Source organism: Balaenoptera ricei, chromosome 4 (assembly GCF_028023285.1).
Source record: "Balaenoptera ricei isolate mBalRic1 chromosome 4, mBalRic1.hap2, whole genome shotgun sequence".
Lineage (NCBI taxonomy): Eukaryota > Metazoa > Chordata > Mammalia > Artiodactyla > Balaenopteridae > Balaenoptera > Balaenoptera ricei.
In genome coordinates this window covers 150,113,467-150,550,045 of record NC_082642.1, presented here as the reverse complement: position 1 = coordinate 150,550,045, position 436,579 = coordinate 150,113,467, and the positions used below count along the sequence as shown (strand labels likewise).

Genomic DNA, 436,579 nt, shown 5'->3' with positions numbered 1-436,579 from the left:
AGCATATGTTAAGTGAGGATCTGTTGAATGAGGGTATGTTAATAAAACATTGAAATTGGTATTTCATGCATCACAACATCACCTGTACTTGAAATTTGCATTTGAGGAAGTGGGAAACTCATCAGCACAGCCTGGGTCAACCCCTTACAACGTCCTCAGCTCCCTAGGGTCTGACACCCAGCAACTGGGACCTGGTGTCTGGCCAGGGTGATGGCCCAAAATCTGAGCTGACTGCTGCCACAAGGAGGCTTCAGAGAGAGGAACAGCACTTCTTCGCAGCCTGCCTGTCCGGTCATCCCGTGTGTCCCCAGCTCCTCACTGATCTCTTGGGGTCTCTGGGCTGAGACCCCATGCTCTCAGCCCGAGGCCATCTTGAGGTCATCAGCTGCTTGGAGCCAGACTCCGTCTTGCTCCCCTGTAGATGTCACACAGCAGACACACTCACCTGTCAGCAGGCTGGGCCCTCAGCCACCTGAAGTGTTTTACCTGCCACCTGAGCCTGCTCTTAAATGGGAAGAAGTGATTAGCAAAAGGGCTTTGCTTTAAACTTAGGCAAAACAGTGCATGTGTTCCAGAAGAGACTGAGGGGAGAGCTGGTAAGTGTCCTTAACTGAATCAGTTATCCATTTCCACAAGCCTTACCTTTCTTCTTAGTTTTAAATGCAATCCACAGAGCCTCTCCTCCAAGCTTGGTAGACACTATCTTTTCCCCCAGAAAAATGACTCATGGGAGAATTGCAGACCCTCCTGGGAACTCTGAGGCTCTTAACAACACCCACCCCACCCCACCCCCATCCTTTTGCAAATCAAGCAGCCTCTATGGAGGGTTCTTCTGCAGGGACATCAGATGTGTCCTCTCTCAAGAAGTTGCCTCCACCCAGAGGCCATGTCATGTTGGGAAAGGAGACTTGAGCTTGAATCAGAAGAGATGAGTTTAGTCTCACTCGAGGCTTGCTGACTGTGGGACTTTGGGCAAGTCATGGAGGGCTCTTTTCCCCAGCTCTAAAAAATGGCAAGAACAGGATTGGCCCAGTCTGCCAAGGAAGCTCTTCAAGGAGGCAGACAAGATAATGCACCAGAAAGCACCTGGGAATAACACTGAGCTCTTCAACCATTTGCAGCCTCCCCTCTCCCCCACATTCCTGCCCTCCAAGGTCCTGCCCATCCTCCAAGGCCCATCCTAGCTTGTGGGGTGGGGGGAGTGGGGAGGGCTGGGGGCCTGGGCAGTGTGCAGAGAAGAGCATGGCTCTGCTGCGGGAAGGATCCTAGAGGCCAGAGCCAGCATGACACAGCTGAGGTCACTTTCCTCCCAGGGTCGGAGGGATTGTAGGTGGGAATCCTGTCTTGGAAGTGCTGTGATCCAGAGGGGGTTTGAGCAATGGGGGAGCAGAGGGTGCCCTAACAGAGCCCCAAATCCAGCTTGGTGTCATCCTCTGGGTTTATTTGCATTAATTGACACTCACCAAGGCTGCTGGGAGAATCTTGTTGAAGGAGGAAAATTTAGAGGAGTATTTAAAGGAAAATCGGTTCTGTTGGTCTCAAGGACTGGATGAGCCCCATGGAGAGAAGGTTGTAAGAGTTTCTATTTTTGAATAGATGGGGTAAATGGGGAGGCATGGGTGACAGTGGGTATCTTAGTCTGTTTGGACTGCTGTAACAAAATACCACAGACAGGGTAGCTTATAAACAACAGAACATTTTTTCTCAGTTATGGAAGTGGAAGTCCAAGCTCAGGGTGCTAGCATGGTCGGGCGAGGACTCTCTTCTGGTTTGTAGACTTCGCACTATGTCCTCACACGGTAGAAGGGGCAGCGAGCTCTCTGGGGCACTCTATTAGTGCTCTCTATTATAAGGGCACTAATCCAGTTCATGAGAGCTCCACCCTCATGACCTAATCACCTTACAAAGACTCCACCTCCTAACACCATCACACTGGATATTAAGAGTTCAACATATGAATGTGGGGGCGGCACAAACATTCAGACTAGAGTGATGGATGATGCCTATCCAGTGAGAAAACCATGTCGCCCAAGGACTGTGCAGCTCAGGGACACCTCCAGTTGACAGCCCTTTGCACGTAACTGTAATTAGAAAGCTCCCTTCTTCCTCAGATTTTTCTTAAGGACTTCCTCAGATGTCCCCTCCTTCATGAAGCCTTTCTGGATCCCCGAAAAGTGAACCTCCGCAAGCACCCTCACCCCTGTGTACCTGGCTCTACCTCCTGAGAGGGCCAAGCAGAATCTGAGGACCCAAGTCCTGATTCCAACCAACAGCATGATTTCTGCACAAGTTACTTCTTCTCTCTGGATATGAAGATAAGAGTTCTTGCCAGACCTGCCTCTCAAGGTTGTTAGATGTGAGGCTCAAATGGATAATAAGCATGGAAATACCTTCCCAGCTATGATGCCTTAGGCAATTGTCAAGTTTTATTATGACCAGACTGTACGTTTCTTGAGGACCCAGGGACACACAGGTCTTTGCTTACCTTTGTATTTCTCATAATACCAAGCACCTAACCTGCTCAAAATCCTGGGCCTCTTGTTTGGTCCCCGGGCATATAGTCAAGAAGCCCTAAGTCTTGCCTCTAGAGTCCAAAGTCCCAGAGGGCTATGAGCCCCAGTAGCTGGGCACTCATATACCTGGTGTGACGGACTGAACGGTGTCCCCCAAAATTCATGTGTTGACCTCCTAACCCCCAGGACCTCAGAATGTGACCTTGTTTGGAAATAAGATCATCGGAGATATAATTAATTAGGATAAGGTCATACCGGAGTAGGGTAAACCCTAATCCAGAATGACTAGTATCCTTATAAAAAGGAGAAATTTGGACACAGACAGGCACACGGGGAGAACACCATGTGACAATGAAGGCAGAGACGGAGTGTTACATTTCCAAGCCAAGGAACTCCAAAAATGGCCAGCAAACCACCAGAAGCTAGAGAAAAAGTCAGGGACAGATTCTCCCTCACAGCCTCAGAAGGAACCAACCCTGCTCACACCTTGATCTCAGACTTCTGGCCTCCAGGACTGTGAGACAATCAGATTCTGTTGTTTCTGTTGTTTCAGCCACTCAGTCCGTGGTACTTCGTTTTGCAGCCCTAGCAAACCAATACACCTGGCAATCCTGTCAAGTAATGATTTGCCATATTTCCCAGACAAGCAACTGCTGGCTGGGTGAGGGGAACCCTCGGAGACACTTATCCAGCTTGTTTCTCCAGGAATATGAGCTCTCCTGAGGAGCTCCCTACACAGCCCCACAGGATATGTGGGGGGTGTGTGTGTGTGTGTGTGTGTGTGGTGTGTATGGGTATGTGTGTGCTGTGCATGTGGTGTGGTGGTATGTGTGTGGTATTGGGTATATGTGTGGTGTGGAGGCGGTGGGTGGTATAAGGGAATGTGTGGTGTGCGTGGGTGTGTGTGGTGTGGTGTGTGGTGTGTGTGTGTGTATGGTGTGTGTGTGGTGTGTGTGCATGTGGGGTGTGTGTGTGGTGTGTGTGGGTGTGTGTGTATGGTGTGTGTGTGTGTAGTGTTTGTGTGTGGTGTGTGTAGTGTGTGTGTGTGGTGTGTGTGTCTGTGTGTGTGGTGTGTGTGTGTGGTGTGTGTGTGTGGTATGGTGTGTGTGTGTGTGGTGTGTGTGTGGTTTGTGTGTGTGTGTGTGTGGTGTGTGTGTGTGTGTGGTGAGTGTGTGTGGTATGGTGTGGTGAGTGTGTGTGTGTGTGGTGTTGGGGGTGGTATTGGGTGTGTGTGTGTGTGTGTGTGTGGTGTGTCGCTACCCCACCTGCCTTCCACCCAGGGCCCATCAAGCCAAACTACTTTTATTTACCTTCCCATCAGCTTAGAAGCAGAGAACGGAAGAGACAGAAGGAAAGAAATACTAATCCTTCCAAGATGCCTCTCCATTTCCTTTTCCTCTCCTTCCTGCCCCTAAAACCCTGTGCCAAGTGTCAACCTTGAGAATTGAGGTGAGCTGACATTTTCTTAGCAAGCGGTTCAGTGCTGGGCCCTGCAGCAAAAAGCAGACATCTGTCTTCTTTGGCTGAAAAAAAAAAAAGTTGGCAAGACAAAAGCACACACACACACAAAATAAAAGCAGAAGATGACACGGACCCTCCCACTATTAATGTCCCTTCCGTTCCCCAGATTAGTATCTCCAATATAAAACATTGTGCGGAATCTACGCCAGGCCTACAGCACAGCTTCGGAGATGGGAACAGATTTCACGTGAAGTGAAGTGCACACGTTTGGGGGCTGTGACCGGCACTAGCAACGTGTCCTTTGCCTTTGGAATCCTGAGCCCCGCACAGACCCCACAGGTGAGGCAAAGGCCAAAAGCCAGACCTGGAGGCTGATTCCTGAACAGACAGCCAGCTCTCACCAGAACTCCGAGGCAGGGGCCCGCGAAAATTATGCGGCCTCATGTGCTCAGCGGTATCGCTCATGTGCCTGCATATTTTGGACCTTCCCTCGTCCGGTGGGGATTGTTTGCGTGGAGTGACCCGGTGCTACCAGGCCAGGGACAACCTTGTTTTTGAAAACATCGTTTCCCGTAATAGCTTGTGAAGAACTAAAAACCGAAATGGAATGCATCCAGGCGCCAGAAACCGTCTCCTGCCGCATTCTCCAGACCGAGATGATTCTCATCAGACTCTCCTCAGATGTTACCACCTCCTCTATGTCCTCCTGAGGCAGGCGCCCAGCCCCAAAGCTGCTTTGGGCCAGACCTCCACTTCCAGAATGTTCTTCAAAAGACATCCCAGCAGGAAGATGTGGCAGGCCGTTTGGTCATCCAAGGCAAGCATGGTAAGAAATGGCTCCATTCTGTCAGGGGATAAAAATGCTACCACATGAAAGAGGTGTTCTCATCTACTTCCTCACAGTGACCCGGAGGCATCGTTCCGTGGGGTTTTTATCCCCACCTAAGAGGAGAAGAAGGGGAGATGAATGCCCAAGGTCATACCACCAGACCGAGGGATCCTTTGACCCCATATTCTTTCCATCACTCTAGAACACTGAGCATAAACAATACATGTACTTACATAACTCAGCCCGGTTGGTTGTGTATAAATGGTTACTGAGGGTTCTGTGTGAGTTCATGGCGTGTGTCTGAATGTAAACTGGGATGCTTCTTCTTCTCCCCTAAGAGACTGTGGAATGTTCTTTGAGGATCAAAGAGCTGGAGAGCGGTAGAAGAAAGTGTCCAGGACAAGAGAAAACCCAAAGGGAACAGCAGACCAATACAGCAGAGTAAGGAGTTGCCGGAAGATGTGGGCTGTGGGTGAACAGATCCCCTCAACTTGACTCCTCAGACAGCAAGGCCAGGCAGGAGGCAGCCAGGAAGAGGAACTTGATTCAGATCAAGTCCAAGACCACAGGGACTACCCCCACACTGGCCAGAGCTGTCCTCTGCCCTCATGACTGCCGCAGAGGTTCTGGTCAGCTGCACCCACATCCTCACTCCAGGGTCAGCTCTGTGGTTCTGGAAGACCTGCCCAAATGAGTGGCCATGAGTGACCCACCAGGAGAGGCCAATGAGGGGACCAGAGTGGGTGACCTGCCAGCTGCTCCCAGGGCCTCCGGCTACAGCAGGAAAGACAGACAGCAAGCAGCTGGCTGGCCCAGGAGGGGTTATTGCATTTAATAAACGAAGTGTTCAGACATTATCCAGGAGAAACTGAACCCTCATGCGTGCTGATGGGAATACAAATGGTGCAGCCACCATGGAAAACAGTCGGGCAATTCCTCAACAATTTAAACATAGAGTTACCGTATGACCCAACAATCCCACTCCTAGGTATGTACCCGAAAGAACTTGAAAGTAGGTGTTCCAACAAGAACGTATACAGGAATGTTTATCGTAGCACTATTCACAATAGCCAAAAGGTGGAAACAACACAAAGGTCCATCCAATGCATGAATAGATAAACAAAGTGTAGCATATCTACGCAACGGAATATTATTCAGCCATAAAAAAAAAGAAATACTGACACGTGCTACAACATGGATGAGCCTTGGAAACATTATGCTACGTGAAAGAAGCCATACACAAAAGGCCACATATTTCATGCATCCGTTTAACGGAAATGTCCAGAATAGGTAAATCCATAGATACAGAAAGTAGATTTGCAGTTGCCAGGGGCAGGGGAGCGGGTGAGCAGAAATGGTGAGTTACTGCTTAACGGGAACAGGGCTTCTGTTTGGGATGATAAAATATTCTGGAAGTAGAATGCACTTAATGCCACTGAATTGTACACTTTGAAATGGTTAAAATGATAAAATTTCAGTTGTGTGTATTTTACTACAACTGGAGGGGAAAAAAAAAAAAGAAGACTGAAAAAAGAGTTATCCAGAAATTTTTCCAGTTCGAAACATTTGATTCATTGAAAAGAAACTTGATCCATGACAGATGAAATGCTAAGTGTCAAGCTTTTAGTCATCCTACGATGTCAGGTTTGCTTCATCTGGAAACAACATCACGTTTGCAGAGTGCTTGCTGGGTCCAAGTACTCCGATTTCCTCTCATCCTCATGGCGGCACCGAGAGGGAGATGGAGCCGTGGTGGTTTCCTTCCTGCAGGCGAAGCAGCTGGGGTTCGTGGGGACAAGGAGCAGGGACTTGCTGAAGGTCACACAGCCTCAGGGGTGGCAGCCCCTAGACTCTGGTTCAGTGCTCCTTCCCCCACAATCTCCTCGCTGCCTCTTTACGTGGCATCTCAGGCCCGAGCCTCAGAATCCCTGGCCGAAAACCTCTGCCCGAAACTCAGGAAAACGCCGTAGCGGGTTGCCTGAGTTCAGTGATGACATCAGAGAAGCTTGTGTTATTCTTCTGTCCAGATTCTGCCCATGGGGAGGCAGCCAGTCCGCCCAAAGGCAGTGGGGGAGTGGTGAGGATCTTAAAACCAATAAAGGGATTGTTTTTTTTCTTTTTTCCTCCCCAAGATCAGTCGCCTGGCTGTGTCCTTTTAAAAAAACATCTCAAGAACTCAAGCACTCTTAGATTAAACCATGTGACATCTGTGTCTGCAAGTATAGTGGGTAGAATTGTGTCCCCCAAAAGATACGTTAAAGGCCTAACCCCGGTACCTGTGAATGTGATCTTATTTGGAAATAAGGTCTTTGAAGATGTGATCAAGTTAAGATGAGGTCACACTGAATGAGAGTGGGCCCTAACCCAGTGACTGGTGTCCTTATAAGAAGAGGGAAATTTGGACACAGAGACACAGGGAAGAAGGCATGTGAGGACAGAGGCAGAGATTGGAGTGATCCAACCATAAGCCGAGGGATGCCAAAGACTGGACATCAGAAGGTGAGGAGAAGTAGGGAAGGATACCTCCACAGAGCCTTTGTCAGGAGCATGGCCCTGCCGACGCTTTGATTTCAGACTTATGCCTTCTAAAACCATGAGAGAACAAATATTAAAGTTACCCAGTTTGTGGTGACTTGTTATGGCAGCGTTAGGAAATTAATACAGTGAGGCAAACAAGGTTGGACATCAGCCATTTCACATGGTTCCAACTAATGGATGTGCCTGACATGAGCCGCTATGACCTCAGCTGTCCAGAAGATGCTAAGCTGGCCCGGCTTGCTGGGCCCCTGGACGCAGTTGCTCATAGAGGTGGTGCCATCTTGGTGCCCTGGCCTCACAGGGACAGTGGCTGACCCTTGACAAGCCCTGCCCAGGCCTCAGCCCCTGTATCTCTTCTCTTTCTTCCCTCCCTCACTCATTCCCTAGGCCAAGAAAGCAGCCACAGACGATGATGAACTGAGTTCCTATTTTAAAATTTATACAGAAAGCAAAGTCTCCTTGAAAATTTCAAAAAAATAAAAAGACTATACATCAACAAATGAGCATAGTTGGGGTCCTATAAAACTTTATTTGTGAACACCAAAATTTGAATTTCATATAATTTTCATGTGTCACAAAATATTATTCTTTTAAACATTTTTTTCCAACATTCAAAAATGTAAAAACCATTGGTACAAAAAGAGGCAGCAGGCTAGATTTGGCCCATGGGGAATAGTTTGCCAACCCTCAACAATCTCACTGGGTCCCCGGGGCTAAAAATGCTAAATCTGTATGATAACCCCACAAATCAAATTCCTATCTTTTACCCAGCCTTCTCTCTGAGCTTGAAAGACCTCAGTCATGTCCACTTGGATGTCTAATGTGTATTTGACTTTCCAAATGTAACATTCTAAGCACAACTTTTGATTTCCCTCCCCACTTGAAACCTATCCCATCCCTCTGGTCCCCGTCTCAGTTAATGGTGTTACCATTCCCTATCAGGCCAAAAATCTGTCATCATCCTTGACTCCTTTCTTTTTCTCAAACTCCGTATTAAATCCATCTGCAAAATCTGTCAACTCTACCTTCACAGTACACCCAGATCTGACAACTTCCCACCTCCTCTGCTCTCATCCTCATCCAAGCTACCAGCACCTCCCAATTTATCTCCAGGGTCTCCTACCATCTATTCTCCACACAGCGACCAGTGAGGTCCTTTTGAATCTGAGCATCCTGTTCTCCTACCCTCAAGCCTGCCTCTCATCCTCTGAATGCTCCCTACCGCCCTTAGAATAAAATCCAACACCTGCAAATCAAAACCTCAATGAGATACCACCTCACACCACTTAGGATGGCTACTATCAAAAAAAAAAAAATTAGGAAATAACTGTTGGAGAGCACGTTGGAGAGAAATTGGAACATTTGAGTACTGTTGGTGGGAACATAAAATGGTCAAGCAACTACAGAAAACAGTATGGTGGTTCCACTAAAAAAAAAACAACACACACACACACAGAATTACCATATGATCTGGTAATTCTGGGTACATACCCAAAAGATTTGAAAGCAGGGTCTGGAAGAGATATTTGTACACCCATGTTCATACATAACAGCTTTATTCACAGTCATCAAGAGAAAGAACCCAGGTGTCCAACAACAGATGAATGAAAAAGCAAAATATGATATATATATATACAATGGATTATTATTCAGCCTCAAAGAGGAAGGAAATTCTAACACATGCTACAACATGGATGAAGCTTGAGGACATTATGCTAAGTGAAAGAAGCCAGAAACAAAGGACAAATTCTGCATGATTCCATTTGTATGAGGTCCCTAGTGTAGTCAAATTCATAGAGACAGAAAGTAGAATGGTGATGACCAAGGGCTGGGGGCAGGGGGAATGGGAATTTTTGTTTAATGAGTACAGAGTTTTAGTTTTATAAGAGAAAAGAGTTCTGGAGATTGGTTGCACAATGTGACTGCACTTAACACCACTGAATGTACACTTTAAAACGGTTAAGATGGTAAATGCTATGTTATTTGTGTTTTACCACAATTTTTTTAAAAATGCAACTCCTTCCATGCTCTTTGCACCCTTATGTGATCTGGCGCAGCCTCTGTCTCTGACTTCATTTCCCACCCCACCCCCTTCCTCCTCATCTCTAGCCGTCCTGGCCTTCCAGTTGACATTGTTCCTTCCACCTGGAATGTTCTTCCTCCAGACATTCTCAGGACTTACCCTCCCAGCACTGCAGGCCTGCGCTCGGGGAGACCTCCCCTAACTACTCTTTCCAAAATGGCATCCTCCCTCGTTTTATTTCTCTTTGTGGTATTTCCCACACTTGGTGTTACGTTACAAGTGCAATTGTTTGCTTCTTTATTGTTTCTCTCTTCTTTGTGTGGGCAGGGGCTTTTTCTGCTTTGCTCACCACTCTCTCTCCAGCTCCTGGCACACAGTAGGTGCTCACTCAATACAATGGCTTAGTGAGAGAATGAATGTGGCCCTACAATGCAGTCTTATATCAAAAGACAAGGGTAGGTGTCTCCAGGCACCCAAACCACCCACCTACTAATCAATAAATCCAATTTCCTCCCTGGACAATGGGGTCCCTTCAAATGCCTCAAAGGCTGAGATAGTAAGTAATGGAATCCTATACGTAAAATACTGTGAGCTCTTCGAGATAATAATTATGAAACACGTAACAAGTGGCACACAGCAAAGCTTGATGTTTTTAGAATACAAATATTTGTGTTGGCATGATTTAAAATTTTAAACATAAGCTGTTTTTCCATTTTCTCCAACCACAAGGAGGCTGCTGGTCGGGGGTCAGGACATCTGAACTCTAGCACTGGTGACACCAGATACCTGCTTTGTGAGCTTGGGTAAGCCAGTTTCCTCTCTGGACCTTAGTTTTCTTTCTGGTCCTGTAAAAGGACTAAGCTGGTATCCCATGAGTCCTTTTCTCCTTGAAGATTCTAGCATCTTTGATTAGTTGTAGTTCATTCTCCCTTCAAGATTGTTGAGATTTTAAGTTCATCTCAAATTACTAATTAATCAGATTCCTTTTTCATGTTTCCATCAGTTGGCAATGCAATAACAGTAGAAAAAACAATTCTACCCAGGAGTAAAACCACGATGATTCATGACTTGTTAAACCTATATGTAATGGGGGAGTGGAGGAAATACAGGAGAAAAGGGAAATTTACTGACTCTTGGAATAAGAAGGAGCTTCAGCTCAAAACTGCATTATTCACAGTAACATCGTTCATCGTGACAAGCTGCTGTGTTTTTCATGAGGGTGTAAGATGTGACTCCTCAGGCATTCAGATGATATTAGGATGGTGGAGTCCCCTCTTGTCAATGAAAATGGAATAAACTGCACTTTTAGGGAGTCCAGGAGTGAGTCTCAAGGGACAAGCACAGAGGGTGACACTGTTCTGGGAGCAGTCCCTGGCACCGGACATAGAGTGTCCAGGACTAGGAGGGCGGGAGACTGTGGGTGTTTGAGCCCCTCTCCACAAGCTCACGGCTGACTCAGTCCACTGAGGTGAAACAGGAAGCAGGCGGGTGAGGCATGCCCGGGCACCCAGCTCCGAGGCTGGGAGGAGGGTGGCAGGGACTTTCAGGGTGTGGCTGTAGGAAATTTACCAAGTGGAACCTGGGGACTCGAAAGAGTGCATGTGCTTTCCCGAAGAAGAGCTCAAGGCACTTAGGCCAAAAATAGATGAGTAGCATGTGTGAGTGAATGAGTGTGTGTGTGTGTGTGTGTGTGTGTGTGTGTGTGTGTGTGTTTGTGTGTGTGTGTTTGGCAGGTTCTGGTAATTTATAAAGCAGGTTCTGTGGCTCTCCCCACTCAAATCCTCCCACCCCCATCCTCACCTCCACCTCCCCCTCCCAGGTTCCATGTATCTGAGAATGTCTGGCAGCATGTGAGGTGCCCCCCACCCCCGCCCCAGAAGCTAATCTGCGTGCACCAAGCAGCTCAAGTGAGTACCTGAAAGGAAGGGAAAGTTAGCCTTGAAAAGCTTGACTGCCCTCTGAAAAAAAAATAACCACTATCAGCAAATGGGAGGGGCTGTTATATTTACAGTCTACTCTGATCCCTGTGACCAGAATTGTCCCCATGGGATATAGCCAGAGGAACTACAAGTGAATATGGAAGGAGTTGTTTTACTCAAAAATATGAAAAACTGGCCCAAGCAGCTTAGGGACCCACCACCGCCACTGCCACATGCACGTGTCACTGTTGCACGGATAGCTGTGTGGCTGCAGTTTTCTGAGAACCTCAGAGGATACAGACTCACTCGGACCCTCTGAACGTCACTTAGTGTTTTGGCACAATAAGCAAGAGTGACATTGGTTGTCTGAGGAAGAGGCAATGACCAGCAGGAGGCAACTTTCACTGAAGGCAAAAATGAGGTGACTTCACACAGCTCTGCAGATGGCAGAGGCTTCTCCTTGAACGTGACTGAGGGCTACCAGGGCAGGAGAGGAAGACCAAGCAGAACGCTGGGGAATCGTGGACAGGTTATGTCCATGATGTGTGCCCTCTGGGCATGCCCAGAAAAAACTGGAGCTGGTCATATTCAAAGACAACCAGACATACAAGAAAACATGACACCATGAGTGAGAGCCAACAGACAAGAGAAACACCAAGATTTCAGATATTTGAATTACTAGACACAGACTCAAACAATTCTGTCAAATAAATAATCAGCAAGTTTGAAAATTTTAGCAAAGAACTGGAAACTATAAAAAGGGGTCATAATTGATGTTAAAAAGAACTTCTAGGTATGAAAAATACATTAGCTAAAATTAAGGACCTAGTGGATGATTTTAACCACACTTTTATACACAGCTGAAGAGAGAATTTGTATACCAAAACTAAAGCAGAAGAAACTAGCAAGATTATAGTATGGGAAGATAAAAAGATTATAAAGACAGAAGAGAGGGTAATAGAGTATACAATGAGTAAACCTAATAAACATTTAATGTATGTATCAGATGGAGTAAAAAGAGGAAAAGGCACAGAAAAAAAATATTTGAATATCTGATGATGGATGATTATCCAGAACTAATGACACATCCCCAGAATCAAGACCAATGAATCCCAAGCAAGACAATGAAAAAGACACTCTTATATTCAGAAAAGAGAAAAAGAGACAGAGACAGAGAGAGAGGGAGAGGAAAAGAAAATCTTAAAGCAGCCTGAGAGAAAAAAGAGATTGCCTTTAAGGAAGCCATGGAAAAACAGTCAGCTGACTTCTCAAAAGCCACAATGAAAGCCAGAACACTATGCAATGATGTCTTCAATTTGCCAAAAGAAAAACCTAGATCCTCTAGGCATGGGAAATATCCTTCAAGAATAAAGGTTAAATACAGACATTTTGGGACAAGAAAAAATGCAAAATCCCAAGAGCATTCACCACCAGCAGATCAGCATCTAAAACGAAAAGGAAAATAACCCCAAATGGAAGGTTAGAAGTAAAAGAAGGAGTGAGAATTAAAGAACGATGAATATCTTCATGTGGAAAAAGTGACCAGATTTTCATCAAATCAGAAGCGTATTTGGAACGACCTAAGCTTGGGCTCCATAACATGTGAGTCATTGACTTTGGGGAGCCTTGGGCAGACCTCACAGAAATCAGGCCAGCAGCCGTCCTCCAGGGCAGCTGAAGTTGAGCCAGCGGGACCCACCTGGCAACTGATCAGGAGAGACATGCCATGTCTAGTAAGATTCAGAGAAAGCAAACCAGGTTTCCCACTAGGAGGGAGAAATGGAAAGTGACAAGGACATGTGCTATGGTAGGTATTGGTTGACAACAACACTGATTCTCTCATGACACACTTCAGTGTGCCCCAGGGTGAGAAACCTCAAGGGTCTGTTTATTCAACATCGATTAATGATCACCCTGTCTCTCTAGTAATCAATGAAGAAAACTACACCTAGAGTAGGGGTAAAAATCTGTACGGTCATGCAAGTTGGAGATGACATTAGCTTGGAGCAGAGTGGCGGCCGTGCAGGTGGAATGGAGTGGACACATGTATTTTGGAGGGAAATGCAGCTCACCTACAAACAGACTGGATAGGAAATCTGCGGTGGGGATCAAGGATTACTCAAAAAAACTTAACTTGAGACACTGGGGGTGCTTTTGACTGAGATGAGAAAGACACAGAAAAGAGCACTTTTTAAAATTTTGGGACCGGAGTCAGGAGAAAGCAGATTCAAATTTTCCATTGTAGACTTTTAAATTGATAACACCTGTGAGACCTCCAAGTGGAGCCATCACTTCTGCAATTGGAGCCCAGAGGAGGGGTTTGAGCTATAGATATAAATCTTGGAGTTATTAGCACATGGTATTTAAAGCCTGGCATATGGATGAAAGTCATCTAACAAAAATGTGTACAATTTTAAAATACACATAAGTTTTAGAAAGAAAATAAAAATCATCTGTAGTCTATGAACAGATACCATCTATAAATGATCTAACCACTTAATTATAAATTTATAGAATTTTATATTATCCACATATAAGTACATGTATCACCGGGAGGATAATATTATTGAAATAATAAATAATGGTCTTAGCCACAATTTCCTTGTACCCTTAGCCCTCTCTTCTTTCCTCCAACCTTTAGAAGGAGCAGCTGAGTCATTTGATGCCCACTGCCTCAGCGAAGGGATGTGATAATAGAATATCTTCTAGTTTTTGAGTTTCCAAGGGACATGGAAAGGACCAAGATCACCCCTAGGTGACAGGTTGGGAAGAGCATCCAGTGAACACGTGTTCCAGTCTAAGTAAAGCTCTCCTGGATGGGAGGAGAAAGAGGACCACATGGAAGCAATGGGCCTCAGGTGCTGATGGGTCCCAATGAGAAGAGCCCTCCATCCCCACCCCAGGCCAAGTGCTGGACCAACCTCCATGTGGACTCTGATAGCAGGGGAATTCTGGGCCTCTTTGCTCAGGTAGCACCCAACAAGCAGGGCCTAGACCCCAGAGGAGGAAAAACTGCTAGGTAAAAGGACCTTGGCCCCCACTGTAGGGCGGAAGCAGTGGCAGGTTGCTGTGCACCCAAGTGTGGATGGGAAACACAGAGCTGATGGACTGCACAGAGCTTGCAGCAGGGGAGGGATCCTTGGCAACCTGTGTGGACCAATGACTATGGACAACTCCACGGACATCAGCAAGGACCGGAGGGACCCCCAGACATACCTTGGCACATCAAAGCCCCCTGGAACATATATATCCCCAGGGGAAACATGGGAACCCTAACATGACATGGCAAAATGGGGGTTCAAGATAGAAGTTAAATTCAGCTAGGGAAAGGACTTCCCTGGTGGCACAGTCGTTAAGAATCCACCTGCCGATGCAGGGGTCAGCGGTTTGAGCCCTGGTGCAGGAAGCTCCCACATGCGCCACAACTAAGCCCATGCGCCACAACTGCTGAGCCTGCACTTTAGAGCCCGTGAGCCACAACTACTGAGCCCACGTGCCACAACTACTGAAGCCCACACGCTCTAGGGCCTGCGTGCCGCAACTACTGAGCCCGTGTGCTGCAGCTACTGAAGCCCGCATGCTGCAACTACTGAAGCCCACGCGCCTAGACCCCGCGCTCCTCAACAAGAGAAGCCACAGCAATGAGAAGTCCGCGGACCACAACGATGAATAGCCACCGCTCGCCTCAACTAGAGAAAGCCCTCGCACAGCAACGAAAACTCAAACGCGGCAAAAAAAATTAAATAAATAAATAAATAAAATAGTAGTAATTTAAAAAAAAATTCAGCTAGGGAAGACTTTTTTAAAGTTATACTTCCTGTGATATATCAATAAACTCTTGGAGGTGGGCTTTGCAGAGTGGTTGGAGATTCTGTAAGAGCAGGCACAGGCAAACGTGGAAGAAACACCATTGGTTACTATTCACGGCATAGCATCGTATCCCCCAGGGTGGTGGGGCTTGGGAAAGAAAGAAAGGACGGAAGGGAGAAGACAAAGACAGAGGGAGAGCCCTCGCCAGTACCTGAGACACAGATGGTGAGCTTGGAGAGAACGCCAATCATGCCCGCTTCGCTCATCACTGGCACAATGCCTCACTCAATATTAAGCATCTAGTGAAAGTTTGTGGAATGACTGAATGGTAGGAACACAATAAATATTTGTTGAATAAACACACATATCGTATATGTGAGATGTAGAGTTTATTGAAGCAACATAATATTGTTGGAGAACAAAATAGAAGAAAAAAATTTTTTATCTCATCTAAATCCCATCATCCCCTGAAATCAAAGCATTAAATTTTTCGGTACTCCCTCCTATTGTGTTCTGGATAAAGGTGGAGTCAGAACATCTAGCTACGACTTATTTTCCTTAAAAAGTTTTCATTCTCTTGCAATAAGCATTTGCAATTACAGCCGTTAGCCTCCTAGAGGCAGGAGTCTCAGGCCGATGTCCCCACTGTCACCGTGAAGGGCTGGAGCCGCCGCACTCCATCAGCGCCTGCGCGGTGGGACCACAGCCTCCTGCCCCCGTGGTCCTGAGGGCCAAGGCAGCTGGTGGCGGAAGTTGCCGCAGCCTGAGCAGCGGATGGACCCCGTTCTGGTCCTGACACTGGCACCACCATCCCTCCATCAGCAGCCCGGGCTTCTGTTCCCCATCTGAGCTGATGATCTTGGAGATGCCTTTCAGCTTAAATGTTTGATGATTCTGAGTTTCTTTGATTAAAGTAGCCGATTGTCACGGGGGATTGATTCCAAACGCGTGTGTCAGCACTGAAGCTGACATGTGAAGAAGCCTGCATCTCCCCCCGAAGGGAAACCCAGGCATGAGGAAAGTTCTCCTGCATGGCCAATGAGCCAGGCTTAACTTACATCCCCACCCCTGGCCTTTCCACAAAAGAGGAGAAACTCTTGCTGGGAGACCGAGGGTTAGGGTGAGAGGTGGGGAGCAGCCAGCGTGTACCCCCCTCTGGCCCGGCAGCAGCGTCTGCACTGGTGGCTGTGTCTCTGGTGACTCCAGCTTCCAGGGGTCAGGCCCACCCTGGCTCCAGCGCCCCAGGGTGACCCCAGCCCCCAGGTCCAGTAGCCCTTCCTCCTTCCTGCAGCCTAGGGGTGGTCGTGGCATCTGTTGTTGCTAGTCTCTGAGTTGTTTGACTCTTTCCTATTTGGTTTCTCAGTTTTCCCACCAATTTCCTGGATTATGTATATTCCCTTGTTTAAATACTTAGAAGGCCTATTTTCCCAATCGGACCTTGGCAGACGCAAGGGCTCTGCAGCTCCTGGAGAATGCAGGCCAGACGCAGGCACTCTCCCCACCAGTCCCCTCTGGACAGGGCACTGGGTGTTTATGGGAGGCCGTACAAAGGGTGACGAAGTCGTCTCAATTCGCTCAGTTTTAGAACTGAAAACCCCAGAGACCAGAAAACCCCTTAGTGCTGAGCAAACGGGGATGGCCGGTCACCCTATACCTCAACAAGATGGTTCTGAGGAACATAAAATACAGTTTTCAAACTGAATAAATCCATAAGAGGGGTCAGAAACAGGCAAGTTCCCGGTTCTTGGTGTCATGAACAGAGCCCTGGACTCAGGCTTGACCACGTGTGTTGCGTGACTCTGAGAAGCCGCTCAAGCTCTCTGAGCCCGGTTCCTGTGGAGTGGAGACTAAGACCTCTGATGTTCCATCTCAGCCATCCCCTGAGTTACCAGGAGAGTCAAAGGAGGGACTCTCGGGAAGCTCCTGGAAAGGCAAGAAGAGCCACGGGGGCAGGGGGTGATGGTTGCCTCATCTCTCTCCCTTACAGGCACCTAAAGAGTATCATTCAGGCTCAGGCACATAAGCAAATGACAAATGCATCAAGCTCCTGTGATAGGAATTCACAGGTGTATCGAGCAGAAGCCCAACTGTAATTCCTCATCCCGTGACTGGACTTGGGGGACCCACGTGTTCCCTAGGAGAGCCCCTCTCCAGGCCTTGCCCCCTCTCCTGAACATGGGCCTGTGAGCCCATCCCTGCTGGCTGCTCCCACGGAATTCCCAACACACTTCCATCTCTGAGCACTGGCAGCTCTCCCCCAGAGGCCAGAAGGATGGTGACAATTCCAGGGAAGGGGCTGCACACACTGGCCCCAGCGCCCCTGCCCTAAGGATGCTGAGGAGTAATCTCATTCCCCAGGATAATAAAGCTTCACGGGGAAGAGGGATTATGTGAAGATTAACAGCCCACAGGGTTCCATAGGCAGCGACCACACTGCCTTCCTGGACACAAAAGATGTTTGTGTGTCTTCTCTTCCTATACAATAACATCATAACTGCCTGGTGAATATCCAGCTCAAGAAAAAGGAAGAAGATATCTGCTGCTGTGGCCAGAGCTGGGGCCCCAAATGCATTAAGACTCTTGATGGCGGTGTTCAACCTGACACCTCCTGGCATTATAAGGTAACTAGGTACTATCAGATCTCTAAGCAGTAAAAAATAATAATCTTCCCACTTGGGAGAAATGAATCCTCATCATGCTCGAGCAAGGTCAGAAAGCCTGGACTTCTCTGGTCATGAGCACCTGGGTCTCTTTCTTGAAGCATCTTCTGCCTTCTTCTGAACTTTGCTCCTGGGGTCATTCTATGGCCAAGGTCACTGGCACCTACAGCCAACTCAGACCCTGAACATTCCCCAGCCCACATCAGTCCTGGCTCTGTCATTCTTTACTGTGTCCATCTGGGGTAGAGACTGGCCAATGGGAGGGCAACTCCTCCTTCCAAACTCAGTGACATTTATTGAATTCCACTATGTACATTTTCACAAATGTGGCCTCTTTTAATTTTTGTGTCCTTTAGGATAGGAATTACTATCTTTACTTAATAAATGAGTGTGGTAGGCTGAATAATGGCCCCCAAAGATGTCCATGCCCTAATCCCTGGAATCTGTGACTATTACCTTATATGGAAAAAGAGCTGTTACAGATGTAATTAAGCTAAAGGTCTTGAAGCTATTATTCTGGATTATCCAGATGGGCACTAAATGCAATCACAAATGTTCTTATAAAAGGGAAGTAGGGGCTTCCATGGTGGTGCAGTGGTTAAGAATCTGCCTGCCAATGCAGGGGACACGGGTTCGAGCCCTGGTCCGGGAGGATCCCACATGCCGCGGAGCAACTAAGCCCATGCGCCACAACTATTGAGCCTGCGCTCTGGAGCCCACGAGCCACAACTACTGAGCCCATGCACCACAGCTACTGAAGCCCATGCACCTAGAGCCCGAGCTCCACAGCAAGAGAAGCCACCACAATGAGAAGCCCGCGCACCACAACGAAGAGTAGCCCCCGCTCGCCGCAACTAGAGAAAGCCCATGTGCAGCAACGAAGACCCAACACAGCCAAAAATAAATAAATAAATAAATAAATAAATAATTTTTTTTTAAAGGGGATGTAGAGGGAGATTCGACAGGAAAGAAGGCAGTGTGACCACTGAAGCAAGATGTTTTGTTGTTTGAAGATGGAGGAGGGAGACAAGAACCACACAATGCAGGGAATATGGCATTAGAAGCTGGAAAAGGCAAAGAAACAGACTCCCTGCTGGAGCCCCAGAAGGATCGTGGCCTTGCCAACACATGACTTTAGCCCACTGAAGTTGATTTCAGACTTCTGACCTCCAGAATTCTAAGAGAATAAATGAGTATTATTTTAAGCCAACAAGTTTGCGGTAATATATTACAGTGGCAATAAGGAACTAATAAAATGAGTAAACAGCGAGGTTTACTCTGACTCGCTTCAAGCCACGCAGCAAGTAAGTGGAGCTAGAATTCACGCTCCAGCCTTTGACTCTAAGCCTCACATTCTTTCTGTTACACCACGTTGCTTCTGAGGCTGCAGCAGTTTGGGATACAATAATTGGGAAACAGATAAATTAAGTAAGCACGCGGATGTGTGCACACACACACCTGCGCACACACACACACACACGCTATTAGCAGGAGGAGAGAGAAGCATGAGAAAGAGAACATATCATTGAACTGCATTCATTCCTCAAACCATAGCCAATGGAAAATTGAGAAGCACCAAATAAAAACTTGACTAGGACGAGTCATTTCTAAAAGCCGTCATTAAGCTCAATGTTGTGCTTTGTTTTCTCTGATCACATTGCAGTCTTCGTATTGCAATACAAAGTGATGATCTTGTCTACCCCACGTGCCCACCTCCAGCAGTGGACTTAAAGAAAGGTTTGCAGGAAAGCAAAGGTCCTGCCCCTTGAGAGTCCTGCTAAATAACAGAATGTGAGTAGGATGGATACCACTGAGGGCTCTCATTTGGAAGGTCTTGAACTCCAACATTTGCCTTTCCTGAAGTTGATCAGAAGGCAGGCACATCATAAATAGACGTTGGTCACCTTTGTGCCGGAGCCCATCCTTGAGGCCTGTTCACCTGACACGTGTTGAATTTTCTCTTTCATTTTTAGCTCCTCCAAAAACCCAGGAATTGTAGATTGAGAAAGTACCTCATTTAACTTAATAAGGACTCTGAGGCCCAGAGAGGTGAAAGAATGGCTCGAGTGCTCACTAGAAGGAGTGGGGGAAGCTTCTCTTACTTTCTGAAAGCTCTCAATGGAAGAACTGCAAGTATCTGTCCTTGTCTCATCTTCTGAGAAAACAATTTATCAGGAAAGCCTATCTGTTGCTGAGCTAGTCAGTATTTTTTACATATGAAAGCTTCTACACAACCTACTCCCTTTGATACAGAAATTTTGACCTCACCTAGCTTTAATAATCTATATGTTTATGTATAAATAAAGTCTGGTTAGATACATACTACTTGGACATGATACCACAGTATTATCTGAGAGATCACAGCACATTTCATGCCCTGGGTTAAAGAGAAAAAAATAAAAGTCAAAGACCCCTAGCCAGAAGATGACAGCGTGTCAAACCTTAATGTGATGGGGCTTTCATTTCTATTTTTGACACCTTTAACTTGGGCAAACATACCATGTAACAAACACTGAGAAATGTAAGTTGGGAAGGTCCCTCTAGTTGATTAAACTCTCTCATTCTTTACCAGGGCCCCCCCCCCCGCAAAACTCTGAAATGCCCTTTTCAGCTCTCATAAGGACAACAGAAGGAAACAAGCACTTTCTAAACACTTAATCCTATTCCTACCTAACCTCCCTCGCTGACTGTGCCAGGCTTCCTGTTTCTTTAACTCAATCTCCACTGCTGGTTTAAAAGCCACCAACACCATCTCTGTTGCCAGGAATTTTCTGTAGCTGGGACCCACTTGGCTTGTTTTAATTAGGGAGGTTGAAGTGGGAAGCTGTCTGAAGCCCACCTTGGGGGACCAGTGTGGAATCAAGGTAGATTACTGATGGCCGGGGTAGCCATCCTCGACTGAGACGAGGTCGGCTCAATGAGCGACAATGACAAGATCTGCTGAGGAGATCTTTGCTCAGGGCCTGCACCTTTCGCTTGGCAATTCCTCACGGATGCTGACCGCATACCATACAAGAAGGCAGGAGTTTAAATAGCATGGCGGAGGAAATCTAGAGCCATCCCTAAATTCTAATTCCCTGAACCAGAGGACTTTGCCGAGGGAAACATGCTTATTTTGTCAATGACATCTACTGGCAGAGAATCTGAGGCCAGGGAAGCAATGGGCATCCCTACAGGCAGAAAGAGTCACCAGTTACTTTAGCACATCCCTGGTTTCTCTCCACAGTTGACAGTTTGATGGCATTAGACAACATCTTCTACAACTACTTCTACAACCTTGCCTTTCTGTTTCAAGTTTCCCTCTTGGGAAACTCTGATCAAATTCTTATGGGCTAAAAGTGTGCTATCTTAAATCCAGCTAAATGCAAAGATTCCCAGGTTTGCTTTGAGGAGTCCACTGGACTGATGGCAACTTGTTCAAAATTCAGCAGCTACTCTATTTGGTTAAATCCAACAAATCGTTACTGAGCGGTGCTGTGGCCAGGCTCTGCCAAGCCCAGGGTCTCCTGGTTGTCTCTGACCTCATAGAGCTCCCAATCTAGCTGGGAAGGCACGTTTAAATAGGGAATCACAAGTGTGATGAGCTTTGCAGAGTGCGCTATAAATAGCAAGGGAGTTAAAGCTAATCTAGAGGGCCAGCTGCTGCTGCTGTTGCTGCCACCGCAACAAATGGAAGCCAGAAAGAGAAGGAAAGAAAATGCAGGAAATGTGCCTGAAAAAAAAAAATAATAGCCTGGTGGCCACACACAATGGTGATCAAGTTTTTTTTTTTTTTTTCCCCAAGTTCCAATGAAGCATCCATTCATTTTTATTTTGTGAGATTGAAGCAGTAATAGCTGGGTGTACAAAGAATTTCCTGTAGATTAAATGAAGCTGGAAGGAGTTGATAGACTTCAGGCAGCGATTCGGGCTATTAATCCAAGCCAGTCATTCATTAACCCTCAGGAAGTTTTCTGTGCCAAAGTCATTATTATTATTATAAACTAAACCCCAAGCCTCAAATGGGTGTACAGCTACTTTTCTCTCCAGGATGTTCAATGTATGAGTCAGCCAGGGAGCCTGAATCATTTCCTAAATTCCCACCTGGTGTGTGGGGAGTTTGGCATTGTATAGTATACTGCTGCTGCTGGAATCCAGCAAAGAGCCCTCTCGAAAGGTAACTGTCACTCTTGCCTTTATAATGAGGTCCTGAGAGGCTCTGGCAGGCTGCCGATTGTCCCCCAATTTCAGTTCTTCTTTCCTTTCACCATGTAACATTTTAGCTGGCAACGTGGACATCTGGCTAAAGACCACATTTCCCGGCCTCCCCTACAGTGGGCGTGATCACGTGACTAGGTAAGGTTGGCAGAAGCGATGAGGGTCATTTCTTGACCTTGCCCTCAAGGATTGGAAGGATAATCCCCTCCCCACTCCCAGTCCCTTTCCCCCTTTCCTTTGCTGGAAAGAGATGACAGGAACTAGAGAAGACTCCTCAGAGCGCAGAGACGGTCCAGGTAGCCATTCTCCACGTAGAGGATGAAGAGCTGACCCAACACCCCTGAACTGCTGACTGTTACATGGAAAAAAGATCAACTTCTATCTTGGTAAGTCACCACACTTTGGAATGTCTTTGTTACAGCAGCCAAGCCAGTACTCCTATAAATACAGTAACTACTGAGCAAGTGCTGTGGCCCCAGATCAAGCCCCTTCCCACAGCCTAAATCTGATATATCGGGGCAGTATTTTTTACCCTGAGCATATGTAATATGGGGCACATACTACGTAATGAGTTTTTTTTACATTATCTCATTTAATTCTCCCAATAGCCCTATGTGGTTGGTACCACTGCTGTCCCATTTTAAAGATGAGGAAACTGATGTACAAATATATCAAGAAACTTGCCCAAGATCCCACAAGCAAGTAGGTGGTGGAATAAGGATTCAAACCCAGGCAGTGTAACTCCACCTTCCTATGCTGCCTCTAACCAGTAAGATGATATGTTCACATAAACATTCCCTTTGGAGTCCCAATAAACACATACCCAAAGTTAAACAAGTCCAGAAAATAGTCGAATATTTGCTCTGTGCATCTAACCCTCATCTCTCACTTTTCTAAAGGCACCATTGATCAGCCACCCTCAGAATCTCTGCCTGGAGGTTCAATAGTTCAGCAGCTCCGCATCGATTGAATTCCTATTGTTTTCCAGGCACTGAGTTTGGGGACATAAAAATGGGTAACACATGGCCCTGGGTCTCAAGGGACCTGCCTTCCAGTGGGAAAGAAAAAGACTCGAATGGATTCTTTTAGTATAATGAATGCGACAAGTGATAAGAGTATGCGTAGAGCATCACTGCAAGCTGTGAGATTTTGGTTTTTTAAGGCTTCCCAAGAGGTAAAGAACTACCCATTTGGTACTTGAAGGGGAAGGTAAATAAAAGAACATCTGCTGAGACCCCGTGCTATTTTGTAATACATGTTATGTTATCTAATCTTTACCATAAAACTAAGAGGGGTATAATTTTATCCCCATTTTACAGAGGAGGAAAGTGAGGCCAACAGAACCTAAGTAATGTTCCCAAGTTCCTACACTCTGCAGCAGAAGCAATATTTAAATCTAGGTTTGTCTGACTTCAGAGCCCATGTCTTGTTGTTGTTGTTTGTTTTCTGTTTTGTTTTTTAAATTGAGGTCTATTTAACACGTGTACAACATTATATTTGTTTCAATATTTTTTATATATTGTGAAATGATGACCACAATAAGTCTAGTTAACATCCATCACCATCCATAGTTACAGGCTTTTTTCTTGTGATGAGAACTTTTAAGACCTACTCTCTGAACAACATCCAAATGTGCGATATGGAATTATTAACTATAGTCATCGTGCTGTACATTACATCCCCAAGACTTACTTATTTTATAACTGGAAATTTGTACTTTTTGAACCCCTTCAGCCATTTTGCCCAGCTGCTCCCCTCCCCTGCCTCTGGCCACCACCAATCAGCTCTCTGTATCTATGAGTTCTATTTTTTGTTTGTTTTTTTAGATTCCACATAAAAGTGAGATCATATGATATTTGTCTTTCTCTGTCTGACTTGTTTCACTCAGCATAATGCCCTCAAGGTCCATTCATGCTTTCACAAATGGCAATATTTCATTCTCTTTTTTTTTTTTTTGGCTGAATAATACTCCATTATGTATCTATAAAGAAAACATGAGGAGTCCTGGGGACCGCGGGCCGGAGGAGCTTCAAGATGGCGGAAGAGTAAGACTCGGAGATCACCTTCCTCCCCACAAATACATCAGAAATACATCTACATGTGGAACAACTCCTACAGAACACCTACTGAACGCTGGTAGAAGACCTCAGACCTCCCAAAAGGCAAGAAACTCTCCATGTACCTGGGAAGGGCAAAAGAAAAAAGAAAAAACAGAGACAAAAGAATAGGGACAGGACCCGCGCCAGTGGGAGGGAGCTGTGAAGGAGGAAAGGTTTCCACACACTAGGAGCCCCTTCGTGGGCGGAGACTGCAGGTGGCAGAGGGGGGAAGCTTCGGAGCTGTAGAGGAGAGCGCAGCCACAGGGGTGCGGAGGGCAAAGCAGAGAGACTCCCGCACAGAGGATGGGCGCCGACCGGCACTCACCAGCCCGAGAGGCTTTGCTCACCCGCCGGGGCGGGCGGGGCTGGGAGCTGAGGCTCGGGCTTCGGTCGGATCGCAGGGAGACGACTGGGGTTGGCGGTGTGAACACAGCCTGAAGGGGCTAGTGCGCCATGGCTAGCCGGGAGGGAGTCCGGGAAAAGTCTGCAGCTGCCAAAGAGGCAAGAGACTTTTTCTTGCCTCTTTGTTTCCTGGTGCGCGAGGAGAGCGGATTAAGAGCGCCGCTTAAACGAGCTCCAGAGACAGGCGCGAGCCATGGCGATCAGCGCGGACCCCAGAGACGGGCATGAGATGCTAAGGCTGCTGCTGCTGCCACCAAGAAGCCTGTGTGCAAGCACAGGTCACTCTCCACACCGCCCCTCCCGGGATCCTGTGCAGCCCGCCACTGCCAAGGTCCCGTGAACCAGGGACAGCTTACCCAGGAGAATGCATGGCGTGCCTCAGGCTGGTGCAACGTCACGCCAGCCTCTGCAGCCGCAGGCTCGCCCCGCACTCCGTACCCCTCCCTCCCCCCGGCCTGAGTGAGCCAGAGCCCCAGAAGCAGCTGCTCCTTTAACCCCGTCCTGTGTGAGCGAAGAACAGACGCCCTCAGGCGACCTACGTGCAGAGGCGGGGCCAGATCCAAAGCTGAACCCCAGGAGCTGTGAGAACAAAGAAGAGAAAGGGAAATCTCTCCCAGCAGCCTCAGGAGCAGCGGATTAAATCTCCACAATCAACTTGATGTACCTGCATCTCTGGAATACCTGAATAGACAATGAATCATCCTAAATTGAGGAGGTGGACTTTGGGAGCAATGATATATATATATTTTTCCCTTTTTCTCTTTTTGTGAGTGTGTATGTGTACGCTTCTGTGTGTAATTTTGTCTGTACAGCTTTGCTTTTACCATTTGTCCTAGGGTTCTGTCTGTCCGTGTTTTTGTTTTTTTCGTATAGTTCTAAGTGCTTGTTATCATTGGTGGATTTGCTTTTTGGTTTGGTTGCTCTCTTCTTTCTTTTTTTTTTTCTTTCTTTTTTTCTTCTTTTATTACTTTTTAAACAAAATTTTTAACAATTATTTTTTATTTTAATAACTTTACTTTATTTTATTTTATTTTATCTTCTTCCTTTCTTTCCTTCTTTTCTCCCTTTTATTCTGAGCCATGTGGATGACAGGCTCCTGGTACTCCAGCCAGGCATCAGGGCTGTGCCTCTGAGGTGGGAGAGCCAAGTTCACGACATTGGTCCACAAGAGACCTCCCAGCTCCACATAATATCAAATGGCGAAAATCTACCAGAGATCTCCGTCTCAACGCCAACACCCAGCTCCACTCAACGACCAGCAAGCTACAGTGCTGGACGCCCTATGCCAGATAACTAGCAAGACGGGACACAACCCCACCAATTAGCAGAGAGGCTGCCTAAAATCATAATAAGACCAGAGCCACCCCAAAACACACCACCAGACGTGGACCTGCCCACCAGAAAGACAAGATCCAGCCTCATCCACCAGAACACAGGCACCAGTCCCCTCCACCAGGAAGCTTACACAACTCACTGAACCAACCTTAGCCACTGGGGGCAGACACCAAAAACAATGGGAACTACGAACCTGCAGCCTGTGAAAAGGAGACCCCAAACACAGCAAGTTAAGCAAAATGAGAAGACAGAGAAACACACAGCAGATGAAGGAGCAAGATAAAAACCCACCAGACCTAACAAATGAAGAGGAAATAGGCAGTGTACCAGAAAAAGAATTCAGAATAATGATAGTAAAGATGATCCAAAATCTTGGAAATACAATGGAGAAAATACAAGAAACGTTTAACAAGGATCTAGAAGAACTACAGAGCAAACAAACAGCGATGAACAACACAATAAATGAAATTAAAAATTCTCTAGAAGGAATCAATAGCAGAACAACTGAGGCAGAAGAACGGATAAGTGACCTGGAAGATAAAATAGTGGAAATAACTACTGCAGAGCACAATAAAGAAAAAAAGAAAAGAAAAGAATGGAGGACAGTCTCAGAGACTTCAGGGACAACATTAAACGTACCAACATTCAAATTATAGGGATCCCAGAAGAAGAAGAGAAAAAGAAAGGGACTGAGAAAATATTTGAAGAGATTATAGTTGAAAACTTCCCTAATATGGGAAAGGAAATAGTTAATCAAGTCCAGGAAGCACAGAGAGTCCCATACAGGATAAATCCAAGGAGAAACGCTCCAAGATACATATTAATCAAACTATCAAAAATTAAATACAAAGAAAAAATATTAAAAGCAGCAAGGGAAAAACAACAAAAAACACATAAGGGATTCCCCATAAGGTTAACAGCTGATCTTTCAGCAGAAACTCTGCAAGCCAGAAGGGTGTGGCAGGACATATTTAAAGTGGTGAAGGAGAAAAACTTACAACCAAGATTACTCTACCCAGCAAGGTTCTCATTCAGATTTGACAGAGAAATTAAAACCTTTACAGACAAGCAAAAGCTGAGAGAATTCAGCACCACCAAACCAGCTTTACAACAAATGCTAAAGGAACTTCTCTAGGCAGGAAACACAAGAGAAGGAAAAGACCAACAATAACAAACCCAAAACAATTAAGAAAATGGTAATAGGAACATTCATATCAATAATTACCTTAAATGTAAATGGATTAAATGCTCCAACCAAAAGACATAGACTGGGTGAGTGGATACAAAAGCAAGACCCGTATATATGTTGTCTACAAGAGACCCACTTCAGACCTAGGGACACATACAGACTGAAAGTAAGGGGATGGAATAAGATACTCCATGCAAATGGAAATCAAAAGATCTGGAGTAGCAATACTCATATCAGACAAAATAGACTTTAAAACAAAGACTGTAACAAGAGACAAAGAAGGACATTACATAATGATCAAGGGATCAATCCAAGAAGAAGATATAAACAATTGTAAATATTTATGCAACCAACATAGGAGCACCTCAATATATAAGGCAAATGCTAACAGCCATAAAAGAGGGAATCAACAGTAACACAATCATAGTAGGGGACTTTAACACCCCACTTTCACCAATGGACAGATCATCCAAAATGAAAATAAATAGGGAAACACAAGCTTTAAATGATACATTAAACAAGATGGACTTAATTGATATTTATAGGACATTCCATCCAAAAACAACAGAATACAGTTTCTTCTCAAGTGCTCATGGAACATTCTCCAGGATAGATCATATCTTGGGTCACAAATCAAGCCTTGGGAAATTTAAGAAAATTGAAATCATATCAAGTATCTTTTCCGACCACAACGCTATGAGACTAGATATCAATTACAGGGAAAAATCTGTAAAAAATACAAACACATGGAGGCTAAACAAATCACTACTTAATAACCAAGAGATCCCTGAAGAAATCAAAGAGGAAATTTAAAAATACCTAGAAACAAATGACAATGAAAACACGATGGCCCAAAACCTATGGGATGCAGCAAACTCAGTTCTAAGAGGGAAGTTTATACCTATACAAGCCTACCTCAAGAAACAAGAAAAATCTCAAATAAACAATCTAATCTTTCACCTAAAGCAATTATAGAAAGAAAAACAACCAAAGTTAGCAGAAGGAAAGAAATCATAAAGATCAGATCAGAAATAAATGAAAAAGAAATGAAGGAAACTATAGCAAAGATCAATAAAACTAAAAGGTGGGGCTTTGAGAAGATAAACAAATTGATAAACCATTAGCCAGACTCATCAAGAAAAAAAGGGAGAAGGCTCAAATCAATAGAATTAGAAGTGAAAAAGGAGAAGTAACAACTAACACTGCAGAAATAAAAAGGATCATGAGAGATTACTACAAGCAACTCTATGCCAATAAAATGGACAACCTGGAAGAAATGGACAAATTCTTAGAAAAGCACAACCTTCCGAGATTGAACCAGGAAGAAATAGAAAATATGAACAAACCAATCACAAGCACTGAAATTGAAACTGTGATTAAAAATCTTCCAACAAACAAAAGCCCAGGACCAGATGGCTCCACAGGCGAATTCTATCAAATATTTAGAGAAGAGCTAACACTTATCCTTCTAAAACTCTTCGAAAATATAGCAGAGGGAGGAACACTCCCAAACTCATTCTACGAGGCCACCATCGCCCTGATACCAAAACCAGAAAAAGATGTCACAAAGAAAGAAAACTACAGGCCAATATCACTGATGAACATAGATGCAAAAATCCTCAACAAAATACTAGCAAACAGAATCCAACAGCACATTAAAAGGATCATACACCATGATCAAGTGGGGTTTATCCCAGGAATGCAAGGATTCTTCAATATATACAAAACAATCAATGTGATAAACCATATTAACAAATTGAAGGAGAAAAACCATATGATCATCTCAATAGATGCAGAGAAAGCTTTCAACAATATTCAGCACGCATTTATGATAAAACCCTCCAGAAAGTAGGCATAGAGGGAACTTACCTCAACATAATAAAGGCCATTTATGACAAACCCACAGGCAACATCATTATCAATGGTGAAAAACTGAAACCATTTCCTCTAAGATCAGGATCAAGACAAGGTTGTCCACTCTCACCACTATTATTCAACATAGTTTTGGAAGTTTTAGCCACAGCAATCAGAGAAGAAAAAGAAATAAAATGAATCCAAGTCAGAAAAGAAGAAGTAAAGCTGTCACTGTTTGCAAATGACATGATACTATACATAGAGAGTCCTAAAGATGCTACCAGAAAACTACTAGAGCTAATCAATGAATTTGGTAAAGTAGCAGGATACAAAATTAATGCACAGAAATCTCTTGCATTCCTATATACTAATGATGAAAAATCTGAAAGTGAAATTAAGAAAACACTCCCATTTACCACTGCAACAAAAAGAATAAAATATCTAGGAATAAACCTACCTAAGGAAACAAAAGACCTGTATGCAGAAAATTATAAGACACTGATGAAAGAAATTAAAGACGATACAAATAGATGGAGAGATATACCATGTTCTTGGATTGGAAGAATCAACATTGTGAAAATGACTATACTACCCAAAGCAATCTACAGATTCACTGCAATCCCTATTAAACTATCACTGGCTTTTTTCACAGAACTAGGACAAAAAATTTCACAATTTGTATGGAAACACGAAAGACCCCGAATAGCCAAAGCAATCTTGAGAAAGAAAAATGGACCTGGAGGAATCAGGCTCCCTGACTTCAGACTATACTACAAAGCTACAGTAATCAAGACAGTATGCTACTGGCACAAAAACAGAAATATAGATCAATGGAACAGGATAGAAAGCCCAGAGATAAACCCACGCAGATATGGTCACCTTATCTTTGATAAAGGAGGCAAGAATATACAGTGGAGAAAAGACAACCTCTTCAACAAGTGGTGCTGGGAAAACTGGACAGCTACATGTAAAAGAATGAAATTAGAACACTCCCTGACACCATACACAAAAATAATCTCAAAATGGTTTAAAGACGTAAATGTAATGCCAGACACTATTAAACTCTTAGAGGAAAACATAGGCAGAACACTCCATGACATAAATCACAGCAAGATCCTTTTTGACCCACCTCCTAGAGAAATGGAAATAAAAACAAAAATAAACAAATGGGACCTAATGAAACTTAAAAGCTTTTGCACAACAAAGGAAACCATAAACAAGACGAAAAGACAACCCTCAGAATGGGAGAAAATATTTGCAAATGAAGTAACTGACAAAGGATTAATCTCCAAAACATACAAGCAACTCATGCAGCTCAATATCAAGAAAACAAACAACCCAATCCAGAAATGGGCAGAAGACCTAAATAGACATTTCTCCAGAGAAGATATACAGATTGCCAACAAACACATGAAAGAATGCTCAACATCATTAATCATTAGAGAAATGCAAATCAAAACTACAATGAGATATCGTCTCACACCGGTCAGAATGCCCATCATCAAAAAACCTACAAACAATAAGTGCTGGAGAGGGTGTGGAGAAAAGGGAACCCTCTTGCACTGTTGGTGGGAATGTAAATTGATACAGCCACTATGGAGAACAGTATGGAGGTTCCTTAAAAAAACTAAAAATAGAACTACCTTACAACCCAGCAATCCCACTACTGGGCATATACCCTGAGAAAACCATAATTCAAAAAGAGTCATGTACCAAAATGTTCATTGCAGCTCTATTTACAATAGCCAGGACATGGAAGCAACCTAAGTGTCCATCAACAAATGAATGGATAAAGAAGATGTGGCACATATATACAATGGAATATTACTCAGCCATAAAAAGGAACAAAACTGAGTTATTTGTACTGAGGTGGATGGACCTAGAGACTGTCATACAGAGTGAAGTAAGTCAGAAAGAGAAAAACAAATACCGTATGCTAACACATATATATGGAATCTAAAAAAAAAAAAAAAAGAAAGAAAATGGTCAGAAGAACCTAGGGGCAAGACAGGAATAAAGATGCAGACCTACTAAAGAATGGACTTGAGGATACGGGGAGGGGGAAGGGTAAGCTGGGACAAAGTGAGAGAGTGGCATGGACATATATACACTACCAAATGTAAAATATATAGCTAGTGGGAAGCAGCTGCATAGCACAGAGAGATCAGCTCAGTGCTTTGTGACCATCTAGAGTGGTGGGATAGGGAGGGTGGGAGGGAGGGAGACGCAAGAAGGAAGAGATATGGGGACATATGTATATGTATTACTGATTCACTTTGTTATAAAGCAGAAACTTTGACACACCATTGTAAAGCAATTATACTCCAATAAAGATGTTTAAAAAAAAAACAAAAACTACCATACGACCCAGCAATCCCACTACTGGGCATATACCCTGAGAAAATCATAATTCAAAAAGAGTCATGTACCACAATGTTCATCGCAGCTCTATTTACAATAGCCAGGACATGGAAGCAACCTAAGTGTCCATTAACAGATGAATAGATAAAGAAGATGTGGCACATATATACAATGGAATATTACTCAGCCATAAAAAGGAACGAAATTGAGTTATTTGTAGTGAGGTAGATGAACCTAGAGTCTGTCATACAGAGTGAAGTAAGTCAGAAAGAGAAAAACAAATACCGTATGCTAACACATATATATGGAATCTAAAAAAAAAAAAAGGTCATGAAGAACCTAGGGGCGAGACAGGAATAAAGACGCAGACCTACTGGAGAATGGACTTGAGGATACGGGGAGGGGGAAGGGTAAGCTGGGACAAAGTGAGAGAGTGGCATGGACATATATACACTACCAAATGTAAAGCCAATAGCTAGTAGGAAGCAGCCGCATAGCACAGGGAGATCAGCTCGGTGCTTTGTGACCACCTAGAGGGTTGAGATAGGGAGGGTGGGAGGGAGGGAGACACAACAGGGAAGAGATACGGGCATATATGTATATGTATAACTGATTCACTTTGTTATAAAGCAGAAACTAACACACCATTGTAAAGCAATTATACTCCAATAAAGATGTTTAAAATTTTTTTTAAATAATTAATTAATTAATTAATTAAAATAACTTAAAAAGAAAAGAAAACATGAGATCATGTATATATATATATATATATATATATATATATATATATATAATCACTTTCTTTATCCATTCATCTGTTGATAGACACTTTGTTTCCATGTCTTGGCAATTGTAAATAATGTTGCAGTGAACATAGGAGCGCATATATCTTTTCAAATTAGTGTTTTCATTTTCTTCAGGTAAATACCCAGGAGTGGAATTGCTGGACCATATAGTAGTTTTATTTTTAGTTTTTTGAGGAGCCGCCCTACTGTTTTCCATAGTGTCTGCACCAATCTACATTCCCACCAACAAGTGCAAGAGTGTCCCTTTTCTCCATATCCTGGCCAACATTTGTTATTTCTTTTCTTTTTGATAATAACCGTTCTAACAGGTATGAGGTGATATCTCACTGTGGTTTTGATTTGCATTTCCCTGATGATTAGTGTTGTTGAGCATTTTTTCATGTGTATCTCAGCCATCTGTATGTCTTCTTTGAAAAAATGTCTCTTCAGATCCTCTGCCCATTTTTTAATCTGATTGTTTCTTTGCTATTGAGTTGTATGAGTTCTTTATATTTTTTGGATATTAGCGCCTTATCAGATATATGATTTGCAAATATTTTCTCCCATTCAGTAGGTTGCCTTCTCATTTTGTTGATGGTTTCCTTTGCTGTGCAGAAGGTTTTTAGTTTAATGTCAGAGCCCACATCTTATCAACCGCTCCCCAAATAAAAAGTAAGTTGATCTTTAGATTGGGGAATTTTTCATCCAAGTCTTTGACTGGAATGCAAAATACCTGGATTGTGGAAACATCCAGGAGAAAGGGCTGTATAAACATTCTTTAGAGGGGTGGGATAGGGAGGGTGGGAGGGAGGGAGATGCAAGAGGGAAGAGATATGGGAACATATGTATATGTATAATTGATTCACTTTGTTATAAAGCAGAAACTAACACACCATTGTAAAGCAATTATACTCCAATAAAGATGTTAAAAATAATAATAATAATAATAATAATGGGAGAACTCAAAAAAAAAAAAAAAAAAGCAGTGCTTTGTATCAGCCTCAGAGAGAAAATGTCTTTTGTTAGCATGGGGAAAAAGGCTCAGATTATGATTGTTGTTTCCTTTCCCTGTTCCTTTGAGGAGCTGCTTCTCCCCAAGTTGATGTGGTTCTGCAGGGCTGAGCCTCAGTGCCCCCTGAGAAGGTAGTGACAATGGCGCAGGTCTGGCCAATCACAGGTGCCCTCGGCTCCTGCCAACCTGGAAGGCCAAGGGAGGGGCATGTGACCAAGGAGGGCCGTCCAGCTCGTTCACAATTTCACATGTCCCTGCTGTGAGAAAGAGATGCTTCCTTTGCTCCTCTGGGCATCAAGCCATAGAGACCTGGGAGTGAGGCATCACGTTTCTCTGGCCAGAGGATCCGGGTCTGCAGCCAGAGCCGGAAGGTATGATGCCTGGGAGAGCCAAGCTGCAGGGACCAAGGGTAGGTGGACAGATTCCCAACCCTGCTTATTCCCAAGCAGAAGCAATAAATAAATAAGTAAAATCCCCCTTTGTCCTAAGCTAGGCTGGGTTCACTTTCTCTTACTTGCCAATTAAAGCATCCTAACACCATAGGGAAGTGGGTCTGAGTGCAAAAAGCAAGCTCACAATTTCAATACTTCTATTTCTTATACCTATTTCTTACTTTATATATTATATCCTTACATAATATTATATATTATATTATTACTTATTGTATTTATACTTATGTAGAGAATATTTTGTATATTTATTTTTATTGATTATTATCATATTTATATTCGATATCATATTCTTATGTATTTCATAAATTTTGTAAATTCTGAGAATTTCAATCATACTCCATTTTCAAATGAAATCACAAAGACAAATGCCAAGGTCAAAGCTTTGGAATTGCCATGTTTCCTCTGGCTCCTGTAGCATTGGTCTTCTGTGTATTTCATAAGTTAAGTCTGGTCCCCATTTTTAGCTTGTAAGTTACCAAGGATGCAGACGGTAACTTCTGACTTACCCCCACCCCCATGAGATGTCAGCTGTGCATACTCAGGAGTCTTTAAATGTGTGTTTCTACCTGAATTGCCATTTTTGTCTAACAAAACTCATCCTATGATTAACTACTTTCATTTTCTCTTCTTTCTTAAAGGTGTGACTCAAAATGGATTTCCCTAGCTTTTCATGGCTTTCTAGACTTTGTGGCCAAAAGTAGGACTATTTTTCCATTGCTATTCTCTGGGGCCTGGCCTGATGTGTGGACAGATTTGGGGGTGACTTCAGGGCTTTGGGGTCCCTGCCTATCCCAGGGCCTCACCACTTGCTTCCTGAGGTTTAAAAGTCCTTCTTGGTGGAGCACTGCCTCTCATTCCTCAGAGATAACTTAAAAATGGACTCCACCTGACAGAGGGGTGAATTATTTATTGAGTGCCGCCTGTGTGCCTGGCAGTCATAATTTCCATGTGGAATGAAAATAGGTGAGAGGGTTTATTCAAAACGTATTAAGGATTTCAAGATATGGACGGCAGAGCATTAAACCAAGCGCAGGGCCCTGTGAGCACATGCCTGCACATGGTGGCCGTGAAGCTGGCTGCTGGCAGCGTCTTAGGAGCCAGGGACACAACGGTGACAAAATAAGCAAACATTTCTACCCTCGTGGAGTTGACACTCCAGCAAGAAGAGGTAGACAATAAATAAAATAAATAATAAAATAGAGAATAGTAGAAGATCATCAGTGCTATGGGGGAAATAGATCAGGAAGGTGGGGTAGGGGGTCAGGAAAGGGGGGTTATTTGCTATTTTCATTAGGATGATCAGGGAAGAGCTCACCAAGAAGGGGGATTTGCATAAGGACTCAAAGAGACAAGGGATGCGCCGCGCAGGTATGTGGGGGAAAGACTTCCAGACAGAGGGAACAGCAGATACAGAGGCTCTGAGTGGGCGCCAGCCCACCGTGCCAAAGAGCATGGGGAGGGGGGAGGGGAGTTAGGGAGGGCAGAGCAACATCAGGTGACATCAGAGAAGAGAAGGCTCTGAAGGACTCCATCTGAGGCCATCCTCATTATCCAAGTGGCAGATGGTGGTAGCTTAAAGCAGGGTGGGGACTTCCCTGGTGGTGCAGTGGTTAAGAATCTGCCTGCCAATGCAGGGGACACGGGTTCAAGCCCTGGTCCGGGAAGATCCCACATGCCACGGAGCAACTAAGCCCATGTACCACAGCTACTGAGCCTGTGCTCTAGAGCCCGTGAGCCACAACTACTGAGCCCGCGTGCCACAACTACCGAAGCCTGCATGCCTAGAGCCCGTGCTCTGCAACAAAGAGAAGCCACCGCAATGAGAAGCCCGTGCACCACAACAAAGAGTCGCCGCCGCTCTCCTCAACTAGAGAAAGCCCGTGTGCAGCAACGAAGACCCAGAGCAGCCAAAAAAAAAAAAAAAAAAAGCAGGGTGGGACGGGCAGATGGTGAGAAGTGGTCAGACTACAGATGCATTTGGAGGGTAGAGCCCAAAGGAAAGGGCATCAGAGAGGAACAAGGATGATTCCAAGCTTCTTGGCCTGAATAATGAGAATAAAGTTGCCATCAACCGAGAAGAGAAGTGTGTGGGGAGGAGCAGTTTGGAAGCATCTTAGGAGCTCAGTCTTGGACAGGTTACGTCTGAGATGCCTCTTAGTTGTTCCAACAGAGGCACCAAGTGGGCAGCTGGAGATATGAATTTTGGAGTTGGGGGAGGGAGATACCTATGTGGGCGTCATCAGAGGTGATGTGGGACACAAGAGGAAAGGACTCTCCGAGAGCTTTGGTCCACCTGGAGATAAGATACACACAGAAGCTTCAAGCAGAACTGGACGTTGTGTGACGAGAATGGAAAAGAGACAAAGACAGTAAATATGAAAGGAGTTCAAAGTCAGGTGTCAGAATGTGGGGAGTGGCCAGGACCAAGCCTGGAGGATTGAGGATGAGGAAACAAGACAGACTGGCCAAGAACAGGACGAGCTGAGCCCAAGAGGCCAAGTGCGGAGGACCCCAGGGCTGCTCCCTGACCACTCACCCGCCACCTCACAGCCACCAGCATGTCCCGTCCATTCTACCTCTGAAATACCTTCCAAATCCACCTGTCCCTTTCCTTCTTCATTACCAGCACCCGAGGGACAACCACAGAACTCACCTCTGCTGTTACTTGCCCCTGATGCTTCCTCTTCTTAAGAGTACCTGGTCTTAGCATATAAATCACATCTCATCACTCATTTGTTTAAAACCTACATCTATATGGCTTCTCACTGCATTTCAGGTTCAGCAAAACTCTTTTCCAGGGCTTCCCGAGTCCTGCATGATCTGGCCCCTGCCAACGTCTCAGGCCACTTCCCCTTCCCTCTGTGCTGCGGCCACACTGTTCTCCTTTGATTCTTGTGGGCAGGGTGGCCCAGGGAAGTGGTGAAAAGTGAACCATTCTGGATATAGTAGGAAAGTAGAACCAGAAGGATTCGCTGACAGATTGAATTGAAGCTTGAGACTCTAAGCTTTTTCCCATCTCGGGGCCTTTGCATGTACAGTTCCCACAGCCTAGAACATTCTCTGTACCATCTTCCTCTAACCCATCTGGTTTCAGAGGGGTCTGGACCCTTCCATATCCCTTATGGCACTTTGCACAATTTGAAAGGATAGATGTACTAGTTTGTTGTTGGCTTGTGTTTATTCTCCCACAGCGGTCCACAGGCCCCATGAGGGAAGGGCCATGTTTGTATATACTGCTGTCTGATCAGCTCCCCTACCCTGGGTGCTAGGCAAACAGACTCTGGATCTAAAGTCGATCCTCATTATTCATGGATCCCTTATTTGAAATTCTCCTACTTGCTAAAATGTATTTGTAACCCCCAAATCAATACTCGTGGTGGTTTCATGACCGGTCACGCACAGAGGATGGGTGCATGCTCGAATCAGTGAAGAGTTTGTGTCACCTCTGCATATGTTCCCGGTGAGGCTGAGCAAGGCAGGGCTCTTGGCTCTTATTTCAGCTCTCAGGCTGTAAACAAGTGTCCATTTCCCGGTCTCTTCACTGTCACACTTTTCACATTTGGCACTTTCTGTTGGTGACCTCACTGTTAAAGTGTCCCCCAAGTACACAGCTGAGATGCTGTCTACTGTCTCTACACACAAGAAGACTGGGATGGGCCTTATGGAGAAAATACGTATGTTAGAGAAGCTTCTTCAGGCTTGTGGTCTTCTGTTGGGCATGAGTTCAATGTCAGTGAGTCAACAACGTGCATTATATATGGTGTCTTTAAACAGAAACACACATAAAATAAGGTTAGGTGTTGTGTCCATGAAAATGTTGTGACCAGAGGCTTGCAGGAACCTAACCCTGATTTTCCGCTGGGGCAATGATGCATTATTCGCTAATTCTCTTCTAGAGGAGCAAGGCAAGGACCACCCTTCATAGGGCCACCTCAGGAGTGAGCAGGAAAGAGCTGCCTAAGCATTCGCTCTTTGGTAGCCACACTAGTACCCTGAGAGCCTCCCATCCACCCATGCTCAATGCTGGGGGTCTATAAATCCTGTTAACTGGAGTCAAAGCAGAGATGAGGGCGGAGTTACAGAAACCTAGCTAAGAAGTCTGGAACGTAAGGCCAGAGGTTTACTCTATATCCTCAGAACTGCTTCACAGAGCTTCCGAAACTACCGTCAACAAAAGCGGGTTTGACCCTAATCAGAACTGAGGCTGTACTGAAGGTAGATGTCAAATGGCTTCCTCCGTAGGGGCGGGGGGCAGGGGGGTGGTCCAGAGCTGAGAACTCATTCCAGAACTGGCAGCCCACAGCAATGAGGATCATATGAAGACTTCTCAGAGGAGGTGGGTCTTAAGTAGGTCTTGAAAGTAGCCACTGGAGAGGGGCAAGGAGCTCATCATTCCAGGCCAAAGGAATCATGGAAACCAGTGTTTCTCAAACTCCTTTTGGCCAAAACCCACAGTAAGAAAGAGATTTTACACCCATACCCAGAAACAATAATTACCCTAACTACACACAGTTCAACCTTTTAAAAATTCTATTCTATTCTAGCCTATTCAGTTCTATTCCATTCCATTCTATCTCATTCTATTCTATTCTATATCATTTTTATTCCAATTTTTTTCAAATGCTGGTCATAAGCCACTCAATGGATTTCACTATCGATTAATAGGCTGCAATCTGAAATTTGTTAGTAAGAAAAGGCAGGGAGGTAAGATGATATACAGTAAGTTTTTAAAACAGCAGGTGAATCAATCTGGCTAATAATGGCTGATATGTATTGAGCAACGTGCCAAGCATTATGCCAGGTACTTTGGTACAATATTATATTTATTCCTCAAAATAAAACACTTATGGTTAGGTAATGTATACCTATTATACAGTTGAAGCCTTCTGAGGTTTAAAGAGGTTGAGTTCTTTGTCCATGCTCAGCCAGCAAGAAGTGGAATTTGAGGTCTGTTTTCCTGACTCTAAATCCTAGGCACTTAGCCCCTATGCTGGTCTAGTTATATAGGGGACTACAGGGAAATGAGATGGGATGGTCAGATTTGGGCCAGACATCTTGAGATCATATATGATTTTATCTCAGAGGCAAGGGGAATCATGGAAGGTTTTGGAGAAAATTTATTTTTCCAAACTCCTTTTGTTATTATTATAAATATTTCACACATTATAGTATAATAACAAGTAATAGAATTAAATCAAAGATACCTACCACCTGCTTTTATTATTTTATCCTATTTGCTTTATCTCATTTCCTTTTTTTTATGTCATTACATTTAAATTGGAGTTTTTTTGTTTACAGCTTATTTTGGGGTCTTCTTTGTTATCCAATCTGACACTCTCTGTTTTTTAATTGGTGTGTTTAGATCATTTACATTTAATGTAATTATCAGTATGGTTGGATTTAAGTCTATCACTGTAGTATTTGTTTTCTGTTTGTACCTTCTGCTTTTTTGTTCCATTTCCTCTTACCCATTTTATTTCAGACTATTTGAATTTTTTGTATTTTGTTTTAATATATCTATTGACTGTTTGGCTATATCTTTTCATCTATTTTTTTAGTAGCTGTTCTAGAGATTACAATATACATTTCTAACCTTTCATAATCTACTTCAAGTTAGTATTTTACCTCTTCCTAGTAAAATGTAGACACCTTACAACCATATACATACTTTTTCTCTCCCCTCTTCCTGCAATTGTTGCCATATGTAATATTTCTAAATACATTGAGAACCCCACTAATGTTATAATTTTTGCTTTCTAACATACTTAAAGAGCTTAAGAGGAGAAAAACAGTTTATTATATTTACCCAGATGTTTACATTTCTTTTGCTTTTCCTTCACACCTGAAGTTCCAAGTTTCCCTCTGATATGATTTACCTTTGGCCTATAGAACTCTCTTTAGCATTTATTTTAAAGCAAGTCTGATGGAAAAGAATTCTCTTACTTTTCCTTAATCTGAGAATGTCTTTATTTTACCATCATTCCTGAAGGATATTTCCTCTTCATATAGAATTCTGGGTTAACAATTCTTTTCTTTAAGCACTTTACTATTCTACTATCTTCTGGCCTCCACAGTTTCTGGTAACAAATCCTCAGTCATATGAGTCATTGTTCCCCTATGTACAATATGTTACCTATCTCTGGCTGCTTTCAAGAATTTTCCATTGTATTTGGTTTTCAACAGTTTGATTATGATATATCTAGGCATGATTCCCTTTTGTTTATCCTATTTGAGGTTTGTTGAGCTTCCTGCATCTACAAATATATGTTTTTCACCAAATTTGGGATGTTTCAGCAATTAAATCTTCACATATTTTGTTTCCGCTCCAATCTCTTTCTTCTCTCCTCCTGGTGCTCCAACAAGAATATTAGAACTTTTGATCTTATTCCACAGGCTCCCTGAGATTGTTAAATTTGTTTTTAATCATTTTTCTCTCTATCCTTCAGATTTGATCATTTTTTTAAATCTATCTTCAAGTTCATTGACTTTGCCACCTCCACGCTGCTACTGAATTCATTCAATGAATATTTTAATTTCAGATATCATTTTCATTTCTAAAACTTCTCTTGCACTCTTTTTCAGTGGTTTCTGTTATCTGCTGACCACTTATGTCTTTCCATTTGAGAGTGTTTACCTTTACGTTATGGGCATGATTCTAATAACTACTTAAAGTATTTGTCTGATGATTCCAACATCTGGGCCATCTCAGGATTAACATCATTAATTGCCTTTTCCTTGGAGAAATGGTCATTTTCCTGGTTCTTTGTATGTCAAGTAAGTTTGCACCATATCCTGTACATTTTGAATATTATGCTGTAAAACTCTAGATCCTGTTTAAAACAAAAGCAAACCAAAAAACCTCTACAGAATGTTGGCTTTTGTTTTGTTTTGTTTATGCAGGCAGTCAATCCAGTTGGGTTCAGATCATAAGTGCTGTTTTGTCTTCTGTTTGTGGGGTTCCATTGTCAGGTCAGTTGTCAAAGCCTTTGCAGCACTGCTTTTAGGTTTGCCCTGGGCATATGCAGCTCTGGGCCAAGCCCAGGATTTGTGTTGGTTCACACATAGAATTAGGGGACCCCCTTCTCCAGCTCTCTCCTCTTCAGAATTTCTCCTACTCTCTAGCTCCGCCTCCCTTTTCTCAGTCTTCTGGCCAGAAGACAGGGTTTCTCTCAGAATTTTTACCCACAACTAAGTTGCCTTCTGATCAAAGTTGGGACATGAAAGGGGGAAAAAATGAGACTCTCACCCCTGAATGAGTCATTCTTCAAGTTTTTACTTCCCTCCCCAATCTGATTGCGATTACCTGAGAGTCCTCTCGTAGCTACTCCTTTTGTCCTGCATTTTGGGTATAATTAGTGGGAGAGATAGACTTAGAGGGTACACTCCATCTGTACCAGGACAGGGAGCTGATCTTTTCTTTTATTTAAGTTATTTTTAAAAGCACTTCAGATACTGTTGGCTATACCCTAATATGTCCTTCTCTCATCCCCCTTTTCTCCTTTCATGTCCAGAAAAACAACAGCCTGAACTTGGGGCTTACTGCTTCCATGTGTTTTACACTTTTAATATGTGTAATATTCACAAATATTGTATAGTATAGTTTTACAAGTTTTTAAACATTACATAAAATGGCCTCATAATGTAAATGCCTAGTATATAGTCAACTTCTATAAATCTTCCATACTTGCTTAGAAAGCACATATATGCTCTACTGCTGAGTATACAATTACAGGTACGATTATTGTTCAAGCTTATTCATTGTGTTGTCCAAATCTCCTATAATCTTACTAACTGTCTGTCTTCCTGGCTTATCAATTACTATGGAAGATATGTTAAAATCTCCCACCATGATCGTGAATTTGCCAATATTTCCCTGTAATTACATAAGTTTTTTCTAGATATATTTTAAGGTGATCTTGTTAGGTGCAATCCAGGTGGACATATCTTAATGAACTATTCCTTTCATCATATGTAGTGACTATTTTTCTCCCCAATAGTGCTTTCATACTTAAAGACTATTTTGTCTCATATTATTATAGCTATACTAATTTTCTTTTGATTAGTATTCTGTTGGTGTATATTTTCTCATTATTTTATTTTCAACCTTACTGTTTTACTCTTGAATAATGTATTCTACATATATACTTATTATGATTACTCATACATTTAGGTTTATTACTATTGCCTTATTTTGTACTTTTCTCCTTACTCTACCTTTTCTTTTTTTCTTTTCTCTTTTTTTCCTTCTATTGGATTGTTTGAGTTTTCTTGATTTTTCTTTCCCTCTACACTACAGATATATATTTTTTAATTCTGCTCAGGACTTAAATGGGCTTCTTGGTTTTTAGGATTCAAGTCTTTAATCAGTTCTAAAAATTGTTGAGCCATTATCACATTGAGTACTGCTTCTTCCCCATTATCTATCTTCTTACTTTCTGAAAATCCCATTATACCTGTATTGAAAATCTCATCCTGTCCTCCTGTCTCTTAACCTCTCATTCATATTTCCCATCTTTTAATCTCTCTGAGCTACTTTCTGTGAAATACCCTCTGCTCTATCTTCTGATTTCCTAATTCTCCTTCAGCTTTGCCTAACTTGCCCATTGACTTTTTAATTTAATGCCTATATACTTTTCATTTTTATTAGTATTATTAGATTCTCTTTCAGATCTGCCTCATTCTTTTTAATAATGCCTAATTCTCTTTATATGTTTAATACCTTCTTTTAAGCCCTTACTCATTTTTTTTTTTTTTTTTTTTTTTTTTTTTTTATGGCTGTGTTGGGTCTTCGTTTCTGCGTGAGGGCTTTCTCTAGTTGCGGCAAGTGGGGGCCACTCTTCATCGCGGTGCGTGGGCCTCTCATTATCACGGCCTCTCTTGTTGCGGAGCACAGGCTCCAGACGCTCAGGCTCAGTAATTGTGGCTCACGGGCCTAGTTGCTCCGCGGCATGTGGGATCTTCCCAGACCAGGGCTCGAACTCGTGTCCCCTGCATTAGCAGGCAGATTCTCAACCACTGCGCCACCAGGGAAGCCCCCAAAGCACTTACTCATTTTAAATACATTTATTTTATAGTTTATTCGATAGTTCTATTATCTTAAGCTGTTGGGATCTAATCTCGCACTTGCTTATCTGCTGACTCCAGCTCATGCTGGACTTTGGTTCATTACATGTTTTGGAATGTTGGTTTGTGAACTCATATTTAGTATGCTTCTATTTTAGCAATCTTGAGCTCCCTGGATTGAAGGCATATCCCTCCAAGGAGGTTCTTTATTTGCTTCTGACAGGCATTGCAGGGATATTATCACTGCTTGGGAACAGTTTTATATTAACTTCTCAGCTTAAGAATTCCCAGACCAAATGGGTAGTGTACATTTGAACCTTAAACCTACATGAGGAATTTACAGTAGCATCAATAAAACATCAAATACCTAGGTATTCATGTAATGGAAGTTGTACAAGAGCTTTACCATGCTCATATATTGGAAGATTCAAATTGTAAAGATATAAAAACTCTACCATTTGATATATATAGAGTTTTCAAAGTAATCTCTTTTTTTTTAACATCTTTATTGGAGTATAATTGCTTTACGATGGTGTGTTAGTTTCTGCTGTATAACAAAGCGAATCAGTTATACATATACATATATCCCCATATCCCCTCCCTCTTGCGTCTCCCTCCTACCCTCCCTATCCCACCCCTCTAGGTGGTCACAAAGCACCGAGCTGATCTCCCTGTGCTATGCAGCTGCTTCCCACTAGCTATCTATTTTACATTTGGTAGTGTATATACGTCCATGACACTCTCTCACTTCGTCCCAGCTTACACTTTCCCCTCCCCATGTCCTCAAGTCCATTCGCGACATCTGTGTCTTCATTCCTGTCCTGCTCCTAGGTTCTTCAGAACCATTTTTTTTCTTTTCTTTTCTTTTTAGATTCCATATATATGCATTAGCATATGGTATTTGTTTTTCTCTTTCTGAGTTACTTCACTCTGTATGACAGACTCCAAGTCTATCCACCTCAATACAAATAACTCAATTTCGTTTCTTTTTATGGCTGAGTAGTATTCCATTGTACATATGTACCACATCTTCTTTATCCATTCATCTGTTGATGGACACTTAGGTTGCTTCCATGTCCTGGCTATTGTAAATAGTGCTGCAATGAACATTGTGGTACATGTACTGCCTTGATTACTGTAGCTTTGTAGTATAGTCTGAAGTCAGGGAGCCTGATTCCTCCAGCTCCATTTTTCTTTCTCAAGATTGCTTTGGCTATTCGGGGGTCTTTTGTGTTTCCATAAAAACTGTGAAATTTTTTGTTCTAGTTTTGTGAAAAAAGCCAATTGTAGTTTGATAGTGATTGCATTGAATCTGTAGATTGCCTTGGGTAGTATAGTCATTTTCACAATGTTGATTCTTCTAATCCAAGAACATGGTATATCTCTCCATCTATTTGTATCATCTTTAATTTCTTTCATCAATGTCTTATAATTTTCTGCATACAGGTCTTTTGTTTCCTTAGGTAGGTTTATTCCTAGATATTTTATTCTTTTTGATGCAATGGTAAATGGGAGTGTTTTCTTAATTTCTCTTTCAGATTTTTCATCATTAGTGTATAGGAATGCAAGAGATTTCTGTGCATTAATTTTGTATCCTGCTACTTTATCAAATTCATTGATTAGCTCTAGTAATTTTCTGGTAGCATCTTTAAGATTCTCTAGGTATAGTATCATGTCATCTGCAAACAGTGACAGTTTTACTTCTTTTTTTCCAATTTGGATTCCTTTCATTTCTTTTTCATCTCTGATTGCTGTGCCTAAAACTTCGAAAACTATGTTGAATAATAGTGGTAAGAGTGGGCAACCATGTCCTGTTCTTGATCATAGTGGAAATGTTTTCAGTTTTTCACCATTGAGAACTATGTTAGCTTGGGTTCGTCATTTATAGCCTTTATTATGTTGAGGTCAGTTCCCTCTATGCCTACTTTCTGGAGGGTTTTTATCATAAATGGGTTTTGAATTTTGTCAGAAGCTTTTTCTGCATCTATTGCGATGATCATATGGTTTTTCTCCTTCAATTTGTTAATATGGTTTATCACACTGATTGATTTGCGTATATTGAAGAACCCTTGCACTGCTTGGATAAACCCCACTTGATTATGGTGTATGATCCTTTTAATGTGCTGTTGGATTCAGTTTGCTAGTATTTTGTTGAGGATTTTTGCATCTATGTTCATAGTGATATTGGCCTGTAGTTTTCTTTCTTTGTGACATCTTTTTCTGGTCTTGGTATCTGGGTGATGGTGGCCTCGTAGAATGAGTTTGGGAGTGTTCCTCCCTCTGCTATATTTTGGAAGAGTTTTAGAAGGATAGGGGTTAGCTCATCTCTAAATGTTTGATAGGATTCACCTGTGAAGCCATCTGGTCTGGGCTTTTGTTTGTTGGAAGTTTGTTAATCACAGTCTCAATTTCAGTGCTTGTGATTGGTCTGTTTATATTTTCTGTTTCTTCCTGGTTCAGTCTCGGAAGGTTGTGCTTTTCTAAGAATTTGTCCATTTCTTCCAGGTTGTCCATTTTATTGGCATAGAGTTGCTTGTAGTAATCTCTCATGATCCTTTTTATTTCTGCAGTGTTAGTTGTTGCTTCTCCTTTTTCACTTCTAATTCTATTGGTTTGAGTCTTCTCCCTTTTTTTTCTGATGAGTCTGGCTAATGGTTTATCAATCTGTTTATCTTCTCAAAGACCCACCTTTTAGTTTTATTGATCTTTGCTATTGTTTCCTTCATTTCTTTTTCATTTATTTCTCATCTGATCTTTATGATTTCTTTCCTTCTGCTAATTTGGGATTTTTTTGTTCTTCTTTCTCTAGTTGCTTTAGAGATGTAAGGTTAGGCTGTTTATTTGAGATTTTCTTGTTTCTTGAGGTAGGATTGTATTGCTATAAACTTCCCTCTTAGAACTGCTTTTGCTGCATCCCATAGGGTGTGGGTCACTGTGTTTTCATTGTCATTTGTTTCTAGGTATTTTTTGATTTCCTCTTTGATTTCTTCAGTGATATCTTGGTTATTTAGTTCAAAGTAATCTAAATTAAAAATCCCAGCAGGTTTAGTGAGTATGCATGGAAATTGACAAGTGGATTCTAAACTGTATACATGAATGCAAAGGATCAAGAAGAACCAAGACAGGGACTTCCCTGGTGGTCCAGTGGTTATGACTCTGTGCTTCCAATGCAGGGGGTGCAGGTTTGATCCCTGGTCGGGGAACTAAGGTCCCACATGCCATGTGGTGCAGCCGAAAAGAAAAATAAATAATTAAATAATAGAAGAACCAAGACAAGCTTGAAGAAGTTGAAGGACTCTCTCCACCTGATATCAAGACTCATTATAAAGCTAGGTAATGATATAAAGCATGATATTGTCACAAGGGTAAACAAACAAACTAGCGGAACAGAATAGAGAATCCAGAAACTGACCAATACATATATGGTCACTTGACTTATTACAAAGGTGACAATGCAGTACAAGGGAGGAAAGAATACTCTTTTTTTAATTAAATGGTTGGGATCAATTGGATAACTCGATGTGGAAAAGTAATATCAACCTCTATATATACAAAAAAATCTATATATACAAAAAATGAATTCTAGATGGATTGTAGATATAAATGTGAAAGATAAAACAATAAAGCTTCCAAAAGAAAACATAAGAAATATCTTTATTATTTTGGAGAAAACAATCATTTCTTAAATAGGTCACATAAAGCAAGTACTATGAAGAAAATCTGATAATTGGATTTTATTAATATCTAGGACATCTATTCATCAAAAAACATCACTAGGTGAGTGAAAAGGCAACTTACAGAATGGGAAAAAAATATTTGCAATACAGATACCTGACAAAGATCTATATTTTAAGTATATAAAGAACTATAAATCAGGTAAGAAAAAACAGGAAAATGAACAAAATACTTGAACAGACATTTCACAAAAGCATATGCCAAATTGCCAAAATACTTATGAAAAAGTGTTCACTCTCATTAGTCATCATGGAATCACAAATCCAACCAGAGTGGTTCAAGTGAGGCAGAGAAGAAAAGACAATATCAATTGTTGGGGAGAATATGGAGCAACTAGAATGCTCATTCACTGGGAATTTTAAATGGTCAACCACTTTGAAAAACTGTATAGCCTTGTCCTTCAAATCTGAGTTTATGAATATCTAAGAATCAATAATTTTTATTTTAGATGTTTGTCCAACAGTAATGTCTTATGTGCAACCAAAATTAAGGTACTAGAATGTTCAAAGCAGCACTATTCATAGTATCCCCAAACTGGAAACCACACAAATGTTGTGGATGAACCTTCAAACCCAAGTGCCTATATTAACAAAAGCAGCCGGTACATCCTACCCCCACCCCCAGGGATATCACTGCTTTAGTCATATGCTTGATGCTCTAGCTTGCAATTCCCTCTTTATTTGTCCCCTTTACTTTCTTATGACCTTAGATCTACACCTAAAAGGCTGTACCTGACAGTTCATCCAGAACATCAGGAGGTTTTGCAACAGAAGTGTCGCAAGGTTACATAGTTCATAACGTGCCCCATCATCTTTCCATGTCCCCACCAAGGTGTGAAAAGTCTTCCTGACACTGTTTTTACAGTCTAAAGATGACGTTTGGTTGGAAAGGAAGAGGAGAGAGTAGAGAAGGAGAGAGAAAATACTTTCACTTAACACCAAAGGGGCAGGGGAGCATAGTGGAGGAAGTACCTCTCCCTGCATTTCCTTTGCTAAGAGGCCCAGGTGTAATACATTCCACATCCTTGCTGCCCACCTGGCTAGAGACCAACTGCCTGGCTGCTCTAAGGACCCACCTCTGGTCCCATGAGGTTGGCAGCTATCTGTGGAGCCTCCATTCACCCCCGTCAGGCCCCAGGTTTCTGCTAGCCGGTCTGGGATTTAGGCTGCCAAGCCCTGCTGACAGGTGTGCAAAGAAGGTGGATGTGAGGGCAGCCACTCCCACCTGTTGCCCTGCCTCCACAGTCCTTGTGAAATCCCCTTCAAGGTCACACCTCTGTGAAGGAAGAACAGGTTTAATCCCTGGGTACAGCTTGTTCTTCTTGTGTCCTAATATTCAACAGCCCATGAGGCCCCAGTGCTATGCCCCAGGCCACCCAAAAGAAGGAAATTGTTGGCAGGCTGGGAAAACAGTAGTTCTTCCCAGGGAGCTGGACTCGACCCCAGAGCATGGTAGTGAGTTTCCTGAAGACCACTTCCCTGTGGTTGAGTGAACAGGCTTTCACATTTTGAGGTAGAACTGGGGCTTCTTATAATCCACTGTCATCTCTAACCCATAGCAAAAGAACAAGTGTGAGTAAACAGCTTCTTTTCCAGAGAGATGTTTAGGCCATAACAACACAACAAAAAAAGAGTTAACAGTTCTAGAGTATTCTGTGTGCCAGGCACTGTACAAAGTGCTTTAAATGGATTATCTCATTTGTCCCAAAATAACCCCAAAGGTATGTATTATTATCCCCATTTTCCCTGATGAGGCTCCAAGAGGTTATATGACTTGCTGGAAGTGACACAGCCAAGTGACAAAGCCAGGACTGAAAGCTAGTAAGTCTGGCTCGTGTTCCTTGACCAGCGTTCTAGATGTGAATATTTTGTCACTGATCCTGGACTCTAAGTCACCTCTACTGCACACAGTGTCCTGCCTTTGGAGGAATCCTTCTTACCTTTTCATGGTTTGGGGCTCCAAAGCACGCTTGGGTGGGGATGGGAGTAGGGGAGACCCTCCCTGGTAGGACTCCCAAGAGCCCCTCCTAACCCCTTTCCCTCTTCCTGGCCACTGGTGCAGCCCTCCGCATCCCCCACAGCCAGTGTCTCCCGTATGCACTGACCTACCTGTCTCCTTCGAATTTACTTTGCCATCAGTCTTCTCACTCAACTCTGACCTGGATTAAACCTAGACTGATCCCTTGTTCCTCTTCCCAGTCTCCTAAAAAGGAGCGGCACACCCCTCGGACCATGGGATGTGGCTGCCTCAGGCTGGAGTTGAGGGCTGTCTCCTTGGCTCTTCCTTGGCTGGTAACACCAGACCAGGAAGGCCCCCCGGGTTTCCTTCAGGGGGAGTGGTTTCTCTAAGAGCGAATGGTTCAGATTCTTGGGAGTGAGAGGCGGAGTCTTTAAATGTACAAAATAGTATTTTGGGTACTAACTGAGGAGGACTTGCTGGCACCAACCATCTTCAGTGGTTGTGGTTTAAAAGCTAGAATCAGAAAGTCACCTTCAGATAAGGCATCCCACATATTTCCTGTTTGAGAGCTCGACCTCTATGGGGCATTAGACACAGCTCTAACAGCTTCAGAGCAGAGGTCGCATAACATGTGCTAGAGTTGTCGGACCCAGCAGAGTCATCCTGCCAGGTTCCCGGAGCACATCCTTCAGCTTCGTCAGACCTCCATCAAATTCCAGGTCTTGACCACCACCAAAATCTCACAGTCAGACAAGGGTTCCTGCCAACCAACCTTGTTCAGTCCTATAAGGCGGAACATCGGTCCAGGGTAAGGCCCCCAAAGCCAAGAGATAACTTTAAGGAAGGCAAATAGATATCATAATGGGCCCAGAAAAAAGATCACTGAGCCAGGAGTCTGAGAACTTATAACCCAACCCAATCACCAAGCATCAACTTTGACAATCCAGCTGGATCCTGCCCCAATTATCCACTGGAAGAAGTAGGGGAATTAGAATTCCTTGTTGGGCTGAACCAGATGACATCTTAAACTCCCTTCCAACTGGGAATCATCTATGGTTCACTCAATCCTTGTAATACCTGCCACTTAATAAACACTGGGAACCAGGCATATTGATTCATTGACACACTCGGCCCTCCCAAAAACCCAGTGAGGTGGTTTTTATTAACACCTTTTTCAGAAATGGGGAGAGAAACTTGCCAGGATGCCAGAGCTGGTTGCAGAAGAGAAAGGATTTGAATGTAGGTCTGTCTAGCCCCAAAGCTGATACCCTTTCCTGCCCATCCCTCTGCCTCTGGCACTTGATCAGCTTACTCAGCCTGCTGCCCCTCGAAAGGAAATAAAAGGCACAGACAGATGGGGCCCAGGTAGAGACCCTACCCAGAAAATGGGCACTTCCGGAGCAAAGCAGCCACAGCAACAGGCCTTGTAAACGGCAGCCTCCAACGGTTAACCACAGGGCTGTCTCCCATGTAGAAACAGGCTCCCTTTTGTCCACACAGCCCCACACACGAACAATAGCTCTATCACACAGGAGACCACAGAACAAAGGGAGGGGGAAAGATATGGACAGAACAGGGTATAAATAAGATGCTGTATGGGCGGAGAGAAAAGAAAATGATTTAAAGGCAGAACACACCAGCATATTTGACATGCAGGCTTTTAAATTATGCCTACACTCTTTATGTGAAGAGTGTACACAATTGAGTATGTATTTTCAACTACGTCACATGCCCTGCTTTGCAACCAAAAACAATATTTGTGCTTCATGTGCTGCACTGTGGTGTTTTATACACAGAATCACCTGGCACAGGTCCTGTACCCTAGATGCAAATTCATGCTTTCATGGGGGAGGGCTTCGAGGGGAGGCGAGGGGGAGGCGTGTTCTGCCGGCCACACTCCGGCGCTGACATTGCTGGGCATGATGGATGCTGCCAGCGCTGTTGCTTAGCAACCCAATACCCTTCAAGAAAATCCAGCCGTCTCGCTGGCTTGAAGAAGCAAGCAGGGCTGGTTCAGCATGGCATTGGGCATGGAAAGATAATAATGGTTTTGTTCCAGTTATTAATAATCATTCTTTCTGATTTCCTGTATAGATCAACATACTTGAGGGTACCCAAAGCCCTGCACTAGACTGGGGCTGAAAAAAGCTCAGGGTTTTTAAATTACCTCCAAAGCGGCTTCAGAGAGTAGTGGAATTTTACTGGCTGGTCCCATGATGCTTCTTCAATCCCGGGCCCTTTCCACAACATAAAGGCAAATCTCCACGCCGTGACTCACCAGCATACCTTCAGATAGTTGTTTGTTAGCCCTGTCATGAGTCATCCTTTCTTCAGCTTTCTTTTTTCTCAAAACTGAAACACTTGACATTTTAGAATGGGGTTGGGGGAAGGTTTTTGATTTTTTTTTTTCTTTAAGTCGCTCTGTGGTTTTGTGTGCAAGTGTCGGGGTGTGTGGGACGAGGTGAGTAATGGCTGCAAGAACAGGTAAACAGGAGGGAGGTTCTCCACGCCGTCAGTCGCCTGGAAAGCCACCAAGTGTGAGAATGCTGTCATTTGTATCACACAGGAACGGAACGCCCCTGGGCTATATTCTAGAAGGGACAGTACCTCGGTCAGCATTCTGCCCTCCACCCGTTCCTTTTCAGCAGCGAACTGCTCCCTGTATCCCTAACAAAGAGATCTGCTTCACTTTGTGCAGCACAGATGACAGCATCATTGTAAGGCTTTAAGAAAAATCCTGCAGGAGTTATAAGGAACAAAGGAAATTGGGATTTTCAAAAAAAAAAAAAAAAAGAGAAGCGTAATTGCCACACAGAAATTGTGCTGGACCAAACAGACGGCAGGATCCCTGGGTTCTGGTTCTGATTCTGACGTTCACTGGGAGTGGGATAAACTTCTGCTTATTTTGCATGGCCCAGCTCAGGTCTCTTCTTCTCAGTGAAGCCCTCAACCCTGTAAACTTATTCACTTAGCACTGTTTTCCCTCCCCAAGTATAAGCACCTCAAAGTCAGGCACTATTTTACGCGTCCCTGTATCATGTCAGTCCAGCATCTTTTTATTTATTTATTTATTTTAATTAATTTATTTATTTATTTTTGTTTGCGTTGGGTCTTCGTTTCTGTGTGAGGGCTTTCTCTAGTTGCGGCAAGTGGGGGCCACTCTTCATCGCGGTGCGCGGGCCTCTCACTATCGCGGCCTCTCTTGTTGCGGAGCACAGGCTCCAGACGCGCAGGCTCAGTAGTTGTGACTCACGGGCTTAGTTGCTCCGCGGCATGTGGGATCTTCCCAGACCAGGGCTCGAACCCGTGTCCCCTGCATTGGCAGGCAGATTCTCAACCACTGCGCCACCAGGGAAGCCCCAGTCCAGCATCTTAACAGATGTATAGTAGATGCTCAATGCATGCTTCTTGTTTGAAGGAGAGATAAACAAAAGAATTAATTAACCAGTCCAAAAACTGGATAGTTAACCTCTTGGACCTTTATTTGTTCCCATGCTTAACGATATGCATTGTCTACTCACAGAAAAGGAATGAGGGTCTAGGAGTAGCAAATGAAAGCATTTTGAACACTACGTAACACCATGTTATTACAAAGCATTATTAGAAAAGAAAAAATAATGATGATCAAAAGTGTCCCCAAAGGCAGGGATCAGGACCAATTCTGCACATAGACAAAGTAGGGAAGGAGAAAGTGTGAGCTAATACAAAATATTTCTCCTATCAGGTTGGGGTAATGCCTGAAATTTCCAAAGTATTTCTTACTTTGTCTTAACAAAGTATTTCTTTGTTAAGACATTACAGATCCTTGTTTAAAATGTAAATGCTCTCTTACAGCAATCAGATATTAACCCATTATTAACCTCGAGTGTTTAGTTACACGTATGAAATCCACTTGCAGAGAGTAAGGGACACGAGACAGGAAATTACTTTTTACTCTTCATTATGAAAATATTCAAACATACAAAACTCGAGGCAATAGTATAATAAGCCCCTATGTGTCCATCAGCCAGCTTCAACAACTGTCATCCTAAAACTGATCCTGTTTCATTCATCTACCACCCCAAACTGGATTTTTAGAAGAAAATCCAAAACCTCCTAATATTTAATTTCTGTGTATTTCAGTATAGAGCTATAAAATACAGGCACTCTTTTTTTATTAATTTTTATTGGAGTATAGTTGCTTTACAATGTTGTGTTAGTTTCAGGTGTACAGCAAAGTGAATCAGTTGTACATATACATATATCCACCCTTTTTTAGATTTCCTTCCCATTTAGGTCACCACAGAGCATTGAGTGGAGTTCCCTGTGCTATACTTTAGGTTCTCATTAGTTACTTATTTTATACATAGTAGTGTATATATGTCAATCCCAATCTCCTTATTCATCCCCCCCCTTCCCCTCCTTGGTATCCACAAGTTTGTTCTCTACATCTGTGACTCTATTTCTGATAAGCACTCTTTTTTAACATAACCACAATATCAGTATCATACCTAAGATGATAGTAATGATAATTCCTTAGTATCAGCAAATAGCCGGTCAGTAATCAGTGTTCAAGTTTCCCTGATAGAACTTTACCTCAGTTCTGAGGTAAAAGTAACATTAGATTCAGAACATGGCAGGGGCTGGTCCTAGGGCTGGTCTTACCCAGGGGAAGAAGAAATGAATTTCACTCGTTTCACTGTGTTGTTTTGTTTTGTTTTCCAGTTTCACAATTGCCAAGAGCCATCCGCACATGAGGAAAGACATGAATATGTAAGCCAAAATATGAATTACTCTCCCTATTAGCCGATGGCATTCACCAGTTTCTCCCAGCTATTATAAAAATAATAAAGAGTTAGGTTTCCTTAACCTGGCAATAGTAGGACTTGATTACTTAATCCTGTTGTCAACTTCACCCGATCATAGATAAGCCAGACGTACTTGTCTGAGCCTCAGTTTCCTTGTACAACGGAGGCAATAATAGGACCTACGACAGAGGGCTTTTAGGAACATTAAAGAACATAATGTATGTAAAGCACTTAGAAAAGCTCTTGGCACAGTAAATGTATAATGAACATGAAACATTGTGTTGTTATTTGCAAGTGTCCTTGGAAACCAAAGCTTGGGCAAGCTGATGCTTGATGAGGAAGAGCCTGATGGCCTTCTCTTGGCAGTCTCCTCTGCTTGACAAAATACTACACCTGAAATATTTTAAGCTAGTATTTCTGAAAGTGTGCTTTTCAGACCACCTGCATCAAAATCACCCCGAACAATTATTTAAAATGTGGATCACTATGCCCTGGGCAATTCTTAAGAACACTAAAGTTTGAGAACTTCTGCTTTCAACTTGCTTGAGTGGTTGTAGAGTGACTTTCCCAACCAGAGAGGAAATGGGATGTCTGAAAGGCAATGAGGAGTAGCAGAAGGGACCTGGGACCTGGAATCAAGAGGCCAGCAGAGGAAACTGGCCATCCATTTACCTGTGGAACGGAACTAGTCACATCTCCCTCATGGAGACACAGAGAGAGCCAAATGGGATCTGGAGAATGGAACAATATTTTCCATTAACCAACTGATATACGTTATTACTCACTTGTATTTTTATCCGAATTCCAAGAACCTAAATATAGAATTCCTATTTGGTGCTTCCAAAAGAGGACCATGTGGTCCAATGATGTTTGTGACAAAGGACATCATTCATGAGCATCTCATCCTTTCATTCATTAACAAATATTTGTTGAGTGTCAATTCTTTGCCAGGGACTGTGCTGGCGTAAATCAGGGAAAAAGCAGTCACATTCCCTGCCTTCCTGAGCACATAGAGGGCTCTGAAATATCCAAGGACAAAGAAGGGACAAGGAGAAACTTAAAGCTCACAAGAGTCTAGAGCTAGGAAAGGACCTTAATGGACACAATTCCTTCATAGAACTGGTGAGAAGACAAAGACCCAAAGAGATGAAGCACCTCCTCGCCCCGCAGTGAGTTGGTAGCTAGAAAGGCACTCATTCCTTAGTTCATGGAACTCTTCCTACCCTGTCTGTTTCACCCTTTCCTGCACCAAGAAAAGCAAAGAAGCAAAACAAATATTGAGTTGCCATTTCTCCATGTCATCAGCATGAGTCATTTGAGTTGACGGCAACAAAATTCTTCCCACTTAATGCAGTGCTTTTAAATTTTCATTTTTCATTTAATTTAAAAGCGGGTTACAAAACAGCATGCAGAGCGGGATCTCGTTTTTGTAAACAATCTACCTGTGATGTATACGTGTGCATAGAAAAATGGCTGCACAGATCAAAGGCTATCGATAGATATTCCCTAGGGGCTAGGATTAGGGGCACTTTTTATTTTCTCCTTTATATTCCTGGAACTTTCTCAGAATTTTCCAGATCTTCTACAATGAGCACAAATTACTTCTGTAATGAATAAAAAGGTTATTTCAAAAATAATGTTGGGTTATTTTTTTTTAAGTCACTGAGTTTTGCCTTTTTGTGACTAAATCTATTCTCATGAGAGGGTTCTAGAATCTTTTTGTCCGGATTACCGCCAAAGATTAAACTCAGTGTTGGTCTTCCAACAGAAGAGATGAAGTACAAAATAGCCACCTACTGACAGAACTCCTGGGATATTCCTTGCATGTATCTGGGCAAAGACTAGCTGTAGTCTTGAATGGAATCAACTCTTCTTAAAGTATTTCCTGAGCCCTACCAAGTTCAAGGAACTGCACTGTGCCCTGTGTCCCAAGGTCAAAGATGCGTAAGACACGAAAAACCCAATCCCAGTCTTCAAGAAACTCAGGATTTAGCTGAGGACTTTGAATATATACAAAGTTTAGTAACAAAACATGAACAAGAAAGTGATATTGGAAAGTACACTGTGCGTTGGGCCCACAAGGACAGTTTATTTCAGGAGCCAAGTGGCAGAGAGGAGATGGAGGACAGTGGGGAGCCATGAAGGTTTTTTAGGGGGAGGTGGCATACGATCTGTGTTTCAGGAAGACTAAGGTCTGTGCAATGCACAACCATATTTGCACAGGGAGAGACAGAGAAGAGGGAAAAAAACAAATGCAAAAGAGGTCAAGTGAAAAGAACACTGGGTTTCAGGTCCAGCTCAGCCACTAACAAGGCGACCTTGAACATGTCACTTCTACTGCCTGCAAGTAGCTTTCTCACCTGCCAAGTGAGAGAGTCAGACTAGACTCTCCAAGGTCCTTTTCAGCTGTCAAAATTCTTTAGCTCCACCAGCCAGGCAAGAATGATAAAGGCCTGAAAGAGGGTGTTGCTGTGGCGAGCGCGTGCTTTTTTTCCAGCAAATGCCTCGCAAGGAGAGCGACTAAATCATCTTCAGCACAGGCACCAGCAGATCAGATCAGATTGTCCCCCCTTACTCTTCTTATTTTTAACCCCTTGGGAGGCTTGGGGCAAATTTTTTCTTTTTACTTTTTTTTTTAACTGAGGTGTAATTTATATACTGTGAAATTCACCATTTTAAAGCACACAATTTAGTGGTTTTTAGTATATTCACAAAGTTGTGCAACTATCACCACTATCTAATTTCCAAAATATTTTCATCACCTGCAAAAAAGAAATTCCATAGCTGTCAGCAGTCACTCCCCAGTTCCCCTTCCCCAGCCCCTGGCAACCAGCAATCTGCTTTCTGTCTCTATAGATTTGCCTCTTTGTGGACATTTCACATTAATGGAATCATACAACCTGTGACCTTTTGTGTCTGGCTTTTTTTACTCAGCATGCTGTTTTCAAGGTCTGTCCATGTGGTAGCACGTGTCAGGATTTCATTCCTTTTTTATGGCTGAATACTATTTTGTTGTAGAGATATGACTCCTTTTTTTTAATCTGTTCTTGCACTGATGGACATTTGGGTTGTTTCCACTTTTCAGCAGGGCACTGAATCTTATTCTCTTTGCTATCAGAGGTAAAGCTGTCACATAAGCTTCCACTATTTGAATTTAAAAAGAAGTGGAGATTTTGGGTGGAGAGAGCATGGTCAATTCCGGATGGTGACAAAACCCACTTCGTCTGCAGTAACCATTATAGACAACATTCTGACAAGTTTTTCCATAGATACTGCAGGGGTAAACAAAATATTTGTATCTCCAAAGAGTGTGTGACTTCAAGTGAAAATTTTTGAGCAGCAAATGCCACAGGATTAGGGGATAATCTTTAGCTTTCATGTTCTGCCAATGAGATGGCATTGAGTTTGTAGATTCCCAGGCATGACGGAAGCTGCGTCTCAGCCTTTGTGTGTGACCTGCTTTTCACTCCATAAACAACCAATTCAGACCCATGCCTATCAGAGTTTCAGCATAACTTCTCTTTTTCCCACAGTCCAAGCTGTTCATTTCCTCACTGTATTTTTATGAGCCAGAAAAACATGAACTATCACTGAACTGTCAATGTTCGTGTTACATTATAAGACCCAAGATGTCTTTGTCTTTTCCTAAATCAAACTGAATTTTTTAAAGTCCAATAAAACATTTATCTGGTTGACATGAGACCTCTGAGTTCAGGCCTTCCTAAATGGGAGGGGGAAGGGGGAAAAAACTCAGCTGCATGTTTTCTTCTTCCAGTCATTTACTATAATTTTTAAATTACCACACGGACCAAAACAGAAAGGAGAGTCTTAAGGTTGAGAGCTTTATCACCAAGAAAAAAACATTTACTGAGCACCTACTTTGTGCCAGGAAGAGTGATGAGTTCCATGGTCTGTTGTAATCTAGTTGAAAAGATATAACGATTAAAAATCTTCATAATTTGCCAGAGGCTGTTGGGGGCAAAGAATGGGGGGTGATTGTAACGGGTATGGAGTTTCTTTTTTGGCCAGGTGGAAATGTTCTTGGATTAGATAGTGGTGATAGTTGCACAACCTTGTGAATATACTAAAAACCACTGATATGTACATTTTAAAAGGGTACATGAATTTTATGGTATGTAAACCATATCTCAGTAAAATTAAAAATTGAGATAATAATAATGCCCCATCATTGTATTATAAATAAGAGTGGGAAAAAAAACATGCCTGGGGGTAGAGTAGAAGATAGGTTTTCTTTCAAATGTGAGTTTCACTCCTAGGCAAAAACTGTAGTATATTTCCCTACATCTTTGTCACTGCCCAAATTTCCCAAAGCCCTCCCTTAGCTGTTCCCACTGCAGGGGGCTGGCCTCCCCAAATCCCCAGCTTTCCCTGGTTCAGTGGACACCCCAGTCCACAGACTTCGGTGGAAGTTCTCTTAACTGCTTTGCCCCCGAGAATGTTTCAGGAGAACGCTGCCTGGCTTACAACGTGATTTGGAAATATGCTGCTGGCTGTGTTTTATGCATTTTATCAAGTGTTTTTAACTTTGTACTGGCTGGGACCATGAAGGGCACAGTTTTCGAAGGTTGAAGTTAATAATTTCACACCAGAAAACGTTCAACCGGGGTCGCCGAGGAGCAAGCTGCCTGAGTCTCAATATTCTTGAGCCCTGGAGGCAGCCTCACAACGAGAGGTTGCACAGTGGCCATGGGTCGAGTTTGAGGCTGGATAATATAGTAGTTGAGCCCAGGTTTTCTTGGAGACAAGCCAACTGACTGGCCACGTAATCTCAGGCATGGTAATTAATCTCTCTAAAACCTCAGTTTCCTCATCTGTAAAATGGGGTAGGCAACCTCTGGGTTTTTGAGAGAATTCAATAAAATGCTTAGACAGGGCTTCCCTGGTGGCACAGCGGTTAAGAATCCGCCTGCCAATGCAGGGGATACGGGTTCGAGCCCTGGTCTGGGAAGATCCCACATGCCGCGGAGCAACTAGGCCTGTGTGCCACAACTACTGAGCACGTGCTCTAGAGCCTGCGAGCCACAACTACTGAGCCTGCATGCCGCAACTACTGAAGCCCGTACATCTAGAGCCCGTGCTCCGCAACAAGAGAAGCCACCACAATGGGAAGCCCACGCACCACAACGAAGAGTAGCCCCCGCTCGCCGCAACTAGAGAAAGCCCGCGTGCAGCAACGAAGACCCAACACAGCCAAAAATTAAAAAATAAAAAAAATATAAAAAATGCTTAGACAAGTGGCTGGCAGGCACTAACCACTCCCTAAGTAGTGGCTGCTGTCAGAGTTGCTATGACTCCTCGTGCTGTTGCTCTCTGACTATCCTTAAGGAAGGAAGGTGTTTGCCTCATCTAATGACCCTCACGGAGGCTGGCAATCTGGCTGGGTATATTTTGATTGTCATCCCACTTAGACATGTCACATTCTAAAATAAGACAGCTAAGGAGCATGTGTCCAAGGACATCCTGGGGGAACTTAGTCGACATTCCATGATGAAACCAACAAATCAGGTTTTCACATTTGCCATTTTCACCATCTTTAGACTTTAAGCTATTTAAGGTCAAGGGCCCACTCCTCACAGGTTCTCAGAGGGTGGTACCAGACAGTCTGTCAGAACCACACAGGGTGTTTGTTTAACATAGGCAATTCCCAGCCCCGCCCCCCTCCAGATGTACTTCACTGGCACCTCCAGGCAGGGAACGTGCCTGTCAACGAGATCCTCACAGCCTCTTTTTTTTTTTTTTTTAATACTCATTTCCCCCCTGACTTTTTTTTTTTTAATTTATTTATTTATTTATTTTTGGCTGTGTTGGGTTTTCGTTTCTGCGCGAGGGCTTTCTCTAGCTGCGGCGAGCGGGGGCCACTCTTCATCGCAGCGTGTGGGCCTCTCACTGTCGCGGCCTCTCTTGTTGCGGAGCACAGGCTCCAGACGCACAGGCTCAGTAGTTGTGGCGCACGGGCTTAGTTGCTCTGCGGCATGTGGGATCTTCCCGGACGAGGGCTCGAACCCGTGTCCCCTGCATTGGCAGGAGGATTCTCAACCACTGCGCCACCAGGGAAGCCGCCCCTCACAGCCCCTTTTGCATGCTGGATTTGAGGAAACTGAGCCTCTGCAGCCCAAGTGCTTAAAACTGTCAATGTGTAGCTCACAGCACGTGCTTAAGACATTTTTTTCTTAATAAATAGAAAATAACATTAAATAATATTAATAGAAAAATTTTTAAGGCTAAATAGAAATCATGAATGAATGAATGAATGAGACAGTCATGTGTATCTAGCTTCCTTGCTCCTTCTCACCACATTGTCCCTGATGGGGAAACCACTAACATTTATTGAAGGAATTTTTCTCCAGTACAAAAACAATATATGATTGATGCTTAAAACTTAGAAAATACAGAAAAGCACCAAGGAAAAGACTAACAGTTGTTACCACCTTAGGCGTATTTGTGCGGTTCCTTCTGGCTTTTTGTATGATGCATACAAATACGTGATTATTTAACAAAATATCATCAGATTATACACTAAATGCTCTTTTCAGCCTGCTTTTTTCTAACTTAGCAATGCATTATGAATAGGTTCTCAGCTCAGCAAATATTCCTCACTATAATTTTAAATGGCAGCAAGGTATTCTATCTAGACATACTACAATTTATTTAATCCCTGTCCAATCACTGAACATTCAAGCTCAATAATTAATTTAAAATAAAATGTACACGTAGATTCTAATTCACATGTCTTCGGTGGCTATCTGTAGTTTTTTAAGTTCCACAACTGATTCCAATCAGTAGCCAGGACTGATGGCTACCACCATGAAAGGCTACTTCTAGGATGTTCTCTCAGGAAACCTGTGGAGTTGGAATACAAATGAGGAACATTTCCATGCCTCAAGAATGTCAACAAATCTGGATTACAAAAACTCTGCTGATTCCAGGGTGCACAGCACTGTCACAGATCACAAGAAGAAAGAACATTGGTCCTCTTGTCATCGTCAAAGGTGGACCAATTTGGGGCTTCCCTGGTGGCACAGTGGTTAACAATCCGCCTGCCAATGCAAGGGACACGGGTTCGAGCCCTGGTCCGGGAAGATCCCACATGCCGTGGAGCAACTAAGCCCGTGCGCCACAACTACTGAACCTGAGCTCTAGAGCCCACAAGCCACAACTACTGAGCCCACGTGCCACAACTACTGAAGCCTGCAAGCCTAGAGCCTGTGCTCTGCAGCAAGAGAAGCCACGACAATGAGAAGCCCGTGCACCACAGTGAAGAATAGCCCCCACTCACCGCAACTACAGAAAGCCCACACTCAGCAACGAAGACCTGACACAGCCAAAAATTAATTAATTAATTAATTAATTTTTTTTTAAAAATGTGGACCAATTTGATCCAGTGCCACCAAGAGGGTATCAACCTTATTTCTGATAAACAGCCACTTTGAGAACTATACAGTGATGTTTTGCCAGCTGGAATGATTTATTTTTATCATTTCTTCCCCTTTCGTTGCTTCAATTTGTTGCCAAGATATGATAGGAGGAGCTTGCTGTCCCTTAGGAGCCCAGATGTAGAAAGGATTCCTACAAAATGTAAAGATTTAAAGATTAAAGACAGCCCAGAGTTTATAAAATTAGGTTGCAATTTAGTTAGTTTGATTTTTAGCCAAACACCATACCAATTTCTTTTCCAATATGTAGAACAAAGGGAAGGTCATTTTAAAAAGTGAAAAACTGGGAGTTCCTTGGTGGCCTAGTGGTTAGGATTCAGTGCTTTCACTGCTGTGGCCCAGGTTCAGTCCCTGGTCAGGGAACTGAGATCCCACAAGCCACGCAGTGCAGCCAAAATCTTTTAAAAAATAAAAATAAAAAATGAAAAACTGATTCAAAGGGAGCTGGCAACAGCTCCTTGAAGGCAAAGTCTGTCTTGGTTGCCTTCATTCTCTACAGCATCTATCATGATCTCTAACATGCAGCTAATGTTTGGTAAATGAATTAATGCCTGAAAGAATGAGTTAATGAATTAGGGGATGGTCCTCTATCCCACTTCAAGCCATACAGTATAAATGATCTGAACTACTCAGTTTTCCTGCAGATTGGCCTTAATCTCCAAAGACCACCCCACCAATAACTCCCCCGTTACTGAAAAACTCAAAATAGGTAGTGTTCTTATTCAGCCTTGCAATTCAAAGCACAGAATCAAAAACCCACAGAAATATGTCACCAGTCTCCCCCTAGGAGGTACTGTCAACTGAAGTAACAATAATAATAATGATGATGATGATGATGCAGGATGTTGCAAATAAGAAAAAGAGTTTATTTGGGGGTCTTAAGAATTGCAATTCGGGAGACACAGATTCAGGTTACTTGGAAAGAGTGTTCTGGGAAGGAAAAAAGTCAGGGGCTTATAAAGCCAAAAATCACAAGGTTGTTAAAAAGTTGCCTGGAGAGAATTATGATTGACTCTGATGCAAATCAGAAAATATTTGTCCTTAAGGAATCATAATCTGTTTTAGGGTAGGGGTCTGATAACTAGATAGACTGTCATGAGTTTCTGGTAGATGTTCTGGATGATTTGATCAAGTCAAAGGTCAGATTCCATCCAGGCTGAGACGTGCACAAGTCACCCTCTCAATGGCCTCCCAGCTCCATTTCAGAGAGCTCTCTTAGCAATACTGACTCCATCTTGATCTTCCTTTCCCAGTACTCAGTTAGCAAAATGAAAAGTCTCATTATTCCTTGTCACTTCCGGGTCACAAGGGCCATCTGCAAGGTCACACTAATTCATTTGCTACAGAGACAGTGGCTGTCTTTAAACTCGGAGGTGGAAAAAAGCCTCCTTTATTCTCAAGTCACCTCATCTACACTGTTCCCAGGCGCTCAGCTCCAGGAGACTGGACTGACCGTTGTTCTTCTCCATCTTCCTTGTACTAAAGTGCACCACCCCAAACAGCTCCAGGCTGATTTACCAGGAACCTCAAAGTAAGCGTTCCTCCCTGTATGCTTTTTTATTGATAAAAACGACACAGTGGTTGGTCTGCCACCAGGGTTCATCAACACTTTGTTGGGTGCTGCATCCCACTGTGGGATCCAGAATGATCCCATCTCTCTACTGGGCATTTCGAAATCTGACTGCACCACACACTGTCCCGTGTTCTGAGAGCGCTACCCCTCCTGTCTGTATACATTTCATTCCCTGACTTTTATTTTCCCTTTTACTACAGCTAAATAACTGTGCAAAGAAAAAAAATGTATAATTTTTTTCTTTATCAAATAATTTCCTTTTCCACACCAAACTCCTACAAAGCCTTCACTATTCTCACATTTTTACTTGCACCAAATATACATACTGTTTTTTTTTTTTAAGTAATCAGTGTTCAATGCTTTCTTGTTCACCTGTATATCCTGAGAGCCGATTGTTCTAAAACCACCAGTCCGTCTTCTCTTGTAACCTCCCAGATGAGGAGACCCAGTTGGGACTCACCAGCTATGGGCCTTCCCCCTGTAGGCAAGCTCTTTCAGAAAGGGGCTGCTTTTGACAATAACAATTTCCCAGCTTTCAGAAGCCACAGTGAAGCTCCACTCTACGTTCTGGGCCACAGCACAAGAAGGAGATGAAAATAAGAATTAAAATTCCATAATGAAGAATGACCCAGGTTTGTGTTCCTCCTGCCTCTATATAGAAAGATGCTGTTTAGAGAGATGGTCTCGAGGAGGAGAGTAACAGTTCAAGTCCATGGCGCACTGGGTAACTCGCATGACCTGTATGGTTCCTATCTCCATTCTCCAGGTGGGGAAACCGAGGCACAGCCGTTAGGGGACCCACCCAAGCCACACAGCTGGTGAGTGGCAGGGCTGGGATTCCAACCCCGGCCGGGCCGCGGGGCTGCAGAGCCTGGCACTACCTCTGCAGGAACAGCAGACAATGACCAAACCGCAGGGAACGAGGGCGTCCCCACACCCCCAAAGCCCCGGCAGGACCACCAAATAGAAGCAAGCTTGGGAGCTGCAGAGCGCTTCATTACATCAGAAAGGCCCCCAAACATCCACTGTTTACTGTCAACATTTTTATCAAATCAACAAACAGAAGAATGTTCTGCATTTATCATTTGCTCCTTCCTTCCGTCATTACCACCTCCCGGAGCAGGGCACCCACTGAATGGTATAACTTTTCCCTGAACTGCCCCAAACCCAGAGAGAAAAAGGACTTTGATAAGAAAGACTTCGGTCCGCTCTAACCCAGGAGCGATGGTCTCTAAAGCCTGTGGAAGCAAACGCCGAACCAGCCCGGGGAAGTGTGAGGGCTGAGGAGGAGGAGGCGGGGCCAGCGCCGACTGGAAAGAACATGGGGGAGGGGGAGGGGGGAGTGTCCCTGGGGGTCCTAAGACCGGCTTCCCCACTGAGGCTGGGTGACAGTAACAAGAAACTGAACCCGTCTGAGCCCCGAAACACAAGGACCCCGGATTAGAGCATCTCTCAGGAACCAGTTTGTTAGTCAATCTCACAATACTCTGATTCATACTTGCTTGTGTGAGCTGTGACACGGGGGTTTGAATGGCGAAAGCTCTAGAAAGAAATTGATTCCAAGGCCAGAGGCTGAGTTGACAACGTGAGGAGATGGCGCCCCCCAGTGTCAGGATGATGCTTCGGAAACCTGGACCAGGCTGAGCGCGAGCAGTGACCCTGATGCTTCAAGGTAGGCACGACCGCTGCAGAAGGGGCGGGAAGGTGCCCGTGGCCGGGGAGGAGGACCGGTTCCCGCAGTACCTGGTTCTCCCTCTGTCGCCGTCCAGGTCCCGGCTCTGTGCTGCAGACCCATCTAATGCAGCTTTCTCCAAAGACTCAAAAATATCACCAAGCCATTTTCATGTGTTTTATTCACTCTTAGATGCATCAAATCCCGAGGATAAACAGTTTAAAATCATATGGTCTCAGCACCTGGAGTCCCACTGTCAACAATTTTTCTTGTTCAAAGCCAGATCAGTTCCAGCCCAGGGGCCTCTGCTGATTGGCAGGACTGGCCTCAAACCCCCTTTAACGCCATAGACATGTGTAGCAAGCTGCCAAAGTCACTTTCCCATTCTTAAGGTTTAAATGGAAAGACAAGCTACATATGATGAAGTTCTAAATCGGGGCTGCCAGCCTGGGTCCCCAGGACAGCAAGTGGCTCTGGTCTGCTGTAAAGGATCCATGCACGGTTCTCAAAATAAACTTGGAGGGGGAAAGAACTAAAAGAAAGAGAAAACTGATACAAATTCACTCCAAGATAAACAAATATATGAATAATGCAAACACTTCCCAGGTCCTTTCAGTGTAACAAAATGTGTAGGGAAAATCTTAACACCCTTTGCCCTGAAGATAACATCCTTAGTCTGTATTCTGCAAAGCTCAAGAAAATGTTCCCTGGGCTGGTGGAGTCTAGTTGAAGCTAATCTTGGAAAGAAAACTTAGAAGTCCTTTGGTCCAACTTTGGAGCCTGGTCCCTCATGGAACTCGTCAACTTGAAGCATTGCCCTGCAGGTCAGAAGCTGGGCATTATCAGAAACTAGAGTGGACGGATCTCTTCTTTACTGGGAACATAGTTAAGGGACAGGATCACGGCATCCCCCCTTTTTTTTTCTTCTGATTATGGTAGCGACACGTGCTCATTATAGAAAAATACAGAATGTAGTTTGGAATTTTTTCCTCGGTGTCATTAAATATTTTTCTATGCCACTAAATACTTTTTGAAAATCTCATGGTATCAGCTGCACAATGTTCCATTTTTAAAACCATTCTCTTATGCTCAGACATTTGTTTCCAATTTTTTGCCATTTTAAAGTGAATGCAGTGAACATTTTGCATATTAACTTTCATCCAGATTTCTGAGTTTTAGAAAGTTCTTTCTGGGTCAAGGGGAAAATCACTTCATTTTTTAAAACATGTGCAGTTGAGGGTCTCATGACACCATGCTGCTGGTTTTCATGACAGCATATGGTGCCTTTACAGAGAAAATAAAATGGTGAGAAATATATTTGTTTTGAATTGAAAATCAGCTTAAAACAAAAAAGCTGAGATTTGATGTCTGGGTTTCACTACCACTGTAGCCCTGGACTGTGGCCTTGGGCAAGTCCCTTCAACTCTGTCAGCCTCAGCTGTTAAAATAACTATTGTTTAAACAATTTAAGTTTGTACAGGAGGAAAGCACCATAAAAGTAAAGTGCTAAGTCCTTTCCTTTCTTCTATGGGACAAAATTCTTTTTTTCTTTCAAATTCTCTATTCTTGCATATAAGAAGGTTTGATAGTCCCCCATCTAGGAGACTGCTGCCAGCTGGTCCCTCGTGAGAGTTTGTCTCTGAGGCCCTGGCTGGTCATTGCTGGGCTTTGCTTGCTGTGAGATTTCAGCAGACACCCAGGAATCCATGAGCAGGTGAAGGGAGGCTTGACTGAGGAGGCGTCAGGCATCAGGGCTGCTTCTGTGTTTCCCCAATTGTCCAGATCACCAAGATGTAAGCAGCGTACACTGGCATCAAAATCTGACGCCCAGAAATGCATCCTGAGACCCAGAACTGCCATTTCCTAGATGAGCTGCCCAAACAGGATCCAAGAAGTTTCAGCACCTATAAGGTAGGAGAGTACCAGACTACTTACATCTTAGAGCTATCCTCAGACTCAAAATAAAAATGAAACCATACATGTGCAACCATTTGATAAACCCTAAAATTCAAACGACCACAAACTACTATTTTGGCAAAATGCAAAGGGCTGAAGTGAGATGGGGGTAAATACAAAGGAAATAGAAGGAATCTCCCTGTTGCTATGCAACCTTACAGCTTCCTTATAATTAATTATCAGTGCTATAGTCTAGAGTTTTCCAAGTATATTTGGCCCCAGAACTTTTGATTTGAATTACATTTAATAACACCCACACATTAGGAAACATGGGGTTTGTGGTTTGGTTCCACATAGAATATAAGGTCTATGAAGGCAAGCACCTTGTCTTGTACCCTGCTGTACCTCCAGGGTATAGAAGAGCTGCCTGCACATAATAGGTGCTCAATAAAATGTGTTGCATAATGCATATACTTTCCATTAGACATGTTTGAAGACAGCCTCCCAAAAGAGTTTGCAGAGAAAAGTAAAGCAAGGGTTTTCATGCACTGCTAGTGAAAGCATAAATTGGTTTAAAGTTTTGAAAAGAGCATGGCCTCATTCATCAAAGACTTTTAAAGTGCTCATACCCTCTCGCCAAGTTGTGCCAGCTCCGGAAATCTATTTGGAAGTTATCCTAAGTAAGAAGAAAAAAAAATTTGTGTCTAAAGATGCTCAGGAGATGAAGTATTGTTTAAAATGGAAAAAAAGAAAAAGGCAACCATCTGAATTATGTTCAAAATTACTGAATGATTAAGTTACAGAATATAAAAACAAAAACAAAATAGAGAACATTATTGAGTGCCAGTCTGTCAGACAATTGTTCTAAATCTATAGATAGATAGATAGATAGGTATACAACTTGTTCATTTTTCCTAACAGCCCTAAGGTAGGTGCTATTCTAATACTCATAGATAAGAACCCTGAAGCACAGAGAAGTTATATAATTGGGCCAAGGTCAATGAAAGGACTGGGATTCAAGCCTGGGCAGTCCAGGCTATTATCTGAAAAAATAATGGGAGACAGAACACTAAAGTATTGACCACAGATGCCTCTGCGTGTTCGAAAAGAGGGCAATTACATCCCTTCTACTTTTCTGCATTTTAACAAGTTTTTTTTTAAATTTATTTATTTATTTATGGCTGTGTTGGGTCTTCGTTTCTGTGTGAGGGCTTTCTCTAGTTGCGGCAAGCGGGGGCATTCCTCATCGCGGTGCGCGGGCCTCTCACTAACGCGGCCTCTCTTGTTGCGGAGCACAGGCTCCAGACGCGCAGGCTCAGTAGTTGTGGCTCACGGGCCCAGCTGCTCCGCGGCATGTGGGATCTTCCCAGACCAGGGCTCGAACCGGTGTCCCCTGCATTGGCAGGCAGATTCTCAACTACTGCGCCACCAGGGAAGCCCCTTAACAAGTTTTTGTAATGATGAGAAACCTGCGCTCGAACAGGGTAAATTAAAGACTTAATCTGTGTTCCTATAATAGAGCTGAGCAGAAAGACATCTTAATTGACCATAGGACCCCATTACTGCAACCAGGAAACTCCAACCAAGCTCCGACAGCCAACTCTCTTCTGTACACAAGAGAAAATTATAGTAAATTCCATTTAGGGGGAAGTGGGTTGAAAATAGGTTGTTTTTATGAATGCAGAGAAACTAGCCAAAGCTAGTGTTGGGTTCTCAGTTTCAATGTCACACTTGCTCAAACACCAGTTCTATTTTTAGGTATGGTTCTCAGATAATCACTCTGCCTTACCCAGAAGGAAGTGTTTAAACACCAGAACCTCACGCGTCCGCACAAACCAAGAGGTCAGTGCTGTACTCCGGTGAGATGGGGCGGAGGTGGGATAGAGGTATGCAGGAGCAGTCACGGCCCAGGTACTGGGCACGCAGTGTCCGCTGCTGCAGCTGTAAGGCTCGGGTTTTATATATACATACAGCACGAGGAACTGCACTTGATCACCCTTTAGCGTGGTAGGAAGAAAAGGTAAACACGCTAATGATGCTAGTGATGAATGTGAAATGGAACAAATGCCACCGTACTTATCTAAATGGAAATTTTAAACTAGGGGCAATATATCTATTCTACAATAAGGGTCACTTAGTAACTCTAGAATTTCATTTCCAGGTTGTGTCCGAGCCCACTAGTCCCACCCCCCAGCCCTGTGGGTCCAGCCCTGACCACTCGCTTCTAAGGACTACAACTCCCAGCCTGAGGGAGATGCCTACGCATGCGGCCTGACGACCTACGCCTACATTTCCCAGCAGGCCGAGCGGCTACGCTGACGCACGCGTGCGCTCTTGGTCCCTTCTGCCAGCTCGGGTTTGACCTACAGCCACCAGGAGAAGATGGCCGCGCCGTCAGTGTCCCGGCTCTCCCTGCAGGTGAGAGAACGGAGGTCCTGAAAGCCAGCGGGAGGAGCCCTTCTGGGGTGACTCGTACCAGACCCCTAAGTTCCACGGTTCCAGGCCACAGCTGGGGAGCGTGGCCGCCATTCAAGGTCGCGGGGCCAGGCGAGTGGGGGGCGACGGCAGGCGGCCTGGGCAGCCCCGCTTTCCCCCCCGGGATGCGCGCGGGCCGGTAGGCTTGGGGCTGCGCGTGTCCGACCTTGGCGTCCTCTGAGCACAGCCCCGAGAAGCAGCTGGTTTGAAGGGCACAGGTGAAGGGGGATCTCTCTTTGTCGTGGTGGTGACACCTGGCAGGGGTCACCAGTAATGCTAAGGAGTATTTGTAAAAGCACATTTCGCGTTTTAATAAAAAAGTGAGACCGAAAAGTTAAAGTGACTCGTCCTTGGCTGCTCAGCCAATACGGGGTAGAGCTGAGATTCGAATCCACAGAGTTGGAAAGAAAAATCATGCTCTTTATATTACATGATGCTTTACATATCATGACAGCGTACAGCTTCCGTAAGTTTTCCATAAGCGTTATAAAGTCTTTTAACCCTCACAACCGGTATGGTACACTTAGAGCTGGAATTATCTGAAGGTGACCTGTGCTTTTGCAGGTGCCTTTTAAACTCTGGATTCCAACTCTTGATAGACAAGATACCATCTCAACAATATCAAGATAGTATTTTGATAGACAAGGTACTAGGGCCTGTTCTCACATCAGACGGCTGGAGTACCCAAAGAATTCGTCTGTATTTTCAGATAGCATTTGGATTCTAAGAAGGTCCATCTCTTGCAGATCATGCCTGGAATCCTCCCACTTTTCATTAAAATGATGCTCGAGGGTGGTAATATAAATGTCGAAAATCTTGTTAAATTTTTTTGGAAGACATATTTCACCAAACTTAGTGTTTTCTCTCTCATAGTGGTGTGCTTGCCTCAGCCTATTCCTAGTAAACTAGGAAGTTAGAAGTAGAAAAGCAATTTCCCAAGCAACCTGGAATGAGTCTCAGTGGGGAAATTTACTCCTAGGTAATAAAGAGCGGCTCACGCTCATGTAATCTATGTGATGATACAAGGAAACATGAGAAGCGACTCATCTAGAAGTCACGTTTACTGTTCATTATTGCAGGTTTAAATGCAGAAATCCTTTAAGTAGTCTCATTTGATCTACTTTCTCTTTTTGTTTTGAAGGCGCGATGCTTCAGTACATCTGCAGTCAGGCCGTTTGCCAAGCTTGTGAGGGTATGTCTTTTGTAATTGTAAAGCAGATGAATGTGTGTGCATCAGACAGCAGTACACTTAGGGCATGGATTTTGTATAGTTACCCCTAAACCTTTCTGCATGACTTGTGGTTCCCCACATATGATGGGGGTGGAGGGGCTAGGGGACGGAATAATGTTGAATGCCTGCCGTGGGACAGGCCCATGCATAACCTTTAAGTAGGAGAATTTCTTAAAACCCGATAACAGTGATGGGAGGTAGCTGATCTTCCCATTTTACAAAAAAAGGAAACAGACTTTGGGAAAACTTACCCAAGGTTATTCAGCTTAGTCTTAAAGCTGGACTGAAGCTAAATCTTGCTCATCCAAAGCCTAAGTTTTTCCACTACAATCACACAGCACCACTAAGCATATGTAGTCATACATTGATGGTAGTGTGGTTTTAAAAGCCAGTGGTTCATTGTAAAAAATAATTCAAGCCTCAGGCACTTAGTAAATTGCTAAAGGGCTCCATTAAACTGAACATTTATGGAGGTCTGTAAGGGATATTTGCAGTATTACTCTGAAATGTATAAAAGTATGCTTGTGTGTGTTTCATAAACACCTGTTTTCCTGGTTCTAACATGTTCAAAACTGCCTTCTATCAGTGTTTAAAACCTCCCAAACTTGGAACTAAGTAGTTACTGAATTCAAAGGAATCCTAAGGTCATCTCATAATTAACATTGTTGAATTATAGATAGTTAGAGCGGAAGGGGACTTCAGACACCATGTTTCCTAAACCCCTCGTTTTAAGATGAGAAATTGGAAGCTCACAGATAGAGTGACCTGGCCAAGGAAACATCCCTAATTTCAGAATTGTCATTCAGGGTAGCTCTTTGATGACATATTTAAACTGTTTTGTGCTATAAAAGGTGTATTTTTTTAATTATAAATATTTCTCTCTGCTATTGATACCGTAGTATTGTCTTAACTGATTTTCCTTTTCTCTCCCTGCCCTCCTCCACCCTTTTTTTTAAAGCCACCTGTTCAGGTGTACGGTATCGAAGGTCGCTATGCCACTGCTCTTTATTCTGCTGCATCTAAACAGAATAAACTGGAGCAAGTAGAAAAGGAATTGTTGAGAGTAGCAGTAAGTAGCCTTTCCTGTTCATTACTTATTAAGTTCTCATTGTATATATTTTGCTTAGATATTTGACTGTGCATCCCTAATGAGGTATATCCTAAGAGAAAGAGTTGCAAGGAAAAGGAAAAACATATTTTCTGTAATGATGTTGATAGTAATAATACTGGGTATTATCATTCTGAACCTGTTGTATAATAGGTACAATCTGACGCAGGTAAGGATATTAATATTAGGAACCAAGATTTTGGGCTCAGAGAAGAAATAGAAAATCTAAATTTAAGATGGTAATTTAAGAAACATTGTCATTTCAAAAGAGAATTAAAAAGTCACCTTGAGAATCTTTGCTTGTGTTTCCAGGTATTTCCAAAACAGTCTTTAGAATATATTATGATTTTGTTTAACTGGGAATTTATTTTCCTTATGAAGCCTTTTGTGAGGAGAAAATGAGGAGAGCACGCTGGGCAGCAAAATTAGTGAAGGTGCAAGAGCTTCATGACGATAATAGAGAACTGACAAAGGCCACAAGGCTACAGGGGAAAGTTTATTTTTACGTGTTTTTTAAACATGAAGAGTAAATGAACTGAATTAACAAAAGCCTACAGTGTAACTTAAATAGAAGAATCCTCACTGCAGTTTCCCCTGAGTTTTCTAGTTAACAGGTTACTACACATTTTGTTTCTTCCCCTGCTCCTTTTACAGTAAGTCCCCTACATACGAACGAGTTCCGTTCCAAGAGCACGTTCGTAGGTCCAACAAAATTAGCCTAGGTACCCAGCTAACACAATTGGCTGTATAGCACTGTACTGTAATAGGTTTATAATACTTTTCACACAAATACATAAAAACTAACAAACAAAAAATAGAACATTTTTAACCTTACAGTACAGTACCTTGAAAAGTACAGTAGTGCAGTACAACAGCTGGCATCCAGGGGCTGGCATCGAGTGAACGGGCAAGAAGAGTTACTGACTGGAGGAGGGAGAGGAGGTGGGAGGTGGTAGAGCTGAAGGGTGGTCACCAATAGGAGACGGAGGGCTGCAATGTCACTCACATCCCGGGCTTGAAATAAAGATACTGTACTACTGTACTTTGTACAGTACAGTACTTTCTAGTTCCCACCTCTAGCAGTAAGTTCTGCATTAAAGGAGGGGGATATACAGCTAGTATATAATCTCTCCAGAGAAAGTTGTGCTGTTTTTTTTGATTTTATGTTTTAAGAATCTCTTGTAATTTTTAATCAACTTATTTCTAAAGATTTTTTTTTTTTAATCTTACTGTTTGTTAGAGGGGATAAAACCTTCACAGACTAGTTGTATAGAACAATAAGTCTTGTTCGTTTTTTCAGTTTGAGCTTTTGTGGGAACTTTCGTCCTAACAGACAATAATTTTAGCTCTGTTTTCCTCCCTTCGTCCATCTATCTCTGCAGATAACGCTTTTGGTCTCAGTTGGTACCGTCAACTGTTGTGACGCTCACAGAGTCATACTTACTGTTGGAGACACTCAGGGGACGAGTAGCAGGGGCAGACGGGGTCACACGCAGGCTCTCTGGGCGGCGACGATGACTGCCCGCTGCTCGTCCCACACGCCCGCTTTAGACCTGAGCCCCGGTGTTTGCAAAGGGGCCAGTGGCCTGGCTTGTGGACGCCAGAATTGGGGTTTAATTAAAACTTGAAGTCGGTTAAGACGTGGAGACATACAGAGGAGGCCATTACCTTAAGACTCGTTATAAGAGAAAATCAGCCATTTCTTGGCACTGAGAGGAAAACGTGATGCTGCCCAGTGTCACTAACTGTCCGTGGGTGATGCAGCAAAAACAGATGAGAAACATGAAGAACTGTGTGGTTCCAACTCCGGAATGCTTGTCGTTTGTATAAGCTAGCAGTTTTTATGGAAAAATATTGTTTCTTTGGGGTCGCTCAAGTTGAACTTTTAGCATTAGATGGCAGTGTAGGCAGGCAGCTAGGATCAGAGACAGAAATTGTCCAGGAGCCCAGGAGAGGGTGCTGACAGAGGGGTAGAGGGGCTGATGGAGGCGCATGACTGAAAGACGCCCAAGTGGAAGCGGCCGTTGGTTCGCTGGCGCTCTGGCCGGACGCTCAGGGCAGCAGAGTGCTGGACGCTGCACGCGATCACCGACCAGGCGGTGGTGACGGAACACAGCGGAGACAAAGCTGTGTCTCTCATGGCAGTTGCACTCCCGTCTTTTGGCCGTGTTTCCTCCCAGACTGACTGAGGCTGCTCTGGAGGCCCCAGAGCTCCCGCACGGCGCAGGGTTGGTTCTCCTGAGCTCTCTGAGAGGCAGGACAGAATCCGGGTCAGCCTGAGAGGGAGAGGCCCCTCCGAGGGCAAGGCCAGGAGGCCGCCCGCAGTCAGCACCTCTTGTTAGGTCTACACCTGAGTGTGGGCACCACTAGCGTCCTCTTCGCATGGGAAGAACTAGAGTATTACCCGTAGTAGATGCATTCGAATAGGTGGTGAATTGAATCTTTTGGCTGCTTAGTTTTTCTATAATCTCTCTTGAAAGGCAAAAATAAATTGAAGAAACTTCATTAAAGTGGTTTTAAGTATTTTCAAGAAATACTGTATCCTGTGTAAAATCATCTTAAAAGCAAAGAAAATTTTGTGATTGTAAACTTCTCTTCGTGTGCTTTGCGAGTGCTAATTTTATTCATGAAATATATGATTCATCAGAACGTATGTGTATGGCAGCTAGGATCATTTATGCTCTAAAAAGTTTAAGAAATTATTTTTTGGTACTTTTAGCAAATCGTGAAGGAACCCAAAATGGCTGCTTCTATTATGAATCCTTATGTAAAGCGTTCCATTAAAATGAAAAGCCTAAATGACATTACAGCAAAAGAGAAGTTCTCTCCCCTCACGTCCAACCTGATCAGTAAGTATTAGATCTTTTTTATTGAAGTCACTGAAAATTCTGCTTCTGAAACTGTGATCCATGGGCCAGGAACACCAGCATGACCTGCCTTTCGGCAGTGCAGAATCTTGGTCTCACCCCAACCTGCCAAATCAGAATCTACATCTTAATTGGTTCCCCAAGTGAACTGTTTGGGCATTAAAGTTTGAGGAGCACTGTCTAAAGGATATTAAGATGCAAGAATGTCTGATTGCATAGTTTCAACCCATGGACGAGACCAGTGGGACTCATGCCAAGAAAATGGTTTGTAACCAGTGGCTGTGCCCCTGTCCTTGAAGACATCTGCATTCTTTGGTACATTTGAGTTGCTTTTCAAATCCCATGATCACTCAGAATTCAAAGAAAGCGTGTAGTGAATATAGACAGTGTGTTAATTTCGGGATTTGTGGCCAACACTGGTATCTGTGGCATAAACCTGAAAATCAGATTGCAGGCTGTATCAAGAAATCTATTGCAAATCCATGTAAGACACACACACCCTTACAAATTTAAATCCTTGTTTGTTCAGTCTTTTTTTTTTTGAACATTGAATATTCTTTTTAAATAACAAGTTGCATCTTCTCCATTCACATTCTTAAATGACATTGAATTTTAAGGCCACAAATCTAAGTTTGCGTTCGAGGTGAATATAATGCTTCATGAATGACCTGATTTAAGTGAAATACCTTTACTTTCCCAGATTTGCTTGCTGAAAATGGTCGCTTGAACAATACCGCTGGGGTCATTTCTGCCTTTTCCACCATGATGAGTGCCCACCGGGGAGAAGTGCCTTGCACAGTTGCCACCGCGTCTGTAGGTGACGGGCTGTTGCTGCTGCATTTGCCTTGACGTCCCCTGTGTCACATTTTGCAGAACAAAAAGAAAAAGGCTAAAATCAGGAAATCGGGACAGGCGACTTGGCACTTGGGCGGTTTGCTTCATTTATACCAGCTTCTGTGAACCGCTGCTTTGCAAGGGCCAGCGTGTCTTCTTGGTGCTTCCCTAACCAGTGATTCTTCATAAAGAGTGTAGATTGGGTTAAAAATGTGTCGGGAAATACTGGTTTGTGTTCCATTACAGGTTTAAATTATTTTGTAAATATCACACTAAGTAGTTTACTGAAATGAGTGTCTAATCTTTGGCGGTGGTGAGTGGGAAGGGGTAAGGCAGAAGGGCCCTTTGATCTTACTGACTCGCTGAAGTGGACTGCATTTTGAAACCTACACTATTCTGGGCGCTTTATTTTAATATCAAAGGTCTGTGTGAAGCAGAAGTGTTATTATCTTTATTTTACCCATGAGGAAACTGAAGCCCAGGGGAGTAAGTTGCTTGCTCGAGGTCACAGAATGTGGGCTAGGATTTGAACACAAGCCTCTCTCTCAGAAGCCCGTGTTCCTTAACCTGCACCACCTCCCCAGAATTAATTTTGTTGTTGTTGTCTTAAGTACATATTCTCTTCCCACTGTAGTTCAGTCAAGGTAGGGAAACAGTCTGTGGGGCTTAATTATCAATAGAGCATGGTAGATTTACTTGGGGTACGCAGCCTGACCTCACCTAGATTAATATTTCTAGTGTTTAAAAGATATTCCAACTCTCCAAAAGAGCATAATATCAAGGAGACGTTTTAGCACATAGTACCTATTCGTACATTTGTAGTTCAGTAGTTGGTGTCCCCAAAGCACATACCTGGCTGAGAATCAACACAGCTCATGTTCTCCGGAGCCCACCGTGACTGCACTGGTTCTCCTTGACCACAGAGCTCAGACCAGGCTTCCCTGGCCAGATGGTCACGCCATCCCCATGGCCAAGCACTGGTGCAGGTCATTCTTCAGTGACTCTAAGGACATGATTTTGTAAGTTTCTTAGAACCAACTGATGCTAATGTTTTTGATGTTGAGTCTCCTGGGTAAATAATTTCCACCCTTAAAAAATACATATATACACCTTGATTAATGACTAGGGGCACAGACTTTAGAAATAGACTGATTTCAAATATTGGCACTAGTCCTCACTTGCTGGTGGGACCTTAGGTGAGTTCTTTTTTTTTTTTTAATTAATTTTTATTGGAGTATAGTTGATTTACAGTGTTGTGTTAGTTTCAGGTATACAGCAAGGTGAATCAGTTATACATATATCCACTCTTTTTTAGATTCTATTCCCATATAGGGCATGACAGAGTATTGAGTAGAGTTCCCTGTGCTATACACTAGTTTCTTATTAGTTATCTATTTTTTATACGTATATATATGTATATATGTTTATCCCAGTCTCCCAATTTATCCTTCCTGCCCAGGTGAGTTCTTCTTAACCACCGTGAGCCTCAGTTCTCCCACACGTAAAATGGGAACAATAACTCCTGACCTCCCGGAGTTGTCCAGGTTAAAGGAGGTGGTGGTATAAAATGTCTGGCACACACGGGTGCTTAGCACGCAGCATGTGTCTGAATGGAAGGCGGGCGTATACTTCTTTCTCTAACCTCAGAGCCTCAGCGAATGATTGATGGAGCACTGATAGACTTCCCCACCACCACCCCCCAAAAGATACTGTTGGATCTTTGCAGAGCTTAAAGGCTTCTTTGCTAGCTTTTGGACTCTTGGGTGTGTGGGTTGGGAGGTAGGATTTGTGACAGGTGAAACGCCACTCCTTCAGCAACATTTGCCGTTCTCACCCAATCGGGGGTAAAAGTTGGGGCAAAAAGGAGAGAGCACAGTGTGGATGGTCAGGGCACTTGCTCTGTAGGAACAAGATTACAGAGCTGTACTGACTTCAGGAGCCAGCCGCCTGCCTGGGCTCTCTCTGAGCTGCAGAGAGTGGAGTGGCATGCCAGAGCTCCTGGTACCCGCAGATCCCAGGTCAAACTGCAGCTTTTCATCCAAGGGAATAATAGACTCAGGCTGCACCCGGGGGAGCTGCGCGGAGGAGAGGCCTGCATCCTCAGGCATTATAAACGTCAGGTTTTTCCCCTAATCATTACTTCTAAGTTGTACTGCTAGTACCATGAAGCAGAGATGGGCAGTAAGTGAACCTAACCTCTCAGTGTGAGCTGCCCAGGTGTTCTTGTGAGGCAGGGCCTTTGCACACCCCGACACCAGCATTGATGAGTGACCATTGCGGCACAACTCCAGGATGGGTCCTCAAATATTTAACAGAGGAATTCACAAGGCCTGTCTTGGTGATATGTTGCCAGAGGGATGTTTTTTCTCTCCTTCAACTATAGTACCTTTCTGTTTTGCTTTATCTAAATTTAAAGAATGGTTTTGTCCTTTTTTAGCCTTTAGATGAAGCCACTCTTACCGAATTAAAAACAGTCCTGAAGAGTTTCCTAAGTAAAGGCCAAGTATTGAAATTGGAAGTTAAGGTAGGTTTTTAATTACGTACGGTACGTTTCCTCAGGTTGTTTGACACCTAAAATGGCTATAGAAAGTGGAAAATTAGATTTGATTGTGTAAAAACTTGCCTATAGTGGAACCTTCATATTTATTTTCAATATAAATGATTATTGAGCCCATTCACAATTTGACTTCTGTCATTTTCTAGATACAATTGTTACCGCTTACAGTTATGTAGCGCGTAGACCTTTCAGAGCACTTGTTCATCTTTCTTTTTGATTAATGAAATGTCAATGTGTTTTCACATTTCCAATCTATTTTCTTTCCTAGATTGATCCATCAATCATGGGTGGAATGATTGTCCGTATTGGAGAGAAATATGTTGATATGTCTGCAAAAACCAAGATTCAGAAGCTGAGCAAAGCGATGCGGGCGATTTCCTAAAAGTGTTGATTTCCTAAAAGTGAAAGTTCTTAAACTTGGAGCAACAATAAAATGCTTCCTGAACAGAATATACTATGTTTACTGTCTTTTAAAATGGAAATATAGGGAGCCTTATTTTTATATCTTTCAGGATCCTCTTAGTTTAAAGGTTAAAAGGCCCTTTGGAATTTAGTTTGTGTCGATTATTCTTAGGAATTCATGGAAGCTTGTATCCCTTAGGAAAAAGTTAACCTTTATACCAGGGACTGTTAAGTACTTCATGTATCTTACCTCATTTCCTTTGTCTCCGAGCCCTGAGCCTGCACGTGGAGTTAAGGTAAAGCAAACCGGTTGTCATCTCCAAGTTTCACGTGCTGGGGCCCATCTCTAGCCAGACGCTGAAAGTGGTGCCTGAGCCCACGCTGGCCAGACACCGGCAGCTGCTCCTGCCCCGCTTCTTACAGCTTCTGCAGCACGTGGGCCAGCGCCCGCTGCTGTGCCCCCGGGTCCCGTGTCCGCCGGGTGACCGGGCTGCTCAGAAGGTCTCGAAAGAGGGCCGGGTTGTGCTCACCTGCTTAACTCGAACGAGTACTTCCAGCGTGTGCATTCTGACTTGTCACTTGAGCCCAAAGTGATCTATCCTACAGTCCCACCCTCCACATTATCCTACTTTTAAAGGCAGTAGTGTTTTCTGTAAAAGCTTTCAGACAGATTCTGGCCAAAAAGATGCCTCTAGTCTAGAATCTAGAAAATCTAAAAGCAGTTACTCTGCTAACAAGCATTCATTCCTTCAGCCCCATGAGCACAGAGGTCCCCATCGGAGCTGGGCACTTCGCAAGAGAAGGCAGCAGAATGGCAGCTTTCTCAGCCAGCTGGCTGTCAGAGCTGCTGAGAATGTCCCCTGCACCAAGGAATGGCCAGGAGTGTCTGCACAGAATAGAATCACAGGGGATTTTCTCCCTTCTTGGGAGCAGGTATTCCAGTGGAAGGTACACTGATTGTTAGAAGTCACTGCTCTTTGGGGCTTCCCTGGTGGCGCAGTAGTTAAGGATCCACCTGCCATTGCAGGGGACACGGGTTTGAGCCCCGGTCCAGGAAGATCCCACATGCCGTGGAGCAACTAAGCCCGTGTGCCACAACTACTGAGCCCGCATGCCACAACTACTGAAGCCCACACGCCTAGAGCCCGTGCTCTGCAACAAGAGAAGCCACTGCTCACCACGACTAGAGAAAGCCCGCGTGCAGCAATGAAGACAACGCAGCCAAAAATATAAATAAATACATACATACATACATGCATGCACGCAAGTCCCTGCTGTGTGGCAGAACTTCTGCCCATTGGTCCTGCCAATTAAGGCCTTTCCAGCCAGGCTGAGGGAGCCAAACTCGAAATAAATCTTTTCGCTTCTCTGATAATTACAATTACCCTGAAACTGCCGGAAGAGATACCTCAGACACGTAACCTGGTGTGCATGCAGCCCCCATACTTCAGGTCATAAAATACATCCTGACAGGACTAGAACCTTTGCAGCCACAGTGAATGTGTTACTTCACTGGGATGGTAACCCTTTCCCAGACTGTAGAGTGACCCAGTCGGGAGTAATAACCACTCTACAAAACTCATTCAACAGGAAGTTTCATCAGAGGGGCTAGGACATGCCGTCCGCGGTGAGTCCTGTGATGGTCGCTGCTTTGCTCTCTGCAACAGTAGGCGCGGTGACTCAGAACGCATCTTGGAGCATTTGGGTGGTGTACGTGCAAGCCTCTGCTGTTCCAACCCATGAAGCGTCCCACCTTCGAGGCTTGGTTTCCACCCCTGTAAATGGAAGAAGCAGTAATGCCCACTCCCAGAGTAGCTGCGAGAGTGAAGCAAGATTATGATGAGCTTAGTACCAGGTCTCACAGGTGTAAAGGTGTCAGCAAATGGTGTCGGTTACTGGTCCAAAGGCCTCTGACATCTCTGGGCCATCTGACCTCAGGGGTTAAACACTGCACCTGACAGGTAGTAGTCACTCAAGCAAGGTCATCTGGCAAGTCATTCTGCCTGCCAGAATCTCCTGTCTTCAAGAGTCATTCAGAACTCCTGGTTCCTACTAGATCATTAGGATGACTCGCTCCATCAGTCCTCCAGGGAAGTCTCTCCCCAGTAAAATGCCCTTAATTCTGACATAACACCCCTAATTGAAGGATGCTCTGCAGTTTTCAAAGCCATTTCATGTATATCTTACTTAAGCTTTGTAACAGCCTTGTGGTCCAGGTGGGACAGACATCACCCCACTCTACAAATGAGGAAAGAGATGGAGGGGCCTTAGAGATTTGCTCAGGACCACGGGCTTGGACGGCTAGTGGGACAGGTCCCAGAGCCCAGGTCCTTCACTACTCCTGCCCCCACCCCTGCCCCATTTTGTGCTTGTTCCAGCTTGTCACTGGCCGCACCCTGGCACATGGTCCCTCATCACTAGAGCCAACAAGCCAAGCTAACCTTAGGTTAGTCCCTGTGTCCCTTCCCACTTTGTCCCTAAGATGCTCCCGATTCACCCCTTAACCCAGGTCAGCTCTCCCCTACACTTTCCCTCCTGTGGGCCTTCTTAGAGAAAATAGAGTGGTCCAGACAACAGCCATCTCAGGCGCCCATTCCTTGGTCACCCTCCAAGTGTTTGGACAGCAAACTGATTCCCTTCCCAGAACTACCCCTGGGTTGGCAGGGGCGGGACGACGGCAGCAAGGAAGTCCTGCAGGGCAATGAGGGACCCAGGGCCACATCCTAGGGCTCAGATCAATGTGCCCTCCATCTGCCATGACATTTCCCTCCTGGCTGTCACGTTGCTGAAAATCTGGCCTCCTCCTGGCAAACCAGCTCCATAATCACCTAACATGTCAACTGACAGAGACACCACTTTGGGTCTCTCGGTTCTTTCCCAGGAGCCGGGAGTGCTCAGACTGGTGTGTGGCCCCAGTATCCAGTCACCTAACTTTCAGCTGGACATCTGGCCACCCAGCCGGGGACTACATTTACCAGCTCCCTTGAGGTACGTGATCATGGAGCTAAGTTCCAGCAGATGAGAGGAGAGGAAATGATGTGTGTGCCTTCCCGACTGGCCTCACGAGAACCAGGCACACAATTCCCTTTCCCTCTGGCTAGATGTGGACGAGGCAGCGGGAGCTGGGGCAGCTACACTTCAAGGTAAAAGCTAAGTGATTTCAAGGCCCTGCCAGGCCTGACCTCGGACCTCTGGGCTGTTAACATGAGGGAGAATAAACCTGTCATTGAAGCCACAGGATGATGGGCCTCTAAGTCTCAGTAGCTGCGTCTGTAACCCAGCCAACACTCTGGTTCGCCAAGACTCACCTGCCTTCCTCCTGGCTTGCTTCCTGATGGCAGCGGGGCTCACACTGCACCAGACAGGGCATCTCACACTGCATACCCCTGTCAAACCACAAGTTTCCAAGATACGTGACGGCTGACAGACAAAATATCTTTGGGGGTAATACTGCCCGAATCCTTCAGAATCAAACTCAACAACCTCCCTGTAAATTAAGCACATATAAATGGGGGGAGACGGTGAAATGCTTCAAACACTGCCTTACGTGGTCATCAGAGATTAACCCAGAGATCTGTGGACAATGATATTCTTCACAGCACTTTTTTACCACGGTGAAAATTTTAAAGCAGTCTCAACATGTAACCATTCAGGATTCTTTTAAAAATTAGGGTAAACTGGAATACATTCAGGCAATGGGATACTATGAAATTCTTAAAAATCAAGTTGTTGAAGAATGGAGATAGATGATAGATAGATAGATAGATGATAGATAGATAGATGATAGATATAGATAGATATAGATAGATGACAGATGATAGATATAGCTATACAGATATAGATCTGATTGAAAAGAAAGCAATCAAAATATAAGTGAGATGATTTATGTAAATTGTGTAATTGAACAGGGCCTTGCATAAGGGAAGTGTTCAAGTTTATTAGTTATAAATAGTACAAGAGCATCTAAAATGCATATGCAGTGCGCACACACACACACACACACACACACATGCATGGAAAAATAACAGGAATAATGTGCATCAAAATGCTAACATTTACTTTTGTGTGGAAGAATATCCCATTAAGTGATTTTATTTCCTTTGTATTTTTCTGTGTTTGCTGAATTATCTGCATTAACAAATATTACTTCTGTAATTAGAAGGAAAGCAATAGATATTCTAGAACAAAATGTTGCCTTGATTATGCTGGCTGCTAAATGTGGTGAAATAGGCATTATTCAACATGTTTTATACCAGTGATTCCCTCCACCCACCAAGCTGTTCAGGGGGACCTTGTCAATCTCGGAGAAAACTAGGTGTAGTTTGGAAAAAGTACTTTATTTTCTTTGTTTTTCAATGACGTTTAATTTATTTTTAGAACTTCAAATAACAACCAAGAAAATGGCCTAAGATTTTTTATGTTTATCAAAAATGGGGCCTACTGGTTTAAAAAAGGCAAAGATTTGCTGCTTCAGGATCAGTCTTTTTAATGTGCTATAATAATTCAACTAGTGTCCAAGCCAACCAGCGAATTTAAGGGATTTGATCATATTTAGATAAATCAGTGATGAAATAAGGAGGAATTACCTTAAAACCAGAACTGAAGAAAATTCTAGAGCTTTCCCATGGAAACTTAGGTTACAATAAAATTCTGTGTTGGTTTGCTAATTTGACTCAGAGTTAAGTCAAAGTTCTGAACATGTGGAGTTTTTTGTGTTGGAAACTTCTTTGGGGAAAGCCCGAGGAATCCTTCTGAATGTCTCTGTAAGACAATATTCACTTTTGCTTTCCCCTCACCTCCCCTGGCATGTCTCATGATACATAACATAGAACTTCTGAAATTCTCAGAAGTACTTGGTACAGGAAATCCATTTCTACTTTGTGCTAACATTTGTCTGAAGAAGGCGTGGGGGAGGTGAAAGGGTGGTTGGTTTGGTTTGGTTTTTTATGTTTATTTTTGCATAAATTTCCTTCCATAACTAGAGCCTTGTCTGTGGGAAAAGGAAACACACAGGAAGAGATGCCATTTGCACAGCTGTCAGTCTGCTCAGAAAGGAGGTGGGGCAGAAAGAATCCAAAACAATCCACTGTAACAGGGTTGGTTTTTCTCCTTTTATTCATGAACTATGTGAATTTAAACCATACAGGTCAAAATGACCAAAGAGTTGTTTGGAAGAGATTCTTCTTTTTAGATTCAAGATACACAGGAATAGCCATCTGTATTGATGTTGCTACTGGTTTAAAGAAGAAAAAAAAAAAACAAAAACTCCGTTATCATAATCTTGATCAGTAAAATTTAACATTTCTTACATAATAAGGTGCCAAAGGAATGCTCAGACAGCAAAACTAACCTCAGCCTCTTTCAAACAAAAAAGAAACCTAATGTTTTGGCCCTGCTTCATCAAACCTTAGACAAATACATAATTCTACAATTTATAATAGTGTCTAGTAATTTTTGGAACTCCATTGACATTACACATCAAACAATATAGTCTCCCTTTGATGGGAAATTGAACAGTACCATTATTTGGCAACAGAAGTATATTACAGTCAACAGGACGTCCATCGGGGTGGCTTAGTCCCACCCCTGGGCAGGGCTGTAAGGGGAGCAATATGCCACCAGCACTGTGACCCATTTGTCACTGGAAACACAAAGGACTCATGTCAGGATTGATACATTCTTTTCTAAACGGACGAAGGCTAAGTGGAATGGCTTGAAGCAGTCACTACTGGGCAGGACCCCACATTCTCTGGCTTTTCTTGACCCCAGACTTTTGGAACAACCAGGGCCCAAAGGGCGGTTGACTGGCTGACTCATTCCCAGTCACAGCCCTCTTGCCACACCAGCCACGAGGGCTTGGTGCCCAGGAAGAAGGTCAGGACTTATTCTGGGTGAGTGGACCGGAGCTTGTCCACTTCTGCTGGCTGGCTTTAGATGGCCTTCCCTGGCCACCTTGAACAAAGAGATCTCTAAACAGCTCCATGTTTGGAAATAAAGTCAGTTACATCCACAGGGACAGTTCCTCAAGGTGATTTGCAGATTACTCATATGACAAGAGATTCCAGGAAGCTTCCAGAAATCACAGCTCCCCACACCCCTGAAGTCCAGGAGGTCACTTGGACTCCAGCATTTGCCAATTTCAGGCATGTCGAAAAAGGACTTTGACTGTTGGTTGACAGCATTAGGAAGCACACAGCTTGTTGAAAACCGAAGGCACGCACTCCCCATTTGTCCTTTCAAGCCATGGCCCTCAACTTTCCACAAATGGTGATCCATATGCAACACCCCCCGATCACCAGGAACTGGCTATTTTCGCCACCGGATCATTCCCAGCTTGTTAAGGGAGGGGTTGAACTCACGGGGTTGCCACCTCCTGAAATGACCTCCGAATGCACCTCTCAGGGGTTTAGACCTTGAGTTTCACAGGATTTTGCATTCCATCCCTCCCTAGGTGGCCTGCAGGGACATTTCTGGTAGCAAAGTATAAAAAGTCTGTGCCCCAGAAGTAGCCTGGACCTCTGACCCTTTTCTGGGACAGGGAAAAAGAGGAAGGCCTCTTGCCCAGGGGTCTCCATCATGGACACAGGCACCTAGGAGGCTGCTCTGTGCTGCCTGTTCTGTGTGCCAGAAACAGCTTAACCCAGAAAGCCCCAAACTTCATCCTTCAACCCACCCAGCAGTGCCATAGGTGAAGACGGTGAGGATGCCCCAGGAAATTTCATGGAAAATGCAAACACCAAAGGGATGTGCTGAATCTCTCCAGAAACAGAACTGCAAAGGGTGAGCCAGGGTGGGTCAGGGGGTGGCCTCCCTCCCACGTCAGGAACTCTCTAGAAGGATGGTTAGGTCCACCCAAGATTCCTGACCAATCTGCCAGAACCCATGGAGGCTTCTGGAGCACATCACACGGATCTGATGGGAAACAGGCTCTCAATCCTCCCGTCCTACCTGTTTAATGAAATACCTGGGTCTCATCCAAGGTCATGGCTAGAAGGTACTTATCAGTTTATCACAATACCACCCACTTTATTTAAATTCATCACATTCTATGCCCCTCAGAAATGACTTCTTTGAATTTCTAACGTATGCAACTCGGATTTTCTTTTTAATATAAGAAATTTAGTTGGGTTGAACCCAAGTAATCTGATTAAGTATTTTCTACTCCTGGGATAGGTTTTTAATTTTTTTTTCTATAGTTTTATGCACTTAAATTAGATTCCTAAAATACTCTCATATACATACAGAAAAATAATCTCTCAATGACAAATCACATTTTACAATAACAAGTTAAATATTTATAACTACAGAATCTGTGTTAGTTTATGCAACATTTAACCATAGCCTCTTACACACTATATGTACATTTAGTCATGGACATTCCCATAAACATACAGCAGAGATTTCTGGACAAAGCATTTAAAGAGCATAACTTTTTCACTTTATTTAGTGGAATTCTGCATTTTTCTTAGCTGGAAACTGTATAAAACGCAGAAAATCAGAAGCTAAGAACTGATGATCACACACAGGACATTTTTGTTGCAGATTCTCATCTGTTTACATGTATTTACACATATATTGACCACCTATAGATGTGAAGGTACAAAGCTGATGTAGCTAAGGCAATAGGACATGAATTGTATGACTGCCAAGTTGTCTATCTACCCCTTTTATGAAGGGGTAAAAGAAGTGGGCCAGGAGGGTACAGACCTCAGCCTGCTGGGCTTCAGCAGACAAGATCTGAAGTTGGTTTTACAGTTCAAAGACACTTGGGCTATTGGCAATGTATGTTTTAAATGCATGTGTTAAAATAAATATCATTACCAAAGATCTTGCTAGAATATCTACTTTCCAATAGTGAATATTTAGCAGATGACATTATAAGGGTGTTGATTTGTAAAATGTACACCAAAATGTTCATTCATGAAAACTAACGTTGACACAATATTAATTAAATGCCTCTAGAAAACACTTCTGAACTTTCAGTAGTCTGGACGATGGCAATACACGTAGAAACAAAGCTATAATTTGCTATTTTGTTCAAAGTGACGCCATCAAATCCATGCAAGATGAATTTGATATTTCTGTTCAACTTTCTGTCAACATTTTTACTTAGCAACCTTTATAATCCCAGACAGAATCGGGAAACATAGACGGGATTATTGCTCTGTGTGTGTAGACGTGAAATCGATTTGCAAAGACAAAGCAGAAGTGCAAAGGTTTTGGAGCATCCAGCCGAGTGCTAGAAAACGCTAGCGAAAGAAAGTAACAATAACCACACAGCAGGAGGGGCAACCCTATGGTCAGCTGCCTCCGCGGCACGTGGTCTTCTAGAACTCGAGGCTACTCACGCAGTGGGGTCTTTCCTCTCCTCTCACATCACCCTGCTCATGGATGGGATCCCATGGGGGAGAGCCCAGCTGGGACGCCGCTGCCCCTCTGAAGCGGGAGCCCTCCGGACACCTGTGGAGCAAGGGACCAGCCTGGGCAGGGCGGCAGCTGGCTTCCCTCTCGCCAGGGAGTGGAGATGGAGGAGCAGCGTCCAGACCCAGGGGAAGGGGCACTGGGCACTACCCTACCCCCGCCAGCTCTGCCTTCTTGTTACCATCACCTGGATGGTCACTTGAAAGGCAGAGGCTGGAAAAGCCTCCCTGTCCTGCCAGCAAAGAGGACACAAGCCCCTAGTGGATGACTAACGACTAAAAGGAAGGGTTTTATTTCAAATCAGTGGGTTAAATGGTAAAGGCTTGGAGGCCTCTTGGCACACGGCAGCCTGCCCTGGACTGGCAGCCCGGAGACCAGGCGCATCTGTCAGCTAGGGGCTCGGGTCCTGAACCCTGTGATTGGTTCAGACCATTTGTGCCTTTACAAAGTAAGAAGCCAAAGATGAAGCCCCACTTGCTTCAAAAATCAACTGAAAATACAGTGTGACCAGGTCCAGCTTCACGGGTGTCCGACCTGTGCAGTCACATGGGACCCTGTGCTTAAGGGGGTCTGCTCTTGGTTTAATTCTCTGCTGTCATCACCTCAAAATTCTTCATAATTTTGAACAAGGGGCCTCACACTTTCATTTTGCACTCAGCCCACAAATTAGGTAGCGGGTCCTGAGTGTGACTCTGGGAGGCTCAGACCAACCTGTTTTCCTGTTCAATCCACATATCCACTCATTCCTCCCAGTGCACATGCACACACACACACACACACACACACACCATGCAATGATCTGCATGGCCCCAACAGTTCCTTTACATCTGAAATCCCAGAAGTCATAGTCTCCAAGTAGAGACTCTGCTATCCAATCCAAGCAGAGGGGATCTTACTTCCAGAACCCTTCTTGGGGAGAGGGCACCTCACCCAGTGCACCTGTCCCGCGTCAGCCCAGCAGTGGGGGGACACCTCCGACTTGCACCTAAGGCCCCTGCAGGGATGAATCTCAGGGACCTTCATCAAAGCAGATGCAGAAAAAGGCAGGAAGGCTAAGAACCCCTTATAGCCCCAACCCCAGCAGGAGAGAAAGGCAAGGTGTCACCAGGTACCCCGGGGGTGCTGGGTTCGAGTCTCACGCCCGCTTCTAACTCCCCCCCGCCCCACTTCCGTCTCAGACCCAGCAAGTTCGTTCCGTGATTTACACGAGCGCACTGCCCGGGAGCTTCAGTAGGTGGAGCCAGCGCCCAGGGATCCGCCAGTGGGACCTTCAAGTTTCCAACAGGGAGATCGCCCCCTAGCGGTGACAGTGGGTAGAACGGCAGCTGCTGGTTCCTCAACCAGGCACTGCAAAGCCTCCACCAGCCCCCAGCCCTTCTCTGGCTCCTGCATCACCCTCTTTGCTCCAGGCCCCATTCTGTTTAGACAGAGAAACGGGAGGAAATAAGGGGTTTGAGTATGAGAGGAAAAATGCAAAGGAACATAGTTTTAGGAACACCACCGCATAGGAATGTTATTCTTTTCAATGAAAAAAGTACAAAACCAGAGTTCCTAGAAGAAAACTATGCATTCTTTCCACTGCATAAAAAGAAACCCTGGTTACTGGATAATTCTCAGTAAATATCAGAGAAACGTTCAACTTTTTTCAAGGCTGACCACATAAGCCCACTTCTGAACAGTTTATTTGGTGGGCTTTGAATCCTAAAATACTCACTCTCTTAAATGATTTTAACAATGTAGGCTGGTATAGAAAGTAGAACAAAATCTTATTTAAAAATGACTCACAAAACACCCTGACAAACAGTAGGGGCAAATTTACCCTGAAATATGACAACCACACATAGTGTTGAACAAGTTATTATGTGGGTGTTTTCTGGTTCCCCGAGACCAGATTAAAGAGGATTCCTTTCAGTGGAGGAATTGACTGAAACTGCATGGCACTGAAATAATTATTTGGAGGTGGAGATGAATTTTTACAAGCACTGGCTGTTATTCAAATGACTTAAAGTTAGAGCTACAATTAGTCTGTGAAAGCCACAAAGGCAGGCCCCTCCTTACCACCTCCCAGCCCCTCGGATGGTGTTTGGGTCCAGAATGGGGACTCCCTGAATGACCAATGCGCTATTAACAGTGCTGATTGTGTTACTGAGAGACCGCAACCCAAAGATGGGACTTTCCAACTGTTGGCATCTGGGTTTTAATGCTCCCAAGATAGGGAGCTATTAGAAGTTTTCTTTCATGTGGCATGAGTTTTCCATGCTTATCAGGAATAGAGTTTGGTTCCTAAAGATAGCAGGCTATGTACCTTAGTTGAGCCTGGTGACCTACAAACATATCCTGGAACTGACACAATGCAGGGTGAAGAAATGGGAGTTCTAGAAGGTTCCTTTCCTCTAGCTCAAATAAACAGCTGCTTTCCAAGTGCAATAAACATCCCAACCATATTGACACAATACTAAGTGGCCCCCATAAAACATGGCTCAGGGCACTGCCAGCTGAGTCTTGGCATCGGATCTGAGCCATTCCCTGCAGTCAGGAGGAGCCCCGAGTGCAAAGAGAAGGCGGTATTAGTTTTACCAGATACCCCTTAGGGCGGCTCAGACCACAGCATCTGAGAGCTTCACCGTATCACTGCTTCACTGATTATGCTTCCACCTGGTAGGAATTAAAGTCCTAATCCTAAAAACCAAACAAGAATATCCAGCCTCGTCTGTTGTCATCACCTCACTTTCTGCACAGGAAGCTCTGAACTTTCAAAGCAAGTACATCTGGAGTAGGCAGACCCATCGCTAACCTCACACCAACTTCAAGTCTGAAATTACCCTGCCACCTCTAAAGTATGCAGGCGTCCATTTCAAAGTGCTAGTGTCCGCTGTAAAGCTCATCTCCAGCCCCAAAGAGAAGGGAGAATGCAGTGAATTGAAATAAAATGAAAAAAGACTTGCTGTTCCCAATGGAAATTCTTAAAATCTTTACATACACAAAACGAATATTCTTCTTGCGAATCAAAAAGGCCCAACCAACTAGGAAAAAATTATTTGGAGTAGAGATAGAGAAGTCTTTTTCTGCTCATACAAAGTACTGGCAAACTCTAAAACAGACTCCAAGGATCTCCTTTCAAATAGAACCAGAAGCACTTCATTCACTCCCCTTTGTTCTCCAGTCCCATCAGATTCTAGAACGCCCCTGTTCTGTTGTGGTCAGTGGCTTTACGCTTGCACCAGGCAACTCTTGGAGAGACAGGAGTTTGGGGTACCAGGTCACCGAGACAATGCAAGTGGTCAATTTATCCATTTTCTGATGGAATTTTTTTTCCAGCTAAATTCAATGCTACTCAACCAGCTGAAATCAGTTACTTTCATAGACTCAGGTCATGCTTAAATTGTTCAAAAACCAAAGAAGAAAAGAATGATCCTTTTAACATGAACGTTCTTTGGGAGCATAGCTCTCTCCTCTGCCATTAGAGGTCAGGGGCATGTAGGAAGCCTGGTCCCAGTTTCTCAAGCGTCCGTGGAGACCCCAGCCTAGAAAGGTCTCTCTCTGTGTGTCAGGCCAGCCCTGGGTCTGAATGAAGCTCAGAGCACAGCCCTGTGAGCAGAAAGGCCCCTGGCTGGGCTTAGAGGAGCTCAGCGTAGCTCAGAGAAAAGGGAAGCTTGCGGGGGTGTCTAGAGGGCTGGGGTCAGAATGCCAGGAGGCAGTGGCCTGGAGAAACCCTGTGTTTCAAAAGCAAAGAGCTAGGAGATAGAAAGTTATTGGCAAGGGACATTTCATCTCTATGAAACACAGCCCAGGCAGCCCAAAAGGTAGAAGGGAAGGACTAGAGGTCAAAGAATTTGAGACTCCACGCATCACCCACATTCCTGTATCTCACACACGACTCACCAGTCACAGCTGGATCTGAGGGCCAGCCTAACTCACCTGTAAGGAGGATCAGTCACCTGACAAATTACCCCAGTGAGTACAAGGACAGAATTGCTACCCTGGGGGAGCATCTAAAGGATGCTCAGTATAGTCACTTGGGAAAAAAATTCACATATTGCTTCTTCATGCTACATTAATTCCGATAATGGGACTCTGTGGGTGAGTGACCTGGTGGACCTAAAAAGGCGACAAGATGTTTGTCATTGAGCACATCGCAACCTCCCTACATGAACCGAGATGCCTGGCATTCACATGCAAAGAAAGCCGATGAAGAAAAGGGAGAACAGAAAGAAAGGGATTGGAATGGTGACCCAATATGACCCCATTTACACAGGTAACCTTTCTTTTTCTACCATAGTAACATGTCCTTCTTCAGAAGTACACTGAACAAACTGTATTTGTTATAGAAATAGGAAAGCATGATTGGTAGGTCTATTCGTAGATTTAATTTAAAACAGTTTCCTAACAACATCAAAAAATATAAACTTAAAGTATTTGAACCATGTCTGCTGCTGGAAAGTGGTAAACAAATGCATGCTTGAAGTTGAACCTGGTCTCTAAGGTCTTCAGCGGAGAGTTTCTAACTGAAGGGTATATCTGCTCGCTTCAAAAAATACTTATGTCTGTTGTTCTTGATACAAAAGACTACACTATCTTTAATAAATAAATAATAGAGTGTTTCTTAAAAGTATGAAATGTAAACTTTGTTGCCTTTTCTGACACACACATTTTAAAAATCGCTTGAACACTGACAGGGCTCTTATGGGAAAGGACGACATGACATATCCAGTTCCCAGCAAAGCGGGTAGTTCACTCTGCCGCTAGGTTGATGCTATCTTCAAAACGTGTTTCTACAACCCTAATTAAATTCTAAGGACCTGCAATCAAAGAGAACACCGTCTCACACAGGAAAGCTAGATTCCAGGACCGAGAGAACGCGCAAAGAACATTACATGAAAACGACAAACTGGGATTATGAGAACATTATCATGCAAACAAAATACGGCCCACGCTTTTCATTAGCGAATCAAGTTCTTATGTGGTTAAGCAGCCTATCTCGTGGCATTTAAGGAGAGAAACTCAAAGAGCACAAGCCAGACTTGGCACGTGTTCATACACTCCTGACTCTGTCAACGCGCCATGTATTTTTCCATTACTGAGAGGTTGCTTGTGTACGGTGGGGTTTGGGAAAGAGTCTCAGGTCTTCTTCCCTGGAACTGAGGGGCTTGCATGCTTCTCGGGTCTCTCCCCCACCACGTAATAGATTTCCTCCACAGATTGTCAGGTTTCCTTCTCACACCTTGGGGATGCCTTTGGGGGGAACGTACCAAAGACATCTGCGGAAATTTCCCATGATAATCAGGCAAGAGTAGGCTCAGATCTGGTCACCAACAACTACTCTTGTGAAACATCACAGGACCTCCAAGCCGAGAGAGAATTTTCCAACCAGGCTGGCAACCAGGACCCCATAATGTCGGAAAGTAGCCTTTCAGGTGACCTGCAGTGATCTAATCCAGCAGAGTATAACTTGGTAGGTAACAACCTTCCTTAACCACCTTCCAAGCGTGCTGGAAATCAAAATCAGATCACCTGATAGTAGCCAGTGATAGTTTTCATTGACATCTAGCAATAAAAGACCTAGAGGAGACTGGAAAAGCTCTAACAACACAACTGCTGGAATCTTCCATGGACCAGCTCTTCAAAGAGCTAGACCAGTGTCTGATCAGGAGACCATCTCCCGAGTGATCAGATGCAGGGGAGCATTTCAAATGAGGTCCCAGTGGGAGAATGAGATTCTGAAGCAATGACAAGATCATCATGATTATTTCTAAACACACCCAGGACTCGGCATCATAGGTCAGGGGGGCCTACCTGGAGGCTGGTGGAGGTAAGAAACAGGAGGATTACATGAGCTCTCCAAAAATACAGACATGGCATTTATAAATCTATTTTACAGTAACCAGACCCAAGCCTCAGGCCCAGGGATGGGCCAGACTCCCAACTGAACGTAGCTGGGGGCGATGGGATTTCAAAGACCCTGGAAGCCATGATGAGCCCTGCAGTGAAAACAAAGGAAAACACAGTTTTGCTTCACACAATGGGAAATTGTTTAGGGGGAAGGATTGTCAAGAAGTATTCCCAGAAGCTCTGAGGGTCCTGTCTCTGCTGTCCTGTTGCCCTGTGGCTGAACACCAAACGGTGGTCCTCGAAAAGCAACACCATTTCCAGACAGCATCTGCTGCCTCAGGCTGGAGCTCTGCCAAGCACGTCCTGGGCCGGCTTCCTAAGGCTCATCAAACAACTGCAGGTCCAAGCGGACCACGATCTCTCCCGTGGGAACTTCATGCAGCAGGAGACACTTCGTAACTGGACCCTTGGAACCCTGGTCCTTCTTGATGTCAGACACGCGGATCTCCGTCCGACCCAAAAAATCTGAAAGGAGAAACACACAGACCCTCCTCAGAGAGGATTCCTTCTCTTCACGGCGGATACTTCGCATATTGGGAATGTCCCAGCAAGTTGTTATACTCTTCCTTCTTCCAAAAAGGAGTTAGGTCAGTTTCCGAGAATCCAGGGACTACAATGACAGCATAATTTTTAAATGAAGTGAAAACAAAAAGGTACCGGGATGGGGATGAAGGAGAGCCCAGAAGGAGCTCAAAACACAGACTTTCCTCCCACCCGAGGACCCCCAAAGGGCTATGAGCTTCCTGGGAGGCAATGCAAAACCAGATGTCCTATCAGCTACACAGTTTGCAACTTACATGAAATTTAAAGCAATTGCCCAGAAGAAAGTCAGCTATTTCTGGGACAGTAGTTTCTCCCAGGGGTTGTCCCAGGAACACGCTTCGTGATGTTACACTCCTTTTCGAAAAGTCAAGGATGGTGAACAAGGGCTGGTCCTTATAATGTACCACTGTAAGTGCCAGAGAGCAAACTCGAGGGGGTGGGGAGGAGGTGACAGCACGGGAGCTGCATGCTTCCAGCCGTGCTCCCAGGACAATCTCAACACCACTTTTTATCAAGTATTGAGTGTCAGTATGAGAATGGACGTGAGCGTGTTTGAAACAATTTTTGATGCTGTGCAAATGCACAATGGTGTTAAACGGGCCTTCAGACCGTTAACTCCTTCATTTTTTCATTCAACAATTAGTTTTTGGAATATGCTATGATCCAGGAACACTTGTACAGGAAACAGCTTTTCTTTCCATGGTTAAAACCTGGGAATTTTTTCTGGTGGAAGATACCGGTTTATTTTGCCCCCTGTGCATTTCATGGAAATGATCTCTGAAGTAAGAACAATACTAGGATTTGCAATTTAAACTCTAGTGGAGCTGCCATTGTGTCGTGGTATTTCACTACTAAAAAAAAAAAAAAAAAATCCAACCTCAAGCCTTTATTTATCAGAATAAAAATTGCCAATGAGGGACTTCCCTGGTAGCTAAGTGGTTGAAAATCCACCTGACAATGCAGGGGACACAGGTTCAATCCCTGCTCCGGGAAGATCCCACATGCCGCAGAGCAACTAAGCCTGTGTACAACAAGTACTGAGCCTGCGCTCTAGAGCCCGTAAGCCACAACTACTGAGCCCACTCGCTGCAACTAGAGAAAGCATGTGTGCAGCATGGAAGACCCAACGCAGCCAAAAATAAATAAATAAAATAAATAAATTTTTTAAAAAATTGCCATTGAAACACAGTGCTTAAGAGCCCAGACTTAAGAGTCAGATTGTTCTGGTCATGCCCTAACATTTAGCCAGCTATGTGAACATCTTTTGGCAATAATTAATAATAACTAACTCACAACGAGATAATTCATATAAAAGTACTAAAAGACAAAAGCCACATGGAGCAATTTAAGCCTTGCACAGATTATGCCTGCACTGGACCCTCACTCCTAGCACTTAATTTTACTCCTTTGAATATAATTAAGTTGAGACCGCAATCTTTAAACTTACTCTCTTATTTTTGTTGGGTTGAGGAAGGGAGAGAGAAGTTTCTCAGAATCATTGCCAGTCCCATTTTTTTTCCAGGCTCAAGCAGAAACAGAAAGTTGGTTGAAGGGATGATGCATCCAAAACAATCCCATCCCTTTAATTAACCAGAAATGTCACCCAAAGGGCACTGATTGATTCTGCCACATTTTTGTGGGCTAATGTTCATCTTGCTTTACTGGCTAGTTTTATGAATTTTCACCACAGCTTTTAGCCAAGGACTAAAGAATTGGGCTGAGGCTTTGTGGTATAGCTCTCCCTGCATTTACTTGCTTTGCGGAAGCATAGGACCATGGTCTTTGTCTAGGGCAGCTGGACCACTCTAGACCAAGCATGCTTTGTCCACCTTCTCTGAGACACCCTGGCATCAGTGAAGGCCTCTTTCCAGGGGATGCTGAGTCTTGTCTTATGCCAACCTCATCTCTCTGGCAGGAAGCCCAAGAAATTCTGGGCACCAAGTTCCCAGGTAGAAAATATTTATCCATGAAAGCCAAGTGACAGAGAAAGGGGAAGGGTGCCTCGGGGCCGCTTTTTACTCACCGTCTGGAGAGAACTGGTCCCTCTCAAACACGGTGATGCAGAGGACCTCCTGCTCCAGGTCTTTGATGAAGAACTGGCAGTTGGAATTCCACTTTGGATTCAGAGTGTCCTGGATTGTCTTGGTGATGTGACACTGGGAGCCCATGGTCACCTCGCAGTACGGGTTACTCTTTCCTAGAGGGAACAGAGCCTGCTTGACTCCCGCCTGCCGCCCAGCTCTTCTGGGTGAGCGTGGCGGGGTCACAGCCATGTGGCAGCTCTTCCCGCTACACCCCTCATTTTGATCTCCCTCCAATGCCACACTTAATAAGCTGCATAAAATGGAGAATCCAGGCAGAAACTCACACAATCCAGCATCATACTTAAAGTGTAATACTTAAATATTCATAATACTTACATAATTACATTAGTGGGCTTCAAAACTAAGCCTTTCCTGTCTCCTCACTTTAGCACTAGATTGTGTCAAAACCACAGTCATCCCTCAGTGTCCACGGGGACTGGTTCCAGAACCCTCCACAAATACCCAACTCCTCAGATGCTCAAGTCCCTTACATAAAATGGTATAGTCTTTGCTACCCACATCCTCCCATATACTTTAAATCATCTCTAGATTACATATAATACCTAATACAATGTAACTGCTATGTAAAACGTTGCTGGTGTGTGGCAAATTCAAGTTTTGCTTTTTGGAAATTTTTCGAATTTTCTTCGAATATTTTCGATCAGCAGTTGGTTGAATCCGCAGGTGCAGAACCTGCATGTACAGAGGGGTTGACTGTTTTGTGAAAGGGCAGCCACTCAGATCTCTCTCAAAAGCGAAACGGTGGAAAAGAATTTTTAAAAAATTCTTTTTAACAAGTGCTAGAAAAACCAAGTCTGGAAGGAAATTGAGGATTATGGAAATAGCACATTTGTTTTAAAGCCAGGTGGAGGGGATGCAGAAGAGGTTTCCACCACTAATACGTGCTAGAGGGGGCCTCTTGGGTCCTTACCGTGTGACCGACAGGGTTTCAGTTCAATGCCCTCAACCACGTTCACCATCAACCTTCCAATGCCTGTGGCCCTTTGGGAACGGACTATGACGGCAGGAGAAACAACACAAAATGCTCCCGTTTAGGATGTGCTGCCTTTCTGGTTTGCCTCATGATCCATATTATGCTCCCCTGCAAGAACAATTCCCCACCCCTCCCCCGCCTTGAATTCTTGCCTCCTTGATCCTGGAATCTGCCCTCCAGCCCTCACCCTGCACCTCGCTCTCCCTCTTCCGCCTGCCTGCCCCCTCAGGCTTTCCCCTACCCCCAGGCCCATCTTCCAGCTCTAAGGGTTCTAGGCACAACCAAATGGTTCTCCTCCGCCACTTTGCGGGATCCCGGGCCCCCCTGCTCAGCGATGCATTTACCCAGGTACGCCTTCTCCCGCTTCTTCTTCTCCGTCTCTATGTAGAGTTCAGAAGCAGCTTTGATTTTCTGCACCCAGGCGGTCCTTGGAAAGGAAGAGACAGAACGGTGCCAAACAGAACTCAGGCTTCAGGTCTGTACAAATTCAGTTTCTAGGACTCTGCCTTGTTCGTTTGATTTTTACAACAAAGGTTCAGCAAAGAAAGTCTGGTTTTATGTCACATGGTGCTAATCATGATTTCTAGCATGCACAACAAAGGCACGAGTGACATTTTTACTGATGTACTCAAGACCTGAGTTTGCGTCCCCATGGAAGAAAATCTATGATGATAAATGCTGCCCTGGAGGAGATGTTGGCAACAACTCCCCTTCCTTCCTTCTTGAAAAGCATCACATATTTGCCTAATCCAATAAGGCCAGAAGGATTTCTCTTACTAAACCATCCAAGGAAAGAAACCATTTCCCAGATAAAGAACCACTTTCCGTGAAAAAGCACACACACGTTGGGGAAAGCATATTGGCTTTCCCCTACATCTTGGCGTGATGTTTTCGCCTTCCTTTTCCCGAGAAGCATATGCATGACGACTTTAGCCAATTTCCTGCTTTTTGGCACAAATGCTTTTGGAACGCTGTAGGTCTTATGTGAAGTTCACCCTTCAGAAAATAATCTGTTTCATTTGGCTCCGGGGCAGAACCTTGAAGATGCGATTAAAGCAAAAATGCCCACAATTCTAGGATCCAGAATGTCTGTCCAGGGAAGCCAGCTGAGGAGGGGCGTCAGGATTAGGTGGTCCTATCAATCCCCAAATCACTTTCCTATTGGTTTCTGCCACCTGGGAAACCTTGGGAAACGAGATGCTCCATTTATCTCAAATTCTGAAAATGGCTTTTTAAAAAATTCTCAAGCAAAATTCATTTCAATGCATTTTATTTTGCAAAATTCATGCCATGGGTCAAACTTCTGAGAGGCTCTAGAAAAACGTATTAAGACCGCCCCACCCTCATGCCCCCCCCCCACCAACCTCCAGCCAGAGGGGATGGCATTGCAACTGAGGGAACGTTGGGAGCTGCTGACTAATTAAATGTCCCACATCTGTCCTACACCTGATGGGACCTGGGTGCCCCATGCCAGTGAGGAGGCAGCTCTTACCTTTCGTTTATGCTTTCTGCTCGGAGGGTGTAGACTCGATCAATGTGGGAAATGTGGAAGATGGGTTCATCCCCGGAAGGGTCAGTGGGTAATTTTACTAGAACCTCATTTAGGAAAATAGGCTGAAAAATAATGCACAGCCATTACAAAACCAGACTGGGGGCCGTGTATTGCAGTAAAGTATGAGTATGTGTGTGTGCTTACATGCACGTGTTCTAATAAACTAGACTGAGGGTGAGGGTGTGTGTATGTGTGTGTGTGTCTGCAGCAGGGGTGGGAGGGTGTTTCAGTAAACTATAGCAGAATAATGATTTTGTGTTCATACTAACTTTCAGATACTACAAGTTATAAATATGGATTTCCCCCCTCCATTTTGCAGGTATTTTTAAAGTCCTCCAGAAGAAGACGTGATGCGTCTGTTTTTCCCACAGTATATCCTAATCAGCAAACAGTCCCCATCTACTCTGCCTCCAAGCAATTCTCTCCAAGTTGTTCATACGAAGCTGCTAGTGACAATCTACATAAGTACATTGTGCTTTTTCCCAAAATAAAGCTAACTGCTGCTTCAGAGAAAATTCTTCTGTGAAAATACTCACACAGAGACAAGTTTAGAAAAACAATATCCCATGACACGAAGACACACAAACACAGCCATGCACGTAGAAGCAGACCAAATAAACAGCTTAGGAAAATTCTCTACACGTTGACTATTTAGATTGGCTTTTGCTGGAAAAAGGTGAGGGGCACAGATGTTCCAAACCGTCTTGAGAAGTTTGGAGGGAGATCTGGGAATGTTCGGGAGGTGGGTGTTTGAGTTCTAGTCTCGAGCTTTCCCACACCTGCCACACTAGACCAGGAACCCCACCAGGGCAAGGCATACCTTCAACACATCTGGGGGACCCACAGTAGCCACTTGACAGCTAATAGATATTTCGTCAATTGATTTGAGCGGCGTTCCTTTTCTGATACTGCTGGACCCGTGATGCTGTGGTCACCCTAAATCCTGTCTCAGCCCCTGCACTTCCCGTATGCCACAGCCCCCAAACCCTGCTGAAATGCTCCTTTTGGAAACTTCCTCCTCCCCCAAACGTCAACTCTGATGTTGCAATCCAGAATCAAACTTACGGTTTTGTACATTTTATACTGCAGGTTTGATTTGGGGCTGAAGACTTTGTCGGTGCCCGAAGAGCCCAGGGGCTTTATGATTTGGGTCAGCAGGAGGAAGTCGTTGAAGAGGAAGCCATACAGCTCCTTGTTGCTCTTGGCCTTGTAGAGTTTCCCACTGTGCAGAAACTTGCGTGGCCCCAAGCAATTGGTCACTGAATTGAACACAAGTTGCTGAGAAAGGAAAAAAACCCAAAGAAGACACGATGAAGTAAGGTCATTTTTTGGTTTGGTTTTGTTTTATTTTGTTTTTCTGCATCTGAAAGCATGGGCTCCATCAGAATCTGAGGCCTGTAACTTAGGCTCAAATCAAGGACTGCTTTGAAGACTTCAGGCAGGGACTTTTGGAGCCAAGAAGTCAAAGTCGTGGTTCTGGAGATTCCACGTGTCAAGATGAACTTTGGCTGTAATTCCTAATGCTTTTCCTTGAGGTCTGCTCAGTGTCTCAGGGTGACTGGTGCTTTTCTCCCTTGTATTTAGTGGGGAAACTGGGCAGCAGGAAGAAAACACTCAGCCCTCTCCCTCCTTGATGGGTTTGTGCTGTGTGCAGGCTAGTCCGCCGGAGGTGGCGTGAACCAGCTCCAGTGATGGCCCTGCACAGGCTCAGACAGTCCTACGCAGTTCTGGAAAGCAGCAGCGACTCTCTCTGTACAGTTCCACAGGACAAATGCTACTTTCCAAGGCGCAGTTTGAGTCCAGGCCCCTACCACGTGGGTGGACTACAGAACTCAGTGGTGCTGACAGATGCCTCAAAGCCAAGCAGAACAGACACTGTTGGTGCCCATTAAATCTCACCCAACTCACTGGTCCCGAAAATGTGAAGGGGACAGGCAGCTCTCTTCCTTCCACTTCCCAAAACTTGGAGACAGATCTAAGTGCTGAAACGCAGCTCTGTCATCCCCCTGGGCTCTATCATCTCATGCTCTATCATCCCCCCTGGGCTCTATCATCTCCTGTGAGCAGGTTCTAAAGGGGAAGAGGGAGACTGTAGAAGATTTGACCCCACTAAGGCCCCCCTTTTTGGATAGCGGGGGAGAGACTGAGGGAGGGGAAGGCCACAGCTGTGCCCAGGAAGTGATACGATCCAGGCAGGAGTCAGAACTTTGGGTCTCCACCTGCCCACACTTGGGCTCCAGGGGTATCCTCCATCCAGCAGCCTTCAAGGCTGAGGCTCTCTCCAGAGCTATGAACCCTACAGACCTCCCTGAGAAGAGTATTAATGAAGAGGTGACAGTTCACAACACGCTTTCCCCAAGAGATGCTGCTGGCCACCTGTCTGCCTCCAGTGTGGGAGAAAGAATCAGTGGGGCCTCTCGGACCAGAGACCTATAGGCAGCAAGGAAGAGTGACCAGTGCACTCTGTTCTCAGGTACAAGGAGGGATGAGGGCCTCTAACCTCCCACTGAGGTTCTGAGGGAGCCCCAAAGACTGAAGGTGACACCACAAAGGGAGCCTTCAAAGGATGTCAATCTAGCCCTTTTTACTCACCAAGAGAGAGTTCAAGCCACTTGGGGGCCATGAATCTAGCAATTCACTTGGATGACATAGAGGTGATGTGGTTTATTCATACTCAAAGGTTAGAGCCTCCAACTGGCCAGGCTAACACTGAACATATGTGAATTGGGAACAGTCTTGATAGTTCTTGATCTTAAGACAAGAATGCCAAAGACGGCATTTATTTGAAACTTAATCACCGGTGTGTGTCCAGATCTGGGCTAGGAAACAGAAGCCAACACGCCCCCTCCCCACGATCGTGAACCCTGACTGTACAGACGAAACAGACCATACAGAAAGCTGGTGTACAATACCCAGGAAAGATCGGTCACTAAAGAAGGAAAACAGTCTATTTCAAAGAGGGTATATACATCACAAAAAAGCAAATGACAGGAGTTTATTTTATTCTTAATGTTTTGAGGGTTTTTTTTTGCTGTGCCATGTGGCATGCGGGATCTTAGTCCCCTGAGCCCATGCCCCTGCAGTGGAAGTGTGGAGTCCTAACCACTGGACCACCAGGGAATTCCCTATTCTTAATGTTCTAAGATGAAGACCCAGGCCTCACTGAGTCCTGTGACTGCAGCCCTGAGACTCAGGGAAGGACCCCTTTAAAAGTGCACAGTGAGGGGAATTCCCCGGCGGTCCAGTGGTTAGGACTCTGTACTTTCACTGCTGGGGCTGGGTTCGATCCCTGGTTGGGGAACTAAGATCCTGCAAGCCACGTGGTGTGGCAAAAAAAAAAAAAAAAGAAAGAAAGAAAGAAAGAAAGAAAAAAGATAGGGAACATTGAAAAAAAAAAAGAAAAAGTGCACAGTTGCACTTAAGGCTGGCAGATTCAGTAGCTGTTCAAGTCCACTGTCTTCAGGATCAAATTAAAGCTCCTTGGAATGATACACAGCCCTTCCTTGCCCTGGCTTCAACTTGCCTTAATGCTTATCACCTATCACCCTACATTGCTCACCCAAGTCCTGCTCAGGCTGTGCCTTCCACTGAAATGCCCTCCCCCTGGATTCTTTCCTGGAGACGTATCTTCATCCTTCAACACCCAGCCGAGTGTCACCTTCTCCAACATGTCCCTGAATCCCTCCACGACGGTTCCTTCCTCCATGAGTGTCCAACAGCACTTGGCACCTAGATCTGCCTCATAATGTCTCACACTGTGTGGTAAATATTGGTTTGATCCCTCTACTTGGTCCAGGACTGTAGGCTTTTTGAGATGGTGTAGGTCACATCTTATTGATTTCCATGTCCTCAGTGTTTAGTACTGAGCAAGGCACATGGGCAGGTGCTCAGTAAATGTTTATTGAATGAATGAATGAATAAGTAAGCCAACCAGTGAGTGCCCCTGGATTGCTTATCAACACAGTTCCAAAATGGGAACCCACATCCATCACCTTGGTTTCCACGTGGCTGCTTCCATAACTTTGGTTATCCCACACCTTCACGGAAGAGGGACAGGAGGCAGGGCAGGGAGGAAGCAGTGGTGTAACTTCCTCAGGTAGTGAATGCCTTTGAAGCTTGTAAGAAGGAAGGAGCCACAGGGAGAGTGGGTGAGGGAGACAGTCTGCCTGGGCATTTTGGTAAACCCTAGTCAATGGTGTGTGTGCACAAATGTGTGTATGTATGTGTGTATCTGTGTGTGTGTACAGAGGCAAAGAGAAAGAGAGTGAGAACAGGCAGAAAGAATGAATGAGACTAAAGTAAAGATAAGGGACAAGAAGAGAATCAAATACTACAGGAGAGACTCTGTTTCTGGTAGTATGGTGGACTAGAGACTCTGACTCACCCAGTGAAAAATTTCAAAACCGAGTAAAATATAGAACTGTAGTTTTTAAATGCAAGCAAGGTGGTAAAAATTAAAATAAGAAATTTGCAGAGGCCAAAAACAGCATGAAAATGTGAACCCTGGAAGATAAACAAGCCCCTAAGCTGGCTTTAGCCCTGAGAGTCTTTCTTAAATCTGGTGACCTTAAGCTTCCATTTTAAAGGCTATGGAGGGTGCAAGAGACAGGAGATATATCCAGGGCCCACATGAGATAACAGGAGATCCCAAAAAGCTGGACTCCAAAGGAAGAATGACAAGTAAACTCAGCACAGAAGGGATGAGCAAGGAAACTTGCTTGTTTTTGAACTTGGTGTAAGTGGAGGGAAAAAAAAATGTCCCTGAGAATCTGTAACCACAATGCAGTTCTCATTTAAGTTTACAACCACAATTCACACACTAGTGTGAAAACCCCTCTATATTTAATTTAGGGTGATCCTGGTAGCTAGCAATCCTTGCAGGAGGAATACAACTTCAGACCTCAAAGATCCCACAGATAAAGTTCCAAGGAATGTTGAGCTCACAATCAAAACTCAAAGTACATACAGAGAAACAGACATGTGTGGTGAGAGCTAGCAGAAGCAACAGACCAAACAGTGAAACTCATAACCTGAGTTAGTGGAATTATAGATCTGAAATATACAAGAATATATTTTAAATGTGTTAGGAAATATATGAGAAGCCTGGTCATTTGTGAAAGGAACAAGACAAGAAAGAAACCAGCAGATTAGAGAAAATAACTAGAATGCTGGAAAGGGTAAAAGAAAATAATTGAAATAAAAGAACTCAGTAGATGGATTAAACAGCAGATTAGAAGCAGCTGGAGAGAGAACTAGCAAACTGGAGGCCAACAGGGAGGACAATTCATGATTTTGTCTCGTCCTCCTTCAGGCCGGCTGCCAAGGATCAGTGGAGGAGACGCAGGTCACACCCTAAGGCACTACCTCAGACAGGCCTTCACACTGCACATGGGCCTGGATCCACTCCAGCCGGTCCGAGTTCTCCTTCTCCCGCACCCCTTCGTTCACCTGGGAGCACAGCTCCTCTGCCTTCTCCAGGGCGTGCTTCAAGTGGCTGTGGTCTGGGTGGTTTTCAGGAGTGTTTTCCAGGATCTACATTGGAGAACAGAAGACAACATCCTTAGGCAGTGTGGGTGAGCCTGCGGTTCACTGTCCTGGAGGGCCAGACCCAACAGAGGCAGGGCATAGCACAGACTTTCCTGAACAGTGCCCACAAGAGCAACTGCAGCTCTAAGCACCCACCTTGGCAATGACATGGAGAGAGATGACCACTCTTTGTTGGCAGGGGACCCTTGGGGGGCATGGGCTGCCACATTATCTATACTTGGGATATGAGGAGGGCAGTGGCTACAGCTAGGGCAATATTGCACCCCGTGTGGATTTCTCCCTGGAGAATGGCTCTTTCCTGGGTTTATGCACAGCTGTAGGCAACTATGGACCCATGGAACTGCATGCTAATGGGTGCATCTGAGCAAAGGTGCATTTTTCTGGATAAATTATTCCAAGCCAGTGGTTAAAAGTGCCAGCTCTAGAGCAAGACCTCCTGGGTTAAAATCCCTGCCCTGCCATTGACCAGCCATGATATGGGTCAGTCACATAAATATTCTGAGCCTCATTTTCCTAATATGAAAAATGGGGATACTAATAGCACCTCCTTTATAAGGTTGTTTGGAGGACTAGATGGCTTGATACAAGTAAAGCACTTTGCAAAGTACCTGGCCCTTTGAAGGTGCTCAGTAAGTGACAGCAGTTACCATCAGATTCTCAAAGGACTTTGAGGACACTGAGAACAGTCATCATGAGGAAAGACACTAAGAATGAAGAAAGATCCTAAGCCATCTTTGCAATGTACTAGGATTATGTTGAGGGTGTACTTGCCCAGGCCTTGTCCATATACAAATAATTCAAGTGGGCTTTACCCTGAATAATATCTCATCCCTAAAGTGTACTTTGGTTTAAAGTCCTAAGGAGGCACCCAATTTGAGGAAGACACCCAATCTGGGTCCTGTGTGTCCACCAATCATCTCCAAACAACAACCCCAGCCCTGGGTGGATCCTGGGTGTACATTAGAGCCCCTCTGAAAAGTCCTGATGCCTCAACTCTGACCATATCAGAATCCCCAGGGAAGGGACTCAAGCATCGGAATTTTCTAGAGCTCCCCGGGTGATTCTAACGTACAGCCAAGACTGAGGACAACTGCTCTCGATGGGAAGCCCACATAGCTGAATTGTGTGAATTCTTTTTTTGTTTGTTTTTTGTTTTCAAAATGAAAATAGTTGTATGTTTTTTCTCATTGTAAAAGTATTATTGTACAAAATTTAGAAAATTTAGAAAGTTATAAAAAAACTAAAAACCAGCCATAATTGCACCATCTGGAATTAACCTCTGCCTACCTATTCGTTAATACACTCTGTGTAGATATAAATACATACAGTTTAAAAAAATAAACATTGGATCATGCTACCATACTACACTGTACCATTTTGTACTTGCTTCTTTCCCACTTCATGGCAGTTATAGCACAGCATTGAGTGTCCACTTTATATGGACCTAGATCATCATTTTATTATTTTTTAATTGAAGTATATAGAGCATCATTTTTAAAGATTCTATAATATGTCATTGTAAGGATGAACCACAATGCATTTAAACAGTTTCCTTCCCATAAAACTTCATGTTTCCAATTTTTCAATATTTCTCTGATTATTTCTTTAGAATAAATTCCTAGACATGGTAGTGCTGAGCCAAAGAGAGCATGGAATTTGATGTATACATTGCCCTCCAAAAGACTGAACCAGTCTACCTTCCACAAGCAAACTTGCCAACACTGAGGACTCACAATCTTTTCAGTATATGCCTAACTGGCAAGCCAAAACCAGGTATTTTCTTATTTGGTTATGCATTTCTTTTATTACCAGAGAATTTGAATTTTGTGTACACTTAGTACGTAAGTACACTAAATGATAAAGCTAACATTTATATACGGCTTAGTAGGAGCCAGACATACATATATTCACTCAGTTGATTTCTCACAACCCTATGCACTAGGTACTATTAGCATACCTATTTTACATATAAGGGAACTGAGGCCCAGAGAAGTTAAGTAACTTGCCCAAGGGCACACAGCAGTGGTACCAAGATTCAAATACAAGCAGCCTGGTCCCTGACATCATTTTTTTTTAATTATTTTTTTAACATCTTTATTGGGGTATAATTGCTTTACAATGTTGTGTTAGTTTCTGCTGTATAACAAAGTGAATCAGCTATACATATACATATATCCCCATATCTCCTCCCTCTTGCGTCTCCCTCCCACCCTCCCTATCCCACCCTCTAGGTGGACACAAAGCACCAAGCTGATCTCCCTGTGCTATGCTGCTGCTTCCCACTAGCTATCTATTTTACATTTGGTAGTGTATATATGTCCATGTCACTCTCTCACTTCGTCCCAGCTTACCCATCCCCCTCCCTGCGTCCTCAAGTCCATTCTCGATATCTGTGTCTTTATTCCTGTCCTGTCCCTAGGTTCTTCAGAACTTTTTTTTTTTTTTTTTAGATTCCATATATATGTGTTAGCATATGGTATTTGTTTTTCTCTTTCTGAGTTACTTCACTCTGTATGACAGACTCCAAGTCTATCCACCTCACTACAAATAACTCAATTTCATTTCTTTTTATGGCTGAGTAGTATTCCATTCTACATATGTGCCACATCTTCTTTATCCATTCATCTGTCGATGGACACTTAGGTTGCTTCCATGTCCTGGCTATTGTAAATAGTGCTGCAGTGAACATTGTGGTACATGACTCTTTTTGAATTATGGTTTTCTCAGGGTATATGCCCAGTAGTGGGATTGCTGGGTCATATGGTAGTTCTATTTTTGGGTTTTTAAGAAACCTCCATACTTTTCTCCATAGTGGCTGTATCAATTTACATTCCCACCAACAGTGCAAAAGGGTTCCCTTTTCTCCATGCCCCCTCCAGCATTTATTGTTTGTAGATTTTTTGATGATGGCCATTCTGACCGGTGTGAGGTGATATCACATTGTAGTTTTGACTTGCATTTCTCTAATGATTAGTGATGTTGAGCATCCTTTCATGTGTTTGTTGGCAATCTGTATGTCTTCTTTGGAGAAATGTCTATTTAGGTCTTCTGCCCATTTTTGGTTTTGGTTGTTTTGTTGGGTTTTTTTTGAATTTTATTTATTTATTTTTTTATACAGCAGGTTCTTATTAGTCATCAATTTTATACACATCAGTGTATACATGTCAATCCCAATTACCTAATTCATCACACCACCACCACCACACCCCCACCGCTTTCCCCCCTTGGTGTCCATACGTTTGTTCTCTACATCTGTGTCTCAATTTCTGCCCTGCAAACCAGTTCATCTGTACCACTTTTCTAGGTTCCACATATATGCATCAATATACGATATTTGTTCTTCTCTTTCTGACTTACTTCACTCTGTATGACAGTCTCTAGATCCACCCACGTCTCAACAAATGACCCAATTTCGTTCCTTTTTATGGCTAAGTAATAGTCCATTGTATATATGTACCACATCTTCTTTATCCATTGGTCTGTCAATGGGCATTTAGGTTGCTTCCATGACCTGACTATTGTAAATAGTGCTGCAATGAACTTTGGGGTGCATGTGTCTTTTTGAATTATAGTTTTCTCTGGGTATATGCCCAGTAGTGGGATTGCTGGGTCATATGGTAATTCTATTTTTAGTTTTTTAAGGAACCTCCATACTGTTCTCCATAGTGGCTGTATCAATTTACATTCCCACCAACAGTGCAAGAGGGTTCCCTTTTCTCCACACCCTCTCCAGCATTTGTTGTTTGTAGATTTTCTGATGATGCCCATTCTAACTGGTGTGAGGTGATACCTCATTGTAGTTTTGAATTGCATTTCTCTAATAATTAGTGATGTTGAGCAGCTTTTCATGTGCTTCTTGGCCATCTGTATGTCTTCTTTGGAGAAATGTCTATTTAGGTCTTCTGCCCATTTTTGGATTGGGTTGTTTGTTTTTTTAATATTGAGCTGCATGAGCTGTTTATATATTTTGGAGATTAATCCTTTGTCCGTTGATTCATTTGCAAATATTTTCTCCCATTCTGAGAGTTGTCTTTTCGTCTTGTTTATGGTTTCTTTTGCTGTGCAAAAGCTTTGAAGTTTCATTAGGTGCCATTTGTTTATTTTTGTTTTTATTTCCATTTCTCCAGGAGCTGGGTCAAAGAGGATATTACTGTGATTTATGTCAAAGAGTGTTCTTTCTATATTTTCCTCTAAGAGTTTTATAGTGTCTGGTCTTACATTTAGGTCTCTAATCCATTTGGAGTTTATTTTTGTGTATGGTGTTAGGAAGTGTTCTAATTTCATTCTTTTACATGTAGCTGTCCAGTTTTCCCAGCACCACTTATTGAAGAGACTGTCTTTTCTCCATTGTATATCCTTGCTTCCTTTGTCATAGATTAGCTGACCATAGGTGCGTGGGTTTATCTCTGGGCTTTCTATCTTGTTCCATTGATCTATATTTCTGTTTTTGTGCCAGTACCATGTTGTCTTGATTACTGTAGCTTTGTAGTATAGTCTGAAGTCAGGGAGTCTGATTCCTCCAGCTCCGCTTTTTTCCCTGAAGACTGCTTTGGCTATTCGGGGTCTTTTGTGTCTCCATACAAATTTTAAGATTTTTTGTTCTAGTTCTGTAAAAAATGCCAATGGTAATTTGATAGGGATTGCATTGAATCTGTAGATTGTTTTGGGTAGTATAGTCATTTTCACAATATTGATTCTTCCAATCCAAGAACATGACATATCTCTCCATCTGTTGGTATCATCTTTAATTTCTTTCATCAGTGTCTTACAGTTTTCTGCATACAGGTCTTTTGTCTCCCTAGGTAGGTTTATTCCTAGGTATTTTATTCTTTTTGTTGCAATGGTAAATGGGAGTGTTTCCTTAATTTCTCTTTCAGATTTTTCATCATTAGTATATAGGAATGCAAGAGATTTCTGTGCATTAATTTTGTATCCTGCAACTTTACCAAATTCATTGATTAGCTCTAGTAGTTTTCTGGTGGCATCTTTAGGATTCTGTATGTATAGTATCATGTCATCTGCAAACAGTGACAGTTTTACTTCTTCTTTTCCAATTTGTATTCCTTTTATTTCTTTTTCTTCTCTGATTGCCGTGGCTAGGACTCTGAAAACTATGTTGAATAATAGTGGTGTGAGTGGACAACCTTGTCTGTTCCTGATCTTAGAGGAAATGTTTTCAGTTTTTCACCATTGAGAATGATGTTTGCTGTGGGTTTGTTGTATATGGCCTTTATTATGTTGAGGTACGTTCCCTCTATGCCCACTTTCTGGAGAGTTTTTATCATGAATGGGTGTTGAATTTTGTCAAAAGCTTTTTCTACATCTATTGAGATGATCATATGGTTTTTCTTCTTCAGTTTGTTAATATGGTGTATCACATTGATTGATTTGCATATATTGAAGAATCCTTGCATCCCTGGGATAAATCACACTTGATCATGGTGTATGATACTTTTAATGTGTTGTTGGATTCTGTTTGCTAGTATTTTGTTGAGGATTTTTGCATCTATATTCATCAGTGATATTGGTCTGTAATTTTCTTTTTTTGTAGTATCTTTGTCTGGTTTTGGTATCAGGGTGATGGTGGCCTCACAGAATGAGTTAGGGAGTGTTCCTTCCTCTGCAATTTTTTGGAAGAGTTTGAGAAGGATGGGTGTTAGCTCTTCTCTAAATTTTGATAGAATTTATCTGTGAAGTCATTTGGTCCTGGGCTTCTGTTTGTTGGAAGATTTTTAATCACAGTTTCAATTTCATTACTTGTGATTGGTCTGTTCATACTTTCTATTTCTTCCTGGTTCAGTCTCGGAAGGTTATACATTTCTAAGAATTTGTCCATTTCTTCCAGGCTGTCCATTTTATTGGCATAGAGTTGCTTGTAGTAGTCTCTTAGGATGCTTTGTATTTCTGCGGTGTCTGTTGTAACTTCTCCTTTTTCATTTTTAATTTTATTGATTTGAGTCCTCTCCCTCTTTTCTTGATGAGTCTGGCTAATGGTTTATCAATTTTGTTTATCTTCTCAAAGAACCAGCTTTTAGTTTTATTGATCTTTGCTATTGTTTTCTTCGTTTCTATTTCATTTATTTCTGCTCTGATCTTTATGATTTCTTTCCTTCTGCTAACTTTGGGTTTTTTTTGTTCTTCTTTCTCTAACTTCTTTAGGTGTAAGGTTAGGTTGTTTATTTGAGATGTTTCTTGTTTCTTGAGGTAGGATTTTATTGCTGTAAACTTCCCTCTTAGAACTGCTTTTGCTGCATCCCATAGGTTTTGGGTCATCATGTTTTCATTGTCATTTGTCTCTAGGTATTTTTTGATTTTGTCTTTAATTTCTTCAGTGATCTCTTGGTTATTTAGTAGTGTATTGTTTAGCCTCCACGTGTTTGTATTTTTTACAGTTTTTTCCCTGTAATTGATATCTAGTCTCATAGAGCTGTGGTCAGAACAGATTCCTGATACAATTTCAATTTTCTTAAATTTCCCAAGGCTTGATTTGTGACCCAAGATATGATCTATCCTGGAAAATATTCCATGAGCACTTGAGAAGAGGGTGTATTCTGTTGGTTTTGGATGGAATGTCCTATAAATATCAATTAAGTCCATCTTGTTTAGTGTATCATTTAAAGCTTGTGTTTCCTTATTTATTTTCATTTTGGATGATCTGTCCACTGATGAAAGTGGGGTGTTAAAGCCCCCTACTATGATTGTGTTACTGTTGATTTCCCCTTTTATGGCTGTTATCATTTGCCTTATATATTGAGGTGCTCCTATGTTGGGTGCATAAATATTTACAATTGTTTATATCGTCTTCTTGGATTGATCCCTTGATCATTATGTAGTGTCCTTCTTTGTCTCTTGTAATAGTCTTTGTTTTAAAGTCTATTTTGTCTGATATGAGAATTGCTACTCCAGCTTTCTTTTGATTTCCATTTGCATGGAATATCTTTTTCCATCCCCTCACTTTCCATCTGTATGTGTCCCTAGGTCTGAAGTAAGTCTCTTGTAGACAGCGTATATATGGGTCTTGTTTGTGTATCCATTCACCCAGTCTATGTCTTTTGGTTGGAGCATTTAATCCATTAACATTTAAGGTAGTTATCAATATGTATGTTTCTATTACCATTTTCTTAATTGTTTTGGGTTTGTTATTGTAGGTCTTTTCCTTCTCTTGTGTCTCCTGCTTAGAGAAGTTCCTTTAGCATTTGTTGTAAAGCTGGTTTGGTGGTGCTGAATTCTCTTAGTTTTTGCTAGTCTGTAAAGGTTTTAATTTCTCCACTGAATCTGAATGAGATCCTTGCTGGGTAGAGTAATCTTGGTTGTAGATTTTTCCCTTTCATCACTTTAAATATGTCCTGCCACTCCCTTCTGGCTTGCAGAGTTTCTGCTGAAAGATCAGCTGTTAATCTTATGGGGATTCCCTTGTTATGTTATTTGTTGCTTTTCCCTTGCTGCTTTCAATATTTTTTCTTTTTATTTAATTTTTGATAGTTTGATTAATATGTGTCTTGGCATGTTTCTCCTTGGATTTATCCTGTATGGGACTCTCTGTGCTTCCTGGACTTGATTAACTATTTCCTTTCCCATATTAAGGAAGTTTTCAATTATAAGCTCTTCAAATTTTTTCTCAGTCCCTTTCTTTTTCTCTTCTTCTTCTGGGACCCCTATAATTCAAATGTTGGCGCGTTTAATGTTGTTCCAGAGGTCTCTAAGACTGTCCTCAATTCTTTTCATTCTTTCTTCTTTATTCTGCTCTGTGGTAGTTATTTCCACTATTTTATCTTCCAGATCACTTATCCGTTCTTCTGCCTCAGTTATTCTGCTATTGATTCCTTCTAGATAAATTTTAATTTCATTTATTGTGTTGTTCATCATTGTTTGTTTGCTCTTTAGTTCTTCTAGGACTTTGTTAAACGTTTCTTGTATTTTCTCCATTCTATTTCCAAGATTTTGGATCATCTTTACCATCATTACTCTGAATTCTTTTTCAGGTAGACTGCCTATTTCCTCTTCATTTGTTTGGTCTGGTGGGTTTTTACTTTGCTCCTTCATCCGCTGTGTGTTTCTCTGTCTTCTCATTTTGCTTAACTTACTGTGTCTGGGGTCTCCTTTTCCCAGGCTGCAGGTTCATAGTTCTCGTTGTTTTTGGTGTCTGCCCCCAGTGGCTAAGGTTGGCTCAGTGTGTTGTGTAGGCTTCCTGGTGGAGGGGACTTGTGCCTGTGTTCTGGTGGATGAGGCTGGATCTTGTCTTTCTGGTGGGCAGGACCACGTCCGGTGGTGTGTTTTGTGGTGTCTGTGGCCTTATTATGATTTTAGCCAGCCTCTCTGCTAATGGATGGGGTTGTGTTCCTGTCTTGCTAGTTGTTTGGCATAGGGTATCCAGCACTGTAGCTTGCTGGTTGTTGAGTGGAGCTGGGTGTTGGCGTTGAGATGGAGATCTCTGGGAGAGCTTTCACCATTTAATATTATGTGGGTCCGAGAGGTCTCTAGTGAACCAGTGTCCTGAACTCAGCTCTCCCACCTCAGAGGCTCAGGCCTGACACCCGGACAGAGAACCAAGACCCCGTCAGCCACACGACTTTTTTCTTTTCCTCTGTGCTCAGTCTAGTTCCACTTGCTCATAGGGGGCCACGTTCAGAGGCCTCCCCCCTGCACTTCAGACCAGACTTTCTCATGGGAAATGGTGACAGTGACACCTCAGCTCGAGGGCAATAGTTGTGACTCTTCTTCTCAGTCCAGTTTCACGTGCTTATAGGGGGTCGTGTGCAGAGGCTTTGTGCCTAACACGTCAGATCACAGATTCCACAGCAGACTTCTGCACGACACCTCATTCAAGATGACAACATGTTCTTTACTGCTATTCTACACTCCTCTCAGAAATGTCTAGTTGTATATTTTACCTATTTTTCTTTTTTTTTTTTTAGAAAGATATTCGCCATGTGTTTCTTCTTTAGGTCTTTTTTTTTAAATTTATTTTAATATTTATTTTTGGCTGTGTTGGGTCTTTGTTTCTGTGCGAGGGCTTTCTCTAGTTGCAGCAAGCAGGGGCCACTCTTCATCGCGGTGCGGGCCTCTCACTATCGCGGCCTCTCTTGTTGCGGAGCACAGGTTCCAGACACGCAGGCTCAGTAGTTGTGGCTCACAGGCCCAGTTGCTTCGCGGCATGTGGGATCTTCCCAGACCAGGGCTCGAACCCGTGTCCCCTGCATTGGCAGGCAGATTCTCAACCACTGTGCCACCAGGGAAGCCCCTTACCTATTTTTCTATTAGGGTATTTGTCTTTTTCTTTCTGAGTTATAAGAGTGCTTGAGATGACAGAGAGATAGATAGATAGATAGATAGATAGATAGATAGATAGATAGATAGATAGATATTATAGATAGATAATCCATGTATATTTCAGTATCTTCTTATATACAGTTAAAATCTGTTTACTCAGCTTATATCTGTCATTTGTCTTTTAATCTTGTTCATTATATTCGGTTACACAAAATTTTTTAAGAAATATGTTTATTCAAATAATATTAGCATATTCTTGATATGCAAGATTCAAACAACACAGAAGTATAGATAACAACTGTGCTCTATCCCCTTTGCTCTCCTGCCTCAGAGGTAACTGTGCCCAGGCTTAAGGGCATCCCTTTAGTTCCCTTCAGATGTTCCACATACATTTAACAGTCACACAGAGTTTTTCCTTGGTTTTGCAAAATGGACCATACTGTAGGATTGCTTGTGAAAGGTTGTTTTTGGGTTTTGTTTGTTTGTTTTAACTTAACAGCATTTTCTAGATATCATTCCAGCTAATACAAAAAAGTCTCTTTCATAGTATAGACTCACCACTTTATTTAACTACTCTCCTTAATGAACATCTAGGTTTCTCCCAGAGGAAAAAAATTTTTTTTCAAGTTGCTACAAATCTAAATTCTTTAAAGTTCTGTCTTCGGTGCCATGCTAAGAATTTGTCCACCTCAGTATTATAAAGAATATCTAATCTTAGTATTTTTACAGTTTTCCATATGTATCTTATAACTGGCCACCTTTAAAAATTCTCTTCTTAGTTTTGCTAGTTTTCTTTTTGGTTCTCTAGGGTAGCAATCATGTTTCTGCAAAGAATGATAATTTGCTTTTTCTTTTTTAATATTTATGCCTCTCAGTTATTTTCTTGTTTTTGTTTTTCTCCCCATTAGCTAGATCTAGAACACCTATTTTATTTTATTTTTTAAAAATATTTATTTTATTTATTTGGCTGCTCCAGGTCTTAGTTGCAGCCTGCAGGATCTTTGCTGCAGCCTGTGGGCTCTAGTTCCCTGACCAGGGATCGAACCTGGGCCCCTTGCACTGGGCATGTGGAGTCTTAGCCACTGGACCACCAGGGAAGCCCCTAGAACTTAAAAATCTTGTTTCCAACTTCAATTCCCAACTAAATATTGGGGGAAGTAAAGAAAAGTGTTGAGTTAGTTTAATAGTAACTGTCAAGTTGGAGAAAAGGAAACAGTAGATTGAAAGCTTCTTTCAAAACTAATTATTTACCTCAACCAATGTGGCCACAGTGTATTTTGTGGGGTCAAACTGGGGTTGGACTGAGGAACTGGCTTATATGAGAGGGAAATTTGTTACATATAAGGGGATTCAGCAAATAAGTAAATCTATTGAGGATAACGAGAGCCAGGCTTCTCATGGAGAAGGGAGTTATATATAGAGAAAGGGGAAAGGCTAGAATAAATTCCATGATACTAGATTAGAACAGGAAGTATTGGTGTGAACTCATGGGTTTTAATACATATTATAATATATATAAATTTTGAAATAAATATGTTAGCACACTTATGTTAATATGTGGGTATGAATATATACACATACGTATATTGCCTGGCTCGGCCACTGAGAGAGTCAAAACGCAAAAACACCCCAGTATCAGTGAGCACACCAGTGTCTAGATCTGGGTTTCTAAATTCTCCATCGAAAGGAACCAGATCTAAAACCTCTCTCCAGGAGCTTTCCTCCCTTTGGTTATAGAATCACAGGCTCAGAGGATGTCTAAGTCTGCTCACTCACTTTACAGATGGGCACGCTGAAACCCTAATTTTTTTTTCTTTTCTTTTGGTATTGGCTTTCTTAAAATGACAGGAGAAAAACAATCATCTAATATCAACATAGAGTATCTCACAATGGCTTTCTGAAGACAAGTGGTGGAAACTATATTTCTTTCTCTCTTTCTTACTAGGAAAACCAAGGCCTAAAGACACTCTGCCTGTGTTAGGAAAAGAACTGAGCTCTCATGTTCCGACTTATAAGGTGGAGGCCACTTGGTTGCAGAGCTGAAGGCTGTGTATTATTAGCTCTTTTCACGATAAGCTAGCTTTTCTTTCTGAGTTATCAAGCAGATGCCTCCTGCAGCCTGTTGGTATAAAATTTCTACACAATAGATACCGGGTGTGTTGGCTGGGGAACCTGCCCATGGCCCCAGATCCCTGACCTGCTGGGGAAGCATTCCTCTACTCGAAAAGGCAAGACAGCTACTTACATTTTTAATGATCAGTGGGTATCTCGTTACCCGTTGCATAGGCTTCAGTATAAAACTAGAGAGTGGCATTCCCTTACAGCGAGGGTCCATGGCCAGTCTCTGAAATAAGAGATTTTTTTAAATGTACTTAAGAAGTTTGCAAAATCTGGTCAGTGACATCAACGTCGATGTTATTCAGGACTCCCCACCCATCACATTGTCTCATCTATCTGGATAACAGCTGAGGAGCCCAGAGCTGGAAGAGCCGGGCTGGTTATCCCCAGGCCAGGAGGAGGCCCGTTCCAGATGGAGAGTGGGAATCTACCTTGGGTGTGACTCAGCTGCAGGGTTGACCCCTGCTCCCCAGATCCAGTGGACCTTCCATGGGACATGTGGTTTCTTACTTCCAAAGATGAGATTCCGGCTTTACAGAGAATATTTCCTCTGGATACCTACCAAAACTTTATAACATTCCCAGGAGCAAGGAGAGTCACAAGACTATAAGGTCAGAACAAAAATCCCCCTCAAGTCCCACAGATGCTGGAAGGGCCTGGCCGGATCTCACTGTCTGTTTTGGGCGAAACCTGCACCTGCCCGTGGGAGCCCCAGCAGGGTAGGGATGGTGAAGCCGAGACATGAGGGTCAGGCCCCCAGTCCCAGGGGCTGTGGTAGTCTCCACCCTGGACTCCCTGCCTCTTTCCTTCCACCACTTTTGTCAACTTGACTGGAGGACAAGAGTCCTTTTACCTCCAAACAGTGACCCCATCTACAAGTCACAGGGGTTATATGGTGACAGCTCTCAAAGGTTCTGGTCAGGTTTAATGTCTTAGGAACAGGTTTAATGCCATGACCTGGGCCCCAAGCCCTGGGACCTGTCAGTGCCTGAACCTGCTCCAGCCGTGGACACCATTATTCCAAGAACACTTTGCAGCTGGCAAAGGCATGTCAAAGTCCCGCAGGAATGAGGCAGGGAGAGGGGATGAGGGGAGGGGTGAGAAGGGGAGGGGCAACAAGGCCCCTCCTGGGCTGGTGTCAGCATTTCCCTCAAGTTCAAGTACATCCAGTGATGAACTCATCCTGCCTGCGCCCAGGGAGGACCCGGCCCTTGGCTGGAACCCCAGGTGGCCCGTGGCACCTGGCAGCCCAGTATCTGCTCTCCAGTCTCCAGCCCACCCTAGGCCTACTTCATAGCAGTGTTTCTCCCCTTAGATGCCCCCACTCATTGGGTAGAAAATCAGAGCATTTAATATTGAGAAACAGGGCGAGAAAGAAAGAACAAGAACATCTGATGCTAGGCCGAGAAGAGATGGCATCTTCCCCTCCCAATGATGACCCCACAGACATGGTTACTGGGGGGCGTGGGAAAGGCCTGCCCCCAAAATGCAGGAGGTGCAAAGATAAGCCTGTCATTAGTATGATTATTTTGCTGTCCGTTCATCAAAATGTGCCTGTTCAGCAGAAGTTATTTTATTCTCTTTTTTCTTCCCCTCTGGGAGAGGTTGGGGCTGATTCCATGGGCTGGCCTGGCCAGCAGGGACCCACCCCAGCGAAGGGCAGCAGACCCAAAGCCTGGGGCCTCCGGCAGCATGGGGCCCACTTCCCCACAATGTCCCTTGGTGGGCACATGGCTCTCCAGACCCTTGTTATCCTCCAAGGCAGCGGTCCTGGCATCCCACACTCACCCCCATGGGCTTCCTAGAGCTTGAGCCCATCAAAAAGAACCAATTGGGAAAAAAACAAAGGGTCCATTGGGATTGCCGGCCATTCCCTTTGCAGGTGAAGGGCAGAGAGCAGCAAAGAACTGAAGATGCTCAGATTAAACAGAATAGGAAACCTGAGACCCACCAGCCCTCTTAGGCCTAAAAATGAGATGGAGGATTTAAACCTGTATTCAAATAACACCACTCACACCTGGCCAAGGCAGAGCTTCTAGGCCAGCGCTGGTCCCTCCTCTCCAAGCCCACCCCCTTGGTCCCAGCCACCCGCCAGCGAGGGGCAGCCCCTACTGTTCAGCCGAGACCTCACCCTTGTTGGCCTTCAGTAAATGTGTGAATCAGCCCCTCACAGGCCCAGCCGCTGGAAGACGGCCACTCGGCAGGGGCAGAGACTCAGCTCAGCCTGGGCTCCTTACTTTGACAAACTCCTTGAAGTCGGGGGCCTCATCTGTCTTCTGCTGGATCAAGGCAGCCCCGTTGAGCTGGCAGCTGCAGAAGCGGATGTAGGGTTGCATGTGTGGCAGCTGGGCAGTCAGGATGTCCCCGATCATCTTCACAGGCATCTTCTCCCCAGACATCTTCTTGCGAACTCTCAGCGCTCTGCACAGAAACACGAGAAGTAAGCGCCCCCTTCACACTCTCTGATGGATACACAGCACACTACTAGGTGGTACAGAAATGGGATGTGTGTGAGGGGCACAAACCCAGGGCCACTAAAGCATCTATGTGGCAGACAAGGAACAGAAAAAGAAATGAGTCTAGTGCTACAAAGAGGTATCACTGGGGCATTTTTCTTTGACATGAAGGCTGTTTGCTGGCTCTTAGGAAGAAAAACTTAAAAAAAAAAACTTTGCTGAACAAGTCAGCATAAAAGACAATGTTTTCTTGTGGAAATATATGGAATCCCTTTTTTGAATAACTCAGACAGGATCCCTGGGTGGATGTCTGACTTTATGGATGATCTGTCCAGGCTGGGATGGCCCCAACACTGAACCTGTTTCCGGGGCCAGTGCTGCCCAAGGGAAACTGCTGTTGCCAGGGGCCATGGAGGCTCAATTTCAGACCAAACAAAACATAATCAAGATGGTAAATCAACTGCCACAGAAAAATAATCCCATTATGTTCACAAAAGCCAGGTATAAATGATTGTCTGAACAATCTGTGCCATTCTCTGGTTCACTGCTTCATCGCTGTGGCTAATTTGAAGTTGACTGGATTAAGAGGAGTTCTTAAGAGAGAAGCCTATTCATGTGATAACGGGTTGTAGACTCAAACAATTTATATCCTGGAAGCTGAGAAGGTACTAGAGGGACTGGAAAGTGTTTGCTCAGGAGTCCAGCTGCATTCTGAGTGTTCAGGACCATAACACCAGGACTGTGCATCCCACCCTCCTAACTCGCACGTCAACTCTTAACCCAGCATCTATAAGAAGGGCGTGGCACCGAGATTTTACACAGCAAGGATAGCAATGTACTATAAGGGCAGGACCTCGACATATGAGGCCATGGGTGTGTTCTGCCTACCCTAGTGATTATGGATGATGGCTGGATTGATGGATGGCTGGATGGCTGGGTGCCTGGATGGATGGATGGATGGATGGATGGATGGATGGATGGAAGGAACAGAATGGTATGATATGGAATTTTTACATAAGGCTGGGAGGATGTTACTATGAATTCCTCTGGCTGCTTTCAAGGTCATGGGTAGGGCTATATAATTCTAAGGAGGCTCTGCAATCTTAGTATTAAAAACCTCAGATCACTTTATTTTCTTTCTCCTACGTTTTTGGTTCAAGAAAAAAAGAATCTTTGGACTGGGCAACAAGCCAAGGAGAAAAGCTTTAGGGACAGTGCGCTATGTGGCCCAAACAATGAGCCATTCCCCCTCAAGCAGGTGCCCTTGTGGGGGGAGGTGCTGGTCAGCGCTGGCTGCCTGGGGTGTGAGGAGTGGCAGGTTGGTACCCTCAGGGTGGCCAGGTGGCCACTGCTCATTGGGGGGTTGGTGTGGGATACCTCCCAGTGTGTAGAAATTTGCTCAAGGGTTACGTCACTACCAATGCTGGGGGACGAGAGTGCTGAATAACCATGTTACAAACTTGCTATGGACGGAAATGGGAAGAAATTCCATCATTCCATGATTTTCCAATGAGGAGAAACACAATCTTTCTGCAAGGGAATAAGAGTGCTTTCACCTGCCCCCCTCCTTTTTTTTTTTTTTTTTTAATGATGGGGAGAGAAGAAAAAGGGAAAAGAAAAAAGATCACACACAGATCATCACTGTCTTGAGGAAGTTAAGCCAGTTCCTGGGTTCTGGAGGCCCACGCTTGGAGACCTGAGTTGTCCAACTGGGAGACAGACCTAAAATCAGGCCCCTGCTACAGACCAGGCACCTGTTAGGTTGAACTGTGAGTCACCTTCTGGGATGTTCTACCGCACAGGCAAGGCTTTTGAGGACTGGGTTTGAGTGGGTTGAAACAGGGCGCGTCACCAGGCTCAGGGCTCACATGACTCCACTGCTGCAGCCTCAGCCCCGCCCTTTGGTGAGCTGATTTGTAATCTCACATAAAGGTCTATGGATTCAAGGTCTTGAACTGCGACAGTAATCAATCAGCTAATGAACACATCAGAGAGCTTGACATTTGCTGAACGAATGAGTAGCCCTCTGCAGTTCGCAGATCAAGGGGATGGTCAAGAGAGCTGGCATTTATGAATGTGTCCTATGTGTCAAACAATTTTTTTTTAAATCTATATGACATTATCCCTATTGACAGTTGGGGAAACCGAGGCACGCAGAAATCGAGTGACTTGACCAGAGTCACACAGCTCATGGGTGGCAGGAAGCCCTGGTCTCCAGAGCCCACAGTCTGTAAGCACCGCATGTGAGGACAAGCACCGTGCCCAGCCCCGCCTCCCCTCAAGATGCTCAGGGCTCCTGGCCTGTCCTTGCTCCAGAAGCAGCTCCTGCCATCCCACCAAGGGGGGCTTCCACGGCCCCCCTGCTCTTCCCTCCCTTCTGTCCTTCCTCTTCATTTCCTCAAGCCTCTCCCTCCTTTCCTCTCACCCTGCCCACTCCCACACAAAGCCCCTTTCTTCCTTCTCCCCATCCTGTCTTTACCCCCCAAGATATCTTTTTTACTTTTTTATTTTTCTTTGTTTTTCTGCCTAAAATAAAACCATGCCTATTCTTCTTAAGTTAAAAAGAAAACTGAATACTTAATATTTAAGAAAAACTTTTTTTTTTTTTTGGAGAAGCTCTTTTATTTATTTATTTATTTATTTATTTATTTTTCAAGCAAGGAGGCAGGAAAGGATCTTGATTAAAAACACAGCTGCAGTACCTGGTTCTACATGCCCTATCTCACTTCTGCACCCCTCCTGCTATCACTTCTAACAGCCATCCCTAGCGGCCTGCACCTAGCTCTTAACTTTAAAACGTTCTAGATTCTTCTTCCCTACTCTGCTCATTGAAGGCAAACTTCTCAGCTCTCTGCTCACAGGTAAGAGAGCCAACCATCCATTTTAACCCCCAACCAGAGGTGGCATTAGTAGGAAGTCTGTGTGCCCCAGGTAGCTCCCTTTTATGTTCATTTTATTTGTTTCTTATTTATCTGTTTGATAAATCCTATGTCCCCCCTCTAAGTACAAGCAGTCGCTGGCCCTTGGATCAGGAGTGACAGATACGTGGCTGCCCACTGCGGCCTTCCAGGGAGAGCTGCCTTAAATTCTCTTCATCTTCTTCCATCCTGCCAGGAGTCCTAAACCTTCCCATCATTGGGATTAGCCCTTTGCACAAAGAAATTAAGTCTATGCAGCAAAATTGTATAATCTACAATATGGGCGCTCACCATAAAATTCGTCCAATTTTTTCTGGTATGTTTGAAAATTTTCATAATAAGATGTTGAAAAGGAAAAAAAAAGAAAAGAAAGGAAGAAAGAAATCAGGTCCCCAGAAAGCTCCTGCTAAATACAAGTATTTTATCTGGAAAACAAAAAGATTAGCCAAACTAACCAATCAGGTCATCAGAGGAAGGCGCAGAGCATACCTGTGATGGGAGAGGGGGTGTCTGTGCCTGTTGGTGCCATGATTGACAGGGTGCCAGCTGTACACCTGGTCTCTTTGCTCCTTGGGATAACCCTGCATGCTAGACAGGGCAGGAGCCCTGACTGCAATTTTACAAGCTCTAAAACAAAGGGGTGGGGAGTTATCTGCCCGAGGTAACTGCCCAAAACGAGTTAGAAGCTGCTGGAGCCCAGATGAAAACTCGAGACATCTGCCTCGTGGTCTCACCTTCTTTCCATCGAGGGCAGGACAGGGTGGAACCCCTAGTGGGACCCTGGGCGTTGTCCACAGAGCAGCCCGGGGCACCCTGATCGCCTTCTGTGTGACTTTGGACAAGTCACTCAACCTCTCTGAGCCTTGTTTCCGCGGTTGCAAGAGCGTTCCCAATTCCTACCTCCAGGGCTGTGGAGCCCATCAGCGCTAATGGGAGGAAGGAGCACGCAGGCCTGGTCCTGACAGAGCTCAAGAAAGGGGCTTCTGCTTTCCTGACATGAGCAGGACGGAGGGTTAAAAGTACAGAGACAACAGAAAGGCATGGGGAGCGCCGATGCTGGGAGGGTTGGGGAGGGGTGTCACTCGGGGACATCAGACACATCGCCCGCCTCCCCACCCCCACACAGCTGCCCAAGGAAAGAGGTGTTAACTTGTAGGTATATTTTCAACAGAAAACCTTTTCATCTATTTCAAAACAACTTGTCTCCAACACTTTAGGTTTAGTACTTGTAGGTTCAGGGGTTAACTAGCCCACCTGCCCCAAGTGACAAGGCAGCCTCTCTCCAAGGCAAGAGTGGGTGCTCAGCCCACCCTGGGGCCCAAGCCCAGCACTTACTAGGGACCACGCACTCGCTGTCTAAATGCTCCCTAAGGAGAACCATATGTGGTAGGTACTATTATCACCCCCATTTTACAGATGAGGACACTGAGGCCCAGGGAGCATAGGTGACTTGCTCAAAGCAGGTAGGCAACAGCAGGGTGTGAGCCCAAGAGTCTGACCCAGACCTACGCTAGAAACCTCTACAGTATGCTTCTCAGGGGTGGGTAATGGAAATACTTTCTCCAAGCCACCCCTATGCCGTCATCTTTGATTAACGTCTTCTAGAACATAGAAACAGAAGACGTTATAGTTTTTCTTCACATCCGCCTCTCTGCACCTCTCTGTCCATCCCTTCATCTACTCCCAAACACACTCAAGAAAGTGGGGACCTGAAATCACTTTATAAAATCCCAGGGACCACATTCAGGAAATAGCTGCTTCCCAATTAAATGAACCTAGAGATCTGGAATGGACACCAGTTCCCAGGGCCTGTGCTTCCTCCTGGCCCCCAGGATCACCATGGACTTCATCTGTTTTCTAGCAAATGATGTTATACCGAGGGCCTGGTGGACACAGATTTGGAAGTTTTTTTAAGAACTGGAAAGGACTTTTGTAATGATGTAATCCAATCCCTTCCTTTTACCGGTGGGGAAACTGAGGAAGGGCAGCAAGTTGGGCTCCAAGCCCAGGTCTCCAGACTCCTGGCCCAGTGTTTCTCCCTGGCCCTGCAGCTGCCTCCGAGAATTAAAACAGGAATAAAATAGCAACTGCTCCAGGCCGGCTTCTCAGAGGCCTATCCTGAGAACTGCCGCTGACCGTGGCCATGAGCGGTCCCACCCTTTCCCATCTTCAGGAGCCAAGAAAGTCTCAAGAGATCAACATTCCCCCAATGGAACCAGGGTCTGAGGCATGGGGGGGCTGCCCCCCACCCTGGATGGAGCTGGCCAGCGATTAGGAGCCAGAATCGGCCCAGCTCTGTTCATTCTAGAACCACGGTAAAAGCAGGAACCGGGATGCCTGAGCAATCCATTCTCCCCAGTGAAAAATTGGGGGTGTGTTTCCAGAAAGCATCAGGGCTAGAAAGAGCGATGGTTCTTGTGAGCGGAAATGAGGAAGAGAGGCAGAAAGAAACACAGGGCGGCATGCACGGAGGGGACACACGGACGAAGCCACGTAGCAGGGCCGGCGTGCGAGGGCGAAGCCAGGCTGGGGATTGGAGGAGAGGCTTACTTCAGCAGTTTGATATTACACATAATCAGGTCCTTCCAGTTAACAAAAATCATAGCACCCTCCTTTTCTGTCAGCAGCTCAGACTCCATCAGGGGTTTCTGAAAGATCTACAGATGCAGAAAACGAAGCAGTTCAGAAAGCAAACAGTTAGCTTCAAACTCAAACGCACGCACACACCGATCTGTTCGGAGCCACGGGAAGGACCGAGGCCTCTGCAGCTTTGGCTGGGAGGCCCAGAAGCTGCAGAGTTTCTGAAGCAGGTGGCCCTCCCTCTGCCGGGGGGTATGGGGGGGGGTGGGTTCCCATCAGGTCCACACTGTTGTTTTACAAGGAGGCCCACTAAACCCTGGAGGACAGGCCTTAACTCCGCCAGGACTCAGCCGGGGGTCTGGACAAAGGCACTCAAGCTCTCACCTGCCACGGTGAGGAACTGGGCACAGGGGGGAAGTGGAGGGCCGAGAGAGGCACGGTGGGGGGGGGGGACTCCCGCATTCCTGCCCCAGCATCGGCTGCACAGACAAGCCTCAGGAAGCCCAGGGGAACAGCCCCGGCAGCCAGGCCCCCAACCAGCAGCCCGGGGACGGGACGGACTCCACTGCTCTGCCCGCAGCCTGGGCTGGGCCTGGGACAGAGCCAGCGAGTGAAGGCCTGGTACCAGGTGGGCGCAGCCCCTCTCCTGGGCTCCGGGAAATTCAGGAGCCTGCCCAAGCTCCGCGTGGGTGGGCAGCTCACAGTAGACCACAGGTCTTGGCTGAGCCCCACGTGGTGAGCCCCTGCCTAGCGAGAGGTCATAGCTACCATTGCAGGCAGGCCACTCGCTGGAAGGTACCTTAGGGACCGGGACAGCCTGTCTTTGAAAGAAACTTGGCTGGGCTGAGGCTGATCCCTGGGAGCCCTACTCGTCATGAGTCTTTAAGCTGACGTTGAACCTGGCATATACCAGGCCACTGAACAAGGTACCATATCTAAGAGGGTGACACTCACAGCCTAGACATCCAAGACTGTATATTTAGTGACAGTCACGTGTCTTGAGAAAGGGGCACCTTTTCATACCAATGCTCCCTAAGCATTAATGATGGCCTTGGGGGCCATCAACTCATCCTGCAACCTGTACTCATCAACACTGGGTCACTGAGCAATGTCTTTCCGGGTCGATAAGACTATCAGAGGAGATGGTTTCACAATAGTTGGGGTACGGGGGTTCCCAAACGATCACGGTACTTTTCAAACTGTAGGGTGACCCTGAGGTCCAGCTCTGCAAACCCCTGTTCCCTAATATGGCAACCTCCCATGCGTATGGACCAAAGGCTTCCTGAAAAGCAGAACTTCCCAACTCTCCATCTCCCCATCCTTCTGGACCAGGCAGACAAGGCCCTTCAACAGCTCCCTGGGAGGAGAGCCAAAATGAGACATCGTCCAGGACGGGGGAGGGAGGGTGTGCACGGGGCCCCGGGAGGAAACATCTTCATTCTCTGCAACAGATTTTTCTGGGGGGTAATATGTAGCATGAGGAATAACCAAGATATCAGCCAGATGACTGCCACTTTCAGATGTCACCGCTGAGGGCCAGGGAGATGACGCTCTACGGCATCAATTAGTTGGCGGCTGAGCTGCAAGTTCTCTGAGCCGAGCCCAGACTCCCAGCTCACAGCCCGTGTGTCCCCTCCCAGGCACTCCTCACGGGCTCATCTATCCCTGGCTTGAAGGGCCTCTGCCCCTCTGTGGGTAGGACTCACAGATGAGAATTGTGAGTCCGTGGCCACGGATGAGAATTAAGCATCTTCTCTTGGGTAAGACTCTCCTCTGTGATGTACCGTCCAGATGCTCCCATACCTCAGAAAGCTTCTCACACTGGGAATCAGGACCCAGCCCTCGTTGACAGAGTCCCTGCCTTCCCCACCCTCTGCCAGTGCCCCCCACCCCGCCCCAGCACCCCCAGCTGCCCTTACCTCTGTGACCAGTTGCAGGTCATTCACATAGTTCTCCTCCGTGACAATGAGCTCGTGGATGTATCCCTGTCGCTTTCTCTCAGTTGGGGTCAACATATCCAAGAGGTGTAAGTCTGAACACCCTGCAAAACACAACCATGGGGACGATTTAGTCCAGGTCTGGGGAAGCCTGTACAGCTTCATGGGGAAGATCCCCAAGGTCCTCGTGGCCGCCGGGCCCTGTGGTCTCACTCCAGTTAGACAGTGTTGTCCCCTAAAAAGATATGTTCAAGTCCTAACTCTGAAGGGGACTTGTTTGGAAATAGGGTCTCTGCAGATGCAATCCAATTAAGACGAAGTCATACTCAATTAGGGCGGGCCCTAGTCCAATATGACTGGTGTGCTTATAAGAGGACGACACAGAGACAGACAGAAGGGAACGCCACGTGACGACAGAGGCAGAGACTAGAGTGACGTGTCTACAAGCCAAGGAACGCCAGGGATTTCTGGCAGCATCAGAAGCTAAGGGAAAGGCATGCAATAATTCTCCCCTGAAGCCCGCAAAGGAACATGGCCCTACCCAAACCTTGATTTTGGACGTCTCACCTCCAGAACTATGAGAAAATAAACTTCCGTTGTTTTAAGCCCACCCAGTTTGCGGTCATTTGTTACAGCAGCCTCAGGAAACTATTACAGGCCGTACACTCCTGCTTCAGCAAAACCACTAAAAGAGTGTCAAGAGAGAAGACTTAGTGGGGACTTCCCTGGCAGTCCAGTGGTTAAGACTCCATGCTCCCAATGCAGGGGGCACGGGTTCGATCCCTGGTCGGGGAACAAAGACCCCACATGCCACACGGGGCGGCCTAAAAACAAATGAAAACAAACAAACAAATAAACAAAAACCAGAGTAGACTTAGTAACAACTGGCTGACATTTCCTGAGGGCTCTCACCATGCCAGGTGCTGTACCAGGAGCTGAACACTGACAGTTGTGTTTAATGCTCATATAGACACTAAAATCATCTCCATTGTACAGACAGGGAAACTGAGGCTCAGAGAGGTTGCCTCACCCAAGCTCTCTCAGCTGGGTGGTGGAGAAGCTGAGATGGGACCCTGACACTTTGACCCCAGAGACTGGGCTCTACCCAAGATCACTACTGTTGGATCCGAGCTACAGGAGGGCACATGTTTATCCTGAGGTTGGTTTTTGGAGGATGAAATGGCTGTGCTGAGGCTCCTGATGGGCCCGGGGACAGGGCAGAGGTGGGGCACATCCAGACGCTGCTGGGCAAACTCTCCTGGACCAGGCTGCTGTCCTGCACCCACGGGAGCTGAGCAGCGAACCTACAGGACCAGGCTGCTGTCCTGCACCCACGGGAGCTGAGCAGCGAACCTACAGGCGGACAGGGAATTCCTCCAGGTGCAGACAGCCGGACACAGCTCTGGCTGCAGGTCCACAAGGAGTAGGTTCTGCTGACGTGGGGTGGGGCATGCACAGCACGTGGCGCCCGCCCTGGCCTCTGCTCACTTAGCCGGTTACTTGGGGTTGGTCTGCTTTGGATGCTCTCGGGGTTCGGGCAGAGGCTGTCCCCTGCCCCAGGCACACTGGAATGAGGGGCGGGGAAGCTCACGGCTGTAGGGAGTACCCCTCCTGCAGGTCTGGACCTACCTCCTCCAGGTCAGTGGTCCCCTCACCCCTGTCCTTTTTATCAGGGGTTCTTTGTTTAATCACCAAAACCAGATTTATAAAGAAGACTGGGAGGTAGGTGTCTTGGATGTAGGTGGGGGTGAGGGCGCTGAGTCCCATTCGCTTCCTTTCTGCATCCCTTCTTCTCCCCACAAGGGGGTGCCCTGGAGCACAGTGCGGAACCCCCTGCTGGACACCAGTAGTTCTCAAAGTCGGGTCCCTAGACCAGCAGCATCAGCAGCACCTGGGAGCTTATTAGAAATGCAGATGCTCAGGCCCCTGCTGACCAGACTGTGGAGTCAGGGCCTGGAATCTGATCTAACAAGCTATCCAGGTGACTTTTTAGGTACACTCAAATCTGAGAAGCCTGCTCTGAACTATCAGGGGTTCCTCAGAGTTTCCATCTTCCCCCGAGGGAGTTTCTAGGCTCATGACTGATCTAGTCTATATGCTGGAAGCTTCTGCAGATAGAATGATCCCTCTGGGGCGAATGATATCATAGACTTCTCGGTAAATGCTTCACTGTGCCCAAGATTAACTCTGAGCTGGGCGCTTCCAGCCTTCAGTGTTGTCCCCTCCCCTGGCCAAATGCCCTCTCTAGAATGCTGGAGCTTCTCTTCCTGGGACAGGATAATCCCAGGATGGGCAGATGGATGCCAGGAAAGCATCAAGGCTGAGCCGTCATCATGTTAACACGCTCCACGCCCTTCCATCTGAGACCTCATTCAAAGCCACGGCAGTGCGGCTAAGCTGCAATTCCACAGGGCCACGGGCTGAGTGTGAGCCTTCGCGTAGGTCTGCAGATGCTTCTGGGACTCGGGCCCTCTGCTCAGCCACCAGTTGGCCTAGCTGTCCTTCCTGCCTCGGTGCGTTGACTGTGTTTTATTAAAACAATTGCATCAACAATGAATTCTCAGGAAGGAAGCAAGTCATGATTGCTCACCTGGGGGGCTCAGCCAACCTCTGCCAAGGTGATGCGTGAGCCCCGGCTTACCGGAAGCTGAGTGATGTCACCAATTTCTTTAGCTTTCTTTAGGAAAGCCACCCAGGAAACACTCTTGAATTTGGGAGGAAAATATCTCATTCCTGCCTTATTCTTACCAAACTTTCCTGTTAGTGAGTCCAAGGGCCCAGGGGTAAGGCCATTTCTTGTTAAAGGGTAGAATACAGCCCTTGCATTACAGACTTGTATGAACTCAGGGAAGCAGGGTCTCCCCTGCAATTTTCAGGACATTCCTTTCTGCAGGGATATCAGAGTACTGGTACAGACCAGCAGCTCTAAAACTCAGTTCCCACACACTGTGCAGTGACGTTTGCAGGGATACAAACATCGGGCTAGTAGTGGACTCTGGTTGGAACAGTCTTCCAAATGTCCCTGTAGGTCACAATTCCCCTTGCAGAATCTGGTGGATGCTGTGAAATCTTACCTCAGAAAACATATGTATACAATGTACACAATATACACATTTTGCACACAATTTTAAAGGATTTGCAGGCCCTCTTGAAGCTTGCTCATGGATCTCATTCCTTCATTCATTTGGCAAATATTTACTGATATCCTACTGTGCTGGGTGCTGGGAATTCATGATGGAAGAGGAGAAATGCCTGACCACCAGAGCATACAGCTAAGAACCCTGGGGTCCTCAGCTGGGGGTGGTGCCGACCCCCAACAGGCTGAAGGTGGTACTGCCCCCCCCTACAGGCTGAAGACGGTACTGCCCACCCCTCAGGCTGAAGATGGTACTGCCCACCCACAGGCTGAAGACAGTACTGCCCCCCCTACAGGCTGAAGACGGTACTGCCCGCCCACAGGCTGAGACGATACTGCCCCCGCTACAGCCTGAAGATAGTACTGCCCCCCCTACAGGCTGAAGACGGTACTGCTCCCCCTACAGGCTGAAGATGGTACTGCCCACCCCTCAGGCTGAAGATGGTACTGCCCACCCACAGGCTGAAGACAGTACTGCCCACCCACAGGCTGAGACAATACTGCCCCCGCTAGAGCCTGAAGATAGTACTGCCCACCCCTACAGGCTGAAGACGGTACTGCTCCCCCTACAGGCTGAAGACGGTACTGCCCGCCCACAGGCTGAAGACGGTACTGGCCCCCCTATAGGCTGAAGACGGTACTGCCCCCCCTACAGGCTGAAGACGGTACTGCCCCCCCCACAGGCTGAGGGTGGTATTGCTCCCCAGCAGGTTGAGGGTTGCACCGCAACCACCTCCCAACTCCAGGCTGAGAATGAATTCTTGGTTGTCATAATGACTGGAAGTGGCTGCTGGAATTTGGGGGGGCTGAACCAGGGCTGCTAGATGACCTGCAATATACAGGACAGAGAATGGCCCACCTCCAGTGCCAATAGCACCCCACTGAGAAACGGTGACATTCCTAGAAACTGACAACTCTGCAGCAAGGATGGTGCACGTGACCAGAGACACACAGAATGACTGAGGAAAGATGACAGGAACTGGCTTGCTTTGGATTTCAGAAGTTCATTCTTCTGAGTCTTCAAGTTTCACACAGTGTGGTTTTGAAGAAGCTCAGAGCCAGAGCAATAGCAGAAGGTCCAGGGTGGATTTTGGGCCACTGGTCCAAGAATCCCAAGCGCTGAGGCCAGTTCAGGGTGAACTGACCGCCTCCTGCTCATGGGGGTGGGGGCATGAGAAGGCTGCTTGGCGTCCTACTCCCGGCAGCTCCAGCCTTCGGTCAATCCACCCAGCAGGCTGAGAAATATGGGGGGGGGGCAGTGCCGTGTGACTCTAGGCTACTCGCCCCGACAAATCCCACCCTGTGCTGGCCCCCCAACCAGCCTGCCTGGAGACAGAGGGATGGTCCAGATGGCCTCTCCAGGACCCAGAACCCAAAGAACAGCAAAGATTCTGTGGGGAGATTCGTCTCAGCATTATGTGCCAACAATGTTGGCTTGGAAGTCTTTTCAGCTACTGAACTGACCCATAGGATGCTGTTTTAAAAATTCTTGCAGGTGAATGCCAGACCAAGAGAACGATTAAAGACTTGAAATAGGTGCTTTGAACTCAAAAATATCCTTCCTTTGAAAATTTAATATTTAGCAAAACAAGAGAGTTTAAAAACTCCATTATTCAGAGCAGGGTAAGTGGAAAAGACATTTCAAATAGAGAGTTTTCTTTAGGGGTGGAGGGATGTGGTCTTTCTCTCCTTTGGGAACCAGAATAAACATGCTTTGCTGGCTTCCTTTCCCAGTGAAAAACGAGAGGGCAAAGCACAGCAAATAAATTTCGTGGACATCTCGGCGTGATAGAGGGATTCTTATAACTAACTATAATCCTCTCGCAGCTGAAATAATATTGCAAATGACTCCAGGCAGTCAGAAATGATCCCCAATTACAACCCATGTGAAATTCCTAATCTGTGTGCTGTCCCTTATAATTTCATATAGTTAGACACATTTACAGCACAGAGAGAGCCATGATGCCCCTCTGAAAGGATTTGAGTCTGGGGCACTGCAGAAAAGTATCTTACCCCAAAAGATCATCTTGTCCCCTCAGTGGGACATTGCTCATAGGAACAGCATAATCTAAATAAATTGCTTTATTACAAAAGTAATGCACAAACACATGCTTATTGTAAACAGTTCAAAAGACACGAAGTATCGAGATGTAGGGTAAAAAGTCCCCCCTCCCTACCCCAATCATTCTACTTCCTTTCCCAGCGGGGACCATAATTTTTAAAACCAAACCAGGCCCCACAGCAAGCTGGCCACAGAGCAAAGCAAATAAACAGGCTTCATTCCTCTTATGAAAGGGCCAAAATATACAATGAGATGGTCGATAAATATGCATTGCGTTCCCCCCAAAGTCCAAGAGACACAGAAATAAGCAAGGTAATGTCCTTGTCCTCAAGGAAACTCACAGCCCTGGGGGTGACTGGACATGAAAATTAAATTTAAAATAGCAAGCAACAAAGAATGGGCCTGCGGGCTGTGCTGATGGTGGAGGATGCAGCAACTCAGAAAACTAGGTGCTCTCCATCCCGATGGAGGAAGGTTGTATGAGGACCTGGTCCTCCTTGCGCCAGGCTTCTATATGGCCAGGGAGGATGGGGCCATTATGTTGGCGACGTGTGGGCCAGCATGCCAGGTGAACGCAGAGATGCTATGGAAGATAAGTGTGGAAGTAGACAGTAGATAAGGTGGGAAGTAGATTACAGAGGCCGTGATGCCAGAGGGACGGGGGAGAAGCAGTACAGAAGCTTGGGCGATGGTTTTTCATCCTTAAGGGAAAGGATCTACCAATGTCTGTGGGGACATTCAGTCCAAATCCTCTGGCTAAATGGCCCTGGGTCAGCAGGATCCATGTTAACTGGGCTCCTGGAGCTCCCGTCTGCACAGAAGGCTTCTCCAGGGTTGGCCTGAATGTAGGAAATGGGAGCCTCATGGCCCTGGTGTCTCCTGCCAGGTGGGCGCACTTCCCTCAAGGCTACACTGGATTCTCCTGGGAAAATGAATCTAATCATGTTGCCCTTATTGCCCACAATGGATGTGACAAAAAGAAGGTTCTGTGGTCAAAGCACTTTGTCCTTGCCCTGCAGCCGATGTCTAAACCCCCTCTTCTCTAAGCTGTGGCCCGCTATGGTCGCAACTGTGCTTGATGCTGGGATTCACTGATGAAGGAGCAGGACGGACGGTTGTCCTGCGGGAGCTTCAGTCTGCTGGAGGCTGGGGCATCCCATGCACACTCTGGCCCTTGCCGATTCACAGGCACCTCGTAGAGGACACCATGCACCCTGTCATCCATCCCAGAGACCTCAGAGGTGCAAATCCTTAAGACTGGATTTTGATGGGGGTCTAGAGATGCCAAGTGGGCACGGAGGCCTGTGGTGAGAGGTGGGGGAAATTCTACCTGATGGCACCAAAGACCCACTGAGCTATGTCCAGCTGAGCCCAGGCACCCCTCTGCAGCCTGTCCTGGGGACCCACCAGGACCTTTTACTCAGCTGCACTCAGTCACAACCCGGAAGTTTAAAAGCGCCAATGTCGTTTCCAGATAAGCTTAATTGTCTCCCAAGAAGGAGAATCCAGCTACATGGGCTGCTGGGCAATTTAATGACTGTTGAGAAGTGGCGAAAATCAAATTACTCTCAGGGATAAATCATCTCTTAATTTTGCATCAAAAAGAATGATAGTAATTTTTTTTTTAAATCAAAGGATATCATTCATGGCTTTATAACCGATGTTGGAATTCCTGGTGTGGCATCAAGTGCCCCATGGTCTGCATTTGTTAGCTCATTCCTGGCCCCGTTTATGTCACCATCCTTGTTTTTCTTTCTTTCTGAGTTCCCGCTGTCAATGTGCTCTATCCTGCAATATTTTAGGGGTCCTTACTAGCCGCCGTAAATAAATCTTTTGAGTATACAAGGCAGATCGGTGTGTTAGAAGTACAAACACACTTCTATCGCAGTATGAGGAAGGAGGCCATAGTTTTTTTTTTTATAAGTTTATTTATTTTTGGCTGCATTGGGTCTTCATTGCTGCGTGCGGGCTTTCTCTAGTTGAGGCGAGCGGGGGCTACTCTTCTTTGTGGTGCGCGGGCTTCTCATTGCGGTGGCTTCTCTTGTTGCAGAGCACGGGCTCTAGGCGCGCGGGCTTCAGTAGTTGTGGCTCGTGGGCTCTAGAGCGCAGGCTCAGTAGTTGTGGTGCACAGGCTTAGTTGCTCCGCAGCACGTGGGATCTTCCCGGACCAGGGCTCGAACCCATGTCCCCTGCATTGGCAGGCGGACTCTTAACCACTGCGCCACCAGGGAAGTCCCAAGGCCATAGTTTTGATGAGAGGGATCTGGGAATATTTTCCAGAGGAGGAGGAATCTGAGTTGGGCTTTCATCAGGCAAATGTCAGGGTGGGTGAGTAGGAGTTAGGGATCAGAGCAGAGGGGCAGTTGGAGAAAAGGGCAGCAAGAGTGGGGTGGTGGGGCCAGAAGGCAGGTGAGGAAGAGGGAAGCAGAGGCTGGGGTACCAGGGAGAAAGGAAAGTTAACACGGGTGCTACTCTGAGCCACGTGGTTCCAAGTGCTGTACGTTCATGGACTCACGAAACCCTCCCCAGTAATCCTACGTGGTAGCTACTGCTGTTATTCCCCATTGAACAGACAGGGAAACAGGCACAGAGAAGTTAAGTAACTTGCCAGAGCCTCAGTTAATAAAAGGCAGAGGGGATCCTACCCCAGCGTTCTTTCTCTTGATCACTATGCCTCTCGCCTGGTGGAAGGGTGATGCATCAGTCAGCCGGGCTGTTGTAACAAAGTTCCACAGACTGGGTGGCTTGGACAACAGAATGTATTGTCTCACAGTTCTGGAGGCTGGAAGTCCAAAATCAAGGTGTCAGCAAGTCTGGTGTCTTCTGAGTCCTCTCTCCTCGGCTGGCCATCTTCTCCCTGTGTCCTCACATGACCTTTCCTCTCTGTGCGCTCATCCCTGGTGACCCTTTGTGCCCAAATCTCCTCTTCTTAGTAAGGATACCAGTCAGATTGGATAAGGACCCACCCTGATGGCCTCATCTTAATGAGCTCTTTAAAAGCCCCTTCTCCAAATTCAGTCATATTCTGTGGTATGAAGAATAAGGGTAAGGGCTTCAACATATGAATTTTGGGGACACTATTCACCCCTAACAGGTGGGGAAGTACAGTCGAGGGGGCTCTGAGCGATGTAGTTAGGTGTCTGGATTTTCGTCTTTGGTTGGGGAGCCAGGGAAGGTCTGGCTGTATTTTGGGAGGGTCACTGTGGCAGCTGCGTGGAGGATGGAGGGGGCCGTGGCTCTCGAGTTTGGCTGCATGTCGGAATCACCTAAGGAGCCTTTAAAAAGCCTGGCGTCCCTGCTGTACTGCAGACCCATCGAATATGACTGGCTGGGGTGCGACCCGGGTGTCCATGACTTGTAACCCTTCCAGGTGGTTCTGATGTGCAGCCAACGGTGAGGACCACGCCATGGGAGGGAAGCTTGCCTGGAAACACGGCGCCTGGTGTGCAGAGGGAGCAAGACTCAGAAACTAGACCTGTCCAGGCACATGCAGGATGAGAGGGGCCACAACCACTGAGCCGAGTCCAGCCCGAGGCAGGTCACTCATGCCACTTGTCCAAGGAGATGTGACGGCCGTAACCACAGAATGCCATCCTCTAAGGCCATCCACACCCCGGAGCCCAGAGAACCTCTGATGCTCTGTTCCCGGAGGCCACACTGCCACCACCTGACCCCCAAGTCCAGGGCTAGAGCTTGAAAGATCACTCTGCTTGATGCCCTCATCTTACAGATGGGAGAGCAGAGCCCAGAGATGGACGGTGACCTCTGTGATCAGGAATAAAACCTTCGCTCCTGCTGTCCTGGAAAGTGGAGGCTCACAAGGAAACCACGAGCTTTTGAAAGAGTGGGGCTGAGGGTGGCCCATACCCACGGCTCTCCCAGTCCATTCCTGGATGAGCCGGTTGAGAGGACGCTCCTGTCCTTGGAGCCAGAGGCTGTCCGGGGTTGGTGGCAGCCAGGCTGGGTCAAGGCAGCCGGGTCTCCTCTGAAAATGACCTTGGCTGACCAGTCCCAGGGCAGCCCCAGCCCATGGGAAGCTCCGGACACCAAACCAGCTCTGGGTGGTCCACAGGGGCATGGGTGGACTTCTCATCCCAATGGAACTTTCTTCACAAGGGTCTAAGAACAACCTGGTCCCCTGTGGTCTCTCCTAAATTGGCAAACTGACCCCGCTGGAACACAAGAGGCCACCTGAGCCCGTGACATCTCCTGCTCTTTCTCAGCAACTGCAGAGATGCCCTCAGGTCCCTGCTTTCATGGAACTTCCATTCTAGTGGAGGGGAGACATAAAAACCAAACACAAAATCAATATATATTATTCAGGGTGGCGTAAGAATGGTGAATAGTAAGTCTCATGATTAACAAGCTCATTTCCTGTTCTAAGGTCTTCTCGCAAGGATTTTTTTTTTTTTTTTTTTTTTTTTGGCTGCACTGCGCAGCTTGCGGGATCATAGTTCCCCAACCAGGGATCGAACCAAGGACATGGCAGTGAAAGCGCCAAGTCCTGACCACTGGATCGCCAGGGAACTCCCTCCTGTGGATTTATCTTTTCAGAGCGGTGCCTTCCCAGGCACAGTTGGTGCAGGGTTCTAGGCCACACACAGCGAGGAGACTGGACACTGGGGTGCGTCCTTTCCCTCCAGCCTCACTGGGGATGAAGAAGTAAGCCTGCGGAACGACGGGGGGGGGGGGGCAGCACCAGACTGTCCACCACTGACACTTCCCGAGCAACGGCCGAGAGTGAGGTACCGTGGGGAATACACAAGTGTGAGAGGTAGGGGCTGCCCTCCAGTTTCTAAGCAGATGGGGAGACTGGGCATAATTCAGTACTAAATACAAAGGCAGGTACCATTGCTACTTAGTGTTTGTAGGTCTTCGTGGGATAGGACCTGGCTCCCAGGAAGCTCACAGTCTGAGGAAGGAGCTAAGAGTATCTCTGTCTACGCACCAGCCTCCATCCACTCAGCTCATATACGGTAAGTAACCAGCATTCAGCCAAGAGCTCAGACATGGCGGCTTAGAGGGGCTGGCCAAGGCAGCAGAGAAAGGAGGGGTGAAGGTGGGCAGACAGAGCAGGGGAAGATGGGGTGAGGGCATTCCAGCTGGGGCCCACCAGTGGCTTCAGCTTAATGCAAGAATCTTGGAGAGGTGGTGAGGAGAGTGTGGTGATAGAAGGTCTGGCTGCGTAAGACTCGACGGGCAGGGCGGGGCCGGTGATGGGGGTCCGTGGACCCGAGCGCACGTACCACCTCCCCCGGACGTGCAGGCACACAGAGTCCTGGGGGGAAGACGAAGTTCAGGGAGGTTGAGTCGTGTGATCTCCAAGGCAGGGAAAGGCTCTGCGTCCATGCTGTCTGCCCAGCCAGGATGCCACAGTGGGGACCAGTGATGAAAGTGGACCTTTCTTTTTTTTCTGGCCGCATCACACGGCATGAGGGACCTTAGTTCCCCGACCAGGGATTGAACCCGTGCCCCCTGCAGTGGAAGCGTGGAGTCTTAACCACTGGACCCCCAGAGAAGTCCCAAAAGTGGACCTTTCCATCAAGTAATTTGGAGGTCAGAGGAGACAGCTTTCAAGAGAGCTAGTTGGAAACCCACTGGGCCAACAGAAGCCCGGACTTCTGTTTAGGGTCATCATGGTGACCCAAAAGGTAGCAGAAGGAACTAGAAAGAACATTAGACCAGGATGCTGGAGACCAGCCTGGGACTTCACCTCTTTAAGCATCAGCATCTCCTCCTGGAAGCCAGAGTGGCTGCAGCCCCTGCACCCGCAACCCGTTCTGATGCCAGAAACCTGCAAGGTTTGTAGATGACAGAAGCCACTAATGGTGGTCCTGTCAGCAGCTCAGAAAGGAAGACCCTGGTTGGGGAAGGCTGAGCACAAATGGGCAAATAGGTAGGAATAAATGAGAGAGGGTGGGGCAGGGGCTGCGCATGGGCAGGAGAAGGGAGCAGATCAAGCGGGGCCTCATGGACCAAATGCAAGATTTGGGTCGTTATCCCAGGAGGAATGGGACCTCCCTGGACGATTTTAAGCAGAATTAATTGGGTTTTTAAAATAGCTCTCTGCCCATGGTGTGGAGAAGAGGCTGGAAGACGGCAAGCATGGAGCAGGTACCGGGTAGAAGACTAGTGCATCCTTACGGGAGGAGCAGGAGAAACTCATCAACCCTTGGGGCCTTTGCGCTGGCTGTTCCTGGGGCTTGGAATACGCTTCCCCTTGACGTTTGCATGCCGACTCTTTTTCTGCAGTCAGATCTCCACCCCTCCACGTTACCTCTCCAGAGAGGCCATCTGCTATAGCCCTGGCCTTCCGTCACACTTGTGCCATTTCATCCACCACTAGCTGAAACGATTCTGCTTATTTGTCTGCTGGTGGCCTCCTCCCGCTACTGAATCTATCTCCTAGATTCAGGAGAGCAGGCACCTTGTCTGCTGGGGTTCTGCTGAGCCCAGCCTCATCACCTGGATCCATATTCCTCAGCTGAGATTCTCAAGGAAGTAGCAGGAAAGGAGTTGCTTGCTGGAAATCAGCAGGCAGGCGGTGTCCTGAGCCTTTGATACAGTCACGGGGAAAAGGGAGGGAGAGGATGGGCAGATGTACTTCTGCCCCTTGAGGATGGGGTAGGGTGAAGGTTCCTGCCGGAGATCACATCAGCGGAGGATTCAGATGTGTGGGGTCCTTCCCAAGGGGGCCTCAGAACCCCAAGGCAATGCCCCAGAGAGGAGGGGGGGGCAACCTGGCTTTGCCTCCTGCGCTGGGGCAGACTGTAGGGCTTGCGGTCTGCTGGAGGCCCGGCAAAGAGGGCAGAGGTGCCCAAGGCCCAAAGCTCTGGATCCTGAGAAGCATCTCAGGGTGTGCACAGGGGGGTAGGAGAGAATTAACCTCCAGTCTTCAAGTGTGCTGGGGGCAGCTGCTCTGGAGGCAGTACCTTGGGGAGCAGCCCCTAGTGATACATTTCCCTTAGCCAAGCTACACGGTTGCTTTAAAAAACAACGAGCTTCTGGCATGTTTGGGGGCTGAACGTTCCAATCTTTGCTGGCAAGAGAACACAAGGCCACAGAATGCAGTGATGAGAAATAAAGGACCCAGTGACTCAATGCCTGTGTGACAGGTTTATTGTGGAGCGCCGCATGGGCCTGCCAACACAGTCCACAGACGTGACATTTAAAAGCCTCGTGCATTCCACTGGCTCTGTTGGTCTCCCCGCTGCCAACCAGCCGTGTGAAACCCGGGGCGGCTTCTCCCCCTCTGCCAGGACATCTGCCGAGACTGTGGCCCAAATCCCAAATGCCCCTGCACGTTTAGGGAGCACAGGAAGGTGTTTGAAAAAAGCTGCTTGCCTTGACATGGGCCAGCCTCCCGCTAACAGAGAAGGGCCCCGATTTGCGCACAAATGAATGAGACGTCTGACAGTTTTCAGGGAAGCTGTCCAGGCTTTTCTCTCTGAAATTCCCATCTGCAAAAGCGTGTTTTCTGAAAGTCTTAAATGCACACAATCCTGTGCTGTCTGGGTTTAATGCAAGAAAACAGGAAGCCAGTTAAATGGATTCTGTGATGCTCACCGACCAGGCACAGATGCCTTTTCTCCCCAGCAACAGTAACAACAAAGCTAATATCTATTGGGAGCTTACTATCTGCTAGGTGTTATTATTATCTCTCCATATGTAAATGAGGAAAATGAAGCACAAAGAGGTTAAGTAATCTGCCCGTGAACACACAGCCAGTGAGGGGCAGAGCTGGGATTTGAACCGCTGCTCTGAACTGCCATCTGGTATTGCTTCCTAGCCTCTAAAAGGGCCCAGGATACAGTTATGCGGATCCCCCATGCTCCCCTCTACTATCTACCCAAATAAAATGTTCCAGGGAATTCCCTGGTGGTCCAGTGGTTAGGACTCAGCACTTTCACTGCAGTGGGCCCAGGTTCAATCCCTGGTCAGGGAACTAAGATCCCACAAGCTGCACAGCACAGCCAAAAAAAAGAAAGAAAGAAAAGCAAGTGTTCCAAAATTTTAAGAGAAATGGAGTCAAATATTACACTAAACTTGTAGATAAGTTGTGTTATTATATACAGCGGCCAAGGAATGAAAATTGAGAAGCTACAGCAACATGTGTTCCTAGGTTGGCCCAGAGTGAGAGCAAGCCTGTGTCTTCGGAAAATCTGCCTGCAGTTGCGGTGAGAAGGACTAAGGTTGAGGAGGCCAGTGGCGTCTTGAGCCCATGTGCTGAAAGGGGCAGCAATCTGTTGGAATCCTTCCCTCCCATGGCAGCCCCAGGAGTGGGAGGACCACACAAGGGAAGGGGAACTCGCTCTCCATCTTTCCACAGATGCAGTCACTGATGATGTGGAGGTGGGTGGCTCTGAAGCCCTGGCAGAGATAGGGCTGCTCTTCTCAAACGCACAAGCCAGAGAGTCTGGGAGCTGCCTTTGAGAATGTCACTGTAGCTCCCAGACCGTCAGTGCCCTCAGCTACAAAGTGCAGGGCGTGTGCCCAGTGTTCTCCAAGATTTCAACCTCCTCAAATAATCCCGGGGGGAGGGGGGAGCACCTCTGCATGTACCTGCGGCCACCGTAGACCTTTTCCTATGTGGGACCTCGACTGCAACTAAGTGGGCTGGGACCAAAGGGGACTGTGTGTGGCAGGGACCGAGGGGAGAAGGGACAGCGTGGGGCATGTAAGGGAGTCAAGTTGTTCACTACTCTGAGTGAAGCAGCATCGCTGATGAAAAATGGCAGCTCAAAAGTGCCTTTCCCCCTCCTGTGTCAGTTAGGAGAAAATACACCCAGAGGAGACTCTGTCCAACTTTTAAAAACATGATGGGCTGAGTCAAAGGAAGGGACGCTTCCTCTTTTGAAGCTTGTGACATCATCTGACATTATGTGCCAAGCAGATGTGGGAACAGCAGCTGTCAGCCTACGCCAGAATCTTCGAGAGTGATACTTGTCTGCTTGCTGGTGGTACTACGAGCTCACCATTCACCCGCTGTTACCAAGCTACCTACTGACATGGGCATTTAAGTCACCTGTAAATCACTGTCTCTCTTTGTCTGTCTGTCTGTCTCACACACACACACACACACACACACACACACCCAGTCTGCTGACAACATAAAATAATAACATCGGAGCTTCTAAGAGGTAGCATGCTTAACAGGAAGTTGCATTGATACAATTTTATAGCTGATTCTCTTTTTCTACAAACAAAACCTTCACTTTTTTGTGACTCAAGTTATATTATTAAAAAATGCCCAGGGAGTTTTCAATGTAAAGAACAGAACCTTCCTAAGAGGCAATGGAAACCTTTGATATGGAATCACCACACACCAGAAAACATTCTGGAAGTCTGGTTTTTATGTGTGGAGTTTTCTTAAAGAAAGGCCCAAGAGAAGTTTGGCTGAAGTGAAATGTTCACATCAAGCTATCATGATCCTTGACCTTATTGTGTTTCCCTATCCTACCAGATCCAAAATATCAGACATTTTGAAGAAAGGGCTATTTTTCTGTGCAGTTTTGGGACTGTTAGCATTCCATGTAGTTTCCACAAAAATTCTCTTGGGTATTTTGGGAACTAAAAAGAATGAATAGGATTAACTTACAATTTTGCTAGAAGGAAAAATGAATATTCACTTTCTCTCATCAGTGATTTTCACTCTGCCAGGAAACAGGACTGCCTGATTTGTTGGGCCTGTTCCCCAGCTGAGAGCCGGGCTGGCACGGAGACCTGGTCCAGACGCAGGGGAAGACGCCCTGGCATCCTGGTCCTCAGCCTCCTGAACTGACCAATGAGCGAGAGGCTTCAGGAGCAGCCCCTTCTAAGGAGACTGCCGCTCTCAGGAAGCTCACACCTAAAAGCGGAAGAGAACTGCAGAGACAGCCCGGCCTCCTCTGCGAGGGTGATAGGCTGCGTCCCAAGAACCGGAAGTCGGTGCTTTCCTCTCATTCACTAATTCCCGGTCCCACCCATCGGACAGGCGTTCTTGAGCACCTCCCCTACTATGTGCCCTGAGATCATACAGTGTATTAGGTTGAACCACATGAAATTGCCGTTTTATAGGTAAGAAACAGGAGTACTGGCAAATATTTCATACAGTTAAACCCACCACTTCGAAGGTTTTCCTAAGCTAGTGTTAGCAGGTTTTTCTTCTGATGGCATCAGAGAAGGTGGAGAGGACCCAGTCACCACTTGCTAGGGGGTCTGGGCCTACTTCCAGAACAGGGTGCACATGCAATGATGTAATACACTGTAACTTGACAGGGGAATGAATCCTTGCTTGAGATCGGCTTCTCCTAGATACCATTTTATGCAGAGGCAGCCTGGAGCTTGGGCCACGCGGCTGCCTTCAGCCCTCTGGGTCCTGCTCTGCATGGGCGGGGCAGGCGGACACAGGAAAGCAAGTTGTCCTCTTCTTGTCCATGTGCCACTGGGGCAAAACTCTACCCAAAGTTCAGTCGCAAGTATATTCACCCAGAGCAACCAGGAGAGCATTACCCACAGCAGCCAGTGGGATGAGACCAGGGTTTCTCAACCTTGGTACTGGTGGCACCTGGGGCCAGATCGCTGTGGCCCCAGGGGGACTGTCGCTGTGGGGGACTGTCCTGTGCACTGTAGGATGTTTAGCCGCATCCCCAGCCTCTACCCACTGGATGCCGCAGTCTTCCCTCCCTCTGCTTGAGAAGCACTGGGTCAGATGGATACTCTACAATCAAGTGCAAACTGAATGATCTGGGAGGGGGAAAGAGCAGTTTCCTGGGGACCAACCTGTGTCGACAAACCCAGAAGACAGCCTAGAGGGATGATCTATGCAGAGGGGCCTGGAGAGAGTTATAGAGAGTACTACAGAGCATTACCCACCTTGGCAACTGCATCCCTGCTAGCCGAACTCAAGGCTGGAAAGACTGACTTATACAGGTGAAGGGGTCCCGGCCAAGAGACGGGGTTTCGCTGCACAAGGGGGTGGGCTGGGTGACAGTGACAGGGGTCTCTCCGCCCACCTCTGGGCCTCCGTGTGACATCTCTGCCTCAAACAGCCACTTCTCTTCCCGGCTTCATCCGGCCCCTACTCATCCTTCCGGTCTCAGCTTAAACATCCCTTTCTCCTGGAAGGGTTCTCTGATCCCTCCCTTCAACCGCCCTCCCCGCCCGGTCAGCTCTGGATGCCCTGCTCAGTGTCACCTGGCATCCATATTTCTCCTAGCACAGAACGTATCACCGTATCACACACACGCACACACACACGCACGCGCACACACCCACCCACCCCAGATATATTTATGTACATATATTTATGCAGTAGTTTGGTTTTCTGCTTGTTCCTCCCATTAGAACATGAACTCCATGAGGACGGGGACCCTGTCTCTACTGACAGAGCAGCACACTCTCCCCAGAACCCAGAGGGGCGTCCGCACCCGATGGATCTCTCCCCCACAATATCTGCTGAATTGATGAAGGAAATCACTTTTCCACTGAATGGCAGGGGAGGACCAATAAGTGAAGTTCCTGAACGGAATCAAGCACGTGGTCGTCGTAGCCAACAGTTCCATCAACGTGTACCCCAGTTTGTTTCTGCAAAGGCAACGAGACTGGAGTGTGCAAGGCAGAAACGGATGGAGAACAACAGTATGGAAGATGTGAACGTTTCCGTATTTACCCACATCTGTATGTTCAACAGACCCTTATCGTGATACATCTTTCTGACAAATGTTTTATACTCTGAGTCACATCACACACCTGCCAAGGTATCAATAGCATGTACCAAAAGCCCAATGAGACAGTTAAGCACGAAGCTGGGTGGTAGTTCTATTCTTCAAAACCAGTATTATGAGGGGTAACTGTTTGCATATTGATCAGGGAGGGGTGGGTAGCAGGGTAAGAGGGAGGGCCGTTCAAAGAAGACTCAGTGAGGTTCTCATGGTGTCTGTATCACCATGGACAGCAGGCCACCTGCTCATGTCCAGTCTGCTTGTTCCCCGTCACCACTGCCAGCTTCCAACATCAAGAACACAGAGACATTTCCGTCTAACTTTTATATGAAGAATTTAATTATCTATACACATAACTAATTCAAAAGTTGTATTACAGTTGTTAAAGCCGCAGGTTTATATATTTATATATTTTACATTCATATCCATGAAAATACTGACGCGCCAGTGAATGAGGGGGAGTCCTCGTTCTCGGCACCACGTGAGTGGAGAAAGACCTCTACACAATCGCCAGCACGGAATCCCCAAGGGGAGGGACGTAAAAACAGAAGTTCACTACTGTTAAAAAGTCATTAGTAGAACCGCTAGGTTGTGCTTGAGGCTCCCTGCCCCCCGCCCCATTTTCTGTGCTGTCGGCAACGGCGATTTTATTGAGAGCTTCCAACTAGTGTTTAAAAGACAAACATGGCTTCAGCTACAACACATCCAACACATCAACGGACCATGAGCTCCATTTCATATTAATCTGTAGAAATTCCACAGTCTAGTTAAAAAATGTAAACATTGGAAATTAATTGCAGGGAGACTCCTATACATTCTTTCTTGTCAAGAAAATTACTTGTTCAAAATATGTCATTCCATGAAAAGTCACTGGAATAAAACTTGGTGTAACAGAGACTAAGGCGAGATTGTAGATATTGTTGATCGTAACAACCTCAGTGGTGTTGTCTACGGATTTATGGCATGAAAACACGCAAAATTAAAAACCCAAAACAGAAAACACCAACTCAACCAGATAAATCTGAGACCGAACAAAAACACAGGTGCTTTCTCGTGTGGCTACAAGGTCACTGTGCAAAATAAAATTAATGTAATATGATTAGAGCATCATACAAGATAATAGCTTTTGCCATGGAAAGAACTAATTTCTTATGTACAGGATGTATTATTACATGCTCAACAAGGTACATCTGATACACACAAACAAGCACAAAACAGCTTCTGTTTAATTGGCCTCATTCTACATGTCTTTAAAACAGATATACTGAACTCCTCTGTACTTCTATAGTAGGGGGTCGAAAACCCAAACGACACAATTTAGTTGGTAACACTGGACAAAATGAAAAAAATACATCGAGTCTCAGATTTATGGACATTTGGAACATTTTTTAATAGCACATGCAGCATTCCTTGATAGTGGGTCTTTTTGCAAAACCAAAATAGCAAAGAAGTAATTCATTTATTTTTTTATTAAAAGGCTAAGATATTTATTTTAAAACAATTTGAAAACTATTGAAAGCACCTGTGCAAAGGTGGGGGGAAGTCAATTTGAGTCACTAGGAAAGCCACAAAAGGACCCACTACCCTGTGTATTTTTGTAATTTTTTTGCTTCTATCTCTGCAAGTAATAACTCAACATTGCCATCACATGCAACTAAGGTAAAATGAGGTAAACTGCTCTGCAGTGAGTTCTTCTACTCAGAAGGCAGTAGGTGATCATGCTGGAAGTCACATGATCAAGGCTGCATCTCCCATCATCCCTCTGGGCAGTGATATGGGATAGTGGGTCTCTTTGAGGACTTTCAAGCCTGAGGGGGGGATGGACAACATATGATTCCTAGAAAAAGGAGGAAAACAACACATAAGCAAAACAAAACAATGAGCAAAATTCAAGCTAGGAAAATGAGTCAGGCATGTAAACAGCATGGTGCCAAAATGATTAAAAAGAAAAAAAAAAAAGGAAAAAGGGGGGAGGGAAGGGAGGGGACATGCTACAGAAGGAATGATTTTTTTTAAAGAAACAAAACAAAACAAAAACCCCACGAGATAAAGTCTTGCATTACAGAAGGTCTTCAAAGAGACTGTTGCGAATGCAGCAATGGTCTAGCTTTAAGTTCTGCAAACAAAGCTCAGCAGAATCAGAGCAATGCTGCATGTTTCACCATGAGATACCAGAGAGGAGAGGCAACCGAGGCACCAGGGCACTTACATTGCTGGCTGGGGTCCATGTCTGTGGTCAGCTTCACGTAATTGGACGGGAAGAGCCCCACTTGCCCGTGGACTTCTCCTTTCCACCAGTCGGGGTCCTCCTTGTTGAGGACGTTGATGATCTGGCCCTTGTTGAAGGCCAGCTCGTCGTCATTCTGCGCGGTGTAATCGTACATCCCGATCACCTGGCACACTGCAGGAGACAGGCCAGGTGAGGGGCGGCGGCACACCTGCGCGGCTCGCGGGACGGGCTACCTGGGGGTATTAGGTACTCTCGTGTCTCATCTGTGTCCTTTCCAAAGAGGACAGAAGTAAGTGGAGGGCTCTGATGGGCTTTGTGTAGTGGGGGAAGTAGAGGAAGACGGAGGATGGAAAACCAAGACGACAGCAAAAATGTCAGACCAGGCCTTGAGTTTCTATAATATCTTCCTCTTTTACACGTTTAGTTGTCAGCAGAAAATGTACAGTGATAACTGAAAGCTTCCATGGAATCATTTCTATTTGAGTGCAGTGGCACTCCTTCAAAATGCTGACTCTGAACATTGGCCCAACTTCACACACAGCTGCATATCATGGGGACTTCACTGTTGCTCTTTATTTCTGTTCTGTTTTTTTTTTTTTTAAGGTGGAAGGTAATTATCATCTGACCTCCAAAAAGTTCGACTCTCAGTGAAAAGTAAAATCAGTGTTTTATTCTGCTGTACCTTTGTGTCTCAAAATTTTCTCTCAAAGAAAGAAACAATTTCCACATTCAAGAACAATTTTTCTTTTCTCATTTTTCCCTCAAACCTATAGGAGGTTACACTGCCTTTATTCCCCGGCATTTTTACACTTCAGATAAAGTTTGCCTAGTTAGGTTTTACCCCCAGTTAATCTTTCCTAATCAACCTCTATACAGTCTTAGGCTTTAAAGATGCTCCAGCTAATTCAATCACCTCAGCAAACTATTTCTGCGGGTTTTAACCAACCTGATGAAGGGGACGCCGCCAGGCCTCCCCAAGGGAGAGGAGACCCAGCTGGCACCACACCCCTCTGCCCACACGAGGCCACGGCTCAAGCAAAGGGGCCCAGCTGTGGTTGGGAACCGGTCACAGTGTTGGCCAGTCCTCTCATTTCTTGCAAAGGCCGCCAGGTTTTAATCTGATTTCGCTGGGGATGTACAGCATAAACATTTAACCACAAGGTACTGGAACGAAAATTCTGCATTTTCCACAAGTGCCACCCAGGCACTGATGGCTTAAAGACCTAAAGCAGAAGTCTGCTCCCCTAACCTCGCCCATCTCAACTATTACCGAAGCATCTAATTCGGTCTCTTCAATCAGAAAATAGCCAACCGTCTAAGCGGCGGAGCCCTCTGTTCCTTTTTAGCCCTTTAGGAGAGTGTGTATAACATCCTGTCCATTAAGCGCAGCCCCTCTGTTCACAGGAAATGTCGCAGGGGAGCTATTTCAGTCTCAACTGAGCGGCACATTACAACCAACAGAGCCCTGGGGCCTCCCAGCTCAATCTCCTGACCTATTTAGACCCCGGCCATTTATTTTTAGGAGGCCCTTTTTGTCCCCTCGCCCCCTAGCCCAAATTCCAATTTAAATAGCTGGAAGGAAATCAAGAGAAAAATCTGGCTTCAATGGCACAGCATTCAGGGCCCCTTTAGGAAGCCGGTTCCAACAAGGGCTCTGTTGTACCCAGCACAGCAAAGCTGCTTCGATACTTGGTCCTTTTGAAAAACACACTCCATATCACATTAGCTGGGTGTCAGCCCCAGCAAGCACAAGAAGCGCTTACAGCCGGTGTGAAAGACAATCTAAGCTAAAAAAAATTGAGTGGAAGGGCTACCACGACGCATAGACCATTTTCTGAGCAGAGAGTATGAACTGCTTACCTGCTGGGAATGCTGCGGGCTTCGGTGGCTCTGTTGGAGTGATTTTGCTCGTCCCAGGGCTTAAAAGTTTGACATAGTTAGCAGGGAACCAGCCTATCTGGCGCTTTTTCCCACGTGCCTAATAACAAAAAATTATATTAAAATGTTTCAAAGGTTCATGTTCTTTCATGTTATACTTTGCACTTATACCAAGTTTACATATAACTGAAAAACAAATGACATCAATAGTAGAATCTATGGATTACTGTATTACAAAATGAAAACATGCCAGCTAAAATTCAAATTGTGGCAGCCATCAATCAGCAAAGCCTAGAATGTTCTGGCATGGGCTGGATTGTGCGGATCACAGAGTACAATGTAGTATGTACAGGATGGAAAACTCTGCTCATTTAACAGCTCTCAGCTGTCATTTTCAGGTAATGTAGAGACTATGGTTTATGCCAATGTTATATATGGATTTTAGGAATAATAATAATGGCAGTCAACACGTGCTGGGTGCTTTTTATGAGCCAGGCCTGTGCTAAGCACCGTATATGCATTTACCTACACAACAATTCCAGAAGGATAATACTATTTCCATTTCCCACTATTACTATTCCTAGTTCCCAGATAAAAAGAGTAAGGCTCAGAAAAGTTAAGCGACAATCTCAAGGTTACAGGCTAGTCGGTGGCAAGCCAAGATTCACAGTCACATCTGCGATCTTCTTATGGAGAATAATTGTGCATATACAAGATGACATACACGCAATATATGGAGGACACAAGGAGTCTAAACTTCACCTTGTTTTCAAAAGCCATCAGGCTTATGTGATGGAACAGCCACATTTTCCACCACCATTCCTGCCTCCTTCACTTTAATCTAATTCGACACAAAATCCATTCACTGAGTGTTCACGTGCTGGGAGTTGTTGGAAAGGGATAGTATAAGACACAGAGGAACTTATAATGAAGTTGGCGAACCAAGACTTGCACTCCTGACACAATTCTATGAGATGAAGACTCTAGTTAGGGATGATGGTAAGTGTTATAACTACCCTTCTGCACACCACCAGGAGCAGAGAACTTAACTTACAGCACGTACATACACACACACACACACCCCATCTAGAAGCAAGGCTTTGATAAAGACAGCTGCCTTTGGGGACAGGGTGGGAGGGAGACATTTGAATTCCCTTTCGTAATTTTTATTTATTTATTTATTTATTTTCTGGGGGGTCACGACGCGCAGCATGCGGTATCTTAGCTCCCCGACCAGGGATCGTATCCGCGCCCCCTGCAGTGGAAGCGCGGAGTTTTAACCACTGGACCGCCAGGGAAGTCCCTTGTAATTTAAAAATTTGAAACCATGTGAGTATATTACCTGTTCCCAAAATAAGGAAATAAAATTAAGAGAAAAGGAAACTTGCCACCATCTTACCTCTGCCCTCTCATCTGATTCAGTTTATCAAGAGGGATACTTCTGGGTTACTTTTAGAACGCAGATCAAATTTCACTTTCCTTGAAGTCTGATAGATTTCATGACCTTGGCTCAAGGACTAAAGCTCTAATCCACAGTTAATCCACCAATGGTGGAAGCCACTCCTTTAAAGGCTCCCCCATGTTAATCTATTGAGTATATACTGCCATAGGTCTCGCAACGACCCCACCATTTCTCCCGTCCCTGCACCTTCACCAGGGCGGAACACAGAGCTCACTGGCAATTTCTTCATTTGTGTGTCCACAGGGGAGAAGGGCTGGTGAAAGCACCAGAAGCCGCCCTGGGCACGGCAATTGTGGATTGTAAGAACCACTCAGGACTCTCTTTTGAGCAAGGTACAAGGAGCGTGAGGCTGAAAAAATATGGTTTCTGCCTTAAAAGAGCTGATAATCTACAAGAGGAAGTAAGAAATATGCACGGAAGTAATAATATCTGCGTCAACACTAAATACCAAGAGTGGTACAGGCATCGGGGCCACCACGGTTCATGGGAAGGAGATGCCGCTTCTGGTGGGATGGTCATAGAAAGCTTCCGGAAGAAGTGGGATTTGGCCGGCTCTTGAGGAACGGGGGAGAAGTGGAGATGACCATGTGGGGAGGCGCTATGGGCAAAGGCAGTGAGGCATCGGGGTCTGAGGGTTGCTGCTATTTTTCAAGAGAGCAAATCACCGAATGAGGCTGGAGTAGAGATGTCGCTGTGAGAGGTCAGACTGGTCAGACGGATGCTGGAAGGGGAAGAGGGCATCTGAGGAGAGGCTGATGAGGAGGGCCAGTGGGGACACCCCCTTTTTTTTAAAAAAATTTTTATTGGGGTATAGTTGTTTTACAATGCTGTGTTAGTTTCTACTGTACATCGAAGTGGAGTTCCCTGTGCTATACAGCAGGTCCTTGTTAGTTATCTATTTTATACATATTAGTGTATATACGTCAAGGGGACACCCCTTAAGTCTTCAGAACAGGGGAGTCACATATGGATGGGAAAGCCAATGAGGTGACAACTCTCTACAAGAAATGAGACCCACCGGTCTGAGGAAGGCCTCCTCCTACCCAGTGAAGGAAGAGACATATTAAAAGGGGGAGTGGAGGGCACTCCCTGCCGGTCCAGTGGTTAGGACTTGGCGTTCTCACTGCTGGGGCTCGGGTTCAATCCCTGGTCGGGGAACTAAGATCCTGCGAGCCATGCAGCCAAAAAAATCAATCATTAAAAAAAAAATTAGAAAAAAAAAAAGGGGAGGGGTGTGGATTCCAGGACCCCAATGGAATCCTGAGCCAATAAACTGTATCTCGTCCTCCTTGCTGGATAGGGTTTTTATGGCTGCCCACCAGCAAGCTCCCAGGGGAACTTTTGCCTTTGGGTACTCCAGGCCAAAAGTGCCTTCTATTCCAGCCAAGATACATTTCTTCAGTCCACCAGCTCACTCTTCACTCTCCGGCACTTTAGTTTTTAATTAGCTGCACAGAAAGGTGCTGTGTTTCTTTACCTCACCACAACATAGGCCTTTGCCTTCCTGACCAAGGTTTGCCTTGACAGAATGATGAATTGAGGACACACACACACACACACACACACACAAACACACACAAGAACTAAAACTGTTGTGCCGTACAGATGTGGCTTTGAATGCAAAGGCTACTATGGTACCACACCTTACAGCACCGCTGATGGAAAGCTCCGCTCCTACAACGCTGTGACTTACGGATGACTCCATCATGAATTCTCACTATCCCACCACTCACTGTCTGAACTCAAGAATCCAACAGATTGAGATGCATCTTCAGAAGAATGCTTAGCTCTCACAATTCTGTTCCTGGCTGCCCAAAGCTTAGGAACCGAATGGATCCAGATAACGTGGCATCTCTCACTACACAAACGCAGGATGTAGGTGGTGCAGGGTTATCTGTACTTTGCAATGAAACGGTGTCCCTTTGAGATCTTGCATATTGAAATTTGGGCAGAGAATTTTAAACAAATGGAAAAGACACTGACTTGCAGCTCTCCTTCCCACCATCCACCTGGGTTCTTTTTTCGGATCAAAATCAGCTGACCAGGGGCCAGGGTGAGCTGCTCGGGACCGGTAGCAGTGTAGGAGGCAATAACCTGGGCAATTTCTGGAAAACAAGACCAAACATGGCAGCGCACCATTAGAGTCAGGAAAAGGAGAGCTTAAGAAGACACAGCCACCTCCCAGGTTCACGGGTCAACATCGTCAAAGCCGGTGTACGGGGCCGGTTTTCTACTAAATGAAGAAGGCTCAGTGGCCCTTCTTTGACCACACGGCAAATGCAGTATTCAGGAGCTGGGCTTGTCTTCCGGTTGTGCCCGGTCTGCTCGAGGACCCCCTCATCTCTCAGAACATACCAACTTGCCTCCACAACCTCCCCACTCTCCCCCAACTCCGCACCCTACCTCCACTGCCCCAATTCCCAAGAACACCCCGATGCCAGCAGCTGGGCCTCATTCATCCCCAACTGCCCTCCGCCCTCACACAGTGCTGATTATTATTAGCACATGGTCCAGTCAAGGATGGTTGAGCGAATCAAGGAACTCAAGTGAACCTTTTCCACCTGCCAAGTACAGTAGAAAGAGAAATCTGTTTTCTTCAGAAACCACCAGGAGCATGCACTAGCTAATTTCTTTCTATGTTACGACTTTCTTTAGACTCTCTCTTCTACCCACAAGACCATTTCCTTTGAGGCTCACATTTTGAGGGTGATCCCTGAATATCAGGTAGGAATCACATCAATGTAAGTTTACTTCTTTTTATTTCAAGTTAGAGGACGATCCCGCAGTCAAGAGGAGGGATTTTATGCAAAACAACAATTCAGCACAGAAAAAAAAAATGTAAACAGTTCTGTACTTTTCCTGAATGTGAACAGTCTCATGGGAAAAGTTCCAGCAGTACCACAGACCAGGCTCTGAAAAGTACATTTCTCCTGGCACAGGAGGTCGACTACGAAAGGAAAAAATCCTCCTCTGACTGAATTCTGGCGTATCCGCAGCGACGGCCTTGTGAACTTCTAGAAGCAAGACAGAACAGACTGTTCTATTCCTCTCCACTCTCTCCCCATCATAACTGTTCTTGAAAGAAAGAGATGAAGAAAGAAGGAATGAAGTAAAGACAGACAGACAGACCGAAGGAAAGAGGGGAAAGGCCCACGCTCCTGCTTCCCTGAAGGCACCTTAGCCCCCTAGGACCCTGTTCTGTAATAAGCGGCCACCATGCTAGGAGTGCCAGGCCGTCCTCGTGCGGGCTGGCCCTGACAGACGCATCCCAGAGCTCAGGGGAAGCGAGAAAGAGCCCAGCTTACACATACGTGGGCTCCACTGAGAGCTCAAGCTGGGAAATCTGTGCCGGGGATGAGAATTCTCCCCCAACATGCCAAGGACTAGCTCTAGACTCCACGAGTTTTCCATTTGGAAAAGATCCAAATTAGTGTCCTATTTGGCCCCTGATGTTCTTACTCCTCAAAGGACCTGGCCTGCGTAGCCAGTGACCTGCCCAGCCAGTGACCTGCCCTGACACTCTTTTCTGTCTTTTCCAGCTTTTTTGAGCAGCTCGCTGGTTTCAGTGCAAAGTTAAGCCCCTCTGGACCCTTTGGAATGACAATTCAAAATGTAGCATACTCCTGGTTAAAACAGAGATTTGACCGGGGTGGTCCAATATCTGAGTCAGACTAAAATCCTACAACTACCTAAAAACCCACCTTTCCTTGCCAGGTAAGCGCATTTGGAGCTGAGCACCAGACACAGATACACACATCCCTGTCAGCACTGCGGTGACTCTTTCAACCTGTAATTTCTTAAGGCTGTAATAGCAAAAAAGCTCAAATGACCTAGAGAGGAAGACAGGCCATACAACCGTATGATTTCACATCTGCTTCTTTCTTCTTTCTTTCAGGCTTCTATTTATAGAATATGTGATTTTGTTTAAATAAACTAAAACACTTTGAGTTCAGAGGGATGACTATAATTTTTGTACCTTCACCGTGTACCTGAGGAAAACCACCCAATGGCTTCTAAATTAATAGGACCTGCACTCTGATAATACGTGTTGCTCTCTCATCTCCTCCATTATTTATGTCCTGGGTCTGAATATGCTTCCAGGAAATGAACAAGGGCTTCCTGAACCTAACGAGAGGAGGACTAAGCAGCTGCTGACCCCAAATCCTACAGGTTCATGCATGACAACTTCCCACCATCTTGCCTGAATTATTTCTTCACATTCCAAGAGAACATTCTGTCTGGTAATGTCCCTACTCTCCATGTGTGAGGCAACAGCCATATTTCATAACCATCTATAAATACGTTATTAATGGATTTCAAGGAAAGGATCTGCTCCAACCACTCTTCGGACAGATTCTTTTGTCTTTTCTTCTCTTTTCATTTTTAAGGCTTCTGGCCCCAATAAACAAAGATTGGGAGCAACTATCAATTACATTTAAAATATTGAAAAATAAGCATCAGGGTTTGTCACTTACCAGGTTTTTTTCCTAAACTCCCTGTTTTCCCAGCAGTTCCAGAGCCCTTAAAACAGAGCAGAAGGTCTCATTTGCATACTGAAGAGTTTTGGTCAAGCAACTTAAAAAACGATTAATGATGACACAAGCCCGCATGAGCCCCTAAATTCCCCTTTTCATTCTGGGGAAACATAGTAGCATTGTATCTCCTGACATTACGATCTGTATCAAGGAAAACATGGGGCGAAATAAGTACTTTAAAAGCGTGTAGCTTTAACTCTCTTCTTAAGAGAAAAATTAGCAAAGTAAGTGGCATTGTAGGACCCCAGAGGGCTCAGGTATTGACTGTGTGTAACATGGACGCATCCAGTCCCTGGGTCAGGTGAAACAGGGGCTGCCCCACCAGGAAGACTGTTATAGTCTACAGCCTAAACACTAAGCTCATGCTTGATGTCCAAATGGTTAATTATTAAATACTTCACACATAAAAAAAGTACAGAGACTATAATAGACATCCATGAGTGCAATGGATGTCTATTATAGTCTCCATATACTAGAGACTAAATACGTGAAAATATTAATATTATTAATATTAATATTTTAATTAAATTAATATTAATATTAACAATGCATGGAAATATTAATATTTTGGTACATTTGCTTTAGGGCTTTCTTTTTTTTTAAAGAAGGAAACCAGTACAGTGGCAATTCAAACACCCCTTCCCCCATCCCATTACCCAAAGAGGCAGCCAGTCTCCTGTATATCCTTTCCACCCAAACCTTACACTGTTTAAACACTGAAATTTCTCTTGTAATGCTGGACACACAGCTCATAGAAGCAGACCATTTTTTTTCCCCAACTACTAAGTGTTCCAAAAGTGCTCTAGGGTTGAATTCCTTCATAGATACTCATGGAATTTTAAACCAGCTGAGCAAGCCAAGCCAGCAGAGACTCAGTTGGGACAGGGGCCAGGCCGTAATCTGTCGTTGCAAAGTGCTTTACTCCAGATTAATTTTCACTCTTGTGTCCCTATCTTCCAGTAAATTAAGTATTCCAATTAAAACAGAACAAAACAAAAGGCTTAATTAACTAAATGGGAGTAACTTTAAGAATAAAAATATGTAATTATCTACCAGGAACACAAATTATCATTGTCCCTACCTATATTTATAGTGAAATTCAATAACCATTTGGCAGGGAAAGTTTGAATTAAAATGTTTACTCTGATTATGCTTTCTGTATTAACGAAGTTATACAATACTCATCTTCCTTGCAATTTTTATAGGCTGCATATCCAAATGAAGGAACACTAATGATACAAGATTCCAAATGACCAGTTACTTTCCCAGTACAGGCTTAAATATACTCTCTCTAGTCCATAAAAAGAACAAAGCAATTAGCAACCCAGTGATAGAATTCAAGCAGCTTCAATGTGCTCCCTTTTAAACACCACAGCCAGCACTTAAGCTGAGACGGAGTCAGATGGCCAGGTTCCATCCTGGCGCTTCTTAAGAATGCAGCAGAAAAGTTCATCCAGGCTACGTGCTCCAGCCCTGCTCGTGTAGAGAAGGGAAGCAGGTTTAGGACAACCTCCCCCTTGTCCATGGGTCAATTTTGGTATCTGAAGCTGGGTCTGGTTTTTAAGTTTGGCGGGATATGGCCTTATAATATTGAAGTCTATGTCCAAGTAGGATGAAAGAGCTGCCTTTTTTGATTTTTTATTATGAAATAACGTTGCTAAATGTCTAAAATCTTTAGCACTGTTAGTTCTTCTGTGGCTGATATTTAAGACTGTGATTAAGAAAGCACTTTACAACTCAACTTACCTTTAGAAAATGTCACAGTGCATTTTTTGAAACTTACTGACTTTGGATGGTTTTTGGTAGAAAACTCTAATTTATTAAAATATAATACTAGTAATGGCTTTTGTGTTTAACTGATCCCAAAGGTAAAGCCATTTTAAGAGGTTTTGTGCATGGGAGCAGAAATCCAGTTTAGTTTTTAATGTTTTCCCTCTACTCCCCTGAAATATCTCCATGGTTCTTATTGGATATAACTGGCTGGCCTGGAGAAGAGTTGAATTTTCCCTCTCCAGGTCTGCAGAGGACAATACAATGACTGTCCTACAGAAAAGAAGTACTTTCTTTCCAGCTTCTGCCAAATTCTCCAAGGGTAAAACACTTATGCAAATCCCTCCAGGGGAATTTCAGCAAGCTGCTCTCAAGACCAAAGCAAGGGAAAACAAACAAAAAAACCCCAAAACAACAATGACATTCTTTAAAAAAAAAAAAAAACAACCAGCAAATAAAACTATTCCTAGGAACTGCAGGCAAGGTGAGAAGGCTGACCTGGTAGAACTATCATAACTACCATAGCTTATCACCAGGCCCAGCTTCGCTCCCCAAGCAGCTATGGGTCTGTTAAATGACTACATCTATAACCCGAAATTCCCACTAACTTGAAATTGGCCACTACGAGATGGGCTCCCATACTCTAGTAGGCCCACACCACCATTTCATTAATCTTGTGCTATCTCAGGGCCACTTCATGCAACTGAATTTTTAGGGACCCATTAACAACAATGGGGAGACACTTCCAATTGGTAAGGATAACAGCATTTAAAATAAATTCAGTCTCTGATCAACGGAGATACTAAGTTCTAGCCAAAGTGTACCAATTTCTTAGATCTTGTGTCTTCCTACTGTGTAGGCAAAAATACAAATTCTAAAAACTCTCTACTGCCCAATATTCTGGGGCCAGTATCACCAAAATACTTTTGTTTACATGGGCAAGATATTGCTGTGTATCTTTCTTGGGGTTTCTCAAATCAGTGACCCTGAAGACTTAATCTAGAATATTTACTCCGAATCCTAAGTCAATTACATTCAGGAATAGAGATGAATCCTGAGTATTATCCCAGCTGACGCAGACCAGCCTCATTACGATCAGCCTCCACTGAGCCCCGGGGGGTTCTTCTGCTTCTGGGAAGCCAAGGCTGACCCTGCGGCACCAATAGACAATTTCAAACAATTACAGGTCACACTGTATTTGCTGTCACGTTCCAGAACTTAGCAAAACCCAACAATGATGTTCCACCGGCAAACATCATGACTCCCTGAAAAGAGAATCGCTGCACAGAAAGGGAGAGGAAACAGTTAATGTGGGTTTACCTCTGAATCTTTAAGCCTCACATAGTTAGAAGGGAAGACTCCGGACTTGTCGCCCACTGTTCCCGTCCACCAGTCACCATCTTTCTTGGTAACCAAAATCACATCCCCTTGCTGAAAGGTTAAATCGCCTTGCTCAGAACTCTCGTAAGTGTACATGGCAATAAATTCTGGTGGGGAGAAATATTGAGATACGGAGAGAGCTTGATTGTTTACAGAAATCCCAGACAACTTTGCAAAAGCAAGTTTATGAATAAGGAAATTATTAGGATAAGGTCCATTCAAGAGAAAGGCTAGTCACTGATAAAATTCAGAGTTGCAGAACCCCCTGGGCTCCAAATTCCCCGATTGCACATAAAAATTCAATAACTGCAGCCGGGGAGACAATTCCTGTGAAGATCCAGGACCAGGAACAAACAAAAAAAAAACCCAACTGCATGTCCACCAACACCAGTACTGAGAGTGATCTCCGATTTAACGCCATGGTTTCTTTTTACATGAAAATGGTTTTCACGTTCACTTTTAGCTAACATTTACTGAGTACCTAGGTCATGCTGAGCACTGGATTAGATACACTGACATGCAGGCTCCTTGGTGAGCTCATCAAATATCTGTAATTCACTTTTGAAGGTACCAAGTCACCATTTTAGAAACCTTTTAGATGTGGTATATCCTTTTTGTCAATTAAATAAGACACGTTTTTCATTATTCAAGTGCCTCGGTGAAAATTTAAGTCCTATTGTGCCATATACACAGATGGCAGGAAGCTGTTAGAACACAAAATTTAAAATATATATTCTTTAGTTAAAAACGGACATCTACTTGTCATTCAAGTATAAACAGGTAGAGTGGACTGCTGATAAAAGTAGTGTCTACCCAATCCCAGAAAATAATCACGCCTTTCTGAACAAGTGGAAAAGACAAATCACAGTTTCTTACATTTGATTATTCATGTAATTTAGTCGTAAAGGACAAGAATTAATGTTCTTTACTGTCTTGAATGTGAAGGATGTGCATTCCAGAGGAAGTTTTTCTTTTGAATTATAAACAGCTGACTTTACTAAGGCTTAGAAACCAAGTCACACTCTCAGAAAGATCATTTGACACAAAATTCTAGACACTACACTAGGTAGAGAATAAAAGATTTCTGGAAAGATGAACATACGTTTCTTATTTCCACTTTTTGTCCATTTTATCCTAGGCCTTTGTGTATTTTTTAAAAAGCAAAAAGCAACCCCCCCCCAAAAAAAAACGACAAAACAAAACAAAAAAACACCATTTACCCGAAAAGTTCGTTTTATGATGGATGATGGATGGAGTGTTTCTTGCTAAAATTTCATATGATAATCCTTAAATGCAGAGCTTAATGTCAATTAATTTAGTATGGAGGACTCCACTGTCTAATTATAAGAGCCTCTGCAGGAGGCACTAATGAAAGCTAAAACAGACACCAAAAAACACAAATCCTCCTAATGCTTATGCTAATGTGGGCAGCTCTCCAAGGGGCCACTTCAGCCTCGCTGTGCTGACTTGCAGGCTGAGGCCAGCAGACCCCGAGATACAAGGTCATCCAAACGTACAAGGCAGAACAGAAGCCTCTCTGTCTTTAGCCCTCCAGCACTGGTGACACACACCTCCACAGTTAAAACTGGAAAAATGATTTCCCACACAAGGAAATCAAAGTTTGGCAGCTTGAATAAAGACATTGTTTTTTCATTAATATATTCCTTTTTCTGATTTCTCAATATTCTGACCCTTCCCTTTTCATTTTGTTCCGTTACTTGTTCCTTAGCTCATGTTTGGCCATTTAAGATTGGATCCTTGGCAATCAATACTTTTCCCAGTGATTCCTGCACTTAAAAGTCACTTTCTTAAAATGGATCCAAAGTTTGAAGTCACTTTCGAAATGCTTAAGAAACTTCAGAAGTGTGAACTCTAGCTGAACTTCATACTGCAGCAGAAGATACCAAGGAGACGGGAAAGACTGTGGTTTTACTTGCCCTGTGTGCACGCAGGCATCTGCGAGGACCTTCTGATTCAATGAAAACAGGGAGACATGAGGACCGCTATGCGGGGGCTCCTCACCACTTAGACCCTCTTCACCAGATGTGTAACACAGGGCACTGGCCATTCCCAAGCCCATATTTTAAGAGCTACCCAAATTGACCATCTATTTAATCTGGTTTCTGGTTTACGTGAAATCTGATTACATTCAATACAGTATTGATAAGTGGTCCATTAATATATTTAAGTACCTTTTCTCAGAATTTCAGATGTCAGTGTCCTCCCACACCCCTCCAGAAAGCCAGCAATCTCTCCTCAAATTTCTAATACCTAAATCATTTCAAAATGGATGTAATAAATGCCAACTGAGGTTAGAATTTAACTCTCTTCTGTTGCCCAACTTTAAGGATGTGTGTGGTTCATCTGTGACCTACTTATTGAGGTCTCAAGTGTAGAGGCCTCTGTACAATGTTTCAAAACAAATCAACATTCATCAACCCAGCTGTTGGAAACTAACACACCATTGTAAAGCAATTATACTCCAATAAAGATGCTAAAAACAGAAAAACAAAAACAAAAAAACCCAGCTGTTGGATGAGAAAGCTCACTGCTTTAAGTGACTATCAATAAATCCAGGAAATGAAGCAAAAAGGAAATAAAAGTAGCAGACATTTACTGACCTTTATTCCAAAAGCTTACACTATTATCTCATAAGCCTTGTAATCATTTCCTACCTCAAGTGGTGATTATTATGCCCATTTTACAGATAAGGGAGTTAAGGCATGACTAAAATTAAATGGTCACTAGGTGACAGAGCGAGGATACAAACCCTGGTGCTCCAGTGAGACTGAATGGATATAACACACTGAATTTGGGGGGACGGGAGGCACAAATAATTTGCCTGACATAATACTGACTACATGTGCTGTGTTTAAAAGACCTTTTTGCCTGTTCTCCTAACAGTGGATAAAAAAGTCATTAAGATGACAAGAATGTATGAAGAGAACTATCCTAATGATTGTTTTGGCGGTAATGGCAAAAACTGGATACAATAAAATACTGGATTTGTTCAGTGATGATGAAGTTTTACAGTTATACCTATAAACTAAAAAAATTTTTTACTTCTGAAATTCCTCTTGAACAAGTAACTTTGTTACTATCTGAAATACCATTAAATTTTAACCCTTGCTGTCTCCATTGAAACAATTGCTTTAATAATTCTATTTTTCATAAGGCAAAGTTTCTAAGGAATGTAAGTCTCATAATGGCAAACAAACTGAACGAAAGATTCCACCCTCATGGAATTAATTCAAGGAACCTATGAAAAACTACTATACAGTCGTGTAGACATCTGTTAGCTACAAACACTGTTCATACTTCAACATGGAAAGCCTGTCTAACTTGGGTAGCGCTCATGGACCAAATGAAGAAAAGACATGAGATTTTTACCATTAGAGCCTGAATTATGTAGGTTTTGTTCATTTTTAAACCTATACCATCTATTGGCATATATAATCGGAAAGATTAGGTCATGAAGAAGAGGAAATAAAGCAATTAATTATTTGTGTAATAAACACTCAAAATACAATTTTTAGGCCTAAATAATCTGGTGTGGTTACTTACATGGAACACAGAAATGAAACTTCTGTTTCATTTGGGGTACAAATGGCACTGACGTTACTGTGACAGTTTTACTGACCTGTATAGTTATGGCTTTAAACCAAAATACTTATCTGTATAAAGTCAGAAAAATAGCAACTACCACAAATTAGCTGTAGAGATGCTCAGAGAACTTGGTCCTTAGTGACTCTGACGGGCCTCTTTCAAGAGTCAAAGGGCTCATAATCAAACATAATTAGAAAATTCAGTTTTTATGATCAATGTATCTGATAGTATTTTGAAAGTCTCCATAAAGTACTATGACTTTGTAAAGAGCTAAACCTCATTTTACCTTAGAGTTTAATATAATGAACGTAAATTAATGTAAACTATTTAAACATGAGATCCAACTTCATTTCCAACATTCACTGTATTACACGATTCCCTCCACCTTCTAAAGAACATGATCTGAGTCAGGTTCTCACCTTCTCCTGACACGGCCGGCTTGGCAGCTGGGGAAGCTACTCTCTTTAGACTAGCAGGACTTTCTGAAGAACCAGAATCCATGCTGGAAGAGGGGGGGAAAGTATTTTAATTTTCACCCTCAAAGAAAACAGTACAAATGACACTGATTTTTCTTTTTAAAAACTGTTTAACATTTAAAGCATTGATCATCTACAGCTGAAATAGATGCACTCAGCTAAGTCAAAACACATCACAAGGGGCCACAGAGGCCTGATTCTAAGCTCACATCCTTGTTTGCCAGCACTTTGCCTTGCTGGATACACAGCTAATGTACTGGTCTATTTCAAAGCATGACTGACAGATGCTCATTCATTATTTTTGCTCTTCATCTCTTCTTGAAGCTCATAATTTGTTCTGACCATCTACATGGTTAGAACAATTAAACAACAACCTTTATGTCAAGGTTCCATGCTATAAGTATCCTAATGAAAAAGATAATTCATTCTTCCATAAATTTTCCCAAATGCTTTGGGTCTCTAAGTAGTACTGTACGTCTGGAACAGTACTGGATACTAAGCATGAAGAGGGGCATAATCTCCAACAAATCCACAAGAATGTTCCAGGTCTCAGAGTAGAATTCCCTCATGCATAATTCAATGAAAAACAGGATATACAGGCTTCTATGAGCAAGGGGAAAAAATGACCATTTATCTGTAAGAGGCTCTCCCCTGTTGCCATGTACCCTAATTTTTGCAGTTAAAAGATCCAGTTTAAAGACAAAATAATCCTGCAACTCCTATCTATGAATCGTAACTAGTGCAAACAATAATTTCAGGCCTGACATGGTTTTCATCCAATAGAAGCAGATAAATACAAACATACCTCGTAGATTTCCTTATGGGCCCTGAAATGAGCTTCACGTAGGACTTGGGGAACCAACCCTTCTGGCCTTGAACTTCTCCAAACCACCACATGTCTTGCTGCTCCAGGACGGTGATGACATCATTTTTGTTAAAATTTAAATGGTTGTCTTTTTTGGCTCTCCAAGGATACAGGGCTTGTGCCTGTAGCCCCTCCACCTTTTCGCCCTTGTGTGGAAGAACATAAAGGACCTCTCATCACTCTGTGACTTGTTATCCGTTCAGGTGACGTGAACACCGGCTCCTCCCCCGCGATGGGCACACGCAGGCACACGCGCAGCCACGGAGGACCCTGCCTCAGCGCAGCACTGGTGCCACGCGCGCCATTGTTCGCAGTAACTGTTTATCTCCAAAAGTGGAGGTGAAAATCTGCTAGCCTATTCACAAAGCAGTGGTCGGGCCATCTAGATTTCTCCATTTAAACAAGCCAGGAGGTCGTGTTTAGTCTGTTGCACCTGGCTGTGTGCCTTTTCTGTTTGGGTTCTATTTTAAGTCTCAAGTTGCCCAGGGCACTCCCACTCCTGCCAATTTCCAATCGGATTTGGGTGTTTAGTGGGGGATTAATACCAGAGCAGAAACCTTATGAAATCTCAAAAGGTAATTAACTGATGTCTTAGTTTAGGTGGACACAGGGAAATACACCTTGCATTGGATTGGGCTTGTTTCAGTTCCTTTTTAGAGGAACAGGGGTTTGGCAAGCATAAATCCACTGTAATCCCCATTTACTATAAATACATCTATATGCAAACCATATACAAAGATGAATAAAATGCCATCTCTGCCTCCCCAAAATAATTTAGGTTAAAACACTTTATTAACCAGAAAGCACTATAAAAATGGGCAGTATGATATTATTACCAAGGAACTCATAATTCATGAGGAAGAAAGAGATACAAACAACTATGCCTACCACCCGGCAGAATGAAATACGCTAAGAAGAGGTTCCAACTATTCACTGCGGGAACAGAGAGAAAAGAGGGATTAATGCTGCCTGAGGGCAACAGGGGGAGTTTCACAGAGGAGGCAGCGTTTGAGCTAGGCCTTGAAGGACCAGAAGGATTTTGATAGCTAGGGCTTTGGAGGAAGGGCACTCCAGGCAGAGGGCACGGCCGCGAGACGCTGTCCCGCAGTGTCCAGGAGGAGAAGCGCAATCTGGGGGTGCGTGTGGCCTAGTCTCATGGAGGGGTGGCATAGGAGATGAGGCTGGAAAGGCAGGGTGAGGCATTTATTATCTTTTTTAAGACTGTAACATAAAACAGTTACAGTATCTTAAAACAATACTATAAAATACAACAATGTCAACTTTCGATTATATACGTAAATGGACAAGAACAAGGGATAATGCCCAATGACAGTTCATTCAGAACCAACTTGGACTTGCCTGTAGAAGATATTTTCATAATGACATTTAACTGTGATTATGTCTGACAAGTGGAGAATTTATGACAGGTCGAAGAGTTTTGGCTTCCATGTTGGTCTCCATGGGTTCTCGCCTTCTTAGACCTATGACATCCCTATTTCCTTCCATCTCGACTGTACACTCCGCCCAGTCTTCAGAACTGAGGAGGGGTCTCTGGATTCCAAACGCCCCCCAGGACCACAGAGTCTCTGCCCGCCGTGTCCCCACCTCGCGCTTGCAGGGCGCCTCACACCAGAGCCGTGGATCTCAGCGCTTCTGTGTTGCCTAATCCTCTCCATCACTTCCGTTTAGTCTCTGCCATTTCACCTGGGCTCCAGTATTTCATAACCTCTCACCCCGAGAAATCTTTGCTGCACCTGCCCTGTCCATCTTTCCACGTGGAGACGCCTGAATAACCAGCGTGGAATCAGGCAGAACACGGACTCTGGGTTTGAATCCCAAGTCTGTCACTTACTAATTGTGTGACCTTGGACAACTGTTTAATCTCTCCAGGCCTCAGTTTCCACATCTCTAAAACAGAGACACTTTCTTCAAAAGGTGGTTAAGAAAGTGTAACAGGATCTATCCTTAGAGCAGCTATGAGAGTAATAATCTTAACAGGGGTGGCTTATGTTACTATTATTATTTCTAGTCCCAAACTGTGCGGTATTGCTGGAGAAAGCCAAGATAATGTGTGATGACCAGTTACACATTCAGGTTAAATTCAGCCATGTCAGGCTTCATCCTTCTTTACTCAATTCCTTTCCTGCATGCTCCGCAGGCCCTCAGAGGCCCCTCCTGAAAAAGCTGCCCAGAGCACAACCTGATCTCCTTTCCCTCTTTCTCCAACCTCTCTTCACCCTTCCTCTCCTAGAAGAAAAAGAAGCCTGTCTTCTTTTCTGTGCTTTTAATGCTGCTTCCACTTAGATTCTCTGGTGCTCAACTTTTCAGTCCCTTTCTCCACTGGCCATGTGGCTGCGTCCTGTCCTCCTTCTTCTCTGCTCCTTCTCTGTCCTTTCACCAGATCTTTCCACTTTCCCACCAAACATTTCCTCTGTATCCCTCTACAATCTGGTTTATCCTGCTCTTTCCCAGATCACAGATAGGTTCTACTTGCCTCTTTGCCCGGACCACCGCCTTTAATAATATGAGCACCATCACCCCCGCTTTCTGGAAACAGCCTTCAACTTCCCCTCATTTTCCTGGTCCTGAGCCCTCCCCTCCACCAGAGTCACCACGGCTGAGCATGACACTTGTGCCGCCTGCTGAGCTGGGACAGATGCAAAGAAAAGGGGCAGCTCCTCTCAGGAGCTGCCCTACTTCCAGGTCAGAGAAGACACACGCTCTGTGCAATTTCCATCTTCGTGCACTCTCTCTCCTTTGAAGAGCTCACTCATTTCCTGAGATCTGATCTATGTCCCAATTCCGGCCAGACAGAATGACCTGGCTGTCCCCCTCTCACCTGAAAATTAACACGTCTTAAAACCCAACTTCTTCTCGCTAAAAATCAATTTCTCTTTCTGCCTTCCTTGTTCCCCTGTAAAGTCAAATCTTTTTCTCAGTCCCAGACCTTTCCTTTCCTTTTTGCTCCCACAGGCATTGGGGCTCCACCCTCTTCAACTGTTGTCAGTGCCCCCGTGTCCCTGACTCGAATCTTCCTGCACCCACCACTCTCCACGTGAATCTGCCCAGAGCCTGTGTTCACTCTGGTTGTTCCCCAAGCAGAAACTGTCCCTGACCCCCAAATGCCTGCCAGACGGGCAATTTCGCTGTTTGGTTTGACTATTTATAAAAATTCCATTCCTTTATTTATTAAATAAATAAAGGAATAAATTCCTTTATTTATTACCCTTTCAGAAATTACTTTCTTAGCAAGGCATTTAAGAGCTTCCCATTAATCTGTAATCGGTCTATCTTTTTTGATAAATATTCAATGGTCTAGCCAAATGGATTGACCCATGACTTTCCCGAAACACTCTCTGACCTCCTACCTAAAGCCTCTCCTCACATTATTTTCTTTTTAACTTTTTATTTTATACTGGAGTATAGCTGATTAAAAATGATGTGATACCCTCACAGTATTTTCTGTCTGACATGCCAGCCCTCTCCGTTTCCTAATAAGCTCTTACCCACTGTTCAAGATGGAGTTCAAATGTCTGAACTCCATCCTCTGAACTGTCACTATTCCCTCTACTGGGAAAATGTGAACTGGATCCCGCCCTGCCAGCCGACCCAGATGCATATAATGAGGCTTACTCCTAAATGACATTGACAACAAGCACTGGCTGAATCTGTCCGCCCCACACAGGCACTCGAGGCCCTCCTGCGCCCATCGATGCTATTACCTGGCCTAAAACAGGAGATGGAGAGGAGCCCGTGGCTGTGGCTGGAGTGAAGGCTGATCTCTGTCTCAACTGCCCGGCGCTCGGAACGGTGAGGGAGGGCTGGGCTGCCCACGCATCCCAATTGTCGGTTTCTGGTTTCTCATTTGTGCTGGTGGGCCACCTGCAAGGCGAAGCACGCCACCGTGAGTGGCAAGGACTTCCCGATGCACCGGCGTTTCTCCCGCCATAAACATACACCCAGGATGTGCATGGGGCTTGTTTAAGAACAAGGAGGGGGGAAAGAGCACTGGACTTGGGTTTGGCTCTGACCGTCACACATTAGCGATGGGTCTCAGGCAAATTCTAGTAGTTTCTCTGAATCTTGATTTCCTCGTTGATAAAATGGGAACAATATTGTGCCACTCTGGTTAGTTGTGAGGGTCACATGAAATACCACATAGAGAAATACTTTGTAACGAGAAAGCCCCAGAGAAACATCCTCACGTGATCATTATCTTCATTTGTAAAGACAATGCTAAATAAGCAAAGAAGAAGTCTCGCACCACGTGTGAAAACATGCCAGCCCAGCAGCTGGTGCTTAGTAATACCATCTCTCTGTCCCATCATCACACAGCAAGCACCAGGCCATGTGCTCGGATACCATGGTAACTACCAGTGGTATCCTTAGAGCAACCTGTTGTCCTGATATCGGGGATGGTTTTAATTTTGCGATTTTATAATTTTAAATAAACACATCTGTGTCAGTGCAGATTTAAATTCAATTGACTTTTTAAAAATCTTTATAAGACATAAACAAATTTGAACATTAAAATATTTCCTTTGATAGACGGCACATCCTGATTCAGGGTTTGGAAAATAAGAAGCCTGGAATTATAGCAGGAGAGCTGCAGACCACACATTTATCGAGCAAGAGAGTAACACTGACTGGATCCACAGTAGAACAAAATCCTGGAAAACACAGCGCTTGTCTTCTATTTTAGTGCAAGCTTTAGTTTCCAAAGTCAGAACTTTTCAATCAAAATCAAGACAGGGAATACAAACTACTATACACAAAATAGATAAGCAACAAGGATTTACTGTATAGCACAGGGAACTATATTTAATGTCATGTAATAACCTATAATGGAAAAGAATCGGAAAAAATATATACAGTAAGTCCCCTACATATGAACGAGTTCTGTTCCGAGAGCTCATTCGAAAGTCCAATCTGTTCGTAAGTCCAACAAAGTTAGCCTAGGTACCCAACTAACATAATCGGCTATATAGTACTGTACTGTAATAGGTTTATAATACTTTTCACACAATAATACATAAAAAACAAACATAAAAATAAAGAAAACATTTTTAATCTTACAATATAATACCTTGAAAAGTACAGTACAGTACCAGCTACGTTACTGCTGCTTTTACGCTTGCTTCCCGACATCTTGGGCTTGAAATAAAGATACTGTACTACTGTACTCTACACAGTACCATAAAGTACACAGAAGAACAACCATGTGACAATGTACGCCAGACGTGTGAACTGACTTACGTGATTGGACATGCGAATGCACGTTCGTGTCTTTGAACGTTCGCAACTTGAAGGTTCGTATGAGGGGACTTACTGATATATAACCGAAACACTTTGCTGTACACCTGAAACTAACACAATATTATAAATCAACTATACTTCAATTAAGAAAAAAACAGTCGAGAGGAGAATTTCAACTTGGTTTCAATCATGCTAATAAAAGACTACTTTTTAGCAGAGATTAGATAGGGAGGGCCTTCTTTAGCACTTTCAACAATTTATGTGAAAATGTAAGTATGAAAAACTTGCTATTCCTTACATCCTTCCCTCCACTTCCTCCTGCCCTTGGTCATCACTCACCTCTCTCTCCTCTATTTCCTCCACCTGATCTTTCTCCAGCATTATGCCCTGACTCCTTGCCTTCAATTTGTTTCTTCTGAAAGATGATCAGACTTGAAAACAAATTTAAAACATTTCTGGGGCTTCCCTGGTGGCGCAGTGGTTGAGAATCTGCCTGCCAATGCAGGGGACACGGGTTCGAGCCCTGGTCTGGGAGGATCCCACATGCCGCGGAGCAATTAGGCCCGTGAGCCACAACTACTGAGCCTGCACGTCTGGAGCCTGTGCTCCACAACTAGAGAGGCCGCGATAGTGAGAGGCCCACGCACCGCGATGAAGAGTGGCCCCCACTTGCCGCAACTGGAGAAAGTCCTCGCACAGAAACGAAGACCCAACACAGCAATAAATAAATAAATAAATAAATAAATTTAAAAACAAAACAAAACAACAACAAAAAAACACTTATTACGTCCCTTTTACTTGAATGCCACTATAAAATATTTTTAGACTACTGCACACCTAGACCAGTCCTATAACTGGAAGCGTGGACAGCGGCTTCACCTCTCCTTTCAAACCTCTGCTTACACACTGTTTTTAATGCCATTTCCTGATGACCAAAGGCATAGCACGAACAGTGGCCAAGAGTACACATCTCTTCGCTCTGCTGTACGTTTGTACAGGACTGATGAAAGAGAAAAGCTTCCCAGGAAACAGCTTTCTATCTTATTCAAAACCACATGACTAAATTCAATTTCTGTTTCTGTCCAGCAAAAAAAAAAAAAAAAGTGCTATTTCCATGCAGGAAATGACTCTAAATATTTGCTGTCACGGGTGTCAAGCACATTATTAGGAAACTGTATTTCTCCATTTTTTCCACAAGAATGTAAGATACAGACAAATTATTGAACGAAACAAGGGTCATAGGCTTTACTTTATCCCAGGGCAAATCATTGTTGAGCAATGATATAATTAAATCCAGGTCAGAGAATGCAATCCACCATTTGCCAGAAGACCAGAGAAAGTGGCCATGAAAATTACTCAGAGGTACAACCCAAGACTATAACAACACTTAAAAGATGACTAAGCTGGGATTTCAAAAATCATCAGAAATAGCATCCTACACATACGTGGAGCTGAAGTCGGCCCAGTTGTTGGGGGTCGCGGAGGGCTCTGCAGAGGTCACCGCGGAAGGAGTCGGGGTCTCACGTACAGCCAGTTTGGGTGCAGGGGTGGAGGCAGCATCAGTCACTGGTTTGACTGGGGCAGGAACCTCGTTTTCTGGGATTTTCTCTGCGTAGTTTGCAGGGAACCATCCTGTCTTTCCTTTTAATTCTCCTCCAAGCCAACCCGGTTCTCCAGTTTGGCTTTCATCCACCTGCAGGAAAGTCATAAAGTTTAATTCAGTGGAACTAAATCAACCCCTAAAGACACCAAACACTCTACCAGAACAAAGCCCCTGCCTCTGACCTGGTCAGACTAACACACGGCACAGACATTTCTTCACTTTATTCTTAGTCTAAGAGTCTGGAAAAATGGTCTCTAAACTTTAACTCTGAAGAAACTGTAGGTGCTATAATTCAAGTTCTTAGTCTTTTGTGCCTGTTTAGCTTTTTCTTTTTCCCCTAGTAATAGCAGTTAAGACCAATAAGGAATCCTAATAAGGCCTACAGTTTAAATTTTTAGAGCTACTTTGAATTAGAAAGTGATGTGACAGACTTCATCACTCAGGAAGTCATGTAATTGTTAAAAATAATTTGACTTAGGTTTATTATTTGAAACAAAGCAAAGGGTGCAATCAATATGAATTTAGCACTCTAAAAAAAAATCTCTAAACTAAGCAGTACTTATTCAGCATAGGGACAAGATAAAAAATAGAGCCTTAGATGGTTTCTACAGCAAGTAAAACTGGCTGCTGTGTTTAGCCATTTAAAAGCTCCACAGATACATGACGAGAAAATTAAGGAAATGATTATTTACAGCAACAATTAATTTTATTAAAGTCCTAGAGTTTTCTTTTGTATAAATTTCACTTTAATATTCACAAACATGCACATGAGAATATAGGATTCTGCTGTTAAAAAATTTCAGAGATTTATTACAACTGTGTTTTTAATGTTTGCATTTTATTTTAATTCTGACCAAAAGGATTAGTCAAAATCACCAGAATGATTCTACTTATCTTTAGAAGTTACCCTCACTATTTTATGAGCAACAGGAGATCAATTTGAGGACAATTACATTCACTAGTAGAAAATTATTTTCATTACAATAAGTCAAATAAGGTTCTGTCAGAGACCTTATCCTATTTTTATTGCATAATATACTGCCTAAGGAGGTAGTACATTGGACCTTAATGTTGCTTTTTCGAAATCACAGAAATGAGTATGTAGGGTCTTAACAATGATTTTGGAAAAAGTGACAAAAATACCAGTTTTCTAACCCGTTCAAATATTCAGTTAAAAAAAACCCACAAAAACCCCAAAGCAAATAACTATGGAACCAAACATCTGTTTGTATTCAGTGTAGAGTAATATGGTATAATGTTTATTAGCTTATTTGAATTAAAAAAAAATGCCTGGGGTAGGGGTGGAGAAAGTAGAATACAGGACTTTCTACTTAATTCTGCATGTTATTTATAAAATATTCAGTCCATAGGAGAGCTTCCTTGCTGCTCTCTCTACGTTACGAACCCTATTGTCATGGGTAAAAGCAGTTTTTAAAGCTGAGAATTCTCCAAAAAGGAGTTCCCCGAGATAGCAACACTGCTTCCAAAGGTTCTATTTTTGGCTTTACAGTTCCGGTGCTAACACTTGTATCAATGTGAGCACGTGCGCCACTTCTCATTCAGCTGCCCCGCGTTGTTTTCTTCTTTCTTTCCTTTTTCTGGGCAGCCCGAACTGTTTCTCCAGATGAGGATTTAAGGTGACATTTTTTCCCCACTTGGATCTTATTTTCTGCTGAACTCAAATGGCTAGATGCCTTTTCTCTCTTGCTTGTATTTATTGGTGATATTATGACGCATTTTAACTTTATAGCTGTTTTGCACTGAAAACACAGCTGTTTCTAGGTCAGGCTGAGCCAGGGCCTCCCCAGCTTCTCAGCGGGTTAAAGAGCCCAGTTCCCGCCCCCTCCACACGTCCCAGGACCAAAGGTGAGGTCTGGCAGCAGTGAGTGAGGAGCTGGAGCCAGACACAATCGCTTCACCTCAAGGCTGCAAAGTGGGGCTTCCCTGGTGGCGCAGTGGTTAAGAATCCGCCTGCCAATGCAGGGGACACGGGTTCGAGCCCAGGTCCGGGAAGATCTCACATGCCGCGGAGCAACTAAGCCCCTGCGCCACAACTGCTGAGCCTGTGCTCTAGAGCCCGTGAGCCACAACTACTGAGCCCGCGCGCCCACAGCCTGTGCTCTGCAACAAGAGAAGCCACCGCAATCAGAAGCCCGCACACCGTAATGAAGACCCAACGCAGCCTAAATTAAAAAAAAAAAAAAAAAAAAGACTGCAAAGTGTCATGATTAAGAGTAGGGCTCTGCAATTAGACTGCCTCAGTTTTAACACCACTTCTATATTATTAGCTGGTTGACTTTGGGCAAAGTGTAATCTCTTGGTGCCTTGGTTTCTTCATCTGTACAATGAAGGATAATACCAGTACCTGTTTTATAATAGTTGTTGTAAGGAATGAAAAGTATCTAGAACACTGCCTGGCATATGAGACGTGCTTAATAACAGATTTTCTAAAGCCATCTCTCCTGTTGTCCAGCTCTGACTCTACTGCAGTTCTCTTTTGCCCTGTTCTAAAAGCCTGGCCTCTATTTGACCCTGTTTACTTTAGGTAACCAGAGATTTCTGGTTCTCTATGGGGAGTTCCCTGCTCTAGAAACCTGTCTAGTACCTTAGGCCCTCGGGGTTGGCCTTCCTATCTTCCTGTAGGGGCTGGAATGTGATCCCTGATCACGACCTCTCAAACTCCTACTGGTCTAAGCTAGTTGGACCTCCTTGAATGCCAGCTGCTTTACTTAATTATGTCCTGTGACCCACTGTCATTCCCTTGAGACCTGGGTCTTACCTGGTTAACCAGACTTTTGGTTGACATCTGGAATTGGATCTGAAGCCCTGAGGAAGTGTTCCACCCTATGGGCAGGTCTAGCTCACACCCTAGTTAATCACACCCAGCCTTGTCACCTGATATGACAGAAAGCAGGCTTCACCACTGAAAGGTGCTTGTGTGTACTCAGGAAGGGGAGAGGGTGCCACATCAGCTCCTTATCCCTGCAAATAAGAGTTTCTGCCATCCTTGAGGGCAATAGTGAAATCAGTATTTCACTTTTAACCAAGGAAATCCATCAGTCAACTTGAACAAACAATAATCTCAATTAGTTTTATCTATTCTTATATGAATCCATTAATTTTAATGAGTAATTAAATTTTAAGGTTCAGAGATTATAATAAAAATTCCCTCCTAACATTAAATTAAATTAACCACTTAGAAAAAGCATAAGGGGGACTTCCCTGGTGGCACAGTGGCTAAGAATCTGCCTGCCAATGCAGGGGACACAGGTTCAAGCCCTGGTCCGGGAAGATCCCACATGCCGCGGAGCAACTAAGCCTGTGCGCCACAACTACTGAGCCCACGCTCTAGAGCCTGTGAGCCACAACTACTGAGCCCACGTGCCACAACTACTAAAGACCGCGTGCCTAGAGCCCGTGCTCTGCAACAAGAGAAGCCACTGCAATGAGAAACCTGCCTGCCGCAACGAAGAGTAGCCCCTGTTCACCACAACTAGAGAAAGCCCGTGCGCAGCAATGAAAATAAATTTATTAAAAAAAAAAAAGAAGAAAAAGCATAAGGGGTCTCATATGAAAATGAGAAACATTCCTTCGTGGATTTGAAAAGCTTTACTCAAAATGCCAATCCCATTGTGGAAAAACGGGACATAAAATTAGGATAGAATAAGCAAAGTCAAGCACACAGACTTTTTTGTAATGTGGCTGGCTATAATGTGGCCTTATACACACAGGGTAGATTCATCTATCGGTGGCTGTAAGTCAGGGGGATTTTGATATTAACAATATTGGTCTTTTTAAAAAATTAATTAATTAATTAATATTTAGTTTTGGCTGCGTTGGGTCTTCATTGCTGCACGTGGGCTTTCTCTAGTTGCGGCGAGCGGGGGCTACTCTCCATTGCGGTGCGCAGGCTTCTCATTGCGGTGGCTTCTCTTGTTGCGGAGCATGGGCTCTAGGCGCCACCGGCTTCAGTAGTTGTGGCATGCAGGCTCGGTAGTTGTGGCTCGCGGGCTCTAGAGCGCAGGCTCAGTAGTTGTGGCGCACGGGTTTAGTTGCTCCGCAGCATGTGGGATCTTCCCGGGTCAGGGCTCGAACCCGTGTCCCCTGCATTGGCAGGCAGATTCTTCACCACTGCACCACCAGGGAAGCCCAACAATACTGGTCTTAATACAATTTCATTTAATCAGCCCCACAGCAATACCTCAAAACATTTGGGGTCATTCTAATGAAACATCAACGTGGGAAGCACAAACCCCAAATGTTGCTTAAATGTCTGGGAATATGTTACAGATCTAGTCTACGAACTGTTAATAATTATGCACTGCATACTGTAGGGCACTGATGCAATAGTCAAATGCACACAGCGTATCAGGTTCAAGTACACGTAGCTGAAACCCAATAATATCATATTTCTTTTCTCAATGTTTATATGCTTCATGACCGCCATCTTCATGGTGACACTAAGATTTTTAAAGCCTCTGACCTTGTCACAAAGAAGGGTAACAGAAATCCCCTCTCCCCTCACAAGCAGGACAAAGGGCATGGACAGCAAACAGGTTTAAACTGTGTACCAACTTAGACCCACCAGTGCAGCTGCCTGGGATGTGATGCAGAATGTGGGGAGAAGCACATGTTTCGTACATTTGCTAGTTTGGAAATAAAAGGTTTCCCCCTAAACTCCTGGATGAGGATATTAAAACTGTTTTCTAAAGCGCTAATCTAGAGGTCGGCAAAATTTTCCTTAACTCTCACAGCGACTCAACTCTGCAGCTGTAGCACAAAAGCAGCTGTAAGCAATATGTAAATGAACACGCCTCAATGTGTTCCAGTAAAACTTTATTACAAAACAGGGGCTTCCCTGGTGGCGCAGTGGTTGGGAGTCTGCCTGCCGATGCGGGGGACACGGGTTCGAGCCCTGGTCGGGGGAGATCCCGCATGCTGCGGGGCGATTGGGCCCGTGGGCCACAACTGCTGAAACCTGTGCGCCTGGAGCCCGTGCTCCGCAGCGGGAGAGGCCACCGCAATGTGAAGCCCACGCACCTCAACAAAGAGTGGCCCCTGCTCACCGCAACGAGAGAAAGCCCGCGTGCAGCAAAAATAAAATAAATAAATTCATAAAAAAAAAAAAAAAAGAATCAACTCCCCCCAGCCCTCGAAACTGCTGAGGGTTCTGAGGGCTGGTTCTGAGGGCTGCAGGGAGAGGCGAGGTGGAGAAGCAGCATGGGGTTTCTGTGAAAAACAAAACAAAACAGGCATGGGCTGGATTTGGTCCACCCCTGGAATCAGGTATGTGCTGATCCCTCAACACAGCAATGGCTCAGATGTTAAGATTATGGAAATCTAAGAAAGGTAGGAAATAAAAGGTACTGACTACATTGAAAAAAAACAAAACAAAAAAAAAATCCCCAAAACAATTCTCCATCAAGAAAAGAAAAGGAGACTTCCCTGGTGGTGCAGTGGTTAAGACTCCGTGCTCCCAATGCAGGGGGGTCGGGTTCGATCCCTGGTCAGGGAACTAGATCCCACATGCATGCCACAACTAAGGAGCCCACCTGCCACAACCAGGACCTGGTGCAACCAAATATATATAAATAAATAAATATTAAAAAAAAATACCACAGACACTTTGGGACTTCCCTGGTGGCGCAGTGGTTGAGAGTCTGCCTGCCAATGCAGGGGACGCGGGTTCGAGCCCTGGTCTGGGAAGATCCCACATGCCGCGGAGCGGCTGGGCCCGTGAGCCACAATTGCTGAGCCTGCGCGTCTGGAGCCTGTGCTCCGCAACAAGAGAGGCCGCGATAGTGAGAGGCCCGCGCACCGCGATGAAGAGTGGCCCCCGCTTGCCGCAACTAGAGAAAGCCCTCGCACAGAAACGAAGACCCAACACAGCCATGAATAGATAAATAATACATAAATAAATAACTTTTAAAAAAAAAAAAAAAAAAAAGAAAAGAAAAGGAAAAAAGAATGAGTTTAAATTGCTACAAAAGAAACACTAAATTAGAAGATAAACAACTTTCTGAATGAATTGACTGGTTGATGACTGACAGCCCCTAAAGAAGTCTCCTTTTTTGGATATCTCTAAGAAGAGGATATTTTCCAGGATGACTTGGGATTAGTCCTGACAGAAAAGAGATTAGGTTAGATCAGTGGTTCCCTAAACTGACTCCCTGATAGAACCACCTGGACAAGATTTTGAATCCTAAATATGGATGAAAAGTTCCCACAGTCTCTGGGGATGAGCCCTGGACTGGTTGTGGGGTTTTTTTGTGTTTTTTTTTAAGGTCCCTGAGCAGGATTGATGCACTCAGCCTTGCACCATTTAAAACCAGCTGAGTAGATGATCAGCCTGTTTTCTTAAGATAAACTTCAACTAAATGGCAGTGAGCAGAGGTGTTCCAATTTCTTTTTTTGTCTGGCCACGTGGCATGTGGGATCTTAGTTCCCGGACCAGGGATCGAATCTGTGCCCCCTGCATTGGAAGTGTGGAGTCTTAACCTCTGGACTGCCAGGGAAGTCCCTAATCTCTTATGCTATTCCAATACATTGTGGAGGTCAAATTGGACTTATTCACCCTCCAGGTATTGGGACCTCCAGATCAGAAGACAGGCCATAGATTTTCAAAGTATCTAAGCCTTAGCTGTCCAGGTCAAACTCAATTAAGATGTTTCCATTCAGAAGTCTTCCCTGAGCACCTTAGTTCACTCTGATTTCTTTCCTCTTTTACATTCCTAGCAGTTAGTGAGAATTCATTGGGAACTTCATCACACAATGGCCTTTTCATGTGTTTCTCCCTATTTTTCTAAAGAGATTTTAAACATATGAATGGTAGAATTATCTTATATTTTTTTGTATTATCAACAACATTTAGAACGGGACTATATATAAAATACCACTTTAATTTTTGTTAATCATGAAAATATATTTTTGGAGAAAATTGGGCTGATACTCAAGTTTTTTTAACAGCAAAATATTTTTTAAAGCCCCCTCCAAGACTGCCTACATTAAAACAGAAAACGTTACTAGACTTCTAAAATCTAACAGGTATAGTTAGCTACTTTTCAAAGAAGTTTGAGAAATCTGAGAAGCCGATGATTACTGTGCCCACAAAAGTAGGTGAACTCCTGATTATTCAACCAAGAGAGATTGCTAGGAATGTTCTATTGCGTATTTTTCACGATTCTGTTTCTCAACTGCAAACTTCATGAAATAAAAAAATTGCTACTATTACATGTCCATTTCCAATTGTTGGGTACCAATTGTTAGCCTCACAAACATAATACAGTAGAATGCCATTTGAGGTGTCTTGCTGCACCTTGTGGTACAAAATGAAGACACCACCGCTATCCCCTCAGCAAGAGAATACAGTATGCCTCACAGCACAGCCCCTTCGTTAACATATGTGGGATGTCTGAGATAAAATAAACACCATTCCAGGCCTGGGGAGACCTTCTCTGTGAACAGTTGTCGAAGTTGGATTTATCTTTAGTGTTTCATTAAAAATTACAAATGTTAATACATTTGTAAACATGAATATAGAAGTACATAGAATTAAACATGAAAGACACCTCTCTAACTGCCCAGTGGTAACCACTGTTAACAGTTTGATGCCTATACCGCGAGACTGTAAACTATATATGTAAAAACATTCATACACACACACACAGCTTTTAATTTAACCAAATGCAACTATGCTCTACATATTGTTTCTGCTTTTTTACTGGAGTTTATTTGTATATGTAGATCTGTGTAATTTTTTAAAACATCTTCATTATATTTATTGTTTAGCTGTATCACAATTTATTTAAACTATTCCCTTACTGATGGATACTGGGCTGTTCCTTGTTTGCTTTTACCAACAATGCTGCAGTGAACATCCATGGACACATTTATCTGTGCACTTGCTAAAAACAGCCTAGAGGAGGGAGAGTAACAGAATTCCTAGGTCAAGGGGAATGAGAGTTTTAAATTTGAATAGGTATTGCCAAATTGCCCTCCAAATGGCTTAGCCAATTCATACAACCACGCTGACGATGTATATTGTATCCACTTTCCTACACTCTTGACAAAGCTTAATATTATCAAACTCTTAAACTTGCTCACCGGAGAGATGGAAAATGCTATCTCATTTTTAAAATTTGCATTTTCCTGATCACCAAAGAAAGAAGCATCTTTTTTGTATTTTTTAAAAAATCATTTACTTTTCTTCATCTGTATATGTCTCTTTATATCCTCAGCCAACATTTTAAAGCTGTGGGTTTCTTTCATATTAACTTTTCAGAGTCTTTATGTAATATGGATAGTGACCCTTTGTCTCCTATGTATTTTGCAATCTACAGGATTTAAGTTTTTAATATTGTCAAATCTGTCCATTTTTGTCATTGATGGCTTCTAGTTTTAACTCAGAAAGGCATTTCTTAGAAAACTATTCCAATATTCTCCTTAAAAAAAAAAGCCTTTTAAAAAAGAATTTTTTAAGTTTAAGTTTAAGTTTTAAGTTTAACCTTAAACTTGGAATTTATTTTTGTCCATGATCTGAGACAGAGACTTGACCTAATAATTTGCCAATATGGAAACTTCAAGTTAGTCCTTACATGGAATCTAGCAAACAGAAACCTGGTAACACAAACATTTACACCTTTTTCTTCATTTTCTATTTTAAGCACAACTTACTACACAAACTCAAAACATCTTTTTACTGCCACGACAACACCCAAAGATATGTGTGCTTACACAGAATTAAAGTGATTTAAGAGAACAAAACATTTAATAAGATGCAGACTTCCTGACAGTCACAAGGCACTCACCCATTCCCCTTTAACCTCCACCAGGAAAGCAAAGGTTTGAAAACAAGGCAAAATACATGTTTAATGAAATGCTTCATTCTCATGGTATATTTACACTCTATTCTTCTAGTGGGGCTGATGCTTAACAAGTCAATTTGAGGAAAAGGACTCAGTACCATTGTAACAAGACTATGTTTCAAAAAAATAGCAATATATACACATTAAAATACAGATCATCTGTAACATTTCCTTATGGTAATATTTGGTAACACTTCCTTATCTCAGGAAGAGAACATTACTTTTCTGCACTTTGTGTTGCAACAAAATCCAGTTTCAAATATGTTAGGCTTTTTTTTTTTTTTTTTAAAGCAGTATAAAAATCAACTTTGTAATGAGGTCTTCTCTGCTATGGCTTTGTACCTTCATAATGTTTAGATTCCTGCTATTGCATGGTATTTAGATAATTTCCAATTAATCTGCTTTAAAAAAGGCACAAGATATTTCAAAGACCAGGCAGGAGGAATAAAGCAGCCTCAGGCCATTAGGAAACAGAAGACAGGGAAGAAGCTGCGAAACACTCCGCCCGGGTCACCATTCACGTGCAGTGTGGTGTGTCCACACTTGAGAGAAACCAGCAGTTCTTTCTGTAAAGAATGAATGAGGCTGGCGCCCAGGCATTCAAAACTCTGTGCTGAATGAAGGCAGAGAGATTACTGGAAGAGGGTTTTGTTATTGTTAAGGAGATGTTGACTTTGAAAAATTCTGGAGCATTGGGCACGACTCCCTTATTTCCAGCCCATAAGAACTAGAGAAAAAGCTATCAGAAAATAAGTGGAGAAGGGATTGAGTTCTTTGAGTACCAAACATACTGTTCTTTCTATATATTTTGACCCATGAAAGATCACATACTCTAAATACAGATACGATGCATAAACGGAAGATGAATGCATGAGTAATTACAGTGACTGCATGACACCCTTTTATACTTCAAAGACATGGGTCCTAGTATGGGAAGTGTGTTTGCCTCAATTCTTAACTTTCATAGTTCTTAAAAAAAATTCTGAACCATTTCCATATTAAAAAGAAAAAAAAAAAGCCAACAGTAATGCAAAGCTTAACCATTTCTAAGACTTAACGTTAATAACTGGATTGAGGAACTACTATTTTCTTTTAGGAAATAATTTAGGTCAACCACATTGCTTTATTCTTTCTTAAACTGGTTACTATAGTTTTAGTTACAATCATAAGATTTATTATTATAATAATTAAACAAGCTGTAACAAGCAAAGTTCTACACTCTTTCATCTGTTCATTTATAGAGTAGGAAAGCAGGTTAACTGTATTTAATTCATTACTCTTCACACAATTCAAAGTTTACACAAAGGGAAAAAAAGATGCTTTGACCCAAAGATACAAAAATTATCAGTGGCAACTATGAAAATGATGATCAAGCATTTTGCATTTAAAACTATTTCTGAAAGACTACTTTTAATATCTAAGTAGTAATCTAAACTCTAAAATTACCAGAGCTTTACAGATTTAAAATTATGCAAGGCTATGTTAAGAACCCATTTTCTTTACCAATTCTATTTTAAAGTGATGCTGGGATACGTTTTTAAGTGCCAACTTTCATTCTAATAGAAAAGGAAGAAGAGTGAGGCCTTACTTCAAAAACTCAAATGCTGGATTACTGGATTTCACACTCACCAACCACTTTACAATTGTCAAATAAAGTACAAAAAGAGGACAGATGGCTAACCATCAACGGAAACCACGCTTTCGCTGGAGTCTTTCTTACCATGACTATATCTCCTGGCTGGATCGTGATTTCATCGTGACTTCTGGACTCAAAGGGATACAGTGCTCGGTAATACACCACTTTTACATTCTCCTGTGCAGAAATGCTCAGTGGGCCTTTTTCTGTTTACGAGGAAAGAAGGAGAAGGGAACAAAAGTAAAACGTTACACGGAACACAAATGCATGACCCAAGCCAAATTACAGACATCTATCTCCTCTGCTGCCTATCTTAACATCTGAACAATTTCCATCTACTCAAGGAATTTCTGAAACACATAGTGAGGATGTGTTTGGTTCTGAAACCAAAGGAGAGCCAAATCTGATGTCAGCAACTAGAACCCATCAGAGAGGTCATTAGTGGACGTTAAACCAAGGTCATCCCAGTGCCGAGTGCAGTGAGGCTGCCTGAAGTCCCCGTTCTCTGCTCCCTGGCTTAGGCGTCAGCAGTGCGCATCTATAAAGCATCCAGACCTCTTTCCCCCCATGCAGGGTGTCTAGCACGATGCAGCGGTTCGAATGTGACGCAAATTTGAAACAGCCAACCCACAGGGGACAGGGCAAAGAAGCACAACTTTAACTTTCCATATTAAGAGACATGGAAAGGTTGATGTTTTAGGCCCTCAATGTGGTGATGTAAAACATAAGTGCTGATTTCACCAAGAACCGTTCTTATTGATCATTCAATCGTAATTCCTGGTGAACTACAAGTCCTAGAGAAAAAAATGAACCAAAGACAGACCCTAGATGAAAATAATGTAGCTTTTCAATGAAGTAAAATTTTTAAAAATGCACATGAGCAGAGGATATTGTGGATCCTGATTAATAACTACTCACAGCCCTCTGAACTGTTTTACCCAAGAGCTGCAAGTATTTTGATACACACCTATTTTCTCTGAAAAGCCGTGAAAGTACTATCTTTGTGTCATCTTGAACTGAATGATGTGCATAATTTCCCACTGACCAAAGGAGAAAAAAAATCCTCATTTTATACCAAGAGGACGCATAAGGAACTTAAGATCAAGTCATGGTGAAATAATTTTCAGATCAAAAAAAATATTAAAACATATATTTTGTCCTCGTATGGCACAGGCTCCTGTGTGGATCTGATGGCTTGCCAGTCTTTCTCCCTGGACTGCATGCATCTTGAGGCAGGGAGGGTGTCGGCCAACTCTGAACCCTCACTCCCATCCCTGCCCGCTGTGCAAACAGGAAACAAACATTTGTCATTTGCCAAACAAAGGAAAAGGCCATCACTTTCCTCAGCTGAGTATTATCTCCTAAGCTTTACAATATCGTACAGCTACAAGAGAATTCAAAAAAATACATTCTAGTTTGCATCTGATAAAAGGGATAACGTTTTCTAGCCATTTCAAAGTCTTTCATTTATCGTTATTTATAAAGATGTTAACTTATGTTCAAAGGGCAAAAATAAAAAGTTTCAAAAGGTAAGAACACAGCTGTATGCGGTGCAGACTAAGGACAGTGAATGTCACGTCACTATAGGCAAGGGGAAGAAGCACCACTTCCTGCTGCTGAGACAGCTCTGAAATTCCCAGAGAAAATAACAAAACAGAGAAGCAGGAAGGGTTATGACCTCCATTTGGAATACAGGTGTATGAATGGGGTTTGGCAATGAAACTTCATGCCACTGTCGTCTGCAAAAGACTTCTGGATGCCAAAGGTTGGCACGGTGCGGGGAGAACTAAACAGACATCTGATGATGCTAGAAGATGAACAGCTGCACCGTCCAAAAAAAGACACTGATGTTCTCATCGCTATGAACACAGCCAAGATAGAGCCTGATTAGACATGAATATTTCCCAAGAGGATCTGGGAGAACAGGACTTTTTTTTTTAAATTTTTATTTTATATTGGGGTATAGTTGATTTACGATGTTGTGTTAGTTTCAGGTGTAGAAAAGGACTTATTTGTTCACATAATTTTGGCTTCTCATACCTGCGGTGGACCAGGGTGCTTGGACAGCTGGCTTAGCTGGCTCTTGTTGTTGAAGGAAAAGCCGACTCAGCTTGTCTTGCATTTCCTGTTTGCCCTTTTCCTCACTGTCCTTCTTTTTGACACTCTCTTCCCTTTTGAGTTTTTCCTCCTCGTGGGGTTTTCTTGGCCGCTGATGCTCATCTTCTTGTTGCACGTGCTCCAGCCACTGCTGGCCCCTTTCCTGAGCTCGTCTGTCAACAAAATGCCTGATTACAGCAGGGAAGCAACTCCAAGTTAACACTGCTGTGTGGCCCCTTTGCACAAAGAGCCCCATCTAGTCAATGGGATGCTGAACACCAAGGGATATTGTTCTTCAGATGGAGGGATCTGAATCAATGAAACAGAGGCTCTCAGGGCTCCCTTTCTGAGTGAGATGAAATCACATGATTTAGAAAAACACAGAAAGAAAATTCCTGATGTAGCTAGCTTATAAAGTGATTAGAAAAATCACAAAAATACTTCTCGATTTTAAAACTGGCATATAATTGCAAAGAAAAATAAAAGCCATAAAACACAGGAACATAACTTCCATGAAGAGAAAGTATACCCAGCACTGCAAATGAAATATTGCTTAAAGAAGTCCATGAACAATTAGATCACTGAGGGGACACACCGTATGTACACGCACACAAGTAGCTCCCCAGAACTGAAGCGGAAACCAACAGGTGATTTTGAACCCTTGAGGTAGTAACCATCCCTTACTAAGCAACAGTTTCTATTTATTTTACTGAATTCGACTACTTTGTTTTTCAAACTAGCTGACACAAAGAGATAAAGTGCAATTAAATATAGGCCTTGAAAAATATGATGGCCTCAACCTGAAATCCATAGGAAAAGATCGGGGATGATTTTTCCCTCTTTCCATAATATTTTACAAAATCAGAAAACACTTTAAATGATCACACTTTAAATGAAACTAATGTGGGACTTCCCTGGTGGCACAGTGGGTAAGACTCTGCACTCCCAATGCAGGGGCCTGGGTTTGACCCCTGGGCAGGGAACTAGATCCCACAGGCATGCCACAACTAAGAGTTTGCATGACACAGCTAAGGAGCCCGCCTGCTGCAACTAAGGAGCCCATGTGCTGCAACTAAGACCTGGTGCAACCAAATAAAGAAAGAAACTAATGTGCAATAATAAATGATAACATGTTAATAATAACTAGTCCTCCACATTTGTTAACTACTTTAACCCTCACACTAGGTAGGTAGGTCCTATCATTATCATCCAAATTTTACAGATGAAAATGAGGCAGAGGGAGTGAATGACTTGTCCAAGGTCACACAGCCACACCAGCTTGGGGACCACTTCAGGCAGCCCGGTTCTAAAGTCTACAGCATGAATCACTAGCCTGTGACATGGCCAACGCACAAAGGTCATCTCCTGGAACGAGGAAACTGCCAAGGGAACATGATATAAACAAATAAAACTTTTATTCTCCATTTAAAAAATATTATATTTATTTCTACTCTGTAGAAACGTGAAGCTTTAGTGCAGTAGAATTCTTTTCAATTTAAATCAAGCATTTCACTTACAATTTTCAAAACATCTTTTAAGAAAGCACAAAAGACATTTTTTGGAGGGGTAGGAGTGTTAATTGTTATTCATAACAACAAATAAAATTTGCTTAACATATTCCACCAATAAAGGCCACCATTTATAAAAGCATATAACCACGTAATTTCTGAAGTTAAAGTTTGGGTGCTATTTATCATACAATTGTAAGCAGAAAATTTAAACTTTTATATTATGTCACTGTATGTGTATTTCTACTCTGTAGGAATGTGGAACTTCGATGCAGTGTATTGTGAATAATAAACTTTGAAGATAAGAAAATGATGGAGTTAATCAACATATCCAAGGAATTAATCCCTGGGACAAAATCCTAGACCTACCTCCTTCCACCAAGAGAACCATAAAATAGTCCTCTAAATTGGTTTGAAACCCTACCTACCCACTGGCATGATAAAAAAAAAAAAACACCAAATGCAAAATACAATATGTACCCATAATAAAAAGTGCTGCAAAAGTGCGCCCTGGGGACTTCCACAGTGGTCCAGTGGTAAAGAATCCATCTTCCAATGCAGGGGACTCGGATTTGATCCCTGGTTGGGGAACTAAGATCCCACATGCCGTGGGGCAACTAAGCCCACATGCCACAACTACTGAGCCCACTTGCCTCAATTAGAGAGCCCACATGCTGCAAACTACAGAGCCCATGTGCTCTGGACCCTGCGCGCCACAACTAGAGAAAAGCCCATGCACCGCAATGAAGATCCCGCATGCCACAACTAAGACCTGATGCAGCCAAAAATTAAATTTAAATAAATAAATAAATATTAAAAAAAAAAAAATGTGCACCCTGGCAGTTAAACTGAGCTCAGCCCAGTAAAATCAGTGACTTGCCTAAAGTATGAGTTTCTTCATTTTTTTAGTCTAATTTCAATAACCAATTTTTATAATTTACACTATATCATTGGGATATTTGGTCATTTTTGTTTCTTGGGAGTCTAAAATCAATTTGTAGTTTAAAAAGCAAATATCCAATAACAAAATCAGACACACCAAAAGTGAAACAATAAATTTCTACAATTTACTACGAAAGGTTACAAATAAAAATAGAAGACTACAGACACAAATATTCAAACAAAAATGTGTCTGTGTCCTAAGCAGCAGCAGCAACAGCAAATTTTGTCCTTTTGTACTCAAGTTTCATTTGCAGTTGAAAAAAAAGAAGAAAGAAGATGGCGTGGTATACTGTCTGTCTCACTGGAGAAACCCTGTGTGGCCACTGAGCTCAGGGACTTTGATTTCAAACCCAGGACTCTGATGGCCACTGTTATTAAAAGGCTGTGAACTGGAAACGTATTTTGGTCATTGGCATGCAAATGAGCATACCAAGTGTCCCAATTTCTTGTATAATTCCATTTATCTACATAGTCGTAGCCTGAGAGAGTTCTGGGCACCAACCAAAAACTTTGGGGGGTACTTATACATGCAAAGATTTATATATACATGTGCCCACACACACATTAAAGACTGAAGGCTCTTTCTGGTGCAGTAAGAACTTGGAGAAGCCCGGCAAAGAATAGTAAATACTCAAAGTTCCTTCCAGAAGGGTCCACAATCCACTGAAAAGACTCACCTTTGGGCTTCTCCTTTTTGTTTTTCTAATTCTATGATCTTTCGCTCTTGTTCTTTCTGTTTCAGTCGTTCAGCCTCTATGGACTTCTGCTTCTGTAGCTGCTGCTTATTATGTATTTCTCTTAGTTCCTATAAATGATCAAGAAACAGTTCATGTAATGACATGCGCTGATAGACATTTCCACTGTTTATCAGCATGCAACATTTCATAGTGGGGAAGCCTAGACACGTAGGAGATAATACTTCAGGTTTGAAAAACGTTACCTTGGAAAACTAAAATCACTCTGCATTTTGACATGACTCATCTCCAGAAGCTGTTTGAGATCATATTTTAGTGAGGCATAACACACTGCACCATGGTCCATGAGGTGCTTTAGAAGGAGCTTGCTAGGGACGAGCATTAGAAAAACTATACTGCTGAGGACTCAGCAACAGTAATGGAACTCAACCAATTTTGAGACATGGTGATGATCATGAATGGAATCTTAAGATTCTTTTGATAATAATCAACACCAACCTCCACTGGCTTTGAAGATGTACACACTTCTTCATACACTCGCTCCACTAAACCATTACAACCTCACCTCCTTCTTATGACATGCTGCTTTGAAACAAAACGACATCCCTCTCCTCCACAACTTTGAGTCACCCCCCAGGGTATATTTTTCTTCGAATCAGACCTCTTCCGAAGCATCTTTTCTTATTAAAACCATGTGTGAAGCTGTCAGCTGCCCCAAACTAAGCCAGCAGTCAGATGGAAAGTAAAAAGCTATAATTTGATTATCACTTTGGATCCGATTTCCTCATTTGATACTAACACAGGAATAACAGTAATTTCCTTAGCATGCTACTGAAAATAAAGTGTATTTTATGATATTTGAAGTACTCAAGTCAGAAGTTTAAACACCCAAAAATATGAAGAACAAAGAAATGCCTGTTGGTGAGGGAAAACCCTCTGATTCCATAGGAATCAAATGGTTGCTAACAGATTCAGTCACCAAATCTCTTCTTACTTGAGTCAACAATAAATCAGACAAGTCAAAGTGTCCAGTAGAACCAAGAGTAAAGTTCCAGTTGACTTCTTGGTCTGGCTAACTAGGCGGGCAGCCAAGGGGTCTATATGGTGAGATTTAAGAACTAAGGCCTGCCCTGTCTTCTCTTGATTTGCTCACTGGTAAGTCCAGATGGGTAGGTTTCTTCCTGCCTTATTTCTACTTTTAGATTTCATTCACAGATCAGACGTCAAAGGTAGAGAGATGGTCTGAAGAAGATCAGCGTTAAAATGCACTTATTCCTAGAGAAAAGCCCTAAGAGTGAGGCTAACCTTTTCCTACTAGCTAGACCGTTCTTAAGATAAAGTTAGAATGTATGTAACAAGCATTCTGTATACCATAAGTGACATTGAGAGGTCCTAAAAGGGATCAATGCGATACGAGAAAAAGTTTAACTGGAGATCAGAAGGTTAGGGGGAGCAGGTACTGGGCAAGGAGGAAGGACTGGAGAGAAGGAGGCACTTGAAGAGGGGGAAGGAAGGAAAGAAGAAAGGGGCTTCAGTAGAGAACCCAGCAGATGAGCCTGGGAATAACCAGACAGGATGCAGCAGGAAGACACAATTTTGTAAGGCACAAATTGAAGGACTATTCCCTGTGGCTGCAGCCATGGGCATGTGACTTCCAAATTATGAAGGGTACTTGAGACAGGAGTTTAGCTATAGAGGGGCCATGGAAGGCCAAGAATGGAAACTGGAACATAATGATGACGCCTTGGTCTGTTTACAGTTCTAAGAGACAAAAATCAACATCAGGAAAAAAGAATTCCATTTTTCATCATCTTTCTCACTGCTATACCATGGGATGTAAAACTTTAATGTGCTAAAAGTTCAGCAGTATTGCTTTTCATAGTAATTTGGAATCAAGCATAAATAGTAATCTCTAAAAACATGAATAAAAAATCTGGTTAATATTTGGGATTTGATATTTCAGAGACAAATGGAAAATAAGGGTCAATTTCTGTTAGAGTTATTTGCACTCTTGGTTCAAGTTAATATCTCTACGTGAAAAAGAAAACTGCAGTGGAATGCTATTAATCGAAACTCTATATGTCCTAAGAGAGGAAGCCTAAAGTTAGCCTCTGCATAGACAGGGATGGCCCACTCTGTCACTGACCCAATGGCTGAGACCCTTTAAAAAGAAGGGTAAGAAGTGATGAAGATTAACTTTTCTTCTATTTTCAAATCTCATCTTCAACTGCACAAAATTCTCAAATAGGTTCAGAAAAATAATTTATGGCAACAGACTATAATTAAAAGGTACTGAACTGGGAACAAAGATACCAGGATTTTAATCTCAGGTCCCTGATATGCACCACAAGCTAAATCAGAGTAGACAATCTTTAGTTTTTGTTTGTTTCTTTTTTAGTTTTAAGATCTGTTAAATTGTTAGACATTGTTCATCACCATAAAAATTTATTCTCTATTTACCTGTGTCTCTTTTATTTAGGATTTTATTCTTATTACATTAACTAAAAAGGTATAACCAGTAAGCAAAATAATTCTAAGCTGAAATTAAATACAAAAGAGTAAGAAATGACAGAGGAGGGGACTTGTCTGGTGGCGCAGTGGTTAAGAATCCACCTGCCAATGTAGGGGACACGGGTTCGAGCCCTGGTCCAGGAAGATCCCATATGCCGTGGAGCAACTAAGCCCGTGCACCACAATTACTGAGCCTGTGCTCCGCAACAAGAGAAGCCACTGCAATGAGAAGCCTGTGCACCACAACAAAGAGTAGCTCACCACAACTAGAGAAAGCCCACGTGCAGCAACGAAGACCCAGCGCAGCCATAAATAAATAAATAAATAAATAGTTAAAAAAAAAAGAAAGAAATGACAGAGGAGGAACCTGATTGTATATTAAAACAGAAAAATTCTTACTTCATCCAGGAAAAATGTATTTTAGGCATAGTGATATTCAAAACACTTAACAACACGTACTTACTGCACAAGCGCTGGCCAGTTAGAATGGACGCCAGCCATGATGTACCAATGCATCAGGTAGACCGGGGCACAAATGAAGATTTTTCATTTTAACAAAGAATTATATTGCATATTTCCTTTCTATATTGGGCTCTAGTAACTGGATATTAATTTATAGATCAATAATTACCAGATACAAAGTCAAGACAGATGGAAATAAAGCTAGCAACATATTATGAGGGACTATAAAATGAAAAGCAATAAGAAATAAACTTAAAGAATCTATAGGAAAAAATCACGTTAATGAGAGTTTGAAAACAATTTTTAAATGTTTCAAATACATGAAGGAAGATATTTAAAAAAATTTAAAGCACATTTTTTTTGAGTATAAGAGAATTAGAGGATACGCTGAACCTATCTTTGGAACTGTCTAAATAAGCTGCAGCTTCAAGTACCTCCAAGGAAATGGAGCTTGCAGGAGCCATAAAATAACAGATGTCAAATGAGGTAACAGAAGGCTCTGACATCTTATGATCCAGATTTGAAGACTGCAAAATTTTTCTGTCATTTCCTTCATCCAAGTCAAATACTGCTGAGATACACAATCCAGTGTAAGAAAATCAAGATGCTATGAATAGGAAGGCATTCTGGGTTTTCCTCTGTTTCCTTGGACTTGGGAGTTTAAGATGGCATGAACCAAAATAAGCAGAAAATGTATGATTCCTCAGTTGATTACTTTTTTTTTTTTTTTTTTTAAAGCTGAACTTCTGAGACGGCAACCTATAGAATGAAGGAATATAAACTAAAAACTAGCTAACAACTTGTTTTTCTGTGCATGACAAGGAGCAACGGGTCCTTTCACATGGGAGCTGAGGGTTGCCCTGTTCCTTCATTCCTTTTCAATACCATTTAAGAAATTCAAGTATAAGTATAGTTATTTACAAGTTGCCTTTTAATTCTTTCAGGGAAAACATTTTTCGGTGACAAATAAATCTGGTGTTTTATTAAATTTTTTATTTACTTAGGAAATGAGAGAACTATTGGGAGAAGTAGCTAAGAAAAACTTCCCCACACAAATCGTATCAACTCTCCTGGTGACCAGCCTGATGTAAGTGACCCTGCAAATTCTGTTAAATCTTGTCATGGTTATTTCTCTATTATAACTAAGATAAACAGAACAAATAAGAAATTACTGCCATTCAAAACTCAGTATCTCACTTGTAGCTCTTTCTCAAATTAACTTACTTTTTTCTAAAATAAGTAACTCTACAGTCACATATTTATTTATTGGCTGGATATTTATCTAGCAATATGGTATTGAGTGTACAACTTTGTTGACCTTTCTTCTGAGTTCTACTCAAGGGTATATGTTTTACACTAGATATAGTGGACAATAGCTTAATATTAACTCCTAATAAAGTATGGTGACTTTCTTAATAAATAAGAAATAAGCATGCATTCAATAAGTTTTAGCTACAAATAAATATATAGGAAAAATAAAACTCCTATAAAATGCATAGTATATATAAATTAAAATAAGATTTTTTTCACCAATAATATCTACAGAATTCTAAGATAAAGCAGAGTTTCTTATCCAGGGTCTATGAAAAAGCTTTGGCTCTGTGAACACTATGAAATTACATGCAAACTGGGGTATATTGGCATTTTTCTTGCTGAGAAGGCACATAGCTTTTATTTGACTCTCAAAGGGATGTTGGATCAAACACAGATTATAAACCACAATAAGAAAACGACTGGCAAATAAAGATTCTGTCTTATATTAGTTAAGATTAATGAAAATCAGCTTGCTTTTAAATTTCTTCCTTCAACCAAGGGGGAAAAGTCACTTACCTCCCCTAAGGAATTAAGATATTTGCACCATAAAACATCTTTGGACATCCTGTGGCATACAGCCAAAGTATTTCAAAAGCAATATGCTTCACAAATTGAATACTCAAGAAGATCCAATATTTTGCCCTGAGAAATATGGCTCACTTTCAAGTTTACTAAAGACAGTTGTTCTATTGCTATGCAAGTGGCACAGAATCACTTAATTAAAAAACTGTGACTGTTTCTCCTTCATTTGGTTTTAGAAACACTCAAAAGTAAATGTATTATGTGAAGTGATATTACATAAAATATAAAGAAGTATCCACCTGGGGTTCAAGATGGCGGAGTAGAAGGACGTGCGCTCACTCCCTCTTGCTAGAGCACGGGAATCACAACTAACTGCTGAACAATCATCAACAGGAAGACACTGGAACTCACCAAAAAAGATACCTCACATCCAAAGACAAAGGAGAAGCCGCAATGAGACGGTAGGAGGGGAGCAATCACAATAAAATCAAATCCAATGACTGCTGGGTGGGTGACTCACAAACTGGAGAACACTTATACCACAGAAGTCCACCCACTGGAGTGAAGGTTCTGAGCCCCAGGTCAGGCTTCCCAATCTGGGGGTCTGGCAACGGGAGGAGGAATTCCTAGAGAATCAGACTTTGAAAGCTAGAGGGATTTGATTGCAGGACTTCAACAGGACTGGGGGAAACAGAGACTCCACTCTTGGAGGGCACACACAAAGTAGTGTGCATATCAGGACCAAGGGGGAAGGAGCAGTGACCCCACAGGAGACTGAACAAGACCTACCTGCTAGTGTTGGAGGGTCTCCTGCAGAGGCTGGGCGTGGCTGTGGCTCACCCCAGGGACAAGGACACTGGCAGCAGAAGTTCTGGGAAGTACTCCTTGGCGTGAGCCCTCCCGGAGTCCGCCATTAGCCCCACCAAAGAGCCCGTAGGCTCCAGCTCTGGGTCGCCTCAGGCCAAACAACCAACAGGGAGGGAACTCAGCCCCAGCATCAGCAGAAAAGCAGATTAAAGTTTTACTGAGCTCTGCCTACCAGAGCAACACCCAGCTCTACCCCCCACCAGTCCCTCCCATCAGGAAGCCTGCACAAGCCTCTTAGATAGCCTCATCCACCAGAGGGCAGACAGCAGAAGCATGAAGAACTACAATCCTGCAGCCTGTGGAACGAAAACCACATTCACAGAAAGACAGACAAAATGAAAAGGCAGAGGACTATGTACCAGATGAAGGAACAAGATAAAACCCCAGAAAAACAACTAAATGAAGTGGAGATAGGCAACCTTCCAGAAAAAGAATTCAGAATAATGATAGTGAAGATGATCCAGGACCTCAGAAAAAGAATGGAGGCGAAGATTGAGAAGATGCAAGAAATCTTTAACAAAGACCTAGAAGAATTAAAGAACAAACAAACAGATATGAACAATACAATAACTGAAATGAAAAATACACTAGAAGGAATCAATAGCAGAATAACTGAGGAAGAATGGATAAGTGACCTGGAAGACAGAATGGTGGAATACACTGCCGCGCAACAGAATAAAGAAAAAAGAATGAAAAGAAATGAAGACAGCCTAGGAGACCTCTGCGACAACATTAAACGCAACAACATTCACATTACAGGGGTCCCAGAAGGAGAAGAGAGAGAGAAAGGACCCCAGAAAATATTTGAAGACATTATAGTCGAAAACGTCCCTACCTTGGAAAAGGAAATAGCCACTCAAGCCCAGGAAGCGCAGAGAGTCCCAGGCAGGATAAACCGAAGGAGAAACACGCCGAGACACATAGTAATCAAATTGACAAAAATTAAAGACAAAGAAAAATTATTAAAAGCAACAAGGGAAAAATGACAAATAACATACAAGGGAACTCCCATAAGGTTAACAGGTGATTTCTCAGCAGAAATTCTACAAGCTAGAAGGGAGTGGCACGATATATTTAAAGTGATGAAAGGGAAGAACCTACAACCAAGATTACTCTATCTGGCAAGGATCTCATTCAGATTGATGGTGAAATCAAAAGCTTTACAGATAAGCAAAAGCTAAGAGAATTCAGCCCACCAAACCAGCTCTACAACAAATGCTAAAGGAACTTCTCTAAGTGGGAAACACAAGAGAAGAAAAGGACCTACAAAAACAAACCCAAAACAATTAAGAAAATGGTCATAGGAACATACATATCGATAATTACCTTAAACATGAATGGATTAAATGCTCCAACCAAAAGACACAGGCTCGTTGAATGGATACAAAAATAAGACCCATCTATATGCTGTCTATAAGAGACCCACTTCAGGCCTAGGGACACATACGACTGAGAGTGAAGGGATGGAAAAAGATATTCCATGCAAATGGAAATCAAAAGAAAGCTGGAGTAGCAATACTCATATCAGATAAAATAGACTTTAAAATAAAGAATGTTACAAGAGACAAGAAAGGACACTACATAATGATCAAGGAATCAATCCAAGAAGAAGATGTAACAATTATAAATATATATGCACCCAACCTAGGAGCACCTCAATACATAAGGTAACTGCTAACAGCTATAAAAGAGGAAACTGAAAGTAACACAGTAATAGTGGGGGACTTCAACACCCCACTTTCACCAGTGGACAGATCATCCAAACAGAAAATTAATAAGGAAACACAAGCTTTAAATGACACAATAGACCAGATAGATTTCATTGATATTTATAGGATATTCCATCCAAAAATAGCAGATTACACTTTCTTCTCAAGTGCGCACGGAACATTCTCCAGGATAGATCACATCTTGGGTCACAAATCAAGCCTCAGTAAATTTAAGAAAACTGAAATCATATCAAGCATCTTTTCTGACCACAACGCTATGAGATTAGAAATCAATTACAGGGAAAAAAACGTAAAAAACACAAACACATGGAGGCTAAACAATACGTTACTAAATAACCAAGAAATCACTGAAGAAATCAAAGAGGAAATAAAAAAATACCTAGAGACGAATGACAATGAAAACACGATGATCCAAAACCTATGGGATGCGGCAAAAACAGTTCTAAGAGGGAAGTTTATAGCAATACAATCCTACCTCAAGAAACAAGAAAAATCTCAAATAAACAATCTAACCTTACATCTAAAGGAACTAGAGAAAGAAGAACAAACAAAACCAAAGTTAGCAGAAGGAAAGAAATCATAAAGATCAGAGTAGAAATAAATGAAATAGAAACAAAGAAAACAATAGCAAAGATCAATAAAACTAAAAGATGGTTCTTTGAGAAGATAAGCAAAATTGATCAACATTTAGCCAGACTCATCAAGAAAAAGAGGGAGAGGACTCAAATCAACAAAATTAGAAATGAAAAAGGAGAAGTTACAATGGATACCACAGAAATACAAAGCATCCTAAGAGACTACTACAAGCAACTCTATGCCAATAAAATGGAAAACCTGGAAGAAATGGACAAATTCTTAGAAAGGTATAACCTTCCAAGACTGAACCAGGAAGAAATAGAAAATATGAACAGACCAATCACAAGTAATGAAACTGTGATTAAAAAATCTTCCAACAAACAGAAGTCCAGGACCAGATGGCTTCACAGTGAATTCTATCAAACATTTAGAGAAGAGCTAACACCCATCCTTCTCAAACTCCTCCAAAAAATTGCAGGGGATGGAACACTCCCAAACTCTACCAGGCCACCATCACCCTGATACCAAAACCAGACAAAGGTACTACAAAAAAAGAAAACTACAGACCAATATCACTGATGAATACAGATGCAGAAATCCTCAACAATATACTAGCAGTCAGAATTCAACAACACATTAAAAGGATGATACACTATGATCAAGTGGGATTTATCCCACGGATGCAAGGATTCTTCAACATACACAAATCAATCAATGTAATACACCATGTTAACAAATTGAAGAATAAAACATATGATCATCTCAATAGATGCAGAAAAGCTTCTGAGAAAATTCAACACCCATTTATTATAAAAGCTCTCCAGAAAGTGGGCATAGAGGGAACCTACCTCAACGTCATAAAGGCCATATACGACAAACCCACAGCAAACATCATTCTCAATGGTGAAAAACAGAAAGCAGTTACTCTAAGATCAGGAACAAGACAAGGATGTCCACTCTCACCACTATCATTCAACATAGTTTTGGAAGTCCTAGCCATGGCAATCAGAGAAGAAAAAGAAATAAAAGGAATACAAATTGGAAAAGAAGAAGTAAAACTGTCACTGTTTGCAGATGACATGATACTATACATAGAGAGTCCTAAAGATGCCACCAGGAAACTACTAGAGCTAATCAATGAATTTGGTAAAGTTGTAGGATACAAAATTAATGCACAGAAATTTCTTGCATTCCTATACACTAACAATGAAAGGTCAGAAAGAGAAATTAAGGAAACAATCCCATTCACAATTGCAACAAAAAGAATAAAATACCTAGGAATAAACCTACCTAAGGAGGTAAAAGACCTGTACTCAGAAAACTGTAAGACACTGATGAAAGAAATCAAAGATGACACAAACAGATGGAGAGATATACCATGTTCTTGCATGGGAAGAATCAACACTGTGAGAATGACTATACCAAAGCAATCTGCAGATTCAATGTGCAATCCCTATCAAGTTACCAGTGGCATTTTCTACATAACCAGAACAAAAAAATCTTAAAATTTGTATGGAGACACAAGAGACCCCGAATAGCCAAAGCAATCTTGAGGGGAAAAAAACAGAGCTGGAGGAATCAGACTCCCTGACTTCAGACTATACTACAAAGCTACAGTAATCAAGACAATATGGTACTGGCAAAAAATCAGAAATATAGATCAATGGAACAGGATAGAAAGCCCAGAGATAAACCCATGTACCTATGGTCAACTAATCTATGACAAAGGAGGCAAGGATATACAATGGAGAAAAGACAGCCTCTTCAGTAAGTGGTGTTGAGAAAACTGGACAGCTACTTGTAAAAGAATGAAATCAGAACATTCCCTAACACCATACACAAAAATAAACTCAAAATGGATTAAAGACCTAAGTATATGGCTGGACACTATAAAACTCTTAGAGGAAAAGATAGGAAGAACACTCTTTGACATAAATCACAGCAAGATCTTTTTGACCCACCTCCTACAGTAATGGAAATTAAAACAAAAATAAACAATTGGGACCTAATGAAACTTAAATGCTTTTGCACAGTAAAGGAAACTATAAACAAAACGAAAATACAACCCTCAGCATGGGAGAAAATATTTGCAAACCAATCAATGGGCCAAGGATTAATCTCCAAAATATATAAAGAGTTCATGCAGCTCAATATTAAAAAAAACAAATACCCCAATCCAAAGGGCAGAAGACCTAAATAGACATTTCTCCAAAGAATACATACAGATAGCCAAGAGGCACATGAAAAGCTGCTCAACATCACTAATTATTAGAGAAATGCAAATCAAAACTACAATGAGGTATCACCTCACACCAGTTAGAATGGGCATCATCAGAAAATCTACAAACAATAAATGCTGGAGAGGGTGTGGAGAAAAGGGAACCCTCTTGCACTATAGGTGGGAATGTAAATTGATACAGCCACTATGGAGAATAGTATGGAGGTTCCTTAAAAACTAAAAATAGAATTACCATATGACCCAGCAATTCCGCTACTGGGCATATACCCAAAGAAAACCGTAATTCAAAAAGACACATGCACCCCAATGTTCATTGCAGCACTATTTACAATAGCCAGGTCATGGAAGCAACCTAAATGCCCATGAACAGACGAATGGATAAAGAAGATGTGGTACATATATACAATGGAATATTACTCAGCCATAAAAAGGAATGAAACTGGGTCATTTGTAGAGACGTGGACGGATCTAAAGACTGTCATACAGAGTGAAGTAAGTCAGAAACAGAAAAACAAATATCGTATATTAACACATATATGTGGAATCTAGAAAAACAGTATAGATGAACCAGTGTGCAAGGCAGAAATAGAGACACAGATGTACAGAACAAACGTATGGACACCAAGGGGGGAAAGTGAAGGGGGTGGTGGTGGGATGAATTGGGAGATTGGGATTGACATATATACACCAATATGTATAAAATAGATAACTAATAAGAACCTGCTGTATAAAAAAATAATAAAATTCAAAAAGAAGAAGTATCCACCTGAACAATATGTATGGCTTTCCTTTTCATAAACATGACATTGCATAAAGGTTTGTGAAGAGAGAAAAAAAATGAACGAGCAATGGGGGGCAGTGGGGCGGGGGCTAAAAAAGACTAGCAGTTAATGAGAATATATTGCTAATTTGGTCATCTAACTTTTCTGAAGGATTACTCTGCTTCTGGTTTTTGCCTCAGGCTATCTCTTGGAAAAGAAAGACAAAACCAAACATACCTTGATTAATTACTAGAAATTCATGAACTCAACACTATAAATCAAAATAAAACTGTGGAGGACACATCTCCTATTTACAACAGTCTTGGTACTGTTAATATTAAATGGACCTCTTAGGAAACTGATCTAGGTACCAGCAACAGAAATTTCAGGTGTTTGTTTTGTCTAGACCTAATACCTACAGAAAGTCAGAAGGAGAAGGGCTTTTATTTTTTTTCCCCACACTCCACCCAAGACACTCAGCTTGAATCTTTCCTGGCTTCCACAAAAAACTTCAATGAATGGCAGAAATCTCAAAGCCTCCAGACCCTTCTTGTCCCTGGGAGTCAGCTTGATAAAGGAAGAGTGCAATTGGCAGGTCCTTCTCTAAGCCTCTGTTTACTCATCTGCAAGACTTGGCAGGTAGTACCTGTCCTACCTACAGCAAAGGGAAGGTGCTATGAAGAGCAAACAAGTGAATCCATATGGAAGGAAATGCCTTGTAAACTGTCCCATTTCTATACAAATGTTAGGGGGAGAGGGGAAGTTACAGATTTTACAGGTAGGCGTGCTTTTGTAAATAAACATCACTTTACTTCTCACCCAGGGATATTGTGTAGCACACAATAACAGAATTTTTAAAAGGACTTTTGAGTCTTTAAATGTAGTAACTTATCCCAATTAAGTGGTTGTGAAACAAATGGAAAGTTATTAAAGAAAGCCAATCAACAAACCCAACGAAGAGAGGGGAACTCCTATCTGTGTGGAAAAATCTGAAAAATGACCATTTCAAAAGAGAAATTTTACCCATATCAAGGTAAACTGATATTCCATTATTGCAAAATTAGAAAATGTATTCATTCTTGATGTAAGAAAAGTCAGAGGAGTATAAAAAAAATATTGATTGGCTATTTAAATTCCAAAAAGGGGTATACTAACATTTTAAAACATGCTTAAATGTTACTTCTAAATCTGGAGTCAGTATTCAACCAGATAGTAAGTCCAACTCCCCATGGCACAAGGCGGCAGTGACTGTATCGTAAGTGCTATAGAAGAGCCAAAGAGGGATGAATTGGGCAGCATGTATGTGCGTGTGTCTGTGAAGGGGCGAGGCAATAGGCGAACAAAAAACGGGAGAAGAACTAGAAAACCCTGTGCTTTCTGCAATAGAAGTAGCTAACTAAGAAACTTTTCTGATGTCTCCCAAGAGCCTTTGCTAGACACCCATATATTCCCAGAAAGAGAAAATGGACTCCATTTTGTCCTGAAAAATCTGTGTTTCCCCCAAATGTCTCAACTTTATTTATAAAGCAATATCCCATTGTTTTAAATACATGTCATTCTAAAGGATAAAATTGTCAAGGGGTTTGGCTAAAGAAGAGAATTAAAAAAAAGAAAACATTTTTTTCAAAGACTGAGTTCTGCTTTTGTCCCTTTCCCAAATCACCTTTTGTTAAGTATTTTTGAAAACCCTCAAAAGAAAAACCCACACTATTACTAAAAAACTCAACCAACCAACAAGCCTACTGGTATGGCACAGAATCTGATGTACAATGTCTGTTAACTATTTTGAGTCTTGGGAGCGTTCTAATTATTTTTCTACATTGAAGGAATCTGTGTAAAGTTTCCACAATCACAAGTACATTGAATGAGAGTTAGAGCATTTTATTACTTCTGTGCAAAAGAGGTCTTTTCAAAAGGATCACAGAGGTAAAAATAAAATTTAATCTTGAACAAACCATGAAACAGCCAAACATTAATCTACTAACATAAGAAAGCAATACTGTAATTTGAATTCACACTGATTTCTCTTGCTGTCTCTGCATCTCCTCTTTCTGTATCTTTTTCTTTCCTTCCTTGTTTCCCTTCGCATGCATTTTTTTCCTGACTTCTCATTCTGTTCTGCAGTTCCTTCTCCAGATCTTTTCTTTTCTCCCCTGGTTGCTAAACATTTTGCCTTTCACTGCCTTCATAATGAATGAGGCTGCCATGAAAGCAAGTGTCTGAAACCAAGAGCATAAAAGCCTTAGTTAAGCCAAGAACCTTATTTACTATAACTGGCATTCTCATTTCAACAACAATTCTGTTCCTAGGAGCAATTTTTAGGACAGGTATCATTACAAGCAGAGTTTATATTTCTAACAGCCTCTTGTGTTCAATTTACAAAGCCTGGATTTCCCAAGTATATTAAGAAATATAATTCTTAATTCTGAATTAGTCCTAAATACATTTTTCTAAGAAATAAAATACTATCCCCTTTTGGAATAGTATACTGACTATACTATCTGATGATGAAAATTTGCACATCAACCCAAATAATGACTAAGGGTTGTCTTTCAAATTTTTGCAGCCACGTGGCAAATTCAATGATCTAAAATATGCTTTAGATATATGCTTGTTATAAAGACTACAGTACCTTATAAAGATACAGTACCTTATCCAGCTTGTAGTTCAGAGCTTTCATCACACACACACACACACACACACACACACACACACAATTTGTCAAGAGGAAAGATTCACCCATACTTCAATGATGTATAATAACTAATCATTATTAACTTTTACAAAAAAGGCTTAGCGCTTCATGGTAAATGCTGTCTTAGACACTAAGCACTCATCTGCATGGGGAAAACTGAAGCACAGAGCTGGGGATGGTTCACCATTCTTAGTGTGAGAAAGATGTGCATTGCCTGAGTAGGGCATGGAGACCTTTAGAAAGAAGTCTAAGTGGATGGCGCAGCCCAGGAGAACTGCCAGGCACTACAACACTGCCTCCTGCATTGCCACTGACTGGAAGAAAGAAATGCTCCGATGTAAACGCCATTCACGTTAGGACTTGGCCAGCACACAGTGACTAGATGGGAACCAACAAGGACTCAACTTTCCAACATGAAACACAACATCTAGCCTCTTTGCGTGGATTCTCTTTATTTGGCTGACAATGGAGCCCTGAAAACTATAAGCTGTACTTTATGTTGCTGCTCTATATCATGGTGGTCATTAAAATATGGAACATTAAGCTATCAGGGCCAAGGAAAACTGTTACAGTAACTACTAACATTGCCAAAGGCAAGTGGTCAAACGCTGCTGTCTAAAAAGTCCCTACTGGTAATGGTATTTGACACTTGTTAGAGCCACAATTTTACACCTATAGCTAAGCACTGTATATAAGAAAAATAACTATCAGAATGATTCTATGTGCCTAAAAGGCAGACAGAGTCTCCAAAAAATGTCGAGAGCTTTGATTTTCCTGTAAAACAAGGTAAAAAGAGAAAAGTCATAGATAAGTGATAATTTTATTTTTTTAATAAATTTATTTATTTTTATTTTTGGCTGGGTTGGGTCTTCGTTGCTGCACGTGGGCTTTCTCTAGCTGTGGCGAGCGGGGGCTACTCTTTGATGCGGTGCGCAGGCTTCTCTTGTTGAGGAGCATGGGCTCTAGGCACGCAGGCTTCAGTAGTTGTGGCACACACACTCAATAGTTGTGGCTCGCAGGCTCCACAGCACAGGCTCAGTAGTTGTGGCACACGGGCTTAGGTGCTCCGTGGTATGTGGGATCTTCCCGGACCAGGGCTCAAACCCGTGTCCCCTGCATTGGCAGGCGGATTCTTAACCACTGTGCCACCAGGGAAGTCCCAATAATCAATAATTTTAAATTGATGTTTCTAGGCCATGAATATGAGAAGACTTTTGATTCCTTAGCATGAGAAATATTTGCTGCATCTATAACACATTTTAAAAGCAGAAAATTTGGTAAACAAATTTGGTCCACTGAATTAAAGCTACTTCAAGAAGGGTTAATTCATCCTGGCAATAATTACTAACAAAATCAATTATTCCTAGTTAAATCATTGGTTAAATTTTTCATTTGATCATTAAAAATTTACTGTTCGCACAAAAGGCAGTAAAAATACAAAATCTAACAATTGGGAATTTGAGCACAAAAGCTTCAATATCAGAGTGCTATCATTTCCCCCCTTTTTGCTAAACCTACAAAAGCCAAGTTTATTCCCTCTGTTTCCATTTTTAAGTAATTCTTCGCTTTGGGTGATAAATTAGAAAGACACTTATGTCTTGGGATCAATTTTGGAAAACATAAATATCATATCTATAAGGAAGATATCTACTAAAATGCATGGGAAAATAGCCTTTTCTAAAAGGAAAAAAAGAGTCCTCAATTTCCATGAGATCAGATAGAAATGTAAAGGTCCAAGATTCTAGAGACCTTATGTTCCACAGCCCTGAATAACACTTCCCCAGAACTGAAGTAAGCTTTATATTTTCAGTAGGTTGCTACCAATATGAAACAAATACCTGTTAATCTAACTGCAAAAGTAATTGTTTTCCTCTTTAATTAATGCCTTGAGTATTTCCATCATTGGTTATCAGATATTGAATTAGGAGGCATAAGTGTAGTTCTTGTTTAACTGAAGAAAAAAAGGAGAGATTCTCAAAGGAATGAATCTCAACTAGACATCTGGTAGATAGAACTAATCCAGACTGCATATTAAAGAAAGAATAAAAGGAAAAAGCATACCTACTCTCTAAACTCTTTCTCATTCAAGAAACTAAATATAATTATACTTCCCAATCCCAGTCTTATGCTTAAGAATCTGGGCTAAAGCAGGGTGCTATTGTTCCCTACATGACCTTATCCCTAAGTAACTGGACATGACCTTGAGTGTGCATCAAAAGAAGTGAATGGCTTACTGTAAGTAGTTTTGTATCAAAGGAACTATGAGAGTTGGATTTTGCTAAACGGAACCCTCATTTACGGAGCCAGCCATTGAATATAGGTTTAATGTTCCGATCAACTAATTTTAAAACTTTGCACTCCATAAGGTATTTTCTCCAGTGCCACCATATTAGTTGATAATGAGTGAATTAAACTTTCTTCTCTAGATGAACACTCTATACGAATATAAAACAAAACTAAGTCTGAATTTCTTTTCTATACTCTCCCGGCTGGTTTCCTTTTAGGAGAGGAAGGTTTAGGATGGAGCAAATTCACACCATCAAATTCGATGTGTGGAATGACTGGGCAGTTGAACTGTTTCACTGTCAGCAAGGTAGAAGTAATTTTTGCATCATTAGTGAGGATGCTGTAAAGGCACTGCTGTATCAAGGGAGACATGGAAGAAATCCCAAAGGGTCAGAATGTGGCTCTCTTGGTCCATCACAAGAAACTATAGCTGCTAGTGAATATATGCTCTAAAGTCGGAAAAAAAAAAAAGCTTCATATTCTCCAAGGTGACTACAACAAAGAAAAATTGGCAGGAGATACTCAATAGTTACTTCAATCTGCCTCTGAGTTATCTCAATCAAATTATAAATCTTTTGATTCTTCAGTGTAACTGTTTCTGCTTTGGTCTCACCAGGTTTGAGAGGAATAATAGAAATAATAACCGTCAGGTAACATAATATAGTCACTAAGTCCTCCAAACGAGTTTTAAATAACAAAACAATATAGCTACATACTGGCTTGTGATTTTTTTTTTACTCTCCACATTGACTTAAATTTAAAGTAAAAATGGAAAACTAAAATAAAAATTACAACAGAAAGGAATGTTCTTATTTTAAAAATAAGTATATTTGGAAAAGGGGCTAGTGGAATAAAGGGCTAAAAAATTAGCCTTTGTATAAGCAACTCTCTGATACTGAAGGCAGCATTAGTCAACTAAACACAGTAAGAGTGACAAACACCACATTTTAAGGGTGTTCTCTATAGCAATGACAACAGTAATTCAATAGCCTAAATACAGCCAAAATAATCTGTAAGTCATCTAGGCATTATCAAAAATCACCCACCAGGGACACTTCCCGGGTGGTGCAGTGGATAAGACTCCGTGATCCCAATGCAGGGGACCTGGGTTCGATCCCTGGTCAGGGAACAAGATCCCACATGCATGCCACAACTAAGAGTTTGCATACTGCAACTAAGGAGCCCTGGAGCCGCAACTAAGGAGTCCACCTGCCAGAACTAAGACCCAGTGCAACCAAAAAAAGAAAAAAAAAGTCATCCACCAGAGTATCCCTTCCTTCCTTCCTCCCTCCCTTCCTCTCTCTCTCTCTTTCTTTCTTGCCACACTGCAGCTTGTGGGATCTTAGTTTCCCAACCAGGGATCGAACCTGGGCCCCTGGCAGTGAGAGTGCCGAGTCTTAACCACTGGACTGCCAGGGAATTCATCAGAGTATCATTTTCTAAAATGTGTGAACCTTGTTTTGGTCGAACTTCTATAGAAAGGAATCTTAAGATTAAGGCAGAAATCTAGAGTACTGCCTGGGTTCAGAAGATACCTGAATACTTAACAGTTTATAATCCAAGAGACTATTAAAAAGGACTACAAGCTTGCACTAGTGCCATATTCCTTTTGCTTGAAATAGTGACAAGTCATAAGAGAGTTAACATGTTTCTATTGTACTTATTCTAGAGAAGGAGAACTGATAGCTGTACTTCCAGTTCTTACATGTGACACAATCATACGTGTACGAATACAGAAAAAAAATATATAGTACATACACACATGCACACAAATACATATTCTGTGTAAGCATGAAAGCAAAAAAAAACCCCAAACACTAAATTTACTCAAATAATATTTCCCCTAAGATCACTTTCCTGGAATTGTATAATTGAGAAAAGCTTATTACTTATTACTCTGAGAAAACAGTACAAATACCTCAAACCCAAATGTCTAGACAATTTGGCCTAGAATCACAATTCAAAAGTCAAGTAAAAATCTCAAATATGCTTTCTAATTTGTTTTTCTATTTCTACTAATGAAGAATAGGATTTTAACTTTTTCCTAGTGTCAAAAGCTAAATTGGTCAGAATCAAGTATAAAGGATTTTAGGTCGGAAAAAGAAAATATTTGAGAAAAACAAGTGTAAAATCCAACTTTTTGTAAGAACATAACTGATTAAAAACTCCAATATCTACTTAAATCTAAAGTATATGATTGCTATTGATAGGAAATGAGCTGTTTTGCACTCCAAGATATTTTATTACAAGATAATAATCATTCTTAAGATGGTAAAGTTCTAAAGTTAAATCAAAAGCACCAAATCAGAAAAAGGCTGTGATCTAACTACTTTTACATTCCCTAAGAGCTTTGGCATTTTCCTGAGTTTTACTGTGCAAATATGACAAAACCATACACCACTTCTGCCACAAAGACAAAAGCAATTACTCCATTAAACAATAATATTTTAAAATGTGAGGTGACAAAATAAAGATTTATATTCAAGTACAATCTTGAAGGTGAGAAGTGGAAGAAAAATTCTTAGTTTTAAAAGAGACAGCAGTTCCTTTTCAGTAGTCTTCAAAGAACATAAGAAAGATGAAGCTTTTGGAGCCTAGCTTTTGGAAATTCAACTTGATGTAGTTCTCAATAGACAAAAGGATGAAGATGTGTAAAAATGTAATTCAGGTAAAAGACAGATGTCATGTTGGGGCCATTCACTCAGCCCTAATTTAGAGATGCCAAATTCATTTTTATATTTTAAAGGAGAAAAATTCAACTTAGATTGTTTAATGTTTATCCATAAATGTGAAGGCTTTCATGAAGGCTGACAAACCAGCCTAATAAATTTTTCTGCCTGGGATCAAATACCAACTAATCATCTGGCCAGTTAGAAAAATTAAAAAGTAAGACATACATGTAGGCACACACAGAATAGTTACCTTCAGCTGATTATTGAAAATATCAATCTCCTGTAGTTTTGATCTAGTTTCTTTCTCCACTTCATCCAGTTGGTCTCGTAGCTGCTGCCGAGCTAGTTCTTTTGCTTCTAAGGCTCTTTTGAGTGTAAGAAGTGAATCTCCTGTTTTAGAAAAACATCGCAAGATAAGAAAAACAAACTGGCAGTGAGGAAAAATGGTTTTTAACGTTCTCATTTCAATTAAGAAAATTCTTGCCAGTAAAAAGGAAAAAAGTCAACTTTTATAAAACACCTACTGTGCAAACTATTCTGCTGAACTTGTTTTAATTGGTCATTGAGTATCTGTTTTTCTGGAATAAGTCTTCCAAGCATTTGCTGAGACTCCTAGGAGAGAAAGAGAACACAGCAATGAATGATGGAGAAAACTACCATGTTTTCTCATCCCTCAAAGACTCTCCTGATCTCAACCTGAATCCTCTACAGTGAAATTGTCAGGGTGGTTTCACAACTCAGCAGAGAAAATGGAAAGCAATGATCTCTCAATTGCACTGGGATCAAATGCAAATGCAGTGACCCTGCTGTTTGCAAACTGACTCAGTACTTTAAACAGGAACTGTTCTGTCCTGAACTTTGAGCCTTAATAGGGTTGAACTGGATTACCATATACCTGAAGTTGGAAACAGAAATCAAAAAAGGACTTTTAACAATTAGAATCTTAGCTGCCATATATGTTTGTCCAACACTCAGGATAGAGGCACAATTTTAAACAGCTACACAAAAATCTTGAACCAACTATTTTTTAACTGACATAGATAAAAGCTAAACCACATTGTACAAGGCTATTTGGAGTTTTCATGGGTGACTTGACAAGCAATTGTTTTTGCCTAAGTTCAGCTGAAATTATTCAATATAGTTTCTACACATTTTAGAAAAAGGACAGATTTTCCTGTCTTTATTAAGGAATATTTGACTTTTATTTTTACTTTGATTTGAGAAAAAAATCTCTGTGTATTAACTTTTGGTTTGAAAAAATAAAAATGTCAATTAAAAATTTTCACTAGAGGCTAAGAACCAGTCCCTTTCTGGAACAGCCACCTTTAGATACAGACTGGCTTGTGTGTAATAAATCTTTGTGTACTATACGTCTGAACAGTAGATACAGCTCAATGGAGAGGATTTGGTAGCATCTTCTCATATGAATAATCCACACAAACACATATACCTCCCATCCCCCAAATTTGAACAAAACAGAATATAAAAATCGATCATTTTCCCAAAAAAGCATAGCCAACTAAGCTTCTCCTCTTGTTCTCCTTGCTAAATTAAGGCAAGGCCTCTTACCCAATCCCAAAGATTCTTTGCTGAACCAGGACAAACAATGAAGGATCAAGATGAAGCCTGGCTCAGATCACTCAGATTGTTTCACTTATTTAAACGTTACTTTTAAATGGACTACCTGAGTTTCGAAAATAGGTCAAACCAATATGAAGGGCTACCTGACTCATTTGCAGAGCAAGAATTTGCTAATTACGGTAAAGAAAGGAAACCGATTTCTCACTGCCTACTATGTACCTGCCTTTCTTCAAACAATGTATTATTTTTAACTTCACTACTTTTTCAGGAACCTTGATTGGTATTTTATTATCAATAACTGAATATACTAAGCATCAATCTTAAATAATAAAAATACGTTTGGACACAGAGCATTCAGTGAGATAATAAACAAACACATGGCCTTCACTCCTAAATTTTCAATGGAATATTTTATGAAACTTCTCATAAATAGTTAATGAAAGACACAGAAAAACAGTTACCACAGAAAAGAATACACTTTTAAAAGGTGTATGCATTTTAAAATATTTTCAAACAATTTCTAGCAGTGAACTTCTGATACTATTTACATTATATGTCATATCCTAATATCTCAAACTGATTAGGACTTCAGTGATAATCAGTAAGGACACAGAAGACATGAATGACATCAACTTGATCGACTGACATTTACAGGACACCCTACCCAACTTCAACAGAGCACACATTCTTTACAAGTGCACATGGAATATTCACCAAGACAGATCAAATGCTGGGCCATAAGTCTCAATAAACTTAAAAGGGTTAAAATCATACAGAGTATATTCACAGATCATACCATAAATAAATCAGAAATCAATAAGACAAATGGAAAAAAATCGAAGCATTTGGAAACTAAACAGCATAATTCTAAACAACCCATCAAAGAAATGACAAAGGAAATTTTAAAAAAGATTCAAAAATACAACATATTCATATGGCTATGACAATGCTTTGAAGGAATTATATAGCTTAAAATGTTATACATTATCAGAAATGAAGAAAGATCCAAATTCAATAATTTAAGCTTCCTCCTTAAGAGGCTAGAAAAAAGCAAATTAAACCCAAAATGAAGAGATGGAAGGAAATAATAAGAAGCCTAAGTCAATGAAATAGAAAACAGACACACCACAGAGAAAAAAAAAAAAAAAATCTATAAAACCAAAACCTTTTTAAAAAAAATCAATCAATAAACCCAATATGCTCCTAGCTAGATTGATGGAGTAAAGGAGGAGGAGGGGAAGGGAGAGGAGGTAGAGAAGGAGAAAGGGGAGGGAGAGAAGGAAGAAGGAGAGGAGGAGTTGGAGTGGGAGAGAAAAGATACAAATTCCCAATATCAGGAATGAAAGAAGTAACATCACTACAGATACTACAGACTTGAAAAGAATAATAAGAGAATATTATAAACAATTTTATACAAATAAATTTGTTAACTTAGATGAAATGTTCAAATTCATTGCAAGATACAAATTATCAAAACAGACCAAAGAGCAAATAGAAAACTGGAATAGCCTTCCGACAATATCTATTGAATAAATTTTGCAATTAAAAATTCTACCACAAACAAAACTCCAGACCCAGAAGGCTTCACTAGTGAATGCCACCAAAAATTTAAGGAAGAAACACAGTTATCCCTCGGTATCCATGGGGGATTGGTTCCAGGATCCCCTCAATAGCAAAATCTGAGATTGCGCAAGTCCTTTATATTAAAATGGCATAGTGCAATCAGCCTCCCGAATCCTTTAATCTGCACATTTGGACCAACTGATCTGATACTGGAACCTGATAACTATTCCAGGAGGTGAGAGAAAGTTTTTTTTTTTTTTTTTTTAAAGCGATCTTTCTCTGTTTCTTCCCAAGAGTTACCACTTTTTTTTTTAATTAATAGCTACTTTATTTATTTATTTATTTATTTATTTTTAGCTGTGTTGGGTCTTCGTTTCGTGCAAGGGCTTTCTCTAGTTGCGGCAAGCGGGGGCCACTCTTCATCAAGGTGCGCGGGCCTCTCACTATCGCGGCCCCTCCCGTTGCAGGGCACAGGCTCCAGACGCACAGGCTCAGCAGTTGTGGCTCATGGGCCCAGTTGCTCCGTGGCATGTGGGATCTTCCCAGACCAGGGCTCGAACCCGTGTCCCCTGCATTAGCAGGCAGATTCTCAACCACTGCGCCACCAGGGAAGCCCGAGAGAAAGTTTTACAGAAATATACAGGATTTTAAGAGACAAGCTGATGGGGTTAGCTAGGAAGGCAGTGTAGTGTCAAGGTTGGAAGTAAAGTCTTGAAGTCACATAGATCTGGATTCGAATTTGGATTCCTGTTTCCCAGCTAGAAACTGAATGCCAGAAACTGATTCTAGAATGTTCCCTTCTCGAATCTTCACTTTCTCACGTATAACATGAGAGTAATGATAGTGTCCTTACCAGATTATTGTGGGACTCTATTAAATATCCACATTAAGGTCTTAGCACTGAGCACACCTGGCACATGCCAGGCCTTCGCTAAATGGTAGCTACCACTACAGTCAGTCCACCCTATCTGGATTCAACCAGCCTAGGATCGAATTTCAATCCAAATACGCCGATATGGAAGGACTACTGTACTATCCGTTTTATATAAAGGACTTGAGCACCCACAGATTTTGGTATCCCCAGGCAACTTGGAACTAGTGCCCCCACAGATATCAAGGAAAGACTACCATCCTATATTTTTAGAAACTAAAAGAGAAAAGAATACCCTACAACTTAGTTTCTTATTTATTACCCTGATACCAAAGCTAGACAAGGACATTACGAGAAATCGATAAACTAATATCTTTCATGAATTTCAATAAAGAGACCCCTAATAACAGCAAGCTGAATCCAGCAAAATGTTTGTTAAACAATAATACACCATGACCAAGTGCAGTTTACCCCAAGAATGGAAGGTTGATTAACATTCAAATATCACCATATTAACAAAATAGAGGAGAAAAAAAAACACATAAACATCTCAATAAATGCAGGGAAAAAGAATATGACCCAATTCAACACTCATTCATGATAAAAACTGTCAGCAAACAAGGAACAAAAGGGAAGTCCCTCACCCTAATAAAGGGCATCAATCAAAAAAAACCTACAGTTAACATCATACTTCATGGTGAGAGACTGAATGCTGTGCTCCTAAGATCAAGAACAAGACTCTCACCACTTCTATTCAACATAGTACTAGAGGTTGTAATCAATGCAGTTAAGACAAAAAAAGAAATAAAAGGCGTATAGATTGGAAAAAAAATAAAGTTATGGTGGCGCAGTGGTTAAGACCCCACGCTCCCAATGCAGGGGGCCCGGGTTCAACCCCTGGTCAGGGAACTAGAACCCACATGCATGCCACAACTAAGAGTTCGCATGCCACAACTGAGGAGCCCGCCTGCCGAAACTAAGACCTGGTGCAACCAAATGAATAAATAAATAAATATTTTAAAAAAAAAGAAAAAGAAGAAATAAAGTTATCCTTATTCACAATGTTTATGCATGTAGAAATTCTAAGGAAGCTACAATAAAGCTATTAGAACTAATAAATGAGTTAGGCAATATCACACATATAATGTCAATATATAAAAATGAACTGTTTCTATATACTGGCATCAAACAACTGTAAATTGAAATTAAAATATGTAATACACAATAGCATCAAAAACCTTAAAATAATTAGGGCTAAACTTTACAAAATATGTACAAGACTTGTACACTGAAAACTACAAAACACTGCTGTAAGAAATTTATAACAACCCAAATAAAATTAAGAGATACACTATTAAGACTCAATATTGTTAAGATGTCAATTCTTCCCATACTGATCTATAAATTCAATGGAATTCCAATAAAAACTCTAAGTACTTTTGTAAAAACTGACATGATGATTTTAAAAGCTTCTGTGGAAATATAAACGACCTAAAATAGCCAAAATAATTTGAAAAAGAAAAATATTGAAGAACTCACACTACCTGATTTCAAAAATTATTATAAAACTAAAATTATCAACAGTGAAATACTGCTGAAAGGACAGACATAGATCAAAGGAACAGAAGAGAATCTAGAAAAGATTTTTTACAAATGTGGTTAATTATCAACAAGCTACCAAGGCAATTCAGTGGGGGAAAAGGACAGTGTTTTTAATAAATGTTGCTAGAACAACTGGGTGTTGGTATAGAAAAAAATGAACCTCACCCTTTACCTTACACTTAAGTAAAAATGAACCTGAAATGGATCACAGACCTAAACATGTAATATAAAAGGGTAAAACTTCTGGAAGAAAAGATAAGAGAAAATATTTGCAACCTTGGGATAGTCAAAGATTTCTTGCATTGAACACAGAAAGTGTAAACCATAAAAGAAAAAAATGAATAAATTGAACTTTACCAAAATTAAACACGTCTGCCCTTTAAAGAACACCATTACAAAAATGAAAAGGTAAGCGACAGGCTGGGTGAAAATGTTTGCAAAACATCTATCTGACAAAGGACTTCTGGGACTTCCCTGGTGGCGCAGTGGTTAAGATTCCACACCCCTAATGCAGGGGGCCCAGGTTCAATCCCTGGTCAGGGAACTAGATCCCACATGCATGCCGCAACTAAGGAGCCCTCCTGCCACAACTAAGGAGCACATGTGCCGCAACTAAGGAGCCAGCGAGCCACAACTAAGGAGCCTGTGAGCTGCAACTAAGGAGCCTGCCTGACACAACTAAGACTCGGCACAACCAAATAAATAAATAAATAAAATATTTTTTTTAAAAAAGGACTTCTTACAAGAATATATAAAGAACTTTGACAATATGCTAAACAACCTACTAAAAAATGAGCTAAAGATTTTTTCACAAAAGACACACAGAAGAAGATGCATACTAATACACATATGAAACAATGCCCAACATCATTAGCCTTCAGGAAAATGCAAATTAAAGCCACATGAGAGATCGTTACACACCCACCAGAGATGTTAAAATTAAAAATAATGGCAACCAAGTGTTGACAAGGATGAGGAAAAATTGAAGGACTCATACACTCCTGGTGAGAATGTAAAACGGTACAACCACTTTGCAAACAATTTGATAGTTCCTGATAGGGTTAAGCACATACTTACATGACATAGTAATTCCACTCCTAAAATTTAACCAAGAGAAATAAAACGCATTTCCACATAAAAATGTATAAATAAATACTCATTGCAGCTTTATTCATAAAAGTCCCAAACCAGGGACTTCCCTGGTGGCGCAGTGGTTAGGAATCTGCCTGCCGGTGCAGGGGACATGGGTTTGATCCCTGGTCCAGGAAGATCTCACGTGTCATGGAGCAACTGAGTCCTTACACCACAACTACTGAGCCTGCGCTCCAGAGCCCGTGAGCCACAACTACTGAGTCCGCAAGCCACAACTACCGAATCCTGGGCGCCTAGAGCCCGTGCTCCGCAACAAGAGAAGCCACAGCAATGAGAAGCCCGCACACTGCAACAAAGAGTAGCCCCTGCTTGCTGTAGCTAGAGAAGGCCTGCGTGCAGCAATGAAAACCCTAGGATGAAGACCCAACGCGGCCAAAAGTAAATGAAAAAAAAAAAAAAGTCCCAAGCTGGAAAAAAACCTACACGTCCCTCAACAGGTGAGGGGATAAATAAGGAAATACTACTCAGTGATGAAAAGGAACAAACAACTGATTCACTCACCAATATGGATAAATCTCAAAAACAGCATGCAGAGAAGAAGAAGCTGAAATAAAAGTCACAATGTTCAAGGGACTTCCCTGGTGGCACAGTGGTTAAGAATCCACCTGCCAATGCAGGGGACACAGGTTCGAGCCCTGGTCCGGTAAGATCCCACATGCCACGGAGCAACTAAGCCCGTGCACCACAACTACTGAGCCTGTGCTCTACAGCCCGTGAGCCACAACTACTGAGCCTGTGTACCTAGAGCCCGTGCTCCACAACAAGAGAGCGACCCAATGAGAAGCCTGAGCACCGCAATGAAGAGCAGCCCCCGCTCGCTGCAACTAGAGCAAGCCCGTGTGCAGCAACAAAGACCCAATGCAGCCTAAATAAATAAATAAATAAATAAATAAATAAATAAATAAATAAATAAGAAAGAAAGAAAGAAAATGTCTCTGAGAACACAGCGGTCTTAAAATGACTTACAAAAAAAAAAGTCACAATGCTCAAAACTGATCATCCTTCATGATGATATGCAGAACAATATCTACATGAATTTGATGCCACCCCTAGCTCAACACTTGAAACCAAACCAGGTGATATTGTAACAACTTGGTGGTCAAGGTTGGATAGGTAATAAAATGAAAGTAGAACTGCTTAGAGTACTCCACTGTGTCTCCAACTGTCGTCTATACATACATCTCTGGAACTCCCCCTAATATACTTAACTGCACTTCTTTATTGTGCTTATCACGGTAAAGCCAAAGTCCCATGAATGGACTATAGGTCCTGTGTGATCCAGCCCCCACTTGCTCCAACCATAGTGGTCTCCTTGCTGTAACTGGCATCCCAGAGACCAGCTACAGCCTCAGGTCTTCTGCACTATTGTTTCCCTACCTATAACTTGCTCTGCCAGATATTCACATGGCTCAGCCGCTCATCTCTTTCAAGTCTTTGCTCAAAAAGCATGTTCAGAGAGAGGTCTTTCCTGACCACAATATTCAAAATCACAGCCCTCCTTACTACTGGGAACTCTCTTCCCTACTCGCTCTCCAGAGCAACTTTTCATCTTCTAATAGAGTACATACTTGTCATTTTATTAGTGCTTGTCTCCCCTGCAAACAGAAGGTAAGCTCCGTGAGGGTGGGGGTCCTGTCTCTGCTGTCCACTGCTGGATCCTCAGTGCTTACCAGAGCTTGCGTTGAGCTGGCATGCAGCAGTCTCAGCAAGTGTGCTGAGTTACTAGACAACCTATTTTCAGGCAAGGACCTTGTCTACTTCATCTTGGCTTCCCAGTGCCTATTAGATGCTTGATGTTTGTTGAGTGAATAAATGCATGAGATGAATCAGAGAAAGGCATGTAAGCCAAAAAGCTTTTAAGGGACATATTTTCTCACCTGTAATTGTTGCTGTAGGTGGGTGATTTCAGCAATTCTCAGCTCTCTAGATTTGTTTGTGCTCTCAATTTCTTGCCTTTGGGTTGTCAATCGACATCTGATATCTTGAAGTTTTCCTTCTAGTTGATGCTTCTTATCATTCTTTAACAAATGAAAAATAATAAGAATTATTAGCATTTTAATGGTTCAATGTAAGTAGATTCGCAAAGCATACTCAAACTACTCACTAGAGCTTCTAATTCAAATTCCAAAGTCTTTTTCTTTGCTTTCAGCACAACTATGTCCTCTTGTTCTTTGTTTCTTTGATTTAATAGTTCTTGTCTTCGATTCCGCTCCCATTCAAGCTGTCGTTGCCTTTCAAGCTCCCGTTTTGCAGCCTGTGACATACACAAACAGACGATTTTTTAATTGTTCAGTTCTTACACTCTTCAAGGTCTCTTAGTAAGCATTACATCTAGTAAGTCTTTTCTTTTAGGGGTGAAATATTATTAAGCATTACAAGAAATTTTTATTTTAAAATAGCAGAAAAATTTTATACAAATATAGTATTCCTTCTATGGGAAAAAACAGAATATTCAGAAAGGCTATTATATTTACATGAGTTGAGAACAGACTGGATTGTTTCACCACTGACATTCAATCCTTTATGCCGCTAAGGATGCTTGGTGTGCTAAATAAGCTGCTCTTCCTTATTTACTGACTCATAAAAAACAAGGAAAATTAATCTAGTAAAATCGAACCAAAAACCCCAGAACAAAAAACAAAACAAAAAAAGCTTTCTTCCATCAAACAAGTAGTTATTATTTCTTCTGTCACATGAGAGATTATTATTTGTCTCAAGCTTTAAAAGTCTGTGACCCCCATCTCCCTAATCATTCATTTCCTTTTTAGCACAGAAGGTTCTGTAATTTCTCTGGCAATGTCAGCTCTCTTCAACGCTGACTCTGACGGCTGCTAGGCAGAGTATCTGTCGGAGCACCTGGCACTCTTTATCGTATTGTAATTGCTTCTTACATACCTGTGCTCCAACTACACTGTAAGGGCCTGGAGGACAGGTGGAGTTCCTATTCATCACCTTATCTCCAGGGACTATCAATGCCTGACACATGGTAAATGTCAATTAAATAATCCTGAATAAACACTCTAAAATACTTTTTTTTTAAAAAAACATTGAAGAAGGAAAGGTTGTCTACCTTTTGGTTGCCATTCTGGAAATGAAAATCCTGTTAGTATCTGTGTGTGTCTGCCCAAATGAAAGGCAGCTTATAGCTACAAGTGTTCTAAAGCAATCATCAGGAGATGAAACCAAAGTATTATTTTTTTATAAAGACAAATACCCCATCTTTAAAATACATTTTATCCACACAAGAGAATCATGTCATTGCTTCTGTAACAATATACTAGGACTTCCCTGGTGGCGCAGTGGTTAAGAATCCGCCTGCCAATGCAGGGGACACAGGTTTGAGCCCTGGTCCGGGAGGACTCCACATGCCGCGGAGCAACTAAGCCCACGTGCCACAACTACTGAGCCTGCGCTCTAGAGCCCGCGAGCCACAACTACTGAGCCCGTGTGCCACAACTACTGAAGCGTGTGCGCCTAGAGCCTGTGCTCCACAACAAGAGAAGCCACCGCAATGAGAAGCCCGCACACCACAACAAAGAGTAGCCCGCACGCAGCAACGAAGACCCAATGCAGCCATAAATTAATTAATTAATTAATTTAAAAAACCCAATATACTAAAATTGGAAAGACAGACAGGAGATAGGCTTGGCCCCTATCCAGGTATGGCACCAAATTTAGGAAGCCATCCATAAAATACAGTGAAGATTACTACACATATTTTCTAAAGTGGAAAAAGAAAAAGATGCAGAACCATAAAATTAGTGTGATACCATTACAGTGGTTTAAAAAAACAATTTCACTAAACCTTCAACCTCTCCACCATATAAACCTTTTTGTTTCTATACTTGTATGTTAATGCAGAAAAAAGGCTAGACAGAAATACTTAACTGCTATCAATGGTTTGTTACAAGATTGTATTATCAAAAACTTGTACATGAACGTTCATGGCAACAGTATTCAAAATAGCCAAAAAGTAGAAACAACCCAAATGTCCATTAACTGATGAATGGATAAATAAAATGTGGTCTATCCATATAATGGAATACTATTCAACCACAAAAAGGAATAAAGTATTGATTCACGCTACAACTTAGCAGGAAAACATGCTAATCAAAAGCCAGACACAAAAGGCCACATATTATGTGATTCCACTTATACAGAATGTCCAGAATAGGCAAACTTATGGAGAGAGGAAGTAAATTCGTGGTTGTTAAGGGCAGGGAGGAGGGGGAACGGGGAGTAACTGCTTAATGGGTAAGGAGTTTCTTTTTGGGGTGATGAATTAGTGGTGACGGTTGCACAACTTTGTGAACAACTAAAACTACTGAATTGTAAAAAGAAAAAAAAGACTGTGTTAATACATTACTTAACCAATTCTGGAAGAGCACACGTGTTCATGACGGGGCCGCTCCCCAGCTGCTCACCTCTCGCCTCTCGATTTCCTTCCTCCGCTCCTCCTCCCTCTGACGTTCTAGCTCCCGCTGCTTCTCCAGCTGCTTCTCCAGCTCCAGTTGTCTCTTGCGCTCCTGCTCCTGGCGCTCGCGCTCCTTCCTCTCCTGCTCCGCCCTCTCCAGCTGGGCCAGGCGCTCTTGTTCTTTGCGCTGCTGCTCCAAGAGCGCTTGCCTCCGTTTCTCCAGCTCCAGATTGCCACGTTCAAAGTTCTCACGCTTCTTATCTTCAAAGGTTACTTTAAAACAAGAAACGTTAACGATTAGGAAAAGCCATGATTTTCAACATAGTATTTTCAAAGGGAAAACTCAATGGCATATTGGAAATGTGTAGTGTACCTGCAAACCCGAACTCCCAAAGCTTCTTTCTCACCTGTGCCCTCATTGATAAGCACTATGAACGTGCCCTTCACCCAGCTTCTTGCTTATATACTCTCCCCTCCAGATGAACCACATCATAGTGTTCGAAATGCCAAATGCGGTTTCTGGAATAATCTTTTGACAGCAGTTCTGCATCATCACCCAACCTCCATACCTTCCCTGTCACTCTACCCTTTCCCTTTTCTATGACCTGGATTCAGCAATTGACCCCCTGTCACTTCTGTACCACGAATCTTTCCCTTTCTACCTCTTTTTCCTTTGCTTAAAACCGTGCTGTTGTGTCTTCAATTTTAACAAACATGACAGTTTCTGAACGCAGAGGTAAGAAGGTAAGTCTCTTCCTGGGTTTCACACTGAAGAGCAGGTTGTGCCCTAATCATCATGGAAATGATACTCGGTAAATTATTTTTTCTAACCCATTACTCAGTTTCCTTCTTTGAGAACACCAATTATGAATTTTAGAACTATCCCCAGGTCAATAATTGTTTTTCTCTGATCTTTGCTAACACTGTTTACATCCATTTTATTTTACTTTAAAAAAAAAATTCCATCCACCACATCCCTTACTATGTTTTCAGCGGCGTCAATTCAGTTTTGTGTTTGCCTCACATGCTTCTCCTTGGAGCCAGCCCCAGACAAGGGAAGCTCTCACTGCCAGCCTGTGCAGCATGTCATTCCCATTGTTCCCACTCTATTTCAAGGACCGTCACTTCACACTCTGTCTTGAGATGTGTAGCTGTGAGCATCCTTTCTTGGCTTCTTCCCACATTCCTGTCTGGCCTTCACTGAAAACAGACCTTCCTTACATACTGTAGTTAGATTAGAGATCAGAGATGGCAAGCAAGTTTTATTTTCTTGTTCTGGCTCCTTTTGTGATTTCAGAACAGGCAGCATCCATTTTACTCTGCCACCTTAAAATCGAAAGTCCCCTCTGTCAGAGAAAGGAATGAAGTAACGATACATGCTACAATGTGGATGAATCTCAAAAACACTATGCTAAGTGAAAGAAGCCGGACGTAAAAGGTCACCCACTGCATAATACCATTTATATGAAATATCCAGAAGAGGTAAATCCAAAGAGACAGAAAGCAGACTGGTGATTTCCAGGGGCTGGGGAAAAGGGAGAATGGAGAGTAACTAGGTATGGCCACTGTTCTGGACTGAATGTTTTCCACCCCACCAATTTATAGGTTGAAACCCTAACCCCCAAATGGGCTGGTATTTGGAGATGGGAACTTTGTAATTCCGGTTAAGACAAGGTCATGACGATGGGGCCCTCATTATGAATTAGCGGCCTTACAAGAAAAGGAAGAGAGAGCTATCTTTCTCTTTCCATGTGCACACACGGAGGAAAGGCCATGTGAGGACCTAGTGAGAATGCAGCCATCTGCAAGTCAGGAAGAGTGCCCTCACCAGGAATGGAAGTGGATGGCACCCTGATCTTGGACTTCCTATCCTCCAGAACTGTGAGAAATCAATTCCTGCTGTTTGAGCCACCCAGACTATGACATTTTATTATGGAAGCCCAAGCTGACTTAGACAGCCACTGACTTGTACACTTCAGAATGATCAATTTTATCTTAAGTAAATTTTACCTCAATTAAAAAAAAAAGAAAAAAACTGAAAGTCCCTATACATCTTTTTAATTCCGAAATCTGGCCCTATTTCTGGTACACAGAGGCACATAATAAATGGTTGTTGAAAGAAAGAATGCACTAACCAAAAACTCTAATACTGTCACATCCTGCTCAAAACTTTAAATGAATGTCTTCTACCAACAGAAAAAGAAAATTCCAAATTCTAAGAATTCCTGTCCTTATTTGCTTTAAGACTTTATTCCCATTATTATCAACCTGAAATGTTCCTCCCTTCCACTTGTAATGACCCAATTACTCTTCAAATCTCAACTCAACTGTGACCTCTTCCATAGAGATTTAATTGTTTGTGTATTTCCCAGTCTATGCCAACCAGCTATAAGTAAGCTCTGCTGTGCATCTATAATTCTGTCTTCAGGAACTTATCATACTTAGGCACTGCTTTGATGATTGTTTATATGGATGTCTTAAATCCTCAGTTGTATTATAACCTTCTAGAGGGCATGGACCATGTATTATTAACATTTAGATCCTTCACTGTACTCAACACACTTGAACAAAGAACATTTTCAGTAAGCAGTTTATCACTGAACAAAAAGTAATTTAGTTAAAGAGGAGACTAGGAGAGCTAGTGTCCTGAGCAGGTCAATTATCCCCTGAGCACTTTAAATGCAACAAAATGACACTGACAGAGTATTTAACATAAAGAGATTCCATAATAAATTTCATTAGGGTGTCAGTATCAATTATCATCTCATCATTAATAATTCATAGCTACCATAGAATATTTTAATAGTATGATGAATTTATCTTTGTAAATGAGGATAATTTAAATTAGGTTCATATTAAATTTAAAATAACTTCTTGTTATCACGGAGCTTCCGATTCTATAACAACATGAGAAAACAACAGTAGGCAATTTTACATTCTATTTCTGCACTGGTGGTATTAAGCAACCACCTTAAAGGCTTATCAGTTTTGAGCATTTTATAGATAACATTTATAAAATTTTTGTTAAGTGGTAAATAATCAAATTTCAATTTAAAAGCTAGAACAAGGGTGCATTAGCAGAGTACATAATGTTCTTATTTCTATACATATATTCAAATCCAAAAGCATATGAAAAGTGTCTCCTTTCTGACTAAGGTCAGTTAAAGAAACATAACAAGGGCTTCCCCGGTGGCTCAGTTGTTAAGAATCCGCCTGCCAATGCAGGGGACACGGGTTCGAGCCCTAGTCCGGGAAGATCTCACATGCTGCGGAGCAACTAAGCCCGTGCGCCACAACTACTGAGCCTGAGCTCTAGAGAGCCTGTGAGCCACAACTACTGGGCCCGTGTGCCACAACTACTGAAGCCCACGCACCTAGAGCCTATGCTCTGCAATAAGAGAAGCCACCACAATGAGAAGCCCGCGCACCGCAACGAAGAGTAGCCCCTGCTCGCCGCAACCAGAGAAAAGCCTGTGCGCAGCAACAAAGACCCAACAGAGCAAAAAACTGAAATAAATAAAATTAAAAAAAAGAAACATAGCAAGAATGTCAAAAGCTAAATTTATTTTTACCTCCATCTTTGCCTTAGAGATAGAAAATCGCTAATGCTATAATTCAAATATAAGGACTGTCTTACCAGGTAATTTCTTTTCTAGTTGTTGCTGTTCATCTTCTAAAACTGGTTCCTCTGGTAACCTCTGATCTACCGAAGTTGAGCTTATGACAGATATACCACTGCCAGATCGAACTCTTCTGCAGTGGAAAAAAAGAAAAAAAAAAAAAAAAAAAGGATTCACGTAAAGCTGTCTAGGTAGAATTGGGTAAATTATGAAAAAAAAATTTTTTTTAAGATTATGCCACATATCATGGAGCAAATTTCATTTTTAGTGAGGAAAAGATAAAGATTTGGTCTGCTCTATTTACAAAGAGTTTCTTAAAAATGAATATCTGAACGTCATCAGACTCTGAGTGCCATATTCATTCAAATGTTTAGAACCGTCACCAAAAGTAGGACAATTCCAAAGGATTAAATCAATTACCAATTGTCAAGTGGTTAGGGCAGTACCTGGGACATAGTAAGTGTTCGCTGTTACGATCATAACCCTCCTGCGGAACATTAAATTTCCAAGGGAAGATTAGCAGCTCAGCTAATTGAGAGCATCTTTTTTTTTCCCTTTACAAAGTCTCTCCATGTTATCTCTTAATAAACACATGAAATGCCTACACTTTATAGTCCTTAAATCAAATCACTTTGTTTACTGGTTAGTTTCACTTTACACCATTAATCTTGCTCTTTTAAACCCATCTACCTATCTTCTTTTTATCAGCTTCCAGTGTTGTGTTTCTTGTAGCGATTCTTGCAGCTGTGAGATTTTATGGGCAAACTGTCCAGCTACCGGTTTCTTCCTACACATTCACAGTTTTCTCAGCTCCCCCTGCACCGTGTATGTGCTGCCAGTGATGGCTTCATGTCTCATACTTTTATGGGGACTTTTCCCCCAGTCCTTCCCGTGAGGAGTTAGGACAGAAATTCTTATCTGTGCTTCTTTTGTTCTTCTTTGTACTGGTAAGATCTCAAATTTGTCTTTTGAGTTAAAGCTTTGAGACGCAGTTGCCCAAGAGGGCTGTGTATGCGTGGTTGTGTGTAGGCGGAGGATACCAGTAACTGCAGAGTCCTCCCAATTGGACGCTGAACTACCCTCTCGATGTCTCCACTGAGGTTATGTTTCAGACCATGATAATTTTCTTTAATTATCTTCCTGATTATAATTTCTACATTGCCAGCATTTCGTTACCTCTGTCTGGAATGTGTAGAATTCATAGGCAGAAATCTCCTTGCTTTATCTTCTATGTACAGGTTGATATCATTGCACTTAAACTGCTAAAGTTTTGGGTGAGCTTTGATTATATGGATTGTCTCAAAAATCACAAAATCTGTGATGTTTTACTTGACTGTTTTACTAATATCCTATAAGTACTTTAAAGAACAGAACAGGGAAAGATTAACACAAAGCTACCTAAGAAGATTTGCTTGAATTCATAGATATTTCATTTACTTGCCAAGAATAAAAAATGACTATAAGATACACAGCCAACAAAGCCAAGTTTGAAATTCACATACTCAGCGCACAATTTCTTATGAGAGTCAAATATTCCTTACCTAAAGGAAGGTGGAATGTATTCTGGGGGCAGGACCGGTGGCAGTGGTTGGCCAGACATAGCTACATCAATTAGGTGCATAGCCAGGATAAATTCTTCTGCTGTGAGTTTTCCATCTTGATCAATGTCAGAAAGATTCCTATTCAACAAAAAGTTCATTGTAATCTAGTTTCATGAAAATGCATGCTTGTTACTATTCATGAGTGATTTAAACGTTCTATTTTCTTATTCTGACTCTAGGCCAGTTGAGTTCCTCTGTGCCTCAGTTTATAAAAATAGTACCTATTTCACACCACCGTTGCAAAGACAAAATGAGACAATCCATATAGTTGGGATGGTGTTCAGCATTCAACAGATGTTAACTATGATTATAATTACACTCTTCTCAATCACTGCAACCCACTTTAAATGTATCATACATTCCATGTGTCTAATTTAGACTACGCTCTGCAGACTATCGGGTCAGATAGTAAATATTTAAGCATTGCAGAACACACAATCTCTATCACACTGAATTCTGCTGCTGCAGCAGGAAAGTAGCCATAGACAATATATAGAGAAACAAAGGGGCACGGTTGTTTTAAAAAACAAAACCAGGTGCAGGCCAGATTCAGCTCACTGGACCAACCCCTGATCTAGGCCTCCAAGGGTGGATCTTTACGGCCTCCAGCCACAGAGGCAAGGTGTTTTCTGTTCCGTAATCTCAGGATTCAATTGTCACTGTTCTTCATAATCAACTTGCCCTGGCAGCTAATTAAAGTAAACAGATTTTTCTAGCAAGTCCAAGAATGTGATTTTACTTAACAGCTTCTGGTCACCAAAAGAGGATGCAAGACCACAACACTGTTCACTAAAATACCAACAGGACAGATGCTACACTGGGCAACTAACTGACTTTGCTGATGCGATAAATCAAGAAACTCCTCTTAAATCTGAAATTTCCTCAGGTGGCATAAACTCTTTTTTTTTAAGGTACAATATCCATATGGTTAACATCCACCCCTTTTAGAGTACAATTCTTTGAGTTTTGACAAACACATTCAGTTGTGTGACTACTACAATGTATAGAAGTTTCATCATCACCGAAAATTCCTGTCTTTTTATAGTCACCCTTTCCCAGGCCCTGGCAACCACTGATCTCTTTTCTGTCCCTCTACTTTTGCCTTTTCCAGGTGCCAGACTCCTGTTTTTAAGCAGAACAGAGCCACAAATGAAAACCCTGCCTGTTTTACCTTGTTCTCTCTTCCTTTCCACTGCCCACTCCTGGGTAAATGCAATTAAAAGGCAGGTGGAATTCCTATTTGTTTTTTTCCCCATACTTGCCTGAAGAATGGCTGTACACATTTAATTAAATATCTTTTTATCGTGTAGAAGGAGAATATAATATTCTAGTAGGAGAAGACTCAAGTATTTTTTTTCAAAGAGGGCAGGTTATAAATGAGAAACTTAAACATTTCATTATATTCTAGTGTCATGAGAACAACCAACGTCCATAAATGTTAGGTCTTTAGTTTTTATTTCACAGGGCCCTAGGATACTGGTACACACCCAGACTTAAAGAGGTCTGGATGTGTCATAGATATAAGATGCTTGCTAACTGGTCTGTTATTATGCTATTGCAAGAGGCTGACCCTTTAACACAAAGCAGAAGGGACCATAATGGGTGAAGGGAGCAGCATTAGAGCTTGACCACTTATGAAACAACCACATCAATGAGCCTGCAGCAAAATCATGAACCTAGCAGGTAAGTGGTATAAACCGGGTTTATCTTCCAGGTGGAATCAATGGATAACGCATAACTGAGAGATACACACTCCTGAAGAGTGCGTATTCTAGTTAATATTTAACTATATATTAAAATTAAATATTTAACATTCTAGTTAATATTTAAATGTAAAGAATCCTATAGGATTAGGCAAGGCTCATCAATAGCTACTAAAAGTCATTACAAAATAGACAAAGAGACATAAATGTACCTACTGATGAAAGTACTCGGTATCATCTCTGATGTATTTTGCAAAAAAAAAAAAAAAAAAAAATTCAAACTTGAATCTGATGAGTGGTTCTCAACCACTGATTGATTTAGTACTGCAAAGAACATCTGTCAATGTCTGGAGACATTTCTGATTGTCACAAGTGGAGGCGGGGCTCATGCTGCTGGAGTAGGCAGAGGCCAGAGACGCTACTTAACAATCGACAGTCCACAGGACAGGCCTCCACCGCAGTCATCGTGCCTAAAATGGCAATAGCACTGAGGTGGAGAACCCTGCTCAAGATCTAATTACCGGGGCTTCCCTGGTGGCACAGTGGTTAGGAATCCGCCTGCCAATGAAAGGGACACGGGTTCGAGCCCTGGCCTGGGAAGATCCCACATGCTGTGGAGCAGTTAAGTCCATGTGCCACAACTACTGAGCCTGCGCTCTAGAGCCCGCAAGCCACAACTACTGAGCTCACGTGCCACAGCTACTGAAGCCTGCGTGCCTAGAGTCCGTGCTCCGCAACAAGAGAAGCCACGACAATGAGAAGCCCATGCACCGCAACAAAGAGTAGCCCCGGCTCGCTGCAACTAGAGAAACCCCGCACACAGCACCAAACACCCAACACAGCCAAAAATAATATAAATAAATAAATAAATAAATTTATTTAAAAAAAAAAAAAAGATCTAATTACCGATCTACAGGAAGCACGAGAACGAATTAATACCACAAGGGTGCCATCAGCTAGAGTTAGGCTATAATAAACTATAGGACAAATGATCTGGGGGTTTTTTGCGGGGTGGGGTGGGGGAGGAGTGGAGAACAAGACAAGGGGGAGTTTATAGGTTAAAGGAGACTTAAAAGATGTATCAACCAATTGTTACAAAATACAGATTTATTTCAGTCCTGATTTGAACAAATCAACTATAAAAAAATTATGAGACAATCTAAGGAATTTAAACACCATCTGATTAACTTAATGATAAGAATTACTATTAAGTTTTAAGTGGACTTTTGGTATTGCAGTCACGTGGGGAAAAAATCCCTATGTCTTTTGGAGATACAAGCTGAAATATTTGCAGATGGAAATTATATAATGACTGAGGTTTGGCTTAAAATAATTGAAAGGAGGAGGGGAGAACCAGGACAAGTCATGAGTTGAGACTTATTTAGGCTGTATTATAAGTTCTTGAGAATTCATTATATTGATTGCTCTGCTTTTGTATTTTTCATAATCAAAAGGGGGAAAGTAAGAGGGGTAATCATAACAACTCACTGGAAAATTAAGCCTACTCCATATATCCCCCTTAGAAATAACGGTATTAATCTAAAGACCCATGAGTCATATCAATTTAAGAAATACAGTTTCCACTTTTTACAAACCAAGGAACTTTTTCATTTCTTACCATATTGAAGCCAGCTGAGCCTGTGGTAAACTTGACTGCATAAGAATAGTTCTTGCTTGGGGACCTAAACAAAAACCAGGAAAAAAATATAAAGATGAATCAGCAAATCTTCACTGATCAGTGTTCTGCACATAGGTACTATGCAATCTCATGCAATCACAGTGCTTTAAACAATATTTGCTATTACCCGAGGGGCTTTTTTTTTTTTTTTTTTTTTTACAATTTTTATTTATTTGTATTTATTTATTTATTTATGGCTGTGTTGGGTCTTCGTTTCTGTGAGAGGGCTTTCTCTAGTTGCGGCAAGTGGAGGCCACTCTTCATCGCGGTGTGCGGGCCTTTCATTATTGCGGCCTCTTTTATTGCGGAGCACAGGCTCCAGACGCGCAGGCTCAGTAATTGTGGCTCACGGGCCTAGCTGCTCCGCGGCATGCGGGATCCTCCCAGACCAGGGCTCGAACCCGTGTCCCCTGCATTGGCAGGCAGATTCTCAACCACTGCGCCACCAGGGAAGCCCCCCCGAGGGGCTTTTTAAAAAAGGAAATTAAGCCCCAATGAAAAAGGCAAGAAACACAAAGCACCTGGCACACAGTCAATAAATTTTTGTTAAATAGATGTTTAATGAGGAATAAGTATGTAAAGGATTAGAGTTTCAAAATATAACCTGCCCTGTTGTCCAGGTTACCGTCTCTATTCGTATCAGGTTTTTATTTACAAAGCTGAAACTTATTCTCTCTAAATTCAGCATCTTGGCCACCACCTGCTTCCTCCACCATGATGACTAACAAATTCAGATAAGATTCAGAGAATCTTAGAGGAGGAAGGAACTTTAGAGAGAACTCTTCTACTCATTTCATTATACAGACTTTAAAACAAAACTAAACAAAAAAAAAACTTGCTCAAGGTTGTATAAATGGCCAATATCACAGCCATTTCCTAGGTTAGTGATAAAGAAGAATTCCTGGAATTTCAACTCTCTTCTCAAAATCAGCTCTCACTTCTTAAAATACTTGTATATATCTTCAGTTCTGGCCTGAAACTAGCCTTAGATACCAGAAAGGCTACAATGGAAGAATCTGAATGTTTACATAAACTAGTGTCAGGAGGAGAGAGACAAATGTCTTATGTCCATCACTGACACCCAAGGTGTGGTCCCAGGATGACAGGAAGACCAAGGAACGGAAAGTGGTAGCAACTGTGTTAGGAAGATGACCACGTATAAAATTTTGCTTGTTCTGTGGTATATTGGAAAGAGAAAAGTTCACTGATCATTTTATTTAGTCTCTAACATTGTATTTAGAATGTTGGCAGCATTAAAGTAGAATTAGCAAAAGTTTAGTGAATGCTTTAATTTATACTTGTAACAATTCTGCCCACTTCAGAACTATATAAAAGAAAGTTCATATTTCACCTACTCAATAAAAAGTGTAACAATAAATGAAATGAACTAGCCCTGGACCTGGATATCACGACATATGGATTCCAGTCCTGACTACTTCCACTCCCTAATGACATGTGACATTAACAAAACTACTTTTAGGAAGTTCTTTTATCTCTGAAATGAGGAAAATGATCTAGAACAGGGATTGGCAAACCACAGTCTATAGGCCATATCCAGCCCTCCACCTGTTTTTGTAAATAAAGTTTTACTGAAACATAGCCATGCCCATTCATTTAAGCATGATATACGGCTGCTTTCATACTGCTATGGTAAAGTTGAAGAGCAGTGACAGTGTATGACTGCAAGTCTAAAATGTTTCTGTATCTGAAAGGGCGAATTATAAGTATACACAAATTCTCTGTATGTCTCATTCACTCTGCTAAAGCAGTAGCTGTCACTTTTATACATAGCATGAAAACCCAGGCCAGCTTATACGGGCACTGAAGGAATATTTAAAGGTAGAGTTTTAAGTACTGTTTAACACGGTTTGACACCAGTGTGTCATACAGACCCAGACCTGCATTGTCAGTGAATCTGAAAACATTATTTTGCTGTTTATAGAAGAAGCCTGTTGACCCCTGCACTAAAAGATCCCAACTATCTTTTGCAATTTCTAATACTTGACTCTAAGTCCTAAGACAAGGTTGTGAAACATTAAATTAGATCAGCAACAGCAAAGATAGTAACAGGACAACATAAAAATCAAGCTCTGAGTGTACAGAACTATTCTGCAGAAGCCTACATTCATGAAAGGCAGACTGGCTTATAAGGAAACATTAAGGGAATAAACACAAATCTCAAGTTCACAAAGCCTACAGTGGGTAGCTATGTTTGAGTAGGGAACCTTGAATGGAAAGAACAGAGACAATTAAATGAAGTTAATGCTTTACTTCAAACAATGACTAAGACTTTTAGCATTTTGTAATTAGCATATGAATAACCAAATAACATATGCACTGTTGCAGAATGCAAGGAGAGAATAAAATACCTCTTTGAGAAGAGAACTAGCAAGAATAGCATTACCAGAATTCTAGAGCTACTTATATAACTTAGATTAAAGAAGGACTCCTTCTCTCTTTTATAAGAGTGTCTCTTTTAAGAGCGTGCAGTAGCATATACATCAGGTTGGGAAGGAACAAGGGGGTGCCCACCTAACCAGGTGTATCAGCGAAATCAACCCAGGTAATCAATGGGGTAAACTGTGCCATTGCTAAATATTTCACTTGTGCCTCTTTCCATTCTGGAAACTTTTCTCAACTTTCTTGATATTCTTCTTAATCTTACTCAATTCTTAAGCTGAACTGAGTAACTGCTTTGGGGGTTGAGGATTCATACAATTATTTTCACAGTTGTGATCATGAAAATAATCTTTGTATTTCATTTCAACAAACCTGCTCTGCTTCCATCAACAGTCTTATTTGGCCTAAAACAGACCCTATATTGATTCCTCACAAAGGGAAAACAAATTAAATGTCTTTTATTTACTCCTATTTTAAAATGTACTGGAATAAATTATTCTTTCTATTTGACATGACTATACAAAGATTTGAAAATGAAATTCCCACCTTAAATTCTTTCCAGGACAAAATAGTAATAAGTATACAGCTAAACAGCAGCAAAAATCTGCTCATCCATCCAGTATATTTCAAATTTTATTTTCTGCCTCAGATATTAAAAGTTCTAAATATTTAAGTTCCTGCGTCATATACCTTCTACCTGATCCTATACTTGGGTCATAAAACACATCCTACCAAGGAAAGAGAATTTCGGCATCAACATCGCATCTGAATACTATTTTAGGTAACTCCCAGCAAACACCAAAAGTGCTTTGAAAAATGTTTTCAGATTCACTGACAAGGTCTGGGTCTGTATGACACACTGGTGTCAAATCATGTTAAACAATACTTAAAACTATATCTTTGAGTATTCCTTCAGTGCCCATATAAGCTGGCCTGGTTTTTCATGCTATGTATAAAAGTGACAGCTACTGCTTTAGCAGAGTGAGAGAGGCATACAGAGAATTTGTGCATACTTATAATTCGCCCTTTCAGATACAAATATACGCTTATTTGAAATGACTGCTGAGATTCTTTACTGGGATAGGGTTCAAGGTTAGACCAGAACCCTTCTAAGTCTCACCCAATCCTGACATTTTTAAACAAGGATGAATTTTTCTTTTGGAAGTAAAAATTGCAACTGTAAGTGATAGAAAAAAAAAAAAAGATAGTAAGAATCAGAAATTTAAAATGTTTTCTGCTGAATATCACTGCTTCTCCACCCCAGGAAAATGACCCCATTCTCCCCTCCTTTCATATTTGTTAAAGAGCAGTTACATTTTCCCCCCTTTTACACTTAATGTTTGTATCGGAGATCTCTATTTTCCTTTATTAAAATTATGCTTTTCTTTATAACTCTCTAATCAATTTTAAGTGTTTAACCCCTTATTAGAAAGGTTTCTGGATAGTATCATAAAATCCTTTGAATCCTTCTAATGTAGACAACAATCTTTTTTTAAATCCATAGAGACCATATACCTTAACTCTGGCCTTTTATACATGAAGAAATAAGATCCAAATACGTAAAGTGACCTCCAGCTGGTTAGTGGCAAAGCTAGGTTCTAAACTCCCCAACCATTTACTAACTTTCACCCTGCGTCCTGCCATAAACACTGATTGTTTGAGTAGACGGTTTCAAGTTCATCTACTAAGTTGAACTTCAGAATGTGAACCAGGTTTTGTCCACAGCAGTGTTTCTTTGCAAGTGCATTGATTTGCACAACAGTGGCATTTGGGGTGCTGGGGGATCCTTGGTCTAGGTTCTGTTTACCAAGAAGCAAAAGCCTGAGGCACTGTAGAATAAAATAACTATGGCCTTATCAGTAGATGAGAACTGGAGGTAAGAGGAACAACGAAAACCCTGTTTAGAAAGAAGTACAGTAAATAGAGGAAGACATCTGGAAAATCTTCAGCCCAACATCTAGAAACAATGTGCATTTAGAACAAAGATCATGTTTCACTAAATTAATTCTTATTTGTAAATACCTGTTAAGTGTCCACTCATGGTTTTGTCGTGACTGTTGAATAACTGTCTGTATTTCAGTCTGGATGGCTGAGGAACAGCCCATTCAGCTGCCGGAGGAACACTGTGGGGCAAAGAGAGGAAGGAGAGGAAAAAAGGATTAATAGTGAGGAATAGCACACTTAAGTTCCCTAAAAACAGTAAACTAAGAACTTCTCTAGAAAACTAGATTTAACATTTTATTCACTTCCTAATCACTATTTCTGAATTTTCTATAATGATTTTTTCCATTTTTTAAGGTTATAAACCTTTCTCTCCAGGTAAGCTCATTATTTTTTCCAAATCAAGGGTAAACACGACAGACCAAGTGGCTGGTTCAAGTTATATGGACAATTTACTAATTTAAAGGTTCTACAAAAGAATGGAAAATCTCCTTGGAACGGAGGTGATACAGTAATGACCAGACTTCTCTAAACTTCTAGAACAGTCCTCTTTAGGTTTAAAAAGCAATGCTGATAGAAAACAAATAACTACTTTTAAAGGTATTAATTCTTTAAAATGTTTAACTTTCTTTACACCAAAATACAGAATGTATTTCTTAATGAAAGGAAGTTATTTCATTCTGAGAATTTAAATGCCCAAAATGGAGTTTCCCAGAGAGAAGAGAACATTCCCAGGGTGGTTGGCAAATCAGCAGTGCAGTATGGGAAGGAGCTCTGCTTCTGACTGTGATCCAGTGCTGACCTTTCCTTGCCAATGTGCAGCTGACCTCAGGAAACCCCTTGCTGGCAGCCAGGTCGGGTGTAAACCTCCTTGGTGATCAGTTCCTCAGATTAGTTCCCACACAGTATCATGCTGGTTGGTACCCATGGCTTGTTGAGAGCCAGATGTTTCAACTGGGCAATTTAAACACGATGGCTGAGCTGGCAGTAAAAATGGCACTCCACTTCCAGGACAGATTACAACTAATGCCCCATTTGCAATTTCCTTTCATTTCAACAAAAATACCTATTTCTCACAGATTACAGTGAAATTTTAATCATGAACTGGACCTTTTAATCATCATTTATGTATGTTACCTATGCACTGATACTTACTATGTACACTTCTCAAAGCACAGAAACAGCTCCCAAACACTTGAAAAGTACCTATAAAAATTTATCTTTTCAATTTTTATAAACTTCTTAATAAAAACATTTACCAAGTTCTAATCTGCTGTGCATACTTCTGCAACAACTCTCTCATTTTAAACTAATATTTTGCAGATTCCAACTCTTGCCTATTTGTCAAGAAGCTAATTATATCTCTCCTGCACCCCAGGAATGTAGGGTCTTACACAGAAGGTGTTCAAGATTACACTTATCCAATCATAGTTTTCTGCCAAATTCCTGAGAATTTAAATAGGCCTAAAAATGCATTAACCAAAACGTTAGATGCCACATTATAAAAACTTGCTAGAAACTTAAATTATTGAAAGGTAACTACCAAAAAAACCCCAGTGTTTCTATAACTGAGCAGGACCCTATGGGGCCTTCTGGGGACAGACCCCTCCCCTCACATCCTCTGCCTGTCTCTATTTTTTTGTCTCAGCCTATCTCTTGTTTGTAGAAAAGCTGTAGTCTCCCAGGCCTCCCCTGAGTCACAGAAGCCTGGCTCAAGAATTAATGATTGAAAGTACATGAACGTGTAGTGACAAAAGTAGCAACTGGGCCAGGAGAACTGGTAACAATGTAAACAGTCAGCCATATGGCAGCCACAGAATCTTTAGTTCCTCCCTGAAGTACCTAGATAACAGTATCTGATGCACATTCCTGAGTTGTTTTACAGATGCTAAAACTCCACCAAAGGGAAGCTGGAGCCTAAGGATTGATAACATTAACCCCTGTGGCACTGCCCTGTTACCTCACCATCAACCAATCAGAGAACGGTGCACAGCTGATCACACATCCTGCAACTCCCTTCCCTCATCTTGCCTTTAAAAATGCTCCCTTAAAACCCATTGGGGAGCTCAGGTTTTTTGAGCATTAGCTGCTCCGGACTCCTTGTCTGGCACCTTACAACCTGGTGTCAGTAGATTGGGTTTACTGCACATGGGCGAGCAGACCCAACATTTTAATAGCATTAATGTTGCTAATACTGGCTGTTTGTTCATTTTAATGTCACAAGTCAATTTTAAGACAGATTTCAAAATCACTTGTGGAAAGTCAGAGAAAACTCAAAGTTCAGCGTGATATGGGAGAAAGAATAGAAAACATGGAATTTAGTGTTAGATCATCTCAATTTAAATCTCAGCTCTGCTGTTTAGTAAGCTGTAAACTATGGGTGAGAAATATAACCTCTCTGGGTGTTTCTTCATTCACAATTCTGAGCCAATTACTACCCTACAGGTGGTTGTGCGGGTTAAATGGGATTAATGAGTCAAAGCAGATACTCAATAAATATTCCTGCATCCTAGGAGTAAAACCTTAATTAAATGGAACACAAATACCTGTAATACCACAATTAACCGAAGTTTTTAGGGCAAATTTTAAGAACATCTGCCTTAAAATCAGAAAGATCTCAGTTCAACTCAGCCCTATCACTTAGGAGTTAAGTTATCCTGGGCAAGTCACTTACTGTCTCTGGGGCTCCTCCTCATCTATAACACAGAGAAAATCATAGTCATCTTATGGGGAAGAAGGTGAGCATTAAATGAGTTAATGTGCATAAAGCATTTGGCACAGTGTTTTTCAGTTTATGGATTTTCTTTATATTATTTTTTAAAAGGCAATGAATTATTGAATTATACTCAACATGCTCTTTTCTTTGAAGAGGAAAAATGACTCAATTCACTTAGGAAAGATTCCTAAAGAGGACTGAAACAAGAAAAGATGGAATCATCTTCATTTACATCTCCTTTTCATTTGGAAAGCTTTGAGACAGCTTATCAAGAGACTTAATTTTTTATTTTAGTACAGCAGTATGCAAGGGGAAAAAATGGGTAAAATAAAAATATGAAAGATAATATGAACCAAGATTGGCCAAAACAGAAGCAAACAGGTCATGCAACCTGTACCCAAAATTGAGCCACATATTTGATTTAATAACAACTGTCCCATAACCTGAATAACTCATTTCATAAAAACTGATCTGAAGTTTTACTAACAATCCATACAGACTCCATAAGGTTCTCTGAGATAAAATTAGAGCCAGTTTTGGCTCTAATCTTCATACAGTATTTTTTATACATAAACTTTTAAATGACTGACACAAAATAGTTAATGCGCTTTTTTTCCTCATACCTAGAGTTCTATTTTTTTAAACATTTACTACTACCTATTTATCATCCTCTTTAAAAAAAATCAACATGCAAAGCTTTCAAAGGAAAAGTAGTGTTCTTGATTCTGTCATCTTTACAACAAATAAATAATAAAACCTAGTAACATTATCCAGAATTAAGAAAATTATTAGCATTCTGCAAACTAAAACAAGACAAAAGAACACAGAGCTAATTCACTTTCAAATATATGAGTCAATCAGATAATGGCTTAACCAAACCACCCATTTAAAAAAACAAGCAAACTTACCTAGCCACGTCAAATGATTGTGCCTTCTGTAATTTAGTGTTTAACTGTGACCCTGGACCAGATCTACTAAAGGAAGAACTCTTTGGCAATGTGGCTGCTGAAAAGATAAATAAATGTTGAATAATTTTAATTTTACAAAAGTAAGAAACGTTTCCCTATTTATAAAAATTAAAATGTATAGTCATCAAATCTGAGGCAGAAATTATTCCTCCCTTTTTACCATTCCAGACTCAAAAAGTTATTCCCTCCTTGCTTCCTGCCCTCTAGCCAAAAATGTTTTACTAGTTCCTTCAGAAAATCACCTTACTAGGTAGTAATGTTTACATCCATAAAATCTGACTCTTCATTAAACACTTAGTATCACATTTTATAGGCTCTGTTCCAATAGTTAAAGAAGTAACAGCTTAAATAGATAGCTGGCATATTCTTAACTGCACTGAAGGAGCTGAAGTATTAGTTCCAGATGTAAGAGCCAAGAAGTCACAGACTTGTCTTGGCCAGATGACACGTGATGCCAGAAGGGCCAGCTTTTGTGTCTGAGTCTCATTCAGGCTGGTTAGCTGTGTGTCAGGAGAAAAACTTTGAGCCTTAACCAACATTCCCTTCAACCTTGCCTACTGTCTTGCAACATTTGCCGCAAAAGAAAACAAGACACAGTGCGTGGATTCACTGCTACTACTGTAAAAATAATTACAAGCATTTTCTCAGCTGCCATCACACCTGCAGTCATGGGCTCCTATGAAAGATAAACTACATGTGAAAAGAACATCTTAAAAACTAGAGGTCGATTTGGATTCTGTGGCTATAACTTAGAGACACATCCTGACAGATGTAATAAATGCAGGGGCCTAGGCAGATTCATATATAAGGCTCAAACCCACACTGTCAGTCACTTACGAATTTATTCAGACATATCCGAAGTACTTAAAAAACAAAAAAAACTTTCCATATTGATATGAATCCATTCTGATTTGTTAGACTAAGACCATCTACATCTACACTATGTTTTTCTTTAACTAAAGGGAAAAAGACTTTGAATAAAGTCTCAATTAAGCAAGCATGTAATACTATAACCTTAATATATTTAGCCATTCAATAGACTTCCTTCCCCCTCTATGCCTGATTCACTCCACCTCCTCAAAAAAAAGAAAGGCAATGTTCTTTTTTTTCCTCCCACACAATTCTACTCCTAAGGGATTGGCTTGTTTATTAGCAATTCATGGCAGCTGAAGAAAAGTAGTAACTGATACATGGAAATAAAAAGTGTTCAAATACTGTTCAAACTTGAGCTGCTCTCATCAAGCCCTTGAAAGGAAATCATGCTCTTGGTTTTAGCTGTTGAGTTCACCTCTGTGCACAATGGCACCCAAAGCTTCATAATTTCATTCTCCTTTCCCTCTCTCTAGCGTAGCTCATCCCCAAAATGAGACATTAAATGAACAAAAGAAAAAATGAAGATGATTTCTTCTGGAATAAAATACCATTTAAATATAATCAGAACATGAAGACAGAAAACTTAACGAGAATGAAGAGTAAAATACAGGTAAAAGTTCAGCCTGTGGCTTCAGCAGGTCACGTACCAGGATGAGCGAATGCAGGCAGAGGCTGTATGACAGGGGGCGTCCCGTTAGCCAGAGGAGGCACTCCTGCTGCAGGAACAGAGGATACTAGCGGGGGAGACATTCCGACAACGGGAATGGAACCCATTGGCACTGGAGCAACAGCGGTCAGCGGTGGCATGCTGGCGATACCTCCCATACCTATGAAGGGAAAAATCCCAACAAAATTCACATGGAACCACATTTCAGCATTCAATGATAATTAATCCAGGACTGCATGGAGAAGAAAATCCCTTTCCAGTTGTAATATAGTTCCATTTAAAATATGAATTCAGATTAATCATTCTGAAGAGTAGTAAAAATTGTCAAGGATCATATCAAAAGGGCTCAAGACCCAACTTAAAGAAGGATCTACTGGCCAAAGTTGAGGATCAATAAGAATAATAACTGCAGTGGACTGAAAGCCACCAAAGAGAAATCAATTCATAAATTCACAATGATTTTTTTTTTAATCCTAATTGGTCACCATAGGCAATCAATTTATTTTGAAAACTAGTAAATAAAGGCAGAAAATAAACATTTATCCTGCCTTTCTTTTATATACTGAACCTCAGAGTAATCAAATATTTGATGAGAAAGTTTCTCTTTATAGAAGTATTCTAACCAAAAAATGAAGAAACAATAGAAACTAAAATAGATGTTTCTATTCTTTTAGTTTCTCTACCCTAACTTGTGATTTAATAAGAAATATATATCTGGTTTTTGTCCCCAGGTCTTGATTCCTGGCAGAGCTCCTAAAACCCTTTTAATTTCCTGACTGATAGGAACATCTTTTGCCAAAATATTTGGTCTCAGTCCCTGGTTCCTGACACAGAGCTTTTAAGATCCTTGGAATCTCTAGAGTGGTAAGAGTATCTTTGTGTGTTTGATGCGGTGAATGATGGCTGGGGACCCCTAAATAGCTGCAGGATGGGAGCTAGTCACGGGAAAGATCACAGCATGATTAGAGGGTTGGAACTTTCAGCCCCACCCAACTCCCACCTCCACACAGACCTCAGGGGAAGGCAGAGGGGCCGGAGACTGAGCTAATCAAGTGCTCCCGATTTAATCAAGTATGCCTGCAGAATGAAACCTCCATAACAACTCCTACATGCCAAGGTTTGGAGAGCTTCTAGGCTGGTGAACAAATCCACGTGCTGGGAGGGTGGCGCTCCCCAACTCCACGGGGACAGAAGCTCCTGCACTCAGGACCCGTCCGGACCTTACACTATGCACCTCTCCATCTGCCTGTTCATCTGTATCCTTTATAATATGCTTTATAACAAACCAGCGAATGTAAGTAAATGTTCCCCTAAGTTTGGTGAGCTGTTCTAGCAAATTACAGAAAAGGGGAGAAGAGTTTGTGGGAGCCTCTGGTTTTGTAGTCAAGTCAGACGGAGCATGGGTACCCTGTGGCCCATTACTCGTGACTCAAGTCTGAAGTGAGGGCAGTCTTGTGAGACCGAACCCTTAAACCTGCGGAATCTGACGCTAACGACCAGAGTCAGTGTCAGAATTGAATTTAATTATAAGATATAAAGTTAGTGTCCGGAGAGTTGGAAAATTGGTTGGTGTGGTTTTTCTGGACACAGAATTCTTGGCTGATTCTTTCCTTGAGAATCCTAAATATGTCACTCCATTTCCTTCTGGCATGAAGCACTGCTGCAGAAAAGTCTGAAGATATTCTAATTTTCTTTCTCATCAGCCATGTGTTTTCTTTTTCTTTGGGCCCAAATGATTTTTTGTCTTACTAGAATGTATCTTAGTGTTGATCTTTCCAGGTCGATCTTCTCGGGCACGTACTATATATATTTGTTCAAATTTAGCTTCAAACCGTTTATGTCAAGAAAGCCGTCTTGAACTAGTTTTTGCCATTTGTTCTGTTCCCTTGCTTTGGTTTTCTTCTTCAGAGACCCCAGCTAACCTACTCAATTCTCTTTGCCTTCAACATTTGCCGCTTTTCCTCAAATTCTCTGTATCTCTTTTTTCATTTCCTTTAAATGTTTGAAATCTTCCTCTTTTTACCTTCTATTTCCTTTCAGACAGTCTCTCTTGTGTTGCTTCTGGCTCACTCTTCATTTCTGAAATGACTTTTTCTTTTATGTCTCATTCTTTCCTGAGTGGTCACCTGATTTCTGGGGCTTTAAAATTCTGATCTATGTTAGTCTTTCATGACTCGCATCATTTTCTTAGTACCTTTCAGCTTGTTTTGAAATAGTAGGTTACGGATGCGCTGTCATTGTCCACAGGGGTGTTACTCGGCTCTTCATCCTCTTTTTTCTAATAATAACCTTGTGTGGGATTTGACCTTGCCTGATACTGCCTGATGCTCGTTTTGATATGAGCCTTGACTCCTGGGATTTCCAGGCTCATTCTCCTCCCCCACTTTGGCCTGGACTTTCTCCTCCTTCTGTCTCTGTGTCGGTGCCCTGCTTAATTTGTATTCCACTCCCAGTCACTTCTCCTCAGTGTGAGATCCTGTCCCCAAAGGCAGCCTTGTTGGGCCAGTGCTGAGCATTCACAGGGACCAGATCTTGCAGGTCTTCTTATTCTTATTCTCTAGCATCATAATTTTTCCATTTTAAGTTACCTACTCAGCTCCTAAATTGCCACTGCAAAGACTATCATCCTTTTACCAACTGACTGCCTCTTCTGAATGAATGAGTGTTTTCTGAATACTTCTAAATAAACTCACCTACCAGAGGCTATGTTTTAGATGCCATCCCTCTTGACGGGGCTAAGTCTCAATTCTTGAAGTTTTACCCTCTCTCCTCAACCACTGACGGAGGCACTTCCCCCCATAAACACACCATTCTTCAGCTGACATGCTCCTCCTTACACTTAAACCCTCCCCTCTTCCAAGCCTCCAGCAGGCTCCCGTCCCTACCACTCCAAGGAAACGGTTCCTCAAGGTGAGGTCCAAGCTCGTCTTGCCAAATCCAATCACTTTTCTGTCCTATTCTTACTCAGTTCCTCAGAAGCAACTTGAACAATGGGGCACTCCCCCCCGAAACACTTTTCCTTGGCTACTAGGACACCAACTTTCTCCCACTTCACTCTGTTTCTGGCTTCTTCCCTTTCACTAGAGCTTTAAATGTCACAGACCGCCAAGGCCTGGTCCTAGGTCTTCCGCCTACTCTAAAGCTACCCTTCGTCAACCTAAGTAAAGAGGAAAACTGAAGCAAACTTGAATTACCAGAAGTTGAGTTTATGCAGGAATAGCAGAAGAACTGCAATTCTGATATGCCTTTTTTTTTGGGGGGGGGGGTGCGCCGCACGGCATGTGGGATCTTAGTTCCCCAACCAGGGATCGACCCTGTGCCCCCTGCGTTGGAAGCGTGTAATCTTAACCATTGGACCACCAGGGAAGTCCCAAGAATTGCAATTCTGGACACGCCAACTACAGCAAGCTACAAGTGAGTCCTTTGAGGCTTTGGGGTGGGCTGGATTTATGGGCAAGGATCACAAAGAGGAGGGAATTCAGTTAGAGTCCTAGGAGAAAGTTCATTGGCTTGAGGAGGAGAAGAGACTCTTGCAGGATGTTCATTAGTCAAGGGATCAGTTTCGATTTTCTGTAAATGCCTGACCAGTCCCTTGGTCCTTAAGTTTCATTTTCCTGAGGACCCACGCATGAGATTCTCCATTTTATATCCTCTGGTTCCATTTAAGATTGAAATCTTCTCACTTTTCTCTAAGATTCCGTATCCAGCCCCGGGGCTTTCAATGCCATCCGCACCCAAACTCACCGGGAACTGACGGATCCCTCCCAAGTTGCAGACAAACAGATTCACCTGCCTCCTTCACATCTCGACTTGGAAATCAATGAGGCCCCTCAAACTTAAAATGGTCAAAATCTGATTTATTTTTTTCTCCACAATACAGGATATCGTGAATCTAGTTCTACCCTATCTTCCACATTTATTATCACCACCCAGATCTAAATTACCATAATCTCTTGCCTATGGAAAAAGCCTCCTTACTGATTTCCCTGATTTTACTCTTGTCCCCCTGCAATCCAGTCTTCAGATAACACAAATGACAAAACAACAAACAAAAAATAACAAAGAAATAAAAATAGTCTTCAGATAACACAGATTTTTTTTTTCTAAGTGTCTATCAACCATGGCACACCCCTGCTTAAAAGCTTTCAACTGCACTTAGAAAAAAATGCTAACTCTTTAGTGGTTTTATCAGGCCCCAAACCACCTGGCTCCAGCCTTACCTCCCTGACCTTAAGTCCTAAGGCTATTTCAACTACAACTGAAGTATCTCACTTTTGTTCCTCCCACACACCAAGCTTTGCCTTAGGACCTGTTGCTTTTGCCTGGGGGTCTTCTCCCCTCAGGAGGCTCTCGTGCCTAAGTCAGCTCAAAAGTTATCTCCTCGGAAAATTCTCCCCTAACCACCGGGTCCTATTTGTCTCTATCATATTACCCCGTTTTATGGAATTGTCTATCTGTTTGCTTCCCCCAACTTGTCAACAAGCTCCATAGCAACAGGAGCCACGATGTCTTGCTCACCACCATCTTCCCAGCAACTAGGACACACAATCAGGGCTTAAAAATATTGATTGGTTTGACTTAATAAAACCATGGACTCTGGCAAAAACAAAAACAACCACCTCCCCCTGAAACGGTTGAGTCCAGAGTAAAAGAAGAATGATGCTGTGTGCAAATACACTGAAGGAAGAAGGTACGAGGCATACTCACAGAATGTCCTTAAACACAGCTGGGTACCCTTAGGCAAATCACAATATCACTGCACCCCATTTTCCTCTTCTTAACAAAAATGATTATTCAACCCCTAGCCAGCCTTAATTCCACAGTGTGTTAACATTTGCATTAACCTTGGAAGAGTGATGACGCCCCATGTCACCCTCATGATTTGGTGATAAGGAAGGTGGGAAGAGAGAAGGAAATAAGGAAACCAAGAGCCTTTTTAGGAAATCTGAGTTTGAACAGGCTCTACCTCCCTTTCAGAAACATGGTCTCAAGCAAACTGTTCAACTTCTTGGAATCTCAGGTCTCTCGTTTGTATAAGAGAGCCAATAATCTCTGTACACTTTTAGGATTACTGTTGTGACCAGATAAAACACTATATGTAAAGACAGACCACAGGGCTAGGAAACCCATGGTCAGATAATATCTAATATTAATTAGAAAATAATGATAATAGTAATAAATTATGTTCTCAAGTAGCCAGAAGAAGTATAAGAAAAAAAAATTACCTTGACAAAGGCCAGATCTTTGAGTAAACTTGGGTAAAGCAGATTAAGACCATGTACTTTTAACTTCTCTTTATTTTCTATAATTCCCTCATGATTTATCTTCTTGAAAACAGTTTACTGAGAAGGGTGACGTGACGAGAATGAGGGAAGGGAAAGCAGTGGAGAAGCCAGGGTGGGGGGAAGAGCTAAGGTCTGACTGGCAGGAGGGCAGCCAAGAAATCCCAGCTTCTCTTAGAGGCCGGGGCAGGTTACTCAGCTGACTGTAAAACCCTCTGGGCAGTGAGGCCACCCCTCCTGAAAATAAATCGGCAATAACCCTAGAGTTGAAATTCCTATAGCAGGATGGAATAAGAGGAGACATATTACATGTCAGAGGAAGAATTACTGACACCCGGGTTTGAGGGAAAAAGAGGCAATGGGATGCCTGTGGTTATCTGACCCTTTCTCCACTCCGAGGTTTCTTCTTGCAGCCCCGGAAGGGAGGCCAAAAGAAAACCAAACACCCTTTAGCTGTTTTGGGTTTCGACCAAATGCTGGCTACAGGGCCCTTCAGAGATTCAGAGTAACGTCCACTTTTAAATAAGCTGGTTAACTGAGGACTAGGAACCGTGAACACACGATGCACAAGACCAACAGGGGCCCTGGTCCCTTGGAGCCTATGGCGCTGTTCACCTCTGCTCCTCCTAGCCTTTGCTCTCACGTGACTTCTTGAGTTTTCCTTCTTCTCTTGGATTACGGTCCTACTTGCCTAACCCAAAACCTGTACCTTTCCCCTTAAAATATCCAGACTTGCGGCTCAACCTCACCAAAAGAAAGGCAATGCATAGTTTGTTTGTTTTTAATAGTGAACCTATTAAGTAAAAGCATAGCATTCATTTATCTCAGCTTATCATTAACTGTATCAGAGACAACCTGAATGACTACTGACTGTCCCCTCCCAAACCTCCTTCACTTTACTCCCTGTCATCAGATATATCAGGATGAAGAGGAGAGAAGGAAACTCTATCCACAATTTTTGTGTTTTGTTTAAACTGTCTAAGAACTTTCCCATGAATCAGATGTTGGATCTAATTACTGTAATCTTTAAATCAACCTAAATAATTAAAGTCTAGGGTGAGAACACAGAAGAAATCAGAACTGTTGGTGATCTTAGCTAATTACCGTTTAATTTTTAAGAAAAACATCTGACTAAAAGACAGCTTTTTATGGAATTATGTTTTAAATTGGGATAATAATGGGTTTTTTTTCCTGTGGCATTTTGTTCTAAGAAATAACTTAGGACTTCCCTGGCAGTCCAGTGGTTAAGACTCGGCACTTCCAATGCAGGGGGTGAGGGTTCGATCCCTGGTCCGGGAACTAAGATCCCATGTGCTACATGGCATGGCCAAAAAAAAAAAAAAAAAAAAAAAAATATGGCCAATTGCCTCAATACTCTGAATAAAATACATATTTCTTAATACCGTAAAGAAAAGGAGCACAAGGAAACACAAAGATGCTCTGGAAACACAAAACCTTTCAAAAGGAAGTATATGACAATGTGAAAGGTCAAGAATCCAGTAAGAGCAATAAAGAAACAGAAGATGCAGCAGGACACTGCAAGTTTGTTCCTTTTTCCCTGACAATCTGCACCTTTGATTTCATTTGTTGTTGTTGTTGTTGCTTTGTAACAATTTAATGTGTAAACAAATACAGAAAAATAAGCATTACAGCAACAAAACAGGTTTGCACAAGTATGAGGTTAATCTCTGTATTAAAGCTTACCTTCTTATAGAATAATTTAGCAGTCTCTGAGACTTCAAGCCAGAAAAACAAGATTCATGCTGGTAAAGCAACCTGCAAATACCTTCTGTCTGTTCTCACAATTAGTCTACTTTAAACATAAAAAGACCTTCCAAAGGAGGAAGACACTGCACTTAACTGGGATTGCTGGGACCTCGCCGGGAAATCCTTGCCAATAGGAGATGCTTTACCATCTGCAGGACTAAAATGGTGGCAACAAATTGAAAGCCAGGAAAAGATTCCTGTAGCTTTGGTGTATTTGCCCAATTTAAGTGTTACCTTCAGATGTATAATAAAGTAAGTAAACAGAACCATAAAGATAAGCTTTCTATAAATTAAATGGTATTTGGCTATAGTACTAAGGAGGTGAGAGAATAAGAAACTTATGTTAATTATAATCCTAAATGACTACTTGCCCATTGCAACTGAAAACTGAGGACTCTAAGTATGGTAGATTGCTAATACTTCAGAGTGTTTTATTCATGTTTTCCATTGAGAATCCTTAAAATGTTTGATAAGCTCCTTTAAGAAATCACATAGGATCAACACAATACTGAACTAATAATGGCCCTCACACCCATACTGAACTATCTGAGGAAATATTACAATTGAAAGTGGTCTTTTTCCTGAGAAAGCCATGTTACAAAATGGCACAAGACAATACACATTTTCTCCAATTTTTCCCACCAGAAAATAAGACGGGAAAATCAGAATATAATATATTTTATGAGGAAAACATGTTTGTTTCTCAAAACTGTTTTCAATCACTTTTCCATCTACAATTTTTTAAAGGGTGAGAACCAAATTTAAATTAAGAGTGATCATTTCTACAAGGTGAGAGAATGAATACATATGGTAAACTTTGTACTTTATATTAAAGTGAAGAAACTAAGACACAGAAAAGATAATCAAGCTCAATTTCAAGGTTGAGTTTAATAGTAAAGGTAGAATCTAGGGCTCTGATTCTCAGGTTAGAGGGTAATGGGTGGTATCTTCCCAAGAGGGAAAAATTTATTTCTTTTGGTGGGTAATGTTCATAAATCATTTTTAAAATATATAATATGAATTTCCTTGAAAATCTTTGGCATATGTGAGTCACTGGAGGCTGAAGTTTATAGATATCCTCTCCCCCACCCCAATACAAAACGGCAGGGGAGCTAGTTTTTAAATGAATCAAAAAAGATTAATCTTGAATGGATAAAGAAGATGTGGCACATATATATACAATGGAATATTACTCAGCCATAAAAAGAAATGAAATTGAGTTATCTGTAGTGAGGTGGATGGATCTAGAGTCTGTCATACAGAGTGAAGTAAGTCAGAAAGAGAAAAACAAATACTGTATGCTAACACATATATATGGAATCTTAAAAGAAAAAAAAAGGTTATGAAGAACCTAAGGGCAGGACAGGAATAAAGACAGATGCAGAGAATGGACTTGAGGACATGGGGAGGGGGAAGGGTAAGCTGGGACAAAGTGAGAGAGTGGCATGGACTAATATATACTACCAAACGCAAAACAGATAGCTAGTGGGAAGCAGCCGCGTAGCACAGGGAGATCAGCTCGGTGCTTTGCAACCACCTAGAGGGGTGGGAAAGGGAGGGTGGGAGGGAGATGCAGGTGGGAGGGAGATGCAAGAGGGAGGAGATATGGGGATATATGTATATGTATATGTATAGCTGATTCACTTTGTTATAAAGCAGAAACTAACACACCATTGTAAAGCAATTATACTCCAATAAAGATGTTTAAAAAAAAAAAAAGATTAATCTTAATTTCAAAGTGACCTGAGTTTTATTCTGCATTGTTATAGAAATCAATTGGATAGCTGAGTCCTGTGAAACGTAACAGAGGCCACTACACCTCACAGATTACACACACATGCATCCTGCAATGAGATTTATATGACTAGAACTTACTCCACATTTTTATAAAGTACAAAATTAAATCTCAGTCTAATTTTTCATAAGCCAATGACTCAAAGATATCAAACTTGTTACAGTGGGATGATTAATTCATATATTGTACGGTATGGAGTTAGCCCCCAATTCAGGTTATTTTTATTATTCATCCCAGGCCTTTGTATTGGTTGAGATGTAAGCTGTGAAATTTATTTATTTGCTTTCATTTTGATTACTCTCATCCCAGGGTTAGAATGTGACCATGCTTCTTCCCTTCCATCATTATCTTTTTGCACAGGGCCATCATTTTTCAGACAGAATGCCTCCTAGAATTTCACAGTGCTACAAACTGAGAGGGGAGGGTGGGAGAAGGGAAATATTTATTTTAAAAACATGTAATGAAATATAGGAACCAATTCCTTTTCAGACTCACCAAAGGCTGGTGCACTAGAAATAGCAAGTGGTTGCTGTTTCATGACAGGGGGAAGTGCGGCGGGGAGCTGATAGCCTTGTAGCTTCAGTTTGATGAGTTTCATAGCTATGGAAAACTCCACTGGATCCATTCTTCCATCATTATTCATATCAGCAAGCGCCCTGCAAACCAACAGCATGGGCTTAGAATGACTGTGGCCTTAAAAGAGCCTTTCCCAAACCACCACTCCCACCCACACAAAAACTAAATAATCGGCTCCCTTGGTCCAGGGGAAAACGAAACAAAACAAAACTTGTTTACCAAGCTGTAGGGAAAAACGGACAAGGTTTTATATAAATATGAAACATGTTTTATTGTGTTACTCTCTACTTTTATGATACACAAGGTAATTTTCAGTCTGAATGTCAGGATATATACCATGGACATCAAATGGGGTTTCTTTTTGGAGTGATAAAAATGTTCTAAACTGGGTGGTGGTGATGGTTGCACAATTCTGGAAAGACTAAAAACCAATGAACTATACACTTTAAAACTGTGACTTCTGTTATGTGAATTATGTGACAATAAAGCTATTAGGAGGAAAAAAGTACTTAGAAACAGAGTTTATTTCTAGATACTTGATTAGATTGCATCAACTCCTCTGTGGGGTTCTACAAACCTCACCACGGGGATGTGACATACTATGCTCTACTATACTATTAATACTAGCATACTTTCAAAGCTCTGAAAATTCATTAAATGACCTTACAAATGCACTTACTATTTGAAAGTGGTACTCAAACAAATGGTCATGTCAACTTCCAATGAGCTATTATGTAAAGCATTTCTCTCAAATAAGAGTAAGAAAAAGAAAGGGGTTTGTACTTGCAACTGGAAACTATATTTTTGCTAACTGAAACTGCATATTCATGATTTAACCTCTTCTGCACAAAAAATGTTCATTCAGATTTCATTTGTTGAAGTCTAGATTTTAAGGGCATAAGGATTTACTTTTTAAACCTTTCTTAAGAAAAGTTTTATTTGAAACTTCAAATGTTAAGACCAGCTACTCCAATTACAATGCCATCATTGGCCATGTTTTAAATGAGCCACATACAGATAGTGTTCGCAAAAGAAAATTAAGCTACATAGAAAATAACCCTACATTTCTAGAGTTAACTCAAAGTAAGAAAACATGAAGCACAATAAAAAGTATAATAATACAACAAAGATTAAAAATCTTTAAAAATGTTATGAATTGTAAAAGTCAACACTGTTCTTCAGGAAAAATTTTAAAGGTCATAAAGTCATAAAGGGAACCCCATGGCTACAGAAACCACCCTTCTGCCTCAGATAGGAGTGCCCCAGGCCTCCTGTGGTCAATGACCGCCTTCAGCAAACCACACCAGTGGAGTGTGAATTTCACTCACTTCTAGTGGCCTTGAGCATCGCTTGCCATGTTTCTTGGGCATTTGGACTCGTGCTTCCATGAATTGCTCATTCACATCCTTTGCTAAGTTTTCTGATGGACTACATGTCTTTTCCTTGTCAGTTTAAAAGCGCTCATTGTATATTACATATCAACTGTTTATCTGTCAGTTGTCGAAAGATTTTTTAAAACTTGTCCATTTTGTGTGTAATATCTTTAGCATACAGAAATTCTACATTTTTATATGTGTAAAATATTTCTTTTATCACATAGCTTTCTTTTCTAAGATGGTATTACTTTATTACATTTCAATCTTTAAACCAATTGTAATTGCATATATGTGTGTGGTATGTTACCCCAGGGTTCAACCAGATTTCCTTCAGGTGGATACCTAGGGTTCCCAGCAATGTTTATTAACCAATCCATCCTCTTCTCATTGAAGCAAAAAAAAAATATTTTTGTGGTTTAGTAAATGTCCATATGAAATGAGATCTATTTCTGGATTATCTACTCTGACTGAACAATTCCCAGGTCAATGTGACAAGAATCTGATCCCACTGACTCTATAGTATGTTCTGGTATCTGGCAAGGCTTTTTTAAAAAAATCTTGTTGGATGGCCCTAGAGATTGTCATACTGAGTAAAGTAAGTCAGACAGAGAAAGACAAATACCATGTGATATTGCTTATATGTGGAATCTAAAAAAAGGGTACAAATGAACTTATCTATAAAACAGAAATAGAGTCACAGATGTAGAAAACAAAATTATGGTTACCAGGGCGTAAGGGCGGCGGGGGGGGAATAAATTGGAAGATTGGAATTGACACATATATACTACTATATATAAAATAGATAACTAATAAGGACCTACTGTATAGCACAGGAACTCTACTCAATACTCTGTAATGACCTATATGGGGAAAGAATCTAAAAAAGAGTGGATATATGTATATGTATAACTGATTCACTTTGCTGTACACCTGAAACCAACACAACATTGTAAATCAACTATACTCCAATAAAAACTAAAAAAAAAAAAACTTGTTTGGCCATTCACAGACATTTCTTTTTCCCTATGAACTTTTAATTTATCTATTCTACAAACAACTCTAATGAAAATCAAGATGGAACTGCATTAGATACATGAATTTTTAGAGAACTGACATTTTTATGATAGTTTGTTCAAAGAAAATAGTATGTTCAGTTCCACTAATATTTCCTTTAATAAGATTATATCACTTCCTTCATATAAGTAACTACTTTTCTTGTTAAATGTGTTCTTAGGAATTTTATCATTTCTGTCACTCTTTTAAATAGAACATGTCCCCCATTTCCATATTTAGGTGCTTATTTCAAGCATAGAGAAGAATTTTGCTTTTAATAATCATTTATGCTGGGTGTATTGAGCCATCTTACCAAACTTCTGTGAATCTTACACAATCACATAACTAGCAAAAAAGAGAGTTAACTTTCGTTTCCAATATTTATACCATTCCTCCTTTTTTTGGTAAATAAATAAATATTTATTTACTTCTATTTATTTAGTTGCGCCGGGTCTTAGTTGCGGCACGTGGGCTCCTTAGTTGCGGCATGTGGGATCTAGTTCCCTGACCAGAGATCAAACCTGGGCCCCCTACATTGGGAGCTCAGAGTCTTAACCACTGTGCCACCAGGGAAGTCCCCACCATTCCTCTTTCTTATTGGTCTTACTGCCTCTATGACATTACTAAGTGAGCATCCCTGCTTGGTTTTGAGTTTAAATTTAATGGCTTTAAAAAAAAAATGACTGTATACAGTGTTTCATTGTTTAGAATAATATTTGGTACTGATTTTTAAAAAGTAATGACATATTTAAGCAGTTCCCTTTTCTACTTATTAGAAATGGTTACTATACTTATTATCAAATGCTTAGTCAGCATCTGCTGATCTGATCGCACATTTTCTTTTTCCTTTTAGCTCCTGATATAATAATGTTGAGGGAATTCCTTGATTCTGAACCAATCTTGCACCCCTGGCATAAACTCAAGTTGGTCATAGTTTTTGTACATTGTGGAATTCTATTTGCTAAGATTTTGTTTTGATTTTCTGTGTCTACGATCATAATTGAGACTGGTCTCTGGCTGCTTTATTTTTGTACTGTTTTTCCGGTTTTATAAAGGAAGCTAAATCAATAAAATGAAATGGTGAGCTTTCTTTCTTTTACCAAATTTTTTTTTTTTCGTGTCACCACGCAGCATGCGAGATCTTAGTTCCCCAACCAGGGATCGAATCCGTGCCCCCTGCAGTGGAAGCACCAAGTCTTAACCACTGGACCGCCAGGGACGTCCCCCAAATATTTTTAAAAAGATATTCAGCTACTTCAAATGGTTTTCATGGATAAAATAAAAGCTCCCAACAATCAACACTGACATGCATACTTAAAAAAAAAAAAATCAGGCAGCTAGATTCCCATTCCCTATTCCCCACACTACTGTCCCCAAAATATGTTTTCTAGAGAGAAACAAAAATATCCAGTGTGGGATAATGAGTGGGTTATGAGAGAAGAGACTTTCTAGTAATGGTTTAATTAGGAGAAGCCTCAAAAGGAGAGGAGAGGAAACACATAATGCTCAGGTTCTAGACATCCACCAAAATTCCAAAATTTTTTGACAATTTTGTGTGACCTTTTAAAATAAATTCTTTTGCTCAACTAACAGAATATAACTGTTGGGACTCCTTTGTAGTAAAAACTCAAAGGTCTTTTAGAACTATAGCAGTTACTCCTACAAAGCTCAACTCTCCTCACCCCCTCCTAATATACTGGAATAGATTTGGAATTCGATTTCTCAAATCTTCTCTGCAAAATATGATTTCAGCTCTGCTGTCCAGTTCATCTCTTATTTATAGTTATTTCTCAGTTGACTCATTTCTTTTTTTTTTTAATGAAAGTTTTTTTAAAATTTTATTTATTTATTTATTTATTTTTGGCTGCGTTGGGTCTCCGTTGCTGCGCACGGACTTTCTCTAGTTGCGGCGAGCGGGGGCTACTCTTTGTTGCGGTGCGCGGGTTTCTCATTGCGGTGGCTTCTCTTGTTGTGGAGCATGGGCTCTTAGGCGTGCGGGCTTCAGTAGTTGTGGCACATGGGCTCAGTAGTGGTGGCTCGCGGGCTCTAGAGCACAGGCTCAGTAGTTGTGGCGCACGGGCTTAGTTGCTCCGCAGTATATGGGATCTACCCAGACCAGGGCTCGAACCTGTGTCCCCTGTATTGGCAGGCGGATTCTTAACCACTGCGTAACCAGGGAAGTCCAGTTTACTCATTTCTAATAATCTCCCCGAAAGACTAACTAAAAGTCTGAGGATCCTGAAATTAAATTCACAAAACTTCCAAAGTTAAAAAGAAAGTATGATAAAAAGTATTTTTAATAAAAAATAAGACAAACAATAGCTATTTATGACTCCTGAAAACAAACTGATCTTAAATACATTGTTTAGTCTGGGGGCTTCCCTGGTGGCGCAGTGGTGGAGAATCTGCCTGCCAATGCAGGGGACACAGGTTCGAGCCCTGGTCTGGGAAGATCCCACATGCCATGGAGCAACTGGGCCCATGAGCCACAACTACTGAGCCTGCGCGTCTGGGGCTTGTGCTCCTCAACAAGAGAGGCCGCGACAGTGAGAAGCCTGCACACAGTGATGAAGAGTGGCCCCCGCTCGCCGCAACTAGAGAAAGCCCTAGCACAGAAACGAAGACCCCAACACAGCCAAATAAATAAATAAATAAATAAAATTTAAAAAGAAAACAAAAAAAACCAAAAAAAACCAAACGATGTTTAGTCTGATATTAAAATCTGTATATAAGGACTGCCCTGGTGGTGCAGCAGTTAAGAATCCACCTGCCAATGCAGGGGACACAGGATCAAGCCCTGTTCTGGGAAGATCCCACATGCCTCGGAGCAACTAAGCCCGTGTGCCACAACTACTGAGCCTGCACTCTAGAGCCCCTGAGCCACAACTACTGAGCCCATGCGCCACAACTACTGAAGCCTGCACACCTAAAGCCTGTGCTCTTCAGCAAGAGAAGCCACCGCAATGAGAAGCCTGCACACTGCAATGAAGAGTAGCCCCTGCTCGCCGCAACTAGAGAAAGCCCACACGCAGCTATGAAGACCCAATGCAGCCAAAAATAAATAAAATTTTTTAAAAAATCTATATATAACAGCAGGCATGGCTGGGATGAGGAAAGGTCCACAAGTATGCTGAATACTAAGGGTAAGTTTTCTGTCTGATTTGTACAAATAAACCACATAGCGCTCTTATATACTGTCAGTGGGAAAAAGTGCTTCAACTCCAAGTGTAGGAAAATCTGGCCACACCTACAGAACTACATATGCATTTACTCTTTGACACAGTGATTCAATCCTAGGAATTCACCCTGAAGATACACTTCCAACCATACAAAAACACATGCTTTAACTCATTCTTTGCTGCATTATCTGTAATTGTAAAATATTAGAAATAACCAAAATGCAGAAAACACAGGAAATTAGTTGAATAAACTATGGTATATCTTCAACAATAAGTATTATATAACTGTAAAAAGAAAATGAGGAAGATCTCTATGGAATGTTATGAGTGATTTCTAGGATACATTGTTAAGTGAGAAAAGCAAAGAACAAAAGAACATTTATAGGAGGTTACTTTCAAAGTAGGAAGAGGAAATAATTTAAATATAAATTTGCACACGTATTATGGACATGCTTTTTTCCCACAGAAATAAACAAAGAAAGGATAATAAGAAGCTAATAAAATAAGTGGAAATGGGATGAAACAATAGGACAGTGAGTGACACTTCTCTGAGTTGACACTTTTGTAGAGTTTAGCTTTTGGAATCTTGTTAATGTGTTACATATTCAAAACATAAAATTAAGTTCACAAAGATGAGAGCAGATCCCTAAACTAAATAAAAACAAAAACATATAAACCAAGGAGGAGGGGATAAATTGGGAGACTGGAATTGACATGTACACACTACTACCTATAAAATAGATAACTAATAAGGACCTACTGTATAGCACGGGGAACTCTACTCAGTAGGCTGTAATGACCTATATGGGAAAAGAATCTAAAAAAGAGTGGATATATGTATATGTATAACTGATACACTTTGCTGTACACCTGAAACTAACACAACATTGTAAATCAACTATACTCCAATAAAAATTAATTAAAAACAAAAAACAACCAAAAAAAACAAATCAATCTAATAGTATTCTAAATAAGTAACATGTCCACATAGGAAGAAGGGAAAAAAACTAATCTAAATAACTTCTGAACACACTACTTCATATATCCTCAGGATATAAACAAAAGAACTATGAAGTAACCTTGAACGTCACTGAATAGGTTTGTTGTTTGTGGTGGACAAGAGTGTAGAAATTCTGAAACTATCTTGTTTGTATCATAAGATTCAGGGAAAAAAGGCGGGCTTCCTCTCGCTCCATCTCATTCACTACACCAGAACTGAAGCCAACAGATTCCTTTAGGAGCCTGCTTCATCCACAAAGGCTCATCACAGGCTGCTCACCTCCCACTGTGCAGATTAACCTGGCCCAGTCACTCGCTTATCTGTTTGTTTATTCATCCGAAGTTTTTTTTTTTTTTTTTGGCCGCTACACAGTTTGCGGATCTTACTTCCCCGACCAGGGATTGAACCTGGACCACCGCAGTGAAAGCGCGGAGTCCTAACCACTGGACCACCAGGGATTTCCCCAACAAATATTTTTGAACAAGTCACCTACTAAGGTCTCTATCCAGGAACTAGGCTTACAACTAAGAAAAAGACAGGCAAGGTTCCTGCCCTCAGAGCTTGTTTCAGTGCAAGCAGACATTCAACAAGAAAACTAGTCAGATTATTCCACACGGTAAGTGCTATTAAGAAATAAAGCAAGGGGGCTTCCCTGGTGGTGCAGTGGTTGAGAATCTGCCTGCCAATGCAGGGGACACGGGTTCGAGCCCTGGTCTGGGAAGATTCCACATGCCGCGGAGCAGCTGGGCCCGTGAGCCACAACTACTGAGCTTGCGCGTCTGGAGCCTGTACTCCACAACAAGAGAGGCCGCGATGGTGAGAGGCCCGCGCGCCGCGAAGAAGAGTGGCCCCCGCTTGCCACAACTAGAGAAAGCCCTCGCACAGAAACGAAGACCCAACACAGCCATAAGTAAATAAATAAATAAATAAAAATTTTTAAAAAAAATTAAGAAATAAAGCAAGGACTTCCCTGGTGGTGCAGTGGTTAAGAATCCGCCTGCCAATGCAGGGCACATGGGTTTGAGCCCTGGTCCAGGAAGATCCCACATGCCGCAGAGCAACTAAGCCCGTGCACCACAACTACTGAGCCTGCGCTCTACAGCCTGCGATCCACAACTACTGAGCCCGTGTGCCACAACTACTGAAGCCCGCACGCCTAGAGCCCGCGCTCCACAAGAGAAGCCACCGCAACGAGAAGGCCGTGCACCACAACGAAGAGTAGCCCCTGCTCACCACAACTAGAGAAAGCCAGCGCACAGCAATGAAGACCCAACGCTGCCAAAAATAAATAAATAAATAAAATAAATTTATTTTTAAAAAAAAGAAATAAAGCAAGGTGATGGGAAAGAGAAGATGTTCGTAGGAGCAGGTGGGGAGAGGGAACTACTTTAGACTAGTGGTCAGGAAGGCCTTCTCTGGGGAGGTGAACCAAAACCTGAAGGGTAATCGGCCAAATAATGTGAGGATCTAGAAGAGCTGCATGATAGGAAGAGAAAATGCCAAGTGCAATGACCCTGAGGCCAAAAGAACCCATTTAAAGATAGAAAAAAGGTCAGTGAAACCAGAGTGCAAAAATTGAGGAAGGGAGTGGTTCAAAATAAGAGAAGAGGGAAAAAGCAAGAGCCAGATCATATTGGGCCTTGTGGCCTTGGTCATGACTTTGGGTTTTCTTCTCAATGGAGAGTTTTAAATGGATTTACTTTTTCAAAAGATTGTTGGGGTGCCGTTTGGAGAATGGAATCTAAACACGCAAGTGTGAGACACTCCAGTCAGAACGCTCGAATAGTGGGCCCAGATATTAGGCCCACTATGACAAATTAGGATGGTAGCAAAGGATACAGAAAGAAATGGCCAGATTGGGGATACAGTCTGTAAATGGAGTCAAAAGTACCTGCTGATGGATTGGCTGTGTAGGGTAAGGAAAAGAGAGGAATCAGGCATGGGTCCCAGCAGCCGGATAGATGCTCAAAGCCACAAACTGAGATGGTGAAGACTCAGGAATGTCCAGGATGACTTTTCTTGGGGGTAAATGACTTTGGCAAACTGATTTTGCTGGGGGCTGAAGGCCCTCCTGACATATGCTCAGTGGTATCCTAAGATAGTATCCAAAGGTGTCACACAGGTGTTTGCCTTGCCCCCTGCCCCATCCTTGAGCCAGATTACCAAGCTGTTCTAATTTCTGCCCTTACACCTCTGGCTTCCTCCTCTTCTCGAAGCCCATTTCTAGGTGGTGCGCCCTCTCTTCCCCTCATTTCTCTCCTTAAGAGCTTCTAACCCCCATTTCTGTGGCCCCTACCTACTGCCTCTGATTCCAAAGTCCTCATTCCACCTCTGCTTTCCTCTGCCTTCAAGGCTCTCGTCCATTGCCCTCTGCTTTCTTCTCTGTCTCCACACCAGACCAAGGTTGCAACAATGTTAAGCATTTAAGCTGCCAAAAGGATATAGGCCTGGTTCCTTCCAGTTCCTTATTAGCAAGACAATTTCTAGGAAGATGTATCATCATCGGCCACAGTTATAATTTGGCATTGACTGACTTGACTCCATTCTGAGGAAGAATTCAAGTTTTCCTGTATTCTTAATTGGAAACTGGATTGGAGAGATAGGTAGCTCCAAAGTATTAGTAGGTTATAGTTCCAAAGCTCATAAATTAATTAACTGGAATATAACTTCTACATGGATTCCAACAGATATTTCCCACCTGTGCACATCACTCATACTTTTGAACGGAGGTCCAGAGCAAAGAAAGTAAGGCCCAGAGAGAAAGAGAAACTAGAAAAAGGTCCTAATTCTCAATCCAAAATTTTCTTCTTCCCCAGAGGAATGACACAGGGACTGCCTAAAACTTTAGACTCAAACCCACTCCTCTCTCTACCAAAAGGGGCATTGGGCTTTCCCTGTGACCCCATCAGAAAAACCACATGAGAACACAAGATTAGCATCAGAGATAGGGAGGGAAAACTATTTCATTAGGTCAGCTGTTATTTATAAATTTAAAAACCAAACTTTGAAGAGGTGAAGTATTGCTCAAGCTAATAAAGTGAAGAAGCATCAGAGCTGGTGCCAAAAGGCAGATGTTCCTCACACTCCGCACCACACCATTCTAGCATCTTAGCAGGACATCTGTGGCTCGAGAAATTTCCAACGACTTTTCAGAGATATTGCTTTTGGGAAAAGATTCTTAGAGGTGTGTTTCATTTTGGTTTTTTTCCCCTGATAGCAATTCTTGATGAAAGTAAAATATGCCATCACAAATTTATTTAACAAAATGTCGGAAAAAAATTAAAAACAAAGAACACTTTTGATTTAACCTAAGTCTGCAGACTCATTATCTTCACTGTTAAAAAATTTTCACAATGAAAATAATAAGTTGGTAAAAATGACTTTGGTACACTCTGGTTAAAAAAAAACCAAAAAAAACAAAAAAACAGTTTGGAAAATTAACTGTCTTAATTGAAAGAACTGAAATTTACTAAATAATACTTTTTTTTTCTCCATTACACTTATTAACATGTGACAGTTTTTATGCTGTTATTGGCCATCTCCTTCCACTGGATTGCAATTTCGATGAAAGCACAAATTTTGTCAGTTTTTTTCACAGCTGTATTCCCAGCACCTACAACAGGCACAGGCCCATAGTAGACATCTGATAAATATTTTTCCACTGTTGAATGAATAAATGTTAAGTGAGATTTCCTTGCAGCAGAGTATTCATTACAAGACTGCTTCTTGAATGAACCTTCATAGATTGGAAATACAGTATAAAAGCAGAATTCAGTGAAGGAAGCTAAGTCTGGGAAAGGAAGATTCTAGTGAGTGATCTTGGCTGATGATGTGAAAAACAATCACACAGCAGAACACAAAGCAAAATGAAATTTAACACAGATGTCATAAGTTTCTTGCATTTAGACTTAGGCACTTAACCAACAGGTCAGTGTCCCTGTGCTCACAAGTACATGAGTGTTCCCTCTGTGTGTGTGTGTGTGTGTGTGTCTCTTTTACTTTACTTTAAAAGTAATTCCAGGGACTCCCCTGGTGGCACAGTGGTTAAGAAGCCACCTGCCAATGCAGGGGACACGGGTTCGATCCCTGGTCCAGGAAGATCCCACATTCCGCGGAGCTACTAAGCCCGTACGCCACAACTACTGAGCCCGCGTGCCACAACTACTGAAGCCTGTGCGCCTAGAGCCCGTGCTCTGCAACAAGAGAAGCCACTGCAATGAGAAGCCTGCGCACCACATCGAAGAGTAGCCCCCGCTCGCCACAGCTAGAGAAAGCCCGTCCGCAGCAACGAAGACCCAACGCAGCCAAAAATTAATTAATTAATTTTAAAAAATAAATAAATAAAAGTAATTCCAAAAACCTTGGTTATCTGAATTTTCTACTTCAAAGTAGATGAGACGTTAGCACTAAAAGGGTATCATAGTTGAAAGAGACAGTCTGGCAGTCCATATGCTGACAACCAGGGAAAAGAAAATAAAGCAGACACCAAAAAAAGCACAGGAATCTGGTATCATTTAATTTCAATTCAAATAAATCCACACACAAATAATATATAATTTCCCATGAAAGTTTTGTTATTTCAGAACATAGTAAATGATTTTCATACTGACGACACTTATAATCAAGCTTAGCTTATGTTCTGTAGACTCTGCTTAAAGGCAGCAAGGAACTATGTCAATCTTTATTTTTGCATTCCGTAACATCTTACAGAAAAACCCGAACGAACATTTTTGGCCAGCCCAGTACCTTTCTGGGGTTTTGTTTTGAGGCTCTATTATGTGCCAGGGCCCACACTAAGTCCTTTACATACAGTTTCTCTGCTAATCCACTCAATAACCCTGTAAGGAAACGTGTCTTCCCATTTTCTAGATGTGAAAACTGAGGCTGAGGGGGGGTAAGTACATGTTCCAAATCAGAAGGATAGAAAGTAGTACAGATGGGATTCAACTACAAATCATGTGTTCTTTTCACCATAACAAGCTGCCACCACAACAGTAGCAAACCCAGGGAAATGATGTACTAACTGTAAGAACCATACACTGCAGGAAAACATGGCTTCTTGGCCAAAGAATTCAGCATGGCTTCCAAAAGTCATAAACCTAGAATCCAGAACTGTATTTGCCAGTCTTTTTCATTCATTCTCTTTCTTTCCTGTGGTTTCAAAAGACTGAACACTTATTTGTGCTAGTTAATCAAGGGATTCAACAATATTTTTTATGTGCTCACCTTGTACAACACTGTAATGAATACTGGTTATTTCACTCTTTCACTGATTATTCCATTATTAACCCTCAAATATCTTCTTTACCTTTTATTCAATGAAAGATACAGAACTATCACATTATAAAGCAAGAAATGTGGAACATTTAGACGAATATGGGTGATGTGGATGAAGGTAAAACAAAGTGGTGAGAAAGGGACTTCCCTGGCAGTCCAGTTGTTAAGACTCTGTGCTCTCAATGCAGGCGGCATGGGTTCAATCCCTGGTGGGGAACTAAGATCCCACAGGCAGCATGGTGTGGCCAAAAAAGCCCCAGAAAATAAACAAACAAAAAAAAACAAAGTGGTGAGAAAATATCAAAATGTAGATTTCTCAACTGGAAATTCAACTTTGTAACAGTTACCTTGCAAATGTCACCACTTTTTTTTTTCTTAAAGTTCCCTACCAGAAAGACACTTTTCAGAAGTACTTCTCTGGTAAGAAGTAGTGGGGTATTTCAGACTAGAAATACATGTTCTCCTCTGTAACTTAAGAAATTAAGATTAGATATTACTGGACTAGTTTATAACCTTCTGCTTGTATGAAGTTCCAACTTACCATATCTGTGCTAAAACAGGTTGAGGTAACCCAGATTGAAAAAAAAAGTTTCTAGCTTGATCACCTGTAAATTAAATGGAAAAAGTTTTAGAAGAAAACAGCAGCTGACAGAAAACCACTTATGGCAAAATTACAAAAAGAAAAAGGTTAATAATCCTGTAAATACTGAACTGAATACATTTTAAAAGCCAAATGATACGTTTATAAATAACAGTAAAATGAATCCACCAGCACTGACTTTAGAATGTAACACTTAAAAAAAAATCATCTCAGAAAGGGCCTACCATTGTGTAGGGGTAGACTGTCCACTTTAATTAATCTGCTAGTAATTAAGATGGTAACAGCTGCACATTACAACAAAGTGAACCTACAGAAATCCTCAAGAAACTGATGACCCGTACTTCTACTTTACAAAAGAGCTCTTTGCCATTCCCATTTACCGACACTTCAGATTTTTGGTACTTCTAACATATTTATGGAGATTTGGTAACGATGATTAAAAGAATCACATGGAGGACTAAGAAAATAGTAAGTTAAAGAGAACTGAAACAAATACACACAAAAGCAAGTTCCCAGGAAATCTAGATCCCATTTTTTCTAAAGCTAATTCCCGAAAAGTAATCAAACAGGAAAGAGATTAGAAAAAGCAAAGTACAAAAGGATCTTTAAGGACGTAACAATAAGAAAAATTTTTTTTAATGTTCATAATCTGTTAATTTACTCAAGCCAGTTCAAGATCAGAATTAAGGAAGTGTTTTTGCTCAAGGACCACAGTCCAATGCTACAATTACTTAAAGAATGTGGTCCATTAATCCTAACCAATTCCCATCAGTGATATGCCTAAAACAGTGACTTGGCATCCATTAAAAACTGCAGAAAAGACTTGAGTGCATTAGAGGAGAAGCAACTGTAAAAATACAGACTCCAGGTTAAGGCAAAATAGGCAAAGTGTACCCTTGATCACATGTTCCCACCTTCGCTCTGCATAATAGATTTTCCACAGATATATGCACTATGATAAGTAAAAATATAAAAATACTGACTCCAATTACCAGTAATAAATCCAGATATTGGCTTTAAACTATGGAACTGTTGATCATGCTTTGCTCTTTCCTCTACAGTTATGGCCCAAATATCCAGGCTACCTACAATCCAAAGAAAAGACAAAGAAATTATTCAGTGAGAAAAGAAAAACAAAGTGTTCACACCCACAGTTTCCACAGTACCTTAAGATACTGTCAGTATGTTATAAATGATTTGATAAGTTAACATCTGTTTGTTCTTGGAAGTTTTGAATATAAAGTCAGAAAGCTAAGAGTAGACATATACACACTACTATATATAAAACAGACAACTAATAAGGACCTACTGTATAGCACAGGGAACTCTTCTCAATACTCTGTAATGACCTATATGGAGAAGAATCTAAAAAAGAGTGGATATATGTATATGTATAACTGATTCACTTTGCTGTACAACAGAAACTAACACAACATTGTAAATCAACTATACGCCAATAAAGATTTTTTTAAAGGAAAAAAAAAAGAAAACTAAGAGTAAAGCAGGCCAAAAAAAAAAAAGATATTAGCACAAATTCTTTTTTTAAAAACTTGTCCTATAACCCTGTAGTTAGCAGGACTGTATGAAGACATGTTAATAATCATCATTTATTTACATAAACAGACTGATATACAAATCAACAGTCTAATTTAAAACAGTATTTTCAGATGTCTTAAATGCCGCAAGTGAAAGTTATGGAAAAATTGAGCTTCACTAAATCAGTATCCTATGTGATTCCATGAAAATCTTTTTGGAGTGATAAAATATTCAAATACTAGATTGTAGTGAATTTTATGGCATATAGATTATAACTCACTGAAGCTGTTTTTAAAAATGGGTATCCTGAAAAAAACAATGGCAAACCAAAGGGAACAGGGTTTAGGTCCTTCTTCAGTTTCAGTTCTTGGACTGACCAGATATCCCCTTGTTTCTGAGATTGTCCTCACTTTAGTGTTAGGTTTTCTCAAACGAATTCACCAAATAACTCTAGATTACATAGGTAGAAGGTTTTCAAAAGTTCAGACATTTTCCCAAAAGGTGGGAACAGACAGTATGTGAATGTGCCTAGCATACAAGCAAAATGTCTAAACACTGAAATCTCCCTTCTCTGCAGGGTCTGATATGACAGCGACAGGCAGAGCAGCAATTCATTCAGCCACTGAAAACAGACTTGCTGAACACCTCCTATGTGCCAATTAGGGATAAGATGATGACCGAAACAGATCAGATCCCTTCCCTCACAGGCCTTACAGTCCTGCAACTTCTACTGCCCTGTCAAAATCTGTCAAACAGAAACAAACCCCACCAAACAAGCAAAACAAAACAAACAAAAAACTTGCCCAGTAATTAAGAAGGGGGACAAAAACAAAACAGAAAATAAAACAGTAAGACTAATGGTTTTGAAAAGGTTGCAGACTTCTGTACTAGAATCTCACAGAGACTTTTACAGATGTGATCACAGGGATTATGCTGCCTTACTCTCTTCATGCTGGCTAGGTTCGACAGCTGCCAAGAGAAATTCATTCATATGGCATGCTCTCTTTAAAACAAAACAAAATAAAACAGAACAAAATTTGGCCAGTAAGCAAAACCAACATTTAACACTTTCCTAATAATCTTAGGGAAAATTACCTGAAAAACACATTTTACGCAGATTGATGTTTCAAGCAGATAAACTAAAGTAAAACAAAAATGTCATGCTTTAAATCCAGTCTAAAGAAAAAGTACAAAATAAATGACCCAGTCACCTCAACAAATAAACTGCAAAACAAAAAACCAAAAAAACAGGGATGGAGAAGGGTTCACTAACACAGCAACTTAGGAGACACATGAACTAATTGCAATGTATGTGTCTTGTTCGGATCCTGATTTGAACCAACCAACCGTAACAACAACAATGAAAAATATCTAAAGACTATCAGGGAAAATATTAACACTGACTTGATAGTTGAAGACATTAAGGAATTACTAGTAACTTTACTGGAGTATTAACAGTATTGTAGTTATATCTTTAAAAGTGTTATCTTTTAGAAACACCCACTAAAGTGTTTGTGGATGAAATGATCTGATATATGAGAGATGCTCAAAAGAATCCAGGTGAAAGTATATTGGCCATTAGTTGATTGATAATCACTGAAACTATATGATGGGTTGATTATATTATTCCCTCTACTTATGTGAATATTTGAAATTTGCCATAATACTAAGTTTTTAAAAATGCGATTCCAAAGTACATTAAAAAAGGAAAATCTTTGAAAACTTACCACCAAAAGGTGTTGGAAACTGAGCCATGGTTCTGTTACTTTCACCTTGCTAATCGACGCCTGTAATTGAAATGCAACATTTAAGTTTATGAAAACTTCACTCCTAGGTACTTATAAACACACTAACACACTGTCTTAATGACCTGAAAACTGATACTAGAGTTAGGGAATAGCACTGCAAATGAATGTTACAACTAAGGGTTCATTCATTCATTCCTTCTCTGTGCAGTTTCTCAGTCCCAGGTGCAATGATGGGCACTGACGAATGGGAAGGAAAGACTCTCCAGCAACAAGAAGCTTTCAGTCTGGTGAGTGATACTATTAGCTCGGGACAGCCTATTATCTCGTTAACTGTATTGTTGTATTTGTTATTTTTTAAATATATCTTTTTTCTAACCATCTACATATACTAGTGCATCTGCTTCATGGTTACAACAACTGCTCTTTTTAATGAGCACTTAGTACATGCTGCGCACTGTCTTATCTCTCCGTTTTTTTTTTTTTTGGCTGCACTGTGCATCATGCGCAATAGTTCCCTGACCAGGGATCGAACCTGTGCCCCTGCAGTGGAAGCGCTGAGTCTTAACCACTGGACCGCCAGGGAAGTCTCTTATCTCTTTCCACCGTATCACAGCCCTATGACATAGGTACTGTATTACCATTCCATACTATACACGAAGAAAATGAGAATCAGAGAGGTGAAGTAATTAGAACAACATCACACATTTGGTGACCAAGCTGGATTTGAGCAGGGGCAGCAAACTCCACAGCCTGTGTTGCTCTTGTGAAAAACATTGTCTGCAATTGCTGCTTTAAAATGCATATTACACTAATGTCTGCCCAGAATACCAAACACAAACCCAGGCTCAAAGATCCCCATCAGGCATTATTTGCTCATGAACAGTCAACGTGAAACCAAGCCAGTCCTCTTCCCCAGCTAAAAAAATCCAAACTTAATATTTTTCCTTATGTTTAACTAAACAACATGGTAAATGCACACAGTTAAAAATGAATACTAAATAGTAACAGAAAAAAATTAGATAAATTTAGAATTAAAAAGTGACAGTCCCTTTGCCCTAATACTCCTCAATTTCATCTGTCTATGGAATTTTAAAATTCCAAAAGCTCTATCTTGTTCTCAACTATTTATTCCTAGTGTTCTCCCCCCTCTCTTTTTTAAATGGACACAACTTCTTTTATTCTTCTGATTTTTTTTTTCATTTTACTCTTTAGTTTTCTTCTGCTTCTTGCATCATTTGATTTCTTTTTTGTTTGCTCACTGATAGTTTGTTTGGGGTCATTCTCTTTCACTTTTGAGGCTTTCCTCATATACCTGGTGATCCTTGGATGCACCTTCATATTTAAGAGGAAGGCACTAAAACAATGCTCAGAAGCTGGGTGTGGGTGGCAGGTTTGTTAATTGATGGGCTTCTCCCTATGATGATCAGATATATCTAGTCACCTGTTCATTGGGATCTCTCCAAATGTCAGTAGGTAGATTTTTTTCTATTGAAGCTATTCAGCTAGATGTGGTATTCCAGCTGGCTTCTGGGGAGGAGTGGAGAAGGGAGAAAGAAGTGAGGGGCCTATACTTCAGTGGGTGGACTTGTATACAATCCCTTTATTTTCAACCCCGTGTTTCACCCCTCTAGTCTGGAGCATCTCTGGCCTAGTGCTCTTCACATCTCCCCAGAGGAAGGGGGCTGACGTAGTCACCTGTCTGCTGGGGGTGCAGGAGAGAATAGTTCAAAATGTCTGAAACACAGACTGTTGAAGAATTTCGATTTTCAGCTGCAAAACTGACCAAGGAATGCCAGGAGCCTCCAATCACTCTGAGCCTGGGACAAGCTGGCTTGACCTCACCTTTATTTCTAGGCACTGTTTATCCACCTCTGAACTCAAATTAACACTCTTTTCCAAAGTTATGTTTCTTTTTACAAAAAGTTGTCAAAATCTTTTGTCACTGGGGACTTCCCTGATGGCACAGTGGTTAAGAATCCGCCTGCCAATGCAGTGGACACGGGTTCAAGCCCTGGTCTGGGAAGATCCCACATGCCACGGAGCAACTAAGCCCGTGCGCCACAACTACTGAGCCTGCGCTCTAGAGCCCGCGAGCCACAACTACTGAGCCTGTGTGCCACAACTACTGAATCCCACACACTTAGAGCCTGTGCTCCGAAACAAGAGAAGCCACTGCAATGAGAAGCCCGTGCACCACAATGAAGAGTAGCCACTGCTCGCTACAACTAGAGAAAGCCCGCGCGCAGCAACAAAGACCCAACACAGCCAATAAATAAATAAATACATACATACATAAATTTATATTAAAAAAAAATCTTCTGTCACTATCTTCTCTACTGTCTATTCTCTACTTGTGTCAATATCTTCTCTACTATTATCTTTTTCCTTAGGAGTTAACATCTTTTAGCTGCCTATGTGATTATGGCAGACATCAGGGAAGGAGAAGAGAAAACACATGTGGTCAAGCCACCACAATGAACTGAGTCCAGTTATGAAGCAGGCCACTTCTCACTGCCAATTCCCTTTAAAAACTACAGCTGCTATTCTGTTCTTCCACTATTTCTCAGTCAATATATTATATAGGTAAGCTTGATAATTTTCCAAAAAATTTTAGTGTTTCACCTCACTTAATCTTCATAATGTCCTTGAAATTGACAAGTCATACGTCTTTTGAGCTTTATCCCCCCAAAATTACAGAACAAGATTGTAAAGAATATGCAAAAATTCTTCACCGAAGAAGAATTCAAAACTGAAACTCAAAAATATATAAAAAAGGATATATGTGGCAAAAACATAACCAAGGGTTTATGCAGAAGTCAAGGTTAATTTAATATTTGAAAATAAATTAATGTAATCAACCATATTAACAGAATAAACCAAAAAGCTCATATGATCGTTTTTCCATAAATGTGGGGAAAAAAGCCTTGACAAAACCTCAACACCTAGGAATGATAAAAACTCTCAGAAATCTAAGATTAGTAGGAAACTTCCTCAAACAGATACAGGGCATCTATGAAAAACCTACAGCTAGCATCATAGTTAAAGGTTAAAGACTAAATTTCTCCCCCCAGAGATCAGGAAGAAGGCAAGGACACCTGCTTTTACCACTTCTATTCAACATTGTTTTGAAGGTTCTAGCCCTGAAATAAGGTAAGAAAAACAAACAGACAAAAAAAAAAAAAAAAGACATATAGATTTTTAAAAAATCTATAAAACTCTATTTATAGATGATATAATTGTTTACAGAGAAAACCCCAAGGAATCTACAAAATAGTACAATAAGTGAATTTGGCAAAAACACAGGATGAAAGGTTGATATCAACTGAATTCTTATATATGAACAACAAATAATTGGCAATTGAAATTAAGACAAACAATCCCACTTACAGCAGTGCCAAAAAAATGTAAAAGTCCTAGGTATAAATTTAACAAAAGACATCCAAGGCCAAGGTCTCTACACTGAAAACTACAAAATATTGCTTAAAAAAAAATTAAAGAAGACCTAAATAAATGGAGAGATATACTATGTTAATAGAAAGATTCAATATTGCTAAAATGGCAATTCCCGCCAAATGGATCTATATATTCAGTGCAATTCCAATTAAAACTGCAGCAGGCTTTTGAGTAGAAATTGGCAGGCTGACATTGACATTTACTTGCAAATGCAAAGGACCTAGAATAACCACAGCAATTTTTAAAAAGAACAAAATTGGAGGATTTATTCTACCTGATTTCAAGATTTACTAAAAAAGCAATGTAATAACCAAGACCTTTGGGGACTGATGTAAAGGCAGACATACCAGATCAATGGAACAAAGAGTTGAGAAATAGATTTACATATGTTTGGTGAATTCATTTTTGGCAATGGCAAATCACTGGAGGAAAAAAGTCTTTTCAACAAACTGAAGTAGATCAACTGGATATGGGGAGGTGGTGAAGGCAGGAGGGGGGAACACCAATCCTACTTCACAAAATACACAAAAATTAATTCAAAATGGATCAAAATTTAAATTTGGCCTAAATTTAAAACCATATAGTTTTACACAAAAAAATTCTAAAAGACAGAATATCTTCATGACCCTTGGGCTAGGCAACAATTTCTTAGAACACAAAAAAGCATGATTTATTTTTTAAAAAAGAGAGAGAGTGGGAAATTGGGCTTCATCAAAGTGAAATGTTAGCTCATTAAGAAAACAAAAAGGCAAGCCATAAACTGGGAGAAAACATTTGCAACACATACATCAGACAAAGGAGCTGTATTCAGAATATATAAAGAACTCTTGCAACCTAAAAGTAAATAGTAAGACAAACAACTTAGTGAGGAAACTGATAAGAGATGTGAACAGACACTTCACAAAATAACTCTCAGAAACAGCCAAGAAACACATGAAAAGGTGATCAACGTCATTAGCCATTAGGGAAACTAAACCAAAGTGATGTGCCACTATGTTTCCACTAGAATGGCAAACATGAAAAAGACTGAGCATACCAAGTGCAGGCAAAGATGTGGAACAGCTAGACTCTGCTGGTGGGAATGTAAGATGGTATAATCACTTTGGGCAACAGTTTTCTTAAAAAATTATACAGCCACCATTCAACCCAGCCACTCTACTTCTCTATATTTAGCTACGAGAAATGAAGATTTCTATCCACAGGAAGATTTCTACACATATCATATCAACTTTATTTTTAAGAGCCAAAAACTAGCAACCCAAACAACTGATGAATGTATAAATGAACAGTGATATACCCATACAATGAAATACTATTTAGCAGTAACAAGGAACCAACTGTTGCTATAAGCAATAACATGCATGAATGTCAAAATTACTATGCTTAATGAAAGAAGCAGGTATACACACACACACAGTATAACTCCATTTTTGTAAAAATTGCAGAAAATATTAACTACTCTATAGTGATAGAAAACCAATCAGTGATTGCCAGGAGATGAGAGAGGAAGGGACAGAATATAAAATTACAAAGAGGCACAGGAAAACTTCGGGGAGGAATGGAAATGTTTGCTATCGTGATAATGGTGATGGTTTCACAGGTATATCCATATGTCAAAACTGATCAAACTGTGCACTTTTTTTTTAATTAATTAATTTTTGGGGGAGGTGGGCTGCGTTGGGTCTTTGTTGCTGCGTGCGGGCTTTGCTCTTCATTGCAGGGTGTGGGCTTCTCATTGGTTGGCTTCTCTTGTTGCAGAGCACGGCTTCTAGGTGTGTGGGCTTCAGTAGTTGTGGCTCGCGGGCTCAGTAGTTGTGGCTCGCAGGCTCAGTAGTTGTGGCTCACAGGCTCTAGAGCGCAGGCTCAGTCGTTGTGGCGCATGGGCTTAGTTGCTCCGTGGCATGTGGGATCTTCCCGGGCCAGGGCTCGAACCCGTGTCCCCTGCATTGGCAGGCGGATTCTTAACTACTGTGCCACCAGGGAAGCCCAAACTGTGCACTTTAAATACATGCAGTTTAGTGTATTGATACTTCCCATTAGGTCACAAGCCACAAAGAAAATTCTAAAAATAAAAGTCAAGAGTTTGGCAATCCTAGCAGTTGAATACAAACTAGAATATCTACATTGGACTATCTTCTTAAGAGAAGTAGTTATTTCCAATAACTTTCAACAAGTATTTTATCTTTAAAACACACATAAAAAAGGACTCAACTTTAAGCTCAAGTTAAAAAAAATAGAAGGGATAGAACAAATAATGGACAGACAATACGGCTTTTGAGCAAAAATACTTAAGGAGTTTACAATGACCTCATTTGACTCAACAGAAAAATAATGATAATAATAACAACAACAACAATTTTTAAATGGGCAAAGGACCTGAACAGACACTTTTCCAAATAAGACATACAAATGGCCAACACGTACACTGGAAAGGTGCTCAACATCACTAATGGTCAAGGAAATGCAAATCAAAATCACAATTAAATATCACTTCACTCCTGTTAGGATAGCTATTATCAAAAAGAGATAACAAATGCTGGTGAGGATGTGGAGAAAAGGAAACCCTTGTGCACTGCTGTTGTGAAATGTAAATTGGTGCAGCCACTGTGGAAAACAGTATGGAGGTTCCTCAAAAAATTAAAATAGAACTACCATATGATCCAGCAATGCCACCTCTTGATATATATCCAAAGGAAATGAAATCATTATCTCGAAGAGATATATGAACTTCCATGTTTGCTGCAGCATTATTAACAATAGTCAAGACATGGAAACAACATGTGTCTGCAGATGTATAAATCAATACAAAAAATGTGGGCTACATATACAATGCAATATTATTCAGTCTTAATAAAAGAAGATCCTGCCATTTGTGACATGGTTAAACCTGGAGGACATTTTGCTAAGTAAAATAAGCCAGACACAGAAAGACAAATACTATGTGATCTCACTTATAAGTGGAATCTAAACGAGCCAAACTCATAGAATCATAAGGCAGAACAGTGCTTGCCAGGGGTGGGAGTAAGGAATGAGGAGACTTGGTCAAAGGATACAAACTTTCAGTTATAAGATGAGTAAGTTCTGGGGATCTAACGTGTAGCATGGTGACCACAGCTAATAATACTGTATTGTATACTTGAAATATGCTAAGAGAATATATCTTAAGTGTGCTCACCACACACACAAAATAATGGTAGATAAGGTGTGGATGTGTTAATTAGCTTGACTGTGGTAGTCATTTCACAATGTATACACATATTGAATGCTGTACACCCTAAATATATAAACTTTTAATTTGTCAATTATACCTCAAGAGAGCTGGGGGGTAAAAAGGAGTTTATAATTAAACAGGGGATGGAAAAATCACATCAAAAATCTGTGTGTATGTGTGTGGGCAGAGCGAGAGAGAGCGAGAGAGAGAGAGAGAAAACGTAGGTGACAAATAATAATTCACTAAAATTGTATTATTAAATGCTACTAACACACCTGACCTGTATTAGCCAATTTAATCCAATTAACAACACTACGGGTTAAATAATATTACTATCCCATCTTAGGGATGTGGAAACAAAGGCACAGTTTATACAGTCATTGAAATTTCCTGAAGGTTTGAAAATTTTCTAAATGACGGAACAGAGAGTCAGTCTTGTTTCAGTGCTCGTGTATAACCTCATACTTTCAGGATTAAGAACTTAATGGAATATTCCTGAAGTAGTTAGCCTGGTAAACCTTCCAGGGTGGAGCTGGGGGTGGGGAGTGAAAGGATACTGTCCCAAGCAATAAAAGCGCTGGAAAGCAAAAAAGACAAGGGAAGGGAAAGCAAGTGGGTTTGTTTGTTTTTCATAAATTTATTTATTTATTTATGGCTGCGTTGGGTCTTCGTTGCTGCTTGCGGGCTTTCTCTAGCTGCAGCGAACGGGTCTACTCTTTGTTGCAGTGCGCGGGCTTCTCATTGCGGTGGCTTCTCTTGTTGCAGAGCATGGGCTCTAGACGCGTGGGCTTCAGTAGCTGTGACGCATGGGCTCAGTAGTTGTGGCTCGCGAGCGCAGGCTCAGTAGTTGTGGCGCACGGGCTTAGCTGTTCCGCGGCATGTGGGATCTTCCCGAACCAGGGCTCGAACCCGTGTCCCCTGCATTGGCAGGCGGATTCTTAACCACCACGCCACCAGGGAAGTCCTGTTTTTTTAAAGTGTCATAGCAGACCACAGAGGAAACTGAATGCAGGAAATAAGTTTAATAGAATTTTGCCAGGTAAGTCCAAAGAGCTTTTACTTCTTATATGAAAAGTAAAATGTAAGCATTTATCAAATGGAAGTTGAAAGTCTTATATCAAAATAAAACAACAACAACAGAGCAGTTTAAAAAAACAAAAAAGGAGTGAGTGAAGGCAGAAGTTCAACCCATATGATGGGATTTCAGCGGGGTAAGGTGTGTTACCTACAAAGAAAACACACAGAAACGTAGGAGTCTACCTGGAAGGAAACAGAGAAGGGTGTTCTTCTCCCTAAGGTGCCTGGCCCTACCGCCTGGGAAGCAGGGAGGCAGGGCCACTGCCCCAGAACGAGTGCAGAAAGCTCAGCAGCTGATGCAGTGCTTCCGGGGGGAAGATCTGTTCATACAGGCAGAGAAGGTAGCCACCATGCACACAAGCGTGCCCACCTTAGTATCTGTATTTCCTCAATATACAACTCTGCCTTCTTTTGCACACTTTACATTATAATACATACTTTCCCAAAGTTAGTAAAACCTTTCATAAACACATTGCTGGCTTAGATATTAATTTTTAGAGTGAGGCAAACACTCCTATATTTACATATAAAAGATAGAAAGACACTCAGACATATTCAGTAATCAAGAAACAGGTAAATAGTAGTTTGAAAGGCTTGGCTAAATGTTAGGATTTTTAAGCCAAAAGCTAAAACATGTTTGAGAAAAGTCTTCAACCTTTCTTCATTTCAGCTTCAGAAATGAAAGCTGATTATAGAAAGTTGAAAAAAAAAATATGACCCCTAGTTTCACTATGTACATTAAAATCCCAAATGTTGATGTATTTAAAGTAGAAGACACCTCTATAAATGTATATGTATACAATAGGTAGATCATCCTTAAAACAGTATTTATTAAAATGTCACTTTGCATGATAAAAAACTGTTAAAACAGGTTTGTTATTTGATTTCCAATGTTTTGGTATCATAAATAAAGGGAGATTATTCAGAAAATGTTAAATGATTTCAAAAAACAAAATACAAATACGAAACATGTATAACTGGTTTCTAGCACGCAACAGACACTAAAATTTTAGACACTAAAATACTAAAAAAGGCAAAAACTAATCACGAGGAATAAAATTTCTAAACTCAATTATTGGCATAATTTAAAACTTTTAACCTTATATTAAATAATTAAACTATTTAAGACGTCTTTAAAAACAGGTATGTCACATTATTCTTCTGAATTTCCTGAAAGTTTGAAATTTTTCTAACATGTTTTAAAATTAAAGGCGGGAAAGGGTAAATATAAAAAGAAGTATCAAGATGAAATGAGATAATTCAAACATATACTCATTCACAGAAAGAGAAATCCTCACAATTATGCAATTCTAATAATTAGCAGAGTTCTAACAACCAAAGCAGGGCCAGTTAAGGATTAATGACTGAAAGACCAAAAGGAGATTATGAATATACAGTATCTGTTTTTTACTTAATTAATGCCCATTCCCTCACAGAATCTTGGAATCATCTTATACACATAAGGAAAACGAGTCCCAACAATTAGACAAGCAAAGGCTACAGGAGAGGCAGAGACCTGGGCTGTGCTGTGAACACGCCACTGACTTATGTTGCTGGATTCATAACCAGAGAACACCTGGTCTCAATATTTAAAGACATACCCTTGGTAGAGAAGGCATTTTATGTACAATGGAACATTATAAACAAATTAGGCTTACATTCTCCCACCTATTCTCCTTAAATTTACAGTATTCCAACAGTTCTAGATTGCAGGAAACTACTTTCGTCACCACAGAAAGGCAAGCTGGCTAGAAGGTATCAGAGGTCAGAGGGGTAAGGAAACAAAAGACCTATTCTTCCTCATATTTAAAATAGACTTCATTTTTGGCTTGCATTTTAACAGGTCTATTGTCTACACCCAGTTCACAGTGTCCTTTCCCAATATTCAGGCTAATTTATTTGAAATAGATTTTCATGGTACTAAGGCAATAAACTTTAAGTTCACTTATTAAAAAAATTTTTTTTTAATTTTGTTGTAAAGTTGATCAAAAGGTTTAGTTTTAGGTGAAAGGACCTACAGGATGGGAAGGTACAGAATAGAAATTTTAAATTTCTAGCAATTTGGCATCAATGAAACATAGAGAAAGAAAGGAAAGTGTCAAAATGTGGGAGAAAAATGAAAATATATGTATAAATATCTTGAAAAATATAAAAATATTCTCAGGAACACATAAAAGTGTATAATATACTGATATCATGATACTGTCTCATATTTGAGAGTTGTGAAGGTCTGGTTTAAGGCACTGTTCTACCCACATTCATCCCTGTTCTAGAATAAAAATTAAAAGGAATCGCAAAAAATAAAAATAAAAACAAACTATTGTCCCCACACCTCTTACTTTTGGAGGCCTTTACATTTCTAAAAATTTTAAATTAGAAAACCTTAAAAAAAAAAAAAGGAGATCTCTTTTATTAAAAAAAGAAGTCTGCAATGAATGGAAAACAACCAGAAGAGCCTATACCCCTGCTTTATAAGCAAGTCTTACACCAAATTCCACTCCTGTGAAAAATGAGCAGGAGATGAACAAAAGGCAGAAAGTTGCCCTGTAAGATTACACATAAAGGCAGGATGTAAACAAAGCTCTTTTGAAACACAGAGAAAAGGTACTGAAAGCCAAACAATAAATGGACAAAGGAACTGACAAATCCCAAACATACAGCCAACCTGATCAATGCCGAATTGTCATGTCTGAAGTCATGGACCTCCAATGTAGCTTATAAATGTGCTACTGTTTGAAGCTGAACAAGATGACCTGTAAGGACATGCAGCTTGTTCATGAGTAAAACTTTAAAACTGCATGAAGGGTGAAGAACCCAATAAAAAAGAGAACTAAATTCAAAGAGACATTGTCAACGTTGTCTGAGAAGCTGTAGTGAATATTCAAGTTGTCCTCTCAAAAGAGAACAGGCGTGCCTCCCAGATTTTTGTTGTTGGGGGAAGGGTTGGTGGCAGGGGACGGAGGTGAGAAGGGGATGCATCAGGAATGACCAGTGGTCAGCAATCACTGTCAGGCCCAGCTGTCAGCACATCCCTTGGCAACACTCACTGGCATTTCAGCCGACTTGCCCATTTACTCCTGCTTACTTTCCACAAAGAGAAACGCCAAGGAATGTCGCCTATAGAGCTCAAGGAGCAGATTTTAACCTCAGTTCTTCTAAATCACCCTTCCTTTAATATTTGCAATAGGAGAGAATTCATCGGGGAGCAATAAAACCAAAACGTAGCTACAAAGTTGAAAAATGAGGGACAGTGAACAAAGAGACAGAGAAAAGGCATTCTTGTTTTAAGAGAGAAAAGGAAATTAACCAGCCCCTCTTTGAAGCTTATTTGCACCTCTAGACCACCTACTAGCTGCAAAGTCACATCTGAAAAGTAAGTCATTAACTTATAGCTTGTCTAACTTTTTTTTTTTTTAAGAAATAGGATTCTAGAGCACTACAGCTGCAGACAGGATAACCATTCATAAGTCTTCAATAAAATAAATGAGGGACTTTATTTCTTCCAGAAAGTCTCATTTTCAAGAAGGTCATTAAGAATAAAACATTATCACTGAAAGGTATTGAAAGCTGAAAAAGTAATTCCTGGAAAAGAGCAGATTACCCCAAACCAAAGAGCAAACAATAATCTAAAGAATCAATGAGTGGGAGAAGGGCATTTCAGATTAAATTTTCTTTTAAATATAAAACTTTTGGAATTTCAAGATTATCAGCCAAATTAATGAGATTATATACATTTAGCCTACTATCAACTCACTTTCCAGTTGCTCCCCAAATAAAAATTAATACGTGACCAAAAATTGAAATTTCACAGGTAATTGTAAATACTTACCACATTAAAAAAAAGTAACGAACTAGGTAATGGGAGAACAAAATGTTGTCCTCTGTGTCATGTGGATAAATATGGTGGTCACTAAAAAGAGAAGATCGAAAGGTTTTCTTTCAAATAAAAACTGAATTCTCAACACATTACAAGGCACATGCACATTTAAAAGAAAATATTAAAATAACCTTCCCTGTCGTAGCACAAGAAATAATATCATACTTAGTCTTAAATCAACAGTGTACTGGTTGACTACTCTCCCCTTTATCGCTAGATAATTAACTTGTAAGCCTCCAAATACAGGCAGCAACCAAGCCTGGTCTTACCAGTTCAGCTGCAGGAACAGTGGTCAAGCCAAGGCAGAGAAAAGTTTTACAGAAAGCCTCAGCATTGGAAAAGAAGTCAAGAAACTACCCAGAAAGCACCGATTGTGCAAAACAACACTGAAAAGAGCAAGAAAGCAAGAAGGCCTCCTGCCAGATTTTTAAGCCTCGTTCAACAAAAATAGTGCAACAGCTGCAACCGGATAAATTAAATATGAGTTTATAGATCATAGTAAAAGAAGAAGTGAAACATACGCATGCTGTACAAAAAAAAACCATGTGCTAGTGTTGATTAAATGCTCTGCATTTGAATATATTCATCAAAATTAAATTTGGCTACCTGTAAGCCTTGATAATGAGTACACAACTGAGAAGCCAGCGAATATTTCACACCTTTGACATCTTTACAGATGCAGTGTGCCACAATGGACAACAATGAGAATTAGACCAACTCCTGAGGCCAGCAAGTGGAAACTTCAAGGGAGATTTGTTTTAATCTCTTAGTAGAGTCTTTCCTAAGGACTGGTAAGTGTTTGCCCAATCAGGAGATAAAGGAAATCTACAGAGCTACCTGTTGATAACCTGATCCATGCACAGATGCTGGTTGCCTCCTGCTACAGCTGAAGATTATTTACCAACGTGTAAAGAATGGGCGAAGTCCAAGGGAAAAGCCTTACTGAAACATCAATGAAAAGTCACTGAGTATCATGAATGAGAGTAAAGGACAATGCAGTCATTAACAAAAACCAACTGCACCCTGCTAGGTGACCTAGAGGACTTCTATGCAGCACAAGATTTATTGACACAAGGAAGTTTTAGGACTAAAAAACTGTTCAATAACATTAGCATCACTAAAACACTCAACAGACAGCAGCCAACAGAAAACCAGAGTGTTTCAGAAGGCAACAGATACATGATTCCAATCTTTAATTTCACTTCACTTGACTGAATTACACTGAAATATATTTAAGCCTGAGAAAAAAGAGAAAAGCTGAAAAGGATCCTGGTCATTATTTAGTGAGGATTTCACTCAATTTCTTTAAGTAGATCCATCTGTACCATTAAAGTACAGAAAGGAAGCTTGGAAGTTTCTGTTAAAAATCACAAATAGTGGGAGGGAGATGCAAGAGGGAGGGGATATGGGGATATATGTATACACAGAGCTGATTCACTTTGTTATATAGCAGAAACCAACACAACATTGTAAAGCAATTATACTCCAATAAAGATGTTAAAAAAAGGACTTCCCTGGTGGCACAGTGGTTAAGAATCCACCTGCCAATGCAGGGGACACGGGTTCAAGCCCTGGTCCAGGAAGATCCCACATGCCGCGGAGCAACTAAGCCCGTGGGCCACAACTACTGAGCCTGCGCTCTAGAGCCCGCGAGCCACAACTACTGAGCCCACGTGCCACAGCTACTGAAGCCCGCGCGCCTGGAGCCCATGCTCCACAGCAAGAGAAGCCACTGCAATGAGAAGCCCGCGCACCGCAGCGAAGAACAGCCCCCGCTCGCCACAACTAGAGAAAGCCCATGCACAGCAACGAAGACCCAATGCAGCCAAAAATAAATGAAATAATTTTTTTAAAAAAAAGGGATGCTTTCAGAAGGTAAACACACACACACACAAAATCACAAATACACTGTGGTCTGGAACAAAATTGAAAAAGAAGAAAATCCCAGTTTTTCTCAATTTCGTATTTTCTTTAAAAAGGTTCAACTTCTCAGAATATGAAAAACTTTGTAGAAGCCAATTTTATTCTCAAAATGTGAATTCCAATTCAGTTTATCTAGAATTAGAATTTAGGCATGTTTGCACATGTCAAGTTGACTGCAGTTGACTTCAATGTTGTGAAATCCAGTAGAGCTATTAAGCTTTACAATTCCGAATAAGATCAAAAGATTTTGAAAAGATAACTATTGTTACTGAAGGGAAGAAAAGTTAATTCATTCAATACGCAGCTCACTGATTAACATTCATCTACGTGGACGTTATAAAACTAACCCTTTTATTCCCTCTCTGACAAAGCTTTTCTTATTTCCTTTACACCTCAACCTTTAAAATGGACCTTAGAAAGTTTTTGTCAGAGGGACATTTTACTTGGGAATTTGAGCCAATTTAATTAAGGTCAATCCAGCTTGAAAGCTCACCACAAAGGAATGAAGTAAAACCTCGAAATAAATAAGGTTATTATTGCAGATTTCCAATATTAAAAACCGTATAGCAACTAGAGCCCCCCTCCCACTGCTGGTGGGAGGGCGAACTGTTACATCTCCTTTGGAAAGCAATGTGACAAAGCTGCAAGAGTGGAAAATATTCTTTATCCATGTAACCAATAATTCAACTCCTGGGAATTTGCCTTAAGAAAATAATCCAAAATGCAAAGATCTATAGCCAAAGATGTTTACTGTGACTTTATTTTTAACAATTAAGAACTGATATAATCTTCATCTAAAGCTTGTGCAATGATTCACAGTCACTACTTCCCATACCTTGCATCAAATGAAACAACCCACGGGACTGTGAAAGCCCAGAGAAAAAAGCTACCAACTCACCCAAGAGAGTAAGTCACTCTTCAGAACAACTAGCAACGAGTGTGATTGAAATTAATAGCAGTATATAGATACATAGGAAACAGCATTCTAGACTAAAGAACAGCACGAAGGGCATGGGCAAAGCACCATATAAAAGTTTAATAGGCATCCAAGGACTAGTCAATAATTCTGAATGGCAGGAATGGAAAAGGGACAAGAGAATATAAGAAATGCTATACATAGGATGGGAACCAAGTAGTGGAGAGAAACCTCCAAAATGTCTTGCAATCTAAGGAACCTTGTCTTCATGCTAAAGAGGGCTTCCTTTGAACACAGACCACAGAAGCAGCAGCTATATAAGCTATTTTTTTTAAAGATTTATTTATTTTATTGATTGATTGATTGCTATGTTGGGTCTTCGTTTCTGTGCTAGGGCTTTCTCTAGTTGCGGCAAGCAGGGGCTACTCTTCATCGCGGTGCGCGGGCCTCTCAGTATCGCGGCCTCTCTTGTTGTGGAGCACAGGCTCCAGACGCGCAGGCTCAGTAGTTGTGGCTCACGGGCCCAGTCGCTCCGCAGCATGTGGGATCCTCCCAGACCAGGGCTCGAACCCGTGTCCCCTGCATTGGCAGGCAGATTCTCAACCACTGCGCCACCAGGGAAGCCCTATATAAGCTATTTGATTTTTAATTTTTATTTCTCATAGAAAATTGAGAAAATCACACAAAAATGGTCTTTTTCAATTACTACCATTTAGAAAACAGCCCATTCATAAAGTTTACAAGATAACTCACTCATAGGTGAAGAGCTCAGCAGAGAAATAGATTGATTTTTCTCCCTTCTGTGGTCATATTTCAATAGGTAGATCCAGAAATCTGACTGAAAAATGTTATTCTGCTGAATATATAAGAAAATAGAAATGTGTATAGATAGTCACACCATCTATCTGGAATTCTAATAACGCTGCTAACATTTAAATCTCCTTCTTTACTGCAACCTGAGTATGCTGCTCCTGTGGAAATCATGGGCCTTACAACAGCACTGACAGCAGCAAGGCCACGAGTCATTCTAAAAGAGAGGCAAACTTCTACTGACTCTCACAGTAGGTTAGCAAAAATTAACTGAGCCATCACAGGCAGGACACAGTCCAGAAAATGATCAACAGTTTGAAGCCTTCAGATGGAAAGCATCCAGCAAGCACCCAGCTCTGGTACTTACTGGCTGTGGACCTGGTGTAAGTTATTTAGACTATTTCTAAGCTTTAGACTCTTTATCTATAAAATGCAGATAATAATAGTACCTAATTTAAAAGCTCATAATGACAAAGACTTTCCCCTGACCAAACTTTAATCAGGCTGCTCTGAGCCCTCTTCTGGACTAGGCCTCAGCCTTGGCCCTGTGCTGTCTTCAGTCTGCCTAGACCAGTTTTAGCAAGAATCCTGCTAGGCAGTTGAGCAGACCCTCCCTACCCCTGATATCTGATCACACCTGATATCTGATCGAGTTCCTCATCTCCAGCCTTTGATGTACCAGTCCCTGTACTAGGTCAATTTAGCAAGAATCCCCCTACCCTGATGTCTCCTCTTAGTAAATTTCCATCCACTGACCCCCTTCACCCTGCTCCTTGGCTATAGATCCCCACTCATCCTTGTTATACTCAGTGTTGACCCTGTTCTCTCTCCTCTATTGCAATAGTCTTCAATAAAGTCTTCCTTATAGTTTTAACAAGTGTCAGAATACGTTTTTCTTTAACAAGGAGGATAAAATGAGTTTTAATGTAAATAAAACACTTGGAACATTAACTTATACACTTTTGTTCAGTCACGATTACCATCCAGTAAATATAAAAGAGTAACTAAATGTTTAAAGGCTCAACTGTTCAGCTTAAATCAATTAATGGCTATTTATTACACAGCATTTATTGGGATAAACATAAAGACCCAAACAGAGAACGATACAGGTCCTGCCTCAGAGAGCTCAAATTTAGAACAGGAACAGAGAATCACTCTACATGTGCTCATACAACAATGGACAGCAGCAGGTCAGGGTACAAAGGCAGCAGAGAAGAGAAACTGATGAATTGAGTGTAGTGGAAAGGTCACCAGACAGGCTTTGAAGGAGGAAGAGAAGTTGCAGCATCACTTTCAAGGTGGAGGATGAACACTCAGGAAGAGGAAGCAAAGGCACCAAGGGCAAAGGCACCAAGGGCAAAGGTATAAGGGTGGAGCTGAGACTACACCATGTCTCACTGGCACACCTGGGCAAGGGAGCTACTGAAAGATTTAACAGGAACGTGCCAGGACCAGAGTTACCTTTTCCAATTTACTTTTTTCCAGTCTGTCCCTCTCCAGCAACTAAGAAGCCGGATTTGGGGAGGTGGCAGCTTAAATCCAAATAAACGCACATTATGTAATTGGCAAGAAAATGTAGATACTTCTCATCAACAAGCACAAAATGGACAAGGGAAAAAAATTGAGCACAGACAGTTTGTAGAAACACACCAAGGGAAAAAGAGCCAAAATTAATATGTCAACATTAGGCAACCATAATGATTTTATTTACTGTACAACTATTACAGATTGGTAACTATTAACTACTGAACTATCCTTACAAAAGAATTGAATTTACCCCTTGTAGGGCTCTACCCACGCTCCTTCTCTGTCCTCCCTTCTTGACCTGGCTAACTCTTCCTGCTCTTCTAAACTTGGGCCACATGTCCTGTTTGGAGGCTAGAATGGTTTTAAGTGGATTTCCTCTATTGTCCCCTTTGCATGCTCTAAGCTTAGAACTAAATCCACTGTAAACTGCTTGTTTACTGCTTGTTCATTAGACAAGACTTTGGTCCCTTGAGTACAGGAACTTGTTTCTGCATTTCTAGCACCTGTTACATGGTTTGGCCCATGAATGACACACAATGTGTACTGAATGAATGGGTCTTAGAACGAATGAATGAAGTAAATACTGAGAATTCCATGTGATCACCCTTCCACCTTCAGGGGTCACCTGCATAAACTGAGAACTAAACAAGGAGTCTTTCCCCAGTCAAGATTCCTGATATTGTATAATCCTGCAAATGTTCAGGAGCCAAACCAATTTCAATTCTCCAAAGCGACAAATATCAAAGCAAAAACCAAATCTTGATTTTTAGAAGTTCCAAGGAATAAAAATAATTCCAAGGAATACAACAGAAATGAACTTGTTCCCTACATTTCACAGTACTATATTAGCCATGTTAATTTTCAAATCAATTATCTGGAGTTAAGACAGAAATACATAAAACATAGACCGACTAATGAAGCTGATGCTCAAGCAAATGCCTTTTCAAAAAAAAAAACAAAAGCTATGAATGAAAACACTGATGACTTTTTTTTTTTTTTTAAGGATAAACCAGGCACTCATGTTCTAGAAATTTGCTATTTTGGAAGCAACAATCAAAACTCTTAGGAGGTTTCTCTTTATCTGCACAGGGCATAAGTTTCTCTTAGAAACAGTCTTCATTTATTTGGCCCTAAAATCAAATAAATTCAGTTTAACATCAGAGGCTTCCTTTGCTTATTTTATTTACTCAGTACCAAAGGACATCATCCCTGTTTTTTAAGGACCTTTTCAAAACAAGGCAGTTGTCGCAGTTGCCAATTTAGTTGTAGGACACAATGACGACGACCACTGACAACTGTCCCTACCTATATATTTGGAATGCCCTCCTAAGCAAGTCATCTCACTTGGTCTTGAAAGTTAACTCAGGGACTTCCTTGGTGGTCCCATGGTTAAGACTTCGCCTTCCAATGCAGGGGGTGCAGGTTCAATCCCTGGTCAGGGAGCTAAGATCCCACATTCCTCAGGCCAAAAAGACAAAACATAAAGCAGAAGCAATACTGTAACAAATTCAATAAAGACTTTAAAAATGGTCCACATTAAAAAAAAAAAATCTTAAAAAAAGAAAGTTAATTCATTTCCAAATGTAACAGAAACCAAACCCTTTGAGTAGTTCAATGTAACAATGTAACGAAGGAGACCACCCTGTGAGAAACAGAAGCTCCTGTTCCCTGAAGAACCACCACCCCAAATCCTCAGGCTCTCAAGTTCTATAAACTAGAAACATCAAAACCTAAATGCATCACAGCTCGTCTCCTTACGTGAAAAGCTCATGCCTACAGAAGTATCCCGATGAGGCTGGGGAATCCTTTAAGTGGAACCAAAGTTAGAATTCTTCAACCTTAACTAAGTACAAGGTTGGCCAACCATGGTTGGGACTAAAAGAAAATGAATCTTCTGCTAAATGTACATGAAGCGTGTCCAAACTTTTCCAAACAATACAACCCAAACCTGATAAGGAGAACGCTTTCACCCATAAGCGCACAATAAGCCCAGAAAAACTGAGGAGTCCAGTGACATGGCTCTCGTCACAGATCTGCTCTCTCATTCCTGTTGCCTAACACGAAGGACCTCATTCTGACTTTATTAGACAGCACTAAGCTTCCCTGCAGTAGTTAGCCAAGTAGATCATCTACCCTGAAATGCAAGATATAAAATAAAGGTGGGGGGGAGGGGATAAGACAAAAATTGCATTCAAGACAACCAGGCAGCAGGCAAACTGATTCAGACCACCCAGTCACAGACGGTGAAACTGTCACTGTAAACAGTAACTCTACCCTGAAAGAGGAGAGGCCAGAGGATACACAGGCGAGCGCTTAGTGCTCAGTTCAATTACCTTGCCATTACCTGAGCCATCTATCCAGACTCATCACTGTGTACTAAAAATAGGACACAAGATTGCTTTTATAGCATCCCAGCTGCTAAAAATGTGAAGAGAACAAATTTCAAAACATGTAGCAGAACCTGTACCAGGAAAAGAGAAAAAGTAATATATGCTTCTAGTGTCAAAAACACAAATCAAGAAAAGTGAGATGTTAGTCACACCTTGCTTTTATATAGCACCTATCTGCGAAGCAGCTCAAATATTTTTGCAAATTAAAGAAAATCTAACTATAGGACTTCTAACAACACCTCTGTGAAATAGGTGGAATGTAAATGTAAGTACTTCTGTTTCGCTACTGAAGAGAAGTAGACATATTTAATCACACCGCAAATTAGAGTTCTGATCTGGCTCAATCCAGCACTTTCAGCATCCCATACAGCCAAGTCACCAATAACCCTAGGGATTGTAACAAAGTAAAATATAAAAGTGAACCCCACAGTTTCCTATGTTCAAGAACTAAACTCTAACAATTAAGTCAAAATTGGTTTTAGTTTTTCAAGGAAAACGGTTCAAGTATTCTATTTAATCTGTTGAATCTACTTTTTAAATTTTTTTGGAATCTACTTTTAGAAGTTGAGAAACCATTATGACGGTTATTAAAGCTACTTGAAATTTAGAAATCATAGAGAAAAGTGAAAATTCTATTTCTCACACTCACCAATATAAACTGACAGTTTTATGCCTCCTTCAAAGGATGAAAGGAATTCAGTTTAAAGTGCAAGGTCAAAATACGCAAAAAGACACACTGGCCTGGGAAACCAATAGGTTTAAAAACAAAAGATGAGTCAACTAATACTTGCAGATCTCAGGTACTTGAAAGAATATTTTATTTTAACTCAAAAAAGGAATTAAATTGTCCCACTGATGGCTAGGAAAAGAGATCACCTTTAAGTGTTTTATTTGTGCTTTTTAAAAGCTATTATTATGAGGTAACTTTAAAAGCTAGTATATTATTACAGCACTAAGGGGCACTTCCTAAATATACCCAATATATCTAACTCCTCTCAAAGCCAACTCCTGGTGAAATAATTCTTTCTTCCCTTCAATACTATTTAGATAAGGCACAGCCAAAGCAGTACAGGATGTCTAAACCTGAACTTGCTACAGGAATTTCCAAACAGATAAGAACTTAAGAACTTTGCAAATACATGCCTATTTGAAAGACAAGAGAAACTTGAAGAAAGTATCCAGTGAAAATATGAGCTCCTTTCTCAAAAGGTAAGCTCTTCAATGCAGAGTCTGTCTCCTTATAAATTCTATTCAGCCCTGAGAGTCTGTGCTAGTGCCAAGAGGGAAAACGGCTTCTACTGTCACTATCAAATGCAATTCACTTTAATGAAATGATATGATGTCTAGAATTTGTTTCAAAATAATCTAGAGTTCGGGCTGGCGGGAAAGATGAAACAAGACTGATGAGAGTTAACACTTGCTGAAGCTGGGTAATGGGGATTACTACTGCTCCCACTTCTGTAGTTGTTGGAATTTTTCATAATAAAAGGTTAAATAAACAGAGAAAGAGAAGAAAGCTAGTTTTAGAAAGCAAATGCCTCTCAGCTAGCCTATTTCTATAAGACCAGCTTATACAAATACTTAACTGAGAATTCTAAAGAAATATAATATAGCAAGAATTATCTAAATTCTTTATAAACAATTAGAATGACCCTATGGTTTTTCTGTTGTTCACACAGGTGTGAAAGGATGAATTAAGAAATTACCTGTCTCTAAATTGCTATTGTAACCGAGCTGGACCCTATGGGGTCTTCCCGGGACAGGCCTTCCCCCATATCCGCTGCTTTAGCTCCTCTCTGAAGTACCTAGATAACAGTATTTGATGCACATTTCCTGAGTTGTTTTACAGATGGGAAAACCCCCCACCAAATGGAAGACATTGACTACTTGATGACCATGAGCACATGGGCCCAGGCCTCCTGGAGCCTAAGGACTGATGATGTTAACCCCTGTGACACCACCCTGTTACCTCACCATCAGCCAATCAGAGAATTGTGCACGTGCTGATCACAGACCCTGTGACACCCCTCCCTCACCTGGCTTTTGAAAATGCTTTGCTGAAACCCTTCCCAGAGCTCGGGGCTTATTAGGGCATGAGCCACCCATCTTCCTGCATGGCCCTGTAATAAAACTTTCTCTGCCCCAAACTCCTACGTTTCAGTTTGTTTGGCCTCACTGTGTGTTGGGCACACAAACTTGTGCTAACAATTTGTTTTCTCCTTTATCTGTCATTGCAATTAAACCTGATTAAAAAGAATTACTGGTCATTTTTTTCTTCATCCTGACAAAAGACACTCTTTCCAAAATTAAGGAAATTATGAGATGCCGTAGGGAAACTGTTTCTACCACCAAATCCAGACTTTTAATGAAGCTTAGCATATTTTAAACTACCCTTTACATCAGTTTCTAAGAGTTAAGCTTAGATTAAACTAAAGTAAGCTGATTTTTAACATATTACTTTAATCTTGATAAATATTCTCATAAATCATGCTAGTCCATATTTGGAAATTTTCATTCTTTTAAATTCTGCTAAAAATTGCAACACAAAAGAGACCAAAGCCTTGATGTCTTTTATTCAACAGAATCAGTACTCCGATGAGTGCCATCAAGATCACTTTAGCCTCCAGAATTGATTTGAGACACTTGACAACCAAGATTAATGTCTGACCTGTAAATTGACTTAATAATGGACATTTTTCTTAAAGGAGATAAATGTTAGATTAGATAAGTAATCACATGGAAACTCAAAGTTATCACTGAATCACATTTCTTTAAGAAGTTATCAGCACTCTTTTCATACAGAATTTACCAAGATACCTTAATAGAACTGGGAAAATTAAAATCTAGGATGGGAACCGAAGAATAACTTGCAAGGCTCACATTATCTCTAACAGATGTTACATGGCGGGGTTCATTCTCACGCTTTTCCCCCCTTTCTCCTTTGGATCTGGGAGGTTTACTTAGAGGCATCTGCTTCAACAGCAAACAGATTATTTAAACTGTTGCTCTGCCCATACTCCTAACCTATTTGGCAGAGCAGACATTTCAAAAATGGACAACTATGAAAACTAAACTAGAAAAATTCACCAAAATTCAAAAACTGGTCACTGAGCTCCCTGAGTCTACATTTGGTATTTCAAAATATTTGGAAATTACATTAAGTACAGGAGTATTCAAAAGAGTTTAATAAATAGTTTGGTTAATCATGTCATCTATATGGCAACTCTGATAGCCCCAATCAGATCCCTTTGTAAAATGGACACAAAAGGTATCTTTTAGTAACATGTAAGGAATTCAGTCTATGCATTACAAGAGACAAACCAGTTAGATCTCTACTGAGACAGCAAATATTTCATGCATTCACCTCAGCAGGGTGGATTTCCAGCACTGCGAAGGACCAGATGACTCAAGAGTCAGCCATGTTTCCAAAGCTTAGAGGGAAGATGATTAATGATACGAAACAACAAGGCATGGTGAACTTTTACAATGGATTGCTTACAAAAGCTCAGTTGCTAACTAAAAAGTGCTTCAACCTTAGATAAAGAGGGCACTCAAATCATAGGTTCAAGTAGGGGCAACATTCTGGAATGACTCACATTAAAGTTATCTAGTACATCACAAAAAGATAATAGTACTAAAATCAACTTATTTCCAAGTTTTTGACTTTCAAAAGACTGTGAAAACTCCAAGATATGAAAAACTGATTTCTTAGTAAAAGAAGAAAAAGAAAAGATTAAAAAAGAAAATGAGAATTCCCTGGGGGTCCAGTGGTTAGGACTCTGGTGCTCCAACTGCCAGGGGCCCGGGTTCGATCCCTGGTTGGAGAACTAAGATCCCGCAGGCCAGCCAAAAACAAAAACAAATGAACAAAACAAAATATAAAAACAAATAAGCAAACACACACACAAAAAAGAAAATGAGCTTGATGCTCCTGGAGCTGATTATCTAGTCTGAGAATCACCTCCCCACCTTATTTTTCATGCCTCTGGTCTACCTTTCACCATTCTTCTGCTCATTTCCATGCTTGCTGTGGTGAGAGAGAATAGGAACAGGGTGTAACTTTTTTGATTGAGCGAATAGTTCATATGAAGGAGGACAGTCAGGAAGAGAGGAGAAGAGGGAAAATTAAAATTAATTTTATAATACTCATCATCTATGTCCCTTACAACTGTTGATTCACAACATTATGTGTTAAGCAAGAGATACTGCAAAAAGTACAAAAATAAGTAATCACAATATGACTATAAATATGGCCAATGTTCAAAATCCATACAGAGAAAAAAAAGGAGGAGAAGAAAATACAGTGGGATATATAATAAACATTATCAGTAGTGGTCCTGAGTAGCCAGATAGAAGACTATCCTTTCCTTGATTGTATTTAATGCAATCAAAATTTTCTATAATGAATATGTAGGTCATTAAAAAAACAATTTCTTACATGGCAAAAAAGACCCCCGAGAAAGCATTTTTCATTTAATAATATAACACGTGTAGTTTATAGGACCTGCTCTATAAAATTCTTTCAAGCTAAGCTGCAAAAGGCACTGAAGATAATGAAAAGATTGATTTTCTTACTATTGTTAGAAGTCTTTGTCCACTAATCTAACAAACGTTTACTAAGCAGTTATCATGTATTAAATCCACTGTCTGCTGGGATCCCCAAAATGTAATTAAGATATACTAGTCAATTCTCACTATCAAGGTGCTTAAAAATGTAGGCTGCAAACCTTCCTGCCCCATCTCCAACTCTGAATACCCCTCAAAAAAAACCCTAGGAAACCTTTTTGTAAGGTCACTACATCCAAAAATATACTGTAATGTTACTGTCAAAATATTTGCTCTCCTTCCCTTACCGGGTCCTTCCCTACCCGTTCATCCCTGCAGGGGATTATACTTTTTATCCACTGAGGCCATGTTTGACCACGTGACTTGCTTTGGCCAATGAAGTATGAGTAGCAATGGCAAATGTCACCTTCTGAGCAGAAGCATTAATAGCCATGGGGAGGGTCTATCATGGCTCTTTCCACTCTTTCATCCTGGGTCCTGGAATGAAACCCACAAAGGGTATTAATGTGAGAAATAAACTTTTGTTGTTGGAAGCTACTGAGATTTGGGGATTGTTACTACAGCATAATTTAGCAAAAGCTGACTAATTCATATACCCCTCACTAAACTTTGATACATTAAAGACCGTCACTCACCAATGGGCAGGAGGAAGAAATAAGTAACCTCCTCTATAGTTTCTAACTTACTCTTGCAAAGTAGATAACAATTTGACCCCAACCAGGATATCACTAGCCCACTGTTTGTTTTGTTTTGCTTTGTTTTCTCTCTAGACGTCTGGGCTGGCCAATTTGCTGCACTTCAGGCATTTGGAGTTGCCCTCTAATTCAACCCTTTACACAGGTATGAAATTCCCTTCCTTGAAGAAAACCCCCAAAATACGGCACCAATGAAAATATTCTACAGGACACAAGAGAACAAGCAATGTCCAGAGGAATGAAATCTACTACTTTCTTTTGAAACAAATTAACTGTAAGAATCATTGTTGTACACCTGAAACTAATATAGTGTTTTATGTCAATTATATTTCGATTTTCAAAAGTTAACTGTAGGGAGTTCCCTGGTGGTCTAGTGGTTAGGATTTGGTGCTTTCACTTCCATGACTCGGGTTCAGTCCGTTGTCAGAGAACTGAGATCCTGCAAGCTGCGGCAGCGCGGCCAAAATTAAAAAATAAATAAATAAATAAGTTATTTTTTAAATTAGAAGCTATTTGCTTTGGAAATAAAATGCAGAAGAATACCATATCTATTAAACAATAGTCTGCTGTGAAAAGAGCAGGCCAAGCTAACTAGAATACACCTAAAATAAAAACAAGAGAGGGAATTCCCTGGTGGTCCAGCGGTTAGGACTTGGCGATTTCACTGCCAGGACCTGGGTTCAATCCCTGGTCATAGAACTAAGATTCTGTAAGCCACGTGGCGCAACCAAAAATATAATAATAATAAAATAAAAGACAGAGATTGAAAATCAAAAAAAAAAAAAAAGAAAGGAAGAGTTACTAAATTTAATAAAGTACCACTTCAAGGAAAAAGCTGTATACAATAAAAATTTTTTATTTTCATAAGATGTATAATCTACAATGAAAAGAACAGTTGTAAAACTTTATACTCCCAATACTATAACATGAAAACACATTAGACAAAAACAAAAGGCAATCTCTTTGAACTTACTGGTTAAAATGTAGAAAGCAATAACTTAAAAAACAATTGGGATGTTTCTAATTAATAAGAGTAGCCAGAAACTAAAATACTGAAATTGTCCTAGGACAACTGTCACAGAAATGAACTAATATTTAGGGAGCAGCAACCTGGTATAGAGTATCAAAACAGTGAGGAGTTAAACAGGAAGCACAGAAGTCATAAACTACACTACCATATACATATAGATCGAGGCGAAGATATGTTTATATGTATGAATAACACACCTGGAACATAAAATATTTACACAATAAAGCTATACAAATGCTTTGGCTTGAGATTCAGGAAGCACTCTTTTAAAAGGGTAAATATGAGATGATATAATCTCATAATCATCCTAATTATAGGATTAAAAACAATCTATGGTATGCAGTTCAGTACATAAAGAAAAAGCAGGAAATGCTTAAAATCTTGAGCAGGAAATGTTTAAAATCATGCTGTACTCATGCTTGCCCCTTCAGGTTGAAAAGTCAGGAACCATATCACCAATATACTTAGGAAGTGAATGCAACACTCTGACAGAAATGTCAAATTAAAACCTCTTCTTCCTCATATATCCTCAGAGTAAATTCCTATCTTCTGAGGAAATTGTCTTCAAACTTTTGTTAACCAACAAAACTTTCTGTACACAAAACCTCACCCTAGCTCAAGACTGAACAGCTGAGCTGCTATGATTAAAGTGTAAGTAAGGAAGGGTCACAGGGTGGGAGCAGTTCCACAAATGGCTACCAAGTACCTCCCACCACTAAGGAGCCCCATGAGCCAGGCACTGGGCTAAGCACAGGGAATTCAGGAGGGAACAAAACAGAGTCTCTGCCCTCAGGGAGCTTACATTCTAGAATGGGGAGAAAGCTGAAGTAAAGAAGTAAACAAACAAATATGATCATTTCAAACACAGAGAACTACTCCAAAGAAAATGAGGTAGGGTAACAAGGCAGATGACGGTTGCAGGTGGTATCTGGGATTTCTCTGTATGCCTGGGTAGTCAAGGAGAACCTCTCTAAAAAGACACTGGGGTTCTTTCTGGGAGGGTTCAGCCAGTGCAAAGACCCATGGAAGGAAAAGAACCTGTCCAAGGAAGAAAAAGAGGCCAGTCCAGCTGGAGCAAAGTGAACAAAGTGAGCATAGAAAGAGGAAACTGGAGAGGCAACAGAGACCAAAATACAAGCATCTCTCAAAGTGAGGCTTGGATTTTATTTTAAGTGTAATGGGAAGTCTTTGAAAGGTTTTGAGCAAGGGAATAACAGGATCTGATTTATAGTGTAGAAGGTGCTGTGTGGAACAGATTCCACACAGGCAGAGTGAAATCAAGAAAACCAGCGAGGAGGTCATGGCAGACACTCACTTGAGAGGCAGTGGTGGCCAGGAGTAACATTTAACAGTGGAAATGATGATGAATGGTGAGATTCGGCATGTACTTTGAACAGAAAGCTCACAGCACTTAACGGAATAGATACGGAGCAGGTAGAAGACAGAGGAATCAAGAAGAGCTGTTAAGTTTCTGGCCCGGAGAACTGGGTGGATAAGGGCGCCATTTACTAAGGCGGAAAGGTCTGGGGTGTGTAGATTAGACTGGGTATAGCACCGAGAATTCTGTTTTTACAGATGGCCAATAGGCACATGAAAAGACACTCAACATCACTAATTATTAGAGAAATGCAAATCAAAACTACAATGAGGTACCACCTCACATGGGTCAGAATGGCCATGATTAAAAACTCTATAAATAACAAATGCTGGAGAGGTTGTGGAGAAAAGGGAACCCTCCCATACTGTTGGTGGGAATGTAAATTGGTGCAGCCACTACGGAGAACAGTATGGAGGTTCCTTAAAAAACTAAAAATAGAGCTACCATATGATCCAGCAATCCCACTCCTAGGCATATATCCGGACAAAACTATAATTCAAAAAGATACATGCACCCCAATGTTCATAGCAGCACTATTTACAATAGCCAAGACATGGAAACAACCTAAATGTCCATCAACAGATGAATGGATAAAGAAGATGTGGTATATATATACAATGGAATACCACTCAGCCATAAAAAAAGAATGAAATGCCATTTGCAGCAACATGGATGGAGCTAGAAATTATCATACTAAAGGAAGTCAGAAAGAGAAAGACAAATATCATATGATATCACTTATATGTGTGGAATCTAAAATATGACACAAAAGAACTTATCCACAAAACAGAAACAGGCTCAGACATAGAAAACAGACTTGTGGTTGTCAAGGGTGGAAGGGGGGTGAGGGAGGGATAGACTGGGAGTTTGGGATTACCATATGCAAAGTACTATATATATATATATATATATATATATATATATATAACTGAATCACGTTGCTGTATACCAGAAACTAACACAGCATTCTAAATCAACAATACTTCAATAAAATAAATTAAAAAAAAAAAAAAAACCTCTGTTTTGACCATGTTAATTTTGAACGGCCTGTCATTAGGTTCCCAAGAAGATCTGCCTACTTAGATGGTGCCTAGCTGACCATGTAAGTCTGCAGTTCTTGGGAGAAGTTGGAGCTGGAAACACCCATATACCTCTCCCACCTCTATTCCCATGGCAAACCCTCTAAGACTTCTCAGAAATCCCAGTGCTTCTCAGAGCAGTGTGAAAACTTAATGCTTACCTCCAACTTGCTACCTAAATTTGCCTAATGTTTGCATAGTGTCGACAAATAATTAAATTAAGAAAATGTAAATCACATTTGCCTACACTAGATTTGTTGACACCAAAACAAATTACAGATGGCTTGAAGATTCTAGTGAAAAAAAGGAAACCATGAAAGTGTGCTAGAAGAAAATATGGGTTAATATTCATAAAATCTTGGCATGAGAAAGGACTTCTTCATTTGACTGTGGGCAGAAATCCTTAAAAATGGAAAATAATGGTGGATTGGGGGGGAGGTAAATACTTCTATAAAAGAAAACACCACAAGTTTTAAAAGCAAATGAAAAATTGGGAATAAAAAAATATCCCTGGACCTCCCTGGTGGCTCAGTGGTTAAGAATCCACCTGCCAATGCAGGGGACACGGGTTTGAGTCCTGGTCCGGGAAGATCCCACGTGTCATGGAGCAACTAAGCCTGTGTGCCACAATTACTGAGCCTGCGTGCCACAACTACTGAGCCCGTGTGCCACAACTATTGAAGCCCGTGCACCTAGAGCCTGTGCTCAACCAGAAAAGCCATCGCAATGAGAAGCCTGCACACCCCAACGAAGAGTAGCCCCCACTCACCACAACTGGAGAAAGCCCACGTGCAGCAATGAAGACCCAATGCAGCCAAAAATAAATAAATAAGTAAATTTATTAAAAAAAAAAAATATCCCTAAGTACAAGGAGCTCACATAAATGAAGAAAAAAGATTAACTCCAAAAGAAAATGTGACAAGGACAAGAGAAAATTCAAAAGAGAAGAAATATAAGTGAGTAATTAACACATAAAAATAATGCTAAACTTATCAGCACAAGGAATTAAAACAAGGAGATACTATTTTTTCCCCTATCGAGCTCATAAATATTAAAATGGCAATGAGTATAGACTTGGAACCTGGGCAGTAATTACTAAGCCCTTTCTGGAGACAATTTGGTAAAATGTATAAAGAGCCTTAGATTTTACAAGCTCTTTGACCTACCAATTCTGCTTCACGGAACTCATCCAAAAGGCAGGGGTATCAGGGGATTTGTTTCAAAAGATTTCAGCACAAATTATGTTTTTCACATTAGAATATTCTGCACCTAAAAAAGAGATGCTTCAGAATCACATCTAATAACATGAAAAGCTATTGGATTAAAAAAATTAGGTTTTAAATGAAAAATCAGAAAGAGAAGTTAAGGAAACACTCCCATTTACCACTGCAACAAAAAGAATACCTAGGAATAAACCTACCTGAGGAGGCAAAGGACCTCTATGCAGAAAACTATAAGACACTGATGAAAGAAATCAAAGATGATACAAACAGTTGGAGAGATATACCATGTTCTTGGACTGGAAGACTCAACACTGTGGAAATGACTATACTACCCAAAGCAATCTACAGATTCAATGCAATCCCTATCAAATTACCAATGGCATTTTTCACAGAACTACAACAAAAATTTTTACAATTTGTATGGAAACACAGAAGACTCCAAATAGCCAAAGCAATCTTGAGAAAGAAAAACAGAGCTGGAGGAATCAGGCTCCCTGACTTCAGACTATACTACAAAGCTACAGTAATCAAGACAGTATGGTACTGGCACAAAAACAGAAATATAGATCAATGGAACAGGATAGAAAGCCCAGAGATAAACCCACGCACCTGTGGTCACCTTATCTTTGACAAAGGAGGCAAGAATATACAATGGAGAAAAAGCAGCCTCTTCAATAAGTGGTGCTGGGAAAACTGGACAGTTACATGTGAAAGAATGAAATTAGAACACTTCCTAACACCATACACAAAAATAAACTCAAAATGGATTAAAGACCTAAATGTAAGGCCAGACACTATCAAACTCTTAGAGGAAAACACAGGCAGAACACTCTATGACATAAATCACAGCAAGATCCTTTTTGACACACCTCCTAGAGTAATGGAAATAAAAACAAAAATAAACAAATGGAACCTAATGAAACTTAAAAGCTTTTGCACAGCAAAGGAAACCATAAACAAGACGAAAAGACAACCCAACCCTCAGAATGGAAGAAAACATTTGCAAATGAAGCAACTGACAAAGGATTAATCTCCAAAATATACAAGCAGCTCATGCAGCTCAATATCAAAAAAACAACCCAATCCAAAAATGGGCAGAAGACCTAAATAGACATTTCTCCAAAGAAGACATACAGATTGTCAACAAACACATGAAAAGATGCCCAACAACACTAATCATTAGAGAAATGCAAATCAAAACCACAATGAGGTATCACCTCACACCAGTTAGAATGGCCATCATCAAAACATCTACAAACAATAAATGCTGGAGAGGGTGTGGAGAAAAGGGAACCCTCTTGCACTGTTGGTGGGAATGTAAATGGATATCGCCACTATGGAGAACAGTATGGACGTTCCTTAAAATCTACAAATAGATCTACCATACGACCCAGCAATCCCACTACTGGGCATATGCCCTGAGAAAACCATAATTCAAAAAAATACATGTACCTCAATGTTCATTGCAGCACTATTTACAATAGCCAGGACATGGAAGCAACCTAAGTGTCCATCGACAGAGGAATGGATAAAGAAGATGTGGCACATATAAATGGAATATTACTCTGCCATAAAAAGAAACAAAATTGAGTTATTTGTAGTGAGGTGGATGGACCTAGAGACTGTCATACAGAGTGAAGTAAGTCAGAAAGAGAAAAACAAATACCATATGCTAACACATACATATGGAATCTAAAAAAAAAAAAAAGAAAGAAAATGGTCAGAAGAACCTAGGGGCAAGATGGGAATAAAGATGCAGACCTACTAGAGAATGGACTTGAGGATACGGGGAGGGGGAAGGGTATGCTGGGACAAAGTGAGAGAGTGGCATGGACATATCTACACTACCAAATGTAAAATAGATAGCCAGTGGGAAGCTGCTGCACAGGGAGATCAGCTCGGTGCTTTGTGACCACCTAGAGGGGTGGGATAGGGAGGGTGGGAGGGATGCTTAAGAGGAAGGGGATATGGGGATATATGTATACATATAGCTGATTCACTTTGTTGTACAGCAGAAAGTAACACAACATTGTAAAGCAATTATATTCCAATAAAGATATTTAAATAAATAAATAAAAGTGTAAAAATAAAAATTAGGTTTTAAAATTGTAGTCAGGATAATACATAGCAATACGCATATTCATAGAAAGAAATCTCTAATAATAAATTACAGGAAATTAACAGTGGTTGTGTCTAGAAAAATTAAGTGTTCTTTATGATCTTTTTCTTTCATTATAATAAGCATATATTATTTGATAATAAAAACATCGTTTTGGGGGTAAAAACAAAAATAAAAGTCCTATGCATATTGAATAGAAATTACCAAAAAATTAACAAGAGATATTTTCAAGTGATAAAATATAATTTCAGGAATTTTCTTCACTTCTAAAATTGAAATTCTCTGTATTTTACACACTTCCCATTATGAACATGCACTACTTATTTTTTAAAAAGGTAAAACAAACTTCTAAAAATTACTTTCCAATTTTATCTTAATTTGAATGACCGTTACAACTATCACACAGTATTTTCAAGGGTTTATGCCCTTCTCTTCATGTACCAAAACCAGTTTTTCTTCATTATTCTAAATAGCTTAGGGGGGCACAAAGGGATTCTCCTGAAACATGCTGGGTCCCATATCTCCCTCCATGTTAATACCTTTAATGGACTTCAACACTTTAGCTCAGTGGTTATCGAAGTCTTGTCCCAGACCTACAGCACCAGCATAAACAGGGAGCTGGTAAATGCAAATTCTTGGGCCCCACCTCAGACCTAGAGAATAAGAAACAGGGTGGGACCCAACAGTGAGTTTTATCACGATCCTCTAGGTGATTCTGATGCATGCCAAAGTTGGAGAACCACTGTTTCAGCCTATAATCTTTGGGCCTTCAGCATCCAGAAACTCTCCTAGACAGTCAAATCATTTTTCAAATTATATCTTTCAGAATTCTAATTGTAACACATTAAATCATTCAAGGGGACTGAGCTGCTAAATCTCTAATCGTAACAGCTGAAAACAAAATTTTTAAAGAAAAATAAAAAGATAACAAGGAAAGAAAACCATACCTGTAGAGATGTCTTAAAAGGTACCAGTGAGTCCTAGAGACATCACTTCAAGCCTTCCACGGCCTTTGAGGTTGACACACCTGGCCTCCTCAAGGAACACGCTAAATGCGAACTCATTTAATTACAAGTGTCAAAGGCAGGCCTTCACAATCAAACAATCAACCAGACTCCTCAGTAAAAACAATACTGAAGCCATATCTAGACATAAATACAACAATCAGGTGTGCTAAAAACTTGAGAAACATCTTAACCTGAACTAATCGGTGAGCCCATTTGGGGCAAGGTCTACTGGCGTTTGATGTGAACAACAATTAATATAGTTGTTTACCTGTAATGGAGGTATAACCATGAGACAAATGAAACAAAGTTTATTCACAGCCCAATGAAGTACCAAATTTTTCTGCCACATTCATCTGTTCAAAGAGCCAGGTACTAAGCTAGTGCCAGAGACAAAATGGTGTCTAAAGTACCTTTCCTGCCCTCCAGAAGGCTGCGGTCCACTTGGAGATTGGCAGAGGCCAGACAGGACCTCCACTCACCCCAGGGCAGAAACTTTACATACATTCTTTAATACTTGAGGCTAAGTCACTTGTTCAAGGCCACCCAACTCCCTACAAGTCCAGGCTCTGCTCTTGCCCTTCCATCCTGGCCCTAATGTTAGCACCAAAAGGAGACATGAGTATGCACTGTCGCATCTTACATGAGATTGTGCTAAGAATAAAGCCAAGAATAAAAATGACTTTGTTGTTATTAAAAAGGGGACATACAATTAGGTAAAATCAAGTGGCATCAGGCCAAGTAAAAAAAAGGAGTTTATCAGGGAGTTCCCTGGTGGTCTAGTGGTTAGGATTCAGCACTTTCACTGCCATGGCCCGGGTTCAATCCCTGGTCAGGGAACTGAGATCCCTAAAGCCACGTGCGTCACAGCAAAAGAAAAAAAAAAAGTAGTTTCTAATGATCCTGCTTTTTTTTTTTATATCTATCTATCTATCTATCTATCTAACTATCTATCTATTTTGGCTGCACCAGGTCTTAGTTGCGGCACGCGGGATCTTCGTTGCCGCATGTTTAGTTGCCACATGCGGGCTTCTCAGTTGCAGCATGCGGACTCTTACCGGGCCCCCTGCATTGGGAGCGCGAGGTCTTACCCACTGGACCACCAGGGAAGTCCCCTAATGATCCTGCTTCTGAATGAGAAAAATTATCTATAGAAGCAACAGCAACAAAAAAAGGGCAAGACGAATATGGAACAAAAATATTAATACCGATTATGCTGAATGGGAAGATTATAGGTGATTATTGTCCCAATTCAAAATTCTTTTATAATGTAAATTATTTTTTTTAAATGATCATCGAACATTTAAAAAAAATTTTTTTAACCCAGCCAAGATTCCATTAATCAGTAGTTCTCCATAGGTTTGTACCACTCCCCAGTGGATGTTCGGAAATATGTGGGAGTGTTTTTGGTTGTCACCTTCACTGGGAGGCACCACTGGCATTTAACAGGCTCCTGAGAACAGTCCCATACAAGGAATTGTCCCATGTGACTCGAATGTCTGTCTAGACATTCCTGTAGGGGGAAACAAAATCCATTTATAACTCTCTGAACCTAGAACCAAATTCCACTTTACATATAAACACAAAGGACTTTTTACAAGTTTTTACTATACACCCTAACCCTAGTAGGGTGCTAGCAGTATAAGTCAAAAGAACATTGTTTTCAGTTTTACCAAAAGTTGTTCACAATTTTGGAAAAGCCACGTCATTAACTATACTGCCCTTCTCAATATCTGAACCACCTCCATCGGGGTACACTGGTAGCCACTGCATTTGCAATGAGCATCTCACTCCCGTGTCTTCTGGTGCAGTCAAGACCAAGCTCGGGCATATTCAAATGCCAAAGAAATGCTTAGATTGCTTCTTTATAAAAAAGTTGGGGCATTACATTGAGCGTTTTGAAATTATGTGTATATTATTGATGAATTTAACCTCATGAGACTAAAGGAAGCATTACAAAAAGGCAGCGCTGGGTGTGACAAGGCTGAGAGCTTGCTGTGGTGACCCGAGGAATGTATGCAGTTATGAGAGTGCTGCTGACTTCTACTAGGCCAGACATTAAAGAGATCTGCAAAACTGCAAAACAGGGCCACTGGGCTTCCCTGGTGGTGCAGTGGTTGAGTATCTGCCTGCTAATGCAGGGGACACGGGTTCGAGCCCTGGTCTGGGAAGATCCCACATGCCGCGGAGCAACTGGGCCCGTGAGCCACAACTGCTGAGCCTGCGCGTCTGGAGCCTGTGCCCCACAACGGGAGAGGCCGCGATAGTGAGAGGCTCGAGCACCGCGATGAAGAGTGGCCCCTGCACCGCGATGAAAAGTGGCCCCCACTTGCCGCAACTAGAGAAAGCCCTCGCACGAAACGAAGACCCAACACAGCTAAAAATAAATAAATAAATAAGTAAATAAATAAAGTAGCTATTAAAAAAAGAATCAATGAGATTTAAAAAAAAAAAAAGACCACTTACCTCTCTACAATTCTTTGTTATGAAAAATAGTTATTTTCATTAAAGAGTTATTTATGCTCACTTGTAATGAATTTATTATTATTTTCAAATGAATAAATAAAGCAAAAGTGTTAAAAATAGGAAACTTTTCCGTTTCAATTTTAATATGGGAATACCAATGAAGAAAACATACATAAACAAAAGCTCTTTGATAGTCTTCAATACATTTTAGGTGCATGAAGGGGTCCTAAGATGAAAATGTTTGCAAACTGCTGCTCTTACGGAAAAAGGTAAGGAAGGAGGGAACACCTGGCTGGAGAGGGAGCAGGTCACAAACCAGAGCAGTACCTCAGTAGGGTGAGAAAACTTCGAGAACCAAGCCAGATCAGTAGTGCTGGATTACAAGTGGTGAAGGGAGAAGAAGGAATCCCGGAATGAGGTATAAGCTTCCGACTTGGGCAGCTGAATATACAGGATGCCACTCAGAGGAATTTTAATACCGTAACCGTTGTGTCATAAAAACAATTTTTAAGTAGAAAATAAACCCACAAACATAAAAGTTTAAATGAAACTACCAGCACATACAGCCCTTTTTCATGCAGACATAATAATAGTCAAAAATACCTTCTTCTCTCACTGCTTCTGATACATGTTAAGAAACCAGAACGTTTGGACAATAGTCATGAACACGACTGGAGCCCACTCCATGGCACCAAAAGTGGAAAAGGAGAGACAGTATCCGCCCTCCTCCCCCCCCACCCCCCGCCAGGCCTCCTCCAGCCAGCATCTTCAAGGAGTCCATACAATATTTTTTTAAGGATTCAGCTTCAAAAACCTTTTAAATCAGAGATGTTCAAAGAAGCAGGAAGGAGGGACCACCTACTGCCCCGTGGCAGGTTTCTGCAGGAACTCCTGGGCAGGCTCTGCCTCTCACTGGCCCCGCAGGGTTGTGCTTTCCCTCCCAGAGTTCAGGACAGAGTAACGGATATGGCCACGCAGCAAAGAAAGTCTCTTAAGGAAAAGTCCAAAAACGCCCTATTTTTAACACTAGTGGAGCCACCCATCACACAAACTGCCTGGAACCATCCCCAGGCCCCACCCCTGCTTCCTACATCACCCCAGTGTGGATCTTGGACCTAGAAAGGGATCCGGGGCAGTAAGACTGATACTAGGAAGAGAAAATCAGGGAGTTCGCTGGTGGCCTAGTGGTTAGGATTCCGGGCTTTCACTGCCGTGGCCCAGGTTCAATCCCTGGTCAGGGAGCTGAGATCCCGAAGGCCGCAAGTGGAGGCCAAGACAAAACAAAACAAACAAACAAAAAATAGGTTAAAAAAAAAAAAGAGAGAGAGAGAGAGAGAGAAAGGCAGGAGGTGGGAGGGCACATCCTTGAGCCCCAGGGCAGATCTCTTGGCAACATTCCCCTTGTAGTCCAGGGCTAGAGGCCTGGGTTATTCCACCTCTCCTTGCCCCAGTGATGACAAGCCTGGGGCAGCCCACACCAAGGCAGGTGACATTCTTAGAGGTTGGTAACTTTTCCTTTATATGAATCCCAAGGACCCTTATCACCATTAATAGCTGTACTTACTACTTCCAAGTTACTTTTATTTTTTTTTAATCTTAGCCAATTGTTTTTTTTGTTTTTTGTTTTAGTATTTATTTATTTACTTAGGCTCCACCAGTTCTTAGTTGCAGCACGTGGGATCTTCGTCACGGCATGCAGGATCTTTTTTTTTTTTAGTTGCAGCATGCGGGATCTTTTAGTTGCGGCTTGTGGGCTTCTTAATTGTGGCACGAGAACTCAGTTGCGGCACGCACGCGCAATCTAGTTCCCCGACCAGGGATCAAACCCAGGTCCCCTGCATTGGGAGTATGGGGTTTTACCCACTGGACGGCCAGGGAAGTCCCTTAAAAGTTACTTTTTTAAAGGCTGTCTTTAACACCTTCCCCCACCCCAACCTTTTTTCTCATTTCTAGTTGGTAGTAAAAACCCTCAGAATCATCCAAATGGGGTAAATGCATGACTCAAAGACAGATTAGGAGAAAACTGTGAAAATCTAACTTATTTCAAAGGGCTGAAGAAAGGGAGAGAGATGCTCCCATAAGCCATAAGCTGAGCTAATCCCTAGGAAGGAAACATCCAACTAGAAAACTGGACCAGAGGCATCCTGGGCAAGAGGTTTGGCACCCTACAGCTCCCCAACCTCCTATTCTTGCTCCCCATGTCTCCCTGAACCACTTCTTTGCTGAAGCCCCTGCCCTAGGCACTAGACCCAGGCCCCCTCCCAACCCTAGCACCACTGTCACACAGCACTACAATGAGGTAGAAGTGTAGGCAGGCCTTCCAAGTGGGAACTGTCTATATATATATTCCCAGTGAGCTATTATTATACAGAATGCATACATAAACTAGTATATAGCATAGTGCGAACAGTGAAGACTCTGGAAGCCAGGCTGCGTGGGTCCTAATACCTAGATCTGCCGCCTACCAGTTGTGGGATCATAGGTAAATTATTTAACCATTATAACAGTTTACTTATTCTGCAGAGTTATAGGGAGGATTAGATGAGTTATCACATGGGGAAAGACCTGGAACACTGCCTACACATATTAGGCACTCAGTAAACATCAGCTGTTATTATGAAACTTCAAATACATTATAGGTTATAGAAGTTTGGGGGAACTGAATATGGTAACATTAATCAACATATCTAATATCATTCCTATTGTAAAACGTGTTCAAAGTTAAAAACTATAGACTTAACCAATAACCGAGATCCGTTTCCTAAACTGGAGACTTACAGTGTCCAGAAAAGAACACCCTGGTTCCAAATCTAATAACCTCTGAGCAATAAAGATGTAAAAGCACCACCACCAAAAAAAAACAAAAAACAAAAAAAACAATTGGCTTACAATTATTTTCCCTCTATTTTAAAAAATGCATAATGTAGGCGCTTCATACATTTAAAAAAAATTATTATTAGCACATAACATTTTTGTTAAGACACTGATTCTCTAACTTTCTGGCCTCAGGACTTTTTTACATTCTTAAAAATTATTGAGGAACCCAAAGAGCTTACCTTAGGAAATTCTAAAAAACAGACATATATAAGCACATAAAACATTAGCCATCAAAGGAATGATGCCATCAAATGCATATAGCCACTGGAAAACTACACTGAACACATGGAGAAGGAGAATATAAAAGGGAAATCACATTTAACCATCATTACCAAAATAATCTGAACTTGCAGATCCTTTGAAAGGGTCTCAACAATCCTCAGGGGCTCCAGACTACGTTTTGAGAACCTCTGCACTAAGGAAAGAACAAGTATCAAAATTCTCATTGCTTTCATTTTCTACCTTTTCTAGATCTACAAGAGAATAATGATGATACATTTCACTGAACTATATATGAAATGAAAATGATCACATCCTAAAATTATAAAAAAAATAGTTTAAGAAAATATTTTGACAAAATTGCCATTAGGGTAAACTAAATGTCATGTCTAATTTTCTCCCTTTTTTAAAAACATAGAATGTAAAATTTACCATTTAAATCATTTTAAAGTGGACAATTCAGCGACATGTAATACATTCACAATGTTGTACAACAAACACCTGGTTCCAGAACATTTTCATCATCTCTGAAAGAAACCCCATATCCTGCCCCTAGGAACTAATCTGCTTTCTATGGATTTGCCTATTCTGAGTATTTCATACAAATGGATCATAGAGTATGTGGCCTTTTGTGTCTGGTTTCTTTCACTTAGCATAATGTTTTCAAGGTTCCTCCATGTTGTGGATACATCATTCATTCCTCTTTATGGCTGAATACTATTCCATTAGAAGAATATACCAAATTTTGTTTGTCTATTGATAAAAGTTGATGGACATGAATATTTCCACCTTTTTGGCTACTGTGAATAGTGCTGCTATGAACATTCCACATACAAGTTTTTGCTTGAACACCTGTTTTCAATTCTTTTGGGTATATACCTAGGAATGAAATTGCTAGGCCACGTAACTCTATATTTAGTTTACTGAGGAAGAGCAGTAGCACAATTTTACATCCCTACCAGCAATTCCAATTTTTCCACATCCTTGCCAAAACTTTATTTTCTGTTGTTTTTTAATAGCCACCCTAACAGGTGTGAAGTGGCATCTCATACTTTAGATTTCCATTTCCCTATTGACTAAATATCAATACACTGAACATTTTTCATGTGCTTGTTGAGTGTTCATACTACCCTCTTTGCAGAAATGCCTAGTCACATCTTTTGCCCATTTTTTAAATTAGGTTGTTTCTTTGTGTTGTTGGATGTAAGAGTTCTTATGTCTAACTATTTTTCTGTAAGCAGATGAAAGCACTTTAAACCTACCAGGCATCTGGTCCTCTCCTCTCTACCAAGCTTAAGACAAATGCCAACCTTCCAATGATGGAAAGAGCAACCAAGAAGTTAAAAGAGGTCACAGAATCAATTGGCAATAATACTATATAACACCTTCATTTCTGTCTTAAATTATAAATCCAGGATTGAATCATAGATGATGATAAAATAATAATATTCATTTCTCAGAAAGTGCTTACTATTTAGTAAGGCACTGTCTTAGGTGCTTTAACATCCTCACAATAACCCTATAAGGCAGAACTGTGATCCACCTCATTTTATAAATGAGGAAATAGGTACAGAAAAGTTACATAGCTGACTTATGGTCATACAATCAGTATCTGAACAGTTTGGCTTCAGAATTTGTGCTCTTTTTAATTAATTAATTTATTTATTTATTTTTGGCTGTGTTGGGTCTTCGTTGCTATGCGAGGGCTTTCTCTAGTTGCGGTGCGCAGGCCTCTCACTGTCGCGGCCTCTCGTTGCGGAGCACAGGCTCCAGACGCGCAGGTTCAGTAGTTGTGGCTCACGGGCCCAGTTGCTCCGCGGCATGTGGGATCTTCCCAGACCAGGGCTCGAACCCGTGTCCCCTGCATTGGCAGGCAGATTCTCAACCACTGCGCCACCAGGGAAGCCCCAGAATTTGTGCTCTTAATCCCTTTGCTAGACTGCCTCTCAACCATGAAATAATAAGCCTTGCCTGAATGCTTAACTGAGGACTTTTTTAGAAAATGCTAGTAGCTACACTTTGATATGTCACTTTCAAGTTCCGATCCCCACTGTCTGCACAAATCTTGGTTCTAGAACTCTTTAATCGGGTTTAGGAATGTCACAAAGAAGTAAGCCAAAAACCAAAGGGGTGAATGTCATTTTATCATTCCAACTTAGGTCTTTTCTAAGATTTCTGAATCTGACAAAGGCTATTCAGGATGTGACTCAACAGTCTATTTCCAAGAGCATCTGGATTGCATCTTGACAGTAATTATAAGAGGTTACAGTTACCAGCAAAGCCAGTGCCTAAAGGTCCATCGAACTCAAACCCATAATTTGCAGTATTTATACAGCAGTTAATGGCTTTGCAAACTGAACCTCAAACTTGAGAAGAAATCTAAAAGGTAATATATTTCATAATAAAACCAATATGAACACAATACTGGAGTTTATAGATTTCATTTTCTGAGCAATAATTAGAGCCATAACTTCCTGATATTTCTAACATTGTTGCAACTGCCTAGAGTTATGGGACCTCAGAATTTGAAGGAACTTTAAGCCGTATCTAGAATAATCCTTCACAAGTAACTCTTGCTTCTTCTAGAATTAAAAGGTGGACCAAAGCCCTGAAGTGTGCCTACCTGATAAATGTTCACTTACACCAAGTGTCATTTCATAATGTTATCCTCCTATTTACTTTTGTGGTAACTCAAGAATTGTTTTATTTAAGTTCAGCTATCCAATATGACACTTATAATGTTTTCATTACTACAAATGTAGCAAATGTGAGGTTCTGCTTTCTCATCTGTAACATAAGGGTATTTACCATCTATCTCACAGAATTGTGGAAAACAAATTAGATGGGATATGTGAAAGTCCCTTGCAAAATACCTGAGCTGGGACAGGTACTCAGTAAGCATTCCTCTGTGTGTGGGGGGATGGGCAGTATGGGTGTGTGCATGGGGGGAGGGGGTGCGGATAGTGACAGGTGTGGGTCAGATAAAACCAGAAGTCATTCTAAAGCATACTTTACATAAGCTAGGCACAACTCAGCTTATTTATCTGATGAACTTAGCTGTATATAACCCCAAATCTAGATGATACCAGCAGAGTTTCCTAATAAGGAAAACAGGTATCATTCATGTAGTTATTAAAGGAAATCAGGTTATTCCTTGGGTAGACCAATCTATGATACCATTTCTGATAGAGCAGAAGGCTCCAAACAAATATCTCACCACCTGTTTGTTCAAATGTTTCATTGAATTATGGCTAAGAAGGTTCAACATGTAAAACATTAGCATGAATAAGCTTAAGTCACAAGAGGGATGTAAAATGCTTTCCTGTTATGACAGGATTGTGAAATTAAGAATTGTAAATCAAGGCACCTGGGAAATAGATGGAAAGAGGTACACTCAAAAGTTTGGGAGGGGGGTGGGATCAGAGGGAAAACGACTAACAGCTGTGGCAGGACCTTCCGCCTCAGGTAGGCCCAGTTTGGCCTAGAAGGGTATCAGCCAGAGCCAGAGTAGGGGAGGCAGAGGAAGAGGGCAAAGGAAAATGCTTGGTTGGGGGAAAAGAAATGTCAAGGTAAGTGCGTGTGACAAAAGGACGACATTTTGAGGGTGCAGGTGGCCGGAACTGGGAAAGGTGAGGTATAGCTGGAGAAGAGGAAAAATTAGAAAGGTCAATAGGGACAGAGCATAGAGCACTCTTTAGACTGTGCATAAAGGTGGTCTGTGGATCCCTGGAGTTCCCAAGACCCTTTCAGGGATCCTGAAGTTCAAAATTATTATCATAATAGTACTCAGACATTATTTTCCCTTTTCTTATGTTTGCATTGATACAAAAAAAAGGGTGGGGGACACTACAGCCACCTTAGCAGAGGGACCAAACTGTACTAGTGGTCCTTGTATTCTTCATTGCCACACACTCACATTTAAATAAATTAATTAATTTAAAAAAATTAAAAAACAATTTCACCTCAGAACATCCTTGATGAGTTATTAAAAAGTATTACTTTATTAAATCTCAGCCGTTGAGTACATGTGTTTAATACTGGTGTGACTAAAGGACACTTCTATGGCACACCAGAGAATATGAACAATGCCTCCAGGTAACACACTTGTGCAAATGAGTTACAAGCTGAACTAGCCACTTTTTTCATGGAACACAGTTTTTTGTTCAGCAGAATGACAACAGAAAAACTATGGTTATTCAGACTTGAGTATCTGGCAGATGGTTTCTCAAAAATGAAGGGGGCCTGCTGCTTCAAGAAAAATGACTGACAGTATTCGTTGCTGATGATAAAAGTTAAGCTTTGGGGTAAAAATTTTAAATTTGTAAAACTAGTATCTGCCACTGTGAGTTAGACTGCTTCCCTCAAATTTAGAGAATTTTCTAATAAGATGGGTGGTAAAATTAACAAATGGGATTTCGTGATATTGTTTAATGAAATGTATCAACATCTGGAAGACCCACATAACTTAGTGGAGCAATATTTTCCAAATGATCAATACATGATGTTACAAAATCACAGAGGAGTAAAACATCCATTCAAATTGCAAGATGGATCAATAGATTTTATTTTAACAGAGTATGAAGAGTTTACTAATATAACTTCAGATTCCACACTGCAACTAACCCTTAAGAAACTACCAATGTCAAATGCTGGTAAAGTATCAAAGAATAACCACAATTTTTGGAAAATGCCATTAAAAGACTCCTGCTTTCTCCAACTACATATCTGTGTAAGACCAGATTTTCGTCAACTACTTCAACCAAAACAACATTTCGCAACAGACTACAGAGCAGATATGAGAATCCAGCTGTCTTCTGCTAAGTCAGACATTAAAGAAATTTGCAAAAACGTAAAACAGTGCCACTCTTCTCACTAAATTTGTTTTTTTTAAAAAAATACATTTATTTATTTATTTTTGGCTGCGTTGGGTCTTCGTTGCTGCGTGCGGGCTTTCTCTAGTTGCGTTGAGCAGGGGCTACTCTTCGTTGTGGTGTGCAAGCTTCTCATTGCAGTGGCTTCTCTTGTTGCGGAGCACGGGCTCTAGGTGTGCAGGCTTCAGTAGTTGTGGCACGTGGGCTCAGTAGTTGTGGCTCGTGGGCTCTAGAGCACAGGCTCAGTCGTTGTGGCCCACGGGCTTAGTTGCTCCGCGGCATGTGGGATCTTCCCGGGTCAGGGCTCGAACCCGTGTCCCCTGCATTGGCAGGTGGAATCTTAACCACTGCACCACCAGGGAAGTCCCTCTGTTTTGTTTTGTAAAACAGTTTTCATAAATATCTGTTTTTTATGTGAGTGTGTAATGGGTTTACTACAGATATTTTCAATAAATAAATTAATATTTTATAACTTTCTCAGTTTTAATTTCTAATCTGACAAATAGTGGTAAAACTCACATAAAGAAAATCTGCTTGGGGTCTTCAATAACTTTTAAGAGTATACAAGGGTCCTGATACCAAAGTTTGAAACCCATTCCCATAAGAGATGAAACCACAGGGGAAGATTTCATCGTGAGGCAGCACGTGAACCAATACACTCCTCGGGCAACAACATGCAGGTGAGACAAAGTGGATGAGGGAAGCCTGACCAGCTAGGAAGTGGAAGCCAGTAAGAGCAAAGCAGTGAAGTAAAAAACGGTAACTGCCTGGACTAAGACAGCTGCAACAGCGAGAGGGAGAAAGGGGTGAATTCAAAAGATATTATGGAGACAGACTCGACAAAATCTAGCAACTTCAGAATCAGAAGGAGACCAGGCTGCTGCTTGCATGGCTGAATTGTAACTGACTGTCCACTTGTCTGGCTTAGAGACAGGTACTGAGTCTACACCATATCCAGTTGGCCCTCTGTATCCACAGGTCCCGTAGCTGTGGATTCAACCACCCTCAGATCAAAAATACACAGAAAAAAAATTTCCAGAGAGTTCCAAAAAGCAAAATTTGAATTTGCTGAGCACTGACAACTATCTGCATAGCATTTATATTGTATCAGGTATTATAAATAATCTAGAGATGATTTAAAGTATACGGGAGGATGTGCATAGGTTATATGCAAATACTACACCATTTTACATGAAAGGCTTGAGCATCCAGGAATTTTGGTATCCGTGGGGGGTCCTGGAACCAATCTCACCACCCCACAGATACCGAGGGACAACTGTATAGACATCTACAGACTCTATAGTCAGAATATGTTTTTTTAAAAATATTTATTTATTTATTACTTTGGCTGCACTGGGTCTTAGTTGTGGCATGCAAGATCTTCAGTTGTGGCATGTGGACTCTTAGTTGAGGCATGTGGAATCTTTAGTTGCGGCATGTGGACTTCTTAGTTGCGGCATGTGAACTCTTAGTTGTGGCATGCATGCAGGATCCAGTTCCCCAACCAGGGATCGAACCCAGGCCCCCTGCATTGGGAGCGTGGAGTCTTACCCACTGGACCACCAGAGAAGTCCCAGAATATGTGTTCTAACGACAATTCTCCGACATCAACTAGGTGTCCTACGGTTCAATTTAGTGCAGACCCCACAGGTTAAGGGCTCAGTCCCACTTCAATGCCAGCCCCAAGTCTGAAGGATCCCCAAGCTACCAGCACTTCTGCCATGTAGGCTACAAACTCGAAGGGTCCCATGACCACACCGACCCCCGCTGCCCCAGGTTCAATAATTCACAACTCACACAACTGAGGAAAGCTCCATACTTGTGATTACAGTTTTATTATAAAGGCTATAACTCGGGAACAACCATTTGGCCATTTGGGCTAATAGGGCAAAGTATGGGGGAAGGGAGGTGCAGAGATTCCACACCTTCCTCTCCTCCTCCATGGAATACAGGTGCCCTCCCTCCCACACAGCTAAGTGTTCGCCAAACCAGAAGCTCCCCGAACCTCATCATTCTAGGATCTTTATATGGGATTCCATCGTGTAGGCATGACTGACTAAATCATTGGCCATGTGACTGACCTCGATCTCATCCTTCCCTCTTCCCCTTCCTTGCAGGTGGTGGTAGTGGGGAGCTGAAAGGCACTTCATTAGCATAAATTCAGGTAAGGTCCAAAAGGGCTCATTTTGGATAACAAAAGGCATTCCTACCAACTCAGGAAAATCCAAAGGTTTTAGGAGCTCAGTGACAGGAATCCAGGACAAAGACTAACTGTATTTTTTTTTTTTACTACACCAGAATATCTAATAACATAGTTGTTGGTATATAACAGTACTCAATAAACAATTGCTGAAAGAATGAACAAAAGGGCAGATAATAGTATCATTCACCAGAATGGGAAATACAGGTAGAGAAAGAGGTTGTCAGAAGAAAGGTGGTGGTGAGCTCTGTTTTGGACACACTGCATTGGAAGTGCCCAAGGATCACAGGAGGCACTCAGATAAAGGGTCAAAACCCAGAAGAAAGGACAGAGCTCCAGGTATGGACATGCAGATAATGTGACAGATAAAACTAAGAGTGGAGATGACAGTCCTGGAGGACAGTGTAGGGTCAAAGGAGGGTAGAGGGGCCTTCCCTGGTGGCACAGTGGTTAAGAATCCGCCTGCCAATGCCCTGGTCCGGGAAGATCCCACATGCCGCGGAGCAACTAAGCCTGTGCACCACAACTACTGAGCCTGTCTGTGCTCTAGAGCCCGTGAGCCACAACTACTGAAGCCCGAGTGCCTAGAGCCCGTGCTCCGCAACAAGAGAAGTCACCGCAATGAGAAGCCTGCGTACCACAATGAAGAGTAGCCCCCGCTCACCGCAACTAGAGAAAGCCTGCGTGCAGCAACGAAGACCCAACGCAGTCAAAAGTAAATAAATTAAATAAATAAATTTTTTTAAAAAAGAGGGTAGAAAAAACATCCCTGGGGACAGCAACATTTAAGGATAAGGAGCCCTCAGAGGAGACTGAGAAGTCCTAGATATGAGAGAGGGGAGAACACACAGAGCAGAAGACACAGAAAGCCCAAGCAGAAGAGTGTTTCTACAGAACGTGTTGGAAGTCACAGAAAGATCGAGGAACGAACTGACAGGAAATTGTGCATGGGACTCAACGATGGAGGGGCAGACGCAGACTGCAACAGGCAACAGGGACAAGGCAGACACCCAGCACGGCTATTCTTCCAAGAGACAAGGCTGTTAGAGGAAGGTGTGAGATGCCGACAGTGCAGCGTCGAGGGGGTCAAAGCCGAGCGGCGTGAGGGAGCGAGCAGAGGACAGGACGGCATGGAGGACACAGGAGGCCGAGAGCAAGCGTGATTCAGATCGGGGCTCTGAGATGGACACCGAACCCTTCTGTACATGCCTGCAAGGTCCTGCGCGTCCGGCCTTACCTCCCTCTCCAGCTTCTTCATGGCGGCCACGGTGCCTTCTACTCAAATATACTGTGCTCCTTTATGCCACAGGCCCTGTCACGTTCTGGTCCCTCAGCCAAACAACTTCTTTCCTTCCCTGATGACCTGCTAGACATCCTTCAGATGCCAAGGAAATGTCACATCTTCCCTGGACTCTAGGACTAGACTAGGTCCTCTTGGACACTTTCTTTATAGCACTTACAACAGCTAGGAATCATTTATTTCTGTGATTGGGGGGCGCGGGGTATGTCTGTCTGTCCCTAGTAAAATATAAATAGAGTGAGGACAGGGACCTGTCACTACTGTCCCCCCAGCTCCTACCACAGCACCTGCACACAGCAGTCAAGCGGGATGGAGTTGTGGCTCTGATGAGACACGGAGCTCAGAGCCTCAGAGGAAACCGAAGAGGACGGCATCTAGAACCAGGGGAAGGGACGGAGACACCTGCCTCTTCCTTCACCCTCTTATCTCAAGAAGCAAAGAGCAAGTGTGAGTCAGATAGATTTACAAGACCTGCCTGGGAAGTGGGCAGCAGGCCCAGCCAGGAGGCAGAACTGCTCCTGAGAGCAAAGGTTCAGGAGGAGCAGGGAGGCTTGAGGAAAGGGGCAAATGTGGTACAGTGTCTGTGAGGAATGGAGAGAAAGCTGAGGAAGAATTCTTAGCAGAATGCAAGTTCAGGAAGAATGCAGCTAAATGGGTAAGGACAAAAGTCCGCAAGTTTGTACAGTTTTTGTCAGCTGACTTTTAACAGCACAAATACAGGAAACAGAACACAGATAGTTGGCTTGGTCTAGCAATGGAGGTCTGCGGGGCTAGACATGACAGAAGGATACCAGGGCAAGGAAATAGCTGGGGTGACCCACTCTGAGGTCCCAGCTGCAGGTGGAAGGAAATGAAACTAGGGGGAAACTGACAATCTGAGATAAAACAAAGAAGGTCCAGGAACTAGAGTTTATGGGTGGAATTGTTGTAATCAGAACATGTGAAATATTGATAAATCATGCTGTGGGTATATAATTTAAAAAATAAGTGGGAGTTCCCTGGTGGCCTGGTGGTTAGGATTCCAGGCTTTCACAACTGCTTCCCCTGGTCGGGGAACTGAGATTCCCACAAGCCATGGGGCGTGGCCAAAAAATAAATAAAAAATAAGAATTAAAAAAAAAAGTGCAACATTTTTCAAGATACCATAAGCTCTCACCACCTACTGTTATCGGTCTCTTAGAACAAAACAAAACAAAACAATTAAAAATAGACCCATGCCCTTCTGAAAAAGGTCAAACTGCTATCTTTCCTGGAGTCTAATTTAAAAAAGCAGATGGCTGCAGAAAGGATATCCCTTTCCAGCTGCAACTTTTCCATAGTATACACGTTTCCCCAGCAGTTTCAGATGAACCGTAAGTTAGAAAGCCTCCAAATACACACCACGAGAGAATGCTAACATACCTTTAGGCATGGAAAAAAATCTGACAAAATCTATAATTATAGAAGTAGTCAAACTAGTGAAATAATGTCCACACTTCTAAACCAAAGGTGATCTAACCAGATTAGAGATGAGCTGCCCAAACTTCATCCTATCTCGAGCAATCACAGGATAGTAAAATACATTTTGTTTTAAAATGAATGAACAGTACAGATTCTTGGGCAGCATGTTGAACATTTAAATTTAAAAAGTAAACTTTATTGAGAAGAAAGTTCATATATACTTTGGATTGCTTTGATGTCTTCGTATTATTGTTTTATTAAAGACTATCACTCAAAAGGAAAAAAAAGGGTCACCATCAGCCCCTTTGTCAGATCACTGTATGAGTGTTTTTGCCTGCCCGGCATTCTTTCTTCTCGTAATTGATCCCACTTTCCCTCCTTCTGCTAATTCCAGGAGTCTAGCTACTGACTTTACCAACTGGTACAAAAGGTGGACCCAAAGGCCCAGGACAGCCAATGAGAGTCCTGCCTTCCCCTGGCCATGGTGACTGGTTCAGGCACATGATCAAGCCAGGCCAGTCAGAACCCTTGGACTTGACAGTTACGTGAGTCAATACATTTCCCTTTTTTTCTTAAGATAATTTGTGCTTCTTCCGCTTGCAAATGAAAAAGTTCAGATAAATACAATTATGAATAAGGAGAATTACAGCACTGAGCTTTCTTCCTTCTCTCTACTACAATTCTTTCCTTCTCTTCCTATTATTCTTCATTTTTTCCCCTCCCCATCCAATGCCTTTAGGATAGTAGAATATTTAAACTTAGCACTGAGTACTTATGACATCACCATGAGACAGAAAGTTAATCTAAGAATAAGCCCAGCCCCAGGTAAATTATACTGTGATTCAATTTCTTGATATTTAGATATTAAAGAGTCTTCTTTCACTGGCTGGAACAGAACACGCTTAAAGAGACCCCCTACACAGATGCAGTATCATTTTTTTCACGAGGTCGAACGGTTATATGTATGTGAAGGGGAATAACTCCACTGAAATTCTAGGACATTTGGAATTAAGTTCAAAATCTCTTCCTTTTTGTTTCCCCTCAGCTAGAGAGCTGAACTGGCTTAAGAGAGGTCAGAGGGGGCATCCACATTTGCAAAATGGCCTTTCCAATAAAATCATAATTGCCTGAATTAGCTTAAATTTGTGCACTTCTGTGTCTCTTGCTGTCCTTAATTTTTTAAATTTAATTTTTATGTTACATTGGAGTATAGCTGATTTACAATACTGTGTTAGTTTCAGGTGTTCAACAAAGTGACTCAGTTATACATATACATATATCCATTCTTCTTCAGGTTCTTTTCCCATATAGGTTATTACAGAATACTGAGTAGAGTTCCCTGTGCTATACAGTAGGTCCTTGTTGATTATCTTTCTTTTTTTGGCTGCGTTGGGTCTTCGCTGCTGCGTGCAGGCTTTCTCTACTTGTGGCGAGCGGGGGCTACTCTTCATTGCAGTGCGCGGGCTTCACATTGTGGTGGCTTCTCTTGTTGTGGAGCACGGGCTCTAGGCACGCGGGCTTCAGTAGTTGCAGCATGCGGGCTCAGTAGTTGCGGCCTGCAGGCCCTAGAGCCTAGAGCATGCGGGCTTCAGTATTTGTGGCACGTGGACTCAGTAGTTGTGGCTCGCGGGCTTTAGACTGCAGGCTCGGTAGTTGTGGTGTATGTGCTTAGTTGCTCCGTGGCATGTGGGATCTTCCCGGACAAGGGATCAAACCCGTGTCCCCTGCATTGGCAGGTGGATTCTTAACCACTGCGCCACCAGGGAAGTCCCATCTATCTTATATATAGTAGTGTATCCTTAATTTTTGATGTTGCTGTTATATGGAGAAAATAATAATAAATTCACAACTTCCTCAGATGACAGTCAAGAACTACAAGAGATGAGGTAGGATTATAAAAAGAATATAGAGCTGAAAATGAAGAGAAGGCTTAGATCAGAGTAACAGAACCCAACATCAGCTGGCTTCAACTAACATGTGTGTTCGGGGGAGGTGGGGTGTAATCTTAAGAATATAGGAGGACTTCATAGAACTCAGGAACAGGAATGCAACCAGCCCCAGAAAAAACTGGAAGAGATGTTTCAAGTTATCAGTCTCAGGTAGTGTTCTCTCTTTCTGCTTCTCTCTAGATACCTGCTTTATTTTCTCCATCCACAAACCACCTTTATCTGTCCCCAGACACAACAGCAGAACGTAACTGCCTATAACTCCCAAGTTTTTACGTTACGGCCCGTGAACACATTAAGGTCAAATCCCTCTCTCTTGGGCCCAACGTCAAATCTCCAGGAAAGGACACTGATTGGACTACCTTGGGTCAGGTCCCTAAACCTGGTTCAATCCTCTGTGTCTTCTGTGGGAATGAAGAAGTATGCAGGGGAGTGGATGTCTAGGTTAGAGGACAGTTAAGGGATTTGTGTTGAGTCAGGCAGACACTCCAAAAGTTCCCATTATACATTCCCAGGGTTGTACCCTGGTTTTCTCATCATCAAAATAAAGGAAATGGTCACCAAAGTCTAGAGTTTAATAGAACTTAAGAGAATTAATTGAATTTAAGAAATGAGAGGGTAACTAGCATTCACCACTGTTTGGGGAGTTCAGGTCAGTAAGAAATACAAGCCAAAAAATTAATTATAAATTCTAGAAATAAAAAGTATCTTTTATAAATATGATGGTCTACATGAAAAACTCAAGAGAAATGAAAAAAATCATGAGGTCTTGGAGAGCTGAGACCTTTGTCTTGGTTCAAGGCTGGACACCTAGAGCAATGCCAGGCACAGAGCACGTGCTCAAACGTTCACTAAACCACTGACCAAACTCAGAACTTCCCACCTGTAGATCTTTAACATGGGTTAGAGGTGTGCTCAAGGTACTGATGCCCTCAGGTTTAGGGGATGATGCCTGCCATTAGTACTAATTACTAGGACTGATGTGGTACAAATATTATATAATGTTAGAAAGGTTGAGAAGCACTGAATAAATGACCAAAGCACTACTGGAACTCAGAGTTCTAGCAAGGTGGTTGGTTACCAAGTAAATCTGTATAAGGCCAATAAGCATTTAAATGTTCAACTCAGTAGTAGTACCAAAAAATGCGAGTTAAAACTAATAAAACTGGCTAAGATTTTTTTTTTTTTGAGGTGGTTTTACCCAATGCTGGTAAGGAAACAGGAGACAGGTACACACTGCTGAGGTAGCATACGGTTAAGGCCTGGGAACATATTCCAATATACTAAGTGAAAAACACAGGCTACAAAACTATATATACCTGAGGTTATAAACTGGCAAGGCAAAAGAGACTGAATGCAGCCCTCAGGTACGCTTTGTTTGAACCCCAGTGTGTTATTAAAAATTGTGGCCCACATAAAAATTGGGAGATTTCTTATTAAATCCATATTTCTAGATTTCCAGCTTCTCTTAAAAAGCTAGAAGGTGTAGTAACACCAAGATGTATCCTCCCAGGGCCACAAATGTCTGGGCAGACTGGCCCTGGGCTGCCCCATCCATGGGACCATCTTCAGTCCCCAGAGTCCCTAACATGCCTTCATGTCTCCCAGACTGAATACACCTAAATTTCTAGGTAATTTGAGCAAGCTGACCCCTCACAGGGCATGGACGGTCATTATCTCTGGACAGTGAGATCCCAGATATGCTCTTTTACTCCTTTATCTGAATTTTCAAAAGTTTTCTTCAATAAACATGTATTGCTTTTGTAGTAAGAAAAACATGTTACTTTTTAAATTACCAAATCACAACTGCAATATCACTTAATCTAATGAGATCAAAACAACTAAAGATAACAGATAATGACTATGGTTTAAAACTAACGGAACGTAAAGTTACAATTACTACAGTATTTCCCTCCCTTTGATACTAATTAAAACACCAGATTGGACAGACAATATTAGCATTTTACAAATTAGATCTTCCTCAAAGTGAATAGCTTCTATAGACACTCAGTTCATAAAACAGCTATTTTTAAGAATTCACTTCCATATATTTAAAGTTTCTTTCACCAAAAAATGTAAACAGAAAAATCTCTCTTATCAGAAATCTATAGTCATAACCTCAATGAAATTAATGGTTAAAAAGTTAGGGGCTTCCCTGGTGGCGCAGTGGTTGAGAATCTGCCTGCCAATGCAGGGGACATGGGTTCGAGCCCTGGCCTGGGAAGATCCCACATGCCACGGAGCGACTGGGCCCGTGAGCCACAACTACTGAGCCTGCGCGCCTGGAGCCTGTGCTCCGCGACAGGAGAGGCCGCGATAGTGAGAGGCCCGCGCACCGCGATGAAGAGTGGCCCCCGCTCGCAGCAACTAGAGAAAGCCCTCGCACAGAAACAAAGACCCAACACAGCCAAAAATAAATAAATAAATAAAATTAAAAAAAAAAAAGTTAAATAATTCCTGCTCTTTATTTTACATTGTTTTATTTTATTTGATCCATAAGAATAGTGGTTTTATGGGGTTCTCTTTTCCTCAGAGAACTTCAAAACTTTATACAAATCACCATTCATCTCATCCCATCAAAGAGTAAATCATATTACCCTCATGGCAAAGAAAAAGTACAAGGCCAGGTAGAAATGTCAATTTCAGATAACTGAAAGCAGGGTCAATTCAACATTTCTCTCTCGCTCTCCTCCAATCCACTCCCACGTGACATCCAGAGGGATCTATTCAAACAAAAGGTACTCCCCTGCTTAAAACTGATGTTGGCTTCCTACTTCCACTGACTCTGAATAAAATCCAAACCAGCTCCTGTCTCCTTTATTCCTCACCTGTCTCTCCAGTGCTCACCTCACCTGGGTGACTCGGGCCTCCAGGTAAACAGAGCCTCAAACACTAATCTATTCAACATGCCAGCATGCGACTGTTGAGTGTCCACTGTGCACCAGACACTGTTCTAGGTCCTGAGGATAAGGCAGAGAGGAACGCAGACAAAACTCCCTGTCTCGTGGAGCTCACACCCTAGTCAACCCCTCTACCAAGTTCTCTCCCTCCACAATTTCTCTAATCATTTAAAGAATATTAAAACAGCAATTTTAATGACAATATATCAAGGTATCTGAAAATAAGCAGTACTACCTATAAGAGACATATTATTATTTACTGACTTTGTTTAATATTATTTATTGTAAGTGAAGGAAAGAGGAGAAACAAAGGAGGGTGGACCTTTAACCACTGAAACTTGGTATATATACCAGGAATGGCACTAATTTTTCTGTCAACTTTTCAAGGTTTCTCTCATTACTAGCTATACAGCTTTTATATGTCAGTGATCAAAATGGAATACCTTAATTCTGTAAGAATGGAGCAGTTGAGTTTCAAATGATTCCAGAAACTGAAAGATTACTTGCTTTTAAAATCTATTATCCTGAGATTACAGCAGAAATGAATTGATTTTTATAAAACAGTGGATCCACAACACTCTTATTATAGATAATGCACAGGAATGTGTGTGTGTGTGTGTGTGTGTGTGTGTGTGTTTATACAATGGCTTATAATACAACACATTACCCTTGTTAGAATAAAACTGCTCAGGAAATTTGCCTCAGAGAGAGATGATTAGCCCTCTACACACACACACACACACACACACACACACACACACACACACAACAAATGGCTCCAATGACACCTTGTTTCCAAGCTTTTATCATAAGAATCAGTGTCCTTCGTAACCAGGTTGGTGAAAGCATGACACTAAAAGCCAGTTGGCCTCGTCCATTTCCCTGTATCCACCAGTCACCAGAAGGACTTGCAGACAAAATGCTGGGATGAACAAAACCATCACTGACAGAGAAACAAGTCAAAAGGTTCACCAAGGCACATAGGATCCAAAGCTGGCCCTCCTGCATTAGCATGGTGTACAAGAGTTGCGTTTCCCTCCCCCTTCCTTTTCTTGCGAATGACTTAACCAGTGACAAATCTAGTGAACTGTTTTCATTTTTAGGAAGAAGAATGGGATGTTATTGTGACCAGTTTGGTGGTGTGATATGGAAAGTCAGAAAATTCATACACCTGTTACAACGATAGCTAACTTTTTTTTTAAGCTGCATTAGGGAAAGGACGTTTAATTTTAACCACCAAGGATTAAAAAAAACTTTGACCAACTGCTATGACCTTGTTATTGAGTTCGCAAAAGAGTTCGTTCGGGTTTTTCTGTAAGATGTTATGCAAAAGTCCGAATGAGCTTTTTGGCCAACAATATTTTCTCAAATTCAGCTGAATCCGAAACTCTATCGCATCCCTCAGTTCACCTCCTGGCTCCACCACTGGATGAGGAGTAAAGTGCCCCCCAGGACCACTCCCACCCGGCCTGGGTGGAGCGCCAGCCCTCACAACAGTGAGAGTGGGTTTTGGTGTCCAGCCTAAGACTGAGCCGTGGTTGTCCTGCCTGACTGAGCAGCACAAACTCAGGCCAGAGAGCTGAAGCCAAAATGATTTCACCAGCCCTCTCTCTGGGCAATAAGCTAGTAAGGTAAGCTGCCAGTCATCAGTCCTACTAGAAAAAGGTGAAAAGAGCAATGATGAATTCAAACAGATTAGCTTACTGGAAATTCACCTTGTTAGAGGGCTACAGTCATGAGCAACAAAACTTTAATGATATTCTACCATCACACTTATGAATAGAAGGGGTTTGTTTTTTTTTAAATGGTCTCCCAATGGATGGGTGACAGCTCTCTACAGTGAGGCCTTTGCATTCCCGAACTGAACTTCCACCGGGCACTTCAGATCTCCAAACTGGCCGACATGGAAATGTTTGGACAGACTCCCGGCTGTCTCCCTAATCACACTTCTGTACGTTGTCTTGTGTTCCCAAGGCAAGTCCACACCACAAGTAAACTGCCTTTTCCAATTTCGCTAGTCTTCTCTGTGACTCTAATCCTGTTTCTTACGCAGGGGTGCTTTAGGAAAACCACTACAGAGGAGAGGGTAGCACACTGCTTTGAGAGGTGGGTGCTAGACAGGACATGAGGCTTGTTTGTGAGCTAACTTATGCGACGAACTCCTCAATGAGAGGGCTTCAAATCTGTGCCCCACCTACTTTATAAATTAATGCACGCCAAGAAACTGCTAGGTTATTTCAAAACAGAAATCAGGAATGTAAAAAGTACCCCCAATGCCGTACAACATGTGCAGAAGACAGGCAATCCAGCAATGTGGCTAAGAGTTTGGGCTCTAGAGTAACTAATCTGCACGGCCACTTGCTGGCTCTCTGTTACTTAACTGCAGGTACCTTGGTTTCCAAGTCATATTCATCTAAAAAACCGAGAATTTGTAAAAATTAAGTGAGTTAATGCTTATAAAATGCTGTAAATGGATTCAATAAATGTTAGCTATCGGGAATTCCCTGGCGGTCCAGTGGTTAGTACTCTGTGCTTCCACTGCAGAGGGCACGGGTTCAGTCCCTGGTCTGGGAACTAAGATCCCGCAATCCAACCAGCACAGCCAAAAAAAAAAAAAAAAAGTTAGCTACCATTATGACAGGTGTATGAATTTTCTGACTTTCCATATCGCACCACCAAACTGGTCACAATAACATCCCATTCTTCTTCCTAAAAATGAAAACAATTCACTAGGTTTGTCACTGGTTAAGTCATTCCCAAAAAAAGGGAGGGGGAGGGAAACGGAACTCTCATACACCATGCTAAGAGTGTAAATTGCTACAACCTTTCAAAATGACAAACTGGAAATATGTATCAAAAATCCTTAAACCATAGCATGTACTTTGATCCTGCAATCACACCTCTAGAAATTTATCCTAAGGAAAAAAAATCTCAAAAGTATATATAGAGATGCATGGAGGACAGTCATTGCAGAGATACTGATTATAGTGGTGGGAAAAAAATTAATGTTTAATAAAAACAAATTGGTTAAATTATCATAGACCCATAAAATGGAATATTATTCAACTACTATTATAACTGACTATACAGACATGAAAAGATTCATGATAAGATGTTAAGAAAAAAAGTACAGGTTACAAAACAATCATATGTATAGCAGGATCCCATATTTGTTACCAAAAACTATATATAAATAGCCATATGCACACAGAAAAAGGGTCTGGAGAGAAATGTATTCAGGTAGTGGACCTCTAAGTATTTTATGGTTTTCTACTTTTTGTTGTTCTGTATTTCAATTGTTCTACCATAAACATGCGATTCTTTAAAATACAAGGGATTATCTAAACTGATTATCAGTTTCTTTCTGAAATAATACTATTAAGCTGAAAGTGATGACAGGTTTATCTTTATTTAGAAAAAAAATTTGCATAGAACTTGATGTTTTATTAAATACTTTTAATGTTTAGTCTAGTTATGGTTATAATTTAAAAATTATACATATTTAGTGCCAGGAAATTAGCAAGAGACTTCTTTTTTAAGCAATGGATTTCTACTTACTACCATAAAGTACAGTAGTACAAAAACTGAGCGGACTAGCTAGAGTTTCATATATTTTTATATACCTCAACTTCTTATGATCATCGTAACTACCACTTATTAAATGAATGTATCTGAAGAACTTAAGCAAGCACTTAGAAGTATTAAATTTTACTACAACTATTCCCATTTTCAGCTGAGAAACCTGAGGCACAGAGAGGTTAGGTGACTAGATCAAAGTCACAGACTATGTGCGGTCAAACCCAATATTCTCTAGATGTTGCACTCTTAACTATCCATCCCCTCAACTACACAACAGAAGCTGTTATTTATGGGACTGAGTCCTGTGCTGGACTCTGAAAAAAAGCAGTGAAGGTCATATGTTACGAGTATGAAAAATAAAATCGGAAAACATACCAGTTTTCTACATTGTTTGGAAACCAATTTTTATTGCACTATGTTGGGCTTATCATAGCTTATAAAATGGCATTTTAATGTAGTGATAACATAGTAATTTACCACTATACTGTGACTTAAATTCATATTTTGAGTCTAAGCAAACATTTTGCTAGGAGCCTTCTTTCCAGCTTATCGCCTTGAGCAGTCTAAGCTTGGGAAAGGTTCTCTCCTTTCAGAGCCAACCAAACTTACAGAAATGACTGGGGTACAGTACTTGTGGCTCCTAGCTTAAAATCAATGACTACAAAGTGATAAGATTAACTTTACAAGTAAAGGTTTAAAGACGTGGCCTCACTGTGATGTAATTCACTCAAGTGTTTCATGAAGTTCCTCCAGGCACTCTTCTAGGCACTGGAGGCACAATGATGAACCAAAGTCTCTGCCCTTCTGAAATTTATATTATAGGTGTGTTACATACCTGAACGTCATAGTTTTTTATTAGCAGCCCTAAGGCATAAAAGTTATTCTGTCTCTTGAAAAAACTTGCTATCCTCTTCAAAACATGGTCTTAGGACACGCTCAGTGAGAAGGAAGCACAATGCCAGTGGTTCTCCAACGCTACTGTGCAAGAAAACTTCCTGGAGGACCTGCTGGAAATCAGATCCCAGGAGTCTGTATTTTTAGCAAGAACCTCAGGTAATGCTGATATAAGTGTTCTGAGGTCCAGACTTTGAGAAACCTGCCAGTAAGTGGAACCATTCAGAAGAGAATGATCATTCGGAAGAGAAAAGCTCTATGGCAGTGGAATGTGAACTGAGTAATATAAACCCAACCGACCTGTAATTAATTCCCTATAATTCACAAATCTAGCAAATAAAAAAGCTGAGTAAGAGTAGAGGGATTTACCAGCACCGCCTTCTTAACCCCCGTTATAGGAGATTTGAGTTTGCCTTAATCTAGTTATTTGGGGAAAACATGAACCTAAGCAGAATTTTACTACCAATATTAGGGATAAGCATTAAGAAAAAGGAAATTGTTAGTCAACTGCAAAAAAAAAAAAAAATTAGCTAAGAGAGACAAACATTTCAGGGAACTAACTTGCTACCACTCATTTTATGCCCTATTTCACAATGCTTAGTATCTGAACAATCCACAGGGTTCCAAAGTACATCAAAAATTTGTTCATTTCCTTTCTTACTCAGGCAGAATAATAATAGACTTTTGTGAAGGTACCATATGCCTCGGCAATTTCAATGGATAACGTTCTTAGATAAAGAAATAGCCTTAAAAAAAAAGTTGTATCAGAAATGTTCCTTACTGGAGCTACTTAAAGAAGTTTTAAACAGTTTTTAAACCATCACTAAATTAGTGTCCCTCATTTCTCAATTCAGATTATCTAAAGTTTCTGTGTTCTTTACAAACCTCCTACAGAAAGAACTCAATATTTTAAAATGCTTTTTCTTTAGTAATAAGCAAACAACCATCAAAACAACATAAATGATTCAAGTAAACTATTAAAAATTTGAGAACAAAAACACAGTATTTTGTTCTCAGTGACAGGTAGAAATCATAATTTTGGGGGGCATTTAAGCTTCTGCACCTTAAATCATCTAAAAATAAAGGTATCCCAACAAATACATTCCTCCTATTTCAGAGGTTAAGAGTAGCACTATATAAACCAGCTGGCCTGCTGGATCCATGGCCCCAGGTCCTTCCCTCATATTCTGTCCACTACATAATCCATGAGATCTCTGAGCCTGGTCTTCATCCTTTCAAAGGGATTAGTAAAAACTGCCTCCGCGTTGACAGAATTGAGATTTTCCAGATGCATTTTTTGGTATGGTATTTGTTTTTATTACCTATACTTTTTATTGTACTTGTTTTTATTATCCGTACGTTCCGACCACGGAAACATTAAGAGTAGGATGCCAGCAGATAAGCACAAAGAAACGCATCTGTCCGGAGTCTGCATGTATTTAAAATTTCAGGCTGGTGCTGCCTTCAGAATAGCACTGATGATGGCAAAGTTCTAAAGGAAACTTTCATATTAAGAGGCCATCAAAAATCTCCATAGCCTTCAACTCAACATAGAAGCCGCTAATTTATTTCTTCAAAAGCAAAGCCTTTAGTCTGAATCACAACAAAAGATGTCTATAGGAAATGTAATCTACGAAGTTGCCTTCTAATCCAAAGGCAAACAAGGAGTAAAGGAAGGCGCAACCCATTCCTCGTTGGTTTCCTTTTCCTGGGGATTCTGATCACATTTCCTCGTTCAAGCGAGAGCCGGTAATTGTGCCTTCGGTCCACACCGTAAAGCCGTGTCTGTGCGTAAAGAAAGGAAGGGGAACGGCAGACACCGGGGACGCGCTCCCACTGAAAGGAGAGCCGCTTTCCGTTAAATACTATCAGAGACAGCCCCAGCAGGAGGACTCAGGGCCAAACGGCATTGACTGTCCTTCACTGACAGGGATTTCGCAGGCACACGAGAGAGAAAAAGGGATGAGCCGGGAACTCGAGGCCGGGGGAGAGAGGCGGGAGGCGCGACGCCGCTCCCCGCGAGCTCCGGATCCCCGGGAGGCTGGCGGGGAAGCGAGACTTGGCCGGCCCGCCAGGCTCAGGCGGCCGAGGGCAGCGAGGTCAGCCCTGGAAGCACCGGCCGCCCCAAGTCCCCCTGAGGAAGGAGGGACCCCGCTCGCCGGCCACGGCTGCGGACGCCCATTCAACCCGAAGCCCGTTCCGTGGCCGCCACCCCCTCAGTCCGCCGCGGAGCCCTGGCCTCCCGGCGCCCGCCAGCCGGCCGCCCCACCGCAGCCCCCGGGAGAATAGGAAGGACGAGGCACAGGGTCGGCGGGTGCCTCGCCTCCCGACCGTGCGGCAAAGGGTGAAGGGCGCCCGGAGGGACGCGCGCCAGCCCGGGGAACGGGCGCCCCAGGCGGCCATCGCGCCGACCCCCGCGCCGACCCCCGCCCCTGCCGCCTTCCCGGTCCAGGCCGCCGCGGTCCCGCCCGCTCCTCACCTCATCTCCAGGCGGGTCCACGCTGCCGCCCCAGGGACAAATCAGTACAGCTCACTCGCAGCGGGAGGGAACGCAGGAGCCGCAGCCCTGCACACCATCCCCGCCCGCCCGCCTCTCCGTACGTCCCGGAGCCCGCTCGGGATTCTCCCTCGCGAGCCGCCGTACTACGGAGCAACCAAGCTGCGCTCCCTCCCCTCTCCTCCGATCTTCTCTACCTCCTTCGCTCCCTCCCTCGCTCCCGCCTATCTCCTCATCTCCCTCGGCTGCCTCCCCTGCTCCCATCCACCCCTCCATCTCCGCCCCCGGGTGGGTGGGGACAAAAACCCTACCAATCGGAAGAAGGGGCCCACACCTCCTCACCGCCCCCTACCTCTAGCCCCGCCCACCGCGGGGAACCAAAGGAGGGGCAGCTGAGAGAAATGAAAGAGGACGGAGTGACAGCCGAATAAACCAATCAGCAAGCCCAAAGGGGGCGTGACCTGGGCTCTCCTTCCTCCCCACCCCCTTTCCAGAAGGCGTAACTAGAGATGTCTGGTCTGGGATTTTCCTGACGGGGCTTGGGCAGATTTTGTTCCACGATTTCGGTGCATTTCTCCGTTGCCGTGCGAAGCGAGACACTAGTTAGGATGCGTTCAAGTAACTAACGGAAAGTGTTAAAGGAAAGAACAATGTGGAGGCAAAAGGGAGGCGGGGAACAGTCCAAAGAAGATGATGGGGATACGGTTGGAATGAGGAAGGGTGTGGTCTTTGATATTTGCATAAAACTGAACCCTTCGGCAACTAGGACTTCGCGCATTTATTGGTAGCCCCTGGTGCATCGCCTTAGAGCATGCCGGGAGATGTAGTTCTATGTTCGGTTGCTATGGCGTTCCCTACAGCCTCGGAGAGTCCGAAAGCCTCGGAGAGTCCGAAAGCCTCCGAGACTGACGAGCGGCCTGGCCAATGGGAACAGCCCCTGGCCCAGAGGGGGCGGACTCTCTGCAGAAGGACTCGAAGGTGGCTGTGGTGAAGGTGCAGGCCATTGGAGCCGCTCCGAGGCAGGTGAGTGCCGAGAAACGCGCTGCGTGTCTCGGGAAACCGGGCCTTGGGGGAAAGAGCGGGAGACGCCCCGGCGAACCGTCCAGCCCTGGGGCGGATGGTGGTTACCGTCCTCAGATCTCTCGGGCCCAGGCCTCGCTTAGCTGAGGCCGCTGAGGGGCGGGTAAGACTTGATTTGACTGACGATTTCCTGGTCCTTACAGGTTTGGATGGTAGATTTTACCTCAGTTTGTATCTCTCTCCACATTTATGGAGGCAGAAGTCTGGAAGTTCCCTTCCACTGAATCTCCCAGGTTGGATTTCTCCCCTTCCTGCATCTTTTTGTTCCTCTACTTGGAGTTTCTTTTTTTTCTACCTTACTCCTTCCCTACCGCCGCTTTCTCCTCCACTTTTGTTTTTCGGTGAGCACTTACTTAAAGACAGGGTATTCGCATTTATGTAACTGTAGGGCCAGGTTTGTTCTCCGGAGTAAGCTCGACAGCGGAATACTCCGGAGCAATGCGAGAGAACCACCTCAGAATCATATTGAAGCGCAGATGCTGATTGTGTAGGTCTGGGCGGCCCTGAGAATCTGCAGTTCTGACAAGCTCTCAGGTGCTGCTGGTCCGCGTCATGAGCAGCCGGGTTCTCCATCAGCTCTGAGTGCAGATTTAATGAGAGCCACGTTTAAAAAAAAAAAAAAAAGAAAGAAGAAAAGAAACATGAAATTAATTTTAAGGTTTCATTTAACCCAGAATGTCTAAAATATTACCATTTCGGGATTTCCCTGGCCGTCCAGTGGTTAGGACTCCGAGGTCTCACTGCCAAGGGCCCCGGTTCCATCCCTGGTCTGGGGAACTAAGATCCCATAAGCCGCGCGGTGTGGCCAAAGATAAGAAATAAAATATTATCGTTTCGATACATAATCAGATATTTTAAAATCGAGATATTCTGCATTCTCTTTTTCTTCATATTAAGTCTTCGAAATCTGATGTGCATCTTACAGTAACGGCACGTCTCAGTTCTGACTAGGCACAGTTCAAGGGCTCCTTGGTGGCTAGTGGCTACAGTTACTGAATGGCACAGGTCTAGATGATGTCATAGCTCACGGCCGAAATTAAAAGGTGTTAAAACTCAGGTTGCCCTGGACAGAACCCCTCGCTGCTCTGTGAGATGGGCTTTGGAACTCTTGATATTTTACAAGTTCTCTGCTCAGTTTACAGAAATAATAGTAAAAACAGTCAACGTTTATTGAGCACTTACTGTGTGCCAGGTATTGTACTGAGGGCTTTGCATGTATTTTTTTAAGCCTTACAGTACCCCTTTGAGGTAACTACTGTTATTCCTGTTTTATAGGTATGGAATCTGAGGCCCAGAAGGTTAAAATTACGTAGCCCAAGTCATACAGTGAATAAGTAGGAAAGCCAGGATTCAGGGTAGGGCCAGTTATGACTTCTAAATCGTATCCATCAATCACTGCAGTGTATAATTGTTACCTTTTATCACTAATTTCAACTTATTGATGCCTCTGCTCTAGACGGCAGAGGATGAGACATTCAGATTGGAAAGAGAGGGTTCACCATACAAGGCAAAGTTGCCTGTCAGTTGCAGTGAAATATTTCGGTAGTTTTACAACTCTCTGTGCTGTGCATTCAAAATCAGAGTTCTAGATTGAAGAAGAGTGCGCAAAACCTCAAGGAGATATATAGGCCTTTGAACCAGTACTATACCCTGGACAGTAATGTGTCTTGGTTCATTTGTGTACCTCCTTGAAGGAGGAAAAAGGGAAGGCTTGGGAATTCTTAAAATGTTTCACTATGGAATCACAGTGTTTTGGGGGTTTGTTTTTGGTGAAATCTTTTTTTAATTGATAAAAATGTTTTCTTGCTCCTGTGAACTTCACATAGAATAGTTCAAAGACAGCTTTATTTATGATTTTTCTAGACCCAATAAACAGTATACGTTGAGCTAATGAGAGTTTTATGAGTAGAAAAGCAAAAACACACATATCCACATAATGCTAAAATGTAGTATTTTGCAAAATAATTTTCTTCTCTGTTTATACATTATAATAAAGGTGACATCTCATGAATTATTTTCCCTTGATTGTGAATTTATTAGTAAATATTTAATCAAAATTACAGTTCCTACTTTGCATCTGAAGTAAGAAATGATTTAAAATCCTATAGTGATTTAGAAAACTAAGTGTTGACAAACTGCAGTAATGTTAGTCTGTGGAGAAGAACATCCCTTAAGTCAGTTGGAGAAGAGGGAGAATGTATTAGAGATACAGGGAGGATCCCTCAATTGCTTATCTTCCTCATCACCTGCATTGTCCCAGTGTGACATGATTAAGCCAGCAGGAAGGGATGACTGTCGTTCATGCCACCAGTGGCTCCACTGTTCCCTAGTAGTACAATATGGGAAAATATGACGCTAATTCAGAAATATAAATGAAAGTTAAGTTTCTGTCGTTCTAGATCTTACTATATTAAATGGCCCTACATCAAATAGAAACTGGAACAAAAATTTCTAATCTTTCAATTAATAACCATCCCACTTCCCCAATCAACCCACTACCCACCCCCCAGCAGTACTAGCAAGGGGGTCCTACTAGTAAGAATTCTTAAGTGAAAAGGTATTTTGTAAATCAACAAATAACAATAGTTAAGCTCTCTTGGAGGCAGGAGAATTAATCACATATTCTTTTGCGATTCAAAAGAGGTCATTGCTGAAGCCACTTGTTGCATATATAGGCAACAATTTGACATATCCAATCGAATGCCTCTTGTTGCTTCCGCCTAAAGCCCGTATCAAAAAAACTTTTTTTCCTTTCCTAATTCTTCACCTATCTTTAGATCTCAGGTTGTGTGAGATGTAAAGATTATGTGTCACTTGTATACATTGAATTGAGTATGTCTTGATAATGTTCATATAAATCTAGATTCTCATAATTAGAAGAGACTTTGTGATGGTCATCTCATCCCCCGACCTCCTCAGCTGATGCTTGAATCTCCTTTATGATGCCACTGTAAATGTGTATCCAGCCTCTAGTTTAAATCCATCTAGTAAGAGGGACCATGCAACTTCATGCATTTTCCTAAGTTTTAAATTATATACCTAAAATGTGAAATAAAAAGTTCTTATAATACATGTTATTAGCTAGAAATGCTTTCCAGGTTTAGCTAGGTATGAGCCACTATCACAGTGCCTCCCATGCCCATCTTGTGACAGACCCAGGAGAACAATACAGTATGTAGCCAAACACCTGTGTATTCATTGCTTATGTAAAGTGTCCTTAAAATATACAGATTTCTAGAGACTGTTGCCTGCACAATGTAGCGATATGCCTCCCTCTTTAAGAAGCAGAGCTGGCCTATCTATAGTTAGGACTACCAGTCTCCTCCACAACCTGCAAAGTATGGTATTTGAACCAAACCTCCATTAGTTACTTTGATTATGCTGACCATATGTTTTATGGGTACATGGTTTGATATACTTCTTTCTCTGATATGTGGATATGTATGAAAAGTCCCACAGATGGGTAAGAACATTGTTAAAACTTAGTATTGTCACCTCTTCAATATAATTGAAAATTTACCCCTAACAATCCAGCTAGTATCATAATGCTGTACACTAGGCCCAGCATGATGGGCCAGCATTTCAGAGTTGACTTCATCTGGTTTTTTTGGTAGCCTAGCTGCTTGACAGTGTATCTGTGCTTTCCTTAAAATAAAAATTAGGGTGGGTTAGAAGCATTAAAACTGAATCCTGAACCTGAAGTGGCCACCAAATTGTAAAGTTTGTGTTGGGGAAAAATGGAAAATTGAGCATATAAGAAGAGTTTGGACTTTCAGGCTTAGGGTGTCCGTAGAGTAACAGGTGTATTGGATGAAGGAAAGAAAGGAAGCCATTCAGCAGCCTGTGGCCGTAGCCCCGGCCTGAGGCATTGCAGTGTTAGCCCATGGCTTGTGCTAACATCTAAAATGAGCAGGTAAGCCAGGACATTGTAAAGGAAAAGGAAGCCTTATGGTTGATAACTTAATGCAGAGGAAGGAATTATGATAGATTCTAAAATATCCTTGATGACTGAAGTTTGGTACAGCAAAATCTTGTTTGGGGGAAGAAAAACGAGTCTAGCTTTATGTCCGTTGATTTTGAGGTTGATCTGATACTCAGAACACTTTTGGTCTGAAAGTGTAGATAAGGAATGATCTGTAGAGGTTTTATTTACAATTATTAATAGATGAGCTCCTTGGGGCATAGTGTAGCAGGGGAAGAGCAAGTGGAGTTCATGTTGTTATAACTAAGATGAAACCATTTGAAATTTCTTCCCATTGATTTTTTTTTAGAAATTCCTTAAAAGATTAGTACTTTCTTTAACTACTTTCTTGGTGTTATTTATGGTAAGTGTTTAATTTATGCAAATTCCTTATTCTGCTTTGTACCAAAAATTATTTAAAATAGAGGTCTTAATTTTTGTTTCTCCAAATTTTTCATATGTTACCATTATAAAAATTTAAAGTATTACAACCATAATCTTCGATTTGTGGACTTATGTCAAATATATTTAAAATCAGATGTACCTGGAAAATTTTAAAATCTTTATGCTTTTTATAGGGCTTTTTACATCAGCCTATATTTTTAAACAGATTTATTTTTATTTAAAAGTTTTACGTAGCACTTTTTTGATAAAGGAAAGCTTACAGTAGAATATATAATTTTGAGGTTACATGACATTCATCCTTGGAAATGGCATGATAAATAGTATACATTTAATTTATATTTTTATTTTATGAGGTGTTCAGTTATTTTATTTCCTGTGTGCAAATATCTTTACATTCAATAAAAATTTTGTTAAATAATGGACTAAGTGTTCCATTTAATCTGGACCAGTGCCTAAGAAACTTAGTGGGACTTGAATATCATCCATTCTACCATTTTCCCCCTGTTAAGAACTTAGTATTGGGACTTCCCTGGTGGCGCAGTGCTTAACAATCCACCTGCCAGTGCAGGAGACTCGGGTTCGAGCCCTGGTCCGGGAAGATCCCACATGCCGCGGAGCGACTAAGCCCGTGCGCCACAACTACTGAGCCTGTGCTCTAGAGCCTGAGAGCCACAACTGCTGAGCCTGCCTGCCACAACTACTGAAGCCTGTGCGCCTAGAGCCCATGCTCTGCAACAAGAGAAGCCACCGCAATGAGAAGCCCACGCACCGCAACGAAGAGTAGCCCCACTCGCCGCAACTAGAGAAACCCCTTGTGCAGCAACGAAGACCCAATGCAGCCAAAATAAATAAATTAATTAAGTAATTAATTAAAAAAAAAAGAACTTAGTATTCATTTTTGGGGTTGCAAAACAAGTAATAGTTCCTCAATTTTCTTCTGGCCACTTTTGTAAAAACACTTCTCTTTCTTCACTTTGTAACTTCGAGGGGTTTTTTTGCTCCCACATGTTTCCTTATTGGACCAACTAAACATTACTTTTTTCTACCAGCCAGACTGATTGTAACCTAATTTGGAGGAACTATTTAGAACGATCAGACCAAAAATACTGGCAGTATTATGTATATAACAGTTGTCTTAAGGGACACTAGGGGTTCACACAGACAGCTTCCAGGGTCTTTGAAACTGGAGGTGCATACAGTATGAGATCCATGTGACTGCTGATCTGGGAGACATGCCGTATGCTCTCAGATGCAATGGGCAGGAAAGACAGTGGCTTCCAGAGTTACAAAGGGAGACACTTTGAAATCAAGATGTTGATGTGTAATTATTTCATTTCTCGAAAAGGCAACTCCAGTAGCTCCAGACTGAGTAGGAGCAGAGATTTGTTTATTTCATAATAAGGAATATTGATTCTTCGAAGCAATAGCTGGGAAAACCCACTAGTTAGTGAATAAAGCAAGGCCTTGTTTGTTAGTATGTAACAATGAAATCTAGAAGCATGGGACAGATGGGGTAGATTGCAAGTCACTGGGAGGTGATTTCAGATAGGGAGTAGGACTTGAGCTTTACTTACTTCACAGAATCTATAGCGTAAGTACTGCACAGTCTCAGAGAGCAGGCAGTGCCTGGAGCCCTGAGACAGCGGTGGCCATATGGTGTGAAGTCATGCTGACTGGATCAGACAGGGTATGTGTTGGAAAAATGGGGGGGAGTAAGGTAGACTAGGGACAGTGGGTATGCATCTTAGACAGCCTTGACAACTAGGCAGAAGAGCCTAGATTTCTATGAAAGGGAATGCGTAGCTGCTGTTCTGTGCTTAGGTTCTTCCCCTCTCCCCTACCACCCCAACAAACACATTGATGTATGTACGTGCACACGCACCCACCCCAGAGGGCTTCTCTAACCAGAGGGCTAGACTTAATTTAATCTTCCTACCTGGCTCTTCTTTTCTTTATATACTTTGTTGATAGATGCTACATACATAATTTCTATAAATGTCTGGAATGTGTACTCATTTCTCTTAGTTCCAGCATTTGATTATTACCTTCTAGAAAGTAGCAACCATTACTGAACTGCTCAGTAAAAATCCACTATACAGATCCATTAGATCCACTAAGATTCTGCTTGCAGGGCCGGCTTCATGAGCACGGGACCTGTGCAGTCACGCTGGACCTCACACTCACAAGGGACTCAGGCTTGGTTTAAATGCTTGGCTGTCACCATCTTGAAATTTTAATAATTTCTGGACAAGTTTCCCCACATTTTCATTTTTCAGTGAGCCTTACAAGTTGGGTTGCTAGTTCTGTCAACAAGCACTTAATTATCAATCCTAAACTAAAGGAGATAGGATTCTAGTTTTAAGTGATACATCTAACGTTAGCAGCTCAATAGAAAACCATTAAATATAATGGTTAAGAGAAATGACTTTGGAGTTGGTAACACCTGATTTGTCTCAGCTCTAGCCCAGGGGGTGCTATGAGACCCTAGGTATGTGCCTTAGCCTCTAAGTCTCAGTTTGCTCATCCATAAAATAAATTCAATAATACTGTACTACTTTCACCAAAAAATATGTACAAGAATGTTCTTAGCAGGATAATTTGTAAAAGCCTTAACTGGATACAGTCAAATGTCTATCTTTAGTGGAATGGATAATAATAATTTATTCATACAATGGAATACCATATAACAATGAGAATGAATGAAATAATACAACTACAGGCAACAGCATGAGTGAAATTCATAACACTGAGAGAAAGAAACTAAACATAAAGGAGCATGATTTCATATATAAAGTAAAAAACAGACAAAACTCACCTGCTCTTAAAACTCGGATATTGAGTGTCCTTAGGAGGGGAAGGTAGTGACTAGAAGGGGAACGAGGGAGCTTCTGGAGTTCTAGAGATGTATTTCCTGCTATGACATGGCCACATTCACTTTGTAAAATTCAGCAAGCTATACACTTAGGATCTGTGAACTTTTCTATGTACATTTTTTTTAGTTAATTTTTTTTGGGTAAGTTTTCCTTTGCTTGTTTGTTTGGGTTTTTGGCTGTACCACGCAGCATGTGGGATCTTAGTTCCCCGACCAGGGATCAAACCTGCACCCCCTGCATTGGAAGCATGGAGTCTTAACCACTGGACCGCCAGGGAAGTCCTTCTATGTGTATTTTATACAGTACTTCTATAAAATTTACATTTAAAAAATAGTCTTGTCATGCAATTACTATGAAAATTAAAGAAACAGCTGTGAATCCTTAGAGATGCTTCAAGAAGTCTGCAGAATACAGGTTTAAATACTTCCATTAAATGGCTTATAAACTGATACAGAGGAATTAGGGGTACAATTTCAATGTGTCTTCATTGTCCACTTTTTCCTTTTTTAATGGTCTATTTTAAGACTTTGAAAGCCCTTTCAATGACACCTTTGGTTATGAAAATTGAGCCCTCTGGCCTGCATAAGGTTTTTTAAATTTTTTCAAGTACATCTCAGAATTTTTATTGAACAGTAAAATGAAGTTAAGCACATGCTCACCTTTGTGTGAAAGGTTGAACTATAAGCCCATTCTCAAATGTGTACCAGAGATTGTTGCATATTATCTTGTTTAATTGCTTTCAAGAACTATTACCTGAATTCGTTTGAAGACAACACTTAGAGTTGTCATTTTATCCTTTGCCAGCACTATTTTTCAATTTTTACTTTCATTTGATCTGGAAGACGTTTTGTTGATTAGTTTATTTCATGTATATTTTTTCTTTTTTTGTTTTTAGGTGACTATGAAAGGCTTATATTTTCAACAGAGTTCTACAAGTGAAGAAATAACATTTGTGTTCCAAGAAAGGGTAAGAAAAATTGTTTAATCATTAAATGAAACAAGATAGTGTATTTTCCATATGTGACAGACCCAGTTTTAAATGGCCTGTTACAAATTATTTTGAGTTGAACTAAATGAGTGAAAATTACTTAAGTGAAACCCTATAAATTACTTTAATCTTATGTGAAAACAGTGGTCCATATTGTGGTATAACTATATTTTTTAAAAGAGTTGCTACAAAGGAGTTTTTAGTTCCTCAGGGTGGTGGCATAAAAGATACTAGGAAAACAGAACAACTTCAGTAGTCTTATGTGTTGCAAAATTAACCCAATTTATTCTGAATACCACAGTAAAGTGAGTTTTCAGATTGTAGGCATATTTCAGAAAATACTTTCTCTCATATTGGGAAATGAAAGAGGTGGAAAAGCATTGTTTTTCACACTAACTTCTGAGCTGTGCGAAGTTACCTCATTCACTAAGCCTTAAATGGTTTCCAGTTTTTTACCACTTTAAGCACAGATAGTAGAATTTTCATACATTGGTGATTGATTGAAAGGTTTGTGGCAGGCCAGAGTCATTATCCCACTGTAAATTTAGGGACGAAAACTAAGTGCTATATGTATTTCATAGTGCCTGTATATTTCATAGTAGTAATAAGAATTTCCGGTTCATGAACACAATCCAGTTTTTCTGTGTTATCTTTCTACAGCTCCAAAATCATTTAAGTTAGGAGTCTAAACCTCAGACAGCTTGGCTTCTACCATTGGGTCAGGATGAAAGGTCTAAGAGTTTTGATTGGCTCTCAGGAGCAGTCATCATCAGGTTCACACAATCATGAGTAAAATCCACAAATTCATCGATATTGTTGAATATATTCGTGTTATCACCAAATATTATCAAATCTGAGTTTTAAAAAGGGATATCCCAGAATATTGTGTTCATATCAAATTAAACGCAGTGATCCCTTTGATAGAACACAGGAGGCACTGTGCAAGTAGCTGTTCTAGCCAACTTTTGATCTAATATTGGGGCATATCAGGGGTTGAAGAAAGCATTTTAATTATTGGTGTCATTGGTGGATGACATTGAGTACCTGAGTCTGAAATATCTTTGCCTTTGAAGTTATATCTAGCTGTGAAATATGAGGAATAATTAAGTTCCATTAAGTTTGTATTTTGACCCCAGAGTGCCATGGGGCATGCTGAAATGTCCAAGACAGATGTTAAATAAAGCAGAGATTAACAAATGACACTAACAAACTTTATTTATAGCATTAAGAAAATTCCATAATCATTACGGTGTATATATTATGTTATGTGTTTAAGGCTATCCCTGCATGAAGGTTTGATGCTTTGAGATTATTTAAATTAAAATGAGGTACAGTATTTGTTGCTCTACTTCATTATCCTGTGTTCATTGCCTACGCATATATCCGTGTCAGTATCTTAAGTACCTTTTCAAAATATGTACCCTAACTAAGGCTTTTTAAAATTTTTACCCCCAAATTCCCTATATTCTTTTGTATTATATACTATAGGATAATTGCTTGTACCTTTTTCAGTTAAGTAAGGTGTAAGATTTGGAGTCTGTTTGATTTTGTTCAATTATGTGTGAAAATTTTTGCGACATGAAAGCATATTCTAAAAGGAATGTGTAATTGTTTTATTATTTGATTCTAGGAAAATCTTCCTGTTACAGAGGATAACTATGTGAAGCTTCAAGTTAAAGCTTGTGCTCTGAGCCAGATAAATACAAAGGTATAAATACAAAGGTATTGGTGCTTTTATTTTGGCCAAAAGTCAAATGAGAGTTTCACAATATATTTAGCGTACAAAAATTATAGTAATAACAACTGACTTCTGAGTACGAAGAAATTATCATTCTTAGAAGAATAGAACAGCTAGGAAAAAGATTAAATGTTCATTTGTATATTTCTATATTAAGGTAAATTATTAGCCTAATTGAAGTCATGCATTTCATATTATTATATGAAAATATTTTATAAACTCCTTTACATTGTGAAAAGCTGAGAATTTATAATTACTAAGGCCTATAATCAAGGAAGAAGTGACTGTTTAAATATAGTAAAAATAGAAACTAGAAACCTAAAATTAATTTATTAAGTCTCTAGTCTGTAGATGTTTCTAGTCAATGTCTTGATAGGGTTCATATTCTTCTTGTCATTTCTCTTTGTCTCTCTCTCTCATACACCACCTCACACCACCCCACAGTAATCTTCCATTATTGACCACGAAGTACATGGAAAGTCTTCAAATGGTAAATAAATGAAGTATGGTTAAATGTGCCATGATAAATAGAGCAGGCCCATTTACTCAGTTTTATAAAGATGAATACTATAGTTTTATTGGACCCTTAACTTACTGGCTTATAATGTCAGCATAATTTCTAGGGATCTAAAAGTTTTCTTCAATAAAGTCACATTTAGGGAAACTACAGAACAAAGGTATAGGCTTCCACTAGGCGATTCTGTAACATGAGTATGACTTGAGAAGTGAATTAGTGAGATGCCCTGAAGTCATTTCACTGAGAATAATCTACTGTTCCTTATCTGCAGAGTTCTGTGTTCAGCCCTTCCAAGATGTTCTTTTTAAAACTACAAAAAATCCATTCAAATGCCAGTCTAGGAAATTATCTCCATGTCTAACAGAAAGAAATGGTAAATTACAGTGAAATCAGTTTGATTTTACAACAACTATTAATCATAATGATTAGAAAACTGTAGAAATATGAGAAGATGCTTATGGTAAGTGAAGGAGAACAGGGTGCAATTGCCATAACCATGATTTTAGCTCTGCATAAAAAATAAATACTGTAAAACACCGAATGTTTCTGTAAGAATGTTATGTGAACATCTTAGAAAAAAGGTAAAGTTCCACATTGAGAAAGAGACTTTTCTGGCAATGAAGTATGTATAGGAGATCAAAGAATTGAAAAATAAGGGAAATATACAAGAAAATTATTTCAATTTCTTTTTACTTACTGTTCCTAAAATACTAACATATCTACAAATAATGTTCAGCATCTCTAGTATTATTATAAAAGTATAGTAACTTCTATACTTTTAGAAAAGTATAAAAGCTTAAACTACAGGCTTATCTATGTACACTCTGTCACTTTAAAAATGAAGTGCTGAATGTGGTCAGAATCTAACAACATAATAATCTCTCAAAAATAAATAATTTGGACTTCCCTGGTGGTCAGTGGTTAAGAATCCTCCCGCCAGTGCAGGGGACATGGGTTCGATCCCTGGTCCCGGAAGATCCCACATGCCGCGGAGCAACTAAGCCCGTGCGCCACAACTACTGAGCCTGTGCTCTAGAGCCCGTGAACCACAACTACTGAGCCTGCCTACCACAGCTACTGAAGCCTGTGCGCCTAGAGCCCATGCTCCGCAACAAGAGAAGCCGCCGCAATGAGAAGCCCGAGCACCGCAATGAAGAGTAGCCCCCACTCGCCACAACTAGAGAAAGCCTGTGCACAGCAACGAAGACCCAACACAGCCCAAAATAAATAAATAAACAAATGAAAAATAAATAAATAAATAAATAATTTATCCTTTAAAAGAAGAAACTCCAGCCTGAGATTATGTGGCAGTTTCCCTGTGTATATCCATCACTACTTCTCACCTACTCCCTAACCCAAAGCTTGTGAGAAACAATCAAACCCACCCCACCCAAATGAGGTGACTGGTACAAAGTGTTTAGCCAACTGAAAATTGTTCTGGCTATAATTTCCCTTCATATTTGGCAGAATAAAGATGTTAAAGTATGTTGATGGTGATTTGAATGGTAATACTCATACCTAAGCCCTACATGTCCACTAATTCCTCAGCAAACTTGGTTTCCTACTCTATAGAGGAACCTGTTTTGTGAAGTTACTTGCTTTTTGTCTTGACGCCAAAAATGGAGTCATATTTGCTTTTTATGTGGTTTGGTTTTTGCTCTTGCTTTCCTCATGTATGAAAAGAGGTTCGGATTTATTCTTGACAATAAATTCAAGCCTTTGTCATTATTTAGCTTCTAGCAGAAATGAAGATGGAGAAGGATTTCTTTCCTGTTGGGAGAGAAGTTGCTGGAATTGTGTTAGATGGTAAGTTTACAGATATAAGTATCTCTTTTCCTTTTCTAAGGTAAAAGAAATTAAATGGTAGCTAATTGGTTTACTGACACATAAAATTATACACACTTCTTCAAATACAAAAGTTAATTATGCAGAAGTGTTTTCCCTTTTTTTAATTAAAAAGAAAACTAGAACTAAATTGGTATTTTATAATTGAAGAGCTTATTACAGTTTAGTAAATATTTAGAGATTATGTATTTAAATCCATGAGTAATCACATTGAATAGAATGACCAGTATTGTCCTTTTTATGGTGTTTGCAGACCAGCTAAATTACTTGTGTAAGTTGGCTTTGGGCCAAAATTTATATAATGGTCAGTAACTACATTCACATTAAATTTTTAAAGTATGCCTAAAATGGAGTATTTAAAAGGTAAACAGTTTGCTCATCTGAAATTGGTTCTGGGGAGAAATAACCAGTAACATTTTATGATTGCCTTAAATAAAGAAAAATTTTAGTAAATAATGGTCTTAACATGTAGAACAGTAAGCCTAAGTACTTGAAATAATTTGTTTCTGAATAAACGTAGTGTTCATATTTTCTGCTAATAGTTCATGATCAATCATTTTATGGTTGCTCTTCTTGCATATGTGAGTGGATGAATGAGCATTATCATGTGGGTTAGACTATTTGAATTTCACCTGTAAATTTAATCTATAATACATCTGATACTCTTAATGTAATCTTCTAACATAACTAAATCATAATTTTATTCCCTCTCCTTTCTTCTGCTTGGATTGTACGAAAATAAAAATAAGAATTATAATAGCCAGAAGATGATGAATCAATTATTCATTCATTCATTCATTCATTTTTTTTATTCATCATTTCATGAGCACTTGCAAAGTGCTTGGAATGTGAAGATAAATAAGACAAAGTCCCTGCCCTCCAAGAGTTCACAATCTAGGGGAGAGGCAAACAAACATGTATAGGCAAATTCATTCTGAAAGCTCCAAGGAGAGGTGCCTAACCAGCCAGCAGAAACAGGAAAGGCTTCTTGGAGTAAGTTAGCCAGACAGTAAGGGGTGGGCAGGAGGAGAATTCTTCTCCAAGAATCACACTCAGCAGAGAAGATAGCATGAGCAAAGATGCGGAAGCAGGTAATAATGTGATGTATGTAAGAATTATGGAGTTCGGTGTTACTAGAGCAAAATTAAGTTCTGGGCATGAGTCATAGGCAAGGTACTTGACAGAAAAAAACCACTGTGTCAAGAAAATTCTCCTTCAGAGATCATAGAATAAAAGATATTGAACAGAATCTTTTCATGATGATAGGAACACTGATTCCTTCCTCCCCAAAAAATGAGACAAGAGGGTAGGCAAGGGCCAGACCCATGATGAGCCTCCTATCTCAGATTGGGTTGTAGAGAGAGTATTAGAGTGGCCATAAGAAGGGTGGATTTGAAGCAAAGCAGGCTGTAGGCAAGACTACTGTTTGGGTAGTAGACCAACAGGCAAGAAACGGCATGGGGCTTCCCTGGTGGCGCAGTGGTTAAGAATCCGCCTGCCAATGCAGAGGACACAGGTTCGAGCCCTGGTCTGGGAAGATCCCACATGTCACGGAACAACTGAGCCCGTGAGCCACAGCTACTGAGCCTCCGCTCTAGAGCCCGCATGCCACAACTACTGAGCCCACGTGCCACAAATACTGAAGCCCGCGCGTCTAGAGCCCATGCTCCGCAACAAGAGAAGCCATCGCAATGAGAAGCCCGCGCACCGCAACGAATAGTGGTCCCCGCTCCCCACAACTAGAGAAAGCCTGTGCGCAGCAACGAAGACCAGTGCAGCCAAAAATAAATAATTAATTTAAAGAAAAAATGACAAAGTCCATAACCTAGGCAGTGGCGGCAGAGGTAGTGAATGTATTCAAGAAATACTGAGAAAGTAAAGCCAGCAGAACTTAATAATTGACTGGAACAGGGAAATTAAAAACAGGTAAAAGCAGGAAATGACTTACAAGATTCTGGTTACATTCGAAAGTTGTCAACTTATAGGTTGTGTTTGAAACTATAGAAGGGTGATGAGTTCATCCAGGGAGAGAGTCAAAATGAAGGAGACAGACAGCATGGAACCTTTGGCAATGCCACTGTTTGAAGGACAATTAAGAGGAGTACGAAGGAAGCCAAGAAAAAAGGATCAGGGTGATTTCAGGTAGACAAGAATCCTCAGCAGGAGGGAAAAAGAAAAGTACAGAAGCCAAAAATATTGGGGGATAACGGTACAGAAGAGATCCAAAGAAGCAGCAAACTGGGGCCCTTTTGCAGACAGAGCCAGCCTGAGGCGCCACTTCCAGATTTCAGGCTCTACCTTACTTCACTGCTGCACCTCAGTTTCCTTGTCTGTTAAATAGGAGTAATAATAGGTACTTAATGGGTATGCCATGAAGATTAAATGTGATAACACGCTAAAATTCTGGGCACAAGTAGGCATTCAATGAGGTTTGGGTTTTTTCCTCCCATTTCCTTTTGTAACTATTTGAACAAAAATATTCTAAAGAATTGACTGATGGTGGAGGACTTTTCTCTACACACAAAGAGAAAATGTAACTATCACTTCTGTATAGTCCCCAAAATTTCTTGGCACCATTCTGAACTTATTTCCATAATCGCAAATCAAAGTAGCTCATATGTGACTCTAACCAGAATTCCCATTGTGTGTCAGAGATTTTACAACTCAAACAATGACAGATTGGACTAGCCTCAGGAGGGGTGGAACCCAGTATATCCAGTATAATCATCATAAGAGCTGTGGAGTGGATTATTTTCCTTTATTCCTTCATCCTTAGCTGAACGGAGAGACATCCTGCTCTACGGTGTCAACAACCACATGGCCCAGATATTGTAGAGAATCCAGATTTGACATGTTCTGTCCTACTGTCCTTACAGACTATCAAAATGTCCTAGAAGTTCTTGACTTTTTCTCTGAGTTAGTGACTTTTTATTAATCCATGGCTTTTAAAATTTATTTTAATCGTTCAGTTATATTTAATAACCTCAAAATAATGATTATTAATTTTCTCCACTCTTTAGTTGGAAGCAAGGTATCATTCTTTCAACCAGGTGATGAAGTAGCTGGTAAGTTATAGGTCCTAGTCCTATTTCAAGTCCTCTGTCTTACTGTTGTTTCTTTTTTTTTTTTTTCTATACAATTGCTGATGCTTAGTGTGACCTTGCTTCATATACAAGTACTTACCTAAGTTTTGGAATTTACTCTCAAATATCCATTGATGAAGAGAATTGGGATTTTGATCGCAATAGCAGAACATTTAAAACTTTTCAATATCTGGCTGTAGATATGATAGAAAGATGACCATAGTTGTTGCTGTCCTTGGTGCAGCCCTTCACTGACAGGACCCTGGTCTATAGTTAGACTGAAGACTCCAGAGAAAAGAAAAGTCACAATCCATCTGCTTGAAGACTACTGACTGACTTGGCTTTATAGAAGCTCTTCTCTCCACATCCGACTTGAATTGTATAGAGCTGCTCCCTTACTACCCTTGTAAAACTAAAAATTTACTGGAGACATTTAATTTATTGGTTTTTTTTTTAATCCATAGTTAATACCATTTTGCAAAAATATATATTTATACTTGTGTCCTAGACATTCACACAAACAAATATAAAGTATGCATTTAGTAGTAGTCTTTGAAATTGCCATTTCTCTGTAGAAAATCTTCATAGGAAAATAATCATATAGACTTAGAAAATGTATAGCTTTACAGCATGCTTGAAGCTGTTAAAAATAAATTTATAGGAAAGTTTTCATCAGCTTTTAACACAATTGCCTTTGACTTGGGTATTTTCTTTGAGAATTTATTATTTCTGTCTTATCTTTATTATCTGCCCAAGAAGTCAGTGACATTGTATTATTCAAGATCCTTTTTGTAAGAGACCAAAAATAAAATCAGAGTAGCTCAGGGGAAAATGGGATTTTATTGGAAGCATACCTCACTATCCTATAGAACCAAACTCTGGGAAGGGAGCCGTGAATCAGGGACAATTTTAATGATGAGCACAGATGCCCCCAGGACTCTGACTTTGTTCTGTACATCAGCCATCGTCTTTATCATCACTCAGAGGTGAAAGAAGAGGAAGAAAAAGAAAGGTAGTACAGGTATTATAGTGTTCGTATCAGAAAATAAACTACTTCCCTTCCTTATTTCTGAAATCTCTCCCTTCTCCACACTATTACTGGAACCTTCCTCAAAATTCCACTGAGGAAAATTTAGACTAATGCTTACTGGCATCTCATTAGGGGTGAATTCATTTTTGGTTTGTGTCCCTTAAGTTTCTCGTTTTAATTTTCAGGAATTTTACCCCTGGATTCTGAAGACCCTGGACTTTGTGAAGCTGTTCGAGTACATGAGCATTACTTGGGTATGTGGTAGTCCAGTGTTTTGGAACTCACGTAAGCCTTATTTCACAGACGTATGTGGTTTTTAGTAACAGTATGATTTATTTGCATCTGCTGTGAGTGTACCTAGGAAATAACTATCGGGTGGTTATATGACTACTTCTAGCTTATATTTTGTATCCATAAAATTCATTTTCAAACTAAACAGTATTTAGACCTTTAAGTTTCCCTTACACTGCTCACGGTAAGAGGTTTGAAAAGCCATTTCTCCCTTGGCTCTGAAATTATATCACTAACCAGAATTTTTTGCTTCTTATTCTTGGTTATTAATTGAAATTTTTAAATGTATAAAATCTAGACAATACATGTCTAGATGTCAGGAAAGACTCAAAAACACTTATTCTTGTTTCTGTTGCTAATATCTTTTGACCAGTATTCAATGTAACTTAAATGTTAATTTAAAAATTTTCTTACAGTAATTTACTTCTTAAATATTTAAATTTAAATGAATAAATGTATAAACACAGACACTCTTCATGAAACTATAGTGAAAAGATGCTGCATCTCCTTAGTAATCAGGGGAAAGCAAATTAAAAGCACTTAGAGATACCGTTATGCATCCATGAGACTGACAGTTATAAAGTTTGACCATCCCAAGTGTTGGCAAGGATGTGGAGCAGTAGAACCTTTTATGCACTGGGAGTGTAAATTAGTACAAATGCATTAGAAAATAACTTAGCATGAGCTAATAAAGGTAATGATGTATTAACACCTCAGACCTAGTAATTCCACTGGTACTTTCATATACCAGAGAAGCTTGATGTGTACCAGTAGAACATGCACAAGAGTTCATAGTAGCATGGTTTGTAATTGTGGAATAAAAAGAGAAACAGCCCAGATGTTCATCATGGGAAAATGGATAACTAAAGATATTTCTAATTAACTCATCAGTGAAAATGAATAAATAACAGTCAAACATATCAAGATGGTTGAACCTCACAAACTGTGCTGAGTGAAAAAAGCAAGCAAATTGCAGAAGGATACGAACAGTGTGATTCCATTTTATTTCTATGAAGTTCAAAAACATACAAAGTTTAATTACGCATGTGTTATTTAAGGATATAAGAAACAGGTAGGGATGAAAAGTCATGTGGAAGTTACCTTTGTGGGCAAGGAAAGAGGATGTGATCAGAGTAGATCCACGGGACTACAGTGGTACTGCCAGTTGGCTATTCCTTATGCTGGGATTCATGTTATTCTTCATATCTTATCTATAGGTCATCATACATTCTTTTGTGTTCTTGAAATATTTTATTAAAATTTTTCCTAAGTTCTTTCTTGAATGATATAAATGCTAATCAGACCATGTGGGCCAATTTGGATTTTGGACTATTAAAAATAGTAAATTTGTACATTTGAGTCTATATAGTAACTTGAACTAGGCTAGGAAATCTTTGGCATTTCATTTTTGAAATTATAAATTGTTAAGTAATTTATATTTAAATTAATGACATTTACTATGTCTAAAATTTCCAAGTTAATACCTTCTTGTTTATTAAAAATTAATTTTTTTATTAAATTTTATTCATTCATTTATTTATTTATTTATTGGGTGCATTGGGTCTTCATTGCTGCGCGCAGGCTTTCTCTATTTGGGGCGAGCGGAGGCTACTCTTCGTTGCGGTGCGCAGGCTTCTCATTGCGGTGGCTTCTCTTGTTGCAGAGCACGGGCTCTAGGCACACAGGCTTCAGTAGTTGTGGCGTGCAGGCTCAGTAGTTGTGGCTCGCGGGCTTTAGAGCGCAGGCTCAGTAGTTGTGGCGCACGGGCTTAGTTGCTCCGCGGCATGTGGGATCTTCCCGGACCAGGGCTCGAACCCACGTCCCCTTCATTGGCAGGTGGATTCCTAACCACTGCGCAACCAGGGAAGTCCCTTAAAAATTAACTTTAAAAGACAGTTTTCCAGAAATCTGAGGCCTGTGCTTATTTATATATATATTAAGCCTACATATGGAGCCAACTATGTATCTTCCTTTGAAAGATAAAACTCACTTCCAAGTACCATGCAGTGCAAATCTCTGATCCATGACTATTTTGATATAATGCAGTTTGAAAATTGAGGACGGCTGCTGTCTCTTTTATGGGAAACTCTACTATTTTTAATCCCAGAATTTCCTTGGGCCCTTTTTTTTAAAAAAAAATATTTATTTATTTATTTATTTTTGGCTGCATCAGGTCTTAGTTGTGGCTCGTGGGATCTTTTGTTGCGTTGCGCGGACTCCTCTCTAGTTGTGGAATGTGGGCTTCTCTCTAGTTGTGGCATGCGGGCTCAGTTGTTGCAGTATTTGGGCTTAGTTGCCCCGTGGCATGTGGGATCTTAGTTCCCTGACCGGGGATTGAACCTGCGTCCCCTGCATTGGAAGGCAGATTCTTAACCAGTGGACCACCAGGGAAGTCCCCCTTGGGCCCTTATTGTCCCTGTTCTTTTGAGAACCTTATAAATATGGAGTCAACTAAAACCTTTAGTTTGGATTCCTAGGCTTAAGTTTTGACAAAGTAAACTAAATTGTTATAGAAAGTTAACTCTTGAAAAAACAAACCAAGAAAAAAAAAAGATCCATTTCTTTAAGCATTGCTGAACACTGGAGGATTATAAGATGGACCAGAAGAAGAACAGCAAACTGGAACATCAAAATTTTCTAGCTATAAAGCTTAATCTAAGACAAGAGAACCACACAAATGACCTTTTATTTTCCTACAAATCAGGAGGATTATAGTCCCCAAATCCACCAACATATACAGAGGAAGCAATTCTATTGATAGATATTCCTTGAGAAGGGAAACACAACAGAATGTTTCTTTAAAAGAAGTACTTTAAGAATGACCACTAACACCTGAAACATTGTAAATCAACTAGGTCAAATTAAAAAAAAAGAAGAATGACCACTAACTGCGTGACCTTTAGTCAAGACCCGGGCACACTTTACTTTGTTTATAAACAAGGATGCCAAACTAGATAACCTCTAATCTCTGCTGTAGCTCTAACATTCTATGAAAGAGAAAATAATTTCAGTATGTTCCCTGAAGATTTGCAGGGAGAAATAATTTAGTTCACCACGACTATTTTAGTTCCTATTAATTATTTGATGATTTTTTTAAATAAAAGCTCACAACTCAGTCACCTTCTAGTAAGTCAGCTCTTTTACCAAACCAAAGAACCAGTCTCCAAACAACTCCCAAAAGATGTCTTATTAATCTTGTTTCAGAATATTGAGGACAAAGGTAAAAAGTTGAGTAATTCTTCCAGCTCTTTTGTGCTTTCAGTTCTCAAGCCATTCTGATTTTATTTTTCATACAAACAGCTCATGCAGCTCAATGTCAAAGAAACAACCCAATCAAAAAATGGGCAGAAGATCTAAATAGACATTTCTCCAAAGAAGACATACAGATAGCCAAAAAGCACATGAAAATATGTTCAACATGGTTACCTATTAGAGAAATACAAATCAAAACTACAATGAGGTATCACCTCACACCGGTCAGAATGGCCATCATCAGAAAATCTACAAACAATAAATGCTGGAGAGGGTGTGGAGAAAAGGGAATCCTCCTACACTGTTGGTGGGAATGTAAATTGGTGCAACCAGTATGGAGAACAATATGGAGGTTCCTTAAAAACTAAAAATAGAAATACCATATGATCTAGCAATCCCACTCCTGGGCATAATCTGGAGAAAACCATAATTCAAAAAGATACATGCACCCCAATGTTCATTGCAGCACTATTTACAGTAGCCAAGACATGGAAGCAACCTAAATGTCCATCGACAGAGGAATGGATAAAGAAGGTGGGATACATATATACAGTGGAATATTACTCAGCCATAAAAAAAGAAGGAAATAATGCCATTTGCAGCAACATGGATGGACCTAGCGATAATCATACTAAGTGAAGTAAGTCAGACAGAGAAAGACAAATATCATATGATGTCACTTATATGTGGAATCTAAAAAAATGATACAAATGAGCTTATTTACAAAGCAGAAACAGACTCACAGGCTTAGAAAACAAACTTATGGTTACCAAAGAGGAAAGTTGGGGGGGAGATAAATTGGGCGTTTCGGATTAACATATACACACTACTGTTGATACATACAAAGTAGATGATCAACAGAGACCTACTGTATAGCACAGGGAACTCTACTCAGTATTCTGTGGTGACCTATATGGGAAAAGAATTTGAAAAAGAATGGATATATGTATATGTATAACTGGATCACTTTGCCGTACACCTGAAACAAGCACAATGTTGTGACTAAACTATACTCCAATATAAAATAAAAGTTAAATTTTTAAAAAATTGGCACACATTTTCAGCATTATTCCTTTGGACCTGAGGTAGAAAGAATTGAAATTGTAATTCTTGGGCTCTGACATACTGTTATTATTGATCCATACATGGCTCTCTTCTATTTATTTTCTTAGTTTTTATAACATAATAAACACTTGTGTACCACCTAACACAAAAGCAAGGATCTCAACGTTAAACCATGTCCAACCATGTAATTTTAAAGCCTCTGCAATCTTAAATGTAGTTTTATTACTGTTAGAATTTTTTAAGCCCTGAATTTTTGATTTCCTAATGAAAATGTGGGTAGTCCCAATCCTTATGATGAAAGATGTTCCCAAAAAATTCCATATAAATAAATTTTATATAGATTGAACATGCACTGTTAGAGTAGATGGGCTTTAAAGTCAGACTTTGAAACTTGTGGCCTCAGACAAATTAATTACCCTGAACCCCATTTCATAATCAGTAGAAGTGGGAAAATAGCTATCTCGAGTTTGGTAAGGAATAAAGTACTGTGTGAGATATCCCCTGTTTTACTCTTTGAATGCCTTGCTTGTCTGTCTGAACATTTTCATCATGTGCTTGGATGCTTTGCTTCCCCACTAGATGGCACTAATTAGTTGGTAAATTCCATGCTGACTGGCCATGCTAACCCATCTGCGTCTATTGACATCAGAGGAAAAATAGTCCCAGTAAAGACTATGGAAAGTGTTATAAACTTGATTATAGGTAAAATGAGAAAGTATTGCCTATACTGTGAAAAAATCACATTCAGTGTACAACATAAAAACAAAATAAAAATTAAATAAACAGATTAAAGAGCAGCATAATGGTCAGAAAATATAAAGCTAATATGGCTTAAATTACAGTATACTAGGAGTTTGCATTTTGTTCCAAGTGCAATAGAAAGCCATTGATGAATTTTAAACAAAGAAGTGTTAGGATGTTATTTATGTTTTTAAAAGATCATTCTGACACTTCTGTTTTTCAAAGACACCACTAAAGAGATTGAAAAGAGAAGCCATAAAGTTGAAAATAATTACAACACATAAACAAGCAAATGACTCATCTAGAATATATTAAGAATTTTTACAAATCAATAAGAAAAAGTCAACAACAATAGAAAAATTGATAGAACACTTGAACAGTCACTTCACAAAGGGAATTCCATATGGCCAACAAACACGGAAAGGTACTCAACTTCATTAGTAGCCAGGGGAAAGCAAATTATCAGTAAAATCACATGTAAGAAACCATTACACATCCATATGATGGGCAAAAATATATAATACCAGGGTTGACAAGGATGTTCACAACAGCAGCTGTGGGAGAGTAAATTCATACAGCCACTTTGGAAATATAAAGTCGAAGGTAATATATCCTGGAGCTGGGATTTCCATTCCTCAGTAAATATCCTGGAGAAAACCTGTGTACCAGTGTAAGAGTAACTTTTATACAAGAGCATTCTTAGTTAAGAATGCTTAACTACCAAAAATGGGAAAAAACACAAATGTTCCTTGACTGGAGAGTGGATAACCAATCCATCCTATGAAATCAGATGTTGCCATAAGACATCAAAAACGGAAGCACTATACTATAGCCACATGTAACAAGAAAGGATGTGTCTTACAAAACGATGTTCAGCAAAAAAAGAAGATAGAAAAAATGTGTGTGGTACAATTGCATTTAGATAAATTTCAGAAACAGGCAAAACAAAATTATATTGTTTAGGAATGGATACTTGAGTTATTAAACTATGAAGGTGAATTAGAAAATATATTAGAATGGTGGTGACCTCTGATGTCAATTATATCTCAATTTTTTCAAAAACGTCTCTGCTGGAGAGGCGAGGCTGTTGGCGTGAGGGCTGTGCTCTCTCTCTCAACCAGGATGGTGGTTACTTGCTTTATATTTATTCATCCAGCTGTACTTTATTTCGTGTACTTTTCTGCATACGTTTTACTTTAACAATAAAACGTTTAAAAAATACACACACACACACACACACACACACACTTCTATGCTGAAAGTGGAGTATGCATGGGTAAGAATGGAAGCAGAGAAACCGTAATGTAGGTGAGAGATACTAGAAGTAGGCTTGGACCAGGGCCATGGTGGGAGCAGAGATGGAGGGAAACAGATCCAGGAAGCAGGTCTCACGGGACTTGCTAACAGATTGTTTCCTCTTGTTCTTTGTGATAGTTCACAAACCAGAAAAAGTTACGTGGACAGAAGCCGCTGGAACCATCCGGGATGGAGTACGAGCCTATACAGCTCTGCATTATCTTTCTCATCTCTCTCCTGGAAAGTCAGTGCTGATAATGGACGGAGCAAGTGTAGGTGCTAATGGTTTTGTTAAGAAACAAACCAAAATACAAATAAACTTAGGGAATTGAGAAATGGGCCATCCATTTGCTAATATAATTTGTTGCCAGTTAGCTTATTCACTGATACTTTTACCAAACTCCCATTTTCTAAAATAAGCAGCTTTTATCAAGGAGATAAAAGTTAGCATTACTGTGTTTAGTTTCTTATTACTTTGAATCTGCTAGTACTTTAAAAAAGCAGACAAGCCATTTTTATTCATGTCTGTTACACAAAACCTGAAAGAGCTCATAGTCTTTGAAGACAGACCCCAGGACTCCCTGCCAATTTTGTGTCATCTCCCTCATACTTAACACTTATGTGATTAAGGTGTTGCATTTATAGATAGATCACACAAGATCAAAACTGTGCTAATTTAAACATATTACATGCATCTTCAAAATATAGTTCAAGATACTAAAAGAGATTACATAAAATATAATTATAATCTAAAAATGTCACAAAACTTGGGGTGATTTTATAGTTTTATTTTCTAACTGGCTGTTGATGAAAATGCTTTTTCCCCTGCTTTTCATTGAAAAAAAGGCATAACTGTCTTCAGCATTGGCTTCATCCTTACGTCCTACATCAGGATAGTAGTGTTTCCCTGAACTTACTCCACAGGTCAGCAAAAGGATGGAACTTTTGAAGTTGAGGTTGCTGGACTTGCATATGTATTGATATTATATAATTAGCGTAGTACATTATGCTGACAAGGCCCTTAATGGCTCATTTTTCTCATTCCAAGGCCGTGTTCTGAATTCGGCCTCTGTCCTTGAAATTGTGTGCTGCTTGCAGTCAGACTGGCTGAGAGCCTGTGGCACACATAGCTTTTCCACCACCCCTCTTGAGGAAGAGTGTATCAAATGTTTCCACTTCTAAACTTATCCGTATTTTTTTCTTTTTCTATCAGACATTTTAAAATATACTGAAGTAGCACTAAACTATTACACTTTATTAACCAACCTATAAAATGAATTAGATACGGCCTCTGACCTATATCTGTAACACCATCGTGTATTTTTTTCCACACAGGCACTTGGAACAATAGCTATTCAGTTAGCACACCATAGAGGAGCCAAAGTGATTTCAACAGCGTGCAGCCTTGAAGACAAGCAGTGTCTTGAAAGATTTAGGCCTTCTATGGGTGGGTAATAGTACTCAACACAGACTTTAAAACATAAAATTTTGAAGAGATATCACCTTAAAAACTGCACTTGTAAAACAGACTGCAAAATGCCAAATGCATGTCATTTAAAAAATGCACTTAGTATCTGTGCTAAGTCCAAGTTTACATAAGTTATAGTTTAAATTTTAATGATTTGTTTTTTAAACCTACATTTTTCAGTGTTTTTTCTTCTTTGCCTCATTGTTACCAACTCACCCAAGTTTGAATTAGGTGAACTTTGACACAGTTGAGAAACACCTGATGCCTCTTTGGTTTTAGTCAATAAATCAATATATTTTTGCATCACTTTTTATGTTTCTCAACCTCTTTTACCCAGTGATATACCTCTAAAGTTGTCTGTTTCCTGTGATACACTAGGAAGGGAGATGAGCCACTTACACAGAAACCCAGGTCAGATATAGTTTAGGATAAATAGGACATGGTAGAGGCTGGGGAGCTCTTGAAAAGATTGAACCTGTACGAATAGCGATGAATATGGAAAGGAGAAAGAAAATAGAGATTGAAAAAATGAAAAAGAAGAGAAGAAAGATAGGAATGGAATTTTATAGACTGGAGTTAACAGAATTAATATTGGAGTTTAACAGATGAAGAGAAAAGAAGAGCAGAGTGTAAGTGAAGGGCAGGCAGGAAGGAAAGTAAGGTTCATTGAGGGTTAATATGGATGATAGTTCCTTAAATCCTCAACAACCCTGTGTCAACTAACTGGGAAACAGCATTTCAGAATTTAGCTTGTCCAAGGATGTACCACTAGATGTACCACTAGGCCTGGAATGGAATTTGAACCCAAGCCTGCCTAATAGTAAAGCCTGTGTTATTTCCATGGTTATGTTATGCTTCTGGCAGAGATAACCAAGAAATGGAAGGAAGGTTAAAACAGGGGCTGGAGAAAGGAGGAGAATAAGAAAAAAAAGGAAAAAGAGAGATTGAAAATGGAAGGGGTGGGGAGCATGAATAGTATTGTTGGGGGGAGCATGAATAATATTGTTGGAGGGAGCAGTTTCCTCTTGGTTAACCCTGCCCTTCTTAGGTGCTTCAGCCCCCTTTTCCTCGAGTCCCCCCACCCTCACCTCCATCCCCTGAGACTTCAGTCACTACTGCACTACACCTCCAATCTGAGAATCTCTGAGAGGAATTCTCTTTACTGAGAAGGTGTTAAAAGATACAAAAATGAAATATAAACATGTGTCTTCGTTTGCCAATTCAAATTGAGATTTTTTTTTTAGTTCTCTCACTGGCTTGTTCTATTAATACATTAAAGCAACCAGTTAAAATTAGTTTATTTTTACTAACCCTGCTTAAAATAATCCTGGGTTTTTTTTCATCTTCGGGATATTTTTTTTTGTTTTGGAGGGCAGAGTCGGGAGATGCGGGTGTGGGCTGGGATTCCTATGACTGAGAAAGGTTAAAACAGCCTCTAACAGAGAAGTACCAAATCACATAAATATATCTTTGCACTTTTTAGTTCTAAACTCTATTAAATCTGAACATACTTAAGAAATTGCTTAATCTTTCAGTCCACATCTTCATATATATGTACCTCTGTGGTTTAGAGATTCTCAGTTCTGGCAAAATATCCTTTAGCTGTAAAGAACAATCCTCTATGTCAACAGACCAACGTTGGGACACATTATCCATAAAATGCTCATATTTTTATTTTATTGAATATACCAGTTCCTTCATTTAAATTGATCCTTAGCAATACTGGTTAGATGAGAAAAAGTATAATTTGATTCAGTAATTGCTTCAACCATTTAATTCATTTCAGAGAAGAGATATTTGCTTTTCTATCTCTTCTTCTCTGAGTTGTGTTGATCACATACAGATTGCCTGACTTCCTGTCCTTTACAGCCCGAGTGATCGATGTGTCCAATGGAAAAGCCCAGGTTGCTGAAAGCTGTTTAGAAGAAACAGGTGGCCTTGGAGTAGATATTGTCCTAGATGCTGGAGGTGGGTACTTTACTAAATCAGTAGTCTCTGTAGTTTTTATATTGTGATGGGAGAATTCCTGGGAAAAAAATATATAACCAGGAAATAATTATTTATATATTATTAAATTGATATTTAGGGTTTTTTTATTTTTGAACTTTTCTATTTAAATTGGCACTTCTTCATTTTATTCCCATTGTAAGCACTGTCTGGAAGAGAGAACATGCTTGCCTTTTAAAGTGTAGGCATTGGACTTTAAGTATCTCTACAAGAAATCTGCAGACATGATCTCCTCAGTGGTTCCTGGATTAGTTCAGGTCTCAGCCAGCTGCTTAATTAGTCAGTTCTGCTATGTATGGCTGCCCTCTATTGGATGGTAGACTTCTGCAGTCCCTGTTTGGAAAGTGCACAGAATTTTGTTGCATTTTCACCTTGCTTGAACTTTTGTAGTTTAACCAATATCTATTTAACACCTAATCTTCACACTCTTAGGTAGTGCCATCACACCTAAAGAACAGGTTTCACAAGCCTGCAAAGGGATTCTGTTTATACTTTGTTAGAATTTATCTTCTATCCTAAGAATTGTAATGAATACAACTATAACCATATGTATTTCTTTTTAGCCAGTATTTTCAAGATTCGAAATTAACTCAGAACAATCTTTCAGTGGAAGTGAATGTATACGTCATTAACTTTTCAAATGGACATTTCAATAATTATGTCAAAATGTGACTGTCTTTTTTTTTTTTTTGGCTGCATTGCGTCTTTGTTGCTGCACGCGGCTTTTTCTAGTTGCGGCAAACCGGGGCTACTCTTGATTGCAGTGCGTGGGCTTCTCATTGTGGTGGCTTCTCTTGTTATGGAGCACGGTCTCTAGGCGCGCGGGCTCAGTAGTTGTGGCTCGCAGGCTCTAGAGCGCAGGCTCAGTAGTTGTGGCACACGGGCTTAGTTGCTCCGCGGCACGTGGGATCTTCCCAGACCAGGGCTCAAACCCGTGTCCCCTGAATTGTCAGGTGGATTCTTAACCACTGCGCCACCAGGGAAGTCCCAGTATGACTGTCTTGAATCTGAGTTCCTTACTCTTAAAGAAGTCAACTTTTCCCAAAGTATTAAGCTATCAATGTTATAATTGGAATTATCAGACTTAGTTATGTGCTATGTTATCTTGCCTGATTTTCAAATTAAAATAGACTTTTTATCTTTAGTTATATCACTTATAATTAAATCTAAAGTAAAGTGTATGACCAGTTTTCATGCAAAAAATATATTTTAAGTGTCTGAATACAAAATGCTTCCTTGTTCCTATATTAAAAAGTAAAGAGAACTAGTTTGAAGAATAAATTTTTATCAGATTACTATAAAATACATTTTCTCTCTCTCTCCCTCTCTCTCTTCAAACAATTCCTTTGTAAGTGAGATTATATAATAAAGATGATGAACCAACTGTAAAATTACAACTACTACCACATAAACATGATATCATCACCCTTCTTGGTGTTGGAGGCCACTGGGTAACAACAGAAGAAAACCTGCAGGTATTATCAGAAACAATAAAGCATTACTGATACACCAAAAGGATGCAATTAACAAAGAATAATGCCTAAGTCTTTTAGCAAGGTGTGGCTAAATTTGTATAAATTCTGAATTATATCCTATTTTTAAAGAAATGTAGCTTTTTTTTTTTTTAACTTTAGCTGTTGGCCAAATGTTGAAATATAGTGCTTAGCAGAGGAGTTCATTTATCTTTTATTTAGTGGTTTTGAAGTAGTGACTTATGAATTTTTTAATAGTGTTTCAAATAAGATTTTTTTTCCTTAGTAACATTCTTGTTGACATATACTTAACAAAATATTTCTATATAAAATTATGACAATGTCCTAATTATTCAAATTATAATTTACTATATGTGTGTGTGTGTGTATATATATACACACATTGTCTTCCAAAGTTACATTTCTCAACAAAACTCAATTCAAGTATTTTTATCATGGTTGATATGCAAATACCGTAATTCTCATGTACCAATCTTCACCAATTTTCCAACTTCCTCATGAAGATGACTGGTGAGTAGCAACGAGAAATATCTCTCTCTCACATACACACACCCCCGCACACATATACCTACTACCGCTTCATCACCTCTAGATTGGCCTTGCATTTGACCTTGCTGTTTCATCATTTTGGACAATGCATTCGAAAAGAAAATGGTATAGTATACATATTATTATTAAAGTTTGTGTGTGCTGATTATTTGTGATTTGGGTATTATTTAATTTGTGTAAAAGCTTTTCTGGCTGAAGATACCAATCATTCTTCTGCTATTAAACTCACAGCAACTGATTATTCTTTGTGCATTCTATCCAAGTTGGATCCTCCAGATAGCCACTGCCTTTTCCTCAAGGGAGCGACGGTGGCTTTCCTTAATGATGAAGTTTGGAATTTGTCAAATGTACAACAGGGAAAGTATCTTTATATCCTTTTTTTCTACTGACTTGAGTTTCTGGCTTGAAATTTACCTTGTATTCTCGTCATTAAGTTCTTTAATACTGATAATAATAATTAATAATAATAGCAGCTAACTTACATTGAACATGCCAAACAGTGTTCCCAGTGCTTTATAGGTATTAATTTATTTAAATATTAAAACAGCCCTGTGAAAGTTAAGTACTATATTATCCCTATGTCACAGGTAAAGAAACTGAAGGATAGAAAGGTTAGTTCATGCCTAAGGATGTAGCTAGCAAGTGGCAGGACAGGAATCACACCCAGGCAGTCTTGCTTGTTTCTGAATGAGAAACTATAGGATACATGGAAGAGTTTGCTTCGTTTTTAACCTGGCATTATGGAAATTACAGATCACCTTGACAGGCTGCATCTTTACTCCTACGGTGGTGCCATTATGTTAAACATTTTGATAATGCCTGATAATCTTAGTTATCAAAATTAAGAGTTTGTGGGGTGTTTTTTTTGTTTTATGGGTTTTTTTTTTTTTTTGGCCGCGCGGCTTGTGGGATCTTGGTTCCCCGACCAGGGATTGAACCCGCTTCCCCTGCATTGGAAGGGCAGAGTCTTAACCACTGGACCACCAGGGAAGTCCCATGTGGGGTGTTTTTAAGGATATCAATACTAGGAAATCTTCATCAAATGAAGATGGGTTTGATTTTTTTAAATGGAAGTGATTCAGTAACAAATCTAGTGAATGAAATCGATCATTCCATTTTGGTAAAAGTAATGAAAAGTTTTCTTGAGAATATGAGAGCAGTTCCAAAAGAAAGGTCCAAACCTCTTTAGAGCAGGGTCAACTTAAGAATAAACGTTTTATTTCTAAGACGCCTGTTTTAAAGGCAGCTGTACTTGGTAAAAACTTTAATACATTGAATAAAAAAATAAGTTCTCATTACTTAATAGAGTATAATTGTGCGTGAAGAGACTTGCACAACCATATGTTTGTCTCACTGAATATCATTCTTTATTTTTATTAAATGTGCATTGTTACATATGCGTGACGTGTACAAGGGCCAGCCTCCTCTAAGAGCAATGGCAGACTTAATACAGAGCTTTCAAATAGTTGAATAATATTGAATTAGTATACTGCATATGTTGAGTTTTAAAGAGTACATTTCCAAACCAGAACGTCCCCTTAATGTGGTGAATGTATGTGTTTAATGTATTTCTGATTAAATATTTTCATATTAAATTTGGAAAATAAACTTAATTTTTAACTTCCTAAAAGAATTCTTTAAATTTCAACTTTAAATAATGACACATTCAATAACATGGTAATTATCAAGAATACCATGGGATGTTAATGACAGAGACCATGTATTAAAAGTAACATAAGTTAGTATGTTTTGAGTCTTTCATGTCAGAAGGTAGGCTGGCTGCTCTGCCTGTGTTACTTAATAACTTAAGTCTCTCAACTGCTCCCCTTTCTCCCCACCGTGAGATTTTAACCTATTTGACAAATCCATGGACCATACTGAAACGTGACATGTTCATATGAAATGTTAAATTTTCAAAAATCAGAAATATATGTTTTATATTTATATACTTACACATACTGCTGGCAATTTCATTAACAGAAGCAGAAAGAGAATTTGTAGTACGTGAAAAGTGAATCGGTATTCTTTAGGTCCTTTTAAAGTAGCTTATGTTCATATTTTCTAATTTACATTTTCTAAAGTCCTGAATCAGACTTCAGTCCTCACTTGTGCACACCCCCCTCAGTTGCATCACACATGAGCCAGCTGCTGCTTGTGATTTAACGTAGCAATCTCCTTCCAATTGTGTGATTATATGCCATAAATAATTCTCCTGTACTAGCAGTTATATAGACTCTCAGTTCTAATATTATAATTTCAAGTAAATGACTAGAGTTTTAAATTTTACCCTGCTTTTTAATTCTCTTAGTGGCATATATTACACACACAGATTATTAACTTTCCCGCATACGTATTTATCAGCTGGTTTAATAAATAAATGTGCACCCAAAGTAAGAGATATAAGTGCTAAAATTGTTTTTAACTAAAGATAACATAAGTGGCGCTAAAATGAAACCCTGACCCCATTCTGTTACCATCCATTTGGGATAACACTAGTCATTACTTAGGACAGGCATTAGGCTTCTTTCATCTCTTGTACTTAGAAGTTTAGGCTCTATTATGTCACCACCTCTCTCAAATCAGTTCCCCCATTTTCCTGTTTTAGAGGTAAACATGACAGCTTACAGAATTTCTATTAAAAAAAAAAAATAGGTGACCTGCCTAGTATCTTCTGCTTATCAAATGGTTTTATTTACTCCTCTCTCCTTTACGTTGCCACCTTAACAGTCTTTCCAGCTACGTATCTTAAAAGATGTGATGGAGAAGCTATCAACTGGTGTTTTTAGGTATGCTAAATGACCAAATCATTGTTCTTGTTTATTTTTCTATTCTCCAGGAGATAAAATGGGCATTCCCATTTTTGTTTCAGCTTTCTCAGTACACCTCTTGCCTCCATATTTTATTATTTTGCTTAGATAAATAGCTGCTCCTTAGCATTTCTCGAAGTGTATACACACCAGTATGCATTCCCTAAGAGAGAAGTGGTTCGTTAGTTTTCCTTACTCCATTCCATACTGTACCTCACCCTTTGCTTATCCTCATCACCCTTCCCAAAGCAACTTGAAATAACCTACAGGTTGACAAGAAGTACAATTTTTTTTTCAGCTGGATCTGTTTATCAAAAAAGAGAGAATGGATAAAATAGGTATTTTTCCCCATTCAAAATTTAACCGGTTTCAACAGTGGAAATATTAATGGACAAATTTGATTTAAAGTAATAGAGTTGAACTATAGCAACTGTCAACTACCATGCTATGTACTCTACCCATCTTTAACTAGACATTTCTAATAGTTTCATTCTTCCTCAGACCTCAGTTGGATGAACCCATTCCACTATACGAGGCAAAAGTTACCATGGAAGTTGTTCAGAAAAATCAAGGAAGAAAGAAGCAAGTTGTTCAATTTTAATTTTGTTCTTTCTCAGACCTCAGTTGGATGAACCTTTTCCAGTATTGAAGCCAGAGTTTCCTTGCAAATTGCTCAGAAAAGTCAAGGAAGATAAAAGCAAGTTTTTATGTTTTTAAGTACGTTTTCCTGCTGAGACACGATGCTCAGAGTTATCTGAAGTATTTGAAAAGTCTGAAGTATCTGAAAAGTATTTGGAAACATTGTACAGACGGGTCAAGACAATTCTAAAATTTAACATCTAAAGGGAATATTCTGAAAGCCTTTAAAATTATTGTTCCTATATATTTGCCTCTTACAAAATTCTTTACATGAAGAAAACTGCTTTCAGCAGAAGCCACGCTACTCTGATAAAGCTGTTGGAGTCTTTTGCTATGTCAGAATAACATTATTTTGTATCAACTCCATTCTCAACACCTTCCTTCTTTAACATCCTTTGCTGTCGTAATTTAATACTTTGAATATATTTTCAAGTCTCAAAGGACCTAGCCCATTGAAAGCTAAATTTTTTTTCAAATATTCATTCACTCCAGGGTTTCCTCAGGATCGAACGGGAGCATCACGGTAACTCGTCCGTGACCGCTGCAGTGTTTGCGTGGAAGGCTGCAGTGGCGATGCTTGGGAAGCGGGGCGGGAGACTGCGCTTGCGTAGCCGGCGTGCTGATTTCCTGTCGGGGCTCTCTGTTTCGGGGGGAGGAGGAGGAGGCCCAGGCCCCTCTCTCCAGCTCTGGACGTCGCCGCTGCGCTCTGGAAGCTTATCGAAGGGGCGGCTCAACTGTGACGTTTCGTTTCCATCCTGGCGCCGTGCCTGGGGCTCATCACACCCTGCTGCGGATTTGAACAGCGCTCATCTATCCCGGTGCGCAGGACCGCGTGCTTCCCAGCCACATAGCACCCGGCGACCCGGCTACAGCCAAAGACCCAACCAGAGCGCCAAGGCGGCGTCCGGCGAGGCGCGGGACCCTCGCGCGCCCTTGGTCTCGGAGGAACACAGCCGGGGGCGGAGCCTCGCGGGCGCCGTACGGCACACGCGCCGCGAGACGCCGTGGGGGCGGGGCCACGTCGGGGGCGGGGCCGCGGCGCGCGGGAAGCGCTTGCGGGGCTGCGGGCCGGGTCCTCGGCCTCCGCGGCTCGTGATGGCTCTGTCGGTGCCCGGCTACTCGCCCAGTTTCAAAAGGCCGCCAGAGACATTGCGGCTCCGACGGAAAAGGGGCCGGAGCCTTGGGGCCGCCTCCCCGACCGAGGAGCGGCCCGAGCCGGCGACCCGCCGCGCCGCCCTGACGGCCGGGCTGCCCCTCCGCCCTTTCCCGGCAGTGGGCAGAGGTGGCGGCGGCCCGACCGCGTCCCGAAGGAACCCCTTCGCCCGCCTGGACAACCGGCCGCGGGCCGCCGCCGAGCCTCCCAACGGGCCGTCCAGCGGCCAGCAGGAGGCGCCGGGCCCGGTGAGTGTCTTCGTGCCTGGGAGCCGAGGGGTTCTCGTAGTTCGTGGGTCGATTCGTCTGTGAAGTAGGGATGGCGGGTTCTCGCGTTCCAGGAGCGAAATGGGCGCGAAGCTGAAGCCGCCCGCGGCCTCAGGGGGCCTTGAGCCTTGGGGGTGGCTGCCCTGCGAGGTCGGGGCGGCGTGAAGTGCGCTCCGCGAGCTGCCGCGGGACTTGCGGGGCCGGCCCGTCCTGAGGAGTGGACCCCGCGGCCCCGCCCGGCGCGCGGCGGGGGAGTTTGGGCTGCAGCCGCCTGGTGGGGGGTTGGAGATCAGTGGGAAGAGAGCGCCGAGTAATCCTGGCACTACTCCCGGAAGGCCACCGTTTGATGGGAAGGTTACAGGACCCTCTTTCCTGCGTGATTCAGTGCCTGCCTTCTCACGCGCTCAAAATTGTTCTGGGGTTGGGGGAATGTTGAGGATTGATGGGGTCAGAATTTACTAATATTTGTCTTACCCCGCAACCTTTTGGATCTTTTGAACTGAGATTATTGGTTACTGAGTTCTTAGTTGCGCAAATCACCTGCCCTTTTCCCGGTCCATTTTGATAGTAAAGTTCAGGCACAAAACTGAAGTGAAATACTGTTATACTGATTTGCGCTCACGTGAATTCCTGCACTTGCTGAGAAACTTGTATGCCAGGTGAAGCTCTACATGTTTAAAGCGAACTCCAGCATCATTTATAATTTAAAAGGACCATTTTTTAACCTCAGTTTTTAGATTCTAATCAAGAAAATGATTTGCTATGGGAAGAGAAGATTCCTGAAAGAACAGCCATTACTGAATTACCCCAGGTAACACTTTTTAAATGTCATTAGAGTGTATATTCTTATAACATAAGTGTATACTTCTCAGAAGTGTTTTACTTGGGAAATAGTTTCACAGAGAGCCCTGAGTGATCATCTCTACCAGGGTTGAAAAGGTGCCAGGCGTCAGCCTTGGTAAAGGACTTTGTATGTTGTGGTAATGTTTATAATGGCACCAATGCTAAAGTAGGCGTAGATGTGGGTTTTATTTCTGCCCCCAACAGTTTTCACGCTCTTCTGTAGGTAGTGACAACTCCAGCTCATCGCTCAGAGCCGACGCCTCCAGGCTCAGCTGCTTTTTGAACTTAATCCTTCACTGCAAATCCCCAAATTAGTTCCACAGGCTGTTGGTTTATCACTGAACCTCCCTGCCACCGCCACCACACACAGAAACGCTCCTTGATTCCATTCCTCAGCTGCTGCTTTCGTGATAGTTTAACAAATGCATAGATTGTCCTAATGGGAGCAGGTTAGAAGAGTTCCCAAGACCCAGTCTCCCTTCCTTGCAAATAAATGGCCTTCGGGTCTCTTGGAAATAGTTCCCCCTTCCTTGTTATTTTTTAATAATGTCATCTAGAAGAATCATTGTAACGTGGAGAATACTGATTTGACAGCAAAATGGTTTGGGAGGAATTTTTGAGGTCGGCAATTGCTTCTTAAATATGGCCTCTAAGAACCCAACCTAAGTTACCTGCAAGAGCAACTTAGACCTGGTTCCAGAGTTTTAGAGGCTTAAAAAGTGCTTTTTAAAAAATACTTGGAAGATTTCTGCTTTGATAGCAGTATCAGTAGTAGATGTTTTTAAATCATGATCGTGAAAATAGTACGTCTCTTGTAACTAAACTATATAGACCTATAATAAACTAAAAAGTGAAACCTTTCCTTCCACCAGCCTCAACAACAAATTCCCACTTTCCAGAGATAACATCACTATTAACGGTTTAGTGTGGCTCTTTCCAGACTCTTTCACAGTGTGTAGTATATTTTCAGTGTTATTTATTGTACCATTCATAACATTTTGAAATTTCAGTGGTCATGAGTATGTTAGTTGATGAATTCTACAGATTGAAGGGTTTTTTCCTTGGTACTCTACTAATTTTTGTGTTCTTTGTTTTCTGAAAGACTCCTCATGTATCATTCTCCGAATCTGATATTCCATCCTCAGAGAGTACTGAGTTACCTGTGGACTGGAGTATTAAAACTCGACTCCTTTTCGCCTCTTCTCAACCCTTTACCTGGGCAGATCATTTGAAAGCACAGGAAGAGGCTCAAGGTGTCATCCAGCATTGTAGGGCAACAGAAGTTACTTTGCCTCAAAGTATACAGGTAATTCTGTAAGAAAATAGCTATGCTTAAAAGTAACAAATTAAGTGTAAAATGTACTTCTCTGCAAAATATCAGAGACATTTCCTTTCATTAAGTTTTTCTTTTGACATTTAAAGACACAGAGACTTGGGAAATTTTTTATTTCCCAAATGCTGCTTTCATACTGTTTTTTAAATCAGATACAGTAACTGCCTGTTAAATTTATAGACCTGTCCTGAGAATTAGTCACTGCTGCAGGCAGGAAGTGTTTGAACTACGCTATCCTTTTCTAAGGCCTTTTGAGAAAGAAAATATCAGGAAATGAAAAGCAATTGAGGAGTAGGATTGCAAAGACAGATTGGTTATTTTACTGGTTTTCTCACATAATGTATACTGTATTTTTTAAATGCACTAATTCTTACCACCTGGGTGATGGTCTGTTGTAAATTTAGGAGAGTTGATGAGTGCTAGAAAGGTTTTAGAGAAATGTAATTGCATTACTTTCAAGCAGCTCATCAACTCAAACCAGGTTAAAAGAGATTACCTGAAAGAGGCCTTGGTACATCTTTTCTGATAAATAGATACAGATGATTTGTGATTGGGATGATCGGTTTTTATTGGCTACTTTTGAAACAGTGCTATGAGGGGAGGGGGTTGAATATAGTGTTACACACACACACACACACCACCCCCCTGCCCTGGTGATAAAGAGTGATAGTCACTGTTCTCAAGGATGGTAGACCCAGACGAATGTTCCCATCTACATCTAAGCGTCCCTGCTGGTATGTGGTTTAACAGACTGTAATGGCTGACAAGGAAGGTTTTCCCAAACAATAATAAACTACATTTTAGCCCCTGTTAACAGTTATTAACACTTTCTTACAGGAAGCAGTAAAGATCCTGAGAATGAGTGTTCGGTATATTCAGTGTCTTTTTAATTAAATTCTGTATTTCTACTGGGGCAAGAACTGTCCAATATCATCTTTGTATTTTAGGATCCCAAACTCTCCACTGAGCTCCGTTGTGCCTTCCAGCAGAGCCTTATCTATTGGCTCCACCCTGCCTTGTCTTGGCTACCATTGTTCCCTCGTATTGGAGCTGACAGAAAAATGGCTGGAAAGACAAACCCTTGGTCAAATGATGAAACCCTGCAACACATTTTAATGAGTGACTGGTAAGATTAGTAAAAATTTGTGCTACCCATTTTAGCCGTATTTTCTCCTTATTTTATTTATGATGTGGAGATGAGCAGTAGTAGATGGATTTCTATGTCCTTCTGAATTATTTTATTTAAACTGTAATAACTAACATTTAAATTGTTTACTTTTGGGGAATTCCCTGGCGGTCCAGTGGTTAGGACTTGGCGCTTTCACTGCTGCAGCCCAGGTTCAATCCTGGTCAGGGAACTAAGATCCCACCTGCTGCGTGGTGCAGCCAAAAAGAAAAAAAATTTTAATTGTTTACTTTTTTAGCTCTTATTCACTCTTTTTTAAAAATTTTTATTTATTTATTTTTTTGGCCACACTGCACGACTTGTGGGATCTTAGTTCCCTGACCAAAGGGATCGAACCCGTGCTCCCTGCAGTGGAAGCGCGGAGTACTAACCACCAGACGGGGAGGGAATTCCAAGCTCTTATTCACTCTTTACGTAGTTGTGGAATATATACATAAGTGTTTGATAAATATATAGAGACCTAATTCTTTAACGTTATTATACTTTTTGCCAATGGCTGCTTCCCTTCTCATCAGTAGAAGCTGCTTATTAAAAGTCAGCAACCAGGGATTCCCTGGTAGCGCAGTGGTTAAGAATCCGCCTGCCAATGCAGGGGACACGGGTTCGAGCCCTGGTCTGGGAGGATCCCACATGCCGCAGAGCAACTAAGCCGGTGGTCCGCAACTACTGAAGCCTGCGCGCCTAGAGCCCCCATGGTCCGCAACAAGAGAAGCCACCGCAATGAGAAGCCTGCACACCGCAACAAAGAGTAGCCCCCGCTTGCTGCAACCAGAGAAAAGCCCGTGCGCAGCAACGAAGACCCAACGCAGCCAAAAATAAATAAATAAAATAAAGTAAACTTATTAAAAAAAAAAAGTGAGCAACCAGTTATCAATTAAGTTTTGTTTAAAGAAAAAATGGCTAGTGTTTAAATGGTAAACACTATTCGTTAAAGTATTTAGAAGTCATCAGTGGGTCCTGTGACCAATTTCAGTCCTTTAAAAAGCCAAGTTCTATGTCATGGCAAAAATTCAGACCATTATCTGTAATATTTGTGTTTTGAATCAGGTGAGTATCAAGTTAAATTATACAAAAAAAATTTTAGATGTTGAGTTAGTTTTAATAATGCCTAAAGAAAAATGTTTTTCTTCATAGGTCTGTGAGCTTTACTTCTCTGTATAATCTGCTGAAGACAAAACTTTGCCCCTATTTCTACGTTTGTACCTATCAGTTTACTGTCCTGTTCCGTGCAGCGGGATTAGCAGGAGATGATGTAGTCACGGCTCTCATCTCTCCTACAACTAGAGGTATAAGAGAAGCTATGAAAAACGAAGGTAAAACTATAGGTTTAAAGTGAGAATACCACACTATATAGTAAACACTCCTTAAAAGCTAAAATTTGAACTGTCTTTTAGCAGTTGAATTGTCTTCTACCAGTTTTATCTAATTGTTTTAAGAATTATTTTATTTCTTTTTTGATTTTTTTCCAGCGTTTAATTAAGCTGTCCATTGTACATAGCTTTAAGTTGTGTTCCCTTCTCTGATCTCTAAACATATATCAAGCTGGAAAGTCCCAATCTGAATATACTCCTATAGAAATTCTTTTATAATACAAATTATCTACCCCCTTTTAATAACATGATCTTTAAAGAGGGTCAACTCATTAGTGGATCATGAAATCTATTTAGTGGACTCATTCAGCACCTTATAAAAAAATGAAATAGAGTAGTATATACTTGATGAAAGAATACCACATGTAGTGAGACTATGTATTGTCCTGAACCATTTGTTTCAAGGAGATATGTGTGTTGTGAGCTGCCATCAAGAAAGCATGAAAAGTACTGCTTTAATACATCAGGAGTAAAAACTCATTTTCATATATACTCTCTACAAGTCGGGCATGCCTGTTTAATTCCTTCAGATTATATTAAAGAAAACATAGTTACATTTTTCTTTTCTCACGTAGGTATTGAATTTTCTTTGCCTTTAATAAAAGAAAGTGGCCATGAGAAGAGGAAAGCGTCTGGAACAAGCTTGGGACATGGGGAGTATGTGATTAAAATAACCTTTTACATCATCTCGTGAATTATGGATTCAGTGTAGAGGAAACAGCTTTAGGAAATGGGAACCCTGACTAACTATAGCAATTTCCTAGGGAGCAAGCAGTCAGCGATGAGGATGAAGAAGAAAGTTTTTCCTGGCTGGAAGAGATGGGTGTGCAAGATAAAATTAAAAAACCAGATGTACTTTCTATCAAGCTGTATCCTTTCAGTTGCTGTTAACTATAATTTATTTTCATTGAATTAAGTTAGTGAGCAATGTAATTATTTTTATTTTTTGGCCGTGCCACACAGCATGCGGTATCTTAGTTCCCCGACCAGTTGCCCCCTGCAGTGGAAGCGCAGATTCCTAACCACTGGACTGCCGGGGAATTCCCTTGAGCAATGTAATATTGACTGACAGTTTTATTTAACTATAATCTTAAACTATCTTTAAGATATTAAAACTGATACTCCATCATGACATTAAAAAACCCCTAAGTACCAAAAAGCCATGAACAATTATTAAACTTTTTTAAGTGAAAATATTCTATTTTTGTTAAGTTTGTGGGGGGACTGGAACATATTTTTGACTAGAGAAGAAATCAGTTGTTAGGTATCAATTTCTAGCTAATTCAGATGGTCAAAAAGAAATCATTTTGATCATTCAGATGCCTTATAATTGCAGTGAAGAGGATTAGCAAGAGCATTTCCAGTTTGGAGTGGGGGAAGAGGGTTCCAGGTGATTCAGGATTAAGATAACTGCTGTTCCTTTTGGTATGGGATTTGCATTTGCAGTTTCCTTGATTGTCACTTTCAGGCGTAAAGAGATACATGAAGTACAAATGGATCACAGACCCGAGTCTGTTGTGTTGGTGAAGGGGACAAATACCTTTACATTGCTAAATTTTTTGATCAACTGTAAGAGTTTAATTGCTACCTCAGGTCCCCAGGCAGGACTTCCACCAACCCTCTTATCACCTATAGCTTTCCGAGGTGCCACAATGCAAATGCTTAAGGTAATAAAAAGAAAAAAAAATTCTACACTAATCCTCATAACCTACCTTTTAAAGACATACTTTTCCTTTTTTGATAGGATAAATTCTTGGTATTTTTACATGGTGCATATTTTTTTTCTTTCCTCCCAGTAAAAAAATTCCTTGATATAAAGTTATTATCAAAGGAATTATATGAAAAGTTATATTTGAATTATTGCCATAAGGAAAAGTTGCTTTCTTAAATTTTGTCTTTCATAACCAGTGAAAGAACAGAGCCAAGAATGTTCTGTTAAATTATAGGTGGTCTCAAACACTGGATCATGGATAAGTGAAAAGAATAAGTATATATCCATATTGTTGAAGAATTACACATGTAATTTTCGTGTTACATATGCTGAATGTAATAGCAACAGAATCTAATTTTTATTTTCCTAATATTATGCATTGAAAGTGCATTAATCAGAAAGGATACCATATTAAAAAGTTACATTCTCTAGAACTAATATTTAAATTGACAGCCTCATAATTTGGAGGAGAGGATGCTGGAAACAGAATTACTGAACATTTTTTACTCATGTAACATTCTTTTGATGTCTTATGAACTACTTTTATTCCTTAACTGTTAAAGAGGGGAATACCCAAATGAGAAGTTATTGATCACATTTTTAGCTAGGGACAAAAGCTTGAGAGATGGTGACCATAATTTTCTTTGAATTTTTTTTGAAGGCGCGAAGTGTAAACGTGAAGACACAAGCTCCTTCTGGATACAGAGATCAATTTAGTTTGGAGATTACAGGTCCTATCATGCCTCATTCTCTACATTCCGTGACTATGCTACTCAGATCTTCACAGAGTGGGTCATTTTCTGCAGGACTGTATACACATGAGCCAACTGCTGTATTTAATATCTGCCCACCAAAGGATAAAGTACTGGATAAGGTAAGTAGACAGCTGGTAAACAGATTTAGTTGCAGTTTTCTCAGACTAGATGGATGGAGGAAGTCATTTATGATGAACCAAACTGGTGTTTCAAGTTATTAAACTGTACTGCTTCATATTATCAAGTACAATTACTAAGAGGGAAGGGATAATGACTATAAAGTTTGTGTGTGTGTGAGGTAAATTTTATGAATTCAGGCTGTTGTATTCAACACTGACTAAAGAACTTGCCAAACAAAAGGCAAGTTGTTTTCATTGTCCTCTCAGATCCAGAACCTAATAGTGCCTGCTTGCTTACTCTGGGGGCGGGGGTAAATAAATAATTATGGGTGTTTATTTAGCCGCATAGGCCTCTTTTTTTTCTATAGAACTTTTTCTTAGATTCGGGGAGGGATGAGCTGCTTGTTTCATGTGATCCAGCAGTTTCTAGATGTGTCCACACTTGCTTTAAAACTGAAGTAGTTGCTTTACAACGTATCTGCCTTTAATTTTGGACATAACAGCTTTTTACTTAGAGGTAATGAGACCTTTGAAACTATTTTTATCCGTTTGCCAGACTTATAAAAATAACCAAAATTATTATTTTTGGATGCTGTCATTATGCAAAAATTCTTAGGATGAGCTTCTATTGATAATGATAACGATGAATTTGCCCTTACTGAATAAGGCATCTATTTGTCAAAGAGCCCATGGTAATTTTAAAAACTCATCAGTGTTCAAGGACTCTGACAATGCTTTTTACTGACTTGCATACAAATTTCCACAGGAGGCTGTTCATGAGGAGCTTGCCAACTGTGGATTGCACCCTAAAACTCTGGACCACCTTAGTCGAACACCGATACTGGGGAAATCATCTTTACGGCATGTGGAAATGAGTGACTACATTTATAATTGGAGATCCTGAACACCAAAGTAAGCCTAAAAGGAATCTTTGAGGAAAAAAGCCTTCTAGCAAGGAAATTCAAGATTCTTATATCTTTGGCTTTAAAGTTCACTTTGGAAATTTAAAGGAATATAGCTTTAAAAATACTCAAATGTTTACAAACATTAACCTTTTACAATACTTTTATTACATGCACTAAGCAGTAAATAGGATTAAGGTTTCAAAATCAACATTTTTTACTCTTTTGATTAGATATTCAGATATGAAGATAAACTTTTTAAAAACTTCAAAAACCTTGAATGAAAATTCTAGATCCATTAACCTAATTATAAATTGGGTAGAAAACTGAGTGTTTCCTTGCAAATGGAAATTGAGGCTTAGTATCAATTATCTCATGCCATTGAGAGCATCAGGACAAAACTATCTTTAACAATTTCCTTAGGATTGTTATTAGCAAGTTCTAGTTTTATAAAGGTAGAAAACAAATGTAGACAGTATCTACTGAGTTGACTGTTGACGCTTCCACCTTAGTTGTTTTCCTGTTTACAATTCCTCTATTCTCAAAATACATATTACTTGTTTTAATGCATGTTAACTCAGATAAGGGTATTTTGTATTCCATATAGAATAGGGTTAAGAGTTGTAAAGTATGCTCAGCTGTCATGACAAAGTAGTATTTAATATGTTCTTGTAGGTATTTTGTGTATGTGCGTGTATATATATAATTCAAATTTTCTTAAATAAAAGTGCTTAGAAATCCAAAGTATTGGGTAAAGAAGTAATAGTAGTGAAGAAGTATGTGTTCACTTTGTAATCCAGAAAATAAAACACCACATTTATTCGAGAAGTTTATATTTGGGCCTTAAGCTTTTGAAAATAAAGTTTAGAGACATAGCATATGAATACCACTGTAATACACATGAAATATTCTATCAGACCCTAAAAATTAACATAAACTTAAACTTTCTCATAGTCAACAAAATAGTGGCTGGGTGCCGATTTTATTAGATAAGTTGGTTACAGCATTTTAATTATCATTTTACGTCTATCTAGGTGTAGCTGAAGTTCAAAATGCACATCAAAGTAAAACTATATCACAACTCAATGCCATACTAAATGTACTTGGCCTCTGCAGTAAAATTCTAGTCAGACTTCTTTTTAACTCCCTTCTCATTCATGGCCCAAGTGGCTTTTGACAGAAACACAGGACTTAGTGCTGATCATCACACAACATACCACTTCCTTTTTTTTATAACCTCTACAAAATTTAAAGGGGATACGGTGGCATTAGCCCTGTGGAACAGATCTTGCTTGATTACCTCAATAACACTGGCCCAGTATCTGTCCAGCAGAACCCATTGTGAACTAGTACAAGGTGCACAGCCCTTCACTGATTACAGGCAAGTGTTACAGCAGCCTAGCCATAAGTAAGGGGAGTTGACATCATAGTACAAAATACAGTATAAAAGCGTTATTTAACATTCCACACTGAAGATTACGGATGCCTTCAAACAATCGTTTGGATGTTAGCCACTTAAACAAATACATCACTAAGGTAAACAATATAAACATACCAAAACCCTGTATGGTTAAATACAATTTCCATGGTACAAAAATCAAAGCCTGGAGATGTTTGTACAGATTGCTTTTTACACAATGTCTTAAATTGCCAAATATTTACAACATTAAAGAGGAAATACATTTTGATGCAGAGTAAAATTATCTGAAATGATTAATATAAAACCTCAATCTATCTACGTGAGGCACTCCTGAAGCAAGTGGCATTAGCCATGAGGTCCTTTGGTACAAGGCCCATTGCTTGAAGAACCACAGTAGCTGCTGTGGCTTTAGCATGCTTCTTATTAGGGCTGGCAAAGCTGGGCTGGTAAGCGCTTCCATTTATCAATACCTATTCAAGAAAAACATACAATTGGGCTGGTAAGGGCTTCCATTTCTCAATACCTATTCAAGAAAAACATACAATAAGAACAGCATCAAACTTTAATATCTATTAGCTTTGTAATTTTTTCACTAAATGCTAGAAAGATAATTTACAAAAATATAAAACCCATACCATGTAAGTCAAATAAATCTCAACCCGAAAAGAAGCAAATCATTTGGGAAAAGGGACTGCAAATTAAGAGCAGGTCTCCAAATTGAAGCGTGGGGGGGGGGGGGGGGCGCGTGGGGGGGAGCGCAGGGCTGGGGGCGCGGCGGGAGGGAAGCCTGATAAAAACAATTAGTTCCCCACATTCCACTAGAAAAGGTCAACAAATTGTTCACCAGATTTTGCCCACATCTTTCCCGCCAACATTTAGAAAATAATAGGATATTAACAGGTCATATTAAAGCATATACACATATACACACTCCCAACCCACAAACAATACATTAATCCTGTGATCATATAATGCTTATCCGTCACCCTCTAACATCAAGTCATCAAATTAACAAATGTATACAATTAATGCAGAAATTCATATTTACCCTAAAGAGAAAATGTTTGCGATGATCAGGGCCACTATCATGGACCAAGAGAAATTCAGGTGGTTGCCACCTTCTCTTATTACAGATTTCCATCAAGGCAGACACAGGATGTTTGCCTGCAGAGAAAAAAATAACCAGTTATAATTATCTCCACATCTGAGGCAAAAAATTTGAATTCAAGGGGAGGGTGGAACAAGAAGAAATTCAAAACTGTACTCTCACCTGACAGATCTTTCATTGCAGCAGAGAAGTTTCCAGACCTCTTTTGTGCTCTTTCTCCTACTGCAACAAGACCTTAAAAAAAACCAATGATCACTAAATAAATTTCAAAGCATTTAAAATTGCAATATGGCGAAACAACTACTCCCTCTATAGGAAACTGAACCTCAATCCAGGCCCTCAAATAGAAGTCAACACCCACCCACTACCCTTGATCTCGACTCCTATTTTGTTGTTTCAATATGTAAATCTATACACTGTCTTCATTTATCTTAGTATTGGAAATTGTACAAAATTAAAATTTTCAGAAAAGTTAATACTCTTTGCAAATGATTTCTAAAGGTTTCTCATCCCTTGAAAAATGATGCTCAGTTTAATAAGTATGTTCCCCAGAAGTCGAGGATTTTAGGCCAAAACAAAGTGAAAAAGTGAGAAAGGCTCTCTCGTGGATAAATGGGTCCGTTTCTTTTTCCAGCAAACAAGCCCTTTCTGACTTCAAACGTGAGATGTACTCAAAAGACCAACAGCCTCAGCCTCACTTTCTAAAAGGGCTTTAGCTATATTACTAACTAAAATCAATGCTTTCCATTTATCCCAGGGGAATTTTTCAACCAGTTCTTTGCCAATTCTGCCACTGTGCTTTCCCAAAGCCAGGCCACACTGCACAATTCCAAAGGGACTATTCCCTGGAATTATGCAATGCACCCACAGATGTTGTCTTCTCATAAACCACCTTTTATGACACACACAATCTATTCAACTTGTATAAGCAGTAATGTCAATGTGACAAGAAGTACAATGTCTTTTTCTAATTTAAAGTTTGCATTAATGCTGCATTATGGGATGATTGTGTTACTTCTAGCCTATTTCCGAGTATCACTATTACAATAAATTCCAATTTGGAATTAAACGGCAACATATTATTCTCGGTAGATGACAATGTAGAAATTCTGATGCAAAACATTTTTAAAAATACATAATTTGGTCAGAGCTAGTTGGTTTCCAAATTCATTAGGACAATAATTTAACTGCATTAACTTCAACTTAACTTTCTGATTACAAAAATAAGGAAAATAAATTAGTTTTAAATTTTCTAGTGTTTAAAAATCAGGTTTAAACAAGCTATTGAAATCACATTTAGCTGGCAGCCCCATGTGATTCTACAATGGACATTATTCCAAGGGAAGAAATGCAATGAAAAGAGGCAACACTGCTGTCAGCAGTTGTTCTACTCTCCAGCCCCAACCCAACAGAACTCAATTACTGAGCTTGAAAAAAGTGATATGCAAAAGGGGTTTAGAAAGTGAAGACTAAACAGAACTCTCTAATAGGAAATGAGGAGAATATGTGGGATAAATATCGTTGAAAGAAAAAATAAATCCTAGAAACAAAAACAAGCACATGTTCCCTGTCAACAGAAAACAAAATGGAAATTCTATCTAAATATGAAATCTAATTAAAAACGTAATCATATATCGCACAAAGGTTGTTTGTTGCCTTTTACGCTCAAATTAGTGTCTCCATCTATATATAAAGCTTCTGAAAATGGGTTAAACATTTTTTTCCCTAACAAAAACCTATATATACTGTAAGAAGTGCCTCCAGTTCAGGACCACTGACATCAGAAGAATTTATGATAGTAATGAAATCCTAAATGTTAAAGAAGGTATAATAAACTTTCTAAAAAAACTTACCTTTTCGATCTGTCTTAAAATCAACTAGGATAGGTTCCTTATTTCCTTCTTTGTTTTTTCCTAATCCTTCTCCTTCTTTCCAGCCCATTTTTCTCATCAAAACGGCTCCCATTCCTCCAGTTACTGGGGCTGCTCTTAAGAACTGATCCTATCCAAAGAAAGAAAGGTAAAATATCCCCATTTTATAGTTAGAATTTGACTACAAACTCAGTGTAACTTCTTAAAGAAAGAAATCTTATTTTACTTCTAGATCTGTTATAGTTACAGCAATTAAATGCTTCTATACTTATATACATACTGTAGTGTGTATGTTCTAATTATTTTCACATAAACATAACAGTATTTTGAAAGTCAAATAAGTCAAATGGCAGTTTTAGAACAGTGGCCCTTGTGCCCCCCTCCAAAAAAAAAATTAGAACACTCCTGTTTTCGTCCACTATTTAGGTTCACTGGTATCTCTTCTTAGCTTGCAAAATAAAAAGAAGGCAATGTTAAAACAGTCAATAATATTAATTGTCCCAGGTGTACCTAGTTAATGAATAAAGCCTAGAAATCATTTAGAAATAGTTTGGACACTGAAGAAGCATACTGTTATCATCCAAAGTTTTTTCCCCCCATTCTACCATAAATCAAGTATAAATATTTTACTTAGAAAATCCCTATGAAGCAGAAAGATAACACATAAAATACCCTGTAATTATACCAAACTGAATTTTGAATTCTTTTAAAACCTAACTTGATGTTAAAAAGACTTTTAAAAAACTCCTTAAACGTTTACATACCTAGGCCTCGGTAGCAGCAGTGTTGTGAATAGTAGGGCTGGCACTGACCGGGGCAAGAAGACAGCTACAAGGATTTGGCCCTGAAACAAGTTTCCATACAGAGGGGTGAAAGTTCACAGGTTATTCTGTGAACAGTCATCTCTCTTGTATCCAACCCACTGAACCATAATTTCCATCAAAGCAGCAAACCACTTAATGTCATAAGATGCACAACTATATACATTAGCATGGTCAACAGTTATTTTCACGTGTTAAGAACTATGTGATGCCTCTTTTTAAAGGGCATCCATGTATATGTAACAAACCACTGAATTCTACTGTTGATCTTTATGGCCATTTTAAAAAAATTTATAACATACATCTCCAAATCATGTTTTATTTCCCCTTGTTATTAAACATTCTAGATTTACATTCTCTAGCAAATGTAAGCAAAAGTCATTAACTTATCAACAGAGGCAGTCAAAAATTTTGGTAGCTCTAGAAATAGTATACATTAGTCACCTCCTCTACTGATAAGTTAATAGTGAATTTTTAAATCTTCGTTTTACACAATAGTAAAACTGTGTACTGTTATTTTTTCCCAGCTTTTTAATTATCTGCTGGGGAGAAAACATGCCAATGAAGTGTGACTAGACATTAAGTTCAACACGGTACTCTGATGGAAGGAGGCAGCTGTGGAGGTAAAAACATACCCCTGGTTCAGTTCCTTACTTGGTGCAGGCCATGCAGTGTTGGTGGACAGAGAAAAGTTAGCTGATGCTTGGATACCAACTGCCTTGTTGCTACACACCTAAAATTACTTTTACTTACTTCCAGGTTCATCCGCCCCTCTTTTCCAGGAAACACTCCTAAAAAAAAGGGCAACTGTGCAGAGTATAATACAAATCCCCAATAACGCAGGTTTCCAATTTTGTTTCCATTCTCTAATATCTTAAAATCTTTACACCAGTGTGTATACAGTTCAACAAAAAGCTAATTAATGAGACTACAAAAGTAAACAATATTCATCAGGTCATGTCCAAATCATTTCATTCCAGAAAATAAAGCTTCTTTCAAATCAATAACCATTTAAATTTTTTTTTTTACTACTAATAAACTCTCATACTTTTTCATCTAAGAATACACTGCAGCAAAGTAAAAAAGAATATGGAGAATGTTGGCATTCCATGTAGTCTTTAACATTAAAAGAGGGTGCTGGCCTACAGCAAGGCAAGAAAACACCAAATGAACATTTTGAAAAAGTTTTCTAAATAAAACAAGTAGACAGTTTGTGATATTTGACAGTGAAGATGAATGTTAAATTTCTAGCTGCCTAATGACTTTTTCCATGTTTTTGCTCATTTTTATAAATAAAATGTTCCTGGCCTTAACTGATATTAGCAGCATATATTGTTCAGTAACATATGAATGGAAGTTTTCCTGAAAGCACTGCTTTCTTCTATAATTATTTAAAACTTTGGTCTGATGAATGAACACATCTTTCTCTTGTGATAACTTATCAAAAATGATTTATTTCTATATTTTAAATGATGTAAATTATTTAAAATCTGCCAACTGTCTACAAGACTGGAAACCAAAAAAAATTAAGGGAAAGTTTACAGGGAACCAATTTAATCATTTGGTAAGTTATGTTAAAGTGATGATGTTTAGAAGTCTGTAGCATTATGTATGGATCAGAACTTCACTGTACAAATGAAGACCAACTTTGCAATGGAATCACATTCTGAAGTTTCTACCTAGTAATGTACATGACTATTTAATTATTATGTGCTAAACACCCACATAAACTTGAAGTCTAACTTTCTGAAATATGGAGTACTCAGCTTCAACATTAAATAGTATTAAAGAACTAAAATTGTTAAAGAAATAGATGTACATTTATAATTATTCCCAATGAGATGAAAGCCATTTTTCAAGCACATGAATCACTTTCATATCTTAAATACTGTAATATAATTAGTCCAAAACTAATTCAAGCTTAAAAATATTTTGCTAGATTTTCATCTTTTTTCCATCAACCCCTAGTAAACTAGGTAAGTTGTAATTTTTTTAACCAACCTGATTGTGTACTCACTATATAGATATTGGTGCAACTATTCCCCCCTCCCCCAAAAAGGGGGGCAGGCAAAGTAAGGATATGCTTTACATTAATTTGTTAATAAGAAGATCACCAGAGATAATGCTATCAAAACTGAAAAAAAAAGTTATTAAAAGGTCCAAAGCAACAAAAAATATGACTTTTCAGAAATTCAGCTCACTCATTGGCACTCACAGCAGTTTTCTATAGGTACCCATCCCATTACTGATCACCACCCTGCGAGGCAGGAAGAAGGCACTTGGAGACTGAAATTCCAAGTAATTACTTGCCACAGTCACAAAAGGAGTCAGGAGTACAGCAGGATAAAGAAACCTTCCCAATCCATTAGCCCACACAGCCTCCCAGTTTCAGCACTGCTATGCTGCCAATACTCCTGAAACAAATTTCCCCATCACCCATCCAACCAAGCCACTCCCTTCACCAGAATACATTTCTTCAGAAAGCCCTCTGTAACCACCTAAGACTCCCCCAACAACGAGGCAGCCGTAGGTGGAGTTCACACGTCTCACTGCAGGAGGAATCTGAAACCAGGAGCACCTACATCTTCACAGCACGAGGCGTCCGTCCTCTCCCTTGAATTTAGGTCTTACATATCCTGTTTTTTCATGAGATCAGCGGTTCTCAAATTGAACCTGTGGATCACCAGAGGCCACCAGGGCCTAAATGGTGGTCCACAGATAGTATTCGCCATCCCCATCCCACCCGATTCCCCACCCTTCAGCACTGCCCACCCAACACTTCAGCCATCCTCCCCCAGCTTTCCAGACCCCTGGCAAGATCACCACATGCAGCACTAACACTGGGGCCTCCCAACCACTTGCTGTAACGAACAGCTGACAACCACGGGGGCCTGGGGCTGGAGCTCACAACAGGAATGAGGACTAGGGGCCAAGGGAGCTTACAGGAGGGCACAGGCACTAAGGAAGAGGGAAAGAAGGGCACAGGAATAGAGGAACGGAAAATCAGGTGGCAGAGGCTCTTGGGGGCAGTGCACCAAAAATAAACCTGTAATAAAGTATCCCATGATGAGAAAAAATCTGAGAACCACTGCTTTGAAATCATTAGATTGGTTGTCCAACAGGAACTGTGGAATATTCTGAACAGCACCTGAGATACACTGTTAGCATTCAAAACACAGTTTAACAAACCACCCCCACAAAACCCAGGAGCAGCAGGATATAAATTAAGTGGCTCTTGAGCCATATTTATACATTAGCCATTGTCTCATGAATCGATCCATCTTCAGTGTCCATCCTGGAGTATATACACACAGCAAATTTACTCATGAAACTGGTTAGATTCACTGGCCTCTTTCTGCACTTTTAATAAAACATTTTCTTAAAAATTTTAACTTCGTACGTGGACACTTTTGTATGTGCATATGTTGTGTACCTTTTTAATCCAGGCTTGGGCACCAGTATTGGCCAACTGTTCTTGTGTCAGAACCTGTACTCCTGTACTTCCTGTGAACTGGCCAGGAATAGAGTTCAGCTGAGCCCAGGCATCAATCTGAAGAAAAGAAGAGTCCTCAATTAAGTAAAATTACTTCTCTAGTTAAAGTGCCACTGGTATTAATTTAATTCCCTAAATGAAATGGTTTACTTAGTTCCCGAAAAGGCTTAATAACAGACTTAAATTTTCAACTTTTCAAAAACAATATACTGAATTTGTACATCTTTAAAATATTGTTTTCCTAAACATTCCAAAGCAGCAGTTCAGTAACTGCTCAGTGGATCCCACTGATAAAATCTGAGATATATCTCTAACAACTAAAAAGCATAGCTGACACTCATTCTTCAAAATAGCACAGATACATGAAAAATATAGAAAATCACTCATATGGCAAAGGATCCTTGCCCTCCTGCTTACATATCTCATAAATGCATGCTAATTTGACAACCTCAATTTTTAATTACTTTCTTTGAAGTGTTACAAATCGAGAATAAATTCAAGATAGTTAAAGAATAATAAACATAGGAAACTGTTCAAACACTGTGATAATTAAAGAATTAGCTGTCATTCATTCAAAGTATATTTACTGAACACCCAGTATTGTCGGGCAATGTATTTTCTCTCTGAACATGTACTTACTGCTTCCATACATTTACCATAGAAAATTAGCCTATGGAGCCACTGTCCACTGTTTAAAAAGCACAGACTCTGGATTCAGACTGTCTGGGTTTGGATCCCAGTTCCCTACTTAACTGGTTTTGTGCCCTTGGGCCTCATTTAGCCACTCTTTACCTGTCTTCTCAGATGGAAAGTGGAAACTCAATACACCTCACAGGGCTATTATGGGCACTTAGCTATTTTTATACATTAGATTGATTATAAATTCTATGAGGGCAGATAATTTCTTCCATTTTTATTCTCTCAAGAAACAGCTCCTGCCCCACAGTACACAACATATACTGAATGATCAAGCCCCAAATCACTTTAAGTGAGCTTGCTAGATAAATGATCATGTAGATATTAAAACTGCTACATACCCGTTCCTGAGCACGATTTAACATGCTCATAGCTTCAAGGTCAAATGCATTCTCGCTGAGTCTTTTCTGAGCAAGTGCCCGCTCACTCATTGCTGTAGAGATGTCCACAGGCTAAGAAAGAAAATACAGATAATTATCTCAAATAACAAGAGTCCCCCTAAATTCTGAAAAATGCTCATATCTTTAGTTGCTTCATGTCAAAAACAAAGTAAGTTTTATATATTACAATTTTGTAAAGTAGGGAGAAGACTCTAAAAGGTAAACTAACCTTGGAAAACAGACAACGATTGTTTAAGGTAAGTTACAAAGTATCAGGCAGCAGTTGAACTCAACCTAAAATCCGACTTCTTTCCTCATATTTTCTACTACATCAAATTACAATCAATCTCTGGCCTTCACTAACAAAACAGTCATTTATAATAAATGAGAATTTTTTGAACAATTAATTTTGTAACTCATTAGCAGTTTTCATTTTACCCTACTTCTCAGCATAACCCTCAAAAGCAATAAGCAAGGTTCTTAAATAAGCAGAAAACCATTATCACGTCAGTGATCATTCCTTCACTCGTCTGCACATGTTTTCACCTACTTGCAGTTGTTCATATAGTTTGGTCTTAGGAACTTGGTTTCTTCAAAGAATATATTTACTATTTAAGTAAATGGATCTTTTGTTTTCAGTTTATGTACATTTATGATGGAAGTTAAAATATTTCTGTGGGGTACATAATTGAAACACTTAAAATATGTTTGAAATGTCTTAGGTCCTCCTTTTCAAAGCTCATATTCTACTTGTAAAAAGCTTAAGCTAAGCAGATGAGACTTAACTTTTTAAGAAGTTTCATAATGTCCAGGAAATTTTTAAGGATAATCTTTAGAGCAAATACTGTATTTGCCAAATTTGTGGAGGGCTCAACCAGAGAAAGAAAATTTGATGTTTTTTGTTCTAACATTAAGAGGTTAGGTTGATTTGTGTCAACTCACCAATTCTTAATACTTGTTTTTCTTCTAACACTACTTAACCCATTAATATTTTCTAGTATTCCACCCAAGAAAATTCATTTTTGGAAAACGCTTATCTGACATGAAGTATTCCTAAATTCATTTACAAAGAATGACTAGTAAGTACTGCATGGATGTGACAAATACAAGGAAGTCAGTAAAATAACAAAGGTTTTTTTTAAAAAGCTAAACTAAGGTTACCTGTAATTTGACTGTGTAGTTGAGTATGAAATACTTCTTTTAAAAATAAGACCTATATAGTTGAGAAGGGTATATGACTTTGAGAGAATAATTATATCTCATGCATAAAGATTACTAATCTTCCTTTTTCCTATCTTCAGAACCCCTTAATCACTCCATCATCCTTAGTTATCTTGCTGAATCACCTAGTAAGATTCCTTTAGCAAAACTCAATTTTTCTTCCACAAGGTACCAGAAAGTATAGATTTCTATATATTTGCCTTCTTAAAATGAAAGCAGAATTAAACTGAATTCATTCCATAACTGTTTATTAGACTGCTTACATATCTCATTTATGAAAGATCCTAATTTCTTAGTCAACTTAGTAAATTATCCAAACTAATTAGAATATTTCTGGGGCTATATAAGCAAAGCCAGACTGAAACACTAGAAAACTTAGTAGGTTCACTTTTCACTTCTATTTACAATTGTGATCACTGCTGGGACTTTAAGTGGGAACCCAGATATCTTAGGTCAAAATTTACATTCCTTTGGCCTTAGATGTTAAGATCATCGAAGTAATTTTTGAAAGCCCACTAAATATATCTCAAGTACTGTTCTTTAACCTTGCCACAATTACTTTGGGTTTCATACCCATCTACAAATCTAAGTGTTAGGTTATTTAGGTATAAAATAATAGGTTTTTATTCTAAAAAGTCCAAACTCAGAGGCAATACTGAGGAAAATGCACCTACCCATTACCACCCCAAGCTCTGATCCCCCAATTTCCAACTGTAAATTAGCCATAAAAATGTAGTTAAGATGGCTCCGAAAACTTCCAACTTTTCTAGAATAAAATTACTTCTTGCCAACTGGAAAGCAAATTAACATACCTATCTGTGAATTCTTCCTTCTGAAGACATTTTTATATCTTCATACATTTTTCTCTTTTAACCTTTATTAAGTAAGCAGGTAACCTAAATACCCCATCATTATCCTCAGGATGAAACTTCATTCAAATCTCACTAATATTATACGTTAAATTCACATCTCACTCTGAAAGGAATTTTTATTTATTTATTTCAATAGTATTTATTTAATATATCAACATTGGGATTTAATATAAATTTACTTTAGATAAAATTACAACTAGTTTTTTCCTAATACAACTTCATTTATTCAACAGGCTTACCAAGTGAGCTGTAAGTTCATGTCAAAACTGTATTACCAAATAGTAATTTGACTATTAATTTCATATTCATACTTTTTAATGTGGAAAAATATACTCAAAGTAGAATCAATCAGGATTACCTTAATCTCTTAAGGATTCTCAAGAGTTTGTATCAAAAAGCATATTTCCAGGTTTTCAAGGTAACTCAGGATATGCAATAGAAAGCCCGAAAGCAGTAATATTCAAAGACTACACCAAATGTTATGAATCAGTATTAAAACACTCATAAAATATCACAGCTACCCTTTAGAACAGCACTGTCCAACAGAATTTTCTATAGTGAAAGCAAATGAGCACTTGAAATGTGTCTAGTGCAATTAAAGAACTGATTTTTCAGTGGTTCACTTAATGACTACTGTATTGGACTGTATAGTGTTTGTGTATATATAGTATATAGTAAACTATACAGTGTAGAAGGGCTTTAGAATCTTAATCATCTTTTAATGTTGCTCAAAAACAGTAATGTGTAAAAGGTACCAAAATGATGCTAAAAGTTTTAGAATGCTAAAAACTGGGGGAAAAATTATCTTAAACTGTACAGAATACTGTTATCAAGCTATCATCAACACGCCTTATTTATTTCCGCTAATACACGATAGACTTTCTATGTAATGTGTAGTAATACTCTAGGTATTATCATGGGGGGAAATGTTTAATTTCCTTCTCCCTAGGACTTGTTCTAAAAGGTGAAATCCACATAAAAGAGTATCCTGAATTATAATTCCAGTTCTCACATTAATAAAAACCTGTCCAAGTTATTTCACCCCTCTACGTCAGTAACACAGCAGATTACTACTTCCATAACCTAAAAAGTTGTCAGGACTAATGAAACACATATAATTGACACCATGTAACATGCATTTCATGGCCTAAGTTATAACTGTGTACCTTCTGTATCTTCCTCATTTAAAGAACCCTTCTAAGTCAATTTACCTCCCCCCCCCTTTGTTAACCCAACTGTTTATATAAATAGAACAATTATCTTAAGTATTTCCTATAAAGTCAATTAAAGTATATACAAGAACTAAAGAGAATTATTAGAAGGTGGTCAGTCAGGTAAGGAAAAAATAATCCCTGTAATAGGCAAATTATTTTCTACAGAGGTAATTGCAGGTATCTCAAATTAAAAGATGGTAAAAAAGGAAATTTTTAATTGTAAGAAAATAGAATTAAAGAAAAAGCACCTAACCTGCATACAAAACATGATTTTAAAATATTTAGCTAAAATACACACTGCCTCAGTTGTTATGTGGCTTGGTTTTTAAAACTGATTTATGAACCTTTTATTTCACATAAAATTCCTTAGTGCAACTCTCAGTTAACTTGTACATTTAATCCAAATGAATTATAATACGATAACAGATAAACCATTAAATGGTAAAGAAATTCCATGTTAATCACCTAAGAGAATCTAAGGAGAGAAGAATGAACAACAAAGCTGTACTTAACACATTCTAGCACTGCCAGGTCCTAGTTGTTGCATTTTCAATTAAAATTTTCATCTTACCACAAGAACTCAGCTTTCCTAAACTTCAAAAATTTAGAGCTTCTAAATATAAGGGAATTTTAACTCCACTGGGACGGGGAAATACTCTTCAATAGTAACAAATCAAGCACAGTTGCCAGAGACAAAAACTGTCCTAACGTGTAAACAATCACTAGACTTAACGGCAAGCTACCTCTGGACATTATGATAAATAGTTAACCCAAGGAAATTTTATGTCAGAGACTACATTTATATCTTCTACCCAATAAGTCTTTGCTAACTTTATTACCAAGAATTAATGCCCCCGAGGACAATTTTTAAAATGTTTTCCAACACTTTTGATTTCATTTATAAATCAAACTGACACAAATATGATCAAGGTTCTGCAGTCACTCCTTACTGAGGATGATGCTGGTTGGCTTCTGGGTAGGAAGACGATGCTATGGCAGTAGGGCACACAGTCTGGTGAGTTGATATTCCGTAAGATACGGATTTATGTTGATCCATCCACGTCTATCCACTCATACTTATGTCAAAGAGCACTCATGTGCAAAACAATTGGGGGGATTAAGGATCATAGCAAAGCTGAGATCAAATCTGTGATCTTTGCCTAAATGTTTCATGCTCAAAACTAAAGAACCACAAATTCCATTTACATTTATTAAAATAAAAAAGACTAACAGGTAAAAAAATTCAAAGTACTATTCGGTTAAAATGTTGACCATTTAGAAGAACTTTCCTTTTCTCTCTAAAGTCTTTATTTCAACCCCTGACAGGGAATCAACAGTCAATGCTCCCATAAAATGTCACCAATAGTATTCTGCAAACACTGGAATATAGAACATTAATCTTACAAATATATTTATAAGATACAGCTAAATAAATGGAACTAAACATTTTATATTATGAACATTTCCTCTAGGTGTTTCATATTACTTCTAGGTAAAAGTACGGCGACCTGAAAGCAAAAGCAAAATTTTCCCTTTTCTTCCTAAAATTTTGGGATTGTTTTATTTGAAATTATAGTTAACATATATATTTTTTTAGTCTAATCGTCTAAGAAACTAGCTTAGAGTTCTGATATCAAATAGTTGTATATATCCTCCCCACAGGAGAAATCTGCTTCATGAACAAAACTTTTTTTCCCCTCCTGCTTTAATAAAAGGCTCCTTTACTTATTATAAAATCTGAATACCCACCTACTCCCCCGTAGGATTTCTTTGGAATAATTCCCAACTTTTCATTCAAATCTGACAACCACTGTTGATGACAGTGTAAGGCACCATGGTTTTAGTGTTAAAACTGAAAATGGCTAAATACTGAAATACATATATTTACACATAAACTCTCAATCAATAAGAACCATAATCACCAGGATTCACTAAGCACTCTCCGGATGTTCAACTGAAGTCAAAATAGTTATGGTCACTTATCTTCCCAGGAAAATCCCTTGGAATTTTGCAATATTTATAGGGCTTCACTCTGTTGGAAAATTTTTCACATAAATAATCCCCTAATGTTTTTTTTCTGTTAATTGCTTAATCTTCAAGAAATTACTAAAAGCGTATGTATCAGAATTTCTAAGTCAGTCTGTTCAGCCCTCTCACCATGGTTTATATTCAGCCTCTACAAGATTTAAATCAGTTACAAATGTCAGTTAAACTTTCCCTCTTGAAATGTGCAGGTAGCTTGATTTGGGAATTAGCAACTGAGCTACTCAACTGACTTCACTAAAAACTGTCCCAACAAGCTATCTATCCTCTCCCTCACTGGTGATGGTATAACTTGCTTCATTTGTTGACCCCCATGTAAATATAGATCATCAACAGTGACTGTAAGTTGCACTGGCTAGTTATGTCCAGCTTCATTGTAAAGAACTTGCTCTCTTTTCAAATGCCACAGGTAAAAAGAAAACCACAGTGAAAATGTCACCTGTGAATAGCCCAGGGGAAAAAAAATACTATCAAAGTTTCTGATTTGGGTTCTGTTCACTTTTAACTTTATAAACAGAATTCGTTTATTTGTATTATCAGAGGTGTTTACTGGACGACGATGATATGGCCAATAAAGGGAACCTGTATGTGAAGAGTACAGGTCTCTCTGACCCACATATCCCAGAACTGCAAGGAAAGGAACTGGGGAAGAATTCCTACATTGTAAGGGCATCAGATATCTAATCCAGTCCTTGGACAAATGTCTGGGCTTTGCAAACGAAGGGCAAGAGGTGATGACTAGTCTATGGTATCATTTAAAACTCCCACCCCCCTAGTAAGTCTCCACCCTCCCAGATCCCCCAAGCGTGATTTTGCACAACAAGTTAAATAAAAGTAAACTGTTTATTAAAAGATACAGCAAAGGTACAGATACAGAGATACATACAAAGATACAGATATATATATATATATTTACATATATATACAGTCTTGCTGTTTTCATGTGCACTATATTTAGCAGCACATTATTTAATCAGGCGGCATTTTAATGGGGCTGTTTTGACACTTGGCGTTATTACCGCGTCATTTTGACAAGATACAACTATAGCCTCCTGGAAATTTCAAGGTGTGAATTCCGCTTCTCCAACTTTTAATAGTAGCAAAAAGGGGAAGGAGAAGAAGGGAAACGGAGTACCAAGGCTGAGCATTAGGTTAAACACAAGAATCCAAAGGGCCAAGGTAGCATAGGGAAGGGAAAATAATTAAAATTAAAGGCTATCTGACAAACAACCCAGAGAAATAGAAACCATTATTTAAGGGCAATGGGCTATGTATCCAAGGTGCTCACATCAGCCTACAATGCCTTTTCCAATCCAGTTCTTGTGTTGAACCTGAGGATCTGCCTCTCTCTGCTCAATCCCTCCACCCAATAAATTTGCTACCACCAAAATCTAGAGCTATAGAGCCTTGAAGCAAAACGGGAAGCTAAATAGTTGTACCTTGGGCTACCTTCCCACAAGTGCAAGGAGGGCCCAATGTTGGGTAGGGATGTGATAACACTGTTCTCTGCAATTCGATGCTTTTCACTTTGTGGCTTGGTTCCACAAAGTGAATTGCATCGAGTTACTGTCAAATGAGAAGCTGCGGGTTGTTTCATCTGTCGTCTAACCCGGCCCTGCCGTTTAACCCGGCCCTAAGAAGAGTGAAACAGAATCCAAATCAGATATAAAATAACAGTAAAATGCAGATTCAGGTATATAAAAGGAAAAAATACATAATATTCCTTTTACTTACCTCAGAGGGCAAACTGCTGCTGAAAACATTATCATCCTCTTTGTTTTCTTCACCATTTTTCTCTACAGGAACCCATTCTCCATAAACACTATCTGCTTCTTTTTTCCGATGTTGAGATCCAGATGACACAGGGAATTCTTTTGTTAATGTTACCTGGCTTTTTGGTGGAGTTGGCTTTGCTGCAGCAATCTAAAAAATAATGTTTTTCTTAATTAAAACTCAATAGATGTTCAACATAATCTGAAAATGACTTTGTTATTTCTCACAGTATTTAACCTAAATTAAAAACTAAATTCCATTTGAATTTTACTTAAACAGTTCCACAAGTTGTGCTGTTCACTAGTCCAGAAACACTAATACTCACATTCAGATTGAAAAAAATGGGTTTGGGTTCACTGAGTTTAAAAGGATGATGATAAAAAGGAGGTTCTTCTTCCTCTTCATCCGAAACATGAGGTTTATTCACTATTACATCATCATCTTCTTTACTCTGTGCAATCTGTTTGCATTTCTTAAAAAAGTAAAAACAAACAAAAGATAAACCTTACACTTTATGCAGAGTAACATGTAATTTCTTAAAAGAATCAAAACCACGTAAAATCAACTTTCAAAAGTAAAACAAGATTAATGATAGATTACAGATACGTAACTTAGCTTACTGGTTACTATTTAAACACACTCTAGTTGGTCAGTCAGTTAACAACATTTATTGAGCACCTACTATGTGCAGAGCACTGTACTGGGCACTGTCCAGGGAATACAAAAAAATAAAGTAGAAGACATGGTCCCTGCTCTCAAGGAGCTTACAATCTAGTTCAACAGACGGAATACATACACATGAGATAATTGAGGAACGCTTTTACAGAGCAACACAATTAACAAGTGCAAACTGATATAATACAAACTGAGTACATAAGTGCTCAAAGAACAAAAGCTTAAGAGAGAACAGAATCAGGCAGAATCTGATAATCAAGGAATATTCCTCACAGAGTTCTAAGCCAGATTTTCATAGTTAAGAACAAGGATTAGCAGGGAAAGGAAAAGAAAGTCACCCTAGTCAGGTAGTGGTAAAGAGGTGAGAAAAAACTTATTAGAAGGGCTGAAGATGAGGCTAAAATATATAGGGAAACACCAAGTGTTCACAAGGTTTTGGATAAGGAGCTTGGATTTGATAAGCAAGCAACAGAAGCCTTCACTAGGTCCTTAAACTTAAAAAAAAAATTGTAATTCATATTGTAATAAATCTAAGTGAGGAAACAGATTAAGAAACTATATGATCCCCAAATGTACAGCTAAATAAAATCTCAAACACTTGCAACTGGGTTAGATGATAGCATGTCTTTCCATAAATGTTTTGTAGGTTGAGTCTCTAAAGGAATAGAACTCAAGAATGGAATATAAGGCATGATGGGGAGGGTGCAACTGATGAAGGTCTGACACGTAAAGCAAAGTCAATTCCGCCTTGAGAAGCAAAGGAACCGACTCCATTACCTGGCTTTATAAAAAGGTCAGAGTAAATTTGGGTGGACATGTCTCTATACTAGCAGTAGAATTCGTCATATCCCTTATCAATTGAAAATATTTTAATAGGATAAAAAGCTCATTTAGCCAAAAACACAGAATATACCAAGCTTGTAACCAAGGGGAACAGAATATATTGACAGTGGCAGGCTGGCATCAGGCTAGCCAATAACAAGTTTCAATATCTGAAACAATGTGGTATTTCTGGATCCTAGCAGCAATATTTCAGCGTCCTCCAAAAAAAAAACAAATTTTAATAAAATAAAGCCAAAAGACCAAAAAAAAAAGCCTCAATTGAAAAGATCAAATTCTTAAAAACAAAAATAAGTGTGTTTAAAATATATATGTTACTGCCAAAACCCGAACCGCAGGAAGAACTGATAATGGCCGGCCATTATCACCAATGGCTGGTACCAAACAGCCAAAACCCGAAATGTTGATGCGAAAGAAGTTCCTTTCAGGCAATGGCCAGCTATTCTCATTAATTTCCAAGCTCCGGTGGCAAAAGATCATTTCTGAAGATTGTCTGTGTCTTTGCGTATATGCAGTACACTCGTGGCGATCAGTGAACACGTCGTGAATGGAAACGAAACTGTAGGCGAGCTTCTGCGTGTTGCTCACTCAACACCTCCTCCATTCAAACGAACCGTCCCACTCCTCAGTCAGTTTGGCTTCTAAAACTGGAAAGCAAAAGTAATGGGAAGTAACTTTTAGCTAGCGGAGCTTAGCCATCCCGGATAATGGCCTGCTAAATAGAGCTTCTGCCGCTGCCACGTCTGTATTTCGGGTTTTGGCCACTCGGTGCCAGCCATTATCAGTTCAGCCCACAATTCGGGTTTTGGCACGCTCCAGAGTCAACATCACTGGAATAATCCATTTAAGAATGACAAATTCTGTCTAGCTTACCTCAGTTAGTTCTTCTATAGTAGCTCCTCCTGATTTTTTAGCAACTTTCTCTTCTATTGAAGGTGGAGGTGCAGGCTTTAGGTTTGGCGGTAAAGGAACACCAGCCTTAGCACACATGGCAGCTGCATTAGCTTTGGCTATTTCAAGTAACTGAGCCTTATCTGCAAGAGGAAAATATAAGAAGCAGTTTTCCTAAAAGGCTGTACATTTTGTATTATCTAATGTTTCATATGCTAACAAAATTAAAGGCATCAATTTTCTGCCCTAACTTATAGCTGTGATAAAATCACTCTTTGGCTCAAAGTTTTAAAACAAATGCCCCATATTTAAAAAAGAATTAAGTCCACATTTAGCTTACCATTCAAACACTATACAAAATAGCTAGACTACACAACTATAAATGATCACTCTGCCACACACATTAAGACACACACCTGCCAAAGCCTACTTTATTTTCCACAACTATCATGCCCCTTAAATTACTTTCCTTCTAATCTCGGAGAACATTTTAAATCACTCTTTGAGCCCGAGTTCAAAACTGCCACCTCTTCAAAGTAACAAGTCTTAAGTCAGAACTTAACATTCCTCTCCACCGTGCTCCCAAAGTACCTAATCTATACCAGTAATTACAGCAATCATGGCAGTTTTACTATTTGGTAAAAGAGACATATATGCATTTTATCTGTGTCTCTTGTACTAACTTGTAATCACTCATATACTGTTCCTCTGCTTTGAATAAAAAAAGAACTCAGAAACATTTGTTGAACTGAATGCATTCTCCCTTAGGGTTCTGTTAAGATCTTTTTCTTTAGACAACTCTGACCTGGAAATGTCCAATCCACTGGGATAATGATAAATTATCCATTATTATTACACGTAGTCACGCATGATCCATCAAGTTTTAATCACCTCTGCACACTTTTTTAAATTAGGAGAAATTAGAACACTTCATCTTTTAAAAGGCAGACTGAAATCACTTTAACTCCCCATATGCAAAATTCCCTGCTCACTTCCATCACCCATTATACCAACCAGAATTATTTTCACAAACATATAACAGTACTGTATTGCCAGTTTAAGACATGTAACTTATTAAAAAAGAAACATTTGATTTTAGGCTTATCTGCAAGAATTTATGTTGGAATACATACAATAACAACCTGAGCAGATACTAGCCTTGTCTTTAACTGGACTTCTACTTGCCATTTTTAGTTATGGAATATGGTTAAAGCAAAAAGAAAGCATTCAAGTATGGAAATACCTTGGTTCTAATTTACTCCAAAGCAGGTCTTTTAAATGCTAATTACAAACGTACTTATTCCTACATTTTCTAAACAGAAGCTAACCTAACTACAAAAATTTAAAGATAAAAATATTTATCCTAAACCAATAACCCCAAATATTCCATTTGACTCACAGAAAAAACTCCGCTTTAAATCATTCTCTAATACCATTAAATTTTTAAATGACTCACTCAAATCCGTCAGACGTTTAGGTGATCTGCCTCTTTCAGAAGACCTGGATCGTTTACGGCGGATGGGAGACCTGCTAAACCTTCTTCTCAAGGGTGTTCGTGATCGCCTTAATCTGACTGGTGATATACTGAAGCTTCGTCTTCTTACCACAGATCTTGATCTTCTCCGACGGCTCGGGGTGCGGCTCCGACGGCTCGGGGTGCGGCTCCGACGGCTCGGGGTGCGGCTCCGTCGGCTCGGGGTGCGACTCCGTCGGCTCGGGGTGCGACTCCTTCGGCTGGGGGTGCGGCTTCTTCGGCTCGGGGAGATGCTAAAGCTCCTTCTTCCTCCAGATCTAGATCTTCTTCGACGACTCGGAGTGTGACTCCGGCTCCGACGGCTTGGGGTGCGACTCCGAGCTCTACCTGTTTTCCGGTTATCCCTGGAGCTTGATCTTTTTCTTTTTCTTTCCCTGGACTTGGATCTGTGCTTTGGGGATCTTTTGCGCTTCTCTTTTGATACAGATCGCCTTCCTCTAGACTTTGATCTTGACCTGCTGCTCCTCCTTCTGCGTCTTGATCGTGACCGTGAACGTGTTTGAGAGCGATGAGACTTGGACTTCGATGATCTCTTCCTTGCCCTAGAACGAGACTCACTGGTGCGCTTTCGCGATTTGTGTTCAGAAGACTTGGAACGCTTACTTCGAGATCTTAACGAAGAGTCCCTTTTCTTCTCTTTCTCACCTTTGTCACGGTTCTTATTTTTCTTGCTTTTTTCATGTGTGTCCTTAACTTTTACAAAAATTTCATAATCATCTTTTTCCTCTGAAGACGACTCTGAAGCTCTTTCCGGTATACTAATTACAACTGGACTGGCAGCAGATTTATCCCGTTCAACTTCACTTGCAAGTAAAGGTCCTTCAATACCAGCTCTAAGGCTTGTAAGACGTTCCATGTCCTTAGGAAGTAATGGTCTCACTAAATCAGCTTCATTAATATCATCAATGTTGGCAGAAAATCCTGAATCAGACAATATCTCTTTAGTAGGGAGAGGTACTTCTTTATCTTCTCCACTACTTTCTTTAGGACTGAGAGCCACTGCTAATGTCTGGTCACTCTCCTGCATAGGTAATGATCCTTCTGCATCCTTACTGACAAAGTTATTAGTAGATGGTATATCAGGATGGATGTCTTTAGCAGGTAAAGGTCCCTCTATGTCAGCTTCACTACCACCACTGGGGCTGGTGGAAATTACCATGTCATGTTCAGTATCTTGAGTAGTTAATGATACTTCAACATCATATTTACTAACTGAACTGAGAGCAGATGCTGTGGCAAATTCAAGACCCTTACCAGTTCCCACTGCATCAGGTTCAAGAGCAAGGGGACCAGTAGAAGACAGAGTCCCTCCTACATCAGTTTCACTAACACTAGGGCAGATATCCAATACTGTGCATTGTTTAGTCTCACTGGTGGGCAAAATTTTCTCTTCACCAGTTTCACCAACAGCACCAGTGCTGGCAGCAGACACTGTGTTATGTTCCATCTCTTTAGCAATTAAGTGATTATTTATATTAAGGTCTATATTCATATCATTTTCAGTTTCATAAGAGTCATTCTTCAGGTGTCCTTCAGCATATGGCTCTTCGTCTGAATGCATGGGAATCTCCTGCATGCCAATCTCTGGAGCAAGATTTTGATCGCCAGATAGTAAATTCATTCCTTTTATAACATTAGACTCCAGTATTATTGGTGTAGACTCTAAAACCATCTCAGTTGCTATTACTTGAGTCGGCTCTGAGACAGTGACAGGAGGCTCTGAAATTGTCACAGTGGATTCTTGGACACAAATAGATGGTTCTGAAACAATCACGTTAGGTTGAAGGACTGACACCGCTGGTTCCAGGACAGGCACAGTAGGCTCCAGGGCAGAAACAACTGGCACAGGAACGGTAACATGCTCTGGCTCAGAAAAGGCCAGGGGCTCTGGGACAGCCTCAGCCGGTGGGTCCTGGACAGCCACAGCCACTGGGTCTGGCACAGCCTCAGCCTGTGGCTCTGGAACAGCCATGGCTGGTGGCTCTGAAACAGTTCCAGCTGGTTGCTCCAAGACAGCCACAGCTGGTAGCTCTGAGACAGCCATGGCTGGCAGATCTACAGTGCTCTGTGATGGCTCTGGAATAGGTACTGCTGCCTCCAGCAGGGACATAGATACCTCTGAGGCAACATGTCCTGAAGCCCTCATGGAATCAAAAGTTTCTGCTGCCTCTGACATAACAGAAGGCTCTGATGTTAACACAGTCAGTTCACCTGATGTTGTGGGAGTTTCCGACACCATGTAAGTCACTGGTCTTTCTGGAACAATTTCATGCTCTTCTGCTACGGCAGCAGACTCTACAGGTGTTGACGTGACCAAAGACTCTGGCTCCAGTGGTGGTTCTGGAACAGTCATGGCAGCCTCTGATGCTAACATTGAAGGCTCTGATGCTGACGCTGAATAATTAGCAAGCACTGCCGAAGGCTCTGAAATCTCACTTTGACTCACAGGAGGTTCAGGCAGCGACACAGACTCTTCAGGAGGTAATGCTGGCACCTCAGTAGGCCAAGTATTTTCAGCTGTTAATGCTGACTGCTCAGTGGGTAATGCTGGACCCTCTGGTGGTTCCTCAGGAGGCAATGGCGGTGTCATTGGTGGCTCTTCAGGTGGCAATGGTGGCATTGTTGGAGGCTCTTCAGGAGGCAAAGGTGGCACCATATATGCCTCCGTATATGTATCAGTATAAGAATCGGTGTAAGAATCAGCTGCCATAGACATCATTGAACGATCAGCAGTATAAGATGACATCATAGATCGATCAGCTGCAGAGTACGATGACATCATAGACCGGTCAGCAGCAGAGTATGACGACATCATAGACCGGTCAGCACCCATGGACATCATAGATCGGTCAGCCATCGGGGACATCATGGAGCGCTCGTAAGCTGACATCATAGAGCGTTCATAAGCTGACATCATAGAGCGCTCAGCCATAGGGGACATCATAGAGCGCTCATAAGCTGACATCATAGAGCGCTCATAGGCTGACATCATAGAGCGTTCAGCCATAGGGGACATCATAGACCGCTCATAAGACATCATAGAGCGTTCGTAAGATGACATCATGGAACGTTCTGCAGCATAGGACATCATCATAGAACGTCTAGATGCTAACATCAGGGGTCTAGGTGCTAACCTATATGGCCTGGGAGCTATTCTATAGGACCTGGGTGCTATCCTATAAGGTCTAGCTGACATCCTATAGGGATCAGGAGTTAGTCTGTAGGGATCATGGCCTAATCTATAGGGGTCTTGCCCTAACCTGTAGGCATCATGACCTAGCCTATAAGGGTCATGACCTAACCTATAGGGATCTTGAGCTAACCTGTAAGGATCCTGAGCTAACCTGTAGGGATCAGGAGATTTTGAACCCAACATAGCAGAATCTTGGGTACTAGATGCTAACATCTGAGCATCCATGGTACCAGACGCTAACATCTGAGCATCCATGGTGCCGGAAGCTAACATCTGAGAGTCCATAGTGCCAGATGCTAACATCTGGGAATCCATAGAGCTAGTGGCTAACATCTGGGAGTCCATGGTGCTGGTTGCTAACATCTGGGAGTCCATGGAGCTGGTTGCTAACATCTGGGAGTCCATGGAGCTGGTTGCTAACATCTGGGAGTCCATGGAGCTGGTTGCTAACATCTGGGAGTCCATGGAGCTGGTTGCTAACATCTGGGAGTCCATGGAGCTGGTTGCTAACATCTGGGAGTCCATGGTGCTAGAGGCTAACATCTGGGAGTCCATGGTGTTGGACGCTAGCATCTGGGAGTCCATGGTGTTGGATGCTAGCATTTGGGAGTCCATGGTGTTGGATGCTAACATATGGGTCTCCATGGTGTTAGAAGCTAACATATGGGATTCTTGGGCCATCAAGGGATCCACTCCTACTGTTACAGAAGTCTCCCCCACTAATGTAGTAGGCAGCTCCTGTGCTACCGTATTATAGGACTCCAGCGCTGTCGTCGAGGGCACCTCCAGGGACTGCGACACGGTCATCGTTGACAGCTCCGTTGTTGTCACCACAGACTGAACAGAGATCTCCAGCGCCACAGTTGCCACAGGCTGCCCAGGCAACTCTGGCGCCCCAGGCTGCCCTGGCAACTCCAGCACCCCTGTTGCCAAAGGCTGCCCCAAAAGCTCCAGTGCTCCAGCTGCCCCAGACTGCCCCGAGAACTCCAGTGCCCCAGCTGCCATGAGCTGCCCAGGCAACTCCAGTGCCCCAGTTGCCACAGGCTGCCCCGACAACTCCAGTGCCCTAGTTGCCGAAGGCAGCCCTGGCAACTCAGGCACCCCAGTCACCGAAGACTGCCCTGGCAACTCCAGCGCTGTCGTTGCCACTGGCTGTCCTGGCAACTCCAGCACCATTGCTGCCTCAGGCTGCCCCAGCAACCCTGTTGCCGTCGTCACCTCAGGCTGCCCAGGATGTTCCACCGTTGTCATCCCCACAGGCTGCTCCAACTCTGTCGTCGTCACAGGTTGTTCGGTCAACTCCATTGCTACTGTAACCACAGGCTGCCCTGGCAGCTCTACTGCTGCTGTCACCACAGGCAGCCCTGGCAACTCCTGTGCCATCACAGGTGGCTCTGGTACCTCCTGTGGTGGCTCCAACCCCATGGATGGTGCTGGAAGCCCTGGCAATTCCTGCGACAACTGTGGCACTGACGTCACAGAGGGCCCCGGCAACTCAGGCACTGCTGTCGCAGGGGGCCCTAGCAACTCAGGCACTGGGGTAGAAAGGGGCCCTGGCAACTCTGGCACTGGGGTAGCAGAGGGCCCAGGTAACTCCAGCACTGGAGTCACAGGGGGCCCCTGCAACTCCAGCATGGAGGTCGCAGGTGGCCCCGGCAACTCCATCGCTGAGGCCACCGACGACTCCTGCAGCTCCAACGCTGTGGTCTTGGGCAGCTCCAGCATCTCCTGCGGTCTTGTCATGGATGAATCTGCAATCTCCGATGGTACTTCTACAGGCTGCTCTGGCAATCTTAGCACTTCAGTTGCCGATGACTCTGGAAAATCCATTGTTGTCGATGTGCTTGGCTCAGGGTGCACCTCAGTAGGTGTCTCTGATGACACAAGGGTTTCTGATGGCTCTAGCACTTTTGCTACTGGAGGCTCTAACAACATGACCTTTGATGGCTCTGGAGGTGTGCTCTCCAATGATTTCAGCACAGGCTTCATCTGACACTCCACTGACATTGTTACAACCGGCTCAGATGACTTTAGCACTACTGTTGTAGTAGGCACTGGTGCTGCTGCAAAGGAATCCAGAATCTTTGTCATGGATGGTTCCAGCATTACTGCTACAGACTGCTCTGACTGCACTGAAACTACTGATGTAGATGCAACTGACAGTTCTGCAGTTTTTGTAGCTGGCTTCAGAATTTCTAAGGTGTGTGGCTCTAATACCTCCATTGATACTACAGGAGGTTCTAGCACAAGTGCAGGAGACTCACTGGTGTCAGATAGGCCGAACACTCTTACAGGATGCTCCAGTGCCATTTCTGAAGGTTCAGAATCAAACTTCAAAAAGGAATCTGATTCTAAATCTACGTTCCCATCATGATGTGATTTCGGCTTTGATTCAGATTCTTCTGGCTGTCTTTTATACTTTTTTTCCTTTTCTTTCTTCTTTTTCTTCTTTTTATTTTTGTGCTTTTTATGTTTCTTCGACTTTTTGGTAGGTATTTCATCCGTAGGATCTGTTTGTACAGACACACATCTACTTTTTCTGGAAGCCTCCTTCAAGTCTGAAATTTAGGAAAATTAATTTTGTCAAATATCCCCCAAAATAGATTTAGATAAGTTGTATAAACCAAAACTTACATTCCATGTTAAGATACCATAACACTTCTTGTTAAATAAAAGGTTACTAAATAAACTATTTTCCATAAACCAGTTATCTGAAGACTGACACTTCTCCAATACTTCTTTTACAACTGAAACCTGGGTTAGAATTAAGTTCTTAATTTATTACAAAAACTTTTAGAATTACATTAAGATGTGTTTTTACTAAGTTCATTTAAAACAATTATTTTCTCCAGCTCTCACTATACAGCAAATTACTTTTAAACTACAGTTAAGATGAATATCTTTCATATTATTAACTATTAGAATTCCCACAAAAACATACGTTAAAGAACTTTTGTGACTATTTTATAACCCTTATTTATACAGGAAGCAACACAGCACTAGCTCTGGAACACACTGTCTGCTTTTGGATACTGAATCAATTCACCACTCACTAAATGAATAGACGTGGCCAAACCGCTGACACTCTGTCTTCCAGAGTTAGAGGACGAACTCAGTTAAAACATACAAAGTACACTAATAATGCCTGGCACCTAGTAAGCCCTCAGCAAATGCTAGAGATTGCTTTTATAGTATAAGGTCTGAACAACAAATGTAAAATATGGAACCTGAATTTTCACCCATGTTGCATTCTAATAAAAATAACATCTCTTCCCCCCAATACTCTTCTAAGTTACTAAGAAATAATTTTTTTAATGTTTCTACTTTAAAAATGATAATAAAGTCATTTGGAGAAGGAAATTCGTACGGCCCTTAACATGTAACTTAAGAACATTTCAATTTGCATATCTAAAAGAAAAAGTGGTTCATAATCCACTTTGTAACCAGATGAGATTTACTCTAATGCCAATATCATATTAGATAAACCTTAGTGATCTTAGCTGATCAGAAATCCAGGTCATCAAGATTATGGAAAAAGCATATCAACACATGACAAGACCTCCTCCAAAGCAAAATTAATCATTTTCCACTAATTGTTTATTATGTACCAAATGTTAGTTAGCTACATTATACTTCAAGAAAAAGTTGCTAGAACCATGAATCTAAGCAAGGCTACAGTCTATGCCATTTTTTTAAACCATACTCTATACTAAAAATAAAAAAAGTAAAAAACAAAACCCATACCATGGCCCCCCATTTCCAAAACTAAACAATATTGTTATTTTTGTGATCATAAATCCATTTCTAAGCATCAATTATTTAATCAATTCCCCAAATGCTAAATATCCAGCAATGATTCCTCTCCATTCATTGCACCTTTAAGAGGAGTAGATACAAAAACAAGATAATCTCTAATCTTGAGTTTTAAAATAAAACCTTCCAGGGTTTTAAAATCATTACAGATATGGTCCAGACTCCTGTACCTTCCAAAATTGACATTTATACAATTGTTCAATGAAAACCCACATTCAAAATCCTGGCACTGAGGCACTGTAAGACTGAACCAAATAAAGACAGTTATATTCCACCAGCAAAGTAAACAAATGCATCGATGCTCATGTTCCAGTACAATTGTATTTTCAAAAAAATACTTAAAATCTTCAGTAAATCAATTAAACTAAAAATTAAACTTATTGAAGTTTTAAATCTAATGAACATCTTAAATACCCTGCAATCAAGAAATACTACTGTTAACTATTAAAAAAAAAAAATCTTAAAGTTTTCAAGACAGCTGATTATCTCCAACTTACCTGGCTTATATCGTAGTTCCGTATCTAAGACCCCAGAAAGTACTTCCTCTATCTTCTGAACTATTTCTTCATTTGGTAGGCTCCTGGCAGAAGCAGCTGCATCACCTGCCTGGTTTCCTTCAACAGGTGTATTTGTTTCACCATTGAGCTGGCCTTCACTCCTTCCACTTTACAAGAAAAGTTACCAAAATTCATTAATATTTTTATCATGCCATATAATAAATTAATATTTGTAACTCAACTGATTAAAACAATCTTATTTGTACACTTCACCATTTTATATTTATTTTGGATGCTATTCCCCATCAATAGTGCTTCCTTAACACTATCTACTTATAGTTGGTACATTTTTATTTTCACACGATTATAAAGTTTTCAGAACTGTGAAAGTTAAGAAAAAGTCTTTAAAACAGGTTTCTAAGCTCATCTTTTTTTTTTTTTTTTTTAAACAAAATACTCCCCAACCAGCATATTTATCTCAGGGGAGGAAAATTATTATTAAGATCACAATCACAAAACCAAAGAAAAATACATGACCTAACATTACGGTAGAAGCTATAGCCACAGTAAAGCCACACTTGTGCATGGATCACAATCACCATCAGCAGTATCAAGGAACACAACTTTAGCCACAGACACATTAAGTCAAAATCAGGTTTAGACTGATCAGACTTGCTGAAATGCCATAATGTTGAAAAGGAAAAATACATTTATATAATTTTCACCCAATTATCAAAAATCATGTAAAACAATTCATTTATATTAACAGTAAATCAATCACTTATTTTCAATTCACAGGATCAGAAGAATCTTAACAGACATAAAAACATATCATTTAGTCATTTGTACTATTTTGTGTAAATTTACAAAATTGTTTTGAAAAATACTTTAAACAGCACGTTTGACTTAATGTAACTTAAATTTTAGGTAACAAAATGGGTCGACAATTATGCTCCACTACCTGATAAAAGTCTAAATGGTCAAAAAACAAAAACATTCAGTAGTTAACCAAGTGTTAATAAGGAACATTTGGTTTTCTAATACAATTAATCATACAATAGCAATATGTAACATTTATTAACTATTAATTAGGGTTACACGGTTCTACATTTTCAAACTCATTTATCCTAACAAAACTCTAAGATCAGCACTATTGTTCTGATTATTTAAATGAGGAAAATGAGGCACAGAGAAAACAAAAAAACCTAGCTGAACGTCATACATCTATTAAGAGGTAAAGCTGGTATTCAAAATCAGAGCGCATACTCTTAACCATCTATATATAATAACTTCAACTGTCTAAATGTCAGTCTCCTCACCCAAACCCGTATTCGTAAAAGTAAATGAGAAAAAAAGGAACTATAGTTCATTGAAATGGCAAATAATCAAAAACTTGTTTTGATACTGACAATATATAGCATAATATTTGAAAATAAGCTGAATATTCCTCTAGTAATAAACTGCTTTATCTCATATTCTTTTTAAACTTTCTTCCTGGAGCTCTTTTACATTTTTCCTAAGCACTTACACAGTGCGTACCTTACTAAAAAGGCCACGGATTTAAAAATCAGAAAAGTAGGGCTAAAAAAAAAAAAAAAACCTGTCTGTCTATAACAAAGTAATCATCTTAAAGCTGTGAGGATGCTTACTGAACTGCTGAAAAGGGGTGGAAATTTCAAAGCACCTAAATATCCATCAATACAATCCTACAACAGAATTCTACAGAGCCATGAAAAATGTTTCAAAGACTACTGAGACTGATAAAACACAAACGTGTTCACAATATATGGGTGAAAAAAACAACCAACACAAAACAAGATGATCACACTTCACAAAACATGTGCATCTGTATGCACAAGAAAAAAACGAAAGAACATAAAGATCAATAACCATGTGGTGTTTTAAAATTTTCTTTCCTATTTTTTCTAAACTTTCCACAACAATAACACTTCTAATACAAAAACTGAATTTTAAAAGGTATAGAAACAAGACATTACAACCAGCAAACACAACTACTTAATACATGCAACTATTAAAAAGTTTTCAGGAAAATTATATTCCCTTGACTCAGGTCGTTTCTCATCATCCTAAAAATAACCAGCATATAACAAAATTTTAAAAAGGAACTAAATCAATGAGACGATCTATTTCCCAATGAAAAAACAATATATCCTGGAAAAATATTACAGCAATACTGTATCATTGCCCCAATAACCTTATGTTAATTTGAGCGCTCAGTTTACAAATGCGTTTTCGGCTGATTTTCAAATTCACGTTACGTCTGGTTCTTGCTCTCAACTTTTAAAATACAACCAGCAATACATTTGAACTCGGAACAAATATTTACGTTATACAAAGCAAAAAGGCAACCACTGAATAACAACATGACCCACGCGATTTTCGTTTCTGAGTAAGCAAGTATTTCTTTGAAAATCTCTTCTCATTCAAATTGCGGGGAAGCAAGGGTAAACCAGTAGCAATGACAAAAGTAGCGTGTTGGTCAAATATGTCAATTGGGTCAGGGACAGCAAAAATATTTAGAGCTACACACGAAGTCCACTTTCCGCTTGCTAAATTAAAAAAATTACCACTAATGCAAAATCCCCTTCCATCCTCACCTCGAATATTCTGTCAAAGTAGCTAACATTGATTTGAACTGTTTCAATTTAAATTTCCAATCTATTAAACTATTAGAATGCTACCTGGTGGAAACCACAGAACAGTAGGACCCAAATAATCTAATTAAAGGATCCCGACCCCCAAATGGTCTGAAGCTCGCAATAATAAAACGGATTTAAGATTACCCAAGAAACGGCCGTTAGACCCCTTTCCGGTCAAAGACACCGGCCGGCGAAATCCGCGGAGGCAGAGAGGGGGAGGGGAAGCGCCGCGGCGGCGGAGGAGCTCAGGAAGGAACTAGGCCCGTCCCTGGTGGACAACCAGGCCTACAGTAGCTAAATGGTAGGGGATGACCAAACGGGGGAGAAGCCTGAGCATCCTAACTCGGTTCTAGACGAGGGAGCCTGGGATTACCTCGGAAAGGGCGAAGTTCCTCGCTGGGAAGGGAGGGAGCGGACGGGGGTGGGGGGGGCCGGAAAATGGATCCCAGGCCCAGGCGGGGCTGTAGCCGGGCCTGAGACGAGGAACGACAGCGTCCCTGAAGAAAGGTGCCACGGACGGCTACGTGAGGCCCTATCGGTCCCTTGGGGGCAGAAGAGTCTGGGAAGCGTTTACCTTGAAAGCTCCTGTTGAATTTCCCGGAATTTACTGACCACGAAAGACCTAAAAATCTGCTCGATGTTGGTCGCCATGGCGTCCGCTCCGTTCTCTCAACTCCTCCTCACTAGTCCTCCAGGCTCCCAGCATGCCTCGGGAGGAGGCGCAGCGGCCAATTCCGTTTCTTGCCGTCCTGATTGGCTCCTGTGGGAGCGCCCAGTCCGGCACGCTCCGCCTCTGAACCAATCAGTGAGCACGGCCCCGCTCTCCTCCGCTGTTTCTGAGCGTCTGGGGTAGAGCTGCTGACGTTTGCGCCGCGCACGACTATGTCCGCCATGTTAGTGACTGACGCAGGCGCCATTACAGGAGAAGTCTCTCTAGAGGCGACTGTCAGCTGAAGTTGTCAGTCTTAAACAGTGTTTGGGGGCCCTAAGAGGTTTATTTTGGTCACTAAACACCCTAGATTAAATTCCGTGAGGAAAGGGAGCAAGGAGGGCAACATGGTGTTTGACCGGGGCCTCCAACGTTCCCGGATGGCACCGAGTTTCGGCAGGGAGATCCATCCGGGAAAGCATTAATCAGCGCTTGCCCCCATACGAAGAACACGTTTTTACCGCCATCTGCCTCCCGTGGCATCCTATAATTGGCCTCGGCTTTTTTTTTCGTTTTAGCATTAGGCCAGAGGTCCTGAACCACGTGTGTTCAAACCTTGGTGCACTCTAATCTCGTCAGGAGCCAGGCGTGTCACGAGACTTTTGCACGGTAGCTGTTCAGTCCTGACTCGTGAGCAACACACAATTAGCTGAACATGGGTTAAGCATTTTGGCGCTCCCCCTCCTCAGAGCTCCGGAGGCTCTGGAAGAAGCGAAGAGACGTTACGTGGCACCTGACACTACAGTGTTACACTGTAAACTTGCTAGGGCTAGGGAGCTTTACCCTGGGGGAGGTTCAGGCCGCGCCCGAGAGCCGGAGGGAATCACTCTTGATTACCTCGCGGTGGGGCCCACTGACCGCGCCGACCAATGGGGAAGCGAAGCCAGCCGGGGGCGGGGCGGGGCGGGGCGGGGCGGGTGGGCGGGGGGCGTGCGCGCCGGATCCCATCGGCGGACTTCCGGCGCGTGGCGGGCTAGTGGGCTCAGAGCGCTCAGCGAGGGTCTAAGTGCGAGCGCCCAGACCGCCTTGGGTACGTGGGTAAGTTTCCTCCGCTTTTCAGGAAAGTACATTTATGGTTTGGTTTGGGGATTACTATCAGGAATTGGATGAAACTGTAGGAACTGGTTTGGCGGTAGGGATTGTCCTCTTATTTTTAATCGCAGTGGGTGAGGGTTGGCCATGTGCTTTTCAGTTTTAACTGAGGTTTACATTGGATCTATCACTTTCTCTGCTTTGTAAGATGTCAGGGCCTTCTTGCATCTTTCTGCTTTTTTTAGGTTTTTTAGGTCATGCACCTAAATTGCATATTTTCTCATTATGCATCCTTTGTCTCTAGCAGATTACTTAGTCCCATTTTGTAGTTGGTTTCTACCTTATTTTATTCACCAAGTCCTTTGTGTTTTGTTTTGTTTTCTTTTTTTGGCAATGCTGCACAGCATGCAGTATCTAAGTTCCCTGACTAGGGGTGGAACGCAGGCCCCCTGCAGTGGAAGCGCAGAGTCTTAACCACTGGACCGCCAGGGAAGTCCCAATTCACCAAGTCCTTTGAAATGGCTTTTCCTGGCTCTCTAATTCTCCTCGTGTTACCCATTTAGATGACTGAGGCCCAAGAAGGTTAAGTCCCTCAAGGTATCCCAGCTAGGAAGTCTTTAACTCCTTAACTCAAACCTAGGCAACTCTGGCTGGCGGCCTCCTAGCCACTCCTGGGTGTAGATTCCCTCAGGCTGAGTCCTAATCCTATTTCAGAGATCCGCGGCAGTAATCAGGATAATTTCCCTTCACTGGCCCTCTTATTCAAACTAAACATAAATGTTTTCTCTAGATTTAAAGATACGTTCATTTCAGATATTTCAATACACACGGCAAGTCTGTGTTTTCCATTAAGCTAAAATAGTGTTTTTCTCTCTGATGATAATTTAGTAATTTTTTTCTTCCTCATATTTTCAACTGTTAAAGAGTATCTGAAGCAAAATTGGTTCCGTTGGAATCCAGGCTACATCCCCACTTACCTATGTGACCTGCAGCAAGTTACATAACCTAACTGAACCTTAGTTATTTATCTGCGAAGTGGGCATGGTAATCCTAGCTGCCTCACAGAATTCTTAAGATTAAGTGAAGTAATTCGTGAAAAGCATTTAGAATAGCATCTGGCACGAAGTAAGTGCTCAAAAGGTCTTCTTTATATTATCAAGTTATATTTTTCTTTAAATGTGTAATGCTAGCATCTCACAAGAAGTTAACTGATTTCAGTTTTTCCTGTTATCAGTTTGCATTCTACATAATTACATGTCTTCTGAAAATTAGTAAATGAATGTGACAAGTTATTCATTCCTTTGGCTTTTTTTCTCTTGTTAGAATTTCTTTCTCTCCCTAAAGCATCAATTTGGCAAAAGTAATAAATAAAATATAGCAGGTTAGCATTTACTACTGCTGAGTGTAAGGAATTGTACTAATTGTTTATAAATGTCATTTCAATTCTTACTATGCCTCATAAGACAAATTCTCTTAATTCCACCTTTTAAGATGTGAAGAAATTGAATTGCAGGTAGTAAGAGCTTAACCAGGGTCACACTGTTAGCTTGAGAGATAGTTGCCCATCCTGCCCAGGATCAAATGCCAGAACTAAGCAAGACGTGTTCAAATTTGATTTTTGCCTTCTCTACCAATTTTCTGGCATATTGCACTAACTTCTTAAATAGGGGTCAGCAAACTACTGCTCTTGTGCCAATCCTTCCTACTACCTGTTTTTGTACAGTGCACCAAATAAGAATAGTTTTTACATTGTTAAATGTTTGTGGGAAGAAAAGGAAAAGTGGTGTTTCTGTGACACATGACAGTTATACAAAATTCAAATTGCCGTGTCCATAAATACAGTTTTATGGAAACACAGCCACAGTTATGCTTTATAAACCTCTGATAGCTTCCTGTTACTTAGACCAGAAGTAGGCAAACTATGACCTACAGCCAACTGCCTATTTATGTAAGTTTTTACTGGACATAGCCTGGCCACATTTGTCTCTTGTCCAAGGCAGCTTTCATACTACAGTGGCAGAGTTCAGTAATTGCAACAGAGACTATATGGCCCTCAGAAAATATTTACTATTTGACCCTTTACGGGCTCTAGTCTTAAACATTTCTTTGAATTTATTGTAACTTTGAAGTCTATTATTTATAAGACTAAAGGTTTAAAAAGTTATTTTCAATTTGGTGTCTAAATTTAAAACATTAAGATTCATTTTTAACTGAGGTTTGATGATTTTTAAATCTTCTAAAAAGTGAAGCCCAGGGACTTCCCTGATGGCCCAGTGGGTGGGAGTCCGCCCTCCCAATGCAGGGGGCCAGGGTTCGATCCCTGGTCCGGGTAGCTGGATCCCGCATGCATGCCGCAGCTAGCAGTCTGCATGCCGCAACAAAGATCCCACGTGCTGCAGCTAAGACCCAGCACGGCCAAGATAAATAAATAAAAGTGAAGCCCAAAGAACGGTGATTGTTCATAGATTTTGTTTTAATGAAATAAGGAGCTTTAAAGTACAGCTCTAATCCTTAAGAGTACACAGTCATATTTCTCAAATCATGAATCCTAGTTTTCCACAAATGAATTGCTGGGATAAAATGTTATTTGTATGATTACAAATGACTACTTAAATCATATTTAGAAATCGTGGTTTCTAAAGTATATGTATTCTAAACTATCAACTGTGGTTTTCTTTCTGCAGCTTTCATTTTCCTGCTGAATTCCTGCTTTGCAGACTGAGCAATGGCAGCCCGAGTACTTGTAATTGGCAATGGAGGAAGGGAACATACTCTGGCCTGGAAACTTGCACAGTCTAATCATGTCAAGCAAGTGTTAGTCACCCCAGGAAATGCAGGCACTGCCTGCTCTGAAAAGATTTCGAACACTGGTAATCATTTTTTTGAAGTAAAACTGAATGATTGTAGATGATAAACTGTCACTCACAACTCTCTTTTTTTTTTTTTTTAATTTATTTTTATTTATTTTTGGCTGTGTTGGGTCTTCGTTTCTGTGCGAGGGCTTTCTCCAGTTGCGGCGAGCGGGGGCCACTCTTCATCGCGGTGCATGGGCCTCTCACTGTCGTGGCCTCTCCCGTTGCGGAGCACAGGCTCCAGACGCGCAGGCTCAGTAGTTGTGGCTCACGGGCTTAGTTGCTCCACGGCATGTGGGATCTTCCCAGACCAGGGCTCGAACCTGTGTCCCCTGCATTGGCAGGCAGATTCTTAACCACTGCGCCACCAGGGAAGCCCCCCACAACTCTTCTTTATAAAGGTCAATTGCTGTTCAGATTTGAATGCTTTTTTTAACCCAAAAATTTATGTGGTAATTTGAATACTTGCCATATGTTGTAATTTAAGGTATCCTGTTGTTCAGAGTGTATCATTTTCTTACCTTAAATTATTTTAAACCTTATAAAACACGTCCACTGAAAAAGTTACAAAATGCCTAATATTGGTTAAAGGTGTTTTGGTGTATATTTTGGGGAATGCAAAATTGAGCAGTGCTGTTAAATGTAAGTTCTGGCAATTCTTACTCCATAATAGATCTCAGCCTTCATCTCTTCCACTGGTAAATAGGAAAAGATGATCAGTTCTTACGCTGCCTTAAATTCTTCAGTGACTTCTCATAGTAGTTAGCATAAAACTCAGACTCCTGTCCTTACAAAAACCTCTGTGATCTGACCTCTGCCTGCCTTTCCAGCCTGATCTTTTACAGCCCTTGTTTTCTTTTCACTGTGCTCTATCCATGCAGTCCTGCCAGCATCCCAAACAGAGCTGCCTTGGACTTTGTTCTCACTCCTAGCATGACTGGCTCCTCATCATTCAGGTCTCAACTTATGTTACCTTCTCAAAGAGGACTTTCCTAAAGTTTCTAAGTAAAGCATGTTCACCCCCCAATTCATTTGTTTTCAATCATGAACTATTATCTGTATCTTCTTTTACTATTGTCTGTCTCCTATCTTCATTTCCCTCCTAGAACATAAGCTCTAGAATGTAAACTGCATGAGGGCAAGGAAGTCGCATGTCTTTTTTTAAAATAAATTTATTTATTTATTTATTTTTGGCTGCGATGGGTCTTCGTTGCTGCGTGTGGGCTTTCTCTGGTTGTGGCGAGCGGGGGCTACTCTTCGTTGCGGTGAATGGGCTTCTCATTGCGGTGACTTCTCTTGTTGCAGAGCACAGGCTCGAGGTGCACAGGCTTCGGTAGTTGAGGCTCGCGGGCTCTAGAGCGCAGGCTCAGTAGTTGTGGCACACGGGCTTAGTTGCTCCACAGCATGTGGGGTCTTCCAGGACCAGGGCTTGAACCGGTGTCCCCTGCATTGGCAGGCAGATTCTTAACCACTGCACCACCAGGGAAGTCCCGTGTCTCCTGTCTTATTTTGCACTGTGTGCACTGTGCCTAGTACCCTACGTGGCACATAATATTTATGGAGAGAACATAGACCCAGCAAGCTACCAACTGGGAGAAGATAATTGTGTACATAGGAGCAAAAATAATAAGAAAAAGATAAATAAGAAAATATCTGCTTCCCTGGGATCTTAACTCTGGGAGTGAGGTATTGTATTTTTTTTTTTTTAAAGAAATGGCACATTTTATCTAGATGCAATTGATGTTATACAGACCAGCCCATGAAAATCTCCCAATATTGTTATGAGGCTGCTATCACTTGTAGTGACAGGTTAGGTGTGTCTTCTTCCTCTTGCCACCCTTTGCTGTGCTGAGGTAGTTGGCTCTGTTCAGCCCAGTTGTGTTTGCAGCTACTAACCCAGAGTGCATGGTACTCCATCCTTATCCCACTCAGGCAGTTCCTGTAGACTGAGAACTCTACCTTTTCTGCACTTATCCCCTACACATCACAAATACCACATATGTACAGAGACTTCAGCCAGCTTAAGAATGGTGGCCCAAATAACAGTGAAGCAGAAGAGTGCCTATAGAACCTACTCATGATTAATATATGGTTGATCCTACTACTACTTAGAACTCTCATCAAGAAAGAAAATTTACCTGGAAACAGAGAAAGCCACACGCTGGACAGTATCTAGCATATAGCAGTTCTCAGTAAATCTTGAATGAATGACATTTAAAAGACCAGTTTCTGAGTATATTCTCTGATACACTTTTTTGTTTACAATCGACACTAGCAACATGAACACCATAGTCAAGAAAGTACCTTATAGCTCTTGGAAAACTTACTCAGTTCTCTGCTATCACTGTAGTGATAGCAGAGAACTGAGCTTTGTTGGTTAGCCTAATGTACTGTGCTCTGAATTGCTCATGGTGAAACTCATCTGTACCAGTAAAAGAAAACCAACAATTAATAGGCATACCAAAGTATAGTACTTAGATTTCAGAAAGACAGTTAACTTAAAGAATGTTTTTATAAACAAGGTGGGTTTGTTTCTTTTTTCTTTTCACAGACATCTCAATCAGTGATCACACTGCCCTTGCACAGTTCTGCAAAGATGAGAAAATTGAATTTGTAGTTGTTGGACCAGAGGCACCTCTGGCTGCTGGTAAAGTTCATTTCTGTTTATTATTATGGTATACACCGTGCCAACAGGAGCTTGGAGATCATCTCATCTAATACATTTTACAGATGAGGATTTCTAATATAATACACTGAAAAAGCTTTCACCCTCTTGAAATTTATGGATTCTAGGATTTTTTCCCCCCCAAGCATCAGTAGTATGAATAACAAGACTACATTTGAATGAGAGATCAAATTTGCAGCTGTGGGAGATATTTTGTGTTTATTCTGCTCTATTCTGGTGTCTATTTAATAATCCATATATTTGAATATCACACATGATTTTTGTTGGATTTGAATCATGTGTCAGTAGCATTTTGTTTATATCCTATAGAAAACATGAAAAACGTAGTTATTCTCTGCCATTTGCCTCATCTCAGTGTATATTGAGCCTGATCCTAATTCTTCAGAATGAAAAGGCCCTGCAGAAAGCTGGGCTGCGGCTGCTTGTTTCCGCCCCTAGGAATTGCTGGGAGCCTGGCGTCTGCAGGAGTGCGGTGCTTTGGCCCGACAGCGGAAGCAGCTCAGTTAGAGTCCAGCAAGAGATTTGCCAAAGAGTTCATGGACCGACATGGAATCCCAACTGCACAGTGGAGAGCCTTCACCAAAGCTGAAGAAGCCTGCCACTTCATTATGAGGTAAACAGAAGATAGCCTGTGAAGGGCACTTGTTACATGATATTTGAATATAGGGGTCACTTTTATGTTACGAGTTTATAGTAAGATAATTCTAGGGGAAAACTCATAGGATGTAGATTGCCTTTTTCCAACATCAAAATAAAATGGGATTTACTCTTGCGGCCTTGCAGAAAGATAAAATTTTTTTTTTTAAGATAAATTTTTTAATGTTTGTTGCTGAAGAGTTTCTAGGGGTTTAAGGATACATTTGGTTCTGTAGGCGTGCCCTCTTAGCCAAATTGACACAGTGGCATCTTACCACATAAAGGATAGTGATTTTTTTCATCAATAATTAACTAGAGTGAGGAATCATCACTTGGCCTTCTGCCACCACTGTTCAATCCTAAATCTTAAAATTAAACATCCTGTTCTCTATTATATGGAGAACATTGAGCAATAAATGAATGTTGGTAGATACATGCCTTTGCCCCCTATTTTTGTTGACACTTTTCCTTTTTACCTGGTATGTTTTCTTTTTAGTTGGGTCAGTTTCATTCTTTGTTTTTTCTTCATCCTACATTGAATTTTATTATTTCCTAGTAGCCAGATACCTTCCAAGTAACAATTTTGTTACTTACTTTGGGTAAGTCTCCTTCTAGATCTCCAGTTCTACTCAACAGAAGAAACTACCAACAACAGTTTCTTATGTGTACTTGGAGAAATGATCTGTGTATCTGTGCTTATATTGGTCTTATACAGCTACATCTTTTACTTGAAGGAGAGCATGATTCATTACTTTGTATTGTATCTTAAAGGTCATTCCATATTCATGCTATGCAACTGCTGTTTTCCCCCACAGATTTTGTTTATATGATCTCATGATAAGTGAGAAAAGCAAAACTGTATGTACCATATGACCACAACTATAAAGGAATACATAGGAAAAAAAAATCCTGGCAGGAAGTACATCAAAATGGTGTTAGCAGTTTTTTTTTTTTCTGCTTTTCAGTTGTTGCTATAGCATATCATTACACAATCCCAAAGCATTTTAAACTTTTGAATCTTAAAGATTTATTGGATATTGAAATTTACTCTGTCTTCACAGTGCAGACTTCCCCGCTTTGGTTGTGAAGGCCAGTGGTCTTGCAGCTGGAAAAGGGGTAGTTGTCGCAAAGAGCAAAGAAGAGGCCTGCAAAGCTGTACAGGAGATTATGCAGGTAAGTTGATCCCTCTTAAAAAGTTTATAATTTTCTAGTCACACTGGATAAATAAATACTCTTAAGCTTACAAATATTCCTCAAGGCAAGGAAAACGTATAGCAAACACAGTTATTTTTCATAGTACTATGTATTGTAATCCATCTCTATAGAAGGGTTATGACACATCTACACTGATGGCTAAAACGATGATTCTGTTCTTTGCAAGTAAGTTCTGTCTAGCATCCTTTGTTGTCTGCTCCGAAAGGTAGAAAGTCCTCAGACTACAGAACATATAAATAAATACTCAACAATCCATGAGGACAAAAAAAGTATTTATCCTTTGTGTCTCAGGTCTAAGAAAAGTGAAGCAATGAATTAATATACTTTGCTTTTATGATCCTTCTTGGTTGTTGTGGGTTTCTCCCCCTTGTGGAAATCTGTTTTCACAGACCTTAGTATAATTATTGTAAGCAAACATAATTATAAGTCAGAAATAATAGTTAAATGCTAATGATGAAAACATCTGTTTTTCTGTTAACCTTATTTGAAACTGGAAAGCTGGATCCCCAGAAGAGTTTTAATGATGTGTTCATCTCATCTGTACCAGTGCTAACTCTACATCATTGCAACTCTGAAAATAGGAAACATTCGGGCTTCCCTTGTGGCACAGTGGTTAAGAATCCGACTGCCAGTGCAGGGGACACGGGTTCAAGCCCTGGTCCGGGAAGATCTCACATGCCGCGGAGCAACTAAGCCCGTGCGCCACAACTACTGAGCCTGTGCTCTAGAGCCTGAGAGCCACAACTACTGAAGCCCGCGCACCACAATGAAGAGTAGCCCCCGCTCGGGGCAACCAGAGAAAAGCCTGCGTGCACCAGTGAAGACCCAGTGCAGCCACAAATAAATAAATTAAATAAAATAAAAATAGGAAACATTCATATATGTTCCTTTGCAGCTTTCAGAAAGAGAAAGAGAAATTATAATACTAGTGCGTTGGTTCATAATACAAATGGTGCAAAATGACAACAGCCAATTAAGTAAATAATAAAAGCTTATAATTTATTTCTCTTTTTGTTTTGTTTTTATCGACAATAAGGATAAAGCTTTTGGAGAAGCTGGAGAAACAACTGTCATTGAAGAACTTCTTGAAGGAGAAGAGGTGTCTGTACGTATATTCATCTTTTGGACTTTTACACAGTATAAGCTGTGTTATCTGACCTATGATCCCAAAAAAGGCTTGGTTTACTCTGGTCGCTTCATCCAAGAGCATAAACTGAGCAGTTACACAGGAATTTGTATACGTTTAGTATTTCGGACACAAATGAAAAAAGAGGGCTTCCCTGGTGGGGCAGTGGTTGAGAATCTGCCTGCCAATGCAGGGGACACGGGTTCGAGCCCTGGTCTGGGAAGATCCCACATGCCGCAGAGCAGCTAGGCCTGTGAGCCACGGCTACTGAGCCTGCGCGTCTGGAGCCTGTGCTCCGCAACAAGAGAAGCCGCGATGGTGAGAGGCCCGCGCACCGCGATGAAGAGTGGCCCCCGCTTGCCGCAACTGGACAAAGCCCTCGCACAGAAACGAAGACCCAACACAGCCAAAAATAAATTAATTAATTAATTAATTTTAAAAAAAAAAGAAAAAAGAAAAAATAAATAAATATTTTAAAAAAAAGAATTTATCTTCTTTTTTTTAATATACAAACTTATTTATTTATTTATTTTTGGCTGCGTTGGGTCTTTGTTGTTGCGCGGGCTTTTTCTAGTTGCTGAGAGTGGGGGCTACTCTTTGTTGCAGTGCGCGGGCTTCTCATTGCGGTGGCTTCTCTTGTTGCAGAGCACGGGCTCTAGGCGTGCGGGCTTCAGTAGTTGTGGCACACGGCCTCAGTGATTGTGGCTCTCGGGCTCAGTTGTGGCTCGCGGGCTCTAGAGCGCAGGCTCAGTAGTTGTGGCACATGGGCTTAGTTGCTCCGCAGCATGTGGGATCTTCCCAGAACAGGGCTCGAACCCGTGTCCCCTGCATTGGCAGGCAGATTCTTAACCACTGCACCACCAGGGAAGTCCGAAGAATTTATCTTCTTTTAATCATCCCCAGTGTAGCAGTAGGCAATTTGGACTTATATCACCCGTTATTTAAACAGGGGAAAGGTTGAAATTTTTTACTTTGAGAGTAGCTTGATTTTTTTTTTTCCCCCCAACCTAGCTCAAAAATTACATATCCTTCAGAACAGAGTATACAGGATCTTTTGATTCTCCATCTAGGAAACTTAGGGTTATTTATGTTTTAAATCATTTTACTTTAAAAAAGAAAATTTTCCTCTAATTAGAGTTAAGGTACATATAGTTCTCCTTATTAAATTATTTTTTTACTTATTGGCATTTAAGGTTAAGTGGACCGTTTGTTTTCTCTACAGTGTCTGTGCTTCACTGATGGAAAGACTGTGGCCCCCATGCCCCCAGCACAGGACCATAAGCGACTGCTGGAGGGAGATCAGGGCCCCAACACAGGGGGAATGGGAGCCTATTGTCCAGCACCTCAGGTACTTCCCAGAGGCTCAGCTGAAGTTCCGTAGTCGTTTGGTCTTCTCAAAGAGCTCTTAGACACTTTTCTGTTTTTTCTTTCTGTAAATGATATTACTAATCAGCAAATTGGTTTTCCTGTTAAATGAAAAGTGTCTCTTCTGGTCTCACTCTAAAACTAACCTTTTCTAAAAGCCTTTGAGAAACTAACTTAAGTATCGATTGAACAGATCCTTCTAGCCCCTCCTTATTCATCTTTGGATATCCAGGGCCCTATATGTTAAGTGCTCAGTAAGAGTGGGTATGGTAAATTGAGAACCAAGTCAGACTGTCATTTGTTCTTCTAGTCTTTCTACTTCATAACGGATAGAGCATGTTTCCAAACAATTCCTTGACAATGTTTATGGAAAATATGCATTGAGCATATTATAAATAGATTAGCACTTCAGAAACTCACCCATTTCCTTTCACTGCTGATAGTTATAATTGTTTGTGCTAATAATATAGTGCCTTTTAGATATTTTTCTTAACTAAAAGATTAAAAACCAAACAGGGTTTACTTTAGACTTCGTGTATTAAAACTACCGTTTAGTAAAAGTGATTTTATTTATATATATTTTTTACTTTAAAAAAATTTATTTATTTATTTATTTATTTTGGCTGCACTGGGTCTCAGTTGCGAACTCTTAGTTGCGGCATGCATGTGCAATAATTTCTACAATTAATTTATAAACTCTAGATTCTCAATTTATAGGCTAATGAGGTATGCATAGAATATACTGTAAGTATACAAAGGAGCCTCAGTGTGGGCGAGGACTTTTTCAGTTTAATACCAGTCACATTTAAATATGTCTCTATGTTCCCCAGGTTTCTAAGGATTTGTTGCTAAAAATTAAAAATACTATTCTTCAGAGGACAGTGGATGGCATGCAGCAGGAGGGTGTGCCATATGCAGGTAAGCATATTGATGTCATTGTGGACATTATTTATAGAGTAAGTTTACACCATTTTCTTTTTTTATAAATTTATTTATTTATTTATTATTTATTTTTGGCCGCATTGGGTCTTTGTTGCTGTGCGCGGCTTCTCATTGCGGTGGCTTCTCTTGTTGCGGAGCTCGGGCTCTAGGTGCCCAGGCTCCAGTAGTTGTGGCACACAGGCTTAGTAGTTGTGGCTCGTGGGCTCTAGAGCACAGGCTCGGTAGATGTGGTGCATGGGCTTAGTTGCTCCACGGCATGTGGGATCTTCCCAGCAGGGCTCGAACCCATGTCCCCTGCATTGGCAGGTGTATTCTTAACCACTGCGCCACCAGGGAAGCCCACCATTTTCTTTTCTTAATTGACCACTGTTACAACATTTGTTACGGTCATTCCAAAACTGTCAGTACTATAAGTTTATATTCTGATTTTCATAGTCACAATACAATGTCTTCATTATAGATTTTTTTTTTTTTCCATTTTTTAACAAAGGTATCCTCTATGCTGGTATAATGCTGACCAAGGACGGCCCAAAAGTTCTGGAGTTTAATTGCCGTTTTGGTGATCCAGAGTGCCAAGTGAGTAATAAAGATAATAATATAAAGTGTTACTTTGTAGAATATGTGTGCTGTTTTAATCTTAGGATTTATCAGCCTGGAGATAATTACCTTTGAGAAACATATGCAAGTTCTGGTATCCCAGTGAATAAAATGTCTAAGGACAACTGAAATTTCTCTCAGTTGCCGTGTTGATTATGTTTTTCCAGGTGATCCTCCCACTTCTTAAAAGTGACCTTTATGAAGTGATTCAGTCTACCTTAGATGGCCTGCTCTGCACATCTCTGCCTGTTTGGCTTGACAACCGCACTGCCGTAACTGTGGTCATGGCAAGTAAAGGTTATCCAGGAGACTACACCAAGGGTGTAGAGATAACAGGTGAATATCAGAGAACAACAGGTTGGATTGCAATGTGACAAGTGACCAGTACCACAGTAGGCCTTTGTCCCATTCAATGTTGTGTTCCTTTTAAGGGTGTAGAGACATCAGTAACCTTTCAGGGGTTTTTAACATAACCATGTTGCTTGTTGGATATGGGTGTCCAGATATCCAAAATTACTGTATTTAAAGAACTGCCGTCCGTTTCTCTTCCTGCACAGTGAAGACTTAAGTGGGCCTAGCTAAGTTTCCAGAGAATCACCCAGAGCTGCCTTTCTCGTCCATCCTCTAAGAGCCAGGAAGATAATAGGAATGTATGAGAGTGGGAGGAACTTTAATATAAATTACATCAAGGAGAAAATTTCAGGGCTTGATCTCTGAATGATCACAAATTAACCCCCCAGTTTGCAGTGCACCCCATGGTCACTTTGATGGCAGAATTAAAAGTTTTGGAAGTATAGCCTTCTTTTCTGTTTCTCATTATAGGAGGTGAGGCATCTAGTTAAATGATGCTAGATAAAGCAGTGTTTTAAAATGCTAAATAAGTTCCAGCACCATAAGGCCAACACCAGACCTTTAAAATCCCTAGCAGGCTGTCATTTGGCCCCCCTTAATACCCCAATACTGTGTTTGATTCAAACACCCTATTTACTGTCTTACCCAGACAGTAAGTCCATTGCCCTGTGCATCCCACACATGGCAGCTGGGCAGTTAGGAGCTGATTGCCTTTTAAAATGAAGGAAGGAATAGAATCAAGATCTTTTGTATTGGTGAAATTTCCCTAAGATTGGGGTGACAAGTGTCATAGTTATTTCTGACACCCCAATATTGGGTGTTACTGATACCACCAGATACTTGAGTACCTGTGACTAAATGCCCCTATGTTATAAAAACACCTGGAGGGACCTCCCTGGTGGTCCAGTGGGTAAGACTGCGCTCCCAATACAGGGGGCCCAGGTTCAATCCCTGGTCAGGGAACTAGATCCCGCACGCGTGCCGCAACTAAGAGCCTGCATGCCACAACTAAGACCCAGAGCAGCCAAAATAAATAAATAATATATAAATATTTTGAAAAAATAAAAATAAAAACACCTAGAGAAGACACGATATTATAAATCAACTACAATAAAAAAATTGTTTTACAGAAAATTTGATACAGCAAAAAAAACAACACTTAGGGAAGATGTGTATTAACAGATTACCAAATATGGTACTAAAAGAGAAATGGAAAAGGACAAACTAGGGATATGAAAGTTTTTTTCAGGGGGACTTCCCTGCTGGCACAGTGGTTAAGAATCCGCCTGCCAATGCAGGGGACATGTGTTCAAGCCCTGGTCCGGGAAGATCCCACATGCCACCGAGCAACTTGCCATGGAGAAACTAAGCCTGTGCACCACAACTGTTGAGCCTGTGCTCTAGAGCCCATGAGCTTAGAGCCCGTGCTCCGCAACAAGAGAAACCACCTCAGTGAGAAGCGCATGCACCACAACAGAGAGTAGCACCCACTCGCCACATAATAGAGAAAGCCCGCACACAGCAACAAAGACCCAACTCAGCCAAAAATAAATAAATTAATAAGGAAAAAAATATTTCTTTTTAATTAAGAGGTTGTCTTTGTATAAACTGTCCATGTTGGTCATTTCAGAATTTAGAAAACACAGTCTAATAATATTTTAAATGTAAAATACGTATGTGAGATCTTAAAACTAATTCAAAAGAAATTGAAGCCAGGGGACTTCCCTGGTGACAGAGTGGTTAAGAATCGCCTGCCAGTGCAGGGGACACGGATTCGATCCCTGGTCCATGAAGATCCCACTTGCCGTGGAGCAACTAAGCCCGTGCACCACAACTACTGACCGTGTGCTCTAGAGCCCGCGAGCCACAACTACTGAAGCCTGCACGCCCTAGAGCCCGTGCACCGCAACTACTGAGCCCACTCCCTGCAACTAGAGAAAGCCCACACACAGCAACGAAGACCCAACGCAGCCAAAAGAAAAAATGAAGCCAGGGATTTTCTTTTAGGTGGAGCCCAAAACCTAATTTAAATCATATTTGTCTTAAAATTTTACAATTGTTTTATTAGGGAAAAGATTAAGAATATGTTTTGCATTGCAATGATCTTATTGGTTTTTTTAAAAAAGAAAGCAACTTTATTTAGTTGGCTATGATAAAGCAAAAAGAAATTCTTTTACTCTTCAGTAAAAAATGTGATCAAATGCAGGATTTATTCATGATGTTTAGGTTTTGTTAATTTTTTCTTTTTTTTAACTTTTCAGGAGAAAATAACTTTATGCTTCTAGTTTCAAACTTTTCAGGGCTTAGCTTCTTTTTTTTTTCCTTCCTTATTGAAATAATCATTCTTACATGAGATTTATGATAACACAAGGTTTTAGTAATACAGTTGTCACCCTAGAGCAGAACAGACTGTTCTTAGGAGAAAGGCTGTATTTACTATTATATTACATTAATTCCTTTCTGATAGGATTCTTGTGAAGATTCATTTAAGTGAAATAAAGATTTTATTTAAAAAAAAACTTCTGGAAATTATAAGCCACAGTGTAGAATATTATTACTGCAATTGATATGTCAAATATGCTCTCTTACAGGGTTTCCTGAGGCTCAAGCTTTAGGACTAGAGGTGTTCCAAGCAGGCACTGCCCTAAAAGATGGCAAAGTGGTGACTAACGGGGGTAGGGTCCTTACAGTAACGGCCATCCGGGAAAATCTCATCTCAGCCCTTGAAGGAGCCAAGAAAGGACTAGCTGCTATAAAGTTTGAGGGAGCCATTTATAGGAACGACATTGGCTATCGTGCCATAGCTTTTCTCCAGCAGCCCAGGTAAACTTCTGACCAAGGTGATTATAGCACAGCTTCAGAACTGGCATAAATGGCGATGTAGAAAACTCCATTAACCCTGTACTAAGTCATTCTATATTCTTAACTCTATGAGACTGATCTGATTTTTTTATATATATATAAATTTATTTATTTTACTTATTTTATTTTTGGCTGCGTTGGGTCTTCGTTGCTGGTGTGGGCTTTCTTTAGTTGTGGTGAGCGGGGGCTACTCTTTGTTGCGGTGCGCGGGCTACTCTTCGTTGCGGTGCGCAGGCTACTCTTCGTTGCGGTGCGTGGGCTTCTCATTGTGGTGGCTTCTCTTGCTGCGGAGCACAGGCTGTAGGTGTGCAGGCTTCAGTAGTTGTGGCTCGCGGGTTCTAGAGTGCAGGCTCAGTAGTTGTGGCTCACGGGCTTAGCTGCTCCGTGGCATGTGGGATCTTCCCAGACCAGGGCTCGAACCCATGTCCCCTGCATCAACAGGTGGATTCTTAACCACTGTGCCACCAGGGAAGCCCGACTGATCTGATTTTGATTTGCATTTAGTTTGAATTGAAACTACTAGTTACAGCAATATTCAAATGAAATGGAAAAAACTTCATGGTAGCTCATCTTTGAAAAGCTCAATAAGATCAGTGCTGTTGAAAGATTTTTTCACATTGTACGTTTTAGATACATGCAATCAGTTGTCAATTATTCATCAATCAAGATGGGGGAAGGGATTTTTATTCCTTGAGTTATCATATATTTATATATTACTGTTGTATTTATCTTTTTACTTATTTATTTTCAGCTGCATTGAGTCTTCATTGCTGCACGCGGGCTTTCTCTAGTTGCGGCGAGTAGGGGCTATTCTTTGTTGTGGTGCACAGGCTCCTTGTTACAGAGAATGGGCTCTAGGTGCACAGGCTTCAGTAGTTGTGGCACGCGGGCTCAGCAGTTGTGGCTCTCAGGCTCTAGAGCACAGGCTCAGTAGCTGTGGCACATGGGCTTTGTTGCTCCACGGCGTGTGGGATCTTCCCGGACCAGGGCACGAACCTGTGTCCCTGCATTGGCAGGCGGATTCTTAACCACTGCACCACCAGGGAAGTCCCTGTTGTATTTATCTTAGTTCATGATTTTGTCAAAGAATTCAAGATGAAAATATTGGTCGTCTAACTTTGCAACTTTATTTAATTATACTATAAATTTTGGCCATCTCATTTGGCCACTGCATTTATACTTATTACTGAAATGTATTTTGTAACCCTTTATTGATTCATTTATTGTCATATACAACTAACTATTCCTTTGTAAAATCAATGAACTATTAACTGCAAATGTGGGTGTTTTGATCTCATCACAATTACTATTGCTCATTGAGTTCATCTATGAGAAATAAATGTGTTTTAGGACAAAATGAGAAATTTTTAGCAACTTAATTCAAGTTACACTGTTACTGATAGGCAAATTTTTTAAGGTTAAATAATGGAATTTTTTTTTTGAACATTAAAATACCATGCTAAAATTTTATTTTTTATTTTAAAATGACTAGATTCTATTGAAATGACCTATTTCAAGGGACTTGAAATCTTAATACTCGTCTAATTCTTTAAAGATGAAGAAGATGAGAGGCTACAGTGCCAGTTGCTACCTGACAAAAGAGTTGTTTTTAACCAGTAGAACTTCGTTTCCTATCTAAGCGTGACCCCAGACTGCTAACTTTATTGGAGTTAACTGCCAGATTTCTCTCAAGTCTGTACCCTGGCACCTTGCTTCTAATAAAACTTGACATATTTCTTCACGTATCCCTGAATCCCACTAGTCCAGAGTTGTCATTTTTGTAAGGCAAGACTAATGAAGTCACATTTCCATTTATAAACTTGATCTCTAAATGTACTGTTCCAACTTGTTGGCACTATTATAGATGGAAATGATGCACTGAATATCATTACCTGGTTTTGCTTTTTTTAGAGTTTTTAAAATCTTATTTCTTACTGTCTTTAGCTATAAGGAAACTAATACAGTTCTCTATTATTGCAGTAAGGGCTCAGTTTCATTATTGAGAGATTTCTTTGTAGAGTTCTTATAATCCTAATTTTCACTTTTTTGACTCCGTTTTGGCAGTCCTTTCCTTCCCATATCAAAATTGAACAGAAATATTACGGCCAAATATTGGTATATTTAACTGCCTGTGACAAGTACTTCTGGAAGAAATAGTTAAGTTAGAGAAGTAGTTAGAAATAGTGAAGTTCCAAATAGTGATGATCAACTGAGGAGGTTGTTTAAACACATTTCAATTCCTAGGACCGGCCCTAGACCAGCTAAATCAAAATCTCTGGATATGGCCCAGCGTACTGGGGGATATGAAAATCACTAGTGATATCGTCTGCTTTAAATAATATTTTAAGGTTAAAATGATTCTCCCCTGGCATTTAGGTGATGTCTTTGTTTTTTTTAAACTCTTTAGGGGCCTGACTTACAAGGAATCTGGGGTAGACATTGCAGCTGGAAATATGCTGGTCAAGAAAATTAAGCCTTTAGCAAAAGCCACCTCCAGACCAGGTAAGTCAGAGTCTGTCCTTTGCTAGTTCATCAACTGTGACAAACATTGTGTATTGATTTGTGCTTTGTAGTTTACTGAGGAAAATGTTCCAGATTAATGCCAAGTTGCTGTAAGTCTTGCCCTATTTAAGCCAAACTCACAGTGTTCTGCTTTCTTATCTCTAACATTAAAAGCATTTCTTATCCATGATCTTAAACTCAAAAGGATATGTATGCCCCTTTAATATCTGCTTTCTTGATCAACTCTTTGCTGTTGAAATGCAGCAAGTAATTAATTTTCTCTCCAACAGGCTGTGATGTTGATCTTGGAGGTTTTGCTGGTCTTTTTGATTTGAAAGCAGCCGGTTTCAACGATCCTCTTCTGGCCTGTGGAACAGATGGCGTTGGAACTAAACTGAAGGTAATCAGACACCTATGTGAGTAAAGGCCTTTTATGAAAGATATGAAAGAAGTTACTGTGTATCAAATACATATCTTTCGGGACTTCCCTGGTGGTGCAGTGGTTAAGAATCCGCCTGCCAGGGCTTCCCTGGTGGCGCAGTGGTTGAGAATCTGCCTGCCAATGCAGGGGACACGGGTTTGAGCCCTGGTCTGGGAGGATCCCACATGCCGCGGAGCAACTGGGCCCGTGAGCCACAACTACTGAGCCTGCGCGTCTGGAGCCTGTGCTCCACAGCAAGAGAGGCCGTGATAGTGAGAGGCCCGCGCACTGCGATGAAGAGTGGCTCCCGCTTGCCGCAACTGGGGAAAGCCCTCGCACAGAAACGAAGACCCAACACAACCAAAAATAAATAAATTAATAAATAAATTAATTAAAATATTAAAAAAAAAAAAAAAAGAATCCGCCTGCCAATGCAGGGGACACGGGTTCAAGCCCTGGTCCAGGAAGATCCCACATGCGCGGAGCACCTAAGCCTGTGCGCCACAGCTACTGAGCCTGCACTCTAGAGCACGTGAGCCACAACTACTGAGCCCGCGTGCCACAACTACTGAAGCCCGTACGCCTAGAGCCCGTGCTCCACGACAAGAGAAGCCAGTGCAATGAGAAGCCCGCGCAGCGCGACGAAGAGTAGCCCCCGCTCACCGCAACAGCCCACGTGCAGCAACGAAGACCCAACGCAGCCATAAATAAATAAACAAATAAAATACATATCTTTCCCCTCTTGACATATATACACTAAAGAGAACCACACCAAGTAATCATACAGTTGGCTACAATAGCTACGTGTTTCTAATAACACAGTGTTGGTGAGGCTATATCCAGATAGAAGGGTTATCTTAGGGGAAAAAAGGGAATACTTTCAGACCAAGTAGCTTATCGGAATTTAGTGTTCTTTTGTCTTTAGGTGTTCAGAGCACCTAGCCAAAAGTCAGTAATATTGTTAGCCTCCACTGATAATTGACAAGATATAGTTTGGAGCTTATTCGCTTATGTGGATGTTTATATTCTTCTGTAGATTGCCCAGCAGTGCCATAAACATGAAACCATTGGTCAAGATTTGGTTGCGATGTGTGTAAATGATATTCTGGCACAAGGAGCGGAGCCCCTCTTTTTCCTCGACTACTTTTCCTGTGGAAAACTTGACCCCAGTACGACTGAAGCTGTTGTTGCTGGAATCGCTAAAGCTTGTAAAAAAGCCGGATGTGCTCTCCTCGGTATGATCATCTATTTTAATCACGCATCCTTCTTATGTATTTCAGCCCTATGTACAAACATGATCGGTTACCAGTAGACCTAACGAGACAAACTATGTGTCACAAGATGAGGCAAGTAAAATATAGATGATACCACCTAAGGAAAACTTAGACCTTTGTGCCCTCAAACCCTCCCCTCAAGGGTTGGTCCCCAGACTGAGACTCATACTCCTCCACCATCACCCAGGCCTCATCTTTCTCCCTGATCCTCAGCCACCATTTCACTCCCATCTCTCTCAGTGGCCTCCTGGACAGACAGGGTAGGGGGTTGTTTCCTCCTTATGGCCCTGCAGCAGAGGCAGATTGGTTCTTGGCTTTCTGAATCTTAACTTAAGCCTTATTTTCCCACAGAAATGACACTAAGAATAAAATGTACCCAAGGTTTACAGAAATATTAAATACATACATGAGAATTTTGAACAAAATTAATTTGTAGGTTGACCAAGGAACAAAACTACCTATTTTATATTACCATTTCTGTGGACTAGTATGTCCCAAAAGCCAAAATTGCCTTTCAACCATCTTTTAGAAACAGTTCCTAATTTGGATCTGCCTGCCTAGACCCTGTCTTTACACAATATGGTGGTAATATGAACTATGACATATTTTTTAGGCCAGGGCACTTAGAGTTAGGCAGGTCTGATTAAATCACTTCTCTAAGCCTGTACCATTATTGGAACATAGAGTGATTGTAAAGATCAAATATAGGTGAAAGCATTTCTGAAACTAAACTGCTGGAGAAATGGTGTTATATTCAACTGAGTGTTCATCCCGTAAAAATAATGATGTTTGGAGGCTATACTCACCCTTTGTGGAAATTAGTGCTATTTCCCCTGAAATCATGCTTAGATGTTTGCAGAATACAGCTTTTGTTTAATTGTTCATATGAAGAGTAGCTGGTGTCACTACTTCCTAGACAGGTTTATAAGTATTCGGTGATTTCTTTGCTCTTGTTTTCTCTTTCTGCCAGGAGGTGAAACGGCAGAAATGCCTGACATGTACCCTCCTGGAGAGTATGATCTAGCCGGTTTTGCCGTTGGTGCAGTGGAGCGGGATCAGAAACTCCCTCACCTGGAAAGAATCACTGAAGGAGACGCTGTTATTGGAATAGCTTCATCTGGTCTTCACAGCAATGGATTTAGCCTTGTGAGGAAAATTGTAGCGAAATCTTCCCTTCAGTACTCCTCTCCAGCACCTGATGGCTGTGGTGGCCAGGCCTTAGGTAAACATACTCACATTTAAACTCTCCTGCTTGGAAATGTCTGAGCAACCACTTAGTTGGGTTAGGCTTTCGTTACTTAAAGTTAGAATGGAACAAATTGCATATGTTTTGGTTTTATATTCATAGACTAAGTTTTTGTCTCATCTTTCTAATATACAGGTGACTTACTTCTAACTCCAACCAGAATCTACAGCCATTCACTGTTACCTGTCCTGCGTTCAGGACATGTTAAGGCCTTTGCACATATTACCGGTGGAGGATTGCTAGAAAACATCCCCAGAGTCCTACCTCAGAAATTTGGGGTGGATTTAGGTAAGATTGCTAAAAAGAACGTTTGCTCAGAAAACTGTTATGAGAAAAAATACATTGTGGAAGGAAACTTTATGGGTAGTTAGTACACATATGATTATACCTGGAAAATTCTTTTTTAAAATATTTTATTTATTTATTTATTTATTTGGCTGCGCCAGGTCTTAGTTGCGGCATGTGGGGTCTAGTTCCCTGACAAGGGATCAAACCTGGGCCCCCTGCGTTGGGAGTGCAGAGTCTTAGCCACTGGACCACCAGGGAAGTCCTTGCCTGGAAAATTCTTAAATCATTGGGGCTTCTTGGGGAAAAAATAGGACTGACCCTTTTCCACCTTTTCTCGCTTCATTAGCCATGTTGATAAGGCATAAAGTCCTCGTGTAATTGACTTAGATGAAATTCTTTAAGCAGATTCTCCAAGGAGGTCAGTAAGCTCAAGCTCTTTCAAGATGGAATCAGGAACATGCTGGGAAGGGAAGTGGTAGTTATTAAATCGTCCCTGCAGGGGATAAAGGAGACCTGAACCAAGGCATAGAGAAGGGAAACAGATTGGAGAATCATTTTGTGCTTAGAAGGAAAAAAGAAGTCCCAAGTTTCTAGTTTAGTAGGTGAGTAGATTTGGAATAGGAAGTGGAAATACAGTGTTTTAAATCTTTGAAGTATTTATTGTAGTGTTTTTGTGAGCAGAAGTTAAGTTGGGTACTTATATGCAGGTAGTAATAGTTAATCGCAAAGAGAATAGGAGGGACCAAAAGGTTGTTCCTCAATATTCCACCCACCTTAAAGTTTGGCAGAGGTAGACTTTCTAAAAAAGAATAGTCAAAATCAGGCAGTAAACCATGTAAAAGTATCAACTCCGAGCAAGGATTTCAACATGACACTGGTTAGCAGTGTCAAAAAGCAGCTTGGTGAGGATAGATACCAACCCCCATATATTGGAGCGGGGGATGATGGCAGAGATACAGAGACAATGAGTGAAGATTGCTGTTTCAGGAAACTTATTGGTTGGGAATTCCCTGGTGGTCCAGTGGTTAGGACTCAGTGGTTTCACTGCAATGGCCGGTTTCAGTCCCTGGTTGGGGAACTAAGATCCTGCAAGCTATGCAGCAGGGCCAAAAAAAAAGAATTTTATGTGTGTGTCTATATAGGTATTACCTAAAATTTTTTATTAGAGATTTTTGTTGTATTAGAGGATATGTTCTTACGCCTAAATCTAGTTGTTTTTTTTTTCTCATTCACAAAAGGGTAGTAGGCCAACCTTTACTGAAATTCAGCCATTAGAGCATCTAATTCATTAGGGGATTTCTAAGAATCTGGTTAGTTAACGCAGCACAAAACTTCACTCAGTTGTGAATACTGGCCAAGTGTGACAAGAAAAGTGTTCTTAATGCCTGAGGTACAAATGGATCCCAAAAAAACTTCTGAAAGGCCAGTTTATAGTTTTACCCTCTATAAAATAGCAGTGCTGGTTTTAATTTCCATAGGTTTGTATATGTACATACTTCTATACTTTGTGTCAATAATAGGTTAATTGAACATCTCTTGCCTGTTTTCAGATGCCCAGACCTGGAGGATCCCCAGGATCTTCTCGTGGTTACAGCAGGAAGGACACCTCTCTGAAGAAGAGATGGCCAGAACATTTAACTGTGGGATTGGGGCTGCCCTCGTGGTATCAAAGGATCTGACACAGCAGATTCTGCAGGATATTCAGCAGCACAAGGAAGAAGCCTGGGTGATCGGCAGAGTGGTTGCATGTCCTGAAGGTAACTGTTCCTTATTTAGTTGCTCTTCAGTATATTTAGTTGCTCCATTTCAAGCCATTGATATGGCAGCTGTCTTTACGCAGCTGTAACATGAAAACACCCATGCCAGTAATAGCACTCATCTCTTCATTTCTGCCTCAGGGCTCTGACACCTCTGTGTAGCAGTCACATATGCACAACTGCACCCTGCAGGACAACCCTTGACCAGTGGGGTGAGAACTAGTGAATAAATGCCCACTTTAGGGACAGAAGAAGGGAGCGGTTCTGAGGCACAGTGTACATGGCTCCTTTGAGGTTCTCAGTGGAATCAAGCCCCAATTGCCCACAGTGGTGACCAGTTTAATAACACTCTTATATTGGCTCTTCCCCATCCTCATTCTCGTTCCCTAGGATCACTTCCCAAAGTAATCACCTCGCATGTAAGACCTTGTCTCAGGCTCTGCTTTGTGGTTCAGCTCAATTCAAGGAGTAGTGAGCAAGCACCCTGACCAGTACTGTGTATGACTCAGAACTCTGTTAGAAGTACTAGAAATTGGCAGATTGACAGAAAACCAACTCAGATTCTCTAACAGAGATGTCAAGCCTTGTTTATTTTGTCTGTATCTGCCTTTCATCCCTTTATTGTGTGGCTTTCATTTTCAGGCAGGCTCTCCAAATACCGGAAAGATGTCTTGAGCCCACATCCTTCAACTCACATTGCAGTAAGAGAGGCCCTCTCTTTCTCAACATCCTATATCAAGTCTTTGAATGGCCTTGCTTGGGTCACATGCCTACCCTTGAAGCCAAGAGGTCATAGCACTATTGTGGATGCAAGACTTGCAGGAAAGGGGAGACAGAACACTGGCAGGCAGTAACATATCCACTTTATGTTTAGATATAGTGCTGTAGCTTTTAGTTGAAGTGGGCAGTTATATATGTTCACCATCAGGAAGTTTGTATGAATGAGTGACAATAAGTAAAGCAAAACTATTATTTTAGTACTTGCATATCTTATTTTCAGAATAAAATACAGTACTCTGAAGTTTTTATAGAACACTTCTCTTTCCATATTACTGTTAATTCACAGTTGTTCTTTTTTTATTTATTGGGTGTGTTTGAAACAAAGGTTCTCCTCGTGTGAAAGTCAAGCATCTGATTGAAACCATGCAAATAAATGGATCAGTATTGGAGAATGGCACCCTGAAAAATCATTTCTCTGTTCAACCAAAAAAGGCAAGAGTAGCTGTCTTAATATCTGGGACAGGTGAGATGTGGCTTCCTCTTTACTACAGAGCTGTAGAAATGCTCTTCCTTTTCTCCCACCCACACCACCCCCCCCCCCCCAAAAAAAACCCCTCCTTCCAACTGTGAGAACACTCTCAGTACTGGGGCTAGGTATCATTAAGGAGTGTTATCTTTTCTACATCCTCAGTCTTTCCACTTTTCTCAGGCATTTGAAACAGCTTCTAAAGGAAAAGTAGAGGGTGTTGGGAAGATGGCTGAAGAGAGAGAAGCTAGAAAAGACAATGGAAATTCCAACTTCTTTTGAATCATAGCTTTGTAGTTGAAAAGTCTTAGGATAGTTGAGGCTTTTTTAAGTTGTTAGTAGTAACAATACAAAATTTGTGTTTGACTCTTACAGACAGTGGGGTAAAGTACTGAGAGCATTGTATTCTCTCATATGGATGGATATAGTATGATTCTTTTTTCCTTTTTTTTTAAATTTTTTATTTTTTTTATTTGCACCACGCCATGCGGCTTGTGGGATCTTAGTTCCCCGACCAGGGATTGAACCCAGGCCCTCAGCAGTGAGAGCAGAGTCCTAACCACTGGACGGCCAGGGAATTCCCTCCACTGTTTTAAGTAACATTGCTAATAACATTCTTTTAAATATACAATAAGTTCGTAAGTGCATATCTGATTATTTCTTTAGGTTAACTTTCCCAGAAGTATAATTGCTTTACAAGTCTATTTTAAGGTTTCAGTCTACTTTAGACCCAAGTTGATGGTAAAGCAAAGAAACTACTATAAGGGTCATAGTGGTTTGTTCTTCTTCAGAGGGTTGATTTTTTTCTTAATTAAGCAGCTTATTCCTCATCAATCAGTTTTAAAATCATGTTATACTGTTTCTACTGCTATGCTAAATCATACTATTTTGCAGGAGCAATTACATATCCTTGAACCAGGAGTGCCTATGTTTTTGTAAGATACTAATCCATTATTCTAAGAGGAACGGAATTTTAAAGCCTCACATATTTTGCCAATCTTTTCTAAGACTTTTTTTTTTTTTTAATTATTAGCACCTTTAATTATTATTTATTTATTTATTTGGCTGTGTTGGGTCTTCGTTTCTGTGCGAAGGGCTTCCTCTAGTTGCGGCAAGCGGGGGCCACTCTTCGTTGCAGTGCGCGGGCCTCTCACCGTCGCGGCCTCTCTTGTTGCGGAGCACAGGCTCCAGACGCGCAGGCTCAGTAGTTGTGGCTCACGGGCCCAGTTGCTCCGCGGCATGTGGGATCTTCCCAGACCAGGGCTCGAACCAATGTCCCCTGCACTGGCAGGCGGATTCTCAACCACTGCGCCACCAGGGAAGCCCTCTAAGACATTTTTATTCAAAACTCTTGACCATTCCCTATTCAGAATGGTGTAAACGTTTTAAAGAAGCGTGCGCTCACCTGCGCTTTTCTCCCGTTTCAGGCTCAAACCTCCAGGCTCTCATAGACAGCACTAGGGAGCCAAGCAGCCGCGCACACGTTGTTGTTGTGATCTCCAACAAAGCCGCAGTGACCGGCTTAGAGAGAGCAGAAAGAGCCGGAATTCCCACCAGAGTAAGTTACTTTGAAAAGTATCTGTCAAGATTATTTAAACTCATAACCTGCCCCCAAGTGTTCTTTGGATGCCTGGATTTGGGGTGGGTGCTGGGCTTGCCTTTATACCCATCCCGTCCATTACTTAATTCTTGACATCACGTGTATCTTCAGAAGGAGGTGAAGTATGGTCTATGTAAAGGTTGAGTTTTAAATTATTTTTCATAATTTGTTGGAAACAGATTGTACCTATCTTTTTCTATTCTAGGTAATTAATCATAAATTATATAAAAATCGTGTAGCATTTGACACTACAGTAGACCAAGTCCTTGAAGAGTTCTCCACAGACATAGTCTGTCTTGCAGGATTCATGAGAATTTTATCTGGCCCCTTTGTCAGAAAATGGAATGGTAAGCAAAAATTGTTTGATACTACATTGAGGAATATACTGAAAATGGGCCATACGGTGGTTAACTTGCCAAACAATCCCAGTCATGCATGGTATTTACTGTGACGGTTTATTTTGACACACGTCATAACGGAATTTCCTTTGCCTTTAGCCCAAAGAATAATGATTTATTATCCTGCTCTCTCTATCAGTTTTCTCTGGCCTGCTGTAATTACTGTTTCTAATGTAGCTTAGGTTGGTTTCACATTACTACAAACGTACTATTTCATCTTCTGGATAAATATTGGGAAGAGACTATTTTTACTTGTTCAGAAGCAAGAGAAGGTGACTCTCTGTATCCCAAAATAGAGTTCCTCTTCTGAGGAAGTGTGAACCATTGCCAGAAGATGGAAAGGAAGGCATTGTTGCCAGATAACATAGTATCTGCTGTTAATGCCTTTCCCACAGAAGTTTTGACTGCTTCCTGTGGTTCTATTTTGTGCACATATTTGGTCAATAAATGTATTTCTTCTTCGGAGAGTTTGTTTTCTTAAGTGAATATAGTTAGAGCACTTGTGGTGTAATATACCACAGGCAATGCTTTTGGTGACATAAGGCACACAGACTGACTAATCCGGCATCTGTGGATTAGTCACATGTGAACATGCCAATTCATGGTTAGAAGTCAAGCACATAGACACTAGGCAGGAACCTCCTGTCTTTCTAATATTATGTGCCAGGGACAAGCTGAATTTTCTTCAAGAGCCCTATGATCCAGATTAGAACCCCTCCCATCCAGCTTTGAGTCACTGCAGGCGCCTGTTCAGAAGCCTCTTGGTGTGTCTTCAGCTGTGCAAGGCAGAAACCTGCTGCTCCCAGGGCCTCCTTGGATGAGAATGTGTATTTCACTTTTCCTCATTTCTGTCTTTGACAAAGAAAACACCCATCCTAGAAAAACCTTGCTCCTATTGACTCCTGATTCTAGACAGGAAAGTGTATGTTCCTTTAACAGAATACATAGGGTTTTTAAATTCTGACCACTATGTTTTAATTAATTTCCAGGGAAAATGCTCAACATCCACCCATCCTTGCTCCCTTCGTTTAAGGGTTCAAATGCCCATGAACAAGTCCTGGATGCCGGGGTCACTGTCACTGGGTGCACCGTGCACTTTGTAGCTGTGAGTATGTCTCTTTCTACCAAAATCTTATTAGTATTTAATGTAAATTGTACTTGGCAGAGGTAATGTTCAAAACTTTCTCACTTGCTTCTCCAGGAAGACGTAGATGCTGGACAAATTATTTTACAAGAAGCTGTTCCGGTGAAGAGGGGTGACACTGTTGAAACTCTATCTGAAAGAGTAAAATTAGCAGAACATAAAATATTTCCCTCAGCCCTCCAGCTGGTGGCCAGTGGAACTGTACGGCTTGGAGAAAATGGCAAGATCTGTTGGGTCAAAGAGGAATGAAGCATCCTAATCCAAGAATGGAGCCAGCTTTGAAAGAATTCTAGCTGCTTGCTTGCAGGGTGACTTTTATCATGGACTCAGCCTGAAAGATATCTAAGATATATATGTATTGCTTCCAGTGGTCTTTCAGGTTTTACCTGTTTGGGGCCTTTTTGTTCATCATCAAAATAGGCATTCAGAATTCCTTTTACTTTCAGCCAAATAAGATACCAAAACTTAATCTTTCTTATATTCTTTTTTGAAGAGCTAATAAGTCTAATAAGTTAATATCTCTTCCCCATATTGTATATCTGTACTGATTTTAATTGAGACTTCTCTAATTATTCTGATCCTAAGTTGGTGTCATAAAATTTTGAGGTAGCTCCCATTTCTGAGGGATAGTGTTCTTTGTGCTTTGAAATATCATTACAGATTCCTCTAATAATTGAAAATTTTTGTAATACCCAGATTTTAGCTTCACAGTTTGGGAAGATGGAAGGCAATCTACTCAGACTAGTAAAGAGTATAATGGGACTGCATGATTTCCCACTCTAGCCAGTCATTTCTAATGTGGATATGCAGTTCTGGAACTGGGAGGTCTAGGTTGACATACTGGGGACATGTGCATGACCCTACACATAGGACGACATTTCTGTCATAGCTGAGCAAACAGGGAATGGCCACCTGGCCCATAGGCAGCCAGCCAGCCTTAGACTGCTGAGCCACCTTCAGGGTGGCCTAAGAGCTCTGCCTGCCCAACAGGGGGGCACCTTACTGGAAGGGTACCTTGAAACCCTGTTCAAGTCCTCCCTTGGAGTTTAAACTCAAAACTTAACGGCACAGGACTCTTACAGTAGTTATATACAGAAGAGAGTAAACTCTCGCCTTAATACAGGAAAGAGTAGAGGGTCAAGAGAAGCAGAGTGCCAGAAAAAAGGACAGACACCTTTGCCAGGAGACCCTCATCACTGCCTCTAGTGCAAGTCAGTTTCTCCAGGCAGCTGGCCAACATTACCCTACCTCTCCTTGACTGTAGTCAGCAACTGCCATCAAATGATGTCCAGGTACATCATTTCACATAGGTGTCTTTGCTGCAAAAACAATTGACTCATTTTTTTCTAGAGAGTTCACTCAACATAATAAGCACCTATTATGTATATGCCAAACTATCCTATGAAGTTTTTAGAAAGTTAGAAGATATAAAGGAAAATGTTATTGGTTGATAAAATCATATACCGTAATAAAAGTAGAAGCTGCTACCAGGGTAAATTAGAAAAATCAATAAGAGTTTATGACTTTAGAAATACAATTTTTCCAGCCCTTATTTAGACACTAATATCCACTAAAAGGAACCTGGACACCATGGAAGGTAGCTGATTCAGTATCTGCAGATGATAGGAAGAATCAAAGTGTGTCTGAAATATCTGGTTGACAGAAACCAAAAAAAAAAAAAAAGTTGAAAGTAGCAGGGATGATACTGAAAGGACAGAGGAGTCAGCTGAAAGGGTGTCCTACTGTCTAGTTTGTGATAAACTATTATTTGGACATGTTGAGTGTGTGAGCAGCTGTTGATTTATAGTGATACTCAAAGAGAAAAGGTCATTTAGGTTATGAAAAAGGCAATGCATAGAAGGGTGAAAATAAGATGTTAGTCTTTTATTAATGTAATAAATATGGATATTTGTCTTTTATTATAGATGTCTGTTTCTATTTGTGTAAGCAGGAGTAATACAAACGAGCCCCTACATCGTGTTCAGGTAGAAAGATGGGGTGGATAGGGAAAAGAGGGTTCAACTGTTAATCAGTTCTGCTGTGTGTGATACACACAACAATCAAAAAGGATTCAAATGTGAGTTCCAAAATGATGAGGAAGCCAAATATTCTAGAGGAATGTTATAATAATTTCTAAGAGATTTCAGTCTCTAACTGTTCCTTCTTAAATTTTTTACCATTTTTAACTACTATACATAAACTTTAAAAATAACTCAAGTACAGGGAATTCCCTGGCAGTCCAGTAGTTAGAACTTGGCACTTTCACTGCCGAGGACCCAGGTTCAATCCCTGATCAGGGAACTAAGATCCCACAAGCCACGCGGCACGGCCAAAAATAAATAAATAAATAAATAAAATAAGTACAACATGGTATTTAATTATAATAAAGTCTAACAACTGGTACAGCTAGTCCCTCCTCATTACTTTTTTTCAGAATTTTCTTGGCTATTCTCCCATGCTAAGCAGCCAGAACCACAGCCAGAATCACGCCCAGGAAGAGACTGGCAAGGACATTGCTGCTATGGCCACAGCAGGCTCCTTCGGCCCTACTTCAGTGAGCATTCAGCTTGTAGCTGCTCCCACAATCGAAATGCACTCAGAATGCCTCTATCTCTGGGTCACTTGCCCAGGCAGGATTATCTGATTGGTCAAGTCTAGGTCGCTCACCCTGCTCTCATGGCCGGGGGTCAAAGAAAACAGGAAAATGGCCTTTGGGCTGTCACGAGAAAAACTGCCTCTCACACAATGGTGGATGCCCCAGACAACAAGGGATTCCCATGCTCAGCAGCCCCCATTTGACAAAGGTCCAGCTGCACAGGTCACCTGATAGATGCAGCTGCAAGGAGTTCAGGAAGATTAATAAAATTCCAGTTGTTTGTTTTTTCTTTTTAAGTTCATGTTATGCTGACAGTTCCTCCTGGCTTTTTTATCTCCCTGAACTGCTTTTTACCAATTATCTAATACATAAATTTTACCTCTTCCATCACTATTCTCTTTTAGACAGTCTTATAGCCATTCTTTCTCAAGCCATGTAAAACTTATATTAACCACAACACAAGGCCATAAGTAGAAATAATCCAAATGTCAGCTAATGAATTGAAAAATAAAATGTAGACTATCCATACAATGAAATATTACTCTGCCATAAAAAGGAAAGGAATAGGGCTTCCCTGGTGGCGCAGTGGTTGAGAGTCTGCCTGCCAATGCAGGGGACACGGGTTCGAGCCCTGGTCCGGGAAGATCCCACATGCCACGGAGCAGCTGGGCCCGTGAGCCACAACTACTGAGCCTGCGCGTCTGGAGCCTGTGCTCCGCAACAAGAGAGGCCGCGATAGTGAGAGGCCCGCGCACCGCGATGAAGAGTGGCCCCCGCTTGCCGCAACTAGAGAAAGCCCTCGCACAGAAACGAAGACCCAACACAGCCAAAAATAAATAAATTAATTAATTAATTAAAAAATTAAAAATAAATAAATATATTTTTTTAAAAAAAGGAAAGAAATACTGATACACCCTACAACATGGACTAACCTTACAACATTATGCTAAGTGAAAGAAGCCAATCACATGACTGCATGTTTAGGATTCCATTTATATGGAATGTCCAGAATAAGCAAATCCTGAGAGACCAAGTAGATTAATAGTTGCCCAGGGCTGTGGGGATAGAGGTATTTGGAGATGATGACTAAAGGATGCAATGTTTCTTTTGGGGTAATGAGAATATAATAAAATCGATTGTGTGACAGTTGCACCACCCCATGAACACACCTAAGCCATTGAATTGTACTCTTTAAATGGGTGAATTCTGTGGCATATGAATTATATTCAATAAAACTGTTCCCCAAAAAAGAGAGATACAACTCCTTCTCTGTTACCGTAGAAAGATTAATTCATAGTTTTTGAAATACATCAAGATTACATGTCATCTTATGCTATAAAATGCATCAAGTTTACATTTAAAATACTTCCCGTTCAGCATGAAGTCACTTAAATGAATACAGATAGGACTTCCACACCTTGTCACGGAAACTGATGCCAAAAGCTCGGCCTCTGTGCACTGCTGTCAAATCGAATCTTGGAGAGAGTTTTGGGTGAAATAGAAAAGGATAGCTTTATTGCTTTGCCAGGCAAAGGGGGACAGAACAGGCCGCTGTCTCAAAAAATGTGTCCCAACCCAGAAGGATTTGATGAGGAGTTTTATAACAATACTCCAAGGGTGGGGTTACTGACAAGATGAGGGTGTGAGCAGGGTCTCAGGTGGTGGGTCTCTTAATCTTGATGAGCTTCTCTGGTCCCTCTAATCTCGCCTCAGGTGGTTTTCTGGCTGCTCCTCCCTTGATGAGCAACTGTACGAATCTGCCCTTTGGAACTCAGGGAAGGTCGTGGAGGCTGGAGTCTGGTCTACGAGGAAAGGGCGACAAAAAGAGGCCTCCACGCGCGGGAGCCCCACAGTCACCCCACCCCCCCGCCCTGGTTTCCAAACCATACTAAAGACTATCCATCAGAATAGCAATCCTAATCCTCAAAGCCTCCATCTGTTAACCTGGTAGTTCCCTGGGTAAGCTTATTAAAAATGCTAACTCCTGAGCCCCATCTGTATTTGGAGCATTGCAATAAAGCATTGCATGAAGATTTTAATATTCCAAATCGATTTCATTTTTTTAAGTTTCATGAATTGAAATAGTTGTGGACAATGAAAGTCAAATTGCATTTAAAATTTTTCTGCATCACTAACCTCCAAAAATTTATAGGAAAAAAGAGTTTGGGGGAACTTCCCTGGTGGTGCAGTGGTTAAGAATCCGCCTGCCAATGCAGGGGACACGGGTTCCATCCCTGGTCCGGGAAGATCCCACACGCCATGGAGCAGCTAAGCTCGTGCGCCACAACTACTGAGCATGTGCACCGCAAGTACTGAAGCCCACGTGCTCTAGGGCCAGCTCTGCAACAAGAGAAGCCACTGCAATGAGAAGCCCGTACACCTCAATGAAGAGAAGCCCCCACTCGCTGCAACTAGAGAAAGCCCGCGTGCAGCAACGAGACCCAACACAGCCCAAAAAAAAAGTTTTGTGTAGCAGTATCACTCAATTCCTTGACTGCTTCTGTTACAAGCAAAAACAAAATAAAACAAGATCTATCATTAAAAAATCATTTTAAATTAAATATTCAGCTAAGGGACTTCCCTGGTGGTCCAGTGTTAAGACTCTGTGCTCCCTATGCAGGGGGCGTGGGTTCGATCCCTGGTCGGGGAACTAAGATCCCACATGGAAAAAAAATTTAAAAATCAGCTGACAAAGCTATTACGTTGTGCTGAAAGCCAAGCACTGGAAAACCTCCAGTTTTGTAAAGAATTTATTTGTTATTCTCTACAAATAAGAGAATAATCTTATTCTCACAGCAAATCAGCCTTTTCAACTGTGCCTCCGTTTGGTACCCTGAGGGTGTTTAGGGTTAGAGCATCCTGTAAGATTCAGGATAAGGGCTAGGTGTGCAAAATAAGGGAAGAATAAAGTTCAAAGGGGAGGAGGCAGCAGCAGCCCCAGGGGGAGACCTGCAGGACAGGGCATGTCTGCAAGAGGGAAAGGAGAGAGCTAAAACTTCTACTTGCTTTCAGAGTTTTCCATCTGGGAGGAAACAGCTTGGATAACAATACAAATTCCTGAAGTCCACTGAAAGAATGCATGAGATCAAAGAGAACTGTTGTATTAGTTTGCTAGGACTGCTATAACAAAATACCACAGACTGGGTGTCTTAAGCAACGGATATGATTTTCTGACAGTTCTGGAGGCTGGAAGTCCAAGATCAATTTGTCAGCAGGTTTGGGACTTCCCCAGTGGCACAGTGGCTAAGAATCTGCCTGCTAATGCAAGGGACATGGGTTCGAGCCCTGATCCAGGAAGATCACACAAGCTGCGGAGCAACTAAGCCCATGTGCCACAACTCCTGAGCCTGTGCTCTAGAGCCTGCATGGTTAGTTTTTATGGGCTGGGTAATTTCATAGGCTAATGAGTGGGAGGATTATTCCAACAATTTGGGGGGAGGGGCAGAGATTTCCAGGAATTGGGCCACAGCCCACTTTCTGGTCTTTGATGGTTGGCCTCAGAACTGTCGTGGCACTGGTGGGTGTGTCACTTACCTTACGCTAATGTATTACAATGAGTGTATGATGAGGCTCAAGGTCCACTGGAAGTCAAATCTTCCGCCATCTTGGATCTAGTTAGTTCTAACCAGTTTTTGTCATGTCCTATGGCTATATCATTCTTTTAAAGGTTGTGCCCTGCCCCCTTCCCTCCTGTTTCACTTTCTATGTCCAGATTTCCTCCTCCTTGTAGGACACCAGTCAGATTGGATTAGGGCCCACCCTAATGGCCTCATTTTAACTTCATCACTTCTTTGAAGGCCCAATTTCCTATTTGTCACATTCTGAGATACTAGGGGTTGGGATTTCAACATATTAATTGGTGGGGGGTGGGACACAATTCAGCCCCTAACAACTATTATCTCCAAATCTGAGGTGCAAGTTCACAGATGGCCTACTGGGCCTGAGAGCTGTCACTGCAGTGGCATCTTCCGGCCACTCAAAGTGAAGTACCAGCCCAAAAACCGTCCAGGGTTGGCTATTCATAGAGGTCATTCTGAAGAAGGGAGAGAATTAAAAAGGTGGGAGTGGGAGTAAAAAGGCATGCTTATGTATAGACTATCTCTATGAGGACACAAGTAACTCTGTTCTGTCACCCCAGCAAAGGAGGGGGGCAGAAAAGAAAGGGGAGATTTTTCAGGCATATTTTGCTTTTTAAAACTAATAATTAATTTATTAAAGTTACAGAATTGAAATTCAGCTTACATATCTTATTATCTTATTTATAAGTTTAACAAACGTTAACTGTCATTGTTAAGGGAACTTTAGTTAATAGCTGATTCCAGGGACTTCCCTGATGGTGCAGTGGTTAAGACTCTGCACTCCCAGTGCAGGGGGCCCGGGTTCGATCCCTGGTTAGGGAACTAGATCCCACATGCATGCCGCAACTAAGAGTTCACATGGTGCAACTAAGGAGCCTGCGAGCCACAACTGAGACCTGGTACAACCAAATAAATAAATATTTTAAAAAATAGTTGATTCCATTAACAAATGAAAACATTTGAGGCTGAATTTTAAGTTTTCTATACTTGTTTTCCTTTCCAAATACTTCTATTATCTGACTTAAGAAAATAAAAAGCCTGAGTATTACTATGATACATTAAACTTACAAAATAAGTTGATGGCTAAAATTCTCTTAGATATGCTAATAATGTATATAAACTTAGGAAGATTTCAATTTTAAATCAAAGTCTAAATTACTCAATTACACATTTTCAATTATAGTTTAAGACTGTCCCAGAATTCTATTAGGTGTGAGTTTCTAAATATTAAACTATATAAAATACCAAATACACTCTAATTTCTTAACACAAAAAAATTAACACTTCTGATTTTTCACTGAGATATAATTCACATACTATACTTTTAAAGTGTACAATTCGGTGATTTTTAGAATATGAACAAAGTTGTACAACCATCACTACTATCTAATTCCAGAACATTCACGTCACTCCAAAAAGAAACCCCTATCTGTTAGCATTCACTCACCTTAGTGTTTTGCTTCTTCCACTTAGCATAATGTTTGTAAGGTCCATGCATGTTGTAATATGTATTGGTACCTCATACATTTTTATGACTGAATAATATTCCACTGTATGGATATATCACATTTTGTTTATCATCAGTTGATGAACATGTGGGTTGTCTCTACTTTGGGTCTATCATGAATAATGTGGCTGTGAATACTCATGTACAAGTTTTTGTGTGGAAGCATGTTTCCAGTACTCTTGGGTAAATAGGTAGGAGTAGGATTGCTGAATCACTGGTAACTCCATGTTTACCCTTTCAAGAAACTGCAAACTGTTTTCTAAAGGGGCTGTTCCATTTTACATTCCCATCATCAATATATAAGGGTTCTGATTTTTCCACATCCTCACCAACACTTGCTATTGTCTATCATTTTGTCTATCATGATAGACAATGATTGTCTATCATTTTATAGCCATTCCAGGGGTATGAAGGGGTATCCCACTGTGGTTTTGATTTACATTTCCCTAATGACTAATGATGTTAAGCATCTTTTAATGTTTTAGTGGCCATTTGTATGTCTTCTTTGGTGAAATGTCTATTCAAGTTCTTTGCTCATTTTAAAACTGAGTTAAATGTCTTTTTATTAATGAGTTGTAAGAGTTCTTTATATATTCTGGATACCAGACCCTTATCAGATACGTGATTTGAAAATTTTTTCTCACATTATGTGGCTTGTGTTTTCAGTTTCTCAATAGTATTCTTTGAAGCACAAATATTTTTAATTTTGATGAAGTCCAATTTTTCTATTTTTTCTTTTGTTAGTTGTGCTTTCGGTATCAAATCTAAGAAATCATTGCCAAATGCAAGGTCACAAAGATTTACACCTATGTTTCCTTCTAAAAGTTTTAGAGTTTCAGCTCTTACATTTGATCCATCCCAAGTTCATCTTTGTATATAATGTGAAGCAAGGGTTCGACTTCATTCATTTACAAGTGGATATACAGTTGTCCCAGCACCATTTATTGAAAAATCTATTCTTTCCCCCATTTAATTGTCTTGGCACCCTTGTCAAAAATCAGTTGACCATAAATGTATGAGTTTATTTCTGGACTCTCAATTATATTCCATTTATCTATATGTCTATCCTTATGCCAGTACCACAAAGTCTTGATTACTGTAGCTTTGTAGTGACTTTTGAAATCAGGAAGTGCGACTTCTCTAACTTTGTTCTTTTTTTTCTTTTTTTAAAAAATATTTATTTATTTATTTAGGCTGTGCCTGGTCTTAGTTGCAGCGTGCAGGATCTTCAGTTGTGGCATTTGAACTCTTAGTTGCTGCATACATGCGGGATCTCGTTCCCCGACCAGGGATCGAATCCAGGTCCCCTGCATTGACAGCATGGAGTCTTACCCACTGGACCACCAGGGAAGTGCCCTGTTCTTCTTTTTCGAGAGTATTTTTTATATTCTGTGTTCCTTGAATTGCCATATAAATTCATGATCTGCTTGTCAACTTTTTTCAGAAAGGCCGACTGAGATTTTGAAAGGAATTTATTTTAACCTGTAGATTAATTTGGAGAGTATTGCCATCTTAACAATATTAAGTCTTCCAATCAATGAACACAGGATGTCTTTCCATTTACTTGGGTCTTCTTTCATTTCTTCCAGCAATATTTTATAATTTTTTTTAACATCTTTATTGGAGTATAATTGCTTTACATTGTTGTGTTAGTTGCTGCTGTATAACAAACTGAATCAGCTATACGTATACATATATCCCCATATCCCCTCCCTCTTGTGTCTCCCTCCCACCCTCCCTATCCCACACCTCCAGGTGGTCACAAAGCACTGAACTGATCTCCCTGTGCTATGCGGCTGCTTCCCCAATAGCTATCTATTTTACATTCAGTAGTGTATTATTTTATAATTTTGAGTGTCTTATACCTCCCTGGTAATGTTTATTCCTAATTGTTTTCTTTTTTCATTTTGATGCTATTTTAAATGGAATTGTTAATTTCTTTTTCAGCTTGTTCAGTGCTAGTTTATAGAAATACAACTTATGTTTGTATTTTGACCTCGTATCCTGCAACTTCGCTGAGTTCATTTATTAAGTCTTGGCAGTGTCTTTATCAACTCTTTAGGATTTTCTATATAGAAGATAATGTTATTGGAAATGTAGTTTTACTTCTTTCTTTCCCACTTTTTTCCCAAATAAAATATGTCTTTTATTTCTTTTTCTTGTCTAATTTACCTGGTTAAATCTTCAAGTACAATGCTAAATAGAAGTGGTGAGAACTGACATCCTGTCTTGTTGCTAGGGGAACAAGTTTTCAATCCTTCCTTTTAAGTGGATTTTAGTAGATACCCTTTACCAGATTGAGGAAGTTCCTTCCTAGTTCTTGTTTGTTGGGTGTTTTTATTATGAGTGAGAGTTAGATACTGTTAAATGCTTTTTCTGCATCAATTGAGATGATCATGTGTTTTTTTTCCTTTCATTCTATCAATGTGGTAGATTAATTGATTTTCATATACTAAATCATCCTTGCTTTCCTAGAATGTCTCTCTTGGTCATGGTGTATAATCTTTTAATATGCTGCTGGATTTGACTTGCTAGTATTTTGTTGAAATTTTTTCATCTATATTCATAAAGCATATTAGTCTGTAGTTTTCTTTTCTTGTAATGTCTTTGTCTGGCTTTGGTGTCAGGATAATACTGACCTCATAGAATGAGGAACATTTAGGAAATGTTTTCTCCTCTTCTATTTTTCTTTTCTTAGCACCCTTCAAATAGGCCTTTACCACCAGGGCAGAGAAAGTTTCAAAACAAATCAAAGTAACTAATTTTATCCCATCAGCTTTGTGCACTAGAAGAGTAGACAAACTGATCCTTCAAGAATTTGGATGGTCACTAATCATTAGAGAAATGCAAATCAAAACCACAATGAGGTATCACCTCACACCAGTCAGAACGGCCATCGTCAAAAAACCCACAAACAATAAATGCTGGAGAGGGTGTGGAGAAAAGGGAACCCTCTTGCACTGTTGGTGGGAATGTAAATGGATACAGCCACTATGGAGAACAGTATGGAGGTTCCTTAAAAAACTAAAAATAGAACTACCATATGACCCAGTAATCCCACTACTGGGCATATACCCTGAGAAAACCATAATTCAAAAAGAGTCATGGGGGCTTCCCTGGTGGTGCAGTGGTTGAGAGTCTGCCTGCCAATGCAGGGGACACGGGTTCGAGCCCTGGTCTGGGAAGATCCCACATGCCGCGGAGCAGCTGGGCCCGTGAGCCACAATTACTGAGCCTGCGCGTCTGGAGCCAGTGCTCCACAAGAAAAGAGGCCGCGATAGTGAGAGGCCCGCGCACCACGATGAAGAGTGGCCCCCGCTTGCCACAACTAGAGAAAGCCCTCGCACAGAAACTAAGACCCAACACAGCCATAAATAAATAAAATAAATTTAAAAAACAAACAAACAAAAAAAAACGGACATGTTAAAAAGAGTCATGTACCACAATATTCATTACAGCTCTATTTACAATCGCCAGGACATGGAAGCAACCTAAGTGTCCATCGACAGATGAATGGATAAAGAAGATGTAGCACATATATACAATGGAATATTAGCCATAAAAAGAAATGAAATTGAGTTATTTGTAGTGAGGTGGATGGACCTAGAGTCTGTCATACAGAGTGAAGTAAGTCAGAAAGAGAAAAACAAATATCATATGCTAGTACACATATATGGAATCTAAAAAAAAAAAAAAGGTTCTGAAGAACCTAGGGGCAGGACAGGAATAAAGACGGAGATGTAGAGAATGGACTTGAGGACACGTGGCGGGGAAGGGTAAGCTGGGACGAAGTGAGAGAGTGGCATGGACATATATACACTACCATATGTAAAATAGATAGCTAGTGGGAAGCAGCCGCATAGCACAGGGAGATCAGCTCGGTGCTTTGTGACCACCTAGAGGGAGGGTGGGAGGGAGACGCAAGAGGGAGGAGATATGGGGATATATGTATATGTATAGCTGATTCACTTTGTTATAAAGCAGAAACTAACACACCATTATAAAGCAATTATACTCCAATAAAGATGTTAAAAATAGTAATAATAATAAATAAATAAATCTCTGGAGAGCCTTTGGGGAAAAAAGAAAGAATTTGTATGGTAAACAGATTTTACTCATTTCTCATTAGCAATTAGAATAAAGAGATTTTACGCATGTGTGGGCATGCACACGAGAATGAGCGCACACATATGTGCATATGAGTCTGTCAGACTAGCAAAAATTAAAAAGAGATTACCTGGACTTCCCTAGTGGTGCAGTGGTTAAGACTATGCGCTCCCAATGCAGGGGCCCCGGGTTTGATCCCTGGCCAGGGAACTAGATCCCACATGCATGCCACAACTAAGAGTTCGCATGCCACAACTAAGGAGCCCGTGTGCTGCAACTAAGGAGGCCACGTGCCACAACTAAGGAGCCCACCTGCTGCAACTAAGACCCAGTGCAACCAAAATAAATAAATAAATAATAAATATTTTTTAAAATAAGAGAGAGATTACTAACTCAATGCATTATCAAGGGTGTGTAGAGTAACAGGCAATCACCAATATGCTGGTAGTGAAAACTGGTTCATCCCTTTCAAACATAATTTAGCAATATTTATTTATTCACAAAATACAATGGCCATCTTTCCATGGCTTTGCCTAGAGATCCATGTCAGTCTTTTCACAGGCTGTAGAGGATAGGATGCCTCATAATTTACTTCTTCAATCTTCTGTAGTTATTTGATTCCTCCCCCCTTTTTTTGCTCTTATAAGTAGTGGTTCAAATGAAAATCTTGGACCCTCTTCCTGAAATTTTCAGATGTAATCAAGATCCTAAAGTTTGTGTGAATTGTTTTTATGCTGATCACGGCCTTTTAAATGGAGAATTTATTGATTAAGAACATTCTGTCATTGTTACTTTGTTTTATGTATTTTTGTCATGTTAATGGTTTGGAGAAAAAAAATCTGATTTTTCTTACTAGCAGAATTTTACTCCTGTACCTAGAGAAGAGAAGAGAAATGTTTTGTGGTTTGAATCCTTTGAGAAACCACTCGGCAATGGAAATGAGACAGACACCATCATCCCATCTCCCACCTTTACAAGGCACCCAGTTGAGGCTAATAAATGGTCCTTGAGAGGCTGGGTGGATGGCAAACTTCAGTGTTTCTATTTTCTACATGAAGTTTTGAAACTTGGAGCGCATTTCAGAGGCAAGGCAGGGAGAAGGAAGGAGATGAGAGGTGTAAGGCAGGAGAACAGGATGCCTACAGGCAACTTTTAGGAAGTTTTGCTTGGGGGCTTTGAATGGAACCCTCCCCTCCGTGTCCTCTAATCTTCAGCGAAATGTCCATTTTTCAGTGACATCTTATAATATGAAGAGAAGTACCCAAACCTGCCCCAGAGCTGTAGGAGGCAGCAATAAAGGCTCCTAGGAGCCTTGCTGAGAAATTATTTCTTATTCTTAGCACTTTTGTCAGCTGATGATTTGGACACAAAGAATATGTTTAAATATCTAATAAATGGGGCTTTCCCAGTGGCGCAGGGGTTAAGAACCTGCCTGCCAATGCAGGGGACACGGGTTCGAGCCCTGGTCTGGGAAGATCCCACATGCTGCGGAGCAACTAAGCCCATGCACCACAACTACTGAGCCTGCGCTCTAGAGCCCGTGCTCCACAACTACTGAGCCTGCATGCCACAACTACTGAAGCTCACGCGCCTCGAGCCCGTGCTCCGCAAGAAGAGAAACCACCACAATGAGAAGCCCACGCACAGCAATGAAGAGTAGCCCCCACTCGCAGCAACTAGAGAAAGCCCATGCGTAGCAACGAAGGCCCAATGCCACCAAAAATAAATAAATAAAACAAATAAATTAAAAAAGAAAATCTAATAAATGACTTAACAACAGTCTGGTACTACTAACTACATTTTGAAACAATTTCTCCTAGAGTTGAGATTGTTAATTTAGAAAGCTATGTGCCAAGCCAATATGCAAATACTCTAGCACTTCTTTTCCTTCTGCAGCACTTCAGCATGTTTGCCCTCTGGATGGGGAGGATCATAGGAAAACATCGTGCAGTAGACTGCCACTAACTGTACAGCCTCGGGCATGTCATTTTTCTCTCTCAGATGAGTAAGACTACATGATTTCGAAGGTCCCTTCTAGTTCCAACATTCTTCTATTCCTTGATTAGCAACTCTAGCACATCATAATAGATCTAGGAGGAAATACAGGAAAAAGAGAAAAGAGAGAAAAAATGGTCCACAGCAGAATCCCCGATCCTCAGCATTACTGACATTTTGGGCCGGATAGTTCTTTATTGTAGGGGCTGTCCTGTGCACTGCAGGATGTTGAACAGCATCCTTGGTCTCTACTCACCAGATGCCAGTGACAATTCTCAGTTGTGGCCATCAATACTGTCTCCAGACATTGCCAAACGCGCCCTGAAGGGCAAAATTTTCCTCCTCCCCAGTTGAGAATCAGTGGTCTACAGTCACTCCAAGAAGGATCTCAGGGTCTAGTCAGTTTGCCTCAGATGTGGTCAATGGACCCCCTGCATCAGTATCATCTGAAAATGCATTAAAGATACAGATTCTGGCTCTATGCAGCACCACAGAATTAGAATCTCTAGAGGTAGCATCTGGAATTATAAAGAAGCTCCTCAGGTCACTCTTTTGAACACTATAGGGTGAGAACTCTGCTCTAGGCCCTCCCAGTTCATATCTGAAGAGGGTCATCAAACACTACTCTGCTTGAATTCAGATTAGCCCAAAAGAAGGAAAGAGACTCCAAGTTCCTGATTCTGACTATAGAAACACTGAATTCAAAACAAACCCTGACACAGTGCTCACCACATCCTTTACAACATTAGCTCATTGAATCCATATAGCAATATTACCAGGTGGATACCATCATCACTCCCTTTTTATAAATGAGGAAACTGAGGCACAGAGGAGTTAAGTCACTTGCCCAAGAACTTTCGTCGAGTGCTAGGCATATCCAAGATTTGAACAAAGGCAGTAAGGATCCAGGGCACATGTACTTAACACTCTGCTTCACTTGAATAGATCTGTCAGGACACAATGGCAAAGCAAGGAGTTAATCAGGGAAAGAGACGGCCAAGAAGAGCCCTCCTGGAATCTAGTCAACTCTGAGTTTGGGAAAGTCATGTGCACACAGTAGGTTGCACCTACTCAGGAGCAATCAGAGCAGGACATGAGCAAACTTGAAAGTGTTCCCCAAGCTACACACAGAACTGCCCATCCAGGGCAGAAGCCTCACTGGCACAAGGGGCTTAAACACAATCTCTTACTAACAGTGGTTCACCAATAAGCTACTCTGACCCAGAAGCAACTTCTAGGAAGCCAGGCCTAAAAATACCATACTCATCCCTGGCAGTCTGAAAACTGTGTGCATGCCCAAGGCTGTGCCCTTTCAGGAACGATCAGAGAGGAAACCTCCAAGTTACTATTCCCTGGCTGAACAAGAGGCAAAAACATAAATTCCCTGAACCATGACAGCCACACACACATACAATGGTAAAGAGCAAAAATCTAACTGGCTAGGAGGGCTTAAGCACAACCTTTGCCCAATAAGTGTCTTATTCCCATGCAGAGGCAACCCCTAAATAGCCATGTTAAAAGAGAAAAGCAAGAGGGGAAAATCTGAGCAAGAACATCAGAGGCTACACATTGTGGAGAAATAGACTTGGCAGAATTAGTTCAGCCGAGTCACTAGACAAACAGACAACAAAGCAAATAACAACCACTTTTAGAGGGGGGAAATCAGTATCCAAAGTTGCTACAATATATTACCTAAAATGTCCAATTTTCAACAAAAAATTACAAGACATGCAAAAAATAGGAAAGTGTGACCCATATACAGGAAAAAAAGTAGGCAATAAAAACTGCCTTTGAAGGGGCCTGAATGGTGCACTTTGCAAAGACTTCAAAGCAGCCATTATAAATATGTACAAAGAATTAAAAGACAGGGGGACTTCCCTGGTGGTCCAGTGGGTAAGTCCATATGCCGCAACTAAAGATCCCACATGCCACAACAAAGATCCCACGTGCCGCAACTAAGACCTGGCGCAGCCTAAATAAATAAATAAATATTTTTTAAAAAAAGAATTAAAAGACGGTATCATGAAAATGTCTCATCAAATATAGAATATTAATAAAGAGAAATTATTAAGATTCAAATAGAAATTCTGAAGTTGAAAAATATAACATTTGAAATGAAAACTTCACTAGAGGGACTCAGTAGATTTGGGGTTTTTAAAAAGTTTTTATTTTTTATTTTTATATTTTTAATTAAATAATTAATTTTATTTATTAGGCTGTGTTGGGTCTTAGTTGTGGCATGCGGGATCTTTTGTTGCGGCACACAGGTTCTTTGTTGTGGCTCATGGGCTTCTCTCTAGTTGTGGTGCATGGGCTCCAGAGCGTGAGGGCTCAGTAGTTGCGGCATGTGGGCTCTAGAGCGCATGGGCTCGGTAGTTGCCCTGCAGCATGTGGGAGCTTAGTTCCCTGACCAGGGATCGAACCCGAGTCCCCTGCATTGGAAAGCGGATTCTTTACCAATGGACCACCAGGGAAGTCCCCTCAGTAGTAGATTTGAGCTGGCAGAAGAAATGGTGAACTTGAAGATAGATCAAATAGAGATTATCCAACCTGAGGAACAGAGAGAAAAAAGAATGAAGAAAAATAAACAGAGCCTCAGAGAAATCTGACACCATTAAATACACCATCAAATGCATAATGGGGGTGTCAGAAGGAGAGAAAGGGATGAGAAAAACAATTGAAGAAATAATGGCTGAGAACATCCCAAATTTTATGGAAAAACAATCATTTATCATCCAAGAAGCTCCATGAACTCCAAGCAGGATAAACTCAAAAAGATTCACATCCAGACACATCAGAGCTAAAATGTTTAAAGCCAAAGATAATGAATGTACATGGTAGTAGATACCAGGGGAATTCGGATCACATAGGACTTTAATTATTGAACAAACCCAATGCATAAGAGAAAAAGAACATAATGGATCTTAACTTCAGATAAAAATTCTTTACCTATAAATGAAGTCCCAGGTTTCCCAAGGATTGATGAAGGCTTTCCACCCTGCAGTTGGGATCTCAAAAAAGGGAAGAAAGAAAAGAAAAAGAAAACGGTAACTATGTGAGGTGATGATATGTTAATTTGTTAATTAGCATGGTTGTGATGATTATTTCACAATTATACATATATGAAATTATCAAGTTGTGCACCTTACATGTATACAATTTTTGTCAATTATACCTCAGTAAAGTTGGAAACAAATTTTGAAGGATGAGAAAAACATAGTGTTGTGCTGTAAAGCAGTGATTTTGATAAACAGGTTGGGTAAATATAATATGGGTTGGAATCAATTCAAATCTCGATTCTCAGGCAGCTGATGTGCACTTGTTTCCCCATTAGTAGCCTGCAATTAGAGTGAAGTATATACATTATTCATAGTTTCAAGGAACAGAAAGCACTAGAGATCAGCACCAGTCAAAGGCAGATAATTCAGGCTCAAATGACAATAAATCACCTTGTTAATTCGATGCCAAAAATGAAAACTGGCATCCTGGGTTGGGGAAGGCAGTTTTCCATTAGCAAATTTCCACAAATCCTGCGTGTGGCCCTTACTGACCACCTTAGAATGGTTCAATAACTGGGCAACCCACCTGCGAAGAGGGAAAACGGAAAAATATCTAAATGAGTGCGAATCTCCTCTTTTCCAGGGTACCTTTTCCCAACCCCCCTAGACTTTAGGTGTTTGTTATGCTAATTAAGTTAATCTACTGCCTCTTTATTTTTTATTTTTATTTTTTTCACACACACACACTGTATTTTATTTTTACAAGAGATAAATCGACTGACACCAAGCATTGTACATGGATGACCACAACAAAAGCAACAATGATTGCAATTACGAAACATGAAACACACTCATACTATGTCATAATATTGACATTCAGTCCAGTAATCCTCCACTGTAACAGCTCCTTTACTTTGCAGTGAAAATTGATTTGTATATTCTTTGCCTCTGAGTCCTTGTGGAATTTTTTTTTTTTTTTAATTCAGACAGAAAGTCACAAAAATTATACTCATCCTCATCGGTTCACTCAGTCCCATGTAATTAATTTTTTTTTTATCTTGATCTTTTGTTAGCACTTTTATGAGTTCATCAGTTTTTCATTAGAGTTCTGAAAATGCTTATTCATTCAGTTCAGCAGTACAGTCCGTTACCAGAAACCTGTACTTGTCAGAGTCTTTTCCATGTATTTCTTGAAGATGAAACCCTTTTATAGGAACATATTTGCAAAATCATCAGAGTACACCCAGAACTGTCTGTAAATGACAAAAGACTTAAAAATGACCACGGTTAAAGATTTGATGACAGTTCATAATAATGCAGTTGACAAGAAAATTAGTTATTTCTGAGATATACATTTTAAAGTAATAACTAGGATTATTACTTATAACATTATACCAGAACATATAAGATTTTTAGAAATTTCATGTAATGTCTGAAACATTTATATTAACATATTTCCATACATATTTCCATACAAGTACAAATATAAGATTTTTAGAAATTTCATGTAATGTCTGAAACATTTATATTAACATATTTCCATACATATTTCCATACAAATACAAATATGATTTTTAGAAATTTCATGTAATGTCTGAAACATTTATATTAACATATTTCCATACATATTTCCATACAAATACAAATATAAGATTTTTAGAAATTTCATGTAATGTCTGAAACAATGAAAAAAAATTTTGGCCACACCGTGCAGCATGCTGGACCAGAGATAAAACCCCAGCCTCTGCAGTGAAAGCACTGAAACCTAACCATTAGGCCACCAGGGAACTCCCTCGTTGTCTTTCTTTTAAAGCTGACACTGTCTACAGCCAACTCTTCCTTGATCAAATAGAGTAAAAAATGAATTAATACTCTCAAACTAACATAATACTGTACCTCAACTCTATTTCAATAAAATAAACAAAAAAAGGAATTGAGATGAATTGAGAATCATATTTCATAGTAAATGAATTGAGAAGCATATTTCATAGTGCTTCTGGGAATTGTAGCTTCAGAAGATAAGATTCGCAAACATCATTGAAAAATATGTGATTTTAGGATGCAAATGGAACCATAAATCAATCTTCAGGGGAGTGTGATTTTGGTTACTATGGTACCACAACTTATTGGAAATAAATCAACTTCTTTGCAGTTACCACAGAACCAGCAAATGAAAGAAAGGGGAAAAAAAGAAACAGATGGATTAAAAGAGTCCTCACTTGCTTTATTTTCTTTTTTTAATATTTATTTATTTTGGCTGCAGCAGGTCTTAGTTGTGGCATCTCCGTTGCAGCATGCAGGATCTTTAGTTACAGCATGAGGACTTCTTAGTTGCAGTATGCATGTGGGATCTAGTTCCCTGACCAGGGATCGAACCTGGGCCCCCTGCACTGGGATCTCAGAGTCTTAACCACTGGACCACCAAGGAAGTCTTGAGCCTTCACTTGCTTTAGTCAAAGTGTGAAACTACATCTGAGAGTACAAAGAGAAAAGAGGTTACTTTTGTAGTGCCATGCTTCTTGCAGTAGCTCAGTGAAGTATTTAATATAACTATAAGGTAAGAAATTTTGTTTTCTGGTAACTTTTTAAAAATATCACACATCTATTTCCCACCCACTCAGAAACAGAATTAATGATTAAGTTTTGGTGTGCTAACTAAATTCATGCCAATTCTCTACCCTCCCTTGTTTATGGGGAAATCTGTTTCAAAATGCTCAACTCTATTCTGAGAGCATGGAATTATGAAAAAGATGTTCCAGACTAGGAAATGTCACACACATCTAATCCAACACACTTTAATTTAAAACCAGCCCTATGTGTAAGATTATACTACAACCCAGCTGACAAACTGGAGGTAATAATTAGACTTTGTGGAAAATAATAGATTGAGGTTCAAGCATGTTGATTTGAATCATGACATAACCTTAAAGTGGTTAACAATTTTATATAGAAAATGAACAGGTTTTTAAAAGTCTGTAGAAGTACTTCCCTGGTGGTCCAGTGGTAAAGAATCTGCCTTACAATGCAAGGACGCGGGTTCGATCCCTGGTTAGGGAACTAAGATCCCACATGCTGCGGGGCAACTAAGCCCGCACGCCACAACTACTGAGCTCGCGTGCCTCAACTAGAGCCTGTGTGCTGCAGACTACAGAGCCCACGTGCCCTGGAACCTACGCGCCACAACTAGAGAGAGAAAAGCCGCACGCCACCACTAGAGAGAAGCCCACGCACTAAAATGAAGAGCCTGCGCGCCACAACAAAAGATCCCGCATGCCTCAGTGAAGATCCCGCATGCCACAACTAGGACCTGACGCAGCCAAAAATAAATAATAAATAAATCTTAAAAAAAATAGCCTATGGAGTTTAAATAAGCGAGGTAGCATGATCACATTAAAAACGCTAGTCAACCAGGAATTCCCTGGTGGTTTAGTGGTTAGGATTCGGCGCTTTCACCGTGGCCTGGGTTCAATCCCCAGCCACGGGAACTGCCAACAAGCGGTACAGCCAAAATTAAAAAAAAAAAAAAGTTAGTCAACCTACATGTTTGGTTCTGACTCTAAATTTGATCCTCTGATCACATCTTATAATCTTTAGGACTGTTGACTGCAGAGTATGCAGGCACCTTCTACAAGGAAAAGAGCTAGGACTTCACTGGTGGTCCAGTGGTTGAGAATCTGCCTGCCAATGTAGGGGACACGGGTTTGAGCCCTGGTCCGGGAGGATCCCACATAGCCACAACTACTGAAGCCCGGGTGCTCTAGAGCCCACGCACCGCAACTACTGGAGCCCGTGCTCCGCAACAAGAGAAGCCACTGCAATGAGAAGCCCGCTCGCCGCAACTAGAGAAAGCCCACAGGCAGCAACAAAGACCCAACACAGCCAAAAAAAAAAAAAAGAACAGAACAGAACTATATTTTAATTCTTTTGTTTTTTTTTCTGTTTTAATGAGAACTATATTTTCAAATGGTGGACTCTTTCTGCCCATAACTAAACTGAGGAAGACCTGCTGACTTAAAAGTCCATGGGTTGGGGATTCGCTGGCAGTCCAGTTGTTAGGGTTC

The 436,579-nt window shown here is 41.2% G+C and overlaps 6 protein-coding genes and 2 non-coding genes across 16 annotated transcripts; 5 read left to right on the top strand and 3 right to left on the bottom strand.

The window, feature by feature from the left end:
- Positions 1-67,886: 67,886 nt before the first annotated feature.
- Positions 67,887-77,100, top strand: ATP5PO (ATP synthase peripheral stalk subunit OSCP). Its single transcript, XM_059921483.1, has 7 exons — positions 67,887-67,996; positions 69,195-69,245; positions 70,243-70,353; positions 73,112-73,241; positions 73,960-74,072; positions 76,531-76,617; positions 76,919-77,100. The coding sequence occupies exons 1-7, from the start codon at positions 67,961-67,963 to the stop codon at positions 77,030-77,032; spliced, it is 642 nt and encodes a 213-aa protein (XP_059777466.1). The 5' UTR covers positions 67,887-67,960; the 3' UTR covers positions 77,033-77,100.
- Positions 77,101-91,025: 13,925 nt separating this feature from the next.
- ITSN1 (intersectin 1) lies at positions 91,026-313,894 on the bottom strand. 3 transcript variants are annotated; one of them, XM_059921482.1, is made up of 39 exons: positions 313,689-313,894; positions 254,219-254,278; positions 251,948-252,040; positions 250,896-250,959; positions 238,389-238,549; positions 229,030-229,209; positions 227,450-227,546; positions 223,907-224,007; positions 219,425-219,488; positions 216,044-216,181; positions 214,520-214,635; positions 210,893-211,155; positions 208,573-208,722; positions 208,346-208,486; positions 200,224-200,311; positions 199,950-200,089; positions 181,047-181,174; positions 177,863-178,092; positions 175,907-176,028; positions 165,165-165,412; positions 162,186-162,345; positions 158,404-158,609; positions 157,542-157,624; positions 153,457-153,623; positions 150,307-150,352; positions 147,815-147,936; positions 144,352-144,469; positions 142,471-142,662; positions 123,344-123,465; positions 121,395-121,501; positions 115,708-115,891; positions 113,598-113,696; positions 101,900-102,067; positions 97,601-97,813; positions 96,476-96,597; positions 95,328-95,410; positions 94,921-95,004; positions 93,929-94,102; positions 91,026-91,827 (listed from the first exon to the last, which is right to left on the bottom strand). In XM_059921482.1, the coding sequence occupies exons 2-39, from the start codon at positions 254,244-254,246 to the stop codon at positions 91,679-91,681; spliced, it is 5,151 nt and encodes a 1,716-aa protein (XP_059777465.1). In that variant the 5' UTR covers positions 254,247-254,278; positions 313,689-313,894; the 3' UTR covers positions 91,026-91,678. The 3 variants fall into 3 exon arrangements, with proteins under 3 accessions (XP_059777465.1, XP_059777463.1, XP_059777464.1); XM_059921480.1 differs by lacking the exons at positions 91,026-91,827; positions 93,929-94,102; positions 94,921-95,004; ... (6 more) ...; positions 121,395-121,501; positions 123,344-123,465 and adding an exon at positions 140,616-142,098; XM_059921481.1 differs by lacking the exons at positions 91,026-91,827; positions 93,929-94,102; positions 94,921-95,004; ... (8 more) ...; positions 150,307-150,352; positions 153,457-153,623 and adding an exon at positions 140,616-142,098.
- On the top strand, positions 136,432-136,504 carry TRNAE-UUC (transfer RNA glutamic acid (anticodon UUC)). Its single transcript has one exon. It is a non-coding gene; the product is annotated as a tRNA-Glu (tRNA).
- TRNAE-UUC (transfer RNA glutamic acid (anticodon UUC)) lies at positions 245,464-245,535 on the bottom strand. Its single transcript has one exon. It is a non-coding gene; the product is annotated as a tRNA-Glu (tRNA).
- A 330-nt stretch (positions 313,895-314,224) lies between the features above and the next one.
- Positions 314,225-347,196, top strand: CRYZL1 (crystallin zeta like 1). Of its 5 annotated transcripts, XM_059921477.1 has the most exons (14): positions 314,703-314,729; positions 314,930-315,019; positions 322,921-322,992; positions 324,644-324,721; positions 327,002-327,074; positions 330,134-330,178; positions 331,412-331,480; positions 338,010-338,143; positions 339,207-339,318; positions 341,209-341,307; positions 342,700-342,821; positions 343,652-343,757; positions 346,129-346,174; positions 346,697-347,196. In XM_059921477.1, the coding sequence occupies exons 3-14, from the start codon at positions 322,927-322,929 to the stop codon at positions 346,794-346,796; spliced, it is 1,050 nt and encodes a 349-aa protein (XP_059777460.1). In that variant the 5' UTR covers positions 314,703-314,729; positions 314,930-315,019; positions 322,921-322,926; the 3' UTR covers positions 346,797-347,196. The 5 variants fall into 5 exon arrangements, with proteins under 5 accessions (XP_059777458.1, XP_059777459.1, XP_059777462.1 ...); XM_059921475.1 differs by lacking the exon at positions 314,930-315,019 and having other exon boundaries at positions 314,225-314,729; XM_059921476.1 differs by lacking the exon at positions 314,930-315,019 and having other exon boundaries at positions 314,225-314,729; positions 346,125-346,174; positions 346,697-346,783.
- Positions 347,197-347,869: 673 nt separating this feature from the next.
- DONSON (DNA replication fork stabilization factor DONSON) lies at positions 347,870-357,216 on the top strand. The gene is made up of 10 exons (XM_059921474.1): positions 347,870-348,235; positions 348,984-349,064; positions 350,199-350,402; positions 351,377-351,555; positions 352,750-352,928; positions 353,561-353,642; positions 353,750-353,854; positions 354,454-354,652; positions 355,358-355,570; positions 356,337-357,216. Exons 1-10 carry the CDS (start codon positions 347,930-347,932, stop codon positions 356,472-356,474), a joined length of 1,686 nt encoding a protein of 561 aa, XP_059777457.1. The 5' UTR covers positions 347,870-347,929; the 3' UTR covers positions 356,475-357,216.
- Positions 357,217-357,288: 72 nt separating this feature from the next.
- SON (SON DNA and RNA binding protein) lies at positions 357,289-388,177 on the bottom strand. The gene is given in 14 exon segments (XM_059921473.1): positions 357,289-358,173; positions 358,176-358,232; positions 358,234-358,362; positions 358,941-359,056; positions 359,163-359,234; positions 360,854-361,001; positions 365,126-365,242; positions 366,223-366,333; positions 373,346-373,534; positions 373,710-373,856; positions 375,773-375,933; positions 377,247-383,075; positions 384,828-384,994; positions 388,062-388,177. Coding segments are annotated over 14 exon segments (7,506 nt in total). The 5' UTR covers positions 388,139-388,177; the 3' UTR covers positions 357,289-357,987.
- Positions 388,178-389,149: 972 nt separating this feature from the next.
- Positions 389,150-417,655, top strand: GART (phosphoribosylglycinamide formyltransferase, phosphoribosylglycinamide synthetase, phosphoribosylaminoimidazole synthetase). 3 transcript variants are annotated; one of them, XM_059921469.1, is made up of 22 exons: positions 389,150-389,234; positions 391,913-392,098; positions 394,632-394,727; positions 395,205-395,379; positions 396,464-396,575; positions 397,654-397,722; positions 398,966-399,091; positions 399,939-400,026; positions 400,541-400,626; positions 400,815-400,983; positions 403,590-403,821; positions 406,268-406,362; positions 406,653-406,762; positions 407,820-408,018; positions 409,028-409,279; positions 409,439-409,591; positions 411,142-411,348; positions 412,454-412,591; positions 414,022-414,152; positions 414,400-414,541; positions 415,582-415,697; positions 415,794-417,655. In XM_059921469.1, exons 2-22 carry the CDS (start codon positions 391,954-391,956, stop codon positions 415,983-415,985), a joined length of 3,033 nt encoding a protein of 1,010 aa, XP_059777452.1. In that variant the 5' UTR covers positions 389,150-389,234; positions 391,913-391,953; the 3' UTR covers positions 415,986-417,655. The 3 variants fall into 3 exon arrangements, with proteins under 3 accessions (XP_059777452.1, XP_059777454.1, XP_059777453.1); XM_059921470.1 differs by having other exon boundaries at positions 389,151-389,226; XM_059921471.1 differs by lacking the exons at positions 414,022-414,152; positions 414,400-414,541; positions 415,582-415,697; positions 415,794-417,655 and adding an exon at positions 411,991-412,049 and having other exon boundaries at positions 412,454-412,551.
- Positions 417,656-436,579: the final 18,924 nt, after the last annotated feature.

What these genes read in the sequence shown, in the direction of transcription:
- ATP5PO (XM_059921483.1), top strand. Translation starts at nt 67,961, where the DNA reads ATGGCCGCGCCGTCAGTGTCCCGGCTCTCCCTGCAG. An exon ending in AGGAATTGTTGAGAGTAGCA is followed by an intron (nt 70,354 to 73,111) that starts GTAAGTAGCCTT and finishes TGGTACTTTTAG; the next exon opens with CAAATCGTGAAGGAACCCAA. An exon ending in CCTCACGTCCAACCTGATCA is followed by an intron (nt 73,242 to 73,959) that starts GTAAGTATTAGA and finishes TTACTTTCCCAG; the next exon opens with ATTTGCTTGCTGAAAATGGT.
- CRYZL1 (XM_059921475.1), top strand. Translation starts at nt 314,631, where the DNA reads ATGGGAACAGCCCCTGGCCCAGAGGGGGCGGACTCTCTGCAGAAGGAC. An exon ending in AGTACATGAGCATTACTTGG is followed by an intron (nt 331,481 to 338,009) that starts GTATGTGGTAGT and finishes TCTTTGTGATAG; the next exon opens with TTCACAAACCAGAAAAAGTT. An exon ending in AAGATTTAGGCCTTCTATGG is followed by an intron (nt 339,319 to 341,208) that starts GTGGGTAATAGT and finishes TGTCCTTTACAG; the next exon opens with CCCGAGTGATCGATGTGTCC.
- GART (XM_059921469.1), top strand. Translation starts at nt 391,954, where the DNA reads ATGGCAGCCCGAGTACTTGTAATTGGCAATGGAGGAAGGGAACATACT. An exon ending in CAAGGGTGTAGAGATAACAG is followed by an intron (nt 400,984 to 403,589) that starts GTGAATATCAGA and finishes GCTCTCTTACAG; the next exon opens with GGTTTCCTGAGGCTCAAGCT. An exon ending in GCACCGTGCACTTTGTAGCT is followed by an intron (nt 415,698 to 415,793) that starts GTGAGTATGTCT and finishes TTGCTTCTCCAG; the next exon opens with GAAGACGTAGATGCTGGACA.
- ITSN1 (XM_059921482.1), bottom strand. Translation starts at nt 254,246, where the DNA reads ATGGCTCAGTTTCCAACACCTTTTGGTG. An exon ending in GCCTGCATTCGCTCATCCTG is followed by an intron (nt 227,547 to 229,029) that starts GTACGTGACCTG and finishes TTATCTTTTCAG; the next exon opens with CAGCCACATTGCCAAAGAGT. An exon ending in GCCGGCCGTGTCAGGAGAAG is followed by an intron (nt 153,624 to 157,541) that starts GTGAGAACCTGA and finishes TCTCCCCACCAG; the next exon opens with AATTTATTGCCATGTACACT.
- DONSON (XM_059921474.1), top strand. Translation starts at nt 347,930, where the DNA reads ATGGCTCTGTCGGTGCCCGGCTACTCGCCCAGTTTCAAAAGGCCGCCA. An exon ending in CCATTACTGAATTACCCCAG is followed by an intron (nt 349,065 to 350,198) that starts GTAACACTTTTT and finishes GTTTTCTGAAAG; the next exon opens with ACTCCTCATGTATCATTCTC. An exon ending in ACAAGCTTGGGACATGGGGA is followed by an intron (nt 353,643 to 353,749) that starts GTATGTGATTAA and finishes GCAATTTCCTAG; the next exon opens with GGAGCAAGCAGTCAGCGATG.